The sequence below is a fragment of the Macrosteles quadrilineatus genome, unplaced genomic scaffold (genome assembly GCF_028750875.1).
Source record: "Macrosteles quadrilineatus isolate MER2022 unplaced genomic scaffold, UCM_ALF_1.0 Scaffold_2__2_contigs__length_208266976, whole genome shotgun sequence".
In the NCBI taxonomy this organism is placed as follows: Eukaryota; Metazoa; Arthropoda; class Insecta; order Hemiptera; family Cicadellidae; genus Macrosteles; species Macrosteles quadrilineatus.
Genome location: NW_026542595.1, coordinates 159,573,018 through 160,149,733, shown reverse-complemented (window position 1 = coordinate 160,149,733; position 576,716 = coordinate 159,573,018). Strand labels below are relative to the sequence as shown.

Sequence of the window (576,716 nt, the reverse complement as noted above, 5' to 3'; positions counted from 1 at the left end):
GGTAAAGAACATGTGCACTCAACGCTAACTAAATTAAATTACAAGTAATCGGCAGAAGAATTACAGTACTTAGGATAATTCAAGAACTTTAACTTGTCAGATTTGGTCAATATTTTATTGATATTTTCTTGTCCTGAACAAAACACAGTTTACAAGAATTACACTTGGGTTAAAGGTATTTCAGAACTGTAACGAACAAACCAAACTTTTACAAAGTTTAGATTAATTTTGCTTTTCCCTCTTGACTCCTAGAGTCATGCCAATTGTTTCCTTCAGCTTTAGTTTTTGGCATAAGCTATTTTAAGTAGCGTTTTACTTATTGTATTTATAATAATTTACCATTTATATTCAAGGGTAAACGTGTTTATTCAAATGGACACCTTAACTTTAGTCTCACGAAATGGACACCTTAACTTTAGTCTCACGAAAACTACGACCAAGGTAATTTTAATTTAAGTAGCTATAGAGGTTAAGTTACTATTAAGGTTGGTAACAAGTGGTTTTACTTGGAGATAGTTTGGTTTTTGTGCATGTTGAACAATCACACTCCCAAATACCATGCAGCAATAATGTCTTTGTAATTCTTTACAGCAAATCTTGCATTTGTCTTTAAAATGTGTTTATTTACATAAGGTTTCTTGCTTTTTAATATTGTATAACTTGGATGTAAACATGGAAGAGTGAGAAAAGTAGTCAAAACAGTTGCTCATTGAAGCCAATTGCAGTGTACTCAGTTAAGCACTACAGATAGATTTAAAAGATCATTCAGATGAATACCATTGATGAAACGTCGCTTTTAGACTATAATAATGATTTTCTCCAAGCATAAATCAGTGCCCAACTACTTAAAACTAAACAAGCTAAACTAGCAATTTATTAAAAAGTAAACAAGACAGACAAATAAAAGGATTTTAGCCAAAATCCGTTATAATAATAATAACATTTATAACAAAAATGTGTATTAATAATATTACTTGATAATTACCGTTATCAAAATGTATAGATTCGTTTTCCTAAATCCAATATAACATTAACTACAATAATGCAAAATAATCATCGTCTGCGAAGTTATATTACTCTTTGTTTGCAAACAGAAATGAGCAAACCACACACAATAACCCCTTAAGGGGTTTTGATTAATTTTGTGGTCTTTGACTCTCCCGGCAAACACACTCTAACTTATTTACTAAACTTATCAATCTTGATGTCACGACAGAACTTTCCTAATTTACATGAACTTAATTTGTTTGAGTAAACATCATGTGAAGTACATGAAAAGGCCTAAAGACTACACAATCATTGCAAGTAGGCACTAAAAAAATGATTCAAACCAGTTCAATAAAATACAAAGACAGAGACGATATAAAATCAGCTGGCGCAATACAATGACAATTCCCATTACGTTTTTGTACAACTGAAGTTATCAACATCTACAATAAGCCTCCTACAAGATAAGCAAGTTTGGTCTGTTTGAATGTTCTCTGAGTTTACAATGTTTGTTAACAATCCTCAGCTAACAACTAAAGTTACACACATGTTTGTATAATCATACAAAACATAATTTGTCTGACCAGGAATTTGCTGTGCTGTTGTAATATCACAAATCATGTATTGGCGATTATAATATACCCGATGTTCTTGCGTTTACCATAACAATATTTAGCGTAAAGTGTGTAAACAAATTTGTAAACAAATGAAGTTACCATATCAAAAGTATTCCAAAACATTTATACATTGTAATGATCCTTCTGTTTCCATGAAAATAATGTTTCTTAAAAATTATAACTAAAACTATTCTCATAATCATAAAACTTTGGAATCTTGGGAGCAGAGCCTGTACCTCTTGACCTCTGCTGTTTCAACTGTCAAATTATAGTATTTACAGCTGACTTCAATTAATATTTTTGACTATTTACACTCTTTCAAAATGTAAACAGTGAAACTTTGGAAGCCCATGGGGCGTAGCCGAAGTGAAATATGATTACAGGAATAGGCTAAATAGGAATGTTAAACAGGTATATAAGCTACCTTCATACAAAATTGTATTTCAATGGGTTCAGTGGTTCTTGCGTTATTTATAACAGACAGACACACAAACACACACCATCTCATTTTTATATATTAGTATAGATAGATAGATATAGATTGTATTGTTTTTATGAAGTTCAATGAAGCAATTAGTACACTTAAAGAATATGAAACTCATTGTTGTTCAAGAGAACCTATATTATAAGAGAATACTTTGTTTTCTAAACGTGCATTAAAAATAAAAGAGTTGCTTTAATCGCAGTCATTTGTTCAAATTGCATTGCTTCAATTTTTAATTACTTCTACGGCAAAACCAGCAAAACTCTTTTGTTTTTTGTATGAAATATGTAACAAAAAATGCAACAACACTTTGTGAACTGGCTTTTGAGGCACGGAAAGCGTTTAAAATTGAGGACTCTAATTAGGATCATAGAGTAACTTGACTGTAGCTTTGGTTGTCTCGATATAGCATCATTATTTGTTGTTTATTTGAAACTTGTGAATAGTTAATTTAACTTATGTGACTTTTTGCTATAATTAAAGTGTTTGTTTGGTTTGAAGGTAAAACACAATTCTGGATCATATCTACTTTCTTCAACGTCAACGTCTACTTTTGTGTTTATCAAAGTATTGTAAAATATCGGTTTAAGTGTTGTACTATTACTGTATATTACACAAATACCATTTTAGGTCTTGGTAAAGCGTTATTCAACGGTAATGGATATTAACGTCGACTTATTCGTTAAATGTACGATTTAAAATGAGGTCATGAAAGTCGGATATTGATTAAACCCTAAAATTATATGATTTGTATGAATATTTATCAACTTTTGTCTTTACAACGGCTTAATTCGATATAAGAGAATTTGCAAATTAGGCCTAAATCCCTCTCAATGATTGGTATAGTTGATTTTTTAGAACATAAAATGAATCCATGCATTCCAAAAGCAAAAGACAACAATTTTAACAATTTATTACCATTAGGAGTTTGTTAATTTTCCAGTTTTTGTTGGAGATTCTGTAAAAATGTGCCTTTTTATTTTTGATTGTTGTTCAATCTTGTGTACAATATATTTTACACTTGAATAATAATAACGATATCGAACTTCCTTCGTTTACTTAGCCAACAGAAACGTAACTGAAAATTATGCTCGAGTCCTGTAAAATTAAAAGTATAAGAATAAGTTCATAATGTCCATAGAATGTCGAGTTAACCATCAGAATATCTGAATTGTTAAAACCCAGTGACCGGAAAGTGTTATCCGTATCCGTTGGGGAGAGGAAACTACCCCAAGTCGTCTTTATCCTGAACATGGCGTTTGTGAAAATTTCTAATCATTTAACTTTAAGTAGGTAGTTGTGTCATGTTCATTGGTGTAAAATGTGGTTTCTAAAGACATAGCACAGCAGACATACACATACATTGCTGGAATTTTAACATTCATGTTACAAGTAGCACAATTGATAGCATATTTTGATTCACGAGGATTCAAAAATGGAATAACATCATATTTAAAGTTTACCCAAATAATGACAGCCATACTGTTTATGAGGGTTGTATTAAACATCGGAAACATAATAAAATTCTATTAGATTTCATGAATAATAAACTTTGTAAATTATTGAGCCTAACTCGAATTGAAGTGGATTTCAAAATTGATTACACAAGGCAAATGAAGGCAGTCTGCGAAGTTGTATTACTCTTTGTTTGAAACAGAAATGAGCAAACCACACACAGCAAACTCGTAAGGAGTTTTGATTAATTTTGTGGTCTTTGACTCTCCTGGCAAACACACTCTAACTTATTTGCAGTAGAGAATTATAAATCTTTGAAGTTCAACGAGTCGTACGAGATTCCTTAATGTAAGTTAAAATGTCATAATATCGAGATGAATATGAAGACACGCATTAATGCATCCCTACAACCAAAGTTAACAACTTCTACAACAAGCTTCCTACAAGATAAGCCTGAAGTTAACTACAGTTGGATGTTCTCAGAGTGTATAATGTTCGTTAACAATCATCAACTTATAACTAAGCTACACACATGATCTTCTTTATGATAAAAAAATAAAAAAATTTCCGAACAAAACTTTGGTTCTGCGTCATTCGGGTTGAATCAGATCGGATACAATTTTAGACATGTCGTAGTTTACAAAGTAGAAGAACGGGTATTGCAATAATACATCAATAGTTGTGGCAATAGTAGTTGATCAAATATGTATTGCTCACTCTTTTCAACAAAAACCAGTATGATATTCAATATAAATTTTGCTAAAATCACCTGAGTAAATCTATAAGAACATCTAAGAGTTTCACATCTCAGTTCTCTTGTTGAATTGGGTTTTATATCACCTACTTGGATTCACAAAAGGTCATTCAACTTTGTTAATCCTCCTGAAGAAATGTTGTTCTAATTAAATAGCTGATGAATCTGGTGAACATATTTTCTGTGCATGCGTACAACAATAGAACAATGGCTATAAACTATTCACTTTTAAAAAAAACTTTACAAGACAGTTTTCGTCAAAATAAAAATTTAATAAAATTATATTAACTTAGGTGCCTTCTGGATCACTAATGATGTAATTCTTAACTGATTTTTGTTTCTTTCATGATTGAGGTTAGTATTTGCAGATATTACTGAAATTCGATCAACACTACAGGCACAAAATTATTTCACGTTACATGTTTGAAATATTTTTCAAAAGTAAACATGCTCATCTTTATATAGGTCTTTTTTGATTATAGTAAAAACATTCTTAAAATGTACACTTTCGTTAAAAACTCTTGCCCTTTTCTCACACTGATAAAAATTGTATCAATTATATTTTTAAGGTCCATTATTAATTTGCTTATATCCTTCTAAAAATAAACCTTTCATTTCAGTGCACCTTCACAAGCGTACGGAGCTGACTCTTTTGTAGACTGCATGGCTTCATGCATTGAGCATATTGATAACTGGGGTATTATCCTTGAAGATCAGCCAGGATAAGAGAAAGAAAGGTGAAAGAAACATTCTCTCTTAAGGATAATAGTGAGTCTTCAAGAATATTACCAGTGTTAACTTAGTTCAAACTAAACTGAGGTGACATCACACTATACACTATCAACTGGACAAATGCTTTCTAGTAAATGATCACACTTGTTATTACCGTGGTTTTACCGGACTAAAACTCATTTACTTGCAGGTAAAACGGTGTCTGTAGTAATTGCAGTTACAGTACCGTCTATTTAGACACATTAGAACTTTTTCGCGATTAAAACTTTGAACAGGGGAAAATTAATATTCACCACTGTGCAATTTTTACCTCTTAAGACTTTCTTTCAATAATTTCATGACTTTCTTGATGTTGAGAAATATGATCAAACCCCACGTCCAAGAGGAGACTAACAATGTTATAGGAAACTCCCTTGAGTTGAGCTTATTGGGTTGGCTGTTGAAGAGACTTCATTGACAAATACCCTTCACAACTTGGGGAATATCGTGCATTGAGTCCATCAATAGTTTCTTTTTCTGAAAACATTATTAACTTAAGTAACTATAAATTGTCGGTTACGTATAAGTGTTAGTTTAATTATAACTAGGAAAAGATTACAAGTTCAAACAATTGCAAACTAGTGTAGTAGAAAGAGTATTAGAAATGATTATATATTTAATAATATGATATTTTACACAACGGTTCAAAAACGAAGCCAATATAACCTGTATTTATTTCAACACAAGGTTTCTTTAAATCTATTTACAGGCAAACATAAACTTTGGGAACTTTCTTTTTTTTCTTTGGCAACAACACTTTGTGCACTGGCTTTTGAGACACTGAAAGCGTTTAAATTGAGGACTCTGATTAGGATCATAGAGTAACTTGACTGTAGCTTTGGTTGTCTCGGTAAGCACCAATATATGTTGGTTATTTGAAACTTGTGAACAGTTAATTTAACTTATGTGACTTTTCACGATGATTAAAGTGTTTGTTTGGTTTGAAGGTAAAACACAATACTGGATTGTATATACTTTCTTCTACGTCAAAGTCTACTTTTGTATTTAAAAAGTATTGTAAAAAATCGGTTAAGTGCTGTATCATTACTGTGTATTCCAAAAATACTATTTTAGGTCTTGGTAATGCATTATTCAACGGTCATAGATATTCACGTAGACTTCTTCGTTAAACAAGTTTTTAAATGAGGTCATGAAAGTCAGTTATCATTTAAACCCTAAAATTATATGACTTTTATGAATATTTATCAACTTTTATCTGTACAAAGGTTTAATTCGGTATAAGAGAATTTGCAAATTAAATCACTCTCAATGATTGGTAAAGTTGATTTTTTTAACATATAATTGAATCCATGCATTCATAATACTTTTCAGAAGCAAAAGACAACACATTTAACAATTTATTACCATTAGGAGTTTGTTAATTTTCCAGTTTTTGTTTGAGATTCTGTAAACATTAAACATTCTGTAAAAACATTAAACAACAATCAAAAATAAAAAGGCAATTATTTTTGATTGTTGTTTAATGTTGTGTACAATATATTTTACACTTGAATAATAATAACGATATCGAACTTCATTCGTTTACTTCCAACAAAAACGTAACTGAATATTATGCTCGAGTCCTGTAAAATTAAAAGAATAAGAATAAGTTCATAATGTCCATAGAATGTCGAGTTAACCATCAGAATATCTGAATTGTTAAAACCCAGTGACCGGAAAGTGTTATCCACGTATCCGTTGGGGAGAGGAAACTACCCCAAGTCGTCTTTATCCTGAACATGGCGTTTGTGAACATTTCTAATCATTTAACTTTAAGTAGGTAGTTGTGTCATGTTCATTGGTGTAAAATGTGGTTTCTAAAGACATAGCACAGCAGACATACACATACATTGCTGGAATTTTAACATTCATGTTACAAGTAGCACAATTGATAGCATATTTTGATTCGCGAGGATTCAAAAATGGAATAACATCATATTTAAAGTTTACCCAAATAATGACAGCCATACTGTTTATGAGGGTTGTATTAAACATCGGAAACATAATAAAATTCTATTAGATTTCATGAATAATAAACTTTGTAAATTATTGAGCCTAACTCGAATTGAAGTGGATTTCAAAATTGATTACACAAGGCAAATGAAGGCAGTCTGCGAAGTTGTATTACTCTTTGTTTGAAACAGAAATGAGCAAACCACACACAGCAAACTCGTAAGGAGTTTTGATTAATTTTGTGGTCTTTGACTCTCCTGGCAAACACACTCTAACTTATTTGCAGTAGAGAATTATAAATCTTTGAAGTTCAACGAGTCGTACGAGATTCCTTAATGTAAGTTAAAATGTCATAATATCGAGATGAATATGAAGACACGCATTAATGCATCCCTACAACCAAAGTTAACAACTTCTACAACAAGCTTCCTACAAGATAAGGCTGAAGTTAACTACAATTGGATGTTCTCAGAGTGTATAATGTTCGTTAACAATCATCAACTTATAACTAAGCTACACACATGATCTTCTTTATGATAAAAAAATAAAAAAATTTCCGAACAAAACTTTGGTTCTGCGTCATTCGGGTTGAATCAGATCGGATACAATTTTAGACATGTCGTAGTTTACAAAGTAGAAGAACGGGTATTGCAATAATACATCAATAGTTGTGGCAATAGTAGTTGATCAAATATGTATTGCTCACTCTTTTCAACAAAAACCAGTATGATATTCAATATAAATTTTGCTAAAATCACCTGAGTAAATCTATAAGAACATCTAAGAGTTTCACATCTCAGTTCTCTTGTTGAATTGGGTTTTATATCACCTACTTGGATTCACAAAAGGTCATTCAACTTTGTTAATCCTCCTGAAGAAATGTTGTTCTAATTAAATAGCTGATGAATCTGGTGAACATATTTTCTGTGCATGCGTACAACAATAGAACAATGGCTATAAACTATTCACTTTTAAAAAAAACTTTACAAGACAGTTTTCGTCAAAATAAAAATTTAATAAAATTATATTAACTTAGGTGCCTTCTGGATCACTAATGATGTAATTCTTAACTGATTTTTGTTTCTTTCATGATTGAGGTTAGTATTTGCAGATATTACTGAAATTCGATCAACACTACAGGCACAAAATTATTTCACGTTACATGTTTGAAATATTTTTCAAAAGTAAACATGCTCATCTTTATATAGGTCTTTTTTGATTATAGTAAAAACATTCTTAAAATGTACACTTTCGTTAAAAACTCTTGCCCTTTTCTCACACTGATAAAAATTGTATCAATTATATTTTTAAGGTCCATTATTAATTCGCTTATATCCTTCTAAAAATAAACCTTTCATTTCAGTGCACCTTCACAAGCGTACGGAGCTGACTCTTTTGTAGACTGCATGGCTTCATGCATTGAGCATATTGATAACTGGGGTATTATCCTTGAAGATCAGCCAGGATAAGAGAAAGAAAGGTGAAAGAAACATTCTCTCTTAAGGATAATAGTGAGTCTTCAAGAATATTACCAGTGTTAACTTAGTTCAAACTAAACTGAGGTGACATCACACTATACACTATCAACTGGACAAATGCTTTCTAGTAAATGATCACACTTGTTATTACCGTGGTTTTACCGGACTAAAACTCATTTACTTGCAGGTAAAACGGTGTCTGTAGTAATTGCAGTTACAGTACCGTCTATTTAGACACATTAGAACTTTTTCGCGATTAAAACTTTGAACAGGGGAAAATTAATATTCACCACTGTGCAATTTTTACCTCTTAAGACTTTCTTTCAATAATTTCATGACTTTCTTGATGTTGAGAAATATGATCAAACCCCACGTCCAAGAGGAGACTAACAATGTTATAGGAAACTCCCTTGAGTTGAGCTTATTGGGTTGGCTGTTGAAGAGACTTCATTGACAAATACCCTTCACAACTTGGGGAATATCGTGCATTGAGTCCATCAATAGTTTCTTTTTCTGAAAACATTATTAACTTAAGTAACTATAAATTGTCGGTTACGTATAAGTGTTAGTTTAATTATAACTAGGAAAAGATTACAAGTTCAAACAATTGCAAACTAGTGTAGTAGAAAGAGTATTAGAAATGATTATATATTTAATAATATGATATTTTACACAACGGTTCAAAAACGAAGCCAATATCACCTGTATTTATTTCAACACAAGGTTTCTTTAAATCTATTTACAGGCAAACATAAACTTTGGGAACTTTCTTTTGATGCACTGAAGCATTTAAATTAACAACACTAATTAGCATAATTGAGAGACTAAACTGTAGCTTTACTACTATCAGCTTTACTTATCACAATATTACATCTTTCTGTTCTCTACGTTTACAATTCGAAAATGGAACGTTAATTTAATTACCTGGAGTACCTTGTTGTTTATCTAAAGTGAACAATTTAACTTTATTTTCACACAAGTTCTATGAAATTATTTCAAATATTTCAATTTTTTACACCTAGTTTATTTAAATAGTAGTAATACTTCTGCATAATCTTTAATTCATTGATAGCAACAATTCCAATTTATAGAAAATTTTACAAAAAAAATGTACTCTCACAAAGGGCTTTTGAGGCTGTCGCATTAAATGTGTACCATAATCAATATGATCCTGTAATAGATATAGATAAGAAAACTCACTTCACAATAAACGTGTTAAATTTTCACTTTTACCTTATCACTACGCCCAATCTATTTATAACATGAAATTTTTCTACAACGTCAAATTTAAAAATAATAAACCTATACTTTTTATTGGAGGTGTGTGTAATTATGTTTTTTTTAAAGTTTCTCATATAAAAGTATTTAATTACAGTGTATTGTTTCTTCAACTATAAAAATTTTACTGTCAAATTTACTTCGTTTTTCTGTATTTTAACAGTATAAAAAAACTACTTGCGTCAAATAAGTTTAAATTAATTTTAGTTCCACACCCGATTCTGGTGATGTAGTTTATTGTTTGTTAGGTTCTGAACAACAACCATTCAAAAGCACAATATTATTTTTTTAACCGATTCATATGTTTGATGGTGTATTTAATTTATTCCCTCTCTTCAAACTTTATTTATGAAGCCAGTGCTTTACACATACATGTGAGCTGCAAAGCATAGACTAAACAAAAGCCACACAGGACTAGTTGGTGGTTCAACATAATCCGTGTTCAACGATTTGATCGCTTCAGTAACTGAAACCAGGTCTGTTTGTGTACTCGTCTCTCAAATGGCACTGCTGTATCCATGGTGGCTAGCATCGCTCTTCGCTTTAGTACTCATCTAGTGTATGAGAGCTGTGTTCACATACTGTATACCTTTGAATGACTGTGTATCGCCTGAAAGATTGGCCGATAAAAGCCATTTATGAACAAACATGGGGTTTTAAATAAAATTGTAGCCCTTCCTTAAAACTCATGACACCCAAAAAGATAATACAATACTCACTTGACGTGCCTTGGTCGTTGGTGTACTTATCAATACACTTATAAAAGAATGTTAAATAAATATGTTCAATTTCTGTCAATTTGCGTAAAATTTGAATCTGTATATCGAAGTTTAGATATACAGTGGCAGTCAATGGAGATTATTGAGTCAATTGAGCACTTTTGAAGGGTTCTTGTTTATCGACTTTTTCCAAATTGGCTACAATTTCATTTGAGTTGTAAGGTTTAGTTTGTCTTATACATTTTCCTTTAAGAAGCAGGATGTTAGACTGATTGCTCACATCAACACTCTTTTCAATTACTTTTATTTACAGAAGTAAATTGTGTTTGAAAATGTACTAAAATAATTATTGTAACTATCACTTTACATTACTGTATATATTTCTGTACAGGTAACGTTTCTTCTATTGTTGCTGGTTAATACACGAACAAATCCAATGTATTTTCTATGTAAAACTTCTTGTTTGCGAATATTCTATTAAACTATATCCGTGTTGGAAATAAATTTTTATTTGAGTCAGTAAAAGATTATTTGACTTATTCTGTTTGCTATTATATACAAGAGTGAAATAAAACCATATTTTTATGGCGAGATGGGCTTGTTACTGGCTCCTGTTTTCGTTTTTATCTATGAAACCCTGTGGTAAAATTATTAGTTAATAGTACGAAGAAAAATGGCAACTCGGCTTGTAATCATGTCTCAATAGAATTAAAAAAAAAATAAGCCTCTAGGTTTGCAGATAAACATAAAACTTCTAGAAAAGCATAAACCCCTAAACTGTTAACTGAAATAAATTAGTTTCGATGTAAATAACTCATTAAATAAGGAAAACCAAACCACTCAAAATATTGTTTTTTTTTTATTTTCTTAAAAAAAAACTGTTCGTAGCCTATTTTCAAAGTAAACCACGTCTTCAAATAACATTTGCTTAATTGTTATTGTTCCATTCTTCTTTTAGTTCCGTATTCTGTTTATGTAATTCTGATTCGTGAAAACAAAAATATTACAGTATTTATATATTAGAAAAGATTACCCTCAATAATTTAAAAAGAGCCAAAACAAAATTTTATCTTCATATGAAATAGAAATTTTAGAAAATTAACATTAGTTATTAAAACGTTAAATAACAAAATCTGACCAGTTCATGGTTTTTACTTTACAGATTTTTCCAAATCGCATGATTAAACTCCCAATAAAGTCAGCAATTTAATGCTAGATTTCTTTTTGAATCGAATAACACTCAGGTTTCAAATTCCTTTTTATTCTTACGATTTCTTATCGTCCCAAACCGCTTATAGAGGATAACTTGATACCCAAAACACTTTATCACGCAGAAGGGGAGCTGAGCAGGGAAATTGAGAATGGGGGAGACTTATAAATGTACCTCAATAACGCACTAGACATATCAACACGCCCCTACACCTACCATAAACATTGTGTGAGACGTGGAGTATATCAACGCGTTAGGAACAAAAGCATGGAGAAAACGTGACTTTATTTTTAAAATTTCCGATTTAAAGGGGGAAATGTTAGGGATGTGTAGGTGAAATAAGGATATGGTGCATCCAAAATATCCAGTACGTAATAAATACTATTTTAACGTATTACTATTTTTGCTTGGGCTCTTGAAAAGGTAACAGGTGACAACTGATATAGTTTAAGTTTTTAAACCTGAAATCACTGTTTCAATGCTGTTCAACAGAGCTGTTTAAAACTAGGTATGACACTAAAAGTATAGATTTGTGATGTATCATGTCTAAATTCAAATGTTCCAATTACCGTAAAGTTTGGTTATTGCCTTTGGATACCACACTAGACTCAATACTAAAAATCGTCAACTAGTTTGTCTGCTTACGTTTGGGTGTTTTAACTAAATATTTGTCTCTAACACGTAAACTTTCAGTGTGGACATGCTTATTGGTTACACTGGTCAAGCAGTTATCAATTATTATTAATTATTAATCATTGAGACTGGGTCGCCACCAAGGTGCGTATTTTCACCCAAATAACATGAGTGAAGGAAAAGTGTACAATAGTGCAAGTCATCTGTGCATTTTTGTTACTGAATAAGATCAGCTGTTTCATTAACCAGGATAATTTTATTAAAAGCCCATTAATCAGGAACAGCTGGGTCCATTTTTGAACCATCAAAGGCTACTGACTTTTCTCAGGATCGAACCCACAGCCTTTTGATTATTAGGAGAGCACTATAACAACTCGGTATTTGGGTTACATTGGTTTTCCAATTTTGTTTGGAGTTTGAACAGTAACCTCAAATTTAATCAATTATTTGTTGAATGCTTACTAAGGTCGCCTGAACAACGATCCTGATTAAATATTACAATTTTTTATAACTGGAATCAGCTGTTTTCAACTTTTGGCTTTTTATAAATAGTCCTTGCTAAAAAGTCAGCCGAACAGTAAAATGTCCAGACGATAGACATACAGAAAATGCCACAAAGGTATGTCTTGTAAGTCCACTTTAACCGTATTCTACATAACTACACTTCCCAACTAATAATGTTTATCAGCATTATAAGCTTATAAGCTTATATAATCACTAGCTAATTTTCCACGTGTCATGACAAAAGAACAAAGACAGACAATTATAATTATTATTGCTTTACTAATTAGCCAAACGAAGGCGAGTGCGATAAACATTTCCAATTACTGAAGCTCATAATAAATGTTCCACTTTAATAATTCGCAATCATTATAATTAATGAAACAAATATTTGCATAGCTGATGTTCGCGCGAATAGCTTATTTTGCAGAAGCGGGCAATAAATTTAATACCTTGTTTATTTATTTGAGCTTTACGGATGGCGAAAACCTTGCTAATGATTGGACTTTCAGATTTGTTTACTCGGCTGATTTAAAATCTGTTTTTCGTTTGGAGTTTTTAAAGCTGCGAATATATTAAATACATCGGTGGGGATGACTAAATTCCTTTTATACCATTTATTAACAGATATTTAGAAGTGGCTTGAAATATTCATTATGGATTATGGGTATTATTTGAAAATATTATTCCATTTGTACCTATGCATTTTTTTTGTCTGTCCAGGTTATTTAGTAATAGTTTAAAAAGATATTTTATGATGTGAACTTGATGTAAAGTATACTCACCAAATTGGTGTATACCGTATGGTTATAAAATATTAATACTTTGAAGATTCGTTTGTTTCGTCTTCCTGCAGCTAGTACCAACAAAAGTTCAAGATGTTTGTTATGCCTACATGTCCAAATATAATTTCCTTAAGTAAAGACAGATTTGTTGATATAGTTATATAATATAAAATTAAATAATATATTATATAGTAATAATATATATATAGTATAAAATATATAGTATCAAAGCTGATAATATATTACTTTTAAACACGTTGTAGATTTATTATAAAATACCCCAGAAAACATCTGACTCCCGTCAGTCAAAACATTGATGAAGTATTTTGTTTCAAATATAGTAATAATATGTTATCATATAAACTTCTTTTCGAAGATTAAATCAATTTAATTGAAAGATGCAAGGCTTTAAAATTGATCCAGCTTACAAAATACTTAATGAGCATAAACGATTGATTTCAAACAAAGAGATCCATTCCATCCACTTTGAAAGTTAAAGTTTGTATAATCAGTTTCATTAGAGCTGTCTTTGCAACAACTTGGGAATGGTTAACTTTAAACTCTCGAAATTAACAACTTCTTGGTAAAGACCCTCAAAAGTCTTTCGTTTATCGAGTTAATAATCAAAAAGCATTATGTGCGACTGCTTTACGTCTTGTTTTTAACTAAATATAAATTTGTAGGAAATTTTGAATTCAATGTTCTTTATAGTTTTTTTTTTTTTTTTTTTTCAGGGAAACCAAAAGTTGTGATTTTATCTTACTTTTATCTCACTAATTTATATTATATAATTATATATATTATAATTTATATTTATATTACTTTTAGTTACTAACAGCATTAGAGACCAGATATTGTTAAATGTACAGCAGATATTGATAATTATGTTCTTATAATTGTATGGATACTATCATTTAACCGAATACTGACGATGACGCTTGTACTACATTTCCTGGCATAAAGTGTTAATCGAGGGTAAATCCACAGATCAAAGAGAGTATGCTTATTCTCATTATTATCTCTCGTTATTTTTTGTAATATTTAAGGAATACTTTTATTGTAAAACTCCAAACAATCGTGCATAAAATGGATGCTTAACGAAGTAAATATAAACTAATAGTAATCAATAAAATCAATAATACATAATTATAAGACATTGTTTGCAAGCTCAAATTATCCGAAACCAAAATCTACGTAGCTAAAATACTCTATACAATATTGATAACACATTGAAACATAAGTGTCAATAACTTATCTTACTAATATTATAAATCTGAAAGTTTGTGAGTTTGTGTGTGTGTGTGTGTTGCTCAATAACGCATAAACCACTGGACGGATTGGACTGAAATTTGGGATGATGATAGCTAACATTCCCGATTAACATTAAAGCATATTCTTATCCCAAAAATCCTTTTGGGCTCCGCCCCAGTGGCTCTGTAGTTCCCCATGTTAACCTTATGATTTTTCATATTTAAAAGGAATTAATGAATCTTAACAGCTGTTTCAATTAAACAAGTTGGTTCTGTTCTATGATGTTCAATAGCATAAAAGTTACAAGGATTACCAACAGGGTGCAGCACTATTATTATTTTTTTTATTTATGACAACAGCTAATTTCCAACCAAAAGGTGAGTGAGCGTAGCGAACGAACTTCAACCTGGAGGCGAGTTAGCGTAGTGAACGAGCTAACCTGAAGGCAAGTGAGCGCAGCGAACGAGCTCCAACCTAAAGGTGAGTGAGCGTAGCGAACGAACTTCAACCAGGACGTGAATGAGCCATGCGAATACTTATGAAGTTAAACGGGGCAAAGCCCGCGGGTACAGCTAGTTGCATATAAATCCGCTTACGGTATCAATTAATTTTGAACAATATTCGTATTAAACAAATTAAATATAACACCCAGACAACACTTTTGTGAAACATTAATGTTTTAGTGAAACATTATCAAGTTACAAACAGATGTGGAATCCGGTTCCCTTTTATTGCTCCGGAATTTTAATGAAAACATACTTTGCAAGACATCTGCATGTTTCACAGAGAGAAACAATTTCGCTAAAATATCAAAGGGATTATTTAGATTTCACTGTATTATTTTATTCAGTAAGAGACTAATAAATTACACATGGATAATTTAATAATGTGTGGCACGTTAATGTATTGCAAGGCGTAGAATAATTGCATATATACATCCATTGACGATCACTCGCTAATCAGATTATTATTATTAATTTGATTAATTCATTCATCGTTCAAAAACATTTTTTTTTCAACGTTCTATAAATCAAGTTGGAGTTCTTTATCATTCAACTTGTATCAAACTTGATGTGAACCATGCCTAATACTCTGAATAACAAATAATCAGGAATTAATTAAATACATATTTTGTAGGAACATTTATATTTGATTCGAGAATAAATAGGCCCAAGATCCTTGGCTGGTCAAGTTGCACTGGTCTTCTGTGCTGAAGATCCGCGTTAAAATACTTCCGATCATAAGCTTTTAGTTATGTGACCGTCCCAAAGCCTAGTGGCTCGGAAACCTGCCATAGCTGAAGGCTTAGTTATGAAAAATACAAAAGGGCAATTCTCTCAGGTGAAGAGATATTTCAAAAATATTTCAGACTATATTTGAATCGATTCATATTAAATAAACGGTATCTGCAATCTGAAACTTACTATCTCTCGTTAGCTTGTCAACAACCCTCATCAGGGGCCCTATTTTTGAAATGGTTGACTGTTGAGTTGAGTGTCGAGTCATTCTATTTCCAATCGTTTCGTATTTTTGAAACGGTTGACGGTGGACTTATACAACCAAAACTACTCAACACCTATCGAGCTGTTGAGTGAAGGTTGAGTGCACTTTCTTCTTCCTCTCTTTCGGCAAAAAATTACTCTTTTTGAGACGACGCCATATTGTTTTGTTATTGCTTTAATTTACTAATTGCGATTTAGAGGTTATGTATTTGTTGTCAATGTATTAGCACCCAATTATGCGATTGTTTTCTGTAGAATAATCGCATTTTAATTTTATTTACTGTGTCAATACTAGACTATTTAATCAAGGGTTTTATTCTTGTTGGAATGTTTGAAATAGACTAGGCATACTAATTGAACTTATTATAAGATAATTATTGTTATTAGACCTATGATGTATTAAAGATTGTAGTAGAGAGAAACAATATCATAGTTTGTTTCAATACCATTCACCTAATAAAGGGATCAAATTAATTTAAGTTACGATATGCTTTCAGTGCAATGGCAAATAGCCGCTTTAACCTGAATAAAAAACAATTAAAAATAACATAAAACAAACCGATGAAGGAAACTAAAATAAGGTGATGTGTTCCGAAATAGAGACGAAGAAAGCAAATAATAATGTATTTAGGATGAGTGTAGGACCTAAAGTAAAGTGCAGCCTATGCCTAAACTTATAATTAGCTACACCCTAAAACAAACATCCATAGTAAATTTTATTTTTTATACTTAAGTTTATTACTTTATTTAGTTTACTTTAGTTTATTACTTAAGTTAAGGTACTTTGCAATCACTAAGATTAAGCAAGACATAACCTCAATCTCAATCTCTCAAGAACGGAGTTGACAGTTTACCTCAGTGTCTCGTAATATGGCAGATTGAGATTAGCTGCCAGATTTTAGAGTAAAAAGAGGTTAAATTGAAGTCCACAAGAACTCTGCATTGTGATTGGTTCAAAATGACGTCATCTGAATTTTTGACGGTCGTATGCTCTACATTTCCACCACGAGTCTCTCAACTAGCGATTCCCAACTCGCTTCCCAACTGTTGGGTTTCAAAAATACCAAATCATGTTGTTGGTTGAGTTGAGTGCTGACGATTGACTCAACAGTCAACCATTTCAAAAATAGGGCCCCAGGAGTGGTGGGAGTAACTGTGATATTTTATAAGGGAAATTACAAAAGTCCTAATAGATTTTGAACCGTAATTTTTAAAGCAGTCGAGGTTGTACACTTTTGTTCAGAGTAAAAAGGGCTATAATATAATTAATTTTAATTAGTTGAGCTTTTTTAATCAGACTTTCCGGTATTTATAGGTTTTTATAGAAAAATTCCATTAAAAATCTAAATTTCTAAAACCTCTTAAAAAACCTGGGTATACTATGGTACTTGCATACCAAATCGAAATCTGACCATAAATGTGGTCTCTAGCTATGTACACATCCACACACACAGAGAAATCACTTCAAAAACATTTTTTTAGGTTCATGGGTGCCCAAAATTAATACATCCACCAAAACGAAAACGTGACAAATTTTAAGAAAACAATAATTTCTCCTTACAATGATTTTCATATCTTGCGTCAAACGCTTTTATTCCAGCTTTGTTTTATATGCATTCCATCACTTGCTTATATTTGAAAATGATCACACTCAAACCGCAATTTATTACTACTCAGCTAGGCAACTCATTGACAATGTTAAGTTTATCGACCATGGATGCACATAACGCCCCCGGTATACCCCGACTTCAGCGATCTGTCCGGTGGCGGTGTTTAGAACTAATAGCAGTTTTAATGTAACCATAGAGTATGATTGTCGGTGCTGCAGGCTTCAGGCAGAGTATTGGAATGTCGGGGTAAATTGAATTTGTGCGGGACATTGACATGAAAATTGCGACTCGCCAATCTGCATCATTGCTCTGTGTGTGTTCCCGCCGTGGCACGTTGAGTTCCCGCCTTTATGTCCGCTGTCTATGAAACGTCAACTTACGGTATTGTCTACTTCGAAAATAGTGCGATGATTGAAAATGATTCTCAATTTTTTGGGAGTTTGCAAGAAATCACTGTCTTAGTATTGATTATGGTATAGCACATTACTTTCGTATACAAAGAAGCATTAAATAATTGTTTGGGTGAAGTTGTTTATACTTACACAACATGTGAACCGACCAGAAAGTAAACGGCTACTAAAATTGCGTTTTATATTAAAATATTAGTTATTGCAATGAATCTCCTTGTGTTTAGACGCATAGAGTCAAGAGCCAATAATTTTTTTTTATTTGTGACGTCAACATTCAGTTTCAAGATTATTGTGAAACTATTTTTTGCTTCGTCAAAACACATTTGAATATCAAACTTTTCAGACAATAAAACAAAAGATAGGTACTCTGAATAAGCTATTGAACTCTGTGCTGTATTTCTCTTCTAGCAATTATTCTATTCTCATAATTAGAAGAACAGCAGCAGCCAATCACAGACCCCGGTAACAAGTCTGTGACCATGAATCTCTGTAACCTTCTGTTAATTAATGGACCATTACATCTTAATGGCTTAATTGAAGAGGTTCACTGACTCGGATTCAAACTATCAAGTGCTGTTACAGTGGTTTCCATTAGTGAAGTTCGGTGAGAGGATGTAATGAAGACTACAAAGCATAAGCTTAAAGAACTGGTGTGGGATGGAGTATGTTTTTGATATTTGAGAGTCATTTTCGTATTAAAATCATGTACTGTATTGTTAAATTACATAATTTTAGCGAATTTCCCTATAGGGAAGTAGCTATTACCGTAGGTCTCATGGCAAGACTTAGGCCCGGGACCGATTTACTTTTTCATTTTAATGTCCCCAGAGGCCAAAAACACCATTCGTTCAAATTTTTATATATGTATATATATATATATATATATATAGATTTATATATATATATATGTGTCCGTGAACACGATAACTTGAGTAATTTTTATCCGATTTTGATGAAATTTGGTTTAAAGGTGTAAGGCGGGATAAACTTGAATGAGTTCGCGATCCAGCATGATCGGACCATGGGAACAGGGTTTTATGGGGGGTTTTATGGGGTAAAAATTGGTTTTTCTCACTTTTTACCCTCAAAACACAAAATTTCCCAATTTTTCTCTAAACCTTCTTAAAGAGCTTAAAAAAACAAACAATTCAGTATATCAAAGTGTTTTTGTACGGTTATTGGTTACGGAGAAAACTAAAAAAATGGTAAATTTAAAATTCCCATGTTATTCTTATGGAGAATATTGTAAAATGTTGTAGTTTGCTTGTTTATGGATATATTTTGATCAAACTTAGCAAATTTATTTATTTTATAGTAAGCTATCAATATTTTACTAAAAACACACTACTTTATTAGTTTCCTTGTAGCAGCAAACCTAGGTACTCGTTAAACCTAATGTTATTTAAATAGATCAATTGAAAATCAATTCGGCCAAATGGAAATTCGCTTAGACGGCAGGTTTGCTGCGGCGGAGGTATTTGTTTATTGGATAAAAATTATCCGTCTGTATAGTTTATTCAAACTTGATTTTAGGAGATGATAGGGATTTGATTATAAATATTTTTACTAAATATACCGTAATGGGTTATACATTTTAATCTTTGGAATAGAAGTGTAAATACAACCAGCTAAAGAATAAAACTTTTGAAAGTTAACTAAAATAGGGTTCATACATCTCTTTTACAAAAATCAACTGACAATATGTACAGTATGTATTTTTTATATTACATACAAATTCGATGAATTTTTATTAATAAATGAACAATTCTGATCAACCAATTTTATATTTTTAGACAATTATAATTTAATTATGGCTAAGAAAATGATACAATCATAGATTACTGCTCTACGGTGTGTTTCATAATGATAACACTAATCAGCTCACAAACCGAATATTATATAACTTATATCTTAGCTATGGTGAAATTTACTATTTTTGTTAGCAGAAATACATCTGATTCCAACAAAATATTTACTCAGAATCATTCACTTGGTTTTGCCGTCTTCCAATTAACCGATTTTACTAATATTAAAACGACTTTATTAACCAAAAACCTCTGAAAACCTATAGCTAAAAGTTTTAAACATTTATAAATAAAATTGTAAATAAATTTGTCTGTGCTTTGGAAGAATTATGATAGTCCTTGGCTTGATTAAGCCGTTGATAATTGAAAAAATGTTTCTTAATTTACTGACAAATTGTAGTTTGTCAAAGCCAAATAATTTCACTAATCTAAGATAAGTAGTTATCTTTAGGGCCATTAAACTCCGTTGCAACTACTTGCAAGCCTTTGTGTTTATTACAAAACCATTAAACTCCTAAATCAAGGAAATGAGCCTCCGTTTCCGCTGTGCAGGTAGGGAGGGGAGACGTTTAATATATAACCCAGATAATGTACAAGCTCTACCCACCCTTAGAGTTGAACCTAGATTGTGATTTTGCGATTCCTACTTTCTTCTTCTAAAATATCTGCAATTGTATTATATTTTACCGTTTTATTTGGTTTTATATTTAACTTACGTTATTGGGTTTACCCAATTATTTTATGGAGAAAAATATGTTGAGTTGTCATATCGTGCTTTATTACAACATATTTCATCATACGCAACAGATACTACTGTAAAGCATTTTCATAATTGCTTATCTACAATTCATTATTTCCATGTTATAAAAGTAAGGTAATTGTATAAATTGTTATATGAGTATTTCTACCTAATTAAGAACAATAAGTAATTAGTCCAGATTTAGATCAAGAATTTAATATCGTATAATTTTATAGGATTATTTTTTTATATTTTTGAATTAAGAGGATGGATTTGAATAGTCTAATCATTTTTTGATAAAATAGATTTAGCAATTAAAAAAAAACTTTGATTTTGATCTAATAACATTGAAATTTTATTTTATTTTTCATTTTTGGGCTACTCTTGCTTATAATCATTCTAGGATATTCGTAGATATAGTTAGGATATGACTCTATTGCTTGCTTGAATGCATGTATTTGTGAACTAATTATGAGATGACTATTTAATCATATACATTAAAAGCTGTAAAGGTTTCATAAAAAAAAAACGTTGATGCCTTATAAAAAGGGCAAAAGAGAAAAGGGATATGAAATCGACGAATAAAAATTCATAAACATATATTTACAGTCACATTAAATATTATTACAAATCGACTATTTACACTAGGTTACAAGTAGGTAGCCCTTACAGACTTTGTACAATATCTACAATTAGATAAACAAGGAAACACTCAGTCTTCGTATATGACTAGTTGGACATAAATAAAACAAATTAATTTACATTACATAAATATAACAAAACATTAATAGTAGTTGAATGACTTATTGAATTAAAATTGTAGAGAAATTGGAGACACATAATCAATGTATTTAAGCAACTAAAACATTCAGTAACTCAAATTACCTTCGAGTTTAGCTTTTTATATTTACAGAAATTATTCGGAATTTGTATTTTGCACTTAGATCCCGTTACAATTAGCAAAACCAATAAACCCAAATAAATAACATATTCTGCATTTGGCGTGGCCTTTACCCCACTAACAGTTATGATAGAGATAACTAATATGGGTAATTACATTCAATGCGCTCTTATGCAAAGTAATCATTTCATAAAAGCCTATAATTTAATATTTGGAACATCAATTATATTGATTGTAAACTATTTAAGTACCATCAATTAACAAGAGCACCAAAGTAAATGGAAAGCTTGATTTAACGCTAGTTGCAGAGAGGCCATATTGAATTACATGTGGTTTTATTTATTACATTAACTAATCTTTACATTTACGTTTGATTAAAATTACAAAATATATCAGCTAATACAGCCTGAGCACCCGATGACATAAAATAAATACTAGAAACAGTTTATGTAATCATAAGAGAAAGGTTACCTATAAAAATATAAGAAATGTTTAAATTTTAATGAACTTTTGAACGTTTTTTTTATACCAGTAAGGATTAAACATACCAAAATTTATTATTTTAAATTATTAATACAATTTACGTAAAAGAATCACTATGTTTTAGTACTTGACAAAATGTACTCATGATAGACAATACTGCAATGAGTTTATTTTAAACTTATTTTTCAATGTATGGAACACACCACTTTACCAATAGATTCACTATCAACCTGTGTCTAATATTTGTACATCTACACGAAAGATGCAATTGATAACTCCTCACCAAAAAATACTAAGTCCAATAACATAATTTAAATGAATGAGATTCATTTTAACATCGTCTGTTTCCAAAATTTATTACAAATAAAAAGTCCTAACTCATATGTTTCACTATAGATCTTAACTGTTATCACCACTTTGCTTAAGTTTAGGGAGTCAATCTAGTGGTGGAGCGCGGGCTTCGATACCCGAGGTCCTAGGGTCAAATCCCATAAATCACCAATAGTTTTAACCATGTGATCAACACACGTACATCTGAACCAAATCTGAAGTAATGAGTATACACGATTTCTGGCAAGAACCTAGAATTTTTGGACCCAAAGTTAGGACATAAAAACCACTGTCCTTAGAATGAATTTGACAACAAATTTTACGAAATTGACAGTTCTCAGTGTTTATAATGATTAATAAAAAATAAAAACTTATTGGACTCAGTAGGTTCTGGTACAGAGCTCTATGAAAGTATATACTCTATATGTAACCTGTCTCCTAACCTTTCTTCTGACCGGTCAATGGTTCAAGGCCCTGGCAGTCAGTCCCAAGTAGACTGGAGGTTATGAGACAGGTTCCATCATACAGACTATAGTATACACTGAAGCAGTCACGAAGAGTTAGGAACTATGTCGTATGTACAGTTGTAGGTTGGCTTCATCACGATGAGCCGCATACTGAGGGGATAGCCTCTAGCGGGGCGGGGGAGGCATTCATCCCTAGCCTCACTGCGGGGGGGTATACTGTAAACAACAGAGTGGGTTAATACACTGTTATTGTTGTCTTAGTCAACATGGATCAACTTTGTTTCCATATTTCTGTCGGAAATAATCATGTTGTAGCCCAATGTTTGGGAGTGAAAAATTAAGTTGAAGATAATTGTTTAAGAAGTTTAGGCATACAAATAAAATTAAATAATTTAATTGTTTCATTTCGGAAAAAATTTTATTTTATAGAGAGATTATATAAAATGTTCACAAAATAAGAGTACAGGATATAATGTACCGGTATTCACTTATTCAAAAGAGGAAGGGGTTTTTTATATTTTGTTTACCTGTTACATTATTGGTTATCTATGGGTTATCTATTGTGGGTTATCTATTATTGGTTATTAGATGAAGGTACAGAAAACAAGGTATTTCAAACCATCAGATGTATTTATCTTTGAATGCATAAGAATATCTTAGTAAACTGTCTTTAGAAATAAATAACACTGGTACAAATCAATCAAAATCCATTGGAAAATGTAGACGAAAATATTCAACATAAAACTAATGTAGTAATGTAGTCACCTTTGAATATATGGGAAGGCTGGTTGAAGTCTTGTACAGTTTTCGTCCTCGGAGTCCAACCGCCCCACCGCCAGGTGAATATGCCCAGGACTAGCAGGAAGGTGGCTAGTGACGCAGCTACCCCAGCGATCACAGCGATGTGGGGATGAACTACAGTAGAGGGATGAACTGACACCTGGTGTACAAGGGAGTCACTAGCGCCCCTGGTGTGGGTGTCGAGAACTAACTGTTCACTCTGTCCACCGTGCTTCCAGTCGTGGCGGACCAGTTCGACCTGCAATTGAAGTTTTGAGGTTAAGGATGGTAATTTTGCAATAGTTGGCTTAAGAAGGGTTGTTATAATCCAAAGTGATTTGTACTCAGCCCCTGAAGAACCCATCTCAAAGTTCTCGTAAGAGGGAAACTTCTGGCAGCAATCTACAAATGAAGACGCAGTTGATGTCAACAGCCTAGAATTCTAGGGATGAAAAATGATAATAAGGGTTTACATTTAGGGTTGTAAGATTTGTAAGGGAGAAGGTGTACAGAATTAAACTATTAGTGAAATGTAAAGGTAATTGTGTATGTTTAAGATTTTACACGGTAACCAGTTAACCGAAAGAATTTGACTTTATATTTAAGAAAAAATGGGTTACAAGATAAAATAGATATTTTAGTTTACTTTCATATACGTCTTGTTGCTTCAGTGTTGGCATATTCTAGGAAATCTTTATGTAATAGGTGTCCCTGCTACAGAGATTAAGACTTATTCATTTTGATTGGTTTCCGTACACGAGCTTCGATGGTAAAACTACAAAAAACTGTCTTTAGATCATTAAAAGTGAAACAAAATTTGTCTGGTAAATATTTGAAAAAATTTTGTTTATTAAATAACTACTCACATTTTCCTGTCCATAGTTGTTATTTTATAATCATAAAATGTATATGTTTAACGTGATTTATATTTTTCAATTACAAGAATGGCATTATGCCGACTCGAGAAGACGAATCATTTTAGAGCCTGTGTTTTCTCAGAATACAAATGAAAGATTGGAGGGAAGAGAGAGAAGGGTGATTGTTTATCCAATAGAGCACTCCAAGTGTACTTTTGTTGTTTATTGAGTTGTTTCAAATTGGCTATGATTTGATTACTTCTCACAAGTCCCTCGTATTTTGAGATTGGTTTCCCTGTTGACAACTGACAAGTCACGTTTCTTCTCAGGCGTAAGTTAAATCAGTTTTGAAATAATATAATTTATCACTTGTTTAGGCGATTATTTCTTTCGTTTTATTATTTGTTCTGTAAGGTCAATATATTTCAGTGTACATTTCGTATTCCTTTACTCCAAATCGTAATTGTACGTTTTTCCTTCAGTGTTAAGTGCTCAAAGTTTAAATCAGCGATCCATTATCTTATTTTCAACATTATTAGTTTATATTTTTTAAGATAAGGTGTAGATTGCATGATTAATTTTTCAAGATGAAATAGGAATTGTTGATGTTCTGACAATTACAAATACCTTATTAAATTAGGTGATTATGAGAAGATAATGATAACCAACCAGGAAGTATTTTTATCCAGAACTTGAATTCGTATACAAAGCCAGTTAAGATGCAAACTTGATTTCGACCCAAACAAGTGATAGAGATTTTACCTTGAATTATATATCTTAAGTGTCAAACGATGAAAAATCTCATAAATATCCAATTGATTACCCTTCAGATTATTCTTAAACTTTTACCACGGTAAACAAAACTATACAAAGAAGTATATAAATATTAAAAGTACACAAAATTCACCTGTATATGGTAGACAGTGTCAGGCCACAGTGATAGAGTGACTGCGGTCGAGTCAGTGAATAAGTTCCCTCTGAGGCCTCCACCATCGACCTCCCAAGTGACTAGGTACACAGGCGCTACAGAGGAAGTTGTTTGAGGGTTCCAGGCTACTTCGGCTATCACCAGGACCTTCTGGTGAATCAGGGACAGCTGACGAAGGTTCCATCTGCCATCGATGTCCTTCTGTAATAAAACACATAGGATTGTAAATACAAGTTTTGGATAGGACTGTACGTAACTGCATATTTAGATTGCTAGGTCATATTGGTGTTTTTTGTACTAAAAAGTGGAAATTAAGTTGTGATCTTTTGTATAAAAACAAAAAACAATTGCCAATTATCATGAATACTTCTGTAGACCTTGTAAAATAGTGGAATGTCATTTTCTTTTTTTTTGCGGTTATTTTTATTGGTCTAGATACCCTTTAGCCTAATCAAAATCGTCACTAACGTATTGATTGGATATTTTTTATTACAACTTTTCTGATTTCTGAATTGTAAGAAAAGGTTTTTTCACAGTTCACTATGAATATGAATTTATTTATGTGTTCTGATCATCACTTGAGCACCAGTACGTGTTTGAAAAACGTTTAGTAAATTAGTAATTGTTTGAGTAACGATACAACAATACAAGTAAGTGTACGTGAGTTGAGTTCAGAGATATGTATGTTTAACATCGTGATTTATGTTGTTGAATTGTTATCATAAAATACTGATTGTAGGTTTTGTTTTCTTAGAATTTATGTGAGTTGGCACACGCCACTGCTTGAGCATAATAACAACATTACATTTTTAGAGTCGTTCTTTCACTTTTAGAAAGTAATTAACATCCTCCTAAACTAGTTTAGAAACTGAATATCAGATTATGTAGGAATGTCCTAACGAAGAGTGAATTTGATAAACTTAGAAAATACAAAGTTAGTTTAAGCAGATTAGGCTGTTCGGTGGAAGTGGAGAAGTTTATTTAAATGTATGCTAATTCCAAGGTTGATCTAATATATGCTAACTCGGTTGGCTTCGACAGACGGAATGAAGAAGTGAACAGCTGAATAATGTTGACAGCGAAACTAACAATATTTAATTTACAACCATTGTAACTTGCAACCATTCCCTTTATAAATATGTCAGTGACGTTGAAAACACCTTGTATCCGCAATTCCGCATCATAATTTTCTCTTTATTTATATATTTTACTGTAGGGATATCCATTTTTATTCTTCTAATATCACTGTGAAATCAATTCTCCGAACATTTTACATACATGCTTGTATTTTAGGGAATTTGGAGTGAGTTGTTAAAACCATTTATGTCGTTCAATTCCAGAGCAGTATCGTAAGTATACAACATCTTCAGGGGTAAAACTAGCAGCATATAGTTATGGGAAGACCTGCACAATTGAAGGTGTAATGATTCAGATTTCTCCACAGCAGTGTTTCTTATATTGTGGTGACAAAAACATATACTGCCTGACTTATTGCCCATTAAAAGTAGTGTACACCACGGTGAGACAAAATAATCCTGCTTATTCACTTTGGTTAGAAGAATACAGATACATATTAGGGTATCTTTTCGATGGCTAGAAACTGGACCTAGCTGTTCTTGATCTGCAGGACTTCATAAATTATCCTTGCTAAAATATAACAATTCGATGTTATGTTATTTTGTTGTCATTGGTCTGAATTAACAAGACTAAACTCGGAGATGCTTTTACGTGTTTATTGTAACTGTGAGACTTCAAGTTTGTAGTGTGTTCGATGCGTCTACATCAATTTAGAAGTGACATCTTCGTGGGGAATGACAAAGGTTTTAACACAGTAGCTCAGAGTTATCATTATGCATATTACCATTGATTATAAATATTACTTACCAGCATATCCAGAGGGTCCTGACTCGGCTCAGCAAACACCTGAGTGTTGATATGCGGCGCAGGCAGCCTCAGCGTCCGCAGCGCATCCTGACTGACTTGCCGCAGCACATCCTCAGCAGCGGGGAGGGCGGAGCCCCGCGGACGGTAGATGGTCACCAACCCTTCTCTAGCCACTACCAGCACTCTCAGCGAGGTGTCTGGTACTCTAGCGGTCAGATCCATGGTCTGGAGCAGTTGTCTCCACTGGCCTCCTGATTGGCTCATCACCACGTAGACGAACGGCGACCCCAGACCCCCGGGGGACGGCCAGCTGACTTGCAATCCTGACCGGGATATCACCTGTTGACCTTGAGTGACCAGGACGGGGGCTCGCTGCGCTGAACCTTCCCGATGGAACTGACAGGCTAGTTGACACCCGCTACCCTGTAAGTGGGAAATATGTTTGTAAAACAATGCACTTTACTGCACTTTAAACAATGCAGGCGAGACCTAAGTGGCAACGCCGCAATCTCGGCCTACCGGAACATCAATTTGCTTCATAATGGAGCTTCTGATCAATATTTCTGTTTGCATGTTTGTTGTACTGTTATTACGATGGCAATAGGCCGGCCGGTGCGACGTTGCCATACACCAACGCCGCGGTCTTGTTTTAGAGGAAGCTTTAGGAATAACTTTACTGTTTACTCGTCATTACATACATTACTGATAGACCCACAAAGTCTGGCTTACAAAAAAAGAACTTTCATATACCGTTCAGAGGGCTACAAAGCTTCAGTTGTAGTGTATACAGACTCGGTTATATCTATATCTATCTATATATTAATAGGCAAGCATGTTTCTTTAAAACCTTTTTTCTCAGCTCGTGTGCATCGTGGGGTAAATCTACGCATACCGTTAGAAAGCTATTTTCCTGTAGGTGTGCAGAATCCCTTTATAAATTTAAATAGGCTCAAAGATAAGCACAAAAAATGAGTTTAAAAATTTGGAAAAATTAACATGGATCTTATGCGTTGCCATGCTGGTGACGAAATAACAACGAAATATAAACAGAAAATCAAAACAAATGGAAGAAACTCCAATCACATGTTTTATTTACAGTGTGGGGTGAAAATAGAGAAGTGAGTAAGTTTACATTACATATTTTTGGTCGAGTTTCGACCACTGGACGACCTCTCGTTATAATAAAAGCAAGATTATTTAAGGGACGGGTTTTTATGTACCACTTTCAATACTTAGCCCCATTTTTACCACCATACCATAACACTTTTCAGAGACACTTAATTTAAGTATTTTGTAACCATTAGGTCATAAGTTTACTCCTACAAATTTGAATTCACTCCTAATAAAGTAGACTCATAATTTTTGCAATATTTTTTTCAGCTAACATTCTATCAGTGAAGTCATGAGTGTACTTACGCAAAGTGCCGTTTTCGAGCAGATGACGCCCCAGACGACAAAGTTGGACTCCAACTGCTGGCATCGCTCCCAACACTGTCAACAAACGGACTAATTACAAACCATCACGGGGAGACAGGTTTATTAATATCTGCTAAATTTGTCTTTATTAGCTGCTTTGAAGTCCAGACTGTCACGGCCGGAGGTAGAGATTCTGGGACACCCTGTGTGTCACGGACCTCCGAGGAAGATCTGGATGATGGATTCTTCTAAATTAAAACTGGGGTTAAGGTGACAGGATTGTTGTATACATTCTATATTACGAGTATATCAACCTCAGTTTATGGTTAAGTTGAAAAATATATTTTAACGATAAAATATTTAGATATTTTAACCACAATTTAACCCTACAATGTAGTTATCGTACTAGAAATGGCATTGCAGGAAATGAGCCAGTCTATTGCTTCACATCTCCAAGCGAAATCCAATTCGAGAGGTTTGATCCCCAGTCTATGGTAACAATAATAGAAATGTGAGGACTACAACTGTTTTCTTTAAAACCGTTTGCAACATAGTCATAAACGAAAATGTCTCTTTTACAAATCTGTGTATAAATGGTTGGTCGATGTTCCCAATAACCATTTCAGCGATTTTGTTAACTAAATTTATAAGAAATATAATATATTTGGAATAAATATTGATTCATTGATTGGTGAACACTGCTCACCAATGTTAAGTATTAATTGAAATCGTTTTAATTCAAACTTGATCCCATTTAAAATATTTTACGTTTCCCATACCCACGCATTAATTAATAACTATTATTGTAACTACCATTTTAAACGTCTGAAGAGAAAATAAATCCGAACCTTACAATAATGTATTTAAAAAGCATTAACGGTTAAAGTTCTTAATTATACAAATACAAATAAACTATGATAGTTTTTCAACGAATGTTCCTTTGGAGATTAATTTATTCCTAAAATGCCCTAACTATATTTACCAAGTTAGTGTAAATCAAGTTATATTAGATGTAATCAGGCCACTACAGTTACACTGACAGTTGTACCAACTGAAATCCAAGCTTTGAACTCCCTCAGGAGATTGGCGGACTTGGAAACAATAATCATCTCAGAGTCCAACAACTTCGACGTCGATAATATCTGGAAATCCCCCGAGACGAAAACTCTTGATGGAATTAAAATCCTGCATTTACGAACGGTTTTGTTTCTGAGAAATCGTTTTTCCGGTTTAAATTTTACAAGGTTTGTCCAATCTTCGCTGTAAAAACAATGATTTTATACATGTTTCACAAAAACAGTATTATACAATTAGTTTAAACCTGCATTGATTAAAAATGTGTTATTTCATTCAAAAATCAAAGTTACCTTGTTTAGTTCCACTTGAAAATTCAAGGTTTGTTGGAACAAATTCAATATTATTTTATACGTCATAGCATATGTGTGATTTTATATATTTTTGTGAGAAAACTGTCTGAACCCCCATGTTGTTACCATCTACAGTAACCTTTTGCTAGATAGCCCGTTTTAATGTCATTATTTATAGCCCAGTAAAAAAAATATATGGGTACAGAATCGATCTCGTGAACTTGGGAATGAGGTGATCACAATTACCACTGAATACCAATACCATTGTTTAAGAACTCATCGATAATGTTCAAATCGAATAGATTTAAGTCTACATTCTTTTTGGTCGATGTTTCCATTTCCTCTGATCGAGATTACCTGACAACGCTAAACTATTATAATCTACCTACTCTTAAACTTATTCTTAATTGCCTTTTATTGTGTGTGTGTTTTATTTTTTTATGGAACCATCTCTTTAGAATATCCATAAAGAACAACAGTCACAAAATTTACAAAAACTCATTTATATTTCACCCAGTTTACTTTTACTTTTTTCCAAGCAACTAAACCACACCCGCTTATCTCTTTTCCCCGAGAATCCCCTGTAGCGTTATAGGGATGAATCTAAGGTCTATAACAGTAAATCAAGGAGGGAGCCGGAGCAGGAGCCTACGGTAATGCATGAGGCGCCCCCAGGATGCGTAAGGGCGATCTCAACCCCTATCAAAAACAAATTGGCTCCCTGGGCAGCTGCCACTATTGTACTTTACGCTAAATCTGCTGCAACCGAAACGCACGAAATCCGAAACTAGTCCTAGCCTGAAACTAGATACTCCCCAGGGATTAGTATTAGTCCTGGGAAAAAAACAGAGCAACAAACAACTGAATACAAATCTCGCAAGCGTTCTATTAGGTTTTATATTACCTATAATACCTTTGGGAAGATCATGTGTTATTTGATACTTTGGATCTCTGATGGGGGTGCTTCACTAGGTTTGGGAACTAATGTGAAGCATATTTTGTAAACTTAATTTTCTAGAGTGATATTAAATGAAACTACTATAATTGTATAGTTAGTTTCGTTAATTTTACTTCCGTGTAGTAGAAATGAAGTTGAAGGTCAGTCATTTGGACTGAAACTCGTTAGCATTTAAAACATGATTTGTTATAGGTAAGGCCAAGATTCTTAGGATAAGTTTATTAAAAGTATAGTTATTTGGCTATGTATTGTTATGTTGTTACACATTTGTTGAATCTACTATAGTTGTTGTTTATCATCGCCCGTAAGAAATAGTTTGTTAACTTCTTCAGAAATAATATAGTTTTTCGTCACATAAGTACCTTTTTTTCACAGGTAGCAGAACCTTATTTCATAGGTAGCACAAATTCTAAAAATTGTACAAGTTGTATACATTGTACGAATTGGTACAAATTGTATTTGCATGAATTTAGTGGAAGATCGGGCATTAGATTTGGACAAAAGGTGTGTTTTATTGAATTAAGTTCCTCTTAGCTTCTGTGGATTAGGTTTTGTTGCTTATATTGGTTGATTCTTTTTAAACGAGCTTATTGTGCATACGGTTTTAGTTTGTGTATATTATTAGTATATTCAGTTTGAGACCATAACAAATCTCTCAACTAGTTTTACTCCTTTATTCCTTATATGGCAATGTTCAAACGTTACACACCCCTATTATCCATACCATTCGATCAATTGCCTCGAGTTCAATTAATCGCACACATTGTATAAAGGCAATTGATTAGATCACATCAAATACTACGGAACTGCCCCAGTAACTGAGGGACATTCTCTCGGACTGTTAGAGAAGCACTCGAGTCTGAGATGGCTTTGGTCTCAAGATGTTGATTGTACTCCAGAGATCAACTCTAATTAATGGCCCATTAGTGTCGCAATGGGCTCGTTGGATCGGGATTTTGACTCTTGGTGTTCGGCCAATGTGGTTCACGTGTACTCAATATCACTGAAGTAGGGAAATGATTTTTTCAGGGGGAGTTGTTATAAACGTGATGTCCATAACTTTACAAAATGTAAAAATCGGCATGAACACCGAATACAAGTGGATTAGATGTCCATTTATCTGTGTTGCTGACTTTAGATTCGGATGTTTTGAATAATTTCTACAGCCAACATCTAAAACTATAAATATAGATAACTGTATATAAAAAGTACAGAAACATCGAAATTGGATTAAATCTTTTACATGAAATGCATTCATTTTTGTTGTTGACAATAGGAATGAACCGTTTAAGACATCATCTCCAATGAATATAAACAACTTAAAAGTAATGCAGAAGATTGTAACATGATGAAATGGCTAAAAGTAATTTCTTAATATTTTAATTCCGTTAGTCGAATTATTACAGAGACATCCGTTAGTACTGTATGTTTTATGTATATCTGTCGTCTCTAAACTTTACATAGAACATCTAATTCATTTCCTTGTCTGTGGTGCTACTGCAGTCCGGCAACGTTTGAATTTCCAATCATAACTTATTCATCGCCCAAACTTGGTCGCTTCTCAACCAACATAAACTTTAATGAAAGTCACGGGCGAGGCTCGTTACAAAGTTTCGCTAAGTTGTGGTCACGTGCGAGGTGTTAAAAGACCTCACGTCTTCTCTCCATTTTATCTCTCACCTTCTCACTCTCTCTCACACACATTTTCTTTTGCTCTGTCGGCTCTTCCAATCAAGTTACGAAGGGACGGTAGAGTTTCGCACTTTGGTATGAAACGGGTCCCATAACGGCACTTCAGGGCCAGGAAGTGTATTAGAGGATGTGCTTTTTGCCAATGCAGCCCTTAGTGAACGGTTTGCACTTGTTTTTACTGCGAAGGCAACCCACTCAGTTATAAACGCGGTGACAACAAACATACAACGGGACTCTGAACAGTTCAGGGAAGTTGTAAATTACTGTTTGGAGATGGAATTGAAAAAGGCTCGGGTTCGCTTGCTATTGTTTCTTGGTGTAAATAACGGGGTGAGGAGTTTTGTGACATTGAGGTAAGTGGTGTTCTTCTAGGAAATCTTCAAAGTAATTTGTCACTGTGTTAAGTGTTAGCTTTTGATTGAGTGTTGATGTTTCCGCTATATATTACTTTATCGCCCTATACAAAGTATGCAGAAAGTATTGTTTTCGTCAAAATGTTTGAGTTTAGGGTACCTCCTGAAACCAAAAAAGTGATTGCTGAAAGTGATGCCTGGATGTGTGTGTTGGAGAATGATACAATGTTCGATCCGATGTATTTATGTGTATGTGGATATGTACACTACATACCACACGTATGGTCCGATTTAGATTAAATTCGTTAAGTAGATACTAATCTCACCAGGGTTCTCAAAGTATCTACAGGAGTTTTTTTATAACTTTAATTTTCAATTCTGATTTTTTCCATAAAAACTCGAAAATTAATGGAAAAACTGACTCATTTTGATAGAGATTTAGTGTGTTATACTGCAGTCCTTGTAACTATAAAAAAAAATGGTACAAACCCCATCAATGTAAAATTAATGTTAAAAAGATATTACACATTTTGCGATTTTTCCTATAAAATAGCAGTTCCTCCCTCAACTTGATTAGGGTTGTTGACAAGCTAATTAAAGAGAATATGTGTCAGACTGCTAAAACTGTTTATTTTGTATGTGAAGAGAACACTACTTAGGAGCATTAACCTAAATAATTTGGATGATGAGAGTGATATGAGCGAAATGTTAACATTGACATCTGTTGTAAAGATCAGCTGTTTCATCAACTAGGACTATTACTAAAATCCTAATGACAAAGGACAGATGGGTCTGGTTGCAAATCATGAACAAGCTACCAACTTTTCTAAGGATTTACTTTTAGATTACACTACAACCAATCAACTTAAAGATATATATATACGAGGAAATATTCAACGGCTCAATACATACTTCTCTTGTTAAGTACACAATTATAAGTTAAAGGAGGTATTAAGAAAGTTCACTATCGTCGAAAAGTTCTTAACAAAGTTTTTGGGTTTCGACTCCCTTGAAACTATTTATCTCTTGCATCTGTCGGCTTCAATATCGTAATCGTTTATTGTAGTTACCAACTTAATAACCACGGATCAAAAATTGCTAAGTCATAAAACGCTGTAAGAGTATTTAAAACTATATATTGTAAATCACTACTTATGTGAAGAAAAGAATCGTTCACACAGGTTTAAAGTAACAATGGAGTACCGTAAAGTAAATCTTAGTTGAAAATGACATCCAACTTTAATTAAAAACATTATCAAAACAAAAATTATTATTAGCAATCTTTTCATTTATATTTTCTCAATTAATGTGATTGGCACTAAAGTTCATGAAAGCTTTGTGTGCTAAAATCCATTAAATATTTAGAACCATTCAATCTAAGTTATTGCACGATCGTTTCAGATTCCTCTTCTCTTCAAGTCTGAATCTCAACGTTAGTTTCCGCCTAAACACCCCTAACAAGAAGGCACCCCACCTCGTCATTCAGTCATGTTACAATAACCTTCTTAACCCCGCCATTTTCCGGGACAGCGCGTCTTCCCCCAGCCGTGACGGCTGATCAGAGGTGTTAGAGTCAGTTTGGAAATCCGCCCCGACAAATGACAAAGGCCCAGGTGGTTGTTATTTATGTGTCCGCCACACCTGGACCAAACTGGCTCTAATTTCTCCGCAAACTCGCGATGCTTTGTCGCGGATGAATGGAGGGACGTTTGAGGTGAATGGCAGCGATGAAACGACGCTGCGATTTATCCACCCATTAGAACCTTGCTTTGAACCGGGATTGCAACACGAAGGCAGCTGTGAAAAGAATCCGATGAATTTCGACGAATTGGTCCCTCGAAGGCGGGATTTAGATTCTAAGGATCATACACTAATCGGGGTTTGAAAGGAAGCGATTTTGTTCATATTTAGCTACCTTTGAATTGAGATTAGTTAGCGTTTTCAGTATTCATCTGAGATACAAGGTCTGTGTTATTGTATCTGGAAATACGTAATGTGAACTATACAATATGGCTAGAGAGTTGTCTGAAAGTAAAAGAAGAATGGATGATTTAGCAGGTTGTAATATTCTTGCACGTATACGCGGATTGATCCGAAACACTATTATCATCTTTTGCCCCGAGAGACTAGTGGGACTACATTGTGAATCTTAGAAGTGTGTTATAATTAATATATAGTAGTTATTTAGTAGTCTTGTATGAACACTATGTGAGGAGTTCTATCTTCGTTCAATAGAAGGATGAGTATTTTAGAGGGTAAAAATGTTCATCGTACCTACTAGTTTTTATTAAATAAATTCGATGTATGTACTGTATAATAATCACGTATGATAGCCTTAATAGATCCCTAGTTGGATTTGATCAACAATATACTTTGTATTGATGTACAGCTCAGAGAAACAAAATGGATAGACAGTTTAATCTGTGATTGCACCCACTGAAAAGGTATATACTGTGTTGCTTTCCACATAATAGAAAATACAACAAACTTTACAATTTAACATGGATCGCTTACACCATTTTGAGTACCTATTTAAAAAAATTTAAGGTTACGATAAATTGTTTTTCACATCTAACTTTACATCTGTCATCTCAACGCAAACTCATCCTCGCATTTTCTATGTTTCACGTAAATCTGTTGAAGCTAAAAGCTCCGTCGCTCCAAGGGGATTCATTGCGAAAGTAAAGAATGTTTTATTTACTTACAGGCTTTCGTCGGGAGAGCTGGTATTACTGAAAACTTCGTCGTCTTGTTGGCAAGAAGTAAGTATTATCTAAGTCGAGTTGATACTTCTTGCAGAGGTATTTGTTTGCAAAAAAATGTGTAACGAGAAAAAAATTATAACTCTTTTTGGTATGGTAATTTTCCAATGTTGGATGACTTATCGCACTAATTTTGTTTTTTCCTTGGGAATAAATAGACTACTTGACAATTTATTTGACCAATTTAAACATTTCAAAATAATATGTTAATGATATATAACAATTTGTAAATAGTAAATAAATAATAACTATAAAATAATTTTAATTAGTTTTATCTTGAAAATATGGTAAAAGTTTAGGCATTTCAGGTTTCTTCTAGGTATAGAAGATACCGGTTTTTTTAGTAGTTGTAGTTTATATATTACGAAACCTACTCAAAGCAGGAATTGCAAATGTCTTATCGTCTGTCTTCAATTGTATATATGTCTATTAGGGCCACCAGCATGGAGTAATTCATTACAGAAGATTTGCCAGATGATCAAGTTCGAAAGCTTATGGAGGTAAATTAGCTTTGTTAAAAGAAATATAAAAATATCTAATTTTAATTTTTTATTTTAATATATCATATGAACGTACGTCCCAAAATATTGAACAATAGTACTGCATTCAATCAGCTTTGCAAGCCTAATTACATTAAATAATTGCTAAAAAACCAATCTACAAACAACAAAATGCCAATTTACAAAAAGATTGCAGACAAACAAAGGTTATTATGACACCTGGATGCACAAGGACAGTAGTGCCACCTGGACGGAGTTATGTGGGGGGAGGGGGCTCCTTTTGTGACAGATTGGTCCCCCGGGTGGGGGGAGGGGTGCAAAAACTGCCCCGCGGCACCTTCGATACTACGACCGACGACCCTAATTTCACGGGCGAACTGGCGACTAATTCCCGGCTAAACTATCGCCTCATTGTCGCCTTCATCACGATCGATTACCGCTTGAATAATGACTATCTATCGCTACTATCGATACAATAGGTATTGTAACGCTGTCGACGGCAGCGGCTTTTTATCTTCTGCTTCCAGTCGATTGCAAACGATTTGTGATAGTTTGGGAGTTTCGATATTCTTCGTTTTTTGAATTCTAGGTTGTTGATATTGGTTGAGGACAATTTGAGAAATTATGAATATCATTTGTTACGAATATATCAGTTATCTTATTGAGGATATTATTGTGGGGGAAGGAGAATAAACCTATATTGTTTTTTTGTTGTTTTTTTTTTATTAGAAAGGTTGACAGTTCTTAAATAAGTTATACATGAAAGGATGAAAGGTTCAATGTTTTACTGTATTTATTACAATTTTGAAACATTTATAAAGTGGTAATATCCTACAACTCCTACTCGATAACCACAGTTCTTTTGCAATGCCAATTAAAAAATCTAAGTCAAGTAACTGCTTCACCCTATCGAAATAATTTATATTTGCAATAAATATTGTCTTTACTTTGATTTACATCAAAATAAAACTTAGATTTTCACAATATTAAAAGAAAAGTGTTCCTAAAATAACTTTCAATTAATAATATTTTAAAGCCCAAATATTATTTATTTATATCATAAATAACATGTAAAACAGAATATATTTTACTGCTAATTTTAAAGCTAATATTATTCGTATTCCTCTTAAAGTAAACTGAAAACAACATGTTTTTAAAAGATCAAATATAAATCTTAAGACGAAAGTAAACATAAAATAATGTAAACAAAGTTGAAACGCTCGTCAGTAATAGGATTTTCTCAGTTAAAACGTATTTCCTTGAAACGTTTGCCGGATGAAATTTTAGCTCTAACCCTTAAGCTCCTTTCTGTCGGTATAGATCGACGTCGAATTCTGTATAAAAACAAGCAAACAATTTTTTTTTTATTTCTACTCGAATGATTCTACTGACGACGTACTTTCTCCACCTATACAAGGTATGTATTATTTGGAGAGTATTGTTTTCGTAAAAAATGTTCAAAATTGAGTTTTTACTATAAATATCCGTTTTGAGTCCCCTGATTCCAAAACGTGGTTTTCGAAGCTAGGATTTAATATTAGTTGGTTATGCATGGTCATACCAATTCTATATAAAATGATAAGACCCCTAATTGCTTTAAAAATATAGTTCAACAGTTATTTCAATTATGATTTCCCCATAAAATGTAAAAGTTACTCCCACCACTTACCTATTATAAGAGCTGTTGACAAGCTTATGGGTATGTGTCATATTGTTGAGACCGGGTATTTGTTATGTCTACGCAAGTGGTAATTTAAATAAAACTATCCTAACACATTTAATTGAAAGTAGCCCAATCTCGTCTAACATATGTAGATATACCGGGTATTGAAGCTGTCTCTCTTGCACAAAGGTCGAAAGCTGATCACTGAGCTAAGAAAGCAACACACATTCGTAGCTGTTTCCTAAGCCTCAGAAATGAAATTTAAATAAGTACAACTGTTACGGAATAACTACACAAATAATTGAAATTATATGAAAAAATATGTTTTACAGTCTTTAGGTTTAATGGAAATCAAAATAAACATTATTAATTTAATATTGTATACATTCATATTGATGGACACTATGAGTATGCACAGATATGAGACAGACTAGATCTATTCACTACATTTATCACCCACAAATCGGAACATTTGTGACAGTTCAACAAATCGGGTTTCATTTCCATCAAATGCGAAGTAATTGATCGTTTCCATGTCTATTAACGGACCAAAAAGAAGGAACATTTGCGATATTCGACGATTGGCTGACGCGACGCTCTAGTTCCGCTTCCGGCGGGAAACTGTGTCAAAACAAATGGCGACATTTTTCACCAAAGAGAATAAAATCACTCCGGTGCGGCCCTTTGTTGTCTGCACTGCAGCGTTATGAGCTACAAACTGGGCACTTTGTTAATTTTATGTCCTCCCCCCCACACAACAACGAGTCGTCGCTTTCAAGGGAAATACAAATGTAGTTAATGTTTTATACGAGGCCGGTTTCAATTTTTCATGTTGAGTTGTCGCGTAATTGTTTCATATGAAATGAATTGCGTGCATTTGGCTTCGGGATGTGCTTTCTGAGGGCAGAGGCTAGAGTTGAGTGGAGATTTTAGCGTTGGGATTGTGGGAGAAGGTCCAAGTATCTGGTATGAATATAAAATTGTTGTTTTTTAATTGTTTAGGTGAAAACTGCAATGATCTAAATGACTGGGTGGGTAGATGGTATTATATGTTTAATGGCAAAATAAACTATTTGAGTTTGATATAATTGTCTCTGATTTCGACTTTATACATTTGTTACCTACGGTTCTCACAGCCCTAGCAACATTGCAGGTGTTATGCAATGCTTATACAATATGAACTAGAATAATATGATCTTGTACCGTAGAAAAAATAATAAATGTCTTGACACTGTGGAATACTAAGGGATAGTTAAACGTTGTAATGATTAGGTATATTGTTACCATTCTACTGTGGTAGGAAGTGTTTAATTGTTCACGTTACATACACTGATTTACGTCTTTGAGAAATCAATTGACAATGTTGCCTAAAAAATGTTGGACATTCGATTCAATGTTATACAATGCAAGACACCATTCCATCACAAGAAAACCCCCCTTAATACATAACATAGAAAACATACAATATATTTTACAAAGGCCCAGCCTTTCAGGGCACATATCGTTAAAGATGTTCTTTGAAGACGCGCCCAATAAAGTATTTACTCAAGCACACTTTCTCGGAAACAATTCTTTTGCGGTTAAGATCTCAAAAGATAACAAAAAGTGTTTGTGAACGGCCAGATAGTTTCTTTCAAATGAGATCCACGCCTGAGTAGATTTCACCATTAGTTTTTGTGGAACGACTCAGGCGGAAAACACTACAAAAGCGAATCCGTTTGAACGGAAACCACCGCCTAATTATGCTTTGTGGGGGAAAAAACGCCAACCTGTCATTAAGGTGGGGGGGGGGGTTAAGGGGTGAAAACGGAAACATAAAGGAACAAAGAGATGACTGGTCAGTGAGTAAATGGCTAAACGGCGTGTATCTCGGTAGTCCAGGAGCAAGACAAACGGCGGGAGAATTTGCTAAATGGAGGGAACCAGACGAGAGGGCAACGACAAATTGGACGGATGATAGGGGAGAGATGCATTGTGGGGGCAAACAAACTGACCTTGGCTCACCTCACCTGGCAGGGTTGTTTGTTAAAGCGGTGCTATTGGTGAACTTTTTACACATATTTATTTATTTTATGTTGTAATATTCAATTTTGTTTGTTGATAGCTAAAATGTTCAAAATGCTTACACACGTCATAGGTTCACCATGAATTTGAGAATAAATTCCCTTATGAATATTTACAAGTGCTGCAATAGTTAATTGTTTCACTATGTATGGCTACGTTAACCCTTTTTGAAATCACTTATGATGTATTTTCTTTTACTATTGCATTTTTTTTATTTTATGTATTTTGTTTTAAATTTATTTTAGTTAAATATGTATTATATAGTTTTTAAGCAATTATACGATGCGTATAGTATTGTTCCATCCGAACGTTAAATGGTTTTGTACAGGTGATGATAATCAGTATGTCCATGTACAAGATACAACAAAAGCCGCCGTAATAAACACTGGTATTATTACTTTCTTCAGTTAATTAACTTTCCTCGCAACTTCATCTTGCTTTGGACAAGACAGGTGACATGGTATGTTGCGTCACACCTGGTGACGTCATATGCGGGCTCGTTAGAAACGTTGCCCGGTTTTTCGCGGTCTTTCAATTAAAGTAACGAATTTCGTGTTTCGAATCGTGGGGGCCTCGTCATTAAGCTTCATGTTGAAACTAATTCATATTCGTTGAATAATTACCGTGTCCAGTCAGAGATGGATGATTTATTTGGAGAAGATGCGGGTCCTTGATTAGTAGAGTTGTAAAAGATTGTTCGTCATACTGCAGCCAAAACGGTTGGAATCATGCTTTGCGCGTCTAGCTCATGTTTCTCACTACGGAAAAAAAGAATCAGCAGGAGTTAAGGACACCAGCTGAACATGTTTTGACTTTCAGACAAACATGTAGTCTGCTGATTTTGGCATAAGAAAGTAGCCTAGTCCTGAAAAATAAAAGTACTAGGAGTACGATCCGAAGTTTAATGGCAGTATGATGACAAGTGGATAAAAACATAGTTCGCAATCGAAATGCGTGTATTTTAACCTTCGCTCATTTTCCATGATTGTGCTCGTGAAAGGAGTCACATTGCTTGAGTGAGCCCTAATAACGAAATAAACTATTAGTAAAGCGTACAAAAAATATAACAAAGTAAAGCTACACTTTGATAATTAAATTTTAGATCTTTTTTCAATAAAATCTAAAACTTAAGCATCACCCTAAGGTAATCTTACTATGCTCTGTTAATAGTTGTATAATCTGACGAAAATAATTTATTACACTTAACTTAAGCTTGAAACCTAGTTAGTAAAAAATTAACCAATAAACTATATCTCATTTCAAAAGCTTGTTTATTCGATAAAATGCAACCGCAGTTTCATAGAGATTAAAGGTAATGGATACCAAAAACACGAACCCTAAACGCTGGGACGTGGTATTGAATAATTTGCGCGGGAATTTAACATTAGTGGCGGCTGTTATGGCGCGTAGACTGTAGACTTCCTATAAATTTGTAAAATGCGCGGCGCTAACAGATGCTGATAATGGTTACATTATAGTAAACTCTCACCACCCCTCTTGTTTACGGTTATCTATTTTCATTCACAATAACCTAAAATAATCCGATGTTTTCGTAGATTGTCTGGACGAGTGTTCATAAAACATGAATATGTGAGGTAAGATTAATATACATAAATGCTTACAAAAGTTGAATTAAAATGGCTTGTTCATCAAAAAGTACATGAACCCGCGGAAGAACGAAACGGCAATTACATTTACATGACAAACGCTCACAGCCTCGCTCTTTTTATAAATTGTGTTGATGGAAAATAAACGGAATTGTTTGGTGAAATTGTTATAGTATGGTAGGAATTTAATTGTTTACAAACTTCTTAAATGTTTATTAATGGCCTCAATATTAAGTATTAAATAATTTAAGTACCCAGATAAATATATTTCATAATTTCTTGATTACGATTTTTACATGTTGGGGCCCACGTTGTTTATTAGGACTAATACATGTAAAAATATAGGTTTTTCAACTCTTTTCGATATATTTACGATTCAATTTTAACCATAAACAAGACTGCCAACATATTAAAACAATGTGTTACAATGTTAGTCGATTATGGAAATTCCAAATGGGCTTGATGGTAGCTTGTAATACTCGTCGAAATCGATCATCATCTTAACATGGTTTACATGTGCATACGGTGAATGTTTAATGTGCTTTCTATAAACAGGGTGGCAATTACGTCATGCAACGACTTTATAACTTTAACACAATAAAAGATATCACAACCTAATTTGGTTGTGATATCACATATGATGATATCACATCCTTACCGGTTATAGTAAGCTAATTTTGTGTGTAGGCCTACATCGTGATCGGATGTCCCCTATGAGGGAAGGCCCATTTGGGAGTAGTTGAGAAAGGTAAGCATAGGTTGATATGTAGGTACATCAAATTAAAGGTCTCATGGAACTAAAAAACAACGCCGCAAACCGGAACTCAAATGGACAATCGAGTCAAAAAATTACAGTTGTGAAAGATTCATTGAATTTGCAATGCTATTACGCTACCTGCTAGAAGACGGAATAAAATCATAAACTTAAGCATAGGCCGAAAATCGTCCTAAGACTTAATTGTCACCCTGTATATTTTTAATGCATTTAAAAGTTTTGGAAGAAGTGTTTTATAATATTTGTACTAAATATTGGACGTAGAATAAAATATAAATATTTCGGGGTCATATTACATGGACTATGTTATTTGTTGTATCATGCGAATCCATAATGATATTGCTACAGTTTGTTTTCAAGTGATTTATATTGCAACGCAGACATTACCGAGATTACCGCAGAAGAGTAATAGGGTTGAATTATTTGCTCTATTTCCTCACCTACAAACATGCCCTTTTTTGTTACACTAACATGTTACCCTTTTCCAGCTAACATTTCTTCTACAGTGATCCATGGACTATCCATATGATCCATAGACTATCTCAATCACTTTTTTCTCCATCAGTTTACAAATTAGCTCTCCTAACCGTCCCATTATCACGTCATCGACGGGAAGGCGGTTCGATTCCAATTAAAGGTCAGCCGAGGACTGCTTAGCCGATTCCAAAGGCCCATTAGGCGTCGGATGATCGCTGGCGGTCGGATAAGCCGCCATTACTGAGACTCGGACAGCTTCACAATACCTAATCCAATTATCTGAGCGGATATGACCATCCGAACCATTATTTCCAATTAATCTGACGCGCCGTAAATAATCGACTCGGCCACAATGCTGGCCGTTCGTCTTGCTTAGGTAAATTCTAATTCTCAATCAATTTGATTCTTTGCTCAGCCCCACGCCTGGTCGCCCGGTCGCCTGTTCGCCCACCCGTGACCTCCGAAGTGTTATCTGGGCGAGGAGGAACTCGCACGACTGGAGGTGAAGACTAGAGGTTTGCGAGATCCAGATTTCTCACTGCTCTTTTTCGTGACGTTTGAGTCCAGAGAGCTTACACCCAACTGGACTCGAGCTGTTTTAGGACTTGGCCCTCTTCAGTCATTCACAGCCCCAACGGTCCTAGACTGTGGCCTGATTTGACCCGCTTTCGCCACCCTTCAATAATTTCCACGGTCTTCAAAGGGCTGACAGAAATATATGCGTTTATGGTTGTCTTCAGTTTCGAATGGGGTCCGGAACATTATGTAAATAGTTTCGTATTTGTGATTTATCGCAGCTTGGACAAAGGGGTTCTCTCCACCCTTTGGTTCTGTTTGACTGGACAGCGTTCTTTGTGTTTCTTTGGTCATAGTGGGAAGTTGTTGGAGTAATATTAGTTTATTAGTTAGAACTAACACATATTGTATGACAAATTTACTATTAATCAAAGTTTATGCAAATGAATAAGTAAGCACAGTTGTATATTAAAGTGGCGTATGGTTGGATATTTATCGTTAACATTTTTAGACTCCAGTTTTTAATTTCACACCTTTCTCATTCTTTGGTTTTGTTTCGCCAGCGTTCATTTGTATATGGATTTGGACATGAGGAAAGATATATTTAAAAAACCAATTTAGTAATAACTTATGTATGTAAAAAAAACTTAGACAGAAAAAAAGTATACAAGCCAATAAACAAGTATGACATTAAAGTAGGTTGCGTAAAGGTTGTTTTCTTGTATACATTTATCACTTTTCATGAAAACTGAGTAACTCAGCCAAATGTTTAAGAAATAAACTGTTCCTGTAAATATTAAATTATCTGTTTGCGTATATCTACTGAATCTAACATTATTACCCAGGAATATCGCGAACTTTAAAAGTCAACGACGGCGGCATTGAGGAGCAATTAGTGCAAAAAACTAATTACCCGGATCCAAACAGGTGTTCCGCTTCTTTGACGCCACGAGTTAATTGAGTTATCTATCCACAATTTTTACTTAATATTCATCAAACTTTTCAAAATCAGAATTCAAGTTTCAAGTGAGTATCTGGAAGGGAAATTTGATTGAAAGTCGGTTCAGAGGATTCCTGGGAAACACGATTTTATAAACCAACTCTCGAGTAAATATTCAATACTTGAGAGAAATTGGTTTTTCGTGCATCCCCCAGGGATATTTCCTTATTTACAGAAAAGTGGAATTTTATTTGTTTGTATTCTATTATTGCGATTTTTGTATTGTCGTTATGTAGCATATTGTTCACTGTGCTCGATGGTTAATTTTTTTTAAATAACAATAATAAAGAAGCAATAGATTAAAAATATTACAGGAGAATTAATAAAATGTATAAAACAAAAAATTTAATTTCATTTAAGGGGTAAATCTACGTTTAAAATTTTTAATAGGTGTAGATCATAATAGATCATTCATTTAAAATTAGGACAGCTTCAACCAAACATTTTAAGTGACCAAAACAACGCAATAGCTAGAAGCAGTTCCACTTTAGCCTAATACGATTTTGTTTTGGACTGTGAGAAAACTAAAAGTCGAACAGGTTCCAGATCCTGGTCCTATTCTGAGACGGATCGAACGGTATTCAAAATCTATGTAATTGAACAGCTTCGGAGTCAAAGTGTGATCAAAAATTCAAAAAACTCGTAATGGCACCCGAGGTATCAGGTCCGGTTCGGACATTTGCATTTTGAGTCGAGTCGCCTCGGAGCCGTCACAAAATCTTCGGACCCAAAAACCAAATTAGCCCGGTGGAGTGGCGTCATTAAGAAATTGATTGACAAGAGTCCCCCAATTTATGCTGATTAAAGTCCGAGTCAATTTTGTAAGCAGTTGTATTAGCATAGCCGCATCGTACGGGGCGAACGCCCGAAACAAAGCCAGCTTCGGATTAACCGCAGTTTGTATTCAATTTGGCTCATCGGGATCCCGGTACACCCACAAATCTGTCGCCGTTTTCAATTTGGATACAAATTAGTACATAAGTTAGCCGAAATTATGATCATTGCCTGGCATTGTCTCGAGTTTAACATAATTGTCTCGTTTACCCGGCTGTGTCCACAGTTACGGACGACGGGCGTTTGTTTAGACTGGCCTCTCCTCAGTTGGACGTAATAGACGAGTGATATAAATGTCTCTGGATGGTGAAGAGGAACACGAAATTTGGGCTTTGTTGTGTTCCCTCTAAGAGATAAACTTCCTGTCATCGAGTCAGTAACCTTAAGTTAGCTGCTTTAGTCCAGGTCATAGTAAAATAAGGTTTACTACAGCTATGACTACAATTGTGACCACAAAGATACTCCCAGTTGAAAATATTAAACCCCACTTGCATTTTTTATGCGTTTACCTTATTGCATGGTCCAAACCCTTGTGGCGTAACCATTTTAATGTCAAACATCTGTCAGATATTAACATTGCATGCTCTACAGAAAATGACATCTGTGTCTAGAATCTACATAGTTTAGGATAGAACCAGCAACCTTCAGATTGAAGGTGAGCCCGATAAACCCTCATCTACGCATTGCACCTTTACAATTAATGTATGAATTCGCAATTTATATTTATTACAAACATAATCGAACATTTAATAAGAAAACCAACAACACTAAAGAACACTATTTTCATTCATTTCATTTAGCTAAACAAAACTATAATAATTTTTGCTTATTTACAGAAAAGTTGAGTTTTATTTGTTTGTATTCTATTATTGCGATTTTTGCATTGTCGTATCACTTAATAAAATAATAAAAGTCCTATAACATAACATAACTATGTTAACGTTTTCTTGCTACAGACAGAATAAAACCGAAACAAGATACATCACCGAAGTTGGGAAGCAACGTTAGCGGTCGGAAAGTGAACATTAGCAACAGCTGTGCCCGAGGCCGTATTTTACCAATGTATGGCAAGTCTAAAAGCCATAACGTGGCCTCTAATGTAACGTTCCTGCGGGAATAATTCAGAACCACGTAGGAACGTTTAGGGGAGGACGTGAAACCCCTGATTGTAACACACCCTTCATGTAGTTGTGTGTAATGTTTGTTGGCAAGGATGGTTTCGTTTAACAGTCTAAAACCTTTGAATTAAATGTTTATGGAATTTACATCCCCCTAAAAGAGTTAGTGCTGTAAAAAATCCTAAAATAAAAAGCTAAATCGTCTGTGGTTGAAACATGTATATATTACGTATAACACTGATCTATGTCCCACGAGTTGCTTAACAAAATTTAGGGTAGTGTTTTTATTGCTAATACCTCTCAAGCAGTCAAATGAAAAAAACCGCTCTAAAGAAATTGTTATAAGCCTATATTACCATCGACTAAACTATCGTTACTATCCACCTTCATTTAGAAGTAGATATCTTTTATCATTTCGTTTGTCGTACTTGAATACAACCAACACATTTGTTAAAAAAATGTTGTTTAATCTGCAAATACTTACGTTTATGAAACGAATCTTTGTGCTGCGAAAAACATACATAACCAAGAGCAAAGTGGTTTCACAGATGACATAAAAGTAAAATGATATACGACGTTTCAAATTATCTAACGATAAATCGATATAATTTTTAACTAAAAAGAGATCAATACCTACAATCCGTAGCCTACAAGCCGTAGATTCTACATTCAATTCTGTCAGTACCGTAGAGTTGTAAAGTTCAGTATACATTACGAAACAAACGTCATTAGCACTAAAATAATAAAAGAAAATAAAATAAAATAAAAAATAAAATAAAAGGTCTTGTATAACACATTACACTATCTACTATGTATGCGTCACACCCATACTTTCCATTAATGTACATCTAGTATGTTTACACTTCTGCTTACTTCCCCAAGCCCTCAGGCAACGTGAAGATGTTTGTAACGAGAATCGCTAATGCGAGTGCTTTCAGGAACGGCCACAAGTATGTAACAATATTACCGACCAATTACCTTACAATAAAACTCGACCGTCGGCAATGCAGATCGAGCGTTACGAATAAATTATGCAGATTATTACTATGGTCGCTCGTCCATTCGATATAATTAGTTTGAATTATAAATTGCGAAATCGGGACCGCTTCGCCTAAATCACCGCTCTATCGGCCAGCATTTACAGTTTTAACAATTTATTACCTCCATGTTTTTCTAGCGTGACAAGCCTATGGTAATCAGGTCTGATGTCTGTTACACCCACAGCGACGGCGCTAAGATGTTCCCGCCTGGGGAAACTGGGTGCGATTTTGGAGGGAAATTTACGGCGGGAGTTATTTACTTTCGTGCATCATTGTGTGTTATGAGGCGAAACGGAAAAGTATTTGAGTGGTTGATTGGTAGTGTAAAATATAACCATAGACTAGTATGTTTTATCTATGGTATAACTATTAACTTTGACAAATGCAAGAAGAAATATCGTCTTATTGTAAAATCTGAAGTTAGTTTTGACGAGTCTTGGTGACGTTGAGTGCAAAGACTGAATTTTTTTTTGTTGTTTTTATTCTACTTTGAGGGTAGATCTTAGGGTTTGATATTGACCCTTTGGTATCAAAGTACAAGTTGAGTTTAAAAATATCTCGTAATATTCTGTTTAAATCGGTTAAATATCAATAACATTGAGTGAAAACAAAACTACTAATGACCAGGGAGAACTATTAAAACTGTTTTCAGCTGATCCGTTATAATAAATCTATAAGCGAAGAGGTTTTGTTTATGATATAACTTATTATACTTATATCGTAAAGAAATACACTAATTTAGCGATAAAAGTTTGAAGTATAAATGTAAGTTGTTTTTTTAATTCTGTACTCACCATCAGGCAGTCATTTTCACTGACACAGGACTCAAATCCTCCAGTAGCTCTTCCAAACTGAAACGAAAACAGAAAAATGTAGAATTTATGTTCATTGCATAGTAATACAGCAAATTTTAGTTAACTGAAAACAAAAATAAAATGCATAAAAATGTAATTCTTAGAACACATAGTGAATATAAACCATAGTTAGTTACAGTCTATTAATGTCTTATGACTGCTAAAAGGAAAGTTTGTCAGCGAACTACCCTAATAGAATATGATAAGTTGAAGGCTTTGCATGTCGTGCAGTCGTTTGCTAACTGAGTCATCTAGAGACATTACGACAGATGTCGATCCCCGGCCGACAACCAGCACTACCACTACAAGGTTATCCGACTAACATCTTGTATACATAATTTATTTATTTTTTAATTACGAATTTACCATCACTATTGAATATAAAGAACTTATGGGCTCAAAGGGTAATGCTTGGCAAAATTTACATTAACAACTGTGTGTTACTGTACGGAACTTTGCAGAAGTTGTATAAGGTTTTGGGTTATGGCAAAAAATACGTATTGCTAATTCCTTATAAAATATATAGCCTATTTTGAAAAGAGATTGTTGACGTTAGATAGGTACTGGACCTGGGTTTGGATAGCCTCATTTAAAAATACCTGAAAATGCCAAAACAGTTAGCACGAAGAAGAAGTTAAGAAATTGGTTTGAAAGATCTAGTTTAGAATTAAATATTAGTGTTTTCAATCATGAAAATTAGTTTGCGTTTCATTCAAAAACTATTATACAATCCTACGTTCAACTGTACTATATTTTTAGGTATACGACTCTGCCGCACGAGGGCAAGAATAAAGAAACAATACAGGTCATGAAGCTATGCATCATTAGACTTCAAACTGCTTTCTCAGTAATATATTCGTGTCAAACAACACACGAATACGACAATACTCCATAATTTAACCTCAACGATTATTTCCAATTTCAAATTACCGTATCGCGTGTTGGTATATTAATCGCTTCATCCTCGGACGCACGGACGTTCCGAAAAGCGTGCAGTGAACCGTCCGGTCGCGATTTTTCACCACGTGATTCCTCCGGGGATCCGATTCCCTCATCAATTGCTGTAATGGCGCGATCGCTCATCACCGACACACGCACACAAGCACGCATGCGCGCAGTAACTCATGGTATTAATTAGGGTTATGGTCTGGCGAGGCTAGGGGCGCCCTCATACGTGGCACCTCGACGTGCCGCATAGGTACACTTGGGATATCCATTTAATGCTTTAAAGAGTTTGGAGAAGGACGAAGGAAAGTGAAGTTGATTATGGATTTGAGAAAGGAGACGCTCATGAGTGTTGAAAGTGTAGCATTTTGAGGGTCTTGAGAGTTGTGAAGTGGAGAAAGGAATCCATTAATATCTAAACAGAGATTCATTGTGGTTATTTTTCTATTTTGGTGTGAATTTCCTGAGGTGTGTGAAATATCACTGTTTTTTGCGTAACAATATCTTATGTAGACATGAATTGAGAACAAATTACAATATAGAACCTATTGCCATTAGCTCCAGGATATTCAAAATATTTAGGTATTTTCGTGAACAATATTGATGCAACCTATATTGATTTTAGCATAAGAAATGGCTATAAGAAATAAATATAACAGTGTTGTTTAACATCAATTACTTAAAAATCTATGTATAAAAATTTACCCATAGTTTAGTACTGAAAAGTACCTTTTATTTATATTAATTCCTTATTTTAAATTAATTCCTTATCTGAGGAGGAGTGGGAGCGAGTCCACCGCAGCGCTTGACATAATATTGATTAATAATTACAACTCCATAACTTAAAAATCTCGTTATATCTGCGCAATTCACTGAATATAAATTTAAAAAATGTTTTGTCACTCATACTGTGTATACTACACTAATAAATTTAAGTAAATCAAATCTAACCTAAATATACAACATTTCAACTGTGATTAGTCCATGCTGGTACGTCACTAGGTGATTGACGTCACTACATACGTCTGTGTGTATTTCACTTCGGGTAACGCCCGCTCGTATAACATTGGACTAATTACTCTGTGTTTATGGCCAGGGCTGGGATTGGGCTTGAGTTAGGTCAGTTGTGCTCAAGTTTATGTCTGACGGGTCACTGAGATTGGCTTGACCCTAATTTTATCCCGAGACGGACATAAAGTCATATGGTTATTCGTTGTGTTTCAAGTTAAAAGGATTTATCCGTCAAATTATTTTGGATTTAGTTTGGATTTTTAGTTCAAACATAGCATGACTTATTTTTAAATATAATGAAAGGTTGTAAAAACGGTACTTACGTATTTTACCGACCACACCTAATAATTATAATCTAACCTAACCTAACCTAAGGGTGGGCTATGTTTTAGGTTAGGTAAGGAACATTCTGTTGTATACACTTAGTCAATTTATCGGTGTGGGCGGTATAATCACAGCCACCTCTACGTAAGTACCGTAAAATCTATCCCTAATATATGGTATAAAAAGGTATTCGTGGCGAGTAGTTTTAAAACATTGTTTAAAAGCCATTTAAGACTTCTGTCTGATCTGTGGAGTAACCTAGATAATGTTTATAATTTTTATTTCATTACTGTTACACTATATCATATTTAATCCAATAGTGACTGGACTGAAATGATAAAACAGTGCAAATTTCTGGCCTTAAACTAAAAAAACTAGCGACAATTCTTTTGTTTAAGACACTGGGCTGATATCTTTTTAATAAAAATTTTATTAACATAAAAGCGGAATGCTTACACTGTGATTTGTATCCTCTCTGTTTTAAGAAGGGTTTAAGGTATAACACAGTTAAAGAGCCAAAAATTGTTTTGACGTCTTTACGAATAAATCTTGCGTAAATGGCCAACGTGCAGTTAAAACAATCTTATATGTTAGGAAATATATGTTTTGCTATTTCCTTATTGCTTCAATTTTACGCTAAAAACGACCGATCCAGGTTACTGAATTTCAACTCAAACATACAATAGGTTTTAAAAATAATTCACTGCCAAAACTAAGAGTTTTTCAGACAAAATCATGTAAGCACGAGTAACAGAGGTGAAGAGAAGAGACGGATCTCGTAAGAGATTGTTGTTGGAAGGTTGACATTTATTTACTGCAGGATTGGAGCAAATATGGATCGTTGCCACTTGGAGCGCGTCTTTAGAATTTATTGTTTATTTTCTCAGGGTAAGCTTACGAGCTGGACGAGATCCTTTAACTTGAGTATCCCAACTAATGAGCCAGAAAGCTAACTCCGCGGTCTTAAACAATAGTGAGTCTGCAGAGCTTCATGTTTATGGACAGAATCATGTTACTCTATGTTTCTTGAAAAAAATCTACTTGAAAATTTATTGAATATTGTAGAAAAGGTTCCATCTATCGTATCTTAGGGTAGGTTAGCTGTAAATTTGTTACAATTATGGAACTATCGACTTAAATATGTTATAATTGACAATAGTTGCTATGTAAAATTGTTTTATTGGTATGTATTAGAGGTTTGTTATATTCAAATATTCCATTTCCAATTCTCGAAAATAAAATTACCTCCATATCGAACTACTTAAAACTATTCAGATCATATAGCGATTCTAAACCGGTTTTATAAAAGTCAAATAAATATAACAAAGTTCTCTTTCATTAACTGTAATTTTAAAAATCTTGTGTGTTTTCAAATTAATTTACTATTTTCAAATCATATTGATTAAACCCTGACATCCGTATATGTTTAACCATTCCCTATGAATGGTTCATAAAATCTAATGTAAGAAAACAAAACTCAACGAAAACGTTCAGATTCGACCTCGAGTAAAATTTAAGGAAATATTCTCCAGGTGTGGGAAGTGCTAAAAGCCGAGTACAAGCGCCTTCGTTAGCGTGTATTTGACTCTCGTTCAATCTCTCGTGAGATGAAGACGTGATCTCATTTGGGGGTTTTAGGGGAATTTTACCCCAACCGGCAAATGGGACAAGATATTGGACCTGACAAGACTCTGATCAGCTCTTCCCCAGCCGCGGTGTAACATCTGGTGGATAATTAGTGTTGAAATTTGACTTGTCAACTTAATCAGAAATTCATCCTTGATTAATTTGCTAGTTTCGTGTGAGAAGAGGTTTGCATTGAATTCATGGTCACCCTATCATTTATTGAGATTATTGGGTAGTAAATATAATTATGATATAAGAATGTGTTTTAGGCCTACAGAACCTATGTAAATTTATTTTTTTTGTTTCAATTTTTTTTTTTTTATATTCACACGATATTTTACGACAGGCGTTTGGAAATTTGTGATTTAATGGTTTGCTCTGTTGGCCTAACGCAAATACTTTTTGTGATGAACGGAGATGAGAGAAGATCATGAGAGATTATACAACGTGGGCCAATGGGGAGTCCATGAATCACTTTTGACTATGGAAAATACAAATAAAATACATTCCATTTTCATGTTAAGGTTTTGACGAGTTTTATGATACAAATTATTTCACTCTTTTAGAACTTATTCAACTATGGTAAGTAAACAGTAAAATATGGTAGCCTATTTGAATCGAAAACTGGTTCCAGGTGATCCATACAGATGGAATATGTACCCTCAGGTCATGTAACTCCCTAGCTCCGATCTGTCCTGGTATGACCAGTACCACAGGCACCTTAGGGTTTTACCACATATTCCCAGGAAGTTAAGTAACTGTATTTTCGATGTTGGATAGAACTTAAAAATGCTGAGGAAAATTAGAATCACCTGTATTCACCAGTACCACAATTCTTTTACAGACTAGTACTAGAGTTGGCCAAAGAGTATCATCTGTGTTGGGAGATGGTCAGTACCGCAGATGCCCAGTAGAGGTCCAGCATGCCCATTGGCCAGACAGTCTAATACATCCCAGCTTCATTAGTAGCTGCCCGCTGCCCGCGGCGGCTCCATGAATATGAATGAATGTCCGCGTGATTGTTTTTAGTTGTTAAATTAACGTTTCTTGGATTTCGTGCCAAGCTTTTTCCTCGCCCCGGGCCTTTTGTGATGGTAAATGATTCTCCGACCGACGTGTGTGGAGAAGGCGCTTTATTGTTTCTGTGTTCTCAACACGCGCTGTATTTCACCGGTGGGATTGCTCCGGAGTCTGAATAGATATGAATTGGACAGTTATGGTCTATAACTCATCCGAATGCTACACTACGGAATACCGAGGTGGGGGACGTCTGAGATCTGCCTAGCGAGTAGTGTTAGAGGTGAGTCAGTAAGTAAATGGGTTATGAGGTACGTTGTACTATTTATATTTGTAGGAACTAAATTACAATATTTTGTAGACATATTTTCAATATGAAATAAATTTTTGCTATGAGTTGATGTATGCTAAATTAGGACTGATACAATAAATATATTTTGTAGCTCATTATGAGGAGCTTTATTCTATAAAGACAAAAGTTCTAAAATATTTATGAAATCAAAACGTCGTCGCCTGAATATCTGTGCATTTTTTTACTTATCTTACTTAGTGCACCATTTAACGTGTGTGCACATATAATTTACATCATCATTTACACATATATCATAATGCATTTAAGTAGTACATAAAATACACAAAAAGTAAATGAGACAAGATAAATGAATTAAAATAAAAAATTCAATAGGTTTATACAACTGAGACATATAACTTTTATGTTTCAGTTAGTTAGTATGTTCAGTTGTTAGTTTATACAACTAACATAGTATTCACCAACGAATATACAAAACTTGACATTTATGTTACGTCACAGCTACTTACAACTGTTCCTAAAGCTCTCGCCATCTTTCAAAACAGCCTCGCTAATCCAAACGCCTCCAAAGTTGAAAAGCGATTTCTAAAATTCTGTTAACGCCCTCGTAAACGAATCATATCCGACGTTTAAATAGAGGAACACGAAAAGTGAATAAGTCGAGAGGGAGACTTTAATCAAAGTTTGCTCGTGTAACTGCATAAGCTATTTTTCCCGTCGACATTTCGCACCCACCCTCCTCACCATTCTCATTACAAAACCTTGTTAGGAAGACTCCTCCTTAATTCCTGTTCCAGTGTCTAATTGTTTTACGACTGTCGCGTTCCACGTTATTCCTCCGGAGTTTTATTATTGCCTCGCATTAGCTCCATTTGCATTTTAAATGCGACCTCGACAAAAGAAGTCACCCCCACCCTCGCCCTGAAAGAGGATTCTTTCTGCGGCACACAAACAATGTAGCGCCGTTATTAAAGCACTTTTTGCGCATTTAAATTTCTCAACTGTAATCGCCTCGGTTATTGTGTGGAGTAATTTATAAAAGTCTGAGACGGTGAATGGTATTTAATTAGAGTTGGATATTTTCGTTGAAAGTGTTGAATAAATTATAACTTAAATGTTGAATTCTCAATTGCAAATGTTTTCAAAAATAGGTTAGAATTCTTAGCGTCTAGTATTATGTTACCCATGGACTTAAAAATTATTACTGGGGCTACTACAGTACTATTTAGAGCACGTGTGTGTCAATCATTTTCATGTAACGCACCAACAGTAACATTATACATCCTATAGATCCGAATTTTACATCAAAGTTTGCACATTATTGCAATTGTTTTTTTGCAAATCAAGTATACTTAATCTTGTGAATACGTCATTAGGGGGAAAATATTTATACTTTATAATTCGTATGACACATATTTCTTAGAAAAAGAAAAAGGATACAGTCGACCACATCCCAATTGCACACCAAAATTAAAACACAGCGCTAAAATATTCATTCATAACCCCGAAGAACTGGTTTTATTACCATTTAGACACGCCCCATGTGATTTGTCAACAAAACAGGGATGCACAAAAGGAACATGATGTGCAATATTAAACTCGGAGGGCGCTTGTAAAAGCTTCATTTACGTGGAGTTTCGCAAAAGAGGGAACATTTAGGCTTACAAAGAGACGTAGGTTGCGAGAAGCGACGTGGAATTGTGTTGTGTGTCTCAAACAAAGAGAAGCTCGCTGGCTGTATTCTGTTTGGCGGGAAATGGCATTTACTGCATCCCACTGCAGAGACGAGTGTTCTTAGGTGTAAGAGGGTTGACTGTAGGGTGATAATTTCACTTAGTTCTACAGGTGAATTGTTTCTAAAATGTTTAACATTTGAAATTATTACTGGTAGCCTATTGAAACTTTAACAATTGTTTTATTTTTTATTGTGTTTGTGCTCGCCTCCGAATATGAAGGTTGCAGATTTGATCCCGACCAGGAATAATTGTAAACCCAGATGATATTCGTTACTGTACAAATACATAAAGATGCTATTTAACAAAAGGTAGACCTTGGGTAGTGACAAGATCAGGGTTGGACCATTATTTTACGAAAACGTAAAAAACTCCAACTGCTTATAAAACACAGTTCAAAAGAACCCTTATAGCATACAAATGATATGTAAACAACACGATTCGAAAACTAAAACAATAATAATACTAATAAATTTACTCATGAAAGAAAACAATTACTGCTGTCAAATTTCTCCTCGTTATCGTCGTTTAACATTTTCTCGTGTGTGTTATCGTTGGATTAACATATTCTAACGATGTCAGCAAGGCAAGCTCCGGAAAGCCGAAGACAATGTAATCGATTAATAAATGTCACTGAAGCTACAATAAAGGCTGTGACACCAAGGTCTACACAATAGATGTCGCGGCGAAGGTAGGCTCCTATCACAATGCTATCAGGATACTTGTGAGTTTATAACTATCTTATTACCTGCAGACAGTATTACAGTGCAAACCTACGGTGGCTCTATAGTCAATGTATTGTTGATGTTAAGTTTGATCATGGTGTATTTTGTATTGATTGTGTATTATTTATGTAAGAATTCGCTATTAGCTCATACTACAATTATCCTGTATGTACAATAAAAATTGTAAGCACTAAGACAGAATTGCACGTTGAAATTTAAACAGTGTAAATGTATTCAGAACATATTTAAATATCTTCCCCAGGAGACCAAATGTATAGTATAATTTTAAACATTGTGAGTTTTCTGTTTATTGCCATGGAGCCTACTAAAAGCACCTACAGTTTCATTCGACGCCAATGAGTCGCAGCATTGACTATATATACCTACAGGTATGTATACCTATAGCCAATATATAGTCAATATATGGGTATATGGTTAATATGGGTAATATATACCCATATATGGTAATATGGTATATATGGGTAATATGGGTATATATAGTCAATGCTATAGGTATATATAGTCAATGGTCGTAGCCAGGGAATTTCAAGGAGACGAATTAATATACCTGTGTTGACCAGGTTTATCTATCATACAAATTCACCTTCGTATAAAATTTCACATTTAGTAGTTTTACGTTATTTCTAAAAAAAAACACGGACACACAAATACGCTAATGCACAAAGTACACCAAAAAATATATCTGTATTTTATTTCATGGAAAACTTGCGTTCGATGTGCGTTTGTCAACCTTCAATTCTCGAATCCGCTTTTCCCAAATCCAGCACAACCGTTCATGAACCCCTCATTTACGACATTGTCTGAAAGCGAACCCCACAACAAAGTAAAGCCAAGACCGTAAAAGCACTCACGAACCCGTCTACGGATTCCATTCCTTTGGGAATAATTTAAGTCGGAATCCGGCCGGACCTCTCAATAAGAAATAAATAACAGGGATCGCCTTACACCAGTAGGCGCAAGTATCGATAGAATGTTAATCGATTAATTGTAGCCGGTTGTTCGGAAGGCCCGGCTCTCAATTATTTACCGCTGGGCTATAATTTCCCCAAAGTTTGAAACCGTCGACACACGGCCGCTCCCGTACCCGGCGGCGGAGTCAGATCGTTGATAACAGCTTCCGTGGAGCGTCTCTGTCCGGAGACATACACGCGATCCAGGAGGTTAGAGCGAAGGTCTGACGGGTGTTGGAACAGAATTCAATGAGGAGCTCTTGAAAGCAAAGCTTCAATTGGTGGTTGGCTTCCTATGGAACTTTCTGGTTTTTATGTATATAGATCAAAGCTACAAAACAGATTCCTCCATCACGTTGGAGCATATTTAGAAAAAGGATGATAAGGAAGTAAACAGTCAACTTTCAAGATAGACTCTAGTTCGTTAACTTTCATTATCAACTTGAAGAGATTGGTCACTAAAACTGTACCTAATGAAGATAAATGACCACCAATCTTTCTGAGGGATATAGTGTTCATCAAGTCAGAATAACGCATGTTCCTGAGAAAAGTTGGTAGCTCTTTGGTGAACTGAAACCAGCTGTCCTTGATTAAAGGGCATTGAATAAATGGTCCATGGTGTAGAACCAGCTGATCTGAGTCAGTAACAATGCGACATATATTCGCCTTCATATACTTTACTTAATACTTTATTCTGAAATGGCGACCATACGAATGCAGGTATTAGGCCAATTATGAATGGAGATGAGATACGCATGGTGTGTCGGCGTCTCATTTAATCTAAGTTAGTGCTATCTATAATCCAGATCCTGATTTTATAATTTTATAATCAGCAAAATTTAAAGAAAAACAAGCTGTCTTTTATTATTGTTTTACTTATTTGTACGTTATGGTGTTTATAGTTTTGTTAAAATACTCCACACCACTGATCACCATAGGAATTCTTGCATATTGTGCAAAGTACAAAGTAATAAAATCAAACTTGCAATAGGACAAGTTTCAATATAATAGTAACGTCATTGCCGCTGAGATAGATCAATTGAGAAGCACGAAAAAATTATTTGAGACATTATGTAATGACTGCACGCAACATGAGTAATGGTAATGATAGCGGTGCATGATTTTACGAAATACATTTATGGAGTGCTCTTTCCGCACAAAAATATTTTGATTTGAAAATGTGTAATGTTAAAAAAATCTTGTCGTGGAAATTGTATATAATTTGTTGAAATTGTGTATGATTTGTAAACTAATATGTCATGTGATGTTAGAATTAGAAATACCACAAACTAGAGTTTTTTTTATATTTTGTTGCAGACCAGTTACGCATCAAAATAATTGGACTGTTTCTTAAACAAAAATGTAAAACAGGGTTAAAACAAGAGCCAAACACAAAAAATCACAGCTTCCCGAGTATAATGTCTTGAGTATTTCCATAACATCCTGTGCGGCGATACAGAGTACCCCGTTCCCGCCAAAATGACAAATTACCCGACAGCCCGGGGTGGCGGACCAGGCGTAAATCAGATCCGGTCTGTTATCAAGTGGTCGCCATAAATCGCGGGAGATACGAGGACCTTCCCGCCATATCTCACCAGAGGTAAACAACGGAGGTAAACAGTCGCGGGATGTTTGGGTAAGACAGCCTGGACCCAGCTGACTGGAGGCTGGTCTTTGTCAGGGCAAATGTAGAAGTGTGTCGTTTGGTTAGCACTTGGTGTTTAACTTTTAGCATATGCTGTGTGTTCGAATGGTTAGTAAGCTCTGAGTTGGTTGCAAAGGTGGCCAAGTTGTTAAAAATTTTTGAAGGTTTTGTGAGGATTTTAAATTACATTCAATGTGGCAACGATCGTGATTGTATAGCTTTTTGTGTTCGTGTGGGAAGGAAAGTTGAATAATATATACATACACTATACAATAAATCAACGTTGAGGCTCTAACTTTACAGATTAAGTAAAGATGCTATGACATTACGTGCGAATCAACTGTAGTATTGAGGATAGTTTATTTCTTTTGAGATTTTGAAAGAATTAAGTAAATGGGCAATTAAAATCATTTATATAATTGAAAACATACAAGGAATTATTGAGGAGACTCAGTTTGTAATGCTGCTGAGTAATAACTGTGATATCAGCTGTTAACATTACATATCAGTCTAATCAAATGACGAGATTGATTTGATTACGTTTGATGTGAGATTGATATGCCAATGGTTGCATATGCTATTTTCTTTTAGTTTTGGGATTATTTTAGTTTACAAAAACAAAAGGATTTATAGGTACCTTATATCTTTCTTTTATTTGTATCTTTCTTTTATTAATTATATCAGCAAATATTCACAGTTTGTTGTGATTAATTTCTTTAGATAAAGTTGTTTGTAAATGGTTTGTTAAATTTAAAAACTGTTAGTTAACATGACAGCTTCTGAATCATGACTTAAATTTATGGCTGAAAGACAATTCTGATTAATTCTATAATTAACAAACCGAAGGAGGATAAAACACAAAATTAATCTCGATCGCATTCCCTGTTAATAAGTTACAATTGGTATCACGATTGTATGGCATTTGAGTCTCATAATTACCCATTCTCATCGAGTCTCATTGAGTGTGGAGTACAAAACCTGCGATGCGATTTCTTACACCGACACTCATAGTTATGAAAAATGTAACAATTCATACTCTTTGCTTCGCCCCAAACATTCTACTAACAATAATTCTATTCACGAAGTACCACTCTTAACCAACAAAACTAGAACACTTGCCGGTGTATGAACAGCAAACAAGGTTGAAATATACCAACTCTTTGACGAAGAGTGATGAGAGGCAGCTCTATATTTCACACAACTCAAACACTTGACCAACAGCAAACATGTGTGTTTGAGTTGTGCCGTGTTTTATACAATACCAGCACATGTGGGGCAGTGTTATATATGGAGCGCCCGCGAATGCGGACAAACTTTAGTTGTGATTTGCTCACTATGTTAAACATACGTGGGTAAACTGTGTGCTTTTCGAGATTGTTTCGGTGAATTTAAATAATGAGATTTGTGAGACTATTCATTGAAATTAATAGTAGAATAAGGATGTTTAAATATTAAAATGAGGAGGATATTGGAATTTTATAAAAATGTTGGATCAACGAGGATTGTCTATACAGGTCAGAAAAAAGGACGTAGAAACATGTCTCAACTAAATCTAAAAATCTTCAGGTTTTCAAAAAAAAACTTGTATCTTTACCAAAATACTATATATTTAATACCTTGTGTGTCATCAACGCATATATATATATATCATAAAGATTTCATAGCAATTAAATTCACGATAAGAATTTATTTAACACAAATGTGCACACTAACATTTTAATAGGTTACTTTAATCAGTTTATCACATCACAAAAATAATTGATTCTACAAGCTAAATAAACTTATTTACCAACCCTTCATACACGGGATACTTTCTGGAAAATCCAGTGATAGAAGTAAACCCGAAGCTTCAACAAACAGACTTTTATTCACATCCACATTCCACGCGTGTTGACCTGGCACAAACCGATTCGCTCATTAAAACCCAACGTATCCACTCCGTATCTCAGTTCAGCTATCAAAACCGATTGGCCTATAAAACGCTAACATGTCCATGCTCAGTCGGGCCCGTTAGAACTATAAATACTCGTGCTTTCTCGGGAAACTACAAAACGCCGCAGTAAAACCATCATGAGCCTATGAATGACGTAATTAAGCCATAAGAGTAGTGAGTGGTAGCGCTTGTTAGGAACCGGTCACCAGTGCGCATGCGCAGTGAACTGGTAACTGCAGTAGCGTGTCTGGCGCATGCGCATAAACAACTAAGTAGCTGGACAGGGATACAATAATCCTTCAGAGTTTATCCGGTCAAAGAGCTAACATTAGAGGATGTGGAATCCAATTTGAATTGATCAAAATAGTCTTTAAAAATAGAATTGTGAAATTATTTCCCCTGATCAAGATTTTTCTCTAAATGCCATTTCTTTTAGAAGAAGAAGTGATTCAAATGAATTGTTCACCACGTATACTATACATAGTAGTGCGGAAACTCCGATTTCCACTGCGTAATCACTACGCATGCGCAGTAGCCAGTAGTCACGTGACCGCATATGATTGGCCGCATGCGCTGTCTACGTGAAGTCATTACCTGGCGTTGCGCCTCTAACCGCGTCGGCCTCTTTGTTTATTCTTGGGTAATTTATAAAGAATGTTTATTGTTGACGCACGACGCTAGGAGCACTAGGGTCACAGAAACAAACTGTTTGAAGCGAAAACCGCGAGGCTGTTTATGATTACTTGATTGCTCGATCATCACGCCGCGGCACGACAGCGTAGTTACAGCCTTAATCACCGGCTTTACACCGGACAAACATGAAAAACTCTCAATATAGAAAGTTTTTCCGTTTTGCAGTACTGTGAAATAACAGGGAAACATTTATTTTTGAGAATGGTTTGTGCAAGTATCAAGATTAAGATTGTTGGTCTCAATACACTTTTTTGAAGAAATTATGTTTTCATTCAATTTTATATTTGTTTAAAATTATTTTGGGTGATTATTATTATAAAAGAATACGATTATTTCAGAGTGGTTCTAGTTTTCGATTAGTACAATCCGTTTTTATGTCTATTTTATGTAATGCAATTAATCTACAATATTTCACTAAGTCAATAATAATATAGAAGACTTAAAAACTAATATGAAAACTAATCATAAACCTTGTATTTACAGCACCGGGCATTAATAAACGCCAGGCCCAAAGCCCCAAAGAGCTTTAAACTTATGGTCGAATAATTTCAAAACAAGCTTTACTTTGTATTCAAAGGGGATTAACAACAAAATAAAAGCGACGAAGGGTCCCGGACGGTGGTGGGGAAGGGAAGGGGTAAGAATTTCAAATGCAAAGCCGCTGATAGATTATTAAATACAGGAAAGCAAAAAGGGGTAAACGGGTTGGCCCTTTTCCGACTCGATCTAGATGCAAATGCGGGAAGGGCTTAAAAACACCTTCCAGGAGACCGTGCTGTGGTGAGTGTGGTCCTCCATTTATACAAGATGATTGCTATTTTGAATATGCATATCAAGGGATTGTTTAACTTCGTTGTAATGGTTATAAACATTTACTAAACGTTATAATATGTATTGACCTTTTATTAAAAACTAGTTTTGGAGGCCATTCAGTGGAATTTATTTAAACAAATTATTTGTGGAAATATGAATTTATACTTAATTTTAACCTGAAGTAGATACCCAATTTCGAAGTTTTAAAATTATATACGAATTATATTTGTTTGTAGCAGCATTGTTTTTTATTTTACATTTTGACTTAATAATCATGATTAATTTGTGATTCGTTTTTCTGATACCTTGTGTACCCTCAACGAAGAAGGATTTTCATATAATTTCATAAATATTCATGTTTGCCAATTTATTTTTTAGTTCTTTAAGGAGGTTTCCAGGTTCTTTTGGAATGTCTCTTTCGTAAACAGATTAATATACAGGTTTTTACCATTGGTTTATGAGTGTTAATTATATACATTGTATACAAATGCAATATTAATTTCATAAAATTTTTCCTTTTCTCTATTCGATTTGGTATTACGAAATAAGAACTACCTCAATACCTTTTCATCACAAAATCACGTGGTCAAATTCAACTCGATCCAGACCACAAATCCATCACCTGTATTGAAACAATCAATCAATCGAATCATATCGACTGTTCCAATAAACCAATTTACGCTTGTCACTACTCGATTGACAGATCAACTTAAACAAATAGAGAGAAAATGAATGAAGACAAATGAGAATGCAGCAGTTGCTCGTTAATCTTCATAATAAAGAATATCCTGAAACACAAGAGTGGATCCATTAATAACGCCACAAGTTGGGATCCTGGAATGTCATTGGACAGATGTCCCGCACCCTGTACAGTAGTTGTACCTGGTAACGTGTTACTGGAACATGTGACGTGGAACTGGTTACAGCTAAGTAATATGCTGTTTACCGTCATGGTTGGACAGGTTATGGTTGGATTAGTGATTGTAAATAACGTTACTTTGCAATAATAGGTCAGCAACGATTTTTTAATTTTTGGTGATGGTCATAGGTAGGCAAATACAATTATTTTTGTCACCTATTGCTTCCTCGCACAATATTTGTCAGCCGGTTGTCCTAAAACATGTCATTTTTGCTCTTGCCGAATCATATTCATACTATTACTTATTTACCAATCGAATACTAAATTAGAGCGTTTTAGAATTTCAATTGAAATTTCATTTAAGCTCCTTAAGCTGTATTGGTTTGATAACCTATCATAATAATAATTGATTCTATGCCGATTTCCATTATTAATCGGTTTATAAAATCATATTTATCATGCAAAGTTGTCAGCTAAGCGCGTGGACGCTCTTTAAGCCGATTACAGCCTTGTATCACAAGTAATCCGGCGACGATTTATTATAAAACGCTTAGTTTAAATTAAAAATTGTCAAATTAATTAATAATCCGCACTTGTCGATATTCCAATAAATATAATTCCGAAACGGATGCGATAAATAACCAACTTTGCCAGTATTTGGATTGTGTTTGTGTTTAGATTTCGTTGACGAAAACGTAAATGAAGATGATTTTTTGGGTTCATTTTATGTGTCTAGGAATTGTTAGGTAGAAACATACAATAAAGTCACGGGAAAAGGTGTTTTTTGGAAGATGATGTGTTATGTTGGTGTTATTTTTACATAGGTTTCATTACGAGAAATTGGCCACATTGGAAACACAAGTAATCGTTAAGTGTCTTTGTATCTCTGGGTTATAGCGGTTGTAGTGTTCCACTTCAAATCTGAAGGTCCCTAGTTCGATTCCATGCCAAGATCGTTACCAGACCCAGATGGCATGTCATTGGGCTATCAGATGTTGGATAGTAACAAGAGCAGGGATTGGACCGATAAACTTACCTTACGAAAAAATCTTCCACTGGCATGGATGGATACAATAAACAATGTTCTAAAACCAAACATCTTAACAACTTTTAAATCTAAATTTGAGTCAATTACTTACAGTACATTGTTCATCTTATCGAGTGTAGCTATTTTATTGGAGTTAGTTAATTCAAAGACATTTTTGGTCTCGGCGATGTATTTCATTTTCGTTTTCTGGACTAGTAAGCTTACAGCTTGGCTTAGGATCTTAACCACTGTGTTCCAGCATTATAGCTAAACTATTGATTGGGCATTGATTTCGTGATTGGCTGTATTTGAACCCAAGCGTTCTATCCAGAAGCTCTGTCCTCTAACCACTAATTCAATTCACGTAAATATTGTATTTACAATTTTTAATGTCTAAAACTAACTTACATCTAGTATTTTCCATCAGGCAACATATCATCACCAATCTTCACCCTTTAACCATATATACACACATGTCAGCACTCGTTAATCAGCTGAGTTGTTTGTTTGTTTGTTGGAAGGCATCGCCTGATGTGTTTGCTGTTTGTACACGTCAAGTGTTTGTTGATTGTATCATGTTTGCTCTCTGATAATGTCAATCACCAACAGCTTTGTCTTAATCCTTCCAGTGCAGCTTGCGGCCAACAGCTGATCGGTGATTGGCGTTTAACTGATCTCAGTGAATTGATTGCCTACGGGAGGCATGGCAGGGATGTGATATATTATGCGGATTGTCTAATTAAGGGATTGATTAGGTTAAAATGTTGTCAGAGACGTGTTTGGTTGATATTGTTCTTGAATGAAGTTAATCTGTAAATGTGGAGAAGCGGACAGTAAAAAATATATCTGGATAGATAGTAGAATTTTTTCTCTAATCACCTGGGTAAAAAAATTAAAAAAAAACGTTGCATTTGATTTCAATAACCTTATAATGTCTCGTACCTATTACTATTTTGATAAAAAAATCCCATTTCGGCACACAGTCATCCTCTTCCCTACTTTTATGTAATATCGCTGTTTCGCCCAATCACCTAAGATAGTTCCAGTTGTAAAGTCTGTAAAGCACAGTACAAAAATGTATGACGCTGAGTTATCTAAAATAAAGAAATACGAAGACCCTCCCAATAAATGTAACTAGCTAACATAGCTAAATCCCAAACGCTTACCTACTGAATTCTAGTTTCCTCATTAATTATTAATCATGTGCTTCATAGTCTGAGCCTCCGCACCACCCCTATATGACGGATTGCCTGTCATTCTCCATTTAAATCAGTAGTTGCATCTACTTTACTTAACTCAGCCCAAAAGTTCTAAAACAGTGAGCAGCCCACCAGTGTAAAATTTCGGTTTTGATTTTACAAAAAATGTCAATACTCTCACACCCAATGCTTATCTTTGTAATTAGTGTATGTAATAAGTAATGCTCCTGTTCTTTGATATTTTAATTGCTATTTATTGGTCGTGTTTATCTTTTCTGGGTGCGTGTACTTATAAAGTAACGTTTTAAACCAAGATCACATTGCAGATCCCCAAAAATCGTGAAAGATCCGTTTTAGCGAATTTCCTTATTGGGAATTAGCTATATTTACTTATCGTGGTGGAAAATTAACACAATAATCTTTAAACAACAGTAACGTAGTCTTTCCTTATATCTCAATTAACCCATATTGTCATAAAGAACTGATAACTCTTCAATTGCATCTTAGCTTTCTCGAAACACAATTTAAAAATGAACAAATCTAAATTTCACTCACACAACCTTTCTATATTAGCAAGCACGACGCCACGACAGTCTATATAGCCATGATTCGTGCATGAGAGACCGCCCCATCGCCCCATCGCCCCGTCGAGCCGCTATATCCGAATTTATTGCACCGTTCTACAATCTCCCCAGAAAAACTAACACGAAAACGTTCTTGCAGTAAAACTTTCACCGCTGTATATAACTCGGCTCAGTGCGCGTGTTATACTGGGATTGCTTCATATCAGGCACGACTTTGCGAACATGTGTTTGTTTTGTTGAAAGTCACGTATATCAGACTTTCACTGGGTCGATACTCGCGTAACGTGAAAATGGTTCAGGAAGACAATCCTTTGTAGCTAGGAAAAGACGAAGAAGCTGGGGGTATATAGGATCGCGCTAAAAGGTTGTTAAATTGCTTGGTTTGTTAATTTACTAAGGGCTGTTTCAAACTCAAGATTGATTGAAATAGAACAATGTATACAACGAACAACTCTACAAAACAACTCACTTATGAATAGATAACTTAAGTGGGGGTTATCTTGAAAGGGGCTTTTTATGGAGAATATGGTGTTTTAATGTATACGGATGTTATTTAAAATTATTTTGTATTCCAAATCTCCGTCGTATACACAATTTTCATTTTTAAATAATCAATCTAATAAAAAAGTCGCTTTAATATTTCTTAATTTTTCTAGTGTAATTTAATTCTGAAGAAGACCTTAAACGTCAAATTTACTAACAAAAAAAACGGAAATGTTATATCCTGCAAACCAAATTAATAAGCTAACGAAACCCATTACATTATTTACCTCACCAGTACTTGTTTGTTGTTTCACAGTGGTTTGTACACACTATCATTAATATACAGTTTAACTGAACTAAAATTCAACAAAACAAATATTCAGAAAATAAAGTCGTGCGTTAATTATAAACAAATCAATGAAAATTGTAAAACGAAAACACCATCAGTAACGCATTAACAAAAACAAACCGTGGCAAAAAACATCACGTTTAATTCGCTGTCAAGTTGAAATCCGTTACGGTATCCTAATTAGTTTTTGATGAAGTAAAAAAAGCTGAAGATGTGGCTCAGGAAACGCGCGACGATTCATCATTCTGATAACAGCTGTGTTGCTGCAGAGCTGATTATACGATAATTTAGCCTATCAAGGCCACAACACTGATCAAGGTCATTACTTATCAATGTATGTATGTAGCATGGATTTACCTGATTACTCTACTAAGATAACTACGTAGGTTTGTACTTATATGGTTTCACAAGATGAATATGAATGCAGAAAGTTAGCAGAATGGTCAGGTGTTTCTTAGGGCAAGACTACTGAATAGAAGCACAATGATCAAGAACAGCTAAGCACCGTATCCAACCATCAAAATACTATAGACCTCTCAGGATCGGATCGAAGACCTGGTTATTTAAAGATTTTTCACATTATCCCTTTAAACAACAACAAATTCTTTTTTAAAGTACCGTACTTTTGTTGGAATTTGTTTTTAGATCTTATACTTTGATCATTGACTTTTGGATACTACAGTATAATTTAATTGTCGAAGATGTATTTTGAATACAACCAGGATTTCCAAAACATTTGTAGGTCAATGATGGCCACCAAAGTATGTCACTGAAGAATATAATTTAAATGTCCTCTTCCCTAATTATTCACATTCACCTTTCTCTGACTTTAATTGTTCGTTTCGGGGATTGTGTCGTGACTGTTTATTCTATGTTGCGTGATTCATGCCTCATCAGCTATCTCAGAGGTTGTAGTTGTTTAATAAAACCTAATACAGTATTAAATAATAAATTATAGTTAAAAAATCAATTTAATAGCACCAAATCACATATTAAAGAGAAATATATAACTAACTAACTTTATGAAATCGCGGCGGATCACAGCTTTAGATGTGATGTTAAATAATTATCTTATGAAGTAAAGAAGATGGCTAATTACTTTATTTATACATTTCTACACCAAAAGGGACTTTGAAATTAATTACCCTCAACACACGATATTGACCACAGCAAACAATACTTGATCAAATCTAATCAATGGAATTACAAGAGCGTTGATCAAACAATGATCGCAGGGTTGACGGAAGGGATTAAGACCAAAACCACGTGATTGGCGTTATCAAACAACACAAACAAACACTGGACGACTAAAGCAAACACAAATATGGCGCAGCTTTCTACTGTTCGACAAAACCGTCATTTAAACGTGTTTTTAAAGATGTGGTGATTTTAAATCAATGGTCACTTTCGATTTTAATTTTGATTCTGACTATTCGTTAAAAGCACAACGCAACATTACGCTAGTTTTTTGTTCTCATCGATCTTAAAATAAATTCTGTTAAAATAAGTGTATATAATCTTATGACTGAAACCACAGAAAAATATTATAAATATTTATATGAGAGTCACGACTCTTTATTAAAATTGAACGACGTACGGAATGGTTCACAATCCTTGCTAATAAGTTAACACAGAGCAGAGAGTATACAGTAATTAGAGACATTCTATTTGCAACTCGTAATTTGTAAACAAGGAATAAAGTGCTGAACTTGTCAAATCGGCATTTACAGCATTTACTGACAGTATTATTAGCCACATTTTAACTGTAATGGCTTTTCCTTGAGATTTAAATAAGGCAACAGTTAGTGTCATTAAGTTACAACTCCAACCTTACAAGGGCTTACTGTACTTTATCAACACTTAAAAGTGTTTACAGGATATTTACTGATTTATTAATTTTAAAAGCTATCGGATAAGTTCACTGTATGAAAGCTTTGGGCATTTGGTCGCCACACATCGATATTTTCTTATCCAAACTGATAAATTACAAAAAAAAAAAAAAACATGCTTCTACAATAACCTTACAGATGTAAACAGATTCTAAATTTTGCACCGCGTCAGTTGCAACACGGAAGCATGTTGAATAGAAGCACTTTCATAGTTCCGAAACCAATAGATTAAACCAATTGTGAAATCCTTTAAGTCCACGGAGTGCACTGGGCTCTCGTCCTGTAACCGGAGTAGCCGCCTAAACCACTCAACTTCCTCGTCATTTTGCATGCACCGCCGCCGGTGGCCTCACATTAAATCATTTGACGTCTGATTTAAAATCTCCAGATTCCCAAAAGACAAATGACAACATTAAGGAAGAGGCACGACTTTAATAAATAAGAGATATAATTAACATGTCCGACTGACGGCGGAGTGTATAAATATAGAGATGGTATCGGCTCTCACTGGTGGGGGGACTACTGGCGGTACGGACCGGGATACGATAATGTAGGATGATGGCACGGTAGTTGTCGTGGAGTACGATAATTTAGACCATGCAGTAGATTTCAAAGGAGGTAGAAACGATATTTCTAGTGCTTTAAGATAACTTGAATCGCTGTGTAATGCATCAAAGAATGTTGTTGGCAATGGAAGCCACAGTGTGCTATAATTTAAATCTATATGAAGATTTGAAAGAATAAAAAAGCAACGGTTGTCGCCTTGTAAAGCCCAAACACATTTTTATTTATCAATTGATCTGAATCAATTTGTTATTGTTTTGTAGTGACAAGAGTACTTTTTGAAATCCCAGATAATTTATTTGTCAAACCTGCAAAAAAGATATTACAGAAAAGGATTATTTGAATTTAGAAAGAAGTTAAAATAATGCATAACCTGTTCTATAAATGTTCTTATTTTTGTCAATTTTCGTTCGGTTATAGTTCGAATGTATTAAACCTCCATTAATTATTTACCACCATTTTAATGCCCGGGTATCAGAGTGGTTATAGTGCTCGCCTTCAAACCTAAAGGCTGCTAGTTCGATTCTTATCGAGATCGTTCCCAGACCCAGATAAAATTTGTGATTGGGGTACCATGCTACTCGTAGCTAACAAAAAGTTCGACATTAGATAATATCGAGACCAGGATTAAAACGCTTACCTTTCAAATCGTAAAAAATGCCTTTGGCATAGATAACACACAAACCTGAGAAACAAAAATGTCATCTAGTTTTCACTTACAACACGTGCTTTACCAATAACGTCCGTAGAATACCTATTATTTTTAAAGTTTTTCTAAAATAACCGCTACCGCTGTCTCCGTCTCTAGCCTAGTCTGGCCTTGGAAGGTAGTTTGGGGGGGGGTTTGTTCCAGGTCCGACAACTAATCGGAGAAACATGTTTCGTTAAAATACAGCTCCAGTATCCTCGCCGGACACCACGCCTGGCTTCTGTTACCAGATACCAGGGTCGATAGTGTTTTTGTTTCTGGGCCAAGAAAACAATCTGGAATTCGTCCGCTCCTGAGCGCCCTCCATTTCCATATTTTACTTGGTTCAGATAAAGGACAGACGTGGGTTCTGAACCACTCAACACAACCGATAATCAATTAGTTACACTGATAAGTGTCTAGTTTTTGAGGACTGTGCAGGGAACTATTGGTAGAATCAACTGTGATTTTCAGTTTTTATTTTGGTAGGATGTGGTTTTATGGTGTTGAATGATATGTTTTACTAACGAAATTATCATTCTATTCCAACATTTTTGTATCCAGTACTTTGTGGATTATTATAAAACAAAGAATATAATTTCATTAAGAGCATTTAAAAAAAAGTTAAAAAATATATACTTTTGTACATTATTTTACGGGACCAAGTAAGTGTCTAGTTTTGTAATGGAATTTGTCTGTTACACTTTAGGTGTATAAAACTATTGGTAGAATCATCTTTTTATCTTGGGAGGCTGTGTAATAGGGTTAAAAGTTTACTGACAAACAAATTAATATACAGTACTACTCAACTACTTTTCGTATACATGTAGAAATTATAAAACGATGGAAGATTTTAAAAATAAGATTTTCATTCGTAGGTCAAAGTATTCTTCATAACTTAACACATTATTTAACAGAATACCGGTAGGCCTACCCTAATTTATTTTACTCTAATAATCGGGTAAAAATATTTTTTGTTATTTTTAAAATTAAATCAACATTTCCTTCCCGTTTTCGGTAAATAATACCTATAATACTAATAGTGAACGTACACACTCTCAGGTAATTCAACAATAGTGAGTGTACAATGTTATCAAACTTTTAATATTTTCACATTATCTAATGTAGCCTACTATTTTCCAAAATAGTCGTTCCGATTTTGCTAAGAATCTCCACATTTCTCAAACAGTATCGAGTTGAACTTGAGTCAAATTGTTTTTTGTCACAAGTAGCGCCTGAACTCTACGCTAGGCAACATGAATACCGCATCAGGATTGCCATTTGATTATTACCCGGCGTGCAATTGCCATTAGTGCAAATACAGTGTACTCCAGTTGAATCCAATCATTAATTATCAAAAGGCTGATTTGATTTTATTGTAATATAAATCAAAAGTAATCATACTCAAAATTTAATGTTATGATTGCTTCCTGAAGAAGAAGCCTTTAAATTAACTTAAACTAATATACCAAAAAATCTGTTTATACAAAAATTTTACTTTTTCCCTCAATAATATTAAATAAAACTCAAATAAATCATGATTTAAATGGTTCAACCCCTTTTTAACGAGATAATTTTCGTTACCGGTACTCGAACATCCTGATTTATGAGATATTTAAATTAGACAATTGTTTCGTTACTTCAGACCAAGTTAATTTGTAAATATACTACTCACCGTTTACGAATAATAGCATTTTTTTATGGGTTAGTGTTGATGAAATGTTATTTGTATTTATGTATCCACGCAATTTACAAAAGAATTGTCACCAAACTAAAAACTGTTTATAAACTATAAAACAACAACTTTAAACTTATAATAATAACGAAGATTGTATCCAAACATTTTCAAAAGCCCTCGCATCCCCTTTACGCCCTAAATAGTTTTAATCCTAGTTTGATATGATTCGATCCGACTGTAACAAAAGGGGTTGAAATTGAACAAAGACATCACGGGAAGCTATTCAAACAGAGAAGTGCTTGTTTTTGGAGCTTGATAGATTGTTAAACTCCCCGATAGTTGGGGTAAGGAAAGGTTCCATGACGAGTCTCCGGACCCCATCAGCATGCAAATGAGGGACCCTGTGTGGCGGGATGCGTTCCAAGCTGCAGGCGCTGTTTTGCATATTTTAATTTGACTTTAAAAATACATTATTGGTTACGTTATCTCATGCGTTTTGAAATCAATTAAGGTTACGTTTTTCTAACGATTGAGACTACAGTAGTTAATTCCCGTTACGAAAAGTAGTAACGGAATTTCAATTGTAATTGTATATAAAATATACTGTAAAATGAAAATGTTATTGTTACATGTAAACGTCTCAAATGTCTAGTTTTATGGAAATGTTTTCCCATTTTTGTGCTATTTTCTCTATTAAATAAGTTTTTATTCAACGTTGAGTACCGGAGTGAAATTTTAAAACCATGTACAAGTTCATCCATCCTCAACTATACACAAATCGATGATAAATTTTATAGCATCTGTGCAAAACAGTACTTAAGTGTTCTAGTTAGCAAATATTTACTAATTATTTTTTCAATAACTATATAGAACACTTTATTATATTTGTTTCATATTGTTTTCGATTAATCATACTTAATCGGATCATTAGAGGGGAACCTCTCTCCTAGCCATTCCCCCTCTCCCACCATACCACTACAGTAGTTAGAGACGTCTCGTTATCGAAGTTTCCATAACATTGATTTGTCATTATGATATTGAGTAATGATAACGACTCAACGATTAAGCTAATCAATGAATCCCCAAACCATGTTTCACGTAATCGATATAAAATCTTTCAATAATATAAACGGTAACTATTGATCGTTTTAGGATCCAACTACAAAACCAAAAAAGCAATTTCGGCGATGTTTTCACTACTACGTCACAAATTCCCATAAATAATCCGAACCCCTGCGTTATCACAGGCCAGGATCTGTCCCTGTTGTTATCAGTATGCCGACACCGGGGACTGTCCACACCCGGAAGCCATCCGTCATGGTGACCCAGGGCCCAGGTAGGAGTCCCTGGTGATGGGGAGGCGTTATCTGGAGTATCGGCGACAAGGGAGGGGACCCCCGGAGAGTGGGTCGAAACTACCCCAGGGATGGAAAATAAAAATAATGTCAAGCGGAGGTTTTTAATAGCCTAATAAAAACGTAGTTTTTAAGAAAATTATATTCTGTGGTAATTATCGTAGGGGATGCAGTATTGACCTCTAGTAGCTTACACTTAACTGTATCCTTTAAATATAGTTGTTCCATATCATCTTGTTGAGTAGAATTTGGTAAATATGTTTTTTTTTTTTCAAATCGTTTTCCAGTTTAATTTTAAGTGTTTTTTTTTTCAGGGTGCACCGTTCGATTAACTGGATATTGATTCCAGTAGAACAGGACGGTTAAGGTTTATTTCAGTAAAGAAAATTGACTTGGTTACCTAATGATTTAATTTTAAAAGTAGTCAATATTATAATTACAGCATTCGTCCATAACATTTAATTTCCACATTATAGTTTGGTTAGTGATTCTATATGTTACACATTATGCAGTAAAACTGATATAAATCCAATTACAGTAGTTTAAGCTTCGAATAAAGTGATCACTAAAATCTTTAAGTTACACAAACTTACACAAAATCAATGTTTAACAATACAAACAGTTACAGTATCGTTACCACTTCTATTCAAACACTGCAAGAAGAAAATACTGAAACGATTTCTAACGTTTCTCCTATACCTTTATACATAGGGATTCATATAAATTTTACATCTCGAAAAGTAAACGAGCGTTCATAAAAGTGACAAATAATTTATTACCTGTATAAACACGAGATCATCCCTTGTGCAGATGAAACGGCTAAATTATGACGTACCGTGCGTCTGGAGCTTGTATTTTAATGGTTCCATAAAAGGCGAGGTTGTAGCAAATTTATTTGAGACTCGTTTTATTGCAGCTCGCAACACGTGACATTGCAACTTCCCAGCTCAACTTTGATGCTTTACTACTCGTGACTTGTTCGTGTTTTCCCGTTGTAGGAATTATATTGTAACCCTATTGTGACAGTTTTTGTTGGGGCAATTAAATTATTCATTTCATGGAGTGTGTAAAATGCAAAATATAAAATTACCGGTTTATATCCAAGGAAATATCCAACCACTGCATATTTTTGTCAACTGGTGGTTTCAAAACCTTATCAGATATTGTATTTATTATCACATTATGTTATGCTGTATAAATTGACTCTTTTTCCATTTGACCTTACCGTTGCCGGTATTGATCTATGGGTATACAATGTTCATTCAAATTGCTGAGAAATTGAATAGTGGGTAGTTATTATTTGTATTATTAATTACCAGATATTTTCAAATATTGCGTACTTAAATTATTTAATAATAGTTAGGCTTATATCAAGTAAGATTTTGTAGGGCTATTAGATATAATATAAATTTTATCTGCTTTCCCTCAATAATTTGTTAATATTAAACGTGAAGTCTTAATTGCTTTTCAAACACTAATTTAGGCCTAATGTTATTCTTTGTAGATTCGTGATAAATATATTGATCGTTTTACCTCTGTATTTCTTAGGCCCCGGCCACACGAGGCGGTTTAACCGCGCGAAGTTAAGCCGCGCGAAGTTAAGGGGCTCGACAACACATTGAATCAAATGAGAGTGGCCACACGAGGCGAAGTTTAGCCGCATGTGCGGTTGAGCCGCGCCATGTCGTCCCCCGACCGCGCGAAGTTAAGCCGCGTTGGGGGGGATGACACACGTAGTCTTATGAGAGTGGCCACACGATACGGTTCGACCGCGCGGCAGCCGCGCTTATTGGAGATATTCTTCGGACACTTCCAGTGCTTTTTTAGTTTGTTACCGGTTGTGTAGTGTTCAAAAAATGTTTGATGTTATTGTCAGACGTTCCTCAGCACTAATTGAACTTCTCATGAGTGTATCTTCTTTAGCTATATGTGGTTAGCGCAATTCAAGTAACTTGTCGAACGATGCAGTAACACTAAACACATACATACGGTAATAACCAAAATAACTCCGAACTATGGTTTCGCATGTGCTCGTAAACACAAATGGTTTTTCCGTTTGGAAGGGATGGACCCAATGATTTCTGTTAACATTTGGTTCAATATCACCACACGCTTCTAATGCACAAACTAACATAATGTTTCGTCCACGACTAAAAGAGTGAACTGAACAATGTTTAAATAGGGTACTGATACTGGGAAAACCCAACAGGAAGCGGTTCATCCGCCCCGTGTGGCCAGGTACTTCGCGCGGCTTAACTTCGCGCGAAGATAAGCCGCGCGGCTTAAATTCGCCTCGTGTGGCCGGGGCCTTATAGCTTGACGTTTGTTTCCTTCGGTTAAAACATGTAATTAATGTGGAATTCTCTAGTAAATGTCAAAATAGATATCACACTTTGGGTTTGTCCTTGCTTTCAGTTATATCATAATCTCCATTTCATTTCATACTTCAATCGTTTTGCATGAACATCAATTTTAATGGAATTGTTTAAAGTTAATTGTAAAAGTATCGTACAATTAACTTTGTATGTTTATCACTATTAGTTCCACCTGTTATTGATAATATGCTTATGAATCGTGTGCGTTTTAATTAAACCTAATAGTTTTTGAAAACATATTTCAAATGTATTTTTACTTATTTAAATATTTATACTTAAATATACATGGTCTGTTGGATTCACCCGCAATTTATATCAACTACTATATACAATATCATAATGGTAAAACCAATACACTTACCGTATAGACACACTTCGCTCTGCACTGGGCTACCCTCAGAGGAGATCCAACTTCCTCTTCGGCAGCCACTAGCAAGTTGACCAAGTAGAAGACAGAAGATAAGGTCCACAGACTCATCATCTTATCAATCAAGCACCAAACTGATACGACTACGAAATTAGCGCAAAATTCACACACAACATACTACATGAAACGCATCGGTCATGTATACGCAGCGATCATTTTAAAACTTGTAGGTTCCAAATGACAATAAGATATCGTTTTAAGGGTACACGCGTTCGCAAACAGGACGATCCGAGGACAACCTGCCGCCACGAGCGTCGGGGTGAGACTGAATCTCGTATCTGTGGTGTGACTGGAGGGCACTCAGACTCAGGAGAGGAGGTCTGCGGAGGGCGGTGTGTCTGTGTAGTTCGCACCGCCGCCGCTAGAGCAGCACCAGTCGAGGAAGTGGGGGTAGTTCTTGTAAACTGCGGACAAAATTTATGGCCCGAGGCAAGCAGGCATTAAATTGGCGTAGAATTATGCCTCGCTTTTCTTCTCTGACGACTCTTGCCCATATTAAGCGACTAATAAGGCAATAAAAGCGCAAATTCCTCATTTCGGAGGGAACTTTGTCCATAATGGTAAATTGGCTTTGGCGACGGCGGGTTTAATCCAACCGTAATCCCTTACGTCACCCGCATGACAAATTGTATTTTATTATTATAAAAAATGACGAATGGTTTTCAAGTTACGGGATGTAATTTGGCTTTGATGCGCCCGCTTTGCAGGTTGATTGGTAGTGAACAGTTTGCAATTTATGTGGGTTTTATCATACGTATGTGTACGTAAACTCGAAGAGGTAAGGAGCAAATAGCACAAACGAGTGCATCATTGAGCATGATGGATTAATGAGTTTAATCTATGGTTTAATTAATGGAGAGAGTTTGAGCATCTAATTTTAAACTGTGTTCGTTTTTCCAATAAGATATATTTAATTTATGTACCTATACTCTAATATTGACTCAATTGTAACATGTACCATAATTTTCTAAATCAAATCACTGACTTTATTGTTATTCAGTCCATTGAAGTATTGCATTACTGGTAGCGTGTACGAGGCGGAATGATCGCATATTTCAATAAATTATTATTGAACAACAATTATTGTTTTATCAGATTGGAATGATCTATGCTATTCCATTTATTTTAATAACACTGCTATAATTAATTAATCGTTCCATTAATATAACAATACCAAAGGTGTTACTCTACGCAAATAAGATTGAATCAGAGTTTACAATAAGAACACACTGGTCATCTCACTCCACTTTACACTAATTGTTTACTCATATTTGGGTAACACACGCACCTAGGTGGCGTGCCCGTTCCAATTTATAATTAATAGTTGATAGGTAAAGACTCTTTTTGCAGAACGAATTATAATATTTTAATAGCAAACGCTACGGTACAGCACTTAGGTACAGTAGTATGCCAAAAAGGCATTGCTACTGAATAAAACTTAAAATTTCCCCTACAACAATTGACCATAGTATCGATTAGTACGCTTATCAAAAGTTGTCTTATATACAAAGTGAGCTATGAGCGACTAGTATTAAAAATTGTTTCCTTACCGATGAGTTTGGGAAAAGGCTAACATACTCAGCTAACTAGTGTCGTCCAACTACTAGGAAGTCACGAAATGTGGATATTTATAGACATGCACTGTGGATGCGATACTCCCCGGTGTGGATTAACGTCCTCACTAGTGAGCACTACGACTATCAGCAGTACTAGATAATTAGACCAATTCTTTAATACCAAGGCAAACATTTGGTTCGGATTCCACTCATTAGCTGTTTGGGCTATTAATTAACAGCTGTGTCAGACTTAGTCACTAACAAGACTAAAAGATCGCGCCACTCATCCTACACTCATCTCTATTCATACTTGGCTTAAAATACCTACTTTGTGTGGTCGCCATTTCAATGAAAAATATTATAGTGTTAAGTATCAAGTATTGATTCTAAGCCTATAACACTTCCTGAAAACGTTCTACAGAGTAAAAATAGACAAATATCCCAGTGAGTCGTAATGATCTGCTTGGTCGGTGTAATAGCTAGTTGTCGGCCACTGGCCAGCTGACCACTCGCCGTAAACGCCGGCTTACACAGGTTATTAACGATTTCTTCAAACCCTTACATAACATTACCCACAGAAGCACGGCTCAACAGGCTGTAGACCTACCTGATCCCTGCCTTCTATAGCTGTTGTTACCTTGAACATATGCGATTAGGAGAGACCCATCAAATAGGCTTTGGGAAAAAATGGATAAACGGTGCAAACGTTAAATACAGTTTTTTACAAACTCTTGTACGATCAGATAAGAATTGTATACATTGTCTCCCTATAAATTGTAAGTAATAAGTTAATTGATGACTTTAATGAAATTCGGAGGGGTAATTCACACGTAATATGGTCAAAATAACTTCCTATTCTAGAGACCTCAAGTGTATAAAAGTACTGGGACGCTTTGAGATAAAAAAAACTTGGAATCCATGAACAATGACCCTGATAACCGTGTTATATTTCAAATTAACAGCGAAAACATGTCACGTTGTGGTAGCTTTTCAGATTCGTCATAATCTTTAATTTTAAGGTTTGTACTTTTAATTCTTAGAAACAGGGTAACATTGTCGTGATCTCATCCTTGATTATTTATATTGTAAATTTTTTTAAACAATTTTAGAACTACAGTATTTTATTTCAAACAGTGTGCCCCTTTTTAATATTGACAACATAGTTCACATCAGTAAAAATGTATATTTCTTCACCGTGTAAAGATCAACAATTAATTAAATAATCAATTGATCAATAAACATTAACCTATTGACAGGCACAGCTCTACATAAGAATAAGGCATATAACTCGTAAAATGCACACATCTCATCCCTTTTTTGTTAAATTAATACTTAGCTTATCGATAGGTTGATAACCATGTTTACAGACTTATTTTAATATTTAATAGGCCTAAATCATAACTTAAAATTAAAACTGTGTGTTTAATATCAAGAGAACAATCTCAACTACATCCGTTTAGAATTCCCAAGGTGTGATTTCTCCCAATCTCCCTTCCCAATAACCGCTCGACCCTTGTAAATTAACTAAGCACCCATTAGACGTTCTGAGTGGTCGTAATGACGTCATATTTTGTGACGTCACCCCATTGTAGGCGATTTGTCATCAATATATACACTTGTGTCTGGTTGATGTTGTTTGATAAAAAGTAATAAAGAACTGTAAATTTGTATATTTTTAGGTGTTTGTTGTAAAATATTTTCTATATACAATTTTTTGTGTTCTAATTATTTGGGAATTTTATGATGCGGTATTTTAATCCTTTACTCCCTAAGCTTATGATAAATAGGAGAAGCGGTAATAAAAATACGGCTGTAATGTACTTTTCAAGCGAGGTGAATCCAAATTTAGAAAATGCCTCGGAATATGATTTTAAGACCCTTTATTCTGAGTGGTACTCCACTTTTAAGACTGGGTGGTCGAGAAAAAACAAAGAAACTTTAACTTATGATATGACATTTTACATAAGAAGTATTTATTAAGATTTCTCTGATTAGCAGATAGTATAATGTATTTGGCAAGATTTTTTTGGTGTTTTTTTTTTTTATAAAATGAATATAAAACACAATGATTGAACAACGTTGTTGTGATTCTACAATCCGTAGGGCTATTGATATAAATTCCTTAACATCCCCAGTTATTTGTATAGTCTTTATTCTTTGCATTAAAGGAGAAGACATAATACTAAGATAATACTGCACTACTGCAGAGTGATCCAGTGGTCAGGAATTTGTTTTGATGATCATACTAATATTATAAATGTGAAAGTTTGTGTGTTTGTTTGTTTATTTGTTTGTTTGTTTGAAGTTCAATCACGCATTAACTACTGGTCGGATTGTGTTGAAATTTGGTATGATGACAGCTCACATTCCTGATTAACATATAGACATATTCTTACCTCAAAAATCCTTTCGGGCTCAACCCCAGCGGGTCTAGAGTTTCCCATGTTAACCTTATGAGTATTCATATTTAAAAGGAATTAAATAATTTTGCCAGCAGTTTCAACTACACAATTTGTTTCTATGATATTCAATAGCATTAAAAGGTTATACGGTTTACCAACAGGGTGCAGCACCATTAGTTCTTTATGCATTTATGACAACAGCTAATTTGAACCAAACAGCAACGAAGACCTGAGTGTGAGAACTTAACTTCTTTCTATTGTTTAGGTGAAGTGGTAGAACATTATGGCTATGGTAGATGTTCTATATAGGTACTACAGTATACTGTAGATTATAGTCAACTAAATTTCTCAAAACGTGTCCTCTCTCATTGCAAATGCAAAGCATGAGTTTTTAACTACAATAAGCATTGTATACCAATCCCGTACGAAGGACGGGGTACTCAGCTAGTTGGTAATAAATGAGTTGACGTACCTATGATTTGATTATCAGTGATTACGTTACCTATTGTAGTTGTAGTTATCAGTGATTTATAGGGCTGAAAAAACCTAGACTGTAACAAATCTAAATCTATCAACCACGACGGGGTTAGTTTTACGAATACGACTCATAGGAGATGAAACAGACAAAAATACGACTGTGGAATCCACGTATCCTTTGTTACAACCCGCCGTGACCGATCACAACGTAGCTTTGAAGAAAATATTCCGAAGCAGTTATACGTCGTGATAAAACTTTGCAAGATCAAAGCAAAGAATCTCAAAATGGCGGGGAAAACTCAATCAGAAGTGGAATGCGCAAAGAGGATCTGAGCTAATTGGCATAGAGTCACAAAGCTAGGCTGGCCAAATTGTGCGTGTCGTGTTATGTTAGGGGCACGATTAAGCAGCCAATAAATCTGACATGTTTTCAAAATACAAACTAGAAAGTTATTTCTGGGCCGGCAGCCACACACGACGAGTCGCTGTATTTTTAACTTGGCAAATAGTGGACGACTGCAGAGGGTGAGAGTCTTCAGAAACGTGAAAGTGCAACTCTGGACAGACGAGATATTGGAACGATTGTGTTGATTTGCCACCTTTTAGAGGTAGAAAAACACATTTAATCTGTCAAAGTGATGTTGAGTCTCCAAACCGACAAATTTAAACTGGTTCTTGAGAAGCTTTTAAGTTCATGCTTCATACACAGATTGAATATAATAGCAGTATTATTTTAGGTAAAGAGGAGACTCAACTACTCAACTGAAGTTGATTGAATGACCATGCACCTGCACCACTCATGAAGATGAGTTAGAGTGCGAGACTTGTGTCCTGAAGTTCCAAGTTCAGGTTCTGCCGATAGCAAACTGCTTGAAGAGCTGTGAGGAGGATTGGAGCCCAACTACAGGTTTACGTCCACCAAACTAGAATGTACACATGCAATGTAACAACATTGTTTTGCAATCCGACAAACCCCTAGAAGGACAATGTGACAAATCAGATCAATTCCCATTGAACATTATCTGTTAAGGCCATAAAAGTTCAATTTTGTTTCCAAAAGCGTTGGCGGATGTGTAGGTAACTACTATATGCAACAGATGTAAAGATTAAAATTTTCTATTTTGTGTCCTCTTCCCTTGCAAAGCACGGGTACAACAGCTAGTCTGTTATAAAACAAATGGGTATATCCTATTACTGTACAGCAAAAGTGAAAACTGAGGGAATTCCAGTTGATTGGTTTAATTTCATGTAAACCTAAGCATAATCATAAGACTTTTACTTGTACTTCTTCTTTTTGTTCTTTTACCAATTCAAATCAATATCGAACTCAATAAGTATTTAGGATTGATGTGACAAGGGTAAAGATACATAATGGTTATTCAGAAATTAAATATTTAAATTATAACATGAAAAGTTTGTATTGTAATTATTTAATAGCTTATTTCCTACATGGGAAATCCGCTAAAAACCTGGTAACAATTTAACAAATAATATTCTTTTCGATCTACCAAGCTATCTTAAAAACGAGGATTCGCTACAATGTCATTTCAAGAAACCAATTCTACGTAAATTAATGTGCCAATTATAACCTAGGTCCTATTTCATTGTGGTTTATTGAGACCAAACTAAGCCAGCCCTCACACAACGACGTGGAGCCGACAAACTAGGAATTTCACGCGTTTCCCTCTAAACGAGCGTATTGTTTGTCTGAACCAACAAAGAGTTTGCCCATTGTCACGCCGCCCTTGGTGTTATACTTGTAGGAACGATTTAATTTGTCAGCGTCCGATGTTTCTCGGAATCCCTCGGTGGCTTCGAAGTCGGCGGTTGTCTCGCGGCCCCAGAGCCCAGGGAGCCACAATCCCGCCCCAATTTCGATGAAAAATTACTCCCCCAGTGGTGACACGTTCCAGGAGTTGTGTTCGGCGTCGTTGTTATGGTCTGATCGTTATCTTTTCGTCCTTTGTGTTCCTAGTCTTCGGTCCCATCCGCACAATCGGCAATTGCCATCTCGTCTGGTTTGTCTAACGTGCAAAAACTCCAAAAAGTTTCAATCCTGAATGAAAATGATGCAATTGGGTCTGTTGGCTTAAGGCTTAATTGTATTTTCTTTCATACTATTTCTGTGTGTAGGATTGAAATTTATCGCCTGAATGTAAAGGAGAATAATATGATTAAACAACTGTATGGTGCAATACCGTTCTAAATGTGGTTAATGGTTATGGTTAAATCAGAACCTTTCCTGTACAAATTGTGTCAGATGTGAGTTTAAATATCAGTACCTATTGGGTTCAATTACTATAATATTATAAAGCAGTATTTCATTTACTCGCGTATTTAATTTCATTGCTGGTTGAAATAGCCTACTTCTTACTATTATTCCCTAGTTTACAGCCTACAGTAATTGCAGTAGGCGATAAACAGTAGAACAGTAGCACCTAGCAGATTACAATAATACAGCAGAAGAGAAAATTCTATGCGATCAAAAACGAGTACGTTAGCGTTTGGTCTCATGTTTTAACATTTGCTACGAATAAAAACGAAGTAAACGTAAGGTTTTTATTACCTGATTAAGATTGAGGGGAAGAGAGAGTATTTATTGGACAATCTTCAAGACGATTTTCAATGGAGTCAAAATACATATACAAAAATTAAACCTAAGATATTGCTTTACATTTTAAAACTCTGCCAGTCCAAAAGAATCCACTCATTTTATAAAATGGATGCTGGAGTAGCCATTCGGAAAGTCTTCTTTTAAACATACTAGGGGAGGTTCTCTTCTATTCGGTAGGCAAGACATTAAACATTTAGCTCAAGTGTAAGATGGTTTCAGTTGGAATATCGACGTGTGATGTACTGGTAAGTTGAAGTCCTGAGCATTTCGTCACACAAACCTTTTGTGCTGGTCGTAATAATTAAAGTATTGTGGATACTTGTGGGCGATTTTCGTAGAAGGCAGGCTGGAAGTGGCATGCAAGCCCCCTGGTCTGCCCTATTTCGTGACTCTGCATAATTTTAAAAGGGGGTTAAATAGAGGGCAGCATAAAATGGGGGGAACAGCTCCTTTGGCTTGGGGATGGGTTGCAGACTTTACAGATATAGTAAAGTATATACAGTATGGTATTACACATCTACCATAGCCATTCTGTTCTACCATTGCACCTAAACAATATAAAAAGTAAATTATCAAACATTCACACAATATCCCAAATAATGTATTTAATTAAAAACATAACATTACTGTAAACAATCCAACTTTGACAGTTCTCATTGTGTATCACAGCTTTTTGATGCTGCTTACTGAACGTAATTTGAAGTAGGCCTACTTAGTACTTCAAATTAGCTGCTATAATTGCAAAAACTGTAACAGTGCTGCACCCTGTTTGTATACCTTATAACTTTTTAATGCTATTGAACATCATAGAACCAACTTGTTTGGTCGAATCAGCTGACAAAATTATTTAATTCCTTTTAAATGTGAATACCCATAAGTAACATACTGTAACATAGGAAACTCCAGAGCCAATAAATGGGGTGGAGTCTGAAAGGAGTTTCGAGATAACAATATGCCTATAATATGTTACTCGGGAATTTGAGCTATCATCACCCAATTTCAGCCCAATCAGACCAGAATTTTCAGCGTTTACTTGTCACAAACATCCATACATACATCCATAAACTTTCTCATTTATAATATTAGTAGGATACTAACTGTACCCGCGGGCTTCGCCCTGTTTAACTTCATTAGTGAGCTTGTTCGCATGGCTCAATCACGTCCTGGTTGAAGTTCGTTCGCTACGCTCACTCACCTTTAGGTTGGAGCTCGTTCGCTGCGCTCACTTGCCTTCAGGTTAGCTCGTTCACTACGCTAACTTGCCTCCAGGTTGAAGTTCGTTCGCTACGCTCACTCACCTTTTGGTTGCAAATTAGCTGTTGTCATAAATTTAAAAAATAATAGTGCTGCACCCTGTTCGTAATCCTTGTAACTTTAATGCTATTGCACATCATAGAACAGAACCAACTTGTTTAATTGAAACAGCTGTTAAGATACATTAATTCCATTTAAATATGAGTAGCCTACTCATAAGGTTAACATGGGAAACTCCAGAGCCACTGGGGCGGAGCCCGAGAGTCCGATCAGAATAAAAACAACTTACTTTTCCTATTTAATGCCTGAAGAATCAGTGTACCAAATTTCAGCCTCCTAGGTAAATGGGAAGTGGGAGAATTAGTGATGAGTGAGTGAGTGAGTCAGTCAGTCAGTGAGGGCTTTGCCTTTTATATATATAGATACTCCCTTCGTAGATTTATCATCCTTATGGAACAGCTGAAGCCAATTTTATTGTTAGTTCTGTCCGGTGCAATGGAGATGTAGTGTTTAATTTACAATCTGTTTCTCGTCTTTTCAGCCACCTCGTTTAACCAAATAAAACTATATAAACATAAACAATAACTCGTCCTTTAGTTATATAATCAAACAGTAAAGCACAAATCATCAAATTAACCCTCAAATACTAGAAACTAAAAACAAAATTTCGTCAACACTATAGCGGTCATTGTCGCCGGAAATGAACTAGACACGAAAAACGATCTTCAAAATTTACAATGGGATAAGAAATGGTTAGTTACTAGCTGTGTACCCGTTCTACGCACGGGGATCTTATAGTATCAGTTGAAACCTTCTTATATGAAGAACAGTAGTTGGTTTGCATATTTTCAGATATGCTGGCCAAACTATTTATTATACATAACTTCATTTTATGTCGTTTGTTGTTGTTCCGGATCGGTATGACAATCAATAAAAGGCTAAATTACCTGTGTCCGCCGGTTCGTCCTAATGTATCCTATTACAGGAGATGCATTTCGGCGAAATTAAATCGCCATCATCAGTCCTAATATAAGGTCTTGAGCTTCCCCATTAGGTGCGTCTCGGAGTTTTTGAAACACATACAGGAACTGTACACTTATACACATAACGAATAAAACATAAATACACGGTAGGCCGACTTTTATTTTTACTATGGACAAGTAGACGCGCGTCGGCCGTGTGCCGAGTCTTGACTGAAAACGCTCATTTAAAAAATGTAAGTTTCCCAGCAATATACCACACTGATTCAAGGTCTATTTCCCGGTTATCAAAACTCAAGAACAATTTTATGCACCAAGAATCTCTATTTTCATTTACTGTTACCCTACAAATTATTGCATTGTGATTAATTAAATCCGTTATGTAAGGGAAAACGTTTTTAATCTTAATTGGTTTGGATTTGCTTTCAAAACGTGATCGGAAATGGTTGCGGTATTTGTAAACAACATTCAATGTAAACATATCAGTGACAGCTAGAAGAAATAATCTTGATTTGAACAGCTGTTCGTTATTTCATAGAAGAATATGTGCTAAACATTAGGAGAAAACTTTACAAAAATCGCACAAAATTGGGTTTTTAAACGTCCGTCATTTTATTTACAAAGTGGTGACGCCATATTTTAATGGCTAAAGACAATCTCGCCAATCCAGTGAATGCATTAAAATGATTTGGAACTTGATATGTACTCTCGTTTATCAGGAGTAGGCCGCGTAAAATGGCTCTTGGGTCGTAACAGACTGGAAGACAGACAGAAATTTAGATGAGACTTGTTTCGGTTTCTCTAATGTATAACACGTAAAAATAACCTAAAAGTTTACTAGGTGGCGTTCGCAGAGGCATCCACAAAATTGAGCGGAGTCATCAAGGGTTCATATTATATTGTTTTTGTCATACTGCAGTAAAAACAGTCGTCATTGGTGCATGCTTTGCGGGTCTAAAGTAGCATTTACTCTTTAGGGAATAAAATTCGTTTTTAGCCTCTATGGAGTAAAACTCAGCTGTTGTCAACTCAGTTGTAAATTTCTTTTGAAATACGTATCGAAATATGTAACGATTCGTGCTTCATAATCATTTTAACCTACAGTCTACAATTTCTTCCCATAGCATTTTAGCATTGCAGATACATTAATCCATTCCCACACTCAACACTGCCCACATTTACTACTTCCGTCACCATCCCCTACGTCGTGGACCTGTTTCCCTCTCTTCCCATAGCATTTTAGGATTGCAGATACATTAATGTAATTGCCAAATACACTTCCTACACTCTGCACTGCAAGCCTTACTACTTCCTTCACCATTTCCTACGTCATAGACCTGTTTCCATCCCTTCTCATAGCATTTAAGTATTAGATACATTTACAGTATCTAACTGCCCAAACGGTTCCCTCACTCTGCACTGCCAGCTTTTACTACTTCCTTCACTACTTCCTACGTCGTGGGGCCTGTTTCCTTCCCTTCTCATAGCATTTTAGGATTGAAGACACATTAATCTAACTGCCACAGATGGTTCTCACAATATGTTCATACTTTACTACTTCCTAAGCCACTTCCTACATCGTGGACCTGTTTTCATCACTTTCCATAGCATTTTAGTATTTTAGATACGTTAATCTAATTGCCACAAACATTGCCCACATTCCGCACTGCTAGCCTTTACTACTTCTTTCACCATTTTCTATGTCGTGGCCATGCTTCCATCCCTTCTCATAGCATTTCAGCATTGCAGATACATAAATCTAATTGCTACAAACGGTTTCCAGTTCCCAAACTCCACACTGCTCACCTTACGACTTCCTTCACCTCTTCTTACGTCGCAGACCTGTTTCCCTCTCTTCCCATAGATTTTTAAGATTGTATATACCAAGATACCTTAATCTAATCGTCATAAACAGTTCCCACACTCCGAAAAACTCGCCTTTACTGCTTCCTTCGTCACTTCCTACGTCACGGACCTGTTTACCTTCCTTCCCTTAGCATTATTATAATGCAAATACCATTGGTCATAAACAGATCCCACACTCCGGACAGCTCGCCTTGACTACTTCCTTCACCACTTCGTACATCGCGGACCTGTTTTCTCCCGTCCCAAAGCATTTTATGAATTTTGATACCATAATCTAATAGTCATAAACAGTTTCCACACTCCAGACCTGCCTTGACTATTTCCTTCACCACTTCCTACATCGCGGACCTGTTTTCCTCCCTTCCCATAGCATTTTAGGATTGCAAAACCCTTAATCTAATGGTCATAAACAGATCCCATACACCGAACAGCTCGCCTTTACTACTTCCTTCACCACTTCCTACGTCGCGGACCTGTTTCCTTCCCTTCCAATAGCATTTTAGGATGCAGATACCTTAATCTAATTGTCATAAACAGTTCCCATACCCCGAACAGCTCGCCTTTACTACTTCCTTCACCACTTCCTACGTCGCGGACCTGTTTCCTTCCCTTCCAATAGCATTTTAGGATTGCAGATACCTTAATCTAATTGTCATAAACAGATCCCATACCCCGAACAGCTCGCCTTTACTACTTCCTTCACCACTTCCTACGTCGCGGACATGTTTCCTTCCCTTCCAATAGCATTTTAGGATGCAGATACCTTAATCTAATTGTCATAAACAGTTCCCATACCCCGAACAGCTCGCCTTTACTACTTCCTTCACCACTTCCTACGTCGCGGACCTGTTTCCTTCCCTTCCAATAGCATTTAAGGATGCAGATACCTTAACCTAATGGTCATAAACAGATCCCATACCCCGAATAGCTCGCCTTTACTACTTCCTTCACCACTTCCTACGTCGCGGACCTGTTTCCTTCCCTTCCCATAGAATTTTAGGAATGCAGATACCTACCTAAATTTCATCGTCTTAAACAGTTTCCACACTCCAGACTGCTCACCTTTACTACTTCCTTCACCACTTCCTACGTCACGGACCTCAAGCTCGTGTCGTCATTTGATTATTGAGCGGAGCGAGCGAAGCTCTTATACGTCGACTTTTATGCATTTCGTAATACGCAAACTCCTCCTAGACGGCTGAATCAATCGTTTTCAAATTTTGCATGGTGATAAAGACCATATCGGTGAGTGCCAACATCTATATGGCGTTAAAAAAGTCTCTCAGGAATCCGTAGAAAAATGAAACTGAAAATCACATTTTCTTAACATTAATCTTATGGGTTGCTAGGGAACCATGTTGGCTGAATTAAATAACAAGTAAAAAGTAAACAAAAGATTTGAAGTTTTAGCATGTGTTCATAATAAGCCAACTACCCACAGTATACTAGGAAATTACAAATACAGTACAAAAGGAAAAACATCACTTGTTAATTTTGAGCAAAGATTATACTTAAGATTACTCGATACATTGTAGTCAAGGGTAGCAGTGCGAAGTCTAGGATCTGTTTATGACGAATACATTAAGGTATCTGCAATCCTAAAATGCTATGGGAAGGGAAGGAAACAGGTCCGTGACGTAGGAAGTAGTGAAGGAAGTAGTAAAGGCAATCATAAAATGCTATGGGAATAGAGGGAAACAGGTCCGTGACGTAGGAAGTGATATGAAGGAAGTAGTAAATGCGAGCAGTCCGGAGTGTGGGGTACTGTTTATGACGATAAGATTAGGGTATCTGCAATCATAAAATGCTATGGGAAGGGAGGAAAACAGGTCCACGACGTAGGAAGTGGTGAAGGAAGTAGTCAAGGCGAGTAGTCCGGAGTGCGGGAACTGTTTATGACGATTAGATTAAGGTATCTGCAATCTTTAAGTGCAATGGGAAGGGAGGGAAACAGGTCCGCGACGTAGGAAGTGGTGAAGGAAGTAGTCAAGGCGAGCTGTCCGGAGTGTTGGAACTATTATGACGATTAGATAAGGGTATGGGCAATCAAAAATGCTATGGGAAAGGGAGGGAAACAGGCCCGTGACGTAGGAAGTGGTGAAGGAAGTAGTCAAAGCGAGCTGTCCGGAGTGTGGGAACTGTTTATGACGATAGGATAAGGGTATGGGCAATCCTAAAATGCTATGGGAAAGGGAGGGAAACAGGTCCGCGACGTAAGAAGTGGTGAAGGAAGTAGTCAAGGCGAGCTGTCAGGAGTGAGGGAACTGTTTATGGCGATTAGATAAGGGTATGGGCAATCCTAAAATGCTATGGGAAGGGAGGGAAACAGGGCCGTGACGTAAGAAGTGGTGAAGGAAGTAGTCAAGGCGAGCTGTCTGGAGCGTGGGTACTGTTTATGATGATTAGATTAAGGTATTTGCAATCCTAAAATACTATGGAAAGGGAGGAAAATAGGTCCGCGACGTAGGAAGTGGTGAAGGAAGTAGTCTAGGCGAGTTGTCCGGAGTGTTGGATATGTTTATGACAATTAGATTAAGGTATCAGCAAACCTAAAATGCTACGGGAAGGGAGGAAAACAGGTCCGCGACGTAGGAAGTGATGAAGAAAGTAGTCAAGGTGAGCTGTCCGGAGTGTGGGAACTGTTTATGACGATTAGATTAAGGTATTTGCAATTCTAAAATGCTATGGAAAGGGAGGAAAATAGGTCCGCGACGTAGGAAGTGGTGAAGGAAGTAGTCTAGGCGAGTTGTCCGGAGTGTGGGAAATGTTTATGACAATTAGATTATGGTATCAGCAAACCTAAAATGCTACGGGAAGGGAGGAAAACAGGTCCGCAACGTAGGAAGTGATGAAGGAAGTAGTCAAGGTGAGCTGTCCGGAGTGTGGGAACTGTTTATGACGATTAGATAAAGGAATTTGCAATCTTAAAATGCTATGGGAAGGGAGGGAAACAGGTCCGCAACGTAGGAAGTGGTGAAGGAAGTAGTCAAGGCGAGCTGTCCGGAGTGTTGGAACTATGATGACGATTAGATAAGGGTATGGGCAATCAAAAGTGCTACGGGAAGGGAGGAAAACAGGTCCGCAACGTAGGAAGTGATGAAGGAAGTAGTCAAGGTGAGCTGTCCGGAGTGTGGGAACTGTTTATGACGATTAGATAAAGGTATTTGCAATCTTAAAATGCTATGGGAAGGGAGGGAAACAGGTCCGCAACGTAGGAAGTGGTGAAGGAAGTAGTCTAGGCGAGTTGTCCGGAGTGTGGGAAATGTTTATGACAATTAGATTATGGTATCAGCAAACCTAAAATGCTACGGGAAGGGAGGAAAACAGGTCCGCAACGTAGGAAGTGATGAAGGAAGTAGTCAAGGCGAGTAGTCCGGAGTGTGGGAACTGTTTATGACGATTAGATTAAGGTATCTGCAATCTTTAAATGCAATGGAATGGAGGGAAACAGGTTCATGACGTAGGAAATTGTGTAGGATGTAGATGTGTGGATTTATGTATCTCCAATACTACGGTGCTTTCAGAGTGAACTAATGATTTTCCCCGAGCAAAGCTCGGTCCCCAGGTACTATAATCAAATGACGACACTAGCTTGAGGTTCGTGACGTATGAAGAGGTCAAGGAAGTAGTAAAAGTGAACAGTCTGGAGTGTGGAATCTGTTTATGACGATTAGATTAGGGTATCTGCAATCCTAAAATGCTATGGGAAGGGAGGAAAACAGGTCCGCGACGTAGGAAGTGGTGAAGGAAGTAGTCAAGGCGAGTAGTCCGGAGTGCGGGAACTGTTTATGACGATTATATTAAGGTATCTGCAATCTTTAAGTGCAATGGGAAGGGAGGGAAACAGGTCCGCGACGTAGGAAGTGGTGAAGGAAGTAGTCAAGGCGAGCTGTCCGGAGTGTGGGAACTGTTTATGACGATAGGATAAGGGTATGGGCAATCCTAAAATGCTATGGGAAAGGGAGGGAAACAGGTCCGCGACGTAAGAAGTGGTGAAGGAAGTAGTCAAGGCGAGCTGTCAGGAGTGAGGGAACTGTTTATGGCGATTAGATAAGGGTATGGGCAATCCTAAAATGCTATGGGAAGGGAGGGAAACAGGGCCGTGACGTAAGAAGTGGTGAAGGAAGTAGTCAAGGCGAGCTGTCTGGAGCGTGGGTACTGTTTATGATGATTAGATTAAGGTATTTGCAATCCTAAAATACTATGGAAAGGGAGGAAAATAGGTCCGCGACGTAGGAAGTGGTGAAGGAAGTAGTCTAGGCGAGTTGTCCGGAGTGTTGGATATGTTTATGACAATTAGATTAAGGTATCAGCAAACCTAAAATGCTACGGGAAGGGAGGAAAACAGGTCCGCGACGTAGGAAGTGATGAAGAAAGTAGTCAAGGTGAGCTGTCCGGAGTGTGGGAACTGTTTATGACGATTAGATTAAGGTATTTGCAATTCTAAAATGCTATGGAAAGGGAGGAAAATAGGTCCGCGACGTAGGAAGTGGTGAAGGAAGTAGTCTAGGCGAGTTGTCCGGAGTGTGTGAAATGTTTATGACAATTAGATTATGGTATCAGCAAACCTAAAATGCTACGGGAAGGGAGGAAAACAGGTCCGCAACGTAGGAAGTGATGAAGGAAGTAGTCAAGGCGAGTAGTCCGGAGTGTGGGAACTGTTTATGACGATTAGATTAAGGTATCTGCAATCTTTAAATGCAATGGAATGGAGGGAAACAGGTTCATGACGTAGGAAATTGTGTAGGATGTAGATGTGTGGATTTATGTATCTCCAATACTACGGTGCTTTCAGAGTGAACTAATGATTTTCCCCGAGCAAAGCTCGGTCCCCAGGTACTATAATCAAATGACGACACTAGCTTGAGGTTCGTGACGTATGAAGAGGTCAAGGAAGTAGTAAAAGTGAACAGTCTGGAGTGTGGAATCTGTTTATGACGATTAGATTAGGGTATCTGCAATCCTAAAATGCTATGGGAAGGGAGGAAAACAGGTCCGCGACGTAGGAAGTGGTGAAGGAAGTAGTCAAGGCGAGTAGTCCGGAGTGCGGGAACTGTTTATGACGATTATATTAAGGTATCTGCAATCTTTAAGTGCAATGGGAAGGGAGGGAAACAGGTCCGCGACGTAGGAAGTGGTGAAGGAAGTAGTCAAGGCGAGCTGTCCGGAGTGTTGGAACTATTATGACGATTAGATAAGGGTATGGGCAATCAAAAGTGCTATGGGAAAGGGAGGGAAACAGGCCCGTGACGTAGGAAGTGGTGAAGGAAGTAGTCAAAGCGAGCTGTCCGGAGTGTGGGAACTGTTTATGACGATAAGATAAGGGTATCTGCAATCCTAAAATGCTATGGGAAGGGAGGAAAACAGGTCCGCGATGTGGGAAGTGGCGAAGGAAGTAGTAAAGGCGAGCTGTTCGGAGTGTGGGATCTGTTTATGACGATTAGATTCAGGTATCTGCAATCTTAAAATGCTATGGGAAGAGAGGGAAACAGATCCGCGACGTAGGAACAGGTGAAAGAAGTAGTAAGGTGAGCAGTGTGGAGTGTGGGAACTGGAAACCGTTTGTAGCAGTTTTAATGTATCTGCAATGCTGAAATGCTATGAGAAGGGATGGAAGCATGCCCAAGACATAGGAAATTGTGAAAGAAGTAGTAAAGTCTAGCAGTACGGACAGTGGGGATGTTTGTTGCAATTAGATTAACGTATCTAAAATACTAAAATGCTATGGAAAGCGATGAATACAGGTCCACGACGTAAGTGGTGAAGGAAGTAGTAAAGGCTGGCAGTGCAGAGTGGGGGAACCGTTTGAGCAGATGGATAAGTGAATTTGTAATACTTAAATGCTATGAGAAAGGAAGGAAACAGGCCAATGACGTAGTAAATGGTGAAGGAAGTAGTAAGGTTAACAGCGCAGAGTGTGGGAACTGTCTTTGCCAATTACATTAATGTATCTGCAATCCTAAAATGCTATGGGAAGAGAGGGAAACAGGTCCACGACGTAGGGTGTGGTGAAGGAAGTAGTAAATGTGAGCAGTGTTGAGTTTGGGAATGGATTAATGTATCTGCAATGCTAAAATGCTACGGGAAGAGACTGTAGACTGTAATATGTTAAAAATGATTACGAAGCACAAATCGATACATATTTTCGATACATGCAATCGTTTACAATCGAAATTTACAACTGAGTTGACAACAGCTGATTTTTACTCCATAGAGGCTAAAAACGATTTTTACTCCCTAAATATTAAAAATGCTACTTTAGACCCGCAGCGCATGCATGAAAAAATATTGTTTTTACTGCAGTAAGACAAAAACAATATAATATGAACCCTTGATGACTCCGCTCAATTTTGTGGATGCCTCTGCGAACGCTACCTAGTATTTATGACCCATACCACCGTTTATGTTCTAATATCTGTGGAATAATGCTAACAGCTATTTATTTATCTACTGCATTCAAAAGTCAACAGCTGATCATATGTCTTTGTTTATGTGTTAAATACTGCTTCCATAAGGATTACGTTGAAACTTTGAGACCCAGTGGGGCGGATTCCTGAGAGACTTTTTTAACGCCATATAGATGTTGGCACTCACCGATATGGTCTTTATCACCATGCAAAATTTGAAAACGATTGATTCAGTCGTCTAGGAGGAGTTTGCGTATTACGAAATGCATAAAAGTCGACGTATAAGAGCTTCGCTCGCTTCGCTCGCTCCGCTCAATGATTCTGAGCAATGTACAGACAAAACTCTAATTTTATTTATATAGAAGATATCATCATAGACTAACGTATGTTTTATCTATGGTTATATCACAGATTAACCAAAACAAAATAGACTTCCCGTCCCATTGTAAATTTTGAAGCTAGTTTTTCGTGTCTAGTTCATGTCCGGTGACGTGGCTAGTGTCGACGAGATTTTGTTTCTATTATTTTAGAGTTAATTTCATGATTTTTTTTTTTACTTTCAGGTTATATAACTAGAGGATGAGTTATTGCTTATGATTATATCGTTTTATTTGGTTAAACAGGGGTTTTAATGACTGAAATAACAAGAAACAAATTGTAAACAAAACATGACCTCTAAAGTGCACCGGAAAGAACTAACTATAAAATTGGCTTCAGCTGTTCCATTATGAATTATCAATTATCAATCAATCAATCAATCAATAGAGATGGGGACGCATCCTAGGTGCGTATTTTAACCCAAATATGAGTGAAGGATGAGTGTAGAATGGTATGTGATGACCTGTGTAGCTTTGTTACTGACTAAGATCAGCTGTTTCATTAGTCAGGATCATTTATTTAAAGCCCAATGATCAGAACATTATGATGGGAGGGGGAAATCTACTAAGGGAGTATGTTTTATCTATGGTTACCTTAGACAAACCAACACAAGGCTATATATATAATATATATATATATCGTACTAATCGTATCGTACTAATATTATAAATGAGAAAGTTTGGATGTATGGATGTATGTTTGTGACAAGTGAACGCGAAAAATACTGGTCGGATTGGGCTGAAATTTGGCAAGATGATAGCTCACATTCCCGATTAACATATAGGCATATTCTTATTTCAAAAATCCTTTCGGGCTCCGCCCCAGTGGCTCTGGAGTTTCCCATGTTAACCTTATGAGAAAAGGAATTATTGAATCTTAACAGCTGTTTCAATTAAACAAGTTGGTTCTGTTCTATGAGGTTCAATAGCATTAAAGTTACAAGGATTACCAACAGGGTGCAGCACTATTATTTCTTTTACATTTATCACAACAGCTAAATTAGCAACCAAAAGGTGAGTGAGCGTAGCGAACGAACTTCAACCTGGAGGCGAGTTAGCGTAGCGAACGAGCTAACCTGAAGGCAAGTGAGCGCAGCGAACGAGCTCCAACCTAAAGGTGAGTGAGCGTAGCGAACGAGCTCCAACTTAAAGGTGAGTGAGCGTAGCGAACAAACTTCAACCAGGACGTGATTGAGCCATGCGAACGAGATAATCTTGAAAATTAAGAAGTTAAACGGGGCAAAGCCCGCGGGTTACAGCTAGTATATATATATATATTTAAAGGACATAAAAATTCAAGTGCTAAGAGACTGCCTGTGAATCAAGTCTGGTCTGCCTACAAAAATCTGGAGAACAAGAAGAATAGCTGATTAAAAGCGTAATGGTTGATTGGATTCATAGGCCTAGAATAGAAAGAAAAGAAAACTTCATCCGCCATTTTGTTCGCGTTGGTGTAACAACTCACTCACAGCAGATGTGGTTTTTATATTTTGATTATATAATAATTACTTGAATCAAATACTGTTGATCAGTTGAACTTTTTATTTTCTAACATTACTGGTAATTGTGATCACTTTGTTGACAAATTACGAGGCTATTCTCTTTCGAAATTGTGGCGTTTTCCCTGTAGGCTAGTGTTAGCACGACCCTCGCTACATTCTAGCCTAGTCCAAGTGTCGATTTTTAAGTTTCTAGGGTCTAAGAACCTTGGAGTAATTCTTATAATAAGGGATTTTTGCAAGTTTACCTAGCCAAGATGATGTACACGGTAAGTTCTAGGTCTAAGCTAGGTAGGGTTTAGGGAACTTTAACTTTAAGTTAGCCTAGTTGAACTTACCGCTACCAAGGCAAATTAAATTTTAAGGGTCCTTCCTCTTTCATTCGCTGTTGTTTGCAGTACCTAAACAATATGTTGGGTTCGACATACTCTTGATTGTTGTTTCATTTGTTCGGTAGGTGTATGGCTCTGGGGAGTGGGATTTTTTAAGCGAGATTTATCCCTATTCGGGGAAATTTTTTCAAACTTTTGATCCCTTTCAGGGATTTTCTCCAGTTTGTACCTACAGCTGTATAAACCATGTAGCCCTACTATTTTTGGGGCGAGGAATTCGATGGGACCATCGCCGTCCCCCTACGAGCCCCCCCTTTCTAATTACAAGGGGTAGATGGATATTCTTTGAATAAAATATATTTGTTTTCATGTGTATTTATTTATTATATTATCCTCCATACAAATAAACTCATTTTAACACTTATACTGCCCCCTTGTACTGTAAGGGCAAGACCCTCCCCCCCCCCTTTGACTAAATATATATAATTTTGGAGAATATGTCGGTAAATCAGTACAAAAATAATAAATATCCCCTATTTTTGGGGTGAGAAATCCAATGGAACCATCGCCGACGACCTAACCCCCCCCCCTTCCTACTTACAAGGGGGGGAATTCCCCCCCCAGCCAAAATATTTTTTCTTCCCTATTATATTGATTTGTTATGTTTTCCTAAATACAAATACACCCTTTACAACAGTTATATTGCCCTCCTTGACCTGTAAGGGGGCGACACCCCCCCCCCCATTTGCTAAATGTATATAGCTTTCGAAATTTTGTCTATAAAGCAGTACAAAACCATGGATACCCCCTATTTTCGGGGTGAGAAGTTCAATGGCGCAAACCCCGTCCCTCCATCATCTATAGTTTTCGATTTAGGGTGGGGGTATATGGATCTAGGGAGTGGGTATAAAATACGTGTTCTGGGATGTATGAGGGGTTGTGATGTAGTTTTTTACCCTATTTTGGGGTCGAGAAATTCAATGGCGCAAACCCCGTCCCTCCATCATCTATAGTTTTCGACTTAGGGTGGGGGTATATGGATCTGGGGAGTGGGTATAAAATACGTGTTCTGGGATGTATGAGGGGTTGTGATGTAGTTTTTTACCCTATTTTGGGGTCGAGAAATTCAATGGCGCAAACCCCGTCCCTCCATCATCTATAGTTTTCGATTTAGGGTTGGGGTATATGGATCTGGGGAGTGGGTATAAAATACATGTTCTGGGATGTATGAGGGGTTGTGATGTAGTTTTTTACCCTATTTTGGGGTCGAGAAATTCAATGGCGCAAACCCCGTCCCTCCATCATCTATAGTTTTCGATTTAGGATGGGGGTATATGGATCTGGGGAGTGGGTATAAAATACGTGTTCTGGGATGTATGAGGGGTTGTGATGTAGTTTTTTACCCTATTTTGGGGTCGAGAAATTCAATGGCGCAAACCCCGTCCCTCCATCATCTATAGTTTTCGGCTTAGGGTAGGGGTATATGGATCTGGGGAGTGGGTATAAAATACGTGTTCAGGGATGTATGAGGGGTTGTGATGTAGTTTTTTACCCTATTTTGGGGTCGAGAAATTCAATGGCGCAAACCCCGTCCCTCCATCATCTATAGTTTTCGATTTAGGGTGGGGGTATATGGATCTGGGGAGTGGGTATAAAATACGTGTTCTGGGATGTATGAGGGGTTGTGATGTAGTTTTCTACCCTATTTTGGGGTCGAGAAATTCAATGGCGCAAACCCCGTCCCTCCATCATCTATAGTTTTCGATTTAGGGTGGGGGTATATGGATCTGGGGAGTGGGTATAAAATACGTGTTCTGGGATGTATGAGGGGTTGTGATGTAGTTTTTTACCCTATTTTGGGGTCGAGAAATTCAATGGCGCAAACCCCGTCCCTCCATCATCTATAGTTTTCGACTTAGGGTGGGGGTATATGGATCTGGGGAGTGGGTATAAAATACGTGTTCAGGGATGTATGAGGGGTTGTGATGTAGTTTTTTACCCTATTTTGGGGTCGAGAAATTCAATGGCGCAAACCCCGTCCCTCCATTATCTATAGTTTTCGATTTAGGGTGGGGGTATATGGATCTGGGGAGTGGGTATAAAATACGTGTTCTGGGATGTATGAGGGGTTGTGATGTAGTTTTCTACCCTATTTTGGGGTCAAGAAATTCAATGGCGCAAACCCCGTCCCTCCATCATCTATAGTTTTCGATTTAGGGTGGGGGTATATGGATCTGGGGAGTGGGTATAAAATACGTGTTCTGGGATGTATGAGGGGTTGTGATGTAGTTTTTTACCCTATTTTGGGGGTGAGAAATCCAATGGCGCAAACCCCGTCCTTCCAACATTTATAGTTTTCGATCTAGGGTGGGGGTATATGGATCTGGGGAGTGGGTATAAAATACGTGTTCTGGGATGTATGAGGGGTTGTGATATATGTTTCTACCCTATTTTGGGGGTGAGAAAGTCAATGGTGCAAACCCCGTCCTTCCAACATTTATAGTTTTCGATCTAGGGTGGGGGTATATGGATCTGGGGAGTGGGTATAAAATACGTGTTCGGGAGGGTATGAGGGGTTGTGATATAGTTTTTTACCCTATTTTGGGGGTGAGAAAGTCAATGGCGCAAACCCCATCCCTCCAACATTTATAGTTTTCGATCTAGGGTGGGGGTATATGGATCTGGGGAGTGGGTATAAAATACGTGTTCGGGAGGGTATGAGGGGTTGTGATATAGTTTTTTACCCTATTTTGGGGGTGAGAAAGTCAATGGCGCAAACCCCATCCCTCCATCATCTATAGTTTTCGATCTAGGGTGGGGGTATATGGATCTGGGGAGTGGGTATAAAATACGTGTTCGGGAGGGTATGAGGGGTTGTGATATAGTTTTTTACCCTATTTTGGGGTCGAGAAATTCAATGGCGCAAACCCCGTCCTTCCAACATTTATAGTTTTCGATCTAGGGTGGGGGTATATGGATCTGGTGAGTGGGTATAAAATATATATTTTTTTTATATTTTGAGTTAGATTGGGGTCAACACCCTGCAACACTTTCTACATTGGACATAATTGGCTAACAGGTAAGTACACACTTAACTTACCTGAATACATATGACCAAAGATGATTATCCACTTACATAATCCAATTACAAGCTGATTGATTTTCTAAAGCAGGTGGAACTATGAATTAGTAATATTGACTCTCCCCGTAAGATTGCACACCAATTATATGAACTGCTTTCCCCATATAGTTTAAATATTGTGTTAAACGGATTCATCAAACACGTTTTTTAAGTTATACAATTTAATTTTTATGCTTATCTTTCCTTAATTAAATTATCATTGCAATATCTTTATCTATCAGTGTGCTGATTTGACATAACACCTGAAGAGTAACCGTCAAAATCGAGATTATTCCCCTACGGTTGTATCATAATATTAAATTTTTAGAAACTAATATAATATTCCAATAATAATTTTTTTTTGTAATGTAATATAAAATGTAGATTACTAGCACTGACGAATACTAGAAAATACCCGGTATGGATCATAAACATAAACAAATAACGTTTTTAGCCGAAAATAAATATATTTCCTCAATGTTTTATCTAGTTTCGGAATTTTTAGTTAGATTATGTATGTTGGAGGAGTTTTCGAGAATTACTAATTACTATATTATTAGTTTGGACAAACTTGATAATAACAGACAAGAATGAAATCCAGTGGAATAAGACAGTGACATGAATTGTAGCTGTCAGATAATTTGTTGAACAATATTAGACGTTGGTCAATCCATAATGAATGGTGCGGGGGTTCACGGGGAAGTAATAATCATTTGTTGTACCATAATCAAAGGCAAGAATAACTCTGCAATTGAGTTAAAAATGATTTATTTAACAATATAACACGTGGTTCAATTTATAAACAATGGTTTGGAGGCACACGGGAAAGTAATAAACAATTTTTGTTTTATAATCAACGGCAAGAATAACGCTGTACAGTTTGATTTCTTTTTTAGGTAGAAGCACAGAAAACGTACTGTAAACGTGTGTTTGCTGTTGTAGAAGCGACTAAGGTGTGGTCTAATATATCTTTGAATATGAACTTTTTTGGCAGTAATGCGATCACTGTGTTAATACCTGTCCAATTTTTTAGGTTAAACCAAAACAAAGAAACTGGTATATCAAGCAATGAATGAAAATCAAGTGTAATGAATAGGCCTAAGTTGTTATTAAATTATTGACACTACGTTATAAGTGACATGGACATCGCTTAAACCAATTTTTCACACTAACTGTAAATAAAGAAATGGTATAAAACTTAGGAGACTTAATTAGGCCTAGTTTACTTAGTTGACTTAGGGAGGGCCGACAACCCAAGAGAGGAATCAAAACTACACATCTGTGAGTGTAAAATTCAAATGAAGGCTTAAAATATTGTTTTAAAATTTCATATAATTAATAAAGTAACAGAAATGTCATAGTAAAGAAACGCTTAAATGAACTTAGAATACGTACACATGATGCGTTTGTTTATGAGGAAAATTATTTGATCAAAATATTTCTGAAACTTTGAGTTTGTTTTGTTCAATTTGTAGGATAAAACAAGTTTTTATTTTGGTAGGAGCCTTCTTACTTGACAAAAATATCTAATTTAGGCAAGAAATAGCATCGTACCGTTTAGTGTTTAATTGATTATTACTACAATGTAAATTTGGAATGGAGAAAGCTGTAAAAACGGTGGATGTAAACAAAATGCTTACAGCAGGTCTATTATCATTTGAATTGGAGGATAGGAAGGAATGCATTTTTAATTATGGAGTTTGTCGTATTTTCCCCGTTGTTGATATAGATAAATAAATAAATAAGTACAGTAGCCTACAATTAATTAATTAAGCTTTTTGCCACCGTGTCGGAAGACACGGGCTCGAACGGGAAATTTAGTGCCTAAATACTGAATACATCACTGCATTTACCTGGCAGTGTTGCCATTCCGCGGGAGGAAAGTTAAATTCAGGGGCGTAGACTCGCTGAATTAAATTAGTTGTTGAGCCAAACCATATGACTAAACTATACGTGTGGCATTTGTTGTTCTACTGGCATGTTAAGTTAAACTATAATTATGGGGTCTTTTTTCATATTTTCTTGCCCCAAAGCTGGTTCTATAACTAAATTGAAGTGTTACATTCGTCAGCCAGCTCAGCTCCTGTAATGTTACGGCCGTTTCAGCATTAATGTGCTATCATCAAACTGTTCGGCTAAAAGACGTTGTTATAACACAGAAACATTTCCACACGAAACACACACATACACAAAATTGGTTAAAAAAGGCTGTTAATAAATCGACCGCAGAGGAAGGTGGTACAGTATTCTGAAAGAGAATGAAATGTTCTACAATTGCTAGGCATTTCTTGAAAATACTTAATAAAGGTAGGAGAAAGTTTCCTCCAAATAAAAAAAAACGTGTAAAATACAATTGTTTGTTTATTTATAATGGAAAACAGGATTTTTTTTATTTATCACCATAAACCATAACTAAAACAAACTTTCATAATTCATTATTTGCAAATCTTAATCTCCACGAATCAAGCCATCAGTCCAGTAAAACGGTATATTATATATTAACAAAGTACCGTGCAGATAATAACAAAAATATTCAATATTAATTTGGACTTCAGAAAAAGCGTATAGATTTTGAAAGTAGGCCTACAACAACAACAAAATATCTCCTCAAGATTTAAGAATAAGTCAACTGTGTTTTGCTTTTTTATGAACATATTTTGATCAATTTCGGAAAATACATTCATTATTTACTAAACTATTAACATTTTGGAAAAACAAACTTTTTTACCGCCCTTGTTGCAGCAAACCTAAGTACTCGTTAAACTAATTCTATTTAAATAGGGAATAAATGTGGTATTTTTAAGGAGGCATTTTTAGTGTACACCCAAATGGCAAATGGAAATTCGCTTACTTGCAGTGGCGGGTTTTTTTCATATGTTATACATTCAAGTACAGTATAATACTATTTGAAACGATAAAAAGTGGGGGGGATCTTTACATAATAGTTTTATGATTATGAAAACTAGTTGTAAGCTGAGAGCTAAAGACACGTTAGCTGGACTTCAGGCTCAAAATAACTTAAGATTACACTAGATACAAAAAGATGTTACATGAACATGACCATAATTTTTGGACACATTATTTTAAATCGTATGGCATTATTTAATTTTTGTAAATAATTGATTTCGGAAGAGTGTTTTGACTTTTTCATTGCACAGCAGCCATATCTAACTGTTGGGAAAAGATCGTTCATTGTGCTTTAGATAGCTAGAGTCCATAAACATGGATTTGTTAAAGTTATTAATACAAATATATAAGACCTGTTAGTAAAAAGATTCCTGTGTGGCATGTGAACGAAAACGGCAAAGGAAAAATATTATAGGACCAAAATTAATTGTTGGGTACATTATTTTACATCATATAACATTATCCATTTTTGTGAATAATTTATTTTGATACAATCAGAGGAGTAAAAAAGAAAGAGTGTATGATGATGCTATCAACAATGTATTTTCGGATCAAAAACTATGGGGCGGCTCAGATTAGCCACGTTCTTGCGAATGTTCGTTTGACCCCTAGAAAAGATGTTTATTCTACTGTAAATTGTTATTCTGGCAAATCTTTGTTATATTTTAAGGATAAAGTTTTATTCTTTTAACTGTATAATTTGCATTTGCTTAGAAATAAGTATTAAAAGTTGTAAAGTGGGCGTGGTTTGTGAGTATAGTAACAATGGGATAGCGCCAGTTTAGTTTTGCGTTAAAAACTGGGCCAATAGGAGAGTAGTCTGGTTGTAGCGCCTTCCCCTTGTTTCGGTCAATCTAGTTTATAATTCTAATCCACTGCCTGTTATATATCATGAACAATATCAATATCTATATCATACAAAGTGTTAGTTTGTGTATCTATCGTTTCCTGTAGTATATCATTATTAATATAAATATGGATATTATATGTTGCATATATTATAGTACCCGTACCGTTGACTATGGAATTCATAGGCTACTGTTCTTAATGGATTAGATTGCAACTTCAGCCGTTGATTATTAAACTAATGTGCAATCCCTCTTTGAATTGATTATGGAATCACCTCGGTTACTGTTCTTAACGGTCAAGATACTTACTCTAGTCGATGATTATTTTACCAATGATGGAACCACTTTACCATTGATTATGGATTCAGTCTTCGGCTACTGTTGTTAACGGTCTAGAATTTCACTAGAGTCGTTGCTGATTGTAGATCCATACCCCCACCCTAAATCGAAAACTAAGGATGTTGGAGGGGATGGGGTTTGCGCCATTGACTTTCTCACCCCCAAAATAGGGTAAAAAACTATATCACAACCCCTCATACCCTCCCGAACACGTATTTTATACCCACTCCCCAGATCCATATACCCCCACCCTAAATCGAAAACTATAGATGATGGAGGGACGGGGTTTGCGCTATTGAATTTCTCGACCCCAAAATAGGGTAAAAAACTACATCACAACCCCTCATACATCCCTGAACACGTATTTTATACTCACTCCCAAGATCCATATACCCCCACCCTAAGTCGAAAACTATAGATGATGGAGGGACGGGGTTTGCGCCATTGAATTTCTCGACCCCAAAATAGGGTAAAAAACTACATCACAACCCCTCATACATCCCAGAACACGTATTTTATACCCACTCCCCAGATCCATATACCCCCATCCTAAATCGAAAACTATAGATGATGGAGGGACGGGGTTTGCGCCATTGAATTTCTCGACCCCAAAATAGGGTAAAAAACTACATCACAACCCCTCATACATCCCAGAACATGTATTTTATACCCACTCCCCAGATCCATATACCCCAACCCTAAATCGAAAACTATAGATGATGGAGGGACGGGGTTTGCGCCATTGAATTTCTCGACCCCAAAATAGGGTAAAAAACTACATCACAACCCCTCATACATCCCAGAACACGTATTTTATACCCACTCCCCAGATCCATATACCCCCACCCTAAGTCGAAAACTATAGATGATGGAGGGACGGGGTTTGCGCTATTGAATTTCTCGACCCCAAAATAGGGTAAAAAACTACATCACAACCCCTCATACATCCCAGAACACGTATTTTATACCCACTCCCCAGATCCATATACCCCCACCCTAAGTCGAAAACTATAGATGATGGAGGGACGGGGTTTGCGCCATTGAATTTCTCGACCCCAAAATAGGGTAAAAAAACTATATCACAACCCCTCATACCCCCCAGAACACCTATTTTGTACCCACTCCCCAGATCCATATACCCCCATCCTAAATCGAAAACTATAGATGTTGGAAGGACGGGGTTTGCGCCATTGAATTTCTCGACCCCAAAATAGGGTAAAAAACTACATCACAACCCCTCATACATCCCAGAACACGTATTTTATACCCACTCCCCAGATCCATATACCCCCACCCTAGATCGAAAACTATAAATGTTGGAAGGACGGGGTTTGCGCCATTGACTTTCTCGACCCCAAAATAGGGTAAAAAACTATATCACAACCCCTCATACCCTCCCGAACACGTATTTAATACCCACTCCCCAGATCCATATACCCCCACCCTAGATCGAAAACTATAGATGATGGAGGGATGGGGTTTGCGCCATTGACTTTCTCGACCCCAAAATAGGGTAAAAAACTATATCACAACCCCTCATACCCTCCCGAACACGTATTTTATACCCACTCCCCAGATCCATATACCCCCATCCTAAATCGAAAACTATAGATGATGGAGGGACGGGGTTTGCGCCATTGAATTTCTCGACCCCAAAATAGGGTAAAAAACTACATCACAACCCCTCATACATCCCAGAACATGTATTTTATACCCACTCCCAAGATCCATATACCCCAACCCTAAATCGAAAACTATAGATGATGGAGGGACGGGGTTTGCGCCATTGAATTTCTCGACCCCAAAATAGGGTAAAAAACTACATCACAACTCCTCATACATCCCAGAACACGTATTTTATACCCACTCCCCAGATCCATATACCCCCACCCTAAGTCGAAAACTATAGATGATGGAGGGACGGGGTTTGCGCCATTGAATTTCTCGACCCCAAAATAGGGTAAAAAACTACATCACAACCCCTCATACATCCCTGAACACGTATTTTATACCCACTCCCCAGATCCATATACCCCCACCCTAAGTCGAAAACTATAGATGATGGAGGGACGGGGTTTGCGCCATTGAATTTCTCGGCCCCAAAATAGGGTAAAAAACTACATCACAACCCCTCATACATCCCAGAACACGTATTTTATACCCACTCCCCAGATCCATATACCCCCACCCTAAATCGAAAACTATAGATGATGGAGGGACGGGGTTTGCGCCATTGAATTTCTCGACCTCAAAATAGGGTAGAAAACTACATCACAACCCCTCATACATCCCAGAACACGTATTTTATACCCACTCCCCAGATCCATATACCCCCACCCTAAATCGAAAACTATAGATGATGGAGGGACGGGGTTTGCGCCATTGATTTTCTCGACCCCAAAATAGGGTAAAAAACTACATCACAACCCCTCATACATCCCTGAACACGTATTTTATACTCACTCCCCAGATCCATATACCCCCACCCTAGATCGAAAACTATAAATGTTGGAAGGACGGGGTTTGCGCCATTGACTTTCTCGACCCCAAAATAGGGTAAAAAACTATATCACAACCCCTCATACCCTCCCGAACACGTATTTAATACCCACTCCCCAGATCCATATACCCCCACCCTAGATCAAAAACTATAGATGATGGAGGGATGGGGTTTGCGCCATTGACTTTCTCACCCCCAAAATAGGGTAAAAAACTATATCACAACCCCTCATACCCTCCCGAACACGTATTTTATACCCACTCCCCAGATCCATATACCCCCATTCTAAATCGAAAACTATAGATGATGGAGGGACGGGGTTTGCGCCATTGAATTTCTCGACCCCAAAATAGGGTAAAAAACTACATCACAACCCCTCATACATCCCTGAACACGTATTTTATACTCACTCCCCAGATCCATATACCCCCACCCTAAGTCGAAAACTATAGATGATGGAGGGACGGGGTTTGCGCCATTGAATTTCTCGACCCCAAAATAGGGTAAAAAACTACATCACAACCCCTCATACATCCCAGAACACGTATTTTATACCCACTCCCCAGATCCATATACCCCCATCCTAAATCGAAAACTATAGATGATGGAGGGACGGGGTTTGCGCCATTGAATTTCTCGACCCCAAAATAGGGTAAAAAACTACATCACAACCCCTCATACATCCCAGAACATGTATTTTATACCCACTCCCCAGATCCATATACCCCAACCCTAAATCGAAAACTATAGATGATGGAGGGACGGGGTTTGCGCCATTGAATTTCTCGACCCCAAAATAGGGTAAAAAACTACATCACAACCCCTCATACATCCCAGAACACGTATTTTATACCCACTCCCCAGATCCATATACCCCCACCCTAAGTCGAAAACTATAGATGATGGAGGGACGGGGTTTGCGCCATTGAATTTCTCGACCCCAAAATAGGGTAAAAAACTACATCACAACCCCTCATACATCCCAGAACACGTATTTTATACCCACTCCCCAGATCCATATACCCCCACCCTAAATCGAAAACTATAGATGATGGAGGGACGGGGTTTGCGCCATTGAATTTCTCGACCTCAAAATAGGGTAGAAAACTACATCACAACCCCTCATACATCCCAGAACACGTATTTTATACCCACTCCCCAGATCCATATACCCCCACCCTAAATCGAAAACTATAGATGATGGAGGGACGGGGTTTGCGCCATTGATTTTCTCGACCCCAAAATAGGGTAAAAAACTACATCACAACCCCTCATACATCCCTGAACACGTATTTTATACTCACTCCCCAGATCCATATACCCCCACCCTAGATCGAAAACTATAAATGTTGGAAGGACGGGGTTTGCGCCATTGACTTTCTCGACCCCAAAATAGGGTAAAAAACTATATCACAACCCCTCATACCCTCCCGAACACGTATTTAATACCCACTCCCCAGATCCATATACCCCCACCCTAGATCAAAAACTATAGATGATGGAGGGATGTGGTTTGCGCCATTGACTTTCTCACCCCCAAAATAGGGTAAAAAACTATATCACAACCCCTCATACCCTCCCGAACACGTATTTTATACCCACTCCCCAGATCCATATACCCCCATTCTAAATCGAAAACTATAGATGATGGAGGGACGGGGTTTGCGCCATTGAATTTCTCGACCCCAAAATAGGGTAAAAAACTACATCACAACCCCTCATACATCCCTGAACACGTATTTTATACTCACTCCCCAGATCCATATACCCCCACCCTAAGTCGAAAACTATAGATGATGGAGGGACGGGGTTTGCGCCATTGAATTTCTCGACCCCAAAATAGGGTAAAAAACTACATCACAACCCCTCATACATCCCAGAACACGTATTTTATACCCACTCCCCAGATCCATATACCCCCATCCTAAATCGAAAACTATAGATGATGGAGGGACGGGGTTTGCGCCATTGAATTTCTCGACCCCAAAATAGGGTAAAAAACTACATCACAACCCCTCATACATCCCAGAACATGTATTTTATACCCACTCCCCAGATCCATATACCCCAACCCTAAATCGAAAACTATAGATGATGGAGGGACGGGGTTTGCGCCATTGAATTTCTCGACCCCAAAATAGGGTAAAAAACTACATCACAACCCCTCATACATCCCAGAACACGTATTTTATACCCACTCCCCAGATCCATATACCCCCACCCTAAGTCGAAAACTATAGATGATGGAGGGACGGGGTTTGCGCCATTGAATTTCTCGACCCCAAAATAGGGTAAAAAACTACATCACAACCCCTCATACATCCCAGAACACGTATTTTATACCCACTCCCCAGATCCATATACCCCCACCCTAAATCGAAAACTATAGATGATGGAGGGACGGGGTTTGCGCCATTGAACTTCTCACCCCGAAAATAGGGGGTATTCATGGTTTTGTACTGCTTTATAGACAAAATTTCGAAAGCTATATACATTTAGCAAATGGGGGGGGGTGTCGCCCCCTTACAGGTCAAGGAGGGCAATATAACTGTTGTAAAGGGTGTATTTGTATTTAGGAAAACATAACAAATCAATATAATAGGGAAGAAAAAATATTTTGGCTGGGGGGGGAATTCCCCCCCTTGTAAGTAGGAAGGGGGGGGGTTAGGTCGTCGGCGATGGTTCCATTGGATTTCTCACCCCAAAAATAGGGGATATTTATTATTTTTGTACTGATTTACCGACATATTCTCCAAAATTATATATATTTAGTCAAAGGGGGGGGGAGGGTCTTGCCCTTACAGTACAAGGGGGCAGTATAAGTGTTAAAATGAGTTTATTTGTATGGAGGATAATATAATAAATAAATACACATGAAAACAAATATATTTTATTCAAAGAATATCCATCTACCCCTTGTAATTAGAAAGGGGGGGGCTCGTAGGGGGACGGCGATGGTCCCATCGAATTCCTCGCCCCAAAAATAGTAGGGCTACATGGTTTATACAGCTGTAGGTACAAACTGGAGAAAATCCCTGAAAGGGATCAAAAGTTTGAAAAAATTTCCCCGAATAGGGATAAATCTCGCTTAAAAAATCCCACTCCCCAGAGCCATACACCTACCATTTGTTCTAAAGGTGGCCTAGCCTACTTAAGTTACGTTATGTATGGGTAATTTACAGTTTCTTAACTGTGCTATGCTAATAAGCAGAGGATACATGTCCCGTAACCGGACGTAGATTAGGCGTCCTGCAGTTACTGTCATAACCTAACCTAACCAACCGAACTTGCTGATGATGAAAAAATCGAATGAAGGTTAAATTAGGCTAGGCCTATGTTCGTGAAATAAAATTATAAATGCCTAACGAAAGATGTAGGTAGGTACAGTGAAGAAGAAATTGCATTCAGAGCAAAATCTGTGAAAAAAAGTTAAAGTTACCGATTGGATTCGAACCAGGGACCTCTTGCATATAAGCCGAGCACTCTATCCGCTAAAACATTTTTTTTGAAGTCATCTAAAACATCTTGAAAATGAACGAGCACTTGACATAAAACCACATTAGGACAGGACGACGTCTGTCAGGCCAGCTAGTACCTATTTATTTTATATTAAAGCATTTCAGTTCTAATAAGTTAATGCCATACAAAGTGTGTTGTTTTCAAACACCTAGGCCTACATTATTATGCGTTAAATAAAGGTATAAACCCCGAAAACAACAGTTAGCTATGGATTAAAATTAATTAGTCTAAGTACCTAACAAATCTAGGGGGACAAAAGTGAGAAAATGCTTTATGCAGTCGTAAAATGATTCAAACCCATGAACATTTAAAAATAAGTAATGTAGCCTAAACCAACTATAATAACTACCCTAATAAAATTATATACCTAAGTTACCTATACGTCAAAAACAATAATTCAAGTTAACATTTATACATTGATTATCAAACTCGGGTAGAATATTCCAAGCTGCTCAGAGTCGATTATTTAATATTACACGGTCCGTGAACAGATACTTCACGTGCTCGAAATGTAATGGCTCGCCATTGCCCTTTTTAACAATTAAGTTATCTTACTTGCAAATTGTCAGAAAACGTTCGACTAAGTTTATGCCAATTTCGTGCCAAACACTAGAGGCTAAATTGCAGTTATAGCACGATCAGAAACACCATAACGATCACTAGCCTATAAACAAAACAGTACGGTAGAGTTTGTTCATCCTCATTTTCCTACCATAGGTCTTTTTTTGCAAGTTTATGTAGGCTACAGGTTCTTGGTTGCTATCATTTAAATCATAAATTTTAGTTTGTGAGCATAGGGATGGATTATCATCACCATCCGGTTGTTCAATTTCGGAATCTAAAACTACGGAATCACATGGTGTCATTCGGGTCACTGACCCGAAAGAGCCGTGCTAAAGTGATTGTATTGCTATGCGCGACCGGTAGATCGATTCTCACTTCCTCTGTTGTTTTTGTTAGCCTACTGAATGTATAGGCTCAACCAATATTTTAAATATTTTTACCCTGTTTTGGTCTTACAATTTAGCAACTTTTCCAAGTTATTACAACTTGAAAATAAAATTAATGATTTTTTTTTCTACCCACCCAATCATTATCATGTGTATAGTCAATGGTGTAGGGGAGAGTGGGGCACATTTGAACGGTTTAAATTTGCCGTCATTTTTATACTCGCAGGCCATTGGACCAGATGTAAAATGTAGCCCTCCAATAGGGCAACTGGTTGCATTCATCTCCCTCCATTTCTGATCAGTTCTTAGTTTGTTGTTGGGAAAGGAAGTTTTAGAGCGCCATAAGAAAATTTTTTAAGCAGTAGGGATTTGTAAATTTTCCATAGAAAAACTACATTACAGATAAGTTTGATCCATTTGCCTTATGGTTTATACATATTTAGATACAATTATGCTCTTCACATTGATAAATTACAATCCAAGAAAACATAATTTAACTTTATGCAAAATGGTGTCTAGTGGGGTAGATTTGAACAAGAGTCTGAGGGGTACATTTGAACACCATGTTTTCCTCTGGTAAGCATGTTGTTCAAATGTACCCCAACTGATTATATTTGTTTCCTATACAAGACAGTAATGAATAATGATAATTTAAGACTATAAGCTTCCTCAACCAATAATGAGTGTGAGAACTGCACATGCAGCGAACTAATATAACTTTGCTATTAACTTTGCAACATTTAGCTACAAATAACATGAATCTAAAAAATTAAATGAAGAATTAGTTCCAATAGAAATAAGAACTGTTTTTATCAACTCACATGCATAACGATTCCTGTAAAATAAAAATTTTCATTTTACTTAATTAGTGTGTTCAATTGTACCCCACTTCTTGTTCAAAAGTACCCCACTGGTGGGGTACTTTTGAATGATTTGCATACCTTTGTGAAAACAGATATTGCACATTAACATGTTAACTTGGAGGGTTTTAAAAATAACTCAATTAAAGCTAACATTATGTTACAACTAAATGTAATAATATTTTTATTAAAAACACATCAATTCACCTATTAAAAAATTAAAGTTTAAAAAGTGTTCAAATGTGCCCCACCCACTCTCCCCTACCTAGCTTATAGGCCTATGTCCTACTTAAATTTAGTGTCTCATAAACTTATCTGGAATCACTACTAAGGCAAGGAGGAAAGCTCGTGTGGCTGCACTGCTAAAACCTGGAAAGATCCAAACGATCCTAAGAACTTTCGACCAGTTTCTCTCTTATGCCACACATATAAAATATTAGAACATCTGATGTACTCAATCGAATCGGCGATTTTCTGGAATAAAAGATCATTCCACAACAGGCAGGCTTTCGAACAAGCAAGTCTTGTTGTGGCCAAGTTCTAAACCTGACCCAGCACATTGAGGATGGGTTTGAGAGAAAACAGATTACGGATGTCGCTTTTGTAGATTTAACAGCTGCCTACGATACCGTAAACCATCGAAGACTCTTGGGAAAAGTGTACAGCATTACCAAAGACTATCAGCTGACATCAATGATAGGCACTTTTCTTCATAACAGGCGGTTTTTCGTGTCCCTTCAAGGCAAGAAAAGTAGATGGAGGAATCAAAGAAATGGATTGCCTCAGGGTAGTGTCTTAGCCCCAGCTCTTTATAACATTTACACTAACGACCAACCGTTGCCAAATGCTACGTACGTCAGTAGGCCTATATGTATGCTGATGATACGGCGGTGGCGGCACAAGGTAGGAGTTTTGAAGAGGTGGAACAGAAGCTGACTATGACTCTAAATGGGTATGACTTAAATGGGTTTATCGTACGTTTGATACAATTTTTAAAATTAACTTTCCCAGTACTATGAGGCAAATTACCTCATGCCGAACCCTGCTAAGACCCAAGTTTGTGCCTTTCACCTTGGAAACAATAGAGAAGCAGACTATGAGGTGGCGGGGAGACCGTCTTCAGCATTGTCCTACACCCAAATATCTTGGTGTCATACTGGACCCCACACCAGCAGATGCTGGGGTGCTAACCCTAATGTCCTCAGAACCTCAGCTTTAGCGCTCAGTGTGTCGGCTGCGAAGTACGCTGCACCGTATGGAATGCATCGTCACATGCAAAAAAGGTTGACATTGCAGTCAATGACATGGCTCGGATTGTAACTGTTTGTTTGAAACCAACCCCAGTAGGCGTACACAAACTCTATCCTATCGTATGGATCGCCCCTCCATCAGTCCGACAAGATGTCGCTGCCGATGCAGAAAGGACTAAGCAAGAGACCCTCTTTACCCATTACATGGCCACCAACCTGCAGAGCGACGGCTTCGGTCCAGAAAGAGCTTTTTATCATGGACACGAGTCCTGGATGGATCACTCTCAAGCAATTGGGTGGCAAGGTGGGAGGCCACGTTGACTAACCCTCCCATACCAGCCAGGGAGGAACTGGCTCCTGGTGGAGGCCTTCATTACACGGTGTGGAAGACCCTAAATCGAATTAGGGTCGAGGTACCAAAATGCAAGACTAACATGCAGAAATGGGGTTTCTTACCAGACGAAGAAAACATCTTGTGTGCGTGTGGTGCTGTTCAGGATCCTGGCCATCTGCTGATTTGTCCACGCCTAGACCAGTCTTGCACATTAGATGATCTTTTACAAGCAAATGACATAGCCATATCGGTAGCTAATTTTTGGAAAAGCGAAGTCTGATTTCCGGACACGGAAAGTAAGTTAAGTATCTGGAATCAACAAAGAAATATAAAAAAAGCTATTTTCATGCAAACTGTTATCAGAGTAGTTAAAGAATATCGATTGATGCTACCCAATTGGCTGATAGGTAAAATATTAGTGCAATCATTTTTGTGTTTGTGTTTGGAAATAAATACTAACAAGCTTTGGTTTGAATTCAGGGGACAACTGCAGAGCAAGATAATCGCTTTAGCGATAAAGAGAAAAAGCTGCTCAAGCAAATGAAATTCGACAATAGCCTTCAGAAGCAAGTAAGTAAATCCTTAGAAGAACAAAAATTGTTTCCTAAATTATTTCAGTAAGTAAGTAGGACTCGGGGGCCCCTTTTCATAATAAAGTACAAACTAATAGGCCTACTATTAGTAAATCAGCTGATCGCCCTTGGGGAATGTAAATCTAATGGAAATTACAAGTTACAAGTTGTAACTTGTAGTTTATTATGAAATGGGCCCCAGTTAAAAAAAATTGAATTTGTCATATGTAAGTTTTCAAAAGAAGTAGGCTAAGTAGTTGAATTAACTTATTTGAAAAGCTCCTAATTTCCTAGCTTCCTAAAATTATTTCTTTCGTGTGTCTTGAGTGTCTTCTATGGCCTACCTAGTGTACTTCTTCTAAGCTAAGCTCAGAGCTCATATCCCTTTATTTTACAAATTAATCTTCAAACTAGTTTTTGTTTGACTAGTTCTACACAGGATTGGGTGTATGTTTTAGGTTGACATGTCCAAAGTGAAACTGGATGTCATCAAGCCTTGGATTGCACAAAAAATCAATGACATGCTAAACATCGAAGACGATGTTGTTGTCAACTTTGTATTCAACCAGCTGGAAACCAAAGTAGGTGTAGTTGAAGTGAAATGCTATTTTGACTGAACTTTCTTTGCTGTAACTTGGTTAACTATTATCCATTCACAAAATTTAGGCTGTTTGAGGAGAAGCAATCCCATCCCCTCCACCTCACCATAACTTTAAAACATTAGCCGACAGCTGATCACCTGATATAAAGATTAAGCTAAAAAGGAACCAAGGAAACCTTCCCCTTAAACTGCCTAAATTTTGTGATCGGACTATTGGAGGTCCTTCCCTGTTAAGGAATGTGATAGGGAACTTATAATGTAGGTTAACTAATTATTTAAGTAAGGCCTACATGTATTTTTTCCCACAAATAGTTATCATTGATGTAGTACAAACTTCAATTCTTTCCAAAACCAAACGCAATTGTAATTTCCTTGTAAATAGTAGAAGCTTTGATTATCTTGGGGCGGGATCAGCAGAAGTAAATGGAAGTTGAATATTGAAGTAGACATATTCCTGGTGTCTACCGGTCACAAAAGTCCCTGAAAAGTCACTGATTCTATTGAAGGATCACGGAAGTCACCGAAAGTCACCCATGGTGTGTATAGGACCATAGATAGGTCTTGTCAAGAGTGTCTATTCGTGTTGTATTTGTATTTATTGTTTCGCTGGGTTTATCGGACTTTCGTGGCAGTATTAAAGGTGTCATCCATTACTGCTCAGTATTTTTCAATGGAATCTGTTTTCTGATTCAGCGTTTTTAATAATCGTAGCACTTTTACCTATTGAAAATAAATTTATAACTCGTTAACTCGTAAAGCTTGATTTGATCCACACATGATATAACACCTCTTCTCATAGGCCTATATTTGAATTTATATATCTGTAGGCAAAATTTGCTTCGTAAAATATTAGTGTGTTATTTAGGTTAAACTTTAACTTTGTACAGATAAAATGATGAATGCCAATCTGAGTACTCTATGTTAAATACAGAAGACTCCCTCTTATCTGGACACCTTTTAACAGGACATTGGTTTAACTGGTCTACACTCGGCAGAAGTGACATCTCTTTATCGAGATAATTTTTATCAGCACATCAGTTTAACCGGACTAGATCGGCAGGAAGTGGGCGGAACTGAAACGACTGTTCTCATGGGAAAGATTTGAGACCAGTGATTACGTGTCTAAATACAATGCTCCCCTAAATTTAAGTCAAATACTGTATAGAGTATGCATTTAAACGGTCCGTTTTAACGAGATTTTGGGGGCGTCAGTTTAACCGCAAAACCCGTTATACGGACTAGACTCGGTCAATAGAAGTCCGGATAAGAGGGAGTCTACTGTAAGTTTGGTTATCATAATTGTAGTTTCATCTCAGTATCACCAACATGACATCACAAAGTCATGACCTATATTGGTACATCCAAGTCCTCTAGTATTAAAAGCCATTATTTGTATAATATACTACCCTTAATGAGTATGGAGTAAATCTACATATTTAAACTCGGCTTTAGATATTACCTTGGATTTGAAGCTCAAATTGTAACCAGAATTATTTTTAGTACAAACTTAATATGAAACATAATAGCTACTGAGTACCCATTCTAGGAATTAGGTCACCAAAAAATTCATATCTTGATCCTGGGCAATACTTTTGGGAAACAGTATTTTGTATTTCTTTTTGGCTTTCAATAGACAAAATCTGCAGATAAAGTTAGGCATTTGCCAAGGTCAATGATTTTTGTTCGTATCGATCCATATTTAAATTCTGAATCAGACAACCGGCGTAGTTCATGCCGGCCCAAAATGATTGTACGCTCTCAGTTATTTATCGTATTCAAGTCTGATAAGTAAACGAAATCAGGGAACCGCTCGTGCTTTTTACGAAATGGAATAGTCATTGACTGAAAATATCCTAGCGCTGTTTCCATAGCAGGCAACCACTGAGCTAGAAATTGTATAACCGGAGGTAGCACTGGCACGGCAACTCTGCTAAAAAATCGAGACGCTGTAAAATGTTGTTATGTTGGCTCTAACTAGAAGAATCAACCAGCTAGATGTCACACGCACACAATAAATACACGATGTCTTCATTTTTGTAACCCTGACGATGCCGTATTTAAGGCGAAACATGTAGGTTGTTAACCTCAATCAACATTTTGATTACTTGACGAGTGTATTGTACCATTATTCCCCTAGTACATATGGCAGCCAACGACTCTCAATTCTATCATTCAGTGCTACCTTCGGTTGTAGCTCTAGCTCTAGTTCAGTGCGAGCAACTATTGCCGCCATTGCTGGTATCGACTTATCCTTGATCACTACTACTGACGTTAAACGTTAGAGTGTTTTGTTATTTATATTTTATTTTAGAATTTAGTCATGTCTTCAGCTTACTGTCGACCGGGTTAGGTTACAATTCAGTGAGACTTTGAGGAATAGGCCTAGAACTTATCTCATCTCAAGTGTTAAAATTTGAAATTATTACACGTGTGTAAGTCTAAAAAGACCATTGCATGCTACACCAACAGTCACGACCTTGTCAGTTTTAAAATTTTCTGAGAGTACCCTACAAGACAAATGACATTGGAGTGTTGAAGATTTAAATAAATACGGATAAAATTATATAGCAATGAAAGATTGTTTCTCAGAGAGTGTTGTCTGTGTTTTAGTTCTATTTTTTCAATTAGCCTAGGTCAGACTATTCCATTTTAAATAAGAAATATTAGGCTTAATGATTAAGATCCAGTAAGGTTAGAAAAAGCTCGAGCTCATAAATTTTATAAAAAAGCTCGGCTTGGCTAAATGTTGAAAATCACTATTTGCACACCCCTGTAAAAAATCACGAATTTTTTACGGGATGGTGGAAACTGGGCTTAGCTAAGACCTATTTTCCATAAAATGTCCCCAGAATGTTTCCCAGAAAAACTCAAAATCTTTGACAATCCGTGGTAACTTACTGTCCCAATTGATTTGGATAGTTGGAGTTCTACTGTATTATCTGTGGGTAATATACGTCGTAGGCCTAGTTAGGATCAAGTAGCCTATGTTACATACAAATTAGATAAAGTGGTAGTCGTAATGGAAAAGGATAAGGTTTTTTTGTTTAGTGATTAACTGACCATTTGGAATTTTGTCTCAATGATTGCAGTTCCCTGATCCAAAAAAGATGCAAATCAATTTGACTGGATTCCTCAACGGGAAAAATGCCCGTGCATTCATGGGGGAGTTATGGGAACTGCTAGTGTCTGCCCAGGAGTCGGTCAGCGGCATACCCGAGCAGTTCATGGAAAAGAAGAAAGAAGAGATAAAAAAGAGAATGGTATGGTACATTTGTCTGTCATTTTATCATTTCCATATTTAACTGTATAGTATATGCATTTGCACACACAATTGTCAATTTAACTTTTATTTACATTTAATTTCATGCCACTGAGGATGCAACATAGACCTTAAAAGCGTAGGTTTCAAGAATGTTTGTTAAAATAGCTTACCTGAATTTAAGAGTATTTTAATAGCAGGGTGTCTACCAACCGGGAAATCCGGGGAAACCGGGAATTGTACTTAAATTTTTACTGGCCATGAAATGTACGGGAATTGTCCTTAAATGCCAGACTATGTCCTTAAATTTTTAATGAGCCATAATTTTATTGATCGCTAGTTGGTTAGGAGCACATAAAAGGTTTATCAGATGTTTGTTTACATTTTCATAATTTATTACTAGAGTAATAAATGCAATAAAAATCCCATTAACAATCTCAAACCCATTAATATTTTATCACGACAATCAAGTGTCAAGTCAAGTACTTCCAAGAACTGTTGACTCAGCAGCTAGCTCATAAAAGTTGTATCACTTTTATTCCTTTACAACTTCTTTTTTTATTACTAGGGTAATTATTATTAGATCTCAAACCTATTTTATCGTGAAAATAATAGCTTTATAATGGCTGTTAAATTTCACTTATAAAACTGTTTATGGTTTCATATTAAACATGTAAATAATCTACAGGCTTATTTTGTAAGTTAACCCCTTTTTTATGGACATTTTATCTTTCAATTGATCCACAAGCATTGTTGTTTGCATTAATGTTTTATCACTATGTAGGCCTGCTTGGTTTCAAATTATGTCATGTCTTATATTGTTGGCTATTCAGGTTTCAATGTTTTTTGTTTCCCATATATTTATTTATTGAGTTGTATGCTTTAAGCAATCAAAATCTTATGAACTAGAATGATGATAGTGACTTTGCTGCTATTATAACCTCATTGTTTGTTACTCAGTTTATATAGGCCCTCCTAAATAATTAGGTCTAGGCCTGGGTATTTTAATTCTTGAAAGAGCTGTAAAATATATTAAGAAAATGTAATTGAGCCTAAGATAAACAACTAATGATTGCTATGTGTCGATATTAACTTTGCAAATGAAAATACAATAATCTTACTCTGTGCTTATTGCTTATTAATAGCCGCTTACCATACCTTGATTTTGTACTAAGAATTGAGTAACAATATGCATTAAAGATTTTTTTTCAAAAGTAGTCGAGAACCTATCGTTGTGCCAGGGCGAATAATCATGCCAAATTAATCGGCCTGGATCGGATAAGCTATGTTATGAAGTTTACGTGACTGATGGAGATATTTGTCGCTATCGCAGGAGACAATGATTGCGTTTCTCTGTTACACTATAAAAGCTTTACCTAAAGTGTAAGTAGGCCTATGTTTGTGTACTTTCAATAAATGTCTATTTTGTAATTTTTAACTCTTATCTATTATTATTTACTTTTCTCTCTGGTACATCTACAGTGAATAACAAGATTAATACAGTTTGACAAATCAGGAAAATTATTCGGTAGGCCTAATGACACCGACAAAGGTTACGGCAAAGTGTCCTTTAATGTACGGGAATTGTCCATGAATTTTTTATCCAGAATGTAGTAGACACCCTGAATAGTTCACTGCTCTGATACAAGAAATACAACACAATTTACACTACAATTATACAACACAAACATTATGATATTTCACCGTCATTCTATTGATAGTAAAATATTCAAATTTGTATGTCATTGTCCTAACACTACTAAACTAGGATGGTAACAGGTACAAAAAGCGGGGTACAAGGATAATTCTTATGTGATCCCAGTTAAGACATTGTTGATGATAGTATTCTTTGTTGAATTAGGTGTGTGCCTATTACAGTATTGAGTTGTGGATTTTTTTTCTTGTGCCGAAATATACTTTACCAGTTCAGCTATGCCTGCTATCCTTACCAAAGTGATTTAAATATACTCTTTAGTCATGATAGGACCATGACACTTTTTTAGCTTAGTATCTAAATGTGAATGTTAAGATTTTGCTTCAAGTTAAATGCTAAACTCAGAAACACCCATTTACCTCAGAATCGTAATGCAAACCAATTCTTTGCATGAAACTTTTTTCATTACGGCGTAGCTTATTTCTTGTCGTCACTGAAACTTATTGTTTAAGTCCCTTAAGTGTGATTATTTGCTTTAGGAGGAAGCAGAAAAACAGCAAGAAAATGCTAAGAAGTCGCTTGATAAAAAGGATAAAGACAGAGACAGAAAAAGAGACCGAAGCAGAAGCCGTAGCAGCAGGTATGATGTAGTAACTAGGGATGTGTCGATACCAAAATTTATCGATTCTCGATACCGATACCGATACAAGGAAAATCGATTCTCGATACCGATACCATCGAAGTATATGTATAATACCTGACTTACCTGTAAGGAGTAAAATTTTTCTCTCCAGTCATATATCTCAGATTTATTAAATTGAAACACCTTTTAAAATACAGGACTTTAAAATAAAAAAACAAACATTAACTAAGCACTTTTTATTTATCTCTGGTTATAACAAAAAATTAAGAGAGATATGGATGGCTTTAAGGCATCGCCTACTTAATGTTTTTGTTAAGAAAAACCAACATTTTTATCCTCTCTGGGTCCAGACGATTTCTTTTCTGGTCACAAATTGCCCCTGCTGTACTGAATAGTCTTTCACTGAAAACAGTGGAAGGGGGCACACACAAATACTTAAGAGCTAGATTTTTAAGGCGGGAATGTGGGCTGGAAAACCAATAGGACCCTAGCTTATCAGCCTTTTTTGGGTCCAATGTCCTCTCTTTCAGGTACTGTTCTAGTTCCTCTTGACACCCTACTTCAGACTGCTCACAGGTGGACGTAGATGGCAGCTTGAAAATCTCAGAGTAGTGCGCCCAGAAACCTTTAAAACAGATAACAATTTTCTTTAGGCCTACTAATTGTGTTAAGCAACCGTACATTGAGCAAAAGAAATTCAATAACATTTAGCATTTAACCATTTTACTTTTGGTGTTCACAAAAAAAGTGGTTTTCTTAAAATGAAAATAGATTTTAAACTTGATTATGAAAGTGCAAATTTCCAAATTTAATAATCTAAATCGGTTATTCAATTTAATTTTTAAAACCAATGAATAACAGATACCGTATTGACAGCCTAAGTTTTAGCTTCATTATATCCAAAGGCTTTTTTGTACTTTACAAAATATTTACAAAGAGAAAAATAGGGCCTAGGGTAGAAACATAATTTATTGACCCACCTTGTTTCTTGGCTGAGTTGTTGCTAGACTCACAATCAACAACAGGAGGATTGACATTGACATTGGTACATTCTTCACCTTCATCCATTTCTGAGACGATCTTTGCTTTCGCCCTTTCCATCATGTCATTATCTTTGAATGGAATCTGCTTAAACCGGGCCCGGGGTCTAGCAAAGTTGAACATGCTAGAGCTAAGTTGCTTTCGACAGACGGAAACCTCCTTTTTATAGAGGCAATGATATCATTCTTTAGGCCCATTAGCCCTGAACCTGTCACATCCTGACTTTCGATCACAGATGAAACAGTATGAATCAAAGGAATGATCTGAAAAAAGAACAAGTTTTATGTTAGAAAATTGATTAATATAAAGCTGGGTAAAATGTTTATCAAAAGAACTGTAAGATCCATATTCTATAGTAGGCCATAATTTTAATCATTGTGATATTGTAGCAAGTACCTATGCATAAAATTACCGAATTTGCTATGGTCGAGGAAAATTTGATATTAGCCTACAGGTCATTTAGCAGCATAGCTATTAGTTACATATGTTTTGTTTTATTTAGTTTATTTAATTATTAGCGATTCAAAAAAGTATGTTAATAATTTATGGACTGAGATGGACCTTAGATTATTTAGTAGGCCAACTTATTTGTCCTGCAAACTGCATGTTGGTCAGTGAAAGTCAATCCCAAAATTAATAAAAAAGGAAAATAACAAGTGCTCTGTATGGTAACACTTCAGGAACAGTAAGGTTGATACATCAGCAGCACATTATGAGCCCTGTGCTGGTGTTAGATAAAAAAATAAAGTAACAGTAGGTCATTAAAAAAATTACTGATAGGCTATTTTAAATTAGGCCTGGGTGGACTTTCATATGCAGGACTACTATTTCATATAAACAGGACTCCATAACCATTTCCTTATATAGGTTAGGTTAGGTTAGGTTATCGATAACATGAGTAGCCTATTGTAAGTATCTTAACTAACCTAACCTAACTTAGGCGTAACTATTCCAGAACCTGGATTAGGAATGGTTGGTTATGGAGTCCCGTATATGAAAGTCCACCCTTGGGCCTAGAGAAGGAAAAACAAAAATTAAACTTACTTCAGATATGGTTGATGATTCCTTGCTTAGCTGAAGAGTAGCTGTTTCGAATATTTCTAGCAGTTGTACGGCAAATGACATGGTTCGCCAATCATCCGGTGTCATCTCAACTGATAGGCTTATGTCTGGTTTATTTGAAAGAAGAGCTATTGCGTCTTTTTGCTCAAGCAGCCTTTTCAACATGTAAAAACTACTGTTCCATCGTGTGGGCTCGTCTTGGATCATACGGTGTGCAGGTAATCCAAGTTGCAACTGAACATTTTTCAGTACTTTGGTTGCTTTGGATGAGTGCTTGAAGCAGCCCACTAGTTTTCTAGATTTTTTCAAAAGATTAGTAACTTTTAGATTGTCTAAAACACCATCTTTAATGACAAGTTGCAACGTATGTGCAACACAAGGAAAGGCTTCATAATTACTCCTGTTAAGAGCAGCAGTAATATCGGAACCATTGTCCCTAACAACGCCAACTACCTTCTCTCTAATCCCCCACTCCTCAAAGACCTTGTCCAGAAATTTGAGAATATTGTCTCCTGTGTGAGATATTTCTGGAAAGGGAATGACATCCAAGCATCTGTGAATGAGAATCAGGGAGTTGCTCTCTTCCTTGTAAAAATGGGCAGTAACTGCCATAAAATCTGCCTGGGCTACAGAGGTCCACATATCCGTGGTGACAGCAACGAACTTTACTTCCTTTAGTTCCTCTTTTACCTCATCTACTAGTTTATTATACACATCATATAAAATCTTGTTTGAAAAAGATTTTCTGGAAGGTACAGTATATCTCGGTTCTAAATGTTTTATAAGACGTAAAAACCCTAAGTTTTCAACAATGGAAAACGGTTGCATGTCTATGCAAATCATCTCCGCAATGAGCTTGGTGATTGCTGTTGACCTCTCATCATTTGCAGCAAACTTTGAAATACGGTCAAAAGCTCCTTGAAGGGTAATTTGTTTCTTTCCTCTACATTTAATAACTTTAGGATAAAGAGATGATGTAGGCCTACCTTGTCCTTGAGTCTCAAAACAATCAAGAGAGCTTGGCGAAACAAGGCTTAAATTTCCTGATGATGTTCCTGATATTGGGGACAATGCACTAAGTGGCTGATCAGCTGCTGAATTTGGCCTCTCTACAGTCTCAACACTGATACTGTCATCACTGACATTTACACCCAGCCAAGCCGGGTCATCTGGATCGTCATATTCAGTGGAATCACTTTGGCCTACAGACGGAATAAGAGTAGGCCTAGATTCAGTTGCTGGTTTAAAGAATGTTAGCAAATTACTACTAGTACTGGTTCCTGGTACAGAGGGATTAGTTTCCCTGGGTTTTATAACTTGCGATGTAGGCCTACTGTTACTAGGCCTATTTGTTGTGTTTACAGTTACACTACCGGTACTTCCAAGATTTTTGCTGTGGGTTTTTAAATGCTTTAAAAGGTTACTTGTAGTTTTACTACTACCGCCTCTCGACACGAGTTTATCGCAAAAGTTGCATCTAGCAAACTTGTCATCATTTACATCTATTTTAAAGTGTTTCCAAACTGGGGAAGCCATCACTATAAACGACTGACGGTAACAAATTACACAATGCACTCACACTCAATTCCAACTACCTCCATCCAATACTGCAGACCAGACTGCTGTGTGTATCCACACGACCAAAAAAATAATCCCGCTTGCCGGGTCGAGAAATCCCGTTTAATCCCGCTTTTGAATGATGGAAAATCCTATTTTATCCCGCATGTTTTTGTTCAATCCTGAGTGTTATATTTGACGTACCATGTTTAAATAGTTGTTTAAACATTGCTATTATCTTTTGATACAGTAGTTTAATCAATTGGAGTTCGTTTTTCCCTCAAATTAAATAGAGAAAAATAAAAATATACGTCATAGCTGAAAATGCCGTTTTATCCCGCATCACATTTTAATCCCACTCGAGGTCTAAAACTCCCGTTTTCGGGATAATAATCCCGAGAATGGAAACACTGTCAGACTGCTACGTATGATAGCAGTGTTCCCACTCCCCCACTGTCGTACTAGACAGGCAAAATTATCGTATACATTTAATTAAGTGTTTTCAAAGCGTACAAGATAACCCGGCAATGATGGCAGAAACATATTTTAAATACTAAAACACCACTAATAAACCTTAGATTTAATGAAAATAATGTATAAATCAGGATTTGGAACACCTAAACAATAATTCATTTGCGGAAATTATCATACAACTGGGAACACTGAACAGCAGCGTCCGACCACGTACTGTAAAACACGAACGTTGATTGGCCGACATTGCCACGCAGCGTCCCATCTCGACCAATGAGAAACCTTCTTACTTCTTAAGGTTTGTTTTGTTTGAACACCCGGGTTCTGTTTCAAGTTGAGTCTACAAAATGGCCGACTACTTTATAATTGTTATTTTAATGAAAGTAATGCAATTTTTCTGCCAAAAATTCCACTTTTAAAAGTTATTGTTTTGTCTCTATTTATTGGTATCGGTATCGACTTCGGCAGGTCGATTCTCGATACCGATTCCAAAGTTCAAGTATCGGTGGTATCGAGAATCGGTATCGAGAATCGACTCATCCCTAGTAGTAACTGTTATTTTTGGTTAGGTGACAAGAGTGTAATTTGTTCATTAGGTTGGCCTAATAAACAACCACAGTAGGCCTATTACTTTAAAATAGAAGGAAAGAGAAAGTTCAAGGAAGATATTACCAGTATAAAACAAAATTGTAATACCCATCAGACATTTTGTGCAAATTTACATATACACATAGCTGGGATTTTGATTGAATTGCTGATGATTTTGTTCTTGTTTATTTGTGTTACCTTATTGCAATTGCAGAGCCAGACCGTGAGTTAACCCTTTTAAGGCCAAGCACCAAAACGGTGCCCATCCCTCAAAGGCCAGCTATTTTATTGTGGTTTGTCTCAGAAAGGCCAGGTGATTTTCCTGCTGGCGAGCATAGTTTTGGTTAAATATTCATAACAGCTTTATTTTTTATCATAAACCAATAATTTTTTTTTACTTGTTGGAAATCGAATAGGCTTTCAGTAAATATACAAATTACCCACAAATTCTACAAATCAAAAAAAAATTTCAAAATTAATATTTTTTTATTTTTTTTTATAAATTTTATGAATTAATATTTTTTTATTTTTTTTTATAAATTTTATGTTTGGCCTTCACTTAAAAATATTCTACCTACATATATCTTTTGTAACCATACATATATATAAACTATAGTTAATTATTAGTAAAATTACAAATTTTGGAGTGCCTACCTTTATTTGAAGTTGAGTTATGGCGCATCATATGAACGGTTACACCACACTGATTTTAATCCAAAATGCGAAATGCAAGCGAATGCCCTAACACTTCCATATCACTTGTAGTTCCATTATTTCAGTCAAAATAAATTACAGCTATACATAATAAAAACAAAAAATAAGAGTTAATCAACCTAACCTAACTTATATACACACACAAAAATGATATACATCTTCAACGCCGACAGGCTTATTTACAGCGGTGTTGTCCAAAACATAGGGATGGATACCCATTTTGCACCTTTTGCAACAATATCTGGATCTTTTCCTTGGCCCACCATTTGCTGTACTGATAGGGCTACACACTGAGCAATTTTTCTCCAACCTACCAGGTAAATGGTCGATTCCATAGTCGATTCCATCTCCACCTCCTCCCACAGGCGCAACAACTTGTCGAGTTTCAAACCACTCCTCAGCTAATTGATCAATAATGTCAGCTGTGTAATCGTATCTATTCAGGATCTTACCAGCATTATTCTCTTTATACAATATATAAGTGTTCAAAACCATTCGAGCCATGATGTTAAACGTTACTTTACGCCAGTACTTCAGAGTTCTGTGTTCATCTAGATAGCAGTACACCATCTGATCCGAAGTGTCAATACCACCCATAAACATATTGTATTTATCTATGACCTCTGGCTTTTTATTAGTAATAAAATCATTCTGCCTTTTCTTTGTTTTCTCCACTGTTTTTGCCTTAAACTTAGTTGACAGCAAAAGAACCGGGTTTTTCTGGGTCTCCTTTTCTCGGTAACTGAGCATAAGGATATTTTCATTTTCATTTCTTACGTAGCACTGCTGACCAACTTTTAATTTCTCTTTTATTATGTATGGGATTTCCTGCCTGTTCCTCCTTATGGTCCCAGTAATATATGTTTCTTTTGAGAACAGAAACCTAGCTAATGGTATGGACAAAAAGAAATTGTCGACGAAAATGTGATATCCCTTATTTAGGTAGTTTCATTTCTAGTAATTTAACTACAACTTTATGGGCCAAACCTTCTTGCTTGTTTTCATTCAGTTCATTTTCTTTTTTCCCTTTATAACAGAAAAAGTCCAAACAATAGTTACTGACAGAATCGCACATCATCCATAATTTGATTCCCCACCTATGATGATGTTTGTTGGGCAAGTACTGTGTCATCATTGTGTGGCTTTTTGTACCAATCAAACTCTCGTCTATGGACAATTCTTGATGTGGTACATAATAATGTCGGAAAACTCTATTGGCATGTTCTACTAACAGAGAGAATCTAGAGCATGGGTCATAATTTGGTTCTCCTGGCTTAGGGAGGACACTTGAATCGGTTACATGGAAGAATCGTAAAATAATTTCGAAGCTGTTACGACTGAACATCTCTCTAAACCAGGGTAAGGATTGGCTTTTACTTTTGGTTCTCCAATAACTGTCAATTGTAGGCCTTTTGTTTAGGCCCATGTTCAGTATGACTGCTATAAAAGCCTTGATTTCAACCAATGTAACTGGTGACCACTTTATGGAAGAATTTGGGAATTTCTCCAAGTACCTAGTAGAATACAAGTTTGTCATAGTAACAAAGGTTGTCAGTAATGTCTCAGTAAACAAAAGGTAGAAATAATCAATAGGCCTAGCATTGTTAGCAAGGCAATGCCTAGGTCCTGGTTGTTCATAAAATCCATGCGCTGTGACATTACCTAGATAATTTTCTTCCGAAACGATTTTCCACCCTGCATTTGCGTCTGACTCAAATATAGGCCATTGGACATTGTCGACATCCTTTTCATCATTTACCACACGCCTTTGCCTACCTCTAGGCCTAGTTTCAAAACTTCCACCACCACTATTTTGATCATTACCTAGGTTAGATGATCGCGGTCTGCCCCTAGGCCTAGGACTACCTGAGGAAGTTGATGGCCCTGGATCATCAATATCTTCGTCCTCCTCTTCTTCTACCTCATGATCCTATGGATTGAAATCGGGGTCCTCATCCGTATCATCGGCTAGATCAAAATCACTATCCTCCTCACCAGAATCATTTTCTCTCAGTTCATTTTCAACAGTAGGACACAAGTCACCATCATCAATAAAAGTAACACCACTTGTAATAATGTTCTGTATTAGAGTACCTTCACTTGTGGGTGACTTTTCACAATGTCTTTTACTCATAATTTATGTTAAAATGTACAAACAACAATCTTGTTAAAGGTACAATCAACAATAATAAACATTACCAAAACGCACAACGAAATGTAAACAATACCTCACTCACGACGGAAGACCACGGCACGGAGTAAGCAAGCTGATTTCGCCAGCAAAATGCACAGAAATAAAAAAAATTATGAAAACGGCAATCTTTGCTGTTATTCATGTAGTCTGGAAATCCCCCTACACAACAATACCAAGTTTTGTGGCGTTTGGAAAAATTAAACAGCCAGTAAATGGAAAAAAAGGCGGGTGCCTATTACGGCCGTCGGCCGCGAACGTGACTTTGCCCGCGGGGGGCTATTACGGCCGCCGGCCGTGAACACATTTTACCCGCGGGTGCCTATTACGGCCGTCGGCCTTAAAAGGGTTAAGTATAGTGAAGTGAACTTGTTCCTTGAATCAGTTGGTCATTTGTGCTGAATTTGAGCTTTTATCAATATTTTGCTTAAAAATGATTGGTCAAACTGTTTGGTTTGTTAAAATTTGTCTCGAGACTCAAGAGCTTTTACAAAACATTTTTATATTTATTTAATCTAATTTTTGTTTATTTTTGATCAGGAAAAGGAGCAGATCCCGAGAGAGGGATAGGGATCGTGATAGAGATCGTCACCGTGACAGAGATCGCAGGGATAGAGATAAGAAGGACAGAGACAGGGAGTCAAAACGATCTCGTTCCAAGTCTCGTTCCAGGTAATTATACTTAGCCTGTAGCCAGAATAAATTACCCCTGTCGCAGCAAACCTGCAGACTAAGCGAATTTCCATTTGCCTAATTTGATTTTCAATAAAATCTATTAAAAATATGAATTCAGCCACTGACTGGACTGGACTGAGTCACACAGTTAGAGTGGACTGGACTTGAGTTTCAGGTTCGAGTTGTACATTCAACTCTATTTAGGTTGCTTCCTGTCTGTATTTCCATAATTTGTACCAAAGTCAAATAAAGAACTGTGAATTAAATAAAATAATCTTGTAACTTGTCCAACTAATATTAATGTTATTAATAATCAACATCAGATAAGGAAAGGATAGTTTTAGGGTAGTGTAATAATTTTGTTGAGTCCAAATAAATCATTATATTTGATCCAGTCATTATTAAGCTTGCATTCTGTCTTCTGCTTGAATATGGCGGAGAATTGGTGTCAATATTTGACTCTATCGGTACCAACATTTCACCATCGATTCTCCGTCCCGGTCCTTTTCCCAAGAACCGGTGGAACCTACATTTGAGATTAAGTACCGTCCCATCTATTAATATTAATAGTTAAGTGTGCCAAGATTACTGCTTTTAGATCTACAGTAGCCTACTTGATTTGATAAGTTTAATAACTGGTTTTCAGGCATGATAAAAAAGAAAGAGAGCAATCAGTTAAAAAAGAAAATGAAAGTGAACCGAAACTGGACAATGGAAAAGACCGATCACACAGTCCTGAAGCAGAGGTGGAGAAAGAAAAGAAACTGTGAGTACACTCTGTTGCTGATAATTTAGAGCTAATTTACAAATACTGTTCCACTTTTATGATAAAAAACTAGGGATGGTCAAGTCTCGAAATTTCGGGAAATTTTAAATCTCGTTACACGAGACTAGATTTCTTTTTGGCCGAGATTTTTATCGAGACGAGAATAAAAAAAAAAAAAAAAAAATTAAAAACACCTGCAGAAAGTCAATGCAATACCCGGGTGCAATACAGGAGCGTGTTGTAGTTGCATTTCCTTTGCGAAGGCGTTCTTATTTAATTAATTCTTTAAATGTAAATATTACTTTAATTATTTTAATAATATTACTTTAATAACATTTGAGAAGCAGAGCCGTCTTTATAAAATGCGAGGCCTGGGGCAAGACATAATTGCGAGGCCTTGTTTAACCAAGCTCACCACTTGTAAAATCGTCATTTTAAGTACTTTGACGAAAAAAAATTAATATTTTACACTCTGAAAATGGGCGTGAATATTATTGCTAATTACACATATTATTGTTCCAATTCCAAAGTGGATATCATAAATATTGCACACGAAATTCTTTACAATCATTAATAAAAAAAATTAACACTTCTCCTTTACTGTGGATTGTGAATTGAATTAACACTTTGTAAATTAAACAAAGTGGCGGGATGACAATAATTAATAGTAAATGCTTATAGGCTATCTTGTTTATTTATTTTTTTGTCAAGTTAGGATTATTGTGTTTTCGGCAGTTGGTCTGTGAAGGGTGTTTTAAAGTTAAAAAAATATTACATGAATAATTGTCAATGAGATACTTGCAAATTCGTCATTTCTTTTACACTCTGTAAATGGCCGTTAATATCATAGCTAATTGCACATATTATTGTTCCAATTCCAAAGTGAATATCATAAATATTGTCCACGAAGTTCTTTACAATAATTAATAAAAAAATGAACACTTCTCTTCACTGTGGATTGTCGTCCCGTCACTTTGTAAAAATAGTAAATGCTCATAGGCTAACTTGTTTATGTACTTTTTGTCAATATAGGTTTATTGTGTTTTTGTCAGTTGGTCTGTAATGGGGGGTTTAAAGGTAAAAAAATATTACCTATAATTGTCAATGAGTTTTTAATAATAAATTAAAAGAGGTAGTATCATTACAGTGTAATTGATTCACAGTATTACTTTTTACTTTAATGACAAATATTGTTATAGGTTTATGTTTATTGCGAAATGCGAGTAGTTTACGTAGGGGTGTGCGATGCATCGAAAATGGATCGAAATTTCGATTCGATTCGAATCGCGATTCGATTCAGTGGTGGTCAAAAAACGATTCGATTCATGAGGGAGTCAGTATCCATATACGAAAAACGCCTGCAGAAAGTCAATGCAATACCCGCAATACAGGAGCGCGTTGCTGTTGCGTTTCCTTTACGAAGGCGTTCTTATTTAATACATTCTTTGCATTAAATATAACTTTAATTGTTTTATATTTTTTTGTTTTGACATTGCAAATGATGAGAGGTTTTGTTTTTGTCTTGATGTAAGCAGTGTGAAAAATATTTTACTACTGTAAACCTAGCCAAAACAAGATAGGTTACTCCAAAATCATTTTAAAAATAAATCTGAAAAATTGTTACTTAATACTTAACTAGTAAGATTAATGTTATAGACTGATACATTTGGTATTTTTGTTAGGGGTCTGCCGATCCCCGAATGTTCGGGCAAAAGAAAAAAAAGAACAATTTATTTCCAATGAAACACTCTTATATTATTAGTGTTTGCTATTATATCTATTATTACAGAGGAATTAAAATGTTCAAATGAGAATTAAAGATTAAGTTGGCTCACGACCTAAAGACACAACAGAGCAATTGCCGCACTGCCACTAGCCAGAGCCAGTCTAGTCGTCTACTGACAAGAGTGACAAGACAAAAGCCGTGACGCAACACTAACAGTGCAAAGAAAACAAAGTCAAAAGAATAGAAAGACTATTTATCCAGACATACTAGTTTAATCATTATTGTTTATTCCATACCTAATAAAAAATATAGTTTAGTATTTTACATAATAATATAAACATAAGAAATATCTGATAATAGTGAACAGATCTGTATCTTGGTTAGCTGGGATTAAAAAAATATATTTCTAAGATCCAATACAATATTTACAACTCACAAATTACAATGAATTAATTTCTTTGAAAATGGTCTGTAACAGTTTTGTGTTTTTGAATAAAGAAATATATTTTTTTGTCTCTATTTCCTTGTTTCATCACTTGAATTGTGTCAGCAATTGAAGCAACTGGGTAGCAACCGGGTTGTGTAAGAGGGGAGGGGGAGGGTCTATGACCTTGAATGCACACATCGTTGCCCGGGCCTGGCGGTTGAGAGTGGTTCATTGTTTTTGTTGACATACTACTACCCTTCCTTCAGAGAAAAAGACCCTGCTGTTCCAAAAACATTTTGGGTAGTTTAAAAACATTGACCTGTTGTCCAAGGGCACTAGAAGTTAGCATTTAACTTTCTTATCTCTTAATTTAATATTATTTTAATCTTCTATATATTATTTAAGAGTTAGGTACTTTTCGGGTACCTAATTAATTGTGATATTGTTTGGCTTTATTTTATGGATTTTAAATTCTTTTCATTCATTAGCTATCAAAATCAGTTGTTTTAGGATTTTAATCTCGTGCAGTAGGTCTATACTACTGTATGACATGATATGCATTTCTTACAGTCCTTAATAATTATACCATAAACAATGTTTGTGTGTTATTTACTGTTTTTGAGTTTTATAGTAAATTAGTTTACACAATATCTTTTCTTCAATGAGTTCTCCACTTGTCATGTTGCTTAGCCTATTACTATTTTAGGCCCTATAAAAATAATGCCTATGTAAAGCTGTAGGCATACTCATGCCAATAATAGATAATTCTTTATTTATGATGATGTAACAAATAATGTAAGTGTGAGGTTATTATACTAAGGAAGTTAGGAGGTAGGGAATGAATGATACATATTGCATGGTGGAAACATATTATTTTTATTTTCTTCTTGCTTGCAGTCCTGAAGCCGTTCACAGGCCCTAAACTTGTGATATGTAAATTTATTTCTTAATGGTCTTTTTATATTAAGTTCCATTCAAATTTGTTGTAATTTAGCTACCGGTACCTATTTAGTTATTTAAACAGTTATTAAAATGAGAATGAATGTCTTGATAAAAAAAATTATTTTCTTTCTTGCAGTTGAGCCAATTCCAAGTAAAAATTATGAAATAGAGAAGTAAAGCAGCTCACTGGTATTTCCAGCAATACAGGTTATTCTAATCCCTATGATTGAAAATAAATATTTTTTCACCTAAAATTCTTATGTTAAGTATGAATAGGCCTACCACATCAACAAAAATTTGTATTACACAAATGTGGTAAATTTTAATTATTGTTAATCCACTCAATTGACAATTATGAATAGAAAAATACCGTATTGCTTCAAATCGAGTTGCATCGAATCGAATCGAAAATCTTTTGAATCGAATCGTTGCTTCGAATCGAAAATTTTTTGCTGCTTCGCACACCCCTAGTTTACAGTCAGTCTTATCCACGCTGATTATCCATTCAATCCAGTAAACATTTACATCTGTAAATAAATTTAACTTAATTAATCATGCAATAGAACTTTAATGGCACCAGTAAGAGTAAGCGTATGACTCACTCACATTCACCGGGGTGGCTCGGTGGCTGCCGCGAGGCTCGGGTTCCGTCATGGGTTCCGTCATCGCCGCCGAGCTGTCAAACGTTGTTTGATATTCTTTTGTGTTTTAAATGTCGTTCGTAGGTTTTTAATCGATACAACAATTGATATAGGCTAATTCATAATAAATAAGACATATTTTAGAGGCACATGTATCTGTATGTCCTTTATTTTTTTATTTTCGTTCCAAAACATTAACTTATTTCTAGCGATAGTAAGGCCTCGCCGGGTAGGCCTCGCCGGGCAGGCCTCGCTGCGCGAGGCCTTCTCCGGCGCGAGGCCTGGAGCGGCCGCTCCACCCTAAGGCGCTGTTGAGAAGTTTTGTTAAGTGTAAGCAGAGTGAGGAATGTTTTATTACTATAAAAAGTCAAAAAAAGTACCTAACTATTTTATAAAATTTAATATTGCTTTTATTTTATGATTTATTTTATTTTAGGATAAGTTTAACTCTATCCTAACTGATATCACTATGTTTCCTAATCGTAGGCATTTTTAATAAATTAGGCGTGATTAATAAAAAAATATTATGCTGATGTTTTTTAATAAACGATTGTAAATATTCTTGCCTATTATCATTATTTTTGTATTTAAACAGTCATCTAACAATGTTACAAAATCAGGTAAAAATTTTGAACGTGCATTTCCTGTTGTGTATGAGAAGGGAAATCCCGTCTCGATCTCGTCTCGAAATTTTATGAGAAATAATAAATCTCGTCTCGTCTCGTCTCGAACTAAAAATCCAATCTCGTCCATCCCTATAAAAAACATGTTGAAAAAGTTTGTAATTGTCAAGTCATCAAACAAGCTTAGGCCACAACTGTACAAATGACAAGTAAGCTTGATTTATTAGGCTAAATTTTGTTGCATCGCTCCGTGATCGTGGAGATGTCGCCGGTATGGCAGATGACCATGATGTCTCTGCGACTGCAAGAGATGTTCATGATGGTTTCGTCAACCCAGGGAGTTGTTCGTGGTTATGCCGCTATTGAGCAGTTAACAATGACACTTTGACCGCAAAACATGTTGACAATGGCGCAAATTATAGTCATGATGAAGTTCAGATTAGGGGTGTGTGAATATTCAAACTTCAAACTTTTTCTAATTGAATATGGGGATATTCGATATGATTTTAAATTTCTAAATAGGTTCGAAGTTTGAATCAAATATTTAAATGATCTACCTTTTAAAAGTAGGTTGCCTAATCAATAATTATTGGTCCAAATCAAATCATTATCTATAGGCTATTGTTTTATAGTTCTAAAAAGTAAACGAAATAAAATATAAAGTCCAACTACGAGTTTACTCTCACAAATACGTAAGATGAGCAGAATAGAATACAACTGACACGAGTGTGGCAGCTGCATAATAAAGTTCGCACAGTGTTGCCACACTCTACACAGGCTGCTGCTGCCATTTCATTTCAATCAGCCAGAGCCGACCATGGTCCATGAAGGTTTCAACTACTGAATGGGTTGAATCCGAATCTCTTTGGTACCAGTTCTGAAATATTACTAAACATTCTCGATACTGATTTCATATAAAATCTTGTATTTTTAAGGAAGTTGCTTATATGTTGTTCTGTTCGAATCATCCACGTTTAAATTCTGAATCAGACAACCGGCGTAGTTCATGCCGGCCCAAAATTATGATGCGCTCTCAGTTATTTATCGTATCCAAGTCTGATTAGTAAACGGAATCAGGGAACCACTCTTGCTTTTTACACAACAAAATAGCCGTACACTGAAAACATTCAAATGGAGGTGGCACTGGCACGGCAACTTTTCTAGGAAGTAGTGACGCTGTAAAATGTTGTTATGTTGGTTTGGTACCACTAAAAAAAAAACCAGCTCATTGGCTGTTGGCATAATTACAATCCCACAATCCCATAGTTCTAAAGTACTATTTCCCCCCCCCCCTCCCCCCTAGTACATTGATCTCAATTGAATGTAAAAACTCTTCCATTGAATACTCAATATTCTGAATAGTAAAAAAAAAATTTGATTCGAACCTAAAAATCACTATTCGCACAACCTCTAGTTCAGATAGGTGCCTAGATTACAAATTTATGAATACTTAAGCTAATACAGTACTGATTTTCTACTGGTTACCATATTGAGTCTTAAAAGCTTTTAATAACTGAAGTGATGGTCAGTTTATGGTTGGCTGGCGTTGTTTGTTGTTGTATGGTAAAATTTATGTTTTAAGGTTCATTTGCACCAAATATGAATTTTTTGTTTCATACATATTTTACCCATTCTTGGTTTTTATAGAACAGTGCCACAAGGGATTGCAAATTGATTTTGTTTGTCATTTGCTTTCTGAAAGAATGTTTACTCAAGGTTTTTAAAACAAGCTCTCTTTTGCATGTGGAAAAACTCGTCATTATGAATAAAGTAGTTTGTCTTAAGTTCCAGTTTTAAGTACGTTCTATTTGTGGGTAAGTCCTAATGAGTGACTTGTTTCAGGAAGCTGGAAGTGACGGATGTGCAGGCCAAGCTGTTCAAGTACGCAGGTCTAGAAGGTGTAGAGGCTTCTGTAAAGAAGGAACGCAGCAGGAGTAGAGCTTCATCAACATCATCTAAACACTCAAACAAGGAGAAAGAAGGGTATGTGCAAAAAATACAATCATTTGGTAAAACAATAAAATTTAGAGGTATGGGAGTCAGAGATTTGTGATCAAGCCTAGCTTTTACAAAAAGCTAGAGCCTCGGGCTTTTTTAGCTAAGTGCTTTATGTCATGAGTTTTACATGATGCCATATAATAAGTTGATTGGTTACAAATCACAACAATCACAACAAAATTTAAAGGGTATGGCATAGTCGGAAGCCTTTTGCGATGGTTTGAATCATATCTTAAAGACCGCACCTTAGCTGTCAAGTTTGCAGGAGCCAAGTCAATCCCTTTCCCTGCGGTTTCTGGAGTCCCCCAGGGTTCTCATCTGGGTCCATTTCTTTTCAATATATTTGTTAACGATGTTGTGGATAGTATCGACTCTCAGTGCTTGCTGTTTGCTGACGATATCAAGGTTTTCAAGTGTATAAAATCTCAGGCAGACTGTTCCACCCTTCAACAATGTTTGCACTCAATCGACAACTGGTGCCTGGATAACAGCATGGATATCAATGTTTCAAAGTCTGCAGTGGTATCTTATCACCGTACCGAGCAGCGTATTGAATTCTTCTACACGATGAATAATGCCATCCTGCCACGGAAGAGTGCCATACGAGACCTAGGAGTTTTAATGTCATACGATTTAAACCCAGACCTGCACATAAATACAATCTGCAATAAAGCCTCTAAAGCTCTAGGTTTTGTCATTAGATGTGGTAGATACGGACTTGATGTTAATGCTCTGAGAACTCTTTACATGACTCAGGTTAGGCCTGTGCTGGAATATGGCAGCTTGATATGGAATCCACATCAAATCAGCCACATATCAAGAGTAGAAAAAATTCAGAATCGCTTTCTTCGCTCTATTGGCGTCAAGTTGGGCCATGAATTCTATACAGTGCCGATTGAAGATATTCGCATCGATATGGGCCTTCCTCGACTGAGTGACCGTAGACAATCTGCAGACCTGTCTTTCCTCTGGAAGTTGTTGAACGGCGAAGTTGATGCTCCAGAAATACTTCGCCTAATTAATTTCCACGTTCCTCGACACTTCAAGCACATTCAACTCTTCAACAAAGCTTCTTTTTCTACAAACTACGCCTTCCACAGTACAATTCCACGGCTCCACAGAATTGGAAATCAAGCATGCCAACATGTAGATGTGTTCACCTGCAAACTGAAAGCCATAAAAAATATCATAGTTTAAGTTGTTATTGTTATTGTTATGTTGTTGATGAGAAATTGTCCTGAGTTCACTGTCCGGAATTTGCTGCCTTGTTTGTTGTTTGCACTTTCACATAAATTTGATTGCACTGTTAAAATTTTTCACTTAGTTTACGTCACTGTTATTATATTGTTGTCATTTTTTTCTTTTTTTTCTTGTCTGTCAAATATATTTATATTTTTGCTTATTATTGTTATTATATTGTAATATTTATCAATTGTTATCTAGTTTTGGTAATCGTTATTTTTCTCAAAAAATGTTTATGCTTGTTAACTAGGATTTATAATACGCATGATCCAATTTTTGTTAAAGCATTTTTGGACAATCCTGTTGGTGTCATTTTTTCATGTTAGCAATCTTTTTTTTCAGCTAGATGAATCTGAATCTGACTTATATATATTTATAAATATTTTATTGTAACTTGCCCTCATGTATTATCGATTGTAAAAATGGTGTTTACCGTATGATAAATAAATAAATAAATAAATCTTTCCTTCAAAGTTAAATGTTATTAAATTGCGTTTTCAGATTAGATTGAAATGAGTAGCCTAGATTAAATATAAACTAATATAAGCTAAAAGAATCAAAAGTACTTAAAAGTACAAATAAACATACTAAACATATATTTTTTAACAATTTTCAACATTAAAGAAAGGCTACTGTTCTAACTATTTTAAGCGTCTTTACCAAATAATGTCATACCATTAAATCATTTACTTCATATTTTAATCATTTTTAACAGCATGAAAAACTATATGCCCTTATCATTCAGTCAAAAGCAATAAATATATTCATTACAGTGCAAGATCAGTATACTACTTGTTTTAATTACCTCAATCCATACATATTTCTTAAACAAACTTCAAGAATAATGGTTTTCTTAAAATATCTTAGTAAATTGGCTCCATGTAGTGTGTTAATAGTTCTCCATCTAATCATTCCTGTGCCATCAGTTCTCAGGCAAAAGAAAAGAACGGTTCCCCTGAGAAGAAAGAGAAGAGAAGGAACTCGCGGTCTTCTTCGAGCTCGTCAGTTTCATCACAGGTAGAGAAGAAAACAAATAACCACAAGAGTTCTAGATCTCGCTCTCGTTCCCCCCCTCCTAGCAGCAAACCTGCGCGGCGCAGTCGATCCTCAAGCTCTTCTGATGAGTCTGGTTAGTTCTGTAAATAGCATTAATTGTATAATATGTGTCCATTGAAAAAGTATACAGTACATCTCATTACCATGTCAAAGCTGTAGCCAGTTTTAGGTTAAAAATGAATGCAATTGAATTAAGTCTTTAGTAGACTGCACTGATATCAAGTACTGGTTTTTGCTTCCCCCCCCCCCCCCCCCCCCTATACGGTATAATGGAGAAAGTATTGTTTTTGGCAACATTTTCGCGTTTGAGTTTTGGATGGTTAGACCTATATCCGTTTTTGGACCTTTGGAACCCAAGAAGGACCAACCAACTGCAAACTTTCCTGGTCCCGACTTCAGTAATCACACACTATTTGTTGCTTATACAATTAATTTGTCCAATTATTAAAAAGAATTGGATTCAGCTGGTAAAATATTATAGTCAAAATTATGGTGCATATGTGTTTGTTTAAAACAATTTATTCAGTAGGCATTTATAATTTTATCGTGTATCTCAACCTAAGGTAAATGATTCAGTGTGAAAAATGCAAAAATATTTTAGCTATTGGCAAACGTCAGGCATGAAAAAGATCATCTACTCCACCCTATTCAAACCTGGTACCTAAATATTTTATTTCAGTAGATTTTTTTATGAGATATTAACTTTTGAAAATGGTTATGTTTCAGAAAAAGGACGGAAGAAGAACGATGATTTTGAAATCCGGAAGAAAGAAGACAGCGTACAGAAGAAGCGTCAGTACAGAAGCAACAAAGATGATTCATCCAGTGATTCCGACCATGGAAAGTCACGAAAGGTAAACAGTGATTGAAATACATTTGAGATATTGTATCTACAAGTTCATTGGTTGCCTTTAAATTGGCCTACCTAGTTGATGTCGTGATAGAAAATCATTTTGTTTTTTTCCATTTATTTTTAATAACAAACCACTATCGTACTTCAAGTCCCAATAGGTGTAAAGTACTAACTAGTGTTGATTTGCGCTTTATGACAAGTAATATTTCAATACTAGAGAGATGGGGTTACTACATTTAAATTGATTATTAGATGTATTTCCTTTTCTCCATATTTAATTTTCATTTTCCCCTATTATCAAATGTTCTTATTTGTATTTTAAAGATTACCACTAGTAGATTGCACTAGTAGATTTAACTACTAATTTGTTGGTTTATTATTCTGTATGTGGTTGCAGGATCGCGGTCGCAGGTCAGTTTCCAGACAGAGGTCACGAGATCGCAGAGACAGATCACGTTCCCGCAGGCGCGACAGTCGCAGGCGATCTCGGTCTAGAAGGAGAGACAGGTCGGGTATATCTTCTTTAAATATTGACATGCAAGGTCCAAAAATAATCTTTATAGCCATCCCAGATAAATGCATTATTTTTCCGATTGTTTAGTGTTGTAAACAAGATATTTATACCTCAATTATGTTTTCACTCTGAGGAAATCTTTATTAGTAATTTTCATTTCATTATGCCTAGGAAGATAGAAGTTAATTTATATGGGGCAAAATGATGTTGAGCTCTTTACCAACTTATTCCAGTAAATTTTTCAAAATCTTGTCTTTCTTTTCAAAAGCATTTGCATCTTGAAACAATTGGTTAACTTTTTTAATGTATCCCAACAAATTCCAAAGTTTGATGGAGTATTTTTTTTTTTTAGTCAAAGTAAGAAATACTGAGTAAATGTTGTTAATCAGACCGGTAGGCCGTATGTGTAATTTATGATTTATGTTTACTAGTTTCTTATTTTGTCTTTAAAAAACGTCATTTTAAACTCATTTTGGAGTCACTATTTATTATTTCCTGACCTTTGCTGTCCATTGAATGTAATCAAATCTCTTTTTAACGATTATTTGTTGCTTTTTTGTGTAACATCCACCCTTGTCACATAAATCTTACTGTTTGGGACTTACAGTGAAGACAGATTCTGTCACCGTACAATGTTATTATCCTCATATTTTACAGATTTTCAGTTTCAAGGTTTTTGTGCCAATTGTAATATTTTTTATTACAGGATAACAAGACATGTTTGTCACTTCACGACAATAATAGATAACTGGTACCGTAGATAGGAAGAGAGTATAGAAACCCTTCTCTAGTAGACACTTCTATAGTTGGAGATTGAAAATGAAACTGTCAATGAAAACCTATGGAATAACCAATTGACAAGATTTTTTATAACTAGTGATGTTACTCTCTTAGTCGTCGTAAACATTGGGACAATTTTAATGTGTCTTAAACTTGTTTTAAGGGAGCAATTAAAATTTATCCGTATCCTACAGTTAATTTTTCATCCAGGTACTTTCAAAATGTCTTAATTTAAAATCAAAATGAACTTATTATATTTTACATTAATAGGGTGCTGCAGTAAAATAGTTCTCAAGAACTTGGACGGTTTTCATATCAAATTTTAAGTGATGTCCCTAAAAATCACTCTTCATATAGCCTAGTACAATTTTCCTGACTTTAAAAAAAGAAAATAATAAACTGATTGGAAAATTAAGTTATTAAATTATTTTAGTTGCTAAAATGGAGGATGTAAATATAATTTAAGTATATATTATCACAACTTATTGTGCGAACTTAACATGATTTTCAGAGTGGGATAAGTGGTAAGTATGTTCTTCATTATTGTAATGTCAGATAGGAAATAAATTATACTTAACCAGCATTTTACTGTGCATTTACTATGAAATAAAATCTTATATTTAAAATGTATATAACTTTAATGAAAAGACATAGGCCTATGATGGAACTTGGTTTTTTTTCTTTACTATTAGTATTCATAATACAGTGGGAATTTTTGCACTGAACATATTTTACTTTCTTTATATAATTTTTCTTTTAAATTAAATCATATAAGAAATGCATTTAAAACAATATAAAATTGAGCCTAAATTTGGCTGCAAGTTCTTAACTAATCCTGAAACTAATTCTTGAGTCTCAATAGGCCAATCATCGGTTTATGCAACTGTTATTTGTGATGTATAAAAGTTTTTCAAACCGCAGAATTGAGTTGGATGGTGGTACGCCCCGCTAGCCGTTTGCTCGCAGATTTTTCTCGCCATTGCTCCATCAACCATGGTCCCAGCTTCTTCTCTGCTCTTTTGGGACCTTCTAGAACTTCTAGAATTTCCAGAACTTCTAGACCTTCAAGAACTTCTAGACCGTCTCTTGCTGAGGCCCCTTCAGAACTTCTAGAACTGCAAATCCTTCGAGATCTCATCCTGGAGCCAGGACGTCAACAATCGCAGGATCGCCTTGGCTCAGTGCGCGAACTGCCACAAACTTGCGCTAACTTGTCCCTACGTGTCGAGCTCGATGGCAACAGCTTTTGTCATCGTTAAGTCTGAGTATGGTGCTACCTCCGTCTTCAGGATTGGTAAGACCAAATATTTCATGAAGACATTTGTTTTAAATGACTTTGTTTTCTCACACTATTTTTACAGGAATACTCGTCACCGAAGCCATCATTGTTGTTTCAGGTATGTTTTTTAATGCTAATGATTTTCATTTCTACAGTTCCCCTCCTGGATTATCACTGTAAGTCCCAAACAGAAATTTTGTTCTTGTTATGTTTTGTCGAGCATTATCTATAGCATTATATATATTGTTGAGTTCCCAGTAATGAGCAAATGAACTTTGGAGGCATTTTGAAATGTTTCTGAGGTTTATTCAGTGTAAGTATCTCTGTTTTGTTTTTTGTTTTATTTTTTGATAGGATTTAAAAATGATACACATTGGAAGTGTTTGCCTTGAATTCCAGTGTAATGCTGAAGTATCCGTGAAATTTAAAACAAGGTAAATGGCTTTTTTACCAGGATTTTAGATAATAGAAAATGGTAATTTTGCCCCAAATTCAAAGACAAGCCTTATAAATTTCCAACACATTAAACTGTTAGTTGTAGACTTAATCTATTATAAAATTTGCAGCACAGTATGGTGTCAAGAGATATGGCTTTAAACATTTTGTTTGATTTTTGTTTAGTTCTAAAACTTTTTCATTTACCAACTGAAGGGGGTTAAATTACATTGCTGGACAAGAATGCCTAATTTTTTTGTCCACTGTTGCATAAATTTACTATTTCTTTGGCATGCCATTCATATTAAAGCCTATGATACTTAAGAATTGCCATAAAATTAGTTGGTTCTCACACAATTGACTTATTATATTTTGTTATATTTTACAGGTAAGCCATTTTTTTATGTGAGATAAGAGTTCAGCTAGCGTACCTAAAATTATTCTAGGGCATCCTACTCAGGACATTTCCCTTCAATATAATCTCTGAAGAAATCTTTTATTGGGACAAAATATTAGTGTTAAGTTTTGTGACCGTTATTGTGTATCTGTTCTCTGCTCTAATTTTCCCAGGTAAGCTAGCTGATCTCTATCCCTCTTCAAAACAATTCCTAATTGTATCTGGTATATACTCAGCAACACTTGAATACAACCAAACACTTTCTCCTATATTTGAATTAAATTTGTGTTTACGTTTTACATGGGCTTATACGTTTGTAAATAGTTTTTGTTGTCAAGCTTTAATTTTTTATATAGGTCGAGTCCTAGGAGGAGGTCAGGTACCCGAGAAAGGTCCAGCCGCTACAGGCCAAGCCGCAGATCTCTGGAGCGGGAGAGAGAACGCGAGAGGGAACGAGAGCGACAACGTGAGAGAGAGCGAAGAGAACGGGAACGTGAGAGGGAAAGAGAGAGGCGAGAGCGAGAGAGAAGGAGATCACCCAGAAGAAGGTAATACTTTGGATCGGGGTGGACATTGTTGTATGCATATAAATGCTTTTACTATAGATTGGTTCCAATCGATTTATTTAAAATTTATATTATATGCACGTGGAGATTTAATTTCAAAAGCTGAAGATTTTTGATCTTTTGAAATTTAGATACTGTAGAGTATTGATATCCTAAACCAGCCCTGGAAGGTCAGATAACATAGAAAATAATTCTGAAACCTATGGTAAACATTTTAGGAATCAAAATGAATAAAGTGTCTCCGTACTCAAACCTATTTAAGACTTAATGTTCATAATCTTTTATTGAATCCACAAACTATCATCATGATTAGTGTAAAAAATAACTGACAAAAAACACTAGTACTGTAACCAAAACATAGGGTACAGCAATACACTTCCACTTTGCACATGCACAGCCTGTGCAGCACAGGTCTATGTTCGTACTTTGTCTAGGAAGGGTATTAGAAAGGGATGCTGATATGATGGAATGACTGTAGTAGGCTATATGCATTAGGCAGAGTACTAAAACAATTTAGAAAGTACAGATAACTAAACTGTAAAGAGCAGGTATTCTTCCAAATCCAGGCGGAGGTGGTACAAGATTTCATTTTAACGCACACCCTACAGTGTACTGGCAGTCAAACCAAACGGAAATAGTACTTAACTTCACAGCACGTGTTGGTGTACAACTAAAGTTTGGATGAACCAGACTATACTGTATTTAAAGTATTTATTATCTTTCAATCTATAATCTATATATATAATACGCTAAGCCAATTTTTGTGAACAGAACTCCTCCCTCATTTTTGGACCAATTTTGATTATTAAAGTGTCAAAAAAATTGCCCTGATCTGTAGTTTTGCAAAGTCTTTTTCGTTTTTTTTTTTTAATCTTTATTAGTTTGGGCAGGATCTTCCATCAAAGTTGGATTTTCTCCCATAAGATTAACATGGGAGAATCTAAATATTTAATTGGAAACTTTGTCTCCACTAATTTGAGAGCACGGCTGGGCGTAGAAACTTGGTAGAGGTGTCCAAAGAAAGGTCTTGGTCTGTAGATGATTTATCAAAAGAAAACGAAGTAAATTCCCTTAGGGCTCTGCCCCAGAAGCCTTTAAAGATCCTCCACAGATTTGTTTACATTTTGGCCATGTGGATAATACTTTTTAATGAAACAGCTGTTAATTTTTAAATATTGTAATTTAAACAATACACATTTATTGGGAGTCACTAAATTGTCCAATAGCTATTTACATTACAAGAGTAGTAAGAGCGTTTTTACATCACGCAGGTGAATGTTGTGCAACGAGCGAAGGCGAGCTGCATAATTCACCGAAGTGATGTAAACACGCTCTTGCGTAACGTGTAACGTACAAGATTTTACCTGACCCGACAATATTCAGGAGGTTACGAGCAATATGCTTCATTATCAATTTTAACTCATCTTCTAACAGTAACGTTCATTTACAAACAAAAGCTAGGTTAGGAAAATTCTTCAAATCATAACAATAAAATTCAAACACACAGCTGATTTCTAGCGTTGAACGTCGTTGGAGCTCCATAGAGGTATATTTTTTAAGTTATCCACTCAATGTTATTTAAATGGGTTTCATTACATCACCCAGTGAGTTTTTTCAACTTTACATCACTCGAGAAGTAAGGAAGTTGTATACATCACGCTTGGGATAGGGAAGTTTAACATGGCGGGTTAGGTAAAAGAAGTAACATTTGTAATGCTATTTTCCGATTTTAAAATGTATAATGCCATGTTTTGTACTACAACGTTCCATTATGATATCAGTGGAAAATCCTTTTATCACAGTAACTCTTACAATTATTTCTTATTGAACTATCTTATATCTATTTTAAGGGTCGGTGTCTGCCTTTTTCACCACTTTTGCCTATATTTTATCATATTATTCTAGACAAATCAAATCAAATCAAAATCTGTTTTATTTCCAGAAATTATTTACAACATATACATATACAAAATACGAACAATAGTCCCGCATAGGCCGTATAAGACCTGTGCGCGGGACGAGCTCTATTACAAATAGAAATATTCTTTAAAATTAAAACTAAATTAATCAAAATTACAATTAAATTACAATTAAGCTATGAGACAGCTACAGGAACAGTTAATGCTAAGTAAAAGGTAGTCGAGTGATTGGAGTTGCAGTTACTGATCTCTGTTATCTGTACGCTAAATATTGTTTGGTGTACTTGTGTATTAATTATTGTTAGGTATTGTATACTGAACTGATAAGTGTCTCAGACTGATCGAGCCCAATCTCCGACAGCCAACTGCTTACCGAACGTTTATAAACTGGAAGAGATACCTGTAGATCTCTAATCTCTGATGGTATATTCCTATACAAAAAATTTGCAATATAAAAAGCATTGGTAAGGTTTGCAGATTTGAAAACTCGGGGTACCTGCATACCTACATTTACAGCTCCTCTGGTGGGATAGTTATGTGTGATTGGCGTCACTATCAAATCTTGATTGGAATAGGTATATACAAGTAAAGTTTTAATAAAAAGTTGACGCACCGAAAGTAATTGAGTGTTTTTGAATAATAAATTTGTAGGGAAACGCCTGTTGAATTGAAAAGCTATTTTAATAATAATTAGTTTTTGTATGACAAACAGTGGCTTTAAAATATTACTACTAGCTCCTCCCCATACTATAATTCCATATTGAAGTACTGATTGGACAAATGCATAGTATAACATTTTTATTTCATTAGCGTTAAGAATTTTGCGTACGTTTCTAAAAACATAAATTAATTTCCTAAGTTTTGTCTTCAATTATTCAATATGGGGTTCCCATCTTAACCTACTATCCATAGACAAATCGCCATAGGTTCATGAGATTATTGTCATACATGTTACAACCATTTTATAATATTTGTGTAGAAATATGTGCATGATTTAGAAAGTTATTAAGCTGGAAAACTGCAATACACTGCAGACTTTTCACAAGGGTCACTTCGATGTATTCATTCAGCTTAGTGAAAACATAATATATAGATATGTATACAAATAAGAACTTAAACTCTTCAAAGAGAGCCTTTGAATGTTATAAGACTAACGAAAAGGGTTGTACATATTTACTAGCGCTGCTCAGCAACAAAAACCATTTAATTAAAAAAAATATATATATATTCATAAAGTGCACTGAGCAGCAGCCAAAAATAATCTCTGTAACTTACCCATATAGTTACAAATGCTCAAACTCGCATTGTGACATTTATAATTCGGCTCATATTTCTTCAACAGATAATTCATCTGCAGAAGAAGTTATTATTGTGCTCTTAGCATGTATAACGACATCCAAACACAGAAACCTTGCCTAAAATTGTACCTATCTTGACGAACCGTGGCCCACTCGGCCCACTGGGTTAGTAACATTATTGAAAATAACATGACATTTTTGCTGTAAAAAAATAGCACAATGAGTAAATACAGTACTATTTAAGCAGCTACTGTCATGACAGAAAGGTCATATTCCTTTTAATCTTCATTACACTGATGAAATCACGGAAGTGTTTAACTACAAAAGATCCACCAATACGATTTTAATACTATTTAAAGGTTCTTCCGAAGGAAGAGATACCACATAACATACTAATAATAACTCCGATGACGAGCGGTATGGGAAATATTTTATTCATTGAATGATCAACCATATTTGGTAACTATCGCAATTAATATCATTATTGTTTTTACACTTATTTCTCTTTAAACAAAAACAATGCTAAATGCTCAAAATATGTATAATTTCACTCAATTTATCGCAGTCAGATTAATCGGCGTAAGCTTTGAAAGTAACCGTCGATTTCGACGGGTTTCGCCTAGTAAATATCTAATTGTATTAGGAGAATTATGAAGGTGGATTACGTTTGGCATCACAGTATTATTTTTTTACAGAAGTCCAATTCCAAGACCTAGAGGTCGCCGTTCCAGATCTAACTCCAGAAGACGGTCTAGAACTCGTTCACCTGTAAGTATTTTAGCCAAAGTTCAATTCAAAAATAAAATAGTAGGCTACTTCATTTATCAAAAACATTTCAATTGCAGAAAAGTTATATTATCTAATCTCTTAAGCATTTTTTGTGCTACTGGGTACAACCGACATCTCAAGGCTCAGCAATTCTTTAGGGAATAAATGTTCAATCTGCCTATACTGGAGCCAAATCGAGATCAGTATAACCATATAGATATTTTCCATGTGTTTAAAGTGTATTGTGTAGGCATCTGAAAGCAGGGTTGGTACGGCCAGGGAAAACCTGGAAATGTCAGGGAATTTGGTTGGTTTGGAAAAGTCAGGGAATTATGGAAAAATTCTTGAATTTATCCTAAAAGACTACTTTTTTTACAGATATGGTACATTCTGCACCTAAACATGCTTTTACCAGGGTGATGACTAATGGCAAAAAGAACTACACAAGCACTGATGCACATTTTTATATCGATAGTTATTTATCGGTACGGGGGAGGAATCGATATGGACATAGTTTTAAACAAAATGTAGAAAAAGGAGGATAGCAGCTAGCTTACCTTGAAAGTGTGGTTAGGCCATAGAACAAGTAGAAAAACTACCCACACTTTCAAGGTAAGCTAGCTGCTATCCTCCTTTTTCTACATTTTAAAATCCTGGCCTAGAGCCTTTCCTTAAACAAAACTAACCTTATAGTTTGAAACAAGTTTTGTATTCGGGAGTGATTAAATAAGTTTTAACCCTAGGAGTGGCAGATCGACAGAAAATGTCGATTTCAAAATGTGCCGCTGGAGTGGCGGGCGACAGAATATGTCGATTTATGTAACGTTTTTTTCAGTTGCATGTTAAGCACATTTAAAGTCGGTGAAATGACATAACTCTTATACCAATGGAAAGATAAGATTCCGTAGTTTCATTTTATTATAAGAATGAACCTTATAACATAAATATATCGATCTTATAATGAGTTACATTTAAACGAAAAATACGCGCGAACGCCATGTTTTGTTGTGCAATCGTAAATGATGAGTCATTTCAAAAATAAATAGCAGACGTAATTTTTGTCTCTGACAAAAGCAAGTGGTACCACTGCAACAAGCATGAAGAAATATTTTATTCTGTATAAAGTATAACGTCATAATACATTCCAACAGCTGATAAACAATTTTTGTAAATAGCCTATTTTTACGTATTGTTCATGTGGCGGATCGACATAAAATGTTTATTTCTAAATCGCATATATATACAATGTGAAAAGTACAAAAACGTTGTTTTATATTCTCTCTTGTAGACGAAGGACAGTAGAATTCAATGTTGTTAGGCTGGTCACACAAATAGAAGCTTTTGATTTTTCAAAGCTAAAGGAACAGAACACTTGTCATCGTCTAACCTAAAATGGCGGCGTCGTCGTGAGTTTTTGTCCGATAACAAAGACGAAGTGTGGGTTTATCCCTAATTTTTAGGGGTCTGCGGGTCCCCGATTTTTTCGGGTCGGGTCGGGCCAGCGGAAGGCCCGAGAGACCGGGTCGGGTCAGAGATTTGTTCGGGCCAAGATCGGGTCGGGCCAAAAAAAATTATTATTGTTTTCAAAGTTATAATAAGTAATTTTCAAAGAAACACTCTTATATATATTATTACAGAGGAATTAAAATGTTAAAATTAGAATTAAATATTAAGTTTGCTCACGTTTAAGAACAAAGACACAACAGAGCAATTGCCTTACTGTCACTAGCCAGAGCCAGTTGTCTACTGACAAAACAAAAGCCGTGACTCAACAGTGCAAAGAAAACGAAGTCAAAAGAAAGACTATTTATCCAGAGGTCCCATTTTAATTATTTATTGTTTATTCCATACCTAGTTTAAAATATATTTTAGTATTTTATTTACATAATAAATTATAAACAAAAGAAATATCTGATATAGTGTACAGATCTGTATCTTGTTCTTTTATTTTCCTATTGTCCTTTTTGTCATTCAGTAACAAAACAAAACAACACTTCTGATCGTCTGGTTAGGCATTGTATGGTCACTATTTCATTTTTTTTTTTAAGTATCAAGTATCAGCAAGTCTACAAAGAGGTTAGGCCTAAATATTTTATAATTTTATTTTAAGAAAGTTTTCATCAGTAAAATTATTTTTTTCTTAGGTTAGATAGGGTTTCAAAAAAGATATTTCTAAGATCCAATACAATATTTACAAGACACAAACTACCATGAATTAATTTCTTTATAAATTATCTGTAACAGTTTTATATTTTTGAATAAAGAAAATATATCTTTTTGTCTCTACTTCCTTGTTTCGTTACTTGCATTTTGTCAGCAATTGGAACAACCAGGTGGTGTAATAGGGGCGGGGGAGGGGGAGGGTCTATGACCTTGAGTGTCCCGGCGGGTTGTGTAAGAGGGATGGGGAGGGGAGGGGAGGGGGAGGGTCTGTAACCTTGAGTGTCCCCGGGCCTGGCTGTGAGAGTGATTCATGGTTTTTTGTTTACATTCTACTACCCTTCCTTCTGAGAAAAAGACCCTACGGTTTCAAAAACATTGACTTACAGTATAAAAACATTGAGTTGTGTTGCTAATTAGGGCACTATAATGTCTCTGTTGTCTGCTTATGTTGCCAAATTAGCATTTAACTTTCTTTTCTCTTGATTTAATATAATTTTCTATATATTAAGAGTTCCTTTTTGGGTACCTAATAATTGTGATATTGTTTGACTTGAGTTTATGGATTTTTAATTTATTAGCTAAAATCAGTTGTTTTAGGATCTCTTGCAATACCTATAACTGTGCCTATAACTGTGTATCTATAACTGTGTACCTATGACATGATATGCAATTTTTACAGTCTTTACTATAACTATACCATAAACAATGTATGTGTGCTATTTTTACTGTTTTAGAGTTTTATAGTACCTAAATTAGTTTACACAATATCTTTTCTTCAATGAGTTCTTCACTTGTCATGTTGCTTAGTCAATTACTATTTTAGGCCCTATAAAAAATAATTCCTATGTAAAGCTGTAGGCCTACTAATGCCAATAATAGATAATTCTTTATTTATGATTATGTAACTAATAATGCTATTGTAAGTGTGAGGTTTTTGTACTTAGGAGGTTAGGAGGCAGGGAATGAATGATTCATATTGCATGGTGGAAACATAGAATTTTTATTTTCTTCTTGCTTGCAGTCTTGAAGCCAGTCCACAGGCCCTAAACTTGTGATAAGGTTAATTGATTTGTTTATGATCCTTTTATATTAAGTTCCATTACAAACTTGTTGTAATATAGCTGTTTAGATATTTCAACAGTTATGAAAATGGGAAAGAATGGCTTGATAAAAAAAAATTATTTTCTTCTTTCTTGCAGTTGAGGCAACTTCTAAGCTGTAAATAAGTTATGAACATGAAATAACATACATAAATACATTTTTTTCCCATATGTTATTTTCAAGTAATATTAAAAACACAGATAGGAGTTAAAAAAAATATAAAAAATCCGGTAATTAATAATTTTTGGCCCGACCCGATTTTGGCCCGAAACCCGAGGACCAAAATTATCGGCCCGACCCGAACCAAAAAAGTCTGACCCGCAGACCCCTACTAATTTTACATTGTAATGTTCGTTTTAGTTTATTATTTTGTATTAGGCGAAATATTTATGCATTATTTTGCATAAATATTTATACATGTGTGATCCAAAATAGGATAAAAAGTCAGTGAAGTTTTGTGGGCTATAACAGCTGATCAGTTGTTTTGTTTACATTTTTGCTTTTGTGAAAACCAAATATTATTTTACTTATCTTATTTAGTTATTCTTATATAGAATGATATTATTGGCTTAAAAAAAAGTATGGTTTTATCATATTGATATATTAGTAGAGGGCATTTGTGGATCTATCAACGTGTAGTTGAAGAATTTGACGTTTTCCAATTTTTCCGTATTATTGCTAGTAAGTCTATAAAAATAATTATTTTGTGTAAATTATGATATGTCTATGTAGAGGAATAAATTCTGAACAAAATGCATATTTTGAATTGTGCAATAAAAAATTACGTTACATGTGACACGTGTTTGCTTTTGAAATAAAATTTGATAAATTTATAAATTTTATTTTTTTTACTTTTTTCTAAAAATCTACCTTTCTAAAATTGGTTTGTATTACCATTTTTGAATTCTACTGACTATTACGAACAAAATGAATATACGGTTCAATAGTTTATCTCTGCATACTAATTTTATACAGATTTTTGAAGAACTCCCTTACAAATTCACCAAAATGAGCGTGCCACTCCACAAAGCACATACTGAAAATCGGTCTCGCCACTCCTAGGGTTAAATATTTACATTTTTTCTAATATTTCTTGACTTAGATTGGTCGATATCGTCTTGCGGTATACCTGGAAATTTGTTTTCCAAATTTAGTACCAACCCTGGAAAGGTAAGTATCATGTCCATGGCTAGCATTAGTGGCTCTGGTGTGATACAGTTGCTTGACTAGGTGCGAAGGGATGATGACAGGAGAGAGAGAGATCGGAGGAGGGAGAAGGAGTCCCCAAGAAGAAGGTCTCCAACTCCCAACTCCACCAAGGTCCAGGTCCCCTCAACTGCTCCTGTGTCCAAGTCCAATAGAGTAAGTAAACACTTTGTAACATCTTTGTGATGGTGAACCGAATTTTAAATGTGTCTGCTGGAGATTTACGTGGACAAAATGATGAGGAGACATTATAGACATTACATTGATTAAGAATTTAAATTTCAGATCAATAGACATTAAGTGTGTCTCTATTTTTACACTTACAACTTTTTGTACTAAAGTAAGTTTTGCATGATTGTTGATTTAAGATGTTTTGTGTTTAAGGTATCCAATAGCCTGTCACGTACTCCTTCGCCTTTCAAGAAGACTGATGAGAAAGAAAGAAGCGAAGAACCAGAAGATAGGAGGAGAGAAAAGAAACCATCGAATAATAGAGACAGGTAAAAACAGATTTTTATTTTTTAATCAAACAGTTCAATTCAAATCACTTGGTCAGTCTATGTATGAATCTAGTTATTTTGCACTTAGATCACAAAATGTGTTCACTGGTTCTGCCACAATCAGGCAGGTAATATTGGCAGTGTTGACAATTTTGAGATAATAAAAATTATCAAGTTTATTAGTTAAATTAGTTAATATAAAAAATCAATTATTATAAGTATTAGAATTGATTCAAAATAAAGTAAAGGATGGTAAGAATAGTTTTTCACAATATTTTTCATAATGTATTTTATGAAAATTGCACTTAGACTTGACGTTTGGATTTGAAAATAATTTAAGATACGTTTGGATAACAAAAATAACTTTGATTAGCAGGGCTTTGGTTTAACTAGGTTCTTTAAACGCTCCTTAACATACAAGTCTTACTTTTAAGCTAGTTCTTTTTTTACAGCAAGTTGTGGCCTGGTAATTTTAAATTTTAAAAGTGGAAACGTCATTTCAATGGCTAGTGGTTTTAAATATGTTTTGCAGCCATATTTATAATTTAAATGTGCTTGTTTTCAGATCATCTTCAGCAGAAAGTGAAGAGTCTCGTCGGGATGAGGAGAAGCCGCCAGTGAAGGCGAGGAGAGAAGACACTCAGGAACGTGACAGAGAGCGAGAACGGTAAGATCACATTTGTAATGCATTGTAATAGTACAGGCTGTTTAAAGTATAATGGTGCTTAACTAAACAAGTGGATTTTCAGTTTGCCATGATTAAAACCGCTGTCAACTCAACGCCAACAATGGAAAGAGAAACACCCTGTATATTTTCAGCTTTTCTACCCCCCCCCCCTGTGGATCATCTAAATCATAATTTTTCTGTACTGGAACACTGATGGAAAACAATATTTCCATAATATGCTGTAGAAGGATGTCTTATTTTAAACTGTAGCATATTTTATGCCACAAGATGCATTACAGTATGAACAACTAAGGGAAAAATTATAGTTTTAGGCTTTAGCCACCTCTGTTAGTGGCTCATTTAAACTTTTTTAATAGTTACAGCTAGTCCATCGTATAGATAGACGTCATTCCCAGTATCTAAAATTCAATTGTTGTAGGGTAACTATATTTTTGCAGGCTTTAACAATCGTTTTTGACAGCTAATATTGCTATTTTATAGTTTTATGTTAAAAAACTTCTTTTGTGGTTTAATTTGTTTTAATTACAAACTCCCTAACAGAACATTCTACTCAGTAAAATTAATAAGGCCAACTACACTCAATTTCAGTCAACTAACCTCTAACCTCCTAGAGCTGTCAAGATTTAAAGGGTGTTAGATCGCAATGATTTATTTCATTTTTTCAGATCTAAAGAGCGTAGCAAACCAGCTCCTCCTAAGAAACGTTCTGAGTCTCCTGTTAACTCTAAAAAAGAGGTAAGATATTAGTTTAATTTGTTAGATGGGTTCAGAGTGAGTAATTTTTTATATTATACATTTCATAAATCATAGTCAAACTTAAAACATAGGCCTACAACACTAGGAATTTTATTTGATCGTTTTACACTCCAACATAAAATACCATTTTTTTTAGGTACGAGAGAAAGAGAAAAAGAAAAAGAAGTCACATGATTCCTCAGATGAATCAGAGGAATCAGACACTGAAAAACCAAGAAAAGGCAGGAAACGGCGGGAATCCAGTTCCTCTCACGAAGAGTCAAAGAAAAAGAAAAAGCACAAACACGAGACTTCATCATCAGAGGAAGAGGAGGAGGAAGTGAAACCGAAAAAGAAGAAGCAAAAGAAGGAATCTTCATCAGAGGATGAAGAAGAGGAAGAGGTAAAATCAAAAAGAAGTAAAAAAAAGAAGAAACAGAAAACACCATCATCTTCTGAATCTGAGGTTTGCAAGCGACTAGTCATCTTCATTCCAGCATTGATTGAGATCCTTTGGATATTCATTGAGTAGTATAATCTTAAAGCTTGGCTTGTACTGATTTAAGTATTAGAACAAAGGAATGTCATCTCGCTTACCTTATCATATACCTAACCTGTAAAACATCCAGGTAGGCCATATTACACTTTAAACACACAATATTTCATCTCCAATGGGACTTTGAAAAAAGAAATATTGTGTGTTTTCTTTGTATACCTGGACATTCCAAGACAAGCTAGTTGCTACCCCTTTGCTCTAAAGATCACAATTCTGGCCTAGAGCCTTTCCTTAAACAAAACCATCCTGATAGCCTAGATATATAATTTTGGTGACAAAAGACAAATCAAATAGTTTTAATTCCCAGCTAAGTTTTCAAGTGGTTATATCAAAAGTAAAATCAAACATTTTCTAAAACTGAACCTAAAACATGCATTTTAGTACCGTACATGCATAGTGATGTTGAAGTTATATCAAGGACATTTTATTTAATCCATGTTAAAAACAAATTTTTAATGTAAATTGGATGAGCATAAGCTTAGTTTTTTGTATTAGTAAAGACAATGATTTTATTGTTTTTGTAGAAAATTGTATAACTAATCCAGACTAAGAGGATACCTAAGAGGGTAACCTAAACTAATCATATTGTTAACAGAAACAAATGTAACTAATAGAACTCACAGGTGATACAATAGACAAAGCTTTATTGTACATGACGCCTGATACAATAATTACAAAAGTAATTCCCAAGCTGGTACATGGTCAATTTATATCTAGGTTCCTTAATCTAATTATACCCTAACAAGAGTAAAAACTATTAAAATTTATCTTTAAAAAACGTCTGAATTTTGTAATACGCTTTCTGGCTCAAAGTCTCTTTCAGCTTATATGTAAAATTTTATTTTGATAAAGTTCTGTACGAATTAGGTAAATGATTGTAGATTTTTAATCCCATGTAAAGAGGCCCAGTTTCAAATTTTGTGTGCGTACAATTTGCATCAATCAGCGTTTTAACGCTCAACAAACTTAACTTTGCCAAGATAAAAATTAAACTAGAGTTTCATTATGATCTTCTTTTATCTCCAATAGTAATTGGAGAAAGCTGACACTTATTTTTTTTCTTTTTTAAGCATATAGTTTTGTTTTGTTGTAGGAAAGTGAGGTTGAGGAAAAGAAGAAGAAGAAAGATAAAAAACACAAAAAACATAAGAAGCACAAGAAACACAGGAAGCATAAGAAGCGCAAAGCTGACAGTGATGTAAGTTTATTATTTTTCTTTTGTAAATTTTATTTACAATAGTGTTATTCATGTAAAAAAATGTTCTCGCTCACTAATTTAGCGACCTGAAATCGTTTCGATACATATAATTGTTAGGACGGTTTGGTTTTAAGAAGGGACATCTTAATTTTTAATTCTGACACCCATGTCCAAGAATCGACACATCCCTACTTAAAACCAAACCGTCATACTACTGATTTTTGGACATAGGTATGGGAATCAAGAATCAAACATCAAGAGAACCCGCCATGTGCTGATCAGGCTATTGTGAAATTCATGCTTTTGCCACAATCGCGGATGACGGCAATAGAGTTTTCATGACCGCGGAGCACAACGATGTCCATTCAAACGTGGGAGATATTCATAATTTTGCTGCTATCTTGGGAGACATGGTTATGTTTCCATTATACAAGGAATATTCGTGATACAATCTCAAAAGACAATGATATTTCCAGTTTAAAATTTAATTGGATGGTCAGAATTATTTATTGCTTATTTAATTGTTTCTTTACTAAACACCTCATTACCCCAAAATTATTTTTATAAGGACGTAAACAAAGACAGGTATTGGTGTAGTATAACCATTGCATCTAAAAAATTCTTCAATATTGGTATCGGTATTGAGAATAGAGGATAGATTTTTCAGGTATCAGTTTCGAGGATCGATAAACTATGCTATTGACACATCTCTAGTTTTAAGATAGATCTGCAAGTGTAATTGGCAAACTAGGTAGTTGTTTTTGACCTACTAGATAACATATATAAAATGTTTAGCTGTAGATTTAATTCGTATAATTTAGAAGGACTCTTTTTAATGTAAAATTTCTAAAATAAAGTATAAAAGTGCTCATTGCTGTCTTATGTACACATTTGATGTATTTTTCACTTTATTAAAGTAACACCACTTATCACAGTACTAACAAAGTATGTTCAACATTTATAGGAATCTGACAACGCTTCGGACCCAGACGATCAAGTGAACAAATTGCGGGAAAAAGCTCTCAAGTCCATGAAAAAGAGCAGAGAAGCTACCAGTGAGAACAGTGATAGCAGTCAGTGAGGACACTTTGTTTGTGTTTAGTGAACTTAACACTTTCTATACTTGTTTTAATGTTAAATGTGTTTTAATTTGAAATTACTATGTTTGGAAGATGCAAATGCATTCTTAAATTAACATAAATATATATAAGTGGATATAAGTGTAATTCGTTAGATTTATTTGATTTTTTTGTATTATTTGAACAAAAGCTTGTGTACCTTTTAAGGATTTCAAACTATGGTTTGCTGGCTAAAATCCTCTAAATGAGACATAATTTACACTAGTGTGTACTCTTAGATCACTGTCTCATGCAATGTTTGGAGTACACAAGCTTGTTAATGTTAACAGAATGTTAGGCATTTCAAAGGTTGGTTTCCTGGATCTTTTGCTAAAGATTGAACTATTAACAGGGACTTTTGTTGAATAGCTTACCAGTAAGGGTGTTTTTGTCAGTACAGTATAGCATATACACATTTATTGTTCTGTTAGTTTACTCAAAAAACTGATTCCTTTATTTTTTTAATTGTGTTGACTTGTGAATGTATTTCTTTGAATAAATCTATGCTCAGAGGTAGTCACTTCCTTATTTTTCTTTTAAATATTTTTCCTAACAGATTAAGGGTGATAATATCAAAAAATTATTATGGTTATTACTATAATAAAGGTTGATTGATAAGAAAGCTCTTTAATGGTTGGATTGGGAAGTTATCCTTGTAATGAAATTTGATAATAACCATGGTACTTGAAAATGAATTAGAAAGCAAGAAACAAAAAAACCTAAATATAACAGTCAAGTCATGATACAACATGCAAATACTATAACAAGTTGGGGTCTTTGAATTGGCTTTGAGAACATCAGATTAGAAATATCGCTTTAAAAAACTCATCTAGTTTATAAAAAGGGTGGATAGTTAATCCTCTGTAAAAAGTAGTCTTAGGCCAGCCAGCCGGTGCTGCAGGCCTTAAACAAATACCTAAAATCAACGTGGTGAGAGGTGGAATTTAGTTTGTTGAAAAGTGTTATACGTATGATTTCAAAAGAATGGTTCACCTTACATGGTACGTTTCCATTGCTACAAATTTGTGTAGGGCAAATCTCCGAATTTGTAGGAATGGAAGCAGCTTGGAGCCCAAGCGCTGGTGGGACTTTGGTGCCTGCCGACTGCGTGACAAAAACATATACCCGTTTGGAATGCAAATGGCCAGGCACATGTGCCTGCTACTCGTGCATGTGCGATGTGCAGGTCCTCCGAACTACGATTGCAACGAACTTTAAATTTAAAACCCCTAAAGGACGAAGGCATTTGCAGGAGATATCATCCAAACCCATAAAAAGGCACATCTATAGGATAAGAGTTTTAGATTTATACCAAATATGCCTAGAAAAATTATTTAGTGATTGATATGATCAATACAAAATTAAGAAAATTATTTAAACATTATAAAGCAGTGAATAGATTGGTAGATTTCTTCAATTTCGTATAGAGGATCAACTGTAGGATCAATTCTTATCTGAAATGTAGCTCTTCAAAGCTACAACATGGCTTTGCACACTACATGTATATGAATCTTGATATTGTTGATTTAGATATCCTGTGAAGGTACATCAGTTAGTGAGCTGTAGTAGCTATCACCCCCCCCCCCCCCCCCCCCGTTACTAAACATCTTATAGAGTGGTACATAACATCGGAGGAATGAGTTTTCGACAATCGCTGTTTTTTCTTAATTTCCTATGCAATCGGATCTAACAAATTTTCAAAACCATGGGTTATAATATAGTCAATGGTCAAATGGAGGATATGTTCTAAGCCACTTTGTAGGCGCAAATCTCTCATCAATGAGTTAAAGGTACCTTTCCGATGGTATTTTAGCCAAAAAAACTTATTATGTAGCCTACCATCTAAGTAGTTTCCGTATTTCTCTTAGTCCTTTGTATTCACCAGCAAATTATTAAAGAAGCAGGCTGATATGTCATCGCCTCGGCGTTGATTTGTAGGAACGCATTACCATAGATAAAACATGGCATTACCTACCTACATAAAGAGAGCAACTGACCTTGTCTGACACTTTAGACCATGTGGGATTTATTCTATATAAAATATTAGTAACCTAACCATTCGTAATAAAGTGCTAGCAAATAAGAGACACGCTAGTTTGTTGCGTTATTGACTGTGTGTACAGCCTTCAACTCGGGCGAAGCAAATGCATTTTTAGGTCTTTCTGCTAAAGATGACAAAACGCGAACAGTGGCGGAAGTTCTAATTCTCATTTTAGACCTTCCGCCACGTGTCCAAAATGCAGACTGTTTATACCCTCAACAACTCTCATTTTATTTTATAAACATTTTGTTTACAAAATAGGTTCAACTTCCACCATGGGTTCAACCTATTAGGTTGTGTGCCCAAGGCATAAATACCGCAAGGTCTAAAACAGAAATAGACCACTTCTTGTTTCCACTTAGACCCTCAGCAACAAGTTTAAATGGCAAATTGTAGGCCAAAGGTCTAATTAGACCTGCCAGCAACTCTCCCTATCGCCAAAAAAATTAGGGATGTTTTAAGGTCTAATTAGACCTTCTGCACACATGTTGTACTTATTGCTGAGGGTCTAAAGGGCAGTAACCGTAGGTTGAAAGAAAACTTTTCCACTGTTACTGTTGCCGGGATATAGGCTGTGTGCCCAAGGTATAAATCCCGGCCCGGGATTTATACCTTGGGCACACAGCCTTTATTTTCTAATTAAATGTGTATATAATGAGAGTTGCTGAGGGCCTAAATCCTGTTTGCATTTTGGACGAGTAGCGGAAGGTCTAAAATGAGAATATTAGACCTTCCCTTCCGCCACTGTTCACGTTTTGTTATCTGTAGCGGAAGGTCGAAGATGTAGTAACACTTCGGCCCAGTAACATTTCGGCCAAACTCAAATTTCTTAGAAAAACAGTATCACTTCGTCCCACTCGCTTTTACAGATGATTAAATAAGCTAATGGAGTAACATTTCGGCATTTCGGAAAAATTGACAAGGGCAGTTCAGGTAGTAAGAGTACATGACCTGTATACTTTGCAACCACCCTCTGGTGGAATGTCGCCCAACCGTCACCCCTTGCATCCTCTGACCTCACATGACGGAGAATCGGTGGAATCTTCGCTAACCTAACCTAACCTGTCAAATATTTTGTTGGGACGAAGTGTTACTAGTGGGCAGGTAGAGAGTTGGACCGTAGGCCACATCTGAGGGTTTCAGGCCGAAATGTTACTGGGCCGAAGTGTTACGACACGAGGTCGAAGGTCTAAAAATGCCGGCATTGTAGACCTTCCAGGATTTAGAACTTCAGCAACACTCCCGGATATTAAGACGTGTGCCGGTAGTCTTTCTTTGTGGTAGCCGAATAAAACCCCATATCGATCAACAACCGAATGAGTGTTTATCCGATAGCTATAACCATCGATTAAATCACTTCATCTATGCTATAACGCTTGAACCCTACTAACTGGTACTGGTATCGTATTGCAGCTCGCTTCAGTCCAGTCGTCCTCGTCCAGTCCAGTTGAGATTTTTGTTAGTCAGTTAGTGACGGCTGCACGCGGAACGCGGAATTCGAGTAAGTCCAATAATTGCACAAAATTTAGTAAACAAATTAACATATAGTCTTATTTGGAAAAATCTTTTAACTTGTCCCACTTTATAGTTTGTTATATTTTAATTAACACCGTTCACAAAACAAGTAGAGTATAATCTCCAGCAATTTCTATTCTACTAGGTAATCAAGAAATTTGTTAAAACTGTCCCGTTAACTGTCAATCTATAGTTCTAATCACAAGGAAATAGAACAAATAAATTCGTTTAAAATTGATAGCCTCTTAAATTTTTCATTTTTATAATAGGTTTTGATTGTTTTATGTTTACGTTATGTAATTCTAGATTTATATCTCAACGTTTATGATTATTTCGTATTCTATAGTGTTAAATTGTTACACGCATTATAACCCAATAAAATACATACTAACAACAACATAGACAGATAGATAAAAGTTAACACAAAGATGTCAACCGAGTTATGAGAAGTAGAAGTAAATGTTACACGAATCTCATTGTTTTGAATAAATCTATTTACATTTAAGAAAAGGAAAGAAATAGTTTGGACTATGGTCTATAAAAATGCCGTAATGTATCCAAAGTTAGTCTTCTTTACTTTTGGGGTAGTAGCGATTTGGAGGGTTGGGGGGTGGTTCGGTTGTTGTGGGCAAGGGCAGGGCTGGGAGGGGAATGGCGCGGGGTCATTACTGTATTGTGCTTTCCTGAAAACATTGAGTCAAATGAGTCTGATACCCCGAGGATGCGCACTGCCCCGGTGGCACGACGACGCTCACTAAAAGTGTTAATATTGCTGTAACTTAATTATTACTACTGTAATGTACTTTTAACAGTAGAAATACCCTTTAAGCTTATATAATAGCCTATCTAAAAATTAAAAATCTAAAAATTATCACTAGTTTGATTTTATTAATGGGTCTTGGAAAGCGTAATTTGTGTAGATTTGCAAATAATTTAACGAATGATTTCAAAGACATGCTTTCTTTTTAGGACTCCTTTTTTTAATCTAAACTTACATTTCTGCAGCTCTTTAGTTTCTTTTTTCAGAGTGTAACATTTTTTTTATTTGTAAACACATAAGTTTATACATGGAAAATGTATAACTTAATACCAATAAAATACATTCATTCTGAAGAAGGAAAACAAAGAGTTGCAGAGATGTACGCTAGGTAAGTGTTAAATTATAAACTAAAAATTAATAAGCATTTAAGAAACCCACAAGCATTATATTATCATAAATAATTTGCTAGAAAAAGGCAGAAATCTACCACTCAACATTTTCCTCTTTTTGACGAATCGGACATTTTCAGCCGCCATATTGGATATAAAAAATTATTTTTGAAAATTCCTAATAACTTTTAAATGGATTAAGATTTTGGCAAACGGATGCTACGTCGTATTCAGCGTAAAATAAAAATCTAGTTTGAAACGATGGTTCACAACTCCACCTTTACGTTTGAAAATAATTTTTGTATCCAAGATGGCGGCTGAAAATGTCCAATTCATCAAAAAGAAGAAAATATGACCTGAAAATGTTGAGTGGTAGATTTCTGTCTTTTTCTAGCAAATTATTGAGACTATATACAGGGTGTCCCGGAACTCTCTACCAATATTTTAGGGCATTGTTCCTGGGTAAGAAACATACCTAAATATCATATTTAAATTGTCCGGAAGTCCTTAGTTACTCACACAGCCGCCATTTTGTTTTTTTCAGTTATTAATTTTTTTCTAAAGAACGGTTAAACATATGAAATTGAAACTTTGCAGAAAACATTTATGACAACTAGACAAAGCTACAAAAAAATTATGACGATTTTTCAAATTCATAAAACAAAATGGCGGCCATTTAACATTTTTATAAAATCAACGGTTTTTGAGTTATTTAAGAAACAAAATTTTAAATGGCCGCCATTTTGTTTTATGAATATGAAAAATCGTCATAATTTTTTTGTAGCTTTGTCTAATTGTCATAAATGTTTGTGCAAAGTTTCAATTTCATATGTTTAACCGTTCTTTAGAAAAAAATTAATAACTGAAAAAAACAAAATGGTGGCTGTGTGAGTAACTAAGGACTTCCGGACAATATAAATATGATATTTAGGTATGTTTCTTACCCAGGAACAATGCCCTAAAATATTGGTAGAGAGTTCCGGGACACCCTGTATATAAACATATTTTAACATTATGTTATAAAAGAACTAAAGAACTGGTTCAAAAATTATTTTTTGAAAATTCGTTGTATTTTTAACGGATAAATATTTTGAAAAACGGATTGTGGCATTGTACTCAGCGTAAAATTCTAGTTTGAAACGATGGGTCACACACAACCCTACCTTTATATGGGAAAAAACTTTATCTAATATGGCGGATCCAAGATGGCGACCAAAAATGTATACCCAGTCAAAATGAAGACAATGATCTGACGTAGTTGTGGTCCGGAGTGAAGGAGGGGGTAACTAATTTAAAACTCACCCTGTATAAGTGTATAATAAGTAGGCCTAGATAATCTTCTGCTTGGCAAACTATACTCACTCACTGTCGTCATCCCTCAACTACGCAGTTTATTATGTATGAGCGGTATGAGTCACTGCGTGAGTGATTATCTGATTGAACTGTTGTTGATCAGTTCCAGCCAGTAGTTTCACAGACTACAGAGGATTGTGAAATTGCTTCTACTTGGCACTGTCACTGTCACAAACTGTACAGGTAGGCTACCTTAGGTTTTTTTCCTACATAGAAACATTCTAAAGGGTATTAACAGTAAGGACTAAGGAGTCGTGATACAATTTTAGGACACTTTAACCCTTACAATTGTTCACCATTAATTTAAATAGGAATCGAATGGATTTTAAGTTAAATTCTTATAATTATTTACAGGGGTTTCCTCAAGGTTCAATGATCAGGCTATTCTTGTTCATATAACTTAAAAAGTTTAGGCCTATGTTGATTTTTTTCTCAAATGCAAATTACGATTTAGTTTTTTATTTACAGGTGATATTATAGAACAGAAACGGTATGGATCACAAAAAAAACGAAAATAAACATATTATCTGTATTTATGTATAATTCAGAAAAAAATCGTTGTCCAACTAAATACAGAGTTCTACTGGACCGATTTTATTAATATTAATGGGTCTTGGAAAGCATAATTTGTGTAGATTTGCAAATAATTATGAGAGTAAGTTTTAGTTATGATTCATGTTAAAAACTGTAAGAAATACATTGAAAATGTTTTCATGTTTTTTCTATGCAACTTTGGGCTGCCTTTTTTGAGTATTTTGAATTTTCAAGATATTAAATGCATGGTATCAAATTGTAGGGAATTTTATTCTCTTTCAGAATATCACATCCACTTTGGTCGATTTCCTCACCATTAAAAAGTTATTATTGCAAAAAAGCTAAGCAAACTCCAAATTTTTAAGAAAATACTGAGTTAGGTAGTGATATTTTTGTTAAACTTTGTACTAATAAATCTAGACTTCTACTGGGCCGATTTTGTTAATTAATGTGTCATTAGAAAGCCTAACTCATGCAGATTTGCAAATAATTATAAAAGTGTGATTTTATTAAATATTTGTGATGAAAAAGTAAAAATAAAATAAATAACTTACAGGTACATTAAAAACTGCATTTTAAGTTTCCGTTTTCAAGTTACAATTCGTAGCCAGCTTTTTTCTGCCAACTTTTTACTTTCAAATAATTATGGAAGTTTGATTTTTTTTTCAATTTATGGCAGAAGGCCTACTGTAATTGGTTTGCCAGTATGAATCATCTAATCAAATGAAACATCTACTTATATCTTAAAAAATAATTCAGTATTTAAAATCTTTGTACTAACTAAATCTACAGTTCTACTGGACCGATTTTATTAATTAATGGGTCGTTAGAAAGCTTTATTCATTTAGATTTGCAAATAATTATGAAAGATTGTTTATGTTATGAATTTATAGTGTAAATTCAAAATAAAACATGTTTTCTATAAAAAAAAAAAAAAACAAGTGAAATCTGTGTTTTCACATATTTTATTTTGAGGAAACTTGACTGCCTTTTTGGTATTTTCAAGAAATGCATAGTAGGCCTATAATTTGCAGGAAATTATATTCTCTTTCAGAATATCACCTAACACTTGTCTCGATTTCCCCACCATTTAAAAGTTACCGGTATTTGCAAAATAGCAATAGCTAGGCAACCTCCGACATTATGGTGGGGAGAAAATACTGAGTTAGAGATATTTTTGTTAAACTTTAACAAAACAAATTACAGATATACACTGAACCGATTTTGTCACTTAATGGGTTGTTAAAAAGCCTAATTCATGGAGGTTTGCAAATAATTTTATCAAACATTTTATCAAACAAGAATACTTTAAAACAGCTTTATTCAAGTTTCTATTATTATGGCCAACTTTTGGCTGCCTATATTGAGTATTTTCAAGAAATACTTTGTATTATTTTGTGTGAAATTTTATTTTCTTTGTAAATATCACTTTCTACTTTGGTAGATTTTCTCACCATTTAAAAGTTATTTGCAAAAAGGCTAAGCAACCTCCGAATTTATAGGCCTAGTTGTTAGAAAATACTGAATTAGAAATATTTTTCTTAAACTTTGTAGAATTGAATCTACAGTTCTACTTGAAAGATTATATACATAAACGGGTTCAGAAATCTGACACATACTTTCTCCCATAAGGTTGTCAACAAACCAATATCATGGGTAAGCGGTGGGAGTAACTTTGATATTTTATAGAGAAAAATCACAAAAGTTGCAATAACCTTTGCACCGTAATTGTTACAGCAATTGGGGGGTTGCAACATTTTTTTTAGAATTTTAAGGACCATAACACATTAATTTAAATCAAACCCCTAATCAGATTGTTTGTTATTTTATGGGGTTTTTTTATGGGAAAATAACATAAGCTGCGAATTTGGAACCTTGTAACAAAAATGGGATTTGTACCATTTTGTTCAGAATTAAAGGACTATAACGTACTAAAATTATCAAAATCGTTCGGGCCATTTTTTAGAAAATCCGATTTTTTTGTTATTTAATGGGTTTTCATGGGAAAATCACCATTAAAAATCAAAATTTCGAAAAATGAAAAAAACTGCATGGAGATACCATGGATTAGTACCTATATACCAAATTTAATCAAAATCAGCCTACAGGTGGTCTGTAGCTCTCTACACATCCACACACACAGACATCACTTCGAAAATCACTATTTTGGGTTCAGGGGGACCCAAAACGGATATACCCACTCAAAACTCAAACTCGAAAATGTTGACGAAAACAATTACTTTATCCATATTACCATTGAGTATACACAGAATATTCTGTGTATAGTCAATGATACTACTACAGTATGTATAGGGGGAGAAAGTTAAAATAAACGGTATCAGCATTCTGACACATACTTTCTCCCATAAGCTTGTCAACAACCTTAATCATGGCTAAGTGATGAGAGTAAATATGATATTTTATAGAAAAAAATCACAAAAGTTGCAACAACTTTTGAGCCGTAATTGTTACAGCAATGGGGTGTCGTACTATTATTTTAGAATTATAAGGACCATAACTTAACATAACAACATTAACGTAACAACCTTACAACCTTTAAGCGGTGAGAGTAAATATACGGAAATGGGATTTGTAAAATGTTGTTCATAATTTAAAGGACTATAACATACTAAATTTTTTTCAAAATCGTTCTGGCCATTTTTGGGAAAATCCGATTTGACTGTTATTTTATGGGGTTTTTATGGGAAAATAACATAATTTACAATAACTTTTGAACCGTAATTTTTACAGAAATGGTATTTGTACCATTTTGTTCAGAACTTAAAGGGCTACAACATACTAAATTTTTATCAAAATCGTTCGGGCCATTTTTGAGAAAATCCGATTTTCCTGTTTTTTATGGGAAAATCCCCATTAAAATCAAAATTTATAAAAAATGAAAAAACCATCAAAATTGTAAGTACCATAACATACTATGTTAAATCAAAACCAGATTTTTTTCTAAAATCCTATTTTTTGTTTTTTTTTTGTTTTATGGGGTTTTTATATGAAAATAACATAATTTACAATAACTTTTGAACCGTAATTTTTACAGAAATGGGATTTGTACCATTTTGTTCAGAACTTAAAGGGCTACAACATACTAAATTTCAAAATCGTTCAGGCCATTTTTGAGAAAATCAGATTTTTCCGGTTTTTATGGGAAAATCCCCATTAAAAATCAAAATTTGAAAAAAAATTAAAAAAACGCCTGTAGATACCATGGATTAGAACCTACATACCAAATTTCATCGAAATCGGACCACAGGTGTAGTCCCTAGCTCTGTACACATCCAGATACACACACACATCACTTCGAAAACCACTTTTTTGGCTCCAGGAGGACCCAAAACGAATGTATCCACTCAAAACTCAAACTCGAAAATTTTGACGAAAACAATACTTTCTCCATATACTATGGTATAGGGGGAAAAAGTAAAATAGGTCAATGGAAAGCTTCATCCATGTAGATTTTAAAATAAGTATGAATGTTTGATTTTTTAAAAGATTTATGGCTGTAATGGGTTTGCCGGTATGCATAATCTAAAACCACCTGCATTGTCAAATATATACTATCTAGGCCCTACTACATTAAATTTTGTTAATGAAGAATTTGTGTTTCAGACAATGTTCTTATATAAGGTACAAAAGATTCTAAGGCATTTTAAACCACGGGTATACACTCTGCAGCAATGCTCAGACACAGAGGTATGAAATAGTGTTATAACAAGAGGTTTCAAAATTTGTTTGAGTAAGAGCCTTAATTATTACACGATGTAGCCTGGCAATGTAGCCAGCAACGAAACTGAAACTGCCAGCTCAGCTTGTCATTGGACATTGATTCTTATGGACAATAGACAATAGACAATAGACAATTTTCTTTATTTGTGATTTCTTTAAGAAATACAATGGCGTCAGAAAGATTCAGAATGTTTAACATTTAGATTGTTTTAACAGTTTACATTTTCTTTTGTGTTGAAAGTTCATAATTGGTCAAAAAATTCCTTAAGGGAGTACACCGGTCGGTCCACAAGCCAGTCCCAGAGTTGCTGTTTGAATTGGTTTCCTGTTGCGTTCTTGAGGTTGTTTGGAAGAGAGTTGATGATTTTTCGGCCAATATAAGAGGGTTTTCTGCTGTATTGTGTAGTGTGGTGGATCGGAAGGTTGTAGTCGGCTGCTTTTCTGGTGTGGTAGGAGTGAAAATTCTCATTTCTGGGAAGGTTAAGTTTTTTTGTGTACAGGACAACTCCATGGATGTAGAGTGCTGTCACTGTTAGGAGCTTAAGGGATTTAAATGCTTCCCTGCAGCTGTCTAAGCGCTCAAGGCCGGAGAGTGCCCTGACAGCTTTTTTCTGGAGTACCAACACTTTGTTGAGGTTTGCTTCTGATGTTCCTCCCCAAGATATTAAGCAATACCTTATATGCGATTCTATTACAGCATAGTATGCTGTCTTAGCTGTTTCCAGACCTCCTATCCATTTCATCCTCTTTATTACATGAACACCAGATGCAAGTTTTTTGGTCAGGTTGTGTATGTGGTCGTTCCAGGAGAGGTCTTCATCAATTGTCAGGCCCAGCAGTTTTGAGTTTTTTTCAACGGTTATTTCAGGAATTTCTTGGATTTGTTCATGTTTTCGGCTGAAGTTTAACTGGGTTGTTTTTGATGGATTAATGGCCAGGTCATTTTGAAGGCAGTACTGCAGTGCTTTGTCTGTTGAGGATAAGATGTTGGAGTGTAATTCTTGTGGTAAGTCATGCATAAATAGAAGAGTTGTGTCATCAGCGTACATTATTGTTTCACAATTGTCATTCCTAATAAAATCTGGAAAATCATTGGTGAAAAGGATGAACAAAAATGGGCCCATGACTGAGCCCTGGGGCACTCCCCTGTTAATCGAAAGTTGTGTGGACCTATGTACAGATTTTCTCCCATTTGTGTTTTGCTGGATTTCGACAATTTGTGTACGTCTTTTCAAATAGCTTGCCACCCAGTCTTTGGCCATTCCCTCTATTCCTAGGGCTGTGAGTTTGCTTAGGATGAGATTATGGCCCAGGCAGTCAAAAGCTTTGCTGTAGTCAAGTAAGACAGTTGATACATATCTGCGTGCTTCTAGATGGTCAATGATTTGTTCGATTAAACTAGTTAGAGCTGTGGTGGTGGACCTCCCTTTGAGAAAACCATGTTGGTTTTTAGTGATTAGATCATTGCTTTCCAAGTGACTCAGCATTCTTGACAGAGCGACCTTTTCTATTACTTTTGAAAAGGTTGATATTAATGAGATAGGGCGGTAGTTTTCTTGTTTAGTGCGTGAGCCTTTTTTGTGCTTTGGGTATATTTTTGCTATTTTTAGGGCGGAGGGAAATTGTCCAAGGCTAAAAGATTTGTTTATTATGCTGACAAGTGGGGCTGCCAGTTGTTCGGCACAGTGTTTTACAACTTTTGATGGCACTTCATCTACTCCACATGACAGCTTTGATTTTAGTGAGGCTATTGTTGCTAAGACTTCTTTAATGGTTGTAGGAGTTAAAATTAGTGGCTGGACATTGTTTTGTGGTAGAAATAGTGGATGTGTAATTTTTTTGTTTTTGAATTGGCTTCTGTTTTTCTCTAAAGTGGAGTCTGCTATTTCTGCAAAATATTGGTTTAGGTGTTCAGCGATGTCATTAGGGTTATCTAATATTTTTCCCTCTATTTCCAGCTGCAGATTTGGTTCTTCCTTCTGTTTACATTGTTTTTCTTTGTTGATAATCTCCCAGACAGCTTTGGATTTATTATCAGCACTTGTGATGTATTCTGCAGTGGCTTGTCGCTTGAGGGACCTGAGCTTTAAATCATATGTTTTCTTTTTTTCCGACATTGTTGTTTTATCATTTACATTTCCGGTAAGCTCGTATCGGTGTAAGGCATCTAGAAAATCTTCTTTTAGTATTTTGACTTCTTCATCATACTGAACCTTAATTTTCTGTCCTTTCTGCTTAGCTCTTATTTTTTTGATAGGGCAGGCATGGTCCAGTATGAGCCTTACAGTCCTTTGGAATGCAGAGTATGCCTCTTCAGCATCAGGGGCATTGTGCACCTTTATCCAGTTTTCTTTGGAGAGTTCGTCTTTCATGCTATCCAGGTTTTTTCTTGAAAAAATTCTTTTTTGTGACATATCCGTTTTAGCAGTAACTTCACTCTGTATTTTGAGGGTACATGTTTGGCCTGTGTGATCTGCTATTCCAGCGTTAATTATAGCGAAATCTATAGCATTATCATGTGTGTTCGTACAGATACAGTCTATAGAGGTTCTTGAATGGTTAGTGATTCTTGTTGCTGGGAGTGGTAGTCTTCTAACTCCAAAAGTTGACAGTTCCTCTTCAAGATAGTTACTACTGGCATTTTCAGTTAACCTGTCTATATTGATATCGCCCATTAATACAACGGTCTTGGTGTCAGCTTGAAGTGACTCCAGAACTTCTGATAGGATGTCAATGGCTAACCTAGCTTGTCCCCCTGGTGGTCTATACATACCAAGTAAGTAGCAGTTTTTGTTCTTTATCCTTATTTTCACTAATGCTGCTTCAAAAACTAACTCTAAACTTTGGTTGGAGATTTCTATTTCTTCTGCCTTGATAGCAGCAGTTTCCTGGATATAGATTGCAACTCCTCCCATTCTATGCTCTTCCCTGCAGGAATATGTGACTAGGTTGTACCCACTAATCTTAGTGAGTAATAACATATCTGAGCTGAGTCCATGTTCAGTAATCACCAAGATAGTGGGTTTGAGTTCACTCATTAGATGATTTATTCTTTCAATCTTTTTCCTAAGACCTTGAACATTTTGGTGAAAAATTGTGATGGAGGTTGTTTTATTTTGTGTAATAACTAAATGTTCCTGATTATCTCTTTGTGCTTTGGGGTTTGTGTTTTGGTTGTTGTCATTCAGGGGGGAAGTTGATTCTATGTTTTGTCGTCTGTTTGTTTCTTCACACCTAAAAAATGGTTTAGGGTCTGATTTGAGTCTTTCAGTATTGATTGGTTATGTTGTTTACATTGTGGTAGCTTATGGTGTGAGATCCCATTTATGTACTCCATGTGTTGGTTTAAAAAGTCTTCAAGTGATTCATTTGGTTGTAGTTTTTTAGCGGTACAGGGAGGTCCTTTTTGTACTTTAAATGTCTGTCTGTTAGCAGGAAGTTTATCAATGATGGGAGATTCTTGTTGTGCACATTGAGTGGACTTGGGGCAAGGAGTAGACTTTAAACTGTTCTGGAGAGTATTTAATTTTGATTTTGTATTGTTTATGTTTATGTCCTTTTCTTTACTTTTTTTCATCTGGAAACCACACTAAAAATATTCCTATTCATTACCCTTAGCTGTTTCCTTATTCTTCCGTTTGCATCGGTTTTCGGGCTTTCACAAGACGGTGTGGGTTGTGTATCACTGGGGAAGTTTGTATTCTTAGCATTCTCTTGCTGAAATATTTTACTTTTAATTTCTGTTAAAGTATTTTCTGTTTCTTCTTGCCAGGTCTTCAGCTTCGCTAGCTCAAGTAGCAGGGACAATGAGCTGTTTTGTGTTGGGAGCTCAGAGCTGTGGGTTTGAGATTCGGAGTTTTTGAATGTTAAAGTGTTTTTTGCTTGATGATTTCCAGAAACATTATATTTTGTTGGGTTCTTAATAGTTTGTTGTAGGTTCTTTATTTCTTTTTCTAGATTACAAATTACTTGATCTTTGTCCTTGTCTTGATCTTCAAACATTGTTGTTAGTTCAGCTCTGAGTTGTCTCTCTTTGATTAGCTGTTGCTCAGCTTCATTTAAGGTTTGTGTTATCGATGTTATTTGATTTAATAAAGATTCCTTCTCATGTTCTAGTTCCTCGATTTTTGCTTCATAACTCATTTCAAGAGAATTATTTTTGTTGAAAATCTGATGGGTTAGTTTAGTATTTTCTATAGTCAAATCATGTAGGTCTTGTTTTAACTTATTGTTTTCTGTAAGTAGGACATTACCAACTTCGGCAGCTAAAGTTAGGGATGTCTCTAAGTCTTCCTGTTCTTGAGCTTGAAATTGTTTTATTTTTGCTTGAAGGTCTTCTGAGCTGGTTTTGACTTGACATTCAGAGGTTGTTTCAATCTTTTGATCGATTAAGGGGGTTGTGCATGTAGGCAGAAAAGGGATTGAGTCCCTTTGAAGTTTGGGAGTCTTCCTTTGAAGATTGAGTCCCTTGGATGTTATTACACGAGGGTAGTCAGGTACGTAGCCACACTTTGGCGACCTTATGGCCTCCGAGCCTGGTCGCCACTCCAGTCGCCACTGGCTATAAAACCGGAAAACTTCTGGCTACTGAACTGGCTACTAGGTTTGGTAGGTAGCCTATGCGTCACCAGCAACTGCCGCTGACGACATTGCCTTACCTCATGTAATAAGAGCCTAAGCCAACGCAAAACAAAAAAAAACTGTCTCCTTTCAAGGATTATATTTTTGTATCATAAAAATGAATAGGACCGACTAATCTATATTATTAAAAGAATTTGTTGGATTTTTGTGTGCAGCTAATCTACCCCTAAATATTAATTTTTATAGGCATATCAATTTAAAGTTCTTATTATCTAGATGTGCCTTTTGCAGGTTTGGATGATATCTCGTGAAAGCCCTTCGTCCTAGTCCTACAGGCTTTTAAAATTTCAGAGTCTGTGCTGAATTCTGTTGTCAATCATCTGAACCCACTAATCTATATTATTAAAAGAATTTGTTGGATTTTTGTGTGCAGCAAATCTACCCCTAAATATTTATTTTTACAGGCATATCAATTTAGATCTTATTATCTAGATGTGCCTTTTGCGGGTTTGGATGATATCTCGTGATCAAGCCCTTCGTCCTAGTCCTACAGGCTTTTAAAATTTCAGAGTCTGTGCTGAGTTTATATTTGTTTACATTAAAACAAATGGCCATGATACAATTTTGATATAATAGGGCACGCAATACAAATATTAGGGATATATGAAGAGAAATTTAATCGTTTTCACCCTTTCAACTCCAACTGTGTATAAAATAGGCCTACATTATGGATTGTGAAGTCACGAAGTGATGCAGGCTGCTAGTTAATAAAGTAAATTTGTTGATTGTAAATGTACACCATAAAGAGATTCAGATATTTACCTACCTCAATCAGGTAATAGTCATAATGAAAGTAGCCTCTGTTTAGAATTTATTAATTTCATACACGGTTTCGTCTCTTGTTTACAATATAACTGTTGATAAAATTCAACTGAAGGATGAGCTGTCAAATTACAATTCACATTTAAAGCCGGTATAAAGAAAGTGGGTCAGCATCACTCGATCTTTGAAAGCAAACTCTAAAATTAAATCAACCCCTAGGGGGGTGATCCCTGAATGAAATGAACTTTTTAGGTACGGTACCTTTTTAGGTACAGGTTTAGGTACCGCTTTTTAGGGCGTCGGTAAACATGACGCCACCAGATCATAAGCTTTACTATGAAACCTAAAAATCGGTTAAGTAGGACGGGTGAAAAAGGGATGTAAAGGGGAAAACCCTTATTGTATTAAGTTTAGATATTCATTGTAATTAATTATCTGATAAATCGTATACAATTCCTGACTACAGATGTTTTTCAGATACAATATGGCACTGATTCCACCGTTAAAAACAGCATTTTGCGGTTGCTCCAACAAAACTGGTTGCAAAATCATCGGATGGACAACATTGGTATGTTTCTATCTACACATAAAGTAGAATATTATTTTGTTATTATTGTATTTAATCTTGATACTTCCATTCACACTTAAGACTCTTACAATAGGTACTCTCAGTGTAACCTGAATATATCCTATCCATTTAAAAAACGCAGACGTATTGGTCCATGAAAAAATCTTAAAGAGGCAAATTAAACTACAAACAGTACGCCTAGCAGTTTTCCTTTATAAAACAGTTATAAAACTGTTAACTCTATGTTTACTAATTTGTGACAAAAATTCTGTGTTGCAGCTTACATTCGCAGTTTGCACTTAAAAGGGAGTCTGATAATAAAAAAAAATTCTGGCCTTTTGGAATTTTATCATAGTTTATGTTTATATTTTTAATTTAAAATCAAATAATAATTGCCAGGTGAATTGTCAGGATAAAACTGAAACAATAGGAGTTGTTCAGAAAGTAACCTCATCAGTACAACAAATTATTGCCCATGTGGAAAAAAATTTTCTGGGCCAGTAAAAAAATTTTCTGGCCCAGGTTCTGGGCACTTCCAAAATTGGCAAGAACTGGCCAGTACTGGCCAGAACCTGGGAAGTACTGGGCCAGAACCTGGGCAGTACTGGCCAGAACCTGGGCATTACTGGGCCAGAACCTGGGCAGTACTGGGCCAGAACCTGGGCAGTACTGGGCCAGAACCTGGGCAGTACTGGGCCAGAACCTGGGTAGTACTGGGCCAGAACCTGGGAAGGACTGGACCAGAACCTGGGCATTACTGGACCAGAACCTGGGCAGTACTGGGCCAGAACCTGGCCAATACTGGACCAGTATCTGGATCATACAGTAGTGAGAATTGAACCAATATGGAAGATGAATTAATAAGACACCTTTAGCAATAAACAATTTGTATTTGAAAATTACATATGCTAAAATACAAATTATGTTAACAAAAATCAAGGTTAGGTAATAAATTATTTTTTTGCAAAATTACAATAAAAGTTGTATGAAAAAGTAAAATCACCAAAAAGAATACTATATTGATAATACCCTACAATACTAAATTTAATTTTATATTGAAAATGTAAAAAATTAAACAATCAAAATATCCAATGAATCTAATTTGTCGGGGTTATAATTATTAATCAAATTAATAATGTCAGATTTATAGTATTAACACAATGGTCTTTAGAATATAAATGTAGTACAGTAGTTGTCATAAAGTTTTTTTTTACCTGAAACAGACAAGTTACAACTATAAAAAATGGTGAGCTGATGTAAGTATATTTGTATCTCCAGAGCTCAGCTTGGCCTTTATGTTGGGTTGTCTTTAAGTTTGGGCTAATTCGCTTTCAATGTACATGTGCAGACTTGAACAACTCCATTATTTTTAATGTATAGCCGCATAAGCTGCGCAGTTCCTAATGCGGGCTAGGCTATATTTATATTGAATAGAAATGAGATTGTACATATCTCAATAATCGAATTAAAACTTGATTTTGTAAAATAACCTGGCAATAGGCCTACACAATTTAGAATCAATATAGGACCTAATAGGTAATCTAGTTTTATCCCAATTCAGGTTAACTTAAGCGGCCATCTTAAAATTTTACTGTAATAGGCTACGTAACTTATATAAGTATAATGAAAAATCATTTCAAAGGCCATAAATAAAGTTAAATAGGTAGGCCTACTTAAATACTCAGTTATAGGGACTTAAAATAAAAAGACTCAAAAAAAATGTTATAGCCTATCTTTCTTGTTACCGTACTTTTTTCATGTTGGCACTTCCAAGGGTGCAGTTCCGTAGAGAACCTACTATATTCTGTAGTTATATTGTATCGGATGAGTTTGCTTTCATGTAAATATCCATTGTAACAATTGTATCAATATTGTTGTTTCAAGAAGACTTTTTCCACACATTCTGCGGCGGTTAGGTTGTTTTAGTTTAGTTTATGATAGTAGCAATCAAAGTAAAATTGTTGGTAGGTATTAGAGTTGATATTACTTTGGTTTGTTTAACAGATTACAATCACAAAGACATCAATTTGTAGGCCTATTCATATAGTTTTTTAATAAGTTTCATAAACTAAACTATGTAGGTAACCTAACCTAAACGCCATAACTTACTGTAAACGAAAATCAATATTGAAATTCAATATTTATATCGATTGAAACATGTTAATCGATAGTTAGGCCTAAGTTATATCGAAGTAGACTATTTTAATATTTAATCCGTTAATGTAACCCATCATGGGTTCTCTGCCTTAGGCCTACCTTAGCACTTAAGCTAAGACCTATTTATCATATTATTTACATAATCAGGGCTAACTTAGTAGGCTTCTTATTATAAAATACAACAGCAAACATAACCAAACATCAAGTTAAGTTAAGTTAGTCCGGCCTAAGATAACTTACTTAACAAAACAATCTGTGAATAAAAATAGCCGCCCATTCAAATGAAAAACAATGTTTTTGTGTAGGCTCTAACTTATTCATTAGGTAGTTTTGCATTTTGATGTTTAAGCCTAAGTTACTTTTGATCTAGGCATAAGTTAAGTAGGCGGGTACAGTTTCTTAACTGGGCTATGCTAATATTGATTGAAACTATCGTTTCGATCAGTAAGCCTTCATGCGATTTTTTCACCATCAGCAAGTTTGGTTGGTTAGGTTGGTCATGATAGTTTAATTATAAAATAGGCCAAGATATATTTCAAAATCGATTATTAATCAATATTTTCCATTTGATAGTTTCAATCGGAAACTGTACCCAAATGTAGCCCCAAACAGAACCTACGCTGAACAAAAGTTAGGCTACCGGTACTAAAAATTGACTTAATTGCAATCGAATCTCATCATTAATTTACAAATCCAATCAAGGTTTGCTTTACTTGTAGGCCAAGTCATAGGCCTAGGCTATCAAGGCCTAAACTTACCGTACCGTACACAATTTGTGAGATCAAATAATGAAGTAACATACTGACTAAATACTTCACAACTCCAAATTTAACACTTCAATGAGTAGAAAATCGTTAAAATTGGAACTAGGCGTTGGCTAGTTTATTTTGTTGCACTGAAATAGGTAGGCCTAAGTTAAAGTTTACCTAGGCCTATACTAGGTACTGGACACATAAAAACTAAACCTAACAGCCACCTCAACATTAAGGCATATTATGAGTTTAATATGACAACTTAATAATATGACACTTATGCAAACCTGTGGTGCATTACTTACAACTTTTTGCTAAAATGAGGCCTGTGAACTCAGTTGTTTATAAACCTGATGGTTTGCCAAGTTCGACCTGATTCTTTGTCGATAATCCATTCTGATTCCACACGAATAGATATTTTTCACAGCAAATTAGGTAGAACGTTGTTCTACGATTAATATTAAGATATAACTAAGACAAGAACACCTTAGTTAGAAATTAACTGTTAATAAAGATGTCGAGACCAAAACTGAACTGACCAACTGACAGGTTGAGATTGAGATTTGAGGTTAGTTAGTAACAACTCCGCTCCGCTCCGGCGTGCGTCACGTTGGATTGGATCGGATTTGATTTTGGAATGGAATGGAACTCGTACAAAAAAAATAGTTATCTTCGTCTTCGCTCTTCTCACTTCTGTCTTGTCCTCGTCTTAATTATTGCCCTCTTGTGTTAGATTTTTGTTGGCGATGCGTTGAGCTTAAAAAAACGTTAAATTGTGTATTCGTATTCATTGGTCAAAGGTCAAAGCCATTGCCAAACCCAAACCTTCAATTGGACTAACTGGACTGGATCCAAATCCAGAGAGGTTTAAAACCATGGTGGGGGGGGGAGCGAGTTCAAGTTGAGACGATCTCGATATTATTGATGGTAACAGTTTTTACCCTTGAAAATTATCTAAACATGTAGGCCTATAAATTTTGTCTTGCTCTAAACTTAATTTTTCAATAAATATAGGTTTAACTAATTGACTAGTTTTTACTTCAAATATCTGTATTTTATTACCTTAACCTCGGTTCCTTTATTTACATACTGTACTCTGTCAAGATTGATTATTGGTCTAGAATCTACAAGTACTAGCCAGTTACTGGTAAGTTCTGGCCAGTACTGGCAAGTTCTGGCCAGTACTGGTGAGTTCTGGCCAATACTGGTGAGTTCTGGCCAGTACTGGTGAGTTCTGGCCAGTACTGGCCGGTTCTGGTCCAGGTTCTAACCAGTACTGGCCAGGACCTGGACATTACTGGCCAGAACCTGGACATTACTGGCCAGAACCTGGGAAGTACTGGCCAGAACCTGGGCAGTACTGGCCAGAACCTGGGAAGTACTGGGCCAGAACCTGGGCAGTACTGGCCAGAACCTGGGCAGTACTGGACAGAACCTGGGTATTACTGGCCAGTACTGTAGCAGTACTGGCCAGTACTGTACCAGTACTGGCCAGAACCTGGGCCAGAATTATATTTCTACATGGGTGTAAATCAATAAGAAAGCCCATGAGTTTAAAACACTTAAAATTTTATGTTTTTATACATGGCTCTCTGTTTTTACAGGTTTTAGGTATCATAGGACTAATAGTATACATATTTCTACTGACTTGGGCTTCAATTTCAATATCCAACACAAGTGACAAGGAACTGGGAGAAAAAATCATCTATTTGCTTAACAAAAACGAAACCCATGATTTCAACATTGATGAGAAAGATCGTGAATTCAACCTTGAATATGTTTTGAGGAAAGTGGTTGGAAACAAACTAGATACCAATGATCCTGCAGCAATTGGCCAACATGTGAAAAAACAGCTGGCAGGTAAGGTTGTCTTAGATTTTGGTGAATTTGTCAATTTGGTAAATCAGTAGCGCCACAAACTTCGGGCCCAAGGCAGCGATATCGCGGTTTCGGATACTGGTCACTGCCACTACTTTTTATCAGAACAGTAACCCTGTACTGTACTGAGTCACCCCTTGCTTGGCTGTATACGCTCCTCGCACATGCCTTTGTGGCACGTGTGGGAGGGTAAATTCAAGGCAAAAGCCAATGATTCAGTGAAGCAAGTGCAAATAGAGTATGTCAACCTCTTTGATAAAAATTAATTCTTGATTACATAAAATATTGAGTTAATTTCCTTCAACCTCGAGTCTTACCATGACTACAGCAATACTAAATTCACTCTCTTCGCTTCATTCTGTGTTTATCAAATGTGTCTCTCAAATTAGGAGATATCCTTTAAACAGAGGCTCGTTTGTATGAGGGCTGTTCAGGAAGTAAGGAACGTTTTGAAATAAAATAACTAAATTTTGATTATGTTCATTTGAAAGAGCAACTAAAATAGTACTTTTCTATATATCGGCTGAACAAATTGAGGCGTTACTCAAACGTGGATGTGCTTTTTGAAATTCATTTTGAAGAAGAATTCTGCCTCCTGCAAGCTCGTAGCCACTTGGTGACTTGCAATTGAAGGTCCTTGTCGTAATCACAGCGCTAAGCTGCTAACCAAGGCTTCATTTTGGTTGCAGATAACGAGTGAAAAGTCACTAGGAGCCAGTTCTAGACTGTAGGGTGGTTGAGAGAAAATCCCCTTTGAATGATTGAAGATTGTGTATGCGATTTGACGAGTGAGGTCAGACGTTGTCATGAATTAACAGAATTTCTGATTTAAACTTTTGTTTTGCCATTTTAAAAAGACTTTCCATTTTTACATTGTTTCCGTACATTTCCCACCCTGAACAATAAATTTCTCCGTTGTAATGGCTAGATAAGGATAGTCACTGAGTTGTTAAACATGTATGTACTAGAAAGTTTGCGCCCTTTGGCGTCAGATGGAAACATTCCTTACTTTCTTTCTGAACAACCCTGGTAAACTTGAACAAACAGATGAAACAAGTTTTCAAAGAGTAATTGTACTTTCAGTTATGTTCAACGTTTTGATCTTCTTGGTCATCTTCTTGATTGAGACATTGACCACAACTACAATGCTGTACGGGGTCTACAAGGTATGTATTTACTCAATGTTTTATTATTTCATTATTTCGCTTTTGCAATCCAAGGTTATTGGTTGTATTAGGGTTCTGTACATTGGCAATTTGTTTCAGTACACCAGGTTCATAATTAAACCGAACAAATATTCATGTACTATTTGGAACACTTGAAATATTATATATGCAATATATATAAATATAAATACTATAAGAATTCCTATAAACACACTAATGTATGTAGGGTAGTAATTTTGTGGAATATAAATATTCATCCACTTATTCATTGAAATTTCTATTATATCATTGAAATTTTGATTAAACAAACTTTTCTCATGATGCGGACACGGGGCAGACTAATTGTATATTGTGTCTTGTTCATTACTATTATTATTATGCCTACATTAAAAACCAATCCTGGGGTCATATGTCAGCTTACACAGAGAAGAAAGGTATCGAATTATGTGTGAACTTTTTGAGCCGGGAATTTTCAATATTGCCACGATCGCACATGAAGATGATGTTTCCGTGACTACGGGAGACGCCCACGGCCGTTTGGACATCATCGTCATCTCAGAAGTGTGCCATTTTAAAATTTTTGGTCAAGCCAAACTCGAGGTTATATTGTGATCGTCTAACACTGTTGTAGAGTCAAGGAAACGTCATTGTCGTCTCCCGCGGTCATGGAAACGTCATTGTCTGCTCCCGCGATCACGGAAATGTCATCGTTATCTCCCGCGTACACGGAAACGTCATCGTCGTCTCCTGCGGTTACGGAAACGTCATCGTCTTCACCCGCGGTCACGGAAACGTCATCGTCGTGTCCTGCGGTCACGGAAACGTCATCGTAGTCTTCCGTGGTCACGGAAACGTCATCGTCATCTCCCGCGGTCACAGAAACGTCATCGTCGCCTCCCGCGGTCACAGAACGTCAGCGTCGTCTCCCGCGGACACGGAAACGTCATCGTCGTCTCCCGCAGTAATGGAAACGTCATTGTCTACTCCCGCGGTCACGGATACGTCATCGTCGTCATGCGCGATCGCGGCAAAATCACTAACAAATCCCACGCTAGAAAAATTTTGATGAAAAGTACGAACTGAACTACCTGGATTTTTTTTTACTCATGAATTTTTTCTGGTTGGCCTGGTGGACACCCTGTTAGAGGAGCCACCATCAGTGATTAGTAACGCTTCTAAATCACCTTCCGTGATTCGTAAACAATTTTGAAATCTAGCCTGAAGCTTTAAATAGCCTACCTCACCTCATAAGGGAATTGTAGGTACCTTCAACAACCCATGACTTCTAATCCACTATCCCGGTCGCTTTCTACGTTTTAAATTAATAAATTGGTGGGATGCACGAGCCATTACAACAAAAGCAGCAGCGGTCTCTTCACTCTCCATTATGTAGGGTGCACTGATGTAGATGTATTGTAGAGGGCAAAGACGGTGATCGCAGTGAGGAAGGGTTGGCTGATGTTGCCCAAAACTGCTTGGAATGAAACAGCGCGCCAATATTGTTGGGAGCTGTGCTCAACTTGAGCTGTGATTTGACTTGAGCTTGGCTCCCAACGTTGTTGGGGCAAAACATTTAAAGAAAACGGGGCTTAATGGTGTATGCATCAATTTGCTGATACCGTTTATTATTGTTAAAAATCCATACATTTATAAACACTATAGTGTAGTGTGTTTGGTAAAATACTAAATAAACTTCTTCAATTATTACGTCATGTTTCAGCATAAGTCTGGCTACATCATGTTCTACTTGGTCTTTAGTGTGATAGCCATCGTGTTAATACTCCTAGGCATATTCAGTTCTCAAGGTCTCTATTTCCGACTCTTCATGGTAGCCATCATGAGTAAGTATAGATTATAATAAATCCTGCTTAACCACCCAATTAATCCTCTTCTATATACAGGGTTAGTAAAAAGTGTGGAGACCCCCTGTTATTTTTTTTAACGGCCCATACTATAAAAACTAAACTCGGCACACCATTATGGCATGTTATGAAATACTTTTTGGGCATAACCGCCACTTGGTGTACATCCCTAAAATGGGGGATTTTGGGCCAAACTAAAAAAGTTCAAATACAAAGACCTATCGAGTGACCCCTCATTTTGAAGGTCCTGATAAAAGAAAACCAACAACGCAAACTAGAGGTCTCTATCTCAGTTAAGTACAAAATGGCAGCCAATTGAAATTCTCATAAGTTCCCAAACCCAAAATGGGGGATTTTGGGGGAAACTAAAAAATTTTAAATGATAAGCCCCATCGAGTGACCCCTCATTTTGAAGGTCATAATAAAAGAAAACTAACAACGCAAACTATGGGTCTCTATCTTAACACAGTAAAATATGGCAGCCAATTGAATATAAAATTGCAAGTTATTTCCGATTTCTAAAGATTTCAATCAGCTTCCATTTTTTACTGGATTGAGATAGAAATCTCTAGTTTGCGTTGTTAGTTTTCTTTTAACAGGACCTTCAAAATGAGGGGTCACTCGATGGGGCTTATCATTTAAAACTTTTGAGTTTCCCCCAAAATTCCCCATTTTGGGTTTGGTAAGTAAGTAGCTATTAGGCTTAAAAAGTACTTCATAACTTGCCAAAAAGGTGTGTAGAGTTTAGTTTTCCTAGTGTGAGCCGCTACAAAATTTAAAGGGGGTCTCGAGACTTGGAAAGCTGTAAGTTAAATTCAACTTCTGAGAATTCAGAAAATCAGAAAATCAAAAATCACTTTATTCACATATATAAATACAGGAATACATTATCAGGGTAAGAATAGTATTCCCCCGAATGGACTGCAAGTCCGTGCTCGAGGGAAGAGCTCTTACCAGCAGGAAATAAGTTTTGGTTATTGTCCATAGGTCAAAAAAATGTGCACACTGTTTATAAATAATGTGTACATCTGTACTTAATACGTATCAGGAGCTTTTAATAAATGTATATATATGCTATATAAATATATTGTATACTAGAATTAATTAACAATAAACAGCCTTAAGCAACAATAAAAATATTAATCTATGAAGAAAAATTTATTTTGATAGCTATTATGGCGGCGTTTGATGTCAGAGATTAATTTAAATGTAAGGCGAGCGAATTAAAGCCTCTGCAGCCTCTCTTCCCACAGTCATCAGCCACTCACAGACCTTGCTTTTATACACAGCGACACTGCCTGATTCAGCATCATTTATGTTGGGCGGCAAGTTGCGATAAAGGATGTGAGCTATGTAAAACACGTTATTTTTCAAGGAACTATATGCTAGTTGTGGAGTGCGGTATCCAAAGTTATGCCTGTGTCTAGTGTGATAACTGTGTTGTAAGTTAGAAAAAATAATTTCCTTGTTGTTCTTAATGAAAAGTAATAGTGTTTTGATAAACAATTGTCTAATATTTAAAACTGGGAATTCGGAAAAAAGTAAACTTGTTGAATAATGTTTTGGCCTTTTAAGAATAATTTTGATTAAGGTTTTCTGGGTTACGTGAAGAGGAGCCAATGTGGCAGCAGATACACCGCCCCACGCCAGTATGCCATACTGCAGCACAGACTGCACGTATGCATAGTAAACGTATCTGCAGTGATCAACCGTTAACACACGGCTTAGTTGATAAAAGGCGTAGACCAGTTTCCTCAATCTTTGCTTTACATAGATAATATGAGGAGACCATGTCATCCTTTGATCAATGATCACCCCAAGGTACTTGTATTGGTCCACACGATCGACTGTGTCACATCCGCAGGTATTAGACCACAGATCGCCACATGAATGAAGATAGAGTTTTCTAGGGCCAGGGTCACGAGTTCGAGATAAGAAAACTGGCATGCACTTGGTTTTTGATACATTCAATGTCAATGTGTTATGATCCAGCCAATTTTTTATTTTAAGTAAGTCAGATGCAGCTTGATGGTAGACATCATCCCACGTATTACCCGAGGACACTACCGCTGTGTCGTCAGCAAAAAGAAACAATTTACCATTGACTCTTAATTTAGTAATGTTATTGATATATATTAAAAAGAGAAGAGGGCCTAGGTTACTTCCTTGGACGACACCATAGTCAATGTTAGTGATATCACTATTTTCGCCATTGATAGTAACGAACTGTGATCGACCAGTCAAATAGCTGCGGAACCAGTCAAGTGATGGGTTGTCAACGCCTATCAACTGCAGTTTTGTGATTAATTTATGCCTATCAATAGAATCGAATGCTTTTGCCAAGTCTAAAAAGGTTACAAGCACACGTTTTTTATCATCAATTTTTTCATAAATATGTTTTGAGATATTAAATAAGGCATGGGTAGTGCTTACGTTAGCTCTGAACCCAAACTGTGCGTTGTCAATGATATTATTTTCCTCGAGGTATCTATACAACTGTTGCTTGACACATTTTTCAATTATCTTGGATACCGCACTAAGTAAAGAAATAGGTCTGAAATTTGATATCACATTCTTTGGGCCTGATTTATAGATCGGGATTACTTTGGCGATTTTGTAAGGATTTGGAAAAGTATTAGTTGATATACTTAAATTTACAATGTGAAATAAGGGTTGGTGTAAGACGTCTAGATTATGCTTTATCAGTTTAGAGGAAATGTCATCATACCCAGGTGCCGAGTTTCCTCTGATTTTGGTGACCACGTCTAGTAAATCTTGATGGGTAATTGGTTGCAGTGAGAACTGGGAGTTCACAGCAAAATCAGCATCCTCTATTTCGACACGACCAACAGGCTGCAAAGCCCCGGCTAGCTGGGATCCGACGGAAGCAAAGTATTTGTTAAATTTATCACAGATGGAGGGGACAGTGTCGCTGTGCGCGCCAAATGCGCCGACTGGAAATTTGCATTTGGGATCTGCGCGGCCCGCTACTTCGTTCACTATATTCCAAAATTTCTTTGGATCTCCTTGAGCGTCATTGATTTTATTTTTGTAAAAATCGTATTTTGCCTTTTTTAGTGTAGATTTTAATATGTTTCTGTATCTAACATAGCGCGCACGCAGTCTAGTATTAAAGGGGTGTTTATTGGCTAGTCTACTTAATTTGTCCCGATGACGTATTGATTTTAAGAGACCGTTAGTTATCCACGGTTTTATCTTGAACGTTTTAGCGGTAGTGGTAACGGTAGATGAATTACGTTCAACAATGGTAATAAGTATATCATTAAAGATTTTTGCGGCAGAATGGACATCTATTGATGTATAGATTAGATCCCAGTTTTGAACGAGGAGATCTTGCCTAACATGTTCCCAGTTGATTGATTTTTGAGAGTGGTTGTTTACTCTCGGATTTGTTTTGGCGGTACTTTTAATTTCGAGACAAATACTGTAGTGGTCTGTGACTGAGGTCTGTAGGACGGCTGAGTTGGCTGTAAAGTTGGGCGGAAGTTTGACAAAGTAATGATCTATACACGTGTTACTTATTGGCCTTGTTACTTTGTCTATACACTGGATGAATCCTAGGTCACTCAGTATGTCTAAGTAACGGTCTTCCAAAGAATTTAATTGGGGGCTCAAAATGTCACAGTTGATGTCACCTGCAATTATTTTCATGCTAGAACAATTTGTTGAATTTGTTATATAATCATGTAAGCTATCAATAAAAATTTGCAAAGACGAAGCAGGACTGCGATATATGGCAGTTAAGTTGCAATTCACGCCTGCCCACGTAAAAGTCAATGAAAGACTCGTAGCGACAACGCCAATCAATAGCTGGTGACAGGAAGTTGATAATGAATTATCTATGTATATTACTATTCCATCGTTCTGATTCAAGTTGTTGTAGCTTCTAAATATGTTATAGCCATCAATAGCCAACAAATCACTATCATCATTTAACCAAGCTTCAGTCAGAATAATACAATGAAATTTGTTTTTTATACCCTGAAGTGTTAATAGTAGGTCATCTATGTTTTTATTGTAGCTCCTGATATTTTGATGAAAGACTCTAAACTTACAAAACGAGTTACTACTATCTAAATTATCATCAAATAATTTGTGATTCGGATTAACAATTTCTTTACAAATAACAAAGGGAGATTCATCGTAATCTATGTTCATTATCGGACAGAACTATCGCTCTGCCAGCCAGAGGCGCAGCGTGCCGTCAACGGTATTCGTCAAGTACAATGGGGAATGTATTGAATGTTTGCGTCAAGTCAACAAGGACGAAATCTATTGTTGCTATCCAACTATTACATAGCTATACTATGGAATAAATTCCAAACTATTTAGCTATTTTAAATATCAAATCGTGCTGGATTTCAGAAAATTGTTTGGCTATTCGAAATAAAATCATGAACTGAATTCCAGAAAATAATGAAATAATTTGATATGTAAAATATTTGATTAAATATGCTGATTACATATTTTAGTTAAGGAAAGTATTTTCAAGGAATTATAACAAAGATTAATTCAAATACTCTGATAAATAGTGGAATGAGAATTTGACAGTATTCGAATGTAATTATTTGGATACCCTAGTTAAATAATTATATGAGTCGGCTAAGTCTAACTATCTGAGCAAAAAATAAATTTTTAGACAAGGAAATGCCGATATATATTAATTAATTATGGGAAAAACAATTCTCAACAACAATCCTTCTTAACAATGAGCTCAGTTACTCTAAAAAATAGGAAAGTCAATAATACATTTTAACTAATGCACGCGATAAAGTAATAAAACGATTTGTTTAAATACATGATATACTAAAAAGTTAAATAATGTAATAATGCAAATGAAGTACACTTTTTCCCATAGGTTAGGCCAATAATACAGTAAAATAACAATTAAAGTGATAACATAAATTAATACAAATCAATATGAAAATGATTACGAGATGGAAATGCAATTTGCAAATGTGTTGGTACTGCAGATTAGAAGATATCCAATTTAATATCAAGACAATAAGGATTGATAGTATAATGAAGTAAAAAAGTTACTTTACATTAGATTGGTCGAAAACTTAGATTATGTGAGACATGTCAAATACCTGATGTATAAATAGTTAATCTATGCGTCAGTGTTAGTGGTCTGGGTTGCTGTCGGTGACCTTGTCGCGGGTGATGTCTCTGTTGACTCGGGTGACGGTGAGCTGTGGTCGGTGGTGGATTTGCCTCGCAGTGACGTCACGCTGTCTAGGTGTTGGAGGCTGGTTATTCGAGTCGGTCGTCCCTTGGGTGTTGTTTTGACGAGAACTCGGCCATCGGACGTCCAGACAGACTCCAGTTTCCCTTCCTTGAGTAGGTCGCGTCCTTTGTTGAAGATTGTTCGCGTGTGAGGAGCTAAATGTTCATTTATGTAGATTTGCTGATCTGGGAAATTCGGGCGTAACTCCGATGCCAGTAGACTTCTTCTGAAACGTCTCGCTGCTATCCATTCGTTTTTGACGATGCGTGACACAAAAGAAATTATAATGGGCTGTGTTCTGTCGTCCCTGTTTTGGCTCGGAAGCCAGTGTGCCGCGTTAATGTTCGAGCGATAATACGGGACATTGATAAGCTCCGCGATATGTGCTATCACCTTGAACACATCTGATCCTCTCGGCAACTTTGGCACACCTGAAACGATTACGTTATTTTTCCGTAGATGTTGTTGAAGATCAAGCAAGTCCTCCTGAGTTTTGGCTAATTCTTCAGAAATACGTTTGTTATCTTCAAGCAGTTGTTCGACGTCCTTCTCGGTATTACTAGCTTGTGTTCCGACACGGGTAACTTCCCCCTTTAAATCACGTATTTCACTGTCAATGCTGTTAATGTCCGTTTGCATTTGGTCCAGTTTGGTATCATTGCGGTCCCATCGCGAGTTCATTTCGGAACGAAGTGCGGCAATAGCGTTTAATACAGCTGTTTGACCACGATCTGATTCAACACTTTCACCGGTCCTTGGTTCAGACGGAGTTCCAAAAGAACAATCTTCACACTTCCAGGTCTTGGGAGATTTCTTCTTGTATGTGTCTGCGACGCAAGTAATGTGGAAAATTGATTGACAGTCCGCGCATTTACATCCGTCCCGAGTTTGAACAATATCGTTTTCACACTTTTGACACTTCATTTCGATAATTTAGAATATTAATGTTAACAGATCAACGCGTGGGTTCACTGGAAACACTGAAAAAAGATAACAAGTGAACTGGTATAAATCACTCAGTTAGAGACAGCAACCACGCACTGGCCGACAGGCGATTTCTAGGTTAGAGCGCTATCGGCAGGAGCTCCGATAAACCGATCCGTTCGCATCGACTGCACGATAAGAACTGTGATTTCAATTGGCTGCCATTTTTTACTGGATTGAGATAAAGACCTCTAGTTTGCGTTGTTGGTTTTCTTTTACTAGGACTCTCAAAATGAGGGATCACTCGATGGGTCTTTGTATTTGAAATTTTTGAGTTTCCCCAAAATCCCCCATTTTGGGGATGAACACCAAGTGACGGTTATGCCCAAAAAGTACTTCATAACATGTCATAAAGGTGTGCCGAGTTTAGTTTTTATAGTATGGGCCGTTAAAAAAATAACAGGGGGTCTCCACACTTTTTACTAACCCTGTATATAAAATCCAATGTATGTTTGTTTGTCCTTTATGGACTCCGAAACCGCTCGACAGATTGTAATAAAACTTTCAGGAATTATTAAGCATTATTCAAGGATGGTTTGTGTGAAGTTTGGTGCAGATCCGTCAAAAGGGCTCCGCCCCAGTGGCTCTGGGGTTTCCCATGTTAACCTTATGAGTATTCATATTTAAATGGAATTAAAGAATCCTAACAGCTGGTTTAACTAAAGAATTTGATTCTGTGATGTTCAATAGCATTAACATGGTAATAGGTTTACCAACAGGGTGCAGCACAATTTTTTTTTTTATATTTATAACAACAGCTAATTTGCAACCAAAAGGTGAGTGAGCGTAGCGAACGAACTTCAACCTGGAGGTGAGTTAGCGTAGCGAACGAGCTAACCTGAAGGCAAGTGAGCGCAGCGAACGAGCTCCAACCTAAAGGTGAGTGAGCGTAGCAAACGAACTTTTACCAGGACGTGATTGAGCCATGCAAACGAGCTCATCTTGAAAATGAACGAGCATTTGACATAAAACCACATTAGGACAGGACGACGTCTGTTGGGCCAGCTATTGATTTATATAATTGGACACAAAATACAGCTATGCAAGAGTAATATTAGCTCTTACAAATATCTAAGCCTGTCAGTACTTTACTAAAAAAGATTTAATACTTGCTATTAGAGCTAAAAATGATTAAATAGGTGTAATAAAATCATTGACTAACCCATTGAGTTCCACGAGTTAACAAAAATTTAACTTGAATACATCTATATTTTTTCAGTCATCCATCTGTACTTGACTTGGGTAGTCTACAGCTTCTACCTAGAGCTGTGTGATCCTACAAGACCCTCTTCTCCGTCAAAGGATGCTATTCCTGAACAAAACACGGAGGGGCAAGTGCCGATGTTAATCTCAAAGGGAAATCCTTGAGAAATTCACCTCCAGAAATTAATGTCAAACCCTATACATAGCTCATATGTAGGTCTGCTTGATCTAACTTTGTGTTTTTCATATTTTTACAATAAACTATGTGTATAAATAACTTTATGTACAAGGACCGACTTTTATATCAGGCTGTCTTGTAATTGATCCCATAGAAATATAAAGACATGTACCGTATGATACTTAAGTGTTTGTAGGATTAAATTTTTATATTTTTATTGGCTTTTGTTTCATTTCTGTTGACTGGCTTTATGCATTTCATTCTCATAGAGTAGATGTATCCACCTTAGTCAGTGGTATCGTGGGGCGCGAATGCGTGGCGCCAAGGCATTCCCACTCTGCTTAAAGAACCTATATTGTCAAGCCACCTATATTTTTCTGTGAATGTTGAGTGTTCCCACACTGGAAAATTTACGACTATACCACTGACCTTAGTTACCTCCAAGTAAATCTTAGGGTATAGGTAGCGTTTTACAGACCCCAACATGACCTACTACACGTGAAAAAGGACAATGACTTAAAACAATTAAGCTTTCACACACTATCTCCATCCTAAGTTATTGACTAAATACAGCCAATTTGTCGCACCTAAATCACCAACGCAATGAAATTCCTAGTCAGAGAAACCAATTTTAAGTTTATTCTTGGCATGGGATCTATTTTAAGTATGAAACCAAATTTTATTTGACTATAAATTATAGGTCCTTTGAATGAACATTGGAAATGAGAAATTTAATTTAAGATATTTTTTACAGGGTTTGGTGCATTAATGAAAATTTATATAGGTAGGGAATGTCAGATGAACGACAGGATGCGAAATAGAGTTTTAAACCTTGGATAGCTTACATGATGGCTGATGGTAGTTACAGGGTCACAGGGTTTAGATTAAAATTCAAATTTTACAACATAAGCGTCTAGGCAGCCAGTGAAACTCCGAGGATCGTGGATCAGATCGGAAAACCCCCCACCACCGCTCCGTGCCGATGGCGTGACGTCAACCATTACCGCAATGATACGGAGCTGAGTCATGAGCCCTGGTGGTGTATAGTGGATACCGTGTCGGGCTGATAATCTAAAGGTACCGGGTTCGAATCCTGCTGGTAGCACTAACTTTTTGTCAACAATTTTTTTCATATCGGCAAGTTTGGTTGGTTTGGTTAGGTTATGACAGTTTAATTTTATAATTAAGAAGTTAAAAAATTGAATTTGAGACATTTATAATTTTATTTTTAGTACAGAACTATTTTTTTTATTAGTAAACCTTCATTTGAGTTTTTCATTAGCAAGTTTGGTTAGATGCTGATGCGCCGGTATAATTCGGAACCGTACGACATGGTGCGGTGGTGAGGGGTGTTTTATCCACTGTTTGAGTTGCACTGGCTGCCTTGACGCTTGTTTATACAACCCCACTATATTGAAGTATGTTGGTTGAACAAAATAACAACTTATTAAAGGAGTAATCGACTGGGAAATGTTTAAAGAATGCTTTCATGAAAATTTTCTCCTTCCTCGCCAACTAAAAGATAAAACCCAAATTGATGAGGCTATCGATTTGTTTGTCACTTCCATTCGTCTCTTAGGAGAACAAGCAACGGTTTGTCAGTTTAAACCTAACAAATTGTTTTCCTCGATTCCTCGATACATCCTGTCCCTTATTAATTTGAAGAATAGACATAAGATTATGGCAACGCAACAGAACTCCTTCTTTTCACAGGAGACATAATCAACTTATTAGACGAGTCAAATAGGAATTAGACCGATTCAGATACAAATCTTATAACAAATATGTATCAAATCTGTCCTCTGATGACAACAACTCCTTATGGCTCGCAACTAAACGAATATTGAGAGAACGCACCCCAATACCCAGTTTAATAAACAATGGTCAGGTGTATGAAAGCAAAACGGACAAAGCTAATGTTTTAGCCGATTACTATCAGCGTTCATTTCGTCTGAATGATGAATTTCAAGACCCTTGAATTTTCAGCTCATGTTGCCACAGTTAATTCTTGCCCACTTATCACGGTGGAACGGCCAATTAAATATACTTCTCCATCTGAAATCTCTAACTTCTTCAAGTCGCTAAATATCAAGAAAACTCCTGGATACGACGGAATACCTAACATTATTTTACATAATCTACCACGAAAAGGACTTGCTTTCCTTGCTTCTCTGTTCAATTCCTGTCTCACAAAATCATACTTCCCACAATGTGGAAATATTCTCTCATAATTGTCATCCACAAACCTGGAAAACCTGCATCGCAAGTAAATAGTTATCGTCTGATTAGTCTCCTCCCCACATTGTCTAAATTGTTTGAAAAAATCATTAAACAACGCCTAGACTCCTAGGTAGATAGTGCTTCTCTGATACCTCCTCATCAGTTTGGTTTCCGCTCCCACCATTCCACGACACATAAACTTTTGAGAGTTTCTGAAGACATCATTAAAGGATTTGAAAGAAAATGTCATACTGCTGCAGTGTTTCTTGATGTAAGCCAGGCCTTAGACCGTGTTTGGCACGATGGCTTGTGGTTTAAACTAAGAAAGTTCGGAGTCCCCTCCTACCTACGGAGAATTATTGAAAGCTTCCTTGAAGATAGAACGTTTTCAGTTAATATTGATGGCTCCCTATCAACTGCCAGACCAATTCAAGCTGGAGTCCCACAGGGCGCAATTCTTTCACCTCTATTATATAATATTTACACTTCTGATTTGCCATTGTCAAACCATTTCCAAACAGCCGTGTTTGCTGATGACACCCTACTCTACTCTACACACCATGACATCGAAGTTGTGGCCAATAACATTCAGTTTTCTAATTTGTGTATTATTCCAGCTTCAAGAACGTAATTCAAGTTTCCTTAAACGATTTGATGGAATGGTTCACAAAATGGAGAATAGCCATAAATCCGAAGAAGAGTGAAGCAAAGATTTTTACCCTCTGAAAACCGTTAGATCCTCCAAATTTAGAAATTCTAGATGAACAGATTGCATGGAACCCTCCTGACCAAGCAATAAAATATTTAGGTGTATACTTCGACCAAAAGTAAAATTTGAAATTTCTTATTAATCAAAAATTAAATTTAGCTTATGGCAGATTATCAAAATTGTTTCCTTTAATCAACAAAAAATCATGTATGTCTATTAAGAATGGAACCCTTCTATACAAAACACTTCTACGTCCACTATTTTGTATGGTCGCCATTTCATCAAAAAGTATTAAAGTAAAGTATTAAAGTTGTACGCTTGCCCAGTATATGGGGAACTGCTTCATCAAGCTCGATTCGTAAACTGCAAACGTTTCAAAATAAAGTTTTAAGGATAATTCTAAAATGTCCCTGGTATGTTTGAACCCGTCAAATACATTTAGAACTGGTAATAAAACCTATAGAAGGTTTCATCAAGAAAATTACATCAAAATTATTTACAAAACTTCCATTAACCAGCAGCATTGGATTTTATAACACAGGCCAACCTTCTGAAATCCAGAGACTCCGACTATAACCCTTATTGCCTCAAGATGTTTTATTATAATAACCATTTTTTTTTCATTTGTGTTTCATTGGTGGACAGCGCCTTTACAGTCCGACCCGCTAAAACAGTGACAATAAGTGCCTGAGGGGCTAGCCATAGCTGACCTCTACCACAGACAAGGGAAAAACTTTTATTTCCTTAGTCAATGCCTCTACCTATGTTAATGTAATTAATAATGTTATTTTTGTTTCTTATATTATACCTAACCTGTATAGCAATGTAATGCTGATCGGTTAATAAAATTGTTATAAAAAAAACAACAACAAGGAAAAAGTAAACAAAACACTTGTAACATGTGTTAAAACAAGCCCTCCACAGTATACTAGCAAATTACAAAATACAATACAAAGGGAAGAACATCAGGAAACTATTGAGCAAAGAATACACTGAAGATTACTCGATATAGTGGAAAATAGAGCGTGTTGATGAGTGTGTTGGTGATGTTTGAGTTCACTCTAGCATCAACGCAATGTTTCACTCTCATCTGAGGGTAGATTTTAAAATGTGTATGCACTCTTTTTTATAGTTTACATAATTTTAAAAGCTGTATTCAGTTGAATTAGTATTAAAATTGTGTTATAATAATCTTTATAGGAAATCATATAAGCTACGCTTGAATCAGACATATCTGTCTTTAGCTAATCCATCATACAAGAGTATTTAGAGAGTATGCTCATGCTGAAATTTAACTTTTACTTAAAGAAAGATTATTTAGTTTAGTACCAAGAAATAAATCACAAACCCTTACATACGCTGTATTAATGTTACTGTGGCTGAATGCTACTGTATTATCCTGTGATTGTATATTCACTACTCGGTTTGTAAAATGAGGTGCCGGAACTGTTACCTATTTAATGTCATTTGTACCTATTTATGTAAGGTATCTATAATTGTCAGTTTTTTTTTATCTTCCCAAAAGAGAGCTACCGGAACTCTGTTCCACCGCGTTTCCCCGCAAATTGAGCACTGTGTTTAATAATTCCTACAAAGGAACTAAAACCAAAAACCCCTGTAGTAGCTGAATTTATTCATTACTGTATCACAAATTACTATAATCTTAATTAGTCATAGCTGACTAAAAAATAACAATAAGCTTGTAAAGAACAACCACAAGAAGCCCAGGGGGGAGCCCCCCCCCCTTAAAGCTGTAGAGATGGTGCTCCACCTCGCGAGCCAGCCTCACCATATTGCACAATTTTCTCATGGTGTTCAAATGGTATCTATTTTGTGGCCATCCCTTGACCCATTGGCTTAACCAATGCTGTTTCCCCATGGGGATTCTGAATGGCACATTAATTGGCTGAAAATGGTGAATGGAAGGTTGAGGAAGGCATGTAAACGTTTTGAGATCGCCCTTTGATTTATCGGTCTGCTAGCGTAAAGCACGACTACATGAGCTCCTAAAATAAAATAATTTAACAAGATATAGCAACAAGTTATATAATTTGTTACTAACTATAACTCAAGATAGCCGTAGGTATTGAAAAAACAGGGTGACATAAATCAATTATCTTTAGGAATTTACTTTATTGAACTAAAAATGTTACTGCTAATTTTCCCCTACTAAAAAAAAGAATGGCACCAGTCCAGGCTGGTCAGGTGAGAGATATGTACTACTGTATACTCATATTACAACGACCTGGAGACCAAAATTTTACAAGATTTTTATTTTAACGAGAAAAAGATACCTAGTGAATTCCATTTAAATCTGGTATAGATCGAGGGATCCATAACTATCCTACGGCCAATCCTCCAAATTCCAATTCATTGACGTTACAATGGTTCTCTTTTAACCTCATAAAGAAATCACGTTTATCGGTGACGAGTGTTGTCACAATTGCGAAAGACGATCACAGTATCGCCGGCCGAGACCCCCGAGATATGGTACCTAACGATGCAGCGATTGCGGGAGCGAGACGATTGCGTTATTGTCGAGACCGCCTGAACACAGTAGAAGTGATAGTGAAGTTTAAAGGATCTTGAGAGACGATCACGGTATCACAGAGACCGCAAGATATGGTGCCGATGAGTGTTGCCGGGCGATTACGGGAGACGATCGCGGTATCACCGAGAGAGTAAATAATAAATGAAGACTTGTAACGGTAGTCTTTGTAGTAACCGAATTAAACCCATACGATCAACAACCGAATGAGTGTTATCCGATAGTTATAACCTTGAACCTACCACTCGCTAGACAGTAGACAGACGCAGGCTCCAAACAAAGTTGGATAGATTTAGTGACGGCTACACGTGGGATTCGAGTAAGGAGTAAGTCCAATTGCACATATTGTAAACTGTAAAAATAGCCATGAATGTAAAAATCGTTATCTTGTTTGTTAAATTCATTTAAAAGCGTGTCCACAAAAGAGGTAATCTCCATTCTCCAGTAATTTCTTCTAGGTAATCAAAAAAATTGTAAAACGGAAATAGTACTGTCAATCAATCTATATTGCTAATAATAGTTGGACAATTTTATTCATTGTATTTCATCTTTTCAGTTCCTTCCATCAAGGAAGGCATAGAGTTAAAAGGCAATTGAAATTGATAATGATAGCCATTAGAATTTTGTTTAAGTTATGTGATTTTCGCTAGTCGTGTAATTCTAGATTTAGATCAAATTTAAATGTTTATAATCTTTTCGTAATGCATAGTGTAATTTTTTTTATTATAACCTATCAAAATACACCTAAGTTATACATGGACATGGACAAATTGTAGACGAGATAACAAAAATACAATGATGTTAACTGAGTTATGAAGTAGGGTAAATTTACATGGACCTTACTCTTTGGAATAGTTAATTTTACATCTAACACGCCCATGGAAAGAATGAGTTTGGACTAAAAAAGCCGTAATGTATCCAAAGTTAATGGTATAAGAAACTTCTGTTTGGCGGCCTTCATTTATCACACAATTGCGCAGTTTATTATGTATGAGTCACGGAGTCACGTGACATAATTATCTGATTTATCTGCTGAGCAGTGAGAAGTGAGCAGTGGCCAGTGGCCAGTAGACTGTACCATAGATTAAACATACTACTGTACGCAGGCTTAAACTACTTGTGAAGTCGCTTCTACTTTGCCCAAACTGTCAGGTACGGTACCTTAGTTATTTACTGAAGTCTGAAACACTCTAAGTAAAGAAATGATGTAAGACGTCATAATATAACATGGTGTAGGCCTACAAAACACATACGTATTGTTCACCATGGATGTAGTTAAATTTGCATAACTATTTACGGGTTTCCTCAAGTTTCAATTAGATTGAGCCATTCTTGTTCTTATAGTTTATGTTTGTTTATTATTTTTTTTTTTTTGTAAAATGTAAATTCCGATTACGTTTTGTCATAGATAAAACATATACTCCCTTAGTATATTAGTCATCCTTATGGATCAGCTGAATGCTGAAGACAATTTTATTTTTAGTTCCAACCAGTGCCACTAGGTGTTTTTGTTAACAATTTGTTTCTACCAAATGAAATGGTCTAATCATAAATAATTAAATTGACTCATGGCACTTGACCGATAGCTACTATCCTTTTATCAAGACCCCACTACACTACAGGTTTATAATACATATATTTTACTAGTTTATTTTGACGATCAGGGGCAGTTTTATCGAAGCGTGACACCAAACCCCGCTTTATCCCCGTGTATTGCTGGCGCTGAGCACAGAAAACATACTAGTATGTTTTCTGTTCGCTGAGTTTCGGCGACTTGTGTGACGTCACCGCGGCTTGACTCCGGTCTGTAGTGTAGTGGGGTCTTGCTTTTATCTATGCTAATAGCCTAAGTTCAAAACATTGTGTGCCGTAATGCGTGTTGCGTTATCTGTCGTCGCGACCCACGGGAAGGCACTCAAGTACATGAATGAAACACGGGAAGTAAACCCCGTGAGTCAGCGGAAATGTTTGCATCGTTCGTTCTCGTGATGTTAAGTCCAATTAGCTGAAACCATTGACTAATATATACCTACAGTCACGGGTATACCTACCTATACCTTACCTATCTTTTAATATATAGGTATATATAGTCAATGCTGAAACCCTACTGGACTGAGACTGTTTTAGGACGATATGTTCTCTTCAGCGCGGGAATGTTTTCAATCTGGTCTTTTCCTTGCCTCTACCCTCTCCCCGCCAACAACACTGCCCGCTCTAGCTCTATGCCCAAGTGTCAAATAGAGGTCGATGGTGTCAGCTTACGTATAATCAGCTGTACAAAGGGAAGAGGAGTCCCCTGCCTTTGTTTATTTGTTGGGAAATAAACAAACATGACTAATCATATTTCTTGTGATAAGAATGATAATTCTCCATTTGCCACTGTACAGTGTACATCAGCAAAAGTCAACAATCTACCTACTATATTATCTTTAACAATAATTAACAAGACACAAAAACATAAAAGATAACTGTTACCAGAACACAATGCTCTTTACTTTACATAAACCAAATCTTATATTAAAAAGAAGGAATACCTCTATATTTCTTAACATATTCAGAATTAGAACATCAATAACTGTAAAATAATAACATTGAGGTAATTCATCTTCTGAACATTTCCAATGAAGTCATAAAAACGTTTCAATTACAGTACACAGCTTGTAACTATTTGAGGGGGTTATTTTCGGCTCAAATTAATTATTTCAGCCCTTTCTGAGAATAATGTATTCTCCCTTGGTTTAAAAAATCTCCCTTTTAGTAGTTATCTCTGTATCCTAAAAAAATGTAATCAGTCGTGTTCAAGGTGTGTTAAAAATTAGCAAGTTTCATTTTAAAATTATTTTAACAAAGTTTTACTTATTTATTTGTCTACATTGATATTTGCCCTACAAAGAATTCCCGTTAGAATATGCACCTGTGCCAGCGCTTCTTCCAATCCCTGAAACACTTCTTAAATTGATCTTTGAGATAGACTTAAGTACTTTCAACTATGTACTTTTAATGTCATTTACACGGCTGCAAAAACGACCCACTGGGATGATTGCACCTAGTTTCCACGTCATATCCGTAAACAAACCTGCATGTGTCGTCACCTGTACGTTTAAGAAATTCTGCAACGTCGATTCATTTGGTGACTCCTAAAGCAACATTTGCATCTTTTTTTGTCATTATTTCAATAATTTTGGAGTAAATGCTGCTATTACGTGTTCACATTCAAAATATAGGTCTAAGACACAAAGCACAACGTTATTAATCTCACTTTTGCTTGTGATCGGAAATGGTTGCATTGCAATATTTGTAAACAACATTTAATGTAAACATAATATATATCAGTGACAGCTAGAAAGTATAATCTTGATTTAAACAGCTGTTCGTTATTTCATAGATGAAGTACTTTCCAAACAGATGATTAGTATTTCAAATGGTGTAGCCTATGTGGTAAATACAGAGTTAGGCAAAAGTCTGGAACCCCCCAGTCAACTTTTTAACGCGTTGCAGTAGGAAAACCAAACTCGGCGAATATTTACAACATAAGAAATTTCACTTTTTCATAAAAGTTACAACTTTGCCCCAGCCCCCAAAATGGGGTTATTTTGGGGCAGCCCCAAATTTTCACAAGTAAACACCTATCATGTGACCCCTCATTTTAAAGGGTTTATCAAAAGAAATTTAATGGCGCAAACCAGAGGTCAATATTGCACCTCTAATCAAAAAGGCAGCCATTTTAATTATTTAAGATGAGCAAGCAAGATAAGGTCTGGACGCCCCCAGTTTAGGCTACAATTTAATATTTTAATACTGACCAAAAGGTGAATTCTTTTTTTTATAAAGGTATGCCGAGTTTTAGTTTTCCTGCTATAACCTGTTAAAAAGTTAGGGGATATTTCAAAATGACTGCCATTTTGATTAGGGGTGCGATATTGACCTCTAGTTTGCACCATTTAATTTGTCTTAAGAAAACCCTTTAAAATGAGGGGTCACATGATAGGTGTTTACATTTGAAAATTTGAGGCTGCCCCCCAAATTACCCCATTGTGGGGGCCGGGTATAAGTTCTAACTTTAATGAAAAAGAGCATTTTTTATGTTGTAAAGATGTGCCGGGTTTGGTTTTCACACTGCCACACATTATAAAGTTAACTGGGGGTGTCGAGACTTTATTTTGCTTGCTCATCTTAAATTTAAATGTCTGCCGTTTTGATTAGGGGTTCGATATTGACCTCTGGTTCGCGCCATTCAATATTCAATTTCTTTTGATAAACCCTTTAAAATGAGGGGTCACGTGATATGTGTTTACATTTGAAAATTTGGGGCTACCCCCAAAATATCCCATTTTGGGGGCTGGGGCAAAGTTGTAACTTTGATGAAAAAGTGCAATATCTTATGTTGTAAATATATGCCGAGTTTGTTTTTCCTACTGCAACTTGTTAAAAAGTTAACTGGGGGGTTCCAGAATTTTGCCTAACCCTGTATATGGAGAAAACTGACAAAAATTGCACAAAATTGGGTTTTGGAACGTCCGTTATTTTATTTAGAAAGTAGTGAGGCCATATTTTAATGGCTTTACCTAACCCGCCATGTTAAACTTCCCTATCCTAAGCGTGATGTATACAACTTCCTTACTTCTCGAGTGATGTAAAGTATCAAAAAACTCACTCGGTGATGTAATGAAACCCATTTAAATAACATTGAGTGGATAACTTAAAAAATATAACTCTATGGAGCCAACGACGTTTAACGCTAGAAATCAGCTGTGTGCTTGAATTTTATTGTTATTGTTATGTTTTGGAGAATTTTCCTAACCTAGCTTTTGTTTGTAAATGAACCTTACTGTTATAAGATGAGTGAAATGGGTAATGAAAAATATTGTTTGTAACCTCCTGTATATTGTCGGGTCAGGTAAAATCTTGTACGTTACACGTTACGCAAGAGCGTGTTTACATCACTTAGGTAAATTACGGTATGCAACTCGCTTCGCTCGTTGCACAACTTTCACCTGCGTGATGTAAAAACGCTCTTACTACACTTGTAATGTAAATAGCTATTAAGACACTCTCTCCTATCCGGTGAATACATTAAAATGATTTAAATATTGATAGGTACTCTACTGAGGTCTTGGAGTAGGCCGCGTGCAATTTAATGTTACAGACACAAAGACAGACAGACGGACAGAAATTTGGATAAGCTTTCGGCTTTTTTAGGCTATGATACGTAAAAATAACCAAAAACTGCATGATTCTACGCAATGTACAGACAAAACTTTAATTTAATTATATAGATTTATTCTGTAAATCGTCACTGAAATATTTACCTGACAAGTTATTTCCAAAATAGATACTGGTATGCACTCTGCAGCAGCTCTGTATGAAATGAAGTAAGGTTCATTGTGCCTTATCAATTTTATACAATACTGACTAAGTATTAAAAAAGTATTAAAAAGACTATATTTTTCAGACACAATATGGCACTGATTCCACCGCTAAAAACAGCATTTTGCGGTTGCTCCAACAAAACTGGTTGCAAAATCATCGGATGGGCAACATTGGTATGTTTATATCTAAATAACTTCTTGATCATAAAATTACATCTAATAACATTTGAAATATATATTTGTACTTATAATTACTGCTGACTTACAAGATGTTTATGTACGGCACAAGGTCAATCCCTGACTATCGCCGGTTTAAATTTTGAAAATGCATGCTTTTTACACGGACAGCTTCATGTTGCGTGCTCACGTGGTGGTAGGTACCCCTAAAAACTTATTAGAAAACCCCCCAGATACACCCGATGAAAAAAAATTTGTTTTCCACTGGCAATTTAGTAAATTAAATATTCTAGTTTTGTATTTAGGATACATTTTTATTACAGGGTGATATGAGGCAGTGAAACGGCACGATTCCGATAGATGCTGACAAGGAAATAGGGGGATATTAGAGTAGGGTACAGGGGAAATGGCCATAGGTGTCTAGACAAGTGGAAATTTCAGTACCCATGGAGCGTTGGACGAGTGCACAACATGCGTTTACTGTAAAGGCATATTACAAAAAGGTGGATATTATGGTTTGTGCTCAGCGCACTTTCCGTTGTGAGATCAGTCTATCGGTGCGGGCTCCTGTGCCATCAAGGAAAGTTATCCTTTTTTGGGTGAATAACTTTAAAGCCACTGCTAGCATGACAAAGCGCTATAAAACGATTGCAAACGTTATGCAAACGCTAAAAAACTGCATGGGCTGATTTCAATTCATAATTCAACAATGTGTGCAAAACCAAGTACGTCATTATTTTACCTACACTGTATTAAAAAATATGATTATTTTAAAGGTTAAACATTAATTTCCACTCCTGCACTTAGGATTTATGTTAAAACAACTATCCTTTTTTTTCTAAATAAATTATTTGTGATTTTTAAAAATCGTGCCATTTTACTGCCCTACCCTGTATTTATCGTAAAGAACAAATTATCATTTAAAATAATAGTTGTTAGCCCATCAACGTGCTCCTGGTAACTGCTAAGTCAACTATATAATAAATGTTATTATATGGCATTCTGTTTTTCCAGGTTTTAGGTATTATAGGACTAATAGTATACATATTTATACTGACGTGGGCTTCAAACTCAATATCTAACACAAGTGACGAAGAACTGGGAGAAAAAATCATAAAATTGCTTAACAAAACCGAAACCCAGAATGTTGACATTGATGATGAAGATCATGAATTTAACCTTGAATATGTTTTGAGGAAGGTGGTTGGAAACAAATTAGATACCAATGATCCTGCAGCAATTGGCCAACATGTGAAAAAACAGCTGGCAGGTAAGGTTGTCTTAGATTTTGGTGAATCCGTAGCCCCATGGACATCGGGCCCAAGGCAGCGATGTCGCGGATCCGAATCCTGGTCATTGCCACTATACTTTTGATCAGTATAGTTCACCCTTGTACTCTGCTGAGTCACCCATGCTTGGCTGTATACGCTCCACCGTGTCGTAACACTTCGGCCCAAGTAACACTTCGGCCCAGTAACATTTCGGCCCGAAACCCTCAGATGTGGCCTACGGTCCAACTCTCTACCTGCCCACTAGTAACACTTCGTCCCAACAAAATATTTGACAGGTTAGGTTAGGTTAGGTAAGATTCCACCGATTCTCCGTCATGTGAGGTCCGAGGATGCAAGGGGTGACGGTTGGGCGACATTCCACCAGAGGGTGGTTGCAAAGTATACAGGTCATGTACCTCTTACTACCTGAACTGCGTTCCTCAACCCTTGTCAATTTTTCATTGGGCCGAAATGTTACTCCATTAGCTTATTTAATCATCTGTAAAAGCGAGTGGGACGAAGTGATACTGTTTTTCTAGGAAATTTGAGTTTGGCCGAAATGTTACTGGGCCGAAGTGTTACTACATCCGCTCCACACATGCCTTTTTGTGGCTTGTGTGGACATGCAACTTTAAAGTAGAAGCCAATGTTCAGTAAAGCAAATGCAAATGCCAACCTCTTTAAACAAAAATAATTCTGTGAGCCCATAAAATATTGAATTTCCTTTGACCCAGTGACGGATCTAGAACAGTCCTAAGGGGGGGTGAAACAGGGGGTATGGGGAGTTTCGGAGTACCCCTCTGAAAATTTTGTGCAAATTAAGTCTCCTAAATGGCAGTTTTATACCATTTCTTTGTCCAAAGTTAGTGTGACAAATTATTTTACGCAATGTGTATGCACTACAGTACTGTACTACATGCAGTAAAAATTATATATGTATGCATGCCCGAGGGGGGGGCACCACGAGTCTTAAACCTACGTCTTACCATGACTACAGCAATACTATATTCAAGCTTCATTCTGTGTTGTTTCTGCTCTCAAATTAGATGATCCCCCTGAATAGAGGGTTGTTTGTGTTAGAGGACTGTTCAGGAAGTAATAAACGTTTTGGAATAAAATAACAAGTTTGTACAAGATTAAATTTGTACTATGTACATTTTATCAAAGTGGAGGAGAAACTTTTAAATTCCTTTATTGTAGATTTCCACAGCAAGCTCAGCAACCCGGTGAGTTGCAATTGGAAGTCCTTGTAGCTATCACAGAGCTAAGCTGCTAACCAAGGCTTCATTTTTGTGCAGATAACGAGTCACTTAGAGCTAGTTCTGGCCTGTAGGGTGGGTGAATGAGGGAAAATCTCCCATTTGAATGATTGAAGGAGATTGTGTGAGTGAATTGATGAGTTAGGTCAGGCGTTGTCATGCAGAAACTGACTTTTGGATGTAAACTTTATACTCATAAGGTCGAATAAACAAGTATAAATGTAATAATTTATAGCACAGAACTGTATAACTTGAGTAGGATTTAGCCTAGATTAAATAGAAGCCATTTAATTTCCATTTACACCACTGTTACTTTATTGATCAAAAAACAAAATGACAATAGGTATATACTTTTCATTTAGTTACATCTCTGTGTCCCAGCCCTAAACTATAAAATTGAAATAATCTTACTTTATGACGATACTCTTTTGTAGAAGTCTATTCTATGACAGGAACTCCTTTGTAAAAAATACAAATGTATAAATATAACTAATATAACCATTCTAAACATAAATTTCAATTACCATTCTTTTCATACATCATGTGCTTTTTGCAAGTTATAATTATTCTTGTAACTAATTAACCACATTTAAGAATTTGAGGTAAACAAACAGTGACTATTATTTCTATTCTATTCTATTCTATGATTCTGGGGAGATTGTATCGATGCGGTTGAGGCTGGGGAGACAGTGGTGGGTTGCTTCGCCGACTTGTCAAAAGCATTCGACTGTGTCGATCATATCATTCTTTTGGAAAAATTGGCTTCAATTGGCATCTCCGGAATTGTTTTCAAATGGATTGAGTCGTACATGACAAACCGACACCAAATTACTGAAATTAGAGGAAAATCAAATCACAAAATTAAAAATGTCATGTCGACTCCTCAAAAAATCACAAGCGGAGTTCCGCAAGGATCCGTATTGGGGCCTCTCCTATTCTTGGTTTACATTAATGACATCACCAACGCGATTCCAGAGTCTGATGTCTACCTCTTTGCCGATGATACAACATTGGTCATGAAGGGTAAGGATGTTGAGACTCTGGAGGGCGAAGCAAATGAAAAAATTTCAGATCTTTCAAAATTTTTTGAAGCAAACAAACTCAGTTTAAATTCTCAGAAAACGAACTATTTGTGTTTTCAAACAGCACAAAAGCAAAATTCCAAAAATAATAGGACTCCGAACCTATTTATAGGAGAGAACCAAATTGAACAATCAAAAACGGCTGACTTCTTAGGGGTGAGGCTGGATGATAGACTCGGATGGGGCGAGCACATTTATGGATTAGAGAGATCGCTTGCTCGAGGACTATTCATCCTACGTAGGATGAGGTCATACGGCAGCGATGATCTGTCCAGGCTCGTCTATCACGGACTGTTCGAGCAGTACATTTCAAATTCCATCATTTTGTGGGGTTCTTCCACCAAAAAGAATTTGGAAACAGTTTTTGTCTGGCAAAAAAAAGCAATAAGAACCATCCTAGGCATGCCACCAGATGCCAGCTGCAGAGATGCATTCATCCAGCTTGGACTCTTAACTGTCCCATGCATATTCATCTACGAAGCAGTAGTATACATAAAATCACAACACATTCAACCTCATTTCATAGATCACAAATACAACACTAGAAACAAAGGAACTCATGCTCAACAACACAGACTAAAATTGTTTGAACAAAAACCTCACTATTCCGGTTTAAAACTTTTCCAAGCACTGCCAAAACAACTTCAAAACATTCAAAAACTCTCAAAATTCAAAACAGAAACCAAGTCTTTCCTGACAAAAAATGGTTTTTATGATGTGGAAGATTTTCTAAATTTAAAAAACAGAGCACTTTGGCCTAGGATGTGATTTTATTATAAGTTATTTTTTATTATTAGCCTATTACTGTATACCTATTGACCTGTCCAATTCCTGCCCTGGACTACGGACGGAAACTACAAGTATTCAAGTATTCAAGTAAGTAAGTAAGTATTTCTCCAGATCTATGTCCAATAGTATTTTTAATGCAAATTTTAATTACAGATTTAACTTCTAGATTATGATGGAAAATAATATTTTGTACTTATAATGTATACGAGATTTGCCTGCCATGAGATACAGAATGAATTAATGATACCAACTTTAGTGACAGAAATGAAAAAAGAAACAATGTTTCCACTACGAAAAAGTCGAAAAATTAAAATAAACCAATTATGCTTCTTACATAACTAAATTTGCTAGATTTTTTTAAAACAATATAAAAATCTGTATAACTTTTGTTTTATAATTTTGAAACAGAGACCTTTTATTTATTACATAGTTTCCCTACAATTCACAACCTTGATGATAAATCACTGTTGGTTTTAAGTGTGTGGCAAACAAAATCCTTATTACAGACCACACCTCACAACTGGTGGCATGTTCAGTTGCAGCACACTTTAAACTTTAATTTTGCACCAAACGGGCAGCAAAATGACAATATTCTAGTAATGGCTGGATAGCCATTGAGTTGGTAAAAACATGTACTAGAAAGTGTGTGATCAGTGTTCGCCAATTGGTGTCAGACGGAAATGTTCCTTACTTTCTGAACGATCCTGGTTTTCTTTATCAAATCAATAAAACCAGTTTTCAAAGAGTATTGTACTTGCAGTTATGTTCAACGTTTTGATCTTCTTGTATGTGGTCATCTTCTTGATAGAGACATTGACCACAACTACAATGCTCTATGGGGTCTACAAGGTATGTATTTTCTAAAATGTTTTTTCACAGCATTTCATTATTTTTCTTTTGGAATTGAAGGTTCTGGGATTAGGGTTCTGAACGTTGGCAAATTGTTTTAGTGCACCAGATTCATAGTGAAACCAAATAACAAAACAAAAATATTTATGAACTATTTGGAACACATAAGTCAATATTAATCCTATAAGAATTCCAATAAACACACCAATAGGGTACTGTAGTAATTTTGTGGACTATAAATATTCATCCACTTTTTCATTGAAATTTAGATTATACAGTACAAAGTTTACTCATGATACAAACACGAAATACACACAATTATATTGTTCATTACTAATTACTATTATTATTATATGCCTACATTACAAACAATCCCAGAGTCACGTATCATCTAACAGAGAGAAGTAAAGGTATAAAGGAAACTTGCCTATGGGACGACCGTGTGGTTTGTGCCGGAAATATGCTTTTGAGGAGTGATGAAGAGCCTGAGTGGCGAGCATTGTGCGGAAATTCCTATTGCACTAGCCACATGGTCTTCCTCCAAAATTGGCATGTTAGTACATGAGGGCGAGGTGTTTAACTTTGTGCTAGACACAACATACGTGTACCATTGGATGTTTCCTCTGTACTTCTCTGTAAAGCTGCTAACCCAAATATCCTCCAATGAATGTCAAGAAAACAAGCACAATTGTCGCATATTTTCATTTTACTTTCTCTGTAGTATGGGAAGAGTAGCTATTGTTTTTTCTCAAAATTTTGAGTTTGAATTTTGGCTGGAAGTTTTTTTTTTTGGGTGCTCCTAAATCGAAAAAAAAACAGTTTTCAAAGTGATGTATGTGTGCGTGTGTGGATGTGTACAGAGCTGCATACGACACCTCCTGGTGGTCCAAGTATGCATCGATTTGCTGATACGATACTGTTTATTATTATAAAAAATCCATACATTTATCTGTATAAATAAAATTAGAGTTTTGTCTGTACATTGCTCAGAATCATAAATTTTTAGGTTATTTTTACATTTTATACGTTAAAGAAGCCGAAACAAGTCTCATCCAAATTTCTGTCTGTCTTTCTGTATGTCTGTAACTTCACTCAAGTTGGCATTTTACGCAATCTTCTCCAGGAAGACGAGAGTACCTATCAAGATCCAAGTCATTTTAATGTATTCACTGGATTGGCGAGAGTGTCTTTAGCCATTAAAATATGGCCTCACTACTTTGTAAATAAAATTACGGACGTTCAAAAATGCAGTTTTGTGCGATTTTTGTCAAGTTTTCGTCATTTTTTATCACATAATCATCTATGAAATAACAAACAGCTGTTCCGATCAAGATTATTTTTTCTAGCTGTCACTATATGTTTACAAAATGTTGTTTACAAATACCGCAACCATTTCCGATCACGTTTCAAAGGCAAATCCCATCCAAATGAGATTAAAAACGTTTTTCTTACATAAAGGATTTAATTAATCGCAAGTGGAATAATATAGTGTAACCGTAAATTAAATTAAATAACTAGGCATCATCCAGGTCAGGAACCAGAGATTCTTTGTGTATAAAATTATTCTTGAGTTTTGATAACCAGAAAGTAGACATTGAATCAGTTTTGTGTACGGCTGGGAAACTTAAATTTATTAGTGATTGTCGCCAATAGCTTAGAAACAAGGTTCCACTCATTGACGGCGCTTCAATGGCTGTTGTGTAAAGTGTAAAGTAAAAAATCACAACTGCAGTGGGTGATTGTAACAGAGGTTTACGGATGATGCTAAACTCGATTTTCCACTGTGTCACTTTCTGTCCCTACCATATAGTCAATAGTTCCTACTCACCGTGTGATGCAATCGCTGGACCATGCAGCCAATAGGCCCATAGCCCATCTCTTGGGTACGTACGCCTACCCAATTATTTATAACAAAACCTTTTTGACGACGATCCTTGATACTGGTACTTTTCCCTATAATACACGGCCTACCTACTTAAGAAATAAAATTACAAACGTCCAAAAACCCAACGTTGTGTGATTTTTGTCACATTTCCTTCTAATGTTTTCTTTTCAAACTGTTACCGATAAGTTTACATTAAGAGTTGTTTACAAATAAAGCAATTAATGGGAAATAACTTTGATTGCCGATAACTTTTTACGAGAAAATCCAAAACCAAGAGATCAATAACCTTGATTAACGCATATAATTGGTCGGATGTACTATAGTTTTTAACTGTAAACGTTGGTTTTTGGTACTGGTTCTTTTCCTTTGAACCGTTGGTAGCAGCAAGAATCATTTTTACGTACCAACATATCACTGTAATTTACAAATTAGCTATCGTTGGTGTTGCACCTTATATATTACAGGTGTATTCAATTTAATTGATGTCTTAACTGTATAAGTTTTGCTTTTTCTGTCTGGATTCCAAAATGTTAGTTTATGCTAAGAAAACGATAACGCATTTTAGTGAAGCATTTATTCAGCAAACCATCATGAATTGTTCAAACGCTTTAAACGTTGTTTATGTATCAATGGTTCTTGGCCTATTTTGGTAATTTTTATTATAAATTAGGTACCATTCTAAATCGTCTATAGTACTTCATTTCATATAGCAAGCCGATTCATTTAGCATTTCGACAGAATTTCGAGTCATCTTATATCTATCTGAAAGTATGCAAACCAACTGCTGTGCTTATAATATAAGAAGGTTTTAACTGACTACGATAAGATCCCCGTGCGTAGAACGGGCACACAGCTAGTTTATGCTATAGTGTGTCTTTAGTAAAACACTAAGTAAACTTATTCAATTATTACATGTTACAGAATAAGTCCGGCTACATCATGTTCTACTTGGTCATTAGTGCGATAGCCATCGTGTTAATGTTCCTTGGCTTATTCAGATCTCAAAGTCTCTATTTCCTACTCTACATGATAGCCATCATGAGTAAGTATAGAAATATTTAATAGGCTAACATGAATGTTGTGATAAGTGTTTTTAAGCTGCAGCGCATCTGATGACCGTGTTTAAGGTATCATTGGATAGATCGTGGCCTGTAGATTTGCCACAAAACAAAAAAATCTGTGAAATTCCATCAGGGCTCTGCCCCAGTGGCCTTCAAAGATGCCATGTTTTTCTTAGGGAGAAAATGTCTGTTTACATTTTGAACAGATGAATACATTGAAATTGACACTATAATTTGAAACAGTTGGTTATACTAAAATTGAAATTAATGGAAACATGAGCTATATAGCCCAGAAAAATTAGACATATGCTCCCCAAAAAATCATCTAAAGCTGGAAAGTATTTTAGGTACTTTGCTGTTAAAGGGAACATTCATTATTATCGATGATTTTTTTCTCGATATATCGATATTAACAAATTGAAACATATCAGCTGACAATGACGAAAAATATTGTTCAGTATCAACAAACATTAATGAAATGAAACTGTTCTAAAATAAATAACCTAACATAACTAACCAAACTTGCTGTAACATTTAAAAATTCCGCGTTTAAAACTTGCCTTTTATATTCAACCCAAACGGTTATGTTTAAATGGTACACCAAGTATGGTTGGTTATGTTAGGTTAGCTTAGAACAGTTTCATTTCTTGTTGTCAATTTGTAATGGATCGGAAAACCAAAACATCGATATATCGAGAAAAAAATCATCGATAATAATGAATGTTCCCTTTAACAGGAAAGTACCGTATTTTAACACCTTTTGGGGGTCCCAAATAAGAGTCATGTGAGTTTGCGACGGATTCTGATGTCTGCTTAAGTTTTGGGAGTCCCAAAACTATGAAAATTTTGTACTTTTTCAGTTTTTCACTCATAACTCTTAAGGTGACACAGTACTCCCTATTCCGCCCATGTTAAAATTACAGTTTTTAGGTACACATAACTTTTACAAATATTAACCTATCAACTTGAAATTTTTGTACTAAGTTTAATACATTATTACCCACAATAATATGAAGCAAAAAAAGTTTTTCAGCAAAATTAAATTTTTTGTATGATTTTAAAAACTTTATAAAATATTTTGTAATTTTTTAACATAAAATATTTTTTTTATTTCAAAGGTTTTTGGTTGTCATGAAAACTGATTCGTATTATTGTTCCTTATCATATGAGGAACACACACACCAATTTTTATTGAAATTGGATTATAATTGAGAAAGAAAAGTGTACCTGACTAAAAACCACTTGACTTTCGGAAAACGACAAAAGTACCCCCTGTCACGGGTAGTAGTAGGACCCTTGGGCATGCTAAAGTAAGAGTGTATAAAAGTCGCTGTATAGCTTAAAATAATTTTTTCTTCCATAATATTTGGTATTACGTGTTCTACAAAACTAAATAATAAAAAATGTTTAAAAAAATTTAATATTTGACGGCGTACCCTCTGCGTCTTGATTAGTAGTAGGACCTTGGACAAATTAGGCTGCAATAGTTTATAAAAGTAGCTGAAAATTTTAAAAATAATTATTTTCTTCCTTAATTTTTATTATCTACGTGTTCAAAAAAGTCTGTTCTACAAAACTAAATAATAAAAAAAAATTTAAAAAAATTAATATTTGAGTAGGCCTACTGTGTTACCTTAAATGACAAAACCTACAGAAATTGTTAAGCAGATGTTTCTCTAAGTCCATTAGGTTATGCGTCAATTGCTGTTAAATATGTCAAAGTTTGGCTGCTTTAACTTTTCAAAAGGGCTATTTTCACCAACATGGTTAAAAAGTTTGGTTAATCGGTTGTTAAAATTGGATAATTTTACTAAATTGGGTAAAAACCATTGATTCTGCCATTTAAATGGATTAATAATTATAAGATAGTGGTTTATTTCATGGTCTAGAGGTTTATCCAAGAAGGGGTGAAGAGAGCATCACCCTCTATGTAATTTTAAGTCGAATATTGTTGTATGGTGTTCCAGAAATTCTAGGATTCGTCCCAACCTCCCATTTGTAAGACCTCATCCCTGGACACTCCAAAATTATCAATTCTAACAAATAATAAGACATTACAATGAGAAAGATGATAATGGGACAGATGTACATGGTCTTACTATTATGTCTTTCATCTTGTCTGAGAAGATGGTTGGGAGTCTTCGTCGATCCTGTCATCTAACTTCTCATTATCGGAATCTCAAATATAAGGATTCATTTCTTGCTCTTCTTTGTCATCCTTATAACAATACCATATAACAATACATGTGTGGATATTTATAGGTATGCACTGTGGATGGGATACTCCCTGGTGTGGATTAACGTCTGCACTAGTGAGTATTACGACTATCCGCAGTACTATCCTGATAATTAGACCAATTCGTATATACCAAGGAAAAAATGTGGTTCGGATTCCACTATAAACTGTAGGTCCCTTAGTTGCCATTAGCTGTTTGGGCTATTAATTAACAGCTGTGTCTAAGGAATGTCGGCCTTAGTCACTAACAAGACTACAAGATCGCGCCACTCATCCTACACTCATATCCATTCATACTTGGCTTAAAATACCTACATTGTATGGTCGCCATTTCATAAGAAAGTATTAAAGTATTAAAGTATTAAAGAAAGTCATCCCTATTGTCTACCTTTAGCTAATGCCTGTTTATATAATGATTACCAGCTGGTTGTAATGTTTACTTGTTTGCTTTGTTTTTAATGTTGTGTTGAATAAAGTTGGTTAATAATTAATTGTACTTTGATAAATATGTACTTTTTTGTTGTAATAACATACAGAAAAATTGTCAAGTGATTTTATTTCTAAGAATGTTTCATCTAAACAAAGATTAATTATTGTTATTCAAACAAATACACTCATGAGACATACACAAATGAAAAAAAAATTTACCCTATCAGTGCTATGCAACGATATATCGTTGTGAATCTTTTTCCCAAAATGTACTTTGGGACGAAATATCGTTGTTCGTGTTTCATCAAATAGTGCCAAGCGAAGATATATCGTGCCGCACATTCAGCATTTTTTAGATGAAAAATGTTATTTTTACCAAATTTTTTCCTCACACACTAGACTTTGCCCCTGTGTCAAGCCTAGCACTTTTCGTACAAAATAAGTAAATAACTGGCATTTCATCGGAAAATTAAATAAAATTCCAGCATCAAAAGGGTTAAATGTTAAAAGTAGCTTAATATTAATCGGTGAGGACACTGACCTAAATAGGCAAAACATGGTGTTACGGTAACTACTACGATGTTAAACTGTTATGTGAAGGTATTTACCTTAATAGTCTAACTAAATAGTTCAGGGGCTACATAATGAATGTTTCCTACCACACTGCATGGAAATTATCACATTGCCATACCTGTAAACATACAAAAGAGCTCTTTGCCGCTCTAGAGCGGCAACAGATCATTCACGCTCGCTAATCAGCTGATTTCCCAGTAGTTGTCGCTTCCAGACCAATCACAGTAGGATGTTAGTTAACAACTGGTAAGAAATAACATAACCTAAATGACATTTTATATACATATAAAAAGTAACAACAATACATGAATAGGTGGAACATGTTGATACTGTTACTGTTGATACACTGTTCTATGAAATGGCGACCATACAAAGTGTAGGTATTTTAAGCCAAGTATGAATGGAGATGAGTGTAGGAATGTTGTGAACCACTACCATGATAAACGGTACAGTTCAATACAACGTTGATGTCAAGGTATACCTTATAATGGTTTAATCTAATGGATTAACTATTGTGATTTGCATCTCATATCAAGCATTTTCCTACTTTTTACTATCCTTATTCCTTACTATGTGGGTGTCCAGTGAAAATAATTTAGAACTGTATATTGACAAAATGAGGGTTAAACATGATTAAATAGTTACAATAAAATCATTCACTAACCCATAGAGTTCAAAGGAGTTCACTAACAAAACAGTAATCAAACTTGAATGTTGAATGTGTCTATATTTTTTTCAGTCACCCATCTGTATTTGACTTGGGTAGTCTACAGCTTCTACATAGAGCTGCGTGATCCTGCAAGATCCTCTTCTCCGTCAAAGAATGAGATTCGTGGACAACACCATATGGAGGGACAAGTGCCGATGTTAATCTCAAAAGGAAATCATTGAGCAAATCACCCCAAGAAATTAGTGTCAAAAGCTATGCGTAGCTCATACGTAGGTCTGCTTTCTGCTTGATCTAACTTTATGTTTTATATTTTTATAATAAACTATGAGTACAAATCACATGTACAAAAGGACATACATTTATATCAGGCTATGATGTAATTGATCCCACAGAAATAAAAAGGCACTCGATATTACTTTAAGTGTTTGTTTTTATATAGAAATAAATGTTTATTTTTATGTGCCTTTTGTTTTACTTGATGTCTTTTTTTTAGCTATAAGCACTTAACTCTCGCAAAATAGAGCTGCCCTCCTTTCCATACAGTAGTCCCCCAAGTAATATCTATTTCAGTATTATCATTGACTATTGGTATTAAGTCCAAACACCTCTCTGCCATGTCTCATATAAACATTTCATTCCACTTTGAATTAGATTCTACAAACAAAATAAATAAATATTAAATTTTGGTATGAATATAAAAATTGGTTTCCTTTGGCTGGGAATTGGATTGTGTTTAGACATCCTGGAATAGTACGGATGGTTCATTTCTTAAAAAGTAAAAATCTCCCTTACTCTATCGAAGATGTCAGGCGAATGACCGCTCCATGCTCTGTTTGTGGGGAAGTGAAACCTCAGTTCTACCAAAAAACCCCATCAACACTCATCCATGCGATGGCTCCTTTTGAGAGACTTAACATTGATTTTAAGGGCCAATACCATCTGTGACAAGGAATAAATATATACTGACGGTTGTTGATGAGTTTTCAAGATATCCGTTTGCTATTCCTTGCTCAGACAAATCAGCATCTTCTGTCATCAAAGCACTTACATCAATCTTTACCATCTTTGTTTGGTATGCCTGCTTTTGTCCACTCCGACCAAGGTTCTGTTTTCATGTCAAAAGAACTGAGTGATTTCTTACTGTAGTAAAAAACATGTGTCTTCAATTCTTTATTATTGTTTTGTTGTGTTTGTAAACAAATCCATTATAATTCAATGTAGTAATGTTCAAGTTATTAAAAGCCTTCCTAAAGGTGATAAAAGTTCTTTTTCATTCATTCTTACTCTCATTACAATTTTAATAACTTGATATTGTGAAATGAATACTATATCCTAAAGCCAGACAAGTTTAGTGTAGATCCAAACTCATCATCTGCAAGTAACGAATGGACACATTGGCACAAAACGTTTCAGAATTTTGCTACCAGCATCACACCACAACCATCCGACTCCGATAAACTCAAAATACATATAAACTTTATTACTCCGGAAATCGACAAGTACATAAGTGAAAGCGGTACGTATAACAATGCTATATCTGTGCTAAGAAGTATCTATGTAAAACCTGTAAATGAAGTACATTCCAGACATAAACTATCTGCATGTCAGCAGCAACCTGAGGAGACTATTGACCAATATCTCCAGGCTTTGAAATTACTAAGTAAAGACTGTCAGTTTAAAGCTGTCACAGCTGAAAAGAATAGGGATGATTATATCCGTGACACATTTATTGCTGGAATAAAATATTCTGCTATTCGCCAGCGCTTACTAGAAAATGTTTCGTTGACACTAGATCAGGCATATAGTCAAGCCAGATCCCTAGAACTTGCACATGAGCAATCATTAGCTTTTCAATCTTTCCAATCTATAGTAAATGCAACTTCGTCCCAAGAATCTCAAGCGAGCAATCAGAATGTTGATGCAACTTCAAGCAGTTTAGAAAAGTGTTCTCTAGCTGCTGTGACTGAAAAATGTTTCTTTTGCGGTAATCTGAGACATCCTAGGGTCAAATGTCCAGCTAAAAATACAATTTGTCATAACTGTGGTAAACAGGGGCATTTTGCTAAGGTCTGCAGGGCAGGTAAATTACAAACCAAGCAATTGGATAAATCTAAAGAAGTAATGAACTCTATTGCCCTGTAGCTTCGCCCGGTGGGTTAACAAAGAGTACAGTACTTTTTAAGCCCTAGTTAATGGTAAATCTGTCTCTGTTTTGATAGATACGGGAAGCTCTCTAAGTTTGATAAACAAATCTACTGCTCTTAATTTAGGTATTCCTATAAAACCAGGTACAGGTACTGTCTCAATGGCTACTACATCAATCACATCCGACATAACAGGTCAATGCAAAGTAAATCTTGTCATTCTTAATCACTTTTACAAGCAAGTTAATCTTTCATTGTTACCAGATCTTTGTGCAGATATAATTGTTGGACATGATATTTTGAAAAACCATGCAAGTATTAAAGTAGTCTTTGGTGGCAACCAAAGATGATTCTGACCCATCTCTTCTTCTGACGAGAGCGTACTGTGGATTTGTTTCCAAAAGTTGAACTGGCTCGACAACAAGGTCATCATATTTATTAGATCTTACAAACTTTCTAAGCAGGACAGGACCAGGAGCAGATAGCCAAGATAGTAAGGAGTCTCCATTGGTAGTTCTCCTGTTATGTATAAAAGAATCTTTTGTGCGGTGTGCAATTTGTCGCATTGCATAAAAGAGATCTGACTGAGTGGAGCCTCCTGTAATACTTCTTCCCATGCAGCAACTGGCAGGTTGTGGGTTTTCAAAGCTAGTAGGATGGTGTGCCATATTGTTCCATTAAAGCGTTCAATCTGAGAGTTCCCTCTAGGGTTATAAGGTGTCGTATGACTTGTAGCTACCCCATACTTGTGAAGAAAGTCCGTCAGCTCACGCGACATACAAAATGAACCTCTATCTGAATGTACAAAGGACGGGGCTCCAAACATAAAAAATATATCTAGAAAACATTTGATAACTGTTGCTGAACTAACGTCCTTACAGGGATAAGCAAATACAAAATGAGAATACTCATCCACCATGGTTAAAAGGTAACGGTTTATGGTCGTTGATGGAAGAGGGCACTTAAAGCCAATATTTAGACGTTCAAAGGGAGTGGTTGCCTTTATCAATTATCCTTGGAGTTGGTGAAATCTTGGCATCACTTCTGCACATGTTTGGCAAGCTGACGTCATCCTTTTTACATCATCCAGAGTGTAGTTTAGATTTTTAGTTCTAATCCAATGAAACATTCGAGTGACTCCCGGAAAGCAGAGAGATTTGTGTAATTCAAACAACTTAGCATTGTCCCAGCGAACCGCACATACCCGAGAGAGCGTATCTGCTTTTACATTCTCCATACCAGGTCGGTACAACTATTTCATATTGATAAGGAGACTCTAGTCGCCATCTATATCTGGTATAACTGGCTGGGTAGCTGAGTGGTCATAGTGCTCGCCTGCTAATCAAAAGGTCGCCGGTTCGATCCTGAGAAAAGTCAGTAGCTTTTTGATGGTTCGAAACTGGACCCAGCTGTTCCTGATCATTGGGCTTTAAATAAATGATCCTGGCTAATGAAACAGCTGATCTTAGTCAGTAACAAAGCTACACAGATCATCTCACACCATTCTACACTCATCCTTCACTCATATTTGGGTTAAAATACGCACCTTAGCGGCGTCCCCATCTTAATGATTGATAATTGATAATTGATAAAATCTCTTAACTTTGTCATTTTTGATTTTGCTTGTATGCCTCTTGTCAAAAATAAATTATAAAAAGCTTGCTGATCTGTGTATAATCTGAAGTCTCTTCCGATAAGAAATGAAAAAAGTTGAAACCTGTAAGTAAATTTAAAACTAATCTTACATACTAAAAAAACGTTTGTAAAACTTATGACATCTCTGATTATACTACTGGACCGAACTATACACTGGGTTGGTACCAAATGAAATATATTTTCCTGTAGATGTGCAGAATCTCTGTATAAATTAAAATATGCTCAAAAATAAGCACAAAAAAATGAATTTCGAAAGGCTTTGACAATGGCAACGGCTTCTTTTTCAACAGCTGAATACAGCTTCTCAGATTTTTTAAGAGTCGGTGAGAAAAAAGCAATTAGCCGATTATCTTGACTCAAAGTTGCAGGTCGCCGGAATTTTATCCCCCTGGAATTTTACCCCCTGGGCAAAGCTGACGTCACTATGACGTAGTAACCTGAGTGGCCAAAAGTTTGTTCGCGGCCGGAATTTTACCCCCGCGGATTTGGAAGTCTAATGAAAATAGTCAGAGCGTGATTAATTAGATTAGCGATAATAACCGGAATTTTACCCCCTGTCCATATAACTAGCGTTTAGGCAACTGAAGATGTACGGGCCGGATTTTTACCCCCAGAATTTTACCCCCCGGAATTTTACCCCCCGAAATTTTACCCCCTGGCTGATTTTAGAAATTGAATGAATGATTTTCTTATTTCTGTTTTTAATTAATTGTAAACATTTCATTATTTAGTAGCCTATCTTTATTTATTTATTTTGTAATCTCAACTAAGTAAACAGAATTCGCTGTTTTATTTTGATCATATTAACCAACAGTTGGCTTCAAAGATCGAATCCTGACACTCGAAACTCAAAATTAATATTAAAACCCAGTTCGATTAGTTAATGTTACATATAAATTAAGATAGGCTACTTAATAATAAAATGTTTACCATTAAATTAAAACTGAATGACGATAATAAATCATTCTCACTAATTTATATATCTGGCCAGGGGGTAAAAATCCGGGGGGGTAAAATTCCGGGGGTAAAAATCCAGGCCGTACATTCTAGGTTTTTATAATTTGATGTGTTCTGATTAAACTCACAACCATGAAAATATATGTTTAATTCCGCGTTTAATCCATCGAGCTGATGTCGCGAAACTCAAAAGTTCGCGGCCGGAATTTTACCCCCTGGTTTGTGACTTTGTTTGCCCAGGGGGTAAAATTCCAGGGGGATAAAAATCCGCTACCCCAAAGTTGCTGCCATGGCTATGTCAGATGCGTCAGTCTCCACTACCAGTGGCTCTTGCCCATCACAAGGAGCAAATTACTGAATTTGCAATGTCAAGTTTGAGGGCTCCAAAATCTGCAACCACTTCCTGTGACAAAGGAAAAGAATTTACTTGTGTCAGTTTTTTTTTTTTTTATCAGAAAACCGATGTATCCATTTTGAATAGTGAGCGAAAAATCCTAGGACTCGCCTTAGTGAAACTTGGTCTTTGGGCACAGGAAGTGACAGTAGAGATTCTAGCCGATCTGGATCAGGGCGAATAGAGTTATGGGAAACTAAATGTCCCAACAAAGTTATTGAAGACTGGTTGAACTTGCTCTTTTCATTGTCGATTACAAGTCCATACTTAGTTATAGCATCTAAAAATGTTTTTAGATTCTCATCATGATCCTTTTGATCATTTCCACAAACGGCCAAATCATCCAGATAGGCATACACTCCATTCAGTTTTTCTTTTCTAATGATTTGGTCCATGGTCTTTTGTAAACAAGCCACCCCGTTGGTTACACTACACCAAAAGGGATTCTTCTGAAATGAAAAAGATGACCAGCAGCCTCAAAAGCAGCGTACTTCTTTTCTTCGTCAGAAATTGGTATTTGATAGTATGCTTGCTTTAAATCAATGGCACTAAAAACCTTGTTCGTCGCTACAGTGAATAAAAGATCATCTATATTGTTGTTGTTGGTAAGGGATAGGCGTCTAAAAGAATAAATATGTTTATCGTTTGCAAATAGCCCACACACAGTTGCTTCTTCCCTTTGTCGTTTGTAACAACCAACACTTGTGCACGCCAAGGTGACGAACTAGGTTCAATGATCTCCTCAGTCTGTAGCCTTTCCATTTCTTGTTTTACAAATTGCATGTCTTCATCTGACTAACGTCGCGATTTTGTGGCTATCGGCTTACAATCTGGAGTTAAATTGCAGTATTGCAGAATAGTTAGGGTGGTTCAACTTTGGCACAGGACCACACCAACAGAGGAGGTTTCTCACCTCCAAACCAAACCTGTTGTATATTAGAGTGGAGTTTCATGATATTATGTCCGATAAGCACGTGCAGAATCTCTTTATAAATTATAATATGCTCAAAAATAAGCACAAAAAATGAATTTAAAATATAAAAAAATAACATGGGCCTTATGGGTTGCCATGTTGGTAACAAAATATGGGGGATGCGGAATACTATCCCCCGGAAAACTTCCCCCCCAGGTGAAACGTGACGTCACAAAATCTGCCAACTAACCAATGGACTAACCCCTAGACAAATCATGAATAGTGACGTAAAATTCCACTAGGTTCATCCCTCTGCTATTTAATTTTAATTTGAGTAATTCCATTGGATAATAGAAAAGTCATGTGGTGAATATAAAACAGAATTTCGAAATGTTACAGCAAGTTTGGTTGGCTAGGTTAGGTTAGATTAGATCTGTTTGACAACTAAATTTGAGTGTCCGTGACTGGAAAACTGCCCCCCGGTCTCTGACGTCAATATGACGTAGGAAACTGTTTGGGGGGTAGTTTTCCGGGGGGCAGTCTTCCGGCGACCCCAAAATATGTAACAACAAAATATATGGAAGAAAATTTCCAATCACATGTTTTATTTACAAAGGGGTAAAAATAGAGAAGTTTGCACAATACATACCTACTTTTGGTGAGTTTTCGACCATCCCTCTGAATACTAAATATTTTATATAGAGTTGGCCTCCTAATTACCACTTATTGTTACTGTGTTTATCATGATTGCAAAATTAACTCACTTCGATTGCTTAAAACAAAGGGAAATTATCTAGTTATAAAGTAGGCCTACTACTTTCAACAATACAATAAATTTATAAGTTACTAGGTTTGCCGTTTGGACGTATTGTTGGCAGCGCTATAGTCGGGCATTCTATGCGTCAGTATCGATTATTCGGTGGCGCGTATTTCTTGCGACGAAATCATGCAGCCGCGTTCATTCGAGCTTTGCCCGGTGAGTGCGCCACTGTAGTGCTAGTGTGGAATGGAAACATGGCGGTCGGGAGTGTAGTGTGTCGTTCTAATGTGCATTTTGTGATTGATTTTAACCGTGTTTTTAATTTTACCAGCTTACTTGGATCGGGAAAATTACTCGAGGTTTGTTACCTGTCCTATATTTGCCCTGATAATTTGTGTTATGATCGTAAAAGGTTTTTTTAGTGATGTTGTCTACTGTCTGGTGGGGTTATAGGAGGAGCTGATTTGAACTGTTGGCGGAATATTTAATTTTATCAGTCTGCTGGCAGTGTTGTCGTCATGCAGTATTAAACAGTTGTTTACCTTTTTCTGAGTGTTTACGTAGTCTACGTGGGTTGACACACGTTCACTGATAGTGTACTTTTAGGTTATATCTCTCAATTTGGTCCTCCAACAGCTTCAAATATTTATGTTGTGATGACTTCAAGTGGGGTAGGCTAAGTTTAGACATACCCCAGATCCTCCTGCAAGTTGTCAAGACAACTGTTTGAGCCCACCAAATGTAAAAAAATGAAATTATAATTACTTAAATGCACTGGATGTGGGTAGATGGAGCAAAAGAGTTTAATTTTTGGGAACCTAAATTATCTTACTTGGATAACTTGGAGAATTCCCACTGGTATCGCATCAGCGACGTGGTCGTCAGGTTTTTATACCTTAAGCTTACTTGTTTAAAGTGTTTGAAAAGATTTTAAGTTAGTAAAGTTAAGTAATTTGAACCTCACGTCTTTTTATTGTTTTTTAAGGTACGGTAAGTTAATTTGTTAAACTACTTGGTGACTAAAGGAATCAGCACTAAACAAAACAAGGTCACACAATTGCATCCTTAAACTTGTACTTAACAACACAATTGAGCTACTTAGGTAATTAGCCTATAAATAAATAAATAAGGTCTTTATTCATGAGCGAAGTTAAGTTAGTTTACTTGATATAGGTACGCCTACTACCGTAATTTTATACAGTAACTGTAAGTCTATCCCTTCGGGACTCCCTATTTTGTTGACCCGGGTCAACAAATTCAATATAGGGTATTAAAAAAAAAACCACTTGGAATGTAGATATTAACATGAAACTTGGAACGAAGGTATATAAACATGTATTCTACACGCATGTTAAATTTGGTAACGATAAAAAAATATTTATCTATTTTATAAACTAAAAACCGGCCAAAATAGCTAATTTTATTTTGTTGACCCGGGTCAATCGCCTAAAAAAGGTACTTATAATTAAACTATATACATGAAACTTGGAAAGAAGGTATATCCACATGTATTCTACACGTATGTAAAATTTGGTAACGATTAAAAAATAGTTACCTATTTTATTAACAGAAAACTGCCGTAAAAGCTAATTTCATTTTGTTGACCCGGGTCAATCGCCAATAAAAGGTACTTATAATTAAACTATATACATGAAACTTAGAACGAAGGTATATCTACATGTATTCTACACGTATGTACAATTTGGTAACGATTAAAAAATAGTTACCTATTTTATTAACAGAAAACTGCCGTAAAAGCTAATTTCATTTTGTTGACTCAGGTTAATCGCCAATAAAAGGTACTTATAATTAAACTATATACACAAAACTTGGAACGAAGGTATATCTACATGTATTCTACACGTATGTAATATTTGGTAACGATAAACAATTATTTACCTATTGTATTAACTAAAAACCGCCCAAAATAGCTCATTTTATTTTGTTGACCCCGGTCAATCGCCTAAAAAAGGTACTTAGAATTAAACTATATACATGAAACTTGGAACGAAGGTATATCCACATGTATTCTACACGTATGTTAAATTTGGTAACGATTAAAAAATATTTATCTATTTTATTAACTAAAAACCACCCAAAATAGCTCATTTTATTTTGTTGACCCGGGTCAATCGCCTAAAAAAGGTACTTATAATTAAACTATATACATGAACCTTAGAACGAAGGTACATCTACATGTATTCTAAACGTAAGTAAAATTTTGTAATGATTAAAAAATATTTACCTATTTCATTAACTAAAAACCACCCAAAATAGTTAATTTTATTTTGTTGACCCGGGTCAATCGCCTAAAAAAGGTACTTAGAATTAAACTATATACACAAAACTTGGAACGAAGGTATATCCACATGTATTCTACACGTATGTTAAATTTGGTAACAATAAAAAAATATTTACCTATTTTATTAACAAAAAACTGTCGTAAAAAGCTTATTTCATTTTGTTGACCGGGTCAATCACCAATAATAGGTACTTAGAATTAATCTATATACATGAAACTTGGAAAGAAGGTATATCTACATGTATTCTACACGTATGTAACATTTGGTAACGATTAAAAAATATTTACCTATTTTATTAACAAAAAACTGCCGTAAAAAGCTAATTTCATTTTGTTGACCCGGGTCAATCACCAATAAAAGGTACTTTGAATTAAACTATATACATGAAACTTGGAAAGAAGGTATATCTACATGTATGTAACATTTGGTATCGATTAAAAAATAGTTACCTATTTTATTAACAGAAAACTGCCGTAAAAAGCTTATTTCATTTTGTTGACCCGGGTCAATCACCAATAAAAGGTACTTAGAATTAAACTATATACATGAAACTTGGAAAGAAGGTATATCTACATGTATTCTACACGTATGTAAACAAAATGAAATTATAAGTACCTTTTATTGGTGATTGACCCGGGTCAACAAAATGAAATTAGCTTTTTATGACAGTTTTTTGTTAATAAATAGGTAAATATTTTTTAATCGTTACAAAATTTAATATACGTGTATAATACATGTAGATATACCTTCGTTCCAAGTTTCATGTATATAGTTTAATTCTAAGTACCTTTTTTAGGCGGTTGACCCGGGTCAACAAAATGAAATGACCTATTTTGGGCGGTTTTTTTAATTAATAAAATAGATAAATATTTTTTAATCGTAACCAAATTTAACATACGTGTAGAATACATGTGGATATACCTTCGTTCCAAGTTTCATGTATATAGTTTAATTCTAAGTACCTTTTATTGGTGATTGACCCGGGTCAACAAAATGAAATAATAAGCTTTTTACGGCAGTTTTCTGTTAATAAAATAGGTAAATATTTTTTAATCGTTACCAAATTTAACATACGTGTAGAATACATGTGGATATACCTTCATTCCAAGTTTTTATGTATATAGTTTAATTCTAAGTACCTTTTATTGGTGATTGACCCGGGTCAACAAAATGGAATAAGCTTTTTACGGCAGTTTTCTGTTCATAAAATAGGTAACTATTTTTTTAATCGTTACTAAATGTTACATACGTGTAGAATACATGTAAATATACCTTCATTCCAATTTCCATGTATATAGTTTAATTCTAAGTACCTTTTATTGGTGATTGACCCGGGTCAACAAAATGAAATTAGCTTTTTACGGCAGTTTTTTGTTAATAAAATAGGTAAATATTTTTTAATTGTTACCAAATTTAACATACGGGTAGAATACATGTGGATATACCTTCGTTCCAAGTTTCATGTATATAGTTTAATTCTAAGTACCTTTTTTAGGCGATTGACCCGGGTCAACAAAATAAAATTAGCTATTTTGGCCGGTTTTTAGTTAATAAAATAGATACATATTTTTTTATTGTTACCAAATTTTACATACGAGTAGAATACATGTGGATATACCTTCGTTCCAAGTTTCATGTAAATATCTACAATCCAAGTGGTTTTTTTTCTAAATATATTTAATTTGTTGACCCGGGTCAACAAAATAGTCAGTCCCTATCCCTTCTTAAAAAAAAATCATTTATTATTCTCTGGGGCGGACCAGCTTCTTTTGGATCTGTTACCAGTACCGGTACTGGTATGTTAGGTATATATAAGTTAACCACGTCCCAGTTGGGCTATATAGAGTTGTGTATAATGTGTGAGTTTAAGGATCTGTAACTTTGTTGGATGAGTTTTACAAAACATTGATCGAGGTCTACTAACTTCTGTCAGAACTAGTTGATTGTTTTGTTGAAGTTGTAGAAACTTATAGGTACTTGTTGATTAGGCTATTCCACTATTCACTCTGTTTCACTTTTGACTTGCACGCAAAAGACGATAGGCACCCTTTGAAGGTGGGAATAACAATTAGCTCTGAAAAAATTAAAAAACAAATTATAATTTTTTGTTTAATAGGGTTAAATAGGTTTATTTGCATAGCTTGTTTAGCTGTATTGCATTGTTCAATTCATGTGTGCTTGTTTAATTTTCAAGAAGGCCGCTCTTCAAAAAGAGTTTTGACACCTTGAAACCAGAAACAATATTCAATAACTTCTAGGATTATCCCTCATGTTGACATTTAAGGGTGACATTTAAAACTATTCATGCTCTAAATAGATGTTTCATAATTAATTTTTCCATTAGGCCTATCATGACTTTTTAGTTATCGATAACTTAATCTAGATAATATTAAGGTACCGGTAGCCTATTAGCCTATAATGAGTTATGGAAGTTAAAGTTAGGTATTCAATATTGAGAAAGTCCATAAACAGACAGTTTTACAGACCTATCATGGTTGTTTCTATAGGCTAACAGAGGAGCTTTTCTTACTGAACAGAAAACCCTACCTTCTAACTCCGTACTCTAACCGTTCAGGTCACAAACCATCGAAAGAACAATAAAGTAATTTTTTTTGTAGGGACCGATCTAAATTCAGAATTTCATATTTCTATAACGCCAACCTTTTAGATATCACTGTTAATTTAGCCAAATTACCAATATCCTTTAGTTGCATGCTGTATATTCAATATTGTTTTAAATTTAACTAGAGCAACCTTTTAGCCCCGTTAACACGGTGAGTTTACAAGTTATACGCCGGCCTTTTTACAAACAGCTCGTAAAATATCTCAGTGTAAACGACGTACTCGCTCAAAAGCTGGCTTTTACAAATTAAGTTGAAAAAGTTGACATTACATGTCTACTCACCAGCTTTTGAGCGAGCTTGCTTGTAAGTAGCCCAGTGTGCACAGTTGCTTGTGCTTGTGAACATGTTATTCGAAGATGTTGGAGGAATTGGTTCTAACGGGAATTGTGGTTGTGGCAAATGTGATTAAAATTAAAATTGCTTGGACAGCAAGATGAGGAACGAAAAAGCAAGTGGGAAAAAGTGTGGGTGAGACAGTGCGTAGGAAGAGGTAGGCTACGGATTATGGTACATTACTTTTTTAGGGAATTTCAGCTGTTTTTTTCATCCACGTTCCATTTTTCTCCAATCAGCAGCTGTTGTATGAGATAAAAAACTATGTCAATACACCGTTGTTATATGGCATAGTTTATATCTTTGATGTTCCAAAAGGCTGGTTATTTTTTGTACCTACACGTTTAGGATATGTTTACTACGGTCCAGTTCAATTTAAATGTATGCAAACACCACAAAACCAACACAAAAACAAAAGTTCACAGTTAAAACACGCCCAAGTGGTCTGAAAGCTTCTGAGTGAGTGGTAAAAGCATTATTTGAACGAATACAAGCGCAATCGCTGGCTTCTTTCATGCTGGCGTGTATCTTGAAAACTCGCCCCATGTGGACAGGGGCTTTAGATTGGTGAGCACTATACCCACTCAGCTTTCAGCCAACGTGTTACAAGAGTAGGCTAATTATAACACCTGTGTTCTTTCAATAACCACTGGACATTTTATTGTTCCCAATTGCCCAAAGTTTTGTTCCAAATATTGTTGGTGGACGGGCAAAGTTAATGTGGAGGAGTTTTTTTATACTGAACAGAATTCTATTCATAAAGTTTTCAACTGGTGGTGCATTAACTCCTACCGTCATTTGTGACCCATTCAGATGGCTCTCAGATGAAGAGCTGTTGAGTTTGTAAACTGTTCATCTGAGTTTGCTCTCGTGTTCACATTGTGAGGTAAACTCTTTTAATGAACGATTTAAAATTGTATCAAATCGATTTGATCATTTTTATATAATTTGAATCGTAGTAGTACCACTATTTTAAATACTGTAATTAATATCTACATTTGATAAATAATATCAATAAAATAGTTGATGTGTTAATTTTTTGTACCTAGGTATTTAAATTAAATGTCCTACCATCTGTAAAAAAGACAATACCTGTAATGCTGATTGGATGGTGTTTATTTGAATTACCCTACATGACATCACCTAGCCTTCCCTATTGAGAAGTAGCTATTACCGTAGGTGGCACAGTAAGACCTAGGCCCTGGACCAATTTACTTTTACATTTTGATGTCCCCAGAGGCCAAAAACACCAATCGTTCAAATTTTATATATGTATATATAGGCTATATGAACATATCCAGATTTATAGCCTATATAGGTACGTCCGTGAACGCAATAACTTGAGTAATTTTTGTACGATATTGATTAAATTTTATTGAAAGGTGTAAGGTGGGATAAACTTACATGGCATGATCGGACCATGGGAACAGGAGGTTTTATGGGGTAAAAATGGGTTTTCTCATTTTGACCCTCAAAACACAAAATTTCCCATTTTCTCTCTAGATCTTTTTGAAGAGCTCAAAAAAACAAACAATTTTGTAAATCAAAATGATTTTGTACGGTTATTGGTAACAGAAAAAATTAAATTTTAAATAGGCCTACCCATGTTATTCTCATGGAGAATATTGTAAAATGTTGTTGTAGATTGCTTGTTTATGGATGTATTTTGAAATTTATTTTATACTAAGCTACAGTATTAGTATTTTTCTAAAAAATACACTTTAGTATTAGTTTCCTTGTAGCAGCAAACCTAGGTACCTAATCTTGTTTAAATAGATTTAATTGAAAATCAATTCAGACAAATAGAAATTTACTTAGTCGTCAGGATTGCTGCGGCGGGGGTATTTTAATTTTATCCTGTACTATTAGCATTTAATGAAAAAAAAACTTTTTCCCATAATTCCCATCACCGTTGCAACAAACCTAAGTTACTTAAACACCCGTTAAATCTAATGTTAGACCTATTTAAATGGGGAGCTAAATAAATATGACTTGTCTAAGGAAAATCTACAGGGTGTTGAAAATGTCTGGAACCAACATTATATCTGGTGAGTGGTTAAAGAAAAACAACTGATATTTTGTGTACGGATATACTATGGTTTTACCTATCTTTTGGTGCCTTATGAAATTTTTTACCACTTATAGGGAACGTCCTGTGGAGGATGCAGTAAAAAGTTTTAATGGAAGCCTATGGTAAATGATACATCATTTTAAAGGCCATTTTTTCTGAGTAAGGAGCCACAAGTTTCATTTTAAAAGGACCACCCTAGCAAAAATGGCGACTGTTTGAAATTTAAAAACATTGGTATTTAAATGGTCCGTATTTGTTTCCTTTAAATGCTATTACAAGCCAGTTACGAAGTACATTAGTTTATCTTGTGGTGACCTGAAAAATGACTGAAAAAAACATTTAACTAAATTGTTTGTGTTGTTTTACTAAACTTATTTTTAACAGAAATACCAATTAAAAGCTTTCAATTATTTTCAAAAACTTCAAACAGTCACCATTTTCGCTAGGGTGGTCCTTTTGAGATGAAACTTGTGGCTCCTTACTCAGAAAAAAATGGCCTTTAAAATGATGTATCATTTACCATAGGCTTCCATTAAAACTTTTTACTGCATCCTCCACAGGACGTTCCCTATAAGTGGGTTTTTAAATTTCAAACAGTTGCCAATTTCGCTAGGGTGGTCCTATTGAGATGAGACTTGCGGCTCCTTACTCAGAAAAAAATGGCCTTTAAAATGATGTATCATTTACCATAGGTTCCATTAAAACTTTTTACTGCATCCTCCACAGGACGTTCCCTATAAGTTCATAAGGCACCAAAAGATAGGTAAAACCATAGTACAGTATATCCATACACAAAATATCAGTTGTTTTTCTTTAACCACTCACTAGATATAATGTTGGTTCAGACATTTTCAACACCCTGTATAAGTATTAAAAAGGATGTTTGTATATATATTTGGCAGTGATAAACTCAGACACCGCTGAACCGATTGCCACGAAACTTGGTACATACATGTAGAATTTCATGGAATAGGTTTATACACCATCAATTTCGTGATCCGTCCAATCGGCTCCGCCCAGAGTTTCCCATGTTAACCTTATGAGAAATGGAATTAACGAATCTTAACAGCTGTTTCAATTAAACAAGTTGGTTCTGTTCTATGATGTTCAATGGCATTAAAGTTACAAGGATTACCAACAGGGTGCAGCACTATTATTTCTTTTACATTTATAACAACAGCTAATTTGCAACCAAAAGGTGAGTGAGCATAGCGAACGAACTTCAACCTAAAGGTGAGTGAGCGTAGCGAACGAGCTCCAACCTAAAGGTGAGTGAGCGTAGTGAACGAACTTCAACCCCCCCAAATTTACAGGCCCTATTGCATAAAACTACAATTTTACAAGTTTACAGGCAAATTTCTGAAGAATTCTTCAGAAATTGTAATTACAGGTGTTGCAAGAACTACAAGTTACAGACTTGTAACAACTACTCAAAAACCCAAATTTACAGGCATTTTTTAACAATTTTACAGGTGTGTAAACTTGTATTTACAATAAAGTTATTAAAATTTTACATATACCTGAAAAAATGTAAGAATTTTTTACCTAGAGCTTCTTTGGCCTGTAAACCTTTGTTGCTATTGTACAAGTTATTCTTTTTTATGACAAAGATGTGGAATAGTGATGATTCTTCTGATCCACAACGCCGAAGAAGGACCTTCAAACTGGAACTTAAAACTAAACAACATTTTTATAATGTTATAGTAAGTGAAGATGACATAGTCAAATAAGGAATATAGCATTATGATGATCACTAAATTAATTAGTTACCTATTGATTAACATTAATTTAATAGACTATCCACTAACTATAAATACCCCTGCCGCAGCAACCCTGCCGACTAAGCGAATTTCCATTTGTCTGAATTGATTTTCAATTAACCTAAATCTATTTAAATAACATTAGGCTTAACGAGTACGTAGGTTTGCTGCTACAAGGCAACTAATAGTGAATTTTTCAGTAAAATAATTATAGCTTGGTATAAAATAAATAAGTTTGCCAAGTTTGATCAAAATATATCAATAACCAAGCAAACAACAACATTTTACAATATTGTCCATAAGAATAACATGGGAGTTAGAAAAATTTAAAGTTTTTTTTAATTTTCTCCGTTTCCAATAACCGTACAAAAATACTTTGATTACCGGTAACTAAATTATTTGTTTTTTAAGCTCTTTATAAAGGTCTGAAGAGAAATTGGGAAATTTTGTGTTTTGAGGGTCAAAAATTAGAAAACCATTTTTTACCCCATAAAACCCCCCGTAAAACCCCGTTCCCTTGGTCCGATCATACTGGTTCGCGAACTCGTACGAATAAACGAAGGTTACACGTTTGTACCAAATTTCATCAAAATCAAATCATTTTTGCTCGAGTTATCGCGCTAACGGACACACACACACACACACAAATGTTTATGAACTTGGTCGGATGGTGTTTTTGGCATCAAATCGAAAAAGTAAATCGTTCCCGGGTCTAGGTCTTACCATAAGACCTACGGTAATAGCTTATTCCCTATATGGGAAATTGGAAGACGTAAGTGTAATTTTATTGTAAAATTGTAATCAGCTGTTAACATTTTTTGTACTTGTTCTTACAAGTATACAAATTATTCTAGCAACACCTGTAATTGATAAATTGTAATTACAGGGACCTGTAAACTGTAAATATGTAAACTTGTACTTGTAGTTTTATGCAATAGGCCCCAGGACGTGATTGAGCCATGCGAACGAGATCATCTTGAAATCAAATTAAGAAGTTAAACGGGGCAAAGCCCGCGGGTTACAGCTAGTATTAGTTAAAATACGGCCAGACAAATTGAAATTCGCTTAGTGTGCAGGTCTGTTGCTACGGGGGTATTTAGGCGATTTTAAACAGATTCCGCAATATTCTCTTAAATAGCCTAATAAGAATAATTTGTTTGCTCCATGTGGAAAACAACCAAAAATTCCCACAATTTAAGAAACCTTACACAATCCCATTAAACTCATAACTTTTGGTTGTTTTTCACATGGAGCAAACAAATTATTCTTATTATTTAAGAGAATATTGCGGAATCTGTTTAAAATCGCCTAAATACCCCCGTAGCAGCAAACCTCGTGAAATCAATTTACTGTAATTTTCAGGTAAAGTTAAATTAGTAAATAGCTATTTAATAATGCTGTTTTGGTTATATTTTTGATTTTTTCGTAGGCCTAATTGTTTGTAGATGTGTACTAAAACTGCCCATTTACGATGAATACAACTGTAAATGTTTACTGTGAAGCATTTTGAAACCGATTCCAAACCAGAGTTCTACTGTCTTCGAACTGCGTCAACCACAACCGCTAATTTCTCAGGAATCTGTTCTCAGCAATTTCTTGTTGTAGGGAAAACAAAGACTGGACAGGCCAAAACCCAACCCTTATAGTTTGTTTTGTAAAGCGACAACTTGCCTGGAATAAAAATAGAAACGTCGACGCTAATACTTCATTTTACTGTGACAAAGGATGGGGCCCGGTGAACCGTTTCTGGGTCTATTTTGCTTTTTTGTAACTAGAGTGTATTTTTTTGTGGAATACAAGTAATGAAGTTAGTGATTTACTATATAGAGGGGACTAAAGTACAAAGAAGTTGCGGTGCGTGCCAGATTTCCTGAACAATACCAACGAATGTTCACACAATTATTTCCTTTTGTTTCTTCTCTCTCGTCCAGACCTTTCCCCCGATTTGTTCACTACATTTTTTGTGGGATATTACATTAGTTTTAACGGTGTTAGTTTTTGGTATTAAGGAGTTAATGTGTTAATTTTTCATCTCTACGGTTCCCCGCTACGGCGCTACAATTATTTAGGTGTAAATTGAAATTTAGGTATATGTAGGAAAGATAATTTGTCATTTAAAAGTGTAAAACATACGCTATGACATGGAATTATAGAGTATGCGCGATAACAGTAAAAATATTTATTGTAACCAACCAAAACTAATATCAATCAGGATGCAAAAGATCACACTTAAAATACAAAAGAAATGTTTAATGGAAAATGTTATTGCTGATATATTTATGAATGCCAGACTACAAACAACAACCAAATAAAATGAAAACAAATATCAAATTCTTTTAATGAAACATTTGACAACTTTTTGTTGTACTGCTGATCTTCACCTAAATCTGAGGCACCTGACAGGTCTACGTATAATAAAGCAGATACTACAGCAACATTTCATACAGGGTCAAAATCAAGGTGCAAATATTCATCTATATAAATAAAATTAGAGTTTTGTCTGTACATTGCTCAGAATCATAAATTTTTAGGTTATTTTTACGTTTTATACATTAAAGAAGCCGAAACAAGTCTCATCTCAATTTCTGTCTGTCTGTCTGTCTTCCGTCTGTCACGGCCCAAGAGCCATTTTCACGGCCTTCTTCTGAAAAACGAGAGTACCTATCAAGATCCGAATCATTTTAATGTATTCACTGGATTGGCGAGAGTGTCTTTAGCTATTAAAATATGGCCTCACTACTTTGTAAATAAACCTACGGACGTTTAAAAACCCAATTTTGTGCGATTTTTTTCAAGTTTTCTACCAATGTTTATCACATAATCATCTATGAAATAGCGAACAGCTGTTCGGATCAAGATTATTTTTCTCTAGCTGTCTCTGATATGTTTACATTGAATGTTGTTTACAAATACCGCAAACATTTTCGATCAAGTTTCAAAAGCAAATCCAACCCAAGCTCGATTAAAACCTTTCTGTATTTGTTTATATATAATAGTTTGGCCAGCCAACTGCCAACTGCTGTTCTTTATATAGGAAGGTTTCAACTGACCACTAAGATCCCCGTGCGTAGAACACATAGCTAGTTTTTAATAAATTCTTGACATTTTAAAATAACACTGTTGCCAACTACCAGACACATTAAGTGACTGCTCACTTGGAGAAATTTAAATATTATCTTGAGTTATAAACATCGATCATAATCATACACATGAAATCCACTGACGGCCTCTCGTAACTGTTTATTGTAATAATGCTCTCCAAGTTAATTCCTCATTCTGCGTATAGTTAAAGAAAAATGATCATATTTACTAAAATATGAAATATGAGTGTAGGATGGAATGAGATGCCTTGTGTATCTTTGACCACGATCAGTTTTTTTATCAGTAGTGATTTACTGTATTCAAAGCCCAATTATCATAGACAGCTGGTCCCAGTTTCAAAGCCATGAAACAAGTACAAAATATTAACAAATATTAGTGTGTTTATTTAAAAATCAAAATTGTAATACCTCTTAAATATACAAGACGCAGACACTGTTGAGACACTTGTACATTTTTGATAAAAAACGAACTTAACAAGAGGTTGTCCCCCTCTTTTAACCTTGTATCTGTGCATGTAACATGTAAAATACAGTACCTACTTTCGTATGGTCACCATTTTAAAGCAAAGTATTAAAATATCGAGCAAAGCAAGGGGTGATCTGGTACAGTACCACTTATGTAGACTTCCTTCGCCCTGGACCAGGGTGAAGGAAGTCTACATAGTGGCAGGCACAGGATCCGAAACCACGACTTTTAAAACACTGGCTTTTAAAGCTTAAGATTTTTTAAATGACCGTGCGTACACTCGTACTAAGGCTTGTTGTAGAGTTGACAATACAATTGTTGTAGAGTTCTCATGCCTAAAAACCAGTCTGGACGACTTGCTGTGAAGACGTGTCAGTACAAGGAGACTGAGGTCATTGATGACGTCATGTAGAAGTAGGAGTGCAAGACAGGCAGATTGCGTGATAGGTGTGACTACAGTGGAGATGTGTAGGTCTACTGTAGAATAGTGATTACATAGTGGCTAGATGGAACTGATCATTGGTCCTAGCACTTTGTAACCTATACGACCAATATGAGCCAAACCCAGTACAGAAACTAACGTTAAAACAATAATATTCACACAAAAAAGATACAATTTCGAAGAGTCCTAGAACGAATTAACACTGAATGAACCTCTTTTGCGTAATACACAGCTAAACCGGCTGTTTTCACAACATGCGTTGGGGGGCTAAAATAGATCTTTTTCTCCCTAGGCAAAAAGAACCAGCTGGAATCGAGATCAGCTGTACATTATGATAGCTATACAATTCGTCTGCTAATTTTGCCAAAAAATTGTCCTAACTCAAATTTGAAAATTTTTACAAAATATACAGTAGCCTACTTTCTTTATATTCCTCTACTATGTATAGGAGGAGGAAGTAAAAGGAAACATTGTGTTAGCTATGTTCGTTGATCTTGGGTCGAATAGAGCCACTTTAAACCCAAGTAACGAGATATACTCGTTTCTGGTAATATTTTATTTTACACTCTATGGTCGCCATTTCAAAGAAAAGTATTAAAGTACTAGCAGAGTACCCGTCCTTCGTACGGGGTTGGCATATAAGTATAAAATGCTTATTGCAGTTATACTCAAGCTTTGCATTTTCAATGGGGCGGACACAGTTTGATAAAATTTGCTTCTTTAAATTAACGGTATACTATAGTATTACACATCTACCATAGCCATAATGTTCTACCACTTTACCTAAACAATAAAGAAAAATTATTTATTAAAATTCGCAAAATATCACAAATTGTTCATGAAATTAAAAACATAAACAACTGTAAACAATCCTACTTTGACAGTCCTCATTGCGTATCACAGCTTTTTGTTGCTGCTTAGTTCAAATTAGCTGTTTTCATAAATGCAAAGAAAAAAATAGTAGTGTTGCACTCTGTTGGTAAATCTTATACATTTTTAATAGTTTTGCATATCATAGAACCAACTTTTTAGTTGAAACAGCTGACAAAATACTTTAATTCCCTTTAAATATGAAAACTCACAAGGTTAACATGGGGAACTACAGAGCCACTGGGACGGATCCCGAAAGGATTTTTGAGATAAGAATATGCCTATATGTTAATCGGGAATGTGAGCTATCATCATGCAAAATTTCAGCCCTGGAATCCGTCCAGTAGTTTATGCGTGATTGAACTTCAAACACACAAACAAACACACAAACTTTCACATTTATAATATTAGTAAGATTAAAGATTCTTTAAGCTACTTTTTATGGCTTACAATCAATGTTTTCAATTGCAAAATTCAAATTTTTTAACATTTACACCGCATACATTACATTAAATAACCGCAATAGCCAACGAATTGGTTATGAACTGATTATGTAGACCAATTCCACCAACCAATAGCAATCCAAAGCACCAAAATACTGAAAGCAATAAATCCAAATCTCTAATTACGTTTTGCGAAGCTCAAAACACAGAGATGGTCTAAATCACATTGTTCACAGCTTAATTGCACCGTGAATCAGATTGCACTTCAGAGACGATTTGAATACGTAATCCCTGATCTCGTTTACATAGATTTTCATTAACTAAATAATCAGAATGTAATCTAACAAAAGCTGCTAATTATATTGTTGTATGATAATTACAATGCAACACGAAGTGCACAGGGAGTAATAACACGACATTGTGTTGAATATTGTTGTACGGTTGATCGAGATGTACACTGAGTGGTAATTATGCATTACGAATGAACATTCTTTTTTTCTTTCTTCACCTCACCATACAATGTAGTGTGTGTGTTAGTAATGTAGAAAGTAATTTACGTAAAAAATGTTGAGTTTCAGTTTTGGGCTTTGAGTTTTAATATTTGTTTTTGGCTCCTCTGAACCCAAAAAAGCGGGTTTCGAAGTGTTGTGTGTGTGTGTCCGTGTGAGTGTCCGCATGTGTACAGAGCTACAGACTAACCTGTTGTCCGACTTTCATGAAATTTCAGGGGGTTTAAAAAAAAAATGTTAAGCGTAATTTTTTCATTAGATACCATACAAATAAAATTTTCTATAAAATGGCCCAAACGATTTTGATTAAAATTTAGTATTTTATAGCTATTTTAAATCTTAACAAAACAACCCCCATTTCTGTAAAATTAGACTACGGTTATGAAAGTTAAGAAAGGAAAAATCAAGATTTCTTACGCATTATATCTGTGTACTCACTAAACAAATAAAACAACCTTTTATGCATAAGAATATCACACCCAATTGAGCTATCAGGTAATGTTAGTTAACCAGAAGTCTAAAATAAATAATTCTACTGTAATCCCAAATAACTCTTGCGTAACAAGATAGAAACAAAGGAGTTGAAGTTGTTCATTTCAATACTGTACACGCTAATGGTTCTTCGCCAACTAAATCACACCCGGACTGTAAATACTGTGATCGCTGTGCCAAGAGAACGACAGACGCACAGTAAGCCACATTATTTGCGATGTCGCATTGCAGGGACTTCCTGCAGTTTTGTGCCCGTTGTTCTTGGCTTCGGTATGAAAGATAACAAACGAAATCGTGTTTAAGCTAAGTACATACTAGCTCATGTGTCATACAAACATTCATATACCTTCCGACTTCGCTTAATGGTCGTTTAGAATTGTTCTCAGAATAAATGTGCAAATGTTGATGAAACGTCTTTGATTTATCGCCGATTGTTAATTCTCTCAAAACTTGGAACATTTCCCATCGTCTCTCTTGCCTAGTTAAACAGAGATATTGAATTTTCCATGGGCTTTTTCTAAGAAAATATGTTTTGGAAATTTCACTCCTGATTGATGGAAATAAATCACAGTTGCTGGACATTTGGACAACGTTTCTAGGTGTGACAATGATTCATTGCAATACACTCATGGATTAAATGTACCATAATACATGAATTATAAGATGTCGTAGGTTATTAGCTGTCTGAAACGAGCATGTTGGTTTTAACATGTTATTAGGGGTTTATCCTCAATATCCTACTGTAACTTGCCAGTACAAAGTGGGTCTCATAATTCAACTCTAAAATAGAGGTATTAAACACTACAATAATTAAAAAACACTTATTTCTCATTCACTGATCAGCATTTCCCAGAATGTTGGGAGTTTATGCTATATAAATGATGGCACTATTTTGCAAATATACACTATTTAATTTCTCGTACGATCACGTCAATCAAAATTCATACTGCATAGTTGAACTATGCAGTACGAATTTTGATTGACGTGATCGTACGATAGTTGTGGGTTAAGGTGTTGTATTACCTATATGTAGTAAAATATGTTAATTAGCAATTAACATTTATGTTTTTTTAGGTAAGACATCTTACAGTGCTGTCCAGACATTTATATAGTGAATTCTGTAAGTAAACGTGTTTAAACATTTTGTATTTCTAGTTACTAATTAAAGTTTATTTCCTCAATATTTTGTGTTAAACTCATTTTTAAATGACAGTATATTACTCTACCATTTCACAGGTGACCTGTCAAGTGAAGTGACCCTTGCTAAAATGAAAATGCCCTGATTTTTTGGGTAGCCTACTTTTAGATAGAACTGTCTAAAATTCGAAAAAAAGAGTCGCTTCCAAACACCAGAAATACTTAATTGAGTACTCAGAATTATCGATCAGGTGTCAGAGAATAGTTAAAACAAATCTTAATTGTATGTTTTTAATTGTACCGGTACCTATATATAAATATGCGCTCGAATGAGAAAATACCCCCGCTGCAGCAAACCTGCAGACTAAGCGAATTTCCATTTGACTGATTGGATTTACACTGAAATGTCTACTTAAAAATATAACATTTATTCTTGATTTAAATAGAATTAGTTTACAAATACTTAGGTTTGCTGCATCAGGGAGGGTAAAACTGTTTTTTTGTAAAATGTGAATAGTTAGTAAGAAATAAAAACATTTTCCAAATTTGACCAAAAAAAGTTCACAAACAAGCAAACTACAACAGTTTACTTATTCTCCATAAGAATAACATGGGAATTTTAAATATACAATTTTTTGGAATTTTCTCCGTAACCATTAGGCGCATAATAACGCTTCAATATACTAAATTATTTGTTTTTTTAAGCTCTACAAAATGGTTTGGAAAGAAATTGCTAAATTTTATGTTTTTTGGGTCAAAAATGGGAAAACCCTATTTTTACCCCATAATACCCCCGTAAACCCCCGTTCCCATGGTCCGATCATGCTGGATCGCGAACTCGTTCGAATAAACGTACGTTTACACGTTTGTACCAAATTTCATCAAAATCGGATCATTTTTGCTCGAAAAACAAAAAAAATCGGTCCCGCGTCCAGGTCTTACCATAAGTACTACGGTAATAGCTTATTCCCTATATGGGAAATTCGCTAAAAACAATATTTGGACGAATCGACCAACCCTGTAGTCCAAGATAAAGTGTCATTGGCCAAAGATCGTATCTAGTAATTTACTACTGTACTATCCATTGTCAACCAAGGCGACTCAAACAGACGATCTTTGTCTTAATACAACACTAAATAAAGATTACTTGGTCTATACAGGCGATTACAGCAGACAAATCGATGTTTTCATAATCAGATCTAAGTTCCCAGGTTTGAATAGAATTCAAACAACCTTTAATCCTGGCTAAGACCCAGGCTTCGATTGCCAATCTGGCCTAAGCCACTTTCGTAGTGATTTCGCTAAATTGGTATCTCTGAGTTAGATTTATAACTGTACCTATATATTTTTTTAATGAGATTGCTCCGCGCTGATTTATTGCTGCGCTAATGCAATAATAAGCTGATCAGTATATGTGTCATTAGAATTGTTTTATGTTTGACGCAAAAAATGTTTAATCTGAGTTTATTTTCATTTTTAAAGTAAAATTTAGAGTCATCAATAGTACCAAAATCGACATAAAATATTATGTGTCCACATATTATTCAAAACTGTTTTAATTATGTTAACATCATATTATAAAAGAATTATATTAAAAGATACACCAAAATAAGGTTTGGTTTAAACGAATCATTTAATTATGTATGAAAACCTATTCGTAAATCACCATCGAGCACAAAAATGTATCGTGTAAACGTTAAGCTAGTGCCAAAACTCAAACAACAATACTGAACACATATTGTGAAGGGAATGATCAGTTAAAATTCACAAGTAATTTTGTAAATATTCTTTAAAAACTCGACTGAACAAAAATTGTAAAACTTTACGTGGGCAATGACACTATTGAGTTTCTGGACACAACTTTTTTCTATATTGTAGATTTTTTCTATGCAATGCAGGTGGTTCCTTGTTTGGAGAACCTTTTATTGGGAAATATCATTGCTACATTTTTTTAGTAACGCATGGTACAACCGGCAACTTAATTTCTGAACGTCTTATTTAGATTTAAAACAAAACACTGACCAGCAATAATCATAACTTCAAACGAGTAGAGAATTTCATGTAATTATACAAAAATATTCATTTATATCTGTTCAAAGGTGAGAGCTATACGTAGGCGGGTGTAGAGGGAGGGGAGGGATCACATTTTGGAGGGAAAGGGTCACATTTTGGAGGGAGAGGTAAGAGTCCTTCACCCTGACCTGGAAGCAACACTTTCATCCGCCGTGATTTATCTTTTGTATGTGACTCCAGTTGGTTTATTAGCCCTCAGGGCACAATGCCGTAGAATACTGAGCTTAGTTTGAAAACTATTTACATCAGCGACTAATGTATTCTACACGTTATGATAGTGTCGAATTTTTAATTGGCATACGTAGATATAATGAGTATTTTGCGTAGTGAATTTTGATGGGAAAGTTGGACACTCTAAAACTAATTCATTCACTCATAAAAAAACTCTAAACTCATAAAACTCAAATTTTGATCAACGCTTAAATACTTTACACACCGAGACGAGTAGTATTTTGGAGAATATTACAATTGTATTATTATTATTTATTTTTTGTAACCTGATACTGTACATATTAACTTGAATTGTGAATGTCCCATATTAATACTCTATTACCGTAGGTATCAAGGTATACCGATTTGGTTTTTCGTTTATGCCCCAGACCTTGTAATATTGTAAATCTTTACTATACATCTCCTATTTCTCGTTCCAATATATATTTTGGAACAATCTAATTTATATATCTTTGTTGAGACAGAAGGTTTTAGTCGTCTGACGCGATCATAACGTTGTCACAGCGACCGACGCCAGTGTGGCTCTGGGAATGTCCAGTATCATTCATCTGGATTAGCTTTCTCCGACACTCAAGCAGCGGAGATTTAAAGATTTATATTAGAAATGCTTCCGAGTGTGAGTAGTCATGTTGGCACTTTCGACAGATACGATGGTTGAGTGTTCAAGTTGTTTTTTTTACCTACAATGTATCCATATTTTTTAATCGCGTTTGCATAACATTTTTTTTCTGAAAATCAAAAGGATGAATGTATTTGTTGTAAGAGGTCATATCGGTTAAATCAACAGTCTACACACCATAATAACTATGATTTCAATCATCATATTAAGTTAATTGAGTGTTCCGTCCGTATTTGACAGTGCTGCCTCTAAACGCCGACGCTAACACGTTTTATCAAACCAACTGAAAGGATTTTCTATAATGTAGGTTAAATAAGAATGTATTTCTTCTGTTGGGCCTACTTTTAACGAATCTCCCAGCTGGATAGGTATACGTGCAGTGTGCATCGTCCACTATAGTCTGTACTGGGAACGTTGGAACCGGTTAGGTCTCGCCGGTGAACGCACGTGGGCCGGAGCTGTGCAGTGGTGGGGGTAACAACACCGACGACCTTGACAACAGCTGTGCTGGTGATAACAGGGCGTTGTCTCCTCACAAGTAGGTCAACGCTCTACTACAGCACTACAGCTGGCGTTAGCTTTTACATTCACTTTGCAAGGTTTTTGTTACAGTATTGTGTTGTCAATTATTGTGTGTTGTTGGAATGTCAATTTTGATTATTTATAAATATTAGTTAACACAATAAATTAGGGGGTGGTTACTATATAAAATCATCTACGTATTTCCTAATATTGGCTTGCGCCATAGGTAATATATTACATTTACAGTTGATCATGGAAATATTCAAAGGAAAGTCGCGAATGAAAGATGTGGTCTAATCTGCGAATGTCAGTTGTTAAATTATGCTGTCAGATGTAAAAAGATGTACGGTACTGATGAAAAGGAATTTTTATAGTAAACCAAAATCAGAAATTGAATATCATAAATCAGTACCTCTGGCCTAGACTAACATATATATTTTGCAAGTAACACCAAACGAATTAATAAGTATTACATTTCTTGAGGACATCGATAAAATTATTAGAAGTGCAGTAAAAGAAATTCTCACTCTACCAAGTGACACACCCAATTCTTTCTTATATTCCCCTAAAAGGTTCAAAGGTCTGGGAATAATTCGAGCAAAATGGGAAAGTTCTATACAGAATATAAATATGTGTGTAATTCTAAAAAAACGTACAAAATAGCCATGTAAACGAGCTAATAAACATCCCCCAAAGAATTACCATGTCACTTCAAAAACTTCAAATAGAAATTGATGATATTTTTACACATGATTTTGAATTTAAAGAGAAAAAAAGAATTGGTTTAAATTTGAGATCAAAATTACAGTTGAAAGAATTTGAACTTTGGTCTAAATTACCATGTAAAGGTAGAGGAATAGAATTATTCAAAGAAGTGCCTAGTAGCAACACATGGATTTATTTAAAAAATGGCCTTACTACAGGAGAATGGATCACTTCATTAAAAATGATATCTGGTGTTGTACCAGTACGCAGCGTACCTGGGCGAAGCCAGGATGGAACCCTTTGCAGACATTGCAAGGAGCCTGAAACCCTTCCGCATGTCCTTGGCTCTTGTCCCTTTGGTGCCTTACTGCGTAATGCAAGACACCATGCTGTAAGAGCAATGATCGCAGAAGAACTACGAAAAAAAGGCTGGCAAGTAGTAGAAGAAATACATTGCACTGAAGATGGTGGATCGAACAGAAGATTGGACATTTTAATTTATGATACAAAATCTAAAAGTGGAATTGTAATTGATCCAACAATAAGGTTCGAAACATCATCAAACCAACCCCTAGAAGTAGATGAAGAAAAGAGGAAAATTTATAGTAAATGTGAAACTTATTTAAGAAACAAATATAATCTAAATTCAATATCAGTAATTGGCATAATGATTGGCGCAAGAGGGACTATTACAAAATTTTTTGACGAATTTTAAAAAAAATATAATCTTCCATCAAAATTAAAAAATGAAATAGTCATAAAAGTGCTAAAAGAATCATGTAAAATCATTCAAAATCATTTATATGGACAACGTTATTAATCTATGTTACATGTTATTTATATCGTAAATTTAAGTTTTTTTTTACTGTGTCTAATAGGCAAAGTTTATTAGTAAACTCAGTTTTCAAAATAAAATAAATATAATACTTTTTTACAAACCTGCATCGATATTGCTTATGATTGCTTTGTTGGAATATTTGATAAAATTGTATACGATATTTAATATTTTATTGATTTTCTTTATAGTTTAGTAAAATATGTTTAATTGTAATCATGACCCTGGTAAATATACACCAGGGTACAGTATTTTGGGTTTTACAATATTGTTTTAATACACAATGTAAAAATAAATCTGATGATTAAGTTATAATATTGCTCTTGTGTACTTTAGTTCAATAATACATATCACACAATTATTAATTCGCCATTCAGTACATTATACAGTGCGGTGATGTGTCAGAGAGGATTTAATTTTTTATCAATTGCGAAAAGCCTTTTACCAAAGTTATAATAAACGTGAACTATAAATATCATAATCTATTATAATAATACATTGATGAGGTTGAAAGAAATTCATTGAACGTGAAACCATCTAGATTGGACTAACTGAAACAATATCTGCCTTTGATAATTTACATACATAAACCCAAACTTTGCTATTATGAATGTCATTGCAATTGTAACCGCCGCTATTCAGACAGTTGTTACAGTAGTTGCTAAGATAACTTTGGGAAGCTTGTGGAATCCTGTCTAGAGTAGACCACGTTTGAAGTGCAAATTTGTTTACTTGGATTTATTTAACCGAAAATATTTAGCTATTTATTTTAATTTGTTTTGTAGTTTGACATGGATATTTATGGGGTTGCACTAACTACTTTGGTGTTGTATTATATCTCTATTTGCAGCTGAAACTATTTAATTTAGCTTTACCATTGTATTCTTATTAGTTTGAATACGTGATTGCGTTAACTAAGATATAGAGTTGTGCTACTTTTTTACGATTCATCATAATTTAGGCCTACTAAGTATATTCAAAACTGTAAAATGCAATACATAACTGGTGGTGCATGATTAAGTTGGCACGGAAACAATGTGAATTAGTCTGATTTTTATGGTTATGTTCAGTAATGAAAATAAGGCGCTGAAAAGCCTGTAAATTTTTGCACTTTTTAAACCACCTACTTTATAGCCCGGAAATGTTTCCACTATTCAGGCTAGGTCTAAAACGGGTCGCGGCATCTTAACGTGGATACATATTTTTTGTTATTGGATGGATTATCCGCCACCTCGAGGGCCGAAGTCCCGTGCTCTACAAGACTAGCTCGCTCTCCCGTGGTAGGCCTACATAGTGAAGACAAATAGCAATAAATCGAACGTAATACGGCTTTATAATATGTCCCAAAAACATGTTTTTAAATGGTTAAATAGGCATTTGACAACATTGTACCAATCTGACCAGACCACGTCCTAGGTCTGATATGTGTGTGCTGCTTTGAAGCAAGTTCCGAATCGACTGAGTAAACTGTACTCGAGGTTTGTTTTTGATGAGATTAGTGACTTTGAGTCAAAGACGTGCTTTGACCGAGGCTTGCCAAGCGAGTTTGTGTAGCGGTCTTTGTTGGTCTGTTGACAAAATAAAGCAAAGGTATTGCGATTTACCGTGTTATCTTTGGCCGATCATGATTGCGTTGAGGTCGGTTATGTAGTGCTGTGTAAAATTTAATTTATTAGAAATTACCCAAGCGAGTCGTTTTGTTTGGTATCAAGTAAATATAACTGAGAAAGTATACTTGTTTTCAAAACTATTTTCCCATTAACTAAGTTTTCGGTAATTGGGACTAAGTTTAGTTGATAAAACTCTTTAATTTTATAGTCCGAAAAAAAATTTGTCATACCTTTTCTGTTGGTTATTTTGGGCATCGTTAATACCCATATCACTTCATTATACTCATCTCATATTTAAATTAAATTTCTGTACGCACTTAGTTGCTGTCATAAATTACTGATACGTTGATAAAATACGTTACGTTTTAAAATCGTACTAATGGAATATTACTAGATTTACATTAGCACGTTGGCGCAGAGTAACAAACGTGTTCAAGTACAGTAGCCTACAGTTGTTTGTCACAGTAGAAAGTGGAGTGATCCGTTAAGCGACACTTAACAGTAAACAAACAGTGATCTTAACGTTATTTGGATCTGCTAAACCTACTTTCCCTTCTCTGTTGGTGCGACGCAAACAAAATTAAACAACTACCAACACTTGAGTTTGTAAGAAAATGTTAGCTTTGGTAGGTCCTACTCGTACGTAGGAGCGTGTTTGCTGTTTTACTGGCGATATTCAAATAATACTGAGTTAATGGTAGCCACCCCCACGAGTTGTTATTAGCCCTTATTTTAGCTGTAGTGGTGACATTACCAACACGCACGTCTTGTAAACGTATCGAGTTGCCGCTACGAGTGCAGCATTTAAAATGGAAATATTATATACTTTGGTTTCACAATTCGTGTTTTGTTCGTTGCATTCTACTGTAGTACTAATTATGGTTACGAAAATAACCCTGTAATATATTTTTGGACATCTAATTGCAATTTTGCTGTGAGAGCCTTTTTAAATACACAAATAAGTGCTAATACACTAAGGAACCGTAAAATATTATTCGACTGTCGTTTGTTAAAATTGTTTAAGGTGTTCCTTTTATTTGTCATGTAAGTGAACGTGATTTGAAAATAGAATCTTAGAGAATCATATTATCTAGTCTTGTAGTGAGTTAGATCGTTTTGTGGGATGAATACTAATTATGTGTTACCAAACCAACGTTCACATAAGACCAACTCAACGCCTTACGCAGTAACGTGGGTTAAGGTTAACTAACAAGTTTGTTTGGTAATGAAATAATGGTTTAATTACGTAAATAATTAAAGTCCATGTTTTAGCCCCTGAGCTGTATAATAACTAAAAATAGGCTTTACCTTCGTCACTGCAGCTCAAAATCTTGTGGTGTAACTATGTTACGGCCGTTTCGACATTAAAATGCCATCGTCAGACTACAAAAACACAAACTCGGCTGAAGTAGCGTCGTTGAAGTTTAAACACGTAACACATACGAACAATAAAATACATTTAAAATATTTACAAAAACCGAACAGGCCTGTCGTACTAACGGGTGACATGTTCCCGTTCCGAGCAAAAACCGACTGCTTGCACGGTGCACAGGCTGCAGTGACGAAGGTAAAGCCTATTTTTAGTTTAATGAAATAATGGTTTAATTACGTTTGATGCTACTCAAAGCCTAATTTTACAAATATGTGATCAACTATTAGATAGTCACTATATCGCGATTAACATTGGTTTTATTTTTAATTTTGGTTCTATAAATTTGCCTAATTACATGTCGGGATGCATACCACAAAAAGTATATTTTTTCGCTATTGCAGTTGACCTGATTCTAGTTTTAAATATAGAAAATATTCATGTATTATATTTTTAGATATCGGAAAATCTTTACACAAACAAATAACTTTGATGGAAAAGTTTGTTTTCCTTGGCTTCCGCTACACAAGAAACACATTTCTTCTTCAATCCGTGTATCCGGTTCTACTAATGTAGGCTACTGTATCACTTTATGTAGAACCATTGACTAAGGAAACAAAAGTTTGTTTCCCTTGTCTGTGGTAGAACCTAACATATTCTGAACCGATTTACTTACTTATTTGATACGCAATGTGGAATACGTAAATTAATGTTAAAATAAAGCATGTTTAATTTTCTAAAGCTTAGTTTTACAAATTCGATTATAAAATTTGAGATAGTTTTTTTTCGGTTTAAATTTCACAATAATAATATATTTCGCCTCTAGGGCCTAAAAGGGGTATTTTTATTGCAGTTATTTAAGTTAAGAGTGAGATGGAAATTTGGCTCTTGCTATGAATTTAATTTTTACTGCGCCAATTTGAAAACTATTTTTACCCAAAATATTTTTCCACGCGTTTATTTTTGCACCTTAAAATGGCCTCCCTTTGTTTTGCTAATAAATGGAAAACTGTAACTGTGGTATTCTAATGATCAGTTACGATGTCACGAAAATGTTCAGCTAAAGTTTTCAAATTCAGGTTATAAGTATTTCATCTCAGCATCGTATGGGTTGAAAGCAACCAACTCAATACACTGATAAACAGAAAAAACTCGTTTATTTTTTTGAGACTACAATAGACCCTGACAATAATACCCTCCTATTATTACTTAAGACTTGTTTCAAGGTAGATTTCTCATCGAATTTTACATTAACATGTAATTAAGAGTACTGTATAAACAAGAATATTCGAAAACTACGCTTATTATCGAGGGTTACTTGTTATCGAGAGTCATGTGATTGAGTATCCACTGTACTTAGTATTATAATTATGTCCTCGCCAAACGCCAATTTACAGATAGACAACCTCATTTACAATTCGTTTGGACAAGAGTTTTTAAATATAAATATATCCTACCAGAAAACATATACAAACTCAACATGCCATCATACGAGAGAGCTTAAGGAATAATGCAAAAGTCGAACTATTCTAGAATGCTTTGTTATTAGCGAATTTCCCTATAGAATACGGAAGTAGCTATTACCGTAGGTCTCATGGTAAGACTTAGGCCCGGGACCGATTTACTTTTTCATTTTAATGTCCCCAGAGGCCAAAAACACCATTCGTTCAAATTTTTATATATGTATATATATATATAGATTTATATATATATATATATATATGTGTCCGTGAACACGATAACTTGAGTAATTTTTATCCGATTTTGATAAAATTTGGTTTGAAGGTGTAAGGCGGGATAAACTTGAATGAGTTCGCGATCCAACATGATCGGACCATGGGAACAGGGTTTTATTGGGGGTTTTATGGGGTAAAAATTGGTTTTTCTCACTTCTTACCCTCAAAACACAAAATTTCCCAATTTTTCTCTAAACCTTCTTAAAGAGCTTAAAAAAACAAACAATTCAGTATATCTAAGTGTTTTTGTACGGTTATTGGTTACGGAGAAAACTAAAAAAATGGTAAATTTAAAATTCCCATGTTATTCTTATGGAGAATATTGTAAAATGTTGTAGTTTGCTTGTTTATGGATATATTTTGATCAAACTTGGCAAATTTATTTATTTTATAGTAAGCTATCAATATTTTACTAAAAACACACTACTTTATTAGTTTCCTTGTAGCAGCAAACCTAGGTACTCGTTAAACCTAATGTTATTTAAATAGATCAATTAAAAATCAATTCGGCCAAATGGAAATTCGCTTAGACAGCAGGTTTGCTGCGGCGGGGGTATTAGTCTAAGTACACTAAGCTTTAAACATGTTCGTTCCGTTGCGTGCATGTCGAATTTAACGCGATAATTTTCCTCGAGTGGGGGGGGAGCTATCGATGATAACTCTTTTAGCAATATTTGGTTAAAACTGAGAGAGTGACAGGAGATAAAGTATTTTTGTAGCCTTTTAGTGTTTTTTATGCTCAGTTGATATAAATACATGGATTTCCACAGGTTATAAATAAACCTCTGGCTCGGCTAGTTCTGTAGTGGGTGTGAAGAAACAAACCTGCCAAACAACTCTCTAAAACATCAATACAGGTGGACAAGATATTATACCAAATAAATATTACCATTTGTACTGAATCATATAGTAAAGAGTTGAGAAACAAAAAAGTATTCGACAGCAATCTGACTAGTAAAATGCTGCAATGAATATTAACACGCAAGTTTTATTGGGACGATCCTCATTACCATTCATTTATGCATGGACAAATTTATTCCCTGGCCTACAAGTAATACCAGCCTCAACATGTATTCGCTACAGCAATTAAACTACCTGTTAGACAATTTGTTAATAATTGTAAGGCATTTTTGCAAGTGACTAAGAAACCTTTTTGTGAGTTAGGACAATCTATTTCTATGTTTTGTTATTACTGTACTTAATAGATTTTTTCTCTAAAGAAGTACACATTTTAGATGACTCTATGAAAGACCTGTCCCCGGGACCACTGTACTTATTCGTTTTAGGTTCCTAAACCCATTCTTTAAAAATATAAAACTACCTGGTTGATACCTAATATGTGTGTAATTATTGTAGATGTACTTGGGGGGCATTTTGTAAAATAAATAAATCATAGTACCAGCTTCTTCATACAAATCATTTAAAACTTCCAAGATTGATCATCGTTTGATAAGCTGAACAATTATGATCTTATTCTACGATTTTATTCTACTCACTAGTGCTTCAACGATAGTGGAAATTATAATTTCAGTACCATATTTGCTTCGTTAACTTTATATAATGTAAATTGATATTCAAAGAATGGTTTTTATTACCGTACACATTTCTCTATACAATTTCACCGTGTCGACTTTATAACGTCATCGTTGGTTTAAATTCATAAACTAAAACATCCCATATTATAGCTCAAGATCGTAGATGATATTCAAGAAGATGTGATTCATAGTCGGCTATGATAGTAAAAGTAATTTTCTCTTAAATTAATACCATGTTTAATAAAATTCAATATTCATTTTGAAAATTCACTGCTTTAGTAGGTTTGAATTCATTTTACGGTGATATTTCCATAGTGTACTAGGCTACATTTATTTTGTATGGTTAACTAGTAATAGTTGACCTACAGCGAAAAGTGAAAATTATGGTATCAAAATTAAAAAGCGTACCGGAGAGATTGTATTTGTATCAGTTTTAACCTTCGACTTTAACTAATTAGTGGCTTGTAAAATTATTTCCTCAGTGATTAAGTCGATAACTTTCTAAAATCCAACCGGAGTTTTATACTGTTTTTGCCAGACCAAAAAAATATCTGTTACCCTAAGAAAAAATCCCTTATACAGTACTTAAACAAGCGTTTAACTGGTCACGTTGTCACCCTGTATTTAAAACTTGTTATTTTACATTATTTTGTTCTTGCAGAAGGTCTTATTTTAGTCTCCAACCAATACATCGGAGGCTAGATTAAAATCTTCTGCGGAAATTAGGACCACGACAACAATAAGGTAACTTCAGTATAAAGTTCTCGCCACTGGGAAAACAAACTGTAAAAACAAATAGGTCTGCATCGAATCTTTTAATTTTGGTATGTATTGCTGCTACAAAGCTGAATTCTGCAAAATTTACAAATTTACTTTGTGTAGCGTAATGTTTCTTTTGCAGGTAAGCGAATATTTTCACACGAAAATCTTTCACGCAATCCACATACCACGTATAAATGGATTCACGTTTCATTTGTTTGATTATGATGATCAGTACGATAACGATTGACACCAAGTGCTCTCTACGAGTGTTAGGTTTCAGAAAATATTGCACACCCAGAGAGTAAATTTTCTTGACGTGTGAACATATTTTACAATCATTCAAACAATGAGACGATTTACATGTCTTTGATATCTGTATTAGCGAATTTCCCATATAGGGAATAAGCTATTACCGTAGTACTCATAGTAAGACCTGGACGCGGGACCGATTTTTTTTTTCGATTTGAGGTCCATAGAGGCCAAAAACACCATCCGTTCAAATTCATATATATATATATATATATTTATATATTTATATATTTATATATATATATATACTAGCTGACCCGGCGAACTTCGTATCGCCTAAGTTATAGGTTTCCCCTAAGACAGACCGATGGAAAGAAAGTACCGTTACGTTTAATTTTCAAGATGATCTCGTTCGCATCGCTCAATCACGTCCTGGTTGAAGTTCGTTCGCTACGCTCACTCACCTTTGGGTTGGAGCTCGTTCGCTACGCTCACTGACCTTTAGGTTGGAGCTCGTTCGCTGCGCTCACTTGCCTTCAGGTTAGCTCGTTCGCTACGCTAACTCGCCTCCAGGTTGAAGTTCGTTCGCTACGTTCACTCACCTTTTGGTTGCAAATTAGCTGTTGTCATAAATGTAAAAGAAATAATAGTGCTGCACCCTGTACGTTCAATTTTCAAGATGATCTCGTTCGCATCGCTCAATCACGTCCTGGTTGAAGTTCGTTCGCTACGCTCACTCACCTTTGGGTTGGAGCTCGTTCGCTACGCTCACTCACCTTTAGGTTGGAGCTCGTTCGCTGCGCTCACTTGCCTTCAGGTTAGCTCGTTCGCTACGCTAACTCGCCTCCAGGTTGAAGTTCGTTCGCTACGCTCACTCACCTTTTGGTTGCAAATTAGCTGTTGTCATAAATGTAAAAGAAATAATAGTGCTGCACCCTGTTGGTAATCCTTGTAACTTTAATGCTATTGAACATCATAGAACAGAACCAACTTGTTTAATTGAAACAGCTGTTAAGATTCATTAATTCCATTTCTCATAAGGTTAACATGGAAAACTCCAGAGCCACTGGGGCGGATCCCTTTTAAGAATTTCGAAACGGGAAATAGTTTACTTCCTATTCGCATACCTACAGAATTTACACACCAAATTTCATAACGATCGGTGAAGTCGTTCCGGAGGAGTTTGCAGACAAACACTGTGACACGAGAATTTTATATATTAGATATATGTGTCCGTCAGCACGATAACTCGAGCAAAAATGATCCGATTTTGATGAAATTTGGTACAAACGTGTAAAAGTACGTTTATTCGAACGAGTTCGCGATCCAGCATGATCGGACCATGGGAACGGGGGTTTACGGGGGGTTTTATGGGGTAAAAATAGGTTTTTCCCATTTTTGACCCAAAAAACATAAGATTTAGCAATTTCTTTCCAAAACATTTTGTAGAGCTTAAAAAAACAAATAATTTAGTATATTGAAGCGTTACTATGCGCCTAATGGTTACGGAGAAAATTCAAAAAAATTGTAAATTTAAAATTCCCATGTTATTCTTATGGAGAATAAGTAAACTGTTGTAGTTTGCTTGTTTGTGAACATATTTTGATCAAATTTGGAAAATGTTTTTATTTCTTACTAACTATTCACATTTTACAAAAAAAAAACAGTTTTACCCTCCCTGATGCAGCAAACCTAAGTACTTGTTAAACTAATTCTATTTAAATCAAGAATAAATGTTATATTTTTAAGTAGACATTTCAGTGTAAATCCAATCAGTCAAATGGAAATTCGCTTAGTCTGCAGGTTTGCTGCAGCGGGGGTATATAATTCTTCGAATGATTTGATTTCTTAAGCTCTTGCAGCGAAGTAGACCATTATTAAAAATAATTTTGTTTGTCATGCACATTATCATGGATTAATCATACTGCACTTCCTCGTCATATATATCGTACTCATGAGTCATCTAAGAAGACATATCTTTTATTAGACCGGTTATGCTTTTAAGTTTGATAATTTTTTTCACAATAATTATACTAATTTAAAAACTATTGTGTTTTATAAGGAAACTCAAAATATTAATAAATATAGAAAGTTATTCTTGTTTGTTTTATATTTAAACCGAACAGTTACGTGTAGGCTACTTAAAAAATAATCTTTAACAAAATAGGAAGACATTTACTCAACATTCATGCGGTCCTGTACATTAAAGTAAAAAAAGAAACCAAAGCCGTCTAAAAATATTGCAATAAAATGAGAAAACCATTTATAGTATTCAAAATAAATGCCATTTCTTACAAATTGTAAGAACCCGAACACCAATTTTTATACTAATCAAGTTCTTTATTATGTTTCACAGTTCGAATACATGCTAATGTAATGGAGGCAATTAGAAGTTTATGGAACTACTTGTAAACTAGTTGACTTTTAAGGTGGCAAAGCTTCTTATACAACTTTAGTAGCACACGCGTTGCATTTAAATACTCATTCATGTTTAGAATCGGTTAAAAAACAAAGAGTAGATAATATTACAAATTCTATTAAAGAAATGTATATTGGAGTATAACTTCAACAATCAAGATTCCAAAAGCATTGGGTTATTATATCATCATTCTGTATTGAAATGGTATTTGTACCGAGTAGTACCGAAAGACACTGTTTAAACACAACACTTGCTATTAATATGGTAACCGGGTTGTCTTAACTCAATTGCCGATCATTTGGTACGTATTGTTTGTTGTCTATAGGGTTTAATCTTGTTGGCAATTTGTTGTAATCGAGGCTCAAAAAGGTGATTTTGGAAGCGCAAAAAGCATATTGTTGAAGGATGCATCTAAAAGTAAATCATTGGTTTTATGTCAAGAAAGGCTTAAAACTTCATAGTGTAATTCCAGTTTCAAATAAATCTACTGTTTGTAGACTTGTTAAAAATGTAAGGAAACTGGATCTGTAGGGATCTAAAATCTAGGCCTACAATGCGTACTCCGTGAGCTTGCGAAAACACCACGTTGAGTATTATTTACAATAAATTCGATGTATCTCAACCATTGAGATATAGATTATAACTGGAGTCACTACTCTCTGGTTAAACATTTAATTAGAGAAAAACGTGCCACTGTTTTTGCTTGTTTGTTTTCGGCGTTTTGTGTTGTTAGGTTGGCCGTGTGATCGGTTGGTGGGATGCTGTCAAATTCCAATTCATTATAACCTAACCATACTATTCATTATTTGAGGTTAGGCTTATCCGTTATTTCAAGGACTTATATCATAAACTTATTTAAGTTATTGCACGTTAAAACCTGTGCATTTAAAGTTATTTTGAAACATTATAAATTGTTTTTGATAGTAAATAAATAGGCTACTAACTTATTTACCTCTTTTCAAGCTATGTGGTGAAAATAGGCTAGTCAAGTTTTCTGGTTTGGAGATATTGGTTTAGTCTAGGGTTTAGCCCTATGGCATTTGATAAAGAACGACCATCGGTTTATTATCTTGTTAAAATGGGTTGCTCTTGCTCGTAAAATAAATAATTAAACTTATATCGCAATCATAATGTTGACATATTTTTGTTTGCTATCAACAAGACAATAGGAATAGGATGACGCCATCTTGATCTTGCCTCTAATTTGACAAATCCCACCAACCGATCACCTGGCCAACCTAACAACACAAAGCTCTGATCCGAAACAAAACCATCAAAAACAGTGGTACGTTTTTAAAACACAGAGTGGTTACTCCAGTTATATTATTATAGCTCAGTGATCTCAACGCCGTACACGAATAAAAGCAACAATGCGTATCAGCTGTTCGGCAATGAAGTAAATTGATACAGGGCTACCAACTTATCAACTTCTTTTGTCCATAAACAGCGTCTCTTGGTACTTGTATTTTTGGTTGCGTTGAAAACACCCTGTACATAGTAGCAAATACGATGAATACTGAGATATATATTAGTGGCTGTTACTGTGATTACTGTTTGGAAAACTCTGTGTCGATTACACGTTTTAAAACTATTTAAACTGACCGTGTTGAGCGCCAAACCAATCGCGGCACTACAGCAATAACCCATAGTTATCGAGTTACGAGCACAGTTTACACTGCAATTTGTACGGTCAAGCAATCCATGCAGTATTTTGTAATCTATCAGTGCAGTTATTAAACCAATGACGTTTATATAGTTGTGTAGTTAAGCAAAATGTAAAAAGGTTGCAACTGTTTTTATTTTATGGAAACGATTCTTAACTCTTCTGGGATTACTGTACACCTAAAACAGATTATTGAAAACCCTTTAAGTTATTTCAAGGACAAAATAGTGCAAAGGAATATGATAAAACAAATGGTTTATGCAGGAGATTTCTACTGCAGATTACTTGATAACTACGAACACAATTCAAAATAATAATCTTAAAACTATTTTAGAATGTTTTGACAAAGATGCTGGGAACCTTTATACTTTTATTATATCTTCATTAGTAAAATTCATACCGTAGGTCACCTTAAAACCCCTAGCACTAGAAAACCGATTTAAGAATATTCTGTTAGCAATCCAAATTTACTTGTAAACAGAATGTCTACGAACTGTAACTACTCGTTAATAATAATTCTAATTTAATGATTTTTAAACCGGCTTGAGCTTTTGTTCTCCATTTTTTAAGAGTCCTTTTTTAGCCAAAGAAAACAATGTCCTTTTAGCTGTTTCGCCCTAAAATCCAAAACCAATTAGGTCAACGCAAGATACAAAATTAATTTTAACATATTATCTAACATAGCAATAATGATAATGACTGTTGCTCAGTTATCAGTGCTCGACTGACAAATTGGATGATAACGTAGATCAATTTATGTTTTTAATAAATTTGACACATTAGTTCAATACATTGATTTTATTCCATATCTCATGTTTATGCCAAGGACATCCATTTTAAAAACAAATATGTTTCTCTTCTTTATTAAATGAATTGTGTTCTAATGTAGTAGTAGTATTTTATGAGATTAATGTTTAGTAGTTATAAAAAGCACAACAAGATCGTCGACGTTTTTATATTAATGTTTGGGTTTTAAATAAACTGGGATTATTTTATTTCAAACCTCTTGTTTCAGTATATATTTACAACCAAGATTTGTAACTTAATCGTAGGGGTAATAGCTTTGTAAGCTTATTTACTTTTCCCATCTTAGTAACAATTTACTAACGTTCTAACAATATTTTTGTTGGTTTATTTCTTAAAAATATATTAATAAAATAAGGTTATGGTTATAAAGTAACAATCTTGATCATTTGGTCGTTTTTATTTTGGTTTTATAAACTGTACTTGAAAATCTTATCCTTCTCAAATTGAAAGGAAGACATTTTTCAAGACGAGTCACTAATTTGCCACTGAACTGACCTCATAATTAGTCATACAGAGTTCGACGTCTAGAAAGTCTACAGATAATGATGTTGAAGTTTATCGCACAGCAGCAAGTCTTACGTGACCTTTCGCACGTTTTTACTATAAATGAGGGGGTTTCCTTCTAAATGGTTATTTAGGAAAACTAAATCCTGTTATCTACAGTGCAAGGCATTTTGTTACATTATTATAAATACTGTTACTGCAATAACGTTTTTTAGTTTGCTTAGTACAACCGAGTTTACGTATTTTCTGTATATCAGATCATGTCTTCTTAGAGTGCTGAATACAAAAAAGGTTTTAACAATTAATAGTTTATTACAAATAAATCAATTGAAATATTCAGTTCAAAACTACACGAGAAAATGTGTTCCAAAGAAAAAACTGCAACCCATATCTCTGGATCGTTTTTACGGTTGTATTTCCAATCGTAACCGTTTAGGAATAGTTTTTGAGTGGTTGAAAAAATCAGTTAGCAAAACATTTGTATCAGATTTGTAAGACTTTTTAATGATTGCATTCATTACCACAACTTTCTTTTATGTAGTCAACTCTGTATGATTGGCTATAGTTCTTAGAGGACTTTTAAAATTGTATTTCTATGCCTTTGAAATTTTGTACTATTTTTCGTAGGAAATGGTACAAACCCCGGTCCTGCTACTATTTCAATCTTGTCTACAATATGAAGCATCCTTACGTTTACTTTTGCAATGTTGTAATTCAACAATCGAAAATTGAGTGTTTTTTAAAATGATATTAGGTTCTCACAGTCTAATCTTGATATAATTTCCATTACCATCTTCACCGCATGTGTATTATTTCTGTTGCAGGTATGTTTGGTTTGGTGCTACTAACATACGGTAATATGTAAGTACTGTAGTACATTTGTCAAAGGCTTATATAGGAATTGATTTCATTGAAGAAAAGTTAACCTTACTATTTTATTCAAACTGTTCATAACTATAATTAAGTAATTAATAGTTTTAAGTGTCTGAAACTCGAATATTCTTTACAGGCTACCTTTTGTAAAATTACAAATTCCGACTTAAAATGGTTACAACCTGCGTAGCAAAGCTATTTTTAGGTCACCTAGAACCTACAATCATTCTGTTGGGTTATAGATAATTTGTTTGCGCTTTTAAAACAATTTCTCAAGTTTTCATTCTTGTAAGATAAAACTGCCTCTGGCTGATCCACTAATGAGGACGTTTAGATTATTTTCAGACATAGACTAATTAGTTGTCATGATAAAAATGGTACATTTTTGTAAATAGGTAAAAATCTAACTGTTAAATAGAATATCTTTTTAGTTCATGTTTGCAAGTTATTAAATATTTAACTGGAAAACATTGAAAAAAGTCTTAATAAATAGACAATAGTGCTGAAGTTTTGAGAAGAGCAATAGTGAGTGATAATGTCGTGTTTGTTTTATAAAACTCCGAGTATCAAAGCGAGCTTTATATTTAAAGAATATTTATGATTTTCAGAGTAAAATTTAGATCAAAGTAAACCCTTGTTAGGGGCGTTTTAAATTCCGTTTTGTCAAAACAAGTTAACAGATATAGCATGGAAGCGGTCTTGAGCAATAAGCACGAGAATAACATGGCGGCGTTAGGTACAGAGATATTGGCTCATTTCCTAATGTCTGTCCTTGCACATTTTGCACCATTATGACCTACATTAAAGTCTACCCACATAAAGAATAACTATATTTGGCTACCTTTCAATTCAACTGCATATTGTGCGCTGATTTCATTCAATTTCCTCTTCACTAGCTATTGTGTGGTGAACGGATTGCTATAGTCTGTATGAGGGAACCTGCCTCCTGACTCTCCGTCTACCAGAGGACTGCCCATTGGTTTATGGCCAGGGCCAGTCGTCAGGCAAACGGAACAGGATACGGATTCCATCAATGACACTATAATACAAAGTATTTTGGTGATTGACGATCGTGTTAGCATCACGGATAGGTAATCTGTTATACCGAAAGCCAATGACGTGTGTGTTGTGTGCTGCCAACAACCTATGTTGACTTATAATAAGGTCATTGAACCGGGTGTGCGTATTTTCTTGGTCCCCAATGAAAGGCAATATGTTTCTCCAAGTGACATAGCTGCATAGTAATTCAATTATAAATAATTGTATAATATGGCTAAAAATTATACTAATAAATTAAATCACATGTAAAAGCTGTAGCCAGTTTTGGTAAGAAACTTTAGTATAGAAGGTTTTTTAATTAAACCAGCCACAGAAAATGGTTCGGTGCAAATTATTGATTTCCGTTTTAAACGCCAACTCTTTGACTAGTTATAAATATAAAGGACGGGTTATTGTTAACTGTATAGTTTGTTATCCCACTTAAGCTATCCCAGACATAAAAATTGGTGATCAGCCAACTTTAACCCAATAACATAAGGCTTGATAACAAAAATATCCAATTGTATGAGAAATGCAATTCGGGTCAGTATAGGCTAGATATTTTTATTTTCATAATATCTATTCCTTTCTGATTTTCTACCTTCTTTTCTTTATAATTGATTGTTCATAGAAAAACAAATATCAACTTTAAACAGGTGTGGTTGGATCATTTATGTTAAGTTTAGTAATGTCATCAACGGTTATTACATTTTAGATGTATCATTTAGGGAACAAGTCTCTGCTTTTCCACAGTAACGTTAAACGTGATTAGTTATAAAACAAAATCTAGAAGGATAGGCATGTTAAAGACATTTTTCAATAAGATTTTATAGTATTGTTTCTTGTAAGAGGTGTGAACAATCAAGAATCGTGATTTGGGCAAAAGAATTATCATTCGGATTTTACAAGACCTCAATATTTTACAGCCAATTAGTTTAAATTATGAAGTAGATAACGTGTACGTTTCTAGTACTGCATAACACCAATGTATTGTTACAATAGCACATACTGTACTTGGAGTGTTGAGATTCTTATCGCACAAACTCAGTCAGGAACGCTACTAGTGTATTTCTCAACTCCACCAAAGAAGCGTAACTTATATAATACTGGTTGTCCTCTAATACAACCCCAATTCAATTCTCGATGCATAATATAACCCAACAAAATTTAATTTTCGGGTACCAGGAATAGATGTTATAGTTCTTAAATTTTATATTTATTGAAACAATATAATATAGAAATTTTTTTTATAATGACACTTAACCGGTTTCAATCCAAACTAAGATTTTGGTATAGCTTCATGTTTAATTGCGATTTTAAATTTTGTATCATACATTGTTTTAAACTAGAAGTTTTACTCGTGCTTCGAGGTTATGGTAACACTTAAAAAGGTAATCCTGTAAAATTTCTTTAGAAATCAGATATTCTATCACGTTTTATCATAGAACATTGCATTGTTTATACAACCAATGGCATCTCCAGAGAATACAATGTATGTCATACACATATCTTGTATAATGTAAAATAATACTATCTGCGAAACGTACAAAAACTAATGTAAACAATAGTTTCATTTTTGTTTCATGGATACCAATAATTAATTACTTTCAAACATTCGCCTCAGACAACAAAGTTCGCGAGCAAACCCAAAAGGCATATTTTTTAGAACGATTTGTCAAAGATTCTCGAAATTCAAATAAGAGGGTTAAGGATGCGTTAAAGGCATACATAGACTGAAATGTTATACAATGGACAACAATAAATTGCAATAAAAAAGCTATAATATTGTTCAATAATTTGGTTCATCAAACTCAAATGCAGGCTTTTTTCATTTCATCAAATGTTCAATAGTTCTTTTACTTTTCAAACAACCAACGTAGGTTTACCCACGTACATGAACGGTTAAGGTATAAACGTCTCACTAGACGAAGGTGAAGTTGTTTGACAGTTTGGCTGATTAAAAGACGGTGTTTTGTCACAATTAGTGTCGCGACTGACGCGAACTTCATCCAGCGTAAAATTCGCTTTCGGCGACAATCAGTTTGACACCCCGCTAGAAAATACGTTTCTGTATCTTCTAACTTGGACAATAAGCGGCCAGTAAGACAATCCAGTTGAAATAAAAATCGCAAGCGTTCCTAAGTATAATATACTTGTATAATAATATAAGTATAATAAACTTAGGAAAGTGAATACTTATTGGTATATTTTGACTTTTGTAGAAAACCTGCAGACAGATAGTATACAAACAGAAATTACTACAAGGAATTCTCAAGTTCAATTCAAGTTAAATAATATATAAACCATTGCCTTATTTAATTTAGTCTTAAATTAAACTTGAAATGATATAAAAAGGTGGCAAGCCATTGCAGTTCGGCCTCTCTCATACTACGCAGACTGTGTTATCTATAAAAGGGAGCCATCACAATTTAAAAACATTATCTTATCATTTCCCACGACAATCTCCAGTTGGTACATTAGTTACACCAATAATGTAAATGATATCACAGAAAACATACTACTGTACTATCATAGATCTATTATAGTACTGTAGTATGTTTTCTGTGATGATATCCAAGTAATGTTGAGTTTGCATTATGTCCGACTTTTAATGTTAGAGTATCAGTAAAAACTATCACTGAAATGGGAAAAAAATTCTCGCCTAACTCGTGAGAATTTCTGTTTTTTAGCGAATTTCCCATATAGGGAATAAGCTATTACCGTAGTACTCATGGTAAGACCTGGACGCGGGACCGATTTTTTTTTCGTTTTGAGGTCCCTAGAGGCCAAAAACACCATCCGTTCAAATTCATATATATATATATATATATATATTTATATATATTTTCATATATATATTAATATATATATATATATGTGTGTGTGTGTCCGTTAGCACGATAACTCGAGCAAAAATGATCCGATTTTGATGAAATTTGGTACAAACGTGTAAACCTACGTATATTCGAACGAGTTCGCGATCCAGCATGATCGGACCATGGGAACGGGGGTTTACGGGGGGTTTTATGGGGTAAAAATAGGTTTTTCCCATTTTTGACCCAAAAATACCCCCGCCGCAGCAAACCTGCAGACTTAGCGAATTTCCATTTGCCTGATTGGATTTAAACTAAAATGTCTCCTTAAAAACATCACATTTATTCCCTATTTAAACAGAATTAGTTTAATGAGTTCTTTAGGTTTGCTGCAACAGGGAGGGTAAAAAAGTTTTTTCTATGTAAAATATTAAAAGGTACTGTGGTTTAGTTAGAAATTAACGTATTTTCCAAATTTGATCAAAATATGTTCATAAACAAGCAAACCTCAACAGTTGACTTATTCTCCATAAGAATAACATGGGAATTTTAAAATTACAATTTTTTTGAATTTTCTCCGTAACAATTAGGCGCATAATAACGCTTCAATATACTAAATTATTTGTTTTTTAAGCTCTACAAAATGGTTTAAAAAGAAATTGTGAAATTTTGTGTTTTTAGGGTCAAAAATGGGAAAAACCTATTTTTACCCCATAAAGTCCCCCATAAATCCCCGTTCCCATAGTCGGATCATGCTGGTTCGCGAACTCATTCAAGTTTATCCCGCCTTACACCTTCAAACCAAATTTTATCAAAATCGGACAAAAATTACTCAAGTTATCGTGCGGATGGACATATATATATATATATATATATATATATATATATATATAGATATATAAAAATTTGAACGAATGGTGTTTTTGGCCTCTGGGGACATCAAAATGAAAAAGTAAATCGGTCCCGGGCCTAGGTCTTACCATGAGACCTACGGTAATAGCTACTTCCCTATAGGGAAATTCGCTAAAAACATAAAATTTAGCAATTTCTTTCCAAACCATTTTGTAGAGCTAAAAAAACAAATAATTTAGTATATTGAAGCGTTATTATGCGCCTAATGGTTACAGAGAAAATTCGAAAAAATTGTAAATTTAAAATTCCCATGTTATTCTTGTGGAGAATAAGTTAACTGTTGTAGTTTGCTTGTTTATGAACATATTTTGATCAAATTTGGGAAACGTTTTTATTTCTTACTAACTATTAACATTTTACAAAAAAAAAAAAAAAAAAAAAAAAAAAACAGTTTTACCCTCCCTGATGGAGCAAACCTAAGTACTTGTTAAACTTATTCTATTTAAATCGGGAATAAATGTTATATTTTTAAGTAGACATTTCAGTGTAAATCAAATCAGTCAAATGGAAATTCGCTTAGTCTGCAGGTTTGCTGCGGCGGGGGTATATACAATTTGTCCGCAGGTTTTCTACGAAAGCCGAAATATATAAAATATAGATTACATTTATGTAGGGATTTAAATTCAAAAAGTTGTTTTAAATGGCAATCAGTTTAAGATGACTGCATGAATGAAAGAATTAATAAAATGCTTTATTTTGTAAATAGGCTTTCCTCTATAAAAACAAAAGCATACACTTAAATAAACAATGATCTACTACTGTCTGTTCGGTTGGCACACATGTTAAAATATACAAAACATTTCTGAAAAAAAATATATACTTAACTCTTTGATGACTGATCAGCGTTAGAAACTTAAACATTCTTTACATTTGCCAGATCAATTTTACCTTACTTCCATACGTTTCACCCATAGGTTAAACATTTTTTTGTACATAATATAACTGCAGTGGTAACTACAGTAAATGTCAAAACCATTGATTATTTTTTTACTAACCAACCCTAAATATCAGGAAGCAGTACAAAGAAAATTACTGGTAAATATTTCTTGCTGCGGTCCTCTGTGACACAGTTCTAGGGCTAGACACAAAATCTTCATTTCGTTCCAACCCATAATGGCATCACTCCTTGTTTCATCAAAAAATATTTATTCATTTTATTCATTCGGTGTTATACTTTCCCTGCAGAACTATAATGTTGTTAATTCCACTTTCCTGCCAAATAGAGTTTAATATAAAAGGTCTCCATAATTGTTTAAAGCCGCGTATTATGCCTGTTAGTTTACTGTCCTAGCTGCGGAGTCTTAGCTGTGGAGCTGTCTTAGCTATGGTGATAAGATACCACAATTCTCTCACTAATCGATAATTTTTGTTCCAGATAAATCTATCAATTAAAGTAATATAAACTTGGCTTTACAATTAATTCGAATCTAGTTCGTTAGCACTAAGCATTAACTGTTACTCATTTTTGTTTGTAAACCATAAATTCTGTAGAATGTTTCAGTTTCTAAGAACGGAGTCTATAAAAACGTACATTGTATAAATGGAAGTAATTTTTTATATTATAAATTCAGTTTATCTACAAAAAAATGAACATTTAAGGAAGTCCCAAATTGGCCTTGAAATTAATTTAGGCCAATTTTGGTCAAAACAAAGTGTTGGCTTTAATTTTATAGACGTAAATAAGAACCAGAAAGGCGAGTAGAATTTGGCGCCAGCAAATTCCGGGACATCGTAAATCTGTAAATGAAATCTTGAAAGTGAAAGCATTTGAATGCGGCCCAAATAATGTAGCAGTGGAAATGCTTTGAAAACTATATTCGGCGAAACCTCTTAATTGATGGGTAAAGTACTGGGTTTTACACTACTGCAATTATACTCAGTGTTTAAGTTTTTTATGATCTAAATTTTCAAATTCGTTTTGAACGCTGAAACACTCGACATTGTAGATCAAACCATTTCCACTACCCTATTATTGTGCTGCGTTTTATAAAATAAAAAAAATAACTGGCTGAGACGAGAAATAATATGTGGACTATTTTATGGCTTGAAAGACGTCAAAAGCAATAAGAGATCATTCTGAGAATTTCAGGCTTGTATTTAGATCAAAGTAATAATTTGCTGTGAGACCGTTTGCAATTCTTTGACATTGGATTGTTCGACCGTGTTCTTCTTTTCTTTAAATCAGTAGGGCGACGGTTAGATTTTAATAAGGTACAATGCAGCTTTATCGTTTTGTTATTGGGCTACCTATTTATAGGTAATTGCGCTTTTAGCGAATTTCCTTAAGGTGGGGTACGAAGATAGCTTGAGCAATTTTGGTCCGATTTTGATGAAAATTGGCAAAAATGAATGAGTTCGCGAACCAGCAAGATTGGGTCAAGGTAACGGGGTGTTATGGAGTTTTAGTATTTTCAAAATTAGGTTTAATTTATATATTTTTACCCTTGAAACATAATAATGTCTGACAACCGTTGTATATAGCTAAAACAGTTAAAAAAAATAGTATCGAATCATTGGTGTAAAAAATGAAGGTTAAAACTAAAACTTTTGGTTTTTTAGCTTCTTGGGAATATCTTTTTATAAAATTAGGGAAATTTTTATTTACTCTTGTACTATTAATACTTTTTTAAAGATACTCCATTACTTCGTAGTAGCAGCAAATATATTAACTCATTTAATCTAGTGGATAATAAATCTGTTATGTTTCAGGAAATATTGTAGTAAACGTATTAATCTTGCAAATGGAAATTCTCTTATTCTGTTGGTCTAGTGCAACGTGGTATTTAACAACAGATATATTAAGATGGTATGGTTGGGTTTCTTTTAAAAGTGACGTAAAAAAGCAGCCGGAACACAAATTTGGAAAGCAAATTCGTAAACGTTGCTATAGTCAGAATAGTTATTCACAATATGATCCATTTTCAGTGTTTTCTGGCTATCACATTATTTACATTTACTACATTCAAACATTCATTTCGCAATGCAAACAAAAGTAAATTGGAACCATAGAGTACACATCTGATAGTTTGTTTTGGCTGAAAGTTACTGATAAATGTAACTTGGCTTTGGGAACTGACAGATGAGCCGAGCTCAGCGTTAAGCCAGTCGTATCTCCTTGCAGCTTCATAAAAACCTATTTGGTCGGTTGAAGATTCTATCGCTTTAAAAACTGTAGTGTAGTATGTCATTACATAGTAGAAATTGTTTTATATGACTAATAATGTATTTTAACTTTATAAATTTTTCAAAATACTGTTTAGGAGGAATTGGTTTCTAAGTTCTTATAGATTGTATATATTAATTTTTAAGTTGCTTACTACAAAAATACATGGTTTACGTTTGCATGTTTTTTGATACAGGACAAATTAGACCTAAATGAAAACAATATCCATAATCATTGCTGCAAAGTTTTTACAGTGTTAATACATTTTTGTTCATCCCTTTTAAACTTATTGACCCGCATTTCTTTATAAACTCTAGAAAACTATAGTTGGTGTGATAAAAATAAAGCATGCTAGTAATGACATTTTATGGAGTGTAGGTTTATCACGTGTTTCGCTACAGGATAAAACGGATTATTGGATAGCAATGACCCTAATGTCGCTAAAAAAACACATTTATAGAATCGTTTGAGAAAAGAACACTACATACTCTGCGTGATATTTATAAAATATGGTCCATTCACAAAATGTCCTTCTGTAGCATTGTCGATATAGTTGCGACCTCTTTTTATAAAGTCACACGTTTCAACGGTAGATCTCCTCAAGTAAATCACATAGAAACGGTCATCTTCTATGTTGACATAATATTGGAGTGTAGGGTGTAGTGACTATACAATATACAATAGACATAAGCTTGCTCCTTCAATGTGGTCGAAGCAATCCACACTCTACGCTACATAGTCGAAGTATTCCCATTTACCAGGCGCTCTGGCCAACGTTTTAGCTTTTAGCCATCGACAAACTTTATGTCTGGTTTATAGTAAATTGTTTAATCTAATGATTCTGACACATTGCAGGATGTCGCATATGAATATTGGTTTAAAAAGTTTTAATTTAGTTCTTGCACTAGAACTATAAGTTTTGATGAAATATTCTTGCAAACAACGCCAATTTATTACGTTTCATGTTATATTTTAATTTCAGATTATATTAAACCCTAATATGAATAAATAATTTGACGATCTGGTGGGTAGTTGAATCGTTAAAGAGTTCATGAACAACACAATCATTGCAAACAACAACGAAGTAAATTGAAGTAAATACAGTACCACTTTCAAATTTATTACGTTGATAAAAAAAGTTGATTTTTTTACCATGTTCAACATGTTTGCTTAAATATACTGTGAATTAATGTAATTATTGTCCTCTTATGTATTGCATTAAATGATTTGAATTTATTTTACACTGTAAATTCCTTCACTTATTTTTTTTATCTTTAAAGCAGTAGATTTAGCTTTAATTAAACTCTATTTAATGATCCTGTAACTCAACATCAATCAGGCAATTTTCGCACTCAAATGCTACACACGCTGTACATATCGTTATTTATGTTGTTGACGTCGCTGAGACGTGATCCTGTAACTCAACAACGACCAGGCGATTCTCTATCTCCATGTTACACACGCTGTGCAGATCGTTAGTTATATTGTTGACTTCGCTGAGACGTGATCCTGTAACTCAACAACGACCAGGCGATTCTCTATCTCCATGTTACACACGCTGTGCAGACCGTTAGGTATATTGTTGACGTCGCTGAGACGTGATCCTGTAACTCAACAACGACCAGGCGATTCTCTATCTCCATGTTACACACGCTGTGCAGACCGTTAGTAATATTGTTGACGTCGCTGAGACGTGATCCTGTAACTCAACAACGACCAGGCGATTCTCTATCTCCATGTTACACACGCTGTGCAGACCGTTAGTTATATTGTTGACGTCGCTGAGACGTGATCCTGTAACTCAACAACGACCAGGCGATTCTCTATCTCCATGTTACACACGCTGTGCAGACCGTTAGTTATATTGTTGACGTCGCTGAGACGTGATCCTGTAACTCAACAACGACCAGGCGATTCTCTATCTCCATGTTACACACGATGTGCAGACCATTAGTTAAATTGTGGACGTCGCTGAGACGTGATCCTGTAACTCAACAACGACCAGGCGATTCTCTATCTCCATGTTACACACGCTGTGCAGACCGTTATTAATATTGTTGACGTCGCTGAGACGTGATCCTGTAACTCAACAACGACCAGGCGATTCTCTATCTCCATGTTACACACGCTGTGCAGACCGTTAGTTAAATTGTTGACGTCGCTGAGACGTGATCCTGTAACTCAACAACGCCCAGGCGATTCTCTATCTCCATGTTATACATGCTGTGCCGATCGTTAGTTATATTGTTGACGTCGCTGAGACGTGATCCTGTAACTCAACAACGACCAGTCGATTCTCTATCTCCATGTTACACACGCTGTGCAGACCGTTAGTTATATTGTTGACGTCGCTGAGACGTGATCCTGTAACTCAACAAAGACCAGGCAATTCTCTATCTCCATGTATACATGCTGTGCAGATTGTTATGTTGTTGACGTCGCAGAGACGTGATCCTGTAACTCAACAACCACCAGACAATTCTCTATCTCCATGTTACACACGCTGTGCAGACCGTTATTAATATTGTTGACGTCGCTGAGACGTGATCCTGTAACTCAACAACGACCAGGCGATTCTCTATCTCCATGTTACACACGCTGTGCAGACCGTTAGTTAAATTGTTGACGTCGCTGAGACGTGATCCTGTAACTCAACAACGCCCAGGCGATTCTCTATCTCCATGTTATACATGCTGTGCCGATCGTTAGTTATATTGTTGACGTCGCTGAGACGTGATCCTGTAACTCAACAACGACCAGTCGATTCTCTATCTCCATGTTACACACGCTGTGCAGACCGTTAGTTATATTGTTGACGTCGCTGAGACGAGATCCTGTAACTCAACAAAGACCAGGCAATTCTCTATCTCCATGTATACATGCTGTGCAGATTGTTATGTTGTTGACGTCGCTGAGACGTGATCCTGTAACTCAACAACCACCAGACAATTCTCTATCTCCATGTTATACATGCTGTGCAGATTGTTATGTTGTTGACGTCGCAGAGACGTGATCCTGTAACTCAACAACCACCAGACAATTCTCTATCTCCATGTTATACATGCTGTGCAGATTGTTGTGTTGTTGACGTCGCAGAGACGTGATCCTGTAACTCAACAACGACCAGACAATTCTCTATCTCCATGTTATACATGCTGTGCAGATTGTTATGTTGTTGACGTCGCAGAGACGTGATCCTGTAACTCAACAACCACCAGACAATTCTCTATCTCCATGTTATACATGCTGTGCAGATTGTTATGTTGTTGACGTCGCAGAGACGTGATCCTGTAACTCAACAACCACCAGACAATTCTCTATCTCCATGTTATACATGCTGTGCAGATTGTTATGTTGTTGACGTCGCAGAGACGTGATCCTGTAACTTGACAACAATCATGCAATTCTCTCTCCCAATGTTACTTACGCTCTGCAGTTTTAACTTGTGTATTAGGCGCCGGGAAGCGTCTGACACAGGTGTGGTTTTAATTTTAAATCCATTTCGTGTTTTATTGTTCATTCAATATAACCTTTTGCAGCCGTTCGTTTGTCCAATACTTTAGTGTCACTTTATTATCGTGTTTTCCATTGGTCATTGCTTAATCCTGTACTACATTTTTGAATCGATTTTTTCGATAATGTGGGTGGTCATGTTGAAAGGTAATTTTATTCGTTTTAATGATAAAACTCAGCAATTGTAAAGATAGAACAATCTTATCGGTAAAATACAAATAACACCTACTCTGTATAGATGTGACGACAAAAGCTTTGTCTCCACTGTGTATAGCGTGTTGTGTGTAGTGTGCTGTATAGAGTGCGAGACGGAGGTTCTGTGATCGGCTGCCAAAGTTGACTCATAGCTGCTCCACATTGCTTGAGTTTTATCGACCTATTAATGTATTTTTGGACGGTTTGTTTATTTTTGAATCCGATCACCGCCCAAAGGGTGTGTTCACTCTTCTTTTTAGCACGCGTGGTTTTGTAATCTTTTTAAACATTGCAGGTAGAAATGTTAAAAGTTCCAATATGGAATTTAAGAGTTTTGTATACAAACCTGCAATTTTTAGTTCCTACCGTTATAACGTATTCTAGGATACTAAATTGTGATATTGTCATTGTCTTTCCTGTTATCAATTTTTGAGATTTACCTTTGTTATACATATACAAAGTCGTCTGCTCTAAAAAAAAATGTTGATCCAACACTTAAAGAAATTACGATAAATGGGTTTCTAGTTATCTAAATCAATCTCCTGTGTAAGAACAAAGTCTGCAATCATTTTTTCCTAAATAAGATAAAAAAAACACCAATTAAATGCAAATATATAGCAATCGTGAAGCAAATGATCAGAAACTTAACATCCACAATGGGTAGTGGTTTGACTAGATCAGATAGTGATATACAATTAACCATTGCAATGTCTCAACGGAGGCAGAAGTTAACTTGTAGTGGTCCATTGTGGCCGAAGCTGTGGTTCACTATTCTGAATCCAAGAGAATGGGAATTACTAAACTAACCTTAATCAGGTTAAATCAAAGTAGGAGATTCAGATTTGACCTGCTTGTATCCCAATATCGATACGGTAATCCAATACAATGCTAATCCAGCTGATTTAGTGTTAAGATATTTTGATACATTCTGTAGGTTTGAATTTAGTTTGGGTGTTGCTCTCCAACCATTGCTAATTGGTATAATGATAATGTATTGTTTATAAAGTAGCACATTAGAAAAAAGTCACTTTATTTTCGATAAACAATTATCAATGGTACAATGCTTAAATAACTTGGTCTTTACTTTATCCTGATATAATAGACTTGAAATTTGGTATTGTGAACCCATTTACGATCTTTTAGGTAATTTTATTTTAGAAACGTACAAGAAACTTCCTCCAGCTAAAATTTTGCCTCATCAATTTTATTAGGTATAGAGAAGTGTTTTATAACAGTTTAATCGAGATAAGTTTAAATAGTACACAGGAAAAACCTATATATAATATATTGATTTGAATGAATCATATATGGCAGGGAAAGGATGAATTTTGTAATATAAAACAGTATAAGATAAGATGTCTTATAATCATTCTAATAAAAAAAAATACTAAAAAAATTACTTATTCTGAGTTTGACGAGTTATGAGTCTCAAAAATGTCTTCTAATACGTCTGGAAATAAAATTACAAGACACTCGTGGACACATTTGAATGATTGACTTTCAACAAACCTTAATTAAAATGTACTTTGCTTCTTCCAAAAACTGTTTATATACAGGGTGGTAAAAAAGTCCCAGGACAGTTCAATATTTTAAAAAATAATGTAGATAGAGCTACAATACTTAGTACAAAGTTACAGGGCATAAAACTCTATTTTAACACATATTCAGTGATCCAATAACTCTTCAGGGGGACGGCCCTCAAGGAGTCGGAAGAAAATCTTAAATAGAAGCATTGGTCAATATGCACATAAAATTAAAGGTCTTTTTAGTAGAATACAATGCCGCAAACCGCACTTCAAAAGGTTGATCCTGCGGAAAATGGAGATTTCTTGAATCCGCCATTTTGAATCTTTGAACGACTGCCATTTTTTACTCAGGCATTCTTTTGAGCTTGAATTTACGACATCGTAATCTACAAGTGAAGACCTTTAATTTGATGTGCATATCGACCTATTCTTACGTTAACAATTTTCTTCCGATTCCTAGAGCTGTGCCCCCTGAGGAGAAAGCGTACAATAGCAATGTAAATTAAATGAATCTTTGAACAACTGTCATTTTGCGCAGGATCAACCTTATGAAGTGCGGTTTGCGGCATTGTATTCTACTAAAAAAAACCTTTAATTTGATGTGCATAATTGACCTATGCTTCTATTTAAGATTTTCTTCCGACTCCTTGTGGGCCGTCCCCCTGAAGAGTTATTGGATCACTGAATATGTGTTAAAATAGAGTTTTATGCCCTGTAACTTTGTACCAAGTATTATAGCTCGATCTGCATTATTTTTTAAAATATTTAACTGTCCTGGGACGTTTTTACCACCCTATATATGGCAATAGGTTTCCTTTGACTCTTTATACGATTTTACCTAATCCATAAAGTTCGTTGGTTATCTTAGCCAACCGAGGTTTACTGTGAGTCAGGCACAAGCCGTAAAACAAAGTGAGTTACATCCAACCAGATGTAAGTTGTAACTTTGATAAGGTTCTACCAGTATCTAAATTCTAACATACAGACAGTCTACAGTATACCTTTTACAATACGTACTCTGTGTTTATTTTTATCTTTCGGAAATTCTAATAACTTATTCAAAAGCAAGTTAACTATTTTAATTAGGTAAACAAAAGTACCTAAACATGAGTTAGGTCATAAGTGAAGTAACAATTCTATAGATAACTGTTTAAACTGAAATGCTATTTCGGCATGTTGCCATTCAGTTGCATATCAATAAAGTTTGTTTCCCTCATGTCAAGACTTTTTGATTGTTAAACTTTGTGTTGAACACAATTCAAACTTTACCCACGGATTACATTTGAAACATATACTATACATTGGATTACTTACCTTCTAAACTGGATTCGTGCCAAATACAATAAGATGTAATAACGCTAGAAACATCTGGGTTGCCTGAATTCAAACCACAAAGACGCGATCGATACAAGTTGTTATTTCAGTTGTACTTTGTTTATTTCGAAGCATTTTCCACCCTCCTACTGTAAATTTAATAATTTGAATAGGACTATGTTTGGGTGGAATTAACTTTGAAACAAGCCTCCTTCGTTTAACTGTGTTTTCTCTTTTCTTTCTACAAGTGGCATATTTTAACGGCAATAATATCAATTACCAAGTTCACAAAGCAAAATGTATATATATATATATTTTATCTTATCGTAATCTAATTTGGAGTTTCTTTATGTAGATGACCTTTATGATTTTTAGCTAGATTGTAATATTATATGGATGGTAATGTGTCCTCGTATTACCAAACTGCACAATAGCAAACCGACAATAATTTAGGATATATTGTTATCCTCTTGCAAACTGGTGATTATGGTGTTGTTTTTTTAAGTATTATAAACAAACAATGATGACATGTTGATTTAAAAAAATCTTCTACCCTTCCCGTAGTTTTTAAAACAATTAAAAGAGAAAAACAATCTACGACATTCCTCATTAAACAAGGGGTTTTTAACCGATAAAATTCAGAAATTTTCTTCTTAAAATGCAATGCCACTTAGTGTAACCATTGTCTGTATCAAGTTTTAGTAAAAAGTCTGTGTAAATTCAAGGCAATCCCTACTGACCTCGCGAGGTAAACTATCGGAGATAAGTACCGTGTGATGTCAACCCACTTACTTCGACCAGATTATCTTTCCGACCGATTGCCCCCAGCATGGCACACTATCCAATATTGTTATTTCTATAACCCCCCCCCCCCTTCACGATGGACCAGTAAAAGCTAGCTGTGTTTGAATAACGTACTGTTTTAAATCCTAGATTAAATTCGTTATACTTTTCGAAAATGGTTTTAGCATGTTCAATAATTTTTTTATTTAAAATGTTTAATAGTTTATCAACTAACAAATTGTATACCAAGCCATTATGAATTACTGCATATTAAGTAATAAAAATATTTATTTTATGTATTTGTAGTAAAAAATGATGAAGCCTCAGTTTCTTTTTGTTTTTAAGTTTTACATGTAATGGTTTTAGCAGTTCGATTTCCCAAACTATTTAAGACCATTCATCTTCTTAAACTTACCTTGGACTAAGCGACAAGTTTGGTATCGCCGGTTTGACCATGAGCAAAGTTGGTAGCTTTGTGGTGACTCAACGAAGCTGGAAGCTCATTAGTCTTTAAATAATACTAAGATACTTAAGGTATTTGTATTGACAAAGCTTTCATTCATTTAAGCTTCAAAGCATCTTAATAGAGAAGTGTAGGCAGTTTTCATCGTGTGGTTCTTGACATTCTATAGAATTAAACAAGAGTTTGCATTTCGGAGTAATGAAACTTCGACTGTTGCAACAATAACCAGCGCTGTGGAATAGCTGGCTAAACTTTGTGTATCTTTCATCATCCAGTATTGCTCGTTGGCTCATTTAGATTCAACAATCCGTTTACTTAATGAGTTCAGAACAATCCTTTTATTCCTATGTTAGTTTCTTTTTATATTTCTATAAATTAAACCTCCCGGTGCAGCAAGCCTGCTGAATAGGCCAGTTTAATTGGAATAAATAATGCATAAACAAGTAGTATTTATTACCTATTAAAAATATTAGGTGTAACGATTACTAAGTGGTGCACGATGACTGAAATGAAAATTAACCTGGGGGAAAAACATTAAAAAAAACTTAACAACCCCTTAATGTCCCGTTTTCATGATCAGATTTTGCTGGTTCGCTAACTCTATCAAGTTTATCAGCTCTACACATTCATCCCAAATTTCATCAAAATATTTACTGAATGGGAAACGCTGAAGGGACACTCCGTCCATACGCTATAAAATAATTTGCTTTGCTTACATTTAGAATTTGTTTGTTACTTGTTTTAATAAATTGTTTAGCAAATTAAATGTTTGTGGTGAGTCGGTGGCTCACTTGGTAGCGTCACGAACTTTGGGCCTAAGGCAATGATGTAGGTTCGGATCCTGGTCACTCCCGAAAACATTTTATCAGTACAGTTCACCTTTGTACTGTACCGGCACACCCCTTGCTTTGCTGGATACGTTCCACGCACGGGCAGTTAGTATATGTGGACGGTTAAAAGAGGCCGCAAACCTCTTTAAAAATACATACATATATATAATATATAATTTCAAAACATTCATACGTTCATACCACTAAAGGTATTTATTATTACTATAATATATTTTGTCGTTGTTTTTATATTTCACAGACAAGCCATATTTTAACGCATTTTTGAGCATCTGTTCTTGTAAACGAACTAACAGCCGCCCTATCAAATTGTGGTCTTTGATCTTTCACCCTTGTTCTCGCCCTCTCTTTGTTCCAACCCTCTTCACATTCATTGTGTTCAAGAGCTCTTCATCAAGCTTATGTAACCGTAAATTATATTTTGAAGTTACTACTTAAGATGAAATCGCCTCCTCATTAAACTTACAGTAAAGCTTTTCAATGCATGTGTAGCCCGCTAGAGTGGCTAGCTCCAGTTTTATTTCTTGGGTGGAAAAGAATCAGTGAAAGTAGTGGATAAAGCGGTATTTTAGCCATTTTCAAATATGAAGCTGATATACTGAATAAAAAATTACTAAAATAGTCTTGGTCAGAACAAATAAATACTATCGTGTTGTTATTATTATTTTTTGCGTTTATCATTGTGTTAAATTCAATATGTTACCTAGTTCCCTCCCCTATTCCTTACCTCTTCATCGAAATTTAGATAAATTATTTTAAGGAGAATTTCAGTCATTAAATAAGAATGTATTTTTTAGTAGAGTAATACAAAAAATTGCATCTAACATCAACATCTTCCAATGGAAAGCAAAAAATAAACAGTTTTGTTAACTAAAAGAGGTGTAAAATGTATGAAATTGACTTTTTGTGAAGTATTGGGATAATAAAATAGTCTGTACGATAGGAACACGTTTTTATTGTCGTGATTGTATGATGAATGCCGCTTACTTTTTAAAATACGTATCTTTAAAGAACATATATAAAGAACTAACTAAATTAATAACATTTTATACCATGCATTCTCGAGTTGTTAGAAAATAAAACTGGTTAATTGATTTTTGTATTTTCTCAGTTATTTTATTGTTTTATTTCTACGTCTTTATGTCTACAATCTACGGAACACAAAACTAAGGAAGGCAGGACACGATGCGTTGGCACGGGATTAACCTCATCGCCATGGACGTGACCTGTATTTTGATACAAATCCTGCAATTTTTCGTGTTAGTAATACGATTGAAAACATTTTAATATTTCAATTACTCATAATTATGAATTATAAATAAGTACTAAAAGAAAAGTAGTAAATCGTTTAAACAGAATGCTCTTCGTTAGTCTGCAATTTATCACTCATCTGTGTTAAACACTGAATAAGAATTTAACAATTCATTGTTCCTGTGAGGGAAATATTTTACCTCGTTAATAAGTTAACAAGTTAACAATAATAATAATAGCAAGACAATTATCGTCTTGATTGGTAAGACAAAATTAAATTAATATTCAATGTGCAATATAACATTACGTATGAAATATACCACAACACACGATTTCATTTGTTTCGTGGATCAAAAAAATATTGTGTGCTTTTTGTTTTCGCTATTTTAAAATAAGCCCTCGACAGATTTAAGTTTTACATAACACAACTTGAGTATAATTTTACTCATTCCTGATGATCAGGAAAAGGTGAAGTGTTCACTCAAAGATTGGGGTGAGGTTCATAAGGTCCAAATTTCACAAAGTCCAATGGTTAAAATATTAATAACCAGAGCGTTTCACAAGGTCCAAATTTCACAAGGTCCAACGGTTAAAATATTCATAAACAGAGCGTTTCACAAGGTCCAAATTTCACAAAGTCTAACGTTAAAATATCAAATGAACAGAGCGTTTCACAAGGTCCAAATTTCATAAGGTCCAAAAATATGACATTCAAATAATCACCGTTTCACAATGTCCAAATTTCACAAAGTCCAACGTTAAAATATCAAATAAACATAGCGTTTCACAAGGTCCAAATTTCACAAGGTCCAACGGTACAGTCTCGGCCAGAAGTCGCTGCAGAGGTTGCCGTGGTTCGGTATGTAGGCACTACACTAGTAGTAGTGTTGTTGCCACGCGTCACTGGGTCCGTGTCATTGTGGGTCCGTAGATACGTTGTAAAGAGTGTAAAGTAGTGGTATTTGCCCCCTCCGCAGCAAACCTGCAGACTAATCGATTTTCCATTTCCCTTATTTGATTTACACTAGAATTTCTCCTTAAAATGATCACATTTATTCCCTATTTAAATAGCATTAGCTTAACAAGTACCGTACTTAGGTTTGCTGCAACAGAGAGTCAGTAGTTGAGCGGCGGCGGACGGTGCCTGCTATCTGACCGTGGACACCACTGTAGAGGCTTCTGGCCCAGACTGTACCGTTGTACCTTGTGAAACGATCCGTTTATTTGATTTTTTAACATTGGACTTTGTAAAATTTGGACATTGTGAAACGGTGGTTATTTGAATGTTATAGTTTTGGACTTTATGAAATTTGAACCTTGTGGAACGCTCTGTTTATTTAATATTTTAACCGTTGGACTTTGTGAAATTTGGACTTTATGAAACGCTCCCAAAGATTGCATTGGTTGAAAAACGAGACTCAAACGAGATTGGGTATACTGCTGAGAACCATGCGAACAGCTCGTTTTTCAACTGTATTGTGTAAGTAGGCACGCGCGCTAACTATACCAAAGGACAGTGACACTTCAGAATTTTAAATCTTTTAAATTTTAAAACTTGAATCTAGGAATTTAATTTTTCCATAACGATCTATAGGTGTTCGTGTTTTGTACATATTTCCAAATAATTGAATTTTGTTTTACCTTACACAGGGGTTTAGGGTGATTTGAACGTAATTTGAGTCTTGAATAAGTCGGAGTAACTAATTAGCGTTTTGAAAGTACAAAGTTTAGAATTTAACGCTATGAACGGTTCAAGGAGGTAATTAATTTCAAGTTATGAACAGATTGTCGATGTTTATGTTAAGATCATCAAAGAATATGGACAATTTAAGTTTGTTTGAGTTATGAAAGAATACGTAGTTTTCAAGACCTAAATTGGACCTAAAATAATTTGAGCAATATAAGTTAAAAATAATGGAAAACGTATGGGTTTTAAGAGTTTAGTGTTCGAAGTTATAATAGGATTTAGTTTGTTAAAATTTGAGATTGAACCAACAAACATTGTAAAAAATTAAAGTTTTGACTCAAAAACTAGGGTTACAAAAGTGTTGGAATTTAAAGGAATTGGGATGTTTACGTAAAATAAAAAAAATCTAAAGGAAAATTTTAATAACCAAGAATTTTGAGTGGCAAAAATACACTTATTGGTTATAGTTATCGAATTTTCCAGTAATCGACATGATACTAGTGTTTACTACAAGTTATCTCTCATCAAGTTTGTAATGTATTCTCTTATAGAATGTACTCTCTAAAAGCACCGCTCCGAAAATGTGTTTAAGAGTCAACATCTTTTTTGTGATAATTTTAGGAGTGTCGTCTGCGGTGTTATCTTTCGTAGCAACGCCTGCGGAGTTATCTTTCGTAGCAACGCCTGCGGAGTTATCTTTCGGAGCAATGCTTGGATCTGAATCTGTCGTGTTGCAGGTCGTAACATTTGCCACAATCTTGTTCATGACTGTACCACATTAGTTTCCTTCCTCTGGTGATAAATCCGAATAATCTAACAAATTGTGATTACAGGTGAGCAACGCCAAGTCAGCTCGGCGTAAAAGTTGCACGAGCATAAACATCGGCAAAGTTATATTGGCTGGAAAATGTGGAATAATTCTATCTTATGTTTTGGGTGATAAGTTTATGTTATTTGGTGGGAATTTTGCTGACATTTTTTATTACAGTTAGCAAAAAAGTGCCAAAGCTCAAAACATCGTAAAAATAGTTTTAACTAATTGAAATTTCAGTTTGTTTCATGGACTCTATTATAGCCAGTATGTTTTATGTTGGAGTCCCCCTCCCTCCAAATGTTCTGACAGTCGCACGCGACCTCTCCCCCCATAATTACGGCAATAGTCCATTTCATTCAGGGGACGTTATCACGAATTTGTAACCATACTTGAACCCACTTGCCCTCTCAAAGATACGCTTTGTCATGATAAATGTCTTTAGAATACTTGATCCGAATATTTGTCGTTAAATTGTTTATTTGTTATTTAGTTATTTTCTTTCGTTGTATTTTTCACTTTAGTGTTTACGCTAGTTAATGTTTGTACAATTTGATACGTGCAGATAGTTTTATTGTGTTCTAGAAATTTATAATTGAAGAAATATTTATATCAAATTATTTTGGAGATAAAAGTTTGTAGCCTATATTATTCCTACCTCAAGACAGCTGTCCATTTTAACCTTTATTTTAGAAACTCATAAACTACATTGGTGTTTAGAGGTCAATTGTACATTGAGGAGGGGCCTAGGTCCACTTCAATAAAAAATCATTTTATTCCATTGCAAACGTCGGCCTCATTACGCGCTCTACAAATATTCAATATTGTAGTTGTTCATTAAAATAAGTACTAAATAAATCTATGTAGCGTTAAATGGCAGTTCTTAATTTGTAAACGTCCATATTAAATTATCAAGTGAAGTCATAATTTTTTGTCCATACTTAATCGTATATTATAAATGGTATGTCTGATTGTTAAAAGCTAATGTTACCTGATTGTGAGAAGTACAGGGTAATCCTATAGAGTTCTAGTCTTCGCACTCAAGACAAAAAATCCATAATCACAAAACTCAACATCTTCTACTTAAAATATTACTACATATTTCTTACATCAACGTCAGCACTAGGTTTTGAATTGTCAGAGAACTGGATATTTTCAAGAATACAAGCCTAAGTTCAAAAACATAAAATCTTTTGTATAATATTTACGTTGGTTTTCGTGCAATCAAATCGTATCCACTCGTATAATATTGTGATCGTCAGCATTTCGAACCACCCCTAGTCTGGCGTCTGAACAAATATAGGCCACGAGGCGAGTCAAGGGTTGTACTCAGACTTCCGCTGTTTCTGATCCACCCTTTCTTTTGTTTCTTTCCTCTCTCATAAGATATTCCCCTCTCGAGTGTTAAAAAAGCGAATTCAAACGGTTAAATTGTATAACAATGAGACGTTTTTAGTGGTTCACTGAAGACAAATTTCTATGGTTTTTTGATTAGAATTAACCTGTCGGTTAATATAGTTTAAGTTGAATAAACACTAGGTGAATTTGCTTTGTAAGTTGTTTTAAATGAATATTCACAAATATTGTAAGTTGAAATTGCTTGTTTCGCTCCTTTATTGAAATTGGTGTTGTCGGATCGACTATTTCTATTTGTCTATAGCTAAAACTAAGTTCGATTTTGTACTAAAATTTCAACTCTAGGAACTCTTTTTTGCCTTATATTTCCTTTAGGTTGAAAACTGTTCTATCATCATTGTAACAAAACCAAATATCACTCTTTCATCTTTTAATATTTTTGAGTCACTTGTATTTCAAATTTTTTACACTTAAGTTTTGCCAATACTCGATTTCACGTTACAGGAATTGTGTGTATACATTTTTGGGAATTTTTTCTACATCATAGAATAATGAATCGTAAACTATGTAACTCACAAGGGAAAACTATACTACTCATTTTGCAATTTTAGATGCCTTATCCTTCTTTAGGTTTGCAATTTTTTTAATAAATAGGCCTATGTTACAAATATTTATGCATACGCAAATTTCTAATTTATTAATATTATTTTCTTTTTTTCAGGTGAGTGGTCTTTTCAATTGTTCATCGAAGATAAGTATAAATACGATCACTTATTTTTTAATGGATCAACTACCCTATCTGGTTTCATTTTAATTCCGTCATACAAATAATAGACGCTGCTACACGGTTTGATACAAATAGAGTATTCTTAACTTAGATGTCCATACTTTTGGGGCAAGTACCTCTTACTACTATTCATTTAAACATTTAATCTACTTGGGGAGTCTGACTTTTATTAGTTATTCAAACTTAAGCTCTCCTTGTACAAAGCTTGAGTGAGAGGAACAGAGTGAATATTTCAACTGTTCATTCCAGACTTGTGAACATTTCATGTAAGAATCCCTATACATCTAAGGTGAAATGCCGCTTATCCAGTAGAACATGCTGAGTAACTAATCATTTCAATTAATCACGATTTTTCTAGAAAAATTGTTTTTTGTGACAAAATTGTTTTGTTCATTTTTAAAAAATATTCCGAATTATATTCATTAAGAAGTAACATAGATTAAATAATTAACACTAAGCTACGTGGCCTTATGCATTAAGACGTGGACTTTAAAACTAAAGTTTGTACATTTAACGTGTTTATTTTAACAATGTCAACCATGTTAAAGTGTGTATTTAATTAACATTCCTTTTTTATAAAACAAACTTAGTTCAACAAAATTGACTTTTTCAGACTGTCTGAATAATTTAAATTGTTCGATATTCAAAACATATAACATACTATGTTAATTATTGTACAGAATTTGTAGTTCTCAATCGGCGAAAATACCCTTGGAGGAAATATTACTTTTTACCTATAATTACTTCTTTAAGTACATTATTACTATAAATATACTTAGCCTAAACCTAAACTAACAGTATTTAAGCATAAAATATTTTATTTTATAACTTTTTTGTATTTACTAGTAATTGGAGTAATTTTTGGATGTTTCATTCAGAATGAACATTGATCTATTGTTGTAAACATTAAGTTGTTTACTTCTTTATTCAACAATGCGTTTCTAAGACTGGTTCTGACAACTACTAATGGAGTTTAGGAGTAAAAGGATTAGTAACAATTTATTTGCTTACTAATACCTTACATACTAATTACTGATATAATTATTTTTAATTGGAAGAATTCGTTAGCAGGCCTAATCTTGTACAATAGGACCTATTTCAACTGTTGACCAATATTTATGAACATACATAGTTCATTTGATGTTTTGAGGCTTATGTTTTGTATTTACTTAAGAATTAAACTACAAAACTTTTATTAGTAAATTAGCGTATCCTACAAAACACTTATTCATCGACAGGGTTGTGAAAAAATATTGGGTTATACATTGTAATCATATATTAAAAGCGAGTTTTGATGCTGTTGTACTGTAATTATTGCCGATGTGTAAATACGTTTTGTTTGTACTGTAAGATGTATAACTGTGTATACTGTAATGGGTAATGTAGAAACAAAATTACTGTCTAGGGACAGCATATACTCAACGCAATTTCCCCACACGCAGCCTTCTGAGGATATGGTAGAGTAGAGTGGTCTAGCTAGATTACTTAGGATAATTACGTCGAAGTGCGTAGTCTTTTAATCTATGGTATTATGAAGAAAACTCCCTTTTGTTGGGAACCTGGTTTCCACCTGCTGATTCGCTTATTGAATACCCACGTATGGAAACAGGCGATTCTTATTTATTTTGGAGAGATTTTACAAATTTACAATGAAACATTGCGTATTCCAGCAAGTATGCAGTCACATATTCAAACAAGTAATCGACAGTAATTAATTTATCCCCTAAAATAAAACATGAAAGACAACAAGACAGCGTGTTTGTACTTAAACACTTTCAATGTTAAATCTGCTTTAATAATTTAATCAACTGTGTTATTTATATTTTGAGCTTAGTTTATCAATAACAAATACAATTACGGACATTGCTAAGTATTGCTATACCCTTAGTTCTCGTACTGGAACAATTGCTTGCGCCTACAATTAATCGTGAGGCTTAACTTTTTTTCATGACTCCCCATTTAGACCATATGATAAAAGATGTCATTTCACTAACTGATAAACCTAAACATTTAATAATAAGCTAGAATCAGTTATTTGATGATTTACTTCACGTATCATGTTTTTATGAAGCCAGCCAACGAAAACCTCATAATAACATTGTACGGGCATAACAGTACAAGTCTATTATGTTTGATAATCTACGGTATCGTTGCTGAAAAGGTAAGCAGTGAGAATGTAAGGGAAGGGAACGGGAGTTGTTGATTGGGTCGTCGTGACCAGGCTGATAACTGACATTTTCACGCTGAAGGGATCTAGAAAATACATTCGAAAGAGATAATGGCCAACCGAAAAATAAGAAATGTCTCGAGATAAATATAAGTCTTTCGGGATATCATTAACCGGGACTTTCCTGCAGAAATAATGCAATTTTCTGAATTCTAGTCACATAAATGACTTGGGGATTTTGCAATATTGCTAAGATCAGACTTAGGCTATTAGTTAAAACTAATTTGGAATTGAAGTGTAACTGTTATGCTCGTGGATCTACCAGAATCACTAATCCATCAAGAACGTGTCTCAAATTGTAAACCGTTGAGGTTGATCTTAACAAGCATTGTGTGTTTTTGGTGTCATGTTTAATTTATAATAAATATACATTATTTTAAATTTATTCGGATGATTATGTTTTGTGGTTATGCTAGATGATGTTCACTAGATCCAATACGAGGGAGCGAGCTGGTATTATGGTAGGGTGTGGCTTAGGTCTCGGGTTCAAATCCATTCGATCACCAACGGCTTTGTTACTGTATGTTATAATGCCGCGACTCTCTAGGCTTGGCTTGTTACAGTACAGTAGTAATGTGTTAAAGAGATCCTGGGGGTGAAGGTAGGACATAACTAGATGAACATGAAATAGAATACGGAGTACCTTTTGCTTTTATAATTTGTAAAAAAAAGTTGAAATTAACTAGTCATGGCAAATCTCAACAATATAAAGCTCACTCTTCTCTTATCTCGATACTACACCTCCAAAACAATATTTCCAACTCATAAACATCGACACTAAAACAGACAAATATTAAAATTACGTAGTTTACCACTGTACTTGAGGTTAAAAGTTAAAACCTAATCAGCTAAATAACACGACGCGTGTTAGAGTGCGTGTAATGTTAGGGTAGTGTATCGCTTTTGTCACATAACCTTTACCACCATTGATCCCCAGCCCTTGTCACATACAAGTGGGCCTTTCAACCCTTTACATGGGCGGTTTTATTTATAGCATATTCCTATACTTTGTAGTCCCTTATATTCAGGAAAATGTGCTAAAGGAATCCGTGTCATAGTATTGTGTTTTTTTGTTTCAACGTAAGTGGAATTATTTAAGGTTTTAGCGAATTTCCCTATAGGGAAGTAGCTATTACCGTAGGTCTCATGGTAAGACTTAGGCCCGGGACCGATTTACTTTTTCATTTTAATGTCCCCAGAGGCCAAAAACACCATTCGTTCAAATTTTTATATATGTATATATATATATATATATATATATATAGATATATATATAGATTTATATATATATATATGTGTCCGTGAACACGATAACTTGAGTAATTTTTATCCGATTTTGATGAAATTTGGTTTGAAGGTGTAAGGCGGGATAAACTTGAATGAGTTCGCGATCCAGCATGATCGGACCATGGGAACAGGGTTTTATGGGGGGTTTTATGGGGTAAAAATTGGTTTTTCTCACTTTTTACCCTCAAAACATAAAATTTCCCAATTTTTCTCTAAACCTTCTTAAAGAGCTTAAAAAAACAAACAATTCAGTATATCAAAGTGTTTTTGTACGGTTATTGGTTACGGAGAAAACTAAAAAAATGGTAAATTTAAAATTCCCATGTTATTCTTATGGAGCATATTGTAAAATGTTGTAGTTTGCTTGTTTATGGATATATTTTGATCAAACTTGGCAAATTTATTTATTTTATAGTAAGCTATCAATATTTTACTAAAAACACACTACTTTATTAGTTTCCTTGTAGCAGCAAACCTAGGTACTCGTTAAACCTAATGTTATTTAAATAGATCAATTGAAAATCAATTCGGCCAAATGGGAATTCGCTTAGACGGCAGGTTTGCTGCGGCGGGGGTATTTTGTTTAAGAGTAGTCCAAACCCTTGTACCGTGTTCGGAAATGTTCGTATTTAAATAATTATAAGTATGAAAATGTTAAAAAGAATAGTTTATGTTATTTAAATGATATGATAGTACAGGATTAGCTTTCGGATAATTTATAATTATAGAAAATTATATTTACTAAATCTTTCATCGTTTTGAAGTGAAGAGGTGTCTGCGACATTTTATTGATTTAAACAAATATTGTACCGTGGAATTTGTTTTAGAACTAATACCACTACTTAAATTTTGAATAGTTACATACTTGATTACACGGCATGTTTTGTAATTTTCGGTATAACTTTGACTAAATCAAGAAGGAGATCTTGAATAGATCTCGTAACTGGAGTTGGGCCTCGAAAGACAAAAACGTCAATATGCAGTGAATAGGTTGGTGAAATTATATCAGATTAAATGCCAAGTTAGTTAGTTGTTGCAAGTTGTATTTTACAATTAAATACTGCTCTCGGGGGTTGGATAAAAATCTTAAAGTTTTCATCTTCAGTTTTATTATATTTATCTATGTCCAACACTGTTTTATGATGTTGATAGTGATCAGTTGTAACCAATCTTTTAGACGTTTGAGATCAGCCCCTGTCACATTTTATGGCTGTTTCGTTATTCATAATACTTCTGAAAACTCTGGAGGTTGTATAAGCTTTACTTTATAATGCAAAACAATATTATGCTTTCGAACATTGCCATTAAGTGTAAAGCTGGGTTTTCCTAGCAGCGGAGTCGGCCGGCGGAGAGCGGACAACGGAGAGCGGACTCAGCTGGTCTTCGGCAATTTAATGTTACTGTTTTCCTAGCAGCGGAGCGGACCACCACGGGCCGAGCGGAACTCGCTTCTCCGCGTTCGGTTGTCTAGTCGCGGGACGCGGAGAGTGGAACACGGAGAGCCGAATTAGTTTTTAATTGAATGGTAATATTTTTCTAGAGGCCGAAAATCGCTCTTCCGCGTTCCTCTGCTCCAAGAGCAGAGAAGTCCGCTGACCGCTGGCGGACTGGCCGGGTCTCTGTACATTAATTTATCAAAGTACCTATCGACCACACTTTGCTCGAGTTGAGGAGAGCAGTAGTGGTCTTTGGTCAATGACATTCATCCAAATATTTTAATCAGAGAATTTCCAATATAGGAAATATGCTATTGCCGTAGGTCACATAGTAAAACCTAAACACGTGCCCGATTTACTTTTGTCTTTTTTGAAGACTCCAGAGACCAAAACACGTGTACAATCTGACACAGGGGGTCTGAGAAAAACGATTCAAATCAAAGGGATACGATTCCTCATACCAAAATAAAGAAATATGTTCATAAAATATGGCAGAAAATGAATATATACCCAGGTATCCGCAGTTTTTTTTAAACAATATTTGTATCTTTGACAATATTCAACCCATCTTTACGAAACTTGATCTATATGTTAAATAATAATTTTCATTGATCTTACAGGAAATTTCCCTATTTAGGAAGTAGCTACAGGTTTACCGTGGCACAGTAAAACTTATACCCGCGACCAATATAATAAAAAAAAAAAAACTGTTTGTTCAAATTGTTATACAGGGTGTCCCGTAAGTAAACAGCCAAACTCCGGGAAATGGTTCTGTGGGTCAAAATAAAGAGAAAATCAACAATAACATTTTTCCTAAAATCGCTTTGTTATCCAGATATCCGCCATTGTGTATTTTTTACATAAACATTTTTATTTTTGATATGTAGGTGAAGGTTAAAAAGACCAATGTTGGTAAAAAAAATCATCTCGATTCAACTTAAACATTTTTAAATGGCGGCCATTAAAATGGTTTAAGCTTAAATTATTTAAAAAACGGCTTATTTTATGAAGAAATGTCAAGAACACCTTTATTTAGTCTTTTTAATTCCTATCAAACGATACCAAGTTAAAAAAGATCGAATAATAAATAGTTGAAATATTACGATTTTTAGGTGTACAATGGGATAGAATAAGGCAAAAGCTAGTCAGGGCGATTTTGGAAAAATGTTATTCTTGATTTTCTCTTTATTTTGACCCATAGAACCATTTCCCGGAGTTTGGCCGTTTACTTACGGGACACCCTGTATATTTATGTGTAGGGTTTTCCGTAAGTAAACAGCTAAGCTCCAGCAAATGGTTCATCGAGCCAAAATAAATATAAAATGAAGAAAACATTTGTTCTAAAATCACTTCGTTAATCAGATATCCAAAATTTCGTGTTTTTTTCAGATACAGATTTATTTTTATTTTTGGATTTATCATAGATACTGATATTTATAAAACTTTGTATGTATGTAACTTAAAGTATGTTAGAGTACAAGAGACCCATATTGAAAAAAAAACATTGTTATTGTCTCACAAAACATTTCAGAATGGTGGTAATTTAATTTTTTCTAATATTTAAATTTTTAAAAAATTGAGGAATTTCATAAAAGATTGTCTGGAATACTTTTATTGAGCATTTAAAATTTCTTGTCAAACTTCTTTTATCATATTTTTGTCGTGAATCTTTACAAAGAAAAGTTTAAAAAAAACTACAAGTTTAAAAAGCGATGAAATTTGTAATGGAAAAGAAATAAACTGTTGTAGTTTCATTGTTTAAAAATATATTTAAAAAAATTGCATTAATGAATATTTTACTATGAAACACACGTTATTACTTTAAGTACCCGTAGTGGCAAACCTAATCACTCATTAAACTTAATTTGATTGAAAAAGGAAATATGCCTAATTTTGATATTTTAAAGACATATTTTACTGAAAGTCAAATCACCGAAATGGATATTCGCTTATTCTGCAGGTTTGCTGTTGTGTGAGTATTTTTATTTTTTGTGAAATTATCTACGCAAAATGGGTCCAACTGTTATTCATTGTTTTCAAGATATAAACAAAAATTCGTGTTAGTTAGTTTTGTTAGCTAATTAAAATGTTCAGAAATATGGTGCAAACCAAAAACATCATACCCGTGGAACAACGAACAATATAATAATAAAATAGTATATAATGATAAAATACTATATAATAATAAATTATTATATAATAATATAATATTATATAATAACAAAATATTTTATAATGATTAAATATCATAATAATAATATTTTAATATATGCACCACAGAGAAGTAAGATATTTTTACTTCTCTGTGTATGCACCGGATGTTCTTACGCGGCGCGAGTGATTGTTGTGGCTGTGGCCAGGCCGTGGCTCGTCACTCATTGTTGTAGTTTGTCGCAACGTGTTGTTTACGTATCACGTAAGTGCAGCTATTTAACAATTTGAAGACAGCAGGAAGATAGCTCTCGATTATCATTGCTTTAGCAGTTAACTGTTTACTGCAAATCATCAATAACAGGTAATTAGGAGTGTGTTTTTTAGTTTAAAATTATACTGGCCTACCTACTGTATTTTATAATTGTAGCTTCACTGCTAAGCAAAGTTTACTAAAATACAATTTGTTTAGTTCAACAGTTTGACCATTGGATGTAAATATATATGTTGTATATAATATGCTCAATGGCTGGCATTACAGTGATTTTAAAGGAGTTTCTTGGTATCTATTCTAATTAAACAAACGTTTTTAAAATAATTTGGATCCTTGGAATGAGAAGGGGCTTTAGTCCACTAAACCTCTAGCCTTTGGAAAAACACAAAACAACTGTGTAAAACCAGAAAGGGACTGAGGTCCTTTCTCTTTAAAATACTAAATTGAATTGGTCCATATCTCTATTATTAGGACTTTGTTTTTACATTATGGCTTTGTGCAGCTATGTTATAGGAACTGTTTCGGAGGCTTAACTCAATTTCATATTTTTTGTGACTGAGTTCCTTTCTTATTCCAAAGTATGTTTTATACATAGGGTGAGTTTTCACCTAGTAGAGTGAAATTAAATTATTCCCCCCTAAACCCCATACAAAGAATCCATTAAAAACATTCAGAGCATGATCCAAGCACAGGGTGTTCCAGAACTGAAGGTCACAGGTTCGAATATGGAAATTTCTTTATGTCAACCCACATCTTGTTGTACATTTTTAGAAAGCTCTTGCTTGCTTAGACCCACATTTTGATAAAAACAGAACATATTATGTATATATATATTTATTTATTTATTCATATACATGTATGTGTGTCCGTTATCACGATAACTCGAGCAAAAATGTTCCGATTTTGACGAAATTTGGTATAAACGTGAAAACCTATTGGAACGAGTTCGTGAACTAGTATGATCGGATTGTGGGAACAAGGGTTTATGGGGTAGAAGACGGTAATGACGTAATGTTTGCCAATTGTGATCATCTGCTTGTTTTAATCTTTCCTTGGAAAATAAATAAATAAATACCTACGTCATTGCCGTCTTCTATCTTGACGTCATGCTTGACGAGCATTACGGTCTGTTTTTTTAGTGTGGCCTGGCTGTAAGTAGCTCGAAACATGTACAGCATATGTAAACATTTGACACATCCAGGCAAAAGTAAGTAAATCTTACTTATAGTAAAAAATTACACAATGCATGTTAATTGCATTACCAAATAATACATTTTTATATTTTTTTTGGATGTAGGCTTTTGAAAATTTAGGACATTACGTGTATATACGAAAAATTCACAAAAATGACCGCCATTTTGAAACGGAATGAGATAATTGAGTTCTGTTTTCATAAAAATGTGGGTCTAAGCAAAGCTTTCTAAAATAAAAAAGATATGGGTTGATAACAGGAAATTTCTAGATTTGAGCCCGTGACCTTCAGTTCTGGAACACCCTGTGCATGGAATATGCTCAAAGTATTTTAAATAGATTCTTCGTATGTGATTTAGAGAGGAATAATTTCAATTCTAGGTTTTTAAATAAATTAGAATTTCTAGGTGATAACGTAATCCCGTAATAGTATGCTTACGGGTGGTCTGCCTCACTCTGTATATAGGAAGGATTGGGATATTTATTTAACAATTAATCTGATATCATTTGAAATACTTCCTTCGTTTCATCTGATGTTGTTATCTTCGATATATTATTGAAAGTTCTATCTATTGAAAGTTGTACCTATTTTAGTTTTACGTGAAAAGATAAATTTAGCAAATTGTAACATTTTTACAGTACAGCACGAAGTGTCTACCATGAGTCGGTTTACTGCCTCTGACGACGAACAACTCATTGAGTTGGTTCAGGGTCATCCTATAATATGGAATATAATGGAGAAGGATTATAAGAATGTTGTGAAGAAAGAGTTTATATGGAAGACAATGAACAAAACTGGTAAGTGCATTATTTGTATTTATTTTCTAACAACAGTATCTAACTTTTTAATAGCTCTGTAGTTATATATTTCCACATATTACATAGGGCACAGGGGGTGAACAGCACTCACAATAATACAGTTATTAACTGTAGACGAGACTAGACAGTAGGTATGTTTTAATGTTTATTGTAGTATGTTGATAGGAAACGTTCTTCTCATTGAACATCTAAATAAATACAGTATCATATTAATCACTAGTCTTCGGCAAGAACTATGGTTGCAGGCCTACGCTGTTAACGTTATGTGCACAAGATATTTAAATTTCAGTTTGGACTCTGTTCTCTATATGTACCTAGTTATAGAATGGACGAAATGGTAACTCTTTACATAATGTCAATATGCCTAGTTTACAACATAACTATGCAGGGTTATTTTAACTGCAAGCATTGACTTTATATCTACACAATGCAACCTAGTGTTATTAATAATCCTAACTTTCAAGCCTACGTTCGAAGATATTACAGGTTAATTTTGGTTAGGGAAAATTAATGAAACTACCCTGAATAGAGTCACAAATTTCAAACAAAAGAAATATGTAATTTAAGTGAATGGCATTTTATTTTAAGTATATTGCTGTGAACTTTATAGTTGTTATTTTACACTCAAAGAAAACTAAATTATTTACAAGTATTTTACAATATTTACATATACTGTACTGATAAGAAAAAATATTCTTAAGATTATGTAGGCATATACAGTTCCCAGTTTTTCTTAAAATGGTACACGAGGAATTTATTTTCTTCTTGCTGATTTACCATTAAAATACTCTGCAAACCTTTCTCTGACTTTAAAGCCTTCCAATCTTGTGTAACCTCCTGTGCCGGCCAATGGAATCATATTTTCAACTGGAAAATCATGTATAGTTTCATCAATCAATCTGTGGTTAGGGTTCTCTTTCAAAAACCTATCTCTAATTAGGTTGTGCAGGCAGCAACACACGATAATAATGTTATCCACTGTTTCTGGTTTAACATTTATGGGAGTGAAAAAGATTCTAAATATCACGCACATGATGCCGAATGCGTTCTCTGACACTCTCCTAACTTTGCAAAAGTGATAGTTTAGAGCTCTTTTTTCTAGATCTTCCACAGCTTGCCGTTTAGGATAGCACTTCATCATGTGTTTATCTAATTTAAAAGCTTCATCGCCCAAAACGACATGTGGAAGTAAAATGTTGGAATTGGGTAGGTATTCTGGCAAGGGGAAAATCACTTGCGTCAACTAAAGCAAATAGTACAACTGAAAAGTATTTTTTATAGTTAAAAAATAAACTTCCAGTGTTATTTGGAGCAACTATTCTGACGTGTTTGCCGTCTAAAGCGCCAACTAAGTTTGGAAAATCCCAACGCTCAAAAAACTCAACTGATTTTTTCTTCCAATCAATTTCACTTGGTGGTGGCAAATATTTTACTAACAGTTTTTCTTTTAAAGCCTTTAGAACTTTTGGAACAATTTTTGTTATTTCTGAAGGGGATATCCTATAAGAAAATCCTAAAGATCGGAAAGATTCTCCAGTGGCCAGAAATCTGAAATTAAAAGTTTTTATTAGAAATAATAATGTATAATACTATCTATATATCATTACATACTGCACTAAATTAAAAAAAAAATAATTGTTGACCTAGAATCATTGCTTAACTTGAAGGGTTCAGAAATTACATAAGTTAGGACTGAGGTGAAGAGTTTTTTTACAAAACCTTTGCCATCATAACAATATAGGTATTGTGCTATTAACAAAAATAATGGCGTATTTAAATTGATTATTATTCATAGGGGATACATAAAACCAATTTAGTGTTACATTATTACATAGTTTGGGTGTGTTGCAGGGACTGAGTGTAAAGCCAGATGGAAGAATATGAGGGATTATTTTAGAAAACAAAAGAAGGAAGAGAGAAATCAAACAACAGGGTCTGCAGCAACAAAAAGGAAAGCGGGATACTGGGAAAGACTGCGTTTTTTAGATGTGGTGCCAGAGGAAAGATGTAGTTTAACAAATATTGAATCATCGGTCTCTGAAGAATCATTTGGTGATCAATTAGATTATGTTGACGATCTCTTAGATTTAACAGCGTCGAATGTGCAAGGAGATATTTCGGAATGTGAGACGAGTTCAAATACAGGGAATCGTGGGGATGAAACAAAAACAGAAAAGCCAAAACAAAACAAAAGGAAAAAAGTAATGCAAGATTCAAGCATCCTAGGGATCTTAAATTCAAGACAGTCTGCCAGAGAAGAGCACCGCAGGAAAGTTGAACTCCTTTTGGAGAAGAGAGAAGAGGACGAAATGGATTTGTTTTTCAAAACCATGGCCGCCACTACTAGGAATTTTAGTAAAGATTTAAAACGGCAAGCAAAAATAAAAGTGTTTAACATTATTACTGAGTTAGAAGGACTACAACAGGGAGGATTTTCTACTTTTAATTACGACAGTTCGGTGCCATCAACATCAGTAGGCCTACAGTCTAACAGGCACACATACACTGAACGGCCATTGCCAGTGAACGATTTTGTTTTTGATAGTAGTTGGTTGCAAAAAAACAATTAAACCAAAAAACCATCCCGGTTACATTTTTATTTATTACTGATTTACTTGGTTTTGTATCTTTTTTTTTCTCAAACGTAGGAGTTAACACTATGTTTAAATGTTTTGTCTTCAAACTTGTCTTAATACTTAACTTGTCTTAAAACTTTGTCTTGGTTTTGTATCTTATTTTATTACACGTAGGAGTTAACACTATGTTTAAATGTTTTGTCTTCAAACTTGTCTTAATACTTAAGTTGTCTTCAAACTTTGTCTTGATTTTGTCTCTTATTTTATTAAACGTAGTAGTTAACACTATGTTTATCATATGCTTTATTTTTAACCACCAATTTTTTTATAGCACTATCTATATAAATAAAATTAGAGTTTTGTCTGTACATTGCTCAGAATCATAAATTTTTAGGTTATTTTTACGTTTTATACATTAAAGAAGCCGAAACAAGTCTTATCTAAATTTCTGTCTGTCTGTCTGTCTGTCTGTCTGTCTGTCTTTCTGTCTTTCTGCAACACTCAAGATGGCATTTTACGCAATCTTCTCCAGGAAAACGAGAGTACCTATCAAGACCCAAGTCATTTTAATGTATTCACTGGATTGGCGAGAGTGTCTTTAGCCATTAAAATATGGCCTCACTACTTTGTAGTTAAAATTACGGACGTTCAAAAATGCAGTTTTGTGTGATTTTTGTCAAGTTTTCGTCCAATTTTTATCACATAATCATCTATGAAATAATGAACAGCTGTTCGGATCAAGATTATTTTTTTCTAGCTGTCACTGAAATGTTTACAAATGTTGTTTACAAACACCGCAACCATTTCCGATCACGTTTTGAAGGCAAATCCCATCAAAGTGAGATTAAAAACGTTTTTCTTACATAAAGGATTTAATTAATCGCAAGTGGAATAATATAGTGTAATCGTAAATTAAATAACTAGGCATCATCCAGGTCTGGTACCAGAGATTCTTTGTGTAGAAAATTGTTCTGGAGTTTTGATAACCAGAAAGAAGACATTGAATCAGTGTTGTATACGGCTGGGAAACTTAAATTTACTAATGATCGTCACCAATAGCTTAGAAACAAGGTTCCACTCATTGACGGCTCTTCAATGGTGGTTGTGTAAAGTGTAAAGTAAAAAATCACAACTGCAGAGGGTGATTGTAACAGAGGTTTACGGATGATGCTAAACTCGATGATTTTCCAATGTGTCACTTTCTGTTCCTACCATTGACTATATAGTCAATAGTTCCTACTCACCGTGTGATGCAATCGCTGGACCATACAGCCAATAGACCCATAGCCCATCTCTTAGGTACGTACGCTTACCCAATTATTTATAACAACCTTTTCGACAACGATCAATGATACCGGTACTTTTCCATAGAATACACGGCCTACCTAGGTACTTAAGAAATAAAATTACAAACGTCCAAAAACCCAACGTTGTGTGATTTTTGTCACATTTCCTTATAATGTTAATAGATATACCAGCAATCATTGTTTAGAGAATACGTAATCTATTAAATAACAGAAAGTTTTGTTCTATAAGGTTGTTTTTTTTTTCAAACTGACACCGATAAGTTTACATTAAGAGTTGTGTACAAATAAAGCAATTAATGGGAAATAACTTTGATTGCCGATAACTTTTTACGAGAAAATCCAAAACCAAGAGATCAATAACCTTGATTAACGCATATAAGGCTATTGGTCGGATGTACTACAGTTCTTAACTGTAAACGTTGGTTTTTGGTACGGTACTGGTTCTTTTCCTTTTAACCATTGGTAGCAGCAAGAATCATTTTTACGTACCAACACATCACAGTAATTTACAAATTAGTTATCATTGCTGTTGCACCTTATTTATTACAGGCGTAGGCCTATTCAATTTATTGATGTCTTTACTGTATAATTTTTGCTTTTTCTGTCTGGATTCCAAAATGTTAGTTTATGCTAAGAAAACGATAACGCATTTTAGTAAAACATTTATTCAGCAAACCATCATGAATTGTTCAAACGCTTTGAACGTTGTTTATGTATCAATAGTTCGTGGCCTATTTTGGTAATTTTTATTATAAATCACCAATCTAAATCGTCTATAGTAGGCCTACTGTACTTCATATCATATAGCAAACCGATTCAGATAGCATTTCGACAGAATTTCGGGTCATCTCCGGTCCAAGCAAATATAAATTGTTATGATAAAATTTTATGACATTAACAAAGATTTCAAATACTAATTTTATATGTACTTTTTTATGCTTAAAGCGTAGCAAATTCCCTAATTAAGTTCTGTATTTTTGTGTGTATGCCTGTTGGTAACGCATTAATGTCCTTATTTCTCAGTGTTTCACGGAAAGGACAAGAGCACCTTGATAATGAAAATGTCAACCCGAATAAAGTGTTAAATTATGAGGTTGAGGTAGTATCTTAAATACCTTTAACCATTATGTTATTGTCCTTTAAATTCTGAACAAAATTGTACAAATCCCATTTCCGTATATTTACTCTGACCACTTACACATGATAAAGTTTGTTGACAAACTTATGGGAGAAAGTATGTGTCAGAATGCTGATACCGTTTATTTAGTTTAATCATTGGATTTAACATATGGACCAACAAGATCCGGGTGACATTTAATTGCGAAGCATTAGTTTTGGCTTGAAACTGTCAGATACTGTATTTGCGAAGGAATAGTTTTGTCAGCATATCTGAAAGTATGCAAACCAACTGGGAATGTTGCTGAAAGTCAACAGTCCCGGAAGATCATATAATTTATACCTGTGCCACTAGGTCAAAAACTACAATGTTTGCAGTGTCTGTAGATCAAAAGTCCCAGTAAGTCAAATAGTACAGTCCGAGCTAAAAACGTGGTCTATGTTAAAGCAATTGACTTATTGGGAATTTGACCTAATGCAACAGCAGTTTTAATATAACGAAATACGGTAAAATACAAGTTCAGTTCTAGGAGGATTAATGTTTAATGTTTAATGTTTAATCCTCCTAGGTTCAGTTTCGCTGAGTCAACAGTGCCGGAAGATCAAAAGCAATAAAAGTGAACGTCGATTCAGTGTAAAGTAGACCTCCTGCAACGCTTACTACACCAACAAAACTCGCTTTTAGTTACTTCGTGTTTTGTCATAATTAGAATAAAGCTAAAATTATCATATTTGGTACATAGCTTATCTATTAATGCTTCTTGCCAACTGTTTGGTCAACACTGTAAATAGGTATAGTTTATGTAATGAAAAGCCTTTCGTCAAAATTTGTGGCATAAAATACACGCAAGGACGATCTGAAAATTTCTGGTTATTATATACGTTTGTAAAAGGAGATCCATTTAATTGTAGAACTATTTTATGAGTTATAATGTAGTCTACACATAAAATTACGCCTCGGAAGGGTTGAAACCTGTCCAAACTATCATATATATTATTAAAACGTAAATGAGGTTTTTCACATTCTGAATCAACCAGTCGACGGATTTTCATTATTTTTATGTTGAAAGAAAGATAATTTTGAGAACTAGGGAATGTCAAAGCCATAATTATAATTAAGGGTCCCAGTTTTTTAGAAATTAAGTTTCAATTTTTAAAAAGTCTAGCAGCCGACGCTTACCTTCTAAGCTAGCTTTTAGTACAATATAATTTGCTTAACATAACAGCTGTAAACATTCAGCATTTGGATTCAAATTTAAAGACATATTTAGAGTTGACTTATTTATACTATGTGTAATGCTGACCATTGATCCATTCAATTCTTAGGTATGAGGATGGCAGATTAATTAAATATGCATAGTAAAATTGTAGGATGTTCAAATTATTTTTAAAGGAATCTTTATAATCATTGATTTGTTTTAGTCCCATATAATTTGTTTTAACTAACAGCTGGTTGAATGTACTATTGTTCTATATAACTATTACGTTTTTGGCGAATATCCCATATAGGGAATAAGCTATTACCGTAGTACTTATGGTAACACCTGGACCCGCGGGACCGATTTAATTTTTCGTTTTGAGGTCCCTAGAGGCCAAAAACACCATCCGTTCAAATTCATATATACAGGGTGATCAACTCAAGGAGTCCACCATTGGGAAATCGGAAACGGTAAGAATTAGAGAAAACTTTAAATGGGGCACATACCTTTAATTTTTGTGGCAGTTAAAATATGATTTTAGTTTTTTATCATGTTTTCGGATAGAATATGCAATTTAAAAACTTTGTTAGCTTTGACATTTTTTTGATAAACCCACTCGTTTAGGATTACAGCCTATGGAAAAATGACTTCCGGTTTACATTTTACATCATGTAGCTCCTAAACGAGTAAGTTTAGAGCAAAATTGCAAAAAGTAAATCAGTCTTAGAATTGCATCTACATTCCTTTAAGACTATAAAATAAAAAGTTTTCCACTTTTCAAGTTTGCCGCCATTTTTTTAAATAATATAATTCATATTTTTAATGAATTTTATGGTCTTTTAGGAATGTGGATGCAATTGTAAGACTTTTTTACTCTTCCCATTTTTGCTATAAACTTACTTGTTTAGGAGCTACATGATGTAAAATGTACACCGGAAGTCATTTTTCCATAGGCTATAACTCCTAAACGAGTCGGTTTATCGAAAAAATGTCAATTATAGAAAAGTTTTTAAATTGCATATTCTATCCGAAAACATGATAAAATATAGGGTGTTCCATAAGAAATTTCAAATTTGGCCGCCATTTTGGAAAATGGCGGCTGAATTTCAAAAAACTAAAATCATATTTTTAACTGCCACAAGAAATAAAGGAATGTCCCCCATTTAAAGTTTTCTCTAATTCTTACCGTATCCGATATCCCAATTACAATTGAAATTGTAATTGGACACTAGTAAGTACCAGTGCACTTGTTGCTACCTCCCCCCTTCGGTTTCATGTATTCCTCTCAATCACTTCAAACCTAGGAGGATTAAACATTAATGTTAATTAATGTTAAATCCTCCTAGGTTCAAACCTTTAACACCCAGATCGAAACTCGCCTGTCGTTATTTTAACATCGCTTAATTTTTTTTTACTATATTTTTCAAAAAAGGAAGATTAAATTGATTTACTTTGGATTTTAAAAAGAGGACGTTTTATTTTATTAAAGATTTATGGTGATACGTAAATATTGTGGTATAGTAAAGTATGTAGTTAAGTGTTAAATTTCGAAATTTTAGGGTGAATCGAGATGAATCTTTTTTTTTAACATGGGTCTCTCCTACCTTAACGTACATACCAAGTTTCATAAACATCGGTTGGAAAAGTGTAAAGATAAATATTTGTATGTAAAAAATACAAAATGGCGGATATCTGGTAAACGAAACGATTTTGGAAAAAATGTTATCGTTCATTTTCTGTTTATTTTGACCCAAGGAATTACTAGGTAAAGTGTCTCTTCGCTTATTTTTAATACCTTGTTTGTGATGTATTCTTATTAATATAAGTGAAAAATGTAAGCTGGTAATACAGAAAGATGTTTTATAAATAATATGAATGTACTGGTAATCTGTATATTCATCTTTTTCTTGTCCTTAGAACTGTAAATTAAAAGTCCACTCACTCAGCAGTCGCATCGTACGATGTAGTTCTTTCCATGCGTTGCGAAATGCTAAATTTGCCGTCCTCTTCAACCCAAATTATCTATTGAACCACTGATTGTAAAAAATTCAAAAAAATATATTTTACGCATCACACTTTTGGCTACAACTTTGCCACAGACAAAACCTCTCTAACCCAAAAAAAAACAAAAATCTCGCATGCTAACTTTTTCATGTTAGAAATCACGATTTAAAACTATTTCACCATACATATCAATTTTTATTAATTATATCGGTAAATAGTTTAAAGTTCCAACAAAATAGTCATTGAGTAGGACTAACCAAGAAGCTCTGTGCCAATTTTCAAAATCTTAGCACAACTTTAAGTACACCAAAACACGAAATTATTGAAGTCATGCGTCGAGAGGACTATCGTTGTTTTTAACAGATTATACTTTTGACCTTCCGGCACTGTTGACTCAGCGAAACTGAACTTATATTTTATCTTATTTCGTTTTATTAAAACTGCTGTTGCATTAGGTCAAATTCCCAATAAGTCAATTGCTTTAACATAGACTACGTTTTTAGCCCGGACTGTACTATTTGACTTACTGGGATTTTTGATCTACAGACACTGCAAACATTGTAGTTTTTGACCTAGTGGCACAGGTATAAATTATTTGACCTTCCGGGACTGTTGACTTTCTGCAACGCGTCCAAACCAACTGCCGTGCTTTGTGCTTTAAATAAGAAGGTTTTAACTGACTATGATAAGATCCCCGTGCGTAGAACGGGCACACAGCTAGTTCTACATAAACGTGTTCGTGTTAAGAATAATTGTTTTTATTTTTTGGCCACTTAAGAAGTTTGGTAATTATTAATACGAGGTGTTAGCCCGTCCTACGTACGGGAATTCAGTAGTCAGTTAAAACCGTGTACAATTCAGATCAGCTAGTTTACAACTATAAAGACAAAGTTTCTTGCAGTTTTAATGTGAAAAATCATCTTGTAAACAAATGTTGTGTGACCAAATATGTTTTTTATTCCATCATAGATACGATATGCATTTTAAATCCGATAATTTTACAATAAAACAGTAATTCTGCAATTTTTACGATGTGAAAAGCGTTGAAGTGAGATTTGCAGCGATGAATACATTCATAAACAGTTTAAAAAGCTTATTTTTTAGTTTATACAACACATACCTTAGTGTTAGTGCCAGTTTCATATTCACTGAAATTGGCGTTGCGACTCTGTTATAAACATGCGATTTCAGTTCTTCTACATCCTGGATTTCTTCGTACAAATCAAAGAACTCTTGTTTAGTCAAACGAAAGTATTGCTTAAACCGCAGTTCGTCATCAATCAAATGGTTGTTAACCAGAATGTTGAACACACCCTCATCTTCACGCGTTTTATAAATCTCACTTTCACATTTTCGGCCCTTTGTCAAATTCAGTAGCAACACTTCCTCCTCTTCCATTTCTTCCTCATCCTCCTCTTCAAGATGTAATAAAATAGCGAGTCTATCCATGTCCATATCGACCACACCACACCACTTTCAGAACACGAATGAACAACAATTCTACAATCGCAATTCCGCCAGCGGACAGCGGACAACGGAGAGCGGACTCCGTTCTCCGCTGTCCGCTCTCCGTTGTCCGCTCTCCGCCGGCCGACTCCGCTGCTAGGAAAACCCAGCTTAACGCTGAAGTCAATATCTATGAAACACCATTCAAAACTAATACTAAGTCATATAAAATATTTCTTGATTCACATTATACCTTTTTGCACTAAGAACCGAGATAACAAAACTTTCTGCTTGTAGCCTACTTCTAGACGATTGGTTCTTTTATGGTTTGCAACTGGGCCAAGCGCTTTGTAATCGAGCTTTATAAAGTAGTGCTAGCTAAAGAAATAGCTTATCTTTGTCAGTTGCAAAGCTACATAGATTATATCACTCTATTTATGATAATAATGCTGTTGTCACTGTCCTAGAATCTAGATCAATCACCCCTATAGCCCAAACTTAGCACAAAGGACCTTTTTTGGTATGTACTAGTGCAAACTTGCTTAAAATATTTGCAATGTATGGAAATGTAATGTTCCAAAACCAGAGCACATACAAATGCTAGTTTATTTTGGCCGTTGTTGGTTGTATCTATCGTTTTATCATTATTCTCTGTAGTGTACACACCATATCAGTAAACCCTAATAATTCAAGCATCACAAGAACCGGAAATGTGAAACGTCCCCACATCGACCATGTCAGAGCGAATCTTTCCGCTCAAAGTTGATGTTATAGTTCGCTCTCTTTTGATCCACGCCTTTGTTCTCAATCACCTTTCGCTTCAAAACTTGGCTTTATCGCTTCGTAACTGTCTCTACACTCAAAGGCGCTGTCAAATGATCTGTTTCTCAAAAGACTGTCGACAATAACAAGTCGTTGCATTTCTTGACGTCAATTTCAATCATAAGATTTTGTTGTGTACTGAAATCAATTACTATGGCTGAGTAGGTAATTGATATATGTAATCATGGAACATTTGGTGAGAAAGTGCTTAATTTTACAATTAAACTATTTTATACTCGATGTCGTATAGTCATAAAATAAAATAAAGCTTTTTAAACAATGGTTAACACTGTGATTTGGTTAATATTATCCTCTGTGTATTATTAGACCCCATTCTCAGGTTGGCACTTGATTTAGTAATAATCAATCCATACGAATCCTACCTGAATTTGTGTTTTGTTTTGATGCGTCTGTCTATAGACAAAATCGCTTCTCATAGGCTAGATCGTATTAAAACTGTAAATATGTCAAATCAAATAATATTACTCATTGGAAACATTTAATGCCCATCGAAATTCAAACGAATAGGAATATTTGCAATAAAGTAATTTAAGCCAGAATATAAACAGGCTTCAATGATATGTTCTCCTAAATAATGTAACTTCTCATTTTTCCGCAGTCTAACAATACATTGTATACATTGTGCACAATACACTACAGTATCAGGCATTTTGAAAAAAGAAATTGTCAGGACGGGTTAATTTCTTATTTAAGTATTTCTTGCACTCAACTTTGTTAGGATATTTTTTCCCAAACTGAGTTAGTCTACTGTTTTGTTACCTACTAGATATTAAACAAATAACTTGTTAAAACCCCTTCGACGAGTCAAAATAAACTACTTAGTTAACAAAATAGTTGTGCACGCAAACAAACTCGTTTCATTGACAACACATTGAAGATTGTCGTAGTCGACAGCAGTTCGGAGTTGCGCATACACCCTTCCCTTCTCCCAACCCTCACCTTTACGACAACGTGCTGCATTATTCATAAGCCGGCGTTACTTCTATAGGCGCTGAGTCTGAAATCCTTTAAACTTTAGAAGACCCAGGACGCCCAAACTTCATTTCCTCATTCGTTTGGGTAACGAGGGAATTTTCGCGCAAGGCTTTCTCTTTTATTAGCGAATTTCCCTATAGGGAAGTAGCTATTACCGTAGGTCTCATGGTAAGACTTAGGCCCGGGACCGATTTACTTTTTCATTTTAATGTCCCCAGAGGCCAAAAACACCATTCGTTCAAATTTTTATATATGTATATATATATATATATAGATATATATATATATAGATTTATATATATATATATATGTGTCCGTGAACACGATAACTTGAGTAATTTTTATCCGATTTTGATGAAATTTGGTGTGAAGGTGTAAGGCGGGATAAACTTGAATGAGTTCGCGATCCAGCATGATCGGACCATGGGAACAGGGTTTTATGGGGGGTTTTATGGGGTAAAAATTGGTTTTTCTCACTTTTGACCCTCAAAACACAAAATTTCCCATTTTTTCTCTAAACCTTCTTAAAGAGCTTAAAAAAACAAACAATTCAGTATATCAAAGTGTTTTTGTACGGTTATTGGTTACGGAGAAAACTAAAAAAATGGTAAATTTAAAATTCCCATGTTATTCTTATGGAGAATATTGTTAAATGTTGTAGTTTGCTTGTTTATGGATATATTTTGATCAAACTTGGCAAATTTATTTATTTTATAGTAAGCTATCAATATTTTACTAAAAACACACTACTTTATTAGTTTCCTTGTAGCAGCAAACCTAGGTACTCGTTAAACCTAATGTTATTTAAATAGATCAATTGAAAATCAATTCGGCCAAATGGAAATTCGCTTAGACGGCAGGTTTGCTGCGGCGGGGGTATTTGTTCTTTCGCACGGGCCGATGGTTTCATTTCAGTCTTTTACTGAACAATTTGAAGCGTATAGCGTCATTGTTACATCAAGGTAAAAATACTGTGGCCAGATGTAAACTAACTGCTTCTAATAGATAGGTAGGATAAAATGTGAGAGAATTTCTGGATCGATTCATCAAACCTGGGAGTGCTACAAAAAATGCGTTGAAAGAACATTAAACAACTTAATTGCCTCACTTGTTGTTTGCCATGGCAACGACATGCTCTGTTCAGCCTAGATGTTATGAATCTGAACAATTGGTATGGAAAGATATATTTTGTTTAGAATTTTCTCATACCAGATAAATCCATAACATATATTCAAATGTTTGTTTTTAAATATATATACATTAAAAAATAGCACGTGGATATTATAAGACATACAGCATAACTTTAAAGTTAAGTGGGTATGATAACTTATTAGAGCTAAACTAAGTGGGAGTGAAAACGAAAATAAAATGGAATAGAGGACTTTACTTGATGCTTTCTTTGCTTTAAACATTCTTTCACGGATTAGAATTGTGAATAAATATTATAAACAGCATAGGAATAACAATGGTTGAAAAAAAAATACTCTGACTAATAATAATTTGTGAGAGTTGCCAACTCAGGTTCCAAACCAGGTAACCATCACAACAGCTATCTTGCTAAGTGGTCCGTGTCGTATAATAGTCTAAGTCTGCTCCGAGTTGTAGCACTTAGCACAATCTGTTTACCTCTTATACAGTGTATGATAACCATCACAACAGCGATCTCGCTAAGTGGTCCGTGTCGTAAAATAATCTAAGCCTGCTCCAAGTTACTTATCTAAACCTGTTTCCTTCTTATTACAGTGTATGATAACCATCACAACAGCTATCTCGCTAAGTGGTTCGTGTCGTATAATATCATATACTAAGCAATATCATAGTCTAAGCAAGGTTCCAAGTTGTAGCACTTAGCTAAACCTGTTTACTTCTTATACAGTGTATGATGTATAACCATCACAACAGCGATCTCGCTAAGTGGTACGTCTCGTATAGTCTAAGCCTGCTCCAAGTTACTTATCTAAACCCGTTTACTTCTTATACAGTGTCTGATAACCATCACAAAAGCGATCTCGCTAAGTGGTTCGTGTCATATAATATCATATACTAAGCAATATCATAGTCTAAGCAAGGTTCCAAGTTGTAGCACTTAGCTAAACCTGTTTACTTCTTATACAGTGTATGATGTATAACCATCACAACAGCGATCTCGCTAAGTGGTACGTCTCGTATAGTCTAAGCCTGCTCCAAGTTACTTATCTTAACCCGTTTACTTCTTATACAGTGTCTGATAACCATCACAAAAGCTATCTCGCTAAGTGGTTCGTGTCGTATAATATCATATACTAAGCAATATCATAGTCTAAGCAAGGTTCCAAGTTGTAGCACTTAGCTAAACCTGTTTACTTCTTATACAGTGTATGATGTATAACCATCACAACAGCGATCTCGCTAAGTGGTACGTCTCGTATAGTCTAAGCCTGCTCCAAGTTACTTATCTAAACCCGTTTACTTCTTATACAGTTTCTGATAACCATCACAAAAGCGATCTCGCTAAGTGGTCGGTGCCGTATAATAGTCTAAGCCTGCTCCAAGTTACTTATCTAAACCCGTTTACTTCTTACACAGTGTCTGATAACCATCACAACCGCTATCTCGCTAAGTGGTCCGTGTCGTATAATAGTCTAAGCCTGCTCAGAGTTGTAGCACTTAGCTTAATCTGCTTACCTCTTATACAGTGTATGATGATCATCACAACAGCTATCTCGCTAAGTGGTCCGTGTCGTATAATATTGTAAGCCTGCTCCGAGTTGTAGCACTTAGCTTAATCTGCTTACCTCTTATACAGTGTATGATGATCATCACAACAGCTATCTCGCTAAGTGGTCCGTGTCGTATAATATTGTAAGCCTGCTCCGAGTTGTAGCACTTAGCTTAATCTGCTTACCTCTTATACAGTGTATGATGATCATCACAACAGCTATCTCGCTAAGTGGTCCATGTCGTATAATATTGTAAGCCTGCTCCGAGTTGTAGCACTTAGCTTCATCTGCTTACCTTTTATACAGTGTATGATAACCATCAGAACAGCTATCTCGCTAACTGGTCCGTGTCGTATAATAGTCTAAGCCAGCTCAGAGTTGTAGCACTTAGCTCAATCTGCTTACCTCTTATACAGTGTATGATGATCATCACAACAGCTATCTCGCTAAGTGGTCCGTGTCGTATAATATTGTAAGCCTGCTCCGAGTTGTAGCACTTAGCTTAATCTGCTTACCTTTTATAAAGTGTATGATAACCATCAGAACAGCTATCTCGCTAAGTGGCCCGTGTCCTATAATACTCTAAGGCTGTAGAAAGTATTTGCACCCAAGTAAACCACTGTTACTTTATGATTTGTTCTTCCGAATTTACAAGATAAATAAATGAATTTCGTGTTTCAATGTACTAAAAATATGTTTTACCTACGACCGTTTTTTAAAGTAGCCATTTCAGTCCAGTTCTTAGAATTGAAAAGTTTCACTTTACAGCTGTTTACTTTCATATCCGCATAGTTTCATTTCATATCCGCATAGTTTTCTCATATCCACACAGGTAACGGACCAATGAGGTTCAAGTATTGAGAGAAAAGAATTAAAATTGTAATGCTTCGAACGTCAACTAATCAGCTGATCAGCTGATCAGTTGACCAATTCAGTTGTTGATCCGACTTGTTCAGTGGCAATGACAATACACGAAAACATAACCTGTCTAAAAAGTTATCAATAGTGATTGTTAGTAATTAAATCCAGATTGATAGTAATTAAAAACCGTCGTAGGTAAAGTAGTGTACGCAACTCGCGTTAATAGTCTTTACGACACGAGTAGAAAATTTAAGGCACGAGCCTTCGTTGCGTAAACTACTATTTCTTAATACTAAAATGAATAACTGTTAGTTGTTAAGTGGGTCATTAACAACAGATTGATTTGCTTTTTGGTGTCCATTTAATGCGGTTATGACCAGGATAAGTTAGAACTACACATGAAATAGAGCCGCTACTCGTGGGACAAACAGCGTGACGTTTATTCGAGTCGAGATGATTTGTTGGACAATAAAATACCCACCTGAATATAAAGCATGCTGGAGCGGTGTGTACTCTCCAGTTGTTTCATAAAATTCATTCGTGTAATATTTTTGCTGACGATGAGCAAATATCGGTTGAAATTGGGGGGAGCGATTGATTAGGCCTACTATTTCCAGTTGAACATGTATTTTATCTGACTCGAATTTTCATTGTGAAACGTGAGTTATGGGGCATTATGACAGCAGGGATATTATTTTTTTTTAACTTGACTGATTGTAACAACTTAATTAGTTACTATACAGTAGAACGATTTTATCTTAGGATTTGCGTAAAAAAGTTTGACTCTCTCATTCAAGAGAGCCATCAGCACAAGGTCTGAGGTGTAAGGTCTGATGGTTGATGATCTATACCCTGACAGATTATTAAAACGTGTTCCTCAAGTTTCTTTAGGCACTTTCATTCTAAAAGTTGATCAATTTATAGATTCTCAACTTGGTAATACAAATTCCACGCAAATCCAATCAGTAACGGACAAGTTTTACATTTGTAAGGCTAGATTTAAGTAACATTAATCCATAATGTATAAAACTTTTTGTTGGACTGTTATTAAGGTTAAAGCTTCAATTTTAAGAGTGACTACTATTGATCGAATCTGAATGAAACTCATTACAACTTGTTATTCTTTTGTAGCTTAGTATTGTGTAAAATTAACGACGAACAGCGACTTTTAATTGTTTTGATTAAGCAGTTGCTTTGGTGAATGTATATACCCGTTACTATTAATTAAATTCAGAATCATATATACTTTCGATGAGAGATTACACTTACATTGACCGGAGGAGATTTTGAAAGCTTATCTTTCTCTCACAGTTTACAGGGGTCAGGAAACATGCGTTTTGTGACGCACATTTATGTGAGGCGACCCTTCGGAAACTGACGTTACTGCTGACATTTCATTTTACTGGTCATAACACTCGCCGTAAACCCACTTAGGCTATTTTATTGTTATTGTTTTACAACAAGATAACTGTGTGGTTATTGTCTCTATAGAAGTGTTGTGGTTAAAAATGTTTAAGTGGGATACGCTTTAATTTTACAGGTTTTGAATGTTTTGTGCTAAGGTGATTAGACTCATCGTGACATTTCATGAGTGGTGATGAGTTCAGTAGTTCTATTCTACGAGCTTTATACTCTTTAGTTTTTTAAAGGGTAGAAGTGTTGACAGGTAGATTTTTTCTTTAACAAAGGTTGAGCATGACCAATTAGCGATCGTTCTTAGCTCCTGATCAGGCGTAGAGCTATAGGGGTTGTCAGTAAGTGCTCTGGTTAGTGAGAATTCCCTGTGGTTGATGGGGTTGGCGAGGTAATCAATTGTGAGGCTTGGATGGTTTGAAGAGTGGAGGTGGTACGCTATTAAAGGATTTCAGAGGTTTGGGCAAGGTTCAGGTGGCTGAGGAAGTCACCGAGTTGCTGTATGGAATGGACATCGTAAGCATCTCGTTTCCTAGTCCATGGCAGGCGTAAACATTCATTTCGCAGGTTTAAAGTTAGAAGTAGGATCTTACGAGAGTGTCAAGGGAATCACGTTACTTTATGTGCACCGGATAAACGGAATTGCATATGACTTTTTCCCTAATATTCTACTAAATATTAATAAATTATTTTCCGCTGTAATAATATTAGAGTAGTATAGTAGTAGAAGTTGCTTAAAATTCAAGTCATAGATAGACGGATGCAACGCTATATTATCAGATTATACATTCATAAGTTAAGAACTTTGTAGATGGCTGAACAAGCAGCTAGTTAAAAGTTTGCTGCTCGTGTTGACTCGTTGGTTGTTGAATGTGTTTGCAATCTGCAAGTGAGCAGACGCTGTGTAGTTACTTTCTAAAAAATGTTTCACGATTTGCATTTCACACACAAAAGTACGTTCAATCGTAAGAACTTAATAACTCTGCTGAAGTTAATTACCACTCTAGCCCCCAGTGTTATAAACCTGAAAAACGTTCTTCGTATAAGATGTTAACTGTGTTAAAGGAGATGTTTGAACATTTTAGTTAACTTTTTGACCCCGGTTTCACGCCGAAGTATATTGATGAACGATTTCCCTTAAAAGCAGTCTTATCTTCTGTATCATAGAACCTGTCTTCTGGCCCTTCGTCTACCTTCGGACTGGCGCGGGCCTTGAACTATTAGATAACCGGAGAGTCAGGAGACAGGTTCCATCTTACAGACTATAGTCGGGTACCACCTCCACAAACTTAAATGAAGCATAGAAAACTCGGATCACCTCACAAAAAAATAGTTTACTCATATGAATGTGAATGTGAATGTGAATGTTTTTTTTATTTCTGAAAAATTACAGTTACAACAATACATGGCACAGTTCTCAGTACACTATCATCAACGTAAAGTATAATATATTACGCTATTATAAGTAATCTTACAAAGGTTTTTACATTAATAACTTGTTAGTAATAATAGCTGAATATACAGGTTATGAAAATCACTATTAAATAAACTTAGAATACAAACCATAATTTAAACTATAAGCCTCAATGTAAAAAAAAGGATCCTGTTCAAAAGTTGAAAGTGATACTTTACTCTAATAACACAAATAAACTAAAAAATTTTACTGTACACACATTTTAAGCAATATTTCAGAAATATCTAGGGCCTCCAAGGCAAAGCCTGTGTGGAGGTTCCATCAATATCAATAAATCTAATCAATGCGCAAAAGAGTATCATTCTAAAATAAGTCTTGACTTAAAAAAACGTTGGTCTCCCTTATACCTAATAAATACAAACTAAATCAAAATATTTAAATAAAACATATAGTGTTCTAAACCAAAACAATGTAGAATGAACAATTATGTCTCTATATTTAAAATTGAGTTAATATTTTCATGGCCAAGTAACCAAGCTTTTGTTTTCTTTAAAAATATACACAAGTTTTTAGAATTTGCTATGGCTTCTGGAAGCTTAGTGAAGATTTTCGGACCTAAAAAACAATAACTTTTGACAAAAAATGATAAATTAGGTTTTGGAACGGCTAGCGATTCTTGCTTCCTTAATTTAACTTTATACGGATTCTGTAATTTAGGTATGTTACCACTCATAACATAGAAAATCTTTAAAACTTTAAAAACAAACATGTGTTTCAATGGAAGAATACCTAGATCTAAAAATACAGGCCATGAGGGTTCCATTCGATTTTTACGTTTAATAATCCTTACAAATTTCTTTTGCAAAATATAAATTGGTTTTAAAGTTCTGTCAAAAGCTCCTCCCCAGCAGAATAATCCATAATTTAGCCTACTACTAATCAGTGAAAAATACAAGACTCGTAAAATCTTTTGAGAACACAAATAACGTAAAAAATAAAAATATCGTAATGAATTATTCAATGTTTTCTTCAACAAAAGAATGTGCTTTTTCCAACTAACCTCCTGATCTAGAGTTATACCTAAGTATTTTATACTGTCTGTCTGACGAACAACAGCACAACTTACAGTACACTGAGTTCTATTACATAAACAGTCAATACATGTATAAATGATATTGTCACTAAATTTTATTTCATTTCTTAGGCTAAAATTTATGAACTTAGTTTTTTCAGGACTAAGTAACATGTTGTTATTTGAAAACCACCATTGAAGGGCTTTTAAATCCATCGACATTGCTTGCTCTATATCTATCCAACTATCTTTGACATAACAAAGAGCTGTATCGTCTGCGAATGATGTTATCTCACCAATTAAGTTAGCATTGCATAGGTCATTTATATACACTAAAAATAATATTGCTCCCAAGACAGAGCCCTGCGGTACTCCACTTGTGATTAGACCGAGATTACTATAAGTATTTTTAACTTTAACACATTGCTTTCTATTTTCCAAGTAAGATTTAAACCAAGAATGTACTTTACCCCTAATCCCACAGTTAAAGAGTTTGCTTAAAAGAATTTGGTGATCAACTGTGTCGAATGCTTTTTTGATGTCCAAGAAGATCCCACTTACTTTTTTCCCACAGTTTAATCCAGTGTATATTTTATCCATAAAATTTTTCAGAGCTGTTTCAGTGTTCAACCCCTCTCTAAAGCCAAACTGCCTTTCACTAAAAAACTTTGATTGGTCTAGGAATTTAACAAGTTTCTTTTTCATTAATTTTTCAAATAATTTAGCTAGAGTTGGTAGGAGTGAAATTGGTCTAAAATTATTACAATCATTTACTGCTCCACTCTTATGTAAAGGTATCACTACAGCTATTTTTAAGGCATCAGGAAACACACCTTCTTGAAAACTTAAATTAACTAAATACAATAACACACTAGATATATTAGGAAACATTCTTTTAAATAATGATGAACTTATATTATCAATACCAGGAGAAGTTCCAGGTTTTAATGACTTCACAACATTACTCAAATCCTCTGGCGTTACGTAATCAGTAAACATAGAATTACACGTGTTTTTTATTTCAAAGCAATTCTTAAAGTATAATTCACTGAACTCATTTGGCTTAACTTTTTGAATATTCAGTTTATGTACAACAGATAGGAAAAAATCATTAAACTCATTACAAATTGTCTTAGTATCGTTAACTATACAACCATTGATATTCAAACTGCTAATCACAGTACTCTTGCTATTTTGTCCTGTAACATCATTTACTACCTTCCATATTTTTTTGGAGTCGCCATTACATTGATTAAATAGTTTTTCATAATACCCATTTTTCAAATTTCTTATTTCAGCTTGTAATTTGTTTCTAAATTTTTTAAAATGTGATCTTAGTTTATTATTGGTAGGATGAATTTTGATTTTATCGTATAATTTATTTTTCAATTTAATCTTCAAACAAATGTAATCATTCATCCAGGGTTTAATCTTATTTGCCTTCAGATTACTTTTTGTTTCAATTTGGTATTTACTGTCTTGAATAACTAATTGAAGCTTATCATAAAATATGTCAAATGCTTTAGAAGGATTTTGCTCGGAATAAACATTGACCCAGTCTATGTTATCAAGCATAGTAGAAAGTTTTGTGTAATCTACACGATAAGCGGGCAGGGCAGGACAGACGGCAGGTAGAACTGTCCGTCTGTCTGTTCCACCAGCGATCGTATGCACTTTAACTAATATCATGGAATGATCCGTGATATGGGCATGAATCACCTCTACATTAACTTGAGTCAATTGTTTGCTCGCTAACTTTGCAAATAAATGATCAATACAAGTACTTGAGTCGTCTGTAATTCTTGTTGGCTCACTTAATAAACATTCAAACCCATTTAAAGACAAAATTGAGTTATAAGTATCAACAATTTGATTGCTTTCTAGAATGTTGTAGTTTAAATCCCCTGCGAAAAATATATTTTTCATTGATCTAAAGTAATTACGATAATTTTCAAAATAATCACTTATTTCATCCAAAAATAACTCTTTGTGATAACTATGCAATCTATATACAGCTAAAATACAAAAAATGTCCGAGTTGAATTTAAATTCAACTTTCAATATATCAGCTGATTTAATATTTACAGGATTACAAGAAATTAATTCTATGTATGATTTTATATAAACTATTGTACCTCCAGCTCTATTATCGTTATTTGGTTTTATGACACTAATGTAATCAGGAATGCTATATAAATCCAATTCATTTTCGTCTACCCACACTTCAGTTAAAATTATAAATTCAGAAAACAACTGTCTGCCACTTAATTCAGATAATAGGAAATCAAAGTTTTTCCTTATACTGCGTATATTCTGGTGCAATATAGAAAACTGTTCAATATTTCTCTCACTTATATCGATCGCTTCGAAAATGTTTAAAACAATAAAAACATCACTTCTTAACTACAAATTTAACGGAAAAAGCTACTATGTCAACTGAAAGTTACTTGCTTACAACTTATTTTAAGTCATTTTGAGAAGTTATTACCTTGACAGTTTCATTTTCTGATTTCCTTAAGAAGATCTTTCCATTTCGCACCCACAAAAATTGAAAGTTTTTTTCTTTCCTGTAAGTTCTTGCCATTGCGTAGAGCTTCCTCCGTGCGGGTGACAATGACTCATTGATGTAGATTGCGTGGTCATCCGGTCTGCCGATGTGTCTGGTTGACAAGGTTCGCTTAACACGTTTTTTCCTCATAAATTCCTCCTTGTCCATCCTGCGCACAAATTTTACTATTATTCCCGGGGGTGAGTTTCTTTCGTTCTGTCTCGAACCCAATCTGTGACAAGTGTCCACCATGGTATCATCTATTTTCATGTCAATAGCTTTACCGATTTCCTTTACAATGGACAGCACATCCTCTGTTGGAGTTTGAGGAATTCCTTGTATCTCTAGACAATTGACTCGAGAATGCTGTTCTAAATTGTCAACTCGCTCTTCTAAAAACTTAACCCTATTCTTCAACTCTACATTTTTAGCTGTGATGCTTTCAATCAGTTTTAAGAGTTTTTCATTTTGCTCATTTTGGGCTTTGAGAGCTTTATTATTATCTTCAAGCTGCAAATTCATAGCTTCATACGCAGTGTTGAAACTTTTCTCTTGGTCCTTCTGGCTATCCCTTATCTCCATAACAACTTTCATTAGATCTTCCATTGATAGTTTACCTCCACTTGCTTCAGACTCAAACCGCAAACTCTTCCTCCTAGTAGCTGAACAGTCGTTACATCGCCACACAAGGTTATCTGTTGTTACACACTCGACGTCTGCTTTACTAAAGTTTAAACACGCTGCATGGAAAATACCTTCACAATCATTGCACTTTAGTTTAAGCTGCTTGGATGTTACATTTTTAACACATATACGACAATTGGCCATAATTAACTATAAGAAACGCGTTTTAACTGCAATTAATTCATAAGAACACTATTTTAGTACCAGCTAAGACCTGATTATCAATGGGAGCCCGCACCGACTGATAACGATGTTGACCCTCTGAGCGCTGACTCATGACTGACTCATCTTTAATTGATAACCGTTACCTTAAATAGGTCTCCACAGTTTCTAAGCTTATAATACGTTTCTGTGACGAATAATTTACACATTTTTATCTTGACTATTATAAACTCGTACGAAGCTGTGATTTTAGTTGAATCCACAATACCTCTATAAATGAACATTTAAACACTGAATCATCGGCAATAGAAGACCTGCAGTGTACATTTTTTAGATTTTCATGTTAGTGGTTGTACTCAGCTAAGAGTCTTTCTCCAGGAATAATTCATATGTCGCCCTTTCAGATGCGTGGCTGCTTATACACTTATAAACACAATAAATATAGAGAGCCTATTTATTTCACAGACGGAGGCAATGTATGTTTATTCATTGATATAATTTGCATATGTATATTTGTGAGACGATGACGTAGACGTGACGTCAGTGTAGTATCCCGGGCCGCCCTCAATGAGATGATCAATACCTGAGTTCATTCACCACTGCACCACACCACTGGCTACCTCTCATTGCCATTCTTAGCTTAGCTTTGTACAACTTGAATGGCCTTTCATGCATTATTCTTACTGGAATATGGTTTAAAATATATCTAAGATGTAAAACCTCTCACTTAATAAGTCGGTTTTAAACCAATTTCAAGAGTGTAACGGTTAGTTTTGCAGTTAAAAGTGCGACTAAATGTTGATATCCAGTAACTGCATTATTGCATGATAAATATTGCCTTGTTGACAGTTTCAACAAAACCTCCAGCTTTTTACTGTTGACTATTGGTAAGGTATTAAGCATTCACATTAATACTGCAAAGCCGTGATGAACATTACTTGCAGTTGCACGGTTATTTTAGCCATGGAGCGTGAATCAATCTTAGAACATTTTATTTTTATATCAAAATTGGGATTGTTTCCGAATCCATGAGTATACAGGCATTCTTTTCGAAGCAGAGAGTTTCAGTGTTATTAAAAATTGCGAGCGTACGTCAAAATAATTGAACTCAACTTCGTACTTCAATAATTTACCATTACACAGTAAATTATGTCCGCACCATTCCCATGATTTCACTTCATTGCCAGATAAAGCCGAAACAACCTGTTGGTTTGTTGGAAGGCTTTGGATCGCATGGGTTGTACCGTTGAGGTCGAAATGTGAAACCAATACAGGAACTGGAAACTTGAGTTGTTGTTTTCCAACATGCCACGACTATTGGCCGATTAGGGTGTGTTGCTGGCCTAGTGGTGAGCGTCTTCGGTCTGGTCCCAAACATATCCATATGATTTGTGTGTCCTTGACTGCTTTCCCTTTAAGTATTTAATTTTCTCGATTACGAAATGCTACCGGTTTCGAAATAACAAAATGCAATATAGTTGTATTACCCAGGAAAAAAGGTGGGACATTTTAGTTGAGGAAATAAATTATACCCTTAGCGATATGGGAGTGCTCAGGAACGCCAAGGTAAAGTACATGTTCAGGGACACTCACATATTGCTAAGGGCATGGGTGTCCAATGCTGTACCACTGCTATACCATTTTTTTGTCGTTTCGTTATTATATTGATAATATTTAACAAATCAAATCAAATCGAGATCTGTTGTACTTAAAAACACAAATAAAGCAGTATATATTTACCAATGTTAAATAAATATATTGTAATAAAATATAAAGACCCGTTGAAATTTTCTAACGAGGATATGTGCAACTGATAACTCTTGTATTATAAATCAAGCTGCATGAAACACACATATCATACAAGCGAAGATTTATACTTCATGTCCACATGTAATATTTTCATTTAAAGCTTTGCTGCCAACTTGGACAGCTAATCTCGTAGTTACAAACAACTAAGTTCAAACTTAGACATATAGACGACCACTACCTCGCCGTAATTATTTTAGTATTGACACTATGCCATTAGAGGGATACTTTGTTCTGTTGTCTGTGCACTGTACATCAGACTGATAGTTTTTCATTGTATTTGTCCTTCCTGTTTTTGAGAGCAAAGTTTATTTTTCCAACTAATCTCACAAGTAACCTTAACTTACTACTAAGTTACAACCTAACTAACAATATGAGAACTTCTGAATCTTTGTTCACTCGAATACTGAAATTATTTTCTCGCCTCAAATTTCTTAATGCTACAGAAATTATTATTTACTAGCAGAGTACCCGTCCTTCGTACGGGGTTGGAATATAAGTATAAAATGCTTATTGCAGTTATACTCAAGCTTTGCGTTTGCAATATGGGAGGACACAGTTTGATAAAATTTGCTTTTTTAAATTTACAGTATTCAATAGTATTACACATCAACCATAGCCATAATGTTCTACCGCTTCACCTAAACAATAGAGAAAAATAAATTATCAACAATTCGCAAAATATCACAAATTATTCATGAAATGAAAAACATAAACATGACTGTAAACAATCCTACTTTGACAGTTCTCATTGCGAATCACAGTTTTTTGTTGCTGCTTAGATCAAATTCATAAATGCAAAAAAAAATATAGTGCTGCACCCTGTTGGTAAATCTTATAACTTTTTAATGCTTTTCCATATCATAGAACCAACTTTTTTAGTTGAAACAGCTGACTAAATTCTTTAATTCCCTTTAAATATGAATACTCATAAGGTTAACATGGGGAATTACAGAGCCACTGGGGAGGAGCCCGAAAGGATTTTTGAGATAAGAATATACCTATATGTTAATCCGGAATGTAAGCTATCATCATGCCAAATTTCAGCCCAATCCGTCCAGTGGTTTATGCGTGATTGAACTTCAAACAAACAAACAAACAAACAAACACACAAACTTTCACATTTATAATATTAGTAAGATTAGCTATTATTTATATTAGTAAATAATATTTTTTGGCTTGTAAACTTGTTTGCACGTCAAGTTATTGTGTACGTTAACTCTACGCGTTCTTACGGCTTTATACGGGGGAGCGAGCTGCTCTAGTGGTAGAGTGCGGTGCGTTAGAGCTTGAGATTCCGGGCTCGAATCCTGCCATTCGCCAATGGATTTTATACATGTAATATCGCCACGCCTCTCTAGAAATAGCCCGAAGTATGTAAAATAGTACAGGGATAGAACCTCTTGTCCTTGAATGTGAAGGTGGTACACAAAACAACAAAATATTAAACATGCTTTACGACTTTTGTATTGCAGGAAGAGAAAGGGAACATTTATTTAAAATGTATACAACCACTCCATAAAATTACTACTTACTTTACGCAATACATAAAATTACTTTATGTATTGCGCGTGTATAATATTAAGTGTAAGCATATTAATTCTCTATCGTGACAACTTGGCATTTGCTATGGCAAGTTGTGACTACTACTATTTATTTTCAGTCTCGTGGGAACTAATTAAACAAAACACTATGGGAAATATAATGTAATCATATTACTGTACAACCTGTACTAATAGATTGTACTCTTTCATGTGTTCATGCAATACGGTAATAAACAGCTTCAATAGCTTTTACTTTATTGCAAGGGAAATTATTGAACGGAGAGCTAACTCTGCACTATTCCAGTTGTGTAATAACTTAATAAGTCTTCCTACCCAATTATTCAGCTTCCGACCGAGCTGTGTGGTTTGAAGAGGCAACTAACGAAGACGAATATTGCTCAGCAGCTCCTTTGCATTCCAGCTATACGCAGCCAGGCTGGTCTAGCTTTTTAATGACCAGCCAACGCCTTATGTTGCTTATTAATGCTAAAGCACACGGAACCCTCGTCTGTGATAAGCAGCGAGCAAGGAATACCAGTGATAAGTTAATGAGGTTTCACATAGAGTCGGGACTTTGGTTAAACGTTTGGAGGGAGTACGTTCCTTCAATGATTATGGTGCATAAATAAAGGGAATTAAAAAACTCAGGATTACTTCATTTTTTTATGTGTTCCAAATACAAGATATTGAGTTTTTTCAAAGGGTTAAAATTATAATTATCATTATTAATATCTTTATGTGACTGGCAGAAGTGCTAACCCTTTAAAATTATATAAACCTGTTAATAGCAACACGGTGTTTGAAACTTAGGCTGTGATTTACTTTGTATCATTATTTGTCAAATACAAATTTGTAACTCCATTAAGTTATATAGTTAGTGACAACAAATTTTGTAAAAATGCTTAAGAGGTGCATTGTTATGGTAAAATATTTTTATCTATTTCAGTATCTTTTTACTTGCATAATATACTGTGTAAATTTAAATTATAAGGTTGTATGCAAATAGTTTTTATAGACTTTACACTGACAAAATAAGACTAATTATTGTCAAATTAATTTCAAATACTTTTGCAGGTTATAAGTTGTAGGATTTATCACTCGACGGACATAATTAATTGTGTACATATTAGTAATTCGCGTATAATTTTTATAGATTTTACGTTGTCAAATTGCTTTTTAACAATTTATAGTCAACAACTTGTACATGTTTCGACAATTCCTTTGTAATATTTCAAATGGTTAAGTTAAGAAAAATTCAAACTCAATCCTACGTAAAATCTGAATATATGAGTAAGTATAAAACATAATCACTTAATGGCTGGGATACCAATGCGGGAAAGTTGACCTCTGGAATTCGTGTGGCATTCAATTAGAGTGAATTGCAGCTTGCAGGTTTTTAGGTTCAATATACTAATGGTAGAGGCAGGACTGAGGACAAAAAGTTGTCGGGTCCAAAACTAACTTTGTAAGCGCCTTTAATACACAAAGTTGATATTGGTTGCTTCTTTTGTTTAGGTGTTCGAATATTGTCTTGGAACCCATTATTAGTTTGTAGTTTGCTCTAGAATTTCATGTTATCTGATTTATTTTACTGTAGCGAGTTTTTAAACTATGATTGTTTTGATATTTATTGGCAGAATGTTAAACGAAACTCGTAATATCTGGGTTAATATTTAACTTTTTTTATTTACGTACATGTGTTTTTAAATTAAACAAGAACCCTTTCATTTGTATCATTGGACATTAGTGTTTACGAAGAAACACGTTTAGAGGCAAAAAATTCTAAGACTGACCGTTATGGTATAAATACATGAACATACATTTTGGAGGTCTTACTTTACAATCTTTTAAATTTATCGTTTTCGAAAAACCTAAATTTTAATATAAAAACGTGTTTGTTCATGAAACCAGCAATTCAATTCGGTTGAAGTACTTGTGTTTTGTCTTATTTAGAATTGCCAATATTTCATTAAGCAGACCTATTTATTGTAAATGATGTCCATCAGAACATATTCTTTAGCAGTACTAACAGTTGCTTGTTGTTGCAGGTACGTACATGGGCAGCCCAATAGTAATATCATGTAAGTGAGTATGCTGTTTGTAAACAATACTGAACTGTTTCACTTTTGGATACTGAATAGTGCTCGGATTTTCAGACTAATTATATTTTTTATGTTCTCATTTGATTCAGTTGATTTTATTTGTATACAAACTAGTTTCTTACAATTATTACTATGTCATTATTTCTTATATAGGCCTATCATTATTATTTCAAAGATTGTTTGGTATAATTCGTGCAAAAAGGTTGAAAGGTTACTTTTAAAACTATAACAGTATTGTTTGATTTTTCAAACTTCCGCAGGGATTTAATTTGTTTAGTAATACGCAAAATTAAAATTATTAATAGAGTCTTTAAAACAATTATAATAGATGTGTTAATCATTTTCAGTCGATATTTAGCTAGAATCGTTAAAGAAGTTCTTTAAAGAGCCCAACCTAGCTGCGAAACTTTATCATTTGTATTAACTGGTTTCCTCTAAATAATTGATGAAAAATCTTTAATAAACAACAATATTCACAAGCTCTAGTTCGTTTCTGGAGTAAAATATTGTACAGAAAAATCAGTGGAGTCATATAGGATTTGTTATATGAATCACGATAGTTTTTAACGTAAACATTTGTATAATTTTTTATAGATAGAGATAATGAAATATCCAATACTTTTATACGATCTTTTTTTATCATCTTAACTTAGTTTGTACGTGCTGACAATAGTTTAAAACACAGGATACGTTATCTTTTTACATTTATTTGGGTCAATCCATTTTGCAGAAACTATTAACCAAGGTTATTACGTGAGGATTTTGCAAACTCCACTCATTAAACGTTCACCTGTATTTAATTGATGAGTTCGCCAACTGTTCGATATCGGCCGCTGAAATGTTCGGTCACATGTGGTGCCTGGACTGAATCGTCTATCAATTACCACCATCGCCCATTACACAGTTCATTGTGATGGTTTATGAAACTATACAAACGTTTTGATTTTATTGTAGCGTTCTTAGCACTGATGGCTGTGTTTGAACATAAAATAATGCAAAGTCAATTGGTATATAGTATATATAGATGGATGAGTTATATCAAATTCTTATGGCTAGTCGTAAAGACTCTCGAGTACAAAGGTCTCTCTCTTCTTTTTAACAGTTTTATTTCCTCGTGGAACATTTTTCATTTATAAAAAGTCTTAATCTCTTGCTCAGCGTACATAATAGAATGAACATAAACCATGAAATTTAAATAGCAATTTCAGCTACACTAGTCGCCCTAAACACATCGTCTCGCCAATCGCCATTGGCTTGCTTTTAGCTAAACAATCAACGAATTTCGAGGGTTCCAAGACCATCAAAAGGTGTAGTTCTCCATCTCTTTGAAAAAAAAAAACAAAGTATCGTGCAAAAACTATTGATGTACCGTACTATCCTGAAGACCTCCATTAAACACGATAGTTTAGCTATCAAATTTCTTTTCACATTGCGTAAACCTGTTGAATAATTTGTTTCACAGCATTGTGGTTGAGAACATTTGCTATCAAAGAATTACTATTTTTGGTCCTCGAAGAAAATTACAAGCACTACCGCGACACCATTATCTTTAGTACTACACAGAGTTTTTTGTGGGGGGGGGGGGTATTGCTACGTCAGTCTATTGACCTATAGTAGTAAAAAACTACTACTAGCACATTTCAATCTTTTGTAACTTGGTTGTCAACGACACCTACAGTACAAGTAGATACTGAATTACAAGTAGTGTAAGCGAGCAGATATGTAACTCAATAGAATGCCACAAATCACATCCCAGTTCCAATGACAAGGCAAGGCGTGTAAGATCGCACAGAACAAAGTGTCCTATGTTATCAATTGACTAATGGCTGCCATTGTGTGGTCTGATTACATTGTCTCTTTGTTACCAGCAATCTAATGCGTTACAAGTACAATGTAAGACGTATAAATCTTTTAAGTGCGTTATACAGTAAAAAGTTCCATTATTAGATAAGGCGTTGCGGTGCGGTGAAAATCAAATTTCGGAAGAATGGCTAGATATTTAATGTACTGTGGAAACCATGAAACAATAAACAGAACATATTTGCATCATGTAAGTTCCAACATAGAGATGCAATGCTATTATGACATAAAAAATACTGTCCTTTTATTTCGTAAAATGTGCATTAATTACTTTGCTGTTTTGATCCAGTTTTATGTTTGACTTCATGAACCAATATGTTTAAATAATAGAAGATTTCCAGCCCATTGTAATTTTAACAGACTTACATGTTTTGTATTACACAGTAAATTGTGTGAGAACTTCTGGTTGGAGATTTCAACTTTTCTATGATCGGTCGTAGAGTTTATTAAATTAATGAATGAAATTGTATTACTTCAGATTGTATTAAAATATATGTGAAACGTATGCGTTATAATATTTCTCTTTACTCAAGATCGCACCAAGTGGAGGTACTGTATACTCGTATCACTCCTGTTTCCGGGCATTTTAATGGTTTTAGTGCTCGCCTTGTGATAAAAAGGACGCCGATTCGATCCTGACAAACGTATGTAACTTGTTGATATTTCTTAACTGGACCTGCTTCACTAGTAAATAGCATTGATTTTATCGTAATTGTTTTCCACATTACTTCAGGCTAGGTCTAGAGGGGTCGCGGCCTTATTACTAAAATTAGGGATTGGCGGGATTTTAACTCAGGACCTTCGGTACCGGAGTCCCACGCTCTACTAGACCATCTCGCTCCATTTCCTATCCATATCCTTGACCATTTAATGAATTAATCTGGCCAAAGAAATTTAATCTTAATTTGTAGCAAAGCTACACAAGACCCCTCACTCCATCCTATACTCGTATTACTGTTTAATTACATCCTATTATATCTCCACTTCAATCAGTAATATAAATAAATTCTAGATACAATGATGAATACTTTGCAAAATATTTTCCCTCTTTGAACAAATATATGCGCATTGCTGAATATTATACGTCTACGTTGAACGAAAGCTAATCAGTTTGATCTGGAAATCCAACGTTAACGTGAGAGCCCGGTCGAGCCTGAGCTGATAAACCCGAGTGAACCAAATCAATAAGCTATCATTTTAACAGCCCGGATTGTGCTTTATCTTTGGTATCAGGCCTCAGTTATCAGTTGGGGTAAACCATTATGGGCAAAGTACTTCCGCTAAAACGTATCCGCAAAAGCTTCATACAATTCTCGTTTGGCCTAATTTATAAAACTAAAGAAAATAAAATATGTAACATTTATTCTTTTCGGAAACTAGGTTAAGCTGTTCATTTCATATCTCACATTTATATGGAGACTATTTGCGATAGTAGACCTCGGTATGAAATCTAGTATTATTGGGTTCGAGTTTCTATATCTGTAATGTATCTTAAGAATGTCAATTGTATTTTTAAGTCTTATTTTCTTGTATATCACGCCACCATGTAACGGTACTATCAGACGATTTTCAATAAACGGCATTGGCTACAAAACATCACCCTCTCCTACAACACAGTTTATCTCCAGAAGCATACCCTAACTACCTGTTTGTATTCAGGTTTATTTTGTCCACTGTCCCGAGTAGGCCTACGGTTAAGTTGTAAAGTGTTAACAACGAACACAATAATAACGTTGCGTGTATATTTCTTTGTCTATAATATCTCCTGTTACACATTTGACAAAAAAATATTAATTTATAACATAATTATTAAATTTGTGATGAAAATTAATCCATACGGAATCACGTGAGTTCCTGTGATGAATACTGTCTACTATTCTGTGATAACTGTTTTTTTTTTAATTAACATTCTAACTCTCCATATTGTTGGGCGATTTATTCAATTGAATCTAGGACCATCTATAACTTAAATAAACTCTTAATTTGTTTAGAGCTTCACTAAATTATTGGCAAAGTGGCTGAATACCGAAGTGTACGAAAATCAATTTCATGTGCCCGAGAACACCCGAGTTTTGTTAAAACTCCTTCGACGATTTAATTTCAATACAATCCAATCTGTATTTGCATAGCCAGCATAAATTTGATTTTTTTCATTTTATAAAGAGCCTTGTGATTGCAGATCACTTTAGTGACGATGATCATCGATTTTGTTCCAATACAATAATGTTACAAGTCAGGAGCCTCGCGCAACAATAGCCAGGCGCCGTCTCAAAAGGGTTGTTTGTTTACACGGGTTTCTCCTAGTGCACCACTGATAGACAATAGACCCATGTCAACGGACTACCTCAATAGGGGGTTTGACATCACTAGAAGCTTCCACGGCGATCTGTAAACACCTTTGTCTAGCCTACGAGTAGTCTCCAGAATGTTCCACGGTAAACTTATTTAAGGGACCGTCTTCCGGCACACGGCAGTTCAGTTGAGTTGGGTCTTCCGAGAATCGTCGCAGCGACGGCCCGTCGGTGTTAGTGACCATTGCTAGTGCTAGTGAGAGTGACAGTGTAGTAACGGTGTAGAGACAGTGTAAGGACAGTAGTGACAGTGTAGTGACAGTGTTGTGACAGAAGTAGTGATAAATCCTGTAGAGGCTAGCTGTAAGTAGAAACATTGTAAATTAGAATAGGCATTAGCTAGGTTTAGATAGGGTTAGTTAGGTGTTAGGTAATTGTAATTATTGTAAATACAGAATATTAGTGTAAATAAAATAGCTATTTTAAAATCGCCAAGTTTTTATTGTAAAGAACCTGTTAAGCCCGCAACAATTGGTGTCAGAAAGCGGCATTATTTTGGCGATTTTAATTGTAAAATCTTGAGTTTAATTATACTTGTATTAGATATTTTAGTAAGATTCAGGGTCTTCGTTACATAGTAGTAATTTGTGTCGTAAATTTGTTTACAAAGGAAAAAAATCATTTATTGTAAAATTATTTTAATTGTTTGGCATAAAAATGGCTTTCAAAGGTGTAAAACTTGATGAGTTAAAAGTAGCTGATCTTAGGAGAGAATTAGAAGAACGAGATCTTGATACTAGTGGAACTAAATCAGCCCTTCAGGCACGCCTTAAACAAGCTTTAATTGATGCAGGTGAAGACCCAGAAAACGTTTTATTTGAAACATCAGATATGAATAAAATGCTTAAGAACTTAGAGTCAAAAATGTCAGAAAATAGTAAAACATTAGAGTCAATGTCAGAAAATAGCAAAACATTAGATTCAAAAATGTCAAACCTAGAAGCTAATATCGAGTCTAAAATGTCAGAAAATAGCAAAAACCTAGAAGCTAGCATTGAGTCAAAAATGTCAGAAAATAACAAAAACTTAGAAGCTAGCATCGAGACAAAAATGTCAAATGTAGAATCAAAAATGCTGAACAAATTAGGTGAATATTCTAGCAAAGTTGATAGTTTAGAAAGTAGAATAAATGAAATCGATGAGAAAGTTAACTGTATAGAAAAGAATCTAGAAGATAGGTTAGTTGATAAGCTTAGGCAGGAGATGGCTGCATCGGGGAGCTTCACACCTGCGTCATCGGCTAGCACTAGTGAACTTCAGCAGGATAAAGGACTGTTCACACCGGCGTAGCCAGACGTATTAATACTTTTTCGGAATACGTAGCTGACGTAGCTCTTAATGTAATTCATAGAGAGTGTTCACACCGGCGTATTAATACGTGAGCTACGGAAGCTACGGCGCTGCCGCTACGCCGGCTAGCTACGCGTAGCTCGCATCGCCGAATACGCGCATGCGCACTAGCACACCGGACTGTCACCGCCACCCTCCCTCCACCTTATAATAAATTTATTTAAGCGGTAAATGTTGGATTATAACACAAAAATTAAGAATCACTTTAAAAAATCATTAAATCACTATAACAGGTTTATACTCAATGCTATAACATAACAACCAAGAAAACTTTATATGATCAATATAATAATACTTCATCATACGAGTACCTAATGTTCACTAACATTTTGCTTGTAAATCTCCTTATCAAAAAAGTCTCTCTATGGCTTATTATGGTTCATATTGTGGGCTGATATTTATGAAACATTAATGAATTATTTTTAGACATAGGCCTACGTCTTACTTACACCATAGAATATTTTATCATGTAATCCATGGATGAGCAAAATTATTGCATGTTTTCTGATAATATTTATTTTATATTATAATATATCACAAGTTTTATAGTCTACTAGCTACTGTATATACGGCCTAAAATTAGAGTGAAACATGTTTATCAACATTAACTCATTAATCAACAGACTTTTCAGGGTATACTATAAAAGCAGCAATTGAACCGTGACAATCTTAACTGAAATCCATAAAACGCTAATAAAAATAAACAATAAAATTACAAAAAAAAAAATATTATAATAAAATAAACCAACAACAGCCGGCTCACCGGCTACGTAGCCGTCAGACGTAGCTGCGGTGTGAACAGTGCACGGTCAACGTATTAATACACCGAATACGTCTGCAGACGTCGGGCTACGCCGGTGTGAACAGGCCTTAACACCCTAGATACGATCTCCAAACCAGCGCCCACCATTGCTGCCGTTGCCCCTCAGAACATCGTTCCTCACTTCGATGGCAAAACTCCCTGGGAGGACTACATGCTTCTCTTCGAAACAGCGGCTATGGTCCATGGGTGGACCGAGGAGACAAAGGCTTCAGCACTGTGCCTTGCACTACGGGGTGATGCACTAGCTGTTCTGCATGCTATGCCATTGGCGGAGCGGAAGAATTTCGCAGAGTTAGTAAGGAGATTGGACATGCGCTTTGGACATCGACATATGGACCAGCTCTACCGATCACAGCTGCGGAACCGGATCCAAAAGCCCAGCGAGTCACTCCAGGAGTTTGAAGCCGACATTGCTCGCCTGGTGAGAAACGCCTATCCTTCGGTCACGGATGATGTCTACGAGAGTTTGGCGGTGGATAAATTCCTAGACGGTCTACGTGAACCTGAGACTCAACAGGCAGTGAAGCTCGCCAGACCAAAGACCCTGAGTGACGCACTGACACAGGCACTGGAGTTCGAGGCTGTACGGCAGTCGGTGAGAGGTCAGGCCCGAGTCCGTGTGGCAGACACAGAAACTACAACTCCACTGGACATCGAGGACCTGGTAGAGAGAGTTCTGGAGGCACTCAAAAATCGTCACCGGCAGGCACGCTGTTGGAACTGCGGGGAGATGGGGCGTCCCCGGACTAGGCCTCATTCAATCCCTCCAGGATCGAAGCAGGAGTATGACTTCGAGTCATATCATCGCACTGGGCCGGGCCATAAGAAGGCGGATGTACTCTTCAGAAGACAATGTGGAGACAGTGGCAATCATTGTGCGCGCAAGGAAGACTACAGTGCATCGGTTCGTCGTGTGATCGTCATTAACGACGAAAAGGACGAGAAGAAGCTTTCAGAGGACCGGAAGGGGGACCCAGACCTAAGGCACATTATGCAGTGGAAGATGGACAATAAAGGAAGATCATCGTGGCAGGATGTGGCTCCCTTGTCAAAGAACGGGAAGATGATGGACGAGAAAGTCCGTCGCAACATATCTGGAGCAAGTGACAGGATGAGGGAGAGGTACGACGTGAAGGCCGAGAAAGGAGGATTCAGACCTGGAGACCTCGTGTGGCTACACAATCCCCGAAGGCGTCGTGGATATTCGCCGAATCTCCAGAACTCGTGGGAAGGACCTTATGAAGTTATTTCCCGTCTAAATGACGTCATCTACCGGATTAAGAGGCAACCAGACGGCAAACCCATTTTAATCCATTTCAACAGGCTTGCACCCTACAACGGAGATCACGGCAAACAAGAGGAACAACAAGTTCGGAACCTCTCAACCGAGCCAAGAGACATCGTGCCTGAAAGACGTGGAAATGAAGGACCGAGGCTGTTATACAAGGACCTCTTCACATTGCCAGTGGAATATGCCTTGGCACACTGCGTAGCAGAAGACCTGAGAGCGTCGCGAGGTATAGCCACAGTCTTCAGGAAAAAGTTTGGAGGGACCGAAGATCTTGAGCGGCAGAGCCCCACCATTGGCACGACTCTTCACCTGAAGCGCAACGGCCAGCATTTGTTCTACCTCGTTACGAAGGAAACGTCAAGTAAGAAGCCCTCCTACGAATCGTTGAAGAAAAGCCTGCAAGACCTGCGAGACAAGCTTCTTCGGATTGGAATCAAAAAGCTTGCTATTCCCAGGCTGGGATGTGGTTTTGACGGACTGGAATGGAGGATTGTGAGAAATATGGTGCAGGAACTTTTTAAGGACACTGGAATCGAAATTGTGGTCTGCGTATACAACCCATGGGGAACCTCCGGTGGACCAGAAGATCGCAAGCTTCAGGGGAAATCTGTTCTGGGACAGAACAGCCTTAAGGAGGGGGTAGTGTTACAAGTCAGGAGCCTCGCGCAACAATAGCCAGGCGCCGTCTCAAAAGGGTTGTTTGTTTACACGGGTTTCTCCTAGTGCACCACTGATAGACAATAGACCCATGTCAACGGACTACCTCAATAGGGGGTTTGACATCACTAGAAGCTTCCACGGCGATCTGTAAACACCTTTGTCTAGCCTACGAGTAGTCTCCAGAATGTTCCACGGTAAACTTATTTAAGGGACCGTCTTCCGGCACACGGCAGTTCAGTTGAGTTGGGTCTTCCGAGAATCGTCGCAGCGACGGCCCGTCGGTGTTAGTGACCATTGCTAGTGCTAGTGAGAGTGACAGTGTAGTAACGGTGTAGAGACAGTGTAAGGACAGTAGTGACAGTGTAGTGACAGTGTTGTGACAGAAGTAGTGATAAATCCTGTAGAGGCTAGCTGTAAGTAGAAACATTGTAAATTAGAATAGGCATTAGCTAGGTTTAGATAGGGTTAGTTAGGTGTTAGGTAATTGTAATTATTGTAAATACAGAATATTAGTGTAAATAAAATAGCTATTTTAAAATCGCCAAGTTTTTATTGTAAAGAACCTGTTAAGCCCGCAACAATAATTAGAACTCTGATTTTGTTTGTTTAGTATAGGTTGTCATCGAATATAGAAACGTGTCATCCAAACTTTAAACTTTTTTTAAAAAGACAATAAATTCTGAATTTGGTTTCTCCAAAAATAGTGTTAGTTATTTCATGATCTGATATCCTCGGGATCGTAAAAAACAAATTTAAAGTGTATAGGATTTTTAGAAAGTAAATAAAAGAAACGTCATGCAACACTTAAAACATATATTAACGCTTAAACAGGACTGTTACTCTCAAGACGGTAAATATACATAAAAGATTGTAAGCGGTGATCGATTTCGATTGGACACTCCAATAATCATCAGAGCCGATAGCCGAATAGCAAGAATCTTGAATGGCGACCCTATTGTCTGCAGGAGATAAATATTAATACTTATAAATATGAATAAGGAAAAGTTAAAAATATAAATAAGCTAATTAATGAACGAATAAATTTAGACTCCAGTTGTACTTATAGAAATGCATTGGCCGGTTCTTCCAGCAGCCAATAGGATATAAGTAGGGACGCCGTTCAGGATTCTTGTCTTGCGCGTATTGAGTCTGATGATGATTGGAGTGTCCAATCGAAATTGATCATCACTTAGCATCTTTTATATATATTTACCATCTTGTGAGTAACAGTATAAGCATATATGTTTTAAGTGTTATAAGACGTTTCTTTGATTTACTTTCTGTAAGTGTAATAACACGGACGATGCTGATCAAGAAGTTATTTAGGCTATAGATTTATAGTCAACGTCATGGGACTACGACACTAGAACCTTGTGTTGATCTCATGAATTCAAAACAGCTGTAGTAACTAAATTGTCAAAGTAGCACAAGTAATATAAACTTTAAACATGCATTGGCTTTGTTTGGACAAAACTTTGGTGTGATAACTTCAATCAACATCATGCTAGTTTGACTTGAATCTGCTTGTTAGCAACATTATCCAAGCAGCAGAAAGTTTAGCAAGTTTTCAACCTCATGTGTCCATACTGTTGCTGGGCCCAAGTTGGTAACTAGTTTATTCAAGGGTCGGATGTTCCTAGCAACTTTTACGTTCGCAAGGCAACAGGTAAAAGTCTGTTTTGAATGTATAACATTTGTTTGTAGAACTTCTCTCGAAGCGACCGGAGCGAGAAAATTACACAGTGTGGTTTTCCAGGTCACATACTTTGTCAGTGAGATGTACGAGTAATTTGATAACGATGTATGCATTTTTGTGGTAAGGATTGTTGGTAAAATTGTTATGGTTCTACTAATTAGACTTGTTAAGGATCCATTAAGTTTACACCATTTTAAATACTAAAACCTAGGTTTGAATGATTTTTTAAAGGGCTTGGAAAATGCGTTAAGTTTATGAAATAAAACGCAATGTTCATTAACTTTAGACTGTACTACACAAAGGCCGTAAGTTAAAGACTAAAGTTATCAGTTCTTTTAAATTTCAATAGACAAGAGCAGTCTTAAACAAAAAATAAATATCACTTCCATTATCTGATAAAAAAAACTCATTTCCCTAGTTCAGTATTTGTTGTATTTTTGTTATTATATTTACGTTTGAATAATTTGCATGACCTACAAAATGTTTCGCCAATTTAACTATAATTAATTGTTTTATTTTGTTTTGGGATACGTCTTTCTCCACTTAATCTGATCACTAAACAACATTCATCAACAAATCTTGTGTTCCCTGTTTAATAGGGTTTCTGGTGTTTTCAATGCCCTTTAAAAAAAATCTGCATTGAAACCACATAGGTATGTTATGTCATCTCTGAGTTAATAATTTAAATAGTTAGTCTAGAACGTAACTAATATTTTTTACCTACATTGAACAATGATAATTTATACAGTCCTGATGCATGGTTTACCTATACCTAACTTAAGAGTCAGAATACGCATATGTCAGGTTTAAAATTCAGTTACAACTGGTGAAGCAGGTTGAATTGATAAATTGGAGTAGTTTTCATCGCTGACTGTCACAAGGCCGGGGACTTATTAGATTAATGTTCCCCTCTCTATGCTCTGCCAATATCTTGCCTACAGATGGCGCTGTTGCAGATGAAAATGTAGATGTTGCATCTGAATTTGTCTCTATATAATCTTCTTTATCAACCTGTGCAAAATAGTTTTTCGTCATTGTATTTCTTTCACAGCGTTTTGGGTAGTTGTTTTAGGGTAACTAAATAAGTTCAGTACGACTGAACTTGTGTTTGTCCATACAATCTCTAGTATACAATTTCTTTTGTATATTTTTTCTTCATTGATTATGAGGGGCAGTGAAACATGACAAATATTTAACCAATACTGAATGTTTTTCTATGTATTTTTACGTTTAATACCTAATATCCGAAAATGGACATCCATATTTAGAGTATGAGAAATCAACCATTTTTTCGCTAACTTTTTCCCTCTAATATGTATGATAACGGATGATTTTTTGTCCTCGCTTTTAAAACCAGGAGTGTACGGTACCAGTTTAGTTTTTTCATGTGACAAAAAATATAATTTTTTGTTTAGTGAAGCATTTTCCAAGCTATGTGATAAAACAAATACAACAAGCAATTATTATATCGCCTTAACTTAATTATGTATTTGATCATTTAATTTATTTGCTATCAGGAAGTAGAGTTTCTGTGATGCTGGTTGAAGTATGTTTTGACTGTTTTGAGAGACGAGAGCTGAACGTGTAAAAGCCGCGACTGGCAGGATGGGTGTCAAGGATATTATTAGCTCTTACTGAATGTGGAGTTGTGATTAAGCGACTTCTACGCGTCAAGACAACGTGTTTAACTCGTGAGGTTCATTCGTCGTGGAATTTTTACGTCTACTCAAACGTAATTGAAAACCTTTTAAAATTAACAAACCTTAAGAATTGTTAGACAGTAAGGCGGATTTAAACGTTTGGTGATTGGTTTTTGAAAACAATTTATGTATTTGTTGTCCTCCACCATTTCCATAGAGGTGGTGTTCATCATTAAATGTGTTGGCAGATTGAACGCAGGTTATTTGCAAATTGTGTAGTAAAAGAATAATTCAAAGAGGTAAAAAAGAGAGGTTATAGTTTTGATGAACAACGGAATGTAATTGAAATTTGTTTACACAATATAAATAAACAAAGTACAGTAGAACATATTATTTTGAAACAGCATCAAAGGGAAATAAAACATAATGTACAAAAGGAATGTTAGTTAGTTGTGTTTGTTTGACAATTAACGTAGTAGTGACAATTTTACTACGTTTTTTTTTTACAAAATGTGTTGAAACATGACATAGTCGTGGTAAACAATACCCTTTAACTTTTTTATAAAATTTTTATATGTTGATTTTTGTTATGATTATTCTGGGTTTTTATAAACTGTGTTCAAATTCGGTATAACTTTTCTTTGGTATTGTTCAGTATCATTGAATGTAGATGTTCATGCATAACTTTACCGTCTAAGTACCAATAAAACCAAGCAATAACACGGCTGGTTGTATAACTTACTGTTTAATGTTTACCTGGTGTGGCGTGTGGCGCAGTTGTGCATAGTTTGCAGCAGTGTTTCTCATTAGCGCCTCTCGGTGTGATCGTGTCGTAGACTTTACTAGAAGACATAACTCACACAGTTTGTAAACTGTAGATGGCGTCATAAAATAGGCTTGATGAATTTAAATTAGTATTTTTACTTTGTATATTGTTAAAACACGACCCAAGACGTAATTTTAAAACATGCTTTTTACTGATTCTGCATCTCCGTTACATCTTATAAATTACCTGTACATTTTATATGCGTTACTCGCTAAAGCGTAACGGATTGTGAATTAATGTTAATACAAATGTGGGGTACTGTATTGAAATTAAAATGAAGCTGAAAGTGACGATTTTACACCTAGATCCATATTGAAATTTTAATTGCACGTATTACAACAATAAACTTTATTTTTTCATATTTTTTGACCATAATAATGTCATTATTTCATTAATAATCCATACGGTTATAATCAAAAGTGTTTTATTCAAGGGAGATACAATGTAGGCCTAAATACAACACAATGCACTGAACAGTAAACTGCTGCACAGACCATACAGCTGCAGTATGTGTATGAAGTCTGTAGCATCACGGTCTGGTTAACTTCAATGTTACACTCATTACCTTCGTATTTACCAACCTTGAGATGCAACGTTTATATTGGATGTCTTTATAATTTTATGTTATTTAAGAACATAAACTAGGTTTCCCTAATGATTTGAACTTGTAGGTAAAAAAAACAGATTTTTACAATAGTGAGTTTTGGATCCAAGTTGTAAAATGTTAGACTATATTACTTACGCAATTCCCATCACAGCTTAAAATATATCAATTTAGTACATTTCCAGTGTTAAAACACCATCCTCAGCTTTCGGTAGGCCTACTGGTTCAGTTGAAGTTGACGATGGTGATTTAACACCGAAAATGTACTAAGTTGACGTATTTTAAGCTGTGATGGGAATTGCGTAAGTAATTTAGTTCTACATGGGGCTAGAAACATGGATTCCAAGTAGTTGAGATTGCATGAATTTAATTCGTATTATGTTGACCATACATACGGATTTTTGTAGTGCTTTTAATCATTGCATCCAAAATGTGCAGTCTAACCTAATTATGCTCATTTATTTATGATGGATGTTTTTTATTTGAATCGGTTTTAGAATTTGCTTTGAATTCACTAAAAATTATTGTTAAAAGTAATTATAGACATGTCAATATGTTTATTTACAATGCATTACAGGCCCTAGTGTACTTTTACTAATTTTAAGTCAACTGTTTGGTTGTGTGGTATGAATACTACCGATTCTTGTACAAAAACTCAAGTGCTAATTTCCCTCATGGAATGTCAATGGAAATGTTCGAGGAGTTGGATATGCCGGGAACAAGTTTGACGTCCCATTTGTGCCCAATGTACTGAACCTTAACGTGCAAACATCTTCAAATTTGATGGGGTGTTAAATGTTATATCGCTCTGATACATCACATGTTTTGGTAAGGTTGTATCTAGCTTCATGAATCACTACTAGCTTTTGTTAGGCGAACCTGAATAATTCTTTACCGTCCAGAATCTGTGTTGGGTTTACCGGAACCTTAATAAATTAAAATCCAACCAAGGATTGAAATCACCGGAACCCTCCCAATGCAGTATAGGTGAATCCTGAAAGAAAATTTATGTTCTGAGTACGATCCTCTATTCTATTTCGTAAAATATTAACGGGAAAACAGTTTTAAGAAATCATAGTTTACAATAGAGAAACTATTGGAGAGTGCGACGAGCCAAATGGCTAACGGCCAGTTCACAACTCAACCCACAACCACAACACAACGTCCAGTTCACAGTAGGACCTTTCTGGCTCGGCTCCCACCAGGCTCCCGCATTGTAGACCAACCTTGCTAGTGTATTGTTGTTGGTTGAAAATAAACACACATAAATCCATGATTAATATTTAATTCATGATAAGTGTACTTCAAGGTAAAAACGTTCAATAATTTTATTTCTATTAAAGACACTTTTTCTTACAATAATCACCAACTGTTGTGTATAAAAATCATTGCTTTAATTGTAAGGAAGATTGACGAGGGCACTTTCTGTGTCAAGTCGCATAATAAATTACCTGCGTCCGATAGATAAAACAAAATTAAAATCTAAATGTTATTTTTACGTTGTTGAAAATATGATTACATAATAATTTATTTAAATAAACTGTTGTCATAATTTACAATACATAAAGTGCAATGTAATGGTAAAGGGTAAACCGCGCACATAACTGTATACAAGTAATACATTTTGACACAACCTGACAGAAGGGTTTTATGTATTTTATATCTGATCTTTATAAGTCTATCTGTCAAATTTATAGTTGCAATGTCATTTATTTGAACGCAAGGATTACACCCTGCAACGTAAATATAGGAACTACTGAAATAGTATAAACGTGTGTTATATATCTGCAAAAAATCTATATATATAATACGCTAAGCCGATTTTTGTAAACAGAACTCCTCCCTCATTTTTGGACCGATTTTAATGATTAAAGTGTCAAAAAAATTGCCCTGATCTGTAGTTTTGCAAAGTGTTTTTCATTTTTTGAAATCTTTATTAGTTTGGGCAGGATCTTCCATCAAAGTTGGGTTTTCTCCCATAAGATTAACATGGGGGAATCTAAATATTTAATTGGAAACTTTGTCTCCACTAATTTGAGAGAACGGCTGGGCGTAGAAACTTGGTAGAGGTGTCCAAAGCAATGTCTTGGTCTGTAGACGAGTTATCAAAAGAGAAATGAAGTAAATTCCCTTAGGGCTCTGCCCCAGAAGCCATTAAAGATCCCTCCACAGATTTGTTTACATTTTGGAAATGTGGATAATACTTTTTAATGAAACAGCTGTTAATTTTTTAATTGTATTTTGAACAACACACATTTGTTGGGAGTTACTGAATTGTCCAAAAGAAGTATTTGCAATGTTTTTTTTCTGATTTGAAAATTGATTTTCTTCTGTATCATGTCATGTTTTGCAATATAACGTTCCATTACAAAATCTGTGGAAAATCCTTTTATTACAGTAACGCTTACAATTATTTCTTATTGGACTATCCGATATCTATTGTACAGGTTGGTGTATGCCTTGTTCATCACTTTTGGCTATATTTTATCATATTATTCTAGACGGATCATCACATCATAGGTTCATGAGGTTATTGTCCTACATGGTTTCAATCATTGGGAAAATCTTCGATTGTGTAATACAATACAAAATAATACAAGTGCAGAAGTGTCTTATTAGCTTCAGTAACCCCACAACCAATTTCTCAAAACTATGCTTTGTTACGGAAGTACGATATGAACTGACGCGACGTGACGAAGGAAAAATCAAACTTACACTGTAATGTATGGACCTCTTTTTTGAAGTTAGAATGTGTTTTATCAACAAACAGATATTTTTCTCAAATAAAATCATATATCAATCTTTATTACACTGATGAAATCGCAGAAGTTTTTAACTACAAAAGATCCACCAATACGATTTTAATACTATTAAACGGTTCTTCTAAAAGAAGAGATACCAGTTAACATACTAATAATAACTCCGATGACGTACGGTATGGGAAATATTTTTTTCATTGAATGATCAACCATATTTGGTAACTAACGCAATTAATATCATTATTGTTTTTACACTTATTACTCTTTAAACAATGCTAAATGCTCAAAATATGTATAATTTCACTCAATTTATTGCAGTTAGATGAATTAGCGTAAGATTTGAAAGTAACCGTCGATTTCGACGGGTTTCACCTAGTTAACAATATTAGCAATTTGACATCTACTTTTTTAGCTTATAAACAACCTTTATCAAGGTTATGGACGGTAAAGACATGTGCCTAAAGAATTATTCCCGGTATGTAAATAAAATAAAATAAATCAAATACCACGGATAAAACGTAATTTACAATTAGTTTTTAACTCTACAGCCTACTATAAACAAATAAACGAAGGTTTTAGTGATATAAAATGTTCAATCAAATATAGGAGCTTTTACATTTATAATTTAAAATGGCTTACGTTTTATTGTTGAGAAAAGGGTCAGACTCAACCCTGAGGATGATTGTGCCAATTTCAGTTGACCTGTATAACTGCTTCTGGCCCTTGAAACCTCAATTAACCCCAATACCTCGGAAACCCGACGAACATGTTCTTATCGCGAGACAGTTTAAACTTTTTTGAATTGCTTTTAATGTACCCGAATCTCGTAGAACGGTATAACCTAAATCTGGTGCTGAGTCAAGGAACAAAGGTTTTAATTTCCATGTATCTTTTGGGTTTTAATAGTAATAGTAGACTGTTTATAACTTATGTTGCCATAATGTTTGGTTTTATTCTAGCTTGTTTAGTAAATACTTCATTACTTCGTGTAGTTATTGCAAAAGTGGAAAATGATATAATCAAAGTTTTACAGTTTATAGTGCACCCCTATCTCAGCAATCCTGTTGACTTGTACAATTTTTAGTTTATGATAAAATAAAGTTATAAAATAGATTTGCCAGAGTGAGTTTCCGATCAGTCAGAAATGCAATTTAAATACCCACAAACAAGTAATTAACAGTTATATATACAGGGTGTTTTTTTAAAAACTTGCATCTTTATTTATGCAAAAACCCCAATAGATAGAAATATGCAGTTTGCGGGAATCATCTATTGACGTAGGGGGCCCAATTTTTTTGAATCCAACGTTACATTCACATTCCCCCCCCCTTTCCCCCCCTGCCACCAACTTAATTTTTTTAAATAGTAAGGTACCCCTTGTGACATATTAAATGCAAGAGCATAAAAATAGAAAATATTTGGTGAAATTTATTTTTCATTTGATATGTCACAAGGGGTACCTTGCTATTAAAAAAAAGTTATGGGTAGGGGAAAAGGGGGGCGAGGTTTATCTCACAAATTAATGAGCCGATTAAATTTTTTTTTCATTAAACATTTTCTTTTCTCATGCTCTTTATTAACTTTATTATTATTATTTATTACTGTCATTGAACTCTAGTGCATTGTCTTTCCTAGCAGTACAGTACAGTACTGTGATGTTTTGTTTCATCGTTCACTACACAGGCCATTACTGCACGCTACTGATGCTGGTTGTATTTTTGGCTCATTGGCAACAAAGGCAACAATCCCTTCATTGTTTGTGTTTACTAGTTAAAACTAGATTTTTCTCCCTTTTAATCGTGTGCACGTGGCATCTACAAGACGCTATGATCGCTTCATTAGAAAATATTTCACCGTAAGCTGCAACATATCCGGCATATAACATCCGTTTGTGTTAAATATCAGAAGAGATGTTATTAAAGGCTGATGAACATTTCCTAAATTGTTAAACACTGATTATAAAGTACGGAAACATGTTGTGTGGATTGCGTCCAGAACGATAGTTTCAGATTAGATTAGATAGATTCAGTTGTTTTTTGTTATTTATAAACCTTATCATTTTATTCAGAAATCCTTTGAAGATTTTTTTAAGAATTTTTGATCACGGGAATGCTTAATGATTTTGTATGTTCTATCGTGTATCCTTTCATACATATTAGTCCAAGCAAACTAAAAAACGTACACAGGGATCGTTAAAAAAATTGCAAGAAAACGTTTTATGGTTTTATTTTGTAGTGTTGAGTTTGCAGAATGGCATACTAAAAGTTGCCAAAAATCGGTGCACGAGAAAACCACTAAAACCACAATTTAAAATGGCGGCTTTTCCCAACATTGGACAAATAAACAAAAAATATTTCACATTAATTTCTTATGCACATTTTTTGAGATATTGACTTGGGACCACCACCTATATTTATTGGGTGGTTAGTACTTCATTTTAATAGGGAACACGTTTTTTGGCCGAAATCTTGGATCCGCCATATTGGACATAGATAAATTTTTAAAGTAATGATAGTGTTGTGACACATCATTACAAACTACATTTTTACTCTGATTTCAATGCCGAAATCCGTTTTCAATATCTTTTTTTATTTAGAAGATATACTCAAACGAAAACTCTCCCCTATACATTTCTTATGGACGTTTTGTAGTTTGATAATTTTTTTAAATTATTTTTCTTATATCTCCAGTTCTTATTAACGCTTGCAGTTCGTTCTAGGCTTAAAATATTCAGTAATGTAAGGTTTTTCATTTGATCTCTTGAGCATTAAAATCAGACGAGTTAAAGACCAGCTACAAATCGCAACACAATATTAAATTTAACTTTTTAGAAATTAGTTTTTATTCAAAGTTTTATATCTTGGGTTGTTAAGGCGTCACCAAGTTATTTATGGTCTTTAATTACTTAGCAAATCTTTGGCTTCAATTTTATTAATCACTAAATAAAATCTGACTGATCTGAAGTGAGTCGTGGACCTTTATTTAACATTAAATTATGTTTATTTAGAAATTTGCCTTGGCTTTAAGACACATATCCCCAATTATAAATAACTACCAATAAGTAATATTCAGCTAAAATAAAAGTAAATAATTTGGCGAATTATTTAATACTATAAGAGTTTTGGGAGTTATTTAGAATTGGGGATATACGTCTTTAACTAAAGACAAATTTCTAAATAAATACATTATAATGTTAAATTAAGGTCCATGACTAATTTTAAAATTGTCAGATTTTGGTTAATGATTAATAAAATCAAAGCTAAACATTTACTGAGTAATTTGAGACCAGAAAGAACTTGGTGACGTATTAACAACCCGAGTTATAAATCTTTTAATAAAAACTAATTTCTAAAAAGTTAAATTTAATATTGTTCTGAAGTTCGTAGCTGGTCTTTAACTCGTCTGATTTTAATTCTCAAGAGCTCAAATGAAAGTCCTTAGATTACTGAATATTTTAAGCCTAGAGCTAACTGCAAGCGTTAATAAAAACTGGAGATATAAGAAAAATAATTAAAAAACAATAATCAAACTATCCATAAGAAATGTATGGGGGAGAGTTTTAGTTTGAGTATATCTTCTAAATGAAAAAAGATATTGAAAAACGGATTTCGTCATTGAAATCAGTGTAAAAATGTAGTTTGTAATGATGTGTCACAACACTATCATTACATTGAAAAAAAAAACATCTATGTCCAAAATTGCGGATCCAAGATGGCGGCCAAAAACGTGTTCGCTATTAAAATGAAGTACTAACCACCCAATAAGTATAGGTGGTGGTTCCAAGTCGATATCTCGAAAAATGTGCATAACAAATGCATGTGAAATATATTTTTTTATTTTTTATTTGTCCAATGTTGGGAAAAGCCGCCATTTTAAACTGTGATTTTAAGGGGTTTCTTGTGCACCGATTTTTGGCAACTTTAAGTATGTCATTCTGCAAACCCAACACTACAAAATAAAACCATAAAACGTTTTCTTGCAATTGTTTTAAGGTCATATCCTATATTTCTCTGACTATATATAATTTGTTGATTTAAGTAGACAATATGTATGTTTTAAAGTTTCGTTTTGTGAAAACCTAAATATACCTAGTATTTTATACATTTATCATGCAAGAAATTGTAAACCACATAACCATTAATCTTTATATAAATATTTTGTATTTGCAACGCCATTAATATGACGTTGTGATTACATACACTATTACATTTTCACGTGTTGTGTTAAAATACAGAATAAGTAAGTAAGAGTTTCATATATTGAGGTAAACTCTATTACAATTCCAGTCTGCAATATCAAGTCACCAACTGTGTACGGCGAGGGTTTCTTTGCTTTCAGTGTTATATTGACTTTAGAATAGGCAATTTTCCTTGAGTAGTATGTACTCCGTATTAAATGTTTCTGCTGTACGTACAATATATATTATTTTCTAGGGATTCGTATCGAACGACTGTGCCAAATATTTATACTTTTAACCTTTTCCGTTGGTTATTCCTTTTTGTTGTTGCAACGACTTACTAAGTATTACTCTAGTTTCAGTGGTTAAGTTTAAATTCATCTTCAGAGACTTAACCTGAAATGTACTGGAATTGTGTCCTACGTTTCCGATTTCCTATTACATTCTAATGTTAATAAAATTAAATTATCCTAAGGTAGGAAAAAAATAGATTTATTTAAAACATTCGTCGGCAACAATAAAAAAATGTTATGCGATAATTACTTGCAACTTCTTTCTAAGAAACAGAAAACTAGAATCCAAATAGTCCATTTGTTGGACCATCAGACGGAGGGTTCCATTGCTGACTTTACAAAGCAGTGGTTGCTTAAGTGATGTGTGCAAACTACAAACTGCCCTTAAACAGCTCCTCGCCCCATATACACTCTCAAGTGTCGCAATCTGTGCATGATTTTCTGGACTTATCAATTATCAATTCAGACAGGGGAACGCCACATAGGTTCGTATTTTAAACAAAAAAATATGAGCAAGTGATGAGTGTTATAGTGAGATGATCTGTGTAGCTTTGTTAATGACTTAGATAAGCTGTTTCATAAGTCAGGATCATGTATTTAAACCTCGTCCACACCAAGTCTAGAAACAGAAGTAGTGGTTATAGTAAACATTTGTTTGGAGTAAAACGCGTCATATGAAAATTATATTTTCTGACAGCCTTTTAAACTTTGGTCATCTTTTAAAGTAGTTGTATTCTTTATTTCAAATGGTAATGGTACTAAAATTCGAAGTTTCAAAATCTCTTAGGGAGGATATTTATTTTATATTTTCATGGTTATTTACCCACCATATTAAAATGCCTAAACCAATACTATTTTAGCTGTATTTTAAAGGGTATCCACCTAAAAATAGAAACACAAATTTTAAACTGTTTATGTTTTTCAATATTTTAAATCCGCATTGTCTAGTACTGGCCGAGATATATATAGGGTGTCCCACGAAGGGGTTTAAACGTTTGATTTTATATTACGTGCCCATTCATGCACCGATCTTTTTCAAAATTAACACAGTTTACAAAATAGGTTCTAAAAATATTCTGGAAAAATTTCAACTCCCTAACCTTAGTAGAAACAAAATGGCAGTATATTGAAAACCGATACTTTAAAAACATTAAAAAAGGTATTTTTGGTTTTATAAAACATTTTTATTGTTACTTTCCAGGGCAATATGACTTTTAAATAAAAAAAAAAACTAGAACATACCCAAATGGAAAACCTTAATGTCCAAAATTATTCAAACTGTAACCCATTCACAGCAACACACTGATAACAGCGCGTAACAAATGATTCGTAAGCTCTTACAAAGAAACTCCGCGGTATTCGGAAAAGTTCCTCTTCTATTGATCGTTTTAGTTCCTCATCATTACTGAAGCTATGGGCATAAACTTGTTCCTTCAAGTAACCCCATAAAAAGAAGTCACAAACAGTTAAATCAGGTGATCGGGGTGGCCAATCTAAAAAATCACTTCCATGACCAATCCAACGGCCATGAAGGTTGCCATTTAGTAATTGCTTGACAGGATTTGCGAAATGGGGTGGAGCACCATCTTGTTGAAAGATTGCTTGATTCATTTCTGGCACCGTCAAATGAGGCAAGACCTGTTCATTTAAAACTCGTACATACCTAATCTGATTCATTGTATTGTCTGAATTGTCGTAAGATAACACGCCGTTATAACTCGCCCAAACAGTAATTCCTTTCGATTTAATTGGAATCTCTTCAAGAATGTGGGGATTGACGGTATTATAATAATTACAATTATGCCTATTTACAACACCATTGCGGTAGAAAGTGGACTCATCTGAGAAAATGATTCGAGTATGCCAATCAGGATCTGACTCATGGAATTCAATGATACGAGAACAAAATTCCACTCTCCTGTCCGGATCATCTTCAAGAAGTTGATGAACTAGGTGACTTTTGAAAAATGTAATTTTGTTTTTCTTAATAATTCTTTGTACAGAAGACTTTGGAACACCAGTTTCAAGTTCAACCTTCCTTATTGATTTTGGTTTACCTGGAGAGCGGAGCATTGATGCGCACACCAGTTCTTCTCTTTCTTCATTAGATCCCCTAGAGTACTTTTTGACAACACTACCAGTTTCTAACAAAAGATTTTTCCACTTGGTTATTGTTGGATTACTAGGTGGTTCAATTCCTGGGTTGGCAACCTGAAATTGTCTAATTGCTTCAGTGACGTTGCCAAAAGCAATAGCCCACGCACAACACTTAACTTTTTGTTCAACGTTAAAAGCCATTTCATGACTCCTTTTACAGTGAAACAGTACCGAAGAAAGTTAGGTTATGTTTTGATTTCTCAAGCGAAATTTTACAATGAAACAGCTGTTCTTCAACAATGAGCATTAGAACCGCAACGTAGTAAACAAATCAGATAATAAATCATGAAAGTAGTTTTTATAGGAAGCAAATTGGTAAATTTTTCAATATGCCGCCATTTTGTTTCTACTAAGGTTTAGGGAGTTGAAATTTTTCCAGAATATTTTTAGAACCTACTTTGTAAACTGTGTAAAGTTTAAAAAAGATCGGTGCATGAATGGGCACGTAATATAAAATCAAACGTTTAAACCCCTTCGTGGGACACCCCGTACTTCTCTCTATGAAAAAGTTTATCCAAAAGTTCCACATTAAGATAAAAAGTTGGTTTTTGTTTCTAAGTTCAAACTTAGATGTACAAAGCCACAACTCAAGACGTATTGAGGTTTTGTCGTTCAACTTTGCGCTGAGCACGTCACAAGACTATCTTCAGTGGAAACGACTTAACTCTTTTCCCCCCAGATTTTATTTCTTTATAAAAGTTGTAATAATTTTACTGCTTACATGGAGTCAATATATACAGAATTGTGTATCCCTAAAGCTTAAATTGGTGGTCAACTTACCTTTTATCATTTTGTTTCATTATTCTTGTGCTTTTTACCAGGGTACATCTTTAAATTAAATTGACTCAATCACTCAAACTCTCCAATAATTTTTTTTTTCATTAATCACTTTAGTATATTGTGAATTAATCCAAAACTAAAAAGCTAAAATGTTTATATTAGCAATGTCAGATTATTCTTTTTTTTTACAATAAATAATGAAGGAAAGAAAGTAGAAAATCAGCAACCTACTATAATTTTCTAAGGAGATGGTGGAAATAAAATCATATAACCAGACTCAATCCCATGTTTATTTCAAGTCTGGAGCTTGAAAACGGGACAAAACTCGACACTAGTACAAACATGGTTGAAAGGTTTATTTTATATTAGTTTTATAATATTTTTCATGTTTTATTCTATTTTATTTTCTAGATCTACAAATGTCACGTTTTGCTGTTCAAAATTCTCCTTGCATATTCTATTTGTTTTTCATAATAAGTTCGAAACAAAACAAAACTTTAAATCTTGTTTATGCAGCATTGAAGTGAATCTCTTGTATTATGTTGGCATGTGCATTTGGCAAAAGCCTGCTCCATTACTACTTCTTTGAACCTGCTCAATGGCGATTGTTTCGTCACATAATTACCGTAATATACAGTGTAATTTATATCTCTGTTAACCAGTCCACGTGTTATTGAATTGTTTTTGCACCGATTCCTAACAACGGTCAGCAGACTTGGCGGTATTTGCTTTGTCGTCTTCTGAGGCTTTGATTATTTTTAGTTTTTGGTTTCGTTGCCAAACAGTTCGGGGAAATATAATTATGTAAAACGAATACTATTGATTTTGTGATCAGATATTGTAATCAGTGTGTTTATTTCGGTGTGCTCATTTTTTGGAGCACGGTTCATTTTTTAAGAACAGCTTTGCTCGCGTTGGTGCGTATTAATCTGAAATTGAACGAACAGCAAGCTTAAAATGTAGTGAGATTATCTAATCTCTGCTACGTCCACAACAATTTGGTGTTGGAAGCTTTTTCTGTACGCGTTTGGTGTTGTAATTCAGAAAGTATTTGCTAAGTTCATGTTGTATTTACAACAAGATGTGATGATTGGGTTATGACTTGAGGCAACACCTGACTCAATGTGTATGTAAATATATATTGATAAATACCCCCGCTGCAGCAAACGAACAGACTTAGCGAATTTCCATTTGCCTGATTCTATTTACACTAAAATGTCTCCTTCAAAATATCACATTTATTCCCCAATAGCTGTCGTACCCGTGCTTTGCAGCGGGAAGAGGACACAAAATAGAAACATTTTAATCTTTACATCTGTTGCATATAATATTTACACATCCGCCAACGCTTTTAGAAACAATACTAAATTTTTATGGCCTTAATAAAAACGTTTAAGTTATGACTTTTAAATCTGGTAAGTAGTGTGGATACCACCATTTTGATTTTGATTAGTTTTAAATCTTGTGTAGGCTGATATGAGATAAACTGACCAAATCTTCGAATAAAACTTTGACATACATGATTTACCTTCATCTCCCTTAGTTATATATCTTTTAATTTATTATTGAAATTTCAAATTTCAATTTTGAAGTTGCAAGAATACTAATTATTAAAAATCACAAGTCCTTCCATCTTCAGTTTCTTCACTAACAATAAATCATTAGCAAAACTAAGTCAGCTGTTATAAACTTTAGAAATATTGCTGTGCCTTATCAATACAGTCTTTTGAAATATTAAAGAAACTATATCTATAGGTACTATAAAAAATTTTAAACAAATAATTTAGCATCAAAGACAGCAGACAAAAACTAATATGATTATCAAAGCATCAAGGACTAAAAAATGTAATAGCAAATACAGTATATGTTTCATTGCATCTCTGATTCTACTCTATAAAAATATCAACAAACAACTTAATATACAAACCAGTTCTTCCATCGTCCATTGCCTTTACATTTTCACACTTACCATTAAGTAAACATAGCAACAGATATTTAATTGATTTTAGAAACAATAGAACACTGTGTACTGCTTATAGTTTATGATATTTCCTTGGTTTAATTTAATCAGCGGTGTGGCAAAACACAAATAATAAATGTATTAAATTAAGTAAATGTGAACTGAAAGCTATGTTAAGATAAAATAAGAGTATTTTGTATTACCATTTGATAATTAACTATGGTTACACATATACAACAGATTTTGGAAAACAAAAAATAACGTACAATTTAGTCATTGATGATATCCTTTAGTTTAATTTAAGCATAGGTTTAGCAAAACACAATAAATTAATTTATCTAAATATACATATAAAAACAATGTGATGTGCAAGTTATGTTAACTTAATCTAACACACGTTTAACAGTTAGAATTTATTTAAAGTAGCCTCCAAATTTATACAAAACATCTATACATTGTAATTTTCCTACTGTTTCCATGAAAACATATCAATAACATTATTTGCATAACGACGCTTAAAACAACCCAAAGCAGAGCCGGAGTTGATACAGCAACGGTTATAGAATCTTTTTTTCTATAATCATTGACATAGTTTTAGAATAAATAATCCATGATAAAAGGTTAGATTAAAATAAACCTATCTCATAGTTATGGAAAATATTATATTTAATTTCTTTGTATCAGCTGTCTGAAATTGTAAAATATGCAGTTTAGCAGTTCTTCTTGTTTACATTTAAATGCCAAAGCAAATGTAACCAAACATTGTAAGTGTTCTCATCGAAGCCATGGAGACCAATCAATATTTACTTTTAAAATGTTAATCTCAGAACCTAAAGCCAAAGGGGCTAAGCCTACGGTCAGTATCGAAATGTGAATAGTCCTATAATGGTCCTTGGTATGGTTGCTATATTTTTGTAAAATTTAAGCCCAGTTGGTTCAGTAGATTTTGTACCTATTAGTAACACACATACAGTCAGACACCATTAGATTTTTATATTATAGTATAGATTTAAATAGAATTAGTTTAAACGAGTACTTAGGTTTGCTGCAACAGGGCGGGTAAAAAAGTGTTTGTTGTTATAAAATGTTAATACTGTAGTTTAGTAAGAAATGAATGTATTTTCCAAATTTGATCAAAATATGTTTGTAAACAAGCAAACTACAACAATTGACTTATTCTCGATAAGAATAACATGAGAATTTTAAATTTACTTTTTTTGGAATTTTCTCCGTAACCATTAGGCGCATAATAACGCTTCAATACTTCAATTGAAATCATTAAAACAAATTTCTGGAGTATTGAAACATGCTATTACATAGATTCCTAAAGTTTGCCGTAGTTTTTACGCTATACCTAAATTTAAATGTAATACCTTACATATACATTCTATTTTAGGTGACACAATGTAATTTTTGTAACATTTGGTGGTAAAAGAGGGTCGCGACGTTCTTTACTTGAACATGAATTACTTCACTACTTACGTTAATTTGTTGTAAAGGTAAACCTCTCTAACTAGTCCAGTCTAGAATTATTATTTTACTTTTGTCTTGTAAACACTATGCAGTGTTCATGTCTGATAAACGCAGATAAAAGTAAAATTCTCGCTTATCACGACTCCAGCAGTCTCAGTGATTCAAGTCCATCAAACGTCAACACTCAGTCACCCAGGCGAGGAGTTCAATCACGGTTGATGCAATGAGTTTTCTCTACGTAATTTTCCTTTCAGTGACTTTTTAAGCTTAGTAAAGCAGAATAATTGGTTGAACGAGGGAAAGGTTCATCATCAGGGGGGGGTGAAATATCATCTTTGATATTTCAATAATTATTATATTAAAATCGTTCTCACTTTCAGATCTAAAATAGTTCCTCGCAAAATCTTTAACCTTTACTGATACGTATAATGTTATAATATCTAAAATAGCTAATTATTTAACAGTGGTTTAGTAAAATCTTTGACTATACATCTCATATTACATTCAATTGACTAGTTACCACTAAACATTTTTAATATAACTTCTTAGCACATTTTGGTTTATTTGTCAGATTTGTTGGTTAGGCTTCTAATGAAAGAATATTGTGTGCTAACGAAAGACTAGTATGTGAAAATGGTGTTTCAATTCTGCAATAGTGTGTAAGTGTAGTGTTTGAATTGAAATATAGTGTGTTAAACATATTACTTAAACTAAAAGGCTAGTTTGTCAACATGGTGTTTGAATCATAAATTAGGGCGAGAATATAGTAATGGAAATAGAGGCTACTGTTTAAACTAAACAATATTTGTGAACACACCTTTTATTGTTCCTAAAGAAAGTGTTCCTCCGCACAACGTATTTTTACACCTTGAGTACTCTAAATTAAAATAGGTGTAAGAAACCATAGTATTAGTAATACATAGTTTTACGCTCTTAGTCGTAAAAACACTTGACATTTGGTTAATTTTACTCAAATTTTATTCTGAATGAATAAAACCCAGGTGTTAACTTTAATTAAACATCAAGTGTTGGCACACTGATCTCAAATTTATTAACTGAAGCCTTCAGATGTTAAGTTGGCAGCCGTGAGTGTCACCTGTCACAGTTTCAGTTGGCAGCATTGCCTCACTGGAGTGCTTCACCTGTAACTTTGTACACTTGACTGAAGTTAACTTATTAACTACATAAAACAAATGTCTTGTTTGTCGTCACCGGATAAATAAATACAATTCCCAGTCTGATATCTAGTAGATGTGGAGTTTTTAATTGGGATGTAGTATAATGTAACCTGATTTCAATGCAAATTTATGTTCCTTATTATAAAATCAAAAGTCCTGAGACGTCATTGTCATTTAGACTTTCTGTTTTACCCTTTCAGATTGTATAGGTAAATTCCAATCATAACTTAACTATAACAATACATGCAATTTTATAATTGTTGCATTTTTTTCGTTAACGTTGGTCGATTTTGCAGTAGCAGAAATGTTATGATCATGGGCATGTACCCTATTTACCTTAATTAATTATTTACCCTCAGGATGAGTTGTAGCTTTATCTGTCAACAGTAGTACAGCAGTACATAGATCTTAATGTGAGTAGCAAGCATAACTAACAAAAAACGCTATGATCTTCTTTGAATGAAATGTTTACAAGTAATTTGATTTTACCCACAATAAAAACTATGGTACATTTTATGGTTTTCTTTTTTAGAGGCACTCATTTTAGAGTAGCTTGCTGCCTCGAAATATTTAAACTGGTTGAATTGTTAGTTGTTTCTTTATTTAGTAGAAATATTTGGGATAATTAAAATATCGTATTATCTTTGCCAGTAATGGTAAAGTTATGCATTTTTCAATATTGTGTTTAGTTTTAAAGTGATCTTTTAAATAACATACTAACTATTAATCACCAAAGTTATGTATTTTTTCACTGTTTTCTTATTTTTCCAAGACCACGTTTTAAATATTTTTTTTAATTTTTGTGACGATTGAAGTCGATAAAGTTTCAGTGTGAACCCCCTAATAGATTAGTACGGAGACAATTTAGAGATTCTAACAAGAGGGTAATATTAACCCCTGAATTGTTATGATTGCCAACACTGTTCATGCTAATTGCCCGTTTACTGATGGTAAACACCAAGATCTGTGTAGATTACAAGGGTGTCTCCCTCAGGGTTGTCGTGGTTTTGCTACCCCCGAGGTCCGGCAACAGGTTGATAGTTAGCGAGTTAACAAGCAATAATTCAAACACTAGTGCAGTTGTAACTTTAGTTACGCTCCCAATTAGTAGCTAATGTTGTGGAGGATATAAATGCGGTTAAAATATGAAGAATCAATAAGCATTTGTGATGAATATTATTGTGAGGGTTTATTAAATATGAGTCGAATCTGATCAGTGTCAGGAAAAAATTCTGTATGTTAGTTAACTATAAACTATACGTAAAGCTGTCGTATAATGGGAAGGTTGGTGTGGTAAAATTAAAATATTTGGAATAAGATTACTAATTATACCAACTCCATTAGTTACCACCATACAACAATACTACCATGTCTCAAGACATTCAGTCGACCTTAAAGGTTTAATATTTTTGACAAAGAAATATCTAACAGTTAAGACTCATATCAGTGTATAAGTATAGAATAAATAAACGCCAATTTATTCTATGGTATAGGATAAGTGTGTTTGAAAGACAAGGCAAACTAAACCTCTCTTGGCCTGTGCGAATCATTGACCTTTAGCACACAGTGATTATTTAAATATCGTCCAAATAATTATTAATGCATAGACTACGTTTTTATTTTGGTCTAGGTTATGTTGAGATTTTTTACTGTCTTTTACTGATTCCAAACGAAATTTCATACAACTTTGTGGAAGACGCTATGTCTGTTAATTTAAATTAACAGCTTTCTACCGAATAACTTTAACGTATCTTTAAATCTCACCATTATATACTATGGTTAACACGCTTCAAAATCTTATTTGCTGTAAGTATATACTTTTGATTATTTATTTTTTATTTTTTGCAGACTCATGTTCCTTCCCGGCAGCTACATTCAAACTACTCTTTGGTAAGTGAACAATTTATAATCACTTTTACTATAATATCTCATCTTTTGAAAACGTTAAACAAAACTAACGGCGTTTAAAAACACAAGTACATTTATATTACTTCTCTGTGAGTACAGTATAAACCATAGACTTACTTAGAAAGGAAAGAGAATCAGCCATAGTCTAGGAGGATTAAATATTATGTATAGTTATACAACACTGTTGCTAACATAGAATATATTTATATATAATATAGGCTACATAAAGTATATGTGGACTCAGTTTTAATAACATCAATGTATTACAATAATATTTTCAATCAAAAACGAAGGCATTCATTAAGGTAACTAGAGTACATGCCCATGATCGTAATATTTACTTGTACAGTTCGCACATTCGTCAGTCTAGGAAACTAGAATTATAAATCAATTTTTAGCTAAATTTACCCATACTTGACAGCATATTTCTCTATTAATGGGTATTTTTAGTTCGAAAACAATTCATAGACGGGCCTATGTGATAGGAGATACCGGTGAAAAAACAGGAACAGCTGCGGTGGTATTTGTGGGTTCGGTGTATTAAACCCAAAGCAAACCATGAAGCAAACAAGGAATTTCATTACCTCTTCATTCCAGTGGTGTCGTTCTCATAGTTGTCGATTGTTGGTTAACTTTTTTTAAAATAAATATTTACTTTTCTCATTTATATGGAGCAGACCCTAGTGCAAATTGCGCTCAAATTTCATAGAGCTCAAAACCTTTTTTAGAGACAAAACTACTATGTCCTTAGTTATTGGGTGAAGAAAACTACTGCTAGTAATTTATACTGTAATAATTTAAAATCGTTGATTGTACCATAAAGGTCTTATAAATCAGGTTACAATAATGATAAAATAGCTTAGCTTGGGTCTAAAATCCATTTCCATGAACTGTCTCGTCTCTGGTTTTCTATCTGATTGTTGTTAAACATTTAACATAAAGATCTGCCGTTCAATTCATATTTAAAACCAATCAAGAAATTCTAGAAATAATTCAAACTTTACTGATCAAGACTTTAATTAAATTACCTTTTTAGTATCCATTCGTACCTCCGTTAGATTATTAGCTATAAAACTATAAAAATTACAGCCGTTCAAAGATTCAAAATGATACAAGAAATCTTTGAACCGATGTCCGTTTGAGTTCAAATTTGTGGCATTGTATTCTGCTAGTAAACGCCTTTAATTTGATGTACATATCAACCTATGCTCCTATTTAAAATTTCCTTCTGACTCCTTGCTTAACATATGACATATGACTCCCCATCATATGACAGGAAACTGACAGTTCTTTCAAAAAGTAGGTGTTTTGGTGCTGTGTTGATGTACCAGTTATTATTTATTTATCTGTTATCGTTCAGAACATATTAAACCCATGCGGGACTTTAATTACATCCTTTATCTATATATTAATTTGAAACTGTTTTTCTTTGTGACAGCTAATTTGAGAGAATGGCTGGGCGTAGAAAGTCGGTAGAGGTGTCTAAAGAAAGGGCTTGGTCTGTAGATGAGCCATCAAAAGAGAAACGTGGTAAATTCCCTTGGGGCTCTGCCCCAGTGGCCTTTAAATTCCCATCCCATGTTATTCTTATGGGGGAAAAATGGGTTTTTGTCACGGCTAATTTCAGAGAACGGCTGGGCGTAGAAACTTGGTAGGCGTCTCTAAAGAAAGGTCTTGGTCTGTAGATGAGCCATCAAAATAGAAACGAGGTCAATTCTCTTGGGGCTCTGCCCCAGATGCCTTTAAAGTCCCCTCAGCAGATTAGTTTACATTATGACCATATGTATAATTTTACACTACTTTTTAATGAAACAGCTGTTAATATTTAAATTGTGATTTAATGAATTTGTCAAAATGAAGTATTTGCAAAGGGTTTTTTTCTGATTTTAAAATCAATTTTCTTCTGCATCGTGTCATGTTTTGCAATATAATGTTGTAATGTTATAATGTGCAATCCAAATCAGTGGAAAATCCTAATATCACAGTAACTCTTAAAATTATTTCTTATGGAGTTAACTTATGTCTATTGTATGGGTTGGTTTCTGCCTTTTTTTACCACTTCTTGGAGATTGTAGGTAGGCGTGTTGCACGTAGATGATATTCTTTGGCGTATTGCATCTGTAGACGATACTTGGGTTGGTGTAATTATTACAATGGGAAAAAGCGAGAAATCCTGGACAATTTGATATAGGCCTACTAAAAATAAAACTGAATTAGAAGAAATAGAAATAATGTTTTTTTCTTAATTTATAATCGTTATTACCTAATGCGGCTATGAGTGGGAAACATTTGTAGAAAACTCTAAAAAACAAGATCAGCTTTTGAAAAAAAGATAAGATACAAACAATTTTCATTATATCTAACTGTTGTGTACATCGTGAGTATTTCCACAATCTTTGAGTACACTTTTATAAAGTCGTCGGAAATTATGACCGTTATTTGTTTTAAAATAACGCCTGTAATGCTTTCAATTGCTCGAATTCGAGCAACAGGTACACTAGCATTCTGTTGAATACGATAAGAATATTCCACTACGCTAATCGAAATATCGACGAACCTCAGTTTTGTGGATGTTTGTTGTGTAAATAACTCTTACTGGTGTGCGTTCTTAGATTGACAACTCGTACACACAACACTATAATGACAGAACCAATATTTGTCAGTTTTGACCGATACGATCGGATAACAACGTTGACATAGTCACTAACCGAACTTGTGATTTGTTTTTGTTTGTTTAATGTTTGTTGAAGTTGAATCTCTCCTAAGCAGGCGAGAATGTTAGTGGGTGTTGTGACTAATTTTTCAAAGATATTCTCTTCCTAGTTATTTTATTGGGATATTGCTGTGAAGGTAAACATTTGTATATCTGCCAAAAGCAAAGTTCTGTTTATCTAATTTTGTGTTGCCATTGTGAATGTTATGAAGGTGCTGTAGTAGAACATTATTTGTCTACAAATAAATATGCGTCTAGTAGCTATTTTTGTGTCTGAAATTTGGTAAGATTAATTTATTAACGAATGTTTACGACGTATAAATTAATCTTGCCAAAATCCAGACTCTTATCAATTATACATCGATGGGTGCAGTACAAGATTCATTACTCAACATTCGTCCGTTCGTGTTCACCATCCGTTCGTGTTCACCATCCGTTCGTGTTCACCATCCGTTCGCAAGCCCCATTGTCTTGTTAACAGACACAAACATTATAACTTATACCATTAATAAAAGGAGTATAGACATATGGTAGCCAAAATAAATAAAATTATAGGAGGAATACAAATTCGCCTATATGTCTACTTCTTTTAATCTCTGGTTATACGTATATAAAATTTAAACGAATAAGTTAGTGTTTTGTGCCTCGAAGGACATCAAAATGTAAAAGTAAATTGGTCCCGGGTTTTAGTATTACCGTGCCACCTACTGAATTTTTTAATTCCCTATATGGGAATTTCGATCAAATTAGATTATCTGGAAACAACGAACTGGTATTTTTTTGTGTTTTTACGCCAGTGGCATTTTTTACGTTTTGAAAGGTAACGGTCCAAAACCTGGTCATGTTACTATCATTATTAAGCGCCCTGGTGTTTCCTCCTTATTAGTAAATCCAAGCATTGCTTAAAATGCACATTCTATCATCAGAGAAAAGTATTCAACAGATTTGTATTCATATCGGCTTGTGGCATTACTTTAAATTGCAAGTCAACATATTTTGCATCAGCAGAAGATACCAACGATACCTATGCAAACGGTAGAAATGGGTTTGTGTGTCGAATTCTTATTACATTTGATAACAGACATTATTGCTTTTGGAGTCGCAGGGTGAAATTTGTTATAGATGTTGTTTTACCTGAATTGCCGCTGGGGTATATTCAGTCCTACAGACTTTCAAAGTTGCCATGCTATACTTATGGGAATTATAATATTAAATAGTTTTAATGATAACAATAAGAAAAACACGTTTGATTTTTTATTTCAAAATATTTGTTTTAACAAGTTATAATCTTTTAACTTACATTGCTGATATTCGAACTTTATAAACCTAATAGAAGCTCCAAACTATTTTGAAACGGGAATAAGACATAAACTTTCCAAAGCCAATCGTTGACAGTTTGATTAGATGAACGATAATGCTTAAAGAACTTACATACATACTTAATTAATGATGTACCTTTAGCTCAAGTTGGCATCCAAGCATAATTTCTTGAAACGAATTGTAGAACAGGCGACCAAAATGAACATGGTTTAAATTCCGCCGAACGTAACGGAAAATTGATTAAATGGATATTCAGCAAAACGAGGCTAAACACTCTAAACATTCCCAAACTAGGATTTGCCATATTACAAACAACAGCAAATATTTTACAATTACCCTGGCATTATCTGCAGTGTAAACAGATCCTAAACTGAGAGACAAATTGTTACAGTATTTACTTCCTAATTTATTGTCCGATTTTGTTGGATTTCACACGTATTCATCGCATAAATAAAACATATGCTAAAGTTACTTTGTGATCAATATGTGTTTAAGAGAAACACTTTTTAATTGAGGTTTAACTATGCGCTTCCTACTTATATTGAAAAATTGTTTTTTTTTCAATCGTACACTACATCGGGCTACTAAACGTTACTACGGGAAATTTGAAAAGGATAAATGTTAACCAATAAATTCAAACATTATTGTCATTACGTCTTTACATTACACACCTGCCTTGTTACTCACATAAGCAAAAATTAAGAAAAAATGAAAAATTGGTTCACAAGTACACATTTTACGCTAATGTAGTCGTAAATTTTGACAGTAAACCCAACCAGAAATTCGGCGGGCGCCAACCAGACCCAGCCTTCACATGATATACGCAAACATGAGCTCGCAACTCCAGTAAAGTTATAACTGCCAAGTGCGTTCTCCAGTTGGATCTGTTCAAACCCAACATCCCCGGGGGTATTAGGCTGATTCCACCCCTACCGTAAAGATCAACCCTCTAGTTAACCGTTTCATTTCAGATACAATAGCTCTCGAAGATTGTATACCTCATGTAATGTAAGTCATAAACTGTGCGAGTTGGATTTTGTGGATGTGCAACATTTTTTTTTTACAAATGAAAAGAATAAGGAAATAAATTATTTATAAGTAACTCGACAATAACACGGGGAAGTTTAATGATAATATTAATGTTAATTTACTAAAGTGAGAGGCGAGGTATGGTGTAAGTTAAGGCAACGGTTTGTTTTTTAACCTGTTTTTAAAAGGTGTTTAAACATATTTTTCTTATTTTTTATTGGAAGATTTCTCAGCCAAACAGATAGTATCACTAAAAAAACGTCATAACCCTTCTTGATTGATACAATCATTTTATGTATTTATTATTGTTTAGCATAAGTAAAGCTACATAAATCGACAGCGATTATAATCAATTTAAGATTGATATCTACGGTAATGCCTTAGGCATATAAAATTGACATCGTAAACTCATACGTTAGTCCTGTTAATCCTATGTTTTCGGCATGACAAAAATTTGTCAGAATTCTTTCTTAAGGTTAGCAACTCTTCAAACTTACACATTCTGTTTAAAAATAAATAAACAATTTAGATCAGGGGAAAATAAAAATAATATGCATTTAGAATGTGCTGCTCTCGATCGATAATAATGATAACCTTGGAACAATAGAATACAATGGTATTTTAATATTTTAAGGTAAGCTTCCATAATATAGTATCATAATTGTTTTCAAAACATATTCTCCCAATTATTGAATGCATACCATTAGTCAAAAGATGCGTAAATAAGAACATATTGACATACAAGGTATTTAGAACATTTTCAACATTTAACCATCAAACGCGTTACGTTCTTTGTCAGCACTTTCCACCGACGGTTAAAAATACATTCGTGAAAGTGTAACATTTCAAACGCTTAGCCTCGGCCGCAGAGAGCAGCTTGACGGTTGAAATTTGATAACATTCATTTACGTTATTCTATTTTAGTCGGAGTCCAGTTTCGTCTACCGGTGTTCTTTTGTGCGCTTATCTACAATATTGAAATTGAGCATTTTGAAAATGAGTATCCAGATGAAAAAAAATTTTATGACTTTTTGCTTTAACTTAAAGGAGAGTGTTTCGTATGATTTGTTATTCAAGGTAATAAAGATAACTAGTTAAATATTATACGCATTGTTTAACGAGGGCTATTTTCTTCAAACTGTTTTATTACAAATTTTTGTAGTCCATTAAATTAAATTAAACATTGAATCCACCAGGAACTAACAAGCCGATTGAAGACAACTGGTTAAAACACCAACAAATGACAATACTTTTCTAACAATATACGAGGTTTTCACTTGCACAAATCGTTTTTAATTTCTTCAAAGCCAACAGTTTATTATTTTAGTCATTGGTCAAATCTTTATCACGAATAGGCTACTGCATTACAATCTCTAAATCTTAATAAGTGTATTATTTTTCCATGCTATTATGTATTATAAGATGCATAGCTGTCATCATGGGTTCATTCTCAAATTCTAGGATTTGCTAATCCATTGAGATTACCTTATATAATCAGTCAAAACAGTTATATTTAGGTAGCGCCCCTAAAAATAATTTAAATTTATAACATTTACAGGTGAACATTTGTTTGGTACAGCGACCATGAAGTGTCGGAGCGGGCAGCGGTAAAATCAATGTTAGCATACCTTGTACACGCAAAACTGTGATCAGGTATGCTGGAATAACAAACTTAGCCAACCAAACTGCCTACAGAGACAGACTGTCTCTGATTAAATTAACCTCAACAAAATAATCCAACAAAACAAACGATCACCACTGATACAAGTACATGTTATTTATGCATACTGTACAGTTTCTTTACGTGGATTCGTTGGTTGGTTTGCATCTTTAGTTTGAAGTAATATTGCTTCTCTTTATTGTTGTCACAGATTTCTCAAGAAGCAATCACATGCAATTATTTCACGGATGAAATACATCTTGTGGTAATCATCGATGTATAATACATCGATGACTGCACCTAGCATGGTCGGACTATGGAACGGTGATTTATAGGGTGAAAATTGGGTTTTACAATCTTTGACTCCGAAACGTACAATTAATTGTGCATTTTAATACAATTTTGTACAATAAACTTCCTGAAAATATTAAATCACTAGAATCGTTTGAAAAATACAAGAAAGAAGTTGCCAAATTGCTGGTTGACAGAGCGTATTATAAAGTAAATGATTTTTTAGGTGATGTATTTATTTGATTTTGTAGTTATTATAGTTTTATGTATTTTATGTATATGAATATTTCACCTGTTTCCCAGCTATGCTGGATTTGTAAACGTTATGTGAAAATAAATGATTGAATTGAATTGAATTGAATTGAATATCTTTTTGTAAAGCTTAAAAAACAAATAATTTAGTGTATCGAATCGTTATTATGCGCAATGGTTACAAATTTTCAAGAAAATGTAAATTAAAAATTCCCATGTTTTTAAGCGGAATAAACTGTTGTAGTTTCCTTGTTTATGTACTTATTTTGATTAAATTACGCAAATTAGTCAATTTCATACTAAGCTTAACATATCAATAAATATAAACTTAAAACACACATCTCTGTAGCAGCACACCTTAAGTACTTACTAATTAAGAGTTACGTGTTTTAGATTGTGAGAATATTTAAGCATTTGAAGGGGATTATTAGTGAACATCCAACCAGGTAATTGGAAACTCGCTTAGTCTGCAGGTTTGCTGCGGCAGGAGTATGATTAGGCTACTGTATCAGTGGTATAGGTCAAAAAGTTAAGAAAAATATTGATTCTAACGTATTTAAACGTCGCTTATTCATTACTTCAGCTGGCATACGATTAGTTGGTTGGAACTTAACTTAAACACACCGTAGTCATCACCGCTGATCTGTGCTGAATCAACAGATCTTCACACGGATGTATTGGTCTCTTGGGTCTCTTGATGGGCCCAAGTGATGTCCTGTCACCTGATTGGTTCAAATCAATTCCCCCCTCCGACCACTTCGCCAGTAACTCTAACAGCTGTTTAGTTGTCGATTTATGCGTCGACCGAAGTAATTCCTGTAACCTGTAGATTGTGAACAGATAATGTTGTAAACACGATGTAATTTATTTGTTTATGTTTTGAGTATTGGGGCAATAGTTTTAAAAAGCTTTACGTTTTTAGTCAAATCAAGAAAGTTTTCCATCATTATGGTGTCACACTTTTGTCAAAAATCCAATAAGCCTTTAATACATTATTTCTGTGTATGGCTTTTTTACAATAGCCCCGTGGTTTCTTAAATACGGATTTCATCTTGGAGGTTTTACTTGACAAAAAAATAGCATTCATTTCTGATTCATGGATAAATAAATTTGTTTCGTCTTTACTGTCCGACAATACAAGCGTGCGAGCTTAAATACAAGAAAAATTGAGTAATGCAGTCACCAAGCCAAATTGAGTATATCATTGTAAACTTTTGTATTAAATAGTATTATTCATCACAAATGACAGTAAACCATGGGTAATAACTCTACAGATGTTTACCAATGTTGAGAGATTAGTTTCTGCCGTGAATAATCGTGCTTGTAAACTTCACACCGCCATAATCCATCTTGGAGCAGTAATTTCATTGACGACATATTTGTTTGATTTAATACGCAAAAGAACAATAATAAATCTTTTTGTACTAATCATGCCTTTTCATTATTCAAATTGATGGGGACATAAACAAATGGTTTGCTCTTTGTAAGTAAACAACACAAAATACCGTTAACGAAATACCGTTAACGAAGTACCGTTTTACTCGCAGCTGAATATTCTGCATTACTAAAGCTGTAACATTGACCAACTATGTGTGTAAAGTCTGGGTCACCGCAAACCACAGCAGAACACCAATACTGTATTTACCTCACAAAACATCCCCTACGCTCTTGTAATCTGGTTTGTTGAAACGTGTAATTTAAATATTTTACATTCGTTAATAATATCCAGCAGTCCCAAAAATGCGCATGTTGAAAAATCTTTGAAAAAGGTATTTTAAAGACGAAGGAGTGCTGCAATCGATTTATTATTGTAGCACAATGATAATGGTACAACTCAGCTTAACCATTCGACTATATAAGCCAATTGCTATTAACTAATTTTTAATTATTAATTTATTAATCAATTCTCTCCTTTCTGTCCTTGTAAAATTAAAACCCTTTATAAAGTGCAAATTCGTTTATTTTTTACTGTATTTGACAGAATATCACGTTAGTTGTAATTAGATACATTTATTCAACCCCAATACTAGTTTTTAAATGATTAACATTTTTAAGAAAACGTAATGTTTGTAAATGGTTAAATGCTTTATAATTTGGTGGCTAAATGGTTTCCATTTTGTAATACAATCATAGGCAAACGGCTGATGGCGTCATTAAAGCCCCTGTCACACGGAGCTGGTTCCAGCAGCTAGTTCTCGCTGCGAGAACCAGCAGCTTTTAGTTGCTAGTTCTCCAGCGCGCTAGAAGTCCTGTCAGACGAAGCTGGAGAACTAGCGCTACAACTTAAAGGTCTGGGGATGTAATTGGATTAACTACACACTCCGTAGGTAACACAAATAATGTTGGTATTAGAAGTTATGTTACGTCAATGATCAGCCATCATAGAATTAAAAAGTTCCACGAAAAAATAAAACATGAATATATAAAAACACTATTGTTTTTTATCTACTACGGGCATGTAAATTAATTAAAATCGAATAAGTTGTGGTAGGATAAAGTCCTTTTGTTATAACAAAAGGACTTTATCTTTCATCAACACAAAAAAATCACATTCATTTAATTAATATATGTGAGATGTAGCAATTGTAAAGAGAAAATTATGACAATGCGTGAAAAAATTTCTAAACATGAAAGTTTAAATTGATTCTTGATTAGTTTAAATGAGTCGAATTAATTTGAATTTGTTTTCCTAATGCAAGAACTAGCACGATACTGAAAGACAGAGCTGGGATGGTGCTAGAGACTACAGCTGGGTAGTCACATGACCTGCTAGTGACTCTTCAAGCGCTTGTAATATTAAACTGTTTAAAACCTCCAGCGGCTGGAGATACCAGCTCATGCTAGTGTTTCTAGCAGCTGGAGAATCAGTCACACGAAGCTGGTTTTCTGCTGGTTCTAGCTGCTAGTTACTAGCGGCGAGAAAACCAGCTCCGTGTGACAGGGGCTTAAGACGCCACATGTATTACTCTGCCAACACAATAATCAACTAAAAATTACTGGCATATTTTGAAACTTGCATTTTTTTTCGCCACGATTATACATTGTAGTACGAGGGTGAAGCCAACAATCGAAGTAAGAACATTTTATTCGGCAAGGCGAATAATTTAGGTTTTTACTATAAAATAGTCCTCGGCTCCAGCTGATTCTTGACCATTCTTGTGAAAAAAATATTATTTTAGAGCCGCAAAGCATGTATTTAACCGTTTAAGCTTCGGTATAAAGAAATCTCATATTTCATCAGTAGGGCGTAAAGTGATACTTTTCGACCCGAGATCGAGTATCACTTCGTCTATTACGATTGTGTTACTGTGCATTAACACATGATCCATAAAATACCATCGATATTTTGAACTATTGACAAGAATGCAACAACAAGCTAGAACCGGCTAAATCAATCGACAAATAATTTGGATACATGCAATTGCTTACAATAGAAGTTTAGAACTATGCCAACAACAGCTGAGTTTTACTCCCTAAGGGCTAAAAATGCTTTTTACTCCCTAGTGAGTAAAAAGATACTTTAGACCCACAACGTATGTATGTCTTAAAACGGTTTTTTGCTACAATATGTATTACAAAAAAGAGTTACTTTAGACTCGCAAAGCAAACCGTTAACGCTGCAGTATGACGACTAATAGTTTTGTCTGTCATTCTGATTAACTTACTACATCACCAATGACGTCATACTGTGCCGTGTTCCAGGTGGGATGCTGGACCAGAAGACCTCACCATTGTCGACACATGTCCAGCTCCAAGGACGACAGAACAAACACTCCCGCCGCCGACCCCGCCCCTGTACAGAGACTACCAGACCCCGCCGTGCTGACAGGTCAGTTCCATCCCCATGTAGGTTCAGATCTGTGTCTCCACGGCACAAAGTGCTGTTGAACTTTTTCTAGACCGGAGTAGCATCAACAAGTAGGTATATGCCTACTCCACAGACACTTGACTAAGATACAGATTCACAGAATGTGTCTGCGAATGGCCTACGATGTAGCAGCTTATTATGCCATAGTGTTTTTATTTAGCAAATGCGGTCTGCAGGATGAGACGGCTTTTTGATTGTTGCTATAGTAAGGGCTGACTCCTTTGGTAAGTTAGCTAAGGGACAGGTATATTGGCTTAAGTTTCAAGATGGGTTTCAGCAATGTTTTAAAGGTCCATATGGTTGTGGCTGAAACACACTAGCTTGCATCTAATGGTGATGATAGAATTTGAAAGAACTTAGTTGAGCCAACGACAAATTGTCCGGTTGTCAATTACTGTTGTGATCCGGTTTGTCACTGTTGTCGTATAAAACTATATAATGACAAATCAAAACTGAAAGAACAATGTACTGTAAAATATTGCGTATAAATTATATATATGCAACTTAAAGGGAAAATAAACTATAGACAGCTTAATACAATCTATATCATTCTATCTGTGACTATATTAGACACTCACTGCATTCCCATGTCAAAGCTGAATTCAGTTGAAGACTTTAGACTTTATCAAAAGAAAATTCGCTCACAAGTACTCCCTTATTATCCAAAAGACTATGGCTGTATTAAGTTCAGTGGTATACACGAGTATAAATACCTACAGTGGCAATCTATTGATGTATTGTGTCCACACAGTTAGTTGAATGCAAATTTTTAACAAATCCATCAACAACATGGTCTGGAGCTGATGAGGACAGACCGTCAAATTAAATGGTCGCATATGTAGTTTGTTGATGTACTACAACCAATGTTCACATACATGTGTTGACTCCCACGCTGTTTTTGGTCAAATCAAATGTTAGCGAGCTTCATGTCATAGCCTGGCTGATCCAAACAGACCGTGAAATTAAATGGTCACATGCAGAATCTGTTGTAATCCATTGTAAGCTACTGCAGTGCTGAAATTCCTCTGTTTCGTTACACATTCCCTTAAGCTATATTGAATAAATTGTGTAAAATAGTTTTTAGTACGTTATTAAATTTAACCTCTTCAATATACAGTAGAACCTCGATAGCAAGTATTTTATGAGGCTTATTAAATAACACTTTTTATTAAGATTGGCTTCAAGTTTGGCAAAAACATGTGATTAAGGGTATGATAAATTTAGGGAGTAGCGGATTCTACCCCCAGAAATTTACCCGCATGAAAAAAACGCCTACGTCATTTTGACGTCACGAGGGGCGGGACCTATACACGGTCGAGAAAAAGCCCGCGACTGGAAATTTGTCCCCAATATATTATTAAATAATCAACATGTTATTGTTTGCTTATTCAGTAATTTGCCATACTACGGAATTTTATCCCCGGAAATCTACCCCAGTGGTTAAATCAGAAATGTCCGACCCAGGAATTCTAGCCTCGGAAATCTACCCCCGTGGGGGTTGGGTTAGGTTAGGTTATACAAATGCAACACATTTGTATGTATGTTGAAGCGCAATTTGACCACGGGGGAAGATTTCCAGAAGTTAAATTCTGGTGTCAGGCTTATGGGCTTTTGATTAATTACAACCATGAAATGTGAGTTGATGGAAGTAAATAATAATTTATCCGTACTAAAATATTGGGCCCGGAAAACTACCCCCAGACCTGTGACGTCAAAATGACGTAGGTTTTTTTCATGGGGGTAAATTTTCGGGGGTATAACCCCGGACTCAATGAATTAAATGTATTTCAATGAGTGGTTATATTGCTTGCCTAACCAGGCTGTCCTCATCATTGGGCACTCATTGTCCTCAATAAATGTTACTGGCTAATGAAATAGCTGATCTTAGTAACAAAGCTCCACAAGGCATCTCACTTTATTCTACTAATATTTGAATTAAAATACGCCATAGCAGCGTCCCGACATTAATTATGAATAATGATGTATGTATGCATGCTTATGTAAGTTTAAAGGTGAACTAATTTGTTCTATCATATAAAATTGTTAATTATTTTACCTTCCGACCTATAATAAACAAGCGACACCCCTACATTATACCTCAGCGTGTTCAGCTAGCAGTAGAGAAGATTTAGAGCCGTGGAAACTCAACGTGGTTTCACAAAAACTTACATATAGTGCCGCTTCTCATAAATTGACGACTACTTAATAAATTATAGCATTGAAGAACATAGACGTTTATATTTCAAAATTATATACTTTTCTAAATATTATATGCAAATACATGATATTTCGTAGTATGAATGTACGGATGTGTGACGTGTAACAAGTGACAACGACACAATCTAATTACACTGTATCAATCGCAGTCGCCCATTAGCATTACGAGCCACGCGGCTAATGGCGCAGTAATGGCCAATGATGGCAGTTGAACACTCAGTTTTAGTAACGGGCTAACATCAACATTTCATGGACTAGTTAAGCGTCAGTTTACCCCGGGCTGTTACTAATTTTTAACTCGGCTCACACAGTATCCACATATTTTTGTGTTACCGTTTTGCATGAATTTACCACAGTGCACTCTTATCTTCTGGCCATATAACCTTTACATTTACGGCTGAGCAATGACACAACACAATATTAACAGCCAATGCTGCAATATTTTCAGCACATGACTTTTATGCTGGGGAACTGGCCCTACAGGTCACTTACTATAACTTTATTTCGCTATGTTTTAGAGGCTTGGAACTGTTCAATCTGCCCTAATAAAGTACGACGAGATAGTTTTATGAACTGTTTAAGAACCGTCTGTGTTTTAAAGATATTTAAACATATAAATCCATACAAACATGCATTGATACAGTATCGTCTTCATGCCATAATATTAACAGCCTATCATCTTCGTACCACGATATTAAAAGCCTATCGTACTCTTACCGCGATAATAACAGCCTATTGTCCTCTTACCACGGTATTAACAGCATATCATACTCGTACCACAATATTAACAGCCTATCGTACTCGTACTATGATTTTAACAGCCTATCGTCCTCTTACCATGGTATTAACAGCCTATCGTTCTCGTACCACGGTATTAACACCATATCGTCATCTAACTACAACTGCATATCGTCCTCGTACCATGATATTTTAACAGCCTATCGTCCTCGTACCATAGTATTAACAGCCTATCGTTTTCTTACCACTGTATTAACAGCCTATCGTTATCGTACCACGATATTAACAGCATATCGTCCTCGTACCACCGTATTAACAGCCTATCGTCATCGTACCACCGTATAATAGCCTATCGTTCTCATACGACGGTATTAACGGCATATCGTCCTCGTACCACGGTATTAACAGCATCTCTTTCTCCTACCACGGTATTAACAGCCTATCGTTCTCGTACCACGGTATTAACACCATATCGTCATCTAACTACAACTGCATATCGTCCTCGTACCATGATATTTTAACAGCCTATCGTCCTCGTACCATAGTATTAACAGCCTATCGTTTTCTTACCACTGTATTAACAGCCTATCGTTATCGTACCACGATATTAACAGCATATCGTCCTCGTACCACCGTATTAACAGCCTATCGTCATCGTACCACCGTATAATAGCCTATCGTTCTCATACGACGGTATTAACGGCATATCGTCCTCGTACCACGGTATTAACAGCATCTCTTTCTCCTACCACGGTATTAACAGCATATCTTTCTCTAACCACGGTATTAACATCATATCGTCCTCGTACCACGGTATTAACATCATATCGTCCTCGTACCACGATATTAACAGCCTATCGTCCTTGTACAACAATATTAACAGCCTATCCACAACATGAATAACGGCCAGAACCATCCATATTCAACTATATTCGGAGTTCTTATATATATAAATATAACCTACGGTCGTTATGTTACACGTTAACATATCATCCCCGCACCACAATATTAACAGCATTTCGTCTTCATACCACAAGTATTAACAGCTTACTGTCCGCCCACCACAATATTAACAGCGTTGCGACCAGCCGGGCTCGTTCACGCTGTGCGTCCATTACTACACAATGCCCTTAGTTATTGGCCATAACTCATGTTGAACAATAGTGCACCTTCGGGCTATACAATCACCGTCAATTTGCGCAAACATACTTGCTGGAAACTAAAGTCTTCTAGGCCTTATTGTTTTTGAAAATAAGTTGCGACTTATCTATACAACCAATGTATCCTTACTTAACTCATTTGTTATAATTAGTATTTTTATTACTGAATATTTAATTTTTTCTTGTGGGTTTGCTTTTAATACCCACCTCCAATTCTGTCTAATAATAACACTTCTTATAAGATCAGTGCTCGCCTACCGTACTATGCTTTTCTACTATGCTTTTTAAAACGAAACCAGTTTTAGGCCTTCACTACATTACTTTCAAACTTCAAATGTTAATATACTATAATAATCTCATCAAATCCGCTAATTTTAGATTTTTTTGAACTTGTTCTTACCATTTAAAGTTAGAATCTTAAAATGTTATGTTTTATGATAAAAAAATTAATATTAAATTGGCTGTACTTGGGTCAATATATTTATCCATTGTCAATATATAAATATTAATGAGCTAACAAAATCTAAGACTGATCTTGAGCAATAGGTTGACATGATAATCTGATTTAAGCCAAAGTGATCACATTATTAAGTGATTTAAGTCAAAGTGATGACATTTAGAAGGATTTATTAACAACACCTAGTAAAAGAGACTTGCTCGGAAAATATCGTCCACCCATTAAATAAACTTTACTTCCACATCATTTTCAACTATACTATTGTCTCACAACCATTCCTGCTTCTACAGTAAATTTCATTGAGTAAAAGAAACTACCAGAAACCTATTTTTGAACTTAGTTATTTTACAACAATTTGCAATATTTTACAATGTAAGTGTTTGAGTAGCGAATCCAATTGAACAACTCATATTATTATGGAGAATTTAGGTTCATAATGAAAATTGGAATGCAGAACAGTGTTTTGATAATATATTTACATTTATACAAAGCATCTATACAATAACAAGCAATAATTAGTACATGGCTGTAACGTCACGATAACAATTAGGTACATGGAGATAAGATAGAATCTGTAGTGTGATGGGTTAAATACAATATACTAGATATGCCACAACTGTTTGGTGCTTTGATTATTTGTGTGTTTAACAGTCGCATCGCCCTCGAAATCTTAAAAATATATACAACAAACTATACTAACATGTATGTGTAAATAGCTCCAGTACTTAAAACCGTACACTATAAACTTTGGAGTGTTTCAAATTTTTCATTTTTTACTTCTTATTCATTTTAGTTATTTTTTACGGAAAACAAACTTAATCCAACGTTGTGTCAACTCCTTCCTTATGAAAATAGCTTTTGTTTTTTGAATTTGTGTGTTCATTTGGCAGACTACATTGAAATACATATTCTGGAATGTTCTTGAGATTCAACCACCACAACATTACTACCAGTAATGTAAGTCAAACGTACAGTTTTATCAGTACGTATGACCTTTGGCTAAAAGAATGGTATGACTCAATAAAAACAGAAATGAGGAAATATATCTTTAAGAATTACCCTGAGTATATTAGTTAGTACTGATGGAGCCCTAGGATTTAAGTTTCTATCCTCTTCCTGTTTCAACCTTCTCCTGCTTGAGAGGCTGTGGATCCTCCAGAACCTCGAAGGTTTCAAACTCCATGTCCTGGGGCGGAGCCCTGACCGCCTCCGGTGCGCAGTGCCACAACCTCCGAGCCTCCTTCATCTTCAACTCTGCCCAAGTCATGACTGGGGGCGCCGCCTCCTTGGTGGAGCTATCTGACGAGATGTACCTAGAGAAGCGGGAGTTGTAAAACATTAGGAGATGATTTACACGATTCAGTTGCACAAACAAATCTCTTAAATATGACCAAAATGTAAACTACCTTACTTTTATCCTGGTCCATGATAAGCTTTTATGCACAGGATTGTTGTGGAATAACAACTAGCTGGATTCTATGTACTGTATTTACAATCAAGATCTACGCAGAAATACACAAAAGGTTAAACGTTATTGAGATTGCTGAAGTATAAACATATCTGATGGATGGAAGTATGATGGACGAATATAGAAGTTGTGCTGTACTCTAAAATTGTGATTTTTGTTTTAAAAATGTATGCATACTTAAACATGCATTATTAAATATACATAAAAACACATTTTAAGGCGTATTTGTCAAAAGACGATTCAAGAAGTCCAATCATCACTTGATGTGTAATCATCATTTATAGCATTCCGAACAACTACACACAACTGTTCACAATCTTGTGAGGAATACCAGAGGGTAAACTGAATTAATTTCTATCTTTTAATAGTAAGTTGAGATACTGGAGTTATTGATGTTGTAATTGTTTCCATTTCTAAACGCTTCGCCTCTTTAACTCACCTGTCGGCCTCTGCCTTGTCTTCTTCCTCTTCCAAGGACGTGTGGTTCTCCTCCTCAGCAGACTTGTCTACATGGTGTTCAGTGAGTTCTCCAGTCTTTTCTAGAGTGTGTTCAGTGTGTTCTCTGGCCTCCGCCACCTCCTCAGCGATGCTCTCCCCTCGCAGAGTCTCGTGTCGCTCCTCCTCGGTACCGGCTATCTCTAGGCGGCTCCCACAACTATGGCTCTTCAAAAAGAAACATTGCACTAGTCAAAGTTCAATAAGATATTTTTTTATTGAAAATATTTGTTAATCTCCCAAATTGTTGTGAGGTTTACTGTGACCAATCAACCACTAAAAGATAAAAACAATAAAATGAAAAGTACTGTTGACAATCGGTTGGATAATGTTTCTTGGTGTGATCAATGTTATTTGGCACCGTACTCTGTAAAATATACCCCTTCACTGTACTAAAGTACACAAACCACACTCCTGTAATTAGCTCGTAAACAACCTAAACTTGCCGTTAACACTAATTACCTCTAACTATATAGTTTTGCAGAAGATTGCTTGAACTCTACGTTAAGAGAAGATACGTTTAAACCTGATTAAAAGTTCTTCAAATATAAATATAGTTATAAGTACTTTTTACAGGTGGAATAAGCTTTCTCGTAGTATTATAGTATGCTGACTAAGGTGATGCCTCACAAGTACAACACATTTTTATTGTAAAAAATCTTACTTCTTAGACCAAACTATTTGAGAAATTATGAAACTTCCGACCACAATTACCTTGACTAGACGGAATTTAACTCCCAGTGACGGCTCCTCGAACCTCTTGCGTCCCTCGTGTGTGCCGCCGTGTCGCCGTATCTCGTCCATGATCGTCATGGTCATGGGACTCCGCAGAGGTCCGTGGCTCCTGGAGATGACTCTGCCGCCGTAGTAGGTGACGGTGGTGCCGCACTCCCTGATCTTCTGCAGCACCTCGGATGACACCGGGTGCGTCTCTGTATCGTCGTACGGGTAGATGTACTCCACGTCATCGTCGCTGCTGTACTCTTCTATAAGGGTCGGACTCTCGTGATGGTAATAGTCGCAGTCTTGGTCGTAGCTCAGGTCGCTGCTAACTCCAGAAGATAGACTTCCGCTGTCCGTCCACCTTCTTTGCAGCGAGCAACGCTTCATGTCGTCTCTCACAACTTGGTCGATTAGTAGTCTGTTTTTCTTATCGGTCGTCTGTTTTCCTTGTTGAATAACCTTGACCTCAGGAGTAATCCGCATTTTGCTCGTGATGGTGTTGAAGAAAGATCTAGAAGGAGTTTTCTTCTTCTCTTCAGCGGGTGTCCTAGATATAAATATTTTCTCGAATAGTTCCTTTGCATTTTTCACTTTGTCCGGGTCAGGCAGTTCTGCGTCTATGAGCTCCTTGTTTACCCTGATCGGGTGGTAAAATCCTTGCTTGGTGGGTTTGCTGCCTTTCGTGTGTCTTCGTGGTAGAGTGTTGGACGGAATGAACGGTTTTTGTTCGCTGTTCGGTGATTTGACGGTCGCTCCGGTTATTCTACAAGTCCTTTGTGAACTAGTGTCAGAACTTGCGCTTGGACTAAGCGGTGCGTCTGGTCTGAAGGGTTCTATTATAACTACGTTGTTGTTGATCAGTAACTCCTGCAGCCCGTGCTTGTTGTCGTGGAAGTATTGCCGCAGACCGTCGAAAGCCTCGGCTCGCCCATCCGCTTCTCTGCTCTGACTCTCGATTGCAGCGTCAAAAGCACTCTTGATGCTGCTTACGTAGTTGTTTTTTATTACACTTTCAAGTGGGGGTGAGTCGTCGTCTATGAGATCTGTCTCGGAACCCTCTTGCCTCAAACCGTACCTTATAGTTCCGTCGGGTTTGGTAGTTATCTTCAACTTGTTTGGTCGTTTAAGAGTACACGCGTTGTTGAGATTCGCTTGAGTCTGATCTAGATTAACAAGACTTCTTGACCTGACGACGAGTTTGTTTGTCACCTCCTCATTCTCTGGCTCGTAAGAGTACTCCTCCTCGACAAAAGACACTGGCTCCACATGAATGGTCTTACTTGGTGTGCTTCCTTTGACTGCCTCCTCACATTTAACCACTTTCGTTTGCTTTTCGTCAATGGCCAAATTTGAGCTAATCTCTTCCCTAACTGCCTTCTCTATTGTTGCAAAACTGCAATAACCATTTTCCTTTTCCTCTCTCTTTTCGTCTTTCCTCTCCCTAATCTGTTGCATTAGCTTTTCTCGTTGCGTTTGGTCCCGAGACTGTGCGTGTTGTTGTTCTACAGTTTCGCTCTTCTCCGGCTTCTTTACCTCGGAGTAAATATCTGTTGTGCTGTAACCCTCATCGGAATTGATCTTGTTTATATTTTCAGTTCCATAAATTATCTCATAATCACTTAAGCCTTTGAATGGTTTTATTGTGTTGTTGTTGATGGTTTTCAACGTGACACCATTTATCTGAAACCAAATTTCAATTTGCTTAGTATTTATTTTTCAAGTTATTATAATTTTTTTTAAATATTATTTTAGTCATATTTTGTGTTTAGGAATTTAATTTTCGTTTACCTTAACAGCCGGTATCTTGACCGGCTTATGGTCCGCTACAGGCGTCTTGGCTTTCTGGAACGTTCCTTTGACCGCTTCGTCCACCACCTTACTCCTCGACGTCGAGCATCCCATGTCGTCCTCTACACTGTCCGAGTCCAGAGGCGAGTCAGGGGAGTTGGCACGTACTGGCTCTACTCCAGAGTCCTTCTCCTGTAAGGAAAGGAAATCAGAAGAATCAGTTTATATAATGATAAGAACACCGAAAACTCAACTTTTGCATTATTAAACTACAAAATTATCAAACGCCACGTCGAGAGCCCTGGATTACTGTAATGACTAATGAACCAACACGATGCCTTGTTAACGGCGAATCATTAATGTAAAATGACACGTCCAACCGATTTGGATTACATGAAGAGTCAAATTACGTACGTAGACTAAATTATTCGTCTATTTTGGGACACACATTCAAATGAAGTGTCTTAAACGTGAAGGTAAAATTGTTTATTGTACATGATTGCCTCTTGAACTGCTCTTTCAAGAATAATGATTACTTTTTACGGTTACTACATTTACGCCCTCACGGTTCAATCATTTGTCATAGATAACTATATTTTCAACTTGAACTTAACCTCAATAAGTAAATGTACAGTATGTGTGTGTGTAGTAATTGTCTCATCGAATTTTATGTGGAGGTTTTACGAGTATTTCTCATGATTTTTGTTTCGGGACGTTCTAGTTGAAGGAGCTACAAGCTCTGGAATGTACATTGTCTACACAAATGATTGACCTGTGGAGACGGAAAGGTTAGCTATCTAGATTTAAATAGTGTCCACTCCGACCTGGTCCTTTGTTTGCAGCAGTAGGCTTCTTCTGTAGCTCTCGCCGAATGGTCGTGTCGCGGTGCCGTAGATCTCGTACTTGCTGCTACGCCTACTAGTAGACCCTGTCAAGGACTCTGACTGCCTTGATGTGTCTGGCAGCTCCTAAACACACAAAAGCGTGGAATTTCAAACACAGAAGTAGAAACCAAATCTGTATGGACCAGTTGTAGTAAATTTCCCATCAAACAGAAAACATAGTTCGATGAGCCATTCACATCGGATTTTGTAGGATAAAATTCTTCTCCCCCTCCTCCGATTGCTGTTACAGTAATAGTAGATGTGGCATGAATTATGATAAATTTTACATTATGTTTTATTGCAGAATAAATCATTTAAAAGTTGCCGTATTCGGTGGAAAACAGTTACTGTATTTTATACTAGTCAGTGGTTCAATTTAATTTCAATTTAACAACGTTAATTTATATTCCAAATATTTGCGAAAACTTTAACAACGGAACGTCTTGTTCCATTAACAAAGATTCTTCAACAAAGACTTCACAGCAGAACTGACTAGGCCCTGCGTTCACAACATAAAACAGCTTCACTTTTACTGACTATTCAATGTTATTTTTATCCCCTCTGAACTCGTTCGGTATATTTGTTTCAAAATTGTTTAAGGAATGCTTCCATTTTATTTATGGCTCTTTCCTAACCACGATCAGTTGGTCGAAATCGACCTAACTAATAGTTTATGCTACTGATAAATGACATCCAAATCCAGAACTTAAATCGGTCTTTTCTACTTTTCTTAAACAACCTTATGTAAAGTACCTAATAACTCCGTTTCTTATCAGTCCGTTGGTAATTATTTCGCATAACGAGTTTACTGATGACTTGGCGTGTTTTATGATTCATTGTTGTTTTTGTCAGCATACAGAGTTATTTCCTACCAATCTTATCTTGGAATTGCGTTTGCTATTGAATTGGCTGTTGCCCATTGTTTACTAACTTTTTATTTTTATTTCCTCTTGTTGCAGAATATCCAGTTTTTATTTGGCTGATCTCGTTATTAATTATGTTTCACATCTCTAATTACAGAAATAGATATTAATAATTAATTCATAGCTAATAATACTTTGACGATGACTGTGACTATAGTTCGGCCGCTTAGAAAGCGACCTCCTCCAGCATTGGTTTAGCATTAGCGCGCAGGTCGTTTTCTAAGCGGCCGAACTATAGTTTAAATTCCAACGTTTGGACTACCATATCGCTATAAGATATCTCTGGTACTCTTGTCATAAGAGCTTTGCATGCAAATGTAGCAATTAGAGCATTAAGCTGTTATATCTTACAGGCTTATGTTATAATGTAGCTTTGACGAGACAATTGTATAACCTGGTCGTAATACTAAGTTGACAACTATCTAATTAATTCTAAATATTCTGTGTATCACTTTGTAATTCAATATGTTGAAATGAAAACAGTAATATACTGTAAACCTATTTTTTGCAACAAACTAATTGTATATCCATACTGTTATGCGTAAATAAGAAAAGAACATTACATCATTTCGTTAGCGTAGGCTATATTATATTCCTTTCTGTTTTATTGCTACTACTGTATTCACTTAAGTTAATGCTAACATCGTTTGAAACGTGTTTTCAAAATTAAATAAAAATCGTAAATGTGAATAATGTAAGTTATATGCAAAATATTCTTTTATCGAATTTCCAAAGGGAAGTAGCTATTTTATAGTAGCAATGAGCGTTTGGGATCACTTTATATGTTGTATAATGTGCATAGCTAGTTAAATTGAGAGAATCTTAACCCCATATAATCTGCTATTGTTTGGTTGAGTGTTGGACATAATACGTCTTGTGAGTAATGATGAGAGGATATTAGAGATTCCTCATTTTACGGTATGAACCAAGAGAATAGCCGCTCCAGATTGGAATTCTCTTCTCTAAACATTTGCTTTAGAAAACATTTCTCCTCTGCCAGGTATTGTTTTTATTGAACGTAGTAAACGGAATATGCGGTCTAATAATGTTCATAAACACATGTATGAATCTTGTTTTCTCAACCGATGAGAAAATAACATTCGTAAGAAATCGTCATGTGTTTTCAATCTGTTAAGTGATTTTATTTGTTCTAACTGAAATTTATTTTCATTTTTACAGACTTTCATGTGATTTTTTAAAATAAAAAATTGCATCCTAATGGCATGAAATTAAAATAATATAAAAAGAAAAAAATATGCCTGCGACCATTTTTTTAATGAATGTGGCAAAAATATAATATTAATATATATATCTTCATTGGTAAAATTATTCTTCTCTATAAAAAAATAACAACGGTAGTTGTTATACTTGGAAACAATATGTTTAGAGTTGTGGAATGATGATTTTTTTGCAAAATGCAATATGTTTAATCTTTACGAACAGCTATGTGTTTAAATGTATTCCCAAACTGATCTGTGATTTTTATTCTTTCAAACTTTAACGGAGTAAAATGTGTTTATACTACATTAATGTAACGTACAAAACATTATTAATACTTCAATAGTCGCTTATAAGGGTATGTAAAACTATTGTCTGATTTACTGATTTTACAGTATACTTAATACTAGAGTCGAAGTAGCTCCATTTTCAGTAACGGTAGTAACTAGGCGCGGCTCATGCATTTGTAAAGTCTCTATCAATCTCACTTAAGACTTAGCCTCCCCTCAGGAGAATATCGTCCAACAGGCCAAACTTCGATATTGTTTCCAAGTTTTAAACATCTAACCGATGTTGCATATAGAAGCATTCTACCTAAGAAAATGTATCATCGTGTATAAATGTTTTGCAACTTTCACCCTTCCTTTTAATCTTTTTTTTCTTTTTATGCCATTGCAGTGCATTTTTTAAGATTTTTTTTAGGCGACGGTCTAAATTTTCGTTCGGGTTTGCAATAGGCCTTTTGTTAAAAAACTTCATTAGCCGATAGCCCATTGACAAATGGCTTTTAGGGTCAAAATCGACCACATTTACGAACAAACTAGTAATATTCAGATATTAAGCTGATCACTGCAAGCTTTTAGTTACTTAGGCAACTCATATTTTCATTGTAAATAAACATTTCGCTATCAACAGTTGGCTGCTAGGAGGCTTGAAAAATAACATTTAACTCGTTCTTAGTATATTTTGCCATTCATTGTGCATAACACTATTTCCGTGATTGCACAAATTTAAATCATGAATTAAATAAAATTTTAATTCATCGTTTGTTTGTAAAATTCGAGTCCAACAAGTGCATATATTTGTTAAGCTAGTCATCACCACAATAGCGACATATTGGTTGTGGTTGTGACTAGTTGTGGTATTGTGGTACAGTGAGAGTTGCGCTGATGTGGTCGCGTATTGTGATGCCTCCCTCTCCGGGGGTGGGGAGGCCCATCAACTAACCCTCGACATCAGTTATTGGGTGAGGCTAACACTGATAAATTAGCCTCGCTGGTTACCTTTGCCTATTGCCCATATTTTACATTACAAACGTCTCGGTGTTAAATCTTGGGTATCCACTTTTCATCGTGAAATATGTTTTACCAAAATCGATCCAAGTGAATACGGGCAACGGTGAAGCACGTTTTACCATTAATACAAAAGGGAAATACCATAAGTAAACATTAACAGGAATACATAAAAATCTTAAATACATAAGCTTTTTTCCTCTTTTTGTATTCTTTATTTGCACTTTAATTACTCAATTTGCCAAATTAAATTAAGTTAAAGTCGGGTTTGCGTTTATTATGCAACAAATACATTGTATTGTTTATAGTAGGAATTGAACACTTGGCTCTCGCACCGAAATGACGCGCTAGAAACTCACCCAAAAATAATCCCACAGATGAAAAAATTTTAAAAACTGAAAAGGTTTATGTTGTAAAACCGTTTTAGACAATAATAAGTACTGTCGAAATTCGGTCAAGACCACAAAGCGTTTATATAAGATTTGTTTACTCAGCAACAACAACAAAGCAGTGTGTTTAAGGTTTGGTTATCAGCTGAAGCAGTAATTTAAAACCAGTTTTACGGAGAAACATAGTAAATTAACCGTGTTTTGATAGCCGTGAACGCGGAAAGTTGTTATCTCATAGCTTATGGAGTGATAATACAGTTTACACATTCATAACTAACTTCGCTAGTGCGGCTTCTTTGGCTAAGTGGTGTCATTAAGGATTTCATACGTTTGTCTTTTAAAACACGTTTGTCTGTTGTGGTTTTAAGGTTATTAAATATGTTGTGTTAATTAGTAATTTACTGATCCTAAAAAAACATCCTCCAAAGGAGTATGATTATTAGTCCAAGACTATGGTCCATAAAATACTACAAGTGCATTTCTTGTCAAATAATTATCTTTACTGCCTCTGGGCTGTTAATTATAATAATAATGTGTTGTAGCTTCTGGTCAAAGGTTCTAGTACCCTACATTTTTTTCATATAAAGTCACAACGGAGGAAGAGTAAAAGTAAGATTCTAACTTATAAGTTTAGTAAAACAGAGCATGATATGGGATGTTGAGATGGTTGCTATATTGATAAAACGCCTTTTGAGACCCAGTAGTAGTCGTTATCAAAACATTAGAACTTGAATGAAGCTTTTGTGCCTTTAGTCAACAGGTTTTTTACCATGAGTGTTTTAATCTATTCTAAAATTTAACGTTGTATGGTGGTAAAATTGTAGACCATCTAGTTTACAAGCGTTTGTTGGGAAACTCTTTATTGCCATCAACTGCCGTCCAACAACAAACCCTCTTAAAACAATGAAATAACAAATTACTTTTTTTGTAGGGGTTTTAAGGTTTTTGGTTAGATATTTCTAGCAAATCAGGATAAGCATTTATTTATCTGCAGAAAATTAAAAAAATTATAAATTTATGAATAATTACTAAGGAATTAAACATTTAAAAATGTATTAGTTGTATTAGTAACTAAATAAATAATTAAACAACTAAATAAAGTGCAATTAAAACCAACAAATAGATGAAAAATATCTGTTTTGACATGCACTGTAAACTTGTTTTTTTCTAATCACGCTTTTTAATGGAGAAAACAATTTAAAACATCGTATCGCTCTACACATGCTATTTTCGAAATTGTTTGATATAATTAATAAGTAAACTCATTAATATTTTTGAAAGTGTTTTTTGTACAATAATTGATAAGTCAAGTGTGGTTAAAGCAAATTCAATAGTTAAAATCACTATTAAATACTTAACTGGTATCATATCTAGATAACAAAGCAATGAAAGAAATGTAAACAAATTAATACAGATGGTTCTAGCTAGAGGTTATGAACTGACTGTGAAATAACAGAGACAAATGAAAGAATGGGCGTTCCTATGGCACTTTGTCTTATTTATATCACTAGATAATATTTTCATGTAACATTATCATCCTACTCATTCATTCATAATGTGTCGTTTTTGTGCTTTGGTGAGTGCTGTTCTTTAGGAAACATTCAATAGTCATATAGATTCCAGGTCGGGGTTTTTTCTTAAAGAGTACAGTATGCAATTCAAAATAGGAACCATAGAAAGTGTTAACCATAGCTAATAGGGATTTCTGCTGAAAAAAAAACACAAACAAACATTATTAAGATCTTTTAAATTTGCTTTTAATTTGTTGTGTAGATAATTTTAAAAAGTATAAAATTATCTTCCCGCTAATGCCCTTTACGTGAGCGATTGCTATACTAAAAATAAATTATTAATTAAAATTATACACATATCCTAATTATTATCCGTTGATTTATTTATTACATTAAAAAGAATTCATGTCAAATATTATTATGTAACCAATATTCTATATTTTGATTCTAAATACAGCTTTCCTAATGCAAACAAATGTGTTTGAAATGTACAGTATTTTATAATTAGAGGAAGTCTTTCCTTGTCGGCTTCTAAACATGAAGAATTACACTATTTCTAAGTATCGTAATTCAACACGAAATCTGATATGGATAATGTATCTTTTAAAGTATCTTTACTCTACCATGGTCATGAACTACAGTATAAATTAAGAGTGTGGAAACTGCATACAAATATTTTCTCACTGCATAATTGTTTGTAAATATACATTGTTTGAAAAACAACAATGCTGCAAGACTTATTTCCGGTGCTATGATCTCAAACAAATAAATATAAGATACCTTACTAATGACACACATTTGCAACTAAATTACGATTTAAAACCCTAAATACTCATTGGAATTACCCATATTTTGCCGAAGAAACTTCTCGATTACATAATGGACTTTTGGGAAACATTTTTGAAATTCACAGGGTTGGTACCATTGTAAGTATTAGCCAGTGGTGAAAATATATGCACTGAATTTGTTATTTTACAAAGGATTGGTACGATAGACATACTTAAATAGTCATGAATAAATTAATACATGAATACGTAAAAAGTCGACATAACTTGGCAATCAATAATAACGATAAAAAGCGAAAACAACGATATAAAAATGATTTATTGAGTTTCTCGAGAATACCCTTAGAAATAAAAAGTTCGCTATGACAACAAATATTTGTTTTAGGCATTGAATTTCGATAAACTTTGGAGTCTAAAATAAAAGGTGCGCTGTAACAACAAAGCTTTGATTCAGGTATTGAATTTCGATAAACTCTTGAGCCTCTTTTTATGACTGAAGGAAGTTTGTTTTGTTTTAAACTGCACGTACTTTGGGGACATAATGTTTTATACGTAGCTAAGTTTTGCATGTTTAAAGGAATGAAAAATATTGATTATCATCATGAGCAAGTTTAACGTTTAACATTTTCCCCCAAAATTTTCGTAAGGTCACATATTTTCACTAATATCAATGATTTTTTAAACATATTGTAATTTTCAAGAAAGCATTTTTTAATGATCTGTAAAATGCTTATTTTATGTTATGTGTCCGATTTACTGTAGGAAAGCTGGGTGCAGCCTGCGTTGTGCAAGTTAAAAGGCATTTGTTAATATTTTCTCCTGGTCAGATTAAACAAACATACAGTCGTTTCATTTCCTAACGATATTACCTATACTAGTTCCATCACTGTTAACTAACTTGGTTACCAGTCACTTTGATTCGTTTCCTAGTAAATACCTATGTTGTTCTATTTTAGTTACCTTGGTCAGATTTAACGCTTATAGTTTTAATTTGTTTTTTCCTAAAGAGCTGTACCTATGCTAACTAAGTTACTTCTCTTTTGACTAAGTCAATGGCCACTTAACTAAGTTACCTGTGTGGTGTCGGAGCGGGCCTGTCGCCTGACAGCACTACAGTCACTGGAACTACTCATGGTCCGCCAACTGAAACAAGGAACATGTGACTTAGTGACGTCACGACCTTGGTACACTGATAGCTTGGGTAAACACTGTAAACCCGTCAGTGGCGTTAACTCGCTCTAATTTGGCACCCGGAGTCCCTCAGGGCGTTGTGCTGGGTCCGCTGCTGTTTTCTAATCCTGTATACAGCCAGGGCTTAAGATTATTGTCCATAATAATAAAAAAATACATGAGGAGGGTAGGCCTAGTTTGTTTATTTTAGGCGTATTGGAATCGAATAATATTATAATTATATTAATTAATTGACCTGGTTAACATAAGTAAAGTTAGTTAAATGTTTGTGTATACATAATAAGTACAGTAATGATAGGTACATTTAGTATGCTTGTTATTACTTCCTGAAAGATGCAGAGATGTGTTATTGAAACAAAATTGGTAAGACTTTTCTAAATGTTATATTTTTTTAGATTAATTGAGTTTTCAATCAGCAACTTATACTAATTCAAAACAAAAAAGGTTTGCTGTAGCTTATAGGAGATCAACTAAGAACACTTCAAACCAGGGTTTTACAAAAAACACAAACCAAGCACGAGTAGAACAACATTTAACTAATGATTTGAATTACCTTTTTAGAGGTTAATTTTAAGATGTAAACTCTCTTTACTTAATTTAACAATGTAAACAAGTAATTCTCAGGCACGTAGCGCCATTTGAAAGAATATATAGTACCCGGGGCTACAGTAAAGATCCGGGAACGTTGCTTTTATGGACCTTCTTTCTCAAGCCAATTTCTTGAATCGAGGTTTTTATTTGGTATTTTCACGAGGGAAGGGGGTAATAGTAGGCATGTGAACACACGGCGCTGAACATGTAAAATCTGTTGTAAAACTTACATTGAACTGTCATGACCTTCCTCAGCTGTTTGGTAGTCATAGGGCTGAGACACTCCTATGTAAATATTACACTTTTAACCTTGCCTTTTGTATTTGAAGATCAACATAAAGTTTTTACCTGTGTTTTCCTCTGTGATAAACGTGTCTGCGCACGTGTAACTGGGGTTTTCCGATTGTTGTTTATTTTCACTTGTAGAGGAATAGTCGGAAAGGATCTTTTGCGCTGTATGTTTTATAATACAACTTTATTATACTTTACAAAATATTAATTTATTCTATTCAAAATATTATGTACAGTATCTAGAGAGGTAATGGATAATGAGGATAAATATTATATTGATAGTACTAAAATTAGTTTGTCGTTGTTACGTCATCAGATGCGAACATTAACAAATTTATCGTCATAAATCATAGTTTGTATCACTAGGCTAGTCCCTTCCTCAACACATACTATCCGTGCTTAAGGACGAGCTGGTCTAGGAGTAGAGTGAGGGACTTGAGGTACCGGGTTCAAATCCTGCCAATCAGCAATGAATTTTGTATCTATGTGATGATGCCGTGATCGTCTAGGACTGCACGAAGCAGTGCGTAAACAAGTCACGGACTAGAGCCTGACGTCCTAGGATGATTAAGTGGCATATAGGATAATCATCGTGAGTGTAGGTAATCTCCTTGATACCTAAATGTAACGATGAAGTTTATTGGAGCTGGGCGTGCAATATATAATAATGTGTCAATATTCAGTCTCTGTACCATTTATTATACACAGTACTGGCAGTGCTCGATTTGTGGGGGAACGCAGTGGAACGGAGTTCCAAAACCTCTCTTTCGGAAAGATACAAAGATTAGCATAAAAAGGTCTGAAATAGGTAAAAATCACAATAAACTTGTTGCCTGTGTTGCATTAGTTCTTCAATCAACAATGTTTAACTTGGAAAACAAGGTGAGAAGTGAATGGTTCAAATTATAACTTAACGATTTATTGTTTGACCGAATAATTTTATAGCTGGTATGGAAAGTGACAAGCGACCTGTGCAATTTCTTATTCACACACAATGCTCAATGTTTTATCAGCAATTTAAATGCTCAAAATTATATTGAATACATTTTTAGTTTGTGAGTTGTTTTAGCCACCATTAAACAGTGTTATATAACGCTTTTATGTTAAAATTTGATCTTGTTGAGAGCGCCCTTGTTCGATGTTGGAAGGTTTACCATACAACAGGGTCTTTTCAACATCTGGGCCTAATTGGACCAACCTCCCTATAACAAGGGATGAAGCTTTTCTGCTGTACACTGAGAATGGCTCAATGGCTTGATATAAAACAAAACGTTTAAGTAATTATTTTTTAATAAATAGTCAATTTCAATACAGTACACACTGTTTCTTATTAGTAAATCATTTTTAGATTTTAAAAGGCATTCTGTAAAACTATAAACACAAAATACAAATTTAAAAAAATCAGATATTGACTGAGTTGGAATTATTAGCCTATCGTTTAATAATTGTCTTGCGTAAAAATATCTTGAAATGTTTAATGAAGGTTAAAGTATATTCGAGGTTTGTAATAGCTTACGTAGTCTTTAATTGAATATTATTTCATTTTCAATAGGCCTATGTTAGTTCCGTGTACGTTCAACTTTGCTAATAGATTTTCTTTCTACACAGAACGAATTACTAAAATATCTCTCCTATACACAATATTATTTATTTTGTCATGTCCTATAACCATGCCAGATTCAGTAGGTATAGGCACAGTGTCACCCACTAATAGACCTAGAGTGGTAGATACTGACAAACCTCATTTCACAGTTTACTGCAGAACATTCATAAATGATTGTCGCAAACGCGATTATTGGACTATTGCACTGATCAGTTTATGACTCCCACCTCTGGTGATGGAGCATTCATGACCTCCTGATAATTCAACAAGGCGTTCATGTCGTAAACAGTCGTAAAACAACTACCGCGGTCGTAAAATAGAATGTGTCTCGGTTGTCGTAATTGTTACGATGCACATGCCTGTATGTTGCATGTATAGTTTCATCGGAGTAAAAATATTATTGTAAGGGGAAAAATTAACGAAATTAGTATTTTAGAGTACAATCAATACTGTGTTAGAGTATGTTTTAATTAATGGTTGTAAGTAAATGAAGTTTGTATTTTGATTAATATTGTTTAATAAGTCCGTTTTATTTAACGAATTGACCTAATGTTTTTTTTGCAGGTTTGTACCAGAAAGTGTAACCTTGAGTGTTGTGAGTAATTTTATTATATTTAAAAAAAATATTTCTACAGAGAAGTAGTTATTACCGTAGTAAGGAGCAAGAGGTCCCGGATTCAAATCTCGCCAGTCGCCAATTGATTTTATTCTATGTGATAATGCCGCAACCATCTAGGACTAGCCTGAAATGTGTAAAACAGTACCGAGCTATAACCGAGCATCCTAGGATGTAACGATGGGGCATAAAAACACTTAAACTCTTTCTAGTAGGATAGGAACTGACGAGACTCTTTTGTACGACCCTCCTCAAATTCCCCAAATTCAATGTTCTGGTGTTTAAATTATTTAACTTTTTATTTAAGTTTTCTTAAATACTTTGCCATCATCCATATTCAATTCAAAAGTTCAAACTATTTATTATATTCAGTTTCAATTCTAAGTGTTTAGTTATCGGGTTGTTTACAGTGGGTTGTGTTGTCTGTTTTCCTTATAGAAAGGAAATGCATTTCTATCGATTCATTTCTTAAGCTTCTGTGAATCAGTTTGCATGTAAATTTAACAATTAGAAATTTGCTTAGGCTATTGGTTTAACCTAGTGGATATATGTATTCAATGGTGCATTAATAAGCTTTTGGTCTAAAACCATCACAACCAAATACAGTATTTACATTAACTTTTATCTTTAGAATGTGGTATTTCTCTTTCGCCAAACGGCAATTTATCATGATTGAGGTACAGTATTTTGCAGAGAAAGTAACCAGACAAGATAAGGTGTTCAAATATTGTTTTAGCGATACGAGGCCAGATGAGCAACATAAAGCTGCTAGCTGATATAAACACACTTGCACGTGTTATACATCTTGCAGAAAACTCAGTGAAGAATGGCTTGCACAAGTTTGGGTTAGGATAATGTAATACGTATTTTACAGCGCACGCTATTATAACAAAGAGTCATTTTTAAGAGGTAAGAGGCTCTAGAAATTTAGTAGATCTCTCATTTTCAGATTGGGCTAATCCCTGTGTAGTGCAACAAAAATGTTTTAATTTATTCGTTTTCCATGTAAAATGCCTTTTATGGATATGTTAAGGAACGGTACAGAACCTGATCTGGCCACTTAACGTTGGGCTTTGGTTGGGTTGAAACATTAGTTGAAAAGACCATCGGAATCTGATTCCAGAATTGACCACCATCAATGAACCAATCAGTTGAAATAGAAAAATTGATTAATGTGTTACATTTCACACTGTAGACATTTGAACGTTCCTAATCCTGTTGGCGGATACACCAGTTAATTAAAATGTTCTTAAATCAGAGTTTCCAATAAAACTTTTAAAATTAAGGTTATAAAAATGTGTATAGCCAAATAACAGTTTATTGGTTTTAATTTATACAATTGATGTTTTACAAACTTCACCCACGGCACAAATGAACGGCTTCAGCGATCTGACACATACTTTCTCCCATTGGCTTGTCAACAACAATTATCATGGGTAAGCTATGGGACTAGCTAAGGTATTTTACACTGAAAATCACAAAAGATGCAATAACGTGTAAAACTTAAATTGAAATCGGTCAAGCTGTTTTGAAATCAGATTATTAGATATTTAATGAGGTTTTATATTCATCCAAATCTCAAACTGAAAATAATGACGTATCATACTATGTTCCCTCAAATTTATAATTAACCGTTCCCCGGACTTACCGCAAATGAAGCAATTGGAATTCTCGTTACTAGGGAAGTTTGCAATGTCAATTAACATGTGAATGCATAAACATATTTTATTGTAAACTATTTGTGAAAACATTGAGTGTTTAGCTCTACTATGAATAAAAATCTTGCCCGAAGCAAGGGTAACACGATGGGTTACAATGTTGAACAAGGTAATCGGTTGGAAGGGTTCGCCCTCAAATAGGCCGCAGATATAGGCCTGTCACCCTAGCGGGGATGACAGCAGGGGGAGGGTTGGACCCTAATGAGTCCGCAATGCGTCGCCCGTGTGCCTCTTGGTAGTTTAAATTTATTATCAATTAACTATCGATTAGGTTAGACTAAGCTTGCGAATGTGTCGTTTTGTGTTCTCTATTAATGTTAAACTGTTCAAATTCTATTACAGTACTTTTAGAATTCACTTCTTCCATTAATCATTCATTGGTTATTAGAAATGTCATTGTTTAACAGTTTTACTTGTTTCACCCTTGTACTGCCTGCATAGATTGAAATTTTTACAAAATAAGTATATAAACATATCTACTTGCAGATAAATTTATACATTCAAGTGAATCGGCCTAAATGGTAAATTGTAGAACCTAGTCTGCTGTGTTGAAGCGAATTTCTAGATAGAGTGAACTATTACCCGACTGCCTTACTTTTTTCGTTTTGATGTCTTCAGTGGTAATAAAACACGATTCGTTCAATATGTATATTATGAAAAACGTTGACTGGGATTGATATTGATCAAATTTTGAATACATTTGGCATGAATGTGTAGGGATAGACTGGAGTTCGCAAATAAGTAAAATCGGTTTATGGAAACAGATTGTTATGATGTTAAAGAGTGTACATAAAAAAAATTTCCTCAAATGTTTACCTCCAAAATGTAGAAATGCCCGATTTTCATTATGACCATAGTGTACAACTAAAAAGATTTTTCACATTGCGTTGTGGTGGTATAGGTTTCACCCTTTCCCGTAGTAGCAAACAAAACACTCGTTGAATCTAATGTCCATTTAGGCGTATTTAGGTTCCATGTAGGCTTATTTAAATAGGGAATAAATTTGATTTTTTCTGATCAAATTAAAATTAGCTTAGTCTACAGGTTTGATACAGCGGGGGTATATACTCACATGTTGTGTTGTGTTGCTGGTCTGAGCTTGGCCCGAGGTATCAGCTCCTGTCGTCTGACCCTGGGTACAGCCGCATCTAGGGACCAATGTAGCTGGGTACAGTTGCGTACCCGAGCCCCATGCTCCCACTCGTACCCTCCACCACTCTCGCTCCTGCAAAACACGTTGAAATTACAATACTGGGTACAGCCGCATCTAGGGACCAATGTAGCTGGGTACAGTTGCGTACCCGAGCCTCATGCTCCCACTCGTACCCTCCACCACTCTCGCTCCTGCAAAACACGTTGAAATTACAATACTGGGTACAGCCGCGTCTAGGGACCAATGTAGCTGGGTACAGTTGCGTATCCGAGCCCCATGCTCCCACTCGTACCCTCCACTACTCCCGCTCCTGCAAAACACGTTGAAATTACAATACTGGGTACAGCCGCGTCTAGGGACCAATGTAGCTGGGTACAGTTGCGTATCCGAGCCCCATGCTCCCACTCGTACCCTCCACCACTCTCGCTCCTGCAAAACACGTTGAAATTACAATACTGGGTACAGCCGCGTCTAGGGACCAATGTAGCTGGGTACAGTTGCGTACCCGAGCCCCATGCTCCCACTCGTACCCTCCACCACTCTCGTTCCTGCAAAACACGTTGAAATTACAATACTGCGTACAGCCGCGTCTAGGGACCAATGTAGCTGGGTACAGTTGCGTACCCGAGATAGGGACCAATGTAGCTGGGTACAGTTGCGTACCCGAGCCCCATGCTCCCACTCGTACCCTCCACCACTCTCGCTCCTGCAAAACACGTTGAATTTACAATTCTTTAGTTTTAAGATTTTAATTTTGTAGTTTTTATTGAATTATTTAACTGAATGAAAATGTTATTGTTTGACTTATACAAGTTTTATGTTCACTGAAGTATTTGTTGTATGCCTTGAACATCGGTGAACCTTCCTTGAACCTTCCTTATGAGATCTTACCGGTTACTTTTGCTTGCTCACGTAGGCCTACATCTTAATTTTTAGGTCTAACAGTTGACAAACGCCTGTGGTTTGAAGCTAAATGCCAAAGTCTTTTAATTGATCCGTTTACTCTTTTGTACGTAGCTTAATCTATTGATCTTGTTACTGCAAAAAGATCTGTCGGATTAATATTCAATCCTTAATACAAAAAAAATCCTTATTGCAAAAAAACCGGTAATTCTCCATGTGTATCCGTATATTTAATTCTTTTCCTGATTCAATCAAATGTAAAAATTATATAAGCAACAAAATTTTGCAAAACATGGTTTGCGGGAATATTTAGCTTATAAGGGATTCTTCAGCGTAAATGTTAATATAATGCACCTCTTGAAGTTTGTATCTTAATTTGAACAGGTATGAACCTTCCTTACATGAAGTTTTGGTGACTTTTCTCGGGTAGCAATAACAAATTCTGATTATGGTTCCATCACTATAAATAGTTGTCACGTATTAGAATGTGTAAATACCTAAAGTACACTAAACTGTTCTCAAAGCTCCTTCCACCCCAGTGTGTTGTGTATGTGATCCCTTGTCACTCACTCATGTCCCATTTTCCTGTTCCCTGTTGACTGATGGATACTGTTTATCCGCCGTCGCTCGACGCAGACTAAGTTAAACACTTCATCATTCACGCTCAAGGACTCTGCTAACATCAACGCTACTTTTATTCTGTTGTTTTCTCGATTTTCTTGAGTCTTAAGCTCTCGTATTCAATCGTGTAGGCGTTTATCCAAATTGTATTACAATTTTAACGTTAGTGTTTGTATTTGTTTGGATTATAAAATACTTATAATGGTAATATTTAAACTTGTAGACATGCATATCGAGAAAAAATTACGTAATAAAATATACAGACGGTTTGCGAGTCTACCCATAGAAGAGCCTAATAACAGATAAAACCTTGGAACTAAGACGTTAGCACATACAATAAATATATAACATCGAGACTTATTATGTTATTTACTTTACCTACGACCCTTTTTGAAAGTAGCCGTTTCAGTTCAGTTCTTAGAATTGAAAAGTTTCACATAATAGCATTGTTTACTTTCATAGCAGCATAGTTTTACTCATAACAACACGGGTAACGGACAACTGAGGTTCAAGGATTTGAGAGAGAAGAAAAAAATGTTAATTAATTCGAACTTCAACTAATCAGCTGTTCAGGCCAATTTAACTGTTGAGTGGTGCAATTATAGGTCGGCCGCTTAGAAAGCGACCTCCTCCAGCATTGGTTTAGCATTAGCGCGCAGGTCGTTTTCTAAGCGGCCGAACTATAGTGCTTTGTACAATGTCAGTGCCAATGAGAGATTATAAACGAAAACATAACCTCTCTAGAAGTTATGAGTAGTGGTTTTTAGTAATTAAAACACTGTCGTAGGTAAAGTAATGTGCGCAACTCAGATAAATAGTGTTAACGACAAACGTACCTAGAAGTTTTTAAGGCACTCGCCAAGGCTCGTAACTTAAATTTCCTACTCGTGTCGTTAACACTATCTTTACGCAATCGTTGCGTAAAATACTATTACAAGTTACATTCACATTGGCTTTGTATTACACATAACCATAATATACAAGTCATGTACTGTAGCGTATAGCGGGAACGCCTGCAAGCAGTGAGGTAGGCAAAACCTGCAGTACACCGCTGTACCTATATTGCGGACAACGCCTTGTGACTTGAAATTCAGCGTTTCTGTCGTTTTGCCTACTTAGAACCGTACTGCAAGTAATATACTTGTATATGAACTACGACTTTTTAACTAATTAACATCTAGTTATTGCAAAATAGTTGTATTTGGGCCAGTGATATAAATCTTGTAGCTGCACGCTTAGAATATGAAGAGGTAATTGTAAGGCTCGTAAACGGTTCGCGTGTTCAATTATTTACAAGTATTTTTTTATAGGGATGGATACCTATATCTAACCTAATTACCTATTTCTCTAAGATGAATAACCTGTTTTATGGAATTGGTAGGAGTTAAACATTAAGGCAGCAACGTGGGCAAATAATTACATTGAAATGTTTTGTATGTAAATGTATTTTATATGTTTTTACAATGTTGAAGTGAAAAGTATTGACGTCTTTTTTGTTTTAGCCAATTAGCATTTTGTTAATTTATTTTTTTAGATCTGCGATTACTAAAAAATTACTTATAGTAATTGTTACTAAATTCGTGCACTATGTGACAGATATATTATGCACCCTTTTACTACATAACTTATGTTTTAATTATATAATTTATATTTTAATTGTATTTAGCTGTCCCTTGTTCAGACGACGCATTTAATCTCAAGTTAACCTCGCCGAATGTTTCTTTCTCTAGCATACTACGTAATGATTATTTTATTGAGTAAGTCCCAAGTAAGTATATGCATCACACCTTGGTTTCTGTTAAGATTAACTGTTGTTGTACCAAGAGAGGGGGTGTAGGGGGGGAAAGACGAGTGGCGACAAGTGCATTACTGGGTTTTGTGATACATTCCCTCTCCTTCCCCCCTCCACCCCATCACGATTCATACATCACCAGTACAACTTATTGCACCCGGTTATTTCTTATCTCACCCTTGACTTTGAGAACACTTAACACATTTCCTTCATTCAGGTGTGAAATATATTTCATAAGTAAAATATTTTTCAGAAGTAATTATGTTTATGTTTAATTTGGGAGTAGTCAGTCAGTTTAGTTGAATTATTTTTTAGAAAAGGCTTATAAGGTAACGTAGGCCTGGTATTTGTGAAGTACTTGTGTTTGGCAAATAGTAACCAATATTTTCCAAATGAATTAATATTCTTGTAGTAGGCCTACCGTCTAATATAAGAACTGAATATAAGACTGGTTAGTATAGAAATGTAATATACTTTAGTAATGTAATAAAATTAATTGACTGCCTAAACCTCTCATCATAATAATGATTGTGTTTATGTATATTCTCGCTAAAAATCAGAGTAAATAATATAATATATAATATTCAATATAATTGATTAGCAGTGATAATAGCTTAAAGGAACAGAAAATCTAGTTCATTCAATTTATTCCCCATTTAGATAACATAAACATTACAATTTCAACCAACACAACAAATAAAATCAACAAACGTAATGAACATATAGAGCCAGGTATTGTCCAGTGCAGCCAACATTGTCTTGCATTAATAAACTATACTGGATCCTTTAATACAACTACCTGTCTGGTCTTGGTATTTTCACGAATATTGTTAAAACAATATTGAAAATTGTGCCAAATAAATTTACTACCAAATAGGCTACTTCTTTATTAGGTTTACCCAATGCTGTTATTAATTACAGATCACTAAGCTGGAATTGTTTATAATATCTAACCTACACAAGGAACAAGACTGTAATAAATGTTTCCCCAAAAATCTATAAAATTACTTGCATGTGAAATTTAAATCGTATATTATTAGATCCTGGGAGGCTGCTGTTAAAATATCAAATTTTACAAACATCTCCTATACATTAATCGTTAACATTACTTTTTAAACTCCAAGTGTTTCTGCGAACTACCAAAAACATTTAATCGTTTAAACCTCCTAATGTAATGGAATAATCTTGTATTCAACGATATTTTGTAAGTCCGAAACGACCAATCTACTCGTTTGGAGCCTAAATAAAGGAGAGGATAACAACAGCTTAACAGGGATTAACATACTTATTAGTCCAAAAGTAATTGGTGATTGTTTGGCGAATTTGTTTCAACTGTTCGCTGAGTTTAAATGATATATTTAAATGAATGATTTAAACGAATACGTTCAAATCAAGAATATTTAGATATTGTAATCGTTGAAGAAACAAGTATTAGATGTTAGTCGCAGCTTAGAGCTTAGAATAGGTCTTACAATTATAAATGGCTATATTATAATGCAGTACTTGAACTATAAATTAATTAAACACAATACGATTTCAAACATGAATTACTTCACTGTCTCAGTGAAATAAATAAGACATCGTTACTGCATTCATATATTGTATATATATATATATATATATATGTTGTAAACAGAAAAAGAACCTTTGATAACATAAATCTCCAATTATTTGCAACATGTTAACCATAATATAAATTTTAGCCGCATATTCTTTTTTACTTGGGGGTAACTTATACCACCATTACGTTTTGTTCTTTTTCGCAATAAACGAAAGTGCATGTTTAACGGAAAACACGTAAATGAACATTCATGCCTAATGCACATAAGTGAAGGCCAGAACTATATGCATACCTCACAAATTTTAATCTGCTGCAATATAAAGACATCATGTTACATGAGCAGACTACGGTTACAATTGTTATTTTCTATCATTCAGTTATAGCGTGTACTCAATAGTGTTTATGCTTGCAGCTGTACCATCGCCTGGTAATCAGTATGTATCATGCAGGTATTGCAGGTACGGTGATAGCTATCTATTGTTATAGGCAAGCTTACATGGATACCAATGTTGTGTAGGGGGAAGTGGGGAAGATGTAATGTCGTAGAACGGCCCATGGTAATCCCTAGGCTTCCGTGGTGACATTAAGTAAGGGAACGCAGGATCATACTAAAGTAAATATCGTGTTTGGAGGGAATCAATTTCGAGTAAACCCTTTAAAAAAGTAAAGTATTATTTTATGCATTTTCAGTGTGTTCAACATTGTAATTCAATAGTTTGGGGAATAACAAAATGCCATAACATTATTTCTGGTGTTATATTAACTGATGTATGTTCATTTTGGTCGAAAATGCGCTGCTCTTGGAAACTTTGAAACCAATGATTGTAACACAAACACACTTTAAAAAAAATGTTTCATTATTTATTTAAGTTATAACATTTATTAGATGCCTCACAGTTAGACACTACCTCTTTCATACACGTTTCATTTGGCACATGCCATTAAGTTACATTACGGATTCATTTACAATGGCGATCTGGAGATAAATGTATTTCTATTTTCAATCAGTAGATAGAAACAACATTAATTTGATTAAATGCAAAACCATGATTCAAAGTCAGAAGGCAATTAATTAAACTGAAATATATAAAATAACCATTCAAAATAGAATTTTTGACTGAGGGTGTTACAGTTTGTACTATTTTCTTTCGATGTAGTGTCAGCACGAGTTTTGAGATTTTTGCCTAGAGGTTGAACACCTTATTTGCACTTTGTTTTTTAATATATGTTTTAAAGTCTTTTTTAAACAGAATTCCCTAGATAGTTGAATCACGATCATTTCATTTGTAAATATAGCTACTTTAGTATTTAGCTACATATTTTATGTTTTTTAACACATAAAAATGTCAAAGCCACTTCTAGGATTCAGATTATTGCTAGACATTACACCTACCTTGTATAGTAACGTTGATGTAATTCCTATCGGCTGAAGACTATTCATGTGCTACTAGTGTACATGTTGCTCGAAATCGAGCAATTGCTAAGAAGTACAGGAGTTATTTATGAACAAATAACTTTTTTTAAACTGATAACAGTCATAATTTCCATTGGTTTTAAAAGAGTCGACTAAAAGATCATTAACTAATGGAAATACTCACAATTTACATAACAGTCCTATTCCAGTTTAAAGGGTAAATTTAAAACTGCCTATGGACGGGAAAAAGGAAGCTTACAATTTAAGTCAACGTAAAAAGGCTGTCAGCTTCTATAAAGTACCGTACCTAAGTTATTTAGCCAAATTGTAGACAATAAGGTGTAGGCTACTTTAAATTCTACAGGACAGAGTTAGGCAAAAACTGGCAGAACTCTGAAATGGTGTTATTTTTCATAGGCTTACTCATATGCCAAATCCTTAAAATAAAAATGTAATACCTAATAACTTGTATTATTAATAAATTACAAACCAACATCCAAAACTAAAGACATTTTAATACAACATAGATAATTTACATATTGACTGTTTACAATTAACGTATGTCCTTCTTCTCACTATTAAATTTTTCTTCGCAACGGGAAAAATCTGTTTCATAATCATTGAAATAGATTATGATTATTATGAATAATATGAAAATTATTTGATGAATCATTATGATTATTATAAATAATCTATAATAAAGTGTAATATTAAATAAACCTACCAAATAGTTGTTTTATTTTATTTTAATTTTTTTTTATCAGCTGTCTGAAATTGTGTAATAGGCATTTGACAGTTCTGGTTGTGTACATTTAAATGTCAAAGCAAATGTAAACATTGTGAATTTTCTCATGCTTCCATGGAGATCAATTATTAATACTTAATTTCTGACAACAGCTGGAGTTTCAAAACAATGTTGGTTTCCCATGTTAATCTTATGGAGAAATATGAAACTTTAAAGGGCCCCAGGGCCTCACGCTCTAATTATTTCCCTAAAAAGAAAGTTTCCTGCACAACTTCACGTTACGCTCTTTCCAATGACACCAAAAACATGTCAATCGGTTCAGTAGTTTCGGAGGAGTAATTGTCACAAAAATCCTGCTTGCGTATTAAATAAGTATAGATATAACGATTTCGCACAACTAATTCGTCAAGGACACGTTACCGGAAGCTATCCTAGTCGAGTCATGACGTCAGGATGATGACGTAAAGGATGGTTCAAGGTTAGAGAATACGATACAAAACTATGGAAGTTAATCAGACGGTTTCTAAGGAAGTGTTTGCACAATATCAGGATCAACTTCTCTGGCCTTTGTTCTTTGTTCTTCAATAAATCAATAACATAGTGAGTGTAAAATGATTAGCTCTGATAATTTCTCTGTTGTCTTACATTAAAGTATGAATATTATTTACTTATAATTCTAGAGCTGGGCCAATGAAGTGAACAATTTTGTTTTACTTTACAATGTTCAACGGTTTAACTCTGGGCTCTGTATTTTTGTTCAATATTATTATTTTAAGTTAAAAAACCATTATTTTATATACATTGTAAATTTTACCGTAATCTAAACCTTAAAAATCTTGCTATATCTTGATCCACACACTAACCCGTCGTGAAATTATTTTTACCTACAACCGTTTTTTAAAGTAGCCATTTCAGTCCAGTTCTTAGAATTGAAAAGTTTCACTGTACAGCTGTTTACTTTCATATCCGCATAGTTTCATTTCATATCCGCATAGTTTTCTCATATCCACACAGGTAACGGACCAATGAGGTTCAAGTATTGAGAGAAAAGAATTAAAATTGTAATGCTTCGAACGTCAACTAATCAGCTGATCAGCTGATCAGTTGACCAATTTAATTGTTGATCCGACTTGTTCATGTTGATACTCGCGTATTCTTAATTAAGTTGGTGGAAGTCCAAAAATAAATTAGATATTTGCCGAATTGTACCTGATACAATATTATTTATGGTAAGAATGCTGCTAGCAATGTAATATTTAACGAAGTTTGACAAACACGTAATTACAGGAAATCAGCTGATTATACAACAAGTCGTTGCATCACTTTCAGTGGCAATGACAATACACGAAAACATAACCTCTCTAAAAAGTTATCAGTAGTGATTGTTAGTAATTAAATCCAGATTGATAGTAATTAAAAAACGGTCGTAGGTAAAGTAGTGTACGCAACTCGCGTTAATAGTCTTTACGGCACTCGTAGAAGTTTTTAAGGCACTCGCCAAGGCTCGTGCCTTAAATTTTCTACTCGTGTCGTAAAGACTCACTTAAGGCAATCGTTGCGTAAACTACTATAACGTTAGACCGATTCAGTTTAGGCGTTAAAGAATGTTTGTTTTTAAGCTTTGCCCTCTACATAAACTATGTTCATAATTATTGGAATTCTGTGTCTTTAAATTGCGGTCGTATTAAGATTGTGTGATCAATAGTGATTGGTACGACAGTTTGGTTAGTGTTGGAAGTGTTGGCCAGACTGCGACAACAGCTGTATCTCATTATCAGCTGATCAAACAGTCGTCACGGAGTAAACAAGCGAAACAATGCTTTGAGGTGAACGCTTTCCCCATAGACATCAGCTGTTACTGTCTGCGGACGTGGTGTTGGGAGAGCGAATGTTGCCCTTTGTAGGTCTATGTCAAGGCAGATTAAGTTACTTCATGGAGGAAACTTGTATTATTATATGTTTAATCTAATAATTTTGGTTACAAGAGTGTGATAAAAATATCGATATAACTAAGCTATACTATGGGTAATTCAAAAGTGTTTAAACTGTAAATATCTAGTAATTTTAGTTTGATATGACAGATTTCAAAGCTGAAATAGTTTTTGTTTTAAACTTCTTCAAAATGCATTCAAGCAGAAATCACAAATTCATCAATAAACGGGGAAGTAATGTGAGTGTATTTTTATCAAAAATAAGTAGTGGTACTGTTTTTGGAAAATGTTTGGTATAATTAAAGTTAATGACGTTAAGAGATTGGGTGTCATAATTGCAATTTATATTAAGAGTCTATACAGTACTTGCGAAGGATACACCGTAATTTAATAGTTAAATTTTATAAGTTTGATAGAACAAATGGAACTAACAAAAGTGTATGATAAAATATGTTGGCTAAAGAAAATTGTAGGCCTAATATTGATAATGTAAAAAAGGTTAAGGCGCTTGAATGACTTGAATTGGTGAAAATACTGATTTCTATTCAATTTTCTTATAAAACATTTCGTAGACGACGTAAAGGGGTCGGGAACTTGATTTAATGATTTGATTTAATTCCAAATAGTCAACACTTGACTCAATGTGGAGTTTATGTAGATAAAAAGGTGACGACTGTTGATACTTCGAGACAATTTTATTTATATGAGTTAAATGCATGGGTATTAGAACTAAAACGGTATGGATCATTAACATAAACACATGACGTCACTGGCCCAAATCTTATGCTTATAACATGAATAGTATTAAAGTTTTGAACAGTCAATTTTAAATAATAATACAAACATGTTTACTTTCGGGCCAATGACGTCATTTTGTTCATGTTTCTGATCTATATAGTTTATGTTCTAATATTCTTGGGTAAACTCTACGAATCGTTATACGCTATCCTGACGTGTCCTTATCTTGGTAGGAAGAGACGGAGGACCTTGGGCTCTGTACAGTGTACATCCTTCTTCGCGGTCGGAAATTTTGCGCTTCCTCGTGAATAAATTGATTATCCTCCCGAGTGCCTTGCATCGTGTGTGTGTGTGTGTGTTCGTGTATATTAATCTTTACACAAAAACACTAATCAACATTCGTACAAGAAGTGCATTTTTCATAATTAACAATAACAATAAATCACTTAGGTGCACGACTTAATTGTACTGTCTGATGTGCAAATGTGTATTTAAAAAGGTTTATAACATTTTGGAATAAAATATTACACACAATAATTTGTAAAAAATACACACCAGATACAATACCTCAACTCAACGAGAGAGTAATGAATGTGTGACAAATGGAGTTTCTAATTTGTATGCTTGATGATTTTAATATTTGTCAATCATATTAAGTTGTTAATTAAGAAACGGGCCTTGAGAACTAACTCAGTTTTTATTTAAGGTTCCTTATACAGTACATGTCTTTCAATCAAGCCATCCCAGGCAAGGCCCCACTAGAAAGACTTTTTCTAAGTTTTTTTTTTAGTGGGGCCTTGTCCTAGGCAATTAACTATTGTAACTACTGTACATCAAGGGATTTCAATATTCGACGTTGTTGGATCCAATTTACCCTGAGTATGGAACAGTGGACAACTTAATTATGTAGGAATATTTGGTTGGCACATGAAAAAGTGAATGAATAATGTATACTTTAGGAAGTGTTTACTTAAGTTTTCAATCAAGAAGTTTTGTCATCTGCCAACTTATCGCCAATACTTGATGTTCACCATAGATGTGTCGCAGTGCAGTTATGTTAAGGTTTGACCTTGATTTTGCCACAAGAGTTACACAGATAACGAGCACAGCGTGAGTTGGCAAACTAACTAGAGTTACGTAACTACGATCGCAGACATTAACTAAGCAGCAAAACGGGTCGTCTACTGGTTATGTATGATATTTATATTCTGTGGCAGATTGGTTAACTAATTCTGATATTTTTTCGTAACGTTTTTGTTTGAGTTGCTGCATTGCTCGCCTTCAAATCTGAAGGTTGCCGGTTCGACCCCAAGCTGAGAATAATCTAAACCCAAATGCTACGTTTCACTAAGATATCAATTAATGATTCTCTCTGACGAAGATCGATATAGATAGCAACAAGACCAATTTTTGTACCGTCCTCTTAAGTGAACAAATGTCAAGAAAATAAAAATATATAAATCCACCTCTCAGAGAAATCGCATTTATATCGGTTGGTTGGAACCAACCACAAAATATACACGTGGTTGTTCCGTTTGTCTATGTGTAATAGTAATTCATTTTTGTAGCCTTCGGATATGCTTAATTATAAGTAATGAAGGTCACGAACCTTATTTAAGTCCAGACCATTCCTTGTTTGTAATACATTTGAAATTTGGATGGGTTAAACTAACCCGAAATGCGTACATAGTCTAATAAAAAAAATATTTTAAAAATAAGAAATTGCCTAGACTGAATAAGGTACGTATCTTTAATTATTTATATAATATTTTTTCAATAGGTACTTTGTTTATAGGATATGATTGGTTTTGCTTTTTACTAAATTTCGTATTTTACATCTTTCATATTACCTATATATAGGATATGGACATAGGACATTTGATAGGATATAGACTTTTGTACATGTATACGTCCTAAGTACAAGGTACTTGTTTAGTTGATAATACGGTATACCACTCTAATTTTCCCCCAGAGTTCGTTTGATTTAGCACTCTAAAAAGTGCTTTGTTGTAAATTATACTTCTCAGCCAACACACGCATCCTTACAACAATTTTGAAACCGTCTCCACAATCAAGAAGTGATTTCTCAAGGAATGTTGCTACTCAGTCCCCAGTAAGGAGGATCAGCAAGTTTGCTAACACTTGCTGATTACCAAACACTTCATCCCTCCCCATCCCTTAATACAACTTCTCACACATCTCCTCGATATCTTCTTAAGTCAATCTTGCTGAAATGCTAGATGCAAATGTTTCTTTATCAGTGTTTCAGTAGGAGAAATATAATATCTTAATTGTCCAATTATTCTTTATAATGTTTAAAATAACCAATAGTTTTTTATAAAATATCTTACAATGAGAGAGTTAAAATTATAAAATCCAATTTTAGGATGGAGGATTAAATTCCTAAAGGCTACAAAGTCTTCACGAGGTTTTATTTTTAGATATTCGATTGTCAAAAATATAAACTTGTAATTTAGTACATTACTGGTATTCTTTACGTAACGTTATAAATTTATGTCACCCTATGTTTCGGAAAATCTTGATTCATAGGTTCTGGTAGCACTTTATATTGTTAGTGGAACTTGATATAGAAGTCGTACTTTGTATATCTTTCTGCTCATTGTTAAGTGAAGCCTTTTTTGTAATTTGTACAAAGAAACTCAAACAAATAACGTAAGATTTTGCAAAGTTTTGAGACACATAAATGCTATTTCAAGCACCATCACCTAATACTAAATGAAGAGAGAATTATTTTTTTAAATCCCCAGATATAATCTACACTTAATTTTTATTATTGTTATACCAATTAAAATACTGTTACTGTTACTTGACATGACGTTGGTAAACTGAGTCCCTTAACGTATAATAACAGTGTATTTCCAGCTGAAATATTGACGCGTTGAAAATAATTGGAGAAAGTCAATTCTACAGAGTCGATGTCAGTTTGATGATGGGTTAACAATGATCGCTGCGAGATTGGAAAGGAGTGAAAAACAATTGTGCTGAGGGAGGAGCTCGTCAACCGACATCGGCGAGTCATCAATTAGGGATTGGGACTCAATTAGGGAGCGGGACTCTTTGCAAGTCTGATGTGATATGACTTTTAAACAGTCACCTTTGAACTGACGTTACCTGTGAAGAAACTCCTGGTACTTATGGTACGGTAAGCAGAAACTACTGAGAAGGATTGATTTTTAATCATTCTTGTGGGAAGTAAAATCAAAGAGACGATTTAACTTTGTGAAGTAAGTCTCTAATGGTTTTTATACCAGGTACGTTTGAAGTAATTATTCGTTATGTTTCAGTTATAGATTTTGTTCTGATAACACAGACCTTTCCTATTGGCATTTTATTAGCTTACAGTCTTGTGTTTCCGAATAAAATATGTACAGTATTGAGTAGTCGGATTGCGATTTAAAAACCGCTGTATCTTAATTATAAGCATTACCTATATTCAGGGGTGCCCACAAGGGGGGGCCGTGACGCAGACTGCGTCATTGAAATTCTTGGGGGGGGCTCAAAAAATTCAAATGGGGGGGGCTAAAGTTAATTGCAACAGTGTTCAACGTGACGACAATCCAAAATACATTACGAAATCGCCAGATAGAAAGTGGATAATTAATGACAATAGTTATATTATTGAATTAAATTAGTTGAAATAGGATTTTAGGATAGTTTAGGATTCGTGTAGAAAGTTATTATTTAAGATTAGCAAGACGTGAGATCTAGGGAGGGAGCGCACGGGATGGCTCAACTGCTGTGATAGATAAAAGATAACGCGTGGTACAGACACGTCCAGCTACACCGCGACTTAAGCACAGCAGAACGCTTTGTTGACATAAAGCTCATTAAAATACAATCAAGTTGCAAGTAGCATAGGCTACAAAACTTTACACTTTTGTGTATACTCGATTACCTGAGTTAATAGGGAGAGGGGGGGGAATGAAAAATACGGTTAATCCAATATAGTATAAAAACAGATGACAAACTCATTAAAACGCTCTAAACAGCCATTAAGTCACGATTTACATTTTTATAAACGAAATTCAATATTGCACAATTATTATTATTGTAAATTTCAAATCATTTATCTTGGTTCAGTTGTACAAACGGCAACGTTTAAAATTGTAGCTAACTCAAACTCAACTAATCACTAGCCAAACATTACATTGCTAACAATAACGTAAATATTAAAGGAACCTTTAGAAAGTGTTATAAGGTACTGCTCATGATAGACGGGTAGGCTACCGATAGGTGCTGTGCATAGGAATTGATATATTAAGTAATAAAAAAGTGTAAAATTAGATTTGGAGATAATTATAACACTCTTTAAAAAGAATGTAACGAGAACAATCTTGTTATTCTCTTTCTTTGTTCTTCTGTTCATTAATAGGTTTCTCTTCAATTCATACACAAATTCAACAAGTCGCCATATTTAGGCCTACTCATTGGCCAATCACAGCCTAACTAAAGTTACCATGGTTATCACTCAATCACAGTGTACTAAGCATTATATCGTCATCATTCCCCAGCTGTTGTATCTGAATCTGAAATCTGTTGTATTGTAACATAGCGCACAGCAGACAGAAGTGTAACGGAGCAGACGATTTTGTTGGCGCAAACGTTGTTTCCATTTCATTTTCATCAAAGGAGCTGTGATGTTTTTAAAGGAAGGGAGAGGGGATCGTTATATCGAGAAAGACACTGACAATTCGTTATGGATATTCTGTGGCAATAAAAATTCCTTAAATTGAGGTGACTTATAAAACTCTAATTTTATTTATATAGAAAGATAAGTTTTCTAGTCCTGTACAACACTGATTCACGGTCTTTGCCCTGTAATCAAAATTCAAGTACAACTTGATACACACAGAATCTCCGGTTCCCGACCTGGATGAGGCTAGTTATTTAATTTAATTTACAGTTACATATTAGTACTCGTGATAAATCAAACCCGTTATGTAAGCCAAAGCCACACGGTTATTAATCTCACTTGGTTTTGGATTTGCTTACAAACGTGATCGGAAATGGTTAGGGCCTACACAGTATTCTTAAAGAACATTTATGTAAACATATCAGTGACAGCTAGGAAAAGGAATCTTTATCAAAACAGCTGTTCGTAATTTCATATATGACGTGTTCTCTTAACAGATTATTAGTATTTCATAAATTAATGACGTATGTGGTAAACATGGAAAAAATAAACTAGAAAAATCACACAAAATTGTATTTTTTATCGTCCGTTATTTTATTTCCAAAATAGTGAGGCCATATTTTAATGGCTATAAGGTCTCTCTCGCCAATCCTGTGGATACAATTAAACCATTAGAATCATAATCGGCACTCTAGTTTTCTTCAGAGTAGGCCATGAGTAGGCTGCATAAAATGCCTTCTGGGCCGTGACAGACGGACATAAATGGAGATAAGGCATGTTTCAACTTCTTCAATGTATAAAACATAAATAACCCAAAACATGTATAACTCTGAGCAATGTACAGACAAAACTATAACTTTATTGATATAGATTAACTGGGTTTGAATTTTAAATATCTAAACAAAATTATAAAACTTCTTTTTACAAATAGTGCTGGGCGGGGGAATAATGTTTCTCATTTGTTGTGTACATCATTTATGGGGGGGGGCTGTTGCTCAATTGGGGGGGGGGGTGCGTCATGAGTCTAGGGGGGGATGGGCACCCCTGCTATATTAACCATGCGAGGCAGATCAAAATCACCAGGGTATTGTGGTGAGGCCATGTAAACGAACTTGTAGCTAAAAGTAGAACGAAGGTGTAGACGACGCGATAAGTGTGTCATATTTATTTACAAAATGTAATAAAACCTAAAAGTGATACTTAACTCCCAATGCACAATATAGCAACGAGAAAACTCGAAGTGTTGTTTTGTAGCAATCCTTTTTGAAACCATGTTAGTCCGAAATAACCTTTTATATTAGCTTCCTTCAACGTGTTCGCTGTATTTAACATATTAACAATTATTGTCACAATGTTGTTAAACTATATTAAATTGCGTATTCATTTGTATTAGTTTAAAATCAATTACAATCAAGAGCTCTCTTGGGAAAAAAATATTTATATGTGGTGAAACTCACAAGGTTCGAACCAGTGGAGCACATTATCGAACAATACGCTAACACTAACCTCACACTATTGAGTGAAAGCTGGCAAACATTCGTCGTAGTTGTCAAAGACAAATGGAACCACATGTAAGCTGACAGCTGTTGTTATGTGGATAAATAACAACACTTGGGCCTAAAGTGACGTTTGTCTTTCAAAACTTATACTCTCGGCTTTAAAAAGTCTCTCTTACGAAGACTAATGATTTCATTTGCTTATTGTATTATTTTATCTGTCATTGCTGTACAATTTACGTAGGCTTTTTGTTGGTATATATATAAACCAGTCAGTATTCAAATTTGCGTTTTGAAGTATTTGAGTATTTGAGAATTTGAGTACTTAAATTGTTAATGTATGAATATATTCTTTAAACGCCTTTGGATGAGTGTTAGATGTAAACCGTGTAAGGGTTGGTTAAATGAAAGTTAGAAAAACTAAAACATGTACTAAGTAAGCAGTCACTTCGTAGTTACTTCAGTGTGTTAGCACACATTCATTTTCTGATGTATTTTAAATTGAAGAATATATTTTAGGGATGATTGACAACATTTACCTCTTCCTTTTTGTTGTTAATGGTGTGTTTTTGTATATAAATAAAATCTGATACCGTCCTCAAGCGGAAAGCACCTCAAACATAACAAAATTAGCACAAACCGAAGCGAAGTGAAAATCGCCAAATTTAAATTGTCCAGAGAACTGTGTAGTGGTAATACCAAGAAACGAAATTCTGGAGGAGAATAACCAGTAAAAGAGTGAATGGCGAAAACAAACTACGTGAAAATTCTTTTTACTAATCGTAATGGAAAGGTTCGCAACAACCTCGAAACAATAGGCCTATACACTAACCATTGCCAAAGATTATTTTAATGGAAGAAAATATTTTCAAATATGTTAATAATCAAAATGAATCCATTTTAAATTCTACTTGTTTAATGGGTAGCCTATATCTTTTAAATCATATTCCACTTTGCTATTTGAACTTTACGTACGGTTATATCGTAATTGGTTCTATGGTCTGTGATAGTATTTGTGTGATAATATTTCCCTCAACAGTGTGTGGCGCCGGATATAATATTCCCCACGACCCAATGCCACATGGTCACCCTGTAGTTGGGCCAAGGTAGAAGAAGCTACACTGTGGGAGCCACCGTGGGTTCTGCTATTGTTATTTTGTCGTATGTTAGGACCTCCACAAGGGCGTGGCACTGTGCCACTGCTTTTCTTTAGCTCAGAAGCTGCGTAAATTCGAGGTTTAAAACCTAGATTGTATGATTCAATTTGAGTGTTCATATATTTATCATGCTAACAATATAATGAAATTAAACCATTTCTTTTCAATTTTTCAGGTACGAAATTACTAGAGCTGATTTTCAAGCTGTAAGTATTTACTCATCATATTATTGTTCCTCTAATGTTATATTACCCTTATTGGCAACATTGCATTGCTAAACGCAGCATTTTGTTAGTGAATGTACAGGAATATCGTGCACAAATAATTGTTAACTTATTACTTATTAAATTATAAAGTGTATTTTGAAAACCACAAGTCCACAGTCTATGTTTTTACGATTTCCACCAATTCGCTTAGAACCTGCTAAAACGTTTTTCTGTTACAATGTATTGGTTATACAAAAATCTATAGTCATGTAAATTTTTTAATACCTTTAATAACTTTTCATTACATTCACCTACTCTTGTCCTAACATGTTTACACGTTTAGCCGTGTAAAGGGCGCGGCGCCCCATTGATGCGGTACCCTCCAGGCGCCTTGGGCGGCATCAAATATTTACTGAGGCGCCCGATCAAACAACACAGCCTAAATATCCCGGCTAACACTGCACCCGAGCTGGGATTAAACTTTTACAAGTTATACCAACATATCCCGCCTTCGTTTCAAAATATATTTTGCTAAAGCACAATATATTAAAAACCGTGCATATGGGCTTTTATCGTTAGATGATATATTTTTGTTTATGCCAGAGTCTAAATTGGTATTTTTTGGGAAAATACTTGAATAATTTATGATACAATGGGGATCGAACCCGCGTCCTTGCACTTAAGCTATAATTTTCTATGCTAGCAACATCTTTTTCTTTGTACAAAAAGCATTAATTCCAAAATAGTAACGTTTAGCAATAACAATGGGATTTGTGCATTTGAATAGATTGTAATGCAGATTTTTCCAAAGATTGTGTATATCTCTCTAACAATTTAATATAATTCGTAACCATTTAAATTTGGAATTTCTTTGAGACAGCTATCTAAGTGGGACACCTTTAAGTTTAAGTGAAATATTTAGTTTAGAACGTTAGGAAGTGCTAAAATTTTATGACAATACTACTAATAAGAAAATGTTGTAAATAAATTTTGCAGCTGAAATAATGTATTATTATAGAAAATATTTTCATCCAAGCGAGGGAACAACTAAAATTGTATGTAAACGAACCGTTGTTAATTAGCGCTCTTGGCCTCAACACTCGCTGTCTGCAGTTTTGTTTCCGTGAATTAAAACGGTAAAGGCGAAGTTTTGTCTCAAAACCCCGGTTTGTAACTGTTCAAGTGCTGCAAATCATCCTTTGAACAAGAGTGTTTTTGTGTTCTGTTCTTCGGGTTACTTTACAGTTTCACTTCCTTTATGCTAAATATTTAATGGGACGCAAATTGTGTACGAGTATAGGTAATTACAAATTTATTATGGCGGATGATTGTTTAAAATATTGCGTGTCTCTCTCTTCAGCTACATGTTTTTAGTGTCTGATTTAATATTCCCGACTCAGTTAAAATGTTAATGATGTATTCTATGGTATGGTTCTTACTGAGATCATAACTCTTTATTCTGTGCTTACATGTTTGCGCCAGTGTTGATTTAATTTATATAAATAAATCTTTAAACCCTTTGAGTTGGAACTGTAGTTTAATTTCCCCGACACATAAATAACATACCATAACGTCCACTTACAACTAATTGAAAACTTAAACAAAATTAGGTGGAGAGGTGTACTTGACAAAATGCTGCAGGTTGAAATCAAGTTCAATGGAACCTGTCTCTTGACACTCCTTCTTCCTTGGGACTGGTCAATGGCGTAAGGCCCCGGCCATTCACTACTAACACCTCGCTAGTAGGGAAGTAATCATCTTAGTAGGTGGACCTCAAGACTCAAGAGGGCCACGAGACAGGCTCCAACATACAGACCCTGAAGCATGGGCTTTTGATTCACCAGCAGGTAGTGCGGTAGTTTGGTTATCACTATAACACTAAAAGTCCGATCGATGGACGAATGGTATGGCGGTGTATCTAGCCTGGAGGCAGAGTTGTAGATTAAGGTGAGGGTGGAATCACACCTCAGTGAGGTGTGGTGTCATTTCATGAGGAGTTCACCTATCGGAGACAGAGTTTAGTGGGAGAGGTTTAGGTGGATGGACATCTCATGATCAAGTAATTAATTTGAAACTTTAATCCTAAACTTACTTTGTGTGCCCGGATCGTTACGTACATAAGAGAAAAATATAGAAAAAAGTGCATAAAGTCCGTATGATGAAACATGTCTCCTGAGTCCTGAACCTCCGACTAACTGGTTCTAGCCAGGGATTTAAACCTTTGATTAAACCTTGGAGACAGGTTCCATCACACAGACTATAAAAATCCGTGGAATTTTAAAGAGTTGAAATTTTGTAAATATACCATAATGTTCACGATGTGTACAACATGACACTACACCGCATGACAATTTCCGCGGTTACTACATGGCGTACAATGCTACCACCTGGTCGGCATTAAACGTCATTTCCGGTGCGGCGGCGTGGTTCCTTCCGGAACTGGGCAGCTTCCGGCCGCAGCTGCCCACTAATGGATAATGGCAACTGGCAACCTGGTGGACATTTAAGGCTGGTTTTATGCATTGCGACAGTCGCGAGTCGCGAGTCGCGCCACGTCTTGCGGCTGACCAAAATGTCACGCGACAGCGACACTTTTTTGTCGCGTAAACTCACATCCGGTAGTGGGGGAATTAAAGAAATCAGTATGTTCTCAATCCAATGTTGTGTGTTGTGTTTGTGATATAGAAGTGATTATCAAGTTGTTTTAATATAGACCCTATAGTGTTGAACACGCTAATGACAAAACCCCAGTTATTTAAACAACACATACAATTTACAGTTGGAATTGGGTCAACCCTCTTAAAAATGTCATTACATAATATAATGATGTAATGTATGTTACAAATAAAGGGTAAAGAACTCATTTATATACTAATTATTAACATTAATAAATATAAATATATGGAGAATATACCACGTGGAGTATGAAAATTACTACTGTCACGCCGCGACTGTCGCAGTGCATAAACGTGCCCATTTGATCCAATAGAACTTGAACCGCGCGCGACACATTTTTTGAAGCTGCGATTCTAAAACCTGTCGCGGGTATTTAGAGATCTCCGAGTCGCTCGCACGGCAGTTTGTCGCTGTCGCGGTGCATAAATGCTCCCATTTAACTCAATAGAACTTGAATCGCGCCGCGACACGCGACACGCGACTGTCGCGGTGCATAAAACCGGCCTAACGGGACCTGAGGTGTATATGGGCTTGGTCGATACAACGATATAATTAAGGAATGGGGAGGCGGAGACAACTTTGGTACTTAAATTGTTTTATAACTTCAAACAGTTATCAACTTTTCTCAAAATATTGATCCTATGAAGACTCAGGTTTTGTTATGAAATGTTAGATAAATTACATGGAATTATCATAAACACATTTTTTCCAAAAAAAACTTCCTTGCCTCCTACTTCTTGTTGTAGTTTAAATTTCGGTGAAACTGATGTATTGTACTTTTTGTTTACATTCATATACGTTAGGGTGCTAGGGGTATTTGATATGTTTTTCGTTAGTACATACAGCTTTAACAAACAATAACTGATAATTGAAATCGTCATTGAAAACTGAATGACAAAATTTTAATTGGAAAATTCATCTCAGAATCGGGCCAGTTAACTTGTCAGACGTAACGCCATACACACTGACCATTCGGTCCCTCAGTGATGGTCGATGGATTGATGCTGGACGTGTTGTACACAGTGTGTGACGTCACCAGGTCACGTGGTCTGAAGGCCTGATCACCGCGATATGTAGATCTAACCATGAGGGTCATTGTGCCAACATGTAATTGCTGAAGTGCTAGTTACACAGTTAAAGGTCGCTATGTCCACGTTCATAGGTGCATAACATGAGAATCGTTGGAGTTGTGTAACGTTTGAATCAGGCCACGTTGGTATTTACAAAAAATAACCTAGTTTTAACTCAAAGTAGTTTTTACTACTGCGATTTTTTATATTGCGATTTTGTATTGTTATTCACTAAGATCTTTCACCTTGATGAAGTAAGTAGGAGTATATAAATGGGAACAAAAGTAATTGAACAAACTCTACTGAAAATATAACACTGCACTGAGTACAGTGCACTATACGATTTGTAACTGGGTAGCTAAGTAGCTATGTAGATATAGTGCCTGTCTGATGAAAACTAAGGTGCATTGAAAAGTCATTAGCTTACGAAACTGGACCCAGCTGGCCTAAGACTTGAAATAAATAGTATTGGCTCAAGTAGTTTGTTAAGTTATATCTTGGTCAGTAACAAAGCTGACTTCTCAATATTTCAACTGCCATCTTTCACTTATATTCGTCTTTGACACTAATTATAAGATATAGGCAGATTAGTTACATTAACTTTATTCTTATTATTTGAACTATTACAGAAATCGAAGTTAGTTCATTTTCCTCGATTTATGTATCTTACATACAACGATATTAACATTTTTTTACTATGTACTATGTACCCTTGTGCAGTATAGATAGTTGTTCAATATACAAATTTTAAAAAAACAAGGCCAACGCCAAACAAATTGTCTAAAACCTTCCTAAGAAGTTTCACAATCCATTTCAGATCTGTTGCACCATTTAACCTACAAACCTTATCTAGAAACATCATATACCCAGTGTGAAGTGGGATTCTTGCCAACTACACGAGAAATAAAGATTGTTTTGCACTATATGTTAGAACGTCTAAATAAATGTGATACCGAGGCTTATCTCTAACACTATACACTGTGTATTGTACCGTTACCTGTGCAGCTACCCTCGTAGCCCAGATGTGTCGCCTTCTCTTAATTAATAACCACATTAGTGTATCCACGTACCGTACAGACTGTAAATAACGTTAGAACCCGTGCCGAGTACCATTCTGGGACTTGGGGATTGTCAGTTACATTTTAATTAGTAACCTACAAATTTGGTGGTCCATATCTGTCACTGTTACAGGCTGGAAGAGGAGGAAAGAGTTTGTAAGTTTGGTATGTGTAAATCAGACATATATTTGTTTTGAGATTTGTCAGGTTCACTTCACAACTTTTTGTAACATTTCTTAGCTACTCTAGATTACATTTAATTTTTTTAACTTAGCTGGGTAGGTCTAAATATTGATTTTAAACTCCGATATTTTATCACTGTAGTGATATTTAGTTTTGATTTTGTTAAGTTATGATATCGTTTAAAATCTATTTTAAGAACTAAAGAAATATAATGATGAACTAAAGAATTTCCTACATAATGATGAAAGAGAGAGAAGTAAAGGAAACAACTCTACTAGAAGAACCCACAAGTCCAACCGTTTACTGGCTACATAGTTTATTGCATCACACACTCGCAGCTAATGTAATTGCGATTCCTCCCTCAGGAAGGCTTGAAATCCAGAAAGAGGCCAACATAGAGTTGTATTTTGTGAAAGTTGTGTTTAACTCGTCTAATGAACAAAGTAGGTAACTGTTTATTCCGAGGCAAGTTTTCAATTGTTATGCAAATGTAAATCTCAAGAGGCGTATTATGAGGGTGAAACAGTTTTCACAATTGAAAACCAAATTAGTATGTGGAGTTGTGTATTTAAATTTGGTTTTGGGACGATTCTGGACACCTGAATTGATTGAGGCTTGTGTACTGGAGTTCTGGGTTCGAATCCCTCCAATCACGAATGCAATTTAACCTTGTGATAAATTGAGCCTATTTAAGATAACCACCGGTTGTTCCCTCCCTTAGTTGAGTTTAAATACAAGTTGAATGCCATATACATTTTAGCAGTGGTGATTAGATATTTAATAGTCAAGTGTGTATAGAGCAGGTGGTACTAAGGAATCTCTTGCACCGTGAACCTTATGTCACAATTTTTATAATGACCAATTAACCCTACATGGTTTCTAGTCAAAGATAGTACCTTCTTCAATACCAAGTTAGAAATAATGTTTTCAAATTTAAAAGCTATTTCGTAACTAATTGTGACCTTTTATGTTTACACTGGCATGATATTTTTCAAAATATAAATTCTAAATGTAGCAAACACTTTATTACATCGTTTGACTGTCATGAATCTAAAGGGATGGTTAAATATGTTCTTAATTGAATCTTTGGTATAGGAAATATAAACAAATATAGTTTTTGTATAACTGTTGCAATAGAAAATATTGAAATACACAAATATCTCGGATGCGTTTTGTGTTGTGGCACGGTCATTGGTTTCAAGTACTCTTAATTACTGTAACAACATTTGGTTCTGAAATTCCATTTATAAAAATTATTTACATATGATTCAGATTTTAACGGGAAATATTTTGTTTACTCGTAAAAGAATGTGGTTCCAATTGCCTTTACGTGGGTTTTACACGGACGTACCTTGGCAGAAGTCACGTACGAGAAATAAAACATCAGGTGAGACCTAACTAACGAACAGTCTAGTCTGGTGAAGTCACAGTAATAGAACAAAAGAGAGCGCGATTTTCTCGGTTCTTTCAATTCTCTGAGGACACAATTGAGACGTTTCTACATTTCGTTGTTAAACTTATGTACAATATTTGTGTACAACATTTTTAATATTTCTAAACATTACTTTAAGAAAACTAAACATTTGTTTTGTTAAAATACTGTGTTGCTAGTCTGTTTTTGGGGAATATATATGCTAAGTTTTTTATAATGACTGAGAACAATATATTAATTGGAAATAAATTATTGATTAAATTTCTGTTCAAATGGAACTGCAAAGAGGACGTCTGTAACGAAATTAATGCTACTTAAAATGTGTATCTGCTTTCTTTTTTCTGCCCATTAGCACAGTTTGTAAATTACAAACTGGCGGAAATTACAACTCCTTAGTGATCATTTAAAAACATGTCTAGTTTCTGATTTACTATACTATACACCAAATGCTATCTAAAAACTCCTGATATTGTATTAAGCCAGATTCAACTTTCAACCCTTATTTATTTGACGTCCGGTTGAGTTATCTACAGTATTTAAAACTATTTCATTAACGAATGTGTTGTTTCGCTCGGTTAGCAAATACTTTTAAACCTGCGTTCAATAACAATTTAGGTTTAATGGTATGGAATATTCTTCTATTTTTGTAACAAACAAACTGTAATGATAAAACTCATAGCCATAAATTACATTATTTACTTCTCTGGTACAATTGAAACAGTTATAACAAAAATAATGAATTGCCTTTTTACAATAAGGTACTACTACTACTGTATGTAGTAAACTGAATATTGATATGTACACGATGACTAAAAATGTATACCATCACACGGGCTAGTGGCTTTTTGATTCCCACTCTTTTCCATGTTACTATTATTCGTTAGTAGAAAGTTTTAGTTGTTCAATGGAAAATGCGGTTCGCCCATGAGCATCAACTCACAAAGAAGAATTTTCATTTAATTTAGATGCTTGAATGACTTTTCCATGGGAATTGGCAATGTTCATAAATTTACTGTTTATTATAATTTTAATAATATTAAAAAAATAATGATAATGCGTGTTTAATGATCGTGACACACATTCTGCCTAGTCAGTCATCCATAATGACACGACAAGCGGTCGAAGGACCAAACACCAGTGATAAATTGGCGACCTGACTGACAGATTGGCGATCCATTACTTATTGACAGGACATTATCCTTCCTCAAGTGTCTAGCTTTTAACTATAAAAGTTGTAAGTATAAAACATTGAAGTTTATGGTTGATAATTTCTTACAGGAACATTGCTTTACTGGGTAGTACGTTTTATGCGGATTGAATTAGTAAATAAATTACAATACGCATAATATATGTCGGGTTAAACGTTTTAGACTTCGGTGCGAGGTATGTGGTTCGATCCTCAACATATCTAACAAATTGAGGAGGGGTTTTGGACTTCTTACCCAGTGTTTTCAAAACATTCTGTTGGTGTAATGATAAAAAACAAGAATTCATTTGGTTTGTTTTGCCAAATTGTAAGATCAGACTGTGTAATTGGATACACAGGTCAACATCTATTGTATTTCGTCACAATGATGTAGTTAAGGCAGCGCGACAAAGAATTGCAAAGGACTCAGTCGGACCAGATTTAACAAGGTTCAGATGAGATAAGTACTTTAAAGCAGTTTAGAGTTGCTTCTTTATTTTCAACATTTCATTTGGAGTTTGAAATATTTTTGTACTTTAATTAGGCAACCGGTATGTGGTTGCCTAACTGCAATTATTTTTTATGCAGTTTTTTATTAGACTACTGAAAATTGAGTACCTAAACAAATGAAAATGGCATTGCTGAGACAATGCATTCGAACGCGCAGTTTTTTATCACTATAAAGAATTAGTATATTTATTACTATACGGTATATATTTATTACTATACGGAATATATTGGTTTCTTTTGGTAAAATAACGGGCGAGGGAAGAGTGAGAAAAGTCTGGCTCATGGAAGATTGATGGTAAGATAAGAGTTGAATTACCGAAAAAATGGCAAGCCGCAAGACTTCATAAAGCTGAAGGTAAAATATGTAGAGGGAGAGGAAGATTGGGGTGTATAGACGAAGAGGAGGAACCTCATTTAGAAAGACAGCAAATTTGCCCTATTGTATGTCCCAGATGAAACAGATGATGATTACACCCCTGTTTATATGCTGAACAAATACGTGTACCCTTTGTGGATATTTAATGAATAGTATTTTTAGACGTCTCGTTTTATACATTGTACAATTTTGATTTCTTGTTAACTATAAGTACAAAGAATATATAGATGTAAAAGTGCTTTTCGTCCATATAGTTCGATCATTCCTTACAATTTACATAAAAAATATTAACACGGAACATAACTTATTACATAAACATCACATTTTATGTAAAATTGCACATGTAAATATTATTAATATCACAAAGTATGATTACAGTCATCATATGAGTCCTCTCTCATCAACCTCGTCTGATGGAATATGAAGTCAGTTTCGATTTATCTTGACACATAATTTAATACTCCGCTGTCTTATTTTGTAACAATCGAAAGTTTCACATGTTTATATTACAACTGGGTGGACATGTTTCAATTTAGTTCCGATGAAATATTTTTTTCTAAATATGGTGAACTGTACAACCGCAGTAAATTAAAGCAAGTAATTATTAATGATGCAAATTAAATGCCTTGGCGTATTTTAAACTAAAATGTAACCGAGCCTCGCAGTTTACGGTGAGTTACTGATAGTGGCCTCACCCCTGTGCTTAGCACGCACCTAACATCTGTTTGTATGACCACACCACACGCACACACACGCTCGTGCGTATCTTTTATAGCGTGACTGTGCCATGAACTCTAGGAAGGAATTGTCTTAATTTATAGTTGGAATTAAATTTATTGGCTGACGATGCATTTTAAACATCCAGTTTTGAAGGCCAATAATTCACTGTTGTGTCCAAATTAGTGTCTAAAAATACCAGCACCACATTTATTTGTACGATTCTAGCTGTATAATATTTTGGACGAATTCGTTATAGAGCTGAAAACAGTATAGATTTTTAATTTGCTTTGGTAAACCGAAATTCTATTAATTTATGTTGATGAAATAATAATCCAACCTTAGGTCATAAATATTAGAAATCTAAATATTATTTTTGCATAAATTAGTCCGGTTTATCTTAAACACTAAAGATATGTATGTCAAACGAAAAACGTTCCAATGTACAACGGACGAGTTGGACTTGAGGGAAGCACGTAGACACCGTCGCGTAGTCGCGTACCTTTCCCATGGGAGAGCCCGGGACAGTTAAGCTAGGCGCCCACCGGGCAACTCAGCGGGTGACGCGGCGCGGCGCGGCGCGGCGCGACGCGGAGAAAAACTTCCGTCCGCTTCTCCAGGGTTCGCGCCCACCAAGCAACTCTAGCGGAAGCGCGGGGCAGCGCTGAGAATTATTCTTTTGGAGGGGATGCACAGTGCACTTCGATTCGGACCCGAACACTCCCGAAGGGCTCACGATACTTTCCGAAAACATCCGAATGAGCGGCAGACGAGGGGCAGACGCCGTTTCTGTGCCTCTACCCCGCGCCCACCAGGCAACTCAACGGAGGCGCCGCAACACGAGAGGAAGAAATTCTCCACCGAATTCTCACTGCCGGATTCGAGAAGAAGTTTTTTTCCGCGCCGCGTTGCGCCACCCGCTGGGTTGCTAGGTGGGCGTCAGTCCATAAGATAACATGGCACGGATACGTGGCAACTTTTTTCCACGGCGTCGCGCCGCGCCGCGTCACCCGCTGAGTTGCCCGGTGGGCGCCTAGCTTTATTGATCGATCAACAGTCACAGTGTCAATGTTCACGTACACGTGTACACTGTACAGTATAGTGTACAGGAGAAAGTTGACAAACATCACTGTGAAACGACGGACCTTGGTGTCCACACCTTGTCACAATGGACAAGAAACGCAATAGAGTAGCTCTTAGCGGTGGTATGAGCTGTACATGAGGTTGAATACTCGTGTAACCTTGTGGCTAGGAGCACTGTTCGCTTAAAAGTAAAAAAAGTACCGGTTTCATTTGAGAAATGTGAAGAGGTTTTTGACGGTCTGAAATTATTATAGCCTATGGTCCTGGATAAAGAAACAGGCAACATTAATCAAACTATCTAACTATATTTTACCCTCAACATTAATTCATATTTGGTTTTAAATACACTGAGCTGCAAATACGTCTTAAGGGCAATATGACGTAACTTTCAAGGTAGATGAAAATCAAAGAGCGTGTTGTAGTTGCAAAACAACTTGTTTACCTCATAACGATCTGAATTTATGACGGTTAAGGAATATAAATCAACACTTAGTATACAAACTATACGAAACGGCTATATAAATGGAGGCATTAAGGTAAGAAACTAAAATGACGGAGACTCCTATTACAATACAGTTCTGTGTAATGGCCGTAACAGCTTTGGTAAAGTAGTACTTATAAGGACTAAACAGTTACTATTTACTGCATTGACTTGGGTTCACGTCTTTAAAAGCTTCGGCAGTAGCAATACAGCAACGTTTTATCGTTAATTCATGAGTATCAACACAAGTTTATTACAAAGAAATTAGTTTTATTAAACCAAAATTATCAACTAAGATGGGGACGCAACCTAGGTGCGTATTTTAACCCAAATGTGAGTACAGGATGAGTGGAGAACGGTGTAAGATGATATGTTGTAGCTTTGTCACTGACGAAGACAATTTTCATTATTCAGGACCACAACTGGGTCCAGTTTTGAACTTAAAAAAACTTTTTAGGTTCGAACCGGCGACCTTTTGATTACTAGGCACGCACCATAACCACTGAGCTACCCTGCCCTAATTTTCATGTTTCATATTTTAACCGAATTGTTAACGCAGTAACGCAAGTATAATATAGTTCTTAATTGCACTATAATAGTTTTGTTGTAAAATTAAAAGCATATACGTTATCAAGGAACGATTTATAAATAACAATTGAACGGGCTTCGTCATCTGAGGATTTAAGCAAAATATATTCTGAATGATTTATTAAGTGACCTTAGTTCTAAAAATCGAGCTTTGGCAACGTCTTTCTTCTAAATCCTCTGAAGGTAAGGACCATCGGTGTCTTTCATGTAACAAAATGTCACCCATCAGTAACATATCTTCATCTATCCTGCAGACATTTTCCTGACATCTCGTCAATATCGTGGATGACACCTGTCTAAACAATATCTATCCCTCCGCCTCGTCCCTACCGTTACACCCTAGTAATACCTGTCTTCATCGCACCCTTATGATCAACCCCTCCGGTTATATCCCCATTTACTCAAGTGAACACTCTCTTAGTTCATTACACTCGTGGGTTACTGTTGATTTATATGGTGTTGCAAATATGTTGAACATTTTAAAAGACGTCTTGTGTTCTCAGGTACTTTATTAGGATTATTATTTTGTTATTTAGGCCTCATTGTTTTTTTTAATCCACCAGCAAGTAGCGTTCACACCCTACCTTCCCTAGAAATCCACCTTGCCAATGACCGTAAAAACCACGACTTTAAAGGTCGTTATTTTCTTCAAGTGTTACTTTTAAAGTCTCGTCATTCCTCTTAGTGTCTTAGCTAACCCTGGGCTATTCCTGGGCTAATCTAAATTAATATTATTTTTCTGGCAATATCGTTTGCGAAAACGCTTATATAAGAATTACTATACTAATATGACTTTTTATTTGCTCTGCAATTGGCTTTAGTTTAGATATTGTTTAACATTAAGTACTTAAGTTGGTTTGAATTATTTTACAACTGAAACTCATGTAACACTTAAAATATGAACGAGTGCTAACCATAATAGTCTTAACTTCTATTGTATCGTGATTTTAAAAATTTTAAAATCACTGAACAATTTTACCCTTCGTGTACCTTTGTTAGATACCTTTTGATCTGCAATCATCACGTTTCCCTCGACCTTGTCCTTGTACAAGGCCATCCTATACCCTTTAAATTCCGTTTGGATCTCCATCCAGCATCCTTCCAATGATCCAATGACCTTCATTATTCGCAAGTTAATCGCCCGTGGCCGGGGTACCCAACTCTGTTGACGGACGGTGTGAACAGACCAGTGAAAGTGTGGACCTTGGACACCAGTAGAGCAGCAATGACACGATGTTCCGGTGTCCAGAGGACCTCGGCTGGGGGATCTGCCCCGCTGGCTCCTGGACAACCGGCAACATTTGCTGGGGAGTGTGGCGTAGACAGTTTCCGTTGTGATGAAAAAGGTAGAACCTACAGATCGTAAGGTATAACATTATGTTTTTTTTGTGATTTTTTTATTCCTACGTCATTTGATTATTTACGTTTGTATAAGGGAACGGGTCACATCCTAGCCTTGTTACCATCTAAGGTCGTCCTTTTGTTAAATATCACCGTTGATCAAAACCCCAATGGCTCATAGCGTATGCGTCTGGAATTGATCTCGGTTGGATTTGAACTAGCGAAATTCAAGTTTGAATGCTTCAAGTAGTATACCTCAGTTAACCAAGTGTAATTACAGCAAGTTGGTTGTTTAATTTATATTTTGTGCACAATCAAATTATCATTCACTTTTCAGTCATCAAAAACTGTTGGTAATATCCTTGACATATTAAAATGATCGTTTTTGCATTTACAATAAAATATGTGTAAAAAAGAATGGCTAAAGTAATATTGTAAACCCCTGCGTCCATTAGTCAGTAATATCTAGATAGCAGTGTGTTGTAATTTAATTCTCTCACGAAATAAAAATCTCTCTTAGCTTGATAGTGATTTTTCAGAGGTTGGGAATATTTAGGAAGCCATCATTGAACTGTTAAAAAAGTAAAATGAACTTTAATCATTTAAACTACAATTTGATATTTGGTTTCGTGTCAATAGATAATTAACTACTGTAAGAACAATGTGAACTGACTAATAAGAATTGTCAATGGTGTTCTTTTCAAATTACTTCTTTTGACTAACCAGTGTAAGTACGAAGTTCTCACAGTTTTTACTTCGAGTGCTGACGAGTTTAGGTTTTTACGAGATACCCAACCCTTCACTTCTTTAGTTCCTGCTGTTCTTGCAGTAGGAAAAACGTTCTTCCATTACACCTTTCTACGCCATGATATTGAACTCTTAAACTTCCTCATCCTGTCCATGAACAAGACGTGTACGTGCCACAGTATATTAAACGCATTTTAAAAGAACACTTAAAAGACATCTTGAGTCAAGTGGCTCGATGCTTCTAGATGTCAAATGAGCCGGCTCGAAATGTGAATTCATTACTTACTCCTAATGTCGCAAATTGGTTGGTTCAATTAATGACTCGATTTACATCAGACTAATTGGACAAGGATTTAAATTTGATTACCTCTTTGTTTCTTTACAACCAAAATTTTTCAATTCTTTCAAATTTTCAATTTAGTTGTACGTATTTTTAGATATGATTAAATCAAGAACATCTCCCACGATCACAGACACATCATCATCGTCAACCGCAATCGTGAAGGCTAGTGTGTTTTATTGAAAGATAATGAGGATAATTGTTATTCCAAAACAGTGTGAAATAACATAGTTTAACACTTGCACACTAGTTAACACTTGAGGATTGCAACAAAACTCTAAGTAGGTGCAAATCCACGGCCTTGTAACACTACAGCGCTTTTATCTGTCTTATTACCATATGTAACGAACCCTTAGAATTTTGCACAACTTAAATTTCATGCCAATACATCAACTGACCTAGTTAATCTTTTGGTTTTTTCTGGAAACTAATAGTCTGAGAAATGTATTTTGTTAGTAAAGCTCTTGATTAAAAGCACATTTGCTACAAAACAGCACTTAAAAAAATTATGGTCTTATGCATCTTTATATTTTCGAAATGTATATCCTTCCCTTTTCACTCAAATCGAAGCAATTCTCCAGCTCTTTGTGACCATGTGCAGGACTGTTCTATAGTATCTAGTCCTGTTGTAGTAATTTGATTGTAAGTTGATTTCCATTTTAAAACCCAAAATACCGAATTATAGCTTAAACGAACCTCATGATTCAATTCATAAACTACTACGTTCCCTTTGGGTTTTCAACCGAAGAGTAAACGCACAATGTATAATTTACTAATTTACAGGGCAATTCAGAACATCCGAACGTGATACGTGCATCAAAATAGGGTTATGATAACTTTTCCTCAATTCCACCTCAGTATGATTTGTTTACATAACATCCCTGATCTTGGTATTTCCACAGCGTTTGTTACCAAGCACGATATATGATTGTCAAAGAGAAGTGGGACGAAAACAAACGTTTCGTTGTAGAAGCGACATACAAGAGTTATGAGTGACGGGACGGGAGACGTTGGCTAACCGAGTGCAAACATATTGTTAGCGGGTCGTGTCACTGTTAACTTTGGGTTCACACTTCGCTAATAAGGAGAAACGTGTGTTTTATCCTAACTCGGATTGCCATATGTAAATTTCAACGTGTTTCATTCTTATTTGCTGTGTCGTATTTTGAGATGAAGGATCGTTAACATTTTTATTTTTACTGTAAATTTATGATTTTTCATCATGAAATGAAATGAAATATTATTTATTTATACAGTCAAAAGTTAGGGCCAAATGGTTCTTTCTTATAATTAACCTGTCATAAATGTAACACATCATGTGAATGTAATACGAATTTTCTTAAATTCTAGATTAGCATCACTGACATACTGACAATCTGGATCTATTCGCTGTGTAGGAATGTGTTACTGTTACACCCAGTAAGTAGCCGAGGTTTTTGCAAAATTCCGTTGGTAATTATTTTTACTCTATGATAGGTATGATCATTGATAGATATTTATTTCCTTCTTGGCTAAGTTTGATTCTTACAAAATTTTAGAGAAAAGAGAAATTATAGGACTCTTATCTCGCTCTCAACGAATATTTGCACTACGGACGATTGTTATCCATCGATTTATGTACAAATCACCACATGATTCCTTTGGTGGTTTTAAATTTGGTTTCCTTTGAGCAGTACAAAAATTTTACTTACTCATGAACGTAACATGGAACTATTCAAAATTAAGATACAATGTAAGCTGGTTTATGTTAGAATTTGGAGTTTTATTTAGAATTATGACGAAAATTAAGTGTCTTGATAAAGAATTCAAAGGTCAATATTAAGATAGTGCAAAGGAAAACGATTGCAGGTTATTAGGGGCGATGAAGCGAATGGTCAACTTGATAATAATTTCAATCTTAATAGATTTGCAGTTGGTTCTGAGAGGTTCTGCGCTTCGCTTCATCTTTAAGTTTGATTTCATTTCATCTCAGTTGAACAGCAATCAGTGAAAGTTTCAATTCGTTTAATATTTCGTTAGCAGAATCGGCGTTTTGTTACTAAAATTTATCATTTCAATATCAAGATTTGGTACGAAAACAATAGTGTATTATGATTTGTAGTTTGAAATAGTTTGATGGGGGGGGGGGGGGTTCTTCGGCGAAATCCACTAGATAAATTATAATATTGATGATTGTTATAATGCTCTTAAAACCACTAATGTTTAGAAAATGATTTATTTTACTGTGCAATGTAACACATAAACCTGTTTAAACTATTTTGAAATAATCTTTTGGAATTATACTGGAAGAGTAACTTTATTTATTTTTACTTTCTTGATACTTAAGACTAAACAAAGGTTGGAGGGATATTTCAATGTAGGTTGTCTTTGCCTTAAAGATCTATGGTTATTTCAAGGCAAGTGGGCAGCTTATGGTGGATTCCGAACAACCGGGTGTCACGTGTATATCACATTGCTAAGATTCATTGGTGATCGACAGGAGTTGAACCTAGGTTTCCAGTTAGTATCGCACTCTAACCAATGTACAAAATACGGTCTCAAATCTCTTAAATAGAACACCCAACTATCTCTAGTCGTTTTCTTTACAAATACTTGGTCGAATAACACTAAAACGTAAGCTAGAGCTCCGCAATACACTTTGCTGAGGTTAAAAGATTGATACCATTTTATTCCCGAACCGCCTGCCTGGTGATCAATTGTAAAGCAATATCCTTGATAGTTCCTCCAGCCAAACTTAGGTTGCAAACCTACTTTGCAATGTATTCTCAATACATAACAATGTTCCTTTTAAACGTACATTTTTCGAAGGAACGGTAGCCTAAATAAGATATTTTAAATCCGATTAAAAAAAAAAACGTCTCAATCCTAATCACATTTGTGAAAAGTATATAATTTGTTGTTAAACGGTACTGTAAGTGCCAAACTAAGTATGTAGGAAACTTCGTACTTACGAAAAAGGTTACACTTTTGTAAAATTCGATTTAGATTGTTACAAAAGAGTAACTTTATTTTATCTCAAGCAGGCAATCACTGTGCGAAATAACAGTCTTCTGACGGATTGGATTGGTCGTAGTTTGACAGCGGAGTCGTGAAATTTCAATTGGTTCTTTTATCACTCTTTAGATCCTAACACGGGACGTGGATTTGTTACGAAACTTACGTCATCTTTAGTTTTATGTTTCATCAATAATGTATTTGGTAACTCTTTGTTGATTTTTAGTTGTGTAAGAGATTCACACAAATATTGTTTAGCAGATTCGGTTTACAATTGAGTTTAAAACGTACCGTATTAATTTGTACTGTGTCTTGAAAAGTACTAAATTTTGTTTTGTCGAGTTTACGAACGAACACGAAATATTGGAAAAGGCAAGTTTATAAGTTAAACACACGAGTACATTTTCTAAGAACATTTATCTTGGTAACAAATTTAATGTTGTTTGTTTATTTTATATATGTGACTGTGTGTTTGTGATTTGCAATTGCAGGTGAGATGACTAGTTTAGATGCATTTATTTGGACATCATTACTTTAAACTTCTGTGAAAGCATTGCACTACATTTCTGCAGTGCAGCCTATCTTAATTCTTAGTTCAAACCAAGGTATGACTTAAGTGATCTGTTTAATATGACAGACACACGTCACAGAGACGTTCTAGAGCTGCGGATGTCACGTTTGAGATCTGCGAACTGAGGTTGTTGACTTGAGGTGTCTACCGGGTAGAGCGCAATGATTATCTCATAGGTTCAAAGATTTCTGGTCCAGACCTTAACCATTTTGGTAGACGAAGAGTCAGAAGACAGGTTCCGTCGTACAGACTATATCCGGCGTGATAACGAAGAGGTCATCCCCCGCATTAGAGGTGGAAGCGTACCTTCTGGTAAAATCAATTGTGAGAGTAGTTTGATTTGGTTTACTTCTATTAGTGTAACAGGATGGTAAACATAACGTGGGATATCCTCGTCGCGCGGATTTCCCTCCAGAACACTTGCATTTCCCGCGGTTGCAGGAAGGCCTACACGCGGCCTTGAAGGTCCTTCTTGCATCACCGCCACAATGGCAGATCCTCGCCCACTTTTTACACAGCCCGATTGTTGTTGGATGTTGTCACGCTGATGCGACATCCTCAGCTGTTTCAACACTGGCGTAGGATTTAATTTTTTGTTGCGTCAAAAAGCATCGTTTGTATTGCCGCTGTGTAATTTTTCTTTCGAAATATAGAGTTCGATGGTGGATTTCATCATAGTTTTGTCTTATCTTTACTAAGAGTTTATTAGAGTAGATTTATACAGCGTAAATTCACTAGAGGAAGTATTGTGAGGGAAGTATATGTCTATTGAGGGATTATAATGTTAGCTGTGTTACAAACTAATATCAGTTGAATCTAAAGTAGGGACATTGATCTACCCAATGCAATGACGGCTAAGCCCAGTTTCGAACCGTACGTTACTGACTTCCATCAGGATCGAACCGGCGACCTCCGGATTTCTATGCGAGTACTATATCAACTCAGCAGTAGGTGTTATTTATTATGGGACGTTTTTATCGATAGGTTAGTGGTTATCGATGGTTATTTTATAAGATAAACGTATTAAGGGGGTTTGAAACCTAAAAGATTACTGGTTGAAGGATGGGTGTAGAAAATGTTGGTTCATCTTTATTTGATGTATGATGAGAAATGAGTATCACGTATTGTCGCTAAGTTAAACAATAGAAACAATAGGAATTCTTATTTCACAGTCGAAGGTTATACGGGGATTTAAAAGGTTTTCCTCAAGCTGCTATAAATTTAAAACCTGATGAAATAATAATGTTGTATGAGTTTACAGTAAAATACTACACATTTTCCAACTGACCATTTGACGTGTGGTATAAAACCACCTCATTAAGTCCACTTAAAGATTGGGTTAAATGTAATGTGTTTAATTTAATGTATTGTATTTTATTTATTTATTTAATTTACTCACACATCTTAAAATGTTCTATTCAAAAATCCACAAACTTTTGCTAATATATTTTCTCCGTGACTGTCCATCAAATAGTTTTATATTATGTTTCCTTGTCAGTTTCCAGTAAACAATGGACTTGGTAAAGTAATGCATACTCATCCTTGAGTTATCAATTTTTTAATATTTTTTATTAGTCATTATGTTATCACAAATTTCCATAAATTTAAGTAAACCTTGTTGCTGTTAAAAAAGTGTGTGTTTTATTCACTATTTTTTAGTATAGTTTACGGGGGAAAAAGTATTACAAAAAAATGTGCCATCATTCTCAAAATTATTACAAAACTAAATGCTAAAAGCTGTTTAAAATACGTTTAAAAAGCCTACAGCTTCATTAGAAAACGCTTGCGTGCAGTTACGCTCACTCACATTCAAATAAAGCAAAAACTAACTAAAACAAAATGATAATGAGGTAACAGTAAATATTAACAGTGCTCGTAGCGTTGTGGTCGTTTACCTGTGTGCCTTGCCCAAGGTATCTCGCTATCACCACGGCTACAACACTATCAGCTCACTACACTCACTACCGCACTCACTCACTCACTGACTGACTGACTGACTGAGTCATCGTCACGCCACGACCCTGGTGTCTGTCGTCATGGAGCCGCCCGCGGTACCAGGGGGGGATAGGCCACATGGTAATACTGGGGGTCGGGATTGAAATGGGGAATAAATTAGGGTAATTGCTTGGTTTTTAATGGTTTAGGTTATGTTTGAGGTTTTTTATATGTACACTGTTCATTCTTTTGGACGACGTTTCGGGGAAATGATAACCTCTTCCGTTATCCAGTGATTTATTATCAATTAAAAAGATGTGGATGCCAACTGACTTGTATGTTTTAAAATTTTAAGATGAGTGTGGAATGGAGGGAGAAGATCACTGTAGCTTTGTTACTTACTGATATAATTGCCAAATCATATTATTTACAACAAAATGATCAGGGACGGCTGGGTCTGGCTTCGAACCATCAAAAAGCTACTGACTTTTCTGTGGATCGGTCCATCAAGCTTTTGATTGTCACGCGAGCAATATTTAAACACCAAGTTACCCAGCCAGTTTGATTTATGTTTACTTACGGGAAATAATACATTTTTAGAAGAATGTAGCTCAAGAATGTTCCCAAGCTGTAGCTTACTGTAGATAATGCATATAAAAATGTCTGAATTTGAGATTAGTTTTGGTCGTGCATCCGTAAGCATTCTCCAAAACTTATACTTTTTATTTTACCAGTACATTTATTTACTCGTAGTTATTGTAACAATTATAATCATGGGTTGGAATTTAATTAAGGTATTCACACTGTATTGATTATTTTACATGGTGTTTTTTTGTTGATGCACTAAATAAATCACTCCGATGGTAATAGATTTTGTAACAGTGTCTTTACGTCAAAACATTTAACTGTTGCTAACTTTAATTTTTTTCCTGTAAGTCTTTTTTAAGGTTAGCGACATTTTTCACTGGTTTTAAGGGTATTTCTTACCTCACCCAACCTTAGCTCACTTTTTTTGGGTAATTTAAGTACAAACCGACTTTTTACAATTTAAGGTCAAGCTTATAGATAGCATCAAGAGTTGAGATCGATCAAAAATTGTATTTGGGTCTAAATCCAATAATAAAAACAGCACTAGTGTATCGTTTCTTTTTATTGTTAACAAATAATCTGGAGATTCATCAATGGTAAAATACAGTACTGCAACATAAAAATCTAAATATATAAAAGGCAAAGCCCTCACTGACTCACTCACTTATTACTAATTCTGCCACTTCCCATTTACCTAGGATGCTGAAATTTGGTACACTGTTTCTTTAGGCATTAAATAGGAAAACTAAGTTGTTTTTATTCTGATCGGACTCTAGGGCTCCACCCCAGTGGCTCTGGAGTTTCCCATGTTAACCTTATGAGTACTCATATTCATATTTAAATGGAATTAATGAATCTTAACAGCTGTTTCAATTAAACAAGTTGGTTCTGTTCTATGATGTTCAATAGCATTAAAGTTACAAGGATTACCAACAGGGTGCAGCACTATTTTTTTTTTTATTTATTTATGACAACAGCCAATTTGCAACCAAAAGGTGAGTGAGCGTAGCAAACGAACTTCAACCTGGAGGCGAGTTGGCGTAGCGAACGAGCTAAGCTGAAGGCAATTGAGCGCAGCGAACGAGCTCCAACCCAATGGTGAGTGAGCGTAGCGAACGAACTTCAGCCAGGACGTGATTGAGCCATGCGAATTAATGAAGTTAAACGGGACAAAGCCCGCGGGTACAGCTAGTGTAAAAATAAAATGTATAAATTAAAAAAGTTGCTTAAGGGCACCATCGTGCTGGAATGTACAACACGAGCATCGTATCAACTCATACACGCTGGTGACATTCAAAGAAAGTATTTTTACAGTACCACAAACGTGTGTTAAATTGTACATTGATTTTCCAATAAGGTCTACCCTGCTATACAGTATAATCCAATTAGCCATTTCCCCTTTTATTCACGTAGTCCGTGTTACTGCAGACAGGTGTGTACAAGGGTAGTTATTGGTGTGGGGGGTTGTTCCCCAACAATATTGAACCCCCCCCCCAACGGAAACGGAAGGGGTGACACCGGACATTTTATGTCCGACCGACCGGAACTACCCCCTCCCCTCGCGTTTTTACCACGTCATGTTTATGGTTGGTCAGTATTTTATTTCCCACCACCTTTTGGGTTTATCGTTCTCACATTTCAGCTTAATTGGTTGTAAGCAGACTAATTATTTGTGAATAGATTTTTTCCTGTTCTTTGTATTTAGTCAAGTTATTATGACAATTAAAATATGCAACATATTTCAGGTTTCATATCAGGTTTAACTTCTTCTAAATTACTTCATTCGCAAATGCAACTAAAATTATTATGCAAGCATTCGTCCAATCTGTATAATAGTTGATAATTTATCATATAATTATATTTTATGCCGGGCGAATTCTGTAGTTGAAAAAACCTCATAGCCATCAATTAAACCCTATATTTACAAAACTGACTTCTTATTCAGTTTCTTTATTAAAAAAAGTGTTGTGATAATTTAATCTTTTGTCGTATTTCAGCATTACAATAAGAAGAAAAAACTTGTCTTCTTCCCTGCTCATACTACATGTTTTTGTTCCATTTTCCAATACAGTATTCATAGTCAGATTTTGAACAATTATAACCCTATAAATACCTCTACCCTCACAAATAGCTATATCACAGTTATATCAGTTTATATAAAAGTTATATCCCAGACTGGTTATAACCAATTAATGGTTTATTGTCTGTGGTTGTATACAATAGTTATACTTGATTAAATAAAGGTTTATAATTTAAGATTCCATACAACCAAGTCTTACTTATATGTATAAGGATATTCCAGATGTTGACGAAGATATTTTTAGCGAAAAAATTACAGTTTAAGTTGACAGGCAATCGTACTTTGTTTACAGCAGCTAGCAATGCATGTAATCGTGGCTGGTAAATACTGGGTATAAAGCCGCTAATAACTACTTCCTAAAGTGAACTCTAAATGATGGTCTGGGAAGTCTATTGTACCACCAGAAACATTTAGCTTCCTTGATCTGGCCGAGTGAATGATGGGATTTACTCTTCCGGATAATGTTTTTGAACAAAACAAAATCAAAATCTCGTTACAGAATTTGTCTAATTTTCGCTTTATATACCGAGTTTTTCAAATCATTCACACCCAGAAATTATTCTCCTTTTAACATTGTCAACCCCAAAATTACTTCAAACGTTACGATTCTTTTTTATCAATTTTTAACTTGTTTTGTAACCTAACAAAATTTTATTGTTGGCCATGTTCATATAATTTTTGGTAAAATCATATAAAATAGTACTATACAAGGTGTCCCGCAAATAAAACAAAAATCCATGTATTAATCCCAAAGTACCCATGAACTTTTGAGAAAACTAAAAGTCACACCCCCATAGACCCATACTTAAAATGTTCGTCATGACGAGAAACCTTGCGCAAAACTATCCATTATTAAATTATATTCATAAATTGCTCTTTAACGTCGTAATTGCTTTCTAAAGGGAACTTTGCGTATACCTAATGTTAAAAATAACTCAGGTGTACTTATTTGTATGTTATTCTTTTAATTTATTACCTTATTAAAATCAGATGTGACTATTTTCCAAAATTGCCTCTTTTCCAAGATATCCGCTGTCATATTTTAAAATAAGTTTTTTTTGCTTGGTCAATATTTTTTTAATTGCCTTGGTTATAACTTTATTAAAATATTTCCCGTACGTGAGAAAATCTGTTTGAGAACTGTTCGAACGATTGTTATTATTATAATTTCTGTATTAAGCAATTGAATTAATTATAACAACAAATGCAACATGTCACGTGTCCGTTTCTCTCGATTTTGACAGACTCTGGTAAGAGTTATATTGCCTGTAAATATATTGTAACTGTTACTGTCTGAAACATCAAGGGGTGCTGGATGTCAGTGAGATAATTTCGCGGTTGTTTTGGGCGATGGCAACATCTTGTGCCTTGATGGAGCGGTTGGCTTTAAACCTCCTTTACCGTAAAGTTTCCTATCACTTTCAAACTCGATAACCTGAAACGATCTTTAAGAAATCGGTTGTATCGAAAACTCGTGTTTTACCGGAATGAGTTTTTATAGGAGGCAGTCAGACATTTGTCATGTGCTTGTGCTAAGTTGAATTTTAACAGCAATTACTTGGGCATATTTTGTTTTTGAAATTCTTGCTGTAGTTCTGGCCAAATATTAAATCCTGCTGAATTTTAGTAACATTTGTTAGAATAAACTAAAAGGCAATAAGAATTCTTATAATTAACAGAACGTGTTTGAAGTGGGGGGGGGGGGTTTGAAGGGATGTGTTGTATGTACAGTTAAGTGTAATCCTGACGGTTCTGTTTCGAAAAGAAGGTTATTTTGAGCTAAACACATTTTAGTGACAACTAAACTTTCCAGTGGACATATAAAAAAAATCTGGTTTTATAACTAATGGATTAAAAATACCTAATAAACTTGCAGGTTTGAAAACTCGGATATTAGAACAGAAATGGCATGGCTCATAAACACAAACTAAACTCAAAATTAGGTCACTTGCCCGAATCTTATACTAATAACCTCAACCCCTGATTTCGGTGTTCTGTTTAAATAATAATACAAACATGTCTACTTTCGGGCCACTGACGTCATATCTTTATATTTAAAATACATGCCGTTTCTGTTATAAAATATCCGTGTTCAAAAACGTTTGACAGAGCCATCGGATCGTATGATATGCTAAATAAGCCGGCCAAACTGGGTCATGATGAGCGCCTCGTTGGGTTCTATGCCAGACGTCCAAGCACCATTTGACGTTATTATCAGCTAATGCTTCATACACCTTTGTGAACAAGCACCGGCTTATAGTGTTTGATCTATTTTGCATCAAATTAATACTGATCTTTGTCGCTAACCTATCCATGCATGTATTAAAAATAGTCTTGCATACATTGCATTACATTTAGCGTACAGTGATGAGGTCAGCCAGCCACTTCGGAAGCTTCACTTCACGAGTGAGATAAAATTTAAGTGAGATCAAAAAAGCGTTTCATAATTCATTGCTTTGGAGTTTAGTAGTCTCCAAGGTTATTTTAGTTTTTTTAGTTAATTCCTTAGCATTCTAATAGCTTCGTTATGATTTATTACTAAGCACTAACAAACAACATTATCAATTTGCTGCAAGTTTTACGTAATTATTCCACGTACTGTAAAGTAGATCAGTCCGTTTGGGTACGTGATTGAATTTAGCCCAAACTTTCTCTGGATACCACTCTAACGTGTAGAATATTGATGGTACTGTAGTAGGAATACTCTTTATGTTTGCACACGTAATCTCAGTACGGTTAAGTTTATTAATTTCTTGTTGTATTATTTGGTCTATACTTATAACCATGCAGCCTTTACGCAGCTGTAGGTACATAAATTGGCAGTCAAGCAGCTTTAACCCCGTATATCCAATGTAAAAATATACTGTAAACTAAAATTACAGTAATTTTTAGTTGTGCTATAAGGTTTGATAATGTTTTGTACCGAGCCTTAAACACTGAGTAAATACACGAACGTTTAAAATCTCGAGTTAATGGACATTGCTTAAATGAAATGTGAAATACAACTGACAGCAAGAGCGGCGGAGTGATTACTGACCAGGGTCAAGGTCAAGGCAAGGTCACTGGAGGAACCGGAAACGTAGGAGTGTGAGTGACGGGAACCACCAGTTTGGACAAGAGAGGAAACGCTGTAAACAATGGCAAGGCTAAGTATGGGAGAGAGGAACAATAGTCAAACCCACCTCGCACACGACGCGTTGTGTAATAGGGTGTAAAGGACATATTTGTAAGGTATTTTGTAGTTTCTTAACATTGAATATTTGGTGTTTATGGGGCACTTGTGTTGATCAATGAGAAATTCGGTAATACAGGTGGCGCAAGAGTTTCGCCAAGTGCTAACTATTTTTTTTTAATAATCTTCTAACCTACCCTCACTTAACGTTCAATACTAACCATACTGAATGTCTTAACCCAGCCTAACCTAACCTTATATTCTAACCTACCTATTTATAACCACCTAATCTTACCTTCGAACCTAACCTAAAAGGGGAGAGGAGTACTCTCTGCCACCCCCTTGAATCATCACCTCTCGATTGCTATCCTACAATCCTCGAAAAGTTCAGCAAGACATAATGTGACCTTCCTAAACAAAGAATAGCCAACCCTTATTACTACAATTTACATATCCTTTACAATTTACATCATACGAGGTAGCAACCGTTTCCGTATTTTTTACTCGCTTTTTAATGTTATAAGTTAAATACCGATTTTATCGCATTTTCCGATTTACTATCGTTCAAATGTATCATTTTAATTACTGCGCCAAACATTTTAAGTCAGATAAGTTCAAAGACTATGGTAGCTTTAGATAAAAGATTAGTTTTTCCTATATTAAGAAAAAATCATCTGCCTTCTATACACAGAAAAAAAAACTTGATGTAATACAAATAACGCTAAGTCGCAGTTAAAAAACAATCATAAAGGATATTTCAGGATCTCCAAGTGACCTCATACAATCGTCATCAGAGACAGGATAAGATCCTGGCAGCTTCACTGGTCCTGCACTTGACCCTTGACTCTCAAGGTCACATTGAGGATACATTGATCATGGAGTAAAAAATATTGAAGGGTAAATGGAAACTAGACTCATTGCTGTAGTATGCATATAATAACGTGCACTTGTAAATTATAGAAACATCTGCGAAACAAGTGGTTCTGAGCAATGTAGATGTGAATTGGATAGAGTTATAGAATTGATGATCTATGCTACTATTGTTTTCATTGCATCAAACTTTGTAATATCCAATATATTCAATACTAATAATATGATTCTGGAGTTTATTTTGCAAATAGTTTTATGTAAAGTTTTTTAAAGCTTATAAGGGCTAGTAAAGGCTTTCTAGGCCTACTATAGAAAGTTTGGCTGCAGCTGTAAAGAAATTTAAACCTGTGTAATGAAATAACTCGGTTTTATAATGTTTATTTCTTTGTTCTAGGTACGAAATCTGTTTTGAATCCACTATGTAAGTAAACTCAAACAATATTTTATATTTATCACATCTTCATTTACTTTGTTTTAATCCAATAGATACTGAAATGTCTATAACGCGTCTAATTATCTTCTATAAGCTACAATTTGCGTTGAGGATTGCAGCATAAATTCTAGAAGATCTGAACGCAAATAATAATAATAATAATAATAACAACAACAACAATAATGTCTTTATTGCTTTCTGACAATTTTGCACTGTGTAGCAAACGTCAAGACTGTGTATAATGCAATTTAATACACTGATTAATTACTTGGGTAATTTATTTATAAAATCTATATATATGAAACAGCGAATGAATACATTTAAATCCAAAAAGTAATAACAACAATAAATTAATCAGTAAAAAACTAAACCCCTGGGGAATGAACATTTTGTAAATTTATGCATGAGTTGATGACGTCTGTATATTTTTGTTGTTGCTCAGCTTGAAAGAAGACCGCTACGACAACAATAAAAGGATTATTTTCTGGGAGTTTATAATTTATTGTAAATATATTGTTTATTTTTAACTTAAACAAGTTAAGTTGAAGTTAATTAGGTTAGGATTAGGGATTTAATCTTATAATTTACGTTTTCCTAATGATTGGCTTTTCTTTGTAGTGCGGAATTAAAACTATCTTCAGCTTATTGTCCGAACTGCGAAGCTCATCTGTGTTAATGTTGGTCATTAAACATAGCCTCCTATAATACAAGGCCGCGGGGAGAAGTGGCAACGTTGCAGTCCCGGCCTACTGAAAACGTTGTTGCGCTAATTCATAATAGAGCGCCTGTTCAATGTTTATGTTTACACGTTTGTTATTTAAGTTACCATGGCAACAGGCCGGCCGGTGCGACGTTGCCCCGCACCAACGCCGCGTCCTTGTAGAGCAGGCTATGCATTCAGTCGTCCAACAGAACACGGATAAATCATATTTGACCTTGCAGTTGTACGAATCCAACGGTCTAATGACTCCACGTGAGGCACTACCAAGGACTTGCTCAACACTAATTGTTGGGTTTTTGATGCAGTCGCCTCAACATTTGCCGCAAATCAAATAAAAGACAACTGCAAGAACAAATCATCATTTTAGCTGTGGCCATTCGTTGGATCTTTTATCAAAACATGAAATTGTTTGTTTTTCAAGCCTTTTAAATTACGATGATGTCCATGCGCAAATTAATTGTGTGGTTTACAAAGCTAAACCAATAATACAATGCCCTTTTAAGTAGTCTAGGTAAATAAACCTACTAATTTACAATAAATTAAATTTTAGATCCATACGATGGAGAGTTTTTTATACCTCAATTAGGGTTACAATTATGAAAAAAGATGCCTAGATATAAAACCATTTTATAAACGGGTTTGTATCTTGTTTAATTTTCTTCACTCCTAAAATTTCATTTTTAGTTACCATTGGTCTCTCCGTTCGGTCATAAGCATTAAATGACACATGAATCGTAAAAATATATTAAGTAGGACGGCTGGAAAGGGATGTAAAAGAGACATCAATCATTTTGTATTAAGTTATTAAGATTATTATTCAAATAACATTTTCAACACTTATTGTAATTTTTTTGTAGACGAACCTACGCCGGTTACGTTAAAAGGGCATTGTAATCAAGCAGACCTATTAGTAAAATAGTTCCTGCCCATGAAATAGTTCAAGTATTTTATCTTAACAGTTGCTAAAACTTCAAATTTTATATAACTGAAGCTGCATACACTGATGCAATTGACTGTTAACTATTTATGATCGTGTATCTGGTTTTAGTCATAAGGAAAAAGGAATTAGTTATTATGAAACATAACTATGCATTCATCATTTAAAGCTGTTCTTTAAATTTGGTTATTAAGTAGTGGTATCAAGGTTCAGAATGTAAAAACAGTAAACATTTTCAAGATGGCGTCTTAGGTTAAAAAAGTACTGTGGATAAGAGAAGGCGGAATGATAAAATATAAGACATCGGCTTTACGTAGTAGCATGACAGTGGCATAATAGACTTGAGTATCTGCAGTACGTCAAACCGTATACTTTCATTTCCAAGGATTGTAATTTTTCACCTTTCAAAATTATTGTTATTTCAATTTCCAACAATATTTGTAATATTCAATTGTTTCTATCGCAGATATTTTAATAGTAGTTCTGACAAGATATTTTAGTTTGTCGTCCTTTCTTAGCTGTCTTTCGAAAAAAAATCCATATAAAACTTATGCTAAGAATTTAACTTACAGTAGAGATTTTGTTGTGCATATCGTTCAATTATTGAGAGGAAACCCAAAGTAATCGAAGAATAAAGCCGTTAAAATTCAATCTAGCCTATCCGTTAATATTCAACAACTTTTGTATAGCTAAGTGTATAAATGAAATTTCCAATATTCATATTTGAAAAAAGTTGACAGTTGATGAAAATATTCATCTCCGTTGGTAATAAATCGTTTCAAGCATCTAATTAATTTACTGGACTATTAATTATCGAGTCCAAGGCGGGACGATGACTTCCTTCATGATCTGTTTAGGCCGTCTTAATTGATGATAATCTGAATTTATAGTGCGATTATAGTGTGATAATTACTTATTGATGAACTACAAACCCATAATACTTTTCATTCTTTTTGGCATTTGTCTTGTGAATAAATTACTTAGTAAAACTACATTGTATAAACTTACCTTGCATTACATATGAAATCTTCGGCGTGTCAGCAATACGCTAGGAAAAACTGTGGTGGAAAATACTCTGAACTTGATTAAACGTGGACGAAAATGCAAGCTTTTTGGATGATGGAATCGCAAATTTAGGCCTAATTTATATCACTTGACATAAAGTCCTGTTAAAGTTAACAAAAAGTCTTTTTATAAAAAACTAAACGCATATACAAATAATAGAAATCCAACAGAGGTATAGACATATTAATTAATAAAAAATTGAATGACACAAAAGTACAATTAACTTTTATCCAACGAAAAATATCGTATATGATCTTTTATCTTTCCTACATATTACTACTACACACATGTCTACTTCTTTAACCTATGCTCGTCCTAAGACTGAAGAAATGGTAAAACTGTATCGTTAAACTGGCTTTCTATTTACTATTTCCATATTTTTTTAAGATTTATGCTGCAAACAGCTAATAATCTTATTCGGAAATGTGACAGCCGTGAAACGAGAAATGAGTAATTCTGTAAACTGTTCTACAGTTACGTGTAATAAAACGGTAGAAAACCTAAACTGACCACTGGCACTACTATAACTCGTTATTCTGTGGTCGTACACATTTTTCACAATAGCAGGCAGTAAAGCTTGTTATGTAGCCAGACAAAACAAGGGATAAAGTGTAAGCTGGCTAGAGGAAACTACCACTTGGAATCGGCTTATAAATTAAGACTTACAAATTAAGACTTACAAGACTTGCTAATTAAGTTTGCCATAAAGTCGCCACTAATTACTCGAAAATACTTGGCGTCGCTTGACTACTTGAATAATGAACAAGGGTATTAAATCCAGTTGTCTACTGTAATTGTACTCCCGTAATTATGTTGTTAGTGGACGTTTTGTTGACTGATATGTGTATAATGGAAGCCTTTTCAATTATTCTAGGTTTAAATGTCGATATGATTAGTTGTAATGTATGTAAAAATTTATTATTTATTGTTATTGTTTGACGTAGCCTATTGTCTGTATGAACTGAATGGCCAATAAAATCATTTGAATCATTTGAAAAGGAGTGTTTGATCAGGTTAAAGACATCATTCAGGTGATTTCAGATTTTTTTCTATTCAGGAAGAGTCTTTACGCAATAAACACCTTTTGTAACTAAAATAATAATCCAAGTAGACTACGTTTAAAACGAGTAAACTAAATAATCACTTTTACCCGCATATTTACAAAAGTTAGTGGCATTCGATTTTTTCAAGACTTGCGAAACATTATTCTCTTTCTCTGAACAGAATACAGATAATGATTTACCGGTAAAAAAGATAAAACTCATTATGAGTAAGAACTCGAATAATATAATGACTTTAATAGAATTAAATAGTGAGTCTAAAGTAATATCTGTAGAAACGTGTTCTTAAGAGTATACAATTTTAAATTTCAATTAATTTTTCAGTATACTGTACATTAAATGGGTTATGATTGGCCTTTAAAATTGATGTCAATGTTTTGAGGACAACGATCCGGTTGAAAGGCAGCCCATAATGGAGGTTTTATAAGTGAATTATGTTAAGGATACACAATGAAATGTTTAACTTATATACATCAAATAACCATTAATTAATCAATAGGTACTTCGGCGTTCAAAAAACAAGGTCACAAAGACATTATAAGACAATGTAAATGTAAACATGAAAGATGAGACGGTGAGTTGAAGAGGTTGTAGGGTGGAAAGTTAATATTGGACCAAGTTAATGATGTCTTTATCTGAAGTCTCAGCGCAAACTGAATATAATTATCTTATAAATAATTGGATTTGAGGTTATACTTTGTTGAACGAGTTTATAGACTTGTTCTATAAACTCGTTCAATAAAGTAGGACAATCTACAACAAGGGCAATCTACGTAGAGTCAGTTTTGTCATCACCATATGAAGTGCTATTTATAATACAACAAATATTCTTCAACAACTTATTGCAAGATATCACGGCATAAGATCTCTGTGCAAAACATCAAGTCTACGACTAGAGTCATTCTCGAGCTATCGGACGACAGTGTGATGTACTCGCACCAGTATGAAAATTTACTTCGTTCATTCAATTATTTTCCAGAGCTTCAATTCAAACCTAAAAGATAATCCAGTCAGTGATAGTGTAGTGAATTATTCATAACTCACTGAATATTAAAGCTAAGCCAAACTTTGAAGTTTGAAGTTTAAGAGAAGTTATTTTAAAGCGAGGTCGGATTTTTATTAAATGTTTTTAAATTCTCAGTGTCATCAAAGTTCATAGACATTGAAAAGAGGAATCAAATAATCTATGAGAAATTCATTAGATCATATTGTTCATATTATGTTGAAGCATTTTGTGTTAAAAGAAACGCTACAGTTTTCTATGTTTTATTAGCACAGTTACGACATACTCTTCAATTAAATAATTGTATGCCATTTAAATAAATATATACTAATTTAAGGAACTCAGGAGTATTATTTTCAGCTCAATTAATAACATAACTAAGAACATTGCTCTCCAAAATTGTTTGTATCACCATATATTTGAACGACTAATTCAAAATGTGCGTTAATATTTAAATCGAAATTGTAATGCTTTTCAATTATAGTTGCCAGTATACTGGCAATAGAGAGCCAATACAAATACTGGTAGAGCGTGGGACATCCTACCGAGAGATCCGGAGTTCAAATCACGCCAAACAACAACTCTACTAATAATTCCGATTCAACAAATTGTGCAACTGCATTATCTGCAATTACAATCCAATATACCCAGACATACGTTTAGCTTAAATAAACTAGATTTAGCACACGACGATTTGCCGATCTTGTTTACAGAATTTCCACACACGATAATATCGGAAAGTAAACTTTTCCAAATGTTGGTACATCGGATTATCACCCGGGCCGTCGCGTCGTCGAGGATTAAAACCCAATCTGAGGATTACCCGATCAACCGACACTGATTGGTGGACGCCCCGACGCTCTCGCCGCTCATCCTCAGATAACTGATTTCATTATCTCAAATCTGCAAAGGCGTTGGAACAGTGGCTTGCCACAGATTTGCAAACATTGCCCAACAGAGCAGCTTACATCTAGTTCAGCCTGTGTGTTGAAGAGCCTCTTCCGTTTTGGAGGAAAACTCAGTTGTGGAGTTCGAAAGTGTATTCGGTGATTACAATGTTGTATTTGCAGTTCAAAATTTGACGGTGTGGTAGTTTGAGTGTGACTACTTGATTGTGTTAAGATTTATATCAAGTAGGCTACAGTAAACATCGGTGCAACGTTTTTAATCAATAAATTGTGGTATTTAGCCATCAATGTGTTGGTAGAAATTAACTGTAAAACTTAATACAAATAAAAATTAACAGTAAAAATATCTAGTTTAGTCTGTATGTTCAAGGTTATCTTCTGTTGGGGGGACAAACGCTATTGCAGAATTCTATCATGTTGTATTAGGTAATTCAAATGTATTTGCAGTTTGGTAATGCGACGATGGCGTGGCAGTTTGAGTATGATATTTTTGTTTAATGTAATTTGAGTTGGTACAGTTTTTCTCAATTTAAGACCTATATAATTTATATACAGGACGCAGGTTCCAACGTAGAATCGGTTTTCTCGTTACTTAAACTAGACGGGGTTGCAGCGTTATCACTTAGATAAAATCCATTGGTGATTGGCGGGGTTTGAACCTAGAATCTTGGGGACCTGATCCCTCGCTCAACCAGCTCGCTACCTCATTTAATATATATTAAGATTCAACTCAAGGTACAGTGAACATTGGTGTACCGGGATCTAGCAATAGAAGTGATAGCAGTTTCCAACATTCACCGCCTCCTGATCTGACAGAGCAGCCAATCTACATGCATGGAAGTGTGCGAGTTGTATTCCGCGTATGGCAGGCGCAAACATAAGTGGTAAACTTGTCTTTGCGAATCCCCAAAATCTGTTTCATTATTTGGACTTTATACAGAAAATTTGAGTTTGTAATCCGTTGAAAAGTTGTGTGTTCAAACAGCGAGGAGTTTGCTCCCTTCATTTCCAAGTATAATATTATTTTATTGTAGTTTGTATGAATAATACATGATGCATTGCGTTTATGAAACAAATTTCTCTGTGGAAAAGATTACCACACTTTATTAAGGAAATTATTTTCTTCTGTTAGAAGGACTTACTAATTGAAAAATGTTGATTCTTGCGAAATGAATTACCTATACAATAATTGGTTTACTTTTTTGTTTTTCATATCTGTATCCCCTTGGTTAACTATTTCAAACCTATTAACGGTACATTTTGAATTTATTTCATAATAAAATAAGAAGAATAACAATTTGAGTAATAAAATTTATGAGTTTGAATGTATTATTAATATATCAGTTCTGAATTAATAATAATATTCCAGAAAATAAACCTAATAGTAGTAATTATTGTACTTTTTACCATTGTAGACTCATGATTTACTATGTTAAAAAGTAAAGCTTACATGCTAATGAAAAATTATTGGAATTTCAAAAAGTGCTGTTACAGAAAACATATTGTTACAAGTCAGGAGCCCCGCGCAACAATAGCCAGGCGTCGTCTCAAAAGGATTGTTTGTTTACACGGGTTCTCCGAACGCGCCAGTGATAGACAATAGACCCATGTCAACGGACTACCTCAATAGGGGCTCCAGAACCTTCTTCACTTCCACGCCGGTTTGTAAACAACGGATACTCGAACTCTCCACTCTAGAATGTTCTACGGCAAGCTTATATAAGGGACCGTCTTCCGGCACACGGCAGTTGAGTTGAGTTGAGCCTTCCGAGAACCGTCGCAGCAAGTGCCCGTCGGTGTTAGTGACCAGTGCTAGTGCTAGTGGCAGTGACAGTGTAGTGACAGTGAGAGTAACAGTGTAGTGACTCTAGTGACAGTGTTGTAACAGAAGTGATAAATCCTGTAGAGGCTAGCTGTAAGTAGAAACATTGTAAATTAGAATAGGCTTTAGCTAGGTTTAGATAGGGTTAGTTAGGTGTTAGGTAATTGTGATATTTGTAAATAGATAATAATTAGTGTGAATAAATAGTTATTATAAAATCGCCAAGTTTTTATTGTAAAGAACCCGTTAAGCCCGCAACAATTGGTGTCAGAAAGCGGCATTATTTTGGCGATTTTAATTGTAAAATATTAAGTTTTATTTTAGTTGTATTAGATATTAGTAAGATTCAGGGTCTTTGCTACATATTAGTAATTTGTGTCGTAAATTTGTTTACAAAGAAAAAAATCATTTATTTTAAAATTATTTTTTTTAATTGCTTAGCACAAAAATGGCTTTCAAAGGTGTGAAACTTGATGAGTTAAAAGTAGCTGATCTTAGGAGAGAATTAGAAGAACGAGATCTTGATATTAGTGGAACTAAGTCAGCCCTTCAGGCACGCCTTAAACAAGCTTTAATTGATGCAGGTGAAGACCCAGATAACGTTTTATTTGAAACATCTGATATGAATAAAATGCTTAAGAACTTAGAGTCAAAAATTTCAAATCTAGAATCTAATATTGAATGGAAAATGTCAGAGAATAGCAAAACATTAGAGTCAATGTCAGAAAATAGCAAAGCATTAGAGTCAACAATGTCAAACCTGGAAGCAAATATTGAGTCAAAAATGTTAGAAAACAGCAAAGCATTAGAGTAAAAAATGTCAGAAAATAACAAAAACTTAGAAGCTAGCATCGAGACAAAAATGTCAAATGTAGAATAAAAAATGCTGAACAAATTAGGTGAATATTCTAGCAAAGTTGATAGTTTAGAAAGTAGAATAAATGAAATCGATGAGAAAGTTAACTGTATCGAAAAGAATCTAGAAGATAGGTTAGTTGATAAGCTTAGGCAGGAGATGGCTGCATCGGGGAGCTTCACACCTGCGTCATCGGCTAGCACTAGCGAACTTCAGCAGGATAACACCCTAGATACGATCTCCAAACCAGCGCCCACCATTACTGCCGTTGCCCCTCAGAACATCGTTCCTCACTTCGATGGCAAAACTCCCTGGGAGGACTACATGCTTCTCTTCGAGACAGCGGCTATGGTTCATGGGTGGACCGAGGAGACAAAGGCTTCAGCACTATGCCTTGCACTACGGGGTGATGCACTAGCTGTTCTGCATGCTATGCCAATGGCGGAGCGGAAGAATTTCGCAGAATTAGTAAGAAGATTGGACATGCGCTTTGGACATCGACATATGGACCAGCTCTGCCGATCACAGCTGCGGAACCGGATCCAGAAGCCCAGCGAGTCACTTCAGGAGTTCGAAGCCGACATTGCTCGCCTGGTGAGAAACGCCTATCCATCGGTCACGGATGATGTCTACGAGAGTTTGGCGGTGGATAAATTCCTAGACGGTCTACGTGAACCTGAGACTCAACAGGCAGTGAAGCTCGCCAGACCAAAGACCCTGAGTGACGCACTGACACAGGCACTAGAGTTCGAGGCTGTGCAACAGTCGGTAAGGGGCCAGGCTCGAGTCCGCGTGGCAGACGCAGAACCTACAACTCCACTGGACATCGAGGAGCTAGTAAAGAGAGTGCTGGAGGCACTAAAAACTCGTCGCCGGCAGATACGCTGTTGGAGCTGCGGACAGATGGGACATCCCCGGAGTAAATGTCCTTCGACCACATCAGAACCGAAGCAGGAAAACTAAGGAGGGTTGATGGAAAGGGGCAACCGTCAGCCTACGATTTGAAAGCCCCGAGGAAAAGTGTTAAAGTTGCTTCACTGGGAAGTCAGTCGAGCAGTTTCTACGTCGACGGGAAGGTGAACGGGCGTCTCCAAAGCTGTCTTCTGGACACCGGGGCGACTATGACCATCCTGAATCCAAACACTGTGTCGACGGGATATATTTCACCAACATCATGGTCTCTACGTACAGCTACAGGTCAGCTGGCTCAGGTCTATGGGCAGACGGTTGCCACCTTCCATATTGGCGGCTGCGTATTCCAACACTGCGCACTAGTTGCCGACATAGATGAGGACGTGATTCTGGGAACCGATATAATGGTGAAGTTCGGATTGAAGCTGGACATGTCAAGAGGATTGGTGACTCTCGGAGATGAAGATGTCATACTTCGGCGCGGAAAGGATATCTCTGCACGCGTCCTTCTATTGGAAAACACAACGCTACCAGCACGCAGCCAAGTCATCGTTCGCACTACTGTCGAAGGAGATTGGACTAGTGGGCAAAGTGTTCTTCTGGAGCCAGGAAGTGACAGTGAATCCCAGCTTGGACGTGGTGTCGTTGTCGCCAGATCCTTATTTAACTTAGGACACGAAAATCCGGTGCGACTGATGAACTTGAATGGTTTTCCTGTGACAATTAAAAAAGGAGTAACGATCGGAACGTGCGTGGCTGTTAATTCGGTGGTGCGTCAACTGAAATCATGTCCACCATCCCCAAATGGATTGCCGAAGGAGCTGGAAGATTTCGTGGAAAGCACCTGTAAGGAGCTGACACGTCAACAAAGTGCAAAAATTAAGGACTTTATTACCAGATGGCAAGATGTCTTTGAGTACGGAAGTGGCCCTAGAGGAAGAACGAATATAGTACAACACAAGATAGACACTGGAGATGCAAAACCCATACGTCAGGCCCCTAGACGACTCCCACTGGCAAAACGTGACGAAGCCGAGGGAATCATTAAGGAGATGGAAGCGGATGGTGTCATCGAGCCTTCTAGCAGCCCTTGGGTGTCACCTGTAGTACTAGTGAAAAAGAAGGACGGCTCAACGAGATTTTGCGTAGACTACCGCCTCCTCAACAATGTCACCAAGAAAGACAGCTACCCTCTCCCCAGGATTGATGACACACTTGACACTCTGGGAGGATGTAGAATATTCTCAACTTTAGATCTCAGAAGTGGCTACTGGCAGGTCGGGCTTGCTCCTGAGGATAAGGAGAAGACGGCGTTCTCAATTGGGACAGGACTTTGGCAATTCACTGTGCTGCCTTTTGGACTTTGTAATGCCCCTGCTACTTTTGAAAGGCTTATGGAGAACGTCCTCAGGGGATTGTCATGGGAGACATGCCTGGTTTACTTGGATGACATTATCGTCCTAGGCAAATCCTTCGAAGACCACCTGAAGAACCTGGAAAATGTCTTCATGCGACTTCGGATGGCTAATCTCAAGTTGAATCCCAAGAAGTGCAACTTGTTCCGGAAACAGGTCAATTACCTCGGCCATGTTGTATCAGACAAAGGAGTATCTGTGGACCCGGAGAAGATCAGAGCTATCACTGATTGGCCAATACCTCAGGATAAACACCAAGTTAGGAGCTTCCTTGGGCTGTGCGCCTACTACAGGAAATTTGTTAAAGGATTTGCTAATATTGCCAAACCACTAACCAAGTTGACCGAAGACAAGAGGACCTTTGTTTGGGATAACGACTGCGAGAAGGCGTTTGAAGAGCTGAAGACCAAATTATGCAGCGCACCCATATTGAGCTATCCACGATCAGACGGAAAGTTCATACTTGACACGGATGCCAGTAATACAGCAATTGGGGGAGTCCTTTCTCAGCTTCAGGACGGAGAAGAACATGTGATCGGATACTTCAGTAAGGTCCTGTCAGCGCCTGAGCGTAATTACTGTGTCACCAGGAGGGAGCTTCTCGCAGTGGTTAAGTCCATAGAACACTTCCATAAGTACCTGTATGGAAGAAGGTTTCTCCTGAGAACCGACCATGCCGCACTGATGTGGTTGCTGAGATTCAAGTCTCCTGAAGGACAGGTTGCGAGATGGTTAGAAAGATTACAGGAGTATGACTTCGAATCAATGCATCGTGCGGGGCCAAGCCACAGGAATGCAGATGCACTATCTAGAAGACCATGCGGGGACAGCTGCACGCACTGCACACGCAAGGAAGACAAAAGTGCATCGGTTCATCGTGTGACCGCCGTTGACGACGATTGGGATAGTAAGAGACTGTCAGAGGACCAGAAGGAAGACCCCGACCTAAGACACGTTATGCAATGGAAGATGGACAATAAAGGAAGACCATCGTGGCAGGATATTGCTCCTTTGTCTAAGAACGTGAAGACCTACTGGGCGCAGTGGAACTCGATTTTAATGGAAGAAGGAGTTTTGAAGCGAGTCGTCGAATCGGAGGAAGGAGGGCACTGCAAACTCCAGCTATTAATTCCAAAGAAGAGGGTTCCTGAAGTCCTAAGGGAAGTTCACGATGGAATTTCTGGAGGCCATCTAGGGGTACATCGTACACTGGTGAAAGTAAGGGAGCGCTTCTACTGGGCAAATCAGAGAGATGACGTTATAGACTGGTGCAGAAGGTGTGCGACCTGCGCAGCATCAAATGGCCCTGTCAACAAACGAAAAGCCCCAATGAGGAAATACAACGTAGGTGCCCCGTTTGAGCGCATCGCCATTGACGTAGCAGGACCATTCCCCATGTCCGATGCTGGAAATAGATTTATTTTGGTTGCAATGGATTACTTCAGCAAATGGGTAGAGGCCTATGCATTGCCTAACCAGGAAGCGGTAACAGTTGCAGATATATTAATCAAGGAATTGGTGAGCAGATTTGGAGTCCCGCTCGAACTTCATTCTGACCAAGGAAGAAATTTTGAGTCAGCAGTATTCTCCAGAATGTGTGAAGTTCTGGGTATCCGGAAGACTCGAACAACGCCTCTTCATCCACAGTCAGATGGCATGGTAGAGCGCATGAACAGGACGATGGGAAGATATCTGTCAAAAGTTGTCTCTGAACATCAGCGGGACTGGGACCAATACCTGCACCTGTTCCTACTTGCGTATAGGAGTTCTGTCAACGAAACCACCGGCCAGACTCCAGCCAACGTAGTTTTCGGCCGAGAGCTCCGTCTTCCATGCGACCTGCAGTACGGCTTGAAGCCAGATGAATGTGTGGTTGGCGAGGACTACGTATCTGATCTGCGGAAGAGGATGGACGAGATACATGAGAAAGTCCGTCGCAACATATCTGGAGCAAGCGACAGGATGAAGGAGAGGTACGACGTGAAGGCCGAGAAAGGAGGGTTCACACCTGGAGACCTCGTGTGGCTACAAAATCCCCGAAGGCGTCGTGGATATTCGCCAAAACTCCAGAACTCGTGGGAAGGACCTTACGAAGTTATTTCCCGTCTAAATGACGTCATCTACCGGATTAAGAAGCAACCAAATGGCAAACCCAAAATAGTCCATTTCAAAAGGCTTGCACCCTACAAAGGAGATCACGGCCAGCAAGATGAACAACAAGTTCGCAACATCTCAACCGAACCAAGAGGCGTCGTGCCCGAGAAACGTGGAAAGGCGGAATTGAAACTGTTATATAAGGACCTTTTCACCTTGTCAGTGGATTATGCCTTGGCCCACTGCGTAGCAGAAGACCTGAGAGCGTCGCGAGGTATAGCCACAGTCTTCAGGAAAAAGTTCGGAGGGACTAAGATCTTGAGCGTCAGAGACCCGCCATTGGCACAACCCTTTACCTGAAGCGCAATGGACAGCATTTGTTCTACCTCGTTACGAAGGAAGCGTCACTCCAGAAGCCCTCCTATGAATCGTTGAAGAAAAGCCTGCAAGACCTGCGAGACAAACTTCTTCGGATTGGAATCAAAAAGCTTGCTATTCCAAGGCTGGGATGTGGTTACGACGGACTGGAATGGAAGACTGTAAGAAATATGGTGCAGGAACTTTTCGAGAACACTGGCATCGACATTGTGGTCTGCGTATTCAACCCGTGGGGGACCGGAGACGTCGGTCCAGAAGATCTCAAGCTTCGAGAGAAATCTGTTCTGGGGCAGAACAGTCTTAAGGAGGGGGCAGTGTTACAAGTCAGGAGCCCCGCGCAACAATAGCCAGGCGTCGTCTCAAAAGGATTGTTTGTTTACACGGGTTCTCCGAACGCGCCAGTGATAGACAATAGACCCATGTCAACGGACTACCTCAATAGGGGCTCCAGAACCTTCTTCACTTCCACGCCGGTTTGTAAACAACGGATACTCGAACTCTCCACTCTAGAATGTTCTACGGCAAGCTTATATAAGGGACCGTCTTCCGGCACACGGCAGTTGAGTTGAGTTGAGCCTTCCGAGAATCGTCGCAGCAAGTGCCCGTCGGTGTTAGTGACCAGTGCTAGTGCTAGTGGCAGTGACAGTGTAGTGACAGTGAGAGTAACAGTGTAGTGACTCTAGTGACAGTGTTGTAACAGAAGTGATAAATCCTGTAGAGGCTAGCTGTAAGTAGAAACATTGTAAATTAGAATAGGCTTTAGCTAGGTTTAGATAGGGTTAGTTAGGTGTTAGGTAATTGTGATATTTGTAAATAGATAATAATTAGTGTGAATAAATAGTTATTATAAAATCGCCAAGTTTTTATTGTAAAGAACCCGTTAAGCCCGCAACAATATTATCTATTTAGTCTCTTTAAATCATATTTTATTAAGAAATAACTAATTACTCATGAACATCGTCATAATTATTTACATCCTGGTTAATGAAAGCAGTAGTTATGTTCATATTACACATTATCAAAATTCAAACGTCAAAAGAAACAATACTATATTGCTAATCGTTAGACAGGTCTATGAAATCATTTATAGTCCAGTCAAAAAAGGTTTGACCTTCAAAAAAATCCGAAGGTTTTGATACTTTGCACACTTATTTCTAGGTACCTAGGGAAGATTACACCAAAAGTTTCAATAATAATTTGAGACGATCTCTAGCTGCAATTAGTGAAAACAAGGCACCTTTTTTTGTTTTTGGCTCAAATCTCGAGAACCCTATGTCAGGGATAAAAGTGGCTAATACCAAATGAAAGATCATTACTGTATATTTTAAACAAAATTACATTTACTTTGTTATATTCCTAATGGTTACCAAGTTATAGATCTTTAAAATATGGCGTTTTTTTTCAAACGGTCGGGGTGCGACAATGGTGCACAGACAGTTTGAGAAAAAACGCCATATTTTAGCGCCCTATAATTTGGTAACCATTAGGAATAAAATATAAGTTTAAGTATTATTTTTGTTGGAAATTTAATAATCTTTCATTTAGTATGTGGTCACTTTTAGCTCCGACAAACGGTTCTCGAGATTTTGGCCAAAAAAATGGGCCCTGTTTTCGCTAATTGCCACTAGAGCTCGCCTCATATTTATGGGGACTTTTGATGTAATATTCCCTAGGTACCTAGAAAAATGTGTGCAAAGTCTCAAAACTTTTAGATTTTTGGGGGTTGGGTGATTAATTTATATATTTTGACTGGACTATTACACAGAGCAGCGCAAAGAATAGTACATACAAAGTTAACACAGTATATGCCCGGGGCTATAGAATACATGTATGTATTCTATTAGCCCCGGGGTATGCCACAATCTTGAGTTAATTACTCTATGACAAACTTTACATCGCTCTTGTTACTCTATGTGTTCTCACTGTTGCTATCGTGGGTGAGAACTCGTGATTGTTTACATGTCGACGCCTGCTAATTGTATTGGTAAATATATATGTTGGCTTTTACAATGTTTCCCGCGCTTTCTATTCATTCTTCACTATATATGTGTGTCCGTTTGCACGATAACATGAGTGAAAAATCATCCGACTTTTATGAAACTTGGTAAAAATATGTAAACCCACAGAGAAGTCTCTGTGGTAATCCTATGTTTATTCAAACGGGTCTGCAAACCAGCATGATCGGGCTATGGGCACGAGGTTTTTTGGGGACTTTAAAGGGGTAAACATTTGTTTTCCCCATTTTCGACCCTGAACACCTGAACATTTTTACGGAATTTTATTACAAAGCATTTTCTTTATGTGTTTATTTTTCATGTTCCCACATAATAATGATTGATAAATCATGTATATCGTTGAATATTTTCTATAACATTATTTTTTTCTATAATTTATATTTATTTATGACACATTTGTTATTTGCAAACCTGTTACCATAAAAGATTGTATAATGTAATGTTAGCTCTTTTGTAGCATCTCAATTACGATTTTGCTAATGTCATACTCATACCACATTTCCAATCACGGTAATACTACTCTAATACTAGTAATTTGTAACATTTTGTTGTGTGATATAATCGTCATAAACACCTGTTTACAATATCAAACTCAATACATAGTCAAGCCAAAAAAAGTATACGAAGAAATTATCTAAACATACTATTTGCAGCTAAACAATAAGCCTTGTCACGTTTTTGGCTATAAGTTATGATCAACAGTAATTTCTCGTAACAGTAAGTATATTTATATGGAAAGCCAGAGCTGATTGCCGGATCACATTTCCCGACAGCCCATTACGGAGCGAACTTGATAAATGTGAGAGATAAAAGTGCTGCAGCATCCGACTCCAGCTTTTGATTAACTTTTCTACTTGTTTGCTGGGTTATGACTTGCCACTGTGCTAAGTGGCTTATTGGTTTTTCCGATGTGTCAGTAATGTTTATAACATTGATAATTAAACATAATTAAAACGTGTAGTTTACAAAGAGCAGTAAATTGAAAAAAATATGGTTTGAACCGTGGTTGCAGTAACAGTAATCATATTTTCATAGTAAAGTTTTAGCGTTTAGTAATTACGGACGAGGCACCCCAAACTAAATAAGTAGTGAATAGCTGCAATTCCAAATATCTTCTTACACATAATCTTATAGTAGAATATTGTTGATACCTTTTGCGGGAGTTGCGGCGGAAGATGGGCCATTCGTGAGGTCTGCGATGGACGACCACTTGGCCGTCCGCGGAGTACACCCCTCCTATGGTGGCCTGGACAAAGAAACATACAGGATATAAATACAACATTCTCTTCTTCATAAAATAAGCCGTTATAATAAGCTAGCTTGGCTTGGTGCGTTGTTGCTGTGTTGTGCTAGAGCGAGCTGATCTAGCATAGCAAGTCGAGACAAAAATGTCAACGTCGCAGCCCAGGCCTACCGACAACAGTTTGCACTGCATAATGCAGCTTATCCACAATAAGCCGGTTGGTGCGACGTTGCCACACACCAACGTCGCGGCCTTTTATTAGAGGAGGCTATTTATCTATTGGTAAAGTGCGGCGCTTCGGTTTCAGAGGTGTTTGTTTCGAATGCTGGCAGTTACCAACGAACTCAGCAATTATTGAATATGCTGTACACTCTAAACATAAAGTACTTAGAAGTAGGGTGTATACTAAAATGGTTTCGGGGTAGAGTCTAGTTTCGTAGGATTTAGAGAGATGACATATAGCCTAAACTGTATTTCCTCTTGTATTACTTTTATTGGTAAAATCAACAAACAAAATAATTTGGGGAATTAATAATTAGTTGAACAACAGAATAAGAAAAGTGGCAATAAAATTGCTCTACACTTATAAATTATAATCTGGGTAACGGAGTGGTTATAGTGTTGGCCTTCAAATCTGAAGGTCGCTGGTTCAATTCCAGGTGAGAATGTCTTTAGGCCAAGATGCTATTTATTTTGTCATTGGGCCATGAATTAATGATGCTGTCTAAAAAGGACGACGTTAAATCAAGACCAGGGTTTGGAGCGTTCCCTCTCAAAACGTAAAAACTACCATTTGTGTAGAGATCTCAAAAATAAATATTATTTACATTCGTGTATTCCAGGTTGCGGTTGGTTATGTGGTTAGTACGTTACTTCTGAACTGGAGAGTGGGATTCCAATATCGTACCATTGGTGATTTGGGTATGTGATAATGCCGTAGATATATATAATAAAACTCTAAGGGTGGGTCACCAAGGGGTTGAGAACTGTTTCCACTTAAAGTCATAGGAAATTTTTTTATCCGTGTATACGTAGAAAGATTCACGCAGTTTATTTTTGACGTGTTCTAAGAACAATTACCTGACGGTCTGTACAATGTAACGAGAGAGAGTCTAGTGGTGAGAAGCTGGACATTCCCTTCTATTACTGTTGCACGTCAGACAGGCCGTGGGTCGGACCAGCGCTGAAGTCAGCAAAACTTTTAAGTGCCGCTGTTAATAATTCATCAAAATGCTCTCCAAACTGGAACTAACCGAACTAAAACTTAGCTTCTGCCAAATAGATTTACTACTTTACCGACTTTTCCAACTTTTATTGGATTTTCGAGTACAATTATAAAGCTATTTATTACTTTCGTAACTTTAAATTGGTTAATTCCCTTGGTTGTTATATTTTAAAACTTTGACTACTTAATTGTCAACTAATAGGTTTTTACGTAAACCGAATGTGAATATTTGACTAGTTATTTTAGGCGTTGGTGTATCTAAAGTTTTACGAGTGTTCTTTTGCAATTCATTCATGTACACATTTTTGAAATTCACATTTTAATATAAAATATAAAGTAAGCATTTTAAGTATTTCACCAAAAATATATTGCCTTCCTGATTGATGTAATTAAGCAACAAATTTTAGTTTACAAGGCTTTATTTGTGTATTTCTCGTCAGTTAATTTTCAGTGCAATTCATTTGGCTTCTAACTGTGTAATTTATTAGTGTAAGATAGGATTTGTTTTAATTAAAATTATTTATTTTTTTCGCATAAAACAAATCATTTTACACACAGTTATAATGTGAGATATTGATGATATTATTCACTATGTTTAGATAAGAATTGGTTGGTTTCCAAATGAATTTACAAACAGTATACTACAATAGTGTTACTTATTCCAACCGGAATGTTTACGAAATCCTTAGTGAATACCTATCGAAGTCTACTCCTGTATTTCGACAGGTTTGTGTTACCATCTATGGTGTTACGCAGAACTTTTCGCCATCATACATAATTAATTTGACTATTGTTATACTCCAGTCAAGCCAGTTACATTCTCCAGGAATTTATATAACAAAATCATAATCTACTACAATGTTATAATGTAAGGTTTCAATAAAAAGTATAATGTGGTTCTAAGGAACTCATTATTTGAAATGGGTTTCTGGCATCTGATCAAAAAAGACCACCGCGTTAATATATTATACCATTAGTTTTAATATCAGGTAAAACTTTGCCATCTTTGTTGAACTTTGGAACAAGTTATCAGAATTCAGTAGAGATCTGATCCGGTGGGGGGGGGGGGAGAACAGAATGGTGTCCTACTATCTGCCACCAGTGTCGTTTGCCACCAGTGTCATTTGCCACCAGTAGGGTCAGTTCCTGGAATTCCCGCCCCGGAATTCCCACCGTGACCGTTCCTATGTGTCAGAACTATGTAGTTGTACTTATATATTTTTGTATATTGACTAAATGTTTATAACTACAGTTACAACTGTGAATTGTGAAAATTAATTTTACCATCTTGTTCGGCAAAAGAAAACACACATTTTGAGTCTAAACTCACATAATCGCAACTTAAACAGTATAGGAATATCCATGTTAAAGTATTTTAAACTATTTGAACTATTTAAAACGATTTCAGTTTTTTTATTTCTATGTTTATAACTCCAGTTACAACTGTGAATTGTGAAAATTAATTTTACCTACGACAGTTTTTTAAAGTAGCCATTTCAGTCCAGTTCTTGGAATTGAAAAGTTTCACTTTACAGCTGTTTACTTTCATATCCGCATAGTTTCATTTCATATCCGCATAGTTTCATTTCATATCCGCATAGTTTTCTCATATCCACACAGGTAACGGACCAATGAGGTTCAAGTATTGAGAGAAAAGAATTAAAATTGTAATGCTTCGAACGTCAACTAATCAGCTGATCAGCTGATCAGTTGACCAATTTAATTGTTGATCCGACTTGTTCATGTTGATACTCGCGTATTCTTAATTAAGTTGGTGGAAGTCCAAAAATAAATGAAATATTTGCCGAATTGTACCTGATACAATATTATTTATGGTAAGAATGCTGCTAGCAATGTAATATTTAACGAAGTTTAACAAACACGTAATTACAGGAAATCAGCTGATTATCAACAAGTCGTTGCATCACTTTCAGTGGCAATGACAATACACGAAAACATAACCTCTCTAAAAAGTTATCATTAGTGATTGTAAGTAATTAAATCCAGATTGATAGTAATTAAAAAACGGTCGTAGGTAAAGTAGTGTACGCAACTCGCGTTAATAGTCTTTACGACACTCGTAGAAGTTTTTAAGGCACTCGCCAAGGCTCGTGCCTTAAATTTTCTACTCGTGTCGTAAAGACTCACTTAACGCAATCGTTGCATAAACTACTATTACCATCTTGTTCGGCAATAGAAAACATACATTGTGAGTCTAAACCATAGACTATGTTTTATCTATGTCGAAACTAAACAATTTAAACAGTATAGGAATATCTATGTTAAGGTATTTTAAACTATTTGAAATAAAATCAATCGTTTTTATTTCAAATATAAATTTTCTAGTGTTTATGATGTCATTCCCATGCCCATTATTAAAACAAAAATTGCCTATTTAAAATATCCTTTATGTCATCTTGTAAACTCTTCATTCATCACTAGTCTCTTGCAAAGTAAAAAATTTAAGATTAGACCAACTCCTAAATTGGGTGATCCAGATATACCTTCAAACCATATCTTATAACCTTAATTCTCCAACATTTTCTTTTTAAAAAGCCGTGAGTAAAACTAACGACTTAATTGATAAACATCTACTTCAAAATAAATTCTTGTAAATTGTTTGTTAGTGTACATTTTACATTTATAGGACTCATATTAAACACCAATTGTAATTATTTGAATCTTCGTATATCTGCCGTAAAATTCAATCATAAATGTTTGCTCAGACTCTAGACATTCGATGTTTGAGAGTTTCACTTAAAGAACAATTTCAACAACAACAATTTTAATGCAGAATACATTCACTTATTTTGCCCAATATACTCTTGATCTATTCTTGCTTGTAAAGAATAATTAAACAGAATTCAACACGTTAGATTCATGTAACAGTTATGGGATAAACCACAGACCTAAAAACTGTGTTTTTTTAATCATATCTTGAAGTTCTTTGGAAACAATCCTTTATATGTCGGTATCATGTCACGTAATATTCTGCCTGATAACTTCATAAAAATAACAGACAAAATTAAATAAGCAACTAAAACATTTATGTCAACCAAGCCCATCTATCATTGAATAAATTTGTTGATTGAATGTTGTTTTATTTAGTTAGTTATTAGTTTATATTTTCTTTTAGCCGCTTTAGATATAGTTTGTATTAAAGATTCATTTAACAGTAATGTCATACTTGTGCAATATGCATCTACTTATATATAATTTAACTTAATTCGTGTAGAGTTGCTAATAATTTTGAACGTTTTTAGCGAATTGCCTATATATAAATATTTTTTTGTATTTTTCATCTCGAAAACATAAGATTTTGCAATTTCTTTTCAAATATTTTTTTAGTATTTTTATATTTATGACAGTAATTGGTTTGCCAATATGCGTAATCTAATCATGCATATCTAATATGTGTTATCAACAGCAGATTTTTATTTTGTTATTTAATTGATTTTTCTTTTAGCGAATTTCCCTATAGGGAAGTAGCTATTACCGTAGGTCTCATGGTATGACCTAGGCCCGGGACCGATTTACTTTTTCATTTTGATGTCCCCAGAGGCCGAAAACACCATTTGTTCAAATTTTTATATATAACTAGCAGAGTACCCGTCCTTCGTACGGGATCGGCATATTAGTATAAAATGCTTACTACAGTTATACTCGAGCTTTGTGTTTGCAATGAGGGAGGACACAGTATGATAAAATTTGCTTCGTTAAATTTACGGTATACTATAGTATTACACATCTACCATAGCTGTAATGTTCTACCACTTCACCCAAACAATAGAGAAAAATAAATTATTATTGATTCACAAAATATCACAAATTATTCGTGAATTAAAAAAAATAAACATAACTGTAAACAGACAGTTCTCATTGTGTATTGTGTGTTTTTTGTTGCTGCTTACTTCAAATTAGCTGTTTTCATAAATAAATAAAAAATAATAGTGCTGCATCATGTTGGTAAATCTTATAAATTTTAATTCCATGCCTTATTCCATTTTAATATGAGTACTCATAAGGTTAACATGGGAAACTCTAGAGCCACTGGGGCGGAGCCCGAAAGGATTTTTGATATAAAAATATGCCTATATGTTAATCGGGAAAGTAAGCTATCATCATGCCAAATTTAAGCCTAATCCGTCCAGTAATTAATTAATGCGTGATTTAACTTCAAACAAACAAACAAACCAACACACAAACTTCACATTTATAATATTAGGTAGATATATATATATATGCAAGAAAATAACATATGTGTGTGTGTGTGTGTCCGTTCGGACGATAACTTGAGTATTTTTTTCCAATGTTGATCAAATTTGGTTTGAAGGTGTAAGGCAGAATAAACTTGAATGAGTTTGCGAACCAGCATGATCGGACCATGGGAACAGCGTTTAACGGGGGGTTTTATGGGGTAAAAATAGGGTTTTCTCATTTTTGACATTCAAAACAAAAAAATCCAAATTTCTCTATAGACCTTCGAGCTAAACAAATAATTTAGTATGTCAAAGTGTTTTTGTACGATTATTGGTTACGGAGAAAACTAAAAAAAAAATTAATTATAAATTCCCATGTGTATGGAGAGTATTGTAAAATGTTGTAGTTTGCTAGTTTATTGATATATTTTGAACAAACTTGGCAAATTAATTGTTTTTATACTAAGCTATAATTATTTTACTTAAAACACACTTTTTTAGTTTCCTTGTAGCAGCAAACCTAGGTACTCGTTAAAACTAAATGTTATAAATAGATTAATTGAAAATCAATTCAGGCAAATGAAAGTTCGCTTAGACGGTAGGTTTGGTGCGGCGGAGGTATTTTTACATGTTGTTGTTCACCGTTTGAATTTGTGGTTAAAATGTGTTCCATATTATGTGTGTGATTCTAAAGTTATGTGCCTAATCTGTACCATTAATATTGGTGAGTAAAGGGGTGTATGGATTTTATAACCATTATTTTATTAGCGGCTGTTGTATCTAACCACAACGGGTTCTGTTACTATCTATTAAATAAATGAATTAGCCTAACACTTTGACTAACCTGTTTTTGGAGCAAAGCCAAACTATTGTTCCATCTGCTTTATTCCTCTTGAAGTTGAACGCGAATCCTTGATAAAAAGCTCGTGGCATTCCGCGAATTGTTGTTGCTATTTCCATTCCACAAATGAAGTGAAAAAACAACTATAACTATTAAGCAAATAAAACAAAATGTATATACTTAAATTATGCTACTGTAGCCTACAATGTAAAACTTGGTTAGAACACCACTGACTATGTCGTAACACTCTAACACCACAGATAAGAATAAGCGTTTCCGTAATGTATTTCTTTACTCCTATAGAGAGTGTTGGAATTTTTACTCATAAAAATATGGCAGGAGAGGGTGATAGTGTGAATCATAGGTATTTCCTGGTCCATCGGCCGGTGCCTCGAGGGGTGATGACCGACGGACTAGGGTTGGGGCTGATGACTCACCCAGCCAGGTATAAAGTGGTGGCAAATGACACAAATCCTAGAGTGGTGGCAAATGACACTGGTGGCAGATAACACATATTCGAACAGAATCTATTGCAAGCTCTGTTCTTGCCGTTGTGACTAATGGGGACGCCGAATCATATTTCTTGTGGCTTTAATGTTCCGATTTGTTATAACTTATTGGAACATCCTGTATAGCTGAGAAGTAAGTCATGATCATAAGTAAGTGCTATAAAACTATTATTTCTGAGGTCGTTCTGCATTCCAAATTACAGTATTGTATTGTTGGTATTTTGACTGGGGGGATAGCTTATAATGTGTTTAAAGCATTGTCATCACCTTTTGGTCGTGTACACATTGCAAGGGTTATAATCGGTGGTATACCATATAAGCACAAAGCATTTTTGTTTCTTAGAGTAATCGTGTATTTGGTGTTTAGCTGTGAATTATCTAAAAACTAATTCCAACAGAGAGTTTTGCTTTCTAGCTTATTGCTTTCTTTTTTTGCTTTCAAAATTTATGCTGCAATCTTTAAGCTACAGATTTTTGCTAATAAAGTCACTACGTGCAACTAAATTTAGACACGATTCACTTCCAAAAGCTTTTGTTGTTGTTACTTATTTAAATATCATTATGCTCAATGACTGAACCGCGAAACGGGAAGGAGAGCAAAAACAGCAGTAGAAACTTTTGGAAACGATGTTTACTCGTGTGTTTTAGTATTTAATTCAACTATTTATTTCCTTTTATCACGGTATAGTTGTTAAAAATCCCAATGAACCTTTCTATTGTGATAGATGTTTCTTGTTAAAAAAAATGTTTATACGAGTCTCTTTTCCTCCTCTCCTAGACTTTTTGCTGGAAGGTTGAACTTGGTGGAACCAAATTAGCCACGTTTCATTTCATTTCCAAACACTTTTTGATGTAATTTCTCTAAACATTTTTCTGATCAGGTGCTCAACCGCAAAACGGGAAAGTGCAGACAAAAAGAGTCGAAACTATTGTAAACTCTGTTGATTTGTTTGTTTCTACACTTCAGTTATTTTTCGCGATTTGATCTGAATCCAAATTTGCAGAGTTGGTTGTCCAAACATACAATGCACACAGGGCTTTCCTCGTTGCTGAAATGTAGTTCAGTGGGCGAACATAACCAATAATTAGTTAATTAATCGGCCAGTGGAAGGTGGAATGGGCAGTTTACATAACGACGGGGGAAAGGGAGCGAGGAGGTTGGGAAAGTGTAACATCTAGAGGCTAATTGTAGCAGATACGCGATCTCAAGACGGGAGTTGTGGGTGATGAGTGGGAGAACTGAAAAAGAATCAACTGTCAAACTTTTACAAGGGCTGTTTATTGGTGATATTACCAACCCCCCTTGACCTTCAGATTATAGAGTAGACTAACTATTTGGACATGCTCTAATAGTAATCTTAGCGGATTTCCCATATAGGGAACAAGCAATGAACGTAGATCTCATGGCAGAATCTGAACCCGAGACCGATTTACTTTTTTTGTCACCAGAGGCCAAAAGATCCGCCCTTTCACATCCATGTACCTAAGTTATATTTGCTTCCGTTAGCATAGTTTAATTCGAGTAAAAAACATTCAACTTCAATTAAATTTGGTGCAAACGCGTAAACCTAAGTTTATTCGAACAAGTTTTCGAACCAGCATGATCGCTATGGGAACAGGGTTTCTAATTTCTATGGGGTAAAATTAAGGTTTATTTTGTTGTTTTTTTCACAGCAAGGTCCTAATTCCTCCATAAGCCATTTTGTCAAGCTAAAAAAATTGTTAAGCATTTTTATTATTTATTACATACTACCTATATTACATTACATAAAAATTTTTCATTTTAAAACATTTAGAAAAAAATAATTTACACAAGTGTATGTGTAATAAATGTAATTACATAACCATTATAATTATTCAAACGTAATCCGGAGGCTAACAACTCTTGAAAATGTAATTACATAAATTCGTACGTAATTTTGACTTGGAAATAATAATAATCCCGCTACAGCAAACCTACTGGCTAAGCGAATTTCTATTTACCTGATTGGATTTTACTAAAATATCACCATTAAAATTTCATAAGTATTTATTCCCATGGCCATTTAAATAACATTAGTTTCATGAGTACTTAGGTTTGCTGCCACAGGGAACGTAACAAAGTGTTTTTTATAGCTAATGGTTATAGTATAGTATGAGATCAAAAATTTTCCAAATTTTATCAAAATAGGTTCATAAACAAGCAAATTACAACCGTTTACTATTCTCCATTAGAACAACATAAACATTTTAAATTTATAGTTTTTTTTAACTATAAACTCGATCAGGCGCATGACAACGCTTCAATAAAAATTATTTATTTAATTAAGCTCTACTGGTTTGGAAAGAAATTGCAATTTTTTTTGTCAAAAATGGGAAACCTCCATTTTTACCATATAAACCCCGTTCCCATAATCCAATCATACTGGTTCGTGATCTCTTTCGAATAAATGTAATTTTACACTTAAATAGCAAATGTAATCAAAATATGATCATTTTTGCTCGAGTTTATCCTGCTAACGAATACATATACTGTATAAAATATTTATGAATTTGAACGGATGGTGTGTTGGCGTCTGGGAACCTTAAAACGAAAAAGTAAATCGGTCCCGTGTCCACGTTTTACCATGAGACCTACGGTAATAGCTTATTCCCCATATGGGAAATTCGCTAAAAAGACACATAAGCACTTACTAGCTACATAAAGGACACGAGGAGCCCCTTGAAACTTGATTTCATGTTAGTCAAGACATTTATCATCTGACGTTCAACAACATCGTAAGAGTTTGTGTGTTGAGAATCGATCAACCTTGTGTTATATTATTCTTTAAGCCATGTAGCCTAATCTATCTATATCTATAGGCAAGCATGTTTCTTTCAAACCTTTTTTCTCAGCTCGTGCGCATCGCAGGGAAAATCTACGCATACTGTTGGAGTTATTTGTGTAACTAGTGGTGAAAGTGGCACTTTGCTGCACACGAGAGCAATGTTTACGCACGAGCCTCAGGCGAGTGCGGAATGATCTCGAGTGCAGCAAAGGCCTTTTTCACTCGTGTTACACATTATATTTTTCCTACAGTCACTATAAAGCATATAAATAATAAGTCTTTCAAACACTATACAACACGTTTTTAGGTTCAGCTGGCAACACAAATAGGTGTCCAAGAGAAAGTAGTACCCGCCGTCTGTATCACTCCGCTATTTTTCCTCGGCAAGAAATGTGCTCCGCGTTTTGAGAATATAGTTCCGTATGTTTTTGTAATTTGAAGTGGTTTCCGCGCCTAAAAAAATGCTTTAAAGGTATTTTCTTGTTTATTAAGATCGTAGGAATGTTTTATAAACGTTTAAATGAAAAGTCCAGAAAGTTCAGAAATACCTAAACTATAAACACGAAATGACAGGTTAAATCGTAGTTATAATAGTCAATCAGCTGCTCATAGTATTATTATCTGTAAGTGTTGCCAACCTATTTCCAAGCGTACACGGATTACGTGCATAATAGAACCACGCTGTTTTGTGTTGTTTCGTTGGAATCCTGATGTGCGGCAAAGTATAAACCTTACGGCAAAGTATAAACCGTACGGAAAAGTATAAATATGCAGCAATTAGCAGCTTTCTGTACTATAAACAGTACAAGGAAGCCAACTTTGTCGGGTGACTGTAGGAAAAGATATTTTCCTGTAGATGTGCAGAACCCCTTTATAAATTAAAATAGGCTTAAAAATAAACACAAAAAATGAGTTTACAAATTTTGAAAAAAATAACATTGATCTTATGGGTTGCCATGCTGGTGACGAAATAACAACGAAATATAAACAGAAAATCAAAACAAATCGAAGAAACTTCAATCACATGTTTTATTTACAGTGTGGGGTGAAAATAGAGAAGTCTGTACATTACATGTTTTTGGTCGAGTTTCGACCACTGGACGACCTCTAGTAAATTTTTAATAGTTTTATAAAACAATTGTATGCTATAATGTTTATTTTAATAAAGAATATATTTATTTAGCAATTAGAAAAGGCTGCAGTCTGCAACACAAATTACCTATTAGTCGCGAACGAAACTCATTTGTGGGACTGATGCATACACCGATGGTTTCAAATTGCATTCGCTGTATAATTGGACTTGTGGAATATATTAACTGTAAAATAGTGAAATTTAAATTTGTATTTATAAAATAATAATAGCCATATTTACTGTATAACCTAAGTAGTCCTTCATTTGTGCAGTATAATACTCTTTGTAACAATTAGAAGGAGTATATTACTATTCCTAAAACGACACGAGCTATATCTTAACAACACAGTATATTAAGTTGCGGAAAATTAGTGAGATCAAAAAGACGTATTCTTGGAGAAATATTCCACAAAGCGTAAAATATTATGCATATAGTTTATCTTTTTGTGTTTCATCCCAATAAAATAGCTTTATTATTGCTGTTTTGATATCGCAGTTTTTTATTAATGTACAAAACGGTTTGTTACGATTAGTGTATAGTTAAACAAGTTTTAAGCAATGGAAATACTCATCTAATGATCTCGAAGCAAAGTATTTTTTATATACTTTACAAGTATTTTACAAATAGTCTATTGTTTATTTACTTGTGTGCTATAAAGACATGTTTTACACTCGTGTGATTATTCACTTTAGATTTGTCACAGACCGTTAAGCGATGCGTTTTGCATTTATAACTGTTGACAAACGAACCATGACGTGGCGTTTGATACAGTTAATCATTATCTAATCTGTTCTTGCTCTGAAGTGCTTCAAACACTGCTTTCTCACTCTCTCCGTGCAATTTTCTATCATATTACTGAAAATCGCTTGATTGATTTGTCTTATTCACTATAGCAACCCAGAACTCAAATTGAGGGTCTTTTTCAAAAGAGGGCCGCCACTACTTAAACTGTTGGATAACCACTGTTTCGGTTATGCGATTTTTTAGTTCTTGTAATTATTTCTATTCAGTAAATAAAAAAAGTGTGAGCAATTCGTTTTGGTTTGGTGCTTATATCATGTTCTAAGTATTTTAAATGGATTATTCGTATGTGATTTAGTAGGGGGGGGGGGGATTCTCTCGTACTCTCGTAAAAGTATGTGTACGTCTGCTTCACCCTGTATATTTAGCTAGGTTAAAGATGTACCCAACTTAATCTAAATACAAGGAAGATAATGATGTAATCTGTCATTGTGTGATTTTATTTCATTGAGGCTAATGGGTTGTCAATTGTATGATAAACAACTCAGTGTGTACACATTTTGGAGGAAACAATTTGAATCTTGTTACAGAAAACTAAGCTCTTTAGTATGGTTGGTCCAGCAATAAAAGTTAAGTTTACGAACTTCGTCAAGTTGATTTTCTGATTTTATTCTGCGTAGGCAAACACAAAAAACTAAAAATATTAAACTATAAAATACTATTTTAAGCTTTGATTGGGAATCAAAGACCAACGATGGAGGAGTATCGATTATCTACAGGCTGTTATCATAAACAATACACAGCAGGCACTGCTATTGTTTGCAGGCGCTGATGTAAATGGTTGTTTACCAGCAACCTCGCTCTACCTTTAGCATAAACATACTATGCAGGTTTAAACTTGTCCAACATTTTTTTAAGGAACATTGTTGTTTTTATTTTAACGAATTTCTCATTTGGGGCATACGCTTTAATTAAGACTAGCTAAAGGTTTTAAAATTCTCACGCATTAATATTAATTTATTTTTGCGATATAATTTAGTATACTGAAATGTTCAAATATTTTTTTTTACACCAATGGTTATGTGTAATCCGTTCTAAGTCATTCATAATAATTTTGGATATTTATTTGTCATTGTGAAAAATGGTAGCCTCCTCTTTAAACTCTTGTGTAACGACTGTAAGATTTTTGGATATGTTAATTGTCATTTATTTTAAGTTCAACCGTGTATCTTTAGGATCTCGTACCTTCACATCCTAGAACGCTATGAACGATAGATTCATACAGGAACTTTTTTATACATTACTTCAGGCTAGGCCTAGGATGTCGCGATAATTTAATATAGCCAAAGGTGTAGGTGATTGATGGGATTTGAACCCTACGCCTCAGAGACCAAAGCCCCGCGTTGTACCACTAGACCCGCCCGCTTTAACCATGCTGCGAATTTCCAACCTCATATTTCCACCCATAATTTCCATAATTGACAACGCAACTAAAACGTTGACAACATTTTTTTTCATCATTTCCACCCTTGTTCGGTTTAATTCAGATATACATTCAGGAGGTTACAGAAATTTCTATTAGGGGAACAAAAAATTAACATGATTTTTGAGTGTATTACTCATAAGATAAAGACTGAATGTTTTTAGTCCGATTTTCCCCAAAGTATTATAGGCAATACCTCTCCACCATGTGTTGCCGGTACCTCATACCTTCCCTAACTTAAGTTCACCAAGTTCCTACAATATCCTCTAACTTGTTCAGTTATGACGTAAGAGGCGCCAAACTGTGATCGCGAGAGATGTATCATCCATCACATCACATCCCTAGTGGTCTCTGATAACGAAAACTTACCTCTTCTATCTATGTCGAAAATGAATCTTTTAACACTTTTGAGTTTATCACATACTCTTTAAATTTGCATAATCAACTGTTTTTTACATGTTATTTTACCTAACTAATTTTAACCCAGTTATAACGATTTTTTTATATTTATTTTAATATTTTGACAATTAGTATACCTAAATATGTAAAAGAGCTACAAATAGATTTCCCTTTTTTATTTTTAATGTAAGGTTTAAATTCATTATATATTATCAGAATTTAATTTTAGTAAGAGTATTGTTAAATTTTTACATTGGTCTCTAAGAGTACGAAAAGATAATCTAAAACAATGTGGTATTCTAATATAACCTAATAAATAACGTTTGTTAGAGTTAGGGAGAGGATATTAGAAACGCCATTTTCTGTAAAGTAAAATATTGAAGATCGAAAGTAATATTTATGAAAACTACAACATTTTCTTATAACTGGTTTATAAAGTTCAATAATCGTGTTTATAAATGAGTAATATAGGCCTAACCCATAAAAATATTTTCGGATAAAGCCTGGAATGAGTTTAGAACATTATAAATAACCTGTGTTTGTGCAAATATAAAAACCATACATACACATAAGCTTTGGTTTTATGTACTATCATAGAATAAACAAGGCCCAATTATAAACATAACCAACGTATAAGGTGAATATTGCTTCACCTAGTACTAAAAAGCTAGGTAGTGTCATTGACTAACACTAGTGATATAGTCAATGGTAGTGCTAATTAATTTGGTATATTTATCTGAGGTAGTTTCTTCATAGTATTTTTTCTCGTGATATTGTTCATGTAGCTTTTTTAAAAGTATGCTGTAATCATAAACGAGTATTCCATTAAACGGACTAAACACCTGGAATTATATTTCAAGTGATATTATGGGCTAATTTTTCGTTATTCTTAACCATCTGAAGTAGCCTATCTAGGCCTACCTAGACAACCATATATTGTATTTTTGATTTCAAATGACAAGTGTATTTATCATACCAGAAACAACCCAGAATATTTCAAGTGTATCTCAAACACTTTTTCGCAAAACGAGCCCCTGTCATCCCATCATAAAGTTGATGATTCTGTTGCCCCGTTAAGTGCCCTTTTGTCAATTGAAAAGGCTTCCGAAATGGACACCCAGACCGCTATCACTTGAAATGTTTTTCTCCTGTCCCTCTGCAATTGATGATTCTTCCCTTTGTTATGGTGAAAGCAGAATAACAGTCGTACAAGTGCAAAGCTAATGTTTCTGACTTAAAATGGATACTAAGCAAATTATCCTATGTTACTAATACTTATGTCTTATAATTGTATTTATGAGTGGTGTTAAACTCACTAAAATCAATTGGAATCCGCCAGGATGAATTGTTTGTAGTTACTTTATTTTTAACCATTTAGTTGCAAGAAGATGTCTAAACCTGGTCTAAACTTTAGGTACTTGTCGGAATAACCGTCTAAAGTTTATAAACAAATTACTTACCCTAAAGGCCATCACGCTACACATCTTGGCTGAAATGATATTGTCTTCCGGCTCTGCTTGGTTTAAGTTTACTGCATATCCGTGTAAACTACCCATAAACATTCTCGAGTTTACCAAGATTATGTTATGGTTTCCCTCAAAAAACTATCTGTTGAACCTTCGTATCATGCATTCGGTTCCATACATTATTAATTAAGAATATTTTCAATACTATCGTCTAGTACCATAACAAAATAAATCTGAAGAAGAAATATTTTGCAAAGGTTGACATTTTTCCTACTGTACTTATTAAGTAGCAGATCCCTTTTCATCATACTTCAGCGAAACTGCTGTTTTCAATACATATGGCAAGGGTCAGACATGGTTATTTTCATCCCCAGGGAAAAACAACCAGCTGTTATCTATGACGTCAGCTGTTGGTTTTGCAGCTTGTTAACTTCGTTCGCTGATTTTTCCAAAGGAAATAGTCCCGACTGATAAACATATCATCAAGCCGTTATAAAATTATTTTCGTCATCCCGCTTTAAAAAGTGGGTCTTTTTATCCATTGGGCCACAGAAAAACAAGGTGCCTTAATTATGCGGCTTGGCTAAAAAATATGAGTCAAGGACATCAGCTGTAGATTTTTCTCGCTCAATAACTTCGCACTTTGGTTTCGCCATTTCGCCCAAGACTCAATAGTCCCGAATAGTAAATGACATGTGCTTTTGTCTCGTTACTACATTTATTATATGATTGGCATTGTCTTATGTTGCACATTTTTCTACAATTATTACCTTTTTTACTGATGTTTACCATAATTGTGTAAACTCAATACTTTATTGCATTGGTGGAGTGAAATTGGTTATGCATATTACTTTCTCCATATGTAAATAGGTAAAAATATTGAATAGGCCTACCTCATAAACAGGTGTTCTTTTATAACAGCAAAAAATATATGGACGAATGTAGTGAAGAATCACGAAAACTCTTGTTAATTACACGGACCAAAAGTGTATTTTCTGTGGTAATTGATGCCAAATAAATGTTCGGGTTGCACAATAAAGTATGTTTAAGACAGTTTCAGTGCACACTGCGATGTTTGTGACATTATGTCAGCGCAGATGTCAATTAACTACGGATGTCACCACCACGCTATGTCAAAATAGGGTCCTTCCGAGCCAACAGGGATGTTATTAAGTGTTTAACATTGATAACTATATTTCTCGTCCTTTTCACGCGTTTATTTACACATATGATTACTTGATACCACATTTAATTGTGTTTGGGAGATTTTTTGCAAATTGAAATGGTTGTTTTCACATTACTTCAGGCTAGACCTAGGGGTGTGGCATTATCACTTAGATAAATTCATTGGTGATTTGGTGAGATTTGAAATCCGGACCTCCGGACAAGACCAGCTCGCTCTCCTTTTATTTATTTTTTCAATAGTTCAACCCTTCAAATATGTCCAACTATAGGGGATCAAGCTTAAAAGGGAGTTCTATATTATATATGCAGATTATGAGTTTAAGTTAAGAATTAATAGTCTTAGCTATATTGTCAATGTATCTTGTCATATTTAGTAGTTAATCATGGGTATAAAATATATTTTGATTGGTAGTTTTTGTCCTAAGACGCTAGTCTCTAGCCCGGAATAGTTTTTTTTTTTCACTTTTACTTCAGGCTAGACCTAGGAGTTGCGTCATTACCACTTAGATAACAAATTATTTCATTAGTAATTTAATTGGATTTGTTTGAACCCGGGACCTCAGAAACCGTTGTCCCACGCTCTACAACTAGACCAGCTGGCTACCACGGTGTACACTTTAAAGGTAAAATTAACAGAATGGATGAATAAATAAATGGAAATCAAGGTACTTGACACGTGCATAGTTTACAGTCATATCCGAACGTAGTTGGTTTAATGTTTAGAGCACGGTACTTCTGACCTTAGGACTTCTGACCTTAGGGATTCTGTTCGAATCCTGCCAAAACACCACTGGCTTAGAGCGACGTGGTATTGTGACCCGGTGGTTCAAAATCCACCTTGATCGGTCATTCCACCTACTTGGAGAACTTCAATATATATAGGTCTATTAGGAGGAGAACTTCCATTGATTCGAAAAACTCTCTCTCAATTCAAAACCATTACAATAAATAATTGAAAATCCTATTCTGTCTACTCACCTTCATGGGTATTTTATACAAGGTAGAAGGGTGTAACGAATGGAATTATTAGTGTTACTAAAATAGTCCTGGTTATTTAACCTAGGGAATGAATAAAAATTCCAGTGATAATTATTCTCATCTGATCAAACCGTTCTTAAAATTAGCAAAATATCATCTTTAAGTTTATCTCTCTACAGACGATTAATCGACTACGCACTGAGTAGGCCTAACCTTGGCAATGTGTATTTCTGATTGCAATACCTGTTTGCAGGAGTTCGTCATTTGGACAACTTGGAATATTGGGATTCCAGTGAGTATCGTGTGAGGTTTGACTCGTTTGTTTTGCTGTTTTGTGCTAATCTGGTTTCAAGTTTTACTACGAGTACTGCCAAAACTTTCGTGAACTTGATTAACATAAGATGATGTTCTCGTGTACTTTCTGTGTTGACTATATGATTTTTTTAGTTGTGTTAGTGTTAATACTAAACTTGTATACTCGTACTTTGTATTCTAGTAACGTGTGATAGATTTATCTTGGGTGTTTAAGAGTGTTTTTGAATTTGGTGTAAAGTAGATTTTAAACTAACCCCCTTTATTATGGGAAACGATATATCAGATTTACTTTCTATATCACAGCTGGTAGGTGTTAGCATTGACTATGTATTAGCATAGACCTTTGTACACTGAAGTAGACGTCCCTAGTTGTATGTTTTATCTATGCTACAACTTATAACTATTGTCTAACATTTTGTTTTCACATTTTTTACTGTGGTAGTTGACGTGACATAGAAAATGCTATAGCTTACAAAAAGTCGTACTATTGGTTTGACTTGGTTAGAAAGTCCGAATTAGAGTCAGTCCTTCACAACAGCACAATCTGTCGGTGGCTCTCTTTAACTACGCCCATTTTGACTCTTAAATTTGCGGCAAATTTAATATGGGGATAGAATGACTAACTCTATCAATAGTCAAAGGTCCCAGGTTCCCACTGATTAAAATGGTCAAAACTAGTTAAAGAAAACATATTTCGTACAAATATTTTAAAAGAATGGAAATCGCGTTTAATTCGTTGAACCAATTGTTCAGTTTTGCAACATGAACTAATTGTCACTTAAATATGTGCACAATATTTCAGATATTTACGAATGTCGGTGAGGTCTAATCCATACGTAGAAAAAACATAATATTATGACCACCCTAAGTTTAAATGCTTTTTATAAATATGATAAAAATGTTTTATACAAAATGCAAATACATCACATAAAAATACTCACCATGTAGATGACGGTGGAATGAAAATGAACATTAATTGTGCGATTGTCAGTACAGTGATTATATGTTAGTGGCATACACATTTTTGAATTCGAATTACATTTCATTTAAGATCCTCGCGAATCTTCGCGATCTTTACTTTTATGAAATTTCCCATAGGGAATAAGCTATCACCGTAAGTACCAAGGTAAGACCTGGACCCGGGACCGACATATTGGTTTTTTTTTCATTTTGATGCCCCTAGAGGCCAGAAAAACTATTCGTTTAAATGTTTATATATGTATATAGTCAAAACTAATCCGATTTCGATGGAATTTGATAAAAACGTGATCGGACCTTGGGAACGGGGGATTAATAGAGTAAAAATTGGGTTTTTCCATTTTCGACCTTTAAAACATAAAAATTTCCAATTTCTTTTTAAAACGATTTTGAATAGCTTAAACAAAATAGTATATTGCAGCGTTTTTGTGCGGTTATTGGTTACTGAGAACATTTAAAAAAAAATTTAATTTAATTTCCATGTTAGTTTTATGGGAGAGTAAGTAAACTGATTCATGTAGTTTGCTTGTCTATGGATATATTTTGATCAAACTTGGCAAATTTGTATACTTTATACTAAGCTATTTATATTTTTCTAAAAACACACTTTATTATCATCTCTGTAGCAGCAAACCCAGGTGACACGTTAAACCTAATGTTATTGAAATATATTGATTGAAAATTAAATCAGACAAATGGAAATTCGCTTAGTCTGCAGGTTTGCTGCGGTGGGGGCATTTCTTGTAGTTTTCTAAAAACCGTTCAACCAAATAAAACTATCTTTTTTAAAATAGATTCTAACCAAATATTAAAGTTTACACAGTAAAATACGCGCTATTTAGAGAAAATCATTTTGTGTAGTGTGACCGAATACGAAATGAGCTTCATATGAAACAGGTTTAACATTTTACATATATTGATAAGTATATTTTTAGTATCCAAAGCCAAAGATAATTCCAAAACCTAGTATACCAAAAAGTAAATCTGAAAATGTAATTTTCGTAAATTACAATGAACAGCACAAGCTACCAAATTCAACGCAAAACAATTAAACTCCTTTTGAGCACTGGGATTTCAGGCCCTGGTTATTTAGGTTTACGATTGCCGTGACTTTTTATTATCTCAGAGTCTGTTTAATTTCTTTCCATTCCACAGTTTGTTTCGTGCGAAATCTCGTATGAAATTTAATTTGTGCTAAATTGAAATCCCTCCTAAATGTAAATCTTATCCCTAAGTTAAATTTTGACATAGTGATTGTAAGGGGAGCACAACGAATCGTATTTTATCCCAACAGCGAAGTTGGTTCTCGCTTTGCAATGTGTAAACTTGTTTAATTGGCGTAGAAGATTTAACATCTGAATCACGCGAATGTATCATCAAGAAGTCACCTACTTGGCCATGGCCACTGTGATTCTATATAGACTATCTACTCGCATAGACAAAGCTCTGTATAACGTCTGAAAATTTATTGATTATTGCCAATGATTATATTTTGCACTATAGATGTAAGACCTAATTCATCAGTCCGTCAAACTACAAGGGGCGAGTACTGAAGCTTTGATTTTTGATAGAAATAGAAATTACATCCTCATAATATAGTTGAAGCTAGATAGAAATTTAATCCTCATAATATAGTTGAAGCTAGTTTTAGAAAGTAGTTGAATTATCGAGCCAATAGAGCTGATGTATATTACTGATTTGTGTCATCTTTTTAACCGAGCCAAACGTAAAGACAACTTATTTTAATCGTCTAGTATTTGTTTCCTCTTGCCTAAATTCTGAGGGTGAAAATCTAATTTTATAACACTTTGGTATATGATCACATAACTAGTTTCCTTTTGTTTACTAAAGTATCTACAGTACGGCTTTCTATGTCAAAATGGTGGTTCAGCATCATTAAGTCAATAATAGTACTGCCATATAATTTAATTAACTGGTGTTGTTGTTCTATGAAGTACCACGTTATTTGCATGGCTTTAATTTTCTTGACTTTTATTTTCCGTAGAGTCGGGTTTTTTAACGTGTGGGGTTTTAAAATGTGTTTCCTTGCGTTCAACGTTTACAAAAATGCTCATTTCATGTTCATTTGCTAACACTGTTACCCCAAACAGCGTGAGCCGCCCTGAGTGTTTTGAGGAATATTGCTACGATCTATACTGACGGAGTGTTAACTATGTACTCTTTACTGCCTTGCATTGTTTTATTCACGTATTTTACTATATAGTTGGATGTCTAGTAATTATCATGATGCTATCTGACCCTGAATCTCCGGCTACATGGAGACAGGTTTCACCCTACAGACTATATAGTAAGTAGTAATATACTGCGGCGTCACAACTAAACAAAGAACGCACTGTTGTCGCGTGGCCAAGCCACTTGCATTATAAAGCGGAGAAAGTTATAACAACAGTCTTTGTTAAAACATCTCGTCTGATGTGGGCTCATTAGCGTGTTCCTCTGCTCGCGTTAGTATCACTAAACTAGTACTGATTTGCATCTAAAGAGGCTTCTGTAGACATTCCTGCACTACAGTATTCATCGCTTGGGTGTCAGGAGTCAAGTATTGTTCAAGATATGTGTTGGGAATAAAACCGAATAGAATTACTCTCAAATGAAAAACAAACAAATCGTCAATACTTAACGTATTTTATGGTATTCCTACACACTTTATGCGCAACCTAAAGTGATCATTTTTCGTAATTGATATTGTAAAGGTGAGTATGTTTTAGTTTAAAACACCAAAATAATATTTAAATTTTCATAGATAGCCTACTGCAAACACTAAGCTACTACAGTAAACTGTTTTAATAACACTAATTAGGTTTTTAAAATATAATCGATTAAAAATCTTTCGATTGTTGAGATGATCTCAACACTATGTTTATTTGTTGTTTCATCGTCAACGAGTGGGATTTTTCTAAGTAAGGTAATCGTTTTGAGCTATTGAGTAAAATAAAGAGATTGCACTGTAAAGCTGTAACGGATATCGTTTACCTTTCGCTTCGTAGACAAAAATTAATAGTTCCATGGATGCTATTTTAAGTAGGTAGAACTCTGTGCGAAATATTACAATTTACCAAACTTGGTACTTCTCTAACTTATGTTTAAATTTGACCGTTGTTATGCAATTTCGCTTTAAATTGAAAAAGTTTACCTTGAACTATTACAGGTCTAATAGCTAACTAACTAACTAACTATCAATAGCTAATAGGGGACAAGTATGCACCACCAGGGCTCCGTGCTTGGAATGTTTTAATTGAAATAACTAACCAAATTACAATTCTAGAATTTGCATTCTATCATCTACTGGAAACTAATTTGAGTTTAAAAGTGACATTGTCAACTAATTTAAACAACAAATTCCTTCTCCATGAACATTTTACGACTTGACAATCCTTGATATTTATACTGTATTTTGTTTTATATTATACTACTCTAGAATTGTTGTTTACCGTATACAGGTATTACACTGAACAGATATGTTTTTTTTTTTAATATGGTAATGTCAATTTAACTTTTTAAAGCTAAAATTTAAAATATTACTGTAGTTGTTTTGTCTCCGCTACCAAGGCAATCAATTTCTTAAGCCTGACAAAAAATAGTAACCGCATATATTTACTCCTCCGATAATGATATTTTATTCCATATCAGCTGTACGTTTGAGGCAGCTTCATGAAATGCTTTCCAGACTCAATGATGTAATTGCCTCCGCTCAGTGTTGCCTAATGCCAGTTCTAAGACAGTCGGAGTTATTGTGTAGTTGAGTTTCAGTCGTGGTAATTAATCTACTGAATATCCTCCGATGAAGGGATCTTTTGTTTACTTTACGAATAAATAATGTTGGTTTTAGTTAATTTTCCAAATAGGTAAGAAGCTTTTACCGTAGGTCTCATGGTCATATCTGGACCCGGGACCGCTTTACTTTTTCGTTTTGATGTCTCCAGAGGCCAAAAACACCATATATGCCAATTAGGAATGGGGTTTTATGGGGGGTGGTGTTATGAGGTAAATATTAGGGTTTCCTAATTTATTTCTTAGCATTTTGTAGAGGTATAAAAAATAATTCAGCATAGTGAAGTGTATCTGTACGCCAAAATGATTACGGCAAAAATTCTAAAAAAAACTTGAAATTTTAAAATGTTTATGTTATTTTTTACGGAGAATAAGCAAACTTTTGCTTGTTTGTTGTTATTTGGAATAAAAGTGGTATTTTTTTATCACAAGCTACTGGATTACAATTTTACTGAAACTCAACCACTTTATTGCGTTCCATGCAACCCCAAGTACTCATTAAACGAAATTTTATTTGAATATGGAATAAATCTGACATGTAAAGAAAGTAATTTAGTGAAGATCTGGCCAGGCAAATGAACAATCGCATAGTCTACAGGTTTGCTGTGGCGGGGTTATGTAAAATCGCAATATTTGTTTTGCTTTGCTGATAAGAGAAGTGGTAGTAATCTTTCTATATCTTTACTTAAACCTTTTCAGCTTAAGTTAATTTCGCCAATAGCTCAGGCCCAGACGCGAGCTAAGACCTCTGTGTAATTTTAATTTCTAATAACTTGTCAAAAATAGTATCCAACATTTTACTTGTATTTTCTGCACTCTTTTACGTTGTGTACCTCACGAATATTTTTATGTATATTTATTAAATAAATAGGTTTAATATGTGTTGTAGGCCTACTGTCAAGTGATACTGTTTTTGTTGATAGTAGTAGATAGGGTAGGGTGATAATTCTAGAGTAGTATAATATAAAACAAAATACAGTATAAATATCAAGGATTGTCAAGTCGTAAAATGTTCATGGAGAAGGAATTTGTTGTTTAAATTAGTTGACAATGTCACTTTTAAACTCAAATTAGTTTCCAGTAGATGATAGAATGCAAATTCTAGAATTGTAATTTGGTTAGTTATTTCAATTAAAACATTCCAAGCACGGAGCCCTGGTGGTGCATACTTGTCCCCTATTAGCTATTGATAGTTAGTTAGTTAGTTAGCTATTAGACCTGTAATAGTTCAAGGTAAACTTTTTCAATTTAAAGCGAAATTGCATAACAACGGTCAAATTTAAACATAAGTTAGAGAAGTACCAAGTTTGGTAAATTGTAATATTTCGCACAGAGTTCTACCTACTTAAAATAGCATCCATGGAACTATTAATTTTTGTCTACGAAGCGAAAGGTAAACGATATCCGTTACAGCTTTACAGTGCAATCTCTTTATTTTACTCAATAGCTCAAAACGATTACCTTACTTAGAAAAATCCCACTCGTTGACGATGAAACAACAAATAAACATAGTGTTGAGATCATCTCAACAATCGAAAGATTTTTAATCGATTATATTTTAAAAACCTAATTAGTGTTATTAAAACAGTTTACTGTAGTAGCTTAGTGTTTGCAGTAGGCTATCTATGAAAATTTAAATATTATTTTGGTGTTTTAAACTAAAACATACTCACCTTTACAATATCAATTACGAAAAATGATCACTTTAGGTTGCGCATAAAGTGTGTAGGAATACCATAAAATACGTTAAGTATTGACGATTTGTTTGTTTTTCATTTGAGAGTAATTCTATTCGGTTTTATTCCCAACACATATCTTGAACAATACTTGACTCCTGACACCCAAGCGATGAATACTGTAGTGCAGGAATGTCTACAGAAGCCTCTTTAGATGCAAATCAGTACTAGTTTAGTGATACTAACGCGAGCAGAGGAACACGCTAATGAGCCCACATCAGACGAGATGTTTTAACAAAGACTGTTGTTATAACTTTCTCCGCTTTATAATGCAAGTGGCTTGGCCACGCGACAACAGTGCGTTCTTTGTTTAGTTGTGACGCCGCAGTATATTACTACTTACTATATAGTCTGTAGGGTGAAACCTGTCTCCATGTAGCCGGAGATTCAGGGTCAGATAGCATCATGATAATTACTAGACATCCAACTATATAGTAAAATACGTGAATAAAACAATGCAAGGCAGTAAAGAGTACATAGTTAACACTCCGTCAGTATAGATCGTAGCAATATTCCTCAAAACACTCAGGGCGGCTCACGCTGTTTGGGGTAACAGTGAGTAGATAGGGTTGCCTGATTTTTTCTCCGGCGAATAAAAGTGACAGCGATGTTGGGAATGAGTATACGAGTGTGGGCAGGGGACGATTTGTCCTCGAGCGAGCGACGACGACTTGTGCAGGTTAAAACTGTATGTTAGTTCCAGCAGAGTGCTTGCTGGTAAAGACTTATGGTGTATGAAAGCTAGGATATGAAATTATGAGTCTTTGTTAAATTAAGTAGTAAGTTTATTTAATTTTATAAAACAATTGGAGTGATCACTAAACTGGCATGTGTTAATGTGTAATACTTTGGATAAAAGTGAGTCTTGCAAAATTGTTCCAACCTGAAGAATTTTTAGTTTAAACCGTTCTTTGTCGATGGAGGCGGTACAGCGCCTGTCTTCATTATCAGCAAAGTAAAAAGTTGTCTTCATGGGATTAGAAAAGGTAACTACCTTTTCACATTTGTAAAACTGAGACATGAGCAACTTGTTATGACTTAAGTCAATAAGAGTAGCTGTGTATCTGGATGATAATGAAAGATGGTAAGTTTATATATAGGTTAAGCTTAGTAAAAAACAACATTGGTAAATAATAAAGATTTGTTTATTCAAAATATGAAGTTGAATACATTTCAAGCCTTACACATATTTAGAAGATCATCATGAGTGACTTCCAGAGACAATGTATATCTCCCAGTGACATCCTGGCCCAATGTATCTGATCCGTCCTCGCAGTAGACTATATTCTTGGTGCTGGCCTTGTCTGTTGTCTGTTCCTTGAAACGAAGATAGGAGCAAAACGGTGAGTTGTAGCGATGATCTTCTATTGCGTCATCACCTTCTTCCCACTTGAAAAGATTAACTCCACAATAAACGCATTTAGTGGTGTCCTTCATAGCAGCCATTTTGACAAAGCCTTCATCGGCAAGCTGCTTAGCAGAAGGAGTTTTAAGTTTCCATTCGTCAAAGGTCTTTACTCTCACTTCTGGGTTGTTCATGTCTAGCATAGCTGGGTTTTTCAAACACCAATCAGCCAGTTTGTGTACATTGGTTTGTGAACAATAAAATCCTGGAGCATGTAAATGATGAAACAAACACTGATTCTTTTGTTTGGATAGTTCTTCAACGGGAGGAAGTAGTAGAAAATCGCTCGATAGAGGGGGGCCTCCAAGTAGCTCAAGACTGAACACAACTCTTCTGTTCTCTAGCAACTTTTCCAAAACCTTTGCCTTTTCAGTTGAAGCAGCATACAATAGGTTTACATTGCAGCAAATGTCTCTCAGAGATGACGTGAGAGAGCTATATTCAACGTTTCCTGTTCCGAATCCGAGGCCGTGATAGTGTTTACTCAACCACCTGTTATGATTGTCAAACTGTGAACTGTGCCACCCTCCGCAATCATGTTGTGTGCTTGGAAAAGTAGATCTGGATCCATCCTTAGGTGGTGAGAAAATCCAATGTTGTACACATCTTGAATCCAAGTCCAATATGCTCAATTCCTTGATAACCACTGTCTTATCCTCTCCGATAAAAGCACTAAAATCTATGATGGCCTGTTTAATCATGACTGAAAGTTCTAACTCCAACGAAATTCAAGTTGAGACTGAGAAACCAAACCGACAAGAGCGGGCTTTATAGCCTATCCCCACCCCAAATTCCAACACTTTCTGCATGAATCACATTATCCGATGAACCAGGTTAGTGGCTGGCTCATAGCTGAATGACTTGTCGTGAATTATCAAACAATAAGCAGCAGTCCCTGGAGGGAAAGCTTCGCTGGCCTCAAATTCTAAACGAATATCAACAGGGGCTGACCTAAGGGATTCGTTTTGCTTAGAACAGTCAATTACGATTAGTGGTGCATAAGAAATGAAATTTTTAACGTCCAAAAGTGGTTGTGATGGAACATTGTAATACGACTCCTGAAAACGGGTATACATGTCGTAGAGTATAGCGTAGTGGTTCTTTGCAATGTCTAGTTTTAAATCATCATAAGGATAGTTAATAGAGTTTAAATGAAGTTTTATGTTTGATATCTTGCAGTGATCAAAGCATGCGGCAGACTTTTTTATGTTGTTTTTGCGATTCTCCTGGAAAGCCACTATGACGTATCTTGGCTTCTCTAGCTGTGATGCCGTCTTTACTGACCAAGATTGCTTGTTTGATTGTGGCAAAGAGGGATACTCATAGAGTTCCCAGCTTCGATACTCTACAGGAACACTCGTTCCCCTTTCCAAATGTCTAAGCAATGCAATTCTTTGTCTATCACTCAAAGAAACGTAGGGAACCCTCCAGCATAGTTTCTCTAGTTTAACTTTAATATCTTCAGGAGTTGTGTCAGTAGCACCACTTGAGGTCCACAAAACTGCATTTTTGTCCCCGGCTGACCTCAGTAGAACAAGCTCATGACGGCAGTTGACAATAACCTTTCTATAATCTTCTGCGAACCCCAGAAGCCTACTTAGCGGTATGCAAAAACTAAAATTTCCATCAGTGTCAGTCACATGACTTTCCAAAGTGGAAGACAACTTATTCACCTCGGTTGGCCAGCCAGAGTTCCCTAAACTTCTTAAAGAGTTCTCTCCAATAGAAGCAAATCCTTTCATTGTAGAAGTTATACCTGGGTTCCTAATGCGATCTATTTCAACTCCATTTATTTCATACCGTATCTCGTCAAACAAAAATGCAAATGCGTTTGGAGTGAACTTTGTTTTTGTAGTTGCTGTATTGTCTGACTTCAACAGCTTTCCCTCAACATACAAATAACTCATAGAAGGCACAATGCATATATCTTGTTGTTGAATTGGTATTCTTATCTCGTCATTGTTGTCTAGTGTGGTAGAAGAGTAAGGGAAATGAGTGTGAAATTCCATGTGAGAAATAGTGTCATCAAATGGGACACTACTAAAAATATCCAGTACATCCATTATTGAAGTATTTTATAGCCCAAGGAGCGTAAAAACCTTCGGTTTGTGTGTGTTAGTCGCTTGGGTGACAAACAAACACTGCTTGGTACTGTTGAGTGTGCACCCAATAAATAGTCGTCGGAGTTATGGGTTTTCTTGACTCTGTCTATATGACCCTTTGATATTCTTGGTCTTGATAAACAGTTTGAAAAATATAAGTAACCCATCTCCTACTAACTGTTCAACTAGGGACCTTCCTCAAGTGTAAACACACTGTAATACGTTCTCCTCTAAAATTCACCAACCTATCGTCCTGGTCTACAATCCGTAGTGTTATGTTACTTATTGCCCTCGTGGTGATTGGAAGGTAAATGATTGTACTGGGTATTTCAACAAGCTTATATCCTGGTGGTACTGCTGGGAAAAACTGATGGATTGTATGACTTTGCTTATTATTAACGAAAGACCCGCCCGCTATGCTGCATTCAACTCTAATCGTGTTTGTCTTAAAAATATCCACAACATTCTTCGAGTAGTGCTCATTTCCAGGTCCTATGACCTCAGAATCGAAACCCAGGAGGCTGCCAATAGAGTTGGGTTGAGAGAAATCCACCTGAGCGTTACATTTCAGAGTAGTTTGCAATGTATTGTTGTTTGTTCCCAAGCGAAAAAAGTACTTCTTTTCCTGTGTAGCCAACATCTTTAGCTTATCCTGTATGAAACGTTCAATATCCATTACTTCATATGTACCAGTAGGTATTTTAATAATCTTTCCATTATCAAAATGAAACTGGTTGTTTGTTTCGTCGACATTTGGTATGGAGTTATAAGACTCGAAGCTAAGCAAACCAACTTCATAATCATAACCACCTTCAAGTTCGATGGGAGGAAAGTAGTCTACTGAAAGAGTAGAAGTTCTACCTGAAAGCATGAACGTCTGAGACATGACTAAAGGGTCGAAATGATAACAACAAATATATATATATATATGTGTACACTGTAATATCATTTAAATTGAGGTTAAAAAATACAAACACAGATGCCCACAGATCTCAGAGTGAGTGTTGACATCCTGATAAGCGGTTCGGTTGTAAGATACGTATTTCCCATTTAAATACTTCTGAAGTTCCAGTGGAGGTATCAAATCCCCGTAGCTGTCAAAGTACCTCACGTAGTCTCCACTCTTCTTGTAGCATACCCAATGAGTACCACTACCATTGGTATTGTCCAAGTTGACTATTGCAGACTCGTTCCTCCATGGACTTTTAGGAAGGTTGTCACGCATAAACACTCCTCTAAAATGGGGGATTTTAAGCTTCCTGGCCCAATGTGTTAACTCAAAATCATACATTGCCCTTCTGGGCAAAATATCTATAAGTTTTTTGGCTGCTTCTGATAAGGTGCCATGTAAATACCAAGTCCTTTCTTATATGGTCTAAAGTACAGGCCCTTGCCATGTCGCAAAGCTACTGCCTCCATAGTTTCGTTATGTCTTTGCATCTCGCTCAGCCGTTTCTTGGCATCTCTAGCTTCAAGCACTGCTTTGGCCACACCAGCAGCCCCACCTGTCAGACTTCCCAATGCACTAAGCCCTGCAAAGATTGGCAGCAATGGTAGCACACCTCCTGACTTGGGAAGTGATAGAATCCGTGATCTACGTCGTAAATGACTGAACGCACTACGCCTCCCTCTCTTCATAGATCTGATGGCGTTCAACGCTGATGATGCTGCCTTTGTTATGTGTTTTCTACTCCCTCTGTTTAATATTCCACCTCTGCCAACAAGATGCATTCCTGATCCCCGCACAGCCGTCCTTGCTTGTCGTAATACATCGGAAAAAGTAAAAGGTTTAAGTCTTCTGCTGCACTTTCTAGTGGTGCCTTTTCTTTTTCGTTTTAGCGCACTTCCACCTCTTGCTGTGCCCCCTTTGGCTAACGATCCCCTACCTAACCTCCCTCGATTTCTTCGCCTAGTCTGCCGTCTCCTCCTCCTCCTGCCTTCGGTTGTTCCGGCACCAAGCTTCAATTTCGCGTTCATTGCGCTTGCAACAGCCCAGGAAGCGAGCCTCTCACCAATAGGAACACCTTTTGTTTTGAACCTTGCCCACGCCTCGTTTGCTAATACTCTGTCAGCAGTGTGTCGAGATGAAAGATCTTTGCTCTTACTGTAGGCAATATCGTGTTGTTTACAAGCTTGATCCAATAGGTTGATTCCTTGATCCTTCTTTTCCAACCTTTCCTTCAATCTTGTACCAGGTCCACAAAATTGGTATCCTCCAGGCAGGTGAAGTTCTAGCGGAAGAGAGTTTATAGCACGATTAAGCAGACCACATCCTCTAGTGATCCTACGCATACTGAGCAGGTCTTACAAATATGAACACCTTATATACGATTCTTCATTTCACTTTTGTCCCCCAGTGTGTGAAGATGAAATTTAAAAAGCACCGTGACACTTTTGTTGTGGACAATGCTGTGGAAAAACTCATTCAATCCACTTCGGATGGAATTAAATCCAAAGAAGTGAAAAAACATAGTGAACTCCTTCCTCAATCCATTCGAGGCATCATTTGTGGTCCATCTAACTGTGGAAAAACAAATTTGATGTTTAGCCTTTTGACTGAACCAAAGGGATTAAAGTATGCTAATGTATATGTGTTTAGTAAATCATTGCTGCAACCTAAATACAAGATGCTTGAACAAATAATGCAAAACCTGTCATGTATTGGTTATTTTTCATTTACCAACAGTGAAGATGTTCCTAATCCTGATGAAGCTAAAAAGGACTCAATAATGATATTTGATGATGTGGCCTGTGATAAACAAGACAATATGAAAGCATACTTCAGCATGGGAAGACATAGAGATGTAGATACGTTCTACTTGATCCAGACGTACACGCGGCTCCCTAAACATCTCCTTAGAGATAACGCCAATTTAATAATTCTTTTCAAGCAGGATGACTTAAATCTAAGACATGTATACAATGATCATGTTAATAGCGATATGACTTTTGATCAATTTAAGTGTTTGTGTCACACCTGTTGGAACAAACACAAGTATGGATTTGTAACCATAGATAAAGATTCCGAAATCAACAAAGGTCGTTACCGTTTAGGTCTTGATACCTATATAGTCGATATATAAAGGGCTCCTTTCAGCATTAATACACTAAACGTTAATCAGAGTGACAGTGAGAGGATGGAGAAGTATGGCAGTGCTCCGATGGCTCTTAGAGCTCCCAAGAAAAGAAAGCTAAGAGCGAAACGAGTAATCCGACGTATAGTGAAGAAATATCCAATACCAAACTTGAAGGAGCAGAACCAAGACAGTGCTAACAAGCACGAACATATAGTAAAAAATGAACTACTTAGACTAACAAATGCTGTGCGTAAAAAGTTTCAACAATTGAAGCATAATGCTGATTATGTTGAGAGGTTGTTAGAAGTGCAAGCTAAACCCATAGTCAAACCTCTGCAAGAGACAGTAGAGAGACGTTTGAAGGAACAGCAGTACTATTATAAACCTGTTAAAAAAGAAGAACTAGACTTTGTGGTTAAAAAAGATGATCAGAGTACAACTATGGATAGAACTTTTGTACAAGATGAAGAAAAGGAGGATGACTTCAATAAGTCCTTAGATGTGTCTACTCAAACCATTAAACCCAATCAGCTGGATACGTATTTAAAAAGGCTTTCCAATCCTCAAACAAAAGATAAAATGGACACGACTTATGGTGTTCGACTTGATGGAAGGGGTAATACGACAATTGGTGATTCTAGAATAAAAATTACAAATTCAAAGATACAGGTAAAGAATCACAGCTTTGAAACAACTCCAGGACTCCTTGAATTACTATTCATGCAGGTTCCTGATAAGGATATAGTAGAAAGGCAGGATTTGACAGTGTACAAAAAGATCCTTCAAGACACCAATGCACACCGACAGATGTATTCTGCTGAAAAACCTGTAAATGCAAATAGGGGCAAAAAGTACTTAAGCGTAATATCGGTACTTTTTCCACCAAAGCAAGGCATGACCGTTACAACACCGGAACACGCTAGTGGAAGTGGTATAACTGTTGACAACGTGGACAGGTACACATCTGATGTGAATTTACTGGTGAAGCGACTTAAAACCTTGGTTTTGTCACAAGAAGCCGGTCACAACGCTCATAGCGAAGAAATAGACTATATTATAGAGTTGCTTCAACTAAACGGTATTATCGCTTAAGTGTTCATAGGTAATAAAGGCATTATGAATAAAAGAAAGAAGACAATGTCAAGTCAAGCAGATGCTGCCAAGAGAGGTATTGTTAATGAGTTACACAAACCAGCTAGGAAAAACTTTGTCAGAAGAAAGGTTTTTGTTCGAGGTATTGACGATTTGTGGCAAGTCGACTTGATAGAAATGATACCTTACTCAAAAGCGAATAAAGGGAAAAAGTATATCCTAATGATAATTGATGTTCTTTCAAAGTATGCATGGGCGGTTCCTTTAGACAACAAAAAAGGGAAGACAGTGGCCTCAGCTATGGAAAATGTTTTGAAAAATAGTGGAAGAATACCACAAAACATTCAAAGTGATCTTGGTACAGATTTTTATAATAAAGAATTTAAATCCTTAATGCAACGTTTTGCGATAAATCATTTCAGTACATTCACCCATTTGAAGGCCTCTGTGGTAGAAAGGCTGAATAAAACGATTAAAAATTGGATGTATAAGGAATTTGCTGTACAGGGAGATTATAGGTGGCTAGACATGCTTCCTCGTTTAATTTCCATGTACAATTCAAGGCTACATCGGACAACAGGCATGAGACCACGAGATGTTACATCGTTTCACGAGAGGGCATTGGTGAGGAAATTAAATCAAAACAAGGTACAAGGGATTCCAAAGCTAAGAGTCAATGATAAAGTCAGGGTTTCTAAGTATAAAACTTTGTTTGAAAAAGGTTACACCCCAAACTGGAGTACTGAATTATTTAAAATCATACGAGTGCGAAAATCTGTCCCACCAGTGTACTACCTGCAAGATGAAGAAGGGGACATTATCAAAGGGGCATTTTACGAACCAGAATTACAAAAGACAAATTACCCAGATACGTATTTGGTTGAAAAGGTTATAAAGCGCAAAGGAAACAAGATTTATGTCAAATGGCTTGGGTTTCCCTCACGCTACAACTCGTGGGCTTAAATAGTATATTAACCTGTTTCTCCCATCATTCTGGATTAGATCTTGTTATTGTAAACATATATTGTACAAGCTATGATTAGAAGACACATTATAGATAAGTTTGGACATGCTTTGTATCAAGAACAGAAGCATCACTTATCTGATGACGAAGATGATGCATATGTGATAAGTGAAGATGGATCAAAGAGGTTTAGAGCTGCAGTGGAACCTGACGTATCACGACAAAAGGTGTCTAAAGGCTATTTAAATCGTTTCTATGTGAACAAAGACGATTTGAATGAGGTGGAAGGAAAGTTAAAGACCTTTGTTGTTAGCCTCAAAGAGGCCCAGCAAGCAGTTAAGGATGTAAAACAATCAATAGTCTCCATAGAGGGTTCTATCAAGACCGAGCTAAAAGACATAAAGGAGAATCAGTTATCCTATCACGATAGACTAAACAACTTAGAAGAATCAGATGGGAAATCATCACAATTAATTGCTTCCTTGGATAACAAACTAATAAAGCTAGTTGAATCAGACGAGAAAACGTCTGCATCTTTATTATCTTTGGATGATAAGCTCAAGAAGCTGAAAGACTCGGATGAGAAAACGTCTACACATTTGTTATCTTTGGATAGAAATGTCAAAAAGCTGTTTGAATCAGATGAGAAAACGTCTGCATCTTTAGTATCTTTGGGTGATAAGCTCAATAAGCTACAAGACTCGGATGAGAAAGTTTCTACATCTTTGATGTCTTTGGATAAAAGATTCAAGAAGCTACATGATTCAGACGGGAAACAATCTAAATCGCTAGTATCCTTAGATGGAGAGGTAAAGAAGCTGCAGGAATCAGATGAGAAAACATCAAAATTATTAAGGACCATTGATGAAAGGCTAAACACGTTGGATAAATCAGATGCCGAAACTTTAAAATTTTTTGCAACTATTGATAGAAAGCTCACTGCATTACTTACGACAACAGGATTATCTATCTCTTAAAACTTCTAGCATGTATAAATAAATGGAAACCTGTCTAGACTTGTTGTCAAAGCCTTCTTTATACAACAACGTTATGTAATCGCAAAAAAGAAAGAGATCCAAGAGGTTCAATGGATTTGTCCTTGGCGCTCAGCATCCGCCTCGTAAGGTCAATGATCGTACTAAGACCTGTCCAGACCTGCAAATACACTGCATATAAAACCTAGAACTGGTTTGCTGGTTCAGTCAGTATGAACGCGTCAGTGAAGCGGTCGGCACCAGTTCCACGTAAAGATCTATCGCGAGTGAAACGCAAACGTACTAAAGCTCCCCCTATACCCCCAGTGCATAACGTAATATACTCCGATGTAAATACTATGGACATTGACCAGCTTCTTGCATCTCTAACTGGTGAGACTCTACAAGACGTATCTGATTCTGTACACACAACAGCAGGTGCAAGTGCGATCCAAGCGAATTACTATACCCGCGAGTGTTCAACAGTTTGCAGTGAAAATGGTAATGCAGTGGAAGAGGATGAGGATTACGATTCAAAGGAAGTGGAAGAGTATCGACCGGAACAGCCGTCAATCGTACAACAGAAAATACCAGCCCACTCCAATTCGGCAAAATCTGGCACACGCGCCAGGTCGAGCCAGGTTTTTCGTCAGAAAGGTCATCAAGAAAAACTTCATGCCTCGATTTTGCCATCACTGTCATCACAACTGCCACCACCGCCGCCGCCACCACCACCACCACCTCAACGTTCGCAACAACTATTATCAAATACATCAGCACTTAAGCTATCTACGTCGCCGACCACACTATCGACTTCACCTCCAGTGTCATACGTGTGTTCTTCTTCGACGTCTACTTCAACACCTGTGATGACAACATCTGTGGTGAGTCACTCTCATAGTTCACACAAAGCAGCTGTGCGTTCTAACCAGCAGTCTAACTCATGGGAACCACGTCTTTTACTCAGACAGATTTACAAAGTTGCAAGCCAGGCTCATGCGGTTGTTGGTCTTGATTCTATTAAAGACTTTTCTCCTTCTATTTGTTTAGTGAATAATGAAACCTCAATTGAATTGACATTTGAAGATCTTTTAAGTCTGCAAAGCTCTACAGTTCACCACTCTGTCAACAACTTTTACTCCAATGAAACTCCATTCAATCCATTCTATCTACATACAGTCATATTGGAACCCAGACCAAATGGATTAGTATCATTTTGTAACTATCGTCTGAGAAATAAGCCAGTTAATCACAATTTGAATTCTGTTACGCTTTCGAGAGCTTCTAGTGAATCTGATATTATTCGACAGACTCCCAGAGTGGTTCTACAAAATGATGGATGGATTTCTTTAAAACGCTTGTTCCCATCCCTTGAAAGCTACTTTAATATCCTACTTGAAATAAACCCAACTGTGCAGTTTCTGATCTCTCGTTACACACGATATTTTACCAAACACTATAAGGTAATGGCCTTGCTTTCTTCAAACACTACAAATGACTTGACTTCAATGACTTTGGATAAACAACTCGTTCGACACATTACAAGTGATTTGCCACGTTTACTTTCTGACTTGAATGAAAGGAGGTTGCCTGCAGAGACTCAAGATTTTTGGTATGAACGGACTGCACTCAGGACATCAATGATGCCGTGGATAGACAGTGAGGTACGCCGCTTTTGTGCAGCAAACATTACCGAAGCTGTGATGGAGAACTTAAAATACTTGTCAAAATGGTAAAGAGAAAATTGCTGTATTCAATGTATCTTATGGTAATATATTTGTATTACAAACTTTGATTTTCTTTATTTGTTTACCCTTTCCTTCAGCTAAGCTAGCAACAACACAGTAGAGGATTGACTTTACTTTTCTTAGCATCCATAGCAATAATACTTTTTAAAGTAATTTTTCAGAGGGTGTTTGGAAAACTTTTAAATAATGGGTTTAGCAACAAACAAAGTAGTCAAGTTTAACATAAGTTTATTTGAAAGATAAATGCTATATAGATAACACCAACATAACAGGTAACCATAAACATTTTAGATGTGTTTATTATATACAACTCTAGCGTTACATAAATGTGTTAAGATTAGTAAACATGTAATAGTAAAACAAATACAGATCGAAAAAGGTTGTTAGTACATTACAAAATATTCATGAAATGTGCACAATAATATACATGTGTTAAATATCATAATGCTAAGCATTATCTTACTTTGTTATATCATGTTATTAAGTTATATTTTAGCTATATACTACTAGAATTCAGTTCTCAAGTAGATAAACAACTCTTATAGAGTATAGACAACAAAAAGGCATGAGTTCATCAAATTATTTTACAATAGCTAGGGTTTACAATAAAACATAATATATAAACAGAAACGCAAAAAACAAACACAGTAAACGTGAAATTGTATGGTTAAAAAAAACAAAACTTGACCAACAGCCTCATTGTTCAAATATGCTGGACTAGCGTATGTCACTCTCTATACGGATCATAAAGTTCTGTACGGTTAAACATTGTCACTGGAGATGCGGGGCTGTCTTCATCACTATCATGTAACATGTTGTTATTGTCTCTACAGTCAAAGTAGTTTAGAAATGTAAACAATGGTCGAAATACACAGTAGTCACACCAGTTATTTTCTTGTTTAACCACTGCATCAATTAGCCTGTTAGAGTTAACTTCAAAATGCTGTACAACATGTACAAATGCCAACCCCTTTTCGTGCCAATAACTTTGATAGTCAATATCATTATCGTCTTTTAGTGTAAAAAGGTTAAAAAAGCAGCCTCGACAATACTTCATAGGACGTTCTGTTTGTATTGTTTCATAGTAGTCCACATTTATATGACAATTATTACCATAGTAATTTCGACTCCAAAACTCTGGTTCCTCCAGAGGATGGTTCATGAGCATGACAAACTGATAACTATCAATTTGCATAAAGTCGATATCTCTAAACTCATAACTTTTTATTAAATCTCTGTTGACTGTTGTAGTTTTTATCCAAGTCCGTTTAATAGAGCTTCTCAACTCTGTGTGCATGAGGGAAGGGAGTATCGAAAACATTTCGATATCCTCGATTCTTTCGTATTCTTTTTCATATGGAATAGTACGGGCAACGGCATCCATACTCAATGAATACAACATTCTGACTACTCCTAAAGAGTGCTGATCAACCATCGAGCTAAGACTGACTACAATCATATTCTGACGATCCTCCATCGTCATTTTGACGAGCTCGATAATGCCCATACGCCAAAGTTCTAATTTTGTCCTGCAACACTATGCGTTTGTTATCATTGGCTGACAGAGAGAGTTTATCAACTGTTCTAGAGGTGAGTTGAAATGTCTTGCTTCTTATCTGGTTAAATGTCGCTCTGTACTGTTTATCTTCAAACAGTGCCTTCTTGTAGTGATCAAATGAAATTTTGTTTTCGACATAGCGTTTGCTTATTCCCTTACACTTTTTCTTTGCCGTTGTCTGTTGGCTGGAGTTGAACCTGTAGCAGTACATTTTACAACGCAATCCTACGTACTCAAATAGCTGTCTTCCTTTGCATTCATCCTTAAATGTGCCTATTTGAGGAATCGCTCCTTCCAGCCACAGCTCATGCTCCTTGGGATAGCATGACCTATCCAGTACATCTCCCAATCTTTCCTTCAATTCATTATTTAGGTTTAACTTGGTAATTATGGTATATAATAGAGAATCAGTATCAGAATAGTTAACATACACTTCAAAGTCTGGCGGAGCTAGTTTTTTCTTCATAACCATATAATGAAACCAGTTCATATGAACTTTTGCTTTGTCGAGAACTACTGAACCAACATAGACTGGCTTGTTTAATACTACCTTTTGTCTTCTTAAATGTACCGCGATCACACCATCAGCGATAATGCTTCTGTCAACAAATCTTGCTTGACGTGACAGCTTCTGGAACGCTTCATCAGAAGTTACTATTCTAATATCTACACGATTGCGCACGTTTTCTAACGTCTTTCCAAACACACTATTATTCATAAACTTGTAGAAATTTTTGGAAAACTCATTCGTAGATTCAGCTCTTAATGTGGTGTTTTTGTCGATGAACTTTTCCATCCACGGCGACTGGGAGAATCGCAACGCTCTGTGAACTTTTGTAATTTTCAAGCCTAATTTGACTGCCTGCTGGAACACTGTATAGTGAGCGATATAGTGTTTTTTATCTTCAAGCGTAGCAAGTAGTTTTCCCTGATTATCCACATCTTTTTGTTCTGGTAGAATGGGGAAGTCGTTCATTAGATCGTGCAAGTGCTCTGGCACTGTGACATCACATTCTAGTAAAAGTCCATACGGCGAATCTTCAGGTAAGTTTGACCAATTAAGATCATCAACATCATTTACAAACTCAAAATTTCCAGTTGGAAGGTGTTTTTTCATTTGGCTTCCATACAAGTTTATGCAGTCCAAATACAACATATATTTGGTTTCTTTGTTTGGATCATAGTCTTCGCTGTTCTCTAAAAGTGGGTTGTTGGCTTTTTCATAGCGGTGGCAGCATTGTACCAAACCGCCTCTAATCGCACTTTCAAACATTAAGAAATGGTCATAGTTCGTCAACAATTCCAAAGTTACACCAGTCATACGTAGCATACTCTGCCATGCTAGACCTGGCGCTGTAAATGAATGACAACAGTCAATGTTATAGGTGGCTACACAGTTTTTGCGAAAGCATTGAATTATGTCCATTAAAAGACAAACATCCAATAACAGATAAAAATCATGGTATTGTCCAAAATTTTTCATTTTCATTGTATTCCAAGTGTGTTGGGCATGTTGATATTCTGCATCCGTAACTTCCGAGTCATTGAGGGCATTGTAAAAGCTTTCACGTGGTGGCAGTGCTTCCTCACTGAATACAGCAAAGTCTTTTACATAATCATAGGGATAAATCCCTTTTCTTTGAATCAACTCCACATGCTGTTCTGGCACAAGTTTGGACGACTCTACGAGTTCCGTCGGTGTGAGATACGAAGCGAGATTCGCAAGGCTGTCCGCCATTAGGCGAAATGAATCCAAAAACCTAAGCCACATCCTCCCAATCTTTATCGATATACTGATGAATCTTTCTGAATTACTAGGGATCACTTTTATTTCGCTGTTGGGTAATACTGCCAAGTTCTTAATAATGAATGCTTCGTCGTATGAAGAAAGGTTGTGAAAGTATATTGGTATGAAGTTTGGAAGTTGACAGCGGGTGTTACACAACGAGCACAAGGTATAACGAAACTGACCTGTTATATGGTCGTGGTCCCGGCATTTCCTTGACTGAACCAATGTCTCATCAAATGCTATTTCACACAGCTCGCAGTTTGTCGCTTCATCATGCTGTTTCTGTTGTTCATCATTTAATGCAATCATGCTCACATTTTTAGTGTACAGCTTTTCCACTTTTACAGCTAGCTCCTGCATTTGTAAAAGGAATTCTTTTGCAGCCGATTCCGATCTGTGTATGTAGGGTGAGGTGTTTATCTCAGCTTCCTCTAACAGCTCTTTGGGAAGGTTACTTGCTACGATATAAGCAAACGAGTTCGCCTCGTGCCGTTGATAGGCATTGTCTGTCGAGGGAACTGGATATAGTGTTGATTCGAAGTCAGCTGTGACTACAATTGGTACTTCAATTTGCATCTCGTAGCTAACAAATCTAAGTTTGCTTTTATGCTGCTCCGGCAAAATCACTTCACTTGGTTTTGATTTTCCACAGAGCATTAAATGTTCACTCAACCAGTGCTGAGGTGTCGGAACACAGCGCCTGTTTTCTTTAAAGGTGCTACACCTTTTACAGATTGTAATTTTGTTGCTGCCTTTTGTAATTTGTGGCTGCATAAGCTTTGTGAAATTCAATATTAACGTAAAATGAGCCTCTCCTTCATCATTTCTAACGAGAAGGAGATCAAAATGGTCTTGCTGCTCATCAACTATCCTGAGTGGTGTAATATGGGCATTTTCGTCCAGTTCGAAGATGTTTACGCTAGTGTTGATGTTTTGTTTTTCAAATTTTTTCATTTGTGAAATGGGCGTTGGAAATGAAATACCATCAAAGTTGTAATGTGTTTCACACTCCCTAAAGCTATGCTCAGTAAGCACTGAGTCATAACGTATATTAGGTAGACTTTTGGCTAATATACAATACATAAAACAACAATCATTGCTGTTTTTTACATTTAAAATGCATTTCCTTTTAGCAATTTTTGGGGGCAGTGGCAGATAGCCACTTCCAGCAGGCAATGCATATGAAAATTTGCTTAGTCTAAGTGTGAGGCTCTTTACCTCATGCAAAGTCCATCCACTGCCTTTCGCCTGCGCTTCAGACTCCTCACGAAGCAGTTTGCTGGCGTCCTTCTTCAGCAGCTCTTGTAGCTCATCACAGGCGCTGTGTATAAGCCTCGACGTGGTCTTGAAGTTCATAAGTTCGCAATGTCCTTCAGGATGGCAGTAGACGGCCTCCAGTACGACGTTGTACTTGAGGGATTTGGTGACACGCAGCTCATCTTGTAGTATATCGAGCACCACTTCGTTAGCAGCTTCAATAAATGGCGGTAGGTCCTTGTAGAGGTTTTCATTATTTTCTATAACATAGTCTTTGGCTGATTGAAGACCTTTTTTTAAATACCACGTCAGCCTTGTTGTTGAACTTGTATGTGATGATGGACTTGACAATACACTAGTCACAGGACGCTTAGTCACCTTTGGAGGTGGTAGTTTTCTTTTCAAGCCACTGCCACTGGGTACTGCTTTAATTTGCTGTGGAGGTGTCTGAATTGCTGCCTCGTGTGTCTCTCGTCTGTTGTCATTGTTGCTCGCTACTGCTGATGTGAAGTAGTCGTTCAACGCCAAACACATTTGCTGGTGACGGCTCCTTGCGGATGCACTAAGGAAGTAGGCTTCTCGACAGATGGCACATTGTAGATACATCTAAAACATTAATTTCAAACATTAAGTACATTGCTCATGGTCTGCTATAGTTCTATTATATTTGGTTTGAGATTGTTTACGTTAAGTTTTAGAAAAAATACATTAATTTTTAGCACTTACCTATTTTATTATTTTAATTTAAGTTTTATTGCCTATGTTATCATGTTCAGCATGAGATTTTACAATTCAGATTCTTTAAGCTCATATTACACGCATTTTGTCTTTAGTTGTGTGGATTTCTTGCAACAATGAATGTTGCTTATATAGCTGCATGGTTTAGTGTAGTTTTTGCTAGGACAATATGAGGTATTAAGGGGCTCTTTACATTCGACTATATTAAGTTGTAAGCTCTCAAATAATTACTAAACGTAGTACCAAGAAGATATAAAACTGATAGGGCTTTCTACTTACATTGTTGTAGAAGTTTTCACAGCTAGACTGCTCATTGAAGGTTTAACATCTAAGCGGAACTTTGCAAGACGGCACGTGGGGAATGACTGCTCACTTCTAGCGCTGTAAATGTAAAAATAAAGTGTCAGTTGTCATATATAGTAGTTTCGTCAATACCAAAAATAAAGCATACTCCTTCCTAAGTAGATTTTTCATCGTTATATAACAACTGAAGCCAGTTAGTTCTATCCACTGCATAGATCGTCAAATCAAAATCAAAATATCTTTATTCACCATCCATACTTGATTAGTGTCAATATGTTATATTTAAAACGTTTGTGATATAAGCTTAAAATATAATCACACAAAATTTATATTAACAATATCGAAATACCGAACAAAACTTAAGTTACAAAGTTTAGTTTTAAGCATTCGTGTTTTTCTTTACAATTTTTTTTCTTGCCAATTTAATAATTTTAAACTTTGTTAATGCGAATAAAGTGATTTTTTCATAGCCAATAATGCATTCACTAGTTATCTAGCCTAACAATAATGCGGAAATCATAGAATTACACATGGTAGAGAGATGGTTGTGTCTGCACTAGCAAACAGAGACAGCACTCAAGAGTTAGACACAAAGAACGAGCTTTAAAGTTGCTTAATCTATGCATATACTAAGCTACAGCTCTAAAGACAAAATCTACACTCATTTCTAAGCATGATTTATTTATTTATTTTTCTTATTTTGCTAGCTTAACTTATGACAAAAAAAAATGCGTATATGCAAGTTTTTCTAAAATAATCCTACATGCTTGCTAAGTTCATAATACCTAATGATTTTTCTTTCTGATAGATATTAATTCGTTTTTTTTTAGTACGTTTTCTTTCAAAACATTGTAGTATAGAAGTGTTCTTAATTTTTTCTATAGGGTATATAGGTTAAAAATCATTTATTAAGTAATAAAGACTAAATAGTGAACATATATATTTTAATAGATATATAGTTAAAAGAAATATTTATTGACTTTTATTTATGTACCTACATCCCTAGTCACTAGAGTACTTTATATTTAATAGCTAATTATTTGAACAAGGAAGAACCCTTAACCCTTGGCTAGCGTCATGATTTGTCCAGTAAGAACAATATTAAATGCAAACACACACTAGCGGATTATTTATTTCTTTTTACACAAACTAGTTCTTGGTGACATTTGAAATAGAATGTTTGTATTGATTTGAGAGAAGAATATTTCAAATTGTATATAGTATTGATTAAGTGTATATTCAACATATAATCATGCGATAGCCAGAGATTGTATAATTAATCTATATTAATCGTATTATTAGAAGTTTATTTAGTCATATTTATTTATTGAATATATAATTGGTTTTTAAAGATCAACTAGTAGTAGATAGGGTTGCCTGATTTTTTCTCCGGCGAATAAAAGTGACTGCGATGTTGGGAATGAGTATACGAGTGTGGGCTGGGGGGCGATTTGTCCTCGAGCGAGCGACGACGACTTGTGCAGGTTAAAACTGTATGTTAGTTTGTGTAGACTGTAGGCACTAAGCACCGTATATATAAGAAGTATGTAAGTATTGGTTAGCAGACAAGTAGAGGTTACAGCAGAGGTGTAATTACCAGCCCGCTGTTGCGAGTATAAGTGCGAGGTGAATGTCATGGCTGGCTGTACAAGTGATTGCAGTAGAAAGTGAATTCACTTTCAATTCGGCGCACTAGGTCATGAATGCAACTCAGCGCAACCTGTCTGACCTAGAGAGCTGACACTAAGTTAAGTAACGCTTGCGTAAAATACACATGTCTACATCTACATACAGTACTTAAGACTAAAAAAGGACTGAATAAACTAAATACGTATTCAGTGAGCAAATATCAAACATTTATTGTTTCCAAATTTTTATATTCGGAGAGTTCCCGCTCATCCCCAAGTATTGAAGCCGATATGCCTTGCTCTCAGCGATTTCCTTCAGTTCATCTGAACTCAACGCCTCGCTGAACCGCTTTGGTAAGAATATACAGAAGTCGGCACTCTTTTCTGGCACATGGATGTCTAGGACGATGGACGCTCCGTATTTGGTGTTTACTGCCCTCCCTGCCACAATGGAGTAGCCCTCTTTGTTAGTAAGCGCCGAAACGTCGATCTTAGGGAGGTATGGTCCTTTCTCCAGGGTGTTGAGTTTTGCTGCTAGGGCCATGATTATGATCTATAAAAAAATATCCTGTTTTAAAAGTCGTACTAATAGTATGCCATATTATAGGCCGAGTACTGATATAATGAAAATTTATCGAGTTAACTAGCTTAGCATTAATAGACAATGCATAAACAACTGGAGCACTACAGCATAAATAGTACAATTGAAGATTGCTGCGTGAAACAAGTATGTCACAGCATATAACGCAAGGCGTAATATCATAGAAATATTAGCGCAACGGAGGGCAACTAGATACATATAAAACGTTTAACAGCTTAGTAATAACAGCTAAATGTATAGAAAAACCGTTGCACTTAGAATATACAAATATAACAAGTAAGGTTTGCAGATTGTAACAAGTATATCGCTGCATATATCGATTAGTAGAGTGTAATACCATACACATAGCAGTCCATCGTAGCGCAACTATATACATATTACAAATAGCTCTAAATAGCTAAATGTGTAGCAAAACTGTTACACTACAACATATGGATATATTGTAATCAATGTTATCTTGTATCATGTGTCAGGAATACCGTTTCATATAACAAGTAGTAGAAATATTAGTCAGTATAACATGTAGGCAGTACCAAGACAGTATAGCAAACGCAGCAGTGTAGAGAAAAACACATATTGGGACAGACAAAGGGGGGAAACCTTGAGTAAGTGGAGGGTATGAGAGTAATGCATCATTATGCATTAACGCAAAACAAATATCAGCACAGCAACAAATAAGAATATACAACTAGCACTCTTAGAAAATACAATTATGGAGCTATAGTAGTAGTAGAAAAGTGTAAGCTAAATAAGCATATACAAACTAAAAGATCATACAAGTAAGATTATTCTCACAGTTAATGCATAAGCACACGAGACATACCTGTTCGGTTGCGTGCAGAGAACTGTGCAGCTATGTACGCTTATGCCGCTTATAAGCAATCCTGGCTCCCCACAATCACTGACCTCACACAAACTGTATAAAAGCAGCCCATTGGCACTGCAAAGTTGTATTCGACTCCAGCTTGCATTGTGAGTAACTCGTGCACCTCGGTCAGTTTGTGCGTCCGGGGCAGTACGTGCATCAGTCGAAGTCGTCTACGCTTGTGTGATGCCAGAACATCTTCTCCATAGTTGTAAGTACAAACATATCGTAGTTTGCAATATAGTTGCTAGGATTTTAAAAAGACCATTAGATTTAAGCTTTTCCTATAACTCCTTGCTCTCCTTACCATAAGAGCAACGTTAAATAGCTAGACTCAAAACTTACAAAATTATTTACAATTATTTAATGTCAAATCTGAGTGTTGTAAAACGTGGTAATGCTCGTTAAATTAGAAATCTGAAGTGAAGTATGTAGCTAGAATATTAAAAGATGTCTAAAAATCTGTTTGATTAGAAATACGTTGATCTTTAAAAACCAATTATATATTCAATAAATAAATATGACTAAATAAACTTCTAATAATACGATTAATATAGATTAATTATACAATCTCTGGCTATCGCATGATTATATGTTGAATATACACTTAATCAATACTATATACAATTTGAAATATTCTTCTCTCAAATCAATACAAACATTCTATTTCAAATGTCACCAAGAACTAGTTTGTGTAAAAAGAAATAAATAATCCGCTAGTGTGTGTTTGCATTTAATATTGTTCTTACTGGACAAATCATGACGCTAGCCAAGGGTTAAGGGTTCTTCCTTGTTCAAATAATTAGCTATTAAATATAAAGTACTCTAGTGACTAGGGATGTAGGTACATAAATAAAAGTCAATAAATATTTCTTTTAACTATATATCTATTAAAATATATATGTTCACTATTTAGTCTTTATTACTTAATAAATGATTTTTAACCTATATACCCTATAGAAAAAATTAAGAACACTTCTATACTACAATGTTTTGAAAGAAAACGTACTAAAAAAAAACGAATTAATATCTATCAGAAAGAAAAATCATTAGGTATTATGAACTTAGCAAGCATGTAGGATTATTTTAGAAAAACTTGCATATACGCATTTTTTTTTGTCATAAGTTAAGCTAGCAAAATAAGAAAAATAAATAAATAAATCATGCTTAGAAATGAGTGTAGATTTTGTCTTTAGAGCTGTAGCTTAGTATATGCATAGATTAAGCAACTTTAAAGCTCGTTCTTTGTGTCTAACTCTTGAGTGCTGTCTCTGTTTGCTAGTGCAGACACAACCATCTCTCTACCATGTGTAATTCTATGATTTCCGCATTATTGTTAGGCTAGATAACTAGTGAATGCATTATTGGCTATGAAAAAATCACTTTATTCGCATTAACAAAGTTTAAAATTATTAAATTGGCAAGAAAAAAAATTGTAAAGAAAAACACGAATGCTTAAAACTAAACTTTGTAACTTAAGTTTTGTTCGGTATTTCGATATTGTTAATATAAATTTTGTGTGATTATATTTTAAGCTTATATCACAAACGTTTTAAATATAACATATTGACACTAATCAAGTATGGATGGTGAATAAAGATATTTTGATTTTGATTTGACGATCTATGCAGTGGATAGAACTAACTGGCTTCAGTTGTTATATAACGATGAAAAATCTACTTAGGAAGGAGTATGCTTTATTTTTGGTATTGACGAAACTACTATATATGACAACTGACACTTTATTTTTACATTTACAGCGCTAGAAGTGAGCAGTCATTCCCCACGTGCCGTCTTGCAAAGTTCCGCTTAGATGTTAAACCTTCAATGAGCAGTCTAGCTGTGAAAACTTCTACAACAATGTAAGTAGAAAGCCCTATCAGTTTTATATCTTCTTGGTACTACGTTTAGTAATTATTTGAGAGCTTACAACTTAATATAGTCGAATGTAAAGAGCCCCTTAATACCTCATATTGTCCTAGCAAAAACTACACTAAACCATGCAGCTATATAAGCAACATTCATTGTTGCAAGAAATCCACACAACTAAAGACAAAATGCGTGTAATATGAGCTTAAAGAATCTGAATTGTAAAATCTCATGCTGAACATGATAACATAGGCAATAAAACTTAAATTAAAATAATAAAATAGGTAAGTGCTAAAAATTAATGTATTTTTTCTAAAACTTAACGTAAACAATCTCAAACCAAATATAATAGAACTATAGCAGACCATGAGCAATGTACTTAATGTTTGAAATTAATGTTTTAGATGTATCTACAATGTGCCATCTGTCGAGAAGCCTACTTCCTTAGTGCATCCGCAAGGAGCCGTCACCAGCAAATGTGTTTGGCGTTGAACGACTACTTCACATCAGCAGTAGCGAGCAACAATGACAACAGACGAGAGACACACGAGGCAGCAATTCAGACACCTCCACAGCAAATTAAAGCAGTACCCAGTGGCAGTGGCTTGAAAAGAAAACTACCACCTCCAAAGGTGACTAAGCGTCCTGTGACTAGTGTATTGTCAAGTCCATCATCACATACAAGTTCAACAACAAGGCTGACGTGGTATTTAAAAAAAGGTCTTCAATCAGCCAAAGACTATGTTATAGAAAATAATGAAAACCTCTACAAGGACCTACCGCCATTTATTGAAGCTGCTAACGAAGTGGTGCTCGATATACTACAAGATGAGCTGCGTGTCACCAAATCCCTCAAGTACAACGTCGTACTGGAGGCCGTCTACTGCCATCCTGAAGGACATTGCGAACTTATGAACTTCAAGACCACGTCGAGGCTTATACACAGCGCCTGTGATGAGCTACAAGAGCTGCTGAAGAAGGACGCCAGCAAACTGCTTCGTGAGGAGTCTGAAGCGCAGGCGAAAGGCAGTGGATGGACTTTGCATGAGGTAAAGAGCCTCACACTTAGACTAAGCAAATTTTCATATGCATTGCCTGCTGGAAGTGGCTATCTGCCACTGCCCCCAAAAATTGCTAAAAGGAAATGCATTTTAAATGTAAAAAACAGCAATGATTGTTGTTTTATGTATTGTATATTAGCCAAAAGTCTACCTAATATACGTTATGACTCAGTGCTTACTGAGCATAGCTTTAGGGAGTGTGAAACACATTACAACTTTGATGGTATTTCATTTCCAACGCCCATTTCACAAATGAAAAAATTTGAAAAACAAAACATCAACACTAGCGTAAACATCTTCGAACTGGACGAAAATGCCCATATTACACCACTCAGGATAGTTGATGAGCAGCAAGACCATTTTGATCTCCTTCTCGTTAGAAATGATGAAGGAGAGGCTCATTTTACGTTAATATTGAATTTCACAAAGCTTATGCAGCCACAAATTACAAAAGGCAGCAACAAAATTACAATCTGTAAAAGGTGTAGCACCTTTAAAGAAAACAGGCGCTGTGTTCCGACACCTCAGCACTGGTTGAGTGAACATTTAATGCTCTGTGGAAAATCAAAACCAAGTGAAGTGATTTTGCCGGAGCAGCATAAAAGCAAACTTAGATTTGTTAGCTACGAGATGCAAATTGAAGTACCAATTGTAGTCACAGCTGACTTCGAATCAACACTATATCCAGTTCCCTCGACAGACAATGCCTATCAACGGCACGAGGCGAACTCGTTTGCTTATATCGTAGCAAGTAACCTTCCCAAAGAGCTGTTAGAGGAAGCTGAGATAAACACCTCACCCTACATACACAGATCGGAATCGGCTGCAAAAGAATTCCTTTTACAAATGCAGGAGCTAGCTGTAAAAGTGGAAAAGCTGTACACTAAAAATGTGAGCATGATTGCATTAAATGATGAACAACAGAAACAGCATGATGAAGCGACAAACTGCGAGCTGTGTGAAATAGCATTTGATGAGACATTGGTTCAGTCAAGGAAATGCCGGGACCACGACCATATAACAGGTCAGTTTCGTTATACCTTGTGCTCGTTGTGTAACACCCGCTGTCAACTTCCAAACTTCATACCAATATACTTTCACAACCTTTCTTCATACGACGAAGCATTCATTATTAAGAACTTGGCAGTATTACCCAACAGCGAAATAAAAGTGATCCCTAGTAATTCAGAAAGATTCATCAGTATATCGATAAAGATTGGGAGGATGTGGCTTAGGTTTTTGGATTCATTTCGCCTAATGGCGGACAGCCTTGCGAATCTCGCTTCGTATCTCACACCGACGGAACTCGTAGAGTCGTCCAAACTTGTGCCAGAACAGCATGTGGAGTTGATTCAAAGAAAAGGGATTTATCCCTATGATTATGTAAAAGACTTTGCTGTATTCAGTGAGGAAGCACTGCCACCACGTGAAAGCTTTTACAATGCCCTCAATGACTCGGAAGTTACGGATGCAGAATATCAACATGCCCAACACACTTGGAATACAATGAAAATGAAAAATTTTGGACAATACCATGATTTTTATCTGTTATTGGATGTTTGTCTTTTAATGGACATAATTCAATGCTTTCGCAAAAACTGTGTAGCCACCTATAACATTGACTGTTGTCATTCATTTACAGCGCCAGGTCTAGCATGGCAGAGTATGCTACGTATGACTGGTGTAACTTTGGAATTGTTGACGAACTATGACCATTTCTTAATGTTTGAAAGTGCGATTAGAGGCGGTTTGGTACAATGCTGCCACCGCTATGAAAAAGCCAACAACCCACTTTTAGAGAACAGCGAAGACTATGATCCAAACAAAGAAACCAAATATATGTTGTATTTGGACTGCATAAACTTGTATGGAAGCCAAATGAAAAAACACCTTCCAACTGGAAATTTTGAGTTTGTAAATGATGTTGATGATCTTAATTGGTCAAACTTACCTGAAGATTCGCCGTATGGACTTTTACTAGAATGTGATGTCACAGTGCCAGAGCACTTGCACGATCTAATGAACGACTTCCCCATTCTACCAGAACAAAAAGATGTGGATAATCAGGGAAAACTACTTGCTACGCTTGAAGATAAAAAACACTATATCGCTCACTATACAGTGTTCCAGCAGGCAGTCAAATTAGGCTTGAAAATTACAAAAGTTCACAGAGCGTTGCGATTCTCCCAGTCGCCGTGGATGGAAAAGTTCATCGACAAAAACACCACATTAAGAGCTGAATCTACGAATGAGTTTTCCAAAAATTTCTACAAGTTTATGAATAATAGTGTGTTTGGAAAGACGTTAGAAAACGTGCGCAATCGTGTAGATATTAGAATAGTAACTTCTGATGAAGCGTTCCAGAAGCTGTCACGTCAAGCAAGATTTGTTGACAGAAGCATTATCGCTGATGGTGTGATCGCGGTACATTTAAGAAGACAAAAGGTAGTATTAAACAAGCCAGTCTATGTTGGTTCAGTAGTTCTCGACAAAGCAAAAGTTCATATGAACTGGTTTCATTATATGGTTATGAAGAAAAAACTAGCTCCGCCAGACTTTGAAGTGTATGTTAACTATTCTGATACTGATTCTCTATTATATACCATAATTACCAAGTTAAACCTAAATAATGAATTGAAGGAAAGATTGGGAGATGTACTGGATAGGTCATGCTATCCCAAGGAGCATGAGCTGTGGCTGGAAGGAGCGATTCCTCAAATAGGCACATTTAAGGATGAATGCAAAGGAAGACAGCTATTTGAGTACGTAGGATTGCGTTGTAAAATGTACTGCTACAGGTTCAACTCCAGCCAACAGACAACGGCAAAGAAAAAGTGTAAGGGAATAAGCAAACGCTATGTCGAAAACAAAATTTCATTTGATCACTACAAGAAGGCACTGTTTGAAGATAAACAGTACAGAGCGACATTTAACCAGATAAGAAGCAAGACATTTCAACTCACCTCTAGAACAGTTGATAAACTCTCTCTGTCAGCCAATGATAACAAACGCATAGTGTTGCAGGACAAAATTAGAACTTTGGCGTATGGGCATTATCGAGCTCGTCAAAATGACGATGGAGGATCGTCAGAATATGATTGTAGTCAGTCTTAGCTCGATGGTTGATCAGCACTCTTTAGGAGTAGTCAGAATGTTGTATTCATTGAGTATGGATGCCGTTGCCCGTACTATTCCATATGAAAAAGAATACGAAAGAATCGAGGATATCGAAATGTTTTCGATACTCCCTTCCCTCATGCACACAGAGTTGAGAAGCTCTATTAAACGGACTTGGATAAAAACTACAACAGTCAACAGAGATTTAATAAAAAGTTATGAGTTTAGAGATATCGACTTTATGCAAATTGATAGTTATCAGTTTGTCATGCTCATGAACCATCCTCTGGAGGAACCAGAGTTTTGGAGTCGAAATTACTATGGTAATAATTGTCATATAAATGTGGACTACTATGAAACAATACAAACAGAACGTCCTATGAAGTATTGTCGAGGCTGCTTTTTTAACCTTTTTACACTAAAAGACGATAATGATATTGACTATCAAAGTTATTGGCACGAAAAGGGGTTGGCATTTGTACATGTTGTACAGCATTTTGAAGTTAACTCTAACAGGCTAATTGATGCAGTGGTTAAACAAGAAAATAACTGGTGTGACTACTGTGTATTTCGACCATTGTTTACATTTCTAAACTACTTTGACTGTAGAGACAATAACAACATGTTACATGATAGTGATGAAGACAGCCCCGCATCTCCAGTGACAATGTTTAACCGTACAGAACTTTATGATCCGTATAGAGAGTGACATACGCTAGTCCAGCATATTTGAACAATGAGGCTGTTGGTCAAGTTTTGTTTTTTTTAACCATACAATTTCACGTTTACTGTGTTTGTTTTTTGCGTTTCTGTTTATATATTATGTTTTATTGTAAACCCTAGCTATTGTAAAATAATTTGATGAACTCATGCCTTTTTGTTGTCTATACTCTATAAGAGTTGTTTATCTACTTGAGAACTGAATTCTAGTAGTATATAGCTAAAATATAACTTAATAACATGATATAACAAAGTAAGATAATGCTTAGCATTATGATATTTAACACATGTATATTATTGTGCACATTTCATGAATATTTTGTAATGTACTAACAACCTTTTTCGATCTGTATTTGTTTTACTATTACATGTTTACTAATCTTAACACATTTATGTAACGCTAGAGTTGTATATAATAAACACATCTAAAATGTTTATGGTTACCTGTTATGTTGGTGTTATCTATATAGCATTTATCTTTCAAATAAACTTATGTTAAACTTGACTACTTTGTTTGTTGCTAAACCCATTATTTAAAAGTTTTCCAAACACCCTCTGAAAAATTACTTTAAAAAGTATTATTGCTATGGATGCTAAGAAAAGTAAAGTCAATCCTCTACTGTGTTGTTGCTAGCTTAGCTGAAGGAAAGGGTAAACAAATAAAGAAAATCAAAGTTTGTAATACAAATATATTACCATAAGATACATTGAATACAGCAATTTTCTCTTTACCATTTTGACAAGTATTTTAAGTTCTCCATCACAGCTTCGGTAATGTTTGCTGCACAAAAGCGGCGTACCTCACTGTCTATCCACGGCATCATTGATGTCCTGAGTGCAGTCCGTTCATACCAAAAATCTTGAGTCTCTGCAGGCAACCTCCTTTCATTCAAGTCAGAAAGTAAACGTGGCAAATCACTTGTAATGTGTCGAACGAGTTGTTTATCCAAAGTCATTGAAGTCAAGTCATTTGTAGTGTTTGAAGAAAGCAAGGCCATTACCTTATAGTGTTTGGTAAAATATCGTGTGTAACGAGAGATCAGAAACTGCACAGTTGGGTTTATTTCAAGTAGGATATTAAAGTAGCTTTCAAGGGATGGGAACAAGCGTTTTAAAGAAATCCATCCATCATTTTGTAGAACCACTCTGGGAGTCTGTCGAATAATATCAGATTCACTAGAAGCTCTCGAAAGCGTAACAGAATTCAAATTGTGATTAACTGGCTTATTTCTCAGACGATAGTTACAAAATGATACTAATCCATTTGGTCTGGGTTCCAATATGACTGTATGTAGATAGAATGGATTGAATGGAGTTTCATTGGAGTAAAAGTTGTTGACAGAGTGGTGAACTGTAGAGCTTTGCAGACTTAAAAGATCTTCAAATGTCAATTCAATTGAGGTTTCATTATTCACTAAACAAATAGAAGGAGAAAAGTCTTTAATAGAATCAAGACCAACAACCGCATGAGCCTGGCTTGCAACTTTGTAAATCTGTCTGAGTAAAAGACGTGGTTCCCATGAGTTAGACTGCTGGTTAGAACGCACAGCTGCTTTGTGTGAACTATGAGAGTGACTCACCACAGATGTTGTCATCACAGGTGTTGAAGTAGACGTCGAAGAAGAACACACGTATGACACTGGAGGTGAAGTCGATAGTGTGGTCGGCGACGTAGATAGCTTAAGTGCTGATGTATTTGATAATAGTTGTTGCGAACGTTGAGGTGGTGGTGGTGGTGGCGGCGGCGGTGGTGGCAGTTGTGATGACAGTGATGGCAAAATCGAGGCATGAAGTTTTTCTTGATGACCTTTCTGACGAAAAACCTGGCTCGACCTGGCGCGTGTGCCAGATTTTGCCGAATTGGAGTGGGCTGGTATTTTCTGTTGTACGATTGACGGCTGTTCCGGTCGATACTCTTCCACTTCCTTTGAATCGTAATCCTCATCCTCTTCCACTGCATTACCATTTTCACTGCAAACTGTTGAACACTCGCGGGTATAGTAATTCGCTTGGATCGCACTTGCACCTGCTGTTGTGTGTACAGAATCAGATACGTCTTGTAGAGTCTCACCAGTTAGAGATGCAAGAAGCTGGTCAATGTCCATAGTATTTACATCGGAGTATATTACGTTATGCACTGGGGGTATAGGGGGAGCTTTAGTACGTTTGCGTTTCACTCGCGATAGATCTTTACGTGGAACTGGTGCCGACCGCTTCACTGACGCGTTCATACTGACTGAACCAGCAAACCAGTTCTAGGTTTTATATGCAGTGTATTTGCAGGTCTGGACAGGTCTTAGTACGATCATTGACCTTACGAGGCGGATGCTGAGCGCCAAGGACAAATCCATTGAACCTCTTGGATCTCTTTCTTTTTTGCGATTACATAACGTTGTTGTATAAAGAAGGCTTTGACAACAAGTCTAGACAGGTTTCCATTTATTTATACATGCTAGAAGTTTTAAGAGATAGATAATCCTGTTGTCGTAAGTAATGCAGTGAGCTTTCTATCAATAGTTGCAAAAAATTTTAAAGTTTCGGCATCTGATTTATCCAACGTGTTTAGCCTTTCATCAATGGTCCTTAATAATTTTGATGTTTTCTCATCTGATTCCTGCAGCTTCTTTACCTCTCCATCTAAGGATACTAGCGATTTAGATTGTTTCCCGTCTGAATCATGTAGCTTCTTGAATCTTTTATCCAAAGACATCAAAGATGTAGAAACTTTCTCATCCGAGTCTTGTAGCTTATTGAGCTTATCACCCAAAGATACTAAAGATGCAGACGTTTTCTCATCTGATTCAAACAGCTTTTTGACATTTCTATCCAAAGATAACAAATGTGTAGACGTTTTCTCATCCGAGTCTTTCAGCTTCTTGAGCTTATCATCCAAAGATAATAAAGATGCAGACGTTTTCTCGTCTGATTCAACTAGCTTTATTAGTTTGTTATCCAAGGAAGCAATTAATTGTGATGATTTCCCATCTGATTCTTCTAAGTTGTTTAGTCTATCGTGATAGGATAACTGATTCTCCTTTATGTCTTTTAGCTCGGTCTTGATAGAACCCTCTATGGAGACTATTGATTGTTTTACATCCTTAACTGCTTGCTGGGCCTCTTTGAGGCTAACAACAAAGGTCTTTAACTTTCCTTCCACCTCATTCAAATCGTCTTTGTTCACATAGAAACGATTTAAATAGCCTTTAGACACCTTTTGTCGTGATACGTCAGGTTCCACTGCAGCTCTAAACCTCTTTGATCCATCTTCACTTATCACATATGCATCATCTTCGTCATCAGATAAGTGATGCTTCTGTTCTTGATACAAAGCATGTCCAAACTTATCTATAATGTGTCTTCTAATCATAGCTTGTACAATATATGTTTACAATAACAAGATCTAATCCAGAATGATGGGAGAAACAGGTTAATATACTATTTAAGCCCACGAGTTGTAGCGTGAGGGAAACCCAAGCCATTTGACATAAATCTTGTTTCCTTTGCGCTTTATAACCTTTTCAACCAAATACGTATCTGGGTAATTTGTCTTTTGTAATTCTGGTTCGTAAAATGCCCCTTTGATAATGTCCCCTTCTTCATCTTGCAGGTAGTACACTGGTGGGACAGATTTTCGCACTCGTATGATTTTAAATAATTCAGTACTCCAGTTTGGGGTGTAACCTTTTTCAAACAAAGTTTTATACTTAGAAACCCTGACTTTATCATTGACTCTTAGCTTTGGAATCCCTTGTACCTTGTTTTGATTTAATTTCCTCACCAATGCCCTCTCGTGAAACGATGTAACATCTCGTGGTCTCATGCCTGTTGTCCGATGTAGCCTTGAATTGTACATGGAAATTAAACGAGGAAGCATGTCTAGCCACCTATAATCTCCCTGTACAGCAAATTCCTTATACATCCAATTTTTAATCGTTTTATTCAGCCTTTCTACCACAGAGGCCTTCAAATGGGTGAATGTACTGAAATGATTTATCGCAAAACGTTGCATTAAGGATTTAAATTCTTTATTATAAAAATCTGTACCAAGATCACTTTGAATGTTTTGTGGTATTCTTCCACTATTTTTCAAAACATTTTCCATAGCTGAGGCCACTGTCTTCCCTTTTTTGTTGTCTAAAGGAACCGCCCATGCATACTTTGAAAGAACATCAATTATCATTAGGATATACTTTTTCCCTTTATTCGCTTTTGAGTAAGGTATCATTTCTATCAAGTCGACTTGCCACAAATCGTCAATACCTCGAACAAAAACCTTTCTTCTGACAAAGTTTTTCCTAGCTGGTTTGTGTAACTCATTAACAATACCTCTCTTGGCAGCATCTGCTTGACTTGACATTGTCTTCTTTCTTTTATTCATAATGCCTTTATTACCTATGAACACTTAAGCGATAATACCGTTTAGTTGAAGCAACTCTATAATATAGTCTATTTCTTCGCTATGAGCGTTGTGACCGGCTTCTTGTGACAAAACCAAGGTTTTAAGTCGCTTCACCAGTAAATTCACATCAGATGTGTACCTGTCCACGTTGTCAACAGTTATACCACTTCCACTAGCGTGTTCCGGTGTTGTAACGGTCATGCCTTGCTTTGGTGGAAAAAGTACCGATATTACGCTTAAGTACTTTTTGCCCCTATTTGCATTTACAGGTTTTTCAGCAGAATACATCTGTCGGTGTGCATTGGTGTCTTGAAGGATCTTTTTGTACACTGTCAAATCCTGCCTTTCTACTATATCCTTATCAGGAACCTGCATGAATAGTAATTCAAGGAGTCCTGGAGTTGTTTCAAAGCTGTGATTCTTTACCTGTATCTTTGAATTTGTAATTTTTATTCTAGAATCACCAATTGTCGTATTACCCCTTCCATCAAGTCGAACACCATAAGTCGTGTCCATTTTATCTTTTGTTTGAGGATTGGAAAGCCTTTTTAAATACGTATCCAGCTGATTGGGTTTAATGGTTTGAGTAGACACATCTAAGGACTTATTGAAGTCATCCTCCTTTTCTTCATCTTGTACAAAAGTTCTATCCATAGTTGTACTCTGATCATCTTTTTTAACCACAAAGTCTAGTTCTTCTTTTTTAACAGGTTTATAATAGTACTGCTGTTCCTTCAAACGTCTCTCTACTGTCTCTTGCAGAGGTTTGACTATGGGTTTAGCTTGCACTTCTAACAACCTCTCAACATAATCAGCATTATGCTTCAATTGTTGAAACTTTTTACGCACAGCATTTGTTAGTCTAAGTAGTTCATTTTTTACTATATGTTCGTGCTTGTTAGCACTGTCTTGGTTCTGCTCCTTCAAGTTTGGTATTGGATATTTCTTCACTATACGTCGGATTACTCGTTTCGCTCTTAGCTTTCTTTTCTTGGGAGCTCTAAGAGCCATCGGAGCACTGCCATACTTCTCCATCCTCTCACTGTCACTCTGATTAACGTTTAGTGTATTAATGCTGAAAGGAGCCCTTTATATATCGACTATATAGGTATCAAGACCTAAACGGTAACGACCTTTGTTGATTTCGGAATCTTTATCTATGGTTACAAATCCATACTTGTGTTTGTTCCAACAGGTGTGACACAAACACTTAAATTGATCAAAAGTCATATCGCTATTAACATGATCATTGTATACATGTCTTAGATTTAAGTCATCCTGCTTGAAAAGAATTATTAAATTGGCGTTATCTCTAAGGAGATGTTTAGGGAGCCGCGTGTACGTCTGGATCAAGTAGAACGTATCTACATCTCTATGTCTTCCCATGCTGAAGTATGCTTTCATATTGTCTTGTTTATCACAGGCCACATCATCAAATATCATTATTGAGTCCTTTTTAGCTTCATCAGGATTAGGAACATCTTCACTGTTGGTAAATGAAAAATAACCAATACATGACAGGTTTTGCATTATTTGTTCAAGCATCTTGTATTTAGGTTGCAGCAATGATTTACTAAACACATATACATTAGCATACTTTAATCCCTTTGGTTCAGTCAAAAGGCTAAACATCAAATTTGTTTTTCCACAGTTAGATGGACCACAAATGATGCCTCGAATGGATTGAGGAAGGAGTTCACTATGTTTTTTCACTTCTTTGGATTTAATTCCATCCGAAGTGGATTGAATGAGTTTTTCCACAGCATTGTCCACAACAAAAGTGTCACGGTGCTTTTTAAATTTCATCTTCACACACTGGGGGACAAAAGTGAAATGAAGAATCGTATATAAGGTGTTCATATTTGTAAGACCTGCTCAGTATGCGTAGGATCACTAGAGGATGTGGTCTGCTTAATCGTGCTATAAACTCTCTTCCGCTAGAACTTCACCTGCCTGGAGGATACCAATTTTGTGGACCTGGTACAAGATTGAAGGAAAGGTTGGAAAAGAAGGATCAAGGAATCAACCTATTGGATCAAGCTTGTAAACAACACGATATTGCCTACAGTAAGAGCAAAGATCTTTCATCTCGACACACTGCTGACAGAGTATTAGCAAACGAGGCGTGGGCAAGGTTCAAAACAAAAGGTGTTCCTATTGGTGAGAGGCTCGCTTCCTGGGCTGTTGCAAGCGCAATGAACGCGAAATTGAAGCTTGGTGCCGGAACAACCGAAGGCAGGAGGAGGAGGAGACGGCAGACTAGGCGAAGAAATCGAGGGAGGTTAGGTAGGGGATCGTTAGCCAAAGGGGGCACAGCAAGAGGTGGAAGTGCGCTAAAACGAAAAAGAAAAGGCACCACTAGAAAGTGCAGCAGAAGACTTAAACCTTTTACTTTTTCCGATGTATTACGACAAGCAAGGACGGCTGTGCGGGGATCAGGAATGCATCTTGTTGGCAGAGGTGGAATATTAAACAGAGGGAGTAGAAAACACATAACAAAGGCAGCATCATCAGCGTTGAACGCCATCAGATCTATGAAGAGAGGGAGGCGTAGTGCGTTCAGTCATTTACGACGTAGATCACGGATTCTATCACTTCCCAAGTCAGGAGGTGTGCTACCATTGCTGCCAATCTTTGCAGGGCTTAGTGCATTGGGAAGTCTGACAGGTGGGGCTGCTGGTGTGGCCAAAGCAGTGCTTGAAGCTAGAGATGCCAAGAAACGGCTGAGCGAGATGCAAAGACATAACGAAACTATGGAGGCAGTAGCTTTGCGACATGGCAAGGGCCTGTACTTTAGACCATATAAGAAAGGACTTGGTATTTACATGGCACCTTATCAGAAGCAGCCAAAAAACTTATAGATATTTTGCCCAGAAGGGCAATGTATGATTTTGAGTTAACACATTGGGCCAGGAAGCTTAAAATCCCCCATTTTAGAGGAGTGTTTATGCGTGACAACCTTCCTAAAAGTCCATGGAGGAACGAGTCTGCAATAGTCAACTTGGACAATACCAATGGTAGTGGTACTCATTGGGTATGCTACAAGAAGAGTGGAGACTACGTGAGGTACTTTGACAGCTACGGGGATTTGATACCTCCACTGGAACTTCAGAAGTATTTAAATGGGAAATACGTATCTTACAACCGAACCGCTTATCAGGATGTCAACACTCACTCTGAGATCTGTGGGCATCTGTGTTTGTATTTTTTAACCTCAATTTAAATGATATTACAGTGTACACATATATATATATATATTTGTTGTTATCATTTCGACCCTTTAGTCATGTCTCAGACGTTCATGCTTTCAGGTAGAACTTCTACTCTTTCAGTAGACTACTTTCCTCCCATCGAACTTGAAGGTGGTTATGATTATGAAGTTGGTTTGCTTAGCTTCGAGTCTTATAACTCCATACCAAATGTCGACGAAACAAACAACCAGTTTCATTTTGATAATGGAAAGATTATTAAAATACCTACTGGTACATATGAAGTAATGGATATTGAACGTTTCATACAGGATAAGCTAAAGATGTTGGCTACACAGGAAAAGAAGTACTTTTTTCGCTTGGGAACAAACAACAATACATTGCAAACTACTCTGAAATGTAACGCTCAGGTGGATTTCTCTCAACCCAACTCTATTGGCAGCCTCCTGGGTTTCGATTCTGAGGTCATAGGACCTGGAAATGAGCACTACTCGAAGAATGTTGTGGATATTTTTAAGACAAACACGATTAGAGTTGAATGCAGCATAGCGGGCGGGTCTTTCGTTAATAATAAGCAAAGTCATACAATCCATCAGTTTTTCCCAGCAGTACCACCAGGATATAAGCTTGTTGAAATACCCAGTACAATCATTTACCTTCCAATCACCACGAGGGCAATAAGTAACATAACACTACGGATTGTAGACCAGGACGATAGGTTGGTGAATTTTAGAGGAGAACGTATTACAGTGTGTTTACACTTGAGGAAGGTCCCTAGTTGAACAGTTAGTAGGAGATGGGTTACTTATATTTTTCAAACTGTTTATCAAGACCAAGAATATCAAAGGGTCATATAGACAGAGTCAAGAAAACCCATAACTCCGACGACTATTTATTGGGTGCACACTCAACAGTACCAAGCAGTGTTTGTTTGTCACCCAAGCGACTAACACACACAAACCGAAGGTTTTTACGCTCCTTGGGCTATAAAATACTTCAATAATGGATGTACTGGATATTTTTAGTAGTGTCCCATTTGATGACACTATTTCTCACATGGAATTTCACACTCATTTCCCTTACTCTTCTACCACACTAGACAACAATGACGAGATAAGAATACCAATTCAACAACAAGATATATGCATTGTGCCTTCTATGAGTTATTTGTATGTTGAGGGAAAGCTGTTGAAGTCAGACAATACAGCAACTACAAAAACAAAGTTCACTCCAAACGCATTTGCATTTTTGTTTGACGAGATACGGTATGAAATAAATGGAGTTGAAATAGATCGCATTAGGAACCCAGGTATAACTTCTACAATGAAAGGATTTGCTTCTATTGGAGAGAACTCTTTAAGAAGTTTAGGGAACTCTGGCTGGCCAACCGAGGTGAATAAGTTGTCTTCCACTTTGGAAAGTCATGTGACTGACACTGATGGAAATTTTAGTTTTTGCATACCGCTAAGTAGGCTTCTGGGGTTCGCAGAAGATTATAGAAAGGTTATTGTCAACTGCCGTCATGAGCTTGTTCTACTGAGGTCAGCCGGGGACAAAAATGCAGTTTTGTGGACCTCAAGTGGTGCTACTGACACAACTCCTGAAGATATTAAAGTTAAACTAGAGAAACTATGCTGGAGGGTTCCCTACGTTTCTTTGAGTGATAGACAAAGAATTGCATTGCTTAGACATTTGGAAAGGGGAACGAGTGTTCCTGTAGAGTATCGAAGCTGGGAACTCTATGAGTATCCCTCTTTGCCACAATCAAACAAGCAATCTTGGTCAGTAAAGACGGCATCACAGCTAGAGAAGCCAAGATACGTCATAGTGGCTTTCCAGGAGAATCGCAAAAACAACATAAAAAAGTCTGCCGCATGCTTTGATCACTGCAAGATATCAAACATAAAACTTCATTTAAACTCTATTAACTATCCTTATGATGATTTAAAACTAGACATTGCAAAGAACCACTACGCTATACTCTACGACATGTATACCCGTTTTCAGGAGTCGTATTACAATGTTCCATCACAACCACTTTTGGACGTTAAAAATTTCATTTCTTATGCACCACTAATCGTAATTGACTGTTCTAAGCAAAACGAATCCCTTAGGTCAGCCCCTGTTGATATTCGTTTAGAATTTGAGGCCAGCGAAGCTTTCCCTCCAGGGACTGCTGCTTATTGTTTGATAATTCACGACAAGTCATTCAGCTATGAGCCAGCCACTAACCTGGTTCATCGGATAATGTGATTCATGCAGAAAGTGTTGGAATTTGGGGTGGGGATAGGCTATAAAGCCCGCTCTTGTCGGTTTGGTTTCTCAGTCTCAACTTGAATTTCGTTGGAGTTAGAACTTTCAGTCATGATTAAACAGGCCATCATAGATTTTAGTGCTTTTATCGGAGAGGATAAGACAGTGGTTATCAAGGAATTGAGCATATTGGACTTGGATTCAAGATGTGTACAACATTGGATTTTCTCACCACCTAAGGATGGATCCAGATCTACTTTTCCAAGCACACAACATGATTGCGGAGGGTGGCACAGTTCACAGTTTGACAATCATAACAGGTGGTTGAGTAAACACTATCACGGCCTCGGATTCGGAACAGGAAACGTTGAATATAGCTCTCTCACGTCATCTCTGAGAGACATTTGCTGCAATGTAAACCTATTGTATGCTGCTTCAACTGAAAAGGCAAAGGTTTTGGAAAAGTTGCTAGAGAACAGAAGAGTTGTGTTCAGTCTTGAGCTACTTGGAGGCCCCCCTCTATCGAGCGATTTTCTACTACTTCCTCCCGTTGAAGAACTATCCAAACAAAAGAATCAGTGTTTGTTTCATCATTTACATGCTCCAGGATTTTATTGTTCACAAACCAATGTACACAAACTGGCTGATTGGTGTTTGAAAAACCCAGCTATGCTAGACATGAACAACCCAGAAGTGAGAGTAAAGACCTTTGACGAATGGAAACTTAAAACTCCTTCTGCTAAGCAGCTTGCCGATGAAGGCTTTGTCAAAATGGCTGCTATGAAGGACACCACTAAATGCGTTTATTGTGGAGTTAATCTTTTCAAGTGGGAAGAAGGTGATGACGCAATAGAAGATCATCGCTACAACTCACCGTTTTGCTCCTATCTTCGTTTCAAGGAACAGACAACAGACAAGGCCAGCACCAAGAATATAGTCTACTGCGAGGACGGATCAGATACATTGGGCCAGGATGTCACTGGGAGATATACATTGTCTCTGGAAGTCACTCATGATGATCTTCTAAATATGTGTAAGGCTTGAAATGTATTCAACTTCATATTTTGAATAAACAAATCTTTATTATTTACCAATGTTGTTTTTTACTAAGCTTAACCTATATATAAACTTACCATCTTTCATTATCATCCAGATACACAGCTACTCTTATTGACTTAAGTCATAACAAGTTGCTCATGTCTCAGTTTTACAAATGTGAAAAGGTAGTTACCTTTTCTAATCCCATGAAGACAACTTTTTACTTTGCTGATAATGAAGACAGGCGCTGTACCGCCTCCATCGACAAAGAACGGTTTAAACTAAAAATTCTTCAGGTTGGAACAATTTTGCAAGACTCACTTTTATCCAAAGTATTACACATTAACACATGCCAGTTTAGTGATCACTCCAATTGTTTTATAAAATTAAATAAACTTACTACTTAATTTAACAAAGACTCATAATTTCATATCCTAGCTTTCATACACCATAAGTCTTTACCAGCAAGCACTCTGCTGGAACTAACATACAGTTTTAACCTGCACAAGTCGTCGTCGCTCGCTCGAGGACAAATCGTCCCCTGCCCACACTCGTATACTCATTCCCAACATCGCTGTCACTTTTATTCGCCGGAGAAAAAATCAGGCAACCCTATCTACTCACTGTTACCCCAAACAGCGTGAGCCGCCCTGAGTGTTTTGAGGAATATTGCTACGATCTATACTGACGGAGTGTTAACTATGTACTCTTTACTGCCTTGCATTGTTTTATTCACGTATTTTACTATATAGTTGGATGTCTAGTAATTATCATGATGCTATCTGACCCTGAATCTCCGGCTACATGGAGACAGGTTTCACCCTACAGACTATATAGTAAGTAGTAATATACTGCGGCGTCACAACTAAACAAAGAACGCACTGTTGTCGCGTGGCCAAGCCACTTGCATTATAAAGCGGAGAAAGTTATAACAACAGTCTTTGTTAAAACATCTCGTCTGATGTGGGCTCATTAGCGTGTTCCTCTGCTCGCGTTAGTATCACTAAACTAGTACTGATTTGCATCTAAAGAGGCTTCTGTAGACATTCCTGCACTACAGTATTCATCGCTTGGGTGTCAGGAGTCAAGTATTGTTCAAGATATGTGTTGGGAATAAAACCGAATAGAATTACTCTCAAATGAAAAACAAACAAATCGTCAATACTTAACGTATTTTATGGTATTCCTACACACTTTATGCGCAACCTAAAGTGATCATTTTTCGTAATTGATATTGTAAAGGTGAGTATGTTTTAGTTTAAAACACCAAAATAATATTTAAATTTTCATAGATAGCCTACTGCAAACACTAAGCTACTACAGTAAACTGTTTTAATAACACTAATTAGGTTTTTAAAATATAATCGATTAAAAATCTTTCGATTGTTGAGATGATCTCAACACTATGTTTATTTGTTGTTTCATCGTCAACGAGTGGGATTTTTCTAAGTAAGGTAATCGTTTTGAGCTATTGAGTAAAATAAAGAGATTGCACTGTAAAGCTGTAACGGATATCGTTTACCTTTCGCTTCGTAGACAAAAATTAATAGTTCCATGGATGCTATTTTAAGTAGGTAGAACTCTGTGCGAAATATTACAATTTACCAAACTTGGTACTTCTCTAACTTATGTTTAAATTTGACCGTTGTTATGCAATTTCGCTTTAAATTGAAAAAGTTTACCTTGAACTATTACAGGTCTAATAGCTAACTAACTAACTAACTATCAATAGCTAATAGGGGACAAGTATGCACCACCAGGGCTCCGTGCTTGGAATGTTTTAATTGAAATAACTAACCAAATTACAATTCTAGAATTTGCATTCTATCATCTACTGGAAACTAATTTGAGTTTAAAAGTGACATTGTCAACTAATTTAAACAACAAATTCCTTCTCCATGAACATTTTACGACTTGACAATCCTTGATATTTATACTGTATTTTGTTTTATATTATACTACTCTAGAATTGTTGTTTACCGTATACAGGTATTACACTGAACAGATATGTTTTTTTTTTTAATATGGTAATGTCAATTTAACTTTTTAAAGCTAAAATTTAAAATATTACTGTAGTTGTTTTGTCTCCGCTACCAAGGCAATCAATTTCTTAAGCCTGACAAAAAATAGTAACCGCATATATTTACTCCTCCGATAATGATATTTTATTCCATATCAGCTGTACGTTTGAGGCAGCTTCATGAAATGCTTTCCAGACTCAATGATGTAATTGCCTCCGCTCAGTGTTGCCTAATGCCAGTTCTAAGACAGTCGGAGTTATTGTGTAGTTGAGTTTCAGTCGTGGTAATTAATCTACTGAATATCCTCCGATGAAGGGATCTTTTGTTTACTTTACGAATAAATAATGTTGGTTTTAGTTAATTTTCCAAATAGGTAAGAAGCTTTTACCGTAGGTCTCATGGTCATATCTGGACCCGGGACCGCTTTACTTTTTCGTTTTGATGTCTCCAGAGGCCAAAAACACCATATATGCCAATTAGGAATGGGGTTTTATGGGGGGTGGTGTTATGAGGTAAATATTAGGGTTTCCTAATTTATTTCTTAGCATTTTGTAGAGGTATAAAAAATAATTCAGCATAGTGAAGTGTATCTGTACGCCAAAATGATTACGGCAAAAATTCTAAAAAAAACTTGAAATTTTAAAATGTTTATGTTATTTTTTACGGAGAATAAGCAAACTTTTGCTTGTTTGTTGTTATTTGGAATAAAAGTGGTATTTTTTTATCACAAGCTACTGGATTACAATTTTACTGAAACTCAACCACTTTATTGCGTTCCATGCAACCCCAAGTACTCATTAAACGAAATTTTATTTGAATATGGAATAAATCTGACATGTAAAGAAAGTAATTTAGTGAAGATCTGGCCAGGCAAATGAACAATCGCATAGTCTACAGGTTTGCTGTGGCGGGGTTATGTAAAATCGCAATATTTGTTTTGCTTTGCTGATAAGAGAAGTGGTAGTAATCTTTCTATATCTTTACTTAAACCTTTTCAGCTTAAGTTAATTTCGCCAATAGCTCAGGCCCAGACGCGAGCTAAGACCTCTGTGTAATTTTAATTTCTAATAACTTGTCAAAAATAGTATCCAACATTTTACTTGTATTTTCTGCACTCTTTTACGTTGTGTACCTCACGAATATTTTTATGTATATTTATTAAATAAATAGGTTTAATATGTGTTGTAGGCCTACTGTCAAGTGATACTGTTTTTGTTTTTTTTTTTTAGATGGATTTCTGTATGGTTTGTTATTAAGCTGAATACAACGCTATTAAGAACAATCCTTATCATCAGTGGTAGGTATTGTGAATAGTCGTCAAACACTTCAATATAAGTATGACGCACAATATTTTGACGACTTTTACAACACCAATGTCTTAACAAACGAAAAAATGTGTATTTCTAAACCTAGTTGAGTGAATGAATGAAACTCTTTATTATTCTCTTTACATAATATAACAGAATATTCACACTACTAACTAAATTACATGTTTCACTTAAACACTATCCATTTTAAAATGCTAAAATGCTAATCTGTTTGTACATTTATAAAAAACACACTTTGGAACAATAAAGTGTACATCCCGAGGTCAAACCCTGTGTGGGATGATTACCACTGAATTGCACAAAATACACTCAAGCTAGAAGGACTGTAGCCGACTCACTGGTATAAAATATATAATCATGTTCACTATCGTTTACACTAGTCCGCTGGGTTCTGTTAGATAAATAAGTTAAATTTGAAGAGCGCATATTTTAAAGGCACATATAAATTCATTTATTTATTATTTTGGATAGGTAAAAATACTCTCTCAGTGTTACATTTGTGTTGGATTTCAGTTATATTTATTCAAGATATTATTTTTTGTTTGAATAGAAACTTTTGATGTGTTTCTGTTAAATTCTAAACGCGTTATACTAGTTGTCTCTTATGTGAATGATTTACAGGAAAATCGATGTTGAAATAAGCGAATTTCACCCCCGCAATGTATTTATAATAACTAAGCATTTGTTGTCATGAACTTAATAACTGAAATGTCGATGTTGATAGAGCGTGAAAGTTGCTTTTGAGTGGTTTGGTTTAGAATGATAATCGAGATTTATTGATGTTCAAATCAATTTTCTGGTTGTCTTCATTTTAGACTCTACACAGGATTTTATTTTCTTCCTTAGTCTCTACTTAATGTTTAAAGAACCAGCAAAGTGTTAGCCTTTCACACTTGTTCTTTCTGTTGACATACATTGTTTCCATGATCTATTATTCAAGTAAAATCTTTGGTCATCGCTTGAGGTATTTTACTAAATGAAAACATAGGCAAAAAAGAGATTTATAGTGTGTAGGTTTGCAGAAAAGTATTGGTATGAACGAATTTCATAAGGGCTTTGACCGAAAGGGCTACCTACGCATTACATGATTCCAAAATTGAAATGGTTTGATTTAATTTTTTAAAATTAAATAGCTGGTCGATGTAATTAACTGGTGCTTGTCTAGATGTTTCTGTGCTTTATTTACATTAAGGAAATGTGTGTGTCATTTAGTATGAAGGTTATGTTTGGTTAAAGAAAGTTCGTACAAGTTTTGTAGAATATTTATCACAGCTTTCTTTGTAATTTGTATAGTAAGCTACAAGTACAGAGGCTTGACTAAAATTATTAAAAAAATGTTGTAAAACATCTTTTTTGTGAAGCATCAACATCAATCAAGTAATTGATCTTATTGTTACACATAAATCTTATTACTACATCGTATGTTGTTAGCTTCTTTTGGGTCTATTGATATCAAATACAAGTAAGGTTTGAAAGTAAGTAGTCTGTACTTTTAAATAAGTTTATCTTTTCAAAAGAAATCATAGAGTCAAAGTATTTTAAACACACTTGAGCAATACTTATATACACTGTAATGGCGGCAAAGGAAATTTATATCACGTTTGTAGTATAAAGAAAACCATTCTGCTTCACTAGGTGCTAAAATATAGTTTTTATTTTAAAATTAATAATAGAGATGTATAACTATTTTATACGTCAGATCTAAAAACAGCATTCTCGTCCGTGTTTCTTCCCGTTGCGTAGCACAGGTATAGTAGCTTGTATTGTGTTTATTTTCTAACTCGTTTAAATTTCACCGAAACATCTAGCGACTAAAAATGTCAAGATATCTATGGCAAACACAATATATTTAACTGATATAAGAAGTTAGAAACATTGCATTATTATTATTTAATATCCAGCTCGGTTGTGCCCTTATGTCGATTAACTTAATTACAAACTGTGTGATTTTTTATTGTACAGCTGTATCATACACATACTGCGATCGAATTTATGCACCTTTTCTGGATGTGTAAGAATTACTAATAGGCTAGCTTTTAGGATTTCTGTCCTACCTATTTTTAGGAGGATACCTAATATCATACTCACTATACAATTTTATATGTATTTATGGCAAACGTAATAACCAAAATATTTGGAAACGATAGCCACTGCACCATCTTCAAGTAATACCCGTCCTTATTAGGAGTCCCTCTTAGAAAAAAAAACGTTCGTAACATAATTTGAGGACAAAATCAACAACAGTCCTGGCAATTTGTATCGGCAATCAGTATTCATTAGTTGTATTATTAAAGTGTGTAACTTACGGTATTCCAGCTCTGTAGGTATGCTACACTCACGACGCACGCGCACTAACTGTAGCACTGCGTAGAGAAGACGCCGTGTTGAGGCCGGCCTCCTTGTGTAGGCACCGCGACGGCGCAGAACACTACCTCACTTGCTAGTAATACACTCGCTATACAGACATGGTACTCTGATTCACACACACTACATACCTCTCTCTCTGTCTCTCACGTTGAGAACTCCTGTAAAAATGGTTCGTGAAATGATTAAAGTGAAACATGTATAGGGTGTTTCACAAAGAGGTGATATTTTCTAAATAACATATCAGACACATCGAACACCCTACTAACTCGAAGCTCTACAATGTCAGCAAAGTATAATATAAAAAGCCGAATGGCACAAGATCAAAATAATGTTGTTTTATCGTAAAAATTATTTTCAGTAAATAAAGTTGATGCAACTTAGAGATAGTTAGGCTTGATTGTTGAACATCATAAAGAAACTAATTCGATTCATAATCCTTTATTCAAACTGTTTTATGACTCTTTGCAATTTGGGAAATTCGTTAAGTTGTAAAATATTTGTGGACAAGGAAATTTTCGTCTAACTTTTTTTATTAATTATTTATAGTGTCACATCATAAATAGTATCTTTGACTATTAATACACAATTAATACTTCAGTATCCAATAGCCAATGCTAGTATTGATTACAAGATAATATGCAAATTCTAGTGAGGTAATTAGGTTATACTGTAGATAATATTTCAATTAAAGCATTCCAAACATGGGACCTTGCTGGCATACTTGTCCCATATTGGCTCTATTATAGGCAGTTGATTGACATAACTGTAACATGTAATTGATTTAGTTTTTCTACTATACTAGGACATTGCAGTAGCCTACTCTTTTTATATATTTCCTCTATACTAGTATATATATTTATAAAAAAACTAAAGGCTGTTACTGTACTGTTGAAACTAACGTATCTTAAAACATAATCCTATTCATATCTATAAGTTAAAATGAACATATTAAAATAATAAATAATATGTTGTAAGGTTAACAATATAATACATTACAAGTCCTAAACAAGGTAAATTAAATTACAAAAGTAATCATATTATAACATCCCCATGTTATTCTTTTGTTACTTACTCTTTTGTAGTTTGTTTGTTTATTGATATATATTAATACAATTTTGGCAAATCAATTTATTTTACCTTAAACGCAATTAGACGGATTGAAATACACTTAGTTTGCAGGTTTACTGAAGTATTAATTTGTTATGTTTGTTTACTTATAAACTTTAGAGCAAAAGCACCAGGGTGCTGCTAAAAATACTCATTAACTTGATGACCTATTATTCTTCATTCCAAATTTCTCTTTTATTTTCTTCCTAATTGCAGCCAGGCCTGTTATGTTCAAAGAGCCATTATATAGCCAGCATTCATTAGGCTCCTGAAGCTGATGAAGTTGTAACAAAAGTTTATAGATTAAATTCCTGTCTAAAAATGTTTATTTTTCTCTTAACCATCATCGGATTAATTTTGAAGGAATGTTAAGCCTTGAGTCTGGGGCTTAATTTTTAAAATTTTTAGAGGTAGTGGATGATCTATGTAGCTTTGTACTTGAAACTGCTTGAAATTCCTTCTCAACAAAGTATACCATGACAAAACCTTGTGCATTTTGTGTGAAACATTCTAAAAAAATGGAGGGAAATTCTTAAAGGTTTAAAGTTTCGAGTTATTATATGAGTTCATTGAAATTGTCATTGGGTGTCCTAATATTTGGATGTAAACCTACTTGCTGTTTGCACCTAAAGAGATATAACTCAATTACAATTTGTGAAATTAAATATTTTTTGTCCAACCAATATTGAAATTGTGATATTTGAATGTTATTAGTAGGCTATATAAATCTTGTAAAAATATACACAAAGGTAAGCCTATCATTGTGTACATCTGTTTGAACAACCCAACTAATGAGTAAAATTACTTGCCATATCATTTTTTAGGCGAAAGATTTATTTGTTTTAAAGGGAAACCAAAGTTGGGGGGAGCAAGCTGGTCTAGTGGGAAAACGTAGGACTTAGGACCCTGAGGTCCTGGGTTCAAATCCCACCAATCACCAATCATCTAAGTGACAATTCACGCAAACCCCTAGGCTTAGTCTTAGGTCATGTGAAAAACGATCCCAGTTTAGCCCCTAGCGTCCTAGTATAAAAAATTAATATTGACACATCAACTAGGATTGTAAGATGAGTTTAGAATAGTGTGAGATGATCTGTATGGATTTGTTACTGACATCAGCTGTTTCTATATCCAGGATCATTTTGTTGCAGAGTTGAAGGTAGAGTATAGAGGAGGATTGCCTCAAGTCACAGTACCACTACCCTCCAGGAGGGAACTTTGCCGCTTCACCCTCAGGCCCATCAGCAACACTGTGGGAGACTTCCTGACCATGCTGCGAGATGAGGATAAGGGCATCGACAGGGTGGCCATCTGTACCAAAGGTAGGTCTTTTCAGCGAATTCTCCATATCAGCCATCATGTAGAGCTTAAAAAACAAACAATTTTGTGTGGAAACATTGTTGTACAATTAAAGGCCACAAAAAACTTCCAAAAATCTGTTAAGCTTAAATATGGTATTCTTATGTAAGAAAAGAAAACGGCTGTAGTTTGCTTGTATATGGAGATATTTTGATCAAACTTGTCTAACGTACTTATTCCATCCTATACAATTAACATTCTATAAAAAAAACACTTTTCCCTTCTTCGTAGAAGCAAACCTAAGGACTCGTTAAATCTAATGAATTTAAATAGGAAATGAGTCTGAGATGTTTCAGGAAAAATGCTACTTAAAATTTAATCATACAAAATAGAAACTTGCCCAGTCTGCAGGCTTGCTGAGGCAGGGGTATTTTTTAAGATAGTTCCCACGCCATTGATATTTTGTGCGAAATAATCAAAAACGCTTTTAAAGTGAGTCCTAAGAATTGAACTTGTCTCTCTTGTACTCAAGTCTGAGAATCTAAAAACTTAGGTTAACAACATAATCCTATCATTGGTATATTCCGCTATATTCTTGGTATATTCTGATATATCCTGCTATATATGTCAGAAATGGTTAGCATAGAAATGAGCACAATAATCAGAACAGAAAAACTTTGTGAAGTCCGAAACTGTTCTGTAATATAGTATTTTTGTTTTTGAATACACAATCATGACATTAAAAGTGGATTTCAGTGTCCTATCAAAGTAAATAACTGTTTCTAAGAGAAAATACTTAATTAATTGTATTTTATTTATCTATCTTCATTTTAAAAATTTTAATAATTTATCAATACCCGAGTCCTTACAAAAGCTTGTGAGTTTAATTGGGTTTTAATACCCAATAAGATGGAAATAGTAATTTGTGGCTACTTGGAGGAATACTACACTATTCATTCTTCTCTGAAATATTGTGTCATCTATTTCATATATCTTTTGAAACATAAAATAGTTGATTTGACAACAAAAGCCACTGTTCAATATAATTACCATCAAAGTAAAAGATAATTGTATTCAGTTTGGGGTTAGAAGGGAGATAGAGGCATCATTAACTTGGTCCAATATTAACTTTTCAACCCTAACAACCTCTTCAGCTCGCCTTCTCATCTTTCATATTTACATTTACATTGTGTTACAAAACTTTCTGACCTCACTGTTTTTGTGTGGATATAAACATAAAAGAATCAAGTAGGGCTATGTTGTACTATGTTGTATTAAGAAATACACAATAATACATTTAACAGAGTTGTTCTAATGAAACCCTATCAACTAACTCTAAATTATATAAAATATATTCGTATTTCATAGTGAAATAATGCCCCTTTGCTTGTTTTTTCAACAGATGGTGTTCGAATAGCGTCTTCCAACTCGATAGAATCTCTCATGGAAGAAGATTTCAAGCTGTCAGTCAATGATAAAGAATTTCTTGTCCAAACACCAGAATTAAAAGATAAACTTTCAAAGGTAATATACAAATTTAATATTTGGTAGATTGATTGTTGACGTAGGCTAGTACTAGCAAGTAAGTTTGTATCACAGAGGTTTACGAGTTATAAAGGAGATCATTGACCTTTTTTCTCTAGTAACACCTTCTTCCTTGAAGATATCACTAAAGTATTAACAGACTTTAAGCCTTTGAAGTTTTGAATATTTAATCACAATCTTTTTATGTTTTATTCAATCCTGAGTTACTTTTGATTAGTGAAATAAAGCTGATATGGAAGATCAAACAATCAGAAAGGAAAACTACAGTATATTTAAATTCCCTTTGTAAAAGTTGTTTTTTATAATTTTTTTTTAATTAATTAAATTAATAGTAAATTTTTGCTTGGCTGCACAATTCTAATACATATAACTGTAGTTTGATTCCATCATGACTTTTTTTGTTTGAAAATAAATTTATAGCTAATATGTTTTGTTATTCTAATTAACTTTTGTCATAGAATAAACTTGTGTTTTTTTTCACAAATTTGAGTCTTTGTTTTTTTAGGTCGAAAAAAGCTTTGCAATTTCTAAACCTAAAAGAAATTATTGGCAAACGCTTTATGACCAAGCAGTAAATTATGTTTGGGACTCTTTATCTTCTTTCGGCTTGAATTTCGGAACAAACGAATCAAAAGCTTTGGTTGTAGTTGAAGGGGAAGAGGTGAGAGAAAATGTGTGGCATTTATAAACTCGTTTGGTTGATAGAAGTTTCACCACTTCAGCTCAACATCAAAACACTAGTTTGAGTTCAGAAAATAAAATAAAAAACTTTTAAACTGTTATTGAATAAGCTAAGTTAAAAAGATGTTCCTAATGATGAAATTTGACTGAAACTCAATGTCTACAATGCCACTTCTACCAACCTAAAATCACAATGCATGGCAGTTGCTTTTTCCTAGCAGTGTGCTGTGATATTTACTGTGCCATACTTTTCTCTATTAACCAAGTCACCCTGCTTGTTTTCCACCAAATATTTATGATTTAAATTTTAAAAAATACAAACAAATTTTCTGAAAGAAATAAGATTAAATTTATAGTTATGCGACATTTTTTTCTCATAAGTCAAAACAATGTTGTTAGTACATTTCATCATAAGAATCAAAACACACTAAAGTTAAAAATGTTTACATTGATTCAAGCATAACTCTTTAGTAAAATGACAACTCACACAGAACTCACAGAGAAGTAAGGTACAAAGGAAACTTATGGGATGACTGTGCGCTTTCAACAGTCATCCCAGGCAGTCTAGTATGTTGTGTCCGAAACATACTTATTGACGAAGAAGGTAGAGCTCAAGCAACAAGCACTGTGAGGAAAATCCTATTGCACAGGGCACACATGGTCCTCCATCATAGGGGCGTTGTAGTAAATAATAAATGTATAGTAGGCTAATTACAGACAGTAATGTATAAAATGTATGTTTTGTTTCAGGAAGAAATCAAGAGGTTATCCAATGTCCGGTCTTTAGTTAACCAATTATATGAAGCACTAAATGTAGAAGAACACCAACTGAAGAAGGAGAGGGAGCTGTTAACAAAATTGGAGGAACTGAGGGTCGCATTAGAACCCTTAGAAAAGGTTAGGATGAAATATCTACTCATTCTATAGATCCTGTAAAGAAGGCTTATGAAAATGTAATTTTCTTAGAGTATACCTTTTGTTAGGGAATATATAACCAGGCTTATTAAATGGATTCCTTTTTTATTACCTCACACTCCAAGTTTTATTACTTTAAAAAGTTAAAAAGAATGTTATCAGCATTTAATTTGGTCCGGGTCTCTTCCAGCTGATATGTTCTTTGTAAACAATTTCTTGCAAAAGTCAACAACTGTGGTTTGTTTGTTTAATTAGCTTCTGTTAATTAAGCTCTGTAAGGAGTGTGGCCTGAGGGTTGTGCGATGACCAAAACAAACCAGCTGACCTCTTTGTAGCTTACACAGATAACAAGCAAACAATCCCTACAGGGTTGTCACCCTTAAGATAAGGGATGTATTTCTTGGTTAGTCAAGGCAGTTGTTTTTTCTTCTTTTTTTAAGGTTTATTGTCTTATTTTAATAATGCTTGTACATGTTTCTAAAAACATTATTTGAATTTTAAAGTACGAAGTAAAACATATAATACAGATTATTGTAGTCTGATCAATTATTTTGCCACTGTTACCTGATTTTTAAATGTTTTTGTCAGGTAGACAATGTCCTTTATTTACCTTTGTAAAAAAAACACAGTTTGACGTCAGGGAAATGAGGAAGTCAGTGTGTAAGCCAATACCATTACAAGTTATCCATTATAAGTGTCAACTATTTTGATTTTAGGTCACGATTTTTATTCGGATAAACAAACTTTATATGGGTTAGCGTACAAAAGTCATTAATAAATCTAGTTCAGCATTCAGCCCATACAACCTGATGTTGGTAAACTAGCAGAGCTAAACTGCAACGGTTAATTTCCCTAGTAAAGGTTGGTCCATAAATAACGGATAATTTTTTAACATATGTCAATTAGTTGTTGTTAGTCGTAGAACTTTCATTGTTGTATTAAACAACAACAAATGTCATGCCATTTGAGTAATCATGGATCGTTGGACAGTACAACACCGTGCCTTTTGCATTGAAGCCATCATTTTTTTTTTTTTTTTTTTTTGCATTTTTTTATTAATCATGATTGACACTATAAGGCGCCCTAGAGGGGTTTTGCCTTCAATCAGCTGAAACAGTCTTTGACAAAACACCAGACGTAGTCTAGGGTCACCTTGATTGAGCTTCTGTGCAACAACCAGTTTGTATTGATGTAAATTTAAATCTTCGTGAAAAATACGATGTAAACTGGTCCTAGAAACACTTAAAGCAACAGAATGTTTTCTTTCAAAAATCCGATCTTTTTGGATTTCGGAGAACAGATTCCCGAACTCTTGCGATGTTCTCATCTCTACAGATTTTGACCTCCCTGGAGGTTTATTCTTGAGAACGGGTCCCTTAGTTCTTGAATTAAACACCCACCTATTGATAGTATTCTTAGAGGGAACCGTACCATGATGACGGACGTTAAAATGATTTCAAAATAACCGCTGAGTCACAATCGCAGACTTGTTATTTCTTAAATAGGCTTCAATGCAAAAGGCACAATGTTGTACTGTCCAACAAACAAACCATGATTACTCAAATGGTATGACATTTGTTTGTGTTTAATACAACAAAGAAAATTCAACGCTTATTAACAGCTGATTGACACTTGTTAAAAATGATACGTTATTTATGGACCACCCTTTATATGAATACGAGACAGTTTAAGGTATAACACAAATTAGCCTAATTAGGAACAAGATAGAACCAAAAATTGAATGAGTACTCACAAGAGTATATTAATATGACATCAATCATTTGTTATGAACAAATAAGGCAGGCAAGGTGAAAGTAAGTTAGAAATTACAACACAACCTACAGGGATAGAACATGGAACGCCATAAAAGTAACAGTTTTTAATGTTTGTATTACATATGAAATTATTGTACAACAGATTTTTGAACACTAAGCATCAGTCACTAAACACAGAGATCTCACTGGTTTGTTGCAGAAAAGACAAGACCTTGAGATGCTGGCGTGTAGACGTACCAACGCTCTGACGTGGGTCGGACTGGGACTGATGGGAGTTCAGTTTGGGATACTGGCCAGGCTCACGTGGTGGGAATACTCTTGGGACATCATGGAGCCGGTCACATACTTTGTCACCTACGGAACGGCCATGGCTGCCTACGCTTACTACGTACTTACCAAACAGGTGAGCTGCCTCAGTCTGCCTTACATTACATTACCTGCTATATGAGTGAAGGATTAGTGATGAATAGATTTGTTACTACTACTACTATGCAGAAGCGGGGCAGAAGAAGGGCAGAATGCGAAGAGTGGAGTGTGGAGAAGCGATTTTAGTGGTGTCTGCTCCGCTTCTGTGAAAACAGTACCAATAAATTACTTACAAACGAGGAGAGCGGATCCTGCTTTCCACACTCTGCTTCGGCGCCTAGGAAAACCTAGCTTAAGAACAGTTGGTCCTTTAGCTAGGACCAACTATATCAAATTAATAAAAGTACCGATGAACTTAACAAGATTTTAAGTACATGGTTATATACTTAAAATTTTTGTCTTGACAAGAAACCTTCTGAAAATCCTATTCATTTTTGCCATATCTCTCTTAGTCACAATCCCTTTTTACAGTTTTCCACACTTATGTAAAACCCAAATCAGCTTTGCTTATTTCTATGTTGTTATTTCATTTCTTCATTTAAATCAGGTGTACTTTTTGTTTATTTTATTTCCTTTTTTTAGCTCAGTTTAACCTTACGTAGATAGTGTTGTTGTTGCGTACTAGTTCATCACTTTTCCATACTTTTATTCAAAATTGATTTAAATATATTATAATTTTATTTCCTCTTTGTTCTAAATGCAATTTCCTATTTTTCTTTCACATCCCAATTTCTTGATAGCTGAAAGTTATTTAATTTAATGTTTATTTACATCATATTTTTGATTATTATAAAAAAAACATTGTATTTCTATCTTCAGTACAATCACTACATATCATTTTTATTTTCAATTTTATTTTAAAACCCACATACAATTTTTCATGGGATTTAACCCTCCGAGTGTTATTTGTCGCTGCAGCGACACATAACACACTTAGTGTAGTGTTTTGTGTCGCTGCAGCGACCCACAAACACTGTTTACGACAAAGGCTCTATGACTGACAAAATCGGATTGAACTGGATCGAGTTAGGTATCGTTTTATTTTACAGATTCAGAGCTTTCTCCGGAGGTCTGTCTCTAAGCGCTTTTCATTTTAGTTCCGAAAATATTGTAGCAGACAGCTGACGTGCGTATTTGTAAACAGCTTGGTTAACCTTGAACCGATGACTGATGTGTTTTATTACGTTTATCATTGTTTTAGTGTTAAAAATCAAAAGTAGTGATATACGTGGTGCATTATAAGAAGATTTAAGTGATTTTGAATGGCTGGTTGATGATCCTGAAGAAGTAGGTAGTGATATTGATGTAAATTATCAGCCAGATTCCTAGCTGTGGTTAGGCTATGCATTCTTAGCTAAACGCTATGTACTGAAATCTGTTTTTTGCCCATAACTTATTTATTTGCAAATCTACTTCCTTATATTATTATGTATTTGTAATCTTCATAAAATTTAGAACAAAGTGGCTATTTTCAAATATTTATAGGCCTATAATTTATACAATTTCATTGAGCGCAAACTTATTTTTTTTTGAAAATTTTCCAAAATATTCTTTTTTTACCTAAACAAATTTTTTGAAACAAATGTTCCTTATGTTTTATGTATAATATTGAAGCCCATGATTTTCCAAAGAAAATGGTATATAGAACAGTATAATTAACATTGTTTTCAAGCTTCTCAGATCCGTTTTAATGAAACCTTGCAAATGAGCAAAAAATAGGCAGACATTAAGGCCAAAACAAGGGACACTCGGAGGGTTAAGCAAATATTACTCATTTTACTTTAAACTACATTATACAATCCGTATTGTGAACATTGTTAAATTCTACATGAAAGAAAAGACATTTTTTAAGTGATATTTTAATCATCAAGACAGGAATGAACTTGAACTTAAATACCTCAAGAAGCTAAGAATCTATCAAGACGGTTCCATCAATGAACTTGAAAAAATAATGATTGACATTCTCGATGAGTTTCAATATAAGGTTTTTTTTTGACAAATTTACTCTCAGAAATTGAACAACATTGTATATAAAAATTGAAACTTGTCTTGTTTCTTCTTTTATATAATTTATTTATGTAAAATATTTAGCTGACCAATCCCAACAATATCAATTTTGAATTGCTTCATTTAGCATTTTTTTCTTTGCCTAATTTAGGCTGGTCCTTCGATTTATTTATTTTATTATTTTTATATCTTCAACTACCTTTCCCTCACAGTTGTATTTTACACTATACATATATGATTGTAATAGTATGCTGGAAAACTTTGAACAAGGAGCGCATAGTGGCATTACAACTCAATGTTGGTGGAAGACCTCTACAGAACAGAGGAAGAGAAAAATTAAATTACAAATATTTATTGATGCGAACATTAGACTCACATGGTCCTGTCTCACAGTTAATATTGCCAATATAAATATAAACTAAACTATGATTTTTACAAACATGATTTAAATTCAAAACTAAATAATAACTCTAGACTAACAGGTACTTAGAATCCCGGTTTGACGGCGTACCGTACTACCTTGATCGGATGGCCATGGCTTGGCGCGATGGTGTTCGTTAGGTATGGTGTGGAGGAGAGAGACTGTGTGTGGGTGAAAGTGTATGTTTTGTTTAGGTATTAAGGAGTGACAAAATCATAATACCTAAACAAACACATTCACCCACACACAGTCTCTCTCCACCACACCATGCCTAACGCAGGCCATCGCACCAAGCCATGGCCATCCTATCAAGGTAGTACGCCGTCAGGACAGGATTCTAAGTACCTGATAGTCTAGGGTAGGGAATCCCAAAGGTGGCATGCTGTTATGCTGAGAGCTAGGTATTAAAACAAAAATGTTGCATTGGCTCACCTTCATCATTACTTTTTCCATTATAATTGTTTAAAAAGTGTTAAAAGTGTAATATACAATTTTTGTAGTTCTTAAGATGTTTCAATTATTATATTGTAACGTGGCACTGTGTTATATTTATATTTTCTATGTATTTCTAAAATTTTAAATTCAATGAGCCCACTGGTACCACTAAGATAATTAAAAATTCCATCAAGAACAGCTGGGTCCAGTCTCAAACCATCATAAAATCTCTGACTCCTCTCAGAAAAACCGGCAATTTACTGATAACTTGGCCTGCACTTAATGAGTGTTCAGTTAGAAAATTATAGTCCAGGGGCTAAAAGATAAATAAAAAGATCACAAAACTTAACACTTATATTTTTTCCTAAATTCTCAGACTTCTCAGAGAGGTTAAGAGGTTGTTGAAGCTATTCCCTAGTTTAACCATTTATGATCAGCTGTTGTGTCACTGTTGTAGGAGTACATCCTGCCCGATGTCCGAGATCGCCAACACCTCATTATCCTCCACAAGCGAGCTCGCAAGATCGGACTCGACCTCGACCAGTACAACGCCCTTAAGGACGAAATTGCTAAAACCGAACTCGACCTGACACGATTGCGAGATCCGCTGCAAGTTCACCTCCCTCCGAGATATCTCTCAGCTCTAGACATGAAAACATCTCCCCTCGATAGACTCAAGTCTCTATTGAACAAAGCGAGAAAAAAATAACGTCTATAGTTTGAGTGAACTGCGGAACGGGAAGAGATGATGTAACGTACTTAACTAAGGAACGAACGAATCGAGAAATATCCTGAGTATTTTGTCGCTTAAGCTGTATCGAACGCTTTGAGTTGCGTTACTAAAAGACTTAAGTCACTCCTAAATCTTAACGGATTTTTAAAAGTAATCATAAAATTGAGATGAAATTCATTTATTCCCTAATGTGCTCCAAAGGCATTGTGTTATTAAAATATAAGTTTAAGTTTTATACACTGTCAAGTCTCACCAAACATATATTGATTTTTATATTCTTTCAATAGGCATTGTCTCTTCCCCCATACCAGAATATTTGTTTATATGCTACCCTTCTATTATCTGGTGAAGTAGTATACTGTATACTCGAGCTCTGTGATCTTATCCAGGACGTTAGATCGTGTTTGTCTGTTTTCCTCTATAAATACTTAATGCTTACCTTCTTCCCAGATGTTTGCATGTACAAACTGTTTACTCTGAACTGTTTATAAACAAGCTGTAGTTACAAAATGATCTTTATCATTATTTTCTTATTTATATGAGGCTGGCTATTCACTATGAAATGCACACTATGACAAATAATAGCAAGACAAATATGTTTTTATGGCTGTTTACAAAAATACTTTTTTTTATTGATCCCCTTTTAGAGTATTTTTTTACTGTAAACACAGCTTCAGCATTGTGATTGTCCTTGCAATATTCAAATTTAATCATGTCGACTTTTCTACATAGTGTGAAATGTGAAATCTTTTTTGTTGAAGGAGATTAATTTGTCTTTTTGGAAAGCCATAGAATGATTGGGATTTATTGATTACAACATAAACAGTTTAAGCTACAAAATAAATTTAGTTGCATTATCTTTGTGATTAACATTAGTTGTGCCTTGTAGACTCTGTAGAGACATATCAAACCTACTCATCTGTCCAATGTCCTAATCCAGCTGTTAGTGCAAATGGTAACTCAAATTTGAACGAATAATCAGATGATTCGGTTCCACTTAGGCTGCTGGGCAAGTTTATGTAGGATCTGAAAATTGAACGCTTTTTAAAATGACCTATTAAAAATGGAAACTAAAAATTGTTAAGCCATTAAAAATATGTAAATATATGTTAACAATTCAATACACATATATTTATCCAGTATTTTAATAATAGGAACTAATTGAGTATTCATTCATATAAAATAATAGAAAATGCATTTTTACTAGTAACAAATCATAGCGTAAAAGCGTAAAAGGTTTACTGAAAGAATCATTTCTGTAACTAGTCAAATATACAATACTACAATGTCATATTATATAAGAATTTACCTCCTTATAGTGTTTACTGTTTAAGCATTTATTTATGAAAGAACATTTATTTTCTTCAATATCTCTAACTTATAATTCATATGTGTGCTTCTGACTTGTATTTATTTCAAATCAGCACTGAATGCACAAGTTGTTTATGTTAAAATATGTAATTATAAACAACAGGTAATTTGATTGTTATCTAGAAAAATAATACAATCCTATAACATTAATTTTTGTCATACTGCAGCAAAAACAACTGTTTTCAATGTATAAATTGTGCTTCTAAAGTAACTATTTTGCTCCTTAGGGAGTAAAAACCAGCTGTTGTAGATCACGTCAGTTTTAAATTTTTCTTACTTCTTAACTACGGTTGTAAGTTGTAAGCAATCAGTTGTATTAATTGTTTTCAATCAATTCAACGCTTGCAAGACGAAGGAGCATAAGTGAATATTAATATCATTTTGACTTACGCCCCTTCGTCTTGCAAGCTACAAATTGTTCATTGTAGCCGACTGGATTGAATTTTGTTTACGTTGAATCTAATGAGATGAATGACACGGGAAGCCTAAGAAATTCAAGAGAACTATTGATACAGAATATCAATAGGTAGTTAGTTAGTATCGATGAATGGACACACAACACAATTGTGATAGACAAAATGGTTGAACAGAGCTGCTTGTTAACAACAATTCAAAACAAGATGGAAGTTAATTTGGGAGCTTATCTTTACATGAAAACTATTTTTGTTTTGTAACTAAGCTTGTTGGTGCAATATGACAAAAAAATATAATCATAGACTAACCAACACAAGTAGACTTTTCATCCCATTGTAAATTTTGAAGTTTGTTTTTCGTGTCCAGTTCATGTACGTCGACACTGATCGGTAGTGCAGACAAACTTTTTTCTGTTATTTTAGGGTTAATTTCTTGATTTGGTTATCTATCTAGGAGACCAGTTATTGTTTATGATTAGATCGTTTTATTTGGTTAAACGAGGATTTAAATGACTCAAATAACAAGAAACAAATTGTAAACAAAACACGACCTCTACAGTGCGACGTACAGAACTAACAATATTAATTGGCTTCAGCTGTTCCATAAGGATGACGAATCTACCAAGGGAGTATGTTTTATCTATGATATAGTTCATCACATGAGCAAAAAGTATCTTCTCCACCCTTGCTTTCCTGAGCTTGTGTTGAAAAAAGTCACTTAACGCCCTAGTAATAGCTATTTTATATGTACAAGACTGAAGTACTGACCGCGTACTTGTGTTACTGTAACTCAGTATTAGCCGCACATATGTGCTGAGTTAACTGAGAATTACTGTGCACAAAAGTGCTGCTCATCAAAATTAATTGTGTTATCTCTGAAAAAATAATATGTTTTAACATTTCGCTAGAGCACAAACTGTCTTTTAAATGTTCTCCTATTAACGAGTATTTATATGAGGAAGCATGTATAGCTGTGTCAACTTCGGTCTTGGTAAATTGAAATCTTTTGTAGCTTCAAAATTAATCCGGCTTCTAATTATTCCAATAATAAGTTAGTCCAAAATTGAAAAGTTCTTTTTATCCTGAAATTAGCAAACAAGTTCAATAACATACCATTTCTACTGTTACATTTTTGTTTACAAGTCTAAAAACGTGAACAAAAATTATGTAACGTAAGTGTTAAGCACAAAAGGTAATACTTGTATTCTTTGTTGGGTCTTCTCTCAAAGTGATTGTTACTTTTCTCTCTGGTGCTTGTTATACCAAAAGGTCTTGTTCTGTAAAATATTTGTCGGTAAGAGTTGCCATGATGTACATTTTGTAAGATTCTTTCTCGATGTTTAAATAATACATAGTAGTATTTATTAACTTTATACCATTATAGACTAATGACTCGGAGATATATCAACATAATGTAACTAGAGGACTGGATTGTACGACCAGGTAGGACGTTAGTTCGCTTTGCTCAATGCTTGATCGTTTGTGATTCTCGCTGCCATTTGACCACAAGTTATCTGACAGTTCGCTAGTGCTATTTTTTCTTGTTATTACCGAATCCCGTGATATGGGTCGTTCCGTAACAGTGTAAAAATGTGTTGTTAATGCTGCCAGATTTTATTTTTCAATGGTTTTATTAGTTTGTAATTTCGGATTTCACGAAAATGTTGTAGCACAAAATGAATGGTGTTATGAAACGTTTGACTGTGTTGGAAGTACATAAGTGATTTATGTATATGATAATTTGTTGTAGTCAAAGAAATGTAAAGATTTATTTTTGTTTGTAATTAATTAAATAGCTAGTTGTATATTTTCATAAAATCTTTCTTCCTGTGTTCACGATATAAAACTCTGTAATTTTGTTTCTATTTCAAATCGGTTAAAAGATGCAAGAAAAGGTTAACTAAATGAATATTAACAAACTATATTTATGAATCTGCACTATTGACTATGGGAGTCGTTATAGATTGACTTTAGCTTAGAGTAAATTTATAGTCTTCTAAAGATAATGTTAACAAATACATGGTAGTAGAGTAGGTCAGTAAATGTTTTTGGATTTTTATACAAATATATGTTTTAACTAATGTTATACATTTGTGTCCATTGTTGATATACTTTATCTAAAACTTTTCCAAAAAGTGTAGTGTTTTAATTTTGTCTCATAATTTTGAAAAGTTTTATAATTTATCTGTCATTAACTGGAGTCAGCCGAGTTTTGCCGTTTTCTCCTAGAGTTTACCTTTATTTGTACCTTGGGCACATTGCAGATATTCAACCGTAGAGTTTAGGCTTTTACATGTACACTGTACACTGCTCTGCACATTTTGACTTTCTAACCAGCTTCGGGAAATAATGTACAGTTATGGCACATTTTGGAAGGGGTTTTTAAGCTTACTTAGGCTTAGTGCGCACAATCAATTTTATAATTTAACTTATCGAATATGTGATGAATTTATTACTTATAAGAATGTTGTTATTGTTGGTATTGTTAAGACTAAGGTTTAACTATCGAGAAATCGTTTTCGATTGATATATAATATGAATTTTTCCCTAGAATGACAAAAAGTTACAAAAAATTATTACTACGAATATTTAACGTCGTAGCGACGATGATTGAGAGTTTTCTAAACATAAATCCATAATCTATATTTAAGTGAGAACAACTTTCCTGTTATTGCATATTGAAACGTTCAAATAAAATTATATACATAGCTAAGGTGGTTCTCTTCTTTACCTTTTGTTCCAATTGTTTAGGAATTTTTTTAAATATTAAGTTCCCCATTCTGTAAGCCGTAATCAGTCCTTAATATCTGAGAAGAACCATGATATTTTATAGTGTCTTATAATAATTCACTTCCCCATAACTTTAATTTCTCTTTTGGTTCTGCATTAGATCCTAGCATAGACCATGTTATATACAGCCGGATGTGCAACTGACTCAGGTATACAAATGTTTGGGCACTTCTAGAAGTGCTAGGGCGTTGAAATTTGGTCTTGGGCCCAAACCCGCAGGAAAATGATGAAAAGTGACATTTTAAAATTATAACCCCCCCAAAATCTTGAATATCTCCCCATGTTATTCTTATGGGGAATAGCATTGAAAGGGGTTGACTTTGGTGGTCTCATTTGAACCATTTAGAAACGTGCTAGGGACTTGACATTTTGTAGTATGGGATCTTAAACTAATGATGAAATTTTCAAAAGCCCTATTTTCAAATTTTAACCCCCCCCCCAAAAAAATCCAAAATGGCAGACATATAAAAACGAAAAAACACGATTTTTTAAACTGCTATAACTTGATTTAGCCTGTAAAACCAGGCTAAGTTTTAGATTAATTGGATTGAAAGGGTAAACTTACATTTTCTTCTTCATTAAATTTTTCAATATATATAAGAAACTATGGGAGAAGTCTTAAAAGGTGTAATGTCCAAGACATTCCCCCCAAAAAACCTATAAGAACAGTGATGGTTCTTAGGGGAGAGGGGCTACAGGGGCTAAGGCCTCCTCCCTCATTGGACCCAGGACAAATAAATTTAAACATACATTTTGTCATAAAAACGTTACAGAAGTTTTTGGATACAGTTTTAAACATTATCAATGCCTGTAGAAAGTCACTAAACTGCTTTAAAAATACAAAATTTTTCACTCCAGGTGCTCCTAGTCGTGTTAGTGAGAGGTTTCTGCTGTACTCATTTGAGTTAATGTGGCAGTTTAAAATGTCTGTGTTAATTGAAAATGCCGCGAACTGTGAAGTGCGTGCAGTTATAAGGTACAAAAATCACCGAATGGCTGCAGCACTTGCAGCTTACGATAATGAAGGTGACTCACTACTCGATCGCATCGTTACTGGGGACAAAACATGTGGACTGCGAGACGAAACTGCAGTCAATGCGCGCAGTGGGGGCACACAAATTCCCCCAACCTAGGAAGTGCATGCAAACGATGTCAGCAAGGAAGGTGATGGCAACTGTTTTTTGGGATAGGGAAGGTGTAAATTTTGTGGACTTCCTGGAAAGAGGCACTACAATAAACTCTCAAAGGTATTGCCAACCTCTGCAAAACCTTAAAAGAGCGATACAAAACAAGCGCCGGGGAAAGTTAAGCTCAAAGATCCTGTTGATTCACGACAACACCCGGCAATGTCACTCACAAAGTTCTTGAATCTTTTAAGTGGGAGTTGTTTCCTCATCTGCCGTATATTCCCGACCTGGCACCAAGCAACTTTCACTTATTCCCAGCAATGAAGAAGTGGCTGGCTATGCAGCGTTTTGATAACGATGCACAGCTGCAATAAGAGGTAACCAAGTGGTTGAAGACGCAGGCGGCCGAATTCTACGACAAAGGAATTAAAAAGTGCCTTAATTTCAAAGGTGATTATGTTGAAAAGTAGTATTTAAGTGTGGCTTTCATTTGTGTGTAGTAAAATATTTTATCAAGACTTTGTTTATCCTTCATTCCAAAACGTAATCTACTTTCTGGATAGCCCTTGTACTTAACAATAGTTATTTGCGTAACTAGTGTGCAAAGTAGTACTTTGCGCTCGTGTTCCACATTATATTTTTCCTACAGTTACTATGAAGAATATAAATTTAATTAGTCTTTCAAACACTGAACAACACTTTTAAGTTAGGTTAAATCTAAGCGTTGAACGACAATAGAATGTTAACGTTAACACGCAACAGGTTTGTTAAGTAAGTCAAAGGTTGGGAAATACTGCACCAGCTGATCGTAGTTGTAGTATCATTAAATGTTGCCAATGTTTTCAAGCATACATATTACATGCCTAATACAAGCATACTATAGTTCGGCCGCTTAGAAAACGACCTGCACGCTAATGCTAAACCAATGCTGGAGGAGGTCGCTTTCTAAGCGGCCGAACTATAGTTTGTGTTGTTTAGTTGAAATACTGGAGTGCAGCAAAGTGAAATGAGTGCAGCAAAGTAAGTTAATGCAGGAATTAGTTATTTTGCGTCCTATAATCAGTGCAAGAAAGCCCACTTTGTCAGGTAATGTAGGGGGAAAATGTCTGACAGAATGTGTTAAAAACACCTAACAAAATCATAAATTAACTATATGTGATGTGGAAAGCGAAAAGGGGCCTCTTGTCGGTGTTGCAAAATTTTTAGTGCAGCCGATATAAGTAATTAAGGTCAAAAATATCGAAATTAGTTTTTTTATCGATTTTTATACCTCATTTAAGAGTACTTGGAGGCTAGCGGCCATCTTGAATAATTTCAAACAGCTGCTGTAATTTCAAAGAGTTATTTATTGTCCAAAAATATTTTTTCAAACATCAAAGTGATCTTATGATCACTTTGAGATTAGAAAGTATGATTGATGAAAGTATGAAGTATGATCATACTGTGAGATTAGAAATGTTCTTTGTAGTTTTGAATTGTTCTCCAAGGGAGTCCATGGAAGCTATCGGCCATCTTGGATTTGCCCGCCATGAGAGCAATGTTAATTTCCTTAATTTCAAACAGCCGCTGAAGAGTTATTTACCATCTCAAAATATTTTTACAAACATCAGAGTGATTGTAATTTAAATATCTAATATACTGTGAGATAAGAAATTGTCTTTGTAGTTTTTTAATTGTTTAACGAGTTACAATGTCTAGGCTCCAAGGACTCTTAACATAGAACAGGGCAGTATCGGTTAAAATATCAAATTGTAGATGTAAAAGTTGTTGAAAATTGTAACAGTTGATAAAACAATAACAAATATTTGAAATTGTTGACAGTGGAAAATTTTCGGTTGTAAACAATGTTACTTTCGGTAGTAAACAATTGACAGCTGTTGAAAATTTTGCAGGTTGTAAACACATAACGAAAAAAGCTCAACTCATAGTAGTGTAGTGAAAAAACATTTAAATGAATACTATACTGTGAGTTAAGACAAAATTTGGCATTGCCTCCAAATAGGACATTAACAGCTTTCTTTTGATACCAAAATTGTTTCTTAAATAAGAAAAAAACTGTTTTTTGCGTATTTGAACTTTCAAAATAGTTTTTCTCTAAATGACCCTTTTCCATAACAAAATTTAAAAGTCCTATAACTTTAACAACTACAACAAATCGTAGATGCATGGGACTTGCACCAAGTGATTCGGAATTTAATAAGGAATTCAAATATATTATAAAACTCAAAATCAAAAATTCCTGACAAGAGGTACCTATTCAATTTTCACATCACATATTATCAATTAATTGAGATGGACACCACCTATAAGGGTATTTTAACCCATATTTTAAGTATGAGTAAAAGATGACAATACAACGGAGTGTAGCTTTAAATGAATTACCTAATGAAAATAATTTATCCATCCAGTAATCAAGACCAAGCTATTCTTAACACTAAAAGGAAGTTGTTACTGATTTCCGGATGGGTTCATGACAAACCCGAACAATCAATCCCATGACTAAGCTTTGTTTCCCGAAAGTCCCTTATACTTCAAATAACTTCCACACTAAGATAAAGCGAACAAATTCATGTTAAAAGTACATTTTTCAAAAAAGTTAGTATTTTGTCATCTCTGTATTTTATTTAGTGTGTACCATTGTCTGTAACTATTCAATTGTAACTGACAGTTATTGACAACTAAACAATTGTCTGTAAGTTCTTGATAGGCAATGGTCAAAACCCTGTTCTTATTACTAGTAGGCTGGGTCGGTCAGACAGATATCGACCTTCGTGAGCATTTGTCGCGCAAGTAAGAGGAGGTTGCTTTCTAAGCGGCCGACCTATAATCTCAACTTTTTGTTGGGCACATCAATTGGTATACAAATGGCCAATGTGTTCACAGTTGTCTTAGCTTGAGATCATTCCTGCGACCTTAGGATTGAATGACAAGCACCATTATCACGTGACAACCTAGTCCATTTACAGTATACTGTATGTATGTTGTTTGTACACATTTTAGCAAATTTCCCTATAGGGAAGTAGCTATTACCGTAGGTCTCATGGTAAGACCTAGGCCCGGGACCGATTTACATTTTCATTTTTATGTCCCCAGAGGCCAAAAACACCATTCGTTCAAATTTTTATATTTCTATATATAGAGATATATGTGTGTCCATCCGCACGATAACTTGAGCAATTTTTGTCCGATTTTGATAAAATTTAGTTTGAAGGTGTAAGGCGGGATAAACTTGAATGAGTTCGCGAACCAGCATGATCGGACCATGGGAACGGGGGTTTTAGGGGTAAAAATAGGTTTTTCCCATTTTTGACCATTAAAAGACAAAATTTCACAATTTCTTTCTAAGCCATTTTGTAGAGCTTAAAAAAACAAATAACTTAGTATATTGAAGCGTTATTATGCGCCTAATTGTTACGGATAAAATTCAAAAAAATTTTAATTTTAAAATTCCCATGTTATTCTTATGGAGAATAAGTCAACCGTTGTAGTTTGCTTGTTTATAAACATATTTTGATAAAATTTGGAAAATACATTAATTTGTTACTAAACTACAGTACCTTTTAACATTTTACATTTAAAAAAAACTTTTTAACCCTCCCTGTTGCAGCAAACCTAAGTACTTGTTAAACTAATTCTGTTTAAATAGGGAACAAATGTGATATTTTTAAGGATTTAGTGTAAATCCAATCAGGCAAATGGAAATTCGCTAAGTCTGCAGGTTTGCTGGCGGGGGTATTTTTTTATGCACATTGATTTTCAAGAATGATTGAACAGCAGTGTGTAATTTTTCCAGTGTGGGGACGCTCACCATCGTCTTAGAACTGATTTATATATAGGATTTGTGGTAAAAGCAGAGTGGGAGCCAGCCGTTCCGACACTTTTCAATCCCACAAGGCCACAAGTACTACACCCCTTATGTACACTAGAAGTTAATTAGTTAATGTGTACTTTGTACATATTCTGAATTCTGAATATAATTAATAATACCCACGCGAAGCATACCTGCTGACTAAGCGAATTTCCATTTCTCTGAATGATTTTCAATTAAATCTATTGAACAAGGAAACTGAAACTAATAAAGTGTGTTTTCGTAAATATTAATAGCTTAGTATAAAATAAATACATTTTGCCAAGTTTGGTCAAAGTATATATCCATAAACAAGTGAACTACAACATTTTCAATATTCTCCATAAGAATAACATGGAAATTTTAAATATACAATTTTTTGAATTTTTTCCGTTACCAATAACGGTACAAAAACACTTTGATATACTAAATTATTTGTTTTTAAGCTCTTTAATAAGGTCTAGAGATAAATTGGGAAATTGTGTGTTTTGAGGGTCAAAAATGAGAAAAACCATAAAATCCCCCGTAAAACCCCGTTCTCATGGTCTGATCATGCTGGTTCACAATGAACTCATTCAAGTTTATCCCGCCTTACACCTTTAAACCAAATTTCATCAAAATCAGACAAAAATTACTCATATCGCGTTCACGGACACACATAGATGTATATACATATATACAAATTTGAGCGAATGGTGTTTTTGGCCTCTGGGGACACATCAAAAGAAAAAGTAAATCGTTCCCGGGCCTAGGTCTTACTGTGCCACCTACGGTAATAGCTACTTCCTTAGGGAAATTCGCTAAAATTAGCTAAAAATGACTCAGGCGATGAAGTTTCTATCTTATCTATGACTTTCTGATCAGTACATGTGAGTTGATGCTAAGGAACATTTTATGTTTTCCTTCTCCTGTCTATTTTGACAAACAGCAGCTTGGACTGGATTGGCCGCCACTAGTTCTGTGACATCAAATAGCACATCTCAAAATCTTAAAAAAAATATGTAAGTACAACAAAAGCATTTTTTATTGTAGTTTTACAGACTTCCCATATAGAGATTAAATTACCGTAGGTCTCATGGTAGGCCTAGACCCGGGACGGATTTACTTTTTTGTTTCAAAGTCCCCTGAGGCCATTAAACCAGTTCAAATCCGATCGGACTACGTAAACAGGGTTAAAAATGGTTTTTCTCTTTTTTTACTCCAAATCTGAACACTTGCAAGTGTTATTTATTATTTATAAATTGCAAGCAATTTATTCCTAAACTATTTTATAGAGCTTGAAAAACAACTTATTGTGTTGTTGGTTGTGTGTTGTTGTTTGTATATTACTTACTTACATATTAACATACAAGTCTTTGTTTAAAATAATTTGTTTAACAGGTGTTGTTAATATTGATATTGAATTGTAAATAAAATGTTACGGAAGAGTGCTGAAAGTAAACAGGATTTTGAACTCTTCTTATTAAATTATAGAAACTCACCTGTTGCAAACCTAGACTATTCACCTTCTCAGCTTTTAAACAGCAGACACATAAGATCAAAACTACCTATACCAAACAGTTATTTACAGCCTAAAACAGTTTCTTTTGAGGTACATGAAAACATAAATGAAAGCAAAAAGTATCAAGAACAAAATGTATAACAGATCAGCCTTGAAGAAAGAAGATGAATTCCAAGTGGGAGAAGAGGTTTTTTAGTACAGGATATTAAAACCAAATTTTGGAATCCTGGTGTGGTTATTAAGAAATTACCGGAACCTCGTCCTTATTTGGTAAAGTTAGAAAGTAATATTGTTTTAAGAAGAAACACACACCATATAAGAAAAATTAAATCTATGTTAAAAAAGAAGTACAGTCAAGACGGCTAAAAAAGGGAGATGTTTGTATATTACTTACTTACATATTAACATACAAGTCTTTGTTTAAAATAATTTGTTTAACAGATGCTGTTAATAATAATTAAGCAATGATATTGAATTGTAAACAGTTTTGGAATAAAGAGAAACAACTTGAATGTCAAAAAAATACTTTTTACTTTTTATAAAATTAAACAATTGTGAATTAGGCCTAGTAGATAATTAGCTTTGTTGTTTGTTTGCAATAATGGTTAGGGAGAAAATTATTTTAAAAACCAGTAAATTTGAAATGTTCACATGTTATTTTTATGGAGAATAATTTAACTGTAGTAGTTTGCTTGTTTGGGGTTCTATTTTGATCTAATTTGTGTACTTAATACTAAGCTAATTACCATTTCTTAAAAAAAAACCATTTAATTATATAAAAAACCTTCCCTGTAGCAGCAAACCTAAGTACACGCAAATTAAAATTAATGTTTTTATATAGTAGAAAATTAATCTGTCAATTTTAAGGGAATATTAATGTCAAAATTCAACATGTAAATGGAAATTTGCTTAGTCTGCAGGTCAGGCGGTGGTGGTAATTTAGCAATTATTATTTTATTTTTCACACAAATGTTCAAATATGTATAGCAAATCTAATTACTTACTTTTCAATGAAATGGCGAACATACAAAGTAGGTATTTTAAGCCAAGGAATGGAGATGAGTGTGAGTGGTGCGATCTTGTAGTCTTATATTGTTAGTGACTAAGGCCGACATATTCCTTAGACACAGATGTTAATTAATAGCCCATACAATGGTAACTAAGGGAGCTACAGTTTATAGTGGAATCCAATCCACATTTTTGCCTTGGTATTAACGAATTGGTCTAATTAATAGGATAGTACTGCGGATAGTTGTAGTACTCACTAGTGTGGACTTTAATCCACACCAGGTCATCCACAGTGCATGCCTATAAATATCCACTATTCGTGACCTCCTAGTAGCTGGATTAATCTAAAGGCTCACCTCCATCTACAAAATTGGGAACATGTTTACTCTTCACCGAATCTTGAAACCTCCTACAACAAATTTCATAATATTCTTCAAACAGCACTGGATTATACATGCCCATGAAAGAAAACTAAAATTAGTACAAACAAAAAACATATGAAGTACTACGATCCTGAAGCAAAATACCTTAAAGAGAACTTTTTGAAAGCTCTGCAAAAGTTTGAGTTAACGAACAGAAATGAAGACAAATTAGAAATGATTAATAGAAAAAGGATATACGACATGAAACTAAGAAACCTAAAAATGTCCTCAACAGCTAGCTTCATAGAACAAGCTGACAACAAACCAAAAGCACTATGGCAAGTTATAAACAAGGAAAGGAAAGGAAAATGTGAAGAGAAAACCCTTACAGAATTAGAAATAAATGGCAAACTCACAAACGACACAAAAGAAGTGGCCGAACACTTCAACATATTCTTCTCAAATATAGCAGAAAATACCCTTGACCAAAACAGAGCAATCGTTATAGACCCTGAAACAGTGCTGAATGGAGAGGAACCAGTCTGCCCAATACACCTTACCCTAACTTCAACATCCTATAAAGAAGTTAAAACGATAATAAACTCCCTAAAAGCCAAAACATCAAGTGGAATAGATGAGTTTTCCTCTAAGATGATAAAGCACTGCTCTCAAGAACTCATCTCTCCTCTGGTTTATCTTATAAATAAATCATTTAAAGAAGGCAAATTCCCATCCGCCATAAAAGTCAGTAAAATATACCCCAAACATAAAAAAGGACCAACTGAAAATGCTCAAAACTACAGGCCCATCTCTCTCATCTCCAGTTTCTCTAAAATCATAGAAAAAATTGCTCTGGCTAGATTAATGGCACATCTTAATCATAACAAACTCTTAACTGACAGCCAACATGGTTTTCGGAAGAATAAATCTACATCCTCAGCTATAACAGCACTAATTGAGTACTGTACGTCCTCCTAGACCAGATAGAAAACGAACAATACATTTCCGCCATCTTCCTTGATTATAGTAAGGCTTTTGACTGCCTGGGCCACGACCTGATATGCAAGAAACTCGAAAGACTCGGTATAAGAAACTCTGCGCTAGAATGGTTCAAAAGCTACCTAACGGGACGTTCACAAGTCGTGGAACTGAAAAACTCATCAAATGAAGTCACAGAAAGTTTCAAATCTTCAAAAAGCAAGCTGACGAGAGGAGTTCCACAAGGCTCTGTATTAGAACGATTCTATTCATCTTATTGACTAATGACTTCCCCAAACAAATTGAGAGTGAAAATGCTGTTGCAACCATGTATGCAGATGACACAACCATTTTGATCAAGGACAACACAGCCCAAAACCTTTACCTTAATTCAAAATCGATCCTAAATAAAGCTATCCTCTACTCAAAGAACAATGACTTAGCAATAAACCCCACAAAAACTACAACTCTGAATTTCAGTAAGAAAAAAGACATAGTCCCTCAATTAGAGGATGGAACAATAGAAAACCACACAAAATTTCTCGGTGTTATCCTTGATAACAAACTAACATGGAAAGAGCACATCAACCACTTAAGCAAAAAAATCAGTACTGGAATATATGTCGTGAGAAGAATAAACTACATTGGCGGACTCTCCGTGGCCAAAACAGCTTACTTTGCACTGGTAGAGTCGCATCTTAGATATGGCTTGACAGTGTGGGGAGGAACTTCAACAAAAAATATGAATCAAATTCTTGTCCTTCAAAAGAAAGCCATAAGAGCCCTCGCCAACCTTGTCCCACCACAGACTTGCAGACTAGCATTCGCAAACCTAGGAATCCTCACAGTGGTGTCTCTCTACATACTTGAATCTATAAAGTATGTGAATGAAATAAACCCCCCAAGAAACCGAGACCTGCACCACTACAACACCTGTCATGGCTCCAAATTTGCACTACCAGTTCACCGAACAACTCTTTGGGAGAAAAAACCTTCCTACACCGGCTGCAAGCTGAGGAACCATCTACCTGACTACCTGAGAGACCTGACTGGCAACAAGCTACACCAGGAGTTGAAGAAGTGGCTAATCGCAAGACCCTTCTACTCAATAAAGGAATTTTATGAAAATTAACATGTACAATTCACTATTGTATTGACACTATTGTAATTCTTGACGAATTAACAATAAAGAATATTGTATTGTATTGTATTGTATTGTATTATAGGACGTCGTCGCCACCGTCCCAAAAGTATCTGTTGGATTGTGTGTTGTCAATAAAAGATTACAAGTACCTGTTGCCCAGACAGCACACTTTCTCCTCAGGACATCCCACGGATATTGCGACAGGATATGCAAGATATCCCATAGTGGTCCTATGGTCAACTTGGGATATCACAGGATATCCACAGGAATGCGTAATGTCCCCGCCCGGGGATGTCCTACGGATAAGCTCACACGCATATCCGTGGGACATCCGAGGTCATCCCAGGGTAGTCCTCAGGACATTCTCAGGACATATGGGACTACTATGGGATGTCCCTGGGATAAAGTGTGGTCTGGGCCTGAACATAAAAAACACAAAATAAAATAGATTTCGTATGAAAAGCTTAATTATAAGTTTAGTAAATTGATTAAATAGTTAAAAAACACAAATTTTGAAGAAAAAAACGAGAAAAAAGTTTTTGGCCCAGACGGGTTTCGAACCTGGTACCTTCGCCTTGTGAGCCTCTTACCTTACCTCCTGAGCTATCTGCGCTTGTTGATTATGGGTGTTTTCAAGTGGTTAAAGAGTAGCCGACAGTTGCAATGTTGCAATGGTCGCAATACTTAAAATATTTTTGATACTACAGTATAGGCAATATATGATTCTGTTTAGGCCTCAAGTAGTTGAATTGTTTTTTCTGGTAGTTGGAAGAGGATACTGGTATTTGAATATAGATTATTTAATCACCATTAGATTAGCACTGTAATAATTGATTGTTATATGATTAAAATTAGTTTTTTGTTGTTTTATTAATTTAAAGTTAGAATTAAATTCACGTTTCACACAACTATGATAGAACTCTAGTTTTCCTGAACTCAGTGGTAGTAATATGTCAGTAAAGTAAAGTAAAGTCAACCCTTGCTAGCCATAGTATTAACAAGACATATTTTCAATCTGGGAAACCTTAAACTTTTAAAATAAATTATAAAACCTCAACATCTTAATGCGTGGGAATCTTATTTTTAGAAAAAAAAAACAGACCAAAATTATTTGTTAAATAATGAAGACGGCCCAATTATAAATTCAGAATTACTGAAAATAATTACATCAAGAACAACACTGTAACATATCCAAAATTCAAAAGATTAATTTTTCTAATATTATTTTTTATTTTTCGAATATCCTTTAAATCATCTGTTTTAACTTTGTTTAAAATTAATTTATTAAGTAAATGTTTACTTTTTGTACTAGTGTAAACACAGCCTGAAGATGGAAACCAAGTTTCTGAAAGCACTAGTGAAAAAAAATAAATTATTATATATTGGCCTTGTTGGACATTTAAATTTAGATGTACTGTACATTTCATCAGTGGTAGTATTTTTTTTCTTCAGTTTGTTACCGGGACATTACGGGACATTACAGGATATCCAGTGGATTTTGTACATGTCCCGGGATGTCATGGGACATTCTGGGATATCCTATGGCATTCGTACATATCCCGGGACTTTACAGGATATCCTGAGGTTAACTTACAAATCCCGGGACATTACGGTATATTGTAGGATATCCTGTGGATTTCGTACTCGTCCCGGGATTTTGCGGGATATCCTGAGGATAGCGCACATATCCCGAGACATTCTCAGGACATATGGGACTACTATGGGATGTCCCTGGGATAAAGTGTGCTGTCTGGGTGACTGCCTTGTGGGTTTTTTTTTAATCCATTGTAGGATTACGTACGTTTCGGTTAATATATTGCCGACCCTATCTAATCCATTAAAATTTCATTTTGTGTGCTTGCCGTACTTCATTTTGGATAAAAATGACTCTTCCATCTTAATTGTGATACCCATAATAATATTAACTAGTGCACCTGTCGCTCGAATTCGAGCAATTGCAAAGTATTACAGATGTTATTTCAAAACGAATAACATTCTTAATTATTTCCGATGACTTAAAAGAGTAAACTCAAAGATAATGTAATCAATCACTCGATTCCAGTTATCAAAACTGAAAAACGAACGCTCTTGTGTGTAGATCATGTGTTTACAGCTGTAATTAATACAAATTATTTGTCTGTTTAAGCAAACAAAATCATTTTTCCATAAGAAATACATTAGGATTTTGATGGCCTGTGGCGCAAAGCCCGAGGACTTTTATTACAGGAATTAGTGAAAGGGGGTGTCTACACAAAAAAATACTTAATTTTGACACATCGTTTGTAAAAATCCGTCCATTATTAACGGAGGAGTAGTGTTTCGTAGAAATCATCTTCACGTATTATATATAAGGATGTGATATAAGTTAAACATATTTATTTTGATCATTCAGAGTACATCTGATGATTATGATCATTTGATTTTGTTTGTCATTTATACAACTTATTTATTCTATGACTAATAATTCTAGAGTAATACACACAAGTTAAAGAAAAATTATCCTGTGTTACAGAAAAACATGGCGGATCCAGTGTTTAAGATATGTCGGTTCCAATTTAGGCGGAAAGTTGGAACACAGATCTTAGGAATGTACAATTTGGTGAGTAATTTGGGTATGTCAGTACCGTTGGGTAATACAGTAGAACCTTGGTAACAAGACTCTCATGGAGATTGTATAATAAGACTTCTTATCACGGTTGACTTCTTATTGAGGTTTGCAAAAACATGTGATTAGGGGTAAAATAATTTTAAGGTGATTTGAAAATGACACTTTTTATCAAGGGTGACTTGCTATCGAGGGTCTTCTTATCAAGGTTCCACTGTAAAATATCTTTAGGTATTAGTTGTAGATATAAATGTGTACTGTTTGATCCAATCGAAAAAATCTTCACAGGACATATACTTAAATCATAAATCATAAATCATAAATCTTTATTGGTCATTAAATAACATATGTTACAATAGACCTCGTTAACAAAAAAAAAAGGGTCATTTTATAGTAAGTGTGTATTGATCTTCTCAAGATGAAACCTCAGTATACTTGATTGTTAATTCTAATATACTTGGAAAATCATTATTTTAAGGAAACTAAAAAATGTTTTAAGTTCAATCAGTCAATGGTTCAATGTTAAATGATGAGTAACCTGTAAACCATCCTTTTCTGCCTTCTTAAATTACTTAAAAATTTAATTTTATTTTATAATTAAATTTATTTGATGATTTTGTTGGATAAATTTCAAAAATTTTGCTTTGTTACCATGAAATGGATATAAGCAAATAATTAAGTATGCTTGTACCAACATTTTTTCAGATACGTGCGATTGTAGTAGGAATAGCAGTCTTATCTACGGGTTCAAGTCTGATTGGTATCCATGAAATGGAAATCAACGAAAAAGGAAATGAAACCATCAAAGCCTACTTTTATGGTAGTATTTTTTGTGCCTGCTTTTTAATGAATATTCTGATTTCCTTTACATAACAGAATAATTGCATTGAACTTGTTAATGTGTGATGATAGTGAGCAAAAATGTCAATATCACATTAATTTAGTGTCAATATTTGAAAGTTGTGCCAATAAATGTCTCTCATAACTGCATAAAATTTGTTTTCCAGAGTCATTTTCTCTCTGCATTTATTTGACCTTCGTCAGCATCTGTTACTTCTTGTTTGGGTTCTTCCTATTGCTGGTTAACTACATGGTACGTCATCTATTTAATGTTCAAAGGAACACAAACTATTTTGAGGAAACCATTTAAGCTCATCTATCTATTATACATACTACAATGAAAGGTCCTGATAAGAAATTCCTAGAAATATATTCTTCTTTTATTAAAATCCATGTAGCCCCTGAGCTTTAACGTATAACTAAAAAGTAAGCTATATACTTTTGTCAATCAGCTCAAAGACATAACTGTCGTTAAAGCCATTTCATCATAAGTTGGCATGATGATGGCATTGAGATGCCAAAACCATCTGTAACAACAGTTACAAATTTTGAGCTGTTGACTTAATGCTTATTTTGTAGATAATCTTTTTCAATAATCCCTCTCCTGAGGTCAAGGGCCTTAATTAGAGGGTTGTATTCAATGATGTTTCGAATCAATGACATTTTAAAAATATATGACAATTAAAGTCTTGTTGATGTTCAATGGATAACTAGGTCTCTATTATGATAAAACATTCTAAAACATGTTCACTTATAAGAATAACTTTTTGTAAAGTAGAGTTTAGGCATTGACTATATAACACATAGTGGGGAGCGAGCTGGTCTAGTGGTTAGAGCACGGGACTCAGGTTCCTGGAGTCCCGGGTTCAAATCCCGCCGAATCACCATTGAATTTTATCTAAGTAATAATGCCGTAACCCCTAGGTATAAGTTAGCCTGAATTAATGTGAAAAACAATTCCGGGCTCGTGAATAGGGTCCTAGGAAAAAAAAATACACATAGTGTTATATAGTCAATGGTTTAGGTCATGTAATTCATTTGGGCCAAACATAGGATCAAGTATATTATCTGTATTTTTTAAATTTAGTTTTATAATAACTGTTTGTCTTTTGGTATTGTTCAGATGATGCTGATATTTTCTCTACCTATGCGTATCTGCTTAGAAAGTAAAATGTATTTTTTCATTTACTAAAAAATCCAAGAAACACAAAAAGTAAACATTTTAATATCAGATCTACAATTATCTTGCCAGACAATTTCAGTTACTAAAGAACAACTTATGTTAGCACTGTATGTACAAGGTCATATATGAATATTGTTTTAGAAGGATGCGGGATCACCACTATTCTTAGTGTTGAAGTATTCGTTGTTTGTAGAACTCATCCATGAACTTTTGAGCATTTCTTTGTGGAAACATATTCCGTACTATGCGTTCTACAATCTAATTTTCTGTAAGTTGTTTAACAAGTAGTTTTAATAAATTAGGAGACTTTAGGTCACAAGTTAAGTATTAAGTTTTGGTGCCTAAATAATGGGTATCAGGGGACTGAGAGTTGCTTGTGGTGTTTAATTTGTTTTTAGGGTGGAAAAAACAAAATATTCATATGTATGGTTTCAAACAGACTTTGTTTTTATCCATTGACAAGCATTGTTGCCATGCGTTAAGTCACTGGGATCGTGGAATGACGCAGAAATGGAATCATGGAACGCCGCAAAGCCTATCATGTCGCAAACCGCCTGCGACGGTGCGTCGTTAAAAACTATAATGTCCATGGCTTTTCATCAAGGCCCACTTAGTTTAATATTAGTGTAAAATGTTTTCCTGTGAAATACTCTATGTATTTATAGAATCATATTTCACATCAATACACATACTCATTAAGTGTATTATGTGCTAAATGGTATTCATTTGAATTGCCTTTTCTTTTGTACCGTATTTAGTTATTAGCTGGTGTACATGTAGATACTGGTGTAGTTATATAGATGGTTTGTTAAATTCCTGTATTTCAATTTTTGTAAAACTAGGCCTATCATGGCTACTTGGCAATCCATAAGACCTATGTTAAAAATTTCATTTAAAGTTTTTTATGAAAAAAAAATTTCCACGACAGAGCCTAGCATAAATATTGTCTTTTGTTTAAGATATTTCTAAAAAATTAGAGGAAATCGCTTGAGCCGTTTATGAAATAATTGTGCGTACAAACTTGCTCATATTATAGTACAGAAAACTTCACGATACTTGTCATTGCTGTACCGTAACGTAAATGAATAATGATTTGGAACCCACACTTATTGATAAGAGAAAAACTAATGTGATTTGATCAATTAAATGTAAGGTCTTCATTTCCCACGGTTTCTATGTAGATATCTAGAGTTACTATAGCTATACAGTATCTAGAAATAGCTTTAAAATATAATTACCTTATGTTGTATCAATAATCTACAGTATAACATTTTCATATTATACAGTATTATTATTTGTTTTAGTGTCCCTCCAACTTGTGTTTCTGAATGCAGCCTACGACTATCATCGTAAAAACACCTGTTCACCCTGTCAGGAGGTTAAAGCCAAACATAGGTCTACACATCACACTGGGGACAAGTCTGAGACCTCACCAAGTTCCCCGACGTTGCCGTCGTCCGTATCCACGTCAACAGTGATGTAGTGGAGCTATTGGAGCGGGAACGGCGTTCCCACTCTGCTTTTTCCAAAGAACCTATATTGAATTTATATAGACAACCTGTATTTTTCTACGACAATGGTGAGCGTTGCAGCACTGGAAAATTGACGACTACACCAATACACGTCAAATCCGTGAATGTACAACACCTTAATCATCCTCGATTAGTTTCAACAATATAGTTATGGTTAAGTCTTTCACCTTTTCAATTACAGTATGGTATTATGTTTTTGGTATATTCTGATGATGAGGTAAAAGTGTTTTAAATGTGGAAAGTTATTAATTATACGTATTATTTTTGCACTGATGTTTTTAACTACAAAATTTCAATCTTTCCTAAGTCTTGTTCGAGCTGTCATGGGCCTGACATTTTTAGTTGTTACGAATGAGGCTGGATTTGAGTAATTGCATGTACAAGTTGAATAAAGGACTTTTTACCATCTTGTTTGACTAAAGGTGATTCAAATGACCATGCCTACGAATTGATTTGTCATCAGAAGCACAGAAAACATACTACTATAACCCAGAATGCTACGCTGGAGCATTGCATCGCTGGTGGCGCTGCCTACGAATTGACAGGCAAAGCTCTCTCCGAGTACTTAACGCTGTTTACCATGCGGTTAACATTCTGGGTTATGTAGTTCTGGGTCAGTAGTATGTTTTCTGTGTCAGAAGTAGACCAAAAGAGATAGATGTATAATTGTATTGCCTGATAAGTGATAAAGGTCACTGCATGGTCATGTTGTATCACCTTAAAAACATTTAGCAATTGTATGGAAATCTAAATCCATAAAAAAAAATAGCAATGGCCCATCAAGAAATTATATCTAAAATATTTTAGGTCACAGACTGTGCTTAAATGAAGTACTTTAACTTGATACTTATTTTTCCTTTCTGCTTAAAGTTTGGATTTGTAAATTATTAAAAACAATTGTTCCTATTGGAAATAAATAAAAAAAATTATCATATTCATCAATTTATAGTGATGATAATTATGTTAACAAAATATTCAAATATTGAAAGCTGCTTGAATTTTAAACAGTTTTTCATTAGTAAAATATACCTTTAAAGTACTGTATTGTCTTTGACTATTAATACTTCAGTATCCAATAGCTTTGACTATTAATATGTCAATGCCAATAGTCAGTGGTATGGTAGGAGTTAAATGTAAACAAACTAAAACTTTCTCTAATCCTACCAAAGTAGTGTGTAAAATGTGTTCTATCTATATATTTTTTTATACAATACTGTAGCATTTTGATTCTACAATCAAGCCAAGCACAGTGTTAATGGGAATATTTTCATTTTGTATACAGCTTAAAAGTAAATGACTTTCTTATTTTAAACGTGCATTTGCCCTCCATCCAAAACTACTGATCTAACTGATATCTCTTATTCCCTAAAATCTCTACACCTCAATCTGTGAGTTAGAAATGCTAAATTAGGTAGTTCTTACACCCCCATCACTGCCATGGCTGTGCTGGGAAGCAACAAAGTATAAAAGCAGCCTGGGTATACCTTATTAATAGAAACGTTATCAATTCAATTCAACACACTGACAGTGACTTGATAAACACTGTCGACACTATCCACCTTTCACTGACATTGTAAGAAACTGAGTTATCCACAAAAATGTAAAAATTGGAAAGATGAAATATAAACATTTTAAATTGGAAATGGCTAAACATTTCTTGCAGTTTTAATCATTAAAAAATATGAAGAAACTAATATGAGGCATACATTTTATTGTGTGAACAAGGCTAGAATCCAACAACTAACCAGTAACTGTTAAAATATTAATAAGGGTAAGAAAAAAAGAACAACTTAATAGTAACAATTAATTTTTAATAGTGTGAACTACAAAAAAAGAAAAGCACAGTCTAAGATTTACACACAAAAATGTTGTATAAAACTACTTATTTTTATTTATTTCTCCTTTGTGAGATGTCATCTAGCTGATTTTTCAGCTGCTTCAGTTCATAGTCGGGGACATAGCGTATTTCCTCATGTTCTTGCTCGTGAAGATGAACGCTAAGATTAACTCCCTGAGGTAATGCTGCTTGGACTAATTCAGTGAATAAGGTCATTTTTGTTGAAGGTACATCCACAACCTACAACAGTAGTGGATTACGAAAAACAAAATGGTTTTAACATAAACTAGAGGACCCTGTGCTGCTCCTCAGCGTTGAAATATCTTATTTGATTGAGTAATACAGTTTCATGAACTTAACTGATTCAAACTATCAATATCTGAAATGGAAGCCTTTATTTCTTGAGAGTATTTTAAAACCAAGACAAAAAAAACTGAATTAAAAAATGGAGTTACGAATCATTGATTGCAGATTTTCAGCTCTAAGCTAATTATGATTATTGTGGATTTGTGATTTTTTTTGTAAAGAAGATTGATTAAAGTAAGAATTAATAAAACCAAATTGGTGTTTTTTGGTAGAGTAATTCAGAAGATAAATGTATGATGATGTTTGATGGCAAATCTGTGTGTGCATACTTTAATTTAAGACCAAAACTATGAAAATCGGTCAAGTAGCAAAGCCAAACAAACTCAGAAAAGAAAAACCAAATTTAACTCCCATAAGAATTGTACAGGGAGGATGTTGTTTGGTTCATAACTCAAAATATACGTCAGATAAACGAATGCCGATGCTTGATGGCAAATCTGCAAATAAAAATACTACCGCCGCAGCAAACCTGTCGACGAAGCGAATTTCCATTTGTCTGAATTGATTTTCAATTAAATATATTTTAATAACATTAGGTTTAACGAGTACCTAGGTTTGCTGCTACAAGGAAACTAATAAAGTGTGTTTTTTAGTAAAATATTGATAGCTTAGTAGAAAATAAATAAATTTGCCAAGTTTGATCAAATTATATCCATAAACAAGCAAACTACAACATTTGGCAATATTCTCCATATGAATAACATGGAAATTTTAAATTTACAGTTTTTTTAATTTTCTCCATTACTAATAACCAAACAAAAATACTTTTATATACTAAATTATTCGTTTTTTTAAGCTCTCTAAAAAGGTCTAAAGAGAAATTGGGAAATTTTGTGTTTTGAGGGTCAAAAGTGAGAAAAACCAATTTTTACCCCATAAAACCCCCCGTAAAGCCCCGTTCCCATTGTCCGATCATGCTGGTTCGCTAACTCATTCAAGTTTATCCCGCTTTACACCTTTAAACCAAATTTCATCAAATTGGACAAAAATTACTCAAGTTATCGCGTTCACATACGTATATATATATATATACATATATCAAAATGAAAAAGTAAATCGCTCCCGGATCTAGGTCTTACCGTGCCACCTACGGTAATAGCTACTTCCCTATAGGGAAATTCGCTAAAAGGACTGCAGTAGTTTAAAATTACTTAATATTTACATACTAAGCATTTATGTTTATTAAAACTGTTATATAACTCATACATAAATTGATTCTCTTCACTTTATATTCCCAAAATTAGGATGAAAAAATCTTGGTTGTCTAAATCATCCTTCCTCTTTTTTTGGATAGAGAGGTTAGAATAGACAATAGCCAAAGTGAAGTGATTAAAGAATTCCTTGATACCAAACACAACGGTAAAGTTCCACTATTGTGAGGTTTGAATAACTGTCTATTACAAGGAACGCAGCAGCGTTCCGCCCCGCCAAGTCCCCCAGCGGTACACAGCTGCTGCAGTGTATATATACATGACGTGACAAAGTGGCTTTTTTACTCGTCTATAGCTCTGAAGAAACAAAAGCTATTAAAATAATTATTCATCCACTAGATAGGGGCACTCATTATCAACAAAATAAAAAAAAAAGAATTTAAAAAACGGTTGTGTTTAAGCCAAGAAAATCTAGTTTGAAAATTCGCAAATTTTCCGTGTTCTCCTTCTCCTTCTCCTTGAATGTTGACGGACCTACAGCCCAAACCACTGGCTCAATTTTAATGTTTTTTATGTTGTTTGAAAGCCCTTAACGTGTAGATGTGCCTTTTGAGGGTCTCAAGTCGGTGCGTTGACCCATAAACCCTTGGCAAGCCCTCAAAGTACGATTTTGGCCCATTTAAATAACATGGGATTAAAATCAAAACAAAAGAAGGACCAGCTGCGATTAAATCTTAATTAATTTAAACGAGGTGTTAGCCCGTCCTACGTACGGGAGTAGTCAGTTAAAACCGTGTATAAATCAGAACAGCTAGCTTACACATATCAAGACAAATTCTATAGCAGCCTACAGTAGAAAGAGTAATTATCAATTGAGAAAGTGTATAGGCCTAGTCAACGATATTACCTTCCAATTCCATCGCATACCTGCCTCTTCCATAATCAATATCAACACAATACAATTACTCATACTATACACTATTTCCGGTAGGTCTGAATAGAAACTCCCTAAAATAAAACGAAAACATCCAATAAAATTCACAGTACACATAATTATAACGTTGGTGTCCTGACATCATTAAACGAATCGCCCACACATATCCTTTATATCAATTTCACTTCATCAATTGCTAAACAAATAAGTGTAAACATAGAAAAGTAAAAACAACAACATATAGTTTGTTTTGGTAAACAGCTGAGTCAAAAATAAAATAATATTCATTTGATCAAAGAGTTATAGTTTCATTTGATATTCATTTGAACTGGTCACATGTTGAAGGAATTTAAAACGTAAAACACGCTAGTAAAGCTAGTGGCGTAATTAATTGTCTATGTTTATTATCCATTCCGTTATCAGTTCTAATATCCTTAATAATTAAACCACCCTCATTGAATCAATGAAAACCGTAATTCCCCATATTCATTTATTTAAACTATAAAATATTCAGCGCCTCCAAACGTAACCACAACTAAACACACACCAAACAACTTTTTAGATTTCATAAAAGGATGGTTAGTCTTATTGCAGTATCCTAGGTCAATGATGACGTTGTGCTCAATCTATGTCATTTATATCTGTATATCTTTGGATAAAACCCGTCTGGGTTGTGGTGGTAATTTAATATTGAATTCCAGAGGATTCTTGATCTCCTTCTTTATGACATCAATATTTCCGGGCCTAATCCAAACAAAGTTTAGTCATTCAAAAACATTGATTGTAAACAAACCAAGATGAATTAAAACGTGTAAAAAATGGATTTTCCTACCCTTTCCTAGAAAAGTTGAGTAGTATAATAATTTGCATATCCTTTTTTTAAGACTCGTGTACACACACCTCGACTTGTATACATCGATGGTGTTACTTTTCTCGGTGGTCTACTAATCTTACTTATTTCCTAAAAATCAATGACAAATCAGAGTAAATAAAATAACCTCATAGTTCTACAGAGCATTTTTATATTTAACCAGCTGTTAGTTAAAAGAAAATTATGTTGCACTAAAACAAACCGAAGATTGCAAAGATTTATTTAAAAAATCCTTTGAACATCCTAGTATTTTACCTATGTATATTTAAATAATCTGTCATCCTCTTATCAAAGGATTGAACGTATCAATGATTAGCATTACACATAGTATAAATAAGTCAACCCTTAGTATGTCTTTTAATTTTATCCAAATGCTGAATTTGTGTTACAAACGCTGAATGTTTACAGCTGTTATGTTAAACAAATTTATTACACCAAAAGCTAGGGTCTGACTTAGGGGAGGTACGAATGAGGCATTAGTTCAAAATTCCTCCGTGAACAGCGCTGTAGTAGAGAGCACTTTGGCAATGAAGGTTTACTAATACTAATCGCAAAAACTGTTCTGTTCATAAAATAAAATTATAAATGCCTCAAATTCAATTTTATAATTTTTTAAATATAAAATTAAACTATCATAACCTAACCGAACTAACCAAACTTGCTGATAATTAAATAATATAACAAATGTTTAGTAATGAAAAAATAATTCTGTTTATTAAATAAAACTAGAAATTGCTAAATTAAAATTTTATAATGACTTATAATAAAATTAAACTGTCATATCCGAACCAAACCAACCAAACTTGCTGATAATGAAAAAATCTTGTACAAAAAGTTAGTGCCACCAGCGGGATTCGAACCCGGGACCTTCAGCATATCAGCCCGGCACGCTGACCACTAGACCACCGAGGCCGATGGCCACTGACCGTATTGTTTCGGTAATGGCGTTCCTTCAGCTAATAAGAAGTCCACAGCTGTCATCGTAGCCTCTTCTGTACCTCCCCTGAGTAAATACCCAAAAGCTAGTTTAGAATCTTAGCGTCGGCTGCTAGACTTTTCAAAAATTAAAACTTAATTTCTAAATAACTGGGACCCTAAACTAAAATTATGGCTTCGACATTCCCTAGTTCTCAAAATTATCTTTCTTTCAACACAAAAATCATGACAATCCGTCGAGTGGTTGATTCAGAATCGTGAAATAAAAAAACACTGTTTCGTTTTAATATTATAGATGTTAGAGAAATTCATAGGAACAGCTGAAAAATTATTTTAAAACTTTGTATAAAGAATTTTTTCAGGTATACCGAATGATTTGAACTACTTACTATATAAAATTACTTAGAGCAGTGATATTCCCCGATACTTTCCATTTGAAAATGCAGTGTACCGATGGTAGACTGGTACAGCAGCTCGTCATTTTTAACAGTTTAATACTACTTATCAAAACATATGAAACCTAGGAACTTGAAACTTAGTACTAGTACTAAGGTTTGTTTTATGTATTGATACACTAAAACAAATAAAACAATCGGGAAAATCACTCTGTGAAAGTGATATGTAAATTTAGGATAAATGAGTTTTTCAATATTTGTTTTGCCTTATGCTATTTCTAACAAACCCAATCTGTTTGATTACATTTTTACTTCTCTAATAAGGGCTCAATTTACACTAGACTTTAGATATACGGGTTTAATTATCAGAACACTTATGAACACCAACGCATTTTATGTTGTTCAAGATGACCATTGATGAAATTTTAAAGTGAGTTTAAGCCCAGGGGGTTTGTTAAATAGTAATTTTGGTACGTGTGTCAAAAAGCTTTTAATCGGTTTAAAGCAGATAAGACCAAAAATGTAGAATTTAGTTCTACACAAACAATATTATTGAAATTAAATGAGATGTAGGCTAGTTGTGCCGTGGTCTATATATCAGAGAAAAGAGGATTTTTATTTTAACTGTTAATTTTCTACAAAAATAAATAAAATCTAACAAAAAACCACTAAGTGGTAACACTTTCCCCGCCAAGTCAGCAATCCAAAAAAGATAATAAATCATTACTTTTTCCGCCAAGAAAAACAATGTAATGTATGTAAGTTTGGCCACTTGGCGGCAGACTTTTGCTTGATCACTTTAGAAAATAGGTACCATAAAACTAGTTTCATTGAGCAAGTATCTCTCCCAATAGTACATTGCTAGGTGAGAGCTTATTTTTACAAAATTTGACCTTATTTGTGCCACATTTCATAAAATCATAATAGTGATGGTTTTATATTTACTGATTACCTCGAAATTATTATACTTAGTTGGACTAATTAGTTAGAGAAGTTGATTTGTGAAATTATCCACCAACGTAACTTTAATGAAAAAAAAAACAAGCAAAAGTCTGCCGCCAAGTTGCCAAACTTACAAACATTACATTGTTTTTCTTGGTGGAAAAAGTAATGATTTATTATCTTTTTTGGATTGCTGACTTGGCGGGGAAAGTGTTACCACTTAGTGGTGTTTTGTTAGATATATTTGTGATGATCTGTTTTAAACCATCTCACATAACTTCCAACAAGTTCTCGATTTCTTTATTGGGGCAAATCTTGGAAGGACTATTTTCTTTAAGGGTTCAGGTGCCTCAAGACTCATAACCAATATGGCTCAAGGAAAACTGCTCAAGGATTGTAGGTTAGATGACTGGACTCAACAGGATGTATACTTTACTAGTTTGATGTTTGGGCTATTCATAGAGAACTGTAATTAGATCAAATAGATGGATTTAATTAAGTCTTAAACTTCAGTCTACATACCTGTACGTTACGTTCGTATGTCCACAATTTGTATTCACAATCAACATTGGCACTGTTGGGCTTGAATTTTTTTATGTTATCAACAGTTGCAGGCGTACCCCAGCTAAACATCAAAATAACCTGAGCTGATAAGTAAGTCAGTACGTAATAAACCTGATTAAAATTGTTATTCAATGTTTTAGTTCATACCTCTGCGAACCATAAAAATACAATCTACTGTACCGGTACCGGTATTGTAGCTCCAGAAATGCAAACAGACTTTTAGGCAAGTTGTATTATTTAGACAAAAATGCATAGCCTATCGGTTACATATTGCACGTTGTAATTTTGGTAAGAATGTAGCCTATGTTTAACTACTTTTTGTGTCAAAAATAAAACCAGACTTTAAAACACATCTATATAGTAAAATCTGAAGCTTATTTTTAAGTGTTTTGCTTCTTAAAGCTTGGGTCTGTTGATGTCAACTAATGAATTCTCTCTTCTTATTTTAAACTGGACACTGATTAAATAATACTCCATAGAGGATTATAACAAATACATTTGATTTTAACATTCTAACTAATCATTGATTATAATTACAAGGGGCTATTATTAATTTGAAACTTTAAAATTATTAAAGATAACTTGTTTAATTTGGTACAGTATTAAACATAGCTCAATTAAGATGGTTTAACAAATAAAAACATTTTCAGCCAAATCTGAGGTCATGGGTGACATTTTATATTTTTATTTAAGTTAGATTATTTCAAATGGAAAAGCCCAAATGGATTGTTTCATTTGATTAAATGCCATATATGACCAAGCATTATTTTGTTATGGGCCAGCTAAGAGGCAAAAAGTAATAGAAAACTCACCCTTCTTCAACTTCAATATCCAGAGATTTTGCTATTCTGTGAACCAAACTTTGGTAGTTTTCCAAAACAGCAAAATCATAGCCCTTCATTTGAACATTTACAATTTCATATTCAGGAATTTCAGGTTTAAGATCCTCTAGGTAAGGTGGGTCGAATTGATCTATAAAGCTATAACTTCTCTGGAACACTTTTGTTTGGTTTCTGAATACCTGTGAAGTGCGGCAGGCTTGGCAAATACTCCGTAAAGCCTAGAAAAAACCAGAAAATCTTCCATGTTTTATTTTAACCTCACGCTGCCTGCGTTGTGCTTGTCATTGCCTTGTATAATGGGGTTTAAGTGTACAACTTCTGTTCAGTAGGCCAGAGTTTGATTCTCACCAGCCACCACCGATGACTATTTGCTATAGGGCCTATAATATTCTTGAGTGTGGCAGATTGCGTGAAAATATAACAATATATTTTGTTCTTGAAACCGTCTACGCAATCAGGGGTTATAATGCACTAGGCCGTTATACTTAACTTACGGCAGCTTTGCGGGATGACTCCATCTTCAGGTGCGTAGTGGTACACTAAACTATGGTCTTGTTTACACTTGAAAAGTCTTCATTTGCATTGCGTCAGGGCCAGGGGGTAAATAACTATTAGGTAACCATATAAAAACAGGACGGATAGGTACACAAAAACATTTAGAGCAGGTGCACGGCTCAAAAACTGACGACCGACTGTTCAATCCTGGTCACTGCAGGGCCTATAACTTAATAACTTAATGCCAAGACCCGATTGATTTGAGTAGGTACCCATCTTAAGCTGAGGGTTACAGTGGGACAGGAGTCAAATCCAATCGGTAAACATTACAATTGTTGACGTTAATAATATTGATTAACTTACCTAATACGCTAATACTGTATAGAAAAACTAAGTTAATTTTGATTAAACTGGTGAACTCTTAAGTTACATAATATAAAAGTTCTGCATCTTTTCAATTTTTTCAATTTTGCATTTTTACAGTAGGTACAGTAGGCAAACATAGATAGTGACAGTCATTTGTCTACGAGGGGTACAGTTTCTTAACTGGGCTAAGCTAATATTGGCTGCACTTTAGTATCTGTCCTACACTCATTTTAATGAATAATATTGATATAACTTATAGATTATTTGATATATCGATTATTTCATTCGCATAGTTATGTAAAGTTAACCTAACTAACTAAATTTGATAAGTTATATCAAACGAAATAATCGACATATTCATTCGAATGAGTGTAGGACAGATATTTAAGTGCAGCCCTAATATTGATTGAAACTACCGATTAATAATCGATAGTTAAAGCTATAGGCTATCTATATTAATTATAAAATGAAACTGTCATAACATAAACTAACTAATTAAACTTACTGATGATGAAAAAAATTGAACGAAGGTTTAGGCCTACTAATCGAATCGATAGTTTAAATCGATATTAGCGTAGCCCAGTTAAGAAACTGTACCAATTTGCTTAATTCGGAGGGCCAACAACTTAGGTCCACAGTCCAAGGACTCTGCTTTTTCCTTGTCCCTGCAACTTTGCAGAGCTTTAGGCTTTAGAGCTTTTCAAGAAACAACAGAATTTTTTCCAACAAGGGTAGGTCCACATAGCCCTCAAATGTAATGGTAGACTTCTTTAATAACTTAGCCTAATTTATTTTTCTTAATTAACTTGATAATCTAAATTGTAAATGACTGTCCAAAGCATTTAAAATACTGTAAATGTAAGAAAATGTAGTTACCAGTTGAGTTATCATCATTGTTAGGCCTATGCTGAAAAAATGTATTAAGTAAGATAAAGCAGTCACTCAAGAGCAGATTATATTTCATTTACTAGAAACACATTTTTAAATGTTTTTAAATCCAACTTAAGAGGATAGTTTTGAAGTTATTACATAGGATAATAGGATATTATAAACAGATAATTTTAAAATTTCTAAAAAAACAAACATACATAGCCTCTAAAGTGTTTTTAATTTTAACTTTTAATTCCTTCCAATGTTCAATATCAATAACTTTTTGGGCTCAGCTAGCTAGCTAGTCAAGTCAAGTCACAGTCAGTCAGCTGAAGGGAAAGCTGTAGACGAAATACACTGCATAGAGTACTTTAACAGAATACAAATGTCGTGAACTGTTATACAATATTAGCACAGTAATGTAATACCCACAGCCGCCTTTTCACGGCCACCTTTGCCGCGGCCTGGTAGAATTGGCAACGTTGCAAGTGGTGTTGTCTAGCGCCAGACATCCCATTAGATAGCATGGCGGACAGGTGACACCAGCTCATTATTTCGCGTATTATTAATTTAAAATTAAAATTTATTGAAAGATCGAAAATAAAACATATAGAATTGAAAACAAAAACATTGTTTAAATTAAAAAGCAATTTTGTACTTTTAAGGGGGAGTCAATATTGTCATAGTCCAACAACCAAGCTTTCGTAAATACACAAATACCATTAGCTGTTGCCAAACTAAACAGCTGTTACAACACCACTAGCAACGTTGCCAATTCGAAGGCCGCGGCCTGGAGTTAAAGGTGGCCGTGTTACAACTCTACTTGCAACGTTGTTACTTCGAAGGCCAAACATAGGTTAGTGTATGGTAATACTTATGGGAGTATGTTTTATCTATGGTACTGTAATACTAAATAAATTCTTAAAATCTCAAGTTTTTGATTGGAATTTAAAATACTATTAAATACTATTATTGGTATAGATGTTTAAGGTAAAATATATGTGTTTTACATTTTTATTTTGTTAATGAGGCAACGTTGCAAGTAGGATTGTTTAGTGTCAGAGTCTGCACTTTATTGAGGTAATTTTAAATTCATGAACATAAATGTATTAAAATATTGAAAATAAAACATACAGAATTGAAAACCAAACAATATGAATTGAAAATATATATCTGTAAATTTAAAGCGGAGTCAATATTGTCATAGTCCAGTAACCAAGCTTTCGTAAATACACAAATACCATTAGCTGCTTCCAAACAAAACAGCTGTTACAATGCAACCCTACTTGCGACGTTACCACTTCGAAGGCCGCGGCCTGTAGTTAAAGGGGGCAGTGGATAGAATGGAGTAATACAATGATCTGTGTTGCTAGCTTTGTTTTTTACTAACTGAGATCTCCAGTAGTTATTTAGTCAGGACAAATTTATTAAAAGCTCAAGAGCAGTTGAGCCTAATTAAGAACTATCAAAAATACCTACTCAATTTTAAGAAATATGTATCATTATCAAACGATTTATCTCGTGAAATCATGTATCAACACGAACATACTACCACGCTTTGTTTGAATTCCACCTCAGGTACGGGATCATCTTTTGCGGTGGGTCATCACAAGAAAACCTGCAACGAGTTTTGGTGCCGGGTGCTCCAGAAGGAAGCAATGCGGATAATGGTCGGTCTTCAACCAAGAAAAAGCTGCAGAAAAACCTTCCGTAGCTTACGCATAATAATTATCTCACTCTCGATCTACATCTTGGAGGCAAATTCTTACACAATAAGACCTCGGGTACGATACGAGTGGCAAGCGGCGAGCGGCAACCTGAGCGGCACGTAAGCTGCGGTGTTGGCTACACGATACAAGCGGCACATTTATAACATTCATAAAATTTCCCCAGTTTTATGAGTCAGTTTAGTTGAAAATAGTAAACTATGATTATACCTGCAATACGTATTGCAACTATTGTTGCTATCTGACAATTTGTTTGCCTTTAAAGAAAAAGTTCGTTTTTTAGAAAAACCTTCAGGTCCCATACTTTTCTGGTAACTAAAGTGTTTTAAACCTTCCGTGCTGGTCATTCCACAAACATTCCCTGGACTGCACCTCACGTATCGACCCGTATTGTATGTTTGCTGCTGTTTCCCTGTCATTTTAGGCCGAACTGAAGCATGAACCCCTTGAGCAGCGAACGGCGTTTTCGCGAAAATCGGTTTTGACTTGGAACCATGAGCGGCGCTGAGCGGTACCGCTTATCGCTGCTCGCCGCTCAGACGTATCTTGGCCACCCTCAACAAGTTTACACGCAACTAAATGAGACCCGATATGTCAGAGCGGCGCCGCTCATGCCGCTCGCCGCTCGTATCGTACCCGGGGCCTAAATAAGGTCTCTTCACCGAAGCATGCTGCCTTCCACAGATATAACACGAGGCGCAACGAGGATTTCCATCTGCCCTCCCACAGAACATAATTCTTATCGAAGAAACCTTCGTATGCTGGAGCGAGGCTCTTCAACCTGCTTCCCCAGATTCTCAAAGAGGGTTCACCTACAACGCTGAGGAGGTGAATTTTGTATATTGACTAACCTACCTGTATAGGACCAAAAACCATTTGAATTTTTTTCAACTAAAAGGAAAAAAATGTATTACCAACTTATTACCTTATTATTATTATTTATTGCTATTACTGTTGTTAACTATTGTATTGCTTATTGTTATTGTTTATTTATATTTAATATCTTGAGCAAATGAGCCTTGAAGTTTACAACCCGTGCAAGACCAAGACCACGGTCCACGGACCACCCTTTAACTCCAGGCTGTGGCCTTTGAAGGGGCAACATTTCAAGTAGGGTTGTAACATCGACATATAAAACTAACTGGATTGCGCGCAGGCCGTAAGGCTCGTGTAGAGCTTTCCGAGCCAATACAGGTGTGTATAGGGGTTGCCGCATGGGCAAATTGAAGGCAGCATGTGGGATATAGCGCGCGAAACCGTGTTGTCGACACCTGACCTTGGGCGCATGTGCGTGTTACAATAACCTCCCTCTACGTCTTCAAAATGTCTACTTCTTTGGTAAAATTTGAATACTGTAACGGCTATGACTATCAATATTTAACCGTAAATTCGTATTTATGATAGCTGTTTTCATTGCATTATATTTTTCAGAAATAGGAAAATGAATGTCAAACTTGCTGCACAGACTTTAAGTTCAAGCGTTACCGACGCGCTAGAGTTTTTACTAAAGAATGACCATCCTGATTTCATAGGTTGTGAGGCAACAATTGAGTTTTTGAGGATTATTGATCAATTGTTTGATTTTTTGAACAGCAGGGATCAGGGATCCATTTGGGAAAAATGTCAAAGCACCGATACGGAAGGACAATTTAGATTATATAAATGGTATGCTACAGAAATGTGTGAACTATTTTACCTGTTTGAAAATTGAAAAAGTTCCTATTCTCAATCATACCAGGAAACCGTTTCCTCTCGGCTTCATCACCAACATCCACACGATAAATATTTTGATAAAAAGTTTATTAGAGGAGCATGAATTTAAGTACATATTAACGTACAACTTTTCTCAAGACCACCTGGAATTGTTATTTTCCTGTATAAGATCTCGAGGAGGAAATAACAATAATCCAAATGTGAAACAGTTCCAGTGGGCTTTGAGAAAACTTATGTTTCGCAATAGTGTCCAGCCATCTGATAAAGGCAATTGCTTATCATTTGACTTCAATCAACAAAGTTCTGTAATGAGCTTCAACGAATTATCCCAAGTAGTTGGACATAGTGATGAATCCGATGATGCTGGTGATAAAGAATGTATGTCATACATGTTAGAAGGCATAGAAAAGTCGTCTTACTATAAAGACAATGTACGATATTATATTTGTGGTTATGTTATTCGAAAGTTGGATTCTAAAGTGAAATGTGAAGAATGCAGTAATCTTTTAGTAACTGGCGATTCAAATCCAATCCCTTGCACTAATTTTACTGATTTTCTATCAAAAGGAAAATTAATCAGGGCTTCGCCAGATGTACTGAAAATTGTTAAGTTCATGTACAATCAAATTGTTGCATATTCCAAGGATTGGCAAAAGTTTGATGCCTCAAAAACTATTTCATTAGCATGTAGAACCTTTGCTGGTAACGCTTTTCTTAATCATAAAGGTAATAATGAATTTGGCGAGGAAAGCCATGACACGAAATTAATGAAATTAATTGGTAGGTATTATGTTTAACAAAATTATATGCCACAGCATTTCTAAGCGTAAAACAGCAGAAGCTTCTCTGTCAATGCTTGGTATGCGGCAGAAGTTAAATAAGCTTATTCTTTTTAGCAATGTTTAGGCTAAATATGTTTCTTTGCTTTACAAAGTTTCCTAAATAAAATGTTTCTTAAACAATCTAACCTTGTTCTTACTAATACCTTACCCCCGAATATTTTGTATTTTACGAGAAACTGATAAACCCCATTTTAACATAAACTATTTTGTATTGTAACATTGAAACATGATTAGTTTCGTTAGAGTAGTAAGTGCAGAAAGAACCAAGTCATAAAAATTTCTTAATTATTGTACTATTTTATTACTTTTATTCCATCATTAAAAAAAAAATTAAAATCAGAATTTAAATTATATTTGATGATCAGAAACCTCAGTGTGAAATATCCGCTGTTAGTTAATATTTATTAATTGTGGTACCCAAACTCGGTTACTCACAGCGTTATTTTTACACTTTTATTACTTGTACACAAGTTCATGAAAATTGATTATTAAAATGCCTTACAACGTTTTAGTTGAGAGTAAAGGGCTGGATAAAGTGCACCGTCCTGGCCGCGACAATGCTAAGATGTGACGCAGCGAGACGCTTAATCCCACATGACGCCTGCAAAATCTAAAACGCAACCCCAGTCGTTGGCTCGGGTCGCGGAGCCTAGCAGCCGATCCAGTTAGTTTTATATACATCGATGGGTTGTAACAGCTGATTTTGGAGGCAGCTAATGGTTTTTGTGTACACATTTTGAGAATACGAAAAGCTTGGTTACTGGGCTATGAAAATGTTGAATTCACTTTAAATGTACAAAAATAGATTTTCAATTTAAATATTGTTCTGGTTCTCAATTCTATATGTTTTATTTTCAATATAAATAATATCATGTTCATAAATTTAAATTTAAATGAATAATACGCAAACTATTGAGCTGGGGCCCATTTCATAATAAAGTACAAACCAATATTATTAGTAAATCAGCTGATCGCTCAATGCAAATCTAATGGAAATTACAAGTTACAAGTTGTAACTTGTAACTTGTAGTTTATTATGAAATGGGCCCCTGGGGCCCATTTCATAATAAAGCACAAACTAATATTATTAGTAAATCAGCTGATCGCCCAATGCAAATCAAATGGAAATTACAAGTTACAAGTTGTAACTTGTAACTTGTAGTTTATTATGAAATGGGCCCCTGGTGTCACCTGTCTGCCATGTTATCTTATGGGATGTCTGGCGCTAGACAACACCACTTGCAACGTTGCCAATTCTACCAGGCCGCGGCCTGGAGTTAAAGGTGGCTGTGGCAAGACCCCATCTACGATTGGACTAAAAAGCTTATCATAAAAATAAAAGAAAGAAAAATAAACATTTGTATTGACAACATTCTGTACTTGACGCTCATGAATAAAGTATTCTGTATTCTGTTCTACTGTTCTGCCATGTTCTTTAATCAATGCTTGCCCACAACGATCAGCTAATTTTCCATCACGCCTTAATAATGTACCTCGTACAGCTGTTCGGTGTTCACTGTTCATACATAGGTTGTCAGAAATAATGTGTTGTCGTTGTCTGAATCTGGCAACATTTTCATTTTCGGTCTGCTCTGCCTGCCAACAACTTTACCTAAGTATAGTTTTAGGCTATGTCGTTGAATTATTTTGCATTGAAATTGAAAATTAAGTTATTAAACTCCTTACTTCTGACTTGTGACTTACCCTTGGTTGCAACATTTTTTGGTAGCAATAGCTTAAAATAATACTTTCCGAAAAAAGGTATAAATTTCAACAAGTAATTTCAATTTCATACACTTCTCATAAAGATGACATCAGATGGAACAACTAAACTGGATGTAAGTTATCTTTTTAAGTAGATCGTTCTTTAAACAATTTCAAATGGGATAAGCTCGTACTTAAACATACATATTTGAACATACACCGTAAGTTACCTAATTCAAACTGTAACTTATTCCTACCACCTATGATCAGATCATTGATTGGCCTAACTTATTACCCTAAATATTTTTTTCATAATTTTCCTTTCTTGTACATTTCAAAATAGGCTTAAAACTTTTTTTTGTTTCAAAACTGCTAGATTTTTCATGCGAGGGCCCAGACCAACCTCTTTGGTGGGGTTATTTCATAGGGGCCCCAGGGTTTGCCCTCCCCATAGATTTGGTGAAATGACGCCACTGATTCGTATAATAAAAAGATAAGGTTATTGTTTACAGTAGGCCTACTTGGCCCTAATTGTGCTGTTGAAATAGTAGTTGATGTAACGATCACTTAAAATCTTCTTTGCATAAGTTACAATGGTTAACTTAGTTAACATTTGTAAAAATCCATTACATATATTCTTCTGTTACGTTTTTCATGGAATAGGTAAACTGCTTGCAGCATTCTAACCATAACTACTGTTGGCCTACTGTTTAAAGTACAAGTAGACAAACATTACAGACAAACATTACAAACAAACAGAATTTATAATGAGTGGAGCGAAAACTGGCGGGCGTCTGAGGGTCCTATGATACGTCTATGCTGAGAATGGTTTTTATATTATTTTACCGATCCATGTCTTCACTATGATCATTTTGGACTCACGTGAGTTTCAGTAAATGTTGAAAATAATATAACTCACGCAATTTTAAAACCCTCTAACAAGCCTGATCTCCAGCCCACCCAAATGAACAAACATAACCTCTAAATGAGAAACTAACTTATGTCTTCCTCTTCCTGCAAGCTCATTCCCGCAAAAAGCAGACGCTCCCTCCAACTTCGTCGCTGACTTTTTTTCCAAGCACCACTGCCTTCTTGATCTTGACATCATGGCTGCACTTTACTTGACGTCCTACACTCATTCGAATGAAAATATCGATCGATATATCGATTGCTTCATTCGATATATCGTTTGGTTAGTTAGGTAAGGTTAACCTAACCTAACTAACCAAACGATATATCGAATGAAAGAATCGAATGAAAATATTGAATCGAAAAAACCAATCGAATGAGTGTAGGACGTCAAGTAAAGTGCAGCCGACATCATTCCTATTTCATGTACTATATGAAATATAAGTATCATTGGAACAAGCTAAATTGGATTGCATCAGGAATAAACTAAGAGTTAGTACTCCATTGATTGTTAGCCAATCAACTGATATGAAATTCACAATGGGTAAAACCGAAATAACTACCTGTCCGCTATGTGACAAATTTGTTCACGAACATGAAGAGGCCATACTATGTGAGGGTGGTTGTAACACATGGTACCACCGGGACTGCCTTGGCATGATGTTAGACCACTATGAGAAAATCACCAATGTTGAAAAGGGGTATGAAATATGGCTCTGTCCACATTGTGAAATTCCGGAAAATATGAAAGTAGACTTGACTTCACCCCAAATTGGTGGTGAATTGAGAACTTTAAATAAACTCTCATATTCTCTTCCTAAATTGTCAGACAGATCTCTAGACGCATTGAAGTTGGAACTTAGTCAAGTGGATACCGTAACTTAGCAGATGAAACTGACAACACCTATTCTTTGAGGATGGCAGGCGAGATTGGTAAAGCTTTACTTGAAGAAAACCAACATTTGAAATCAGATATTATTTCATACAAAAATTGTATTTTAACTAAGGACATAGAAATAGAAGATCTCCAATCCCAAAATTTTCGCTTGCACACCCGAGTTCAAGAACTTCTTAACATTATAGAGGAGATCAACAAGCAGAGTGACAGGATACGAGAAGAAATGATAAAGAAAACCCAATACTATGAAGAGCACGATTTTGAACAGTTAAAAGTAGGCCTAATTGACAAACATGAAAGAGAAATCATACAACTCAAAAGGGCTATTTGCAAACAGGACACACACGAGAGACGAGACTACAAGGGATGATACGCCTAAAAAAAGGGACCATACTATTGATTCGCCAAACTCCAATCCACAAGATGTTCCAAATGAAATATCTTTGATCAGCAAAAACATAAACAACTTATCTAACTATTACAAAATGTTAGAAAAAAGGATAGCAAATCTAGAAGTCAACTCAGCCTTGTCTGTTCCAGAGAAGATAAAGGAATCTAAGTGTTCTCATATACCCACTTCAAACTTGCCAACCCCAACAAACATATAAGTACAACGAATGCCGCCTCACACTGCCAAACTTTTGCAGAGTGGAGAAACCTATGAGGACTTCTTCAACAACAATATCCAGGATTTTCTTAGAAACCAAGATTATTATTCAGCTTGGTAAACAACAGAATAATGATCTATCGACATATCCCCCCAGCTTTGCTGATGGAGAAGTAATAAAAAGAAACAACAGAAATAGCTTAGACGAGGCAGCAGCCGATCTCCCATCTACAGTCAGTAATACATTAGGAACTCAACAGTCTTTTTTAGAAGAACCTCTGAAAACACGAGAAAAGTGGAAGATGAGTACAAGAAAAAGACAAGGCTCACGGACAATAATAAAATCTCAAAAAGATTAACTATCTTCCACCAGAACGCAGACTGCATAGGCAACAAAATAGAACGATTTAATCACTTTCTCCACTCAGACACTCCGGATATCGTCATCATCACAGAACATGGCCAAAATGACGAGCGCATGAAGAATACTCGTCTAGGTGATTACAGTTTGTTGTCAGCCTTCTGCAGGAATAATGCCAGGAAAGGTGGTTGTGGCCATCTACAAGCACAAGGATCTTGAAAATGAGATAGAAGTACTAAATTTAGAATCCTCAAGCATCCCTTTAATCATAGAAGTCTCAGCAATTGTGATAAAACTGAACAAAAAATCAAACTTATTTGTGCTTGGAGTTTACCGCCCCCCAGGCAATGATAACGAATCTTTCAAACTGTCTCTGGACACACTTTCAACCATCATACACCCTTGGGTGACCCAGAACAACATCATTATCATCATGGGTGACTTCAATGTCGACTGCCTGGCTGCATCATCCAAAAGAAATCAGCTAAACGAACTTCTATCAACGTTTAATATACATCGAATCGAACTTCCTCCAACGAGAATCACTACTATTCTTCTACTTCGATTGACATTTGTTGCATAACAACTTGTTTTGAGAAAGAAGTGGCGGTTGAAGTGATAAATACTGGCATTTCGGATCACACTGGACAATTATGCAGCCTGAATCTGGGCACATATCGCAAGATGTGAATCCTTGCACATACACTTGCCAAACCCTTAAATCTCAAAATCTTGACGACATGAAGCTATAATTATCAAATCAAGACTGGAAGACAGTTCTAGAAAGCAGGACCGTAGAGGATGCTTATGATAGTTTCATCACGATTGTCACTTCAGTTATTGATGCCACGTGTCCCCGAAAGGCTTTCCGTGAAAAGAGGCGAAACCCTTTAACCCATGTCTACGATGATGAAGTCAAATCAATTAAGGAAAAGTTCATCAAAGCTCATAGCCGCTACGTCCTTAGTGGAAAAGAGGAAGACAAACTATTAACCAATAAGTTAAAGAAGGACTATGACCTTAAGTTGAGAGCACTGAGACGAGAAGCGACAGCTAAATTCATCTCCGAGTCTTCAATAAAATCGAAGGCTATCTGGAATGTGATCAACAGTGAAAGAAAGACCAAACAACGAGATCCTGACACCCTGTCATATCTGGTAATAAATGATGCAAAAGTGGAAGATCCTACTGAACTTGCTGGCAGCTTCAATGCATACTTCACAACAATTGCTGATGAGACCCTAAAGAACATTCAAGACCAGACGAAAGCCCGCAGCAAACAGGCCGAGCGTGTTGTCACATCTCCAATGACAGTGTTGGCGCCTACATCTGACCAGGAATTACTCGACACCATCAGAAGACTAAACAACAAGACTTCATCGGGCCTGGATGAATTTTCCTCCGTTATGGTCAAACACTGCCGGCAGGAATTGCTAACGCCGCTGCTTTACATAGCCAATCTAAGTATGTCTCAGGGCACCTTTCCAAGCAAGATGAAAACGTTAAAAGTGATTCCATTACACAAGAAAGGGAGCAAGCATTCGTTGGGGAACTTTAGACCTATCTCCTTGGTGTCTACATTCTCAAAAATCATTGAGAAGGTCGTTCTGACGAGAATCATAAATCACCTGGAAAACAACAAGATAAATCTTAGTGGACAACATGGCTTCCAAAAAAATAAATCTACCATCACAGCCTTAGTCGAGCTGATTGAACTGATCGTGGACAAACTTGAAGAGGGCGAGAATTTAACTAGTCTGTACCTCGATTTGAGCAAGGCCTTCGACTGCCTCAGCCACCAACTTATTCTTACCAAGCTCGAAGAACTGGGTTTTCAGGGCATGGCTAGAGATTGGTTCCAGAGCTATCTGGTGGGCCGGAATCAGCTTGTCGAGCTTAGGCAAAAGGAGAATGGGAAAATTGCCACATACAGGTCACAACTACTTCCTGTTACAAGAGGCATACCTCAAGGCTCTGTTTTGGGCCCGGTGATATTCATACTGTTTACTTATGACCTTCCTTCATACATCAACCCATACAGCAGAGCAATCATGTATGCTGATGATACTGTGTTGCTTGCCTCAAGCAAAACTACAGACAATCTGGAAGTGAAATCCTACATTGCGCTAAACTTGGCGGTTGAATACTGCAGTATGAATGACCTAGTCTTCAATGAAGGAAAAACCAACCAGGTGAATTTTGGCAACAAGAAGAACGAGATCATGGGGTATCCGGGCATCCAGACCAGTGACACAACCAAACATCTTGGCTTGATCTTGGACAGCTGGCTCTCATGGACTGACCACGTGGACGAACTTTGCATGAGGCTGAGTACTGCAATTTTCGCTCTACGGCGCATTAAGACTGTTAGCACAGTGGCAGCTCTTAAAATCTCATACCACGCCCTCTTTGAGAGTCGTCTGAGATATGGGATTCAGCTCTGGGGTAGCACCTCCCTCACCAACATCAAACGTGTGCTGATCCTGCAGAAGATAGCACTGAGGATAATGGCGGGCCTGAGTTGGAAGGAGAGCTGTCGAGTACCTTTTAAGCAGTGGCACATACTTACTGTGGTGAACGTTTACTTATTGGAGAATTATTGCTGAACGAGTGGTTGCTGAATCACCCTTTCTACAGCATCAACGAGTTTATTGAGTGGAGGAACAGCTGAAATTAGAAAATCTGAAATTTCCCAATTCCAAAGACTTTATTCCACTAATGTATACTACTGTAATTCTCTGACACTATTACAATCTTGAAGATTGTTAATAAAGATCTCTCTCTCTCTCTCTGTCTCTCTCTCTCTCTCTCTCTCTCATTAGGCTACATACTTTTTAGCAATAGACCTACTGTAACTTATGTATTGAAACCGTTTACTTAACACAACCAACATTAAAATTAAAGTATCATCCAAAATTATTATTATCAGTGAAGGATACGCCTAATCAATAAAATGTTTTACACATAGGCTAACTCTTCCATATTATTCTTTTGTAACGTTTCTTTGATTTACCCCTAAGCTATATCACACTATTATTCAAAATGTGTCCGTTAAAACACTTTATCATACACCTAACCAGCGATCTTTATTATTTTTCACCGTCAACCTAATGAGTTATCCTAATATAACATAACATGAAGTGTCTTTTCCTCTTAATGTAAATTAATTCAGAATTTGTTTTAAAGCTCTATGAAGAATTTCATGAGGGTCCCGTTGAAGGGAGCATGAATGTTCCAAGTTCGAATAAAGCACAAGCGATAGGTGAGCCTGACTTCAACACCCTTGATGAGCCGATTAGTGTCACAGTGGTAAGTCTTTTTGTTTCCTTATGTATGGTTGGCTTAGGTATAATACAGCTGCAACATTTTTTATTGAAATTTAAGTATGTTACTAACTTTGAAAAATGTTTCTTTCTAAGTATGTACTTAGGTACTAACTTCTTACTTCTGTTAAACAGTCCTTTTAATCCTGAACAATAAGGCTTAACCCCTAACACTGTAAAAGTATGATTAAAAAATTATTACAATTTTAGTCATTTTCCCTAAAAAATCCATAAAACTTCATCAAAATGCTTAGCTACTGACCATTTGGGTAGATTTTATTAGGGTTTATTTTTGAGTATGGTACCTAATGATTTAAAGATATCGATCATTCTCCGTTTTTGATTACCTTTACTTGCTGTCACATCTTTTTCAGCTCTTTTTAGTTACCCCTCCAGGTACTTTCCTGTTAAAGGGAACATTCATTATTATCGATGATTTTTTTTATATATCGATATTTTTGTTTTCCGATCCATTACAAATTGACAACAACTAACTACTGATCTTGTTTAGGCTAAAACAGTCTATATATGGATTAAGAAATGAAACTGTTCTAAGCTAACCGTTTGATAACAGAAAAGGCAAGTTAAACACGGAATTTTTAAATGTTACAGCAAGTTTGGTTAGTTATGATAGGTTATTTTTTTAGAACAGTTTCATTTTATTATTGTTTGTTGATACTGAACAATATTTATCTTAGTTGTCAGCTGATATGTTTCAATTTGTTAATATCGATATATCGAGAAAAAAACCATCGATAATAATGAATGTTCTCTTTAACAGGAAAGTACCCCCCTCCATTTACACAGTACGGTACTGTTATTGTATATATATATATATATTTTAACTTTGTGCTCCTATTAATAGTAAGTTTAGGGTTTTCAACTATAGGCCTAATGTAAAGCTAATTGGAGAAAGTCAGTTTGTTGATACTTTTGTCTTATAGGCCCTACCTACTTAAAATCTTATGGCTTACTATTTATTATTATTAGGCAAATAATAAATCCTACTGTAACTTATTCCTAGATGATTTATTTTGTTTTATTTTTTCAGTTAAGAGATCTCAAAGCAGTTGGTGCAAAATTCAAAAATGTATTGTATCCTGTTGAAAAGAAAAGTTTACTCAAAGAATGTAAGTATTGCAAGCCTTTAACTTCTGAAGGGATAAGTAGTAGTAGCATTATACTAGTAACAAACAACCGTAATAACATTTAAAGTAGTAATTAGGTAGGCCTGCTCAATAACAAACCAGAAGGAAGAATGCATTTACCTAAATAGAAAAAAAGGGAAGCTTCGGCCGAAATACAAATTGCATGATATAGAATAGTTTATTTTCTAACTAACTTATTTAACGACAATCTACAAAACAAAAAAAGACTTATCATCAAAATGCATATTACCAAGCTTACATAACCTGCATCTAATTGATTCTATTGGCCATCTCCAGTCATCCATAAACACAGCATTCACCAAAGCTGACCAGGTGGATTGTGTCTACCTGGACTTTGCTAAAGCTTTTGTCAAAGTATATCATCGCCTTTTGTTTGCCAATTTTACTCGATATGGATATTTATTGACATGATCTATTGCATTCTATGTATAATGTTTAATTAATGATCAATTAAATCTAACTATCTAACTATCTATCTATCTATCTATCTATCTATGGGGAGTTGCTGGGAAACTGGCTTGAGATTTACCTGTGTGATAGATTAGGGTACTTAGCCTATTGTTAATTGTGACAGAGCTCTATCTAACCCTTTTTGCAGTGCCATCAGGTATCACCCAAGGTTTACTCTTGGGACCTTTATTATTCAATTGATTTATTAATGACATCAGCATTGCTATATCCTCGAAGTTCCTCACATTCGCAAATTTATTTATTTATTTATTGCCAACGGATTTCACCAATTTACAATAATGAATTGCAATATAGTGACTTACTCATCATGACTAAATACTAAAACTAAGTAACAATGCAAAACAATACAATAAGGATACATGCAAAATCTAAGACAGTAAAAAAAAACTACTTATACCTAGGTATAAGATATACCCAGCAAATTATTTCTTGACCTTCTCAAGAATCAGATATATGGATGAGTATGTAAACTTCCAAAACTCCCTTGCGGCATTGTTATCTGTTATAAAAGTAGGCCTAATGCATTCCCAAGTGTCAAGTCATGTTATTTAATCGTGGGACTACAAACTGTGATTTTGAATACTGTACTATGTATTGATGACTATGAAAACTAGTGAAGTGAATAAGGTAAAGGATCTTGGGATCATTATTATACCAACCCTAAGTCCAGAGGAGCATTTTTCCAATATTGTAAACAGGGCAAATTAACTACTGGGATTTATTCATACGTCCACAGAGAAATTTACTGACCCACATTCTCTTGCTGCCCTTTAGCCTACAAAATACTCATTATACCTATAGTAATTCCTGGAGTTTGGCTGTTTACTTACTGGAAACCATGTATGGATATATTTCAAAGCTAGACTAGAAGATGTTGTCTAACTATTTACATATCTAGTATACCTATTGCTCAAATTCGAGCAATTGCGAAGTATTACAGGCAATATTTTTAAACTAATGACAGTCATAGTTTCCAATGACTTTAAAAGAGTCGACTCAAAGATTATGGAAATACTCACAATGTTTATAAGGCCCCCCATACACGTACCGATCGGCCTGAAGGTCTGATGGGATTCACATCAGTCGTCGTCCGGCCAATTTGGTCGGCCGGCGGCTGGACGACTACCCCATACATGTAACGATCGGCCGTCCGATCGATCGTTACGTGTATGGGGGGCCTAACAGTTCAATATAATCAACATTTCTTGCAAATATCTTAGCTGATCTTGTTTTTTAGCGTTTCCTACAAATGTTCATTGTACTCATAGCCCCGCATCAGGTTGTCCATAATAACAATTATAAATTAAAAAAAAAAACATTATTTCTATTTCTTATACTTCTTGGTGATGTTCTATGACTTTTCTATGTTTCCATAGTTTGCAAATCGACTCTTTCAATGATTGCTCAAGAAATGCAGCACAGTGTTAATTCAGTTTTCTTTTTAGTATGTAAATTGTCCAGGCTTTCTCGCTTTTTTCTATCGTAATATTTACGCCAACCCAAATTCAAGTAGTAAATATTTCATTTCAACCAAGTCAGTAAATGTTTGTAGCACACCTTTCCTATTGCAACTAAAATATTAACAGAAATTAAATTATCCAGCTGATCATAATATAATGTAAACAGATATGTTCTTTATAAGAATAACATGGGAACTTTATAAGCCCAAGGGATTTTTTCTAAAATATGGTCAGTTTGCAAATCTACACACCTTGGTATGCATTATGTAGGGTTAAATCTTAAAACAAAAAAGCCTTATTGTTTACAAAGTGTCATGTAGCGTATTAATAATATAGATTATTGTTGTTTTAGGGGATCTCTGGGGTCCACTTTTGCTCTGCACCTTTTTAGCTATGTAAGTAAAAAAAAAAAAAAAAAAAAAAAAACAACCATATAGTCTAGTAGTTCTCATCATTACTCCAAGACTAACTAAGTAGCCTAAGTAAGTAATCCATTCCACGTCCACCTTGCAACTCCTGCAATACTAGCTATCCAAAAAAATATTTTGTTTTACTACGCTTTTTTGGTACTATTTTTTACTATTGTAAAACAGCTGGGTAGCACAGTGGTTATAGTGCTAGTAATCAACCTAGTACAGTAATCAAAAAGGTCGCCAACTTGACCTGTTTTAAAGCTTTTTCAAATTGTGTGACTTTTTGATGGTTTGAAACTGGACCCAGCTGTCCTAGATCATTGTGCTTTCAATAAATGGTCCTGACAAGTAAAGCAGCTAACTTAGATTAACTTATAATAATTACATAATAAACTCAATTTAGTTTTGAAGAAATCATATCAAATTAAAGAAAAAAAATCCCCGCCGCAGCAAACCAATCATCTAATCGTTGTCCAATCCAACCAATCGTTGTCTAAGCGAATTTCCATTTGCATGATGAAAATCCACATTTTCACTTAAATATTTCCTTGAACATGTCAGATTTATTCCCTATTTTAAAAATGTGTTTAATGAGTACTTAGGTTTAATGCTACAGAGATGGTAATAGAGTGTGTATATTTATTTAGTAAACTGTAAATAGCATAACTAGCATAAAATAAATAAATTTGCCTAGTTGGATCAAAATTTATCTTTAAACAAGTGTAGCGGATGTCTAAGAAGGCTTTTTTACTAAAAAAGTGGACTGTATGATGGGATATCGAGTTTAATCTTGTTTACAAATATTATGGACTTTTGGTTTTGATTGTGGTACAATTAAGTTTCTATTACCACACATGAAGTTCTGGAAGGTCTGGTAGAGTATATTTGAGTATGGCCATACGTTTCTTCTGATGAAAAGATAGCTTCGTCAAACAACAGTTTTTAGAGTTCAAAGTATCACACATACACAATTTAAATTCAAATTAAAGGGGTTATAGGTTAGACAAGTACAAAAAAGAGTTAATTGAATGAAGCAAAATAAGAGGAGAATAGCTATTTACATTACAAGTGTAGTAAGAGCGTTTTTACATCACGCAAGTGAAATTCACCTAAGTGATGTAAACACGCTCTTGCGTAACGTGTAACGTACAAGATTTTACCTAATCCGACAATATACATGGGATTATGTACAATATTTTTCATTATCCATTTCACTTATCTTCTAACAGTAACGTTCTTTTAAAAACAAAAGCTAGGTTAGGAAAATACTTTAAAGCATAACAATAACATTCAAGCGCACAGCTGATTACTAGCGTTGAACGTCGTTGGCTCCATAGAGGTATATTTTTTAAGTTAAGCAGTCAATGTTATTTAAATGGGTTTCTTTACATCACCGAGTGAGTTTTTGATACTTTACATCACTCGAGAAGTAAGGAAGTTGTATACATCACGCTTGGGATAGGGAAGTTTAACATGGCGGGTTAGGTAAAAGAATAAAATTTCTGTACAAAATGATATTAAGAAGGTAAAAGCACCGTTTTTAAGAAGGAATTGTTTACATTTATTCATTTAATTGTTGTATTGTTGGGGCCATGTGGGGATTTTGCAATATACTCTCTCTCTCACACAATGATCAGCTGGCCTACTTATGAATACTGAACAACAAGCAAACTACACAAATTTACTTTTTCTCCGTAAGAATAGCATGGTAATTTTAAATTTACAATTTATTTAATTTTTCCTGTACCTAATAACAGTACAAAAACACTTAAGAATACTAAATTATTTGGTTTTTTTAAGATCTACCAAATAGTTTGAAGAGAAATTGGGAAATTCTGTTTTGATGGCCAATGACAAAAACACCCTGCAGTCCAATATTCTTTTTGAAACCAATAAAGTTAGACAATATCCCAAACAATGCTGCACTCGCCTCTTAATCAGAACAGATTACGACCAACTCCTGTCTTCAGTCAAGTCTCGACACATATCCGGCACGCCTCCCTATCGCCCTGCCCGAACACACATCGTGAAAGATAAACCATATTAGGCATAGATTTAAATAATTAGTCCACTAGTGTTTTTAGCGAATTTCCCATATAGGGAATATTTTTAGCGAATTTCCCATATAGGGAATAAGCTATTACCGTAGTACTCATGGTAAGACCTGGACGCGGGACCGATTTTTTTTTTCGTTTTGAGGTCCCTAGAGGCCAAAACACCATCCGTTCAAATTCATATATATATACATATATATATTTATATATATATATATATATATGTGTCCGTCAGCACGATAACTCGAGCAAAAATGATCCGATTTTGATTAAATTTGGTACAAACGTGTAAACCTACGTTTATTCGAACGAGTTCGCGATCCAGCATGATCGGACCATGGGAACGGGTGTTTACGGGGGGTTTTATGGGGTAAAAATAGGTTTTTCCCATTTTTGACCCAAAAAACATAAAATTTAGCAATTTATTTCCAAACCATTTTGTAGAGCTTAAAAAAAAACAAATAATTTAGTATATTGAAGCGATATTATGCGCCTAATGGTTACGGAGAAAATTCCAAAAAATTGTAAATTTAAAATTCCCATGTTATTCTTATGGAGATTGAGTAAACTGTTGTAGTTTGCTTGTTTACGAGCATATTTTGATCAAATTTGGAAAATGTTTTTATTTCTTACTAACTATTAACATTTTACAAAAAAAAAAAACAGTTTTACCCTCCCTGATGCAGCAAACCTAAGTACTTGTTAAACTAATTCTATTTAAATTGGGAATAAATGCTATATTTTTAAGTAGACATTTCAGTGTAAATCCAATCAGTCAAATGGAAATTCGCTTAGTCTGCAAGTTTGCTGCGGCGGGGGTATTTTATGTTTTTGTGTTTCGTTTGTGAACATCTTCAGGCAAGATTAGTGGATCTTATACAGTGGAACTGACGATGGCGTTTGCGCCGAAATGTGCATTATACAGTTGGACCAGATTGGACCACAAGGCGACAGTCAGCTATTTTAACCTTTTATTTAATTGGCTAAGTATTAGTATTTCATTAATATTTTAAAGGTTTTTGTGACTTGACTCCATTCCATTCCAGGTTTCTGCAAGGAGATTCTTCATCATCAGAATCAGATGGAGGGCCGGAGTTTGCTGAAGTGTTTGTCATTGTTTGGATCGGAGCAATGGTCGTTACACTCAACTCCAAACTTCTTGGTGGGAATATGTGAGTGACTTGTGAATAGAACAAACTTAAGATTAACAATGTAAGGACTTTTAGCGAATTTCCCATATAGGGAATAAGCTATTACCGTAGTACTCATAGTAAGACCTGGACGCGGGACCGATTTTTTTTTTCGTTTTGAGGTCCCTAGAGGCCAAAAACACCATCCGTTCAAATTCATATATATATATATTTATATATATATATATATATATATATATATATATATGTGTCCGTCAGCACGATAACTTGAGCAAAAATGATCCGATTTTGATGAAATTTGGTACAAACGTGTAAACGTACGTTTATTCGAACGAGTTCGCGATCCAGCATGATCGGACTATGGGAACGGGGGTTTACGGGGGGTTTTATGGGGTAAAAATAGGTTTTTCCCATTTTTGACCCAAAAAACATAAAATTTAGCAATTTCTTTCCAAACCATTTTGTAGAGCTTCAAAAAACAAATAATTTAGTATATTGAAGCGTTATTATGCGCCTAATGGTGACGGAGAAAATTCCAAAAAATTATAAATTAAAAATTCCCATGTTATTCTTATGGAGAATAAGTAAACTGTTGTAGTTTGCTTGTTTGTGAACATATTTTGATCAAATTTGGAAAATGTTTTTATTTCTTACTAACAATTCACATTTAAAAAAAAAAACAGTTTTACCCTCCCTGATGCAGCAAACCTAAGTACTTGTTAAACTAATTCTATTTAAATCAAGAATAAATGTTATATTTTTAAGTACTACATTTCAGTGTAAATCCAATCAGTCAAATGGAAATTCGCTTAGTCTGCAGGTTTGCTGAGGCGGGGGTATTTATGTTATAAGACTATTGCTGTATGGTTTGTATGTATACATTCTATTCATCATACAAATTATAAGAGATTAATATACAATCCCTATTATGACGTATATGAAAAGAAACACTGGAATTGTGTTAGCTAGGAATTTAGTTATTGCATGTGTACCCTACTTGGCTATCTTATTGGTTACTGATAGTGATAAGAGGTTCGCTTGGACCATGGCGGGGCCAAATTTAATTCACTACATGAATTGGGTTTACTTAACCTTTCAACTTGTATTTTTGGGTATCTCAGTTCAAACCTAAATTAGTACTAAACGGGATTTGTGGATAATACAGGTCTATAACATTTCAACCTGAGAATCATAGTGGTAGTCGTATGAAGGTCCTTCCAGTACATATCATAAAGGCATGGTTGTTCAACAATTTGAATGCTTCCTGTTGTATCCAGAGGAATGCTATACAGATGTTAAATTGTAGAATAAAGGGGAGAGTAGCTAACCTACCTTGGAAGAAGTACAGGAAGGCCATGGATCACACATAAGACACCTAAAACACACAATACTTCATTCCAGAGGGCTTTTATGTTTTATTGGCTTGAAGAAGGAACCAACTCACAACACACATTAACACTATTGGATGGACACTGAGTGTCCTCAGATTTCCATTTGCTGTAGTATTGGTAATCTTGTATTTGGCATCTTCTTGTTGGTCCCACGTGGACTTAATTTACAGTTTTTCTGTGTAGCTAAAAGCTTACACAAGCTAGACAATGGGTGAGGTGAATAAAAGGTAGTATTTGGTAGTACGTACTTCTTTTCGAAGTATTTACTCGGTTTTCGGTGAATAAACATGCTAGTTGGTACTAGCCTCTAGTACAAACTACGACTTGCAGGTGAATAAAATGCTAGTTCGTACTACCGCTAGTACATACTACATCACATAGGGAAAGTAGTATCTACTAGGCTTTTTCGGTGAATAAAAACCAGTCGGCGTAGTAGTTACTTCATTTTTATGTAGTACGATCAAGGGCATGCTTCAGTTTGGTCGTTTGCGAATATGGCGATGTTTTTACAAGTCCGTAACAGGAAAACATACCTTGAACGAAGAAATATTGGTAACTGTAAGCAATTACTGCGATTTGAGAATGATAGTGTAGATTTTTTTACCAACGAGTTTTTGCCTGGCAATGGTGAAGTTGAGAGAAGAGGAGGGGCACTGTCATCTCGACAGAAAATTGAAGTTTTATTTTGTTATTTTGGTGATCCGGGTAAGTTGAGCTATTTTTAGTACAAATTAAAATACCTTCTTATCGGTCGTAAATAAGATTTAATTATATAATAACAAAGTGTTTAAATAAACGATATATTTTAATTGGATTGAACATTAATTGCATATTAGGAATTATGTAAAATTGCAAATTAATCGCTTATTTTTTTATCTCGATAGGATTGTTGCGTTTTGTTATTTTCTCTTTTTAGCGAATTTCCCTATAAGGAAGTAGCTATTACTGTAGGTGGCATGGTAAGACCTAGGCCCGGGACCGATTTACTTTTTCATTTTGATGTCCCCAGAGGCCAAAACACCACCATTCGCTCAAATTTGTAGCAATGATACTTACTAGTCACTCAACACGTCTGATACAACTGCAGGCGCTGTCAGGAATGACCAACGGAATAACGACAAACAGCTGATTATCGCCGCGCGCCTGTTTTGGCTTGTTTATTAGTGAATCACTCTAGTAGGTACTAGGGGGTAGTACGTACTAGGCAGGTAGTACTTACTACATCACATAGGGAACCCCTAGTACTTACTACCTAGTTCTAGCTAATTCTTATTCACTTCGATTTGAGCAAGTGCTAGAACTATGTAGTACGAACTATGTAGTATGTACTACATTTTATTCACCTTACCCATTTTCACTACTTTGTTGCACTTCTGTTTCAGATCCTTCTTCCAGAGCGTGTGTGTGTTGGGTTACTGCTTGTTGCCGACAGCCATCGCCCTAATCGCGTGTCGTCTTATATTGGTAGCTGAACAGAACAACTTCCTCTTCATGTTGCGCTTCATGGTCACCATGATGGGCTTTGCTTGGGCCACTTTCGGTATGAATTATACTTTACTACTAAAATACTTGTATTAGTCCAACATTATTACAAATTGCCATCCATTTTGTTATACCCCTACCATTGATGTTTTTTTCAGATTTAAATTTTATTCTTTGTTTGAAGTTCATTTTTTGTAATGGTTAGTTAATGATGTTCAAAGGTTTACTGCACACATTTTCCATCACAATGGTAAAAAATAATACACAACGTTTCGGGATCTGGAATATGATCCCGTTCTCAGGTGAAAAAACAACTAACACATTACAAATAACAATACACAAAAGTCCAACCTAAGTAGGAATACACAACAGAGTAGCAGTTAAGTCATCGTACAACATGCAAAAAATAACTTATCACAAAACAAAACAAGCTATTATTGTTTTTTTTTTATTGGTTACTTTTTGCATGTTGGATCACGGCTTAACTGCTATACCTGAATGCTTCTCTTTGTAGTGTATTCCAACTTACGTTGGGCTTTTGTGTATTGTTAGTTGTAATGTGTTAGTTAAGTTTACACCTGAGGACGGGATCAGATTCCAGATTGTGAAACATTGTGTATTGTTTTTTACCATTGTGATAGAAAATGTCTGCAATAAACCTTTAAGAAATTTTATGATGTTAGTTTATTTTTTATTGTTATTCAAATAATTTACTATATCTACAAAAGTACAAATCATATTAAGGGTTTGGTTAGGCTTGATGCGAAATATAACCTAAAACTTAAAAGTCAAAGGTTATGTAAACACAATATGTATATTTAGTTAAATTTAACCCGCCAGGGACCAAGCATGGTTGTAATCTACAACAAGGTTGATCATAAAGTGTTTGATCGAAGCTTGTCCAATGATTATCCACCCCTCATCAGTGCAGGTGCTCGGACCCCTCTTTCCAAGAGAGAATTAACATCAAGTTCACCTCATTTCTCCACCTTTTGTTTTACTTCCTTGATTTTTTTTAGTTTTCATTAGAATCCTAATATTAAATTTCAATGAAGTTTATCTTAACGTATTTAAACTTTAAGTGGGCTAACACATGAAATACTGTACTAATATAACTTTTTACTTGTTAATTTCATCTTTAAATATCAGCTTACTTGAACAAAATTTTAGAGTATGGGGCTAATTGACATACGATAAACACTTACATGCGATCATTATACAATTCTTTTAATTGAGCTTGCTCAATAATATCTTCCAATAGTTTCTCTCTATATTATATCCCTTTAACCTCAATATTTTTATAATCATTCTTCACTTACTCTCAATTGTTGTATTTTACAGCCTCGACATTATTCCTGGGTGAAAGCCAGCCGGTGGGGCGGAAGGGCCTTGCAGTTTACCCGATATTCCTCTTCTACTTCGTCATATCATGGCTAGTTCTCTCACACAACGTGGATTGAACCAGCCGCCTTCAGTATTGCATGTAAATATTTTATAAATAACTTCATCGCTACTCCATTAAAGTTTGTGCTGTGGGATTTACATTATTGAAATTTGCACAAAAGATCTCTGTGGAATAGTAGATGTTTTAAGGTTGAAATGACAGTTTTATTGAGCGACTAAATTTAATAACATTCCGTGTACTTGTACTATTTTTATTTTGTGAATAAGGTAAAAATTTAAAAATCTTGATGTGTTAGGTAGTTTGTGAAATAATTCTTAAATGTAATTTTAGTCGATTTGTACTCCAAGAAACTTATGAATGAAATTCACTGTGGTAGATACCTTTGGTCGGAAAATTATTAATAATAAAAATACATTGTTAAACATATCGGGAAAGATAATTCAACGTTCTACAGTAGTTAGTCAATTATTTTCATTATATAAGTTTTCCATCTGGTTCTATATATTTATTTAATAGTAGCTGCAAACAAAATTTTATTTGTTGGAAATAAAAGCATAAACTAATATAATAAGAAACAGTTTAGAAATAATATTTAAACTTGAGCTGGGTATTTTAAATAAACTTTATATTGAAGGCTTTATATTTAGGCATATAAATTGTTTAAAGTTCCTGAGTGGTTGCTGCTGTGTAAATTTTGTACATAGGTACCAATAATAAATTTTAACAAGAAAAGAAATGGCTTATTTCTCCTTTTCTTAAAAGTATGGTTAATTATTTAGAATGTTCCGCTTCTTTCAACCTATAATTTTACCTATTTTATGAACCGTGTCTATTTTTCTTTCACGGTTCCTGACCGTACAGCGAGATAAATGTATTTGAAATCTTCAGTTCACCAACAAGCAATGTACCGTTGTAAACTTCTTATGGAGTTAAAACAATTTCATCGATGTAAAAGCCATACAAGGGATCCTTTTTAATGGGTGCATCCAACAACCTAAAGGCGAGAAGAGTTTGGATTGTTGAAAAATTTGCAAATTTTGCCAGACGTTCTTTTTACAACCCTATCTTTGTAAGATTCCATAGTTGGTCCCATAAAAACTTTTGAATTTAATTAGGTTGATAAATACTTTGCCTTTATTTTACTTAACAAAGCTAACAACATAAAAAATGAGACTCTGAAAATGGTGAACTACTACACACAACAGTCACAATACACAGTGTCCAATTGACCAGAGCTGGCGGGCTCTTGTCTGATTGAAACTTGCAGTGTGCAAGCTCTCATATCACTACATGCGCCACTGATGGCCTTGGCACGACTACCGTTTGGTTCAGTGGCAGTGGACAACTGCAGGACGCTCTCTGCAATCGCCGGGACTGTCTAATGTGAAAGCTCTCACGTTCTTGGCACTACTAAAAATAGTTGTCCGTACGGTTTTCAAACGGACAGCAAAAACTGTATTAGTGAGAAAGGAGCATTACGGATTCCCAGGACTCTTTATGTTTTAACTTATTATTTAAAAAATGAGAGGTTTTGAAAATGTTCTTTTTTTACATTCCTGGGTTTTTTTGCCGCACTCCAGTATTTCAACCAAACAACACAAAACAGTGTGCTTTTATAATGCACGTAATATGTGTACGTCTGAAAATAAGCTGGCAACACTTAAAGATACTACAACTACGATCAGCTGGTGCAGCGTTACCCATTTTCTTCAACCTTGGATTAAACCTAACCTAAAAACTTGTTGTATATTGTTTGAAAGACTAATTATTTATATTCTTTATAGTAACTGTAGGAAAAATATACTTTTTAATACTTTTTTTTCTTTGAAATGGTGACCATACAAAGGTAGGTATTTTATAATGTGTAACGCGAGCGCCAAGTGCCTTTGCTGCACTCGAGAAACCAGTCGCCTGCGGCTTGTGCGTAAACATTTCTCTCGTGTGCAGCAAAGTGCCTCTTCGCACACTAGTTAAACAAATAAAATAACTATTTCTCTATGTTCTCTATTCAACCAAATTATCAGGAGAGTAAACTTTAGTCTGAACTTGTTGATAAAAACATGGAAGAGGGGATATCTAAGCTAGAGTACAATTTAGTACTACTTGGCATCGGTCATATAAATCCTGGTGGCATTAATTTCATCAAAGTTTAAGAATACTTTATTCCTATGTATACTAAATTTCACACAAAACTACATATCCCACATGGATGATTGATCTAAGTTTTAACTAGAACTTTTCATACTTTGGTAAACAAATTTTGTACTCGTACAAGCATAAAGCAGATGAATATTCAAAACTTTAATTAAGGCATGATTATTATAAAATGTCAAAGCACACACAACAAAAACAGAAGCAAAACATCAAAAAAGTTAAACCACAGTGTAGTACCCTTGAAGGGGTATTAAAGTAAGGTTATTGATGGTTCTTTAGTTGGAAATTTCAACCATGAGGTTCAAATCTTGTTTGCTTTACATGTCAGGGTCAATACCCTCCATGTTTTCTATGAGTTCAGAAGTAGTGACGTCCGGGGTCCAGTAGTTAATGTTCCAAGCTCGTTTGAAGAAAGGATGGATTGGACTGGGTGTCGAGTCTTTCAGGACACTTTGTGACGGCTTTTTGTCTGCATCGAATGGTTTAGGGTACTTTCCTCTTTTCACCTTTCTTCTGTATTCGTAGAAATCTGGAAAATTATTTTAAACTGAAATTGTTTTATCCATTGCAACAAACCAGCATACTTTGCAGATTTTTTTAATTATTGTAACTGTATTAAAGTGATTGAGTATACTGGGACGAGTCCCAGTATACTCAATTATTTTAGCCTCGGGTAAAAAATTAATCTTACTAACTGCAATATCAACTTTCCACCTCATACTAATTTCGTCAAATTAAGGGAGAAGGAATGGATACACATCTAACTTGCCCAAGAAAAGAGCTCCAGACAGGAAATATCACACAAAAATGTCACAATACAGTACTTTATTTTGATGTTTTGCCCTATTCCTTTCTGCTGAAATTCAAATTAACTTGAGTGCTGTACAATATGTGTGTGCTACAAACTGCCTGTAACTCTTTTCTTGGACAAGTTTAGTTAGTTTTGAATCCATTCCTTCTTTCTTGGATACAATTTCTGGGCAGTCAGGTGGTAGTATAGTGCTGCCTTAAAATCTGAAGGTTACTGTTTCGATTTCAAGCGAGATTGTTTCTGGAAGACCATGGTTTGAACCATTGGCTGTTGATAAACATTAAAAAAACGCCAGCAGTGTAAATAACAGAAATAAAAATTATCACAACATCAAAACTTTTTTGAAAACAACCCTTAAATTTTTTTTTACTATTTTGATGATAATGTTCGAGGTGGAGACCTACCTTGTTTAGTGGTTGCCGTCATGTCAAAGTCTACTTTCTTGAGGCTATTAGGTGAACCTGCTCTACTCTCACGAGAACCCTGAAAATAATTTAAATGTATTTGATAACATCGACAAGTAGGCCTACCTCTCTTTAGGAAAATATAAATACATGAAATGTATAAATACTAAATATAAATTATATACAATACGTAATTTCTTAAAGAAAGACATAATTTTTCAAAGTAAAGTATGTAACTAATTCAAATATCCCAACAGAAAAATAAACGTTAAATGTTGTAACTGATCTGTCTAATTTTAGTGTGAAATGGAGCAGCAAATTTTAAAACAGCAACTTAATAGCTTTTAAAAACTGTATCAGCAATCTTACACATTCATTTTCCCATTATGTAGCTCGGCAGCTTAGTGGTTATAGTGCTCACTAGTAATAAAAAGGTTACCAGCTCGATCCTGAGAAAAGTAGCTTTTTCATGGTTCGAAACTGGATCCAGTTGTCTTCGACCATTGGGCATTCAATAAATGTTCCCGACTGGGACAGCTGGTCTTAGTAACAAAGCTACAAAAGGCATCACACTCCGTTCTACACTCATCCTTCATTCATAATCCGGTTAAAACCCCCACAAAGCTACAAAAGGCATCACACTCCGTTCTACACTCATCCTTCATTCATAATCCGGTTAAAACCCCCACATAGGTGCCGTCCCCATCTCAAAATGGTAATGGTAATGTTAACAACCCTGTATGGGCAAGCTTTGGGAGTAACTGTGGTATATTTTTTGAACCCTAGTTTTTACAGCAATGGGGGTTCCATTTTGTTTAGAATAAAAGGGGCATAACGTTCAAAATTTTAGGTCGCCGGAATTCTACACCTGGATATTTATCCCCATGAAAAAACGCCTATGTCATTTTGATGTCACGTGTCTGGGGGTAGATTTGCGACCCCAAACTTTTAGGACGGATAAATTATTTTTTATTTCAATCAACTCACATTTCTCTGTTTACTTAACAGTTGTAAAATCAAAATACCAATAAACCTGACACCGGAATTTTACCCCCGGAAATCTACCCCCCGACATCTACCCCCGGGTATCTACCCCCCGTGGTCGTCTGCGCTACGTATCGGCCAAGATTCATTGTTGTAGTTGATTTAATTAATTGGTTTATGTGAATAATCAACGGCTCTTCGGTTAATCATTACCCTCCAATATTTAGTATCAAGCATGCGATATATGGTTGTCTTGTTTAACATTATCTATCTTTCTAATTCAATGAGCTGTAACAGCCCATGTTCACCCGAACTACTTCACAGATTTTTACGATTGAGGTGTCATTTTAAAGCTTAAGGTCTAGCGCAAAGCAAGATGGTATTAAAAAGGATATTTTTATAAAGGACTTCAAAAGTTTGACCCCTAAGCATTGGATTTATTTCCAGACAGTGATTTAAATGGTTGACCAACTTTCAAATACAGTAACAACTAACAACCACTCTGTACATTCTCCTTGTCATTCTATTCTTGATGATTACAGCGTGTTCAGCCAGATGGCAGTGTATGCTATAGTTTTCGGTTAAAATAATTGAACTTTGACGACCTGTTGTAGCAGAACGACTGAACCAATTTTATTGATTTTAACGTAATTCAACGCGGAATATAATGTTCTTTAGAAAAGTGTGTAAACAGTTTTTTTGTGGATGCACAGTTTTTGAGTTATAAAATCGGCCTGGTTTTTGCCTCCCATACACTTAACTCACTTCAGAATCCGTCGCAAACTCATTTTTAACTTATTTAGGATCTCCAGATCAGATTAAAACGATTTCCAGCTTTCCCCAATTTTTGGGAGCTACAGCTGGGCTAATTTGGTAATTTTTTGGGCTAATTTGCCTGGGCTATATTGTTTGCCAAGCACTTATTACTAGTACATTGAATGAATCGGAAGTCCACCACAGTTTATAGAATATTGCACAGTTTATAAAAAGATTTATTGCAAAACTTTTTAAATGTTTGTTATTGAGTAAAAAGTGTTCTTACTAAAAGACTATAATCCTAGTTAATTCTTTTTGGGTACTATTGGTTGCCAAAAGGAATGGTTTCAAGTTTTCAACAGATAAATTATTCACATTCCTACAGGATTTTATGTCAATTAGCCTCATTGTTACGAACCGTTGATAGACAAGCATATTAAGATTATCTTGTACAATATTTAATGTCATAACTTCTCTGAATGCATAGGTTTGTTTTACAAAAAGTAAAAATTTAATTTATTAGCATAGGTATTCATCTTGTTTTTGTGTTACTCAAAATTCAGAGAAAGTATTAGAACCAATACATTGTGTAACTATGTTCTACACTCATTGCTACTACCACACATGCAAATGCAAACAAAATTCAATTAATAACAATTCACTTTAAACAAAAAACTTAAAAAGCCATCCAAACAATGTTTTAAAACAAAGTGTAATAAGCCAGTGTATTGTTAAATAATTGTTATAAGTTAACACATCAACAAATATGAAACAAAAGTAAAACACACCTTGAAACGAGTGATATAATTTCCAAACGTGATCATGTTTAAAACAGATTCACTGTTGCCTGGACATTGTACTAGAGACAAATAACAATACCAAATGATAAAATTGTCTTAGCAACTTGGAAGGAGGCCAACTGAGCCACGTTCTGCCCAATTCCTTCAACTACGACAAGTTCAATGGGCTACACGGTCGTTAGACTGGCCGAGCCAATGTAAAACTATTTAAACGTTTGAACTGTTGTAACTTCAAACATTCACTTGAACTTGACAGAGCAATGTGTCGTGTTTTTCTTGGAAGTTAAAGCTATTTACACCTAGTGTTCAATTTATCAAAGGTTTATTGTGTTAAAAATTTGAGGTAATAAATCATAAGCGTCACATGAATAATTTATTTTAGGAATAATAATATTTTTAATAAAAAAAAAACACATTATTATCCATTTATTGTCTAGAATAATTGTCTTTATTCTAATGAAATTGGATTTTTGTGTTCAACATTAGTCTACAGTATGTAAGTAGCAATGAAAAACACTCTTTTACACTGCTAAATTTATCCTAAATATACATTGCCTATGACTTGACATATAAAATTTGATTTAGTTTTTACAACAGTAAAATACCTCAATCATTTCCATTCCAAATCCCGTCATCAGTAGGAACAGCAAGATAATGATTATCCGCTCTACAGATTGTGCTGCACTTCTAAAATGGAAAATCAAATGGTCGACTAAAGCGAATGATCTGCATTGACAGTGGTTCAATTCAATTTGGCAACATTTACAGGCCTTGTAGATTTATTTCGGGCACATCTAAGTTAGATTTGTGTTCTCACTTTTGATTGGCAGTCAGTACTTTAGTCTATTGTCAAGTTCAGAAGAGACTAGATGGTGGTTGTATTTTGCAAGAAAGAGTGTACTCAAGAGAGAATTCTATGAGATCTGTATGTGCTGTGTAACTATGAATAAGTGTAAAATCACAGCTCAAAATTCTCACATATTCGCTTTTAAGAAAGCAATTACTGTGCATGTTTGAAGTTAAAACAAAAATCTAAAGTAATACAAAAGCACCCAATATTTTCACTGATATTTTTCATAGCATTTAATTTTCACCATATGTTTTTTCTCTTTATCTATATGTCAATCCATCTTGCTTTTTCAAACCATGTATAATAATTGGACGGCTTTGTAAATAAAAAAAACTTTTTTTTCAAAACCAAGACATTGATATTATAAATTCTCTTTTCCTACAGTTGCCTGAGAAAGTGGGCTTCTTACTTGCACTAATTCTAGCACGCAAGTAGCTAATTACTGCATTTACTTACTTTTGCCGCACTCCAGTATTCAAACCAAACAGCACAAAACAGAGTGCTTTCATTAGGCACATAATTAGTGTACGCTTGAAAATAAGTTGGCAACACTTAAAGATACTACGACTAGATCAGCTGGTGCAGCGTTTCCCATTTTGTTCAACACTTTGATTTAGCCTAACCTAAAAAGTTTTAATAGTGTTTAAAGACTTATTTTTTACTAGCAGTTACCTGGCACGCTTTGCTGCGCTTAACAACTATTATTTTAAATGGTAATTTGTTCATTAAGATGAATAATAAAAGTGTATACCAAAAATAAAAATAGAATATTTTACTTAATTGCTGGTGATTAAACGATGTTTTTTTTTGTTTTTTCATTAGGTGTATAAATATAGAAGTTTTCAGGCGTACCTACCACCCCGTGAGCACGCAACATACAGCTGTCGGTGTGAAAAGCATGCATTTTCTAAATTTAACACGTTCGCTACTGCAATAGTACAAAATTTTTAATTCACATGGACCAGCGACGCACATATGCGATGGTCGGTTTCCACCCATAGTCTGCTGTCGCATATATGCGACGGTTAGTCACATTTAAATAGACTGACGACGCATATTTGCGTCGGGGTTCTAATGTTATTAAAATGCTTATATCTTTGTAACGGTCTATTTGAAGGCACTGAATTCCCTGCAGTGGTCTACAGACGCACAACTGCATCGCTGGTCTGTGGATATGGTGATTGGTGACGTCATATGATAATTGGAAAACTGGTCTTTACTTTTCTGGAATACCGTATGTATGTATGCAGTATTTATGCTGCATTATCCTCTGTAGCTTTTATATTTGTTTAGTTATAAACTGTTCTTGAATAATCTGTCTTTTTACTTACTTTTACTATTTACAAACACGATTGTAGCACATTATAATGTAAATGATCACTGTTTTACAGGTTTTCACCCGTGGTCTGTGTGTACTGTTAACCAAGTGACAGCCGGTCTATGTGTAAGATTCAAATGTATACCTCGGTCTGTGGCAATGACCGCGGCGTCGCATATCAGTAGCGATTGTGTTAAACCGACAATAGTCAGAAATTGCCCTAGTGTCTTATAATGGTGATTGCGAAAGCAAGACACAAAGGAAATTGTTGTTTCGTAAATTCAGAGGGTAATTCGGAAGAAATCATCAGTATTCTTGGGATTAAGACTATTTATCCTTTAAACTTACCACTGATAATTTTTGCTTCAATGAATTTTGGTGTCATTTTTTTAATAGTCAGTCTAGTAACGTTGCACAGCTTCGGTGGATTTAAGTTTCACATTAGTATTATTGGAGTT

General features: G+C 35.2%; 10 protein-coding genes across 17 annotated transcripts; 6 read left to right on the top strand and 4 right to left on the bottom strand.

Annotated features, from left to right (window-relative positions):
* Window positions 1–21,524: 21,524 nt before the first annotated feature.
* LOC128987837 (uncharacterized) lies at window positions 21,525–76,056 on the bottom strand. The gene is made up of 7 exons (XM_054408873.1): window positions 75,726–76,056; window positions 48,509–48,565; window positions 28,989–29,063; window positions 27,573–27,995; window positions 25,668–25,889; window positions 23,889–24,162; window positions 21,525–23,339 (listed from the first exon to the last, which is right to left on the bottom strand). Exons 1-7 carry the CDS (start codon window positions 75,843–75,845, stop codon window positions 23,257–23,259), a joined length of 1,254 nt encoding a protein of 417 aa, XP_054264848.1. The 5' UTR covers window positions 75,846–76,056; the 3' UTR covers window positions 21,525–23,256.
* A 19,087-nt stretch (window positions 76,057–95,143) lies between these two features.
* On the top strand, window positions 95,144–155,222 carry LOC128985762 (serine/arginine repetitive matrix protein 1-like). 3 transcript variants are annotated; one of them, XM_054405611.1, is made up of 20 exons: window positions 95,144–95,492; window positions 112,664–112,753; window positions 113,214–113,336; window positions 116,446–116,616; window positions 118,812–118,909; window positions 127,077–127,208; window positions 127,858–127,977; window positions 134,179–134,319; window positions 136,503–136,705; window positions 137,359–137,486; window positions 137,883–137,992; window positions 141,247–141,438; window positions 145,369–145,441; window positions 149,936–150,067; window positions 150,296–150,411; window positions 150,977–151,078; window positions 151,765–151,834; window positions 151,992–152,300; window positions 153,484–153,588; window positions 154,553–155,222. In XM_054405611.1, exons 1-20 carry the CDS (start codon window positions 95,481–95,483, stop codon window positions 154,667–154,669), a joined length of 2,544 nt encoding a protein of 847 aa, XP_054261586.1. In that variant the 5' UTR covers window positions 95,144–95,480; the 3' UTR covers window positions 154,670–155,222. The 3 variants fall into 3 exon arrangements, with proteins under 3 accessions (XP_054261586.1, XP_054261587.1, XP_054261585.1); XM_054405612.1 differs by having other exon boundaries at window positions 118,809–118,909; window positions 151,992–152,237; XM_054405610.1 differs by having other exon boundaries at window positions 95,145–95,492; window positions 118,809–118,909.
* Window positions 155,223–170,425: 15,203 nt separating this feature from the next.
* On the top strand, window positions 170,426–186,629 carry LOC128986313 (uncharacterized). The gene is made up of 6 exons (XM_054406629.1): window positions 170,426–170,455; window positions 170,920–171,010; window positions 175,524–175,779; window positions 176,881–176,963; window positions 178,684–178,804; window positions 186,277–186,629. The coding sequence occupies exons 2-6, from the start codon at window positions 170,927–170,929 to the stop codon at window positions 186,423–186,425; spliced, it is 693 nt and encodes a 230-aa protein (XP_054262604.1). The 5' UTR covers window positions 170,426–170,455; window positions 170,920–170,926; the 3' UTR covers window positions 186,426–186,629.
* Window positions 186,630–191,940: 5,311 nt separating this feature from the next.
* On the top strand, window positions 191,941–210,023 carry LOC128986701 (uncharacterized). Of its 5 annotated transcripts, XR_008490147.1 has the most exons (7): window positions 191,941–192,241; window positions 197,368–197,458; window positions 198,476–198,731; window positions 201,871–201,957; window positions 202,623–202,711; window positions 205,518–205,638; window positions 209,635–210,023. XR_008490147.1 is itself a non-coding variant. In XM_054407190.1 (6 exons), exons 2-6 carry the CDS (start codon window positions 197,375–197,377, stop codon window positions 209,784–209,786), a joined length of 702 nt encoding a protein of 233 aa, XP_054263165.1. In that variant the 5' UTR covers window positions 192,022–192,241; window positions 197,368–197,374; the 3' UTR covers window positions 209,787–210,023. The 5 variants fall into 5 exon arrangements, 4 of the variants coding, with proteins under 4 accessions (XP_054263165.1, XP_054263169.1, XP_054263167.1 ...); XM_054407190.1 differs by lacking the exon at window positions 201,871–201,957 and having other exon boundaries at window positions 192,022–192,241; XM_054407194.1 differs by lacking the exons at window positions 191,941–192,241; window positions 201,871–201,957 and adding an exon at window positions 192,255–192,342.
* A 6,559-nt stretch (window positions 210,024–216,582) lies between these two features.
* Window positions 216,583–518,328, top strand: LOC128985962 (calcium uniporter protein, mitochondrial). Its single transcript, XM_054405975.1, has 9 exons — window positions 216,583–216,748; window positions 340,795–340,836; window positions 351,822–351,948; window positions 452,497–452,535; window positions 504,806–504,976; window positions 506,356–506,477; window positions 507,930–508,076; window positions 510,069–510,272; window positions 513,556–518,328. Exons 1-9 carry the CDS (start codon window positions 216,644–216,646, stop codon window positions 513,805–513,807), a joined length of 1,209 nt encoding a protein of 402 aa, XP_054261950.1. The 5' UTR covers window positions 216,583–216,643; the 3' UTR covers window positions 513,808–518,328.
* On the bottom strand, window positions 470,678–476,147 carry LOC128985961 (uncharacterized). The gene is made up of 2 exons (XM_054405974.1): window positions 476,048–476,147; window positions 470,678–475,636 (listed from the first exon to the last, which is right to left on the bottom strand). Exon 2 carries the CDS (start codon window positions 475,634–475,636, stop codon window positions 471,866–471,868), a length of 3,771 nt encoding a protein of 1,256 aa, XP_054261949.1. The 5' UTR covers window positions 476,048–476,147; the 3' UTR covers window positions 470,678–471,865.
* Window positions 479,289–486,397, top strand: LOC128985960 (uncharacterized). The gene is made up of 3 exons (XM_054405973.1): window positions 479,289–479,376; window positions 480,926–481,027; window positions 481,439–486,397. The coding sequence occupies exon 3, from the start codon at window positions 481,439–481,441 to the stop codon at window positions 485,207–485,209; it is 3,771 nt and encodes a 1,256-aa protein (XP_054261948.1). The 5' UTR covers window positions 479,289–479,376; window positions 480,926–481,027; the 3' UTR covers window positions 485,210–486,397.
* Window positions 518,329–536,326: 17,998 nt separating the features above from the next.
* Window positions 536,327–545,376, bottom strand: LOC128988107 (uncharacterized). Its single transcript, XM_054409315.1, has 4 exons — window positions 545,108–545,376; window positions 543,341–543,588; window positions 542,487–542,589; window positions 536,327–536,609 (listed from the first exon to the last, which is right to left on the bottom strand). Exons 1-4 carry the CDS (start codon window positions 545,123–545,125, stop codon window positions 536,421–536,423), a joined length of 558 nt encoding a protein of 185 aa, XP_054265290.1. The 5' UTR covers window positions 545,126–545,376; the 3' UTR covers window positions 536,327–536,420.
* A 5,588-nt stretch (window positions 545,377–550,964) lies between these two features.
* LOC128986107 (protein YIPF6-like) lies at window positions 550,965–568,906 on the top strand. The gene is made up of 7 exons (XM_054406241.1): window positions 550,965–551,221; window positions 557,049–557,171; window positions 558,237–558,315; window positions 560,638–560,680; window positions 563,799–563,924; window positions 566,677–566,834; window positions 568,118–568,906. Exons 1-7 carry the CDS (start codon window positions 551,192–551,194, stop codon window positions 568,234–568,236), a joined length of 678 nt encoding a protein of 225 aa, XP_054262216.1. The 5' UTR covers window positions 550,965–551,191; the 3' UTR covers window positions 568,237–568,906.
* A 1,412-nt stretch (window positions 568,907–570,318) lies between these two features.
* Window positions 570,319–574,829, bottom strand: LOC128986882 (uncharacterized). 2 transcript variants are annotated; one of them, XM_054407476.1, is made up of 3 exons: window positions 574,696–574,829; window positions 571,551–571,629; window positions 570,319–570,864 (listed from the first exon to the last, which is right to left on the bottom strand). In XM_054407476.1, the coding sequence occupies exons 1-3, from the start codon at window positions 574,723–574,725 to the stop codon at window positions 570,653–570,655; spliced, it is 321 nt and encodes a 106-aa protein (XP_054263451.1). In that variant the 5' UTR covers window positions 574,726–574,829; the 3' UTR covers window positions 570,319–570,652. The 2 variants fall into 2 exon arrangements, with proteins under 2 accessions (XP_054263451.1, XP_054263450.1); XM_054407475.1 differs by lacking the exon at window positions 574,696–574,829 and adding an exon at window positions 574,079–574,211.
* Between the last annotated feature and the right edge of the window lie 1,887 nt (window positions 574,830–576,716).

Coding starts and splice junctions, on each gene's coding strand:
- LOC128987837 (XM_054408873.1), bottom strand. CDS start 75,845: ATGATGAGTCTGTGGACCTTATCTTCTGTCTTCTACTTGGTCAACTTG. Junction 48,566..75,725: donor GAGCGAAGTGTGTCTATACG/GTAAGTGTATTG, acceptor TTTTCGTTTCAG/TTTGGAAGAGCTACTGGAGG. Junction 25,890..27,572: donor AGGACCCTCTGGATATGCTG/GTAAGTAATATT, acceptor GTTTTATTACAG/AAGGACATCGATGGCAGATG.
- LOC128985762 (XM_054405610.1), top strand. Junction 137,487..137,882: donor ACCATGGAAAGTCACGAAAG/GTAAACAGTGAT, acceptor ATGTGGTTGCAG/GATCGCGGTCGCAGGTCAGT. Junction 153,589..154,552: donor AGCGCAAAGCTGACAGTGAT/GTAAGTTTATTA, acceptor CAACATTTATAG/GAATCTGACAACGCTTCGGA.
- LOC128986313 (XM_054406629.1), top strand. CDS start 170,927: ATGGCACTGATTCCACCGTTAAAAACAGCATTTTGCGGTTGCTCCAAC. Junction 171,011..175,523: donor TCATCGGATGGACAACATTG/GTATGTTTCTAT, acceptor CTGTTTTTACAG/GTTTTAGGTATCATAGGACT. Junction 178,805..186,276: donor CTTCATGGTAGCCATCATGA/GTAAGTATAGAT, acceptor ATATTTTTTCAG/TCATCCATCTGTACTTGACT.
- LOC128986701 (XM_054407190.1), top strand. CDS start 197,375: ATGGCACTGATTCCACCGCTAAAAACAGCATTTTGCGGTTGCTCCAAC. Junction 197,459..198,475: donor TCATCGGATGGGCAACATTG/GTATGTTTATAT, acceptor CTGTTTTTCCAG/GTTTTAGGTATTATAGGACT. Junction 205,639..209,634: donor CTACATGATAGCCATCATGA/GTAAGTATAGAA, acceptor TATTTTTTTCAG/TCACCCATCTGTATTTGACT.
- LOC128985962 (XM_054405975.1), top strand. CDS start 216,644: ATGGCGGTCGGGAGTGTAGTGTGTCGTTCTAATGTGCATTTTGTGATT. Junction 506,478..507,929: donor TAAAAGATAAACTTTCAAAG/GTAATATACAAA, acceptor GTTTTGTTTCAG/GAAGAAATCAAGAGGTTATC. Junction 508,077..510,068: donor CATTAGAACCCTTAGAAAAG/GTTAGGATGAAA, acceptor GGTTTGTTGCAG/AAAAGACAAGACCTTGAGAT.
- LOC128985961 (XM_054405974.1), bottom strand. CDS start 475,636: ATGTATCTACAATGTGCCATCTGTCGAGAAGCCTACTTCCTTAGTGCA.
- LOC128985960 (XM_054405973.1), top strand. CDS start 481,439: ATGTATCTACAATGTGCCATCTGTCGAGAAGCCTACTTCCTTAGTGCA.
- LOC128988107 (XM_054409315.1), bottom strand. Junction 542,590..543,340: donor GATATTGAAGTTGAAGAAGG/GTGAGTTTTCTA, acceptor TTTGATGTTTAG/CTGGGGTACGCCTGCAACTG. Junction 536,610..542,486: donor CATACGAACGTAACGTACAG/GTATGTAGACTG, acceptor CTACTGTTGTAG/GTTGTGGATGTACCTTCAAC.
- LOC128986107 (XM_054406241.1), top strand. CDS start 551,192: ATGACATCAGATGGAACAACTAAACTGGAT. Junction 557,172..558,236: donor AGCCGATTAGTGTCACAGTG/GTAAGTCTTTTT, acceptor TTATTTTTTCAG/TTAAGAGATCTCAAAGCAGT. Junction 558,316..560,637: donor GAAAAGTTTACTCAAAGAAT/GTAAGTATTGCA, acceptor TTGTTGTTTTAG/GGGATCTCTGGGGTCCACTT.
- LOC128986882 (XM_054407475.1), bottom strand. CDS start 574,114: ATGATCACGTTTGGAAATTATATCACTCGTTTCAAG. Junction 571,630..574,078: donor ATTATATCACTCGTTTCAAG/GTGTGTTTTACT, acceptor AATTATTTTCAG/GGTTCTCGTGAGAGTAGAGC. Junction 570,865..571,550: donor GACGGCAACCACTAAACAAG/GTAGGTCTCCAC, acceptor ATAATTTTCCAG/ATTTCTACGAATACAGAAGA.